General features: G+C 37.7%; 10 protein-coding genes across 12 annotated transcripts; 3 read left to right on the top strand and 7 right to left on the bottom strand.

The window, feature by feature from the left end:
* Positions 1-6,081: 6,081 nt before the first annotated feature.
* LOC129249090 (myosin-VIIa) lies at positions 6,082-110,939 on the bottom strand. Its single transcript, XM_054888716.1, has 13 exons — positions 110,675-110,939; positions 107,755-108,017; positions 40,173-40,275; positions 19,778-20,038; positions 19,350-19,699; positions 19,076-19,276; positions 13,607-15,692; positions 13,230-13,538; positions 11,715-13,165; positions 10,306-11,655; positions 10,090-10,236; positions 6,892-7,012; positions 6,082-6,808 (listed from the first exon to the last, which is right to left on the bottom strand). The coding sequence occupies exons 3-13, from the start codon at positions 40,188-40,190 to the stop codon at positions 6,602-6,604; spliced, it is 6,501 nt and encodes a 2,166-aa protein (XP_054744691.1). The 5' UTR covers positions 40,191-40,275; positions 107,755-108,017; positions 110,675-110,939; the 3' UTR covers positions 6,082-6,601.
* A 5,869-nt stretch (positions 110,940-116,808) lies between these two features.
* LOC129249089 (transcription elongation factor S-II-like) lies at positions 116,809-118,476 on the bottom strand. Its single transcript, XM_054888715.1, has 2 exons — positions 118,275-118,476; positions 116,809-118,069 (listed from the first exon to the last, which is right to left on the bottom strand). The coding sequence occupies exons 1-2, from the start codon at positions 118,341-118,343 to the stop codon at positions 117,149-117,151; spliced, it is 990 nt and encodes a 329-aa protein (XP_054744690.1). The 5' UTR covers positions 118,344-118,476; the 3' UTR covers positions 116,809-117,148.
* A 3,159-nt stretch (positions 118,477-121,635) lies between these two features.
* LOC129249088 (transcription elongation factor S-II-like) lies at positions 121,636-122,283 on the bottom strand. The gene is made up of 2 exons (XM_054888714.1): positions 122,086-122,283; positions 121,636-121,901 (listed from the first exon to the last, which is right to left on the bottom strand). Exons 1-2 carry the CDS (start codon positions 122,152-122,154, stop codon positions 121,689-121,691), a joined length of 282 nt encoding a protein of 93 aa, XP_054744689.1. The 5' UTR covers positions 122,155-122,283; the 3' UTR covers positions 121,636-121,688.
* A 3,161-nt stretch (positions 122,284-125,444) lies between these two features.
* Positions 125,445-126,103, bottom strand: LOC129249087 (transcription elongation factor S-II-like). Its single transcript, XM_054888713.1, has 2 exons — positions 125,916-126,103; positions 125,445-125,710 (listed from the first exon to the last, which is right to left on the bottom strand). The coding sequence occupies exons 1-2, from the start codon at positions 125,982-125,984 to the stop codon at positions 125,498-125,500; spliced, it is 282 nt and encodes a 93-aa protein (XP_054744688.1). The 5' UTR covers positions 125,985-126,103; the 3' UTR covers positions 125,445-125,497.
* Positions 126,104-128,291: 2,188 nt separating this feature from the next.
* On the top strand, positions 128,292-129,767 carry LOC129249086 (ATP synthase mitochondrial F1 complex assembly factor 2). Its single transcript, XM_054888712.1, has 4 exons — positions 128,292-128,443; positions 128,512-128,819; positions 128,874-129,054; positions 129,116-129,767. The coding sequence occupies exons 1-4, from the start codon at positions 128,362-128,364 to the stop codon at positions 129,364-129,366; spliced, it is 822 nt and encodes a 273-aa protein (XP_054744687.1). The 5' UTR covers positions 128,292-128,361; the 3' UTR covers positions 129,367-129,767.
* Positions 129,768-153,776: 24,009 nt separating this feature from the next.
* Positions 153,777-211,514, bottom strand: LOC129249081 (uncharacterized). Of its 2 annotated transcripts, XM_054888705.1 has the most exons (6): positions 209,867-211,514; positions 183,010-183,259; positions 172,794-173,122; positions 171,635-172,709; positions 161,635-161,983; positions 153,777-154,269 (listed from the first exon to the last, which is right to left on the bottom strand). In XM_054888705.1, exons 1-6 carry the CDS (start codon positions 210,832-210,834, stop codon positions 153,962-153,964), a joined length of 3,279 nt encoding a protein of 1,092 aa, XP_054744680.1. In that variant the 5' UTR covers positions 210,835-211,514; the 3' UTR covers positions 153,777-153,961. The 2 variants fall into 2 exon arrangements, with proteins under 2 accessions (XP_054744680.1, XP_054744681.1); XM_054888706.1 differs by lacking the exon at positions 161,635-161,983 and having other exon boundaries at positions 154,078-154,269.
* Positions 211,515-215,865: 4,351 nt separating this feature from the next.
* On the bottom strand, positions 215,866-225,488 carry LOC129247531 (piggyBac transposable element-derived protein 4-like). The gene is made up of 3 exons (XM_054886683.1): positions 225,155-225,488; positions 224,286-225,086; positions 215,866-215,964 (listed from the first exon to the last, which is right to left on the bottom strand). The coding sequence occupies exons 1-3, from the start codon at positions 225,338-225,340 to the stop codon at positions 215,866-215,868; spliced, it is 1,086 nt and encodes a 361-aa protein (XP_054742658.1). The 5' UTR covers positions 225,341-225,488.
* A 5,383-nt stretch (positions 225,489-230,871) lies between these two features.
* LOC129247397 (proton-coupled zinc antiporter SLC30A2) lies at positions 230,872-474,760 on the top strand. 2 transcript variants are annotated; one of them, XM_054886515.1, is made up of 8 exons: positions 230,872-231,479; positions 267,573-267,754; positions 338,521-338,631; positions 356,949-357,069; positions 380,763-380,942; positions 433,091-433,718; positions 436,243-436,390; positions 474,294-474,759. In XM_054886515.1, the coding sequence occupies exons 1-8, from the start codon at positions 231,448-231,450 to the stop codon at positions 474,437-474,439; spliced, it is 1,548 nt and encodes a 515-aa protein (XP_054742490.1). In that variant the 5' UTR covers positions 230,872-231,447; the 3' UTR covers positions 474,440-474,759. The 2 variants fall into 2 exon arrangements, with proteins under 2 accessions (XP_054742490.1, XP_054742492.1); XM_054886517.1 differs by lacking the exons at positions 230,872-231,479; positions 267,573-267,754 and adding an exon at positions 309,030-309,609 and having other exon boundaries at positions 474,294-474,760.
* LOC129247399 (uncharacterized) lies at positions 441,824-449,339 on the bottom strand. The gene is made up of 3 exons (XM_054886518.1): positions 449,266-449,339; positions 442,301-442,513; positions 441,824-442,159 (listed from the first exon to the last, which is right to left on the bottom strand). The coding sequence occupies exons 2-3, from the start codon at positions 442,458-442,460 to the stop codon at positions 441,834-441,836; spliced, it is 486 nt and encodes a 161-aa protein (XP_054742493.1). The 5' UTR covers positions 442,461-442,513; positions 449,266-449,339; the 3' UTR covers positions 441,824-441,833.
* A 15,127-nt stretch (positions 474,761-489,887) lies between the features above and the next one.
* LOC129247527 (uncharacterized) lies at positions 489,888-518,762 on the top strand. The gene is made up of 3 exons (XM_054886680.1): positions 489,888-489,996; positions 490,256-490,367; positions 517,844-518,762. The coding sequence occupies exons 1-3, from the start codon at positions 489,888-489,890 to the stop codon at positions 518,760-518,762; spliced, it is 1,140 nt and encodes a 379-aa protein (XP_054742655.1).
* Positions 518,763-576,716: the final 57,954 nt, after the last annotated feature.

Below are 576,716 nucleotides of genomic sequence, written 5' to 3'. Positions count from 1 at the left end.
TTCAAGCTCGATGAGCTTCAATTTGTAAAAAAAAAAATCAATTGTAAAAATATTGTAGAGTTTATCTAAAAGTTTTTTACAATTTACAAAGAAAATTTAGCACATAAAAAACTAAAATAATTTATTTCGTAATGAAAAAATCGTTAAAAAAATTCCAATTCGCGGCATAGTTTATTTAGTTTCATAAATTTATTAAATCAATGAATATTCGAATAAAACAATTAATGCTAAAATTAATATTAAAATGTTTAATCAGTGTGCTAGTTAAGTTAGGATTATATTGTATATATCTCCCAGCGGCAGTCTAATCACCTACCCTGTCAGAAAGCAAAATAGATGAACGAAACCAATGCAAGACTGAGTCTTGTCGACCCCCTATGCTCCGGAGTGGAGTGAACAAGGAAAAAAAATCTCCCTCAAATAATAATAATAAAATGTTTAATAACATTACAACTCTGTAAATTTATTTGAATTAATATCCTATATAAATAAATAAATAACACCCCGGTAGTAAATTATTTCGTAAAAAACCTCTATGCATGTATTTTACCAAGAATTGTTTATATCCGCTTCATTATATGTGAAAAAAACAGTAAAAAAGCAGCCTAGCCTAATCAACATAATGGCACAAACGGTTTCCCCTCAAACTCAAAATCTACACACATTGAAATAAATACCAGGCGCTCATTTTTAAATATACCGGCTTATTAGTGCGTGTGAGTGTACAGCACGCCATGCTCCAACCTCCATCGCTGTGATCCACTTCGCTGTGCTAAGTCGTCAAAACGCCATAGTGTGAGTGAGCTACGATGCAATGCAGCTGCTCTGATTGGTTGACTTTCTGCTGCAGCCAACCAATGAGCTAGCTGCTTTGTGTGTATTTGTTGGTTGCGTATAAGTATGCTGTGCGATGGCGGGGAATGGAATTTTGAGTGTTTTTTTATAATTTTTTTTAGAAAAGTTTGAATACAGGCCTTTGAGCGCGATTTTCTTGATTTGAGCCGAAATCGTACTAGTATTGCGGGATGAAAGGAATTTTAGTACGACCCAGTGTTTTGTAAAATATGTTATTACAAAAAAAGTGTGTAAATATTTAAATTCCATATATTTTAATTACGAAATCTGTACTCCTAAACATTTGACAAACACATGCCCAGACTTTACGCTCGTGAGTGGAAACAACTTTGTGCCTTCACATGTACATGCATGCACATGGAAGCGAAATAGATATATGTAGATGATCAAATGAAACTCATTAAATGTGTACAATGATTTTTCAGCGACAAACAGCTAATCAATATATAAGTTTTTAAGTGTACCTAACTAATTCGCAAAAATTCCATGCAATGGCGTTGGGCAAAGCTGATCTAAATATGGACCAACGCAGACTTGCTTCAGGGGGAAGCCTGGTTTATAAGGTAAAAAAAATCAATTTTTTTTTCGTTTTAACCGATTCCTAATATATTTCAGAATATTCACACAAAGTTACAGAGCCTAATTCTCAATATTTCCGTAGATACAAAGCCAAAGGTAGGCGAGCGTTAGGTAGTTACGCTGTGACCGGACAGCTATAGTAAAAACTTGATCTTCTTTTCTCGACTTTTCATTTTTATGATTTCTTTGAATTGGCGTACATGAATAAAAAAAACTAATGAACCTTTTGAAATGAATCATAGCTTCTTCACTTCAGTATTAAATTCTCTTCTATTTGAACTAACAAAATAGATAAAAAAAAAATTTTCAAGATTTTTATACCAAGTTGAAGTGATTTTTTTTTATAGAAAGGCATTTTTTTCTTTAAAACCTCCAAAAAGTTGAAATTTTGGAATTTTTCTCAGTTTTCTTAGTTCATCTAGAATAAAAAATCATGATAATTAGAAATTCATTTGAATTTTTTGCTTTAGTTGCTTTAGTTTTGTACGCCAGATGGAAACTCCAGCGTTGCAGCGCTATACTAATTTCTATGTTAAACATTTTTTTTCAACTTATTTTAACCAGTACAAAATTTTTTTATAATTTTTAAATGTTCATTAAAAGATAGAAAAAACTTTGCAGTGCTAAATTAATTTTTTCCTTAAAAAAAAAATCGCAAAGAGATGCAATTTTTAGACCTCATAAACCAGGCTCCCCCTTCATTTGGGTAGATGAAAATTTTCTTTAATTTCGCATTTCAACTATATTTGTGCGTGAACTTGTTATTTTATGTTATATGACTAGTCGCAAAATTTTGAATCCATTTTAAAATATTACCAACTGGTGCCTGTTATCATTACCGGTGCAATAGACAATTCACAAATATCACACTCTGCAAATCATCTTATCTTCAGCTAATCCGGTTTGCAAAAAGTCACATATTTTTTAAGATTTTTATGATCTCTCATTTATTTTAAAATATTAGGCGACAGATGTGGTCAATTTATAGTAGAGTGAAGACAATTTAGCTTTATATTTCAATATTATCTTATAGAAATGCATCTTTACCTTCTTTATCCACGAATCAATTTGTGAAAACTTAATTTACTTTGGCAAAAATTGAAAAGTTTTCAAATTTTGCATATTCTTATAGTAATTCGGCATTATCCGTACATTTTAGGTAAATGATATGTTCAACAGTTCTAAGTAAAAAATGACGAGGAACATTTTTGTGGAGCTTTTTAAGCCTTTAATTCTTCATTAAATATGTTTTTTTTACCCTTTTTCGAGAGAGATTAAAAACACTCATGGCTGAGAGATATTAAGGTTAAAATGTACCACAAAAATTTTGTCATAAAATACTACTACAAGTCTCTTAACAAACTAAAGCTCAAAATTCAATCTAAAAACCAAAACTAAATTAAAACATGTAACGGTGTAAGAGCTAATTTTGCTGTATATTGAAAAAAATCTTTTGGGAAAATTTCAATAAATGTATGTTACATTAGGGTGCATCTCGCTCCATTGAAAAACTAGTGAAATAGTAAAATTTATTACCCTCGAAGACTTTCGCCAAAATTCTCGTTAAAATATTAAAATTCGTTTGAGCTGAGCCGATTTGAAAATACTTCAAAACATCGAGTTTATAATAAAAAAATTTAAAAACTAATTTTTAAAAATTTGTGGCTTTTTTCCAAAACATCGCCTCTCATGTTAGAAGAGTTTAAGCTTAAGAGATCCGCATACAAATATTCAGCGGAACAGAGGTTTGTTGACATTTGTGGCAAAAAATTGGTATGTCAATGGGTTAAGTTTTCCAGAAATGAAAAGGGTGAGCAAAATGCATTTCCAGTGAAACCTTAGATATCTAAATCGGTCAAGATTTGGTTCAACTTTTCACATTTCCCTTGAACTTATCTTCCAAAGCAATCAAAAATTGCATTATTTTGATTCCGCTCATACAATTTGTAAACATTTTGATCATCTGCAGGCCTTCTCAGCTTGATATCTTCTATAATCTGAGGTGAATTTCGAAAAAAAATATTTTTATATACGATAATTTTGAGCTTGAAGAAAATGTGCGTATTCAAGCCAAAACATGGTACTAACTTTGGCCGCGTGGAAAATTGTCGTAACAAAATATAGTAACTCCATAAAGGTACCTTTGTCCGCGATAATACGTCGACCGAAAATAGAGTTGCCCACATTCTCCGGTGACTCTACAGAATGAATCGGATTTTCTTCGAAGCGTTTTCCTCGTTAGTCGACACTAAATCTGCTTTATCGGACGGTTATTTATTGTAAAAGCTGGACTCTCACAACTCGCTGCGGCTAAATGAAACTGATTCGGTCTTTGTGCGGCTTACTCGTAGCCCATTCGATTCAAGAACGGTAACCCACAAGTTCAAATTTTCATGTAGGATGGTTCTGTCGCCTGCGAGAAGAGCTACTTCAGCAGCATACAGCAACATCCAAGAGATGCTGCCTTGGATTTCACGCGTAAGGAAGTTCAACACCAGATTAAGGAGAAGAGGGCTTAAAGCCGAGCCTTGATGTACACCTAAATTAACATAAACGAATGAACCAATACCAAAAAAAATACACGTCGTTTTTAGACAAAAAAGAAAGCAATACTCACGGTTTTTATGGATTACAATGGTATTGTACACCACGAATTTTTGCCTGAAGGTCAGACAGTTAAATTATTTGGGTGTTATGAAACGTTTACACGAAGCAATTCGCAACAAAAGAAAGGATTTGTGGGAAGAAACCTCGTGGATTTTATACCATAATAACGCACCATCGAATTCACCTGATCTGGCTCCCTGCGATTTAAAAAATCACTACGAGTGGTTGACAGCCGAAAAGAGGTAATGGCAAAATTGAAAATGACTATGGTGACTATACTGAAAATAAAGTTCCAGTAATGTTTCGGGAGCTGGATCGAACGCTGGCGTTTTAACAGCCGAAAAGAAGTAAAGGAAAAATCCAAGGCGACTCTGATAGCTATACTGAAAATACTTTAGTGTTCACTGCGATCATAAAACGATTCTCAATCATCTTCATTCAAGGCGATTTACCGATATTTTACATTGGGCGCTTGGGTGCCTTACGAGCTCAACGAAAAAATTAAGGAAAGTCGCCTTCAAATTGCTGCTCAGCATACGGGCGAGATGAGATGAGATGATTGAGGAATACGCGATCATAAGCAGAGCTAAGAAATTGTGCCTATACATCAATATGAAGCAAAAAAAAGATTGGGTGGCTCCAGGAGATACACCAAAACCGAGAGTCAACCCGAATCTTCATCTAAAGAAGATCATGAGTGAGAAGTGTTTGGTGGGGCTGAAAGGGCATGGTGCACTGGGAAATGCTCGAAAAGAATGACACGGTCTATATTGCCCAGGAGTCTATATTGCCCAGCTGTACCGGACGAATGAGGCTATTCGAGTGGAAAGGCTTAATCGACATGGCCAACCATTAGGTCATGAGGCAAAAAAATCGCCCATTGCTCTGTAAAAATCATATTCTAGGGATCAAACTAAGAAACTTTGCCCAAGAAACCATACCTCTAAAACGAATTCTGATGTCCCCTAATTTGGGTCGAACTTTTTAGTTTCTTTTCTCATGTAAAGGCCAAAAATGGTGATATTTTGAAATGATTATATGGGGAAGCCCCCATGGGAGTTCCAGGGGGTGTGCCACTGGCATGGGTGGATCGGCCGTCCAAAGTTAGTGGAGGTCGGTCATACATTTGGACTCGATTGGAGCACTCTAAATGGGTCAAAGTGGGATTTTTCATTCGACACAAATTGGGGGACATCAGAATTCGTTTTAGAGGTATGGTTTCTTCGGCAAAGTTTCTTATTTTGATCCCTAGAATACGATTTTCACAGAGCAATGAGCGATTTTTAAATCGACCCGCCCTACTAACCATACTCCTTCACGGCAACGCCAGGCCCCATGTTGCATAAGTCGTCAAAGCCGCACTCCAAGAGCTCGAATGGGAAGTCCTTCAGTATCTCCCGTATTCTCCAAATCTTGCACCGACCGATTACCATATTTTCCCTTCCATGTCAAGACATGTGAAGGGCATTATCTTTGATTACAAAGAGACCCTTGAAAACTGGCTCAACAACTTCTTTGACACCAGACTAAGCGATTTTTGACGGAACGGCATCAACAAATTGGTCGAGAGATGGGAAGAGGTTGTAAATAGCAACGGCGAGTATAAATTGATGAACTTATTGATAAAATTATTGCTTCTTGTTGAAATAAAAATCTTCGGTAAAAAAACCTATAAACACATTTTAAATTTTGCTTTATTTATATTCAAAAAATATACACATTTAAGTACATTTTCAACATACACAAAAAAACTGCATTTCAGTACGATTTTCATTTGCAATAAAGTATATAAATTTTTTATTCGCTTACTGATTAAGTATTAAATGGATATTTAAAATTATAAGTATGCGTATCTGCTGCGCAAATATACCGTAGAATAGTACAATAACTGCATTGTAATATAAGTAAAGTAATTATTTATTCATATGTGTATGTATATGTATAAGAATATGTATATGCATGTATGCGTGTGTCACTGTTGCTAAGAGCACTTGGGTATTTGCTTTTATTTTTTAATTTTTTATTTTTATTTTTTATATATTTTTAATTATTTTTTCCTCTTCCATACAATTAAATGCGCTTCTACAGCTCCATGCATGCACTTGAATATACGTACAAATGTATGTGTCTGTATGTCATAGGTTAACAAAATAGTTTATAAATAAAATAATTCTACAACTAACTTGTGTGTGTGCCTAATTGCGTTATATATTAATAAATAATATTGTTTTTTTTTTAGTTTAATAAATCAAAAACTAAAAATCAAAAAAAAAAAAAAATCAAAACAAAAACATAAAACATATTCGCGCGAGTCTGTTTTGTCAAGCTATAAAAGCTATAAAAGAACCCCTGTTTCGAAACGCTAACTTTGCTTAGTTGAGTTTGCATGCCGCAACTTAACAATAAAGTCTAACAAACTGCTAGTTCGTACATTCAAAATTGCTTAAAATTTTTATATATAATTTTTTTTTTGTTCTTGAAAACGTCCGTCCATTTTAACTATCCAACAATTGCTCTCATTTGTTTTCTCGCTAATTAAAAACTAAATTACGCTTAATAATTAATTTGCTCGTATAGTGCGATTCTTGTTCATATTCGTTAGCATTAGTGATATATAAGACGTTAATAGATCGTCCATTTTGTAGCCCAAGGAAGTCTCACACAACAGTTTGGAGCCACGCACCAAATTGCCGATTGTCATGTGGAAGTAGGTATTGCCGGAGGACCAATTGGAAATGCGCGTAAATGGATGAGTGATTAAAATGTCCTGGAGAAAGTGAGAAAAAATGCAAATTAAATTAAATTAAATTTATATTTATATTTATTTAATAATTGTTAAAAATATTTTACCTTGGTGACTGGATGTATGAGACTGACGCCATGTTTGTTGATTGCAATTAGCAGCATTTCCGGGTAATTTGGCTCGGTCGTTTGTTTTACCTCGAAAAATGCGGAACCGAATGTGGGCCATCTAAAATGATGAAAGAAAATAAATTTGAAAATATTTATTACTTACAAAATCTAAAATTACGTCGTGTATATGTTATCATATCAGTTTATTGCCTGGTATCATATTTTATCATATCTACAGGGAGCCAAAAAAAAAAAACTGCGACACTTTTGTTTACTAAAATATGCTAAAAAAAATACCAAATGACCCATTTTTTGTTTGGTATTGAAAAATTATGTTATTGCTGTTATTAATATGAAATAAACGGAGTTACCGTTAATATCAAAACAATAATTATGTATATTGAATAATTAAAAATGAAATATATCGAACACAAATGATTTCTTAAAAATGTGCGAATTATTTTTTTATTTATATAAATTTGAATTTTTTGAATACTGGTGTCCCAGCTTCTTTTTGGTTCACTGCACTCGTATATCAAATAATTTGACTTCACATGACACTACATCCCCTCGACATTGCATTGCCTGAAAAATAATGTATCACTAAACCTCTTCATGTCATGTCACCTGCTAAATCAGTTCTTATCCAAAATCATATCACCTCGTCATGTCGTATCATATTCACATTTTATCATACATCACATCACCTCATCATGTCAAGTCATATGAAGTTATATGAAGTTCAGCTCCAATCACCTTAACATCTCATACCATATATTATTAGCGTTTGTCTTATATCACATCACTTGGCATGTCGTATTATATGTTATACCAGTTCTCCCCAAATATCACATCACCTTTTCATGCGATATCAGATCTAACATCCTTATCATGTATCTACTAATCCCACATCACCTCGCCATGATACAAGGCAAGTTACATATATTATTCCTTCATATTATATATCACATCGCCTCATCAAGTCATATCATATGTCACATCAGTACTACTCATATATCATTTCGCTCGTCATATCAAATCATATGTTACTTAATTTATTATCATATATCCCATCACCTTATCACGTCACATCAGATGTTACATCTAGTCCATCTCACAACACCTCGTTATGATATATCAGTTCCCCCCAAAGAACACATTACCTCATCATGTCTCATATCAGTTCACATCATATACTAATCCCACATCACCTCATAATACATCGTAATCTTTATTCCGATCTACATAATTTCTTTCATATACCACATCACGTCATCATGTCATATCATATGTTATATCAAATTATTCTTGGATCACATCGGCATGTCATATCATTTTTTTATATCAATTCTTCTCTCAATGAAGATAAATAAATGAAGTTTCCGTGTGGCACAGTGCTTTCACTACGAATTTGTTAGTTCTAAGTGAGTTGGTCATACAGACCGATTTCCACCATCACCTATTCTAACTTATCAGTTCTTCTCAAATATCACATCATATCATCAAGTTATATGATATCTCACGTAAGTTCACTTCATATACCAATCCGCATCACCTCATCATGATACATCGTAAACTATATTCCCTCATGTAATACATCACATCACCTCATCAAGATATATCATATGTTATACCAGCTTTTCTCATATATCACATCACCTCGTCATTTTATATCAAACGTTATAAAAGTTCTTTCAAATATCTCATCACATCATCAAGTCATATGATATCTCATATCAGTTCACCTCATATACTAATCCCACATCACCTCATCATTCATCGTATGCTTTATTCCAATATACATAATTTCTTTCACATATCATATCACGTCATCAAGTCATATTATATGTTATATAAAATTATTCCTGGATGACATCGTCATGTCATATCATATCTTATATCAAGGCTTCTCTCAATGAAGATAAATAAATGAAGTTTTCGTGTCGCACAGTGCTTTCACAATGGACTTCTAAGTTCTAAGTGATTTGGTCATTCAGACCGATTTCCACCATCACCTATTCTAACTTAACAGTTCTTCTCAAATATCACATCATATCAGCAAGTTATATGATGTCTCACATAAGTTATTTTCGTATACTAATCCCACATCACCTCATCATAGTAAGCTATATTCCCTCATGTAATACATCACATCACCTCATCAAGGCATATTATTATCTTATATCGGCTTTTCTCATATATCACATCACATCATAATGTCGTATCATATCTCCCATAAGTTCTCTTCATATACTAATCCCGCAACACCTCATCATGATGCATCGTAAGCTATATTCCCTCATATAATACATCACATCACATCATCAAGACATATTAGTATCTTATATCAGCTTTTCTCATATATCACATCATCTCGTCATATTATATCAAATGTTATAAAAGTTCTTTTCAAATATCACATCACCTAATCATGTCATATCATATCTCAGATCAGTTCACCTCTCATGCGAGTATACTAATCCCGCATCACCTCATCATGATGCATCGTAAGCTCTATTTCTTCATATTAGAAAACATATCACCTCATCAGTCATATCACATGATATATCTGTACTTCTCATATATCACATCAGCCCAACAAGTCATATCATGTGCCACTTCCTACAATACCTGTATATCACGTCTATATCCACATATTCACACCATATCACATCAAATTAAATTGACAAAATCATATCATAATTATATCATTGCGAATATTCAAATTGCATAATAGTATCCTGTCATAAAGGCAACATTTCATATCGCATCAGATTACATCATGTCATCATGTAATAGCAATTTTTGTATCATAACATATGACCTTATACCATTTCACTTTATTTCACTTCAGAATACATATATATGTAAGTACATATACCAGAATACAGATCCACGTATGTATATTGGAGTACCATGCCTCTTAAGATCAACACAGTACAGATATCACATCATATGATTATTGCCTCGTTTCATATCGCTTAAGTTATACTATGGTAACAAAAAAAAATGTCATTACAGAAGGGAGAAGGAGAAGGTATGATTTAGTGTGATATGAGACAAAAACACATAGTTTGATTCGGTGTATTAAAATACTAATCTAATTGGTATCAAATAAAACAAAAATCATACCTTCTCCAATATCACATATTAATCTATTTAAAAAAGAGAATGTAAAATTTCTTATCCACCCACCTGTATACGATCTTCAAAAATGCCACTTTGGCATCCTCCGAACTCATGCCACCATCCTGATTGTACGAAGCCACAATGGCGCGCTTCCATTCGGTGGTACTTTGCATTTTCATAATATCGGAGGGTATCAGTTCGCGCAACATTTGTCTGCAAGTAAAATAATGAAATTATTAAATTTTCTCATTCCTCAAAAATTACTAAATTTTGCACACTTACGGTATGGCTTGCAGCTCTTGCTTGTTCTCTCCATAGCGCACGCGATAGACCAGCGCCGCGAGCTTCGCAGCCTCTTCGCGCGAGCACTTATGATAGCCGCGCAACAATTTCGGCAACTCTTGATGATAATGGAATATGAGATCGGCATTGCGATCCTTACCCGGCACTGTATTCGTCCACAGCTTTTTCATGAAGAATACCTGATAGGTGAATTGCGGATTTGAGCCATCACGTATGGGCCGCGCCTTCTTAATCCAATCAGTCAAATGACGCACAAAGTCAAAGAAGAAATCACCCTCCGGCACGGAAATCACCTTATCGGCGATCTTGACGAATAGCGAGAAACCTTCGCTGGTGCGTAACGACAAGCGTTGTGAGATGTTGTGGCAGAAGTCCTTAGCGCGTGTCGACGAGTCCACCTCGAAAGCTTCGTCAGTGTCGTCGGGAAAGTAGACTTTGTGGAAAATTTGTGTAGTTTTGTGCTGTATCGCTTCAACTTCCACCTGATGTGGCGGATACTTGCGCTGACCATTGCGTATTGTCTTCTGCAGTCGATGCATCGAATCCTGCGAAATGGGATGACGACGCGTACGCAAAAACATCATCAACTCTTTGAGCAAACCCTGCGAGCAAGCAAAGAGACCAGTGGCGAGCCACATCAACTCCCAGCCTCGTTCCTCTGAGATGCGATTGCGGTTGTCTGTCAGTTGTTTCATAATTTGACAGTAAATTTCGTCACGCAAAATTTCATGCTTGAGCGGACCGTCAAATATGTGATCGGTGATTTCGTTGCCCATGCGCGGCCGCTTCGACGGCAAATCGCCCATATATTTCAATATGGCAGCGAACGCAAAGCAAGCCTCCTCGGCGAGCTCTTCTTTACTCTGCAACTTACGCAACAGTGGCGCCTTGATGGGATCTCGCGAATAGCGCCAAATCTCATCGGCACGCTTTGAACTAAGCGTCAGCGTCTTGGACATAGTGCGCTTGGGCGGTAAACGGAAGTGATCCATGGCGTACTCTATTAGTGTATGCGGGCGATCGCGTGCCTCGGGAACGCCATTCGAGACCATACTCAAACGACGGCCGTGATGTGCCTCTTCGATGTTGAACAGCGCCAGTATGTCTTGTGGCGGTTTGGTGAGAGTGGGTAGAACGTAAACAGTTTCCGCAGGGAAATCGCCACGCTCTTGTGTGCGTTCACAGCGCCCGATGCACCAACCGTTGTTGAGCACCGATTCGCCGCACGACTCGTCCTCGAGTATGATGAGATCGCCTTTCAGAAACGAGAGGAAGCTGGAACCGTCCGATGGCGCGCGGTAATCCTGAATGGCGATTACGTAACGAGAACTGTAAGAAAATCAATGGAATTAAATGTTAGTAGAAAACTTTGAATGCTAGCGGCTTACCGTTTCTTCAACCCGTCCAGGAAGTACACCACCAAGTCTCTTATGTCCTCCGCATTCGGGCTCTGGAAAGTAAACTCTTCACCGCGCACAGTGGATAAACTGAAGGTCTGCGTGAAAACTTTGTTCGTTTTCTGACTGGACACTGCGGTGATTTCCGGGAAACTCAACTCTAATAGCACCTGCTCTTGATCGTCCACAACATACACACCCGTCCAATTGACGGCAATTATAACATCGTTCTTCGGCAAATTCGGACCGGAGTTGCGATAGGCCTCGTAGAAGCGCGAGAACAGCAACGGCCATTTCAACTTCGCGTAACTCACGATGTCCTCTTTTATTTTCAGTGATGCCACTTTGTCGCGCACATAGTAAGACTTTTTGTACGCCTGCAGCACCAATGCTGCCCAACGCTCAATCGCCTTTTCGACGCCGGTCAAGCAGAAGTCTGGTATAAAATTTGGCAACAGCGTAAAAAGCCGCTCCATAGACATATCCGTGCCGTACTCGATGAAGTACTGCTGCGCAGCAATCATTGCTAAATCATCCTCTTTGTCGCAGCGATATTCACCGAACTTGACGCCGCGTACGACTTGCTGATAGATGAGATTTGTGGCGACCTGATCTTGTGTAGGATCATGCCAGGGCGCAAAGATCTCTTTGCGGAAAAATAGACGCCAGGGCGCATTGCGCTCTTGTGCGCCCTGCTCTTTCGCATATTGCTCGCACTGGGATATCGCATCCATGACGTGATCACCACCGCTGCCCAGCGACGAAACTTTGTCAAAAAGTGCGATGTATAGCGAGAAGCCAAACTGATCCTTGAGCGTGATCTTATCGGACAATTGATTGCATAGCTCGCGCGCCGTGGTAGCCGAGTCGGCGAGCAGTGTTTTCGTATTACCATCCATGAAGGTAATGGGCAGCATGATTGGTTTTTTCGACTTCGTGGCCTGCAGCTCCAACCAAGAAGGTGGCTGATTGCGTGTGCCATTATTGAAAGTGCGTTTCAGGCGCTCCTCACAGTAGGGTGCATAACCGGGCGGACCTTCGCGTATGAAAGCGCGCAAGTAGTTTACAAACTTTTCAGAGGGCGCAAAGCAGCCGACGCAGAGCGAAAGCAGTATCCAGCCGCGCGCATGTGAGGATTTGAGTGGATTATTTGTAAGCTGCTTGCAAATTTGACAATAGATCTCATCGCGCAACTCGGCGCGCAATATGCCATGACCGATGATGAAATGCAATTTCTCCAAATTCGAAGTGGGACGCGATTGCAGCCAAGATTGGTAACTGTCTGCGGTGTATTCCTCGTCTTGCAGACGACGGCGTACATCTTCACCGAGTTTGTTCTTACGCTTCAGCGTCAGCGACACGAGTTTGTGACGTATGGAGCGCGGCTTTTGCTTAAGAAACGCATCGGGGTCGAGCCCCATTAGTTGAGCTTCCTGAAATTCCTGAGAAAACAGAGAAATTGCGAATTACGTTTTAAGAGAGCTATAAAATTTAGGTTGCACTTACTTTGCTCCTTATGAAATTACGTCCCAACGTGGCAGTGACTTTCGACATCACGGAAGTGGTGTCCATGCGATCCATTGTGTGATACTTTGGCTCGGGCATATCGCCCGTAAAACGCAATATAGTTATCCAGAGCGCTTGCGCGGCCAACTGATCTCCCTGTGTGTGCAGCGGCAGCAGTGGATGCTTCAATGCCTTCTTCGAGTACTGGTGCGTCACGTTGCCTTGGAAATAGGTGGCAGCGAATTTCTGGAACTTGAACTCGGATAGGTCTTCTTCATCCTCGGAGACATGCATGGGGCCAATTATGTCCTGCAAATATTTAGTGTTTTGTTATTAATTATTAATAAAAGTTTAGAATAAATTTCAAAACTACACACCTCATGATTCATAGAATTGTTATGCGGCAGATCGTTGAACACCGAAGTTTCGCGCCCGCCGTGTGGCGTTGGCGCTTCACTGCTGGAGTCGGGCAGAAAATCGAACATTGCTTCCACCAACTTACTATCGTCCACCGGCTCATCCTGCTTGCGTGCCGCATCGTTTATGATATTCTTCTTCACCTCCACCCGCCTACGCTCCTCAATCTCCTTCTCCATTTCGCGCCGCTCTAGTTCGTGCAACCGATCGCGATAGTGCTGCTCGGCAATTTCACGCGCATGCTTGTTGCCCTTGTGCATCAACTCCTGCTCCTCCAGCTTGCGCAAATGCAACACCTCTGCGAATTGTTTGTACTCCTCGCGCAGCTTTTTATACTTCCGCATGGCAATCATGCGCCGCGCATGCGATTGTATCTTAATGATGGCCCACATTTTGTGCCCATATTCGCGTCGCACCAAATAACCACGCGCATGCGCCTGCAGACCCACAATGTGGCCACGCAAATGACGGAAACGATGTGATAGCACACGCGAACGAATGAGCGCCTGCAAACGCATATAGCCAACACGCATCTGGCGGTAGCGCTGACGTTGCGCATAGCCCTTCCAGAAGCGTTGTATGGTAATGACGGCAGCACGCATGCGCAAATAACGACGCCGATACACCCAACCGCGTATGGTGCGTTGCAGTATGAGTATTTTGCGCGTAAGCACACGGTCACGCTCTTGCTCCAGAAAGAGGTCATGCGCGTCCTTGAGAAAGACTTTTGTGTTGCCCAGCTGATAGTCGGATTTACCAAGCACAATGGCGCATATGCGCGCAGTGGCGGAGCGACATTCCGTACGATGTGCTGGCGGCACACCTGGTATGAGAAAGCGATAGCGCTCAACAAAGTCGCGAAAGCCATGGCGGATGGGGTAGCCAGCGCGACGTATGCGTATCGTTTCCATCATGCCGGAGTAGCGCAATTGGCGGCAACAAAGACCGCGATCGAACAGCATGGGCTTCTTCAGTTCGTTCGGCTTGATGCAGCGTATGAAGAACGGTTGACAAGTGCTTAGAGTTTTCATCAGCGCATCTAAGCTCTTACGGAATTGCGTTGAGAGTGTGGGTGTGCGTTTGCGCGTCTCAGCGCCCATTTCTATGTCCTGATTGAAAATTTGACGCAAAAACTTATTCGAGCTCTGACTAACCAAATGCAGCAAATCCGGACTGAAGGTATCGCGATTTTTATCCAAGAAACCGCTCGTGTCATAGAACACCACACCTGCGAAATGATTCAAACCGAAGCTGGTGTTAATATCCGATTTGGGTTTCAAGTAGTTTTTATGTGCGCCATGGGTCTTGTGCAGCTTGGCCAACATCGTGTGATCGGTGCCCTTGGGAAAGCGCGCCTCCTCATCAATCAACGCCATTATGTTCAACTGTTTGATGGCAATCAAATCGAGCGCATCCTGATTGTCCACAAATTCGATGTGTTGCCAATTGATTGCCTCATGATTGTACTCCTCCTGTTCGAGCTTGAAAATGTGTTGCACAAAGAATTGTTGCAAATTCTCATTTGCATAATTAATGCAAAACTGTTCGAAGCTATTCTGATCGAAATTCTCAAAACCGAAAATATCCAAAACGCCAATGGCGTTTCGCGATGTGCCGCGTGGCTTAAAAATGGCCGAATTGATTTTGCGCACAATATGCACAAACATCCGTCCATAGATGCCTTTCACGAAGGCATCACGCACGTCGACTGACTGCTCGCGTGACAGCGTTGACACCACCGTCTCGCCATGTGCGAAGAGTGTGCGGCGCGTCAATGCATCGATCAGTGGCTGCATGGGCAGACCGAGCAAAGCAGCGACACGTTCCACATTGATGTGTTCGGGTATTTCTGTGGCGTCCAGATTATCAACAACGGTTGCCTTGTATCTGATGTTGCCGCAGTGCAAAAGAGCAGCCAGCAGTTTAATAATTTCCCAGATTTCTTGATCAGAAAAGAGGAGCACTTTCATGGCGGAGCGTATGTCCGAAAATTCAGCGGCATCATCGCGACCCTCACACGTGATGCAATCGCCGCCGGTGAGATATCTGTGGAAAAATGAGAAAGTAAATAAAATGTGTTTGATTTTTAGGCTCAAATTATAAAAATTTCTTGGTAAGTGACATCAGCGGTTTCTAATATTGAAACTCTAATATGAAAGTGATCAGTCACCCAGACCACATGAGTCTCGATACAAATCATATAGTACTCGATCCAACCTTTGTCTTTGGAAGAAACTAGACAGGTAGGTAAAATGGTTCAAGTACCACTCTGGCACTCTCCAAATAGCTCTAAAGCGCCATTTTGATTCCATTATGAGACCTCCAATAGGCAGATATCTACAGCCAGCCAGAGTTGTTTATTTAATGGAGAAGATTGATGGGATTTAGGTTGGAAATGATACTCAGCATGCCACCTATTGACCTTATGGCGGAAAACATGGGAGCGAAATTTGCGAGGAGGTTGGTGGCTGCTGAAGTATTCAACTGCAGAGCCTTCGGTCACAGCTTAATAGGAAAGTGGAGCGCAGATTGCACAGACTACATGACTCCGTACTTTAATTGGGAGAAAAGGTTTCGCACTACAATTGAAGAGGAGGGATGGCACAAAGGCATGAAGCCTGGCCATAGAACTTTTCACATCCATGCAGACGGCTCTAAAACTTAAGACGGAGTGGGAGCGGGCATTTACTGCTCAAAGCTAGGGATAAGGCAGCCTATCAAGCTGCCAGACCACAGCAGTATTTTCCAAGCGGAAGTTTTTGCGGTGGGGAAAGCCGCGGAGCTAGCCTACACAAGAACAAGGAAGAACTCAATAATTAATATATACGTGGACAGTCAAGCAGCAATAAAAGCAATAAGCTCATATTGTATTAAGTCCAAAAATGTTCAACGGAGCAGGGAGGCCATAGAAAGGTTAGCCGCAAACAGTAGACTGCATATCTACTGAGTACCTGGTCACAAGGGCATTATGGTGAACGAAATAGTAGGTGAGATAGCAAAAAGTGCTGTTACTTTGTCCGGCATTATTAAAAATGCGTTTAAAATGCCTGGAAGCCCCATTGTTTGAAGGTCTGGAGGACGCCTCAAAATTGGATCTCCCAGCGCTACTTAGATTCGCCAAAAGCGCTGACATCCTACATGATGTCTACTTTCGGTATTCATAAAGGTCGGTCTCCGACTGGTATCGCTAGTGACCAAAAGGGCTATGCGTGGCTTGTTGCCAACCAGGCTAACCTAACCTAACCTAGGTTGGCAAACGGAATTCCTCTTAAAATTTTCGCTTCTCAGTTCTGTATGAGCCACGACGTTGTAGCATAGCAAAGCAAGCAACGTCCTTTGGTTCTCTCGAGCTCTAGAGCTCGATGCATTTTATTTTAAGTAGAGGAGTAAGCAACATTAAAAGAAAATATCAAACATCTTAAATTAGTTATGGAGTACTTTTGGATGGACTACCAAGCTTTAGAGCAGAGATCACAGTTTTAAAAGTACTTTGGACAGATGCTTCTAGTAGTTGTAGCTCACTGAAATGTCAGCTCTAGTATTAAAAGCTGAAAGTCGAACGTGGGACATCTCAATACTAATCAATCTGTAAGGAAATGAAATGCACCTCCAGAAGTTTACTATATATTAACGGTATGCCCGATATTTGACTACATATTCGTACTACTTGAAATTGTTGTAACAGCATAAAACACTCTCTTTCTCTCTCTTTTCTTTAAGACTGTTACTGATATTAAAATCCTTAGCTGGATATAAATATCGATCGTTCGGATATCGCAGTCCCGACAACTAGTCAATCCGTTCTGAGCCTTCATAAAATTAATCGGGTTTCTCAGATAACAAAAGCTGGATTAGATGATCTGAAGATATCCTAGATGATAATAGATCTTCCAGGTCGATTTCTTACTCTTCCCACATATCTATCTATGAAGGTCCCGAGTTTACTGAAAGAACACCAACACGGAAAGAGCTACAGAAATAACAAGCCAATCTTTCTCTAATGTAGCCAGAAGCCACATATGGAAATAAATCGGTCAAAGGCAATCAATCAAAGGGGTGTCAGCATCAAATTGCTTGATCCCAGCATCATCTGGAGATCGGCTACATTTCTTAGAAACATTTCACGAGCCAGCAGAGACATTTCCTTTGCCGATCACGATATTCGTGGGATCAAGGGAGTGTGTGAAGGCTTAGATTGTCTTTCGATGAATGTGATTGTCGAGCTGTCGATATGTTGTTCTCTCATTCACCGTATTCACTGGCCCGCGGCTAACAACTAGCAGCTGCATTATTCAGGACCGGCCGGCCGATCACCTTGAATGTCATTGCCTTTTTGAGTGCTTGGTCAAAGTCCTCCTCTTATTTGTGGTGTGGGTCTTGATGTTGTTCAACAAATGGAGGGAGCTACAGTTTCAAGTCGACTCCGAACGGTAAATGGTTTTTTGAGAGAAGCTTTTCCACAGCAGAAATACACTCGGAGGCTTGCCATTGCTTGCCGAGGGGCGACCGCTATTAGAAAAAGCTGTTTCTTTTATTTGGTGTTCATGCACGGAGATTCGAACCCACGCATTCTCGAATGATAGTCACGCACCAACGTATTTGACTACGGCGGCCGCAATCAATTAGTAGCTGTTTTATTCATGACCGGTAGGCCAATATTCTTGAATGCCTTTAGCAACGATTAATTCTCTCTCACTCAAGTGTCTAGCGGTTTGAGCATTTCATCCCGGTTCTGTACTCGAGTTGTAATCGGGGTTGAGTTGTGCGGAAAAGGAAAACCGGTTAACAAAAGTTGGGCAATTTGGTGTATTTACAGACGGAATTGGTATAACATCGACCTTAACTGTGAGCTCTAGTCTTCTGTTGTAGAAAGTTCGGAGAGGTATCCGTTTCCTTTTGAGCACAAGCCGGAAGGCATTATCAAACAGGCGTCAGCATGAACTCCTTGAAATTCCCTCTGATGGCTGGGGAAGCTTCGAAATAGAAAGGTGCCAAGCAATTGCTGATGGTTGTCAACCACTACTATCTCAGGCGTAGTGGAAGAGAAGAATTTTCGATGTCTTCTAGCGGTGTTTTTTGGCTGACGGTATACATCATCGACATCGCTCCCCGACACAGCCAACCGCAATGACTCAAGAACAATTCTCTGTTAGTTCAGTGACAAATGCCAGTTTTTTGTTGAAAAGTGGGTTCATACTCTTTACACTCGCTCGCTGAAGATCAGCGTGCCTGCGAAGATTCGAGAGCTTCACGCCTGGCTGATGGTAAAAAAATATCGGCTTAGTCTTGTCAATAGTAACTTCTAGCCCGAGATAAAATTTTGAAAACCACACATTTTCTTTCAACTGCAGTTTTATAGCGCCAAAAAGGACTATCCAAAAACTGATGCACTCTATTCAAAATCCACAATTGAACCCACTTTTACTCACCTGTAATCAGCAGCATTTCCCAGATCCAAACGTCTTTTCTCCTCCCCCGACAGCCCCGCCAGCAGGCAGTAGAAGACGTGATAATTACGTTCGCTATGATTTTGCGAAACTATTCGAGATTTCTCCAAGAGATATTGTTCGATTTTGGCGCCTTCGATGACACCACTCGAGCTAAAGTGTATATCAATATATTTGCCAAAGCTGCAATGGGAGAAAGGGGTGTAAATATGAAACATGTAAATATGTTTTTTTAACATTTCACACCACGACTTACCGCGACGAATTGTCATTGCGCACGGTTTTCGCATTGCCGAATGCTTCGAGTATCGGATTCGCTTCGAGTATTTGTTGTTCGATCCACGAATGTTTGCCACTTATCGCAGCCAGATATTGCAGTATCAGCTTGGTGCTCTCAGTCTTGCCAGCGCCCGATTCACCCGAAATGACAATACATTGATCCTGGCGATAGCGTTTCATGTGCGCGTACGCATTGTCACCGATCGCGAAAATGTGTGGTGGCAATTCGCCGATTTTGCGCTCCTTGTACAGCTTAATTTGATCGGCTGTGTAGATGGGTAGAATTTGATAGGGATTAACAGCGACCAAAATGGAGCCAGTGTAAGTCTGTGGAGGAGAGGAAAATAAATTAAATAATAGTGAAATATTTATTTATTTATAACTTTTCTTTTGCTCTTTACTCACATATATCAAATTCTCTTTATAGCGTATAAGCAGATTTCTTAGTATGCCCGCCTCGTGTAGATCACCCAACGATATCATATCCTCCACACCTTGCACCGAGGAGGCATGCATCGCCTTGATGCGCCGCTCGGGCGATAGCCAAATTTCATTGCCATCATCGTCGCGTACCTGTATGCGTCTACCTTCGGCCGATATTACACGAGCGCCAATGGCTACATCGAATTCCCTACCCGATGCGGGTTCTATCCAGATGTAGTCACCCTGTTTGAAGGAAGATAGAAAGAGAGAGATGAGAAATGATGAATGAAAAACTGAATAGAAACTAGAGGAATAGTGTATAAAATTGAATACCAACATAGGAAAGTTGTAACCGTAAAATGTCATAACAGAAAAAAATGGAATGAAGATATTCGTGAGATGATGGTATGAATGATGAAATAAAGGGTGGTTAAGTTTCAAGGGCCGGTATTGATTTTGAATAAATACAATTTCTTTAAAAACTCATTGTTATTTCTTTTTATTATGATAATATTGGTATGGCTCAATTACGTATGGAAAAAATATCGGCCAAATAACCGCCGCGGTATCGGCGGCACACCTCCATCCGATGGTCTAAATTCTTGATGACGCTGAGGCATAATTGAAGTTCTATGCCGTTAATGTACCGAATTATCTCATCCTTTAGCTCTTGAAGTGTTGCTGGCTTATCGACATATACCTTTTCTTTCAAATAACCCCACAGAAAGAAGACCAACGGTGTCAAATCACATGATCTTGGCGGCCAATTGACATCGCCGCGACGTGAGATTATTCGGCCCATAAGCCGCACCAAACAGTCACTCTTTGTAGGTGCATTGGTTTTTCGGCAATCACTTATCATTCGTCCAAATGCGGCAATTCTGCTTATTGACGAATCCACTGAGGTATAAATGTGCCTCATCACAGAAGTGCGCGATATGCATTTTGATTTGAATATTTTGATTTCATAATAAGCCTGAATAACATTAGCTCGTTATCTTTCCATGATTCAAATTGAATTAGTCTGAAATTGAAAAATGTCAAATAAAATGCAAAAGAAAAATTTGATGTTTAGGTGTGGTTCGCATTGAACATCGGCCCTTGAAATTTAACCACCCATTGGACCCATTAACTGCTGATTGACGGCAATGTTTATGAAAATACTGGCAGAGGCTTAACTGAAACTAACTCAAAAAGCGATGACCTACATATTACAAAATTATATGAAAACAACTTGTACTCTCAGCCTAAAGCAAGCTTTTATCAAAAAGTATAAGAAAAAAGTATTGTACAATCAGACGGAAGTGCACAGAAATCGGAGTGCACTTCAAAAGTCGATGTTAGACCACGACTGTAGCAGTATGGCATTTACAGATGAATCGCCTTTTGTTGGTTGGACCACGCCCTTTCTTGCTATGGGACAACACATCATCAAGGAGAAGCTTAGGAATGAAAAGCTAACACTAAGGCAGGTAAGCTGACACAAACTATGCGGCTACGACAGGCGAAATCCTTACTGAAGTGGTTCAATCAAAAGAGGTTTAGAAAACTCATAACCCTCCCCAAGGATAAACTGTAAATGCTCACGGACCATTGGCAGACCGTTTAGTCATCTGCACGTGATCGGAATAAGGTCCACTCTTTCTTATAGTTTCTGCGACTAGTCCCAGGAGACTCCAATGCATCTTTTCCTTGAATGTACCGTTATAGCATGGAGAAGTTTGAGACATCTCGGCTGATTGAAGGCAGAAGCAAGGCACATACGCTCAATCCAATCCAGCTGCACCTTGAGTTTAATAAGGAAACTGGGTCTGGATGACGTACTATGATGAGTAGCACAAAAGGTCATGAGGTCGAAGTGCAAACCTCAAATTAATTTAATCTAATTTTTGTTATTTGAGATTACTGGAAGAAAGCTTGGGTTGGTAAAGGTACACAATTTATTCACCGCTTTGTTAAACAGCCGACTAAGGTTTATGTTTACGGATGATTTTGTGGGAAAGTTTCGGTACTATATGAAAACTGTTTACTTAAGTCGGTAGCAGAATTTTATGGAGGATAGATTTTAAGAAGTCAGTGACCCAAAACACGGTAGTCGACTATGTACAGGGTAGTCCACATAGTGTTTTTCTTTTAATCATATGCTATTTTGACATTGTCGACTCTTTCCCGCGGTAAATCTGGACAAATGTCTGTGTTATATTTCTGAAGCGAAATTAATCAATTTTCGTAACTCAAACTTAGTTCCAATATCAGTGTTCTGTAGCCCAAACAGTGAGTTCACTGAAAGGAAGTCGAAATGGTGATCGAAAAAGTCTCACGCAATCGTCGCGCTAGCCAATGCATTCTCTGAGAGTGACAGTTTGGTACGGATTTTGGAGCGGTGGAATCAATCTCCCATTTTTTCTTTAAAAATGCTACAGAAAACGGCCAACGGTGATCTTTAAAATTGAAGACATGGACTTGGACGATATATGGCTTCAGCTGGATAATGCAACTTGCCACACAGCCCATGACACATTCGATCTTTTGCGCTCTTAAGATGAATATCAAATTAGCCGTTCGTGAGATAGAGCTAGAAACTGTAGCCGATGTCTTGGAAAGCTGGATAACAGGATGTGCTACTGCGAAGCCAGCCGAAGTAGCCACATAAATCCAGCGGGACAAAACTGTACTTTGCTGTTCAAGAAGCAATGAACTTTGGAAGGTCTTTGAGGAAACGATCACCTTGGCTCCTTGCCACAACAAGATCTACTCAGATTTTTTCGGAGCTCGAGTAGATTTAAAGAGAATTAAAAAGGAATCCGAATGTGGTACAATGGACTTAATAGTGTCTGAGTGCTGTACTTGCTAGTTTTACCGGCAAAAAACAAAAAACAAAAAGGGCACTAAGAAAAGCGAAGAGTTGGCGCAAAGCAATGTCTTCAACAAAACTATCATACTTAGGTTATGTGAACGACGTGGAATCAACGGATCTGACTTATTTTGAACTAAGTGATGCAATAATTTCATTATGTCGACCCCTGCGTTGCCTGCTGGGAAGATCTCCCTTGCCGAGAGATGACCACCGAGAAAACACCTTACCTATCATTTAGTGTTTCATGCCCACAAAGGAATACTCGTATATTAATTCGCATTTATGCACTATGGAAAACGCAGCCTACAGGTGGGACGATTATACGGCCGAAATTTAGGCTTACCACGGGCTTACCGCCGGAATACTGTAGCGTCTACAAGGCAGAGGTCTTAGTCAAAAAGGAGGTAACTGCGTATTTTAGAACACACGCCGTAACAAAGACTACGACAAATATCTTATCGGATAGCCAGGCGGTCATCAAATCAATGGAGGCAGTTATACTGAGGGCAAAGGTTGCTCAGGAATGCCTGATATTAGCACCGTCTTAAGGTCAGACTTATGTGGCTTCCGCCACATAGTTATATTGAAGGAAATTGCAAGCCGAAGAGCTAGCCAGAAAGGGTACTAATCGTCCACTGCTTAAAAACCAATGCAATATTGCAATTCCTATCGCAACGTGCAAAGTAAGGATAAGGAGACCAATAAGTCATGGAGAGATGAAAATAATTGTGTTGCAACCAAGCTAATTTGACCACAAATAGTTAAGAAAAGATAAGCAGAATGGCTCAACCTTCCAAGAGAGAAGGACTTGGCTTGTGTCATTGGCTGTTAGGTAGGCACTATTCTAGAATAGGAGTATTTTCTTAAGAATAATGCAGAATTTGTATAGACGAGCAAGAAACAGCAGAACACTTCCTTTGTAATTGTCCAGCCTAGGCCACAGGACAGATGGCCACGGAAGTCTATGCTATCTTGAACGTGGCATACTGGATAATTGAGAAAAAGTGGCGGGGTAGCAGTATTGGAATTTGTAGTGACAGTCAAGTTGCACTGAAAGCCGTTGCTAGCCCATGCTGCTCTTCGAACTAAGTCGGTGAATGTAAGACAAAACTGAGCAGGGTTGCAAAACACAAGAAAGTTAGTCTTATTTGGGTGCCTGGATATTGTGGTATTATGTACAGGGAACGAGTTGGGCGATAAACTGGCTAATGAAGGCTCCGCAAGTATGCTACTAGGCCCTGAACCATTACTAGGTGCCGATTCCGCATCGATTCAACTACGGATTGACGACTTCATGAGGTCTACCCATAGAAGATGTGGGTCTGAGTTGGGCTGCTGTAGTGCAGCCAAGTGCTTTGTGGAAGAACCAAATACGAATTTAGCGACCTTTCTCCTAAAACTCAGCAGAAAGAACCTGAGAATACTGGTGGGTGTAATCACAGGGCACAATGTATGTGGTCAACATATGGCTGCCATGGGGGTCGTCAACAGCCCGATATGCCTATCCTGTCTTGAGGATGGCGACACCGCAAAGCATTTTCTCTGTAGCTGTCCGGCGCTTTTAAGCATCAGGCTGAGGATATTGGGTTGCGTTATACTGAGTATGGATAAAGTACTCTTCCTCTTCCGGATCTCTTAAGATTCATCAATTAATCCAAGAGATTTGTGGAAGAGCGACATCAAACTATTCTTTCCGTCTTACCACCCACATTTTATCTTTCCTATCTTTATTCTTTCTACTGAATTCTATCCGGGTGTTGTACAATGGTCTCCTGACTGAGTGCTTGGACTCCGCTAACCTCCAAAAATCTAATCTAATCTGAGCTAATTCTCCAGCCTTAGAGCAAGGTTGTTCGGAAAATACTCTTTTGACCCTCTTACGGAACTATCCGGTTTTGGAATAAAACCGCTTTATAAGAGCGTCTAAATGGTTCCATTATGAATAAACACTAAGGGTCACGTGTTACACAGTGGAACCACAACGGACCTTCAGAGTCAAGGTGAGTTGTCTGTTCTAAACCGACTGCCACAAAAACCTAACCTAACCGAGGCCTACCGCCTCAGAATTTCAAAAGTTAATTTTAATAATTTTCAAATGCTTTTCTTTCCTGAGCTTCGCCATGATAAAAATGTGAGCCTTGAAAAAGGTTCTGATGTTGCCAGATCATAAAGAACTTATCCCCGTATTTGTATTTACTTACAAATCTATTTAAAAGCCTTGGGTTACCAATTTGGAACTGTTGATCTTAAAAATAATATGAAACTGAATAATAAAAATAAGAATTATTATAACTGTAATATAATATTAATATTGAGTATATTTATTTGCATAAAAAAATAAAATAAAAAAATATAAAAACAACAGCAAACACAACAACAACAAAAACACATCGGGCTCTGCCACACACGACACCACTAAATGATGGACTTCTTTTACAATTTTATATCTTAACGCGTTTTTAAGCGCCGATCGCAACATGGCTATGATTTTTTTTTTGTGTGTTCTTTTTTTTGCGGCTAATTCTAACTGCATTACCACTAGGCGCTTTTTTCAACCATAGCCTAGAACGTAGTTTGTTTTGTTATTTACAGTTGCGCCCCGAAATTATTTAAATAGCTGGGTATGCGCTTGTGTGCGCCTGAATGCGTACAACATGTGCCCTGAGGTGGTACAGTAACCCTGGCAACTATTTAACAATCCAAAGCAACAGCCAAGCAGCCAGGCAGCAAGGCAGCCATGCAATCATTGTTTAGTTTGTTACTGTTGGCAACAACAGCAACTGTTGGTGGTAGCGGTTTCACGCATGTAGTTGTCATGCCTATTGGCTATGTTGTTGTTGTTGATTGTTGTAGCTGATGTTGTTTGTATTGCTACCACTTTTACCATCACCGCCGCTAGTTGTAAGCCAACTGAATTGGTACGCGTAACAACAACTACAACAACATACAACTACTATTACTTGTGCAATGTGTCATTATGATGCCATGGAACAAGCAATAAAGGGTGTTATATATATGTATATGCTCTTGTAAATATATGTGCACCTCGCGACAAGTCATAAAATAAAGCTTATTAATAAATACAGTTTATTTAATAATAGTAGAGCTTTAAAAAAACAAAAAAAATAGAGGTTATTTCCCTCGGGGGAGACTGTCATCCCTAGAGGGCGCGCCCCCAAGCGTTGGATAGGGGAAGTCCTCCCAGATATCAGACATAGAAAGTAAGAGAGAAGATCTTCCTCGAATCATACAGGCCGAAGACGTAAACCTGGTTAAAAAAAACTCCCTAAACCTAAGGTGTGATGCGACCCATGCCTATTGGGTGGGTTTAGCAGCCGCGGGACTACATAAGGCTGTCTTCTAACGGAGCTCTCTTGATATCAGGCCACCTCAGGTTGTAACGATGGCCTTGCCATGGTATGGGGCGCTACCATAGTCGACAGGTTATTTCCTCTGGGCTCTCTGGGCGTTGCAGGTGATCGTACGAAACAGATGATGAACACAAACAAAAACCAAAACTCTGATAGCGGTGAAAAACAGACGGACAAAGTGACTAGAAGACAGGCGGACGCATTTACAGCACAAGACAAACAAACGGACACACATACAAAACAACAGGATAAGCAATCGGTCATCTGTGACAAACTGGGGATCGGGTTTTCCTTTTTTCTCAACTTTCTTTCCTTAGCCAAGAAACAGTTGAGGGTAAAGCTGTGGGTCACAGCACGCACACCAACAACTATAAAATATGCAAGGTTCTTAAACCGCGAAGACTGGATATAGTCTTGCTGTAAATAATTGTTAAACAAGTTGGTAACGTGGATGTGGCAACAACATGGTGCGGAAGCGCTAGTTGGATTCTGAATGAATCACCACTTTAACCAACCAACCAATCAACCAGAGCTTATTTTTTAACAAAACCCATATAAATTAAATTTTCAAGCTTTATAAAAACTCCGCGAACTTTTCATCCTCATTCCAGGGCTTCTAATTAGAGTTTCTTTAAAAAAATTTATTGTATTGTAGTATACAGCTTTATAGTCCATTAAATTTTATATGATAATTTAGCTTTAATGCTCTCACACTGCACTGCATAAGTAAAATTTGGCGGAGCTCATTCTGCATATCCTTTAGACCAAAATTCTTCAAGGATCCGGTTACTCAAATGAAGACTTCGATCTCCTAAAAAATGTTGACAAAGCTTCTCGCCAACATTGAGATAACGATTATTATAGGCAAGTCCATTCTTAAAATTTTATTTCTGATAAATAACACAATCCTGCGAGGGTGAGTTTCTAGAATGGCTGTACTTGTGTCTTGTAGTTTTTATGCGCTGAAAACGAATCTGACCTTCAAAATGCTCCATCACGTCAGGATTTTTGGTAAATGAAGCCTAAAAGGTCAAAAAATGGCCATTTTAGCCATTTTTGATCATTTTTTTTGGGATAGAAATTTTTTTTTTCAATTTTCGACGAAAAGGTCGCATAGTACAACTCTTTAGCTTTAAACCCCATTTTTTTAAATTATTGTACGATTTTTTAAAAAAAAGTAATGACATTTTGAAATTAACAGTTTCAGTTACGTATACGTTGGGTATAACGTCTATTGGCTTCATTTTAGGCTTCATTTACCAAAAATTCTGACGTGATGGAGCATTTTGAAGGTCAGATTCGTTTTCAGCGCATAAAAAACTACAAGAAACAAGTACAGCCATTCTAGAAACTGAAAAAAGTTAAATTTCGCAGGCCTGTGTAATTTTTACTATAAAAAAAGGACTAATTAACGAAATTTTTGAAAGACTTTGGCTCTAGCAACCATGAGATTATACTCATGTTGCATGCCTACTAGCGCTGAAATATAAATCATAACACAGTAGTGAAGCTAAAATTACAAATAAAAACGCCGATGCACGTAAATTTAATTTTGGGTCGTAGATTACGGATCTGTGTTCCGTTTTAGTGCATCGGATCATTTTTTCAAAATATTTTTGTCTGTACTGTCCCTCAAGCGGATTAATCGATTATTTTTGAATGACAAATATTCGAGTCCCTTTTGAAATTATGATTTTCTCAATTCATTGTTTCCGATTTCGAACACTTTTTGATCTATTCCCAACAAATTATTGTATTTAAATTTTTGGAATTGTGAATTTCTTTTTCGAATTGATGCAATATTTTTTTGCATTATCTACGTTAGATAATTCGGCCGTTAAAATTTTCGCAAGCTTAGAGTAAATTTTCTTCCCAGCGAAACGATCTTTGGATGTAGCGACTGCAGAGTAATTTAGGAGGAAGATTTTACATACATTCTTCTTCTTCTTAATTGGCGCGATAACCGCTTACGCGATTTTGGCCGAGCTTAACAAAGCGCGCCAGTCGTTTCTTTCTCGTGTTAATCGGCGCCAATTGGACACACCAAGTGAAGCCAAGTCCTTCTCCACCTGATCTTTCCAACGCAGAGGAGGCCTTCCTCTTCCTCTGCTACCACCAGCTGGTACCGCATCGAATACTTTCAAAGCCGGAGCGTTTGTATCCATTCGGACAACATGACCCAGCCAACGAAGCCGCTGGACTTTATTCGCTGCGCTATGTCTATGTCGTCGTAAAGCTCATACAGCTCATCGTTCCATCGTCTGCGATATTCGCCGTTGCCAATGTGCAAAGGTCCAAAAATCTTACGCAGAATCTTTCTCTCGAACACTCCAAGCGTCGCTTCATCGGATGTTGTCATCGTCCAAGCTTCTGCGCCATACGTTAGGACGGGCATGATGAGAGTCTTGTAGGGTGTTAGTTTTGTTCGTCGAGAGAGGACTTTACTGCTCACTTGCCTACTTAGTCCAAGGCTGACATTGTTATCGGTGTTAATGCTGGTTCCTAAATAAACGAAGTCTTTTACAACCTCGAAATTATAACTGTCTACAGTGACGTGGGTGCCGATACGCGAGTGCGCCGACTGTTTGTTTGAAGACAGGAGGTACTTCGTTTTGTCCTCGTTCACCACCAGACCCATTCGTTTTGCCTCTTTATCCAGTTTGGAGAAGGCAGAACTAACAGCGCGGTTGTTAAGGCCGATGATGTCAATATCATCGGCATACGCCAGCAATTGTACGCTCTTATAAAAAATTGTGTCTGAGCGATTAAGTTCTGCGGCTCATACGATGCTCTCCAACATCAGGTTAAAGAAGTCACACGACAGCGAGTCACCCTGTCTGAAACCTCGTTTGGTATCAAACGGCTCGGAGAGGTCCTTCCCAATTCTGACGGCGCTGCTGGTGTTGAGCAACGTCATCTTACATAGCCGTATTAGTTTTGAGGGGATACCAAATTCAGACATCGCGGCATACAGGTGACTCCTTTTACATACATTAGGATGGGTAAAATTTTTTCGATATCGATTTTACTCTACTCTAAACACAAGTCCTAAGAATATAGCTCTAAAGTCAATTTCGATTGGGTTGGTGCGTGACTACCATTCGGAAGTGTAGAGATTTGAGTTTCCGTATATGACACAAAATGATAGAAACATTTTTTTTTTTAATAGCGGTCGCCTCTCCGTAGGCAATGGCATACTTCCGAGTGCATTTCTGCCATGAAAACGCTTCTCATAAAAAACTATCTGCTATTTTGAGACGGCATAAAACTGTAGGTCCCTCTATTAATGAAAAAACTTTAAGACGCATTCCAGAAATAGGAGGACGAACTCGGCCAGTTACTCGGCAAAAGGGCGTACTGCCAATTATTTTTATTATTATTATCAATAGGAAAAGTGGCTGCATATAGTTTTTTTTATTTTTTTTGTTTTTTGTATGTAAAGAAAACTTAAACTGGGAAAAAACTTTAAAACAATTGAATGTTGCAATATTTCAAAAATTTATTTAAAATTTTCTTTACAATGAGAAAATTTTTTGAAAAATAACAATATGGCGGACTTTTGAAAAAAAAGGTATGTTTTTCGGGTGGAAGTTAGGGCTGAAAAGAAACAAAAATAGCACCTGCCAGAATGACAAGCCTACAGAATAATAATCAGTTTAACTTTTTGTTTCAGATGTCCTGAAGAGCAAAATATTGTTGACAAGCCACCTACCTTTAACTTTGGTGCCACACTACTACAAAAAGTATGTCAAAGAAAATATTGTTTTTGTATACTTTTTGATGTCAATAATAACATACTATAAAATCAAAACGATCGCACCTTATTTTCTCAAAACAAAAAATTCGTACAAAATATCTATAAAAAATGAGTATTTGAGCAAACCTTAACAAAGTATTTACAATTATTTTAGTTTAAAATTTATTTACTTTCAACACAAAGTGTCTATTATCTGCTTCTATCTGCACAGCCATAACTTCTTTTCTATTTTTGTATTAAGCACAGCTTTCTTTAAAATTTGGCGAGCACGAAATTAATGCTAGAGCTATGCCCTAATCGACTTGTTCTCTAAAAATATTATGAAGAAGCCAAATCTGCTACGATGACGAAAAATCATTCCGTACAAATTGACCCGCCCTAATGCGTATTCACATATATATATATATATATATATATATATAATATTTTTAGAGAACAAGTCGATTAGGGCATAGCTCTAGCATACATATATATATTTTTTTTTTGTTAAGGTATTTATGGAAAGACTCTGAGAGCTCGCAAACACAATGCACTCCACTTTGCATTAAATTCTGTGATCGTATGACATAGTCGCCTAAGTCCAAAGTTCGGACCACCTCTGTTCCCTTTTTTTGCTAGATTATCCCAGTAAACAATCTTAACGTAATTTTTTCCATAAATTTAAATATGGAATGACAATAAATGAAGAAAATAAATAACTTGTGGGACCTTTTGAGTACTTAGAAGGCTATTAAGAAAACTATTTCAATTTTATCTTAAATCGACAGAAGCTACTATGGCGCATACGACCACAGAATTTTTGAGGTAGAATTTGTATAACTTTGCATTTGTTGTGCTTTCCATTACACCACCATGGCCAATGTGGTAGTGGCTTTAGTTATTCTTATTATTATTTTTTTTTTTTTCAATTTTATTACACATTCCACTGCACGCCTCGCCACGCCAAATCATTGCTCCTGCTTTACTTAGGGTTCGCGCGCGCGCTCGCACGCATCTCGCTTGTTATTATTGTTGCCGATGTAAGCGGAATTCACTTAAGCGTGACAAAAAGCATCCGCTCGTTCCCATTTTTCAAGCCGCACTTTGTATTCGTTCTTTTCCGCAAAGCCCATTCGACGTTGCTACAGGTCTCGTGCGCCAAGCGGCAGCTGCAAAACGCATAACAGCCGCGAACTTCAAAGCACGCAAATAGCGCACTACTATGTGGCAGCACTAAGCAACATGCGCTGCCTGGCATCCCTAACAAGCAACTTTACCACTGACATTCACGTTGACCGACCAACTTTATGTTTCACCATGAAAAGCGGCGGCATTTCAAGCCACTCGCGTGAGTGATAGGGACTGAACGTCGCGCTCAAACATTTAACATTTAACGCTGAACCGAGTTCCCCTTCCGTTTCTGATTTGATTTTGATTTTGTTTTTATGCTTTGCTACAGTTCATTACTTCATTTCTGCTGTACGACTATTGCTGCTGTTGAACTCATCAACTCAGGATACTTTGCCTTCGAGTGTCTGCAATCATTTTCATTGCTTTACAGAAACTCTAGATAGCGCAAATGTATGTATGTATGTATGTATGTATGGGTTGGTGAATCTGTAGTGCTTTGACAGTTTTGCCCAGTTTATGACAAAACCTATAAATGCCACCAACTGTCATTACGTTTGCTTAGTACTTGGAGGTTGGTACTGTTGCTGTTGCTGTCGTTTTTGCTGTATGTGGTTGCTGTTGCCGTCAGTGTTTTGATTGACATTAAAAACTAGTGTAGTTGTTTTTGTTACAGCCGTAGTTGGCATTGCTGGAGCTTTATGATGATGTAATAACCGTGACCTGAATCTTATGTCAGGTGTAACGTTCCATGTTTGCGGTCGAAATGGTTGGCACTTAGCGCTGTTGTAAGCAAATATGTAGGTTTGTATGTGTGTATGTATTTGTGTACTAATAGTATTATTATTATGATTTTAATCTTTTGTTGTAGTTGTAGCTATCTGAGCTTGACTCCAATGTGGCTTCGGATTACGTGTACCATAAACAAACATAAAGCACACATACAGTCACGCGCAAAATAAAGAATCGCGATATTTTGAACAGTTTTGAGATATTTTTTTCAGAATTCTTTTTATATTAAAATATAGCTCACTATACAATAAATATCAGATAAATCAAATTTTGAGATTTTGCACAAGTTTTATAAAAATTCGACACATTTTTGTCAAATTTTCAAACTTAAGGGGTTAGCCTGGTTTATGAGGTCTAAAAATTGCATCTCTTTGCGATTTTTTTTTAAGGAAAAAATTAATTTAGCACTGCAAAGTTTTTTTATCTTTTAATGAACATTTAAAAAGTATAAAAATTTTTTGTACTGGTTAAAATAAGTTGAAAAAAATGTTTAACATAGAAATTAGTAGAGCGCTGCAGCGCTGGAGTTTCCAACTGGCGTACAAGATACAGCTCATAATTATTATCTAAAGCAAAAAATTCAAATGGATTTCTTATTACCATGATTTTTTATTCTAGATGAACTAAGAAAACTGAGAGAAATTCCAAAATTTCAACTTTTTGGAGGTTTTAAAGAAAAAAATGCCTTTCTATAAAAAAAAATCACTTCAACTTGGTATAAAAATCTTGAAAAATTTTTTTTATCTATTTTGTTAGTTCAAATAGAAGAGAATTTAATATTGATGGGAAGAAGCTATGATTCATTTCAAAAGGTTCATTAGTTTTTTTTTCATTCGCCAATTCAAAGAAATCATAAAAATGAAAAGTCGAGAAAAGAAGATAAAGTTTTTACTGTAGCTGTCCGGTCACAGCGTAACTACCTTTGTGTAAATATTCTGAAATATATTAGGAATCGCTTAAAACGAAAAAAAAAAATTGATTTTTTTGACCTTATAAACCAGGCTCCCCCCTTAAGATGAATGAATAATAATAATAAACATCTCAAACTAAAGATTCGAACCAACGTTGAAAAACAAAAAATTTAATTACTACATTTTTATTTATGATACTTAATTTTAATTTACTAATTACTAAATTTTTATTTGCTTCCCGTTTTATAGCCCACTAAATTTTAGTATAATAAAGTACAAGTGGCTCAAAATCTCCTCATCCCTGTCCACCCTGATGGCACATAGGGCCTCTACAAAACGCTTCCCACGTACACGATCCTGCGCGATGACTTTGACTTCTTTGAAAGATTTCCCTGTAGCGTTAAGTTATTTTCCAAGTGCACCTACGGCGTGCTTTTGGCTCAAAATGCTCATTGATACTTGATAGTTTTTCTCCATTTAAAAGAATGTCGTCCATGCGATTGAATTTTTCTTTTTTTTTTTAATTTTCGTAAATCTTTTGTGATACAAGTTGTGAAACTTTAATTTACATAAAATGTGTTGTAGAATGCACTATATTTTTATAAAAAATTAAGGAAAATTTCAAAAAAATTAAAGAAATATAATCAAAATATTGGGCTTCTAATATTTTGTCCATAAGTGTCTCTTCATAGCTGTATATAGAGCGCGCATGCGCAAATATTTGCACATTTCGCAAGCAACGCAATAAACAATGAAATCAACGCGATTTTGGCAATCTCCGGTTAGTTTGATGGGTGTGAAAGCAGAGACGATATATAAATAAAATCCAGCGGGAGTTTGCCATATCGTAAATGCCCCTCGTCACGCGCCATTTGCTACTCAAATTAAGTTCTTATTATCTCCATGCTTCGTAATTCTATTATAATTCATTATTTTGTGATTGCGGAAGCAAAAGCGCATTGGTTTAATTCGAATTTGAGTTTCGAATATGCGGAAAATATTATTTACCATTTCAGCGAAGTTTTTTGACTATTTAGGGACTCTCTGATATGTTGTGAATTTTTCAATATTTGTAAATAATTGTTTTCGATTTTATTTACAACTTCGGTTATAAAAAAATAGCGAATTTTGAAGTACTTTTTTTGGTTTTTCGGTATGAAATTTTTTTTATATTTTTACTAAAGTATAGTGCACTCTACAACAAAAACCATGTAACTCGCAACTCAAAATTTTGTATCAGTACAAAATTCCTGAAAACTTAAGAGTCAAACCACGTCAAGTGGGCCCCGAATTTTCCATCAAATTCCCGATTTTAAAATCAAATGCATTTTTGGATAGAGAATTTGTCACATAATAATTGCTGTGAATAGTTTTTTTTTATTTCGCTTTTTGTGAATGTTATTAACAATTGAATTTTTTTGCATGACATTCTTGTAAAATCAATATCTCAGAAACTACAATTGATAATTCGATGAAATTTATTTCGGTTACCGAAAAATGTTTACTCTATCGATTTAACGTTCAAAGACTGTGTATTTGTTGAAACAATAATTTTTAACAATAATTTTTATAAACAATCGCAATTATTTTTGCGTTCTTCACGCTCAAAATGGACAATATTACAGTCAGATTAAGCGCACAATGCTCACCTTTAATAATCTGTAAAAAAAACTTTGTTCATCCAATCCGTTCTGAAGATATCGAATTTTTTGTCAGTCGAGGTACTACTCACGAAAACGAACTTGCATGAACATGGCTTTGCAGAGTCGTACAGTCGCCGCAACTTCTAGTGTCAGCGTGCTGTGATTCCTAGTATGTTGTCTATGCTTTGAGGTTAGAAAAAAATTATTATGTATTGTTATGAAAATGGTTCGACCTAATGAGTGTTGCAATCCGTTGATAATTGCGTACGTCATAATTTATTCCAAATAACCGCTCACTGGGATGTAAAATTCAAACAATACATCGGTAAATACGTTTGCAAACCATGTCGTATGAAGATATATAGAGATGGAAGTGTTACTGAAAGTGCAGCGTATATACGTCCAAGTCCACAGTGGGTATAATCTTGATATTTATAAACATATATTGTGCATTGAACAGTTATTATTAAGGCAAATAAAGTCAATAAGTTCTCAAAATTTGTGACAGAAAATTTAGATTAATTTTTTCTAGTGCTGACCAAGGAGCAGAAAACGATGAGTCTGAAGTTTCTTTTGATGCAAAAGAATGTTCGGATAGTGAAGCTAATTTTGAAAATCAGGAAATTCAGAATGACCTGAAATTAGAAAAGGTGAACAATATTTTACAAGAACTTGGTGAACCGCCAATAAAAAAACGACATTTTTCAAAATTAAGTGATATGAATGTCAAAGAGATAATAGCAGAAATCATCAACAAAAACAAAAAATGAATATACAGCGAGAGCAAATATTCAACAAGGAAAAAAAAATTTGAATTCAGCATTTGTGGAGAATATAAAGTCTGCTTTACGTGAGAAAAAAAATGCAAATGATAAAATTCAAATTTTAACAACGGTACCAGATGAGGTAACATCGAAACAAATGCGTGAAACATTTAGTATTTCGAACAAGCAAGTATGCAGCGTGTTGCTGGAAATCATATTCGCGATGCTAAAGCTCTTTTCGAGTGGGCTAAAGGTGCGTTCAAATCGATAGATTTTGTTTTTTGTTTAGAAAAAGATCATGATGCACATGAAAAAAAAAATTCCAAACGCTTCAATGAGGCAATAGCTATAAAAAACGCGACAATTTCATCACTTCGAACCTGCAAGTAACAAAAAAATTCGCAGTAAAATCTTCTCCGAGGACACATCTTGTTTCGAGACTATTATTACTAATTAAATTTTGTATGTTTTCATGTAGATATGGATGTATGTAATAAAAATTCTAGTAATGAAAAACCTCATTTGCGAATCTTTAATCTTTTTTTAAGTGATATACGTTTTAGCGTATGATCCCATGGGACAATGCAAGGCCAACTGCGAAGCGCGTCGCGTTGCACCAGACTATACTGCGCAACAAAACCTTAGATAGTTTGACAAAAAATTCGATATCTTCAGAACGGATTGGATGAACAAAGTTTTTTTTACAGATTATTAAAGGTGAGCATTGTGCGCTTAATCTGACTGTAATATTGTCCATTTTGAGCGTGAAGAACGCAAAAATAATTGCGATTGTTTATAAAAATTATTGTTAAAAATTATTGTTTCAACAAATACACAGTCTTTGAACGTTAAATCGATAGAGTAAACATTTTTCGGTAACCGAAATAAATTTCATCGAATTATCAATTGTAGTTTCTGAGATATTGATTTTACAAGAATGTCATGCAAAAAAATTCAATTGTTAATAACATTCACAAAAAGCGAAATAAAAAAAAAACTATTCACAGCAATTATTATGTGACAAATTCTCTATCCAAAAATGCATTTGATTTTAAAATCGGGAATTTGATGGAAAATTCGGGGCCCACTTGACGTGGTTTGACTCTTAAACAACTTCTTATCAAAATTTTAAGCTTTTTAAACAGAATCTTGAGAAAATTTCAGGTGGCGCAATTTTATAGTCCATCCAGTTTTAGTTTCGTAAATTCTACAATTGCAGACAGAGTGCAAGCGAAGACGAAGATGAAGACGTTGAGCAAGCGATTACCTTGAAGCTGTGAGGAGGTACCGTTTTCAAAGACGGATCGGTTGCTGTAGTGAATAGTTAACATTTAATTTAATTGTTTGGAACTATAACATAAACGCGAGTTACTGACAAAATGGCAATTTAATCAAACGTTATGGCTCACCTACAACCTCAAACAGTCGTCAACATTGATAAACATGAAACGACGGGACGTCTGGAGACTAACGGCAGTCATAACTGGCTTTTGGTCTGTCAGAGAACAAGCAGCCAAAATGGACATCACTCACAACACGTATTGTCATAGTTGTAAACAACCGGAGAAAAAGGAAACAATCTTCCATTTCCTCTGCAAATGCCTTGCCATATGGAAGGACAGAATGTTAACCCTGGGCCAACCGCTGTTCGAAAGTCTCGAACAACTGTCTGGCTTAGACGTCAACAACCTAATAAGGTTCTTAAACCGCAAAGACTGGATATAGTCATGCTGTAAATGACCGTTAAACAAGTACGTAACGAAGTTGTGGCAACAAAATGGTGCGGAAGCGCTAGTTGGATTCTGGAAGAATCACCGACCAAGAGTCGCATAGGACAAGAGTTACTTTCTTAAAGTTTAGATTGTGCTTTTATGTGATTTAAGGGGTCCCGGTTGTCTAGATATTTCAAAAAATCGTTTTTTTTTTGTTTTGATATTTCCAAAATTTGGCTTTTAAGAATATACTGTAAAATTTTTTTGAAGGATATTCCCAGTATTTTCGATTCTACAGCCGTTTTAGCAGGTAGAGTCAAATTCGTCACGCGGCGGCATCAATGATCCCATTTAAATGAACAAGACTTTAAACTCAATTATCTCAAAACTACTTTTCCGGCATGGTGTTCTCAAAAACAAAAAAAAAACTATTCAATCGAATCGTCTGAAATTTTAATATTGTTGTTCACAACATCAATGGCTATCGCTCGTACTAGAATCATATTATTCTTTTGATTACTTCGTATTTTTTTGATTAAAAACCTGCAAAAAAAACCCGAGTTTTAGAGTGTCAAATTCAAAACCGCGCCATTTTGTCTATTTTTTTTATTCTAGTAGCGGGACATAGCTACAGTCATACTGATAAATAATTTTTTTGGTTTTTGTGTTTCAGATAAATAGAAGAGCCAAACCGCCCAGGTCCAATTTTTCGGGAGGGTCAACTTCAGCGCCATTTTTTAAATTATTAAAATAAAAAAAAATGTTTTTTTTCATTTTTGTATATAAATTGAGTTAAAATTGAGCTTAAAAAATGTTAATTTCATTTTTTATTGAAAACAAAATAAATCCTGAAAATACCCTAAATTTTCAAGCTCTGGACCACCGGGACCCCTTAAGAACTTAAAACTCAAAAATATTGTTTTTCGAATTAAAAATTAAGCTTCAGCACCATTTTTTTAACTATTCAAATTAGAAAAAACAAATTTTTTTCAATTTTTGAATTTTTTAAATAAAATTTTTTTAATATTTAAATTTTTTGAATACATTTTTTTTTAATTTGTAATTTTTTAAATAAAAAAAAATTGTTTAATTTTTAAATTTTTTAAATAAAAAACAAAATTATATAAAAAAAGTTAAATAAAAAGCCTAAAAAATTTAAATATCGTTTTTCATTTTTTTATTTTGTGAAAAAAAATTCATAAAAAACCTACATTTGAGAGGTCTAGACCACCGGGACCCCTTAAGGTGTTACACCTATCTCAAACCCAGTGGCCAAATAAGTAAACATTTCTCATTTAAATATCCACATTATATCCTATAATTGGAGTTTTATCGAAATTTGTCCATTGTTATTGAATAAATGGCTCAATTTTTGGAAAAATGTGTTCAAACGTATAAATTGGCATTCTTGAATACTTGAACAATTTCTGTTTGTCTTGCCGGAACTCTTCAAACTGTCTAGACCAAATTTATTTCGTGAATTAATTTTTTTTTTTTTTTTTTGAGTTTTACCTTTAATTAGAGACAATTGCTTCATTTAGAGACAATTGCTTATCTAAAGACGAATCCAATTTAATTGTTATTACGTTTCGTTCACCTTCCACTATGAACACTCACAAGCTTGCCCCCAACGCAAGCAATTCGTCTTCGGCTTTGCTTCCACTTTGTCTGCAACCTAAGCTAGAAAAATTACACGACCAATAAGCTTAGGCTAGGTTTTGGAGAGTATAAATGGCGAGGTTTCATACTCTCACTCGAAGATGTATCAGTAATTGCCCACTGTGAATGCCTACTGTGAGTGTCCCAAAGAGGCACAATACTCTAGTCAGGGCTCCTGTAATATGGAACAATCCTTGTTCCGTTCACCCTTAAAAAATAAATTTGATGAAGTCTGTGATATTTCTACGTCCATTCTCTGGGCAAGTTATTTAAAAAGCATGACCCTAGTGGTTTGAGTCCGACCAATTGTAGCTCTGTGCATAGATATAGGAAATTGTGAATAGGTCTACATCTTCACTGTTTCTATGGTGGGAACTTCTGTTCAACCTGAAAAACTTTGCAGTAGTTTGGAAATCTGTAAACTTCCGCTCAATAAGAGTTGATGGAAACGTCCTTTTTGGAATCTTGTAATTACTTACAACGATATCAGATTGAAAGCCACTTTCGTTGGAGAAGGGACATACTCAGCCTTTCAATTAGTCTTTTGTTATCCACAATAGTTTCAGAACAAATACATATAATATAAAGCCAAAGCTTTTATGATCACCTGGCTAATAAATAAAAAGTTTAAGAGCTTTTTTTTGCCTGAAGAACGTCATGAGGTAAATCTGATGATCCTCAGAGCACAGCAATGTGCCGGGACTCCTAATCCGTCGTCCAATTTTGAGACCTTCTATGGTACCTGCCAGTCTCTTATCATGCCTTAATTACTGTGTGCAAAAACAATACCGTAAATTTATTAGACTACGAAATGTGAGTTTTAAACGGGACATACAAATAGACATATTATTTCCAGAAAGTTAAAGAACGGGAAGAGTCATTCGTATAAAATACAACTGGAGGCAAAACATTGTCATTATTTCAAGAGATCATTAATATTTGCCCAATATTTTATGAATGCCTTTTTTATACCTATTTTTTAATATTTCCCGGCAGATCCATTTTTTAACTGCTTTGTATGCCGGGAGCCGCAAATAATTATCAAGACATTTGCTAAGAGTCACTTAAATAGACAGAACAAAAGTATGTACGTACATATATTCAAGTACCTACGTATGTATGAAAAATGGAAATAAAAATTAAAGCAAGAATAATAGCCACTTACAAGGAAATTTATTATACGAAAATGTGGAAAATTTTATTCGTATAAATAATGCAAAAAGATGCAATGCCACGATAAGAAGCAGTGTGGGTAAAGAGTAAATGATTCGTATGCTATTATTTCCAGATACAAAGCTATACTTATTGCATATGTATATGTACATGTGTTTGTACATGCGCGCATCTTATAAAACTCAGAACTGCTGGGAGGTTCCTTGATGAGTGCAATGGCAATAGAAAATGCAGTACTCAAGAATTGCATATGCAAAAAAACTGATGCTCTACTCGAAAGCAGCCATAATTATTTTCACATTTCCGTTTAACATCACTAACATTCTTAAATGGAGATCACAGATTCAAAACTGGTCGGTTAGATTGAGGTTGGAGATTAAAAACATGTAACAAGGCAATGTCTAATAGTCAATTGCAAATAGTTTCTATTTTTATGTTCAGAAAAGTATGGAAATTCGCTGCGTATGAGTAATTGTTGGTGGGAGTGTATTGTGGAACAATTTTTAGATAAGTGGATAAATTTAGGTTAGGTTGAAGCGATTGTCCGCTGTGGAACACACTTGGGCTTATAGAGCATTGTGATGAAGATAAATTTATGTAAATTTATGTGAATATTGCAATTGATACTTACTCGTGTTACAATCACCATTTTTGAACTTCATTGACCAATTTTAGCGTAAAATATTCGAAATTTCTCAAATATGATGAGGAGAATTTATAGATGCGACTAGTTGCTGAAAATGGAAGAGAAAACGAAGAATTAATATGAATTGGATACAAAATTTAGCAATAAAATATATATGGCAACAAAACAAATAATATTCAAAATAATAAACAAAAATTAAGCAGGAGTTAAAATATAAAAAAATAAAAAATAAAAAAAAGTAAAAATAAAAATAAAATAGAATAAATAAAATATATAATATATAATAAATTATTTTTATTTACCTACACAAAAAACAAGCCAACTAACACAAAATTAAATAAAATAAGATTGAATTTCAGAAAATAAGATGAGATAAGATAAATTTAAATAAAATAAAATAAAGCAAAACAAAATAAAATGAAACAAAACCAAATAGAATACCATAACGCAAAATAAAATAAAATAAAAAACAATAAAAACGGATAAAAATATAAAATAAATAAATAAATAAATAAAAGAAAAAAATTAATATATAATAAAACAGAAAAATACAAAATAAAATGGAATTTAAGAAATTTGATTAAATTGAATTAGCCAAACAAAATAAAATTGCATAAAATAAAATAGAATATTAACTAAAAAATAAAATAAGAATAAAAAAATTGAATTAGTTAAATCAAAATAAATTTAAATTTAAATTACACTAAAATAAATAAAAAAAACAGGAATAGAATAACAACATAGCATAAAAAGTAAAGCAAAAAAATGTTTAAATTAACAAATAGAATAAAATAAAATTAAATTTAAAAAAAATAATAAAGTAGAATGAAAAAAGTGTAATTTAATTCAAGTAAATGAAACAAAATAATACCATAAATTATAATAAAATAAAATAGAATAAAGTTAATTAAAAAATAAATGTAAAATAATGTATAAAATACAATAACAAGAAGGAAAACATAACGAAACAAATAAAATGTAATAAAACAAAATTATAATAAAATAAAATAGAACAAAATTTATTAAAGAAAAAGAAAAAATAATATTCATTTAAATTAAAGTGATATAAATAAAACATATTTAAATATAATCTGTAGGTCCCTCCATTTGTGGAACAACATAAAGACGCACCCCACAAATAGGAGGAGGGGCTCGGCCAAACCCCCAAAAAGGGTGTACGCGCAATTATATATATATAATATAATAATAGAATAATATAAAATGCAGTAAATTAAGATAATAACTTCATCGGAAGTTAGGTATCTTGGAGTGATACTTGACTGCAAGCTCCATTGGAATCTATACAATGAAAATCGGGTAAAGAAGGCCAGTATAACCTTCTACTCCTGCAAATCTGTGTTCGGCAAAAACTGGGCATTCAAGCCACAGGTCGTACTGTGGATGCACACACAGTGGTTCTGTCAATTTTAACGTATGGCTGCCTGGTTTGGTGGGAAGCTCTTCGGAAGGGCATAATATCAACAAACTGGGGAGGGTGTAAAGGACTGCATGCATTGGCATCACCGGAACATGTAAAACTTGCCCCAGTGCTGCCCTGAATGTCATTGTGCACTTACTTCCCATTGACTTTTTCGTCATGTTCATTGCAGCCCAAAGTGCAATCAGGTTAAAGGAGATTGGCCTCTGGAGACAATCTATCAAGCGACATGGTAGCATTTTCGGGCAGTTAACACCGTATTTCTCCAAACTTCGAACAGATCTCTCTATCCGCAAACTAGAGTTTGAGGGTCGTGCCAAGGCAATCTCTCCAAATAGGCAGTATTGAGTCGAAGGGAAAATCTGCACCGAGGCTTGCACCTCTGTCTTCACTGACTGTTCCAAGATGGAATCGGGCTTCGGAACAGGTGTTTTCTCTAAATCAGCCAATTTATCATGTGAAAAGCTTAGGCAACGCGGGAGCGAGGAAGATATTAACATTTTCTCCGATAGTCAAGCCGCGAACAAGGCTCTGACGACGCCATGGTGCACAACGAAATTAGTAAACTCCTGTAAGGAGGAGATAAAATCTCTTGGGTGTGCACGTAACGTTTCTCTGATCTGGGTTCAAGGACATTATTCTTATTAGGTAATATTATTACTATTTTAACTGTCTATCAATGATGACGAGATGTTTCTCGTGAAGGAACTTTCCAAAGATTACACACCCTACCTGTAACATTAGGTCTACGATGAGGAATAATTTTATTTATTTTATCAGAAGTTTTATTTTTCGTATCATTCTATTGAGCTTTTTTTCACAGAACATTATCTCCAACAATTGAATTAGGAGCTTCCTGACCACCAGCAGGAATCAAACCTTTCAATCCATTTCAAATTCCTTTATTAAATACAGCTATCTTACTAGCCTCAGGAGTAACTGTAACATGAGCCCATCATAGCTTAATAGAAGGCCAAGCCAAGCCACACAAGGATTATTCTTCACAGTATTCTATTTCTTTATGTGCTATTTCGAAAACACTTTTTCCCCAGTACAATGAACGTAGGACTCAGAAAGTACTTTGAACTCTTCTCCATTCAATTTCCAAACATGTAGCTGTGTTGATCGGTCACTAGACGATCGGCACACATGCGGAAAAGCTAGGTTTATCATTTCACCCCCATTGCAGAAGCTGTGGGGACCTTTCAGAGAAGGAGACGGTTGAGCACTTTCTCTGTAAATGTCCGTGTTTGGCAGCTAGACGATTAAGGTCACTGGGTGCTCCTTTCTTTGACAGCCTGGGGCAGTGCGCCAACCTGAATCCCATCAATTTTCTCCATTATATCAACAGATCTGGCTGACTGTAGATATCTGTCTGTTGGAGGTCTCATAATGGTATCAAAACGGCGCTTCAGTGCTCCTTGAGGAGTGCCTGACTGGCACTTCAACCATTTCACCTAGCTACCTACCTAAAATAATGAAATTAAATAAAAACAGATAATTGATAATGTATTAATTTGCTTCAGAGAATATTTTCTTGACATTTTTTTAAATTTCTTTAATTGTATTGCATTGCATTCGACTAGGCCGTTAGATCATTAATGAAAACCCAAGCACGCATGCATGGATACCCCTTGCACCTCAGACCTAAAAATATCTAAATCTGGAAATAAGGAAAGCGAAGACTAGGAAATGAGTAAGGCAAGGAATATTACATACATAGTCAAATCTATTTTCAGCTAGCCTAATTCCTTAAGGATTTTGAGTAGTTGAAGGATCGAGAATGGAATTGGTTCATTCTTAACACATATGACATAAAATTGAGCTTCCTCGCCTTAACGAATGCCGGATAAAAACAAAGGAAGTGCTCTGAATTGGAATCCGCTTACCAACTTGAGGCATTTATTTATCGACAGATGATTTCTATGGTAGCCTTTTGTGAGTCTCTCGAACTGTGCGCCCTGGTAAGTTGCAGTTGTAGCTCTTTCCCCCCTTCCTTTGCAGTTGCAACTCTTTACTCCTTCTCAGCTTAATAAGGAACTCCGCTACCTTTCTTTTCGATTCTTTCAATTTGGACTGCAAAAACTGTATCAGTGTCCTTTGCACATGAAATCACGGACTCATCTATCAGTTTCCGCAAAACTCGAGCCGATATTTGGTTTTGGTTCCATGAGTGAGCCGCAAATCAATACAGTTTGGCAATTCAAACTCATCTATCAGTTTCCGCAAAACTCGAGCCGATATTTGTTTTTGGTTCCATGAGTGAGCCGCAAATCAATACAGTTTGGCAATTCATTAACCATTTCGTCACTATAAACACTACAGGGTGCCCAGATAAGTGCAAAATTTCTTTCTCGCCACGGAAATCAGCCTAGACTTATATTTTTTGGATAATTTTTTGTTAGTACGAGATTCTCCAGCGCCTTTAGGCAACTTAGTTTTCGCTGCATACTCTGAATCGGCATCCCTGCTATGTTACAACCTTTCAATTATTTATTCCACTGCACTAAGTACTGCGAAATCTCCGATTAAAAAACCTTCAGCTTAGTATCCAGTGCGTAAAAAAAACCAAAGTTTTCCTTCAGGTACCAACCAACCTCAGTTTCGTTTAAGTGAATGTAGATCTCTCCATTCCTTACTAAAAGACAGACTGATACATAATCTTCTCCCAAAGGCAACGTCTGGCCACAAGTATGCCATCATTTGAGGTCAGTAGCAAGTAGAAGTTTTGTCTAAGAATTCAGGTGCCAATATTTCTATCGTAAAACGCAAAACTTAGCATATTTGTAACAAACGAAACTTGGCCACTTCTCAAGGGAATTTCAACCAAGAACTTACACAAGCTTCTGTAAACGGGCCCATAGAATAAAAAGGCAAAAAATCTTGGACTGACAAATACCTCGAAGCTATTAAGTTATTGGAAATTCCATAATAAGGAAGGATTTGATCACCTCCTGGCTTAGTATTGAACCTTTCATGATGCTAGAATTGCATCTTATTTTAAAAAGTAGCAACATGACGTCTTATTTTCTTGCAATCACGCATTGGGAAAAGGCGCTTGTTATTCACTACCATCCGCTTTTATCATCCATCATTGTTTTTCTATGCTTACATCAGCGACTGTCGCAAATAAAAATGCAATTAAATTTGCCATGAAACTAATTGAAATTGCCATAGTCACAGGCATCTCAAATTACTAAAACAAGAAACAACAAAAAAATGTATTTGGTGGCAGAAATTGGCGACTTGTTATTGAGATGCCAAAAAACGAATAGAAATCATGTGGGGTCAACTAAATACAGTGGGTAATGAAGCCACGTATCGTCAAACGGAATCAGCTGCAGAGAATTTTACCTCGAAAGAAGAATTTTGCTGTATATGCATAACTGGCAGAGCTCCTCCTTCAATTTGTGGCGTTCATGTTGATGTTTCTCCACAAATGGAGGAACCTACAGCTTTACGCCGACTCCAAATGGCAGATGGTTTTTCATGAGCAGACATATAGCTGGAGTCTGTGTCATTGCATGCGGAGGTGCAATCACTATTAGAACAAGTTTTTTCTATCATTTGATGTTTCTTTAATGGAGACTCGCACCTTGGGCATTTCTGAATGGTAGTCACGTACCAACCCATTCGACTACGAGGGCCGTCCATATGAAAACTACCTTCCATAAAAATGCAGCGATCAATTCTACATGACTAATAACTGGTAAGGAAAATAAATATGTAATTCAAAAACATTAAAAAAAAAAAATTTTAATATTCGGCTTCCGAAGTAAGGGAAGTATAATTTTCTCGAAAAACGCAGCAGCACCTTGTATTTCTCACTTCATGAGAAGTGTGAAATTCAAGTAGAACTAAAGCGCAAACCGGCGCACAGGTTTTTTATTATTTTTTTTTTTAATTTTTTTTTTTCACATACAAACGCACATCCGTATTAACACATTCCATGTTGTCATAGTTTATATTGTTGCACTTGTTGTAGCTGGCGCTACTTTTGTTGTTGCCTTTTAAATACAATGGTTTACGCTTTTCGCTTTACCTTGTCGTAGTCGATTCTGCCTTGAATTTGAGGTGAAGTTGAATGAAATTTACGGTAAATTAGCTATTCGCCGGGCGAATGGTCGGCCGGCGGTAATGCAACAAAAGAGAAGCAGAAACAACAACAATTATTATAGCAACTAAGCAGATGAGGTATAGTGGCAGTGTTGCCACAGGTTTGTTGACGTTGTTGGTGCAGCCACTGTTTAGCTGATAATTTCGAAACTTCGTTTTTGTATTTTTGTTTTTCTTTCAATGCTGGCAGCGACGGTGGCAATTCTGCATAACTAACTGCCTCAGCTGAAAAGAGAATGTGTGCAACAAGTTGCATGCAATCCCAACCTGCGTAACCGCTCAACAACAAACAAGCGAGCAGACAGACACTGCCGCAGTAGTTGCAGCTTAAATGATCGACATTACACACACATACGCACATTCATTTATATAGGAAATTATTATGTGACACGCAACGCGTTCAAAATAGTGTTTCCTGCTGCGTTGCGTCTTTTTTTTTCTCTTGATCTAACTTTGCTTTCGTGCGACTCGCACTTGCCACATTCGGTTTCGCAAAGTTTTTTATTTATTTATTCACTTACAATGCATATTAGTGTAATGTTTGCCTGTATGTATGCACCTGTTTGTATCTATACTCGTATGTGGAGCTTGTGGTCTGTCTCGCTTTTTGTCTAGCTGCTTGGTGCCACGACGATATACGGTATTTTTAATTAGACGCATGCGCGTAGGTACGCCATTAAGCTGGTCAACTGCAATGCTGAATTAATTAAATTTAATATACAAGTACTCGTATATGTATGTGCGTGTATGTGTGTGAAAGTTACATAATAAAAGTGTGGTAAAATATCAAATTATGGTACAAAGGTGCAAAAAATTAAAAATATACCAAACTTGGGATTGTGTAAATGGAACATTTCCGCAAAAATTAGCAAATGCTGCTTACGCATTTTTTAAGTTACATTGCGTGTATGTATGTAATGTGTGCGTACGTAATTTTATTTCCTTGAAAAGCTGTCTGCATTATCAACTCTCATTTTTCAAAACAATTTATATTAGGTCTAACGCAATAACGTCCTTAATACTGCGAACTGTGTGGAACATCTAGAGAATTTGGAGCACAACAAAAGTAAACCTAAGATTTTGTCACCATTCGATCCCGAAAATCCCCTTCGGCCACAATTTTAAAGGCGGCAATGACGGGAAATTCAATACAACACCAAGCGACGACTATTTCGCACGGATAGAATATACAGGGTCCGGCACTTGAAATGTAACCAATTAAAATGGCCATAAATTTAGTTTGGAAAATTATTTTTATTCAAATCAAAGTAAAAAATGTGTGAAAATAATACAAAATTAAGAACCAATTTACTTTTGCTCACCACCTTTTGCCTTGACTTTGGCCTTCAGACAGCCCAGAAAGGAGTCGCAAGCGACCCGAGTGTGACTTGCAGGTATTTTGGTCCACTCACGGGCAATGGCTTTTTTCAGCGCTTCGAGACTGACGAATCTTTTAGTTCAGACCTTACTCTCCAAAATGGCCCAAAGAGAATAATCCATCGGATTCGTGTCTGGTGAATTTGAGAGCCATTGTGTGGACGTTATGAAGTTCGAAATGTTGTTTTTTAGCCATTCTTGGTTTACTCGAGCTTTTTGAGTCCTTTTTGAGACTGAGTCCTCTTGGAACGTCCATGATCGGCCACCAAAATGTTTGTCTGCCCACGGCTTCAAAGCAAGCTCCAGATCCCAATAAAATTTCGCATTTACCTTGACGCGAGGCTCAATGAAAACGATTGGAGAGCGCCCATCTGCGCTTACAGCGGTCCTAACCATTACCTGTGGCTTGCGTTGCCTCCTGGTGGCCAATCGATGACTCAAATTCTCGTATGAACGGTGGGTGAAATAAGCTCTAACGTTTTGTGAGTTTACCAATTGCTCAATTTCAAAAATTTTATCGTCAGAAAACATAATGTTCGGAAATTGACCGCTTTCGGCCAAGCGAAGCAACTCATTCGATCTCTAAAGTCTGAGTTGTTGCTGCTTTGGTGTGAGATCATGCGCCTTTTGGATCTTGTAAGGCTTGTCTTTGAGATCATTCTCTAGTATGCGGCGGATGCTACGGTTAGATATTTTCAGCTCTTTCGCCATTTGATTGGCACTTCGTCTGGGAATTTCGCTCAAGTCGCTTCTTCACTTTTTGAACCATTTCAAGTGACGTTGCAGTCTTTTGATGACCACTTCCATGACGTTTCGCGATGCTACCAGTATCATTGTAATGAGTGATGGTGCGATTAACAAAAAATTTATTTACTTTAAGGTACTCGAGCTCACGATTGTTGCTGGTTGTGATTTTCTAGCCAAATATAATGCAATCACACTATTACGTTTGAAATCCATTACTGATTTTCTTTTTTCGGGTTTACTCTCGACTCTGTACTGTCATTTAGCTAACTAACAGATAGTTGATGCCCGTCTTTGTTGGCATCCATTGCTAACACCCTGTAATTCCCAACTGAATGGGACAATCAAAAAACAGCGACGGAGTTTTTTAGTGCGAAATGTCCCCTTGACAACAAGCATAAACTTTAACTTGTTTGATCGATGCTTTACGAGATATCGATCACTACAGCCATCTAGCGAGAAAATCATGGATTTATTTTTCCCTAAACTAATATATTGAAGGACGATCTATTGTATTCTTTTTAGTAACATTTTCCGAGGGTAGCTCACAAACACAGAGAGTTTTGTATTTTTCCATGACAGAGTCCGCTGCCGATACAGATTCCTGTGATTGATTCTGGGAGTATGGGGCTACAAAGGCTTTGGGTTTGAGTATTTAGATTTTAAGTCGTCTTCAGCTATGTGATATTTTTCAATAATGCAGATTAGCTGTGATTTATGCCCTCGGTGATAGGTCTACTAGGTTATGGGGTTATGGGAAGCTTTGAGTTCATGGGTTTATTAGGTTCGAATATCATTGAGTTAATAGGATTATCTTGGATTACTAGAATTGTGAATAGGATTACTTGGATGTACCGCTGGAAGCTTGAGTCATAGGGTTATATGGTTTAATTTTCTAGTATATCGGCTGTGGAGCTAAACTGACTTCAGATTTAAATCCATGCCGCCTCCGAAGCGCAAATGATTTTTTATGAGGAGCTTTTTCGGTAAAATTGCAGGGGTATAACTAATGGGTAGAACTACTTCTCTCCATGTCTTGGGTAGAACTTTCTATTGAATCAGATATTGATCAGAGGTTGATGAAACCATTAAGGAAATTTTGTAATTTACAAAGATTGAAGTTAGAAGTTTGTTTATGCAAAATGACGTTGCTCAATACCAACAGCGGCGTCAGAATTGGGAAGGACCTCTCCGGGTAGTTTGATACCCAACGAGGTTTCAGACAGGGTGACTCACTGACATGAGACTTCTTTAACCTGATGTTGGAAAAGATCGTGCGAGCGGCAGAACTTAATCGCTCAGGCACAATTTTTTATACGAGCGTACAATTGTTGGCGTATGCCGATGATATCGACATCATCGGCCTTAACAACCGCGCTGTTAGTTCTACCTTTTCCAAACTCAATAAAGAAGCAAAGCGAAGCAGTAGGAAAAAATTCTGCTGCGGATTTTTGGGCCTTTGCATGTTGATGACAGCGAGTATCGTAGGTGATGAAACAATGAGCTGTATGAGCTTTACGACAACATAAACATAACGCAGCGCATAGAGATCCAGCGGCTTCGTTTGCTGGGCTACGTTGTCCGAAACGCTCCAGCTCTGAAAGTATGCGAAGCGGTGCCATCTGGTGGTAGCATAGGAAGAGAAAGGTCACCTTTACGCGGGAAAGATCAGGTGGAGAAAGACTTGTCTTCGCTTGGTGTTTCCAACTGGCGCCGGTTAGTATGATCGAGAAGAATTCATTTTTCCTTTACATTCTTGGATTCCAAAGGACTCTCTGACCAGCTAAGGCCGACCACCGTTTTACAATAACGTCTCTACACCTTCTAAGTTGTATCAGGCCCTCTTACCAAAAAATAGCGCTGAATGGGTTAGACTTAGGAGATCGCAAAGTATCCTCTGACGATCTAAAGCCGGCAATGTTCTAGTTGAGATTAAGAATAACAATTTTACGGTAGTAAAGTATCGCTAAAATCCTTAGAGTTTGTAGTACCATCCAAATTGAGACTTCGTATGGGGTATAGGATTTTTGAAGCCTAATTCTGAAGGAACAGATGTCTCTCAGTAGGCAATGCATTGCCTCGTTCTGCAGCTTGGAGTTAGTTGGTATAAAATAAAAAATGTGATATTTACGGGGAGAAGTTTCATACTGAATAGGTACCACATCCTAACCACTTCCACTCTGAATATTTTTTAAAAAATTTTGGAAAAAATTAAAAAAAAAGTTGTTTACAAAAAAAATTTCACACACCTTTAAAGTTGTAAAACCCCATAACTCCGTTGTTTAACAAGAAATAAGAAAAATAACTACGGAAAAATATAGCACATAACCCAGATATTACTTTCGTATTGTCACAATAATCTTTTTCACGCGAACATGAGATAATTAATTGCTGAACCCATTCCAACCACTCCTGATAGCCAGAAAGTTGCAATTAGAGACAGCCAATTAACAGGTACACCTTTAATTTCTCTGATAAGCTGTTGGCGCAGCTACTACACTTACGTGTAGCTCTTGTGCAGCAAACGTGTTTACATATGTATGTATATATGTACATAAGTGCTGTGCGACAACAACAAACAGTGTAATAGACAAAAAGTTATTTATTAGCTAACTTTTTCCGGCGAATGATGCGAGTGCAATTGCACTGTTCCAAATACGCAACAATAACAGCACGACTGGCCTTCTTTCTTCTTAGCTGCAAATGTCTTGGAGCGCCGTTGGTTCAGCCGGTTTGCTGTGGCAGCAATACAGAAATGAAATGTTGTAGCGATCACCACGACACGTATTCGTATTCGTATGGGTGGTAAAGGGTGCTCCAAATGGAAGTTCAGTTTTTTTTTATGTTTTCTAATTCTGTAAATTTAAATTTACGTTTTATTTGACAATTTCTAGCTCAAATGGTTTAAAATATGCCTGCGTTTAAGATTTCAATCATTTCTGAATTCTCTGCATAGCATCAATTTTTGAAGACTGCTTGCAAGCAAAGTTTAACACAGTAAAATCATAACTCCAAATCGGCCATTTGACATCACTAAGGCGACTTATAACCTAATAGTCGAACTTGACGTGCAAAAGTTCCATTATTTCATGGGTGGTGCGGCATTGTGCGTTATCCTATGTGAACCAAAGAACGTCCAAACTCATGTCTTCAATTACAGCCTTGCAAAATGTTGGTAAATGGGTAAATATGGTTTTGTAAATCTTGCATTTCTAGCATCATTTTTGAACAAAAACGAAGAAAAGATGGAACTACCCAAAAATCCACCAATCTCTGTTGTTGCATTGGCTTGGCGACAGTCATGTGCCACTCTTCCGTTCAACCAGGTACGGTAATTTTGTTTGACTACATAACACCTGAGATGAAACTTCGCCTCGTCTCACTAAATATTATTCTTTTGAACAAAATCTGGTGTAAGATCCTAAAATCTCCCTTTCCAACTGGGAAGCGGCAAGTCATTTGTTTCCAGTGACATTTTTGTGCAAGAGTCGAAAGTTTCGGATCAAGTTGCACACTCTCGGGAACAGCAATCATATCTTCCCGATACGCATTGTACGGCAATGGAGACTCTTAGCAATTACCTACTAGCAACCCAGCCTCACGAACTATATTTGCAAGCTTTTTGGAATAAGCACAGAAGATGTCAACTGCAGGCTAAACAGAGTAAGGGCGACGTATGCGCAAATGTATACAGTATGGGCGAATTCGCAAGCCTTCAGGCGGTCTAAACTGCAAATATTCAGCTCTTGTGTGAGGGAGTGAAACATGGATGGTCTCTAACACCATCACACAGAGACTACAATATTGAGTCAATAAATGCCTCCGCACAGTTTGTAGAATATTCTGGCCGAACATCACCAGCAATGAAGCGCTATGGGAATCAACGAATGAGGAACCCATTCAATGGCTAATCAAACGCAGAAAGTGGCAATAGACCAAAACCACCAGATAGCATCACGAGAATGGCACTGGAACCCGCAAGGGAGCAGAGACCGCGGTCGGCCCAAGAATACTTGGAGAAGGTCGATGCTGCGTGATTTAGCTGATGCCAATGATGGTAGAGTCTTGTCGAAGCAATACACTGCCGAGCGAAGTGAACAAAGAATAAAAAGATAGAGTTCAAATTATTGGAAAAATGCAAAGTCTTTATAAAAACAAAGCTTGCTATATTTATCGATTGGACAAGTCCCGGATAGATGACAGTGTAAGGAATAGAGAGAGAGGATGGATATATCATAGTATGGATGGTAAGACGGAAAAATTGGTTTGAGGTCACTCTTCCGCTAATCTTTTGGATTCATTGATGAATCTTAAGAGATCCGGAAGAGGAAGAGTATGAACTTTATCCATGGTTTGAGGTCACTCTTCCACAAATCTCTTGGATTCATTGATGAATCTTAAGAGATCCGGAAGGGGAAGATTATGAACTTTAACCATGGTTTGAGGTGACTCTTCCACAAATCTCTTGGATTCATTAATGAATCTTAAGAGATCCGGAAGAGGAAGAGTATGAACTTTATCCATACTCAGTACGCACCCCAACAGCCTAAGCCTGATTCTAAAAAGCGCCGGACAGTTACAGAGAAAATGGTCTGCAGTATCCTCATTCACACGGCAAGATGGGCACATTGGGTCGCCAATGATTCCCATGGTAGCCATATGCTGGCCACAGGCGTTGTGCCCTTTGATTACACCCACCAGTATTCTCAGGTGCTTCCTACTAAGTTTTAGGAGAAAGGTTGCTAATATTCTCTTTGGTTCATTCAGAAAGCACTTGGCTGCACTACAGCAGCCCAACTTAAACCCACGTCTTCAATGGGTAGATCTCAGGAAGTCGCCAATCCATAGTTGAATCGATGCACAATTGGCACCTAGAGAAGGTTCAAGTCATCAGCCAACTCGTTCCCTGTAATACCACAGTGTCCAGACACCCAAATAAGACAAACTTTGTTGTGTTTTGCAACACTGTTCAGTTTTGTCTTACATTCACCGACTACTTTCGAAAAGCAGCGTGGACTAGCAAGGGCTCTTAATGCAGCTTGAGTGACACTACAAATTCCAATACTACTACCCCGCCTCTTGTTCTCAATCAACATCTCGGTATTAGATCATCCGCCTGTTACGCCATGTTTTGAGCTGTGCGACTTCTACCTGCTTCTTAAGGTGAAAATGCATTAAAACGAACAGGTTATGAGTTTGTTAAAGGAATCTGTGTAAGAGCGAGAGAGAGAGAGAGAGAGAGTGACGCGTCTGAAGGAGCTGATAGAAGAAGACTTATATTACTGATTGATTTAAAGTAGTAGTCTGGTAACTTATTTTGAAAATTTCGAATTTCGGTTTTTTACATATTTTGAAAGTGCGATATATTGGTAATATACTGTACAAATTTTAGACCGAAATTCGAAATATTGACGAAATTATAGCACATACATGAGAGCGGCTCATACTTGCGCACGCTGAGCCGCTAAAACTTTAAACGCGTTTTTCTCAAAACAACGTTTTTCCGGATGACCGTCGTGAAAACAAATTTTCTATCTAACGGATTGAGCTGAAATTTAGATATGTTTTTCTACACATCAATAGTTCTGGCGGGTAGTAGATTTAAGTTACCAGACTACTACCTTAAACCCATTGAAGGGGTGAAAGGGATTGACAGACGAATCTGAAGGAGCGAATTTTTTTTCTTTTTAATTTTTTTTTTTAATTTTTTTTTTTAATTTTTTTTTTTAATTTTTTTTTAATTTTATTTTTAATATTTTTATAAATTTTTTTTTAAATTTTTTTTGATTATTTTTTTTTTTTTAATTTTTTTTCTTATTGCTCCCTTTGCTATTAGAACTGTTTCGAGACAATAAGTAATTATTATTAATTAATTAATTTTGGCTTAAAAAAAATCGCAGAATCTGTCATAAGAAGATCTCCGGCACTGTCGCTTTAATGGTTCATTAAATGTGTATTAAAACCAAAAAAAAAATTTAACAGCCTCAGTCTCGTTACTTATTAGCCACACCTTGTACATATTAGCTTGCTGCACCTTATTGCTGTGCCTGGGACGTTGCACGTCATGTTGCAAGAACTGTCATACTTCTGCTGACTGGCTCGCTAGTTCTCTAGCTGGCTGGCTGTCAACAATACAACGGTGACGCTGGCACTTACCAACAACAAATACAAAGCACAAAAATTGTGTGTCGCTGCCAAACGCTTCGATTTTGTACGGTTATCACAACAAACTGGTTGCACGTTTTGTAACATGTTAAAACGTTTTTACACACCTATAAAATATGCATACACACACACACACAAGTATGCATGTAAACACATCGGAGACATTTTATAACGGTCACACATGCCTTTTCCATGTAAACACGCACTCAGGTAAGAAAGAAGTTAAGAAAAGAAGAGAAAAATCATATCGAAATGATACGTTTGCGATGACTTTGTCGCATTTCTCGCAGCTGTTGACAGAACCAGCCTGGACGACACCGTAGAACTACAATTTATTATGTTGCCAAAAGTTGGTTAACTGGTTGACCGATGTGCTGATGCACTGGTTCGTGGGTACCAACCAGTTGTTGTTGCCACTTTAGCTGGTTGCCCCTCGCATGCTGCTTAGCTGAATAGCTGTAAGATTTTTTTTTTTCGCTCAAAGCTGAATGCTGCTGTACTGGCATTAATTGCAATCATTTGCTCATAGGTGCAAAGTATGGCATTTTTAAACCAGTTTTTTGGACAGATTTTTTGCCAAGTTTTTCGTTAATCGAGCACCGTACAAATTCGTGCATATAAATGTCTGTAACTATTTGCTTTTTTTGGTTAGTTACAATGAACTTTTCGAGCAAACTCGTGACGTTGTCTTATTGCTTTGCTCTTAAATATCAAATTAGCAACTAACGACCTTCAGACTAAAAAGGAGTGAACTAGAAAATATAATTGAAATATCATGGACAATATCAATTACACACCAAATAATATATGGTCTGTAGTAGATCGGCATTGCTCTCGATTCTGAGTAATGACGCAATTTTTTGGCATGCACTTGAGAACCTTGATACTGTGTATTTTGGCTTAAATACCACCAGAGTGATGCTTGATTAGACTTATGCACTTACACTTGCGCACTTACACTTAGGTGTTATCTTAGATCACAAACTCAGCGGGAGGTTCAACGTAGAGTACAGAGTAAAGAACTTCTTTGGCCCGGCGCCCGTTTTGCCACTCCCTTCTGCAGCCATCAAAGCCACGGTTAGAAAACGGGTTACTCTCACCCACAAGTAAGCTTGGCAGGCTAAGAGAGGCTGCAGATGGTCATGTCCGACCGAATGTTGCAGTTCCTCTTGCCCCTAAGCAGAGGGAACTGATAACGGGCCACTTTATATGGGGAAAGCAAACAACCTAAAACAGGAAACCAAAAAATGAATCCAAATAAAAACTGGAGCGGCGCAAATGCCCTTGCTCACTTCAAAAAGTTCCTGAACTTAAATACCAACAGAGCAAAATCTACTCTAACCCTAGATAAAAAGGGCCTCATACTACACTGCAGAGCACTTACAGGCCACTTCGCCTTAAATAAACATTTCAATACAATTGTTTTATATATCACTAGTTTATACAGGTTCCTCTGTGATGAAGAGGAGTCCACGGAATACTTAGTCACCAATTGTGAAGCATGAGACAGAGAATCCAAGGCTCATACCTACTAGAGGATGAAGACTTACAAATTGTCCCTCCTAAGGAGCTGATTCAATTCCTCGCAATAGGAAATAATTCAAATTGAGCACATAAGGGCGCACAATAGATCGATCTGGGTGCATAAAGGCTAACCCGTTCAATTCTTACCAACCTTTACCTAATTTTACATTTGAATACACAAACATTTTTATTTTGATCAGTTAACTCATTATTTGTTTAGCCAGCCTCAAATGGCGTGTGAGTGGTAATTTTATAATGGAAAATCAAAACCGTACAGTGTTGAATTGCTGTATTTTAAAAGCAGCGAAAAATCATAAAGAAATGGTGCAAATGTTAAGGGAATATGCCTCTTCATTTCCAACTCTTCATTGATGGGGTTTAGAGTTTAAGTGTAGTCGTACAAGCTTTGAAGTTGAGCCAGATATTCTCATATCATTCGATTCTCATTTTTCTTTAGTCCGTAACCAGGGAGTTGTATACCCTCCATCGGCTACCGAATTCTGCAACAGAAATTTAATTAATTATTCGGCCATCGGAAACAATCGAGGAGCTATAAATGAGCAAAGCTCTTGGTGTCTTATGTTAATCTTCATTTTAACGAGGTTCAGTCAGCTGAAAATTTTTCATGCTTCAAATAACTGAAGAAGATTAACATCCACGGTGACAGCATTTACACAATTAAAATTGAGAATCCCAGAATAATAAGACGGTTGGTTTTTTATGAATCCGACGCGTCTACGGACACCTTAAGTGTAGGATTTTCGGAAAATTTGCGTTATAAAAGCTCGGCAACTGAGAACGCAATATCTGAGTGCATTTATATTTTTCTTCTCTCAACAGTCTTTCCCTAGCTAAATGGCCGATTATAAAATCTTTACTTTACTTGGTTTTTCAACTCAGATTAGGCTCTTCTTTTTCTCTGTTACCACCACTATCGGAATACTTTTAAGGCTGGTACCACTGGATCTTGATTCGTTGCACTACATCTCTGCTACTGCATGCCTCATACAGGTAATAAAATTGTATTGTAAGCGGTATCCGCCACCGCCAATTCCCAAACGTGCAGAAATCTTGCACAAAATGCTCTCCGTTTTATTGCGCAACGAAGACTTGGATGGTATTCAAATTATTACCCTATTCAGCCAGAAGCAAATTCGTTTTACTTGTTGACCTCTTAACCTTATTTTGCTTTTCGGAATTAATAAACAAAAATCCATTAAGAGCATAAATGAAAGGTGCATGCTTGCAAAGAATAGTTGTATAGTGGTTTCTTTTAAAAAATTAAAAAAAAAAATTAGCAAAAATAAAATTTTCTTGGTACATTATTCATTTCATTCTGCTTCGACAGGCATCGCAGTAGCACATCCTTTTAACCCAATTTTCCAAAAGCTTGGTGTCGCTTGATGACTCTATCTCACGAACGATTTGTTCGATATTCATCTTAAGGGCCAGAATCGTTGATGGACATAACAGCGGTTCTTCCCGACACCCCACAAAAACGGGGAGAAATCGCAGCTCAATTAACATTTTTAACGAAAAATGGGCCAATGATGCCACCACTCGAAAACTCACACCAAACTGGCATTTTGTAAGGATGCATTAACTTCTCGATGGTCATCAAAGATCATCTAGGTATATGTCTTCAATTTCCGACTACAAAAAATCAACAAGTTTCCAGGTTTCAAAGAAAAATTAGACAATACTACCAACGCTTCAAAATACACACCAAACTGTCTCTGAGGATGTGTAATTGACCAAAAAAAAATAGTTTTGCTTGAGAGATGAAAATGCGCTTCATCAGAAAATATGGTTTTGAGATCTTTTCATTTTCAATAAACGCATTTTTGAGCTACACAACATTGACTTTGGAAATAAATTTGCAATACTTCCAAATATTATTTAAATGAAAAACGAATCATTTCGTTCCGGAGATTTTACATTGACTTTCTTTTAAGATTTCCAGCGGAAAAGAGCTGGCACTGTCAAAATTCCATATGAACAGGAACGAAAACACTATATGAACCACCCTGTACATACATACATATAATAAAACTGTAGGATTGTCATGTCTGTATATTGAAAATGTAAACAAGAAACATGAGACGGTAATCTTCGGAACCGAATTCGATCAGACTTTTGTTGATAAGTGGAAGAATTGTCTAGGCAGAATATAAACTACTTTTCACAAAAAGTTTACTCTGTAGATGGTGGTGACCTTAAAATATTTTCCAAATACTATTCGAGGTTCCATTCACCTCTTGATCAAAACATATACCACTTAGGTTGTAAAAATAATTTTCCTTGATGGAAAACGAAAATTGACTGAGCTCGTAAAGATCAAGTTTAGAGGACTCGCCTGAACTTAGCAAAGGCAAAAGCTGATTGATCACTGCTCGTACCAACAGACGCTTGCAGTCTTATAAAGAGGAAGATTTTCTTCAAATTTATCGCCTCTCATGAAGGCAAGCGCCATGTAAAGTATTGCAGTTGGAATGAAGTTTAATTAAGTCATTATTTCACTCAACGATAAGCTAAATAAGACATGCGGACACGTGCCTCTTGCGCAATAGCTGCATAAATAATACTACATACACACACTTTTCTTATTGATTTACAACTGAGACGGTCAAATTTAACAAATCAATTGGTTAATCGAATTGCCAATCACAAACTTCCGCCAATTTATCAAACAAGAAAACTATTCGCACAAGTCCATTACGATTCGTTGCACTGCCACTTGCGAATAGACAAACAAACATAGGGAAAGTCCGATTAAACTGATATACACACGCGAGTACAAAAGAGGCAAAAAACAAAACAACAACGCACTATCCCGGCCAACACTTAACCATTTAGTTTTCGCTGCCTGTCGGTTGCGCCTGAATGCCAATGATGAATTGGCAACAAAACCTATTGCCTGCTATTCACCAACTTAAAAGCTGCACGTATGAGGGCAGATGGATATGCACCACTAAGACTTTATTAAATTTTATTTTTATCCTAAACTGCTTCATATGCCATATGTGAGAATTTGATCCATCTTTATCGCCTCTTAAAAGAAATTGGGTTTTTTTTCTTTTTGGAAAAAAATTCGTAAAAGAATCAATGACTTTCATATAAGGGGCAAAATCCCAAAATAAATTACCTACACCACTTTTTGTCATCATTTTCTGTGTGGGTAAATAAATTTAAACTTGATCGCGTCAGCACAACGACTGAGCTACGCCGTGGGCGTTCTCACTAGAGAATTCTTGAAACATCCATAATATTGAAATTCTGAGCCATCCCTTCAGTAGCCATCTAAAGCTCATCAACCTTTCCACTCGAGTTTGTGGTATCTAATATTTAAAGCTGAACTGCTCCCAGTGTTACTTTCCAGCTCATTTCTTCTGGCGGGAGTTAGCCTTAATATTCCCTCCCGAGCATAAAGGCAATTTGGTTCTCTTATTTTAAGCTATAAGTAAAAAGTAAGTAAAACTAAATAATGACCTTAATGAGCCATTTCGATCCTTAAGTCAATATTTTAAGTCGGACTCGCTTCTCCCCAAAAACCTGAGAAAAAGATACTGTCCATTATGAATAAATGATTGGGAATGGTATACCTCTAATTTTTTATTAAGATGAACGCATTCCATCAATGATTGGGCATGAAAATGCTATCCGCAAGATGGGTGCCACGTTTGTTCACAATGAACTCAAGTAATGCACTTTTTGAACCAAAAGTAAAGCAATCGGATAGAAAAGAAAAACAGTACCCGTACAGCCTGAGAAATATCCATCATCCACTTATACAACTATTTCTCACCCATTTAAAAGCCTGTAAATGCCTTTTATGAAGGAAACTTTTCTCTGGAGTTCAAAAAAACTGTGCTACCGTATTTTCAACCACTTCTTGAGTGTAAAACCAGCGATCTTGCATTAAAATGTTCACGAGCAAGGTTAGGTTAAGTTAGGCTGCAATAGCTAGCCACTCTCCCTTAAGATGCAGAGAGAACAACCTTACCTTACCGGCATGTTTTGGCATCACTTCTCTATTATCCTATGTAATAAAATCTGTTCGTCTCTCAGATAAACGATGGAATTGATAGCTGATGATTATTGATGGTTGTAGGTTCTGAATCTACCAAATATCCAGAGAATAAAAGTTTAGTCAGCGATGTCGCGTTGTACAAAGGCGGGGCAGTGGCAGAGGAAATGTTCACTTCCTTTTCGGTTCTGCAGCTGAGACAGATAGGCAGTCCACGGTCAAAAAGAAATAATAACTTGCTGGAGCAATGTCCGATGAATACGGAGGAGAGAGAAAAAATTCACACCCGAGTGCGAAAACCATTTAAACCCTTCCCAGTCGAAAAAGTCTGAAACCACTTTTGTGCCGTTCGCTCACATACCTTCGCCAAGAGCTCCACATATTTTTCTTACAGTTTCGGCAGCTCTTGTGCCCATTTAAACTCGTAGTAAATAAGTTCTGAAAAATTTATAGACACGGTCATGCTTAACTTTGAAGTTCTCAATATCAAAAAGGATCAGTGTTCTAAGTCGAAAGACTTGTCAATGAATAGGCTTTCAGAAAATGGACCATGCCTGCAACCTTAATCCCTTGCCGCGCTTTAAGGGGGGAGTCTGCTTTAAAGGCGTCAAAAAATCGAATTTTTTTTTTTGCATAAATGTCTTCCCAAACTATCCAAGAATGTGTCATCAAAATTTCAGAAGCAAATTCAAAATATTTTCCGAATTACAGAAGAAATTGTGAGCAAGCGTCGAGCAGGTGTACGAGCGGCCGGATCACTCGAAGTGCGATTTCTCGGTTTTTTATTTTTGCGATTTTTCCTAATATAATTGGCGGGAAAGATAGAGAAAAAGTTAAACGTCCTATCGAAACGAGATAACATTGATTCTATTCGGAATTAAATTCTCTTCTAGTTGAACCTAAAAAACCTTAAGAGAGTTATGATTAACCCACTTTTTAAACAATCTAAAGTGAATTTGTTTTTCCAAAAAAATGATTTTTTTTTTAATATAATTAGCGAAAAATTGTTGAATTTCTCACTTTTTGTTTAATTTTCTTGGTTTAACTAGAAGCTATACTATACCAAAATAAAAACTTTTTGGATTTTTGGTTTCAGATGAAAATTGCGACCTGAATCTTTCCCGCCGCACGACGCATGCACACTCGAGGCGCCTCGGCAAAATGCTTGTACCAGGCATAATATGACATATATTTTAATGAAAAAATTTAAGAAGACTATTGAAATATATAACAATAAAACCAGAAAGTTTCGTTTCAATCGAATATTTCTTTCCTCCCCAAAAAATCCACGAAAAAGTCGATTTTTTTAAGCCTCTAAAGCAGGCTCCCCCCATAACAATCAAACATGAATATGACGAGCCAGGCTCGTGAATAGAACGTTGGGCCAAACGTAAATATCTCGAGCCGAGGGCGTGTACAAATAGTCAGATCAAACATAAACATCACGAGCTGGAGTCGTGATTGAATGTTAGTCACGAGTCTCATAATTCCTGTTAGATCATCTCGCGCATCAGACTGCTCTGTTTATCACGCGTTGACGAATCAAGCTACGAGTCTTTACTTCATCTTCCATATTCTCCGGCAAGAAAGAATATGCCGCTCTGTTTCTCTGTTCCAGGAGACTTTCGGTAAACACAAATATTAAACCTTTCGTTCTCTGTACTGCTCATATGTGATAAATGATCACTGAATGGCAGACCATATGTCATACCACATGCATGGCATGACAACCCTGCATGTTGTTGAAAGTTTAGCTGGTGAAAGTTTAGCAGCTGATCTCTAACAGATCTGACAGAGAGGCAGCCTGTTCTCTTGCAAAGGCAGCAAAATTCTTTGGCTCAACATTTCGTCTTCCCGTAGGAGGTATCACAAGAAAACGGCATACATATTTTGTGCAATCGAAAGATGGAACAATAACTATTATTATTATTAAAAGGCCATTACGCACTGCGACCAGAGCTGATCTATTGTGAAAGGCCTATTTTGTAACCCTAGAGTTTTAGGCTTTTTAGAAATTTTAGCACAGTTTTGGGTTTGTTGTTCCAAAGATTTCATGGAGATACTACGATACCACCAAGGTGGTGAAGTCTTTGTCTGCCCAACGCAGGACATTCACAAAGCACATGTTCTGAGCTTTCTATGTCCATTTCGCAAAAGCGGCAGACATTAGTCTCGGATAGACCAATATTATTTAAATGGTACCTCAGGCTGCGGTGACCTGTAAGGTATCCTGTTAAAAGACGCAGATCTACTCTGTTTAGTGAGAGAAGTTTGTAAAATATTCCTTTGTTGGGACTTAGGAATAGTTTGGCTTGACGCTGACCGGCACAGTTTACCCAGTGCGCAGCAAGTTTTCTTCCTTCCCATTTCCTAAGGAATTCATTAATGTGGCCTTTTGTCAGTCCGCAGAAAGGCTCAGGACCAACAATAACTAAATCCATTTGCGAAGAATTGTTTTGAGTTTTACGAAGAAAATAAGAGTTGTTCCGAATTTATGGATGGCTTACTTGATTTTTGTGATGATGATGATGATTTTACATGAGGACTGGTTCGCGATGCATTTTTGTGTTTTGAACAGGATTCTGAAGCCAAAAATGCATATCATGTGCGGATTTTGAAAAAATTGGAGGTTAAAACCTATAAAGCCAGTTTTTGGGTGTTTTTACTTACACTTTTCTCAAAAACCTGACGTGCTAGAGACTTCAACCCACACTCAAGTTTAAGCTTCAATTTTACACATCAGTGTAATCTATGAAATTTTTAAAAGCAATGAACAGTTTTGAAGGTTGCAGCGATTGTCCACTGTGGGACGCACTCAAGCGCATAGCCGATTATGATGCCGGTCTCATACTCATCGGTCAATTTGGTACCGATTCTCGCTAGTTCATCGGCTCTGCAGTTGCCCTTAAGGTCACAAAGGCCAGGAACCCATGTCACCTTTAGGTGAAATGACTTAGCTATCTCGGTAAGAGATATGCGGCATTTCATGGCTAATTTGGAGGTGGTCAACTACTTTGCGAGGGATTTTACCGCCAACTGACTATCAGTGAAAATGCAGGTATCATGTCAAGGTATCGCATGGCTTTCATTATTGCCATCAGTTGAGCTAAGCTCATAAAAATTTATACTAGCGGGTTTTTGGGGAGGCTGATAGCAAATACAGAACCTATAATTTTTTTTTTAATTTTAAATAGCGTACGCAAAATAAAAAGAGGTGAACTAAGTCATCTAACTGAACACTGATTTGGCGCCCGTCGTCGAGGATCGACATTTTGATTTCCACCAAATTTGTTATCAGCGAGACTACATTGAAAAATAGGAAAAAAATATTCCCGAAAATAAAATTTTTTCCTTCATTAGTTCAGACACTTATTAGCACACCCTCGTACGAGTACAATTAACATCTGAATTCAATTCAAATTTGCCGGCATTGTGCAATGCAGGCACCTACATACATATTTACGTACATAATTTCGCATTTAAGTTACTGTGGCATTTAACGACTTCGAGACAAAACAAAGGAAACAACGCAAGGCAGAAAACATCTAAGAGCCAAAAAGGAAGTAGTAACAAACAAGGCATGAATAGAAAAAGAGTTAATAAAGCGCAATGCAAACACAGAAAAAGGGCAAGGCATCACAAACAAGCCCAAGAAAAACACCAAACAAAGGCAAATAAACGAGAAGAAAATTTATGTGGCATGCAAATTATGCAAAAAGCAGAAGCAAACGAAAATAAAACTGAAAAAAAAAGAATTGACATTTGTGACATTCGCATGATGTCGTTATTTGAAGTGAGTTAAGCGCAGGGTGGAACACCGAACGACTGAACAACTGAGTGCGATCTGGATGTACGTGTGTTTGTGTGTGTATGAGGATGATGGGCCATCAAGTGGAGTTTGAGTGCTGTAAAGTGTTTGTTGCACCAACAAAAAGCGCGCGCCAAAGCAGCAATGCCATCTGTGTACACGAAAGTATGTGCATACGTACTTAAAGAAGAGGCGCGTGCGCATGCGCAACGATGCCGCGTCAACCGAGCACCCAACCGGAACACACGCGCACTTGCTAAATGCATGTCAAGCGTGACGTGCAAACTTCAGCGTCAACACGCATACTTACATATGTACAACAGACATGGCAGCAGCTGTTGTTATTGTACGATAGTAGTTATTGTTGTTAACAAAAGCAGCAACGAAAGCGCGTCAACAAAGCATCCACAGTACACTCAGTACTGGGCGATTGTGCGCTTCGCTTGCGGTTAACAAGGCTGACTGGCAGGCGTCTCACACATGAAAGCCGTAGCTGACAAATAAAGAGTTAACTTAAGAAGCATTGCAGAAAGGTTTAACTTGTTGTGCGTACTAGAATTCAATTTTAACGAAGCTCAACTCACATTTCACTTTTGTGCGAATTTGGACGCCAGTGGCGAAATGCTTCCAATTTTACATAGCCAAATACGGGCAACATTAGAAATTTTATTAGTTTCACTATTAAGTCCAAAAAAACAGACAAAAAAACGCTCAAGCATTTGCAGATTTTCTTAATTGGCTGTCAAAACAAAGTGATGGCTTTCATTTACATATCCAGCCAATTAATTAAGCCAATAAATTTGCTACTGCCCATTTTTTGAAGGTCCATCAACCCCAAAAAGGTAATCAAGCCCACTTATGCACCAGGTATGTCAAGAATGAAATTTATCACCGTCACAATGGCCAAAATTATAGTGCGGCGATTGTAAGCAAGAATTCACTTTCATTACATTTATGGCTCACGAAAAACAAAAATTGTTTTCAAATTCGTGCTGCCTGCTTGCCTGGTCAGTCATTCATTAAATTATGCCAGCTCTACCCCACCACTCTTTGACGTATGTCACGTTTGTCAGTAAGAGCCCCCACGCCCATGTGGAGGTAGCTTCATTACAAAAATATTAACAACGTTTATCGCGCGCAATCAAGCGATAATAATGCGACGTTAACGGTCAATTGCTTCGACGGCCATAGCTGTGACCGAGCACGCACAAGAGCACATAAGGTACAGTGTGTTTCGCAAAAATGCGTCACCCACCAAAAAAAAAAACAAACCACAGTTTGTCTTAGGGAAATAAAAATTCTTGCAGCAACGAAATAGCTGAAAAATTTCTTTAAAACGCGAATTGTTTAATGAGATGCCAAGCCTCACAAGGAAAATAAATATTCTTGTATTTCATTGCAGCAAATTTTATTTAAAGCGCAAATTATTTAATGAGATGCTAAGCCCCATTCATTCCTGGCTATAATCTCACCTCTTTGCTGATAAATTGGAGCCAGTTTTTCAAAGGTAATTGCCACCAAATACTTTTTAAACAAATTTTAAGCTGCTTTGCTGTTGTGAAGTTTTTTTGCTTTAATTCTCTGTTTAATAAGTCAGCAGATATTTTCAATGAAATTGGCATCTATTGACATTGAGATGGTTGACATGAGTTTGAGATTGAAATGAAACATTAATCTAATATTTGTTTTGTTTGTGGACAAAGGTAGAAATGTATGTACAAGGTGGCGCAAAATTAACCATCCAATTTTTTTTTTGCATAATTTTTTTACTGAATAAAAAAATTTATTTTGAATGCTGTAAATCTTTATTTTGAGCTCTACGCGCTTGCCGGTTTGCATACTGCAGCTGTCTAGTTCACAAGTGTCAAATATGATTGACGTACGAAGCCATTTACAAATATGACAAATCTTGCGATTGGGTGATTAATTTTGCGCCGCCGCGTAGACATATATTTTTAGAATAAACTAGTATTGGTGACGTCATAAACACATTAATGCAAAGCATCCGTCTCCTTAATTCCTAAACCTCAATGGACCAAGGGGTTCAATTCACGCAAATTAGTTGACAATTCTGGCCGAGCATGAGCATATCGGACAATATTGTCACTTATGGTTTAGAAACAATAGACTCTGATGCTTTGCATTATGAAGTCCCCCTATATATGAGGTTATGTGCATTTCTTAGGTTGAATTTTGTCTATTTTCTTTTGCTTTTGTATGTTCATTATTTTTGTATAAAAGTGTAACCCATTTTCTAGCAAAAAACCACATGAATCCAATTTTAAAATTTTAAACAAAAATTAGAAAAATTCTACAAACATTTCACCCCAATTTCACGGTTTATAATTAGAGTTAGAAAGATCTTTGGTATGCAGTTTGATAGCTTATGAAATATTAGTACAGAAAAGGGGAAGTTTGAAGTTGTTGAAAATTCCATTAATTTTTTTGTTTTTTGTAGGTAGGTAGGTAAAATGGCAAGAGTGCCACAGGCACACTTCAAGTAGCACTGACGTGCCGTTTTGCTACTATAATGTGGACCATTCATTACCTGTGAAAAGATTAAGAGAAAAAACCGTCTACAGCCATCCAGTGCTATTGATGTAGTGGAGGAGAGAAAAGGGATCTAGGCTGGAGAATTTCTTCAAGTCATCCCCAAAGGGCACGCTAAGGAATCTCAAGCGCCTAGCCGCCGGAGCCGGACATTTGCAGAGAAAGTTTTCAACAGTCGCTTTCCCTGCAGGATCCCCCCAAGCTGCTCCACATGAGTACCGATCACCCATTGGCCAGTGAACACCTCAATGAGTTTGGAAATTGAATGGCGGGGGATTCCCATCACCTTGAGCGTTCTATTTCTATCGTATCGATGAGACAGACCTCCATCTGTCTTGCGCTTTTTTTAGAAGGAAATTGTGTAGTTTCTCTTATAAACGGACAAAGGGGCGCCGATGTCTGAGAGGGGGACTGCTAAAACCAGTTCTGTCGACCGCTTTCTGGTAAGCTCGTCGGCAATTTCATTTCCCTCTATATTCCCGTGCCCAGGAACCCAGATAAGGGAGATGTTTCCTGCTTGATCGAGATGTTTGAGTTCCTCCTTACAGGAGTTCACCAGAAGAGAGCTGCAATACGGCGACGACAGGGCCTTGACCGCAGCTTGGCTATCGGAAAAACTATTAATGTCTCCGTCCTCTGCTTGCAAAACGCTGCTCGTTTCCGGTAGTTTAAAGGAGACCGAAATGATGGCTGATTTAGAGAAAACCCGCGCTCCCACTCCAGATTCCATCTTGAGTCCGTCAGTGAAGACGGAGGTGCCTATATTCGTGCCGACTCTCCCCCCTTCCAGCCTTGCCTGCTCGGAAAGATAGCCCTCGCACAACCCTCAAATCCCAGTTTGCGGATGGAGAGATCAGTGCGAAGAACAGAGAAGGAAGGGAGATCTGCTTCAAGATGCTATTATGTCCTACAGGAAATTGTCTCCAGAGGCCAAGCTCCTTCAACCCAATAGCGCTCTGAGCAGCAATGGATTTAACCTGCAGATCTACAGGAAGTAAGTGCACAATAACGTTGAGCGCAGCAGGGAGGCATGTTCTACAAGCACCAGTGATGCCCACACATGCAGTTCTCTGCACTCTCTCTAGTTTAGTGGTGTTGTAGCCCCTCTGAAGAGCTACCCACCAAACTAGGCGACTATATGTTATAATTGGCAGAACCACTAAGTTGTACATCCAAAGTGGGACACGTGGCTGAGACCACATTTTTTGCCGAACATAGACTTACAGGCCTAGAAGGCTATACTGGCCTTCTTATCAATCGTTTAAACGGCAACGAAGTAACGTCAGCGGAGACTGTGTTTTTTTTATTACTATACTTTTATTTATTTTATTATCACCAACGCAACCTCAGTTTTTTCGTAAACAAACCGCTTCATGACCCCAGTTACGTCAGCCTACCAGCTAATAGACACTATCAAATCCACTGGGAGCCGGATAATGGTCTGTTATAGATCACACCTTCCAAGTTTTTTTTCGATGAGTAGAAAGAGTTTTTCTAGTCACTGCTCTCTTCGCTAATTTCGCTGTTATCGCAGCTCCAACATAAATGCACTCTTAGGAATATCGAAAATAGAAGAATTGTGACGTGACCGGTTGCCAATACAATTTGAATAGACTTTCTATGATTAATTCTGTAATTACTTGAAAAAACCTTTGGGAAATGTTATTGAAAACTTTTTTCATCATCATCATGAACACTTTCATGCGCTTTTCATGCATCGTTTCACCCACTCACTTCCTTCTTACTTGCGAAGTTATTTTGCTATCACTGCAACATGTATTTTTTTTCTACTCAGATATGAAATATGTTGGTTTACATAAAATTTCCCTTGAAGCGAGAAATAATTCTAGCGATAGGCAAAATTTTTAATTTTCTTCGACTAACGGGTGAGAAATTGTGCGTCACTCGCTTTTGCCCAACGCACTGTAAGCGCTTTTTTTCTTGCCTACGATTCGTACGGTGCCAAACTTGCTTTCGAAAGGAATGTTTTTTTCATTTTTTTTTTTTTTTTTCATTTTATTTTCGACGAAAGCCGCAGTCGCTTAATGTAAGCTCACTGCTATACTATAATAAAATCTGCCACTTCCAAAACTGTAAACACCAGAAAAAGAAAACCAAATAAAATAATAAAAAACTTGAACTTATGTTGCATTTTCGGCGCACTGCAATAGGTGCTTATGTATATCTGTATGTTTGTATGTCTTTGAAACTGACCGTTGAAATTCAACAACCGAATTGTTAGTCTTCAAATTTCATTGTCATATTTTTTGATGTTCTCAATTTTCTTTTGGCTTTGAAAATTTCTTTTGTCCTACGGCTATGTTAAATTTTGCTTCCGCCAGTATTTTAATCATAATTTGTTTATATTTATTATTATTATTATTTTAATTTTTTTACTAATATTTATCTATAGCGGCACTTTCGTTTTCAAAACCTTCTTTGCCCCATTTCCGCCTCATTTGTTGTGCGCGCCAAGCTTTCTAGGTAGCAGTCTGCTTTGTTTGGCGTCATTGATTTTCACTGATTTACTTTAACGTGCACTTGTGGTGTCGAAATATTGTCGACATTTAAGCAAAAACGCTTAACAAAAATTTTGAATTGCTGCTGCATGCGTATTTGGCTATGAAATAGGCATAAATTATTTCATTACTACTCCTATTGTTGTTGCTTTCGCTGTGGCCTTTTTGTACGTGCGACAAATTTTTGGAACGAAAGTTTTCAATGCCGAATGCCGCTACGTATATGATAAATTTTTTATTTTAGAAATTATGAACAGAAAGTTTGATTTTTGGTTTGTGTAATTGTCGCTTAAGGTAATCGAAAATTAGTTTAAATATGACTACTTTTACCAACTTCGGTGACAATAAGAAAGTTTGATTTGTATTTTCTGATATTTTTATTTGAAAAACCTGAAAAACTGAAAACCAAAACTTCTAGTGAATATTCCCACTTCAAGTGTCTATTCTACCGATACTAGTGTTTCTCAGGCGAAAGTGTGCATTACAGTAATTAATACGGAATCAGTAAATTCGACCTAGGTTAGGTTAGGTTGAAGCGGTTGTCCTGTGGGTCATAGCCCATTGTGATGCCGCATGGGGAACTTGTCCCTCCCTATCTCTCCTAAAACCAGTGTGTGCTTTTAAAATAATATAATAATAATAAATATCTCTGATTTCTGTAGAACTGAGATCTTCGAACTCATCAAAAAATTGTTCACCCAGAATAGTAAACCTGCGTCTGGATAGAGCAGGACAGTGGCACAGTAGGTGCGAGATTGTCTCTTCCTCGTCCTCATCTAGACAACTTCTACAGAAGTCATGTATTTGCACACACATCATTTGGGCGTGTTTACCTACTAGGCAGTCCCGTTATGACTGAGATCAATGTGCTAAGACTGTGTTTATTTTGGCTTAGCAGAGATTCTGTGCGTTTAGCATTTAGAGTCGGCCACAGTTGACGGGCAGTTTTGCAAGTGGCTTCATTACGACATCTTTCGTTTTCTTTCTTTACAATTTTTTTAAGGATGAGTAGCTTACATGTTTGTAAGGGTATCCCTATGTCATCATCTATGTACTCATCAGTCAATTTAGTGCCGAGTCTCGCTAGTTCATCGGCTCTACAGTTACCCTCAATGTCGCGATGGCCAGGAACCCATGTTACCTTTAGGTGAAATGACTCAGCCATCTCGTTAAGCATCGTGCAGCATTTCATGGCTACCTTGAAGGTTGTCGACTATTTTGTGAGGGATTTTATCGCCGCTTGGCTATCAGTGAAAATGTAGATATCATTTCCAGATATCGCATCATACTGTACCAGTGTCGCGACTTTGATTATTGCCATCAGTTCAGCCTGAAATGCTGTACAGTAGTCGGGAAGCCGAGAACTGAAAGAGATTCCCAGCCGCTCGGAGTATACACCTCCGCCCACCTTGCCATCCAGCTTTGAGCCATCTGTGTATACATGGATGGACTCGCCCTGTCTCACAGCGTCCCGTTTCCATTCTTCCCTTGAGGGTAAGAGGGTCGTAAACGTAAATTCGACCTCAATGTCCGAAATAAATATTTAATTATTTTCTAATTTCTTTTCAAAACTGCGCAAATATATTGAATAAAATAAAGAAAATCTTTCAGTCACCTTTAGAGCGCCACGTACCAGTGATACTGTGCACGAAAGGGAGGACAATAATCATTTTAGATTGGAATCAACATAAAACGCGAACGTTCTTCATATTCACAGCCAAACTTTGGGGCCATCAACTATGCACCTGCAGGCTGGAGCTTCAATATATTCTTGGACAAATATTATACGATATTCGCTAGATTGGTCGGACGTTTCACGTCTTAAGCACAGACATCAGAAACATTCCTTGTACAGTTGTTAGCCTGACGTTTGTTATCGAAGAAATTGAATCTTTTTTTGGTACAAAAGTGGTGAAGATGCGTCTCAAGAGCAAATGTTTTTTTCAAAATTATTTGGATTGAATCAAAGGATATATCAATCATATTAATAAGATCCCTCATGGTCAATCGACTATTTTTAAGCATAAAATCATAAATTTCCTTATTGTTAATCAGTTGACGTTTTTGAGCGATGGGAAGCTACTTTCCATGCAGCTCAGAATTATTTGTCTAATTCGTAAACATTTTTCTTCGTTTTTTTTGTTAAGACAAAGCATTGATGCCAACAAAATTTTACAAAAGCCTTCACAAGTCTGGAGCAGAAATGAGAAATGTTCAAAACAAAAATTTTATGCAACTTCTATGTTAAAAAAAAAATATTGTGAGAATCGCTAAATTCACTTGAAGTTGTTTGCAAAACATAAGCGTAACTGTGAAATCATCACAAACAATACCACCAACCTGAAAAGATCTTTCGAAAATTTTCTTTAAAGTTGATTACAGTGGTATAACTAACATCCGTACGGAGGTGATAATCACTGGGATAAATACTTGGCCAGTGCGAGCTTCTAAACCCACAGTAGGCATTGCCACTAGCAGGCATCACCATCCCGGCAATCAGTATCAAAATAACTACATACGCGGTTCCAGCGTCACACAAAAAAAGCGACTCTCACCTAAGATCTAGGAGAGCTCTAAGTGAAGATGTTGAGCTTTAATTCAACATTTCCTTCCATAAAACTGTGTAAACTAACATTCGATTTTATTTCCTACAGTCTGTCAAAAGTCTGGGAAGAAATTGTGTACTACTTGAAACACGTCTTTTTTTTGCTTTGGCTGGAGCATTGAGAAAACTGGACAGAAGGAGGCGGGAGTTATTCCTTAATTTCAAACATCGAAAGCTGATTAAGCTGAAAGGTTAAATTCATGCTAATGCAATTCCTGACAGGACCTGATTGCTCCGAGAGTCGCCTTTAGAATCAGTATGTCAAGGAGTTGGAGATGCGAGGTATGTGCTTTTTGTATGCCGACGATTTGCGACGAGAAGACGTGGTCAAGGAGAGAGCAGTTACCTCTTGGCACTCAATAGCAAGCCTCCGAGTGTATTTCTGCCATAGAAAAGAGCTCCTCAATAAAAACCATTTGCTGTTCTGAAGCGGCATAAACATGTAGGTCCGTCCATTTGTAGAAAACCATCAAGACGCATACCACAAATAGAAAGAGAAGCTCGGCAATATATCGACGCAATTTAGCAACACTATCAGAATATCCGATATGCTCGGAAATCTTAATCAACATCTTGATGACGTCAAAGTATGCGTAAGATAAGATTTCGACAAGAATCAGCCATATGCAACAAACATTGAAGTACGTAGAAGTAGGTAAAGCAATTAAACAGAAGATAACAGATGAAAAAATAGACTCTTGAAGTGGATATGAGGCAATTATGGTATGGTGGGAGTAGGGGGGCAGACCTAACTGTACACACAACTTTTGACGCACTGCATAAGAACAGTAGCTGACGTAGAGCCCAATGTTCAAACCGCCTCCTATGATTTACTTAAGGGGTTTCATGGGTTTCGTCGGGTAAAAAAAGGCCTATTTTCCATTTTTTTTTTCTGTGTAAAAAAATTATTTATTTATTTCAAACTTTTTTCTGTCTTATAGATACATTTTTAAAGAATAATTTCTGAAATTTTCCAAAAAAAAAATGAAAACTCCTCCATTGTGACGTTATTTCCGGTGACCCCTCGAAAAAAGGTGCGTCCATGTTGTCAGCATAACTCCTGACAGGCTCATCAAAAATGAAAAAACAAAGGTAAGTGTTTTAGTTAAGACCATAAACTTGTGCTTGAACGAGGGGAAAAAATGGAAATTTCGGTCAAATTTGGTTGACATTTTGTTTTTTTTTTTAAATAGTTGTAATTGAAAAAAAAAACAAAATCCTTCGTTCAAGCACGAGTAAATTGTGTTTCGAACACCTGTGTAAAATTTCATTAAGATCGGTTGAGTAGTTTTCGAGAACATTTGACAACCGACTTTGAAAACACGGTTCCGAGAAAAACGCGTTTAAAGTTTTGAGTAACAATTAAAGTGGCTTGGAGCGCACACATTCCAAAGGCTGTATCTCCGAATTTATTATTCGGATCGACTTGAAAATTTAGGATAATATTCCTGAGAAGTTGCAGAAATTAATTAGCAAAAAAAAAATAAATCGATTTTTTGAACCAACGAAATCCATGTAACCCCTTAACAATAACACCGGGAGCAGATCGGTAATTGAACAATAGGAGGTTTCGTTTCACACAGGTTTCGGTGATTATTTTCGTTACAAAAAGAACAACAAAATACCGTCTGAAGGACCACCTATTCGGCTCTGGAAGCAAACTGATAGCCAGAACTTATTCACTAATCTGTTAAATTAGCTTCCTCGCAAGACAGTTTGAAATGGTCTTGTGTGGTGAGACCAGATTGCATTTTTGGTTTCGAATAAGAAGGGTTAATTTGGGTTCAGATAAAAAAGTAACAGTGCACTATGGAAACTTCGAACTCGTGGTCTGGAGTATAAAAGTGAGGTTGTATTGTTGGATGCATCATTAAACTAGACAGGGGAGAAAAATAGATAGGCACAAATGCAAAGAGATATCAAAATTATGACAATTAGAAATCGCAAGGGGAAATCGCTGCGTTCTAATAAACCGAAAGAAAATCGACTACTATATAAGCCTGATATCTCCGTATATGTAGATAAAAAGTGAGAGCCAAGATGGTTGAAAACAGGAGATTAGATATAGATTTGTTGGCGGTTTGCACTTCGACCTCATGGCCTTTTGTGGCCTGAAAAAAAGCAAACCGAAGTGTAAATGCTGATACAATTCGACATTATTATCATCAATGATTATATATATGATTATATTAAGTCTCTCCACTTGCATTCCCATCGGGAACTGCCCATCAGTTGCGGCTTTCTTGATTTTAAAACCTTCCTCCTTGATTTTAAAACCTTCCATTTACCCAGAAGATGGTCAGAAGAACCTCGTGTCTACGCGACTTTGCATATCAGCGCTCTCTCCCAGCACAGAAGACTCAACGCGTGTTTTCGACAGTAGATTCTAGTTATATATTAGCGAAACGACGCGGATTCATATATGGCCAAGGACTGTCATTCCACCGGCATTCCCACACATTCAGGAGGAATGTTTTTGCTTTTGCATTCAACGAAACAGTGAAAGAATTTACTGATCTCGGCAGCGAAGTTTCCCCGATCGGTGGTATGAATGTAGACATACCCTCCCGAATTGGAAAGGGCAGAGGGGCATTCGGGATGTTGTACTTTGTGTGGCGAAACAGCAACCTGAGTTCCAGTTTTAAGGTTAGGCTCTGTGCTGTCGGTACAGAAGGGGATTGGTCACACTTTACACATGGAAGACGGTAACATAGCGAAATAGGTAGTGGAATGCAACACACTAACAACGAGAGAAAGAGCGCCTAGCAGGCCAAAGGAAACTTGGAAAAGAACTGTAGATCAGGAGACGGCTCCATTCGGGTTGAGATGGGAGCAGATGTAGACGTTTGCCAGCAATGGATCGAGATCGCGCGTTGGTGTTGTTGGTGCCCTATGTCCCGTAAGGGATTCAAGGAAACATTGATGATGATGATTATGCTCTTGCAACAAACACTCATCTAGCAAAATTTTCTTCCAACTTGGTTTATTGGGCACCTCCCCCCACCTATATGTTAAACTTAGCCAAATCCTTCTTTGATGGGATGTGGGATCACTTTGGATCTATTTGGTATGATATGCACTTACTGGCCAGTTCAGCTTACTTTTCTTCTGTCCGATTCTGGGGAACAGTTAGGCGGAATGCGCTCATGGCTTTTGGACTCTGTCAAGTCACAGCTTAACTTTTTTATTGTGGACATGAACGAAGTTTTGATTCTCCGTTTTCGAGTTCTCCAATAGTAAATTTTACTTGAAAGAATATTTTCAGTGAGCCAATTCAAGCAACGCTAAGCGGCAACTATGAATTATAGGGAACGAACTTGTGCTACTGTGAACTACGTGAACGTAACGCAGCGACTAGCAACCAGTATTTCTAGACATAATGAAATCGCTCGTTCTTTGATAGAAAATTAAGTTTCTGCAGACATTTTAAAGATTTTTGGATATGTAAATTTGCGATGTGTGAAAAACTTGAATTAGTTCAATAAAATTGTACAATGTAGTTTTAGCAAAATACCCACTTCGCAACGTAATCATATTCATAAAATTTAAGTGCAGTAATTTAACAAAATTTTCGCTTTTCACACTACCCACAAAAAGAAAATACAAAAAGAAAAACCATGTTCATAGAAAACCAATAAATAAAGGAAATGCAACAAGCGCTCGATTTTCGTTTCGCAATTAATGCCAGTTGAGTCATGTTAACAAACTGAATTTATGCCCCAAAAATGAAAAATACCAAAAGAGAGTAAAACTATCTGAAAAATGCTGTTCACACTTTGTTTTGCTTCAGTGCATAAATCCGCCATATTCAACAGAAACGCACACACACACGTATACATACAAGTATACAAAAACATATACCAGTATTTGTAGTTTGCATGTGTGTAGGTATGTATTCGCTTTTCTGGCGCAATGGTACTAAAGCTGTTGTGGCCATGGAATTGGTAACAGAAATCCACTTAAAACTCACGGGAAAATTAAAATAAAAAAAAAATTCATATAATCAAGTGTAGCAGACGGACTACTTGTTGCATGAACTAGCGATATACATATACATACATGCATACATAAGTATGCGCATACGTGAATTGAGCGCATGTGCACCAATGTGCCACTGTAACTGGTGTGCCAGTGTGCGTGTGACACGTCTGCATTTGCGCACGCGTAACCAACTAACCACATTTCGGCGGGCACACGGTTAGTCATGTACATATATATTACATATATATGCAGTACTTACATAAATGCCTCTACGTAGATATGTATGTGTGTATATACATGGAAAATACACAGTGCACAATGGAATGACTCACTCCTCTTTGCATTGTATGCAACGTAAAGCAGCCTATCTAACTAATCTGCGGTGGGTGTATGCGTACTGGTACTGGTATATTTTGGAAAATATAACGGAAATTGGGGTGATATTTCATTATAGTCACGAAAATTTCGTGATTTGAGCGAGGTGTGCTCATTTCCGGTTTAATTGGAAGCGTAGTGGAATTATTTAAGTTTTAGTTAGTTTGAAGACAATTTATAATTTATATGGAGGTGTGGGTGAACTGAGGATATTTAATGTATGTATACGCACTTATGTATGTACTTGTATATGTACATAAAAATGTGTCCAAATGCAAATAGAACCTTTTAAATGGAGCATTTTTATGTGACGCTCGTCTATATTTGACATTCGGCACCCACTTTGGGGCACTTTGCAGACGAATATTTCTAAATTCAGATTTTTAAATGATCCAAGCGAAACTATTAGGTGTGCAACTAAGTTCTCGCTGTTTTTTTTTTATGAAAACACAACTTTATTCTAAAAACAGGGTTACAAGTGAATCATTGCCCATCGCTGGCTAGTAGTTTTCCCCATCTTTCTGGTAGATCTCATATACCGTCGCGGTAAAACTGTTCATCTTTCGAGGCTAACCACGGATCAAGCCATTTTTTGATGTCTTCATATGAATGGAACTGCTGGTCAGCTAGACCATATGCCATCGATCTGAATAGGTGATAATCGGAGGCCACAATATCTGGAGAATATGGCGGGTGGGGTAAGATTTCCCATTTCAGTGTTTCCAGGTAGGTTGTAAGGGGTTTGACAACGTGAGGCCGAGAGTTGTCATGATGTAGAATCACTTTTTCATACCTCTCCGCGTATTGTGGCCGCTTCTCGCACAGTGCCCGGCTCAATCGCATCAATTGAAGTCGGTACCGATTCCCAGTGATGGTTTCGCTTAGTCTTAACAGTTCATAATAAATAACACCAACTTGGTCGCACCAAATACATACATAGCATAACCTTCGCAGCTTGAATATTCGGCCGAGGCGTCGACGTAGAATCATGACCTGGCAGTCCCCATGACTATCTTTTCTTTGGATTGCTGTAATGAATCCATTTCTCATTACCCGTCACGATGCGATGAAAAAAACTCTTCCTTTTTTGCCGTTCGAGCAGTTGTTCACAGGCGACACAGCGAAAAAACGACGTTCAACATCCCTTGGTTTTAACTCATAAGGAACCCAAGTCCCTTGTTTCTGAATCATTTAGCATGCAATCGCTTGGAAATGGATTGGCGGGTAACTCCTAATACTGAAGCAAGCTCTTCTTGCGTTCACACGGATCCTCATTGAGCAATGCCTCCGATTCAGCGTCTTCGATGGTTTTTGGCCTTCCTTCACGCGGACGGTCGTCAACATTAAAATCATCGCCGTTGAAGCGACGGAACCAATCTCGCCATGTTGTTTCACTTAAAGTAGCATCTCCATAAACTTTTTGTAGCTCTCGATATCTCGATGCGCTTCAGCCGCCGTTTTTTTCGAATGAAAGAGGAAAATCAACCCTTCCCGCAAATGACGATTATTCGGCACAAAATCAGATATTTTCACAAAACCAAAAGTATATGATACCAAAACAAAATCAGTAATGTGTCGAAGCAGTTTGATTACCATATGTCTAAGCTTGGTTTATGACCTTTAGGTTATGCTAGAATCGACTAGCACACACTGCTGACGGCATATACTGACAAACAGCGGAAACTAAGTGCGTACCTAATATTATAGAAGCCTTCGATTCACCACTTCTTTGCTCGCTATGTTTGGGCTCTGCTCCCTTCACAAAAAATTTGTGAAAGGAACTACAAAATTATCGAGCAAGTTTCGCCGCTAGGTTATACCATATAAGACCTGAAACATAATAGTAGCAAGACAGCGGGTAACAAATTGACTGGTGGTGAACAGCTCATCCACTTTCGTCGCAAAATTCGGTCAGTTAAGCAAAATTGCGACGGGGACGGAAAACACTATTACAACTGGAAGGTTTTCAACTAGCATTTTGTTGTTACAATAAAATTAATTTTGTAGTGAAATCTTTTCGTTTGCTACATTTACGAGTTGCTTCGATAAAAAAAAACAACAACTTCTTTTTAAATTATTGATATTTTGCGGGTTTTCTTGCGCCTACTGTTGCTTGTAAACAAACAAATTATCATCAAGTAATCAGAAAAGCAGCACTGAATCTTCAACCCTAATTATTTTGCCGCCGTAATGGACGGCAAGAATCCGTTCCTGCCGCAATTCTATGCAATTTTCTACCAAATCTTTCTTTTCTGATATTAGGCAAGTTTTATTAGACCGTGTTCATACAGGGAAACTTGTGTTGCTTTAAATTTGCAAATTCTCTTTTTTAGCTATTTTCCGGTGCTACCAACATCCAGCTTATTTATACCAGTTGCTTCACCTATTCGGCTAACGCATAGCGAATCGAAGAGGCTTTATGTTGAAGCGGAGAAAATGAGTTTAAATAAATGTTGCATTTGTGGAACAACAGCACGACGCAAACCACAAATTGGAGGAGGAGCTCGGTCAAACACCCAAAAAAGGATGTAAGCGACAATTATATATACGGGTATATATACATAAATGTAGTAGATAACTAGATCCATACAACATTAAAAGTGTTTGTTGTTGTTGTGTTGTTTTCTTATTCATTATTTTATTAAGTGGGTTCCCACCCGAAGCCACTATCCAAGCCCGTAGTGTGTAGTCGTCTTCAAGGGGTCGCATGGTTGTCTGTGCCGTAGCAGGGCGGCCATACGAGGGTTCACGCATTTCTTTACGGGGTATGCGTTCAGAGCCAGACCGGACACGAAGACGGGAGTCGTCTCAACCGCACCCTTCCCGCCAACCCAATGCTACGGGTTTGGAACCTACTTTGAGGCCTGCCAGAGTTTTAGCGAGACGGAGGCAGTCACGTCATTAGCCCACCAGCCATTTCTGCTGACTTTCACCTCAACATACTCAAGTGGCAGAATGCGGCGACTACCAGCACAGAGGTCAAAAGTCAAAAATGTAATGGAACAGAATTAGTCCAAATCCGAAAGCAGGACAATCGTCACCGTTCAGGTTTCCAAAGAAGGAAAGCCGTTGAGGCCGCAGATCATTTAGCGCTACCCAGGGTGCCGCACGTGGAGGCGGTCTGCCTTACATAGCAGCACTGGTAGGAAAAACCGAAGCTAACTCAACCCAACCCAACTTTTGTTTGGAGCTTTGTTTGGAGCTTCTTAGCAGAGCTTAGGGGAGATGACGGAAAACTTTGACGATACAAAAGGATACCTCTATTCTACCTGCTGTACAATCTTACAAAAATATTTGTCTCAGTATTTTTTTTTCTTTTTATGTGCTTCAAAGCTTAAAGTTATTATTCTATATGAATTCCGACTTGAAAAAAAATAATGGTTCTTATTTTAAAAGCAAAACTGTAAAATCGTAGCTATTTGCTGAGGTGAAATAGCACTAAAATATATTTTAACTCATAAATATTACTTTCCTCTTTGTAATCTCTAATTTTAGAAGTGGATTTAAAATACGCATTTTTGTAATTTATTTAAATTTTTTATTTAGGAAATATTTAAATAATTTTTTTTTTTATAATTTTGTTGCCCTGCTTAATCCTTCAATTATACGTGTTCGATTTTTTTTGCATTTTTTTTAATTATAATATCTTAAAAATATTGTGTGAAAGTTTGAAGTGAATCCGACAAATACTTTTCGAGTTATTAAACCAATAACAAAGGGCGCTCGATAGCAAAACTTTTAAATGCGATTTTCTCAAAACTATGTTTTTTGAACTGGTGATCACTGTAACTTAAAAACCTCTTGGTAGATTTCAATAAAATGTATACTGCTTTTGAAAAACATAAAAAACTCATGCCTGATCGAAGGACTTTTTTTCCTTAATTTCGATTTTTTTTTTTTAAATTAATTGTGGATTTTTTCTCGAAAATCTGAAAAACATAACCTAAGGCCGCTTTATTGTTAAATTTGAAAAAACAACTTTGATCAGGCACAAGATTATCTATTAATAAAACTAATTTCTCTTGTCCGATTGATTTTAGATGAATCTTCAAGGACTTGTGATGATCACCGCAAGGGACTTCTGGAGAAACGGGCTCCACACGAACAGCAATAACTTTTACAATTATTATTTTTTTCTTTTGAAATTTCGCTAAAGTCAAGTCGAAACATGATGTATTAATGCTATTTAATTTTTTTGGGTCTGTGACTACCCCAACCTTTTAATATATTAAGTCACATTCTGGCTGTGCGGACATCGGTTAACTTCAAATAAGAGGAAGAAACTGATTACTTTGGACAGGGAAAATTGTTTATAAATGTACATACAACATACATAGAATTCCAATAAGTACATACATATACACATATTTACATATTAAGCCACTGCACCTGCACTAGGGTGCCATTAAGCACAAAATGCAGGCGATAATACGCTAGTCAGGCGTGTGCTAATTACTGTATCACCAATTTTTTATATCAGCACGGATCTACCATCAAAAAATGTTTATACAAAAGTGCTAAATACGAGTATCTACACACATTCAATTAGAACACTCCAGTGGTGAGTGATTGATTTAAATACGCATCAGCTGATAAGCAGACAGCCTGGGCAAGTGTATTCGTAGTCAATATTTAATTACACAGTTTTAATCTGGTTGCTATCACGACGCCGATACTGATGACGAAATCAAATGGAAATAGTAAAGAAAATAGTAAATAGTAAAATTGTAGAGAAACTGACCTTTTGGGTGTAAGGCATATACGGGCATTTAGAAATAAGCAGAGTCTGGAGGATGAAACTGAGACAAGTTAGGTCGAGATTTTCCTTTGTAAAATTGACTGCGCTTATCGTTGCAAAAGTTTTTTGTAAGCAAACACTTTTTGTATAATGTTGGATATTTTATAGTCCAGAAGCTGCAACTAAATTCACATTCTTCATGCTAACCATCTCATTTAAGGGGGGTCTCTTATCAGTCGGCTTCAAAAAATCGATTTTTTTACTGCAATCGATAGATATATTATAGGAGAGTATTCCCTCAAAATTTTATAGCGGAATTCAAAGTGATTTCGGAGTTACAGGCCTGTGTACCGTCCCTCGTGTGAGTATACTGTCTACCTTCTGAAAACTTTGAAACACGTTTTCTCAAAACCATGTTTTTGAAAATGGCGTGTAAGATTAAAAAAAAAACGACGAAAGTTATCGTTTGAAACCGATAATCTATATAGAGATAAGAAAAATGCGGAACTAATTAACCAACAAAATACAAAAAAAATCATTTTTTAATGTTATTTAACACCTTTTTTGAAAAAAAATAGCGAAAAAAAACACTTTTTTTTTTAATAATTAATTGTGTGTTCTTTTTTTTCATATTTTTATACAAAAGTAGTCTATTACGAGTATATGCGGGAAAGCATTCTGAATAAGACAATATTTTTCTTTCGTGTTTCAGGTGAAAACTACGACCGCAATCTTACACGCTGTTTTACTAGCGCGCAACGAGAAGCTGTGCGAGATCCCTCAAATGTCCGCCATTTTGAATTTTTATTTATGTTAAAAAATTGTTTATTACTCTTCAATTATGCCTTCAAATAAATGCAAAAGATTATTCCTGTGTGTCGCTTTTTTCGCCTCGAAAAAAAATTGAAAAAACATCTTTTTTTGATGCCACTGATAAAAGGCCCCCCTTAACCTTTTCACCTCCATTGACATCATTTATTCTATGCTATATTACAAAAAAGCATCATAATTTACGTTCTATGTCAATTAGAAAATGTGCGGTCGGCAAAAGTTTGCACTTTTCATTCACAACCCGCTAATTTGCGAGAGTTGGTGAATTAATTACTTTTTATCACAGTTAGTTGAAACTCCTCGGAACCAATTTCCATTGAGATTGATTCCACTTCAACGGTTACCAGCCTATCTTGAATCTGCACTCTTGAATTTTTCAATTCCTCTCTCAGATTTGTATTCAGTGACATTTTAAACTTCAGAATTCGAGGTATCAGAGATACAGGGTGGGCCATATAGCGTTTGCTTTTTGAACCACCTATTTTTTTGAGAATGGTAACACAAATGACAAGTCAAAAGTGTTCATAATTTACTTAAAGGTTTGTCATTTACGAAATGGGACGCTATACGCTTGAACAAAATTGGGAAAATGAGCAGAAAATCGTTTGACCGAAGATGAGCATTTTTACCGAAAAATCATCTTTTCTGATGAAGCTCATTTTCACATCGGTGGCTACGTCAATAAGCAAAATTGTCGGATTTGGGGCTTAGAAAATCCGCACGTTACTGTAGAGAAGCAAATGCATCCACAACGAGTCACTGTTTGGAGCGCTTTTTGGTCTGGCGGCATCATCGGGCCATTTTTTTCGAAAATGAGCGAGGAGCCGCGGTTACAGTAAATGGCGAACGTTACCGTCACATGCTCAACGAGTTTTTTCCAAAAATTGAAGAGGATGACATGGACGATATTTGGTTTCAACAGGACGGTGTAACTTGTCACACTGCCAAAGTTGCACTCGAACTTTTAGCTACCGTTTTTGAAAACCGAATAATCAGCCGAAATTCCGATATCAATTGGCCGCCTCGGGGCTGTGATTTAAGCCCGTTGGACTATTTTTTATGTGGAGCCGTTAAATGTCGATAAATGCTATGCGAACCATCCAGAGACGACTGATGCTTTAAAACACGAAATCGAAGTTGCCATTCATGAAATTGGAGCCCAAACAATCGAAAATGTGCTTAAAAATTGGGCTGATCGAATGGCCTACCTACTTTAAAGCCAGTCGTGGCAGTCATTTGAACGATATTATTTTTCATTCATAAATGACAATGTTCAATCTTCAAAATAAAAATAAAAGTTTGAAAAAATATTGATTAGTTTTTTTTTTATAGCCGATTTAAAAAGCAAATTCTACATGGCCCACCATATATTTGTGAGTTACAAAAAATTGCCACTGAGGGGATTAAGCTTAAAAAACTTGAGTTACACGGGAAAACAAAAGATGTAATTATACAAGTATGTATAACGGGTATTTTTTAAGAGCTTGAGAGATGATAATACAAAATAGAAATAATGGTGGAATGTTTTTTTTTATTATAATCTAGTAGATAATTTCATAGCATTAATTTTTTTAATGCGGCATATAGTATGTCCGCCGCCGCTACGATTGCAACAACTTTTGACTACTTTTTCCAAAATAAGTAAACTGGCCGTTTGTTATCACGTAAAATAAACGAAGTGCTCTATGAACATCGCAAACATACTTTTTTTTATCTATTATTCTTTTATTCAAAGTAAATGTCCTCAATTTGGAAGCGTTGTTCTGGCGCTAAGCGATTGATGATTACTTTCAAGCCTTACTGAACAGAAATGTCCACACAATTTGCCATTCTCAACTCTCAAACCATAGTTATCGATAGCGATCGCTACTGGAAAAAACGTTTTCTTTTAAATTTATGTTTAGTGCTCTGGTATTTCGAACTTTTGCACTTCCGAGTAGCAGTCAACCACCAACCCGTTCACCTACGGCGTAGGCGTATCATAAGCTCGTGATGGTCTTTTCCTGAAATTTTACCCATATCTTAGTACATACATATGCACATATTTATGTTTGTATGTATGCATTTAACTTTTTGGCAAACGAGTTGTTTCTCCTCAACTGCAGCAAATAAATATGCAGATAAATTTGTCAGTCAAAGTGCGCCTCACTCCTATGTATTTATCTGACGTGTGAATGCAGGCATGCATAAGTACTGCATAAGTATGTGAGTAAGTACGTGCTCGAAAGTGAAACTGTAAGCTTGAAAAACTCGCATGCGCACATCGTTTTTACAATTCCCCCTAACGTAACGGATAGTTACGTACGTGTAAGCACATACATATGCACCCTGGCGTATTTAAATGCAAAACACATGTCCCAACTGCAGACGCGCGGATTATGCAATGAGAAAGGTACGCGTAAAATTTGAAGAATTCTTCTTTGTACAAAATAAAGCTACGCAATCGCTTTTTTCCTTAGTTTTCGTTTCGTTCACAAATATTTTCTGTTATGGCCTTATCGCTTTAAAGTTTTATATTCGCATAATTTTACATACGAGTACGTATGTGTGTATGTATGTGTGTAGTATAGCGCCCCACTTTTGAGCGTTGGTGACGTAGCGAGATTGCTGATGTGCTTTGTTTTTTGGCCTTTACTGGAGTAGAAAAAAAACCAAAACAACAGATAAAACAAAAGCTCAAATAATCATAAATAAACGCTCTTGCACATTTGTAGGTGTTAATGGAATTTGTTTTACTTTTTATTACGTTATTTGCCGGCACGCATTTTATTAGATAATTTATTTAGGAATTAGTCTCGAATTCTTCGGTTATTATGCAACCGTTTTGTGGCTTTGGTTGTGTACAAAATTCGTACTGGATTCGCATGTGATTTTTGATTTATTACTTTTTTATGATATCATTCAAAGAAAGTGCCAATTTGGTAAGCCTTGGGCGGGACCTTACGTGCAGATGTACGGATAAGCAGCTTTAAACGTTAAAAAAGCTGTTTTTTTACTTCCGTAAAGAGCCTAAAATAATATTTTAATTTAATAATTCTACTGTATTTTAATTATTCTCAATTTCTTAAGATTTTTCAAAAGTTAACTTTTGCTGTGCCTTGAAAGAGTATACCGTCGAACAAATACCTGCAGCAACGGCAGCTGTAGTAGCGGTATCAGCAGCAGCTCAATTTGTATGTAAAATTTCCATAGGCACATCTAAGCACTTACGCATACATAATTAACTCACTTTATCTTATTCACTGATCGTAATATTTTTATGTTAAATTTTTTTCTTCATAAAGCGGATGCTCGTAAGTCTTATATGGACGAAAATGCTCAATAGCAAAACAAATTGTCAAAAATCAATGCTATTTTTGAGTGGCTTTAAACTTGCACTTTGGTATACTAAAATTGGATGGGCTATGAAACTGCATACAATGGAGTATGCAGTATGGTATGGTGTCAATGCTGGCTTGAATATTGGCTTCCAATGCTTTCAGTGTTGCTGGTTTGTCGGCATAAACTAATGAATTAACATAGCCCCTTAAAAAGTAATCCAAAACCGTTAATCCGCACTAACCGTTAATCCGCACGAACGGAATCCCTTCTGGAAAGAAAGTTGTCACCAAATTGATTTTGTAATAAATTGATTGTTAAGCTCGCTGTATGGCAAGTTAGAATCAAATGTTGTCGATGTTAAGCTGATTGATTTTCGGAAAGAAAAATTCAGCCAGCATGGCTCGATAGCGCTCGCCATCTACGGGAACGGCAGCTCCTTCGTTTTTTTGAAAGAAATAAGGACGAATGATGCCGCCAGTGAACTTTAAGAACTTTGCGAACAGATTTTTTTTTTTTTTGTAAATAATTTTCCACATTTGGAAACGTTGTTCTGGCGTTGACTGTTTCACGATGATTTGCCAAAACTTACTGAACAGAAATGCCAATTTTCATTCTCAGCTGTCAAACCATAGTTATCGATATCGACAGTTCTCATGCGCCTCAAAAACACCTGATAGTTGTAAACCCAAAAAAGAGGATATTGGTGTAAAATTGATTAGCTCAGCTGTCTACAGTATAAGACTGGTATTTGCAAAAGTATTGGCATCATTTACGCAGCATAGATAATCGCGCTTAGAGCAGTGATCCCAGTCACTGTAAATGGTTCAATGTAAATGAGTTTTCTCCATTGTGCGGAAACTTGAAAGCGCTTGCGCTTACTCACTTTATCTTTTTACAATATTCAAAATATTTTCCATGCCAATTTTTTTTCGTAAATTTTTTATAAAAATATAGTTCATTATATAACGAAAATCGTATAAATCAAAGTACCATACTTTGTGTAAAAATCATAAACATTTTAGAAAAAAAATAATTTTATTACAAATTTTATAAGGAAATTTTATTACAAATTTTATAAGGAAATTTTATGAGAAATTTTATAAAGAAATTTTATTAAAAAATTTAGTTATTAAATTTTATTTTACTATTTAATTCACAAATTTTTAGACATTGGTATACAAATTTTCAACTTCTTAATCAGAATTATTGGAAACAGTAGTCAGACTAATCGCCCCTCGGCAGGCAATGGCAAACCTCCGAGTGTATTTCTGCCATGAAAAAGCTCCTCATAAAAATATCTGCCGTTCGGAGTCGGCTTGAAACTGTAGGTCCCTCCATTTGTGGAACAACATCAAGACGCACACCACAAATAGGAGGAGGAGCTAGGCCAAACACCTAACAGAAGTGTACGCGCCAATTATTTATTTATTTTTTTTTTTAGTCAGACTAATCGAATGGACCATGTAACTCTTAGCCGCGGCGGGCATATGCCGGATATAATATTCAAAAAATAAATGCCATGTAATATCCACAAGATTATAATAAAACATGCATTCCAATAATATTTCTGTTTTGTATTACCATTTAAAGTTCGCAAGCATTAAATAAAACACCCTAATTTATAAAAAACTCAATTGGCCAATATTTAACTACGTCCATTGTAATTTACATACATTTTTATAAAACCTGCTTTACATACCTCACCTGTCTCTTTCAGAAAATTACAACTTATATGCGCATGTGTGTATGTGTGTGCACAAGTTGGCCGCCTAAAAAGTTGGCAATGTGCGCACGTACAACAGCGCCTTGCTGATGAAACAGTCGGCCGATAGTTGGCAGGTTTTTACTTTGATCGCAATCGGGACGCACATCCAACTATTTAGTCGGCGGCATTTAAGTTGATTTAGTGTGCCCATCTTCATATCGCTTCATGTGATCCAATAGGAGCCCATAAAGTATGCAGTGTACGTGGGCTCTAAGCCTTAATGATAAACTAGAAAGCACTTAAATGAGCTTTACAGGGTTGAATGGTGAATTTAGGTGCGATTTAATACAAATTACACAATTTATTAATAAATTGCTTAAATTTATTAATTGTAGAGTAAATTCAGTTCAATTAGCAATTAAATTGAGAATATGTATTCTTGAGCCAGTCATTTTCTGGAGCTTTGCTTAAATTACCTCGATGACTGCACTGCGAGAGCTTCACCGGCCTACCCAAGAATAATATTGCAACAGCAAAAAACAATTTCTATAAACTGAACTATACATATAAAGCGAACTTTATCCGATGAAATCGAAAGTCCGAAGGTTCGATTGGTTGGCTACACTGGATTTGGATTGGATAATTTTTTGGCACATCGCAAAATGTTATTGAATTTGAAATCTCAATACGAACGATAAACCAAGCTGGAGAAAAGAGACAGCGACGTCTCCAAGTTGTTTCAGAGATTGCAGATCGAATGCACATTTATTTATTTATTTTTTTATGTACGCGCCTCGTGAAAGTTGCTCGAAGTAACTTGATTTTAGCTTAGGTTTGCCATGCCCAGTCTCCAAATACTGCACCCCGCCCTTTCTTCCCTTGAGGGAATATGAATGGAAAAAGTACCGCTCAGACTCAGCGAGGGTGTATATTGATCAAGCGCCATGGGCATGAACTCTAAGTTTTTAAGAATAGATACTAGAGTGGCCGTAGCTTAAGTCTAGCTTGTGGTCCGAACACCTCAATCTGATTGCACCACGTACAGCAGCAGTTTTCCCACATTCAGCATAGCGTTAGACGCTAGAGTGGGAGTGGACCCTCTCAAGCTTCTTAACTGGTTTTGTATTTTACGGCGAGTTCCACCAGACAAAGACTTCATACAACAAAATTGGCTTTATAATTAAGTTATATAGTCAGAAGGTAACTTTAGGAAGCCACGTCGACCGAAGCAAATAGGAGATTACATACTAGGAGAGCTGGATCCCAAGTGAAATGGGATAAAAGCAAGGGATAGGCTACAAATCCAGTCAATCCGCTGCTCGTTTCTTTTAATTTTCTGGATATAGTTTTTATGAGAACATTTTTCGAGGCAAAAATGTACTCGAAGGTTTGCCATTGCCTGTAGAGGGGAAAAAAATGCCCGAAAAAAAATTGCTTTCAACATTTGATGTTTTATGCCTATAGTGGTTTTCAAACGCACAAACTTACTCGACCACGGCGTACACTAACGTTTAAGAAATTGAAATTGTTTTTGCCATTTTACGAGGGGTGCCTTTTATATTTCGGGATTTGGCAACCCTGGTGTTGCAATCTGGCAACTGACAGCTGTATCGCAAAGTTTGACATTTTTTGGCTTTTACGTACTCAGAACGTTTTGAAATACCAGCGCTATATGTGTTGTTTACAGTAATTTAAAAGATTCATCTCGGTCCAAAAATGGAATTAAATCGTGAACATTTTCGTGCGATTATTTTTTACAACTTTCGACGTGGATTAACTCAGCAACATTGCATGGATGAACTTAATTCATTTTTTGGCTGAAGCTCCATCAAGGACCAGTGTTTATCGATGGTATGGTGAATTCAAACGTGGTCGTAGTTCACTCCAAGACGAATTTCGTGAAGGTCGTCCAAAATCAGTTGTTTTTCCGAAAACCAGTGATGCTGTGCACGAACTGATATTGCAAGATCGTCATGTGACCTATCGTGAGATTGAGACAATCTTAGGCATTAGTGGGACCAGCATACATTCAATATCGCATAAAGATTTGACTGTCAAAAAAATTTTTTCGCGTTGGATCGCACACAATTTGTCAATCGTTCAAAAAAAGGCTCGTGTCGATTGGTCGAAGGAAATGCTCAAAAAATACGATCGCGGGGCTTCGAAACACGTCTATGACATCGTGACAGGTGATGAATTATGGATTTACGCATATGAGCTCAAAAGTAAACAGCAGTATGGGTGTTTCAAGATGAGCCAAATCCAACAAAAGTTGTTCGCGCACGCAGCACTTCCAAGCAAATGGTCGCCTGTTTTTTCGGAGAAACTGGACATGTCGCAACCGTACCACTAGAACAACGCAGAACAGTAAATTCTGAGTGGTACACAACCATTTGTTTGCCAGTTGTCTTCCAAGAAATTAGGAAAACCAATCGCCAAAGACGGATCACTCTTCACCAGGACAATGCGAACTCTCACACATCGGCTCAAGCAACTGCATTTTTGAGCACCCAAAACATCGAATGAATGGGTCATCCGCCATAGCAGTTGCGGCATTCAGAATGCATGTTTTGGAGGTACCTCATTCAGAGTGGCAAAAGTGCTTCGAGAATTGGTTCAAACGCATGCAAAAGTGTATAGATCTTCATGGAGAATATTTTGAAAAACAATAAAGTGATTTTCGATGATTAAAATTTGTTTTTGTTTCCCAATCGCGACATATAAAAGGTACCCCTCATACCTGCAGGCAATTAGATGAACTTTTATTTGTCCCTTCGTAGATAAATTAGAAATTATTGACTTTGGAACTCTGTATTCTGACTATAGTTAGGCTTGAGATATGTTGAAACTAATTTTTTTACTATAAGAATTTTTAATTTTTTTTTCTCTTAGCTCGTTTTAAATTTTGAAATGTGGTTTCCTGTGCAAACTTGCTCAGCAAGAGCTATGGAATGATATGCCGCCCTACTATTGGAACTTCAAAAACCCAAGTGAGTACGTGTTTCTATGCATATCTCACCTTCCTATGTATGTTTGTATGTACGCAGCGTGTGCGTTGCTCATTAGCGCTGTAGCAGTAAACATTTTAAATGTAAATTAGTTTGCCGAGTATTCTCAGATAGCTTTTTATTTCTATTTCACATCAACTCCTCGCTTCTTTCCTCATTCATTTTAATGCCGTTTTTTTATTGCTCTCACCTTTGTCAACTTTGGATTTTGCTTTCATCTTTTGTATGGAGCAGCAACTGTTTTTTTTTCTATTCTTTTTTAAATTCTTTATTTATTATACATCATTTTAAGGCCGCCGAAGTAAAGTTTGTTGTTGCTGCTGCTGCTGCTGACGCTAGTGAGTTGGATTTTGTTACTTGCAATTGTTGTTTAAAGGTGTATTGTGAATGTGAGAGCCATATAAAATTAGAAGAAAAAGAAGAAATTATTCTTTTCATATGATAAACTATGATTATGGTTTGATTTTCATTTCACTGCCGTTGGGCGGCGTACTCGATTGTTGTTGTGTTTTAGCTGTTGTTTGATGACAATCAGTGCCTTCTTTTTTGCCTTGCATGCTGAGCTCACAAGCCGTTGCTCATAAAAAGTTGTAAAGAAATTCATACACATGCAGGTATATACGTAAAATAGTTGGATGAATAGCAAAGAAACTAACCAACAAACGGAACTTTGGTATGCACAAACACATGTACATGCATACTTACATACTTAAAGAGCGCATATCTATCATAGCCAAGTTACAAATAAGCAGCATCACGCGGCGAAGGCAGCAACGAACTATGTATCCATCAACATGAGATAAACAGACAAATAGATTGTTGGCTACAACAATAAAACGTGCAACAGGCAGCATGTCATCAGTGAAAGTTGAGTGGTGAAATGAAAGAAATGGTTGGTTGACAATTGAGCTGACTGAGAGGCTATGTAGCTGCCACCACTATTGCTCGTTTGGCTGGTTATTGTTGGCTGTTGTTGGTGCGGTGGTTAAGCGGTCACTGACAGAGTGTCGCTTAGATACAAATATTTTTCTTTTTTTTTCAATTTCGTCTGCTAAACGCGCTTGCGAGCTTTTAATAAATATTTTTACTATGAAGTCCATTTCGAAGAAACAGACTCCGAAATCGCCTTTTTTTTTTTTTTTTTTGTTAGAATTGCAACTTTTTTTGCATTAATTATCTTCGGTTTATTGGCGCAAATTTCCCCCTCAAATGACACTGGGTTTAAGAAACAAGGTATGAGAAGAATTTTTTCAATCTCAGTGAGTACAAGGAAGAATTTTTTTCACTTTTGCGGTTTATATTTTTTAAATTTCACCACACATTTTCGCACATCTGTTGATAGAAGATTTCTGTATAGAGCGGTTTCATGTGAAGTGATCCAAATATTTCGGACACTTTTATCGATTCTTTTAAAAATTGATTTATCTGTTGGTTTGAGCATAATGAGAAGTAAACTGAAAATATTTTGATAAATTTTTAGATTTTGAGTTGAAATGTTGAAAACTACGGAATCGAGTTTTATGAACTGAACTATTTTCAGTTCTTTTAACATCTTTTTTTAGGACAATATATACTTAGGATACTTAAAACAAAAGTTATTTGAGAAAACTACAACTTTTTTGTTTTAAGGCGTTTGGAAAACCAAATTTTTTTTAACCACAAAAAAAAAGGGTGAAAGAAATCGTAAACAAAAGTCATTTAAGAAAAATAAATTTTTTTTGATTTAAAATATTTAGAAAACAAAATGTTTTAGCCACAAAATCAAAAAAGAGTCAAAAAAATTATAAAACAAAAGTTATTTGAGAAAAATAAAATTCTTTTGGCTTAAAATATTTAGAAAACAAAATGTTTTAGCCACAAAATCAAAAATGAAAAAAGATTTTAAAACAAAAGTTATTTGAGAAAAATATAATGTTTTTGCTTTAAAATATTTAGAAAATAAATTTTTTTTACCCACAAAAAGAAAACAAGGTGAAAAAAACTTAAAACAAAAGTTATTTGAGAAAAATTACGTTTTTTCTTCTCAAATTTTTGGAAAACAAAATTTAGTTTACTCACAAAAACAAAAAAGGGTGAAAGAAACCTTTAAACACAAGTTATTTGAGAAAAAAAAATTCTTTTGGCTTAAAATATTTAGAAAACAAAATTTTTTAGCCACAAAATCAAAAAAAAAAAAAGAAACCAATTTTAAAACAAAAGTTATTTGAGAAAAATAAAATGTTTTTGCTTTAAAATATTTGGAAAATAAAATTTTTTTATCCACAAAAACAAAAAATTGTGAAAGAAACCTTAAAACAAAAATTATATGAGAAAAGTTTTTTAAGTTTTTTGTCTTAAAATTTTTGGAAAACAAAATATTTTTTCGCCAAAAAACAAAAAAGGGTGAAAAAAACCTTAAAATAGAAGTTATTTGAGAAAAATAAAATTTTTTTTGTTTTAAAAATTTTGGTTTTTTGTTTTAAAAATTTTGGAAAACGAAATTTTTTTTAACCACACAAGCAAAAAATCGCCAAAAAACTTTAAAACAAAAGTTATTTGAGGAGAATAAATTTTTTTTTGCTTAAAATATTTGTTAAACAAAATTTTTTTTAACCACAAATTTTTTTTTGGTTTTGGGTACGTTTTTTTTGTGTGAAAAAAAAAATTAAAATAAAAGTTATTTGAGAAAAATTTAATTTTTTTGATTTAAATTTTTTTGAAAACAACATTTTTTTAGACACAAAAACAAAAAAGGGTGAAAAAACCATAGATTTGCTTATTTTTTTTTTTTTCTTTTTCTTGTTAATAGTAGTTTAAACTCCTTTCAAGTTTTATAGTGGAACTCCCAGAACTTTCAAATATTCAAATAAGCACAGCGCCTCAGTGAATCACTCGTTCCCGACAATCGGTTCTACGCTACCGGAACGGTCCTTATTTATATCTGTCTGCAGTTACAACAACAACAGCACTGAATCACTTGTCGCAACAAGTATACACAGTTGTGTGTTTGTGGGTAACAGTGGGTGTTTTTCAAAAATTTAAAAAAAAAATTTTTTTTCAAAAATTTTCGACACAAAAATTTTTTTTCAAAATGTCCAAAAAAAAATTTTTTTTTTTCAAAAATGTTCAACAAAAAAAATTTTTTTTTTTTTTCAAATTTTTCATCAAAATATAATGTTTCATAAATAATTTTGTAAAAAAAAAAACAAACAACGAAAATCTTAAAAAGAAACAAAAATATATCACTTAAAAAATGCTTTACTAAATTCTCAATATTCAATAAATCCCAAAATTAATTTTTTTTTAATTAATTCTTCTTATTGTTGGTACACTCTAGCCTACAAATAAATAAACCAAATTTCGGAAGAATTAACGACAACGTCCAAAAGACTTCCTTCACTTGACATGGAAAGCCTCTCTTCTATTTTACAGTTACCGCCTAATCCACTTTCATGAGAACAAAAGCAATCATTTTTTCTTTGGTGATACAAATTCGCATCACTACTTTCACTACGTCCCTTGAAATTTAGAATAAGAACCTTCTTTGCAAAGACTGCGTATCGGTTTCGGACTCGCTCTAGAAATAGTTACTAAAAGTGCCATAATCTCTATTTTGGAATTCTTGACCAGATACTTGACAAAACGCACAAATGCCTCTTTTTGATTATCAATTAAAATTCGAGATATTCGTCGTGCTGAATTCCTCATGTGTTCAAAACAATTCCTATGTATATATTCGCCACACAACTATGATTCATCTGCGATTTTCATCAAACTTGGACTTCGCCTAAGCCATGCTGAAATCGGCAGTCCGAGTGCAAGCACACTATGCGGTATTTGGCGCTAATTGAATATTGCCACAGGTTTGACGTTACGCTGAAAACTAAATTTCTTGCTGTGATCGCATTTTCGGAATTTTTTAATTTTTTTATATTTTTTGTGGCCAACAAAGCGAACTTTTGCTTTTTGCTAGTGTTCTCATTTTGGTGGAACTTCAATTTGTTTGTTATATCAGCTTAAAACATTACCCATACCTTCTTGGAGAAAGTTGCGGAAGTGACAGTCCTTGGCTAGATATAAAACTGGGTCGTTTCGGTAGCATGACCTGCATAGGTATAGCGGGAATGACTAGAGCTCCGTAGTGTTTGGCACAGATTGCAGTCTAAAGACTTATTAAGTATTACGCCCACTTAAATTCTGCGTACAAATATTGCTAGTGAAGATAGTATTAGATGTTATAGAATCTTAACACCACAGCACCTTCTATTTTGGGACCATAGTACCAATACTCTGAAGTGGTCTATTGTTCAAGGCCATTCACTGTACCATATATTTGAAAGTTTTTGATATATTCGATATTTTTATTCCATACTTCGATGAACTTGTATGGTTGTGCTATCAATGAGCTGGTACGAGTATTTGAGGGCGATTAATACGCGACGAAACCTTTTCACCAAAACCTCTGATGTGTAAATATATTTTATGCTATTGTTCGCGATATCGAGGCTCCACAATAGAGGGTAATAAAAGTTGCTAGTCATAAAATATCCGATAACGTGTAGAATATACCATTAAAAATGCGACTTTTTCTGATATTTTGCTTCCAAAGTCTAGGTAACGTTCATCTCCGCAATGGCTAATCGAGTTTGTAGAAAATTTCATAAATAAAAGTTTTTAGAAAGCAATTTTTTTATTAAGCCTGCAAAAAATATAAACGTATCGTATTCATTTCTTAGCTTAATCTGATCTTTCAAAGTTGTGGACTTTGTAATGTGACGGTGCTAGGTTTTTTCATCCATATAATATAAAAAAATTCGAGCGTGAATTTTGTATGGAAGAAAAGGACTCGCGAAGAAAAAATTTGTCAAAAATCAACGGCATACACAGAAAAATTCTACAAATTCGGGTTAAAAAGTTGTAAGTTTAGATGAAGTTGTGAAAAATTTTCATGTATGTTTTTTTATAAATTTGCAATTAATACTAACATACAGTCAATATTGCATGAACATTTGGTCGTCAAGATCATGCGTGGGGCACCACATCATTGGACAATTGCCTAAAAAAGGACTCGAATCGATTGGTGTTAAGAAATGTGAAAATGAAATTCAGCCGTGGCAGTTCAAAGCACATCTATGATATGGTAACAGGTGACGAATATTGGATCTATGCATATGAGCCGGAAACAAAGTAGCAATCAGTGTGGGTGTTCCAAGGCGTGCTTTATAAAAAAAGTTGTTCGCGGACGAAGCACCTCAAAGCAAATGGTCGCCTGTTTTTTTTTCTGAAAAGCTGGTCATGTTGCAACAGAACCATTAGAAGAACTTAAAACAGTTAATTCTGAATAGTACTCAACGATTTGCTTACCAGAAATCTTCGGAGAATTAAGGAAAACCAATCGCCGGAGACGAATCACCCTTCAACAAGGCAAGAGCACTCACGGATCCGTTCGCAAAAGAGAGTTTTTGAGCGCTCAAAAGATCGGATTAATGAGTAATTCGTCTTACAGGCCTGATTTGGCACCTAATGATTTTTTATTTTTTTTAGTTCTCGAACATCAAAAATACTATAAAATGCGAGATCAATGTTTTTCAATGTCTGCAGAAGCTGTTAAAGCCTTTAAACAGCTCATTTTGGAGATATCCACTTCGGAGAAGCAAAAGTGCTTTGAAATTTGGTTCAAGCGAATGCAGAAGTCAAATTATTTCCAAGGAGAATATTTTGAAAATAAATACAGCCCTTTTCATTATTATTTTTTGTTTGTTTTTATCATTGGGCGCAAAATATGAAATTCATCCCTCGTAGCACGTCTTGAAAAGTAAGTTGCCTTGATTTATATTTTTATTTAAATTAAATTATTTCAATTTTAATTTTATTTATTTTAACTTTAAATTTGTACTCGTAAGTAATTTTGCCTGCTAATTCACATACATACTCGTACATACATAGTTGTCAGTCACAAGTACTTTATTTGTTCTCAATTTCTTATTTTTATGTGATCAAATTTGTATTTTATCGCTTTTACGGATTCTCACTCAGTAGGTTGTTTCTTATTTTTTAAGCGTCAGCGTTAAACCGCTTTGATGAAGTCATATAATGAATGCGAGTAAGTTTGTTATTTTGTTTTTCTGGTGACAGCAGTGACAGGGAGATAATTGCAAATACTCGTAACTTAGAACTTTCCTGGAATTTATTCAAAAAAATATAAATAAATATGCACTCATCTGTCTATATTCAAGCTGAAGGTAATTCAAAGGCGCAAAATAAGGCAATTAGTATAAAAGTAGTTTTTACTATTATTTATTAATTATTAAATAGTATTTTATTATTTTTTATTAGATTTCATGGATATTTATTACCATGTAAAACTAATTAATTTTCTATTTTTTACTTTATTACTATGTAAAATAATAACCAAAGTAACGAGTACCAGCTGCCAGGTTCCATGGTTCGATGTATGTGTGTATGGGTATTGATATAAGTTATAGAATAAAAACTCTTACATAAATTATTGGGGAGATAATCAGTTCTCGCTTTTGGTTTTTATAAAATAAAATAACTAAGTAAATTGATTTTGCAATTTCTTAAGCATTCTCAATAATGAGCCTTTACTAGTTTAAGGACCCATATATTAAGAAACTATTATACAACTCTTTGGTAAGATCGAGATGTGGTTCTATAATAATACATGGGCTGAAACGTTCCGGGCCACTGGTTTTATTGCATTCACCTCTTTTTTAGTTAGTACTAACCTTAAAAAGACAGCTGTTAAAATTTAATGATACTCTATTCATTAGTTCGTCAGTTATTATGCTAAAAGTGGAGCTACTTTTGTTATTTTCAAACCCAATGGATCAACAAGAATTTCGTATTTTAATTTTACACTGCTTCTTCATGGGGAAAAATACCGTTCAAGCGAAGAAATGACTTGCAAAGTATTATGGTGCCAAGCTTCATAAAAAAAACAATAAAACGATGGTTTGCTGACTTCAAACTTTGGCGTAGAGATACCGATGATGCACAACGCAGTGGACGTCCAAATGAGGCGGTAAAACCAGAAAACATAAAAAAATTCACAAGATCGTTTTGAATGATCGAAAAGTGAAGTTGCGTGAGTTATCTGACATCGTAAAGATATCAAAAGAACGTCTTAGCTTTATATTGCATGAGCATTTAACTATGAGGAAGCGCTGTTCAAAGTGGGTGGCGCGTTTGCTCACTGTTGACCAAAAACAAAATCGTGTTGATGATTCTGAGCATTGTTTGGCTATATGTAAACGTAATCAACCGGAATTTATGCATCGATACGTGGCAATGGATGAAACATGGACCTACCACTTCATTCCGAAATCAAAACAATCGTCATCTGAGTGGACAGCAACTGGTGAACCTCGCCCAGAGGGCCAAAAGCACAACAATCAGATGGAAAGGTTAGGCCTCTGTATTTTGGGATATGCGTGATGAAATATTCAGCGACTATCTTCAGAAGAGAAAAACCATCAACAGTGAATATTAAATAACATCATGGAGCGTTTAAAGAATTGAAATTGCAAAGAAACGTACACATATGGCAAATAAAAAAAATGTGTTTCATCAAGACGACGCACGGTGCGGTCACAAGGCAATCAAAAAATGGCAAAACTTCATGAATAGAATTTCGAATTTCTCCCATATATGTAGATTGTTTTTATGTATAAATTTTATATATAAAATACTTGTAGAAAAGAGGTTGTCTGTAAAGTCGGTTTACTGACGATAGTTTAACGTGACAACGTCATAAGAAAATACTGATGGAATGGTTGCATTTTTCAAAACAAAATTTTAATTTTATTTGTTTGATAGATATTTTGTATGGATATAGACAAGGAGGTATGTAAATGGAATCGCAATGGAATAGGTCAAGTTACATTTACACAAACATGAAAAATTACGAAACATTTATAAAATTCATGAAAGATATGCTCAATTTCGATTGTGCACCAGACGTTAATAAGTCAACTACACTAAGAAGCAACATCATCGATTTGACTTTTTCAAGACACTTTGCACTCGAAACACTCCCTTTTATTTCCTATAGTACTTTTCCTATCATCGTCCTATTCTCAACAGAGAAATGGTTCATTACCATGCACACAGGAAGAAGGCATATGCAAATGCAAGTATGTGAATTTATATACAAATGCGCATATACATACATATGCTCACTCAAGTAGGAGAGAGCCAGATGTCGAACGTTGCCGAACGCGGGGGCCGATTGTGCCTCTTTGTCGTTCGTTCCGCGCTCTCGCTTGCAGTTCAAGCAAGGTAATGCCGGATGAGCAAGGCAACGCCGCATGAGCAAGATAACGCCGCATTGTTTGGTGCGTGCAGCCGGCTACATCGAATTATAAGACGTTATTACGTCAATAATGGGTGGCAACACAAACTTACCTAAGTTATTTTTTATTAAAGTTTGTTTAAACACCTTTTATCTGATAGCCATATTTTAGTAATCTACTGAAATGCGCCATAAGCTGTTTTTTATGCAATAAAAATCATGTGGCAACACCAATTGAAACTTTTTTTTTAAAGCTTGCTTAAATACCTTTCATCTGATACCCATATTTTAGTAACCTAAAGAAATGTGTCATAAGTTTCTTTTTATGAAATAAAAATCATATGGCAACACCAGCTAAAAATATATTTTTTATTAAAGCTTGTTTAAATACCTTTCACCTGATACCCATATTTTAGTAATCTCATGAAAAGTGTTACAAGTTGCTATTTGTTATATAAAAATTATGTGGCAACACTGGTTAAGAATATTTTTTTATTAGAGCTTGCTTAAATACCTTTCATCTGATACCCATATTTTGGTAACCTAAAGAAATGTGTCATAAGTTTCTTTTAATGAAATAAAAATCATGTGGCAACACCAGCTAAAATTATATTTTTATTCAAGTTTGTTTAAGCACCATTAATAAAAACATTTGGCTTATCTTTTTATATTCATATTAACATTTCCATATGTGCATATGTATGTAGGTATGTGCATAACTTTAATTGATGTTTTTCTCCTCAAGTGCAATGTGCATTAAATGATTACTACAAGGAGTAATAATAAATTAATTGCTTTAAAAAGTGGCTACCCAGCAGTTATAAAACAAAAAAATACGTATTTAATAAGTGCTTGCATACACATACATATATACATATGTACATACATATGTGTGCACCTCATGTTATAATATTGTTATAAAATAAATTTAATAAAACCTTAATTTAGGTCGTTTTGAAAAATATGAAATTATTACATAATTTTTGTGCTAAAAAAATTGCTGCAATTCACCAAATCCGATTTTAAAGGGCAAACAATCTGTTCAACTAATTATACTCGTACTTTCCCTATAATTCCCAACAACTTTTTCTGTTCACTTCCGCGCGCTCAGCACTCAAAACAGTTGACACACATAAATGGAGTAGAGTAAGTGTGTATGTATGCATTTAGTATATGTATGTATTTAGTATTGAGATATTTTTTAGTTTGCTTATATATTATTATACAATACATGTATGTATGTATGTATGGATGTATGCATACAGAAATTAGTAAGCGGCACTTAAATACCTGCTTTTACATTATCAGTTTCGATCGGAAATTCACTAGAAAATGCTGCTGTCGCTCAGTACTCAATACAGACAAGTTTTGCTGGGAAAAAAAAATAATAATAAAAAAAAGAAATTAAAGACTTTGCTGAAAAAAAATACTTGCTAGCAGTTTTAAAGCATTGAGGTCAGTCGCTAGTTGTTAATGTTGTTGTTGCCTATATTGCTGATTTCTGAACGGAGATGCTTGTAAATGGCAGCAGTGGCATTAGAAGCTTGGCTTGGGAAAAAAAACGCTAGCACTTAGCACTTTTGAACAGTGCACAGTAAAGTATATTATAAAATATATATGTATATACATATATACATACACATACATATACACACATATGAATATATACATATGTATGTAAATAAATATAATATAAAAAAGTTTTAAATCAACAAAATACACAATTCATTAGAAATAATTTTTGTTGTATTTTTATTTTTTTTATATTTTTTTATATTTTTTTTTTATTTTTTTCTCTCTGTTTTTTGTTCTCTCGATTGCTGCGCAAACACTTGCTTTGCTGATTTCTATATAAACTTTACTTTTGTCATCTTCGCTTTTTTGCAATAACAAAGCGAAGCATTATTGAAAAGCAGACGAAAGATCGTTAAAATAAAATTTCACCGTTTACCAAAGCAATTTAGCGCGATTTATTTCAAAGGGTAAACAACAACAACAATATGCTAGAGTCAAATTTAACCCATATACATACTTACATACCTACACAGGTATGACTATATTCACACATACATTTACATGCCAATTTATTCAAGTGAGTCGCATTTTTTTTTCTCAATTCGATACGTTTTTGAATGCTGCCGTATGGTTTGCTCCATTTTTACACAAACCTTTCGAAAATTCTCATCAAGCTCGTTCTAATCTCTGACACATAGCACTGGGCGTTTAACCATATTTAATAAAGCGGCTCCTCTCTCAGAGTGTTTGAGAAAAAGTTATATATAGAATGTATGGACGTATATAAAGCGATGAGTTTTATGAGATTTGAGATAGTATCGATAACTTGCAGCGAATTGATATAAACGCCCAGCTCTGAAAATATGAAAATATTTGAGGCCCCTAGTGGTGCCACAAGTAATAACACTTCAGTACCTCAGTTACTATGGACCTTATCATTCACTTCTAGGGACGCGTGATCGCACATCAAAAAAACTACTCGCATATGAACAAGACTGCTCGCTTTTGTAGACTAGATCAATGGTGCATATTCTGTTTATTCTCCCTGCAATATGGCTTTAATGACTAATTGAAAGTATAGTAACCATCTTGCATTCAATTTTCACGAAGATGCGTGTGTTTATGTGTGCGTAGTCGCCCGAATTTATCCTTTTATTTTAGACTAGCTAGAGGCCACTTCATTTTCACAGGCGACGGAATGGAATAAATTTCTAAAATCGAGTGGTTTTTGCCTAATTCGGCTGCAAAAATTAGATGCCATAATTTACATTATAAGGCAATTCCAATACTTCTTTAATTTAAAAATTAATGGCAACGCCATTCAAGAAATACTTTTCAAATAAAAGGTTCTAAATCAAAATTTGTGTGACGCCCATATCCAACTATACTATTTATTAGTTATAATTTTTGCCTTAAGAGTAAAGTGGCAAAGCCAAAAAAAATGATTTTCTTTGAAGCCTTCTTTATTCATTTAACATATTTTGTTCGATATCTGTAGACATCTTAAGCTCTAATTAAATTTTGTTATTAATTTAAATATCTTCTTTAAAATTAGATGGTAACGTACATTAACACATTACTGCTAAATATTTTTTTACAATACATATATTTTCAATTCTGGATTTTTCATCGAATTTCTTAGTTTTTAATCGATTTCATAAATTAATATTTATGCAAAAAAAATTTGTGGCAGCTCCAACTATAACTATATTTTTATTTAAGCTTACATACCTTTCACTTGATACCCATATTTTCATAATCTGATGAAATGTGTACTAAGTTACTATTTATGGTATAAAAATTATATGGCAGCACTAGCTAAATATACTTTTTTATCAAAGCTTATTTAAAATCCATTTCACGTTTTACTCATATTTTTGTAATCTGATAATATAAAATGTGCCAACTTGATACTTATGATAGAAAAATTATGTGGCAACACCAACTAAAATATTTTTTTTAATAAAGCTTATTTTTTGATACCCATATTTTAGTAATCTAATAAATTATGTAATTAAAATCATGTGGCAACTCAAAAAAGAAAAATTATTTATTAAAGCTTTTTTTAACACTTTCGTCTTATACACAGATTTCACTAATCTAATGGAATGTGTCATAAGTTGTTATTTACACAATACAAATCATGTGGCAACACTAGCTAAAAATATTTTTTTATCAAAGCTTATTTAAATACCTTTCACCTGATTTCCATATTTTAGTAATCTCATGAAAAGTGTCATAAGTTGCTTTTTATACAATTAAAATCATGTGGCAACACCAGATAATAAATATTTAAAAGCGTGTTTCATCACTTTTTATCTGATACCCATATTTTAGTAATCTAATGAAAAATTTCCTAAATTGCTATTTATGATATAAAAATTATGTGGCAACACTAACTAAGAACATTTTTTTAATAAAGCTTCTTTAAATATCTTTCACCCTTTACGCATATTTTAGCAATTTAATTAAATGTGTCATATGTTACAACTTATACAATAAAAACCATGTGGCAACGCCAACTAAAATAATGTTTTTATAAATTATAAATTTAAGCTTATTTAAATACTTTTCATCGGATAGCCATATTTTTTAGTATTCTAATTAGATGTGTCATATGTTGCTATTTATGAAACGAAAATTATGTGGCAACACTAGTTAAAAAATTGTTGTGTTTAAAGCTTGCTTAAAAACCATTCACCTGATACCCTTATTTTAGTAATCTCATGAAAAGTGTTACAAGTTGCTTTTTGTTATATAAAAATTATGTGGCAACACTGGCTAAGAATATTTTTTATTAAATTTTGTTTAAGCACCTTTTACCTGATGCCCATATTTTAGTAATCTAATGAAATGTGCCGTATGTTTTTATTTATACAATAAAACCATGTGGCAACACCAGATAAAAAATATTTTTTTTTATTAGAGCTAGATGCCTATATCATAATATTCAAGAGAAATTTTTTATAGTTATGAACTAATTTTAGATATTCGAAAAAAAAATGCATATTTGCAAAAAAATGTATATGGGCATGTATGTCTGCCCACAATATCACAAACAGAGAATCCGATTTATTTTTTATGCATAGATGCGGTTCAATGTCCCGGATCGCACAGAGATCGCAAGCTGCATCATAAATTTTTTTTTTTTGTTTCTTTTTTTGTTTTTTTGCAATCAAAATAGATTTTGTTGTAAAATTCACATTTCAATCGATTCAACTGATATAAATTTTTTTTTTAGCCATTTGCTGCATAAAACAACATTCAATTTTTCTCTCTAATCTTCACACCTTTGGCTTTAATTACACTTTGAGGAAGTAAAAGTCAATATTGAAAATTTGCAAATATTTCACTTTGACGTAATGAATAAAGTAATTTTCGTGCTGTTAATGGGAAACAAGTTTTGGAAAGGAGCTTGGAGTGGTGGCTAAGCTATGGCTTGTATTTTTTAAGAGCTTAATGCTTTCGCCTATTAACACATTCAGAGGATCAATGTCATAATAAAAAATATCTATGAAAATCCATATATTGCCTGCTCTTATACCAGCCGATTGAAATAAGAGGCAATGAGCGGATTGGGATGCACACACATTTCCGTGGTTGTTAAGCAAAAGACGTCTGAGATTCAGTAAAAAGATATTTATTGGCAAAAATGTGTTATATAATTTATAATCCCTGTTTAGACAGTTATTTATAAATGAAAGTTTTTTCGATCAAGAATTTTTTCCAACCGAAATCAAGGGTTTGGCAGTGGAACTTACATAGCAGAGCTCTCACTCCACGGCTGCCTGTTTACTGAAGTGAATTTCGGCTGAATTAAGAGCCATAAGAGAGACAGCTTTTTGGTCAGTAGTGCTTCAGGCTTTACATGGTACATCGTAATATTTATATGCTAAGAATGACAGAATACAAGATTACGCCGTGCGAAGAAGAAAAATGAGCGTAAATTTACCGTAGCATAATTGTTGATAAAGTGTGTCAAAGAACTAAGAAAAAATGAAAAAATAGTCAGTATTTGTGGGCATTATTTATGCATAGAATGCTTTTAATCGGGATTTTAAAATAGGTAAACCTCAAAATATTTGATTTGGAGTCAATTACCTCCACGACTTGCGCAGAAATTAACCCGAAGTATGACTTGAAGATGTGAAGCCATTATAGCAAATGGTGGTGGCTGTAAATAAATTATATTGCGGATAATAAATACTATGAGCCTATACAATGTAGTTTAATATAATAGTTTCTAAAAGTACGTTCACATATGCAGTAATTAGCAATAAATCCACAAAATTAATCTGCCCGTTCACATATGGCAGATTATCTCCAAAATTGACAATCAGCTTTCAATACTGCTTTGAAAGGTTTTTCTTCATAGAAATTGCTTTGGTGGAATATTTTGGAGTTTTTGGCTTGCTTAATTATTATAAACGATATGAAGAAAAGACAAGGAGAAGGAATAGCTAATTTAATTGCACAATTGGCTGCTAATAATAAACTGGAGGAAATCCGTAAACTACGTTTACTGAGGTTCAAAAAATTATGGCAGCAATACGCATTCGAAATTCGATATTACATCTTATAATAAGTAATAAAGGGCGAAGCGTCAATGGACACACACTTTTTTCTATAATCTGACTGCATAGTTAATAACACCTAACAAAAATTTTATTAGAATTATTGCTACAAACCTCTTTTCATTGCCGGCATTCATTTTTTTTTTAGTTTTTACTTTGACGTTTCTCCTCACATTCGTAAAAATAATTATCGATAAGGCAGGGTTGTATGTAAAAAAGTATGGTAATAATCTGGGACTACGAGTATTTTATAATCTCACATTTCGGGAGAGAAATTTTGTATGGGTAGTCTCGCTTTTTAAGTACGAATTGGGAGTTAAGCACGAAAAAGTAGATAATCTACTTATATGTGAACGTGGCGGTCACACTTCTATTAGACAGACTGTATGACGTTAGTGTACTACAAATAAGGATGTCGTTTTAGCACTAATTACTGTTTGACGATAATTTGAATTTGAATTTCAATATTTGATCAAATCATAACGAAAATATCAAGGGAGAGCAAAAGAAAATCTAAGACAAGGTTTTCCGTATTCAGCATTGTCGGCTGCTCTTTACAAACGTAAAAGGGAAGGAAGGTAATATTTGAACAGTTGATGTAACGTGCGTTTGTACGCAGCAGAACAAGAGATCTTTCACTTGACATCACTTCGGAGCAATAAACGATATTGGTTGGATTTTTTCGCCCTTACTGCTAGTAGAAGAATAAAAAAACAAAAGTAAAATGATTTTAGATGAACAGCTGGATTTGTTGAATTTTTTACTACTTTATGAATTCTTAGTACAATAAAAAGGAGAGATATGTATATCAAGGCACGAAATTAAAGCGTAATCGTTTTTGCCTTGATTTTGAATCAGTTTTTTGGCTTTTTGCACTCCATTCTTAATCGTTTTGAAACAGAAAAGGAAATAAGTGGTTAAATGTGCTTAGTAATTCTCTGGAAAATGATAATCCCTCGGTTTATTTAATTTTTATCTAATTCCGAGTGTTATTAAACTCTATTACTGTTAGCGAAACGAATGTGTTGAAAAGATAGGACCCAGAAAAAATATTTTTGTACAATCCTACAAGAATTATTAAGCAATTTTTTTACCGAGCCATATGCACATGCACACAATAATTCTGCTTCAGATATAAACTAGCGCAAAAGAGGTGATATTGCTTTTTTTTTAATAAAAATAAAGAATTGGCGCGTACACTTCTATTAAGTGTTTGGCCGAGCTCCTCCTCCTATTTATGACGTGTATCTTGTTGTTGTTCCACAAATGGAGGAACTTACAGTTTTAAGTCGACTCCGAAGGGCAGATGATTTTTTTATGAGGAGATTTTTCATTGCAGAAATACAATCGGAGGTTGGTCATTGTCTGCCGAGAGGCGAGCCAATGGTAATCACGCACGAAACCTTTCGGCTATGGCAGCCGTCGCTTCAATTGCTTCTGGTTCATTCATACAATCTATATATTTGGAATGGTGCAACAAAAAAATAATGCAAATGCATTAAATACCACCAGTGGCGGTCAAATTGATGCGGATTACAATAAAATTATTTTAACATACTAGAAAAACGTTATTAACATAACGAAGAAATGGCTGGCAGGAAAAAATTTTATTCAAACGTAGAGGTGATTGCAGAAACGAATGGCTATTTTTCAGACTTGGACAAATGCTATTATTCCGAAGAGACGAAGTGCATAAGCCTGAAAGGAGACTATGTCGAAAATTAAAAAAGGCTTAAGTAGTTTTTTTATTTTTGCACGGACTTTTCAAACTACCCTCGTATCACTATAACGCAATCCGTTGATAGAGAGCGCATTTCCAGCAGTTTTTTGACCATCTTCAATGCTTTTGCTCGATAGCAGTAAAATTTCAATTTAACGATCGAACCGAAAGTGTACTAGTGTTTGTTCGATTGACTTTTTATACCGAGTTCTACTGGATAATTACAACGACCGAAGATAACCAAAATTCTGCGAAATCTATTTTCCACAGATACCCAATTTTCTTAGCGAAATTGAATTTTATAAGATCCTCGAACAAAATCGAATGCATTTTAGTTTGCATTTGCGTTTGCGAATGCATTTGCTTTAAATTTTCTGCTTTCATGTTTGTGCTAATGCTTAATGCTCATGCGGTACGAGCTGGTGGTAACAGTGAAAGAGGAAGGTCTCCTCTGCGTTGGAAGGATTAGGTGGACTTGGCTTCACTTGGTGTGTTGAACTGGCTCCGGTTAGCACGAGAAAGAAACGACTGGCGCGCTTTGTTAACAAGATCTCGAAAGCGGTTATCGCGCCAATTAAGAAAAAGAAGACATTTTCTGCTTAACTTCTGTTGAAAGAGTCGACTGTCGACGGTTCTAAGCATTGTACAAAAATACTATTTTTTGGCAGGCACCCTTGGTGTGAGTTTGACAGGCAGTCAATTGTGTGATCTTGTGAGGCGTGCTGGGTCTTTTTGCTTGAGTGTGTTGGCGAGGATGCTATGCCATATTAGGATTTTTATGGTAATATTAAAAATAAATGCAAAATAATATCTTTAGCTGGAAAATTTACAATAATAATTTTTTTTTATTTTTCCTTCTTCACTCCACTCGGGAGCATAGCGCCTCGAAAAGACTCAGTCTAGCTTTGGTTTCATTAATCTATGTATTTGCTGACAGGGTAGGTGATTAGCATGCCGCTATAATAATACTTTTTTAAAGTATGGTTGACAAGCATTATTGTTCCGATACATAAAAATGGCGATAAAGCAAACTGTCGAAATTACAGAGGCATATCGCTACTGAACTCAGGGTACAAGGTCTTCCCAATTATCGTATATGTATTATATTTAAGGCTGAGCCAATATGCTGAAGAAATACTAGATGATTACCAAGCAGGCTTTAGAGCCAACTGGTCGACGATCGACCAGGGCTTCATAGTCATACAAACCTTTGAAGAACTTTATGAATACGACATTGATTTTCACTGTCTATCTATCGATTTTCAGCAGGCATTTGAGAGCATACATAGACCGAAGTAAACTAGCAGTCTATAGGCATACCAACAAAGCTTATTGAACTTATTATTCTGTACCGAACAGTTCTCTATTGCCTCAGGAGTTGAACAAGGAGATGCTGCCAACGCTGATATTTAACCTGGTGCTATCATACATGCAATACCAAACGAAATAAACCCGAAAGGAAGTATCTATAAATGTGTGCCTATGCAGATCATACACAAATAATGGCAAAAACTAGAAATAAGCTGCAGGCTGCTTTCAAAAAGCTGGAGGAAAGAATACATCTAGCTGGACTGACAAGCAATGCAGAAAAAACTAAATATATGGTCCGATCAATTGTATCCAATGATCTTGCGTGTGAGGCATGCACATTCCAATGTGTAAATGAGTTCATCTACTTGGACATTACATTATCAGCCAACCAAGACATGTCGATAGCAATCAATGACAGAATACGGGTAGCCAACAAAACATATAATGCCAATCTAAAATTGCTCACATCTAAAATACTATCGCGTGAACAAAAATTAAGAAAAAATATAGCACTGCTACGACTTATGCTTACATAGAACTGAGAAGTATGGATGCTGAAAGCTAACGAAACAAAACAGCTAATGTGCTTTGAAAGAAGAATGCACCGAAAGAACTATGGTCCACTTAGACTGGCTGATGGCACTTATCGCTGGGACATGTGGCAAGAATGCCAAGGGAGCGATAAACGAGAAAGGCACTAGTCGTTCTCAGAGTTGGAGAAAGAAAAATGGGACGCCCGAGGAAAAGGTGGCTAGAAGATGTGGAAGCTGATCTTAGGAAAATGCGCGTGCAATGTTGGAGGAAAGTGGCTGTAAATCGATTCCAATGGCAAGAAGCAATAGTTGACCAACGACTGTGACGCTAAGAAGAATAAGAAGAAGAAGAATACTTTGTGACGCTAAGAAGAAGAAGAATACTTTTTTACAGAGAAATACTTCAAACTTTTTGATACAATTTTCTATGAAATTTACTCATTTTTTATGCAACCATGTTATACAAACAAGCGTTGTGGAATCAGATAATCTCAACTGTGGGCATTTTTTGACAACCAGCTGGGCGTATTTTTATTTATGGATCTGTACAATGGTTCTAAATTACCGAAACGACCTGGATTTAGCTCCAGCTAAGCACTGTCACTTCAGCAGCATACCCCGTCAATGTATGGGGAGTATTCATGCTGCTACAACAACAACAACGAATATTCCGATACGAATACTGATCAAAAAGCAACCTAGAACTTGAAAGACCCTGTATGCATATACATTTCTAAAAACAAATCTGAATAAAAGAATCATTGATTATAAAAAATTAATTGTACTTACTTGCAAAGTTGAATTTATTATCCAAAAAACCGCACCGCTTTTAAAGTGTGAATTTTTTTCCGTTTATATTTCTTTTGTTTTTGTGAAATGCAAACCAGTTTTTTGCAAACTCAGCGAAACAGCAGCGAAAAATATCCTTCTACTTGGTTAATTAAAATCACTTGTTCTTATTCTTATTCAGTTGTATCTACATACATATATACATATGTACGAGACACATACATACGTGTGCGTGTCTGTGGTTGTTCTCACTTCACTTAGCTCTATAAAGAGATATTAAAACAATGGGCAGGATTTCCAGGCAACACAATTACGCGTGACACAGGAGAACAGGTTGCGCAAACAAAGCAAAAAATAAAAAAAAAAAAAACGAAAAAAGTGCACAAAATTACAAAAACAAAACAATGCAGAAAGAGGACGACTGCGAGAAAGGAATGTGGCAAGGTGATTTCCGGTTTTTGTTTTGCAGCAAAAGTGCAAGGCGAGCCAACAGTCAAGCAGCAATAACGAAGATAACAACTAGGCAATACACAACAATACGAATAGTAACAACAACCACAACAAATGTAGCAACAAAAACAACAAACCAATATATGTACATAGGGTCATACATATATGCAAATGTATATGTGTGCATGCCTGCATACGCTTGCAGCCATTGAGGAACGTGCACAATTATGGCATAAATCCCGTTGTGCCACAACGACGAAGAGCGACTACTACTCAAGCAGCAATACCCGCAACTTAATCAGCAAACAATGCAGAGCAATCCAGTTGCAACTCTTTCACTGTCGCTGCTATAGCTGTTGTTGTGTTGTGCAGTTTGTGTTTAATGCAGCTTTTTCACCACCATTGCGAATGTGAAACAAGTAGATAGGCAGGCAGGCAGGCAGGCCTATTGCCCACCAGCATACGAGTACAGGTTGCTGGAGCGAAATTCCTAGCGCAAGCGCACAAAGTGGTAGTTGGCAGTTGGCGGTTGGCGACTAGCAGCTAGCAATTGCACCTGCGCCTGCCTGTATGCGCATGCGTAGGAATGCAATGTGGTGGAAAAAAACTAATAAAAACAAAAACAGCAACAGCAGAAAAGCTTAAATATAGCGATAGCGTCCGTGTGTTGGCTAGCAAATATGCTACAAAAATTATTTCTTATTTATTTCGCAACATTTGCATTGCGATAAGCGAGGTTGAGGTCGAAGTTCGCTTTGCTGACTGAGGGTGTGACAAGCGCATCGGCTGAGAGCCGAGATCAGCGTGCAGGGAGAGCATACGAGAAAGTGCATATTTATTTACTTTAGTTACACGATTACCGCTAGCATCACTGTTAATGGTGTTATTGATTTAACGGGCGATCTGTACGCCTCATCCGCCTCTTGCTGATCTCTCTCTCTCTATCGCTCCAGCCTATCTTAAGCTTCGCAGCTAGCGCTAGTCAAACTTTGCAATACACTTTTTTTAATTCTCTAACATCGCCACACGTTTGCTTCGTGGCTTTGCCTACTCTACACAATTTGCTGTATTTCTGCTGACTGCCTTTGCTGCTACTGCTGTTGCTGTTGCTGCTGCTGTTGCTGCTGCTATATCTTCCTCAGCTGCTACTCATGACTGGCTGCAAGCTGCGCTCAGTCAGCGCTTGAATAGCTTGGGTTTTTGTTATTATTTTTGTTATTGTAGCAGCTTACTAAATGTGTCTGTATGTTTGCTTGGCTTGCTTTTTACTTCGCGTTGCTCGTGTTGCGGCTTTTATTATGTTTTATTTTTTTTCTTGTAGTTCTTTTGTGTTTGCTTTTGTTGCTGTGTCTGCTGCGGCTGCTGCTGCTGCTACCACCACTTCTTGTACTACTTATTTCCTTGTTTCTTCTATGCGCTACGGTCTCTTCTTCGTCGGCGCTTTACATCAAGATTTTCACGACAGCTTTGCTGTTGCTTTTCGTGCTGCTACTACCACTGGCGCCGCCGCAGCTGCAGCTGCTAACACGACCACTACATTGCCATCATAGTTGACTTTTTAGTTTTATTTCTTTTTCTACTAAATATCACTATTGCTTAGTTCTGTTTTTTCTAAGGTGAATGCACTGAAATCATTTGCACGTCGCGTTTGGCGTTTATGTTCCCCAACTTCCACATTTGCAGTGGCGAATTACACAGACATTTTTTGGGTCACTTTGAAGATAATACAAGTTTTGAATTTTATTATTTTTTCATATTACATAGATTTCACAGCTCGTACGCCCCAATCTGCGCGTCCAAAGCGAACTGGGAGATTTCGTCCGCTATGCGCGCTGGAACAGGAACAGGTTACATAAATTGGGTCAACAACATGTACGAGCAGTCAGTCACCATGTTGGACCCAGCTAGCTGGTTAGTCAATCAGTCCACAGCACTTGCCCGCTCACTGCTACACCAGCTTTGCGCGTAAGCGGGGATACAAAAAAAACCAAAAAAACCATTTCTATGTATTTGTTTCACCAAATTCAAAAGTTTGTTATGCAAATTTTATACATTTTTTTTTATTGTTAGCTGGTATGAACAATTTTTTCTTTCTTTTCTTTCATGTGAACGAAAGTTTAACACATATTTTAGACACATCTCTACATGCATACACCCTTTATATATACATATATATATACATACATATTTCTACATATTTACAATTTGCATTTTTTTCTTCATTCACTTTAAAAGCCAAAAAGGAAATACTAAGCAAATACAATAAAGCTCTGGAGAACGTCGTGTATCAGCGAAAAAATATTGCACAACAACAATAACGGTGTTAGCTTTGTAGTATCATTAAGCCGCAACGCATACAAGTTTATCTCCTCAACTTCTTCACAATTTTCTCTCCCTTTTTGTGTAAATTTTAATGTAAAACGCATATACATATGTACACGCATACATACATACATACATACATACATACATTCGTACACAGGCATCACCGCCTTTAGTATAACATTTTTTTCTGCCACACTAACCGTTTTTTCTTTTTTTTTTCTCGTACCACACATTCACGGTTTTTCACATTCTCTCCACACTACACTGCACTTTTAGCCAATTTCTAGCCATTTGCCACAGTTTGTTTGTTTGTATATACTTTTTATACTATCTTTTTGCTTCTTCTGTTACCTTTCCACTTTGTTGTTAATGAGCCTCGAACTATTCCGTTTCGCACAACCTCAACCGACGACAGGTAAACGCAGACTGACTTTGGCACTGAACCGATTCTCAGTTGCTAATGCTCGTCAAATTGGTCCGATGCGGCACCTTCTCCGTTATCACCGCCACCGCCGCATTGCCGTTGTGTGGAGTGGTGTGGTGCTCGTGGCTTTGAATACCCGGCTTCATGATCGTCGTGTAGTATGCGTGTGTGTATGTGTGTGTAGTGTGTTAATACTGTTGTTGTTGTAGCCGTGTGCTCATAATCAACAGTTTGGTGTTACTAAGTTGTTGTTGTTGCTATTGTTGGTACACCAAAACGGGTAAGAAGAGAAACCGGCAAATGCCACAGTGGTATTCCCAGCGACTGGGCGGTAGAGATGAATGAATGCTTGCAGAAATAGTGAATTAGCGGTTAGTTAGAAATAATCGGTTCTGGTAGTAAACGTTATATGTAGGTCTAGGGAGATATTAGTGCGAGGTATGCTTTTTGACTTTTTGGCGGCCGCCGTAGCCGAATGAGTTGGTGCGTGACTACCATTCGGAATTCACAGAGAAAACGTCGGTTCGCATCTCAATGAAACACCAAAATTAAGAAAAAAAAAAAAATTTTTAATAGCGGTCGCCCCTCGGCAGGCAATGGCAAACCTCCGAGTGTATTTCTGCCATGAAAACGCTCCTCATAAAAATATCTGCCGTTCGGAGTTCCATTTGTGGAGCAACATCAAGACGCACACCACAAATAGGAGGAGGAGCTCGGCCAAACACCCAAAAAGGGTGTACGCGCCAAATATATATATATATATATATATGCTTTTTGACCTTATCAAGACTACAACGCACTGTGGCTATCTATTGCGTCGGAGCTTTTCCGACTACTTCATCCAAGGAGAATCCTTAAAGTCCATCTGCAGGCTAAAGCACAATGGGAATTGGTACGGCCCCTGTCCGGCATTGGACAACAGAGTAGGCATGGACTTCTATCCAACGATCCTCGACTTGCCCCTTGCCTCCATGCCATCCAGAGTTGTGCTTGACAAGAGATACAGTGTGGTGCTCCCAGAGGCTCAACTGTGGTCAAACTTAGAAAGTGAGCCCGGCAAACTGTGTTTTCGCATTTTCACGGACGGCCCCAGGACCGAGTACGACTCCGGCTCTAGAGTCTACGTGGAATACAGCGGGACAAGACTGCTGCGTATGCCGTTCAAGAAACGATGAACCTGTTACCTGTCATGCCCGACCAACTGTCGCAGTTCCTCCTGTCACTAATCAGAGGGGACTATAGGAGGCTGGTTGGACTGATGACGGGCCACTTTGTATAAGCAAAGTACATGGAAAAGGTGGGGGCATCTCAGACAGTGCACTATGGCCAGCATGTGGGGAGCAGGATGAGACGGAGGGCCACTTTCTGGGCGTCTGCCCCGCCTTCGCTCGAATCAGGTCTTTGGCACTGATGTGTTAAGAAGCGACCACCTCGGCTCCTTGGCACCACAAGATCTACACAGATTTCTTCGGAGGTCGAGTAGATGTAAGGAAAATTAACAAGGGAATTCGAGTGCAGTACAATGGACTTAATTGCGTCTGAGCGCTGTACGTCTGTTACGACAAAAACAAAGAAAATGGTTTTTGACCTGAATGAAGTGCTGAATACCGAGGTCTTCAGCATTACACGTAGTGACAAACAGAAAAAGAAGTTATCGTCCTTCCGTGGTTCGAACCAGTGCAGCCATAAAAGCCGTTCGAGAAAGAATTCACAGAAATCCCCTTAGAAAGCAGAAAACAATGTCCAGGGAAACGAATGTATCGACCAGATCCATGTCAAGACTGATTAGAAATGATCTACACATGAAAGCCTTCCGTTGCTCAACGGACAACGCGCTGGCTTTGAACTTTATCCTGGATCTTAAGTCTATTTCTGCTAAACTCTACATCGGTTAGATGCAATCAGTGCAACGGATGGTGCCACCGTCAGATCGGCTCAAGCATTAAGTCACATAGGGATTGGTCAACACGGTTTGTGGCCACATGTTGCTCCCGCCATCTGGTTCCCTTAGCGCCATGACTTCTAACTACCGTAATGCGCTGGTGCAACCATCTAGCACCAAAACCTCTACGGCTTCTGTCTCGCAGGCGAGTCAGGAGGCATCTCTTCGACTACACCGACGAAATTCAGACAGACATATGTTTTTTTTTGTCAGGACAGACTAGCAAGTACAGCACTCAGACACAATTAAGTCCATTGTACTGCACTCGGGTTCCCTTTTTAGTTTTCTTTAAATCTACTCGATCTCCGAAGAAATCTGGCACATCAGTGCCAAAGACCTTAAGCCTGATTCGAGCGAAGGTTGGGCAGACGCACAGAAAGTGGTCCGCCGTCTCATCCTCCTCTCCACATGCTGGGCAGAGTGCACTGTCTGAGATGCCCACCTTCTTTTCCATGTGCTTTGCCCAAAGAAAGTGCGCCGTCATCAGTCCAACCAGCCGCCTACAGTCCGCCTCTGCTTAGTGACAGGAGGAACTGCGACAGTCGATCGGACATGAAAGGTAACATCAGTTTTGTTCATCTGCAGCCTCTCCCAGCCTGCCAAGCTCGCTTGTGGGTTAGAGTAACCCGTTGGCTAACCGTGGCTTTGATGACTGCAGAAGGGAATGGCTTAATGGGAGCTCCGGGCCAAGGAAATTGGGCTCAGAACCAATCCTGGCTTAGGAGTCAGAGATCTCATTATATATAGAGAAAAACTAAATGACATTCATCAGGTCACTCTCACCACCTTCGTAAACTTCCGGCCTCCAGAATTGGCGTTATCGGAGCCACCACCTGTCTTGTGAGACCCGTGTAAATTCGGCTCAATTACTGTCTGGATACTGTATCAGAATAAATTCCTAACTATCCAGAATCGAACTCCATATACCCAACGTATGTCCAAGGCACATCAAGGAATACCGCACAACACTAACCACCTTTTCACATGTCCCATCAAACCCACTCATCTAACACCCCTCGACCTCTGGGCTCAACCTGGCAAAACAGCACCTTTCCTGGACCAACAATTAGATGAACTAGACGAAGACGACCGGTAATTACACTGCACTGACCGGGTTTAGTAAACTGCTACAACAACAACAACCAGTGAGACTCCCTCTGGTAGTTCGGGGAACTTCGAGAGGTAGAAGTTGAAAAACCAGGGCGAAAGGACACCACCTTGCTGAACGCCATACTTTAACCTCCTCTGGTTTGAGTTTTGATCTCGACAGATAAGCGAGGACTACTCAAATAGTTCGTGGGATACCTCTTCAGTCTTGGCGGGAGGGCTAACCGTAGAATATTATCTAGTAGCGTGGAGTGGCTATGTCCAAAGACTTCTTCAGGTCCAGCGCTACTTGGAGCTTACTCACACCAGTGATGAAGTTGCAGGTCTACAGGTACTCCTCCCATTTGGCCCGCTAATGTTGGGTAACGAGTAGACTAAAAATGTAAAATAGTATAGTTTTGACTTTAATACTTACTTTAGTGAAGTCAGAACAAACGTCTCTTCAGCCAGATCCTTTGTGTGCATCTTTATGGCGTTCTACGTTTTGAACCAGTGTAGTTTTTTGTTCACAGTCTTTTTTTAATGATTTTAATACAATCAAATCTGCGCCTCTACCAAGATTTATATTATGTATTATTTCTTATTTAAAATATTCTTATATAATTAAGAAACACACGCGAAACAGGCATCTCTAAAAAATCATTAAAAAAATAATATAAATTGGCGCGCACACTTCTGTTAGGTTTTTGATCGAGCTCCTGGAATGGCCGACAATTTTGTGCCGTCTACGAACGGCAAATGGTATTTATGAGGAGCTTAGGCGCTTTTTCATGGCAGAAATGCACTCGGATGTTTGGCATTGCCTGTCGAGGGGCGACCGATATTGAAAAAAACTGTTTCTATTATTTGATGTTGATGCACGGAGATTCGTACCTAGGCACTACCGAATGGTAGTCACCTACCAACCCATTCGGCTACTTATATTTGTTTTCTTAAACAAAGAGTCCGTGTAAAGCCTGAAAAATGGAACGAATAGTATAACTACTTGAATTCTTAGACTTGAAAAGATTGAAACCAAGGAACAATGCTAATATCAACGCATCCAAGGTACCGTATAAATCCAAGGCACTCCGGTGACGTGAACCAAACATCTTAACCCAGCTTCGATGTGAAAAATTCTTAGGCCTCAGTTATATGGCATAAACGGTAATCAATTGATCCGAAAAATATGTATTTCTCTCTACATAATAGTAAAATATTTCATAAAAAGTTTTTGTACTGACCAATATACAGTTCCTCTCCTAAAAGCTAATATCCTACATATATGTTCGTTGGCTGCCGCAATCAGGCAATTCATTTTACAAACTAGTCCTTTACAGCTCTCCGTACCACTCCTACTCTAGCGCTTAACGCTATGCTGAATGTGGCGCCCGTGGACATTGTAGGAAAAACTACCGCTGCCCGCGCCGCAATCAGATTAAGGTGTCATAGGCTAGACTTAAGTTACGGACACTCTAGCATTCTTAAAAACTTTGAGTTCATTCCTATGGTGCTGGACCACTGTACACCCACGCTAGGTCCGAGCGAATCTTTTTCTACTCACATTCCCTCAAGGGATAAGTGGGCGGGGTGCAACATTCGGCGGCAAGGCATGGCAAACATATTCACGGATGGCTCGAAGTTAGACGGAAGGGTTGGTGGGGGAGTATTCTGTAAGGAGCCTCCCATCAATCTTAAATTTAGGCTCCCGGACCACTGTAGTGTTTTCCCAGCGGAGGTATCCGCAATTAAGGAAGCGGTGGACTGGTTGCTCAATTCGGTAATTACCGTTAAATAAATATCTTCTCCGATAGCCAATCGGCAATTAGGGCCTTGGGCTCGCTGTTAGTGCGCTCGAGATTGGTCGGGGAATGTCTGGCTTCTCTCTCGATTGCATCCGAATACTTCATTTGGCTCGTACTTCATACTAGGTTCATTTGGGTTCCCTGGCACAGCGGCATAGAGGGAAACTGCTGGGCTGATGAGCTGGCTAGACAGGGAACTTTGGAGACGGTTTCGTCGCGAAATGAGAGAATTGGGGTTCCCCTGAGAACCTGTGGTCTGCTCCTGGAAAGATGGGCCTCGAGTCAACTCAGCGAGCGCTGGGCTAGTGCGCAAACGTGCAAGGTTGCGAGATCCTTCTGGCCACGAGTAGATCGGGGACGCTCAAGGGAACTGCTAAGGCTAACAAAGCCCCAGCTCTCAAATTTGGTGGGCATCCTTACCGGACATTGTCCGTTAGGTGTTCACGCCGTAAGACTTGGGATTGCCTCAAGTTCGTTCTGCAGAAACTGTCTGGAGGACGAGGTGGAATCATCTCAACACTTTCTTCTCAGCTGCCCTGCTCTCGTCTGACAAAAACATAGAAATCTGGGCTCTCACTCTTTCGCTACGCCTGCGGATATAGCCGGTGTAGACATCATAAATTTGGTGAAGTTCATTAGTAGCTTGTTACGGCTAACTACGAACGCAAATCAGCCCCCGTCGGCGCCGTCGTAAAAATGTATGGTCATCATCGTTTCTAATCTCAAGGCTCCTTATTCCTTCCCATCTCCTTCCTCCTCTCCCATGTATGGCACCACAACGGACGAATTTCCTAACATTTGTCCAAGTGAGCCCTTTAGCTAGGGCAGCCGTTTAACCTAACCTTTACAGCCTGGCTTAAAATTAATAAATCTGGTTCCCAACTGATACCAGGTATGTTTATAAACTAAATCTGAAAATACCTAGGAAAATTTACGCAGTTAAAATTCAATCATCTTTTCTTCGTCAACATAAAATATACCTTCTAATCGTTTTGATTCTCCTGCTACATAGCTTAGTCAAATTTCTGTTGAGTTCAACTGAAACTCATTCAATTACACTTTATATTTATTCATTCTTCATCAACATGTGTCCTCTTTCTCATTTCTAAGGCTTTTGCGATACATTTTAAATTGGTGACTTCGCACTTTGTTTTGCATTAAAACCTTGAATTAATTAATTACATATATTTATATAATAAAAATTATAACAGGAATTTCCACAAAATACTAAGATGCCACGTAGCATTTTGTTTTCCTTTCATTTTACAATTGAATGCAAAGATGCAAATTAAAAAAATCGTAAGTTTATAAGTAAACTTTAAGAAGAAAATGACTGGCTGTTTCTGTTATGAATTTTCGACTTCAGCAGAACTTCCAGCGATTGCCGCACTCGTTGCACATGACGAATGTCGTCATGGGTTCATCGGAGGATCGGGTTTGTAACTGATTGTACGTACAGTTGCGCTTCTTACATTTACCACACTTAAGCAGATCGGTCTTTGTACCCTGTACCGTTGCCAGTTGCGCATCATTAATAGCTTCCTTCACGAATTTCTCGCGCAACTTCTTCATTTCATCGCTCGCCATTTCTTCGGGTGTCATGCGCGCCAATTGTTGCGCCGTAACAGCGCCACACATGAAATTGCTGCGTAAAGTTGGATTCTTCGCATCCTTTAAGTTGGCTACGCGTGAGCGCACACGATTTTTATACTTCATATCGGTATTCTTGAATTCCATATATATTGCGTCCTCCAACTCAGTGGCCATGTCCTCGGGTTCCGGACAACCCTCCATGATATCGCCTACTTTAAGCGCATTACATAGCATTTCACGACATTTGAGACGCACCGCATCAGTTAGACCACCAGTGCTAGGGAATGACGATTGCGCTGGTCGGCGTTCATCTTTCGCCGAAGAGGACGATGCACTCGAGCTGGATTTCTTTTCCTCGTCACGTTTTTTATCTTTTGACGAGCTCGATGATGACGAACTCTTCTCTTTGTCCTTGCTTGATGACGATGAGCTCGATTTGCTGGCGGATGATTTAGAAGTGCTATTACTACCGCTTGTATCTTTCGAAGAGCTACCAGTTGAACCACTCGGCGCAGCAAGAAATCGTTTCCAATTTTTGATAAGCGTTTTAGCTAATGCTATTACTTCCTCATCTTTGCTACTCTTGCGCAGTTCATTAACAGTCATACCAATGCGTGTTTTAGTTAATATTTCCAAATTGATGTTGAGAGTTTGCAATGATTTCAGTAGATCCAGTGCTTGATCTTGTCCCTGTAAAGAAATACGACAACTATGTTAATTTTTGTTACTTTAGTACAGGAAATTTTGTACAAATAAACATATCTCAATGAGGCCGCGCGCGCATTTCACTATCAGCCTCTTCTTACCAACAAAATGTTTGTAACCGAGTACACTCCCGGGCGACGGTTGCCGCATAGCGCCAACGCCATTGACATGCATCTTATTATTTACTTACCGTACCATCATTGGATGTAATTTTTTGCATTTTCCTTTGTATTTTGAAAACCTCTTCCTCGACACTCATCTTTGCTAATGTACTTTTATATTTTACGCTAAAATATTGATTCTGAAAAAGTTTTTCCACAACTTTGTCGGTATATCATTCACTAACCAAGCTGTATTTTTTCGTTCAAAAAATCCTCATGCATGAGTATTGGCTGCGGTTGCGGTGAATGGGGAATTTATCTTTGACGTTGCCACACCATTGATTTAATAATTATGACTAAAATTTTAATGATAAGCTCTTTTGTGAGTAATACACGTGGGCTGACTTTTGGAAAGATGATTCATGTAAATTTATTTATCCAATTAGTATACTGTAAACTCATATTTCAAAAATATTTTCAAAATTGAGCCGTTGACAGCAGATCTACGCAGACGTCTTGAAAAAAGGCAATTTGCCATGGACGAAAAATAAAAAATATTGCGTCGTTCGCCCTCCCTATCGGAAAAAAGTTGAAGCGCACCTATTAAAAAACGCTATATTTCCTTGGTGCCTACTGTTTGTAGATCTCCTTATATACAAATTTTTCCTTTCGTAGTCACGATTGAATAGACTCGTAATATTATTTAATTGCTAAGCAATTTTTTAAACTTTATTTTAACCTTTTGTGCAACATGTCAGATTTTTTGCAACTTTTGACAGCAACCCATCAATTTTAATCACTCTTAAAATTTTGGTCACACCATTATAACTGTGAAAGTCCCAACCTCCTAGTGTCCCTATAGAACCCCCAGGAGAAGTTTAAAAATTAGGTTTTTTCCGACCGCATTTGCAGTTTGTACTGAAATACAGTTGAAGAGAAGAGTATACAGCAGTCGTCAACCCAGCAGGCATTTAACTTAGGTTTTATATTTCATAGCACTTATGAAAACGTTCTTTTATCGTAAAAGTTATGAGTGCCTATGGCGAAAATTTAGGCCAAAAATTTTCCGATTTTCATTATTTCCCTATTTATAAAATTTTTGTTTTTTGTAAAAATATTTGTTTTTGTTACATATATGTATATTTGAAATCAAAAAAGCGCCCCTATAGATAATAAAAATAATAATAAAAGAATTGTTTCCTTTTGGTTGCTGGGTTTTTCTTATTTCGCTTTGTTCTTCTCTCTCTCATCGTTCGTTTGACAGTTCGCTCCTCAAATTTATTCTGCACGGTATTACAAACGGTTAGAAGGACATTTGTAATAATAGAATTTTAATAGAATTTGGACTATTATTTAGTAAAAATAGCTTCAAATCGAATCTTAATGTAGTAAAGAATATTTATAAGTGATTTTGTTACTTTTCTGTGCTTGTATTTAAGTGAAATAAGCGTCTGTAATAGGGCATTTTTTCAAGCTTATGCAAAAAAGATGCATTTTTTACGTTAAATATTGCTATTAATTCTTAATTTTAATTTATAAAAAGTAATATAAATCAAAAGCTAAATACACACCAGGCAACCGTTGCAGCAACACGGCCATGTTGAAGCAACTGTTGCCTCGTGTGTAGCTGTGTTGCCAATTGATTTTCGTGTTGCTGCAACCGTTGCCTGAAATATCAAATAAATTTGATTTTTGGGATAGGTTGCTGCAACCGTTGCTTCGTGTGTATCCTTGTTTATTGGTTTTACTCGTTCAGTTCGTTGAACACAAGCAAAGAAGAAGGTTCGTGCGGAGTAAAATAAAGTGAAAAAACTAAAAATTGCAATTGAAAATAATGAAAATTATGTTAATTTTATTAACGAATATAAAAATTTGAGAGAGCTGTGGGATATAAGTAGTGAAAAATATAAAAATAAAAATTTTAGAAAAAAAGCATACGAACAATTAAAAAATGAATACAATAAAATTGATAAAAATGTCAAGTCCGCAAAAGAGTTTCCTGTTGCAAGATACCGCAAAGTTATTGCCAGTCTAATTTCCGCTGATATTGCCGCTCTCATTATGGTATCTTGTTTCGTTATTTTGGCCTTTACGAAGTCCAAAAATTTTCTAAACAGGGCTTCGTCCATCCTCATGTAATTTTTATAGTCCGCTGGTTCATTTTCCTTCAGTTCTTTCAGCAGCCTCTCGTTCGAAAATTCGATTTTTTTTAAAAGCCAATTTTTTGACAAAATTTTCTTTCTCTTCTCGTTGCTGTTGTTGTTGTTGTTAACAGCATAGGTAGCCCTGTCAGTGTAGGCATATCATCGTTCGTCTTCGTCTAGCTCATCTAGGGGTAGGCCCAGGAAACATGCTGTTTCGACAGGTTGGGTCCAGAGGGAGAGGGGGGTTAGATGAGTCGGTTTGAGGGGGCATGTGAAGAGGTGGTTAGTGTCGTGCGGGGTACCTTCACATGCCGGACATGTGTTTGGTATGTCGGGGTCGATTCTGGATATGTAGGAGTTTAACCTGCTACAATATCCAGAGCGTAGTTGTGCCAGTGTTACACGGGTCTCACGGGGAAGCTGGAGCTCTTCATCTGCAATAGGTGGTGGTTGGACTCCGATTACGGCATTCACAGGACGGGAGTTCAAAAAGGTGGTAACGGTCTCCCGGTGAATGTCGTTTATAGACTGTCTAAATACTGTCCGGTCCAGTAGGTTACGGTCGGTCTTGTCCTGGATATCGCCAGCGTAGTCAAAGAGGTGTCTCCTGACGTGCCTGGGAGGCGGCTCGGGCTCAAGCAGGTGTCTGCAGGGATGAGACCTGCGGTAACATCCGAGCAGGAACTGCTTGCTGAGCAATTTGTTGTGCTCCGCAACTGGGAGCATTTGTGCCTCGTTGTGCAGGTGTTGAATAGGTGACATCAGGAGGCACCCGGTCGCTGTCCGAATGGCGGTACTTTGACAGGTCTGTAGCTTAGTCCACTGCGAATCACTAGTTCCAGGCGACCAGACAGGCGCAGCATAGTTGAGAACCGGCCGGCCAATTGCCTTAAATGTCGAAAGCAACAGTTCTTTGTCTTTGCCCCAAGTGCTGCCGGCCAGCGATTTGAGGACCTTGTTGCGATTTTGGACCTTAGTGGCAATTGCGGTTGTATGCGCAGAGAAGGAGAGCAAGCTGTCAAAGGTTACACCCAAAATTTTGGGGTTATTCACAGTCGGAATTGGTGTGTCATCGACTTTTACCTTAAGGGGCAGCTTGACCTCCTTTGTCCAGGTGGTGAAAAGGGTCGCCGTGGACTTGGTGGGGGAAAGTTGTAGATTCCTCGCAGTGAACAAGCGAGAAAGGTCGGTGAGGTAGTCGTTCACTTTGGAACACGGGCCATCGATGTCATTGCCCGACGCCATTATCGTACAATCGTCAGCGTATGAGATCAGGGAAACTCCCGCTGGTGGTACGGGAGTTGCTTCAACAGTTGCCTCATGTATATCTAGCTTTATATTTAAATTCGGTCCACGCACTTAGACATTATAAGCAAATGTATCGTCGTGGTAGAAAAGGAAAGCACAGCCGAAATCTTCGATAAGCGTTTTAGCTAATGCTTTTACTTCCTCATCTTTGCTACTCTGGAGCAGTTCATTAACAGTTATACCAATGCGTGTTTTAGTTAATATTTCCAAATTGATGTTGAGAGCTTGCAATGATTTCAGTAGATCCAGTGCTTGATCTTGTCCCTGTAAAGAAATACGACAACTATGTTAATTTTATGTTACAAATAAGCATATCTCAATAAGGCCGCGCGCGCATTTCACTATCAGCCTCTTCTTACCAACAAAATGTTTGTAACCGAGTACACTCCCGGGCGACGGTTGCCGCATAGCGCCAACGCCATTGACATGCATCTTATTATTTACTTACCGTACCATCATTGGATGTAATTTTTTGCATTTTCCTTTGTATTTTGAAAACCTCTTCCTCGACACTCATCTTTGCTAATGTACTTTTATATTTTACGCTAAAATATTGATTCTGAAAAAGTTTTTCCACAACTTTGTCGGTATATCATTCACTAACCAAGCTGTATTTTTTCGTTCAAAAAATCCTCATGCATGAGTATTGGCTGCGGTTGCGGTGAAAGGGGAATTTATCTTTGACGTTGCCACACCATTGATTTTATAATTATGACAAAAATTTTAATGATAAGCTCTTTTGTGAGTAATACACGTGGGCTGACTTTTGGACAGATGATTCATGTAAATTTATTTATCCAATTAGTATATTGTAAACTCATATTTCAAAAATATTTTCAAAATTGAGCCGTTGACAGCAGATCTACGCAGACGTCTTGAAAAAAGGCAATTTGCCATGGACGAAAAATAAAAAATATTGCGTCGTTCGCCCTCCCTATCGGAAAAAAGTTGAAGCGCACCTATTAAAAAACGCTATATTTCCTTGGTGCCTACTGTTTGTAGATCTCCTTATATAAAAATTTTTCCTTTCGTAGTCACGATTGAATAGACTCGTAATATTATTTAATTGCTAAGCAATTTTTTAAACTTTATTTTAACCTTTTGTGCAACATGTCAGATTTTTTGCAACTTTTGACAGCAACCCATCAATTTTAATCACTCTTAAAATTTTGGTCACACCATTATAACTGTGAAAGTCCCAACCTCCTAGTGTCCCTATAGAACCCCCAGGAGAAGTTTAAAAATTAGGTTTTTTCCGACCGCATTTGCAGTTTGTACTGAAATACAGTTGAAGAGAAGAGTATACAGCAGTCGTCAACCCAGCAGGCATTTAACTTAGGTTTTATATTTCATAGCACTTATGAAAACGTTCTTTTATCGTAAAAGTTATGAGTGCCTATGGCGAAAATTTAGGCCAAAAATTTTCCGATTTTCATTATTTCCCTATTTATAAAATTTTTGTTTTTTGTAAAAATATTTGTTTTTGTTACATATATGTATATTTGAAATCAAAAAAGCGCCCCTATAGATAATAAAAATAATAATAAAAGAATTGTTTCCTTTTGGTTGCTGGGTTTTTCTTATTTCGCTTTGTTCTTCTCTCTCTCATCGTTCGTTTGACAGTTCGCTCCTCAAATTTATTCTGCACGGTATTACAAACGGTTAGAAGGACATTTGTAATAATAGAATTTTAATAGAATTTGGACTATTATTTAGTAAAAATAGCTTCAAATCGAATCTTAATGTAGTAAAGAATATTTATAAGTGATTTTGTTACTTTTCTGTGCTTGTATTTAAGTGAAATAAGCGTCTGTAATAGGGCATTTTTTCAAGCTTATGCAAAAAAGATGCATTTTTTACGTTAAATATTGCTATTAATTCTTAATTTTAATTTATAAAAAGTAATATAAATCAAAAGCTAAATACACACCAGGCAACCGTTGCAGCAACACGGCCATGTTGAAGCAACTGTTGCCTCGTGTGTAGCTGTTGCCAATTGATTTTCGTGTTGCTGCAACCGTTGCCTGAAATATCAAATAAATTTGATTTTTGGGATAGGTTGCTGCAACCGTTGCTTCGTGTGTATCCTTGTTTATTGGTTTTACTCGTTCAGTTCGTTGAACACAAGCAAAGAAGAAGGTTCGTGCGGAGTAAAATAAAGTGAAAAAACTAAAAATTGCAATTGAAAATAATGAAAATTATGTTAATTTTATTAACGAATATAAAAATTTGAGAGAGCTGTGGGATATAAGTAGTGAAAAATATAAAAATAAAAATTTTAGAAAAAAAGCATACGAACAATTAAAAAATGAATACAATAAAATTGATAAAAATGTCAAGTCCGCAAAAGAGTTTCCTGTTGCAAGATACCGCAAAGTTATTGCCAGTCTAATTTCCGCTGATATTGCCGCTCTCATTATGGTATCTTGTTTCGTTATTTTGGCCTTTACGAAGTCCAAAAATTTTCTAAACAGGGCTTCGTCCATCCTCATGTAATTTTTATAGTCCGCTGGTTCATTTTCCTTCAGTTCTTTCAGCAGCCTCTCGTTCGAAAATTCGATTTTTTTTAAAAGCCAATTTTTTGACAAAATTTTCTTTCTCTTCTCGTTGCTGTTGTTGTTGTTGTTAACAGCATAGGTAGCCCTGTCAGTGTAGGCATATCATCGTTCGTCTTCGTCTAGCTCATCTAGGGGTAGGCCCAGGAAACATGCTGTTTCGACAGGTTGGGTCCAGAGGGAGAGGGGGGTTAGATGAGTCGGTTTGAGGGGGCATGTGAAGAGGTGGTTAGTGTCGTGCGGGGTACCTTCACATGCCGGACATGTGTTTGGTATGTCGGGGTCGATTCTGGATATGTAGGAGTTTAACCTGCTACAATATCCAGAGCGTAGTTGTGCCAGTGTTACACGGGTCTCACGGGGAAGCTGGAGCTCTTCATCTGCAATAGGTGGTGGTTGGACTCCGATTACGGCATTCACAGGACGGGAGTTCAAAAAGGTGGTAACGGTCTCCCGGTGAATGTCGTTTATAGACTGTCTAAATACTGTCCGGTCCAGTAGGTTACGGTCGGTCTTGTCCTGGATATCGCCAGCGTAGTCAAAGAGGTGTCTCCTGACGTGCCTGGGAGGCGGCTCGGGCTCAAGCAGGTGTCTGCAGGGATGAGACCTGCGGTAACATCCGAGCAGGAACTGCTTGCTGAGCAATTTGTTGTGCTCCGCAACTGGAAGCATTTGTGCCTCGTTGTGCAGGTGTTGAATAGGTGACATCAGGAGGCACCCGGTCGCTGTCCGAATGGCGGTACTTTGACAGGTCTGTAGCTTAGTCCACTGCGAATCACTAGTTCCAGGCGACCAGACAGGCGCAGCATAGTTGAGAACCGGCCGGCCAATTGCCTTAAATGTCGAAAGCAACAGTTCTTTGTCTTTGCCCCAAGTGCTGCCGGCCAGCGATTTGAGGACCTTGTTGCGATTTTGGACCTTAGTGGCAATTGCGGTTGTATGCGCAGAGAAGGAGAGCAAGCTGTCAAAGGTTACACCCAAAATTTTGGGGTTATTCACAGTCGGAATTGGTGTGTCATCGACTTTTACCTTAAGGGGCAGCTTGACCTCCTTTGTCCAGGTGGTGAAAAGGGTCGCCGTGGACTTGGTGGGGGAAAGTTGTAGATTCCTCGCAGTGAACAAGCGAGAAAGGTCGGTGAGGTAGTCGTTCACTTTGGAACACGGGCCATCGATGTCATTGCCCGACGCCATTATCGTACAATCGTCAGCGTATGAGATCAGGGAAACTCCCGCTGGTGGTACGGGAGTTGCTTCAACAGTTGCCTCATGTATATCTAGCTTTATATTTAAATTCGGTCCACGCACTTAGACATTATAAGCAAATGTATCGTCGTGGTAGAAAAGGAAAGCACAGCCGAAATCTTCGATAAGCGTTTTAGCTAATGCTTTTACTTCCTCATCTTTGCTACTCTGGAGCAGTTCATTAACAGTTATACCAATGCGTGTTTTAGTTAATATTTCCAAATTGATGTTGAGAGCTTGCAATGATTTCAGTAGATCCAGTGCTTGATCTTGTCCCTGTAAAGAAATACGACAACTATGTTAATTTTTGTTACTTTAGTATAGGAAATTTTGTACAAATAAGCATATCTCAATGAGGCCGCGCGCGCATTTCACTATCAACCTCTTCTTACCAACAAAATGTTTGTAACCGAGTACACTCCCGGGCGACGGTTGCCGCATAGCGCCAACACCATTGACATGCATCTTATTATTTACTTACCGTACCATCATTGGATGTAATTTTTTGCAATTTCCTTTGTATTTCAAAAACCTCTTCCACGACACTCATCTTTGCTAACGTACTTTTATATTTTACGCTAAAATATTGATTCTGAAAAAGTTTTTCCACAACTTTGTCGGTATATCATTCACTAACCAAGCTGTATTTTTTCGTTCAACAAATCCTCACGCATGCATATTGGCTGCGGTTGCGATAAATGGGGAATTTATCTTTGATGTTGCCAGACCATTGATTTAGTAGTGTTAACTGAAATTTTTATGATAAACTCTTGTAATATATTAAAAGATATACATGTGGGTTGACTTTTGACAAAATAACTTACATCGACGTAGTATCTAATACTTGTTAATCACTAAATAGCTCTCTTTTAAGCAATATTTAAATATTCAGCTTGCACTATTTTTTCTTAAAAGCCGATTATAGCATTTTAAAAGTGACCGTGCAAAATAATGATTTATTCATTTAGAAGCACACATTGATTAGCCAAATTATTCTTTTGTATGCAACAGTAGATTTATTTCCGCATGGCTCAACTCGTTAAGTGCTATCCTTAATTTACTTTACCTTCCAAGCACGTTTTATATTTTAATCAGTCATAGAAAAAAAAAAAATAATAATTAAAGCAACACTGAAAGTAAACAAAGCTCCAAGAAGAAACACGAGTATTTGAATAAATTCACGTTCACATTTAATAAATTCACGAATGGCGTGATACCCATTTGTGTATTTTACTACGAGGACTAAAAACTGTTATTACTATGTCTGTCAATCTTAAGGATTTGTATTAAATATTAGTGTACTGACGCCACCTATAAATCGGACGAGTTTTTGAAGTGAAACTTCTTAGGCGTCGATGGACGAGCGAAAATGGAGAGTGAAGTTTCATGGCCATGCAACGTGCCAGGTATTTTCGTTCCGCGAGAGAGAGAAAAGATGTAACGTAGAGGAAAAAGAGAGGGAGAGCTATACTTTATATACATCTTAAATACACTTTACGCTATTTTTTCTGAGTTTTTCCTTGTGGTTGCTAATTTCTAGTGAGAAATAACACTGCCTACTGTTTGGCGCTTGTTTGCTGGTGCAAACCTGTAGCAAATATATTTGTGGTGCTTACTTTTTGGTGTGATATTTCCTTGGCGCTTACTGTTTGGGGCGTTTTTAGGTCCCAATTTTTTTGGCGTTTTTTTTGTGCCTGCTTTTTGGCACTTATTTTCGTTTCCTGGCTAGTGCTTGTGTGTACTATAAAGTGCTATCCATTCCGGCGTCGGATTTATTGGTATTGTCTTGCGGTAAATTGGGCCATTGCTGCAGTCCTGGAATCACTGCGTTTATGCGGGTGATAAAAGGTCGGAGTAGTGCGCGTTGTTACCACGGTTTGTGTCCAGCGTTTACCTACACCGGTCGACCATTCTCCGTTTTTTGTAAAGTTTGTTTATTTGTATTCTCTGCAAATGTTGTGAATTTATTTAGATATATATTCTTTTTCTCTTTCTCTCTCATTTTTTCTCGGGTCTCTCCCTCTTTCTTTGTCTGCCTTGAAAGATTCACTTTTTTTATATGCACTACGCAATGCGCACTTTTTTTCAATGCAGTATATACATTTTTCTTTTCGTAATTACGATTAAATAGAATCCTAATATTATTTAATTGCTAAGCAATTTGTTTAAACTTTATTTTAATCGTTTGTGCAACATCTCAGATTTTTCGGAACTTTTGACAGCAAACCATCAATTTAAAACATACTCTTAAAATTTTGGAGTCATATTGACCTAAACCCACTTTTAGAGATAAAATTTCTTTTAAGATGACTTTAGAGGAGAGATTTAAAATTTATGCAACTTAAAATTTGCTTTTATCTCATTTTTTATCACGTGCAACTGAATTTAAATGTATTGCAAACACTGTATACTATTTTAAATTAAATAAAACATCGAAATTTTTGTTTAATAAAAGTTAGTTTCTATTTAAATATCTCGAGCTGATATTAATTTAAATAGACCTTCCCTCCATCGAAATACTCAGACGTCCCTTAATGCTGATACAGCCAGAATTTAAATTTCTTGGAATAAAATTGTTTTTATAGATAATAACTAAACATATTTTAATAAAATAAAGTAGTAACTTACCACCTGCTAAATATGCTTTGGTTTTAGCCTTATCATATTAAGTAAATGCATTCGATTTGCAATAGGGATTTTATCTATTAATTCAAACACACAAAAATATTCTCGTTGAAAGTACTTAAAAATTTCCCTTACTTTCTGCAAACGCATTAGGCTGTTGCAACCCTGTAGCTATTAGCATGGTGTAACCAGCTGATTTTTAACATTGAAGTAATATTTTAAGCAGCTTATACCTGCCGGCGGCGTTTTTATTTCGTAACCTTCGTAATAAGTATTCATCAAATAAAACCTAAATAAACAAGATGAATAATATCTTCAAATTTCTACGAAAGCCGCTTACAACGGTTGTCAGTGCATCACAGCAGGTACCGAGAAGATTTTTCGGTAATTTTAACACTTTCAAATAGCGATTTCTGTGTGTACTATTTATTTAATTCCATTTCCAAATACAGCCTCACCACCAAAGCGTTTCTACAAACGTACCTCCGTGCTCTGCAATGACGGGAAGTACGAGGTAACACTGGATAGCCGGAAATTAAAGACACCGAATGGTACATTATTTACAGTTAAAAGTGAACCCCTGGCGATAGCTGTGGCCACAGAATTCGATGCACAGAAAGAGCACATCGAACGCTCCAAAATGCATTTGTCGGCGTTATGTTTCACGGCTATCGATAACCCCAATAGACATACAAAGACAGATATGGTGAACTATGTGCTGAATTACATAGCAACAGACACTGTGCTCTTTCAATACGACGTGGGTACAAGGGATTAAAAAAAAATTAAATATTAATTATGCTTGGACTTTCAGGATGAAAAAGAATTGTTTGACCTGCAGCGCAACGAATGGGATCCTATTATACAGTGGTTCAACGAACGCTATGGCACAAACTTGAAGAAGACTATGGTAATGTCGCCTCCAAATGTGAGTGCTGATGATAAAATGAAAGTATCCAAGTACCTGCTGTCACACAGTGAGGATGTATTATTTGGTGAGTGAGCACATGAAGCATGCACGCACATTTTTTTTTAAGTAATTCGTGTTTTTTTCAGGTTTCATATTCGCTGTGGACACTTTGAAATCTGTTTTGCTTGCCTTTGCTGCAATCGACCAGCGCATTAGTGTTGAAAAGGCCGTTGCGTTGTCACGCTTAGAGGAGGAATACCAATCGAAGTTTTGGGGGCGCGTTGAATGGGCGCATGACCTGAGTCAACAAGAATTGCAAGCGCGTTTGGCTGCTGCAGTGCTCTTTGTGCATCTCAATCGATCAGAACATTTTGTGAAAGAAAAGTTAATAGTTTAATGTAGTAGTGATATAGAAAAAATAAAAGTTAATTGTTTGTACATATAAGTAGCTGAATGTGCCTCACACAATAAAAAAAAAAACACTAAAACATATGCCACAACACAGGCAGCTATTGGAATATAATGCAGCAGTAAATAGCACGTACGTGGTCGGCAGGCTAATCACCTACCCTGTCAGAAATCAAATAGATTAACGAAATCAACACTAGACAAGTATTGTCGAGGCCCTATGCTTCCCAGAGGAGTGAACAAGGAAAAAAAAATATGGTCGTTTCCACGACAGTCGGTTCTACTTAACCGAAACGACGTGGATTTACATCCGGCCAAGGACTATCACTTCAGCAGCATTCCTCGTATATGTATGGGAAATGCTACAACAACTACAACAGCACGTACATAGTTGGTTAGGAGCAAGCAATGAAACAAGTAAAATTAAGGGGTTATATACAGTTAGAATTTTCAAAAAATCGATTTTTTTATTTTATTTTCTTAATGTTCATATATTTAAGAATATACACACAGAAAATTTAATTTAACGTTCCGGTGAATATTTTCGAAGTTATAAAGTGTTTGAAAGTGCTTTTCAAACTTTAAACGGGTTTTTCTCAAAATGGTGTTTCCAAAGTCGGTGACCAACATTACTCGAAAACGGCTAAACCGATTAGTCTCAAATTTTAACACGAGCTCCTTAAATATATTTTTTTAGTAATTAATAGAAGATTTTTTCTCCCCGATATTCCTTCGTTAAATTACTAGATTTAACATTACTTTAACGAAATCCGTTTGGTTTTTCAATTTCAGAGGGTCCAGTTCAGAGATATAGTAGTCAACGAAAAACGTCTCTTTTGTGTGGAGCTCCCGGAGATCAGCCGTAGCGCCTTTCCAAATAAATATTTTTACTAATACTAAGTCCAAAAATACAGTTGAAAGATAACACAATATGTGTACACATTTTTAGATAAATTAATTTAAAAGTTTTCTTAGAAAACAATCTGGATAATTCGCTTTTTTCGGCCTTCTAACTGTATATAACCCCTTAAGGGCCTTTTCCAATTTTTATTATTAGATGTTAATGTATGTATAAATTTTGTAACAAATTACAATAATGGAAAAGTCAGTCTTAAAAAGCGCTGTTATGACGATTATCCAGAATCCATAGGAAATATGTCGCAAAACTGGATTGGCAGGATGGAGTACAGCAAGCCAACCTGTGGCAATCATTTAAAGGAATTTGTTCCATTCATATTGTAAAAGACACATACCCTCTTTTTCATCAGAAATGAACCTGCAGTAAAGCGCTACCACATTGATTTTACCCATTAGAAGCCAAATGCAGAGTACAAAAATATTTTTGGATCCATCTTTATTTATGAATTAAAATATGACAAAGAAACATAAAAACAAAGAAAAAATGATAAAAAACATATAATATTTTCCAGGAGATAATGAAATGAGTACATTGACCGCCTAAGTATGAAAATTTTCGAAACATTTCCTCGACACAAAGTGCTTTTGACCGCTTCTTACATTGCCAGCGAAGTTGTAATGACAAAGGACACACCTCAACTTTTCAATTTTAGTGGGTTAGTGTCCAATTCCATCTTGAGCTGAGCCTGAAATCACCGACGCAGACTGTCGCTACTTGTTTTTTTTTGGACACTGAGGTCCATAGATAGTATCGTACGATACGACGTCGGAACATGAGTTGATCCATGGGTGCAACATTACTCATCACGTCTAAACGCCAGGAGTTAGCAATAACCTGGTCTAACATTTATGAAAATAACACTCACCCTTCTTACCATAAATAGCAATTCTTCTTCATCGATCAATTCACTTGGATCAGGTGGAATGATAACCATTTCAACTTCATCATTCTCACTATCGCAGATAATGACATCAATAGCTTCTTGAGCCCTTTCTTGCTATTTGTAACCGAAAATGGTTGTTTGTTCATTATTAGGAATTTGCAGACAAAAACAGTTATTTTACTTACGCAAGTTGTCAGCAGAGAATGTTAATGTAATCGAAAAAAAGTTTGTGTAATAAATTTTACGTATTCGCTTATTATTTCAAAAATAAGACATTAGTAAAATATTTAACTTAATTTAATGTTGAAGTGTGAGATGTGAGGTTTTCCCAAATTTTTGTGGTGCAAAACTAGGTGTGGTATCTATAGGTCTGTTTATGTAAAAATTATCCAGTAAATAATACTCGAATTAATACGAGAATTCGCTCTCAAAGAGAAAAATACCCAAAAAAGTACGGGAACGCAAAACCAGTAAGATTTTGCAAGCTTTATGAACAGCTGCTTAAATTGTTGGCGAGAAAAAACGCAAAAAGTAAAAATTGTTCGGTTGAGCTATCTCGTATTGAATTATTATAAAAAAAAAAAAAATACCAGTCTAACGGTTAGACGCGATAGAAGTGAAACCTTCCGTAAAACAAACTGAGAGAGAATGAAACGAAAGCAGCATTAGGAGCGGGATAATTATAGGTTCATTATAATATTACTATAAAGTTCATATTTTATTTTCTTCATTTTATTATTATTCATCCTGATAATGATACGAGTGGCTTATGATAGCTAAAATATGATACGAATTATTTGGTTTCGATGTTGTCAACATATCTTTGAAATACCGCGTCAATTGTTGTTTTTGATCGTGTTGTCGATTCAGTGCGATTGTTACACATTTTTAAATCGACTGTTGTATCGAGAAAGTCAATTAAAGGAACCGCTGTGTCTAATGCAAAATTTACGTTAAAATCGCCACTTAAAATCATTGGAACTTTATCGTAATCTTTTCTAAGTATCCGCGATACTTCTGGTGTATACTTTATTAAATTTTCGTGAATGAATTCCGTGATGCTATTTATTAATTTTTTTATCTGTCGATATTCACGACTTTTTTCTGCATTATTTTTCGGCATAATTGCGGTAAATATTTAAAAATGAAAATATTTACGAATATAAAAATACACACGCGGTTGCTATTATGAGCGTCCCCAGCAAAACCTGCGTGTCCGAAACTCTAACACAATTACATTTTTTTGAATGTTACAAACACATATGCACGCAGGTTTTGCTGGGGCGTGACCGAAACTCTAACACAATTACACATATGCACTCGTATTTGTTTGAAAATCGACTTTTTTTTTTGGTTCTCCGTCACCTTTGGAAAATGTGTAAACAGTAAGCAAACTTTATTCATATATTTTTCCTCATTTTTGCATCATTAAAATTAAACAAACGCCGTAGCCGAACGGATTGGTGCGTGACTACTATTCAGAATTCACAGAGAGAACGTCAGTTCGAATCTCGGTGAAAACACAAAAATTAAGGAAAACTATTTTTCTAATAGCGCTCACCCCTCAGCAGGCAATGGCAAAACACCGAGTGTATTTCTGCCATGAAAAAAAGCTCCTCATAAACATATCATAAAATAAAATAAAATAACTGTATAAAAAAAATTTTTTTCTTGTGATTCGAACCAAGAATTTTGGATCGGAAGCTCGCATTGCTAGCCGCTCGGCTATCGCGCCATGCTGTCGGCGCTGGCCTAAAAGTTATTTAGTTCGTCGCTACGTTTATATCAACATATAATATAACGCTTCGTAGCCAAGAGTGTCGCTTTTTTCGTTTCACTTTTTCTCAAATCACTCCCAACGATTCTAAAGAAGTTTTCACTTAAAAAATAAAGCAAATAAAATGCAAAAAACGAGGTTAGCATCACCTGGTTTTTTTTTCACAATAATTAGTTCCATTTCGTCATCACTGTCAGAAGTAGAACATTCCATTAGCAATTATATTGTTGTGGCAACCACAGCTTTCTTCATAGTACACAAAACGGCAAGCATACAACTCAAAAGATACCTTCAATGCTTTCGAGATTTGTATTTCGGAAACTGCAGCACCGGTGACTGGAGGCTGTGGTAAAGAAGTACATGCCGCTATTGTCATTGGCCGATTCCTATTTAAGGGGTTAGGAGGAGTAGTCAGAATTTTCAAAAAATTGGATTTTTTTTGTATTTTCTTAAAGTATAATATCTTAAAAATATTGTGTGAAAGTTTGAAGTGAATCCGACAAATACTTTTCGAGTTATTCAACCATTGACAAAGAGCGCTCGGGCGCTCCGGAGTAGATAGCAAAACTTTAAATGCGTTTTTTCAAAACTATGTTTTTTGAACTGGTGAACTGTAACTTAAAAACCGCTTAGTAGATTTCAATAAAATTTATACTGCTTTTGAAAAATACAAAAAACTCATGCCTGATCGAAGGATATTTTAAAAAAAAATCGATTTTTTTTAAACAATTAACTGTCGGTTTTTTTCTCGAAAATCTGAAAAATATTTCCTGAGGCCGGCATATTCTTAATTTTGAAAAAAGCTTGCATAAGGCACAGGATTATCTATTATTAAAACTTTTTATTTTTTTTTTATTAAATTTATATAAATTTATATAACAAAACTAATTTTATTATACTAATATCAAAACGAAGCACTGGCTACGAGGCCTTCAGCCGGCATTTTAGTTAAAATTACATATGAGTAAAATATTAAAAAAACTAATTTCTCTTGTCCGACTGATTTTAAGGTCAAGTCGAACCATGATGTATTAATGCTATGTTTTTATTTTTGTAAAATAAAGCAATTGACTAGCAAAAAATTATTGAAAATCATAATTTTTTCGAGCCTCTGACCACCCCTACCCCCTTAATATATAACTTCAAATAAACTTTATAAATTTTATCTAAAATATATTTACTTATATTCTCTATTTTAGTCACGATATTTATTTAAATTTAGAACTTTGACTTACTTCGCAAATTTTAATTCGTTTTTAATTTTACTTTGCGATCAGCTGTTTTTCTCACTTGCCAATTTTTACAAGTAAAACTTGATGTAGTAAAAACTTGCAACTTCCCCTCAAACTTAAATGTCATTGCGCTCTCTCACTTTCCGCTACTTTGCAAGTTTCTTGGATACTTCGTAATTTGTTACAATTGTTGTAATTGTAACAATTGTTACAAATTATTTGTTTCATGAACAGACCTCATATCTTCGATGCTCTAAAATCGCTTACTAGCAAACCTTTTGAAAACTCAATTGCACTAAAAATACTTAACAGTAACATTTGCGCCTTCTCATCTCATCAACATTCTCTGGTTTCGTTAACATTCTCTGGTTTCATTAACAGCCTCTTGTTTCGGCTCTGCCTGCGCCTGAAAGCATTCTGTTAAAACCTTAAATGCAACTTTCGCTGTTATAATTGTAAAGGGCGGTTAAATTTCATGGGCCGATGTTGAATTTGAACCACACATAAACGTTTTTCTGCATTTAATTTATTATTTTTTAATTTCAGACTAACTCAATATGAACTATGGAAAGATACACAATCCAGCAATGCGTTAAAGTTATTCCGGCTTATTATGAAAACGAGCGTTCAAATCAAAATGCATATCGCCCACTTCGTGAAGAAAATCATCTTCAGTGATGAGGCACATTTTCTCCTCAGTGGATTCGTCAATAAGCAGAATTGCCGCATTTGGGCGAATGATAATCCAAGAGTGATTGCCGAAAAACCAATACACCCACAAAGAGTGACTGTTTGGTGCGGTTTATGGGCCGGCGGCATCATTGGGCTGTATTTTTTCCAAAATGAGGCCGGTCCGGCAGTTACTGTGAATAGTGTTCGCTATCGTGAGATGATAACGAACTTTTTATGACCCAAAATTGGAGGATATGGATGTGGACGATATGTGGTTTCAACAGGACGGTGCCACTTGTCACACAGCTAACGAAACAATAGCTCTTTTGCGCGAAAAATTTGATGGCCAATAATCTCACGTCGTGGCGATGTCAATTGGGCGCCAAGGTCATGTGATTTGACACCGCTGGACTTCTTTGTTTGGAGTTATTTGAAAGAAAAGGTGTACGTCGATAAGCCAGCAACAATTCAAGAGCTAAAGGATGAGATAATTCGGCACATTAACGGCATAGAACCTCAAATATGCCTCAGCGTCATCGAAAATTTGGACCATCGGATGGAGGTGTGCCGCCGAGGCCGCGGCGGCCATTTGGCCGATATTTTGTTCCATGCGTAATTCAGCCATACTAATATTATCATAATAAAGAAAAATGACAATAATTTTGTAAAAAAATTGTATTTTATGCAAAATCAACACCGGCCCTTGAAACTTAACCACCATTTAACATTTTCTGTTATGTTGGCAAAAATGGGTTATCTCCGTTCGCAGAAGGACATTTGGTACAACAAAAATTTACAACGGAATTCTGATGCGAAGTTTAAGTACTTATACAGTTAAACGTGAAATGCATTTAAGTGTCGTTGGAAATAGTATATTACTGTTTCTAAATATTAAAAATATTAAGCAAAACAACGCACGGATTCTTTTTACCTCATTTCAAAAGACAACCAGCTGATGTGCGTCTCTATTACAAATCCTTTCGCGCTGCACAAATAAAAATCACGCTGACCATTTTGCATACAATTTCGACTTTATTTAAAAAGAATTGTATTCATGTTTTTGCAATTTTATTTGATTTATTTTTCCTCATCTCACGGCCCCACTAGCGGCCTATCTCTCCACTTACCACAAACCATTTATTATTGTTGTTTAAATTGCTTATTGCAATATAGCGTCATAATAATAATTTTTTTTCACAATAATATTTTCATAAATTAATTCGGCTTGTTGCAGTTGCGATTTGATTTATTTGCTAATTTTTGTAATTTCATATTTCTGCTTAAGGTTTTTTTATTATTTTTTTTATTTCAATAATTTTTTGGGGATTTTTTATTAGTCACTTAAATATGCTAATTATTGAAATTGGTCTTTTAAATAACAATGCGTTCGATATTTTCCTTCAATTTATCTCTTTATTAAACACTAACGTTGCGTATCATAAAAAAATCGTAATTTTTAATGTTTATTGTTTTTGTTATGCATTTTTTTGTTTGCTTGCTGTTGCCGCTTTTGTTGCTATATATATAATATTTTTTGTTTTTGGTTTTCTTCTGGGTTTTGGGGGTTGTTTAACTGCATTTATTGCAAGGCGCTCAAAAAAATGCGAAATAAATTTTCTTTTCATTTTTGAAGTATTTGTATGTATAATTTATATGTATGTACATATGTACTTGTAAATATATTTTGTATGTATTAAAAACAAGGCGAGGTTCTTAAATGATTTTTTATTCAAAGTTTATTTTGTAATTTACTTAAGCAATTGCTTTGCGTTTGTTTTTTATTTTTTTTTGGTTTTGCTTTTTTGTTTATTTTGCTTTTGCTTGCCTTTCTTATTTGGTTTGATTTTGCACGCTACAATAATAAAATGCTAATAAATTTTTATTAAAAAAAAGAAACGTACGAATAGCTCATATTTCTCTTATTTTGTGTTTTTGCTGTGATTTGTGATAAATGTTTGTATGTAAGTTCGACTTGCGTTTATATTTGTTTCCTGCTTTATATTATATTTGTTTTGATCGTTTTCTTTGATAATGCGCAAATTTGTTGTTTCTAATGCTATGTTCTTAGTTTCTTAGTTTCATAATTTTTTCAATGAAGTTTTAAATTTTTTTTTATATTTTTATAAGTAATTTTTTTTGGCAGAGTTAAGCAATAAAAGCGAGTAGTAATCGGTTACGCGGCAACGAGTGTTGTTGTATTTGCTAAATATTTGATCGCGTGAATGTGAGTGTGTGTGTGTATTCGTGTTTGCATCTCTAAGCCTTTTTTCCTCGTTCCAGGAGTTTTGCATTTCAATAAATTGTAAAACATTTGGGTTTTTATTTTTGCTTTTGCTTTAATTAAATTTTGACTGTGTGCATGTGTGAGTGTTCATAGCAGGAAGTACAGCAGAGCATCACTTAGAACTGAATGAACGCTCGTTTACTTTCAACATTGTTGTTGTTTTTTTTTTTAATAATTCATCACTTTATGCTCCAAATTTGTATATCACTCCCTTTTGTTAATACTAAAAAAACAAAAATAAATGAGAAATGTGGGACTGTAGAGCGTTTAGTTAGAAATGTGATTGATTCGCACTTGAGTTGGTAGAATTGAACAAGTACAAAAAATATCGATAATTTAGTGTAGCATCCTGAAATTTCGGTATACCGAATGAAAATATTATCAAATACTTTGCAATTATGAAAAATTCTATAACATGGTATGGCGTTTTTCAGAAAGTAATGAGTCCCGAAATTTCGGGATCTCGTTTTTGCAACATGTCATTGAGTAAGTTTCTATTATGTATATATATAATTGGCGCGTACACTCTTTTTCGGTATTTGGACGAGCTCCTCCTCCTATTTGTGGTGTGCGCGTCTTGATGTTGTTCCACAAATGGAGGGACCTACAGTTTCAAGCCGACTCTGAACGGCAGATATTTTTAAAAGGAGCTCTTTCATGGCAGAAATACACTCGGAGGTTTGCCATTGCCTGCCGAGGGGCGACCGCTATTAGAAAAATGTTTTTATTAATTTTGGTTTCACCGAGATTCGAACCAACGTTCTCTCTGTGATTTCCAAATGGTAATCACGCACCAACCCATTCGGCTATTAGACTTCATAAGAAACCAAACCAAGGAAATATCTCCCTTATCTGGGTTCCTGGGCACAGGAATATATGTAGAGGCAAATGAAATTGCTGTCCCCCTCTCAGACATCGGTGTCCCTTTGTCCGTTATTAAAGGGAAACTACACAATTTCTTTCTAAAAAGAGCGCAAGACAGATGGAGGTCTGTCTCATTGTGCGCTATTTCGAAAACACTATGGCCCCAATACGATAGAAACAGAACTCTCAAGGTGATGGGAATCCCCCGCCATTCAATTTCCAAACTCATTGCGGTGTTCACTGGTCACTGGGTGATCGGTACTCATGCGGAGAAGCTTGGAGTTCCGTACAACCCCTATTGCAGAAGCTGTGGAGATCTTGCAGACAAAGCGACTGTTGAACACTTTCTCTGCAAATGTCTGGCTCTGGCGGCTAGGCGCTTGAGACTGCTTTGCGTGCCCTTTGGGGATGACTTGAAGAAATTCTCCAGCCTAGATCCCTTTTCTCTCCTCCACTACATCAACAGCACTGGATGGCTGTAGACGGTTTTCTCTCCTCCCTTAATCCTTTCACAGGTAATGGTCCACATTACGGTATCAAAACGGCACGTAAGTACTACTTGAAGTGTGCCTGTGGCACTCTTGCCATTTTACCTACCTACCTACCATAAAAAACCATAGAGCTGTGCATAATTTTTACCATATTGGGAATGCAGACCTTCGTATCTATACATACTTTGCAGTTATGAAAAATTCTATAATATGGTATGGTGTTTTTCACAAAGTAGGGAATCCCGAAATTTCGGTATGCCGTTTTGGGAATGCAGACCTACCTATATTTTCATGCCATTGAATTTCTATAATAGAAATTTCAAATATTTTAAAATTATCAAAAATCCTACAACGCGAATTCCGAAATTTCGGGATTAAGTTTTAAGTTACATGTAAGCAAGTATGTATTTATGTCATTCAAAAGGCTTTTTAAATCTAGGCTATTTTCAGATCTAACCACAAAAGTGAGAGCTTCACTAAGCGAGAAGATAAATTATTATATTTCTAGTCTCGAAGTGCCCTTTAACGTGCTTTTCTCAACTAATGACAAATCAATAGGCTTCTTTGTGTCCATTTACACAGGGAACCATTTTGTGCTTGGGAGAAGGACGTATGCGGAAGAGAGAAGGGATTTTGTCTCCCGTACTGGCGACACGCTTTGTGCTTCTTATTCGTATTTCCAATCTTAAAGTTGGCTGCAAAACAATTTTTGTCAGTTGCTTCTTTCGATTTCTTCTTTTATGTGAGAAAGTTCTGAGTTCTGTGTTGGTTTCCAATCAAATGGAAGAAATCAACAATGATAAACATCAGAACGCTGATTAGGAAATGCAGGATGATTTTTGCTAGTAAAGTAGGTTGAATTTGCCTGTGCGATGCGAATGAAGCATTGGGCCTCATCTATTCGCCATTTCCCCGTCCGCTATCTCTATGCTCGATTAACTTGACTAACTATTTGCCACTTGCCAACGCTTGGCGAAAAGAAGAGGCCTATTAAAAGAGAAGTTCCAGTGTCTCCATTCCAGAGGTCTCCGTGTGTAAATCGACACTTTGAAACGAAAAGTCATTAGAATGAAATTAAAAATATTAATAAACTGAAATTGAGCAATGCAAAATCGGTTAATATGTATTGAAAAAAAAACAATAAGAAAAAAAAGAGGTTGTCTGTAAAGTCGGTTTACTAACGATAGTTTAACGTGATAACGTCATAAGAAAATACTGATTGAATGGTTGCATTTTTCAAAAGAAAATTTTAATTTTATTTGTTTGATAGATATTTTGTATGGATATAGAGAATGAGGTAACATTAACATAACATAACATAACATAACATAACATAACATAACATAACATAACATAACATAACATAACATAACATAACATAACATAACATAACATAACATAACATAACATAACATAACATAACATAACATAACATAACATAACATAACATAACATAACATAACATAACATAACATAACATAACATAACATAACATAACATAACATAACATAACATAACATAACATAACATAACATAACATAACATAACATAACATAACATAACATAACATAACATAACATAACATAACATAACATAACATAACATAACATAACATAACATAACATAACATAACATAACATAACATAACATAACATAACATAACATAACATAACATAACATAACATAACATAACATAACATAACATAACATAACATAACATAACATAACATAACATAACATAACATAACATAACATAACATAACATAACATAACATAACATAACATAACATAACATAACATAACATAACATAACATAACATAACATAACATAACATAACATAACATAACATAACATAACATAACATAACATAACATAACATAACATAACATAACATAACATAACATAACATAACATAACATAACTTAACATAACATATCATAACATAACATAACATGCTGTTCAAGCAAGGGAACGACGCATGAGCAAGATAACGACGCATTATTTGGTGCGTGCAGCCGACTACATAGAATTATAAGACGTTATCACGTCAAAAAATAATAATAACATTAAAACAATAGGTATGATTAACAAACTCGGTTTTATTTTAAATTCTTCAAGTAAATCAAATTAATAATAATCAATAAGAAGGCATATCCAAATACAAATACGTGAATTTATATATGTACATATGCGCCTATACGTACATATATACGCTCACTTAAGTAGGAGAGAGCAAGATGTCGAACGTTGCCGTTCGTTTACTTTGTCGTTCGTTCCGCGCTTTCGCTTGCAGTTCATTCAAGGTAACGGCAATGAGCAAGGTAACGACAAATGAGCAAGGTAACGGCAATGAGCAAGGTAACACTAGTGAGCAAGGTAACGACACATTTTTTCGTGCGTGCAGCCTGTTAAATCGAATTATAAGACGTTGGATGTTGAAATGTTGGAATACCGTCCATAACTTTTGAAATCTAAAATTCCGATAAACTGATTAATTGCTAATTTTAAAAAATTAAGTTATGAATACCAGTAATTTAAAAAAATGTGTACTGCAATAGTAGGCATTCAAGAGGTTTGGTTTTTTATTTTATATTTTTAAATTTTTTTATTTTTTTGGTTTAATTTCTTTTCTTGTTTTTATTTTTTCATTTTTTTGTTACGAAATTAACGCATTTTCCTTTATAAAATTTTTGAAGGCAGGTAGCAAGAAGTTACATATAATTTTCAAATTTAAAGATTTCACCAAGAGCCACGAATCTTGGGCACTATTTTGGGAAACTGAGCTCAAGTATACAAGACCTTCTAACACATCTGCTTCCTTAGGCTGGGGACAAAGTTAGAGCTGTTACTAACAAGAAGTATACAAATCTAGACATCTGCACAGTATCGCCATCACTTAAGGGGGTAGTATGGTATTTTTTTTTTCATCTTTTTTTTTTTTTTTTAAATTATTCTATAACATCTTAAGATTATTGTGTGAAGGTTTGAAGTGCATTAGAGTAAAATTGGCAAAGACACAAAGGATTAAGTATCTACCTCTCCAACCGGATTCCACGCTGCCGAAAATCTTTAAACGCGTTTTTCTCACACTTGCCTTTTTTACGGTCGGTGTCCACTGTAGATTCATATCTACTGCACCGATTCTTTTCAAATTTGGTTTTTTTGTTTCTTTACTTTATTCACGAGGTAATGACGTCGAGTTTTTTTTTTTAAATTTTGTCATATTTTAAAACAACAAAGTTTTCTAGTTTTTTTATGAAAAATCGGTGTTTTGACTTCAAAGCGCTTTAAAAAATTAAAAAAAAAAAAAGAAATTCGACGTTGTTACCTGCGAAACTTTATTAGCTGATGAATTCAATTTGGTTTTTTGATTTTAGTTGATCCAGTAATGAGTTCTGAGGAACACCGCAATAAAACTTTTTTATGAGACGTCCGCGAAGATTCGCTGCCACCAACTCATTTCTTCATAAAAATCAATGAAAATTTCACACAATATTCTTTAAATATGACTTTATAATGAAGTAATTTTAAAATTTTGAATAAATCAACTGTGTCGACAAAAAAAATTTCGAAAAATATGTTTGTTTTACACCGAATTAACCATACTACCCCCTTAAGCCCTCGTTCGATGAATTTATCATATATTTTGATCCTTTTATTCCTGTATGGAACTTAAGGCCCCAACCAATTGTTTACACTGGCTTCGATTTTGCGCTAGTCTTTTAACTGCACGCCATGTTTTGTTCGTCTTTTCTAACCCCGTCTCAATAATCATTCTCCAAGTATGAGACGGCCTTCCTCTGCGGCGGCGGCTGCCCTGCGAGTTCCATTCAACGGCAATTCAAGTTACTTTTTTATTACGTTGGCGTAATGTGTGGCCAAGCCAGTTTCATTCCCGTTTGGTAATTTTCTTTACAATGGGTTTCTGCTTTGTCACTTGCGAAAACAAAGTGTTTTGAATGGTATTCGGCCAGAATATGCGCCTGATTTTACGCAGACTGCGGTTAACAAAAGTTTGAAGTGCTTGCGCCACTTCTTGCAGCAGATTCTACGTTTCAAAGGGTTTAAGCAGAATCAACTTTTACAAGTTATTAGACTCAAATATCAGTTGTTTGGCTTTTCTAGAAATCTATTGCGAGTGCCATAAGGAGCTGCTTTCCTTATTCGCTCTTTTATGTCTGCACTGAATCTTCCATTCGCCACGATAACACTGCCAATGTAAGTAAAAGAGTTTATTTCCTCAGAGATCCCGTTGTGCTAAAGTTGGCAGTGTTATGTGCCATAACTTTCAACTTTTGAGGCTTTCTAAACGAAACATTTGGCTTTTCATGGGTACATTAGCGCGACCCTACACCATTGCCCAGAAGGCCGCCCGGCTCTGAGTTCTACATAACGATTTTTGTTATATGAGAGTTGCAAAGATGAGGAAGAGTAAGATATACATCCAGCACTGGGAGTGTCACGCACTTCGTAGCAAGCGCTACAGATTTCTAATGGTCCATTTTTTCAAGGACCTGGGTATTTTATGCACAGTTCTGTTGGAGGGGCTGAATCGATATGGCGTAAGTTCAGGACGGTTTAAAAAAATGTATGGCATAGATTGGGACAAATTTTCCTAGCATTAAACAGGCTTGGAGAAAAGAGTAGTCGGCCTGAACTGCCAAATATACATAAAAAGAAGTTAATTTTCAGAGCACGATGCACGGTTAATCTAAAACTAGCTCTAACACTAACTTCTGCTTTAAGAAGAAAGCGAATTTAATGTGGCAAAGGATTTAAGGGTTTGAGAGGCTATTATCCGAGGGTGGTGCTTTTATAAGATTTAATACGAAATGCTGGAAATCAGTTTAAACTTGATACTAAAGTATTTGATTTCGAAATTCTGAGTCCAGAAATATTGGGACCCCGATTTTAATCGGGGTTTCGCTCCTGTCATTTGCGATTCCGTCTTTGAGAGCGAAAAAAATATCTAAGCTCTCACTTGATAGAAGCTAATCTCATCATTAAAATCCAAAAGAAATTCTGATCAAGAAAAAATCGAGGTTCTATGCGACGCAGAGTTTAAGGGTTTCAAAGGCCATGCTCCGAGATTGGCGCTTTTTTGGGTTTTTGCTGGAGAAGAGCTGGAGATGAGTTTAAACTTGATATTAAAGTATTTGATTTCGAAATTCCTAGTCCCGAAATATAGGGGTCCGGTTTTCAATCGGGATAATCCCGAATATAGAAATTTCGGGGTTTCACTCCTGTCATCTGGGACTCCGTCTTTGAGAGCGGAAAAAAATATCTAAAGCTCTCACTTGCTGGGATCTAATCTCATCATTAAAAGCGAAAACAAATTCTAATTCGAAAATATCGAAGTTCTATGCGACGGAGGATTTAAGGGGTTTAAAGGCAACGCTCCGAGATTGGCGCTTTTATAGAGATATTGCTGGAGAGGTGCTGGAGACGAGTTTAAACTTGATACTAAAGTATTTGATTTTGAAATTCTGAATCCCGAAATATCGGAATCCTGTTTTAAATTTTTTTAAACGGGATAATCCCTAATATACAAATTTCGAAGTATCGTTCCTGCCTTTGGGAGCGAAAAAAATATCTTAAGCTCTCACTTGATCGGAGCTAAACTCATCATTAAAAGCGAAAAAAACTTTAATTAAAAAAAAATTGAAGTTCTATGCGGCAAAGAATTTGAACGTTTTAAAGGTTATACTCCGAGAAAATGTTGCTTCTAGGTTTTATAAAGATTTTATAACAATTTTTAAGAATGCAGTGAAACTAGAAACAGTTTGAAGTTTCAGCAAAGTTCGCTGAGGAAAAAGTCTCACCGTAGAATCTCCCAAATTTTTTCCAAATATTTTTATTTTTATTTTTTTTGTTTTTAATTCTAACTAAACGGTCTACAGCTGTTTTTTAACGCCAAAATTGTACATCTTTTTTTTCGTTAACAACATTTATTAGGTACGTGGATAATCATGAATATGAGGATTGCGATACGTTGTGGTTGTGTGGTGTGTTGGAAAACTTAGGTTGGGACTGTTGGCGCCTGTCGAACAAAACGCGCTCTTAAGGTACTACAGTTGAGTTACACATAAATCACTAAAAATATTCAACAATTTCGTGTACATAAAATACAATTACACCTAACTGTAAGTATAAATGTCCATGGAAAATCACATTGAAAAAATTTGACTAAAAAAATTTGCTAGGTTGATAAATCTAAAATACATACAAGTACAGTGGGGTAATGACATACATAGTACAAGTATATTGAACCGTGAAAATTCAGATTATCAGAGGTTCTTTGTTTAACAGTTTTTATAGTTTTAGATTTTTTTAAAACTAAATAATAGGCTCGCTTAAATTTTTTCTTTACTTAGCGAAAGTTGTAAATTATAGGTTATATTTCTCTATATGTATGTATGTATGTATGTACAAACAAACAATGAACAGTGAACACACCTTAGACGTGTGTGTGTGTGTGTATGCGTATGCAGTTTTTGATATGCTATTTAATATATTTACTACTGACGAGTTCAACCAGAAATTTCAATTAATCATATGTATGTATGTATGCAGTATGCAGTAAATTGTACAGTTTGAATATTCATAACATTAAAGATAAAGTTTTTACATTTTCGTGTTTGTTATAATTTACAATTAATTTAATTAAAAACAATGTGCTCATAATAAGTTCGCAGGCTTCTCGGAAGCTAAACAATTTTTTTTGGGTATTAAACTTTTCGTCTCTACTATATAAATATTATTGTTTTTGTTCAGGGGTCAGTGAGATCAGATCAAATGGAGTTGTCTGTGCAACACCCATGCATGTGTTTGTGATGTGAAATTTGTTGGTTTGTGGACACTTTTTAAGGCCGCCGCCTCATTTGAAATGGTGTTTTTTGGGCGTGTAAAACGGAAACGAAAAAAAAATTAATTTTTGTTTTCAGTATTTCATTTTTTGAGCCATTGTTAAAAAAGGCAATTTTTTTTTTGGGCATACGAGGTTCGTTTAAAAAGATATTAGCCTTCAAAAAATGTTCTTCCAAAAAAAAGTGCGTGTAGCGTAGTACACATAGTGTGAAGTGAAATTTTCAAGCAGATAAAGAAAGAGGGAGAGACCCGAGAGAGTATGAGAGAGAGAGAGAGAGAGAGAGAGAGAAAGAATATATATCTAAATAAATTTACAACATTTGCAGAGAATACAAATAGAAAAAATTTACAAAAAACGGAAAAGGGTCGACCGGTGTAGGTAAACGCCGGAGACAAACCGTGGCAACATCGCGCACTACTCCGAGCGTTTATCACCAGCACAAATTACCGCCAGGCAATACCAATAAATCCGGAATGGATAGCACTTTATAATACGCACAAGCACTAGCCCGGAAACGGAAATAAGCGCCAAAAAGTAGGCACCAAAAAAGAACCCCAAAAAAATTGGAGCTAAAAACCGCTACAAACAGTAGGCACCAAGGAAATATAACGCCAAAAAGTGGGCACCAAAAATATATTTCCTACAAGTTTGCACCAACAAACAAGAGCCAAAAAATGCCCAAAACGTTGCATGGCTTTCGCTGGCGATATGGATTTCGGGGCTCACAGGTGTCTGAAATCAAAAAGAAAAAAGGTTGTTGTTCAGTATTGATGTCGGTAACGTGTGAACTATCTTTGAAAACAAAAAATGGCGGACATTCAAAAAAACCGTTTTGAAAAACTGTTTTTTGACCCTTTTTTGACTTTAAAGTTCCGAAAAAAATACTACGTTTGTATGAATTGTTTTGAAGGCTGACAACTTTTTGAACGAACCTCGTATGACCAAACCAGAGTTTTTATTTTTTAACAGTGAACTAAAAAATGAAATACTCAAAACAAAAATAAAAACCCTTTTTTCGTTTCCGTTTTATATGCTTTTAAATAAACACCCAAAAAACACCACTTCAAGTGAGGCGAGGGCCTTAAAAGTTGGTAGTTTTTAAGGTGTTGGCTGGCTTTGCTTGCTGTATTTGTTTTGCTTCGCTGTGAAAACTTGTATGGTGAAATGGGTGATTTGAACGCTGTCAGAAAAAGGAAACAGAAAATATTTGGATGCGCGAATTATATTTAGATCCACAAATGAACGACTGGGACATTCAATTTCTAATGTCAAAAGCACTGCAAATAGAACATTGAGCTATTTGAAACTTCGCCGTACTTCAAGCGCTTCAAGCAAAGCGCCATTTGGTCTCATTTCATGTTTTTCAATATTGTTCTATTAATTTTCGACAGTTATCGAAGCCAAGCAAGCAAAGCCAACCTGCACTGGGCCAGCACTATATTGATTTGACGTTTGATTTGACACAATTACAGTTTCCGGCCAGTGAATTATGAACGGTTAACGGAACATCGATCGTCTGGATATGATTGACACTTGGTGTTGTGGTAATGGGTGATCGGCAAACCCCACCAAAACTGGTATTGTCCTCTTTACCATAAGTAGGAAGCTTGATGGACTCGTTCTGCCTAAGCTAAAAGGAGTCACAATCCAGCTATCCAAAGAAACCAAATATCTTGGAGTAATCCTCGATAGTAAGCCCCTTTGGAAGTAAGACGTTGAGACATCCAATGCCCTGACAGCTTTCTGGCAGTGCAAAGGTGTCTTTGGGAAAACGTGGGGTATTTCTCCTAGCAAGATCCTATGGATCGATGCGGCTATGATAAGAGATACAGTGTGGGGGTATCAGAGGCTCAATTGTGGTTAAACTATGAAAATGAGCCCGCAAACACTGTTTTCGCATTTTACGGCTCCGGCTCTTGGATCGAACACGGCTCCGGCTCTGGGGTCTACGTGGAATCCAGCGGGACAAAACTGCACTCTGCTCTTGAACTATGTCGGTAGACATAACAGCCTGATGCCAACATGGGTCGCGGGACACGTGGATATCGTGGGTAACGAGACCTCCAACTCCTTAGCTGGGATGGGCTCTGAGGCCAACTTCTTTGGCCCAGAGCCCGTTTTGCCACTCCCTTCTGCGGCCATCACGGCCACGGTTAGCAAATGGGTTACTCTAACCCACAAGTGAGCTTGGCAGGCTGAGAGAGGCTGCAGATGGACTAAAGTGATGTTACCTGTCATGTCCGAACGACTGTCCCAGTTCCTTCTGCCATTCAGCAGGAGGACTGCAGACAGCTGGTTGCACTGATGACGGCTCACCTTCTGATGGAAAAGGTAGGCATCTCAGACAGTGCACTCTGCCCAGCTTGTGGAAAGGAGGATGAGGCGGCGAACCACTTTCTGGGCGTCTGCCCCGCCTTCGCTTGAATCAGGCTTGAGATCTTTGGCACTGATTTATTAAAAAGCAACCACCTTGGCTCCTTGGCACCACAAGACCTACTCAGATTTCTTCGGAGGTCGAGTAGATTTAAAGAAAATTAAAAAGGGAACCCGAGTAGTACAATGGACATAATTGTGTCTAAAAGCTGTACTTGCTAAAACAGCGATCGAAATTCAGTGGCCAGTGGCGGTAAATCTGAAGAATGGATTTTGTGTTCAAAGAAATAACGCAGATTCTTATTTTGGAATCGTAGTAGTGAATATGCCTGATAAAAACGGCTACCTACTACGAATTCAGTTATCGTTCAGGTTTTTCTTTAAGCATTTTCTAAATTCAGTTACATATACACAGGGTGTCCTAATAAGGAGACACACTTAAAGTAAAAAAAAATCTAATTTAAAATCAGCTTTGGGCGCATAGTGCCGAAACAGATGTTTGCCAATGTAGTCTACAGGGTTGCCAATATTCGACGAACCCATCTGGCAACCCTGTATCTTTTGACAGAGACGTTAGATCGCTTAATGACATACCGCGTTGGAAGCGTCACTCCAAGCAGATTTTTACCATGGAACAGTACACGCCACGCGAGCGCTCCCAAGTTGTTGAAATTTACATTCAACAAAAGAAGTTAATTGAGAAAACTCAACGTGCGTATAAAAAATTAACTAATGTGAAAAGTGCGCCTTCTAAGAACACCATTAAACGTTTGTACGAAAGGTTTTCGACTGGTGATGCTCTTTCTAATCCAAAGAGGCCAAATCCAAACCAACCAACGCGATCGAATTGTACGGGCCAGTGTTGAGACGTCGCCAAGGACATCCCAAAATCGCCGTTCTCAGCAGTTGGGCATTGCTCGGACCACTTTACAACGAATTATCCGCATTGATTTGCATTTATTCCTGTATAAGATTCAATTGACGCAAAGATTGTTGCCTGCGAACAAGCCTCGTCGATTGGAATGGGCCCAAAGAGTCATCGAAATCCGTCGGGTCCGTCGAATATGGGCAACCCTGTACCTCTCGCCTTCGTCTTAATTTGAGTCGATCAGAGAGATTCCTCAATTTCTAAAAATTCATGATTAAGGCTACGTCCTAAATATACTTTAGGGCGTCCTCTGCGACGCGGTCCTTCTGGATTGCAGTCCAGCGCTATTCTACTAAAATTTCACATGCTAGTACTTAATCTTCTTTTTCTCTTATAGGTTTTAGAGAGCCAAATATGTGTATTTTACGTTGCCAGAAAGTTGGAGCTGGGACTAGTGCCCACCTCTTATTAAAAACCTCCTTTTTAAAACACCCTGTTAGGGTGTCTTCTGCATATGTGTCCTCCATTGAAAATTTCTGCACCAGATACCCCATTTCACGCTCTCCATTTGTACTGACCCCTTCTTCTTATTCTTCTTCTTCTAATATTTTATACGAATACTTAATTAAAATTTTCACAACACAAATTTCTCTTCGCATTACTTCCAATGCAACATTTTTGCCGCCAATCATTTCAATCGCATTCAAATAAGCGTAATTTTACAAGTTAAGTAAGTAAATGGTTGTAATTCTATAATATTTTTCTAATAGCACTACTTCCTTTGTGTTTCACTCACTTCCTCTTCATAATTCCAGCAAATGATTTCGAAAAGTGTTCGCTTGCGTATGCTGTGATCGTTGAACGACTATGCACTTATGTATGTATTAAATTTTATATTTTATGAAACAATTTAAATTTATTTTATAAACTTTGCATGATGTTGCGAAAATTCTTTGCGCATTTCCTTAGCTCGTCTACGATTCTTTCTTAAACACTTCAATTATTCTATTCTTTAGCATACAATTAACAGTTTAATTTTTGCAGGTCTAGTTTTAGGCGCATTAATTTAGTACATATATAGTATGTATGTATGTGTTGTATTACCATTATAGCCTTTTTCTGCACCCTAAATTTGCTGTTTGCAATAACGCATTTTGGTTCTAATAGTATTTTTTACATTTTGCTTTTAACAGTTAGTAGTATTTCGTAACGTTTACATCGTTTTTCTTGCATTTATTCATTAAATATTTTATTGTACTACGGGGGTAAGTGAGTACGATTACGAGTATTTGAGATTTGTATATGAGAGTACGAACTGAATGATTTTGCTGGTAAGGGACGCGTTAGAGTATTAATTCCTTCAAGGACTTAAGATTTTCTAGATGAACAGGTGTGTACGTATCTCGTTTTTATGTATTCATATGTAGATGTGTGTTCGTGAAATTCAGCAGTGGAATATTGAAATTCATTTCGTTAAATTACACTTTTCCAAAGTTGCTAAATAAATAGGGAGTGCGTTTAAAAATATGCCATGAGAGGAGGATTATATGACATACTCCGCTTACTGAGAAGGTACTGTAGGTAACATACCCTTAGGCGCGCAGCCAATTTTTTCGGCAACTTTTGAATATAAAAGTGTGTTAACGCTCAGTTTTACAGTGCGAAATTAACTCACTCACTTACTGTAGCCGAATGATAATGATATTCGAGAGGAGATGAAGCGGGAAACAGATTGGAGTTTTCAGTGCCAGTCAGGCTGCACTGAGGTTCATGGAGAACGCGAAGCAAACCTCAAAGATTGTTCAAGAATGTAAAAATAAGCTTAATTCTCTCGCAAGACTGAACAGGCTTGTACTTATATGGGTTCCGAGATTGCCGATGAATTGGCCAACCATGGATCAGCGGTGCCCCCACAAGAGCCAGAACCAATAATCGGAATCAGTTCCGCAGGAATCATGAATTGGATCAGCGATTATGTATGAAAAAAAAACTGTCAAACTTTCTACTAAAACTTGGAAGGAAAGACATTCGGTTGATGGTCGGTATTATTACACACACAACCCATGGGGTCAGCATATGACCACCATTGGAATCATTGAGAACCCAATGCGCCTGTCTTGCTTGGAGGAGGCGGATAGCACTGAGCAATTTATCTGTGAGTGTCCTGCCTTTGCTAGAGCACGGCTACGAGTTTTGAGTTCCGATGTCGTGCGAATGAGTAATATTTGTTCTCTAAAACTGGAGGATATTTACAGATTTGCCAAAGAAACTGGAAAATTCTCACAGGACTAACTACCTTTATCGCTGTCTCTGTTCTTTCCTATCTCTTTCTCTTATACTTTTCTCCTTCCCTCCTTGACTATCTACTCTCTCTCTAGAGCTCTAAATACAATGGGCTTTTTAGCCTGAGTGTTTTACGAGCCACCAAATCTCTTGGTGCTCCTTGGCTCGACCTATTCACATTTCATTTTCAGCCGAATGAGTTACAAAATGATAGTCACATTCGGAAATATGCGCGGATTCGAGTATCCGAGCATGAAACACAAAATGATAGAAACAGTTTTCTCTACAGCGGTCGCTCCTCGGCAGGCAAGGGCAAACCTCCGAGTGTATTTTTGCCATGAAAAAGCACCTCACAAAAAACCAGGCCGGCTTGTAGATGTCTCCATTTGTGGAAAAACGTTAAGATGCTAGTATTTACACCAACAAACGCACCATGGTGTTGATCAAGGCGCACTCCTGGTTTGCTCTCGCTCTGATAAAATATTAATATAAAGTAAGAAATAATTTGTTCGTTGATATTATCAGCAAAAATCAAGGTTCAAGGTCCAAGCCGACATCGAATTGGAACGATTTGGTCGCTAGTGTGATTGAATCGTGAACGGAGCCACAGAGCAGAGCGGGAGCGGATCATGATCGTCATTATGGCATGGATTGACTCTAATGGTGCTCACACTCACCAACGTAAAACGTACGCCCGTTTCAGCTGACACGATGAAACAACGATCTACGATACTACCGAACGGAACCGTGGTGAGAGTTGGTTTACATGGGGCTCTTGTTGGTTTCATCTTGCCAGTTGATATGGAGCACCATAAGTCATTCGATTTTAGAGAGAGAGAGAGAGAGCTTTCTCTTAAGCGGGTGGATTGTTGGTTACTTGGCGGTATTTTAACTGACCATTATACGCAGGCGAAACTCGTTTTGATGTTAGGTTTGCCAGTTGACAGTTTTTGTCACCCATGACTGGCGGACGGAAACACTGATCTACGCTTCTCATTAGTTTTTCCGTGTTCTGCAGCCTCAGGTTATAGGCACTGTACAATGACCAGGTGTAGAATATTGCTTTTTCTCTGCTGTTCTCACAAATCCTTCAAGAATCCCTAAGAAGTATGAACGATTTTATTAATTTAAAGCGGATATCTCTACGTTTTAGTCCAATGGACAAACCGTAGCCCGAGTAATTGTCTCCTCCTCCAACAACAAAAAATTGTTATAAAGTGAGTGACATAATAATGAGGCCACTCCATGTTGATAAGCTTTTGACCTCCAACAACAACAAAAAATTGTTATAAAGTGAGTGACATAAAGATAAGGTCACCAGATATTGGTAGATTTTGACTCTATTACTTTTTTAATTAATTTAATTTTTTAATTAATTTTAATAAATTTTTTTATAAAAATATATATTATTCTGTAACAAACTCCACACATATCCAATTTTCAGATTTTGTGCAAATTCTCTGAAAATTCATCCAATACCTATACAAATTTCACACTTTTATTCAGAACTTAAAAATCAAAAATTTGAGTTTACAGTTTTGTAAAAAACTGCAAGTTTAAAGTGGCTCAAAATTTTGGTTGATTTTTGACAATTTTTTGCTTGACGGTTTTGCGGGTTTTCTCGATATAAAAAAAATGTCATTTATCATAAAACGGCAAGTTTTAAGTGGCTCAAAATTTTAGTAGATTTTAACAATTTTTTCTTTATGGTTTTATGATTTTTCTACATATAAAAAAATAAATGTCATTCATCATAAGGAGGAAATGCGCAATATCATCAGGAGGAACATCTATTAAAAATCAATCATAATTTTGAACCGCTTCAAATTTGCATAATGGGCTACAAAAATGGGCTGAATTTTTTTTCCGAATTCTGATTAAAAAAATTGGAATTTTTATCAAAATTTGTGCAAAGCTTAAATATTGAATTAACAGGATCCTTGATTCAGAATAAACTATATTTTTATAAAAAATAATTGAAAAAAAGTCCAAACTAGTCAATATGTGGAGCTTTTATCTGTTTGTTGTTGTTGATGTAGCAGTATGTGCGGGGATTGCTGCTGCAGTGCATGGTGAAGACATTTTTAGAGGTCTACCACCTAGCAGACCGTTATTCGGTTCTGAGCGAATTTGACAGATATGCCGACGTCATTTTTGTTTTTTTTTGTTTTGTGCTTCACTAAGCTAAAGCTAAATTTTGTGAAACACACAGCGAATGACGTAGAATCCAAAGTTCCCCTGAAAAATTAGTTTTTTTTATCATACCTAACGAGCAAACCTGGTATCTATCATTCTTGGCTGCAATTGGATATAATTTCGGGGCGTTCCGCTAACGTAGAACCGACTGTCGTGAGAATGAATTTTATTCTATTTTTGTGTTTATGACTGCAACCGTACAAGCTAAAACTTAGTTTAAAAAATTCGGTTGAGTTAAATTGGCACTGAAAAATTGACTCTAAACCGATTTTCAATTTTCCATTGCAGTTTTACGAACGAAATTTTTATTTTTAAATTTCTTTTTAATGCCCATCACTCTTTTCTCCTTCAATGCGTTTCACGTTCAATTGTTTGCTTTGTGTGCTCTCGTTTGTGAGTTTCATTGACTCTCTCACACATTTCTCCTCTCTTTTACTTTCACGTAATTTGTTTTCGCTTACTAATACAATATTTGTTGTTTTGCTTTTGATTATTTCCGCATGAAGAAGATGTTTTTCTTAACCAAAATTAGAAATTAGGGGAAAAAAGTACATTAATTTTTTTTGTTTCTATTTCTGAATTATGAGACTACAATCAAGGTTGTGTTGTTCTGGTCATTCCTGTTGTTTGTGTGTTGCTTGTGGGTGTTTTTGTTTTCTACCGAGTACCGAGTAACGAGTTTTTTGAGTTTAAATTACAGCATTGCTCTTATATTTCTTATAGTTATAATAGTTAAAGTTAGTTACAGCTTTTTTTTTTGGTTTGTTGGTTTGTTATGTCAACGTCCTGTATGCTGAAAGTTCGTTTCCATCTGTATTTGTTGTTGTTGTTCTATTTGATTATATTTTTGTTGCGCTATTTGCCGTTGAATGCCTAAACTTGCGTATCCATGAGACTGGTGTAGGTTTCCTCAGCGAATTTCGGTGTTATGAAGTCGTCGTAGTAGTTGATGAAGATCTCCTTGTATTCGTCCGGTATATATTCGAGTGCTTGTAACATTTGCATCAGTTCCTTATCGCTACATTTGTAATTGCTAAGTGCCATTATGTCCCAAAAATAGGACATGTGTTGTATATATTCTATGCTAAAGACACTGTATTGTGCAGCTACAATATTGAGAGCATTGCGCATAATCGAGCCAAGCTTATTGAACTCCCAATCGTCGAGTGGGTTTTGTCCTTCTGCGGCGTACATTATTTTGTGGAAGCGTCGAGGTTAGGTTGGATGGTGGAAAATGAGTTCGAATGAACGGTAAGCGTAAGAGATGTGTGAGTGAGGGAGTTTGGAAGTAAAACAAAAAGAAAAAAATGAGAGGAGACAAAATTTGGCAGTAATAGAAGTTAGGAAATAGTGAAGGAAAAAAGTTGATCAGTAATAAAATTTTTTGTGCGCGCAGTTTTAAAAATCGTAAATATGAAATAGAGAAAGAAATAGAAAATACGTAGTTAATATTAGTAAAGCTCTGAAAATATACACACAAGTATATACAAATAATTTTGAATATTATATATTTATGGTAAAGTATGTTGAATTAGATTAAAAATGAAAATCTACAAATTTTGTGTGCTTGCTTTTTATACTTTAATCTTAGTTTCTCTAAAAACTCATTTTTCGGTAAAGTTAGTAATAAAGGGGTTTCCAATAAGTACGGGGTTTTAAAACTTTAATTTTAGTTACACTTAAAACTCATTTTTCGGTTAAGTTAGTAATAAAGGGGTTTCCAATAAGTACGGGTCGATGTTGACAGCCTGTGGCGGCCAAGTTGTTTTGTCGATATCTATCCAATTTTTCGTGAACTATTCATTTATTCGCCTTATAAGATTAAATGGATAAAATTCAAATTATCTTTTAAGGGGTTATATGGTATACAGTTAGAATTTTCAAAAAATCGATTTTTCTTTAATTTTTTTTCTTAATCTACATATATTTAAGAATACACACAGACAATTTAATATCAATCCGGTCAATATTTTCGAGGTGACACGCAAATTTGAAAAGGCGTTTCAGAGTGCTTGAAAGTGCTCTTCAAAGTTTAAACGCGTTTTTCTCAGAATGGTGTTTTCAAAGTCGGTGACCAACATTACTCGAAAACGGCTAAACCAATTAGTCTCAAATTTTAACTCGAGCCTCTTAAATAAGTATTATAGATTTTTTCATAATTAACCGAAGAACTTCTCTCACCGATAATTTTTTTTGTTTTTTATAAACAATTTAAGGCTGAAATTTTGGTCAAAAATCGATTTTTTATTTGGAAAAACCGCCATTTTGTCAAACAAATTTATTTTGCTTATTTCTTCGATTAATTACTATATTTAACATTATTTTAATGAAATCTGTTTCGTATTTTAATTTCAGAGGGTCCAGTTCAGAGATATAGTGGTCACCGCAAAACATATTTTTTGAGAGGAGCTCCTAGAGATCAGCTGTAACTCCTTTCCAAATAAATTTTTTTACAATACTAAGTCTTAAAATACAGTTAAAAGATAACATAATATTTTTAGATCAATAAATTTAACCCTTTCTGGAGGAGTGTCGGCATATAGCCGCCCAAGCCGTTTTACCGTTCCGGACGCGTGTCTGCATGTAGCCGCCCAAATTAGTTCGTAGCTGCGAGGCTCGTGACGTCTGTAGTACTTAGTGACAATATACGCATAGGTATAGTGAAAGAGTGCCATGAAAAAGCTCCTTATAAAAAATATCTGCCGTTTGGAGTCGGCTTGAAACTGTAGGTCCCTCCATTTGTGGAACAACATCAAAACGCACACCACAAATAGGAGGAGGAGCTTAGCCAAACACCCACCAATTATAGATTTACGTTTTCATTCAAAGACATTAGGAGCCATTACCGATGAAGTCTTATCTTCCTTATAATGCAAACTTACGATGTGAGACGATGGTAGAGTCAGAACGAATTTCAGTTCTTCGATTCAGTCTCTCAGTGTCACTGCCAGAGGAACCAGCAGATTTTTTATATATGTATTTTTTATTTTATCCTACGCACGATAGCTAAGCGATTTAGAGATGATACGTTAGATAGTGACAGTTCTGACGAATATTATTTTGAGTCTTCAAACTTCCAAACTTTCAATTTTTAACCCAAATTTGTGGAACCCTTCTGGGTATGCAGTTTGGGCTATAGGCCAAAATTTTTCTCAAAATTTCGGCAAAACTTTCAAATTCTGACCAGAATTTGTAGAGAATTTTCAGAATTACAGTTTTATAGCTCATTAAATATTAGTTTGCGGTGCTATCCTTTTTTTTGCAAATAAAAAAATTGAATATGGAAGAAAAAATTGTTAAATATTTAAATCTGCACTTCTGGTTAAAAAGTTTAAAGTTCTCATGGGGTTTTGAAAAATTTTGTATAAAGTCATGCATCTTAGAGGGTGCTTAAAAATAAGCAATCACCCTATCGGCAGGTGTTATAATTTTTGTAAATGGCATCGGTACGTCAATCATATTTGACACTTATGAACTAGACAAGCATTGGAGCTATCCTACGTAAGAACCTGGAATAATTGTGTATATTTTTTTACCAATAATCGGTCGGTGGTGTTGGCCCAGCGCGGCCAAACGTGTCGCGCCAACTGGGCAAACTTTTCGGCGCTTGGCTGCTCGGCTCGAACATACTGCCATCGTACTTGTCCTTGGAGAGATTGAACGCCACCGGACTGGTCGTTCGATGCCGATGTCGCTGAGAACGAAGAAATATTAACCAGTCGGCCACGCAATTGGGTATCACCAGACGGATCCTCCAATGGATTTTAGTGAAAGACTTACATATGTTTCCACACAAAGTGCAAACCCTCTTCAATCACAACAACAAAGACGATGACTTTGTGTCGAAAGCGTCCAGGCGCACTTTTGCTTAAGCGCTTACGTCACTAAACAAAAGCAAAAAATCCAGAAGAATTTTATTAAATTTTAAAATCGGTACGTCCTTATTGGAAAACCCTGTATTATTCTAAGATTGTGTAATCGTGTAATTTTATCTAACCAAAATTTTTTAATAAATTTATATTAAGGCCTATTACTCAGTGGATCAGCCATTTTGGGGCCTCATTCAAAAAAAAAACAACTCTAAAATTGTTTTATAGTGTTACCATATGTTTTGTTTTTACTATATTTTTATATTGTTCTTTGAAATGAAATAAATGATGCGCTTTTGTCTTCTGAATATAGGTTGGCTTCTAGGTATGAAAGGGAATTAAATGTTTTTGTTATTAATAAGTTTTGAAGTCATGCACAAGGAAATGAGTTTCTAGGGGACGTGATCATTTTTCTTCTCTACCTATTATTGGGTAACCTAAAAAGTTCGGTGAGTGTCGATATACGAGATATAGAGATTAATATCTTGTATAATATATGGCATACACAACCCATCTGGCAACATCAACTTGATTTGTTAAGAATAAATTTTATAAATTGAGATGGGTAGGTGAAATGGTTGGAATACCAGTCTGGCACTCCCCAAGTAGCACTAAAGCGCTGTTTTGATACCATTATGAGACCTCCAATAGGCAAATATCTACAGTCAGCCAGAGCTTTTGATGTAATGGAGAAGATTGATGGGATTAAGGTTGGCTCACTGCCTCAGGCTGTCGATGAAAAGAGCACCCAGTAACCTTAATCGTCTAGCTGTCAAACCCGGAATGCCGCCTCAAATTTCGTGGAGATTATTATCCGAAAAAAGAGGCGTGAAATGGAAACTTATGCCGAAGAGCATTGAGCATAGGTTTCTCAAAACAGGCGACGCTGGACGCAGGGTGAGTAAGTAAGTGTTCTTCTTAGGGCGTCGTCTTGGCGCTCTACATCGCAGCAATACGGAAGCAGTCCCGGGGTGGAGGTAAAAATTCAAGAGAAGGGAAGGGATATTTTTAGTGGAATCACACACGCAGTAACGACGATTACTATATGGTGCGAAGGTATTTTTAACCCAACTTCACCGCCAAAAAAAAAAAAAAACCGGGAATTTTCAGAGAAAATGCTTAACAGTCTCCTGTCTGAAATGTGGGTTAAATGGTAAACCTAGCTTTTTCCCGTTTGTGCCGATCATCCAATGACCGGTAACTATAGCTACAAATTTGGAAATTGAATGGCTCCCTAGACTTTCTCGAGTCCTGCGCCCATTGCAGTGCGGCCAAAGTGTTTTCGAAATAGCATATGAAGAAATGGAGCTCCAGGTTTTCTGCACTGTCCTGAGTAATAAGTTGCGCAATTTTTCTTTATCAACAGTCAAGGGGATGCCGATGACAGGGCAGGAGATCTTTCAGACTAATTTAGTCCCCTTCCTGGCAAGCTCATCAGCAATTTCATTTCCCTCTAAGTTCCTATATCCTGGAACGCAGATCAGAAAAATGTTACCAGCAGACCCAAGAGATTTAAGCTCCTCCTCACAGGAGTTGAACAGTTTAGATCTGCACTATGGCGTCGTCAGTGCCTTGATCGCGGCCTGACTGTCGAAAAAAACGTTAATATCCCCCCGCTCCCACGCTCCTTAAACACTAGGCATGCATGCAAATCGCAAAGACTTCTGCCTGAAAACACTAGCAGTATTCGGAAATTTTAAGGAAAGAGATAAATTGGCTGATTCAGAGAAAACCCCTGCTCCGACTCCTGATTCCATATTGGAGCCGTCAGTGATGACAGAGCTTCCAGCTGCGGTGCTGATTTTCTTCTCGTTGCAATCCTTGGAGAGATTGCTCTGGCACAACCTTCAAACTCCAGTTTGCGGATCGAGAGATCTGTTCGAAGTTCAGAGAAATACCGTGTTAACTGCCTAGAAATGCTACCATGTCCCAATCTCCTTTAACCTGATAGCACTTTGTGCAGCGATGGAAATAACGTAAAAGTGGATGGGAGTGCATTTCTAACATGAAAAAACTACCCCCCTTTTGCCGTTCGGAGTTGGCTTAAAAGTTTAGGTAGAAATGAGAAGAGGAGCTCGACCAAACACCTGAAAGAGGTGTAAGCGCCATTTGCATACAAGGTTGTCCATATTCGACGGACCTATCTGGTAACCCATCAGAGACGTCAGATCGCTTAATGACATACCGCGTTGGAAGCGCCAGTCTAAGCAGATTTTTACCATGGAACAGTACACGCCACGCGAGCGCTCCCAAATTGTTAAAATTTACATTCAACAAAAGAAGTCAATTGTGAAAACTGAACGTGCGTATAAAAAATTAAATAATGTGAAAAGTGCACCTTCTAAGAACACCATTAAACGTTTGTACGAAAGGTTTTCGACTGCTGATGCTCTTTCTAATCCAAAGAGGCCAAATCAAAACCGACCAAGGCGTCGCCAAGGACATCCCAAAATCGCCGTTCTCAGCAGTTGGGCATTGCTCGGACCACTTTACAACGAATTATCCGCATTGATTTGCATTTATTCCAGTATAAGATTCAATTGACGCAAAGATTGTTGCCTGCGGACAAGCCTCGTCGATTAGAATGGGCCCAATAATTAAAAAAAAACCCATGGGTCCGTCGAATATGGGCAACCCAGTATATATGTAGGTATATTGTACATAATGTCTGCAATGTATACAGCGAGAGATATAGCGCCTGTCTAAAAGGGAAACTAGTGTTTATATTTATTTCACTGTTAATATCTGAAAGTGTCGCAATTATCTTCACAGGTTACGTTTTTGCTCGGGATACTGAAAATTCTTAATTTAATCTACAAGGTGAAGTCCAAAATAAAAAAAGACTGAGCTAAAATAGAAACGACAGTAGCTTTGTTCTGATAACTTCGAGCTTATTTGTTCAAAATAGTCCCTTCTGGCCTCGATACACCGTTTTATGGGACCTAAAAGCTTTTCGAAAGAGTGTTTAAGCTCATTGACCGGAATATTCTTTGGATGGCCTCTACGGACGCAAAACGTTTTCCTTTCATGGCCAAATACAATTTTCCGAATAGGTAGAAGTCACAGGCAACCATATCAGGCGATTACGGTGAGTGATTGATGGTTAAAATATGATTTCTGGTCAAAAACTCTGTCACAAGAGTGGATCGATGAGATGCTGTATTATCATGCAATAAGCGCCAGCTTCCTCCTTCGCGGTATTCAAGGCGAATTCGATGCAACAAACGTTTCAAAACGCCAAAATAGAAAATTGCTTTGACGGTTTGGCCCATTGGCACGAACTTCTTGTGGACAATTCCCTTGGAATCGTAAAAACAAATGAGCATCGAGTTGAGTTTTGACTTCTCCTAACGCGATTTTTTGGGTGGTGGCTCGTCTGAGTCCTTCCATTCAGCACTTCGACGCTTAGTTTCAAGTTCATGTTTGAAACACCACGTATCGTCACCAGTTACAATGTTGTAAAGGAAGTTCTCTTCTTTTCTCACCTTTTTAATGAGGTCTTTCGAATGTTGAATTCTGAGCAATTTTTGGTCCTCAGTTAACTTGTGCGGAATGAAACGTGCACAGATCTTCCGTAAACCCAAATGGTCAGTTAAAATGCGATACATCGATGTTTTGGAGATATTTAACTCCGATTCGATGAATTTAAACTATGATTTTGGTTCATTTTTGATAAATTTATGAACAATTTCGATGGAGTTTTCAGTGATTACTGGTTTTGGGCGTGGACTCTGGCACGAGATAGACAATCATCGTCATACATTTTTTTCATCAATTCAAAAGTTTCTGTAAACGTTTTACCGATTTTAAAACAAAATTTGATATTAGCTCTTTGTTCGAAACTCATTTTTGTGCCGCTGACTCAAACATACTGACACTTTAGACGCAATAACTTCGCTTCCACTGAACCGAATGCTACCAAACTTTCTCTGGAAGTCAGTTAGGGATGTAACTTCCAATACACTAACGCCACTCTTGTTTATTTTGGACTTCACCTTGTATTTGGGTTCGAATCTATTTCGTGTAAATCACGTGCGGCCTCGATTTTTAACGAACTTTTTACGCTACCCAATTTTGCATATTTTACATTCGCCTTCTAATACTTTGCCTTCAAATTAACATAACCTCAATTACGGAATATTTATGTAGCTATAATTACTGACGTTACTCCGCCAAAAATTCGTCAATCAATGAGGGTATATTACAAATACAACGACTAGCTAAGAAATATCAATGAATATTTGCATTTTTGCATATAAAACATTTCTAATTTATTTTCAGAATAAATGTCTGTTGGTGCTGTACAAATTTAGCGCATAATTTTTTTCAGCGACTTCAAAAGTTTTTACGCGCTTGTGCCCACTCAGGTTTCTAATTACAGTTTTTCGCTAATTTACTAGCTATGTATACTTTTGTACCTACTATTTTATATGTATGTATGTGTAATGCGGGAAAAGTATACTAAAAACTTAAATACATACGATTAGCTTTTGTCTAAATATATTAGTCACAATAAATACTTAAAAAAATATTTCTAAATTCGCATGTATGATTTGTATGACTATTTACTAGTTGACTAAAAAAATATGATTAGTTGATTGATTGATTGATTAGCTTTATTGTAATTGTAATTGTAATTGTTATTGTTATTATTGTAGTATTGTATGTACAACGTACCTCGATGCATCAATAAACATTGCTCGACTAATTGACGCGCCAGAGCGACTTTGCATTCGTGCAATTCAACGAGTTGCGTTTCGGCTCGCTCAACGGCCGCATACAACTTGCAACGCACCTCAATCGAATCACAGTCGCTCAATGCAGCGTTGAATGTCCAAAACCATTCCAGTTTTTGGGTTTCGTCACAAACGTTGCACACCAATAGATCGGTGCCCTCGTTGTCGGGGTGTTTGTAATATGGACTGCGCCACCAGCGTAAATTGCGTGTGTGTTTGAAATCGCTGGCGGGTGGTGTGAATATTTGCATACATTTAGGATTATCACAGCGATAGCGATGAAATTTATGCTGCAAAATTTGTTCTTTCGTAATTCCATAACATTTCACATATGCATGTATGCATGTATGTATGTATGTATGTATATGTGCAAATTAAGAAAAATTTTAACTTCAGTGCGTGTTTTAGAAAGAAAATTTTTTTGTGATTTTTTTTCTCCATGTGTGTAGTGCAGTGGCAGCCAGCGAGTGATAGGACAAAGCAACGATAAGCGGAGAGGCACAACAATACTGAAAGTGACAATTGCGTGTTTCTGTGTTTTTTGCTTCGACAAAAAAGACAAAAAAAAAAACCAAAAAAAAGGAAGAAAAATGGTGCAAACAACAAAAAATATTCAACTTTGTAAATATGTATTGAGCAAAAAAATTTTTCATGAAACATATTCTGTGCGTCAGCAGCGTATACGGGCGAGTGGCAGTGATTGACATTCAATTTTCGGAACACAACAAAATATCGGACATCCATTTGACACTGACAAGGACAAAAAAATGTGTGGCTGAAACTCAAGAAATGTGTTAAAAAAAAATAAAAAAAATATGATCCTTAATACTGATAAGAAAACATAAAAAAAAGGACAAAAAATGTGTGGCTGAAGTTCAAGAAAAGTGTTAAAAATTAAAAAAAAAATTGTTATCCTTAATACTGATAAGAAAACACAAAAAAAATTGTATGTCTTAGCCAGAGACTGCACGAGAGAAGGGCTGTCTTACTCTCCTTGCAAGGAAACGCGTAAGAATTCAGTGGCGTAACCAGCTCATGCATGCTGCGAATGGGTTTTTTTTATTTTAAAGGGTACAGATACCTGTAAAATTACGAAAAAAATTGTTTTTTGTTTTTTCATAAAATGTTAATATAATCCTTTAAGAATATGTCAAAAAATTTGTAGAGTGTAAATTTAAGTATTTCTTATATTATAGATCGTCAACCGTGACGACTCTATTCTTTGCGTTCGAGCGCTGGGAGAGGAATTTTCATGTATTAAAACTTTAGACGCGTTTTTCTCAAAACTATATTTTTCGAATTGGCGTACACGATAACTCGAAAAGTTATTGACCGATCTCCATGAAATGTTGCACACATCTTTTTTTATGATATTACTTTCTATGTGAATTTAAAATTTTGAAAATTTTTCGAAAAAATAATTTTTTCGATGCAAAAATATGATAGTAAGAAAATTCGCCCCAAAATAAATTTTTTCCATTTTTTTTAATTCATACAGAAATTATGACATTAATAAATAAAAAAAATTTTGGTTTTTTGTATTCAGTTCACTGACTCCGATGCTATGATGCCCGCCAATTGAGACCCCTCTGCGACCTTCCTGGAAGAATTAAGTGTACATCCGCCATTTTAAATGATTAAAATGAAAAAAAAAATTATATTACTTTAATGTATAAATAAACTGTATGCCAATTTTGAAAAAAATATATTGATTTCTTTATTTTAAATAATTTTAATGAAAATCCGGAAAAATATGGCCGTTTACAGGTATTTGTCCCCGTAAGGGGGGAACCTGGTTTATGAGGTCTAAAAATTGCATCTCTTAGCGATTTTTTTTTTTTTAAGGAAAAAATTAATTTAGCACTGCAAAGTTTTTTCTATCTTTTAATGAACATTTAAAAAGTATAAAAAAATTTTGTACTGGTTAAAATAAGTTGAAAAAAATGTTTAACATAGAAATTAGTAGAGCGCTGCAACGCTGGAGTTTCCAACTGGCGTACAAGGTACAGCTCGTAATTATTATCTAAAGCAAAAAATTCAAATGGATTTCTAATTATCATGATTTTTTATTCTAGATGAACTAAGAAAACTGAGAGAAATTCCAAAATTTCAACTTTTTGGAGGTTTTAAAGAAAAAAAAATGCCTTTCTATTAAAAAAAACTTCACTTCAACTTGGTATAAAAATCTTGAAAAATTTGTTTTTATCTATTTTGTTAGTTCAAATAGAAGAGAATTTAATACTGAAGGGAAGAAGCTATGATTCATTTCAAAAGGTTCATTAGTTTTTTTTTATTCATGTACGCCAATTCAAAGAAATCATAAAAATGAAAAGTCGAAAAAAGAAGATAAAGTTTGTACTATAGCTGTCCGGTCACAGCGTAACTACCTAACGCTCACCTACCTTTGGCTTTGTATCTACGGAAATATTGAGAATTAGGCTCTGTAACTTTGTATGAATATTCTGAAATATATTAGGAATCGCTTAAAACGAAAAAAAAAAAATTGTTTGCTTTGACCTTATAAACCAGGCTCCCCCCTTAAAAGGCCTTCCAAAAGTGGAGCCTAGATGCCAGTAGTGAATAATTCCTTGACGGCGACTTATTTTTTTGCCATCTTTGACATTTTTCATGCATACAGAAGCACAATTTTATCCATGGATAACTTGCCTGATAGAGAATTATTGAAACTTATCATGAGAATAGTTGATCTGTAAGAACAACTTGTCGTAAAATTCGTAATTTTTTTAGTAGAAAAAATCACCCGAATGAGTCGACAATTCAAAGCTTGGTGAATAAATTTCTAGAAACTGTTTCTCTCGAGGATATAAAAAGGGACTGGCAGACCAAAAACTGGACGTTCTGTTAAGAATATTACTGCTGTAGCGCAAAGTGTTGCTGAATAGCTTTCATTCGACATTTCATTCGACATTTCGACGTTCTCAACGATGTTCTCGCTTTCATGAATCGAATGTTTGGCGAATTTTACTGGGTTGGGGAATAAGTTCATACCATTTTTATCTTTTATTTTACTTTACAACGATTTCTTTGCTTTTCGGCCAAGAGTAAGTATTCATTCGATGGAACTCTCTCTGCTCTACAAAACTATGTTAATTATATTTTTGAGTTATTTAATTTTTTATTAGTCTTGTTAGTCTGTCTAAGCAACCCGGGACATTTGCGACGTGTATGAAGATGGTGTCATAGGCGAGCCTACAGCACGGAAATGGTTTGCAAAGTTCAAAAAGGGCGAATGGCGACTTTGACATCGTTGACACGTCTCGCAGCGGAAGACCTTCGGAATTCGATGAGGAACGTATCATATCACTTTTGGAGGAGAACGATCGCTAAACCAGTAGTGAATTGTCGGAAAAAATGAGCTGCGATCATACAACGATTCTCAATCACCTTCATTCAATTCGATATACCGATATTTTACATTGGGAGCCTGTGTGCCTCACGAATTCAACGAAAAAAAATAAGGAAAGTCGGCTTCAAATTGCTGCTCAGCAAAGAGGCGAGATGAGATGATATGATGGAGCAACACGCGATCATAAACAGCGATCATATTGTTTTATTAATAATTGTCACGGGAGATGAGAAATGGTGTCTATACATCAATATGAAGCAAAGAACAGAGTGGGTGGCTCCAGGAGATACGACAAAGTCGAGAGTCAAGCCGGATTTTCATCCAAAGAAGATCATGATAGGTGTTTGGTCGGACTGAGAGGGCAAGTTGCACTGGGAAATACTCTAAAAGAAAGTCACGGTGAACAAGTAACTCAATATTTCGCAGCTACACCGCCTCAATGAGGCTATTCGACTGAAAAGACCTGATCGACGTGGTCAAACCATATTCCTTCACTTCATGGTGCACAAGTCGCCAAAGCCGCAATCAAAGAGCTCAAATGGAAGGAAGATCCTTCGGCATCCGCCATATTCTTCGGACCTTTCACCGACCGATTACAATTTTTCCGCTCCCGGCCAAACCATATGAAGGGCGTTAACTTCGATAACAAAGAGGTCCTTAAAAACTGGCTCAACAACTTCTTTGACACCAGAACAGGCGATTTTTGGCGCCATCAACAAATTGATCGAGAGGGGGGAAGACGTTGTAAACAGCAACGGTGAATGTATAATTGATTATCTTATTGATATAAGTGTTTAAATAAGAGTCTTCGGTTTAAAATACTACGAACTTATTCCCCAACCTAATATCTGTAGACGGACGTGTTTAAATTATGTAATTGTTATGAGCGGTACTTTGATTAAAAATTGTGAAGGTAGTTAGGTAGGTGAAATGGTTGAAGCACCACTCTGGCACTAAATCCCCGGTTTGATACTATTATGACACCTCCAATAGATATCTACAGCCAGCCAGAGCTGTTGATGAAATGAAGAAGATTGATGGGATTTAGGTTGGCGCACTGCCTTAGGCTGTCGAAGAAAGGAGCGCCCAGTCACTTTAATCGTTTAGCTGCCAAACCCGGAAATTTACAGAAAAAGTGCTCAAGAGTCTGCCTCTCTGAAAGGTCCAAACAGTTTCTGCAATGGGGGTTAAATGGTAAGCCTAGCCTTTCCCCGTAGGTGCCGATCGTCCAATGACCGGCACAGCTACGAGTTTGGAAATTAAATGGCGTGCAGTGTGCAGGGCTTTCCGAGTCCTCCCAGAAAGTGAAATCTGCAGTAATTTACACTTTTTGTTTTAAAATAATATCTAGGCGTGACTTTTGAAAGACCCTTCCACTCCAGGCGATACAACTACAGTCAATAATGGATATCTGATCGGGAGACTTGCAGATACAGCTCTCTTTCAGCTGAGTTCAGGATCAAGCCGGATTCTATTGATATTAATAGAGACGACGACTTGGTTCTATATGGACGACATAGGTCTTATAGTCCTAAGCAAAAGAATCCGCCCCCAATCCGCGATAGACATAGTCCTTAAAGTAAAATTTAAACTTAAAATCATTTTTTTGATTCAGTGAAATTAATAATAATCTTCTTACTAATCTGGTGTGACGGAATGGAGATTAAATCAACACAGAGTCACGAAAACGGTAGCCGTTTACTAGCAGTAGAGCGAAAAAAATAATTTAATTCAAAGTGGGATTAAGTGCTGTGACGCGGCTATTTAGCTGAAAATTCTTCACAAAGCAGTGCACAAACGCACAGATCTCTGCTAAACCAAAATAAGCACAGTCTTAGCACACTGATCTCAGTTACAACGGGGCACTGTTCAATAGGTAGATTAGCTCAGAGGATGGGTGCGTAAACATACGACTTCTGCAGTGGCTGTCTAGATGAGGAAGAGACGACCTCGCACCTCCTGTCCCATTGTCCTGCTCTATCCAGACGTAGGTTTACTATTCTAAGTGGACAGGTTTTTAATGAATTGGAAGATCTGAGTTCTGCTGAAATCAGGGATATTCTAAAATTTTTGAAAAGCTCATCTTGGTTTTAGAAGCAATAGGGACAAGTTCTCCACGCGGCATCACAACGGGCTATGTGCTTGAGTGCGTCCTACAGCACAACCGCACGGTGAAGAATTTAAGCAATTAAGTCCATCCAAAAATTCCTCACTGATTTTCCTGCTTACACAATTTATAAGCTACGAAAAGCAGTTGAATTAATCTAGAGAAATTTAGAAATACTTTTTCGTTTTGGCCAACATTCGATGAACCAAAAAACACGAAACTTACAGAGGCTCTAAAAGATTACATATTCGGCTTTTCATCTCCGCCAAATTTTGAACCCCACTTAATAACTTCTGTAGTAGCTGTAGAGATAAGGAAGAGTTGGAGTCCATTCAGCACTATTTGAGTAATTACCTCGCACATCCAAGAATGCGCTTAAGATTTCCAAGAAACCACTTTTTCAAGTATTCAGTCCATCTAAGCACAGAGTCTCTGAGGGCTCATCGGATTTATGAAAATATTTGAGCCGTTTAAGATTATGCAAGTCTCCACTTTAATGCGTTTATTTCACAACTGAACTTAGCCTAAAGCCTCACTAGCTCCATGTTTCTAGTTGCCCTGGCTAAATTCTTTCAGTCAAAGTTTTATAAGTCTCTCATGTTTTCTGTGATTTTCTTTAAATTTTTACATAAAATTATGGAAGCGTTAACCTTTTAAAATATGTAGAAAACACAAGAATCGGTTGTTGAAAAAAATTGGTGAAATGCTTCTAAAACCTCACTAGCTTCAAGCTTCCCTGGCTAAATTTCTTCAGTAAAAGTTCTATACTCGCTCAGTTTTCCACAAAATTACGGAAGCGTTAAAAAAAAATCAGTCAAATGAGCCTAAATCCACAGTAGGAGCAATTCGATCTACTTATTTTTATTTGGTAGTTAATAAAACACTGGTCTACTCTGTTGGGTCACGAAGTTAGTTTATTACGTGCACAACTAAGTTCTCGCTGTTTGTCAATAGACGCCGCCAGCAGTGTTTGCTAGTCGATTCTAAAATAACCTAAACGTCATAAACCAACCTTAGACATATGGTAAACAAACTGCTTCGACACATTAGTGATTTTCGTTTGGTATCATATATTTTTGGTTTTGTGAAAATGTCTGACTTTGTGCCGAATAATCGTCATTTGCGGGAAGAGTTGATTTTCCTCTTTCATTCGAAAAAAACGGCGGCTGAAGCGCATCGAAAGCTACAAAAAGTTTATGGAGATGTTGCTTTGAGTGAAACAACGTGCCGAGATTGGTTCCGTCGCTTCAAAGACGGTGATTTTAATGCTGACGACCATCCGCGTGAAGGAAGACCAAAAACCTTCGAATTCGCTGAATCGGAGGCATTATTCAATGAGGATCCATGTCATACGCCAGAAGAGCTTGTTTCAGTATAAGGAGTTACGCACCAATCCATTTCCAAGCGACTGCATGCTTTGGGAATGATGCAGAAACAGGGGACTTGGGTTCCTTATGAGTTAAAATCAAGGGATGTTGAACGTCGTTTTTTCGTCTGTGAACAACTGCTCCAGCGGCAAAAAAGGAGGCGGTTTCTTCATCGCATCATGACGGGTGATGAAAAATGGATTCATTACAGCAATCCAAAGAAAACAAAGTCATGGGAACTGCCCGGTCATGCTTCTACGTCAACGCCTCGGCCGAATATTCACGCTACGAAGGTTATGCTATGTATTTGGTGGGACTAAGTTGGATTTATTTATTGTGAACTGTTAAAACCAAGCGAAACCATCACTGGACATCGTTATCGACTTCAATTGATGCGATTGAGCCGAGCACTGTGCGAGAAGCGGACGCAATATGCGGATGGGCATGAAAAGTGATTCTGCAGCATGACAACGCTCGGTCTCACGTTGCCAAATTCGTTAAAATCTACCTGGAAATACTGAAATGGGAAATCCTACCCCACCCGCCATATTCTCCAGATATTGCGCCGTCCGATTATCACCTGTTCTGATCGATGTCACTTGATCTAGCTAACGAGCAGTTCCATTCGTATGAAGACATCGAAAAATGGCGTGGTCCGTGGTTAGTCTCAAAAGATGAAAAGTTTTACCGCGACGGTATACGAGATCTACCAGAGAGATGGGAACTAGTAGTAGGCAGCGATGGGCAATACTTTCAATGATTCACTTGTAACCATTTTTTCAGAATAAAGTTGTATTTTCATAAAAAAAAAAAACAAAAAGCTAGAACTTATTTGCTCAACTAATAGTTGCAGTAGCTGATTTTCATATAATAGGTCTATCGATAAGTTCGTGCGGTTTTACAACAGATGGCGTAACTTGATTATTATTCCATCGATCCACATTTCCAAGCATTCATTGGAGAGCTACTGTCGTAAGGCACAAACGTCAGTATAAGTTTTTTATTTGAAGCGTAAACAACAATATTTTTACCACACTTGAAAATGTCGAATTTCGTGCCAAATAATGTGTTTTTGCGGGGAATTCTTTAATATGAAGAAAAAAGCAGCCGAAAGTCATCGTATCTTGGTGGAAGTTTATGGTGAGCATGCTCTAGCTGAGCGAACGTGCCAGAAGTGGTTTGCACGCTTTAAAAGTGGTGATTTTGGCTTGGAAGACGAAGAACGCGAGGGTGCGCCGCCAAAGTTCATGGATACCGAATTGGAGGAATTGCTCGATCAAGATCCGGCTCAAACGCAAGAAGAGGTTGCAAAAACTTTGGGAGTTGATCAATCAACCATTTCCAAACGTTTAAAAGCCATGGGAATGATCCGAAAGGTAGGCCATTGGGTGCCGTATGAATTGAAGCCAAGAGACGTTGAACGCCGTTTTATGGCATGCGAACAACTGCTTCAACGGCACAAAAGAAAGGGTTTTTTGCATCGAATTGTGACTGGCGATGAAAAGTGGGTCCATTACGACAATCCAAAACGTCGGGCAACGTATGGATACCCTGGCCATGCTTCAACATCGACGTCGGCGCAGAATATTCATGGCCTGAAGGTTATGCTGTGTATCTGGTGGGACCAGCTGGGTGTTGTGTATTATGAGCTACTGAAACCGAATGAAACGATTACGGGGGATGTCTACCGACGACAATTGATGCGTTTGAGCCGAGCACTGCGAGAAAAACGGCCGCAATACGCCGATAGACACAACAAAGTTATTTTGCAACATGACAATGCTCGGCCAGATGTTGCACAAGTGGTCAAAACATACTTAGAAACGCTCAAATGGGATGTCCTACCCCACCCGCTGTATAGTCCAGACCTTGCGCCATCCGATTACTATCTCTTCCGATCGATGCAACATGGCCTGGCTGACCAGCACTTCCGTAATTACGATGAAGTCAAAAAATGGATCGATTCGTGGATTGCGGCAAAACCGACCGAATTTTTCACAAAGGGAATCCGTGAATTGCCAGAAAGATGGGAAAAAGTAGTAGTAAGCGATGGACAATACTTTGAATATTAAATTTGTAACCATTTTACGTCAATAAAGTTTCAAATTTCGAAAAAAAAACCGCACGAACTTAAACATAGTCCTATTAAAATGTAAAAATGGTTTTGTTTAGACAAAAAACAAATAATAATAAAGAACATTAAATAAAATCCAAAATTTGAAAATATTCAAAACTGTTCAAAATCTTGTTGCGCCGTCATTTGCTGTGGGCTGTAATCTCATTTGTCGCAACACTTTTCATACTTGACAAAAAATGTCAATTGATTGGTAGTATTTGCGCTCAGCAGGAGATCTTGGCTGTTATTGACAACAAATGACACGCAAAAAGGATTACAGCACCAAATAACCCCTCAACTTAACTCTTCCTGCAGTCAGTGTGGCAAAAATCGTTTTGTGCCTAAATAAAAAGTATTTTTTGTTTCGAATCGCAAAAGGCTGATTGAAAATATACAAATGAATGATAAATAAGTGAATATTGTGAAAATAAACAAAAACTGTACAACTGTCGACATGAATGCCGTTCAACGCCTAAAATTATGCAAACATTGAATAGTCGAACGAACACAATTCAGTTGGAAATCACTAATGTTAAATACACACATAAACATAAACATAAATCCGAAACGCATACACGCACATATATAATATATGTGTAGAAGAAGATTAGGCAAAGAAACGAACAGAACAACCATAGAACACAAAACGTACAAAGAATTCAATAACAACATCAAGAGCAAACACACCCACATTAAGGCAATGACAAGTGGAATTAACTATAATCGCTACTATTGCATACGCACACAAACACTTCACTTGCTCACACTTATTCGGCTACTTTGGCTCAAGTATATAAACATATGTCCGTATGAAATTATGTACAACAACAACAAAATGCATATAGTACAGACCAACTACGAGTACGAGTGCTTGTTTGCATGTGGGTGTGGGTGTGGGTGTGGGTGCGTGGGTAGGTGGCAACGAGTGCATATGGCACACACAACGAGTAGCGAGTGTCATAAATCTTTTAAGCTGGCACTTACAAAATCCTCATCCGGATATGGACGAAAGCACTTGTCGCACTTGCAGTCGATGCCGCGCGCCTTGAGGTCCTGCCTCCGTGTCTCGTGCAACGATTGTCGATAGTCACCAGTGTAGACGAAACAATTGGTTATGCATGCGCCCAACAGAATGTCACAGGTCGCATATGCGGTCACTTGCCGACCCGAATGTTTGCGATACAATTGGCCGACACACGACTGCCGACATAGGCTAAGTGTTTGCGGGTAAACCGCATAAGCGACACACGCCACATCGCCGGCCAGTAGATGCAGTTGGCCCTGTCGTATGTGCTTCACACCCGACCACAGGCTGTATTCGTAGAGTGGCGAAAGTATGTGCGGATCTGCGGGCAACACAAAGGACGGGCAGTGTATGAGATTCTTGTGCCTCAATTGGCCGATGTGGCGTAGCAGCAGCGCGGCGGACAACAGTATCCATTCGCTGCGTGCCAATTTCATTGTGGCGGGCATCATGAGGTCGAGGTGCTCGAAGAAGTCGGTGCACTCGGCCAAATAGATGGCCAATATGTGCGCGGCAATGGCTAGCGAAATAGTCGTTTCGGCATCGATCTTATCGAGGTGCGTTTCGAGGCGTAACAGCGCCGAATATGGTATGTCCGTGCGTTCGGTGAGTATGCCATTGAATGCGTTCCACATTTTATTCACAGTCGGCCGTTTGCGGCAGTGCGGCATCACTTGTGGCAATCCGGTGATTAGCATGCGAAAGGCGAGCTGTAGTAGACGCGGTTTGGCGAACGACTCGCCAAACTCCTCAAACAACTCAATCTGGTGGGCGAAGCACTCCAGCACGTGTATGGCCGAGTGCTGGGCACGACATTTACGCGAACAATAAACGGATGTGCGATTCGAACAGTAGTCGCATGGGAATGGTATGAACTGTGTTATGGAACAGTTGTCGCAGATGCGCGCTTGACCGCTGGACACAAATACCGCCGCGTCCTCGCTGAAAATTGGCATATGCCGCACAATATCTGTGGTGGCGCGCAAGTAGGCGCGTCGCGTCGTTGTAATGGCATTCGACGTATCCGACCAGGCGCTGAACGGCCGACATGGAAAGGAAATTTGAAAAAAAAGAAAAACACAAATTACTAAAAGAATCAAAATATTTTTTTCAACTTACACTTCGTAAACTTTCAGGCGATTACTGTTGCTCCCGTGCAGTATGTGTTGCGGCGGCGGCGGCGCCATCAGCGTATAATGATCATCATCGGTCTGCACGCCCATATCGATCTTCTCCGATTTCAGCACCTCGCATTCGTGCCAGAGTTCGTGTGTGCGCGCCTCGAACGCCTCGGAGAGATCCATGTGCAATAGCTCGTGCACATGCAACTCGCAGAGTGCAAAGTTACGCAACTTTAAGGCACAAGCGGCTTGGCGTAATTTGATCAACGCATTATACTCCTCGGGATAGCCCAGCTCCAGCGCACACAGGCAATCGTCGTAGGCTTCCTGTAAGTGGGCCAAAAAAATGGTTGTATATAAATTGCATGTCCATATCCGTAACGAATAAAGCAAACAGCGTGAAAAGCGCAGTTATACGGCAGAGAAAAACATTTTTTGTGTGTATAAGGGCAGACAAGGAATTACTTAATTAATTTTCAATGGCAAAAAACACAAAAAAAAAACACAATTGCAAAAAACCTCGTTCGTGCTATGAAAGAAAACAAAATGAAAGATTAAAATAATGCTAAAAATGCGATAACAATACACAAGTCACGAAAGCACGGGCGATTGTGCATAGTGGAGGAGGCATTTAGGCGCACGGGCTGTGCTACAGCGTAGCTTTGTGTTGTAACAAGTGCACGTCCAAGGCCGTCTAGCCGTTGTAATGCCCAACATTACCAGCGCTTAGTTGACCACTGAGTAGTGAAAATCTACTATGACTTGAAATATTCATAGCGCGAAAGATTTTATCAAACAATTCACCACGCTGGTAGTGCATTTGAGGATGGTTCGCTAGACGCGTGAATTTCAAAACGATAAAAAGTTCAGAGCTAAGCAGTGGTACCGACCCCTACATCATAAAGCCAGACTGAGTAGTTTAAAATTAAAAAAAAAAATATATACTAATGTGGGCAAAAAGTAAGGTGAATTTGGTTGTAAAATGAAAAATCTTTACTTATTCTTGTAAATACACTTATACTGTACACTTATGCCAACGATTTTTCCAATCCCCGAAACATGTCAAATAGTTCATTTCCGGTATAGGCGTCAGCACCTTCTTCGATTCAGCTGTTATCTCCTGAATCGACTCGAAACGCGTTCCCCGAAGTGGTCTCTTGAGTTTTGGGAATAGCCAGAAGTCACACGGAGCACAAATCAGGCGAATACGGTGGTTGCGGAACGATATGCGTGGAATTTTTGGCGAAATGGTCACGAAGAACGAGTGCAGTGTGAGACGGTGCATTATCGTGATTCAAAAACCAAGAGTTGTTGGCCCATAATTCTGGTCTTTTTAGACGAATTGCTTCACGTGAACGACGCATAACGCTCAAATAATATTCCTTATTAACAGTTTGGCCAGGTGGAAGGAACTCATAGTGCACCACACCACGAAAATCGAAACTGTCTCACGACCTTTATTTTTGAACGACTTTGACATGCTCTTTTCGGTCTAGCCTCGCCTTTAGCACGATATTCGCTTGATTGGTCGGTTGTTTCAGAGTCGTAAGCATAAATCCAAGTCTCATCTCCCGTAATGATGCATTTGAGCTTGTCCTGATAGTCTGACAGCATTGTTTCACACACATCAACGCGACGACTTTTTTCCAAGAAATTGAGAGTTTTCGGTACCAAACGAGATTTGACTTTTCGTAGGCCCAAATGGTCTTTCAAAATGGTTTTCACAGATCCTTCTGATATTCCGATCATATCAGTAAGGTCTTTAACAGTCAACCGACGATTTTTGAGCACTAACTCCTTCACTTTATTGACGCGTTGGTCATCTGTTGACGTCGATGGTCGTCCGGAGGGCTCCAAGTCATCAACACGTTCTCGACCCTCTTTGAAGTCTTTGTACCACTTATAAACATTTTTCTGCGACATGTCGAATCACCAAATGCCTTCTGCAACATGCTAAACGTTTCCGCAGCCGAAATTTCATTCCGCAAACAAAATTTGATGGCACTTCTCTGCTCAAACAAATCAGACATTGTAAAAATCGAAACACAAGCGTAAATATATCTATTACTGATAATGACATTCACATGAAAGTTGACCCAGATGTTATTAACAGTACTGCCAACTCATGAAAAAAATATTGTAACTAGAGCGAAATTTTAATCCCGCGAAGTTTGACAAATAAATTCTTCTTACTTTTTGCCCACACTAGTATATGAGTTAGACCTGCCAGTAAGCTATAACATTTGCGACGTCGAGATCTGGTAAGCATCCATTCAAAAGTTTGTTTGTAGGAAATGAGTTCAATTTGAAGCAGTGTTCCTATGTACAAGGTGAAGCCCAAAATAAATCCAAAGACTGGTATCATAAAAATGTTTTTGATGGCACCATATTTTTAATGAGTTAGTGCGTTGGAAGTTACATCCCTAGCTGACTTCCAGAGAAAGCTTGGTAACATTCGGTTCAGTGGAAGCGAAGTTATTGCGTCTAAAGTGTCAGTATGTTTGTGGCAAAAAGTGTATGGCGATGATTGTCTATCTCGTGCCAGAATTCATGAGTGGTTCACACGTTTCAGAGATGGTTGTGAGGACATAAATGACAATTGTCGCTCAAAATCAGTAATCACCCAAAACTCCATCGAAATTGCTCATAAATTTATGAAAAATGAACCAAAATCATAATTCAAATTCATCGAATCGGAGTTGAATATCTCCAAAACATCGATTTATCGCATTTTAACTGATCATTAGGGCACGTTTCATTCCGCACAAATTAACTGAGGACCAAAAATTGCTCAGAGTTTAACATTCGAAAGACCTCATCAAAGAGGCGAGAAAAGATGAGAGCTTCCTTTACAACATTGCAACTGGTGATAAAACTTGTGGTTTCCAACATGAACCTGAAACTAAACGCCAAAGTGCCGAATGGAAGGCCCCAGACGAGCCTCCACCCAAAAAAATCGCGTTTGGAGAAGTCAAAAATTAAGTCGATGCTCATTTGTTTTTACGATTCCAAGGATGTTGTCCACAAGGAGTTCATGCCAACGGGCCAAACCGTCAAAGCAATTTTCTATTTTGGCGTTTTGAAGCGTTTGTTGCATCGCATTCGTCGAATGATAATGAAAATGATAATGCACCATCTCATCGCTCCACTCTTGTGACTGAGTTTTTGACTAGAAATCTTATTTTAACCATCAATCACTCACCGTATTCGCCTGATATGGCTCCCTGTGACTTCTACCTATTCGGAAAATGGCATTTAGCCATGAAAGGAAACCATTTGGCGTCCGTAGAGGCCATCCAAAAGTCTTGTACCGACATCCTGAAGGAGTTCCGGTCAATGACCTAAAACACTCCTTCGAAAAGCTTTTAGAATAAATAAACTCGAAGTTATCAGAACAAAGCTCCTGTCCTTTCTATTTTAGTTCAGTGTTGTTTATTTTGGACTTCACCTTGTATTCACCAACTAAAGGTCCAAAAATGTTACGTGCATCTGCAGTAAAATATTTGAAGAAGTCGAAGACGTTCATCGGTAAATGGGTGCAACGACATATCGAAGTTAAAAACGTTGACAACTCATCGGACGAGGTCCAGAACATTTATCTCTCGAACGCAAGATCTGAAGGTCATTGATTTGTTTGTGACAAAGCCGAAGTTGTCGTTGAGTAAAGCTGAAGAGTTAGAAAAAGTAGTGTTAATACATCCAAAGGTACGATTCGAGGACGTTGACGCGCAGAAGACCTCAAAACAAAAAAAAGCCCGCTGATCTCATTATCCCTCATTGAAAAAAACTTGCTTGGACTAAGACAAATTCAGAACGGAATTGGGCAAATGTGATATTTATTTATTTATTAAGCCAATGAAAAAATTAGATTCTTATAGGATAAGCGGACATATTTTAAAGTTAATAGGCATTAAAAAAAGGAAGTACAATGAAACGATTTATAATAAATATTCAACATTTCCAATAGGTGATCTTTTGAAAATGAAAAATCTATCTCACGAATTTAGAGATTTTATTAACCTCAGTTAAGGCTTTAGTAATATGAGCATTTGAAACATTTCTCGGGTGAATCTTTTTTTTAGGCGAATAGTTGCATATGCCGGCCTTGGTGTACTGCTGATAATCGACAATGTCAACGAACTGTTAAACAACCAGTTAAAGTTCATGTTTGTGGCTGCTTCTCCGAAAACTGATTTGGTCGTTTATTTTAGTTTACCGCCAATGGAAATGCAGTTTTGAAGAATTAAATTTACCAAAAAGCATCCTTACCGTCAGCTGCGAAGATGTTTGGAAGAACTAGCCACCCTTGGATTGTACAAGAAGACAACGATCCCAACCATTGAAACCGAAAGTGTATAGAGTGGAAATAGCAAAATGGGATTTATGTGTTTGACTTGCTTTCACAGTCGCCTAATGCCAATCTTATTGAAAACGTTTGAGCAAAAGTTAAGCAAAAACTCAAAGGAAAATAAATGTGGACGCTTAAAAAGTTATCAAGACAAATTCTGTTGATTTGAAGCCGTTTAACTCCACAGCGAGCGCAGAAATTAACACAAAGTATGACTCAAAGAAAGGCCACCATAGCCGAATGGGTTGGTGCGTGACTACTATTTGAAACTAGAAAACATTTTTTTCTAATAGCGGTCGCCCCTCGGTAGGCAATTAAAAACCTCCGAGTGTATTTCTGCCATGAAAAGCTCCTCATAAAAAAACCATATGCCCTTCGGAGTCGGCTTGAAGCTGTAGGTCTCTTCATTTGTGGAACAACATCAAGACGCACACCACAAATAGGAGAAGGAGCTCGACCAAACACCTAACAGAAGTGTACGCGCCAATTATTTAGTTTTTAATTTTATGACTCAAAGATGTACTAATGGTGGTGACTATACATTTTATTGAAAGTATTGCGTATAGTAGATATTATAAGCCCGAACAATTCAGTTTGCTAGAATCGAAATGTTCAAATAGTTACCAAGTTATGGCGATCAGGTTTCCATTAGACAGATTGTACCATGAATATGCGAGAGTTTTTTGGAATAGGAGCTTAAACGCGGACGTCGACGATATTATCGTTTTTCTAATACAGCCGACAAATATTTTCTCTTATTCTCTCTTCTGGAAGTAAAAATATCTCCTCTCCATTTCTTACCTTTCTTTACTAACTTTAGTTTCTTTCAAATGATATCAGAATGTATTTTCCTTATCAAGTTTGGAAGTGTTCCCACCTTATTTTTCTACAGTGCAACCATTTAATCGAAGCTTTGTAAAGTTAGTGGTTTCCCACAACTTAGACGATAGATATGACTATTGACTTCCTCACGAAAAAGCTGAAATTTTGCTAACTTTCCTATAGCTTTTGCAAGTGCTGCTTGGATGAAAACGAACAAGAAGGGGGAAAGCTTCTTCCGTTTAAATAGAAATGTGGAAGCACTTAGGAATTCGAGTAGGAATCTTTCATGGACCTCAATATAGCAATTACAGCTCGGGGTGAGCTAGTGCTTTCTTCACAATCGCGCTCCTTAGGAGCCGGTTCAAGGTGTCGCTTCTCCTAGCATTTATAGGGCGTAAATTTGTATCAACATCGTCTGCCCATCTTCTTTTACGGTCTTCCATGTTTTTTAGTGCCTATAATAAGAGAGTTGAAGGTATTTTTCGCAATTCTGTTGTCGTCCATCCTGAGTAGGGGTCCAAACCATCTCTTTAGCGAAACGCACAACGTTCCGACCTGATATCAGTTGTTCGATCTCATCATTGTATGTGGTTGTGTAAGATCCATTAGCTTCTCTTACTGATCCAAATATCCGTAATAGGATTTTATGCTTAAGGCGGAGAAGGTAGTTCCTTATCTTAGATGTCAGTACCCAGCCATATGTTGCTACTGCTCTTATGAGCGCCCTGCAGATTTGTTGCTTACAGGACCTTCATAGTAATTTATTTCTGAGAAGTTTCAGGTGAGCAAAATAACTTCTGCACATTGTAGTTTATTATTCATGCCGATTAGGGGGTCTGCAGCGCTGCTAAGGGATTGGATCTAAACACCATATTCTTTAGTACTTAATCAATATCAGTAACTGTCGGGTCTATGATATGAAAACTGTTTTTAAATTTGGTCTTGACAAGTTCCGCTATGTGCTTGAAACGCATATCTGAAATTTTGAAATAACTTTTAAAATGCTTCAACGATATTTTCAATTGCCTTTGCTGAAACGCGAGCTGCTTTCGTTTTAACCCTTTCGGTCCGAACGGGACTTATATGTCCCGGCAATGTTTGAAGATACCTACAATTTTGATGGGTCAAAAGACTTTTATTTCACCCATTGCAACTATTAAACATATAAAATAATTTGTATTTCCGTTAGCGGCTTTCCGTACCGAAAGGGTTAAAATTCTGCTCCTTAAACAACACCCGACAGCAGCGCTAGAACTTCTCGCTTTAAGAACAACTGGGGTATTCACAAGGGCGGCAAGGGCATGATTTGAAGTCCTTTGAATACTTACTTAACCGTTAAAAGCTTACGACATAAGATAATACGACATCGAGGGCAAATTGTGTAGCACCCAAACATGATTTGCATAGAGTTTCGGGTGAATAGGTGAATGGATTGCGCTATCGAGAGATGGTTAACGATTTTTTATGGCCGGAATTGGATGGTATTGCTCTGGACAACGTTTTCTTTCAACAAGACGGCACTATGTGCCACCCAAGCAACGAAACCATTGATCTTTTACGGGAAAAGTTTCCAGACCGTATTATCGCTCGAAGAGGTGATCACAACTGGCCACCGAGATCTTGTGATTTAACCCCTTGTGACATTTTTCTTTGGGGCCACGTGAGAGAGAAGGTCTACGCCAACAGCCCAGGGCCGATTCAATACCTCAAAGATGGAATTCGTGACGCTATCGAGTACGAGGACATAGGGCAGCCATTTTGCGATTCGGTTATGGAAAATTTCATGAAATGGATTTTGTTCTGTCGGCATTTGCCGGCATACCTTCCTTTTTATAATGACATAAACATCCGAACATTTATATTAAAAAAATGCATTTTTCTTTGAATATCAAAATACCACCTCTTATTAAAAAACCCTATATATCCACTTTTAAATAAATGGTTCTTAGCCGCAGTTAGGCTGGTGGACAGCTCTATGGAATCATCAAATAATATATTTAAACTTGGAAAAGTGCAGATGAAGTAAAGGAAATAAAAACGGGTTTCGCATTATATGACGATAAGCTTGGCTCCATTTACAGGTTGGAATTCCATATTTTCTATGGATGCTCAGAGGTAGATGCAGTCAAGAAATACTGCAATGTAGTCAAGTGCTTATGAGACCATGCCTTTTACAGGGCCCGGCATTCGAAGTGTAACCAATTAAAAATGCCATAAATTTAGTTTAGAAAATTTCTTTTAGTCAATTCAAAGTAAAAAATGTGTGAAAATAACAAAAAATTAAGAATCAATTTACTTTTGCTCGATGTGACCACCCTTTGCTTTGACTATGGCCTTGAGACGGTCCAGAAACGAATTGCAAACTGCCCGAATGTGACTTGCAGGTATTTTGGCCCATTCACGGACATTGGCTTTTTTCAGCGCCTCCAGACTGGTAAATCTTTTAGTTCGGACGTTGCTCTTCAAAATGGCACAAAGAATAATCCATCGGAGTCGCGTCTGATGAATTTGAGAGCTATTATGTGGACGTTGGGAAGTGCGGAACGTGGTTTTTTAGCCCTTATTGGCTCACTCGAGCTTTATAAGACAGTGTCGAGTCCTGTTGAAACGTCAATGGTCTGAAGCCGAACTGTTTGTTTGACCACGACTTCAAAACAACCTCCAGAAAACTTTCTCCATAATATTTCGCTTTTGCGTTGACGCCAGGCTCGATGAAAACGATTGGAGAGCGCCCATCTGCAGTTACCTGTGGCGTTTATTGGCTCCTGGTGGCCAATCGATGACTCAAATTCTCGTATGAATGGTCGATCAAATAAACCCTATCGTTTTGGGAGTTTACGAATTGCTCAATTTCAAAAATTTTCTCGTCAGAAAACACAATGTTCAGAAATTGACCGCTTTCGGCTAAGCGAAGCATTATCTTCGCTCCCTCGAGTATGGTTTGTTGCTGCTTTGGTGTGAGATCATGCGCCTTTTGGATCTTGCAAGGCTTGACTTTGAGATCATTTTTGAGTATGCGGCGTATGCTATGGTCATTGGCAGGGGATCGGGGATTTTGTTCAAGTCCCTTCTGCACTTTTTGAACCATTTCACGTGACGTTTCAGTCTTTTGATGACCACCTCTATGACGTTTCGTGATGCTATCAATATCATTGTAACGAGTAATGGTGCGATAAGCAAAAACTTTATTTATTTTAAGGTGTTTCCGCTTACGAACAATCGCTGGTAATGATTTTCCATCCAAATATTGGGTTGGGGAAAAAGTAATGTCGTATTTTGTCAATTGAGCGTGACATTTAAACATATCTTGCGTTGTATTTATTGCATCGGGTCACACTAACGTACGTTTCAGACTTAAGTTATAGCGCGTCAAAGATGGAGTCCACCAAGCAAGAAATTCTTCATATTTTACGTTTTTACTACCTTAGAGGTAAAAATGCAACGAAGGCGGCGGCAAAAATTTGTGAAGTTTATGGGCCTGATACTGTAACGATTCGCACAGCACAGCATTGCTTCGATCGAGTTCGTTCTGGTGTAGTAGATGTCGAAGATGCACCCCGTACTGGTTGGTCAATCGTCGTAGAAACTGATAAAATCGTTGAAATTATCCAAAGAGACTGGCATGTGAGCATTCGCATGATTAGTCAGGAACTAGGTGTAGACCACAAAATCGTTTGGAACCATTTGCAGAAGATTGGATTCCAAAAAAAGCTGGAGGTTTGGGTGCCACACGTGTTGATGCAAAAAAATTTTTTGGACCGAATCAACGCTTGCGATTCTCTGCTAAAACGGAACGAACTTGACCCATTTTTGAAGCGGATGGTTACTGGCGATGAAAAGTGGATCACGTACGACAACGCCAGGCGAAAAAGATCGTGGTCGAGAAGCGGCGAGCCGGCCCAAACAATCGCCAAGCCCGGATTGACCGCCAGGAAGGTTTTTCTGTGTGTTTGGTGGGATTGGAAGGGCATTATCCACTATGAGCTGCTCAACTATGGCCAGACCCTTAATTCGGTCCTCTACTGTGAGCAACTTGACCGTTTGAAGCAGGCGATTGACCAGAAGTGGCCAGAACTGGTCAATAGGAATGGTGTTGTGTTCCACCAGGACAACGCTCGTTCTCACACATCTTTGATGACCCGCCAGAAGCTACGGGATCTCGAATGGGATATCCTATCGCACCCACCATATAGTCCGGACCTGGCCCCAAGTGACTATCATCTCTTCCGGTCCATGCAAAACGCCCTTGATGATACCAAGTTGGCCTCAAAAGAGGCTTGCGAAAACTAGTTGTCTGAGTTTTTTGCAAATAATGAGGGGGGTTTTTATAAAGGGGGGATAATGAAGTTGCCTTCTATATGGCAATAAGTTTGCTAACAAAATGGGGCATATTTGACTTGAATCGGATAATTCTGAGTATGTTAAATAAAGCGTCTAATTTCGATCACAAATACGACATTTCTTTTTCCCCATCTAATATAATGCCATCACACTATTACGTTTGAAATCCATTACTGATTTTCTTTTTTCGCGTTTACTCTCGGCCAAATGCTTCCGCGTGTTTCTAAACAATACTCTGGACTGTCAGTTGGCCAACTAACAGTCACAGTCACGGGCATCACCTTCGCGAGCGGTCTGAGGTTTGTTACACTTCCAGTGCCGGACCCTGTAACATAATCTCGAGCTTTTCAGTTTTACGGAGCTTTTCAAATTTAAACCCGAAATAGAGGTGGAAATTGAGTGGCAAAACTACTAACAAAAAAAGGTTTTGCACTGCAGAAGAGCGAATTGTTATTTGAGTTGATATTTCCGCAGCTGGAAATTAATATATTCGCTCATGTGGAGATAGACTGAAGGCCATAGACTGCATTTCAGAAGTGGAATACTGATTAAATTGAAAAATTATCTACACGATTACATAGAAAAATTCACCGCACACCGGCTTTCGTGTTTGCGCGAAGCATACTTGTCGCACTATTTACCTACATATATACATTTATTCATTCTCACACACACACACACACAAATGCCAATTTATACATACCTCATACATGCCGTAATCATGCAGCACTGTCGAACGATTGGCGTGCGCCATTGCCGCTGTTGTATTGTCCGCATCCTCTTCGACGGGCGCTAAAAATATTGCCTCCGTATAGAGATCGCATGCCTTGAGTGGATGGTGTTCCTTACGATAGCAATTATTGCCCGCTTCACGGACACGTTGTGACTCCTCGTCCGATCTGAACGATTCCGTTTGGACGTACAACTGTTGAAACCACTCGAGCACTTGGACTCTGTAAGCGACAAACAATGCGAGAAAAATTGAAAACCACAAAAGTTAATGTGAAAATAAAAATAAAATGGCAACGAGAGCACAAAAACAAAAATCAAAAAATAAAAACAAACCCAACAAACAAAGGCTTTGCCTGCAGCGCTACTCACATTGGGAATTTACATAATTATTAGTTTGGGAATACAAGTAACAACAGCGAGGGGGGGCAACAGAGCGACGTGCAGCCGTCAAGTGCGCGACAATGCGTCTATTTTTAAATGACTTTTCTAGGCGCTTTGCTGTTGCTGTTTTCTCGGCATACTTGACACGCTATGTCATTGGCTTATGAGCAGTTGGCTAAACCACTCTTGGGTGATGGGCAATTTATGTGTGTGTGAGTATGTGTGTAAGGTTGCTAGGCGTGTGTCAATAAATATTCTACTTAGTATATCCTTGTGTATATTCGCATACGGATGTCTATGTGTGGTTGAATGCTTTCGTTTCTTGCTGTGCAAAAGATATTTCTTTTCAGTAAAGGTTGTGCGTTTTTCGCAGTTTCCTGACATTGCAGTGAAGTTGAACCTACCAACCCGCCGCATTCAACCCCTTAACCCTCGTGCTTTGTGTTTCTCAAATTATGGCGCTAATGCGTAATTTTGCCAAAGTTTCAAAGAGTAAAGATTGCAAACGTGTAAGGGTAAATATATAATGCATGTGTATGTGTGCAGTACCCAGCATTAGGCATCGCGGCCGTTTTTAAGTCCCAAACATTTCGGGATTACTTAGCAACAATCCTGGAATTTTCGGGATTGGTAATTTCTTACGAATCATATGGAATGCAGGTAGGAAAAATCACTTTTATAGCAAAAAAAAAAAAAAAAACAAAAACAACATTGACAAGTATTTTATTTTTATTGGACTTTTGTGGTAGAAACCAGCTGGCATTTCTTTGCTCAACAATTAACTCTTCAAATGAATGAAATATTAGAATTCATGTTGCATCAAATAATAAAGGATTTTCCAATAACAGGTGTTATTTTGAATAACCCGCTATTTCGGTAGATGTCACTTTGGAAGCTGTCATTTTTGGATGTTTGACAAGTAGAAAATACGACGGTTCGTAAAACTCGAACATTTTTGGGTCATCGTGAAGCACCTTATCGGGGCGCAATACAGAAATTTGTGAAAAAATTCGAGCTGTTGGGACAAGTTAGTGATGTGAAGAATAAAACCCGTGCACGTCGCTCAAGAACAGCCGCAAATATAGCTGTTGTAGCTGAAAGTGTTGAAGAAAACTCTTAGGTTTATCCATTCCTCGTCGTTCTTTGGGGTTAGACATTCGACAAACGTCATTCCACCGTATTTGGCATAAAGATTTGGGTCTTAAGGCTTATAAAGTCCAGTTAACAGAAGAACTCAAGCCGGCCGATCATCAACAACGTCGTGTCTTTACTGATTGAATCGTTGAAATGTATGAAAATGATCCGGAATTCTATCGAAAAATCATCTTGAGTGATGAGTCCCTTTTCCACCTCGGTGGCTTCGTCAACAAGCAAAATTGTCGGATCTGGGGCTCAGAAGATCCAAAGAGTTATTGCTGAAAAGCTTCTCTATCCTCAACGTGTGACTGTTTGGTGCGGTTTATGCTCCAGCGGAGTCATTGGACCTTACTTTTTTGAAAATGAAGCTGGATTCTTTTTCTTGATTGGCGCGATAGCCGCTTACGCGATTTTGGTCCAGTTTAACAAAGCGCGCCAGTCGTTGTTTTCTCGTGCTAACTGGCGCCAGTTGGACACACCAAGTGAAGCCATACATGTCGCACTATATGTCACAACCTGATCTTTACAACACAGTGGAGGCCTTCCTCTTCCTCTGCTATTACCAGCTGATACCGCATAGAATACTTTCAGAGCCGGATCATTTGTATCTATTCGGACGACACGAGCCGCTGGATCTTTATTCGTTGCATTATGTCTATGACGTCGTAATGCTCATACATCTCATTGTTCCATCGTCTGCGATACTCGTCGTCACTAACGTGCAAAGAGCCAAAAATCTTGCGCAGAATCTTTTTCTTAAACACTCCAAGGGACGCCTCATCGGATGTTGTCATGGTTCCTAAATAAACGAAGTCTCTTACAACCTTGAAATCATAACTGTCAACAGTGAGACAGAAATAATCGTCCAAATGAGTCGACAATTTCAAGGTTGGTGGAATGAATTCATTAGACTGGTTCTGTCTAGGATAGAGAAAGGAGTGTCAGGCCTAGAAAAAAACTTTTTAAATAACAAATTTAAGTTCCGCCTTAAAAGTCGCGGAGAGTCCGAACAATAGGTCCATTTGACGCAAAATTGGTTTTGTATATTTTGAGATAAAAAGGGTAGGAGCTTCATAAAGTTCTTGCCAGAATAAGAAAGTTAATGCGTTGCAAAAGAACTGTTAAAGAGAAATGAATGTCGCCTTGAATTAAATTAAACGCAAAAGAAAGCGATAGTACCGACCTTCTGCACACAACCGACTTTAATCCAATTAATACTGAGCGGGAACTATAAAAGGGAAATGGGATAGAACAATTTAAATATCTTAGAGCAAAAAAGTTGCGATCACGGCCCTGTTGTCACCTTACTGCAGCTGTCTTCTGGCCGACTCCTCTAAGGAGGAGATCAAACGTCTAGAAAGCGCAGGGAACATTTATCTTATCTAGGTTATAGAGCATAGGAACATAGAGGGGAAGTGAAATTGCTGATGAGCTTTCCAGGAAGGGGTCGACAGAACCAGTTGCAGTTGCCCCCACCTCAGAAATCGGTGACCCCTTGACCGTTTTTAAATGGAAACTGCACAATTTTCTTCCATCCTATCCTGTGATATCTCAGAAACACTATAGTCTCAGTAGGATAGAAGTTTGAAGCGCTGGGGATCCCCCGCCATTCAATTTCCAAACTCATAGCGGTGTTCATCGGTCACTGGGTGATCGGAACTCATGCAGCGAAGCTTGAACTTCCGTACAACCTCCATTGTAGAAGCTGTGGGAATTCTGTAGAAAAAGAGACTGTTGAACGCCGTCTTTGCAAACGTCCGGGCTTGGCGGCTATGCGCTTGAGGTTCCTTAGTGTGCCATTGGGGGATAGTCTTAGGCAGTTCTACAGGCCAGATCCCTTTTCTCAACGACATTGGATGGCTGTGAATGGTTTTTCTTTCATAAAGTTTTGTAATTTTTTGCAGGTAGTAATTAATAAGCAGTAATTTAACTACGTAAGGGTCTGAGAATTTTTAACTACTACGTCTAACAAAGCCCAACATCGAATATGATTTTGAGATAATCTAATAGATTTAAGTTCAGAATGAATATTTGGAGTTAAAAATGATCCCAAGGTCTTTGATCTCATCCACAGATTGGAGGTAAAATATGACGATTTTGGAATATCACGAGATTTAGAGCAAGTGACTTGAAAACATTTTTTAAAACTTGAGGAATTTTGGGTTATGTAACTTAACAATATTGCAGAAAAAAAAATAAGAAAAAAAAACAATTATTTTATTTTATTTTATGATATGTTTATGAGGAGCTTTTTTTCATGGCAGAAATACACTCGGTGTTTTGCCATTGCCTGCTGAGGGGTGAGCGCTATTAGAAAAATAGTTTTCCTTAATTTTGGTGTTTTCACCGAGATTCGAACTGACGTTCTCTCTGTGAATTCTGAATAGTAGTCACGCACCAACCCATTCGGCTACGGCGTTTGTTTAATTTTACTGATGCAAAAATGAGGAAAAATATATAAATAAAGTTTGCTTACTGTTTACACATTTTCCAAAGGTGACGGAGAACCAAAAAAAAAAGTCGATTTTCAAACAAATACGAGTGCATATGTGTAATTGTGTTAGAGTTTCGGTCACGCCCCAGCAAAACCTGCGTGCATATGTGTTTGTAACATTCAAAAAAATGTAATTGTGTTAGAGTTTCGGTCACGCAGGTTTTGCTGGGGACGCTCATAATAGCAACCGCATGTGTATTTTTATATTCGTAAATATTTTCATTTTTAAATATTTTCCGCAATTATGCCGAAAAATAATACAGAAAAGTGTCGTGAGTATCGACTGAAAAAAAATCAATAAATAGCATCACGGAATTCATTCACGAAAATTTAATAAAGTATACACCAGAAGTATCGCGGTTACTTAGAAAAGATTACGATAAAGTTCCAATGATTTTAAGTGGCGATTTTAACGTAAATTTTGCATTGGACACAGCGGTTCCTTTAATTGACGTTCTCAATACAACATTCAATTTAAAAATGTGTAACAATCGCATTGAATCGACAACACGATCAAAAACAACCATTGACGCGGTATTTCAAAGATATGTTGGCAACATCGAAACCAAAGCATTTGTATCATATTTTATCTATCATAAGCCACTCGTATCATTTGTTGAAATTGAAAACATTGAGGATGAATAATAATAAAAGGAAGAAAATAAAATATGAACTTTATAGCAATATTATAATGAACCTATAATTATCTTGCTCCTAATGCTGCTTTCGTCTTATTCTCTCTCAGTTTGTTTTACAGAAGGTTTCACTTCTATCGCGTCTAACCGTTAGACTGGTATTTTTTTTTTTATAATACTGACAATACTCTTTTTTATAATAAAGGAAGTTTTTTTCTATTGTTGAATTAAAAAGAAAAAAATAACGAAGAGATCTCTTTTATTGCTCCAAATCATGCCAAAAGGAGTACCATTTTATTCATCGGACTTGCGAGAATGACAAGCCTAAAGAATAATAATCAGTTCAAATTTTTCGTTTTAGATGTCCTGAGGAGCTAAAATCCTGTTGACAAGCCACCTGCTTTTTCAAAGACGCTTACTTTGGTGCCACCCTACTACAAAAAATATGTAAAAAGAATGTTTTTCTATACTATTTGATGTAAATAATAACATACTATAAAATCAAAACGGTCGCATTTTATTTAAAAAAAAATCCTAAAAATTATCTATAAAAAATGAATATTTGACCAGACTACTACCTTAAAGCTTACTGGGTAAGTGCCCAAGTGCGCCTCACTATCGGGTAGCCATATAGATGTAGATTTATGGGGGGTTGGAAAAGCCCAAGCACTCAGTCAGGAAGACCATTCTACTACACTTGGATAGATTATAGTGGAAGGAATAGAGAGAAAGGATAGATACAGTATGAATAGTGAAACGGAAAAATTGGTTTGTGGTCACTCTTCTACGAACCTTTTGGATTCATTAATGAATCTTATTAGGTCCAAAAGAGGAGGAGTATGAATTTTATCCATACTCAATATATCGCAACCCAACAGCCTAAGTCTGATTCTAGAAAACGCCGGACAACTACAGAGAAAATGCTCTGCAGTGTCCTCGTTTTGCCGACAGCATAGGCATATTGGGTGGTCAATGATTTCCATGGTAGCCATATGCTGACCACTGGCATTGTGCCCTGTGATTATAGCCACCAGTGCTCTCAGGTCGTTCCTATTAAGGTTTAGGAGAAAGGTCGCTAGTTTCCTGTTTGGTTCTTTGACAAAGCACTTGGCTACTCGGAGCACAACTCAGACCTACGTCTTCTATGGGTAGACCTTATGATGTTGTCAATTCATACTTGAATTGAAGCAAAATTGACACCTAGAAGGGATTCAGGGACTAGTGGTATGGTTGCAGAGCCAGTTAGCCAGTTTGTCAGCCAACTCGTTCTCTGTAATACCACAATGTCTATACACCCAAATAAGACAAACTTTGTTGTGTTTCGCAACAATGTTCAGTCTTATTTTACATTTACCGACTAATTTCGAATAGCAGCGTGAGTTAGTAACGACTCTTAGCGCAGCTTGTCTACCGGGTAGTATTGGCAGGTAGGTAGGTAGGTAGAAGTGGCAGCCGGTCTTTAAATCAACTCATTCCAATGTGATACAGCAAAACCTAGTGGCATGCCATGTAGGACAATGACAAAGAAGAAGTATGACTCTTTCTCCTCTTCATTCTTGCACCTTATGCCGAGAGCGATTCACATTCAATCTTTGAGCGTATCGACCTAGGAGACAGTGACCTGCGATATCAAAGAAATTAACATAGAGACGTTTTTCCTTGACCAATTGAGTAGCGCTTGACGTCCTATTCTGGTCAAAGCCCGAAAGCCATATAACTGAATAGTCGATCCCCTACGAACAGTATAAGAAGTGGCTCTGCTATTGTTGACCAAATAAAAACCAATATTCGAAATACTATATTTCTATGATCTTTTCAATAACTTTAATAACTTTAATATCTTTCTAATCACAGCCAACTGAAAAAGCTGTTTATTGACTACCTTTGCTGGACATTAAATTTTTTTTTTACTATACTGAGATCTCTCTGTCAGAGACGTCACAAAACGAACACTGTATTATTACTCACAAGAATTCCAACTGGGTGGTGCTTATTCACTCAAGTATGCATGTTTGTGTGTATGTGTGTGTGTGGTATTGAAATATACAATCTTTGTTAGTGACTACCGGAAATCCGTGGGCGTGCACGCAAGTTACTCCTCTATTAGGCAACATCTACTTGGATATATTGTAATTACAGTCTCTGTGGGAGTGTTGACTGGAATGCCGGCAACTTATGATTTGAGCTTTTTTTATGTGAAATTTTTTATGCTTAATGGATATTTAATTTCAAGAACTGTTTGTGCAATTAACATACTCTGTTATCAAAGAAAAGTTGTTAAATAATACGAAAAATTAAAATTTTGTAGTTACGAAATTTCCAATCAACATTTAATCGTTATTTTATGCTAACATTTTGATAAGATTTTTATTATTCTTTTTTACCGAAAAGTACGTAATAGCTTCCGTTTTATTTTTACTTACATTGTTAGTGCTCACGAATAACCATAATTATTAATAAAATTTCTTTGATGAAAAGTAATAAATCACCTTTAATTTTTGCGTGTGCGTGTTTTTCTGGTGAAGTATGAAAGTATTAATTCGATAAAACAAATATTTTAAATATCAAATAAAGACTAGATTTTGAGGAGTTCAAAAATAATATCTGCCATCAATTCAACTTTACATATTCATCTTTTACTATACTTCATAGGATCATTTCTGTAGTCAGTCTTCATTTACTAGCTTCAGTGTCGATATATCTATGCGGAGATGTGTGCTGACAGACATTTTTATAAGATAGCTTAAGCTGTTATGTCCCAGTTCTATGATTTTTTCTATTTTTCATTGGTGAAAGACAAAATAGACCCATATATGTCGAGGGGTAGAGGTAGAGGGAGAATTTATGCCCAACGCACATATGATACAATTTTTGTGCATAATGGAATAATTATTTATAATTATTACTCTTTTCAATAAATAAAAATAAATAATACCTCAGATGAATGGATCCTCCGAATTTACAGTCTGTTTTATCTTAAACAGGGGTAAACTTTAACCACTTAAGAAATTGAGATATAAGTCTAAAAAAAGGGCATATGACAGATATTATTGCTTTGACTTATTCTCCCATATTTCATTGTCGACATTTTATTATTCTGGAAAAATTGGTTTGTATATCCGTCAAAAAACCGCGCGTTGTGATTGTAAATTTTCACACTTAATTTTTAAAATTTAATTTAAGCTAATTTTTAGTAAAAATATTGCCCGTTCCTTACCATCATCAACCAACTGATTGGACCTTATCAGTGTGGCTTTAGACGTGGAAAGTCTACCATCGACCAAATATTTACAATACGCCAAATCTTGGAAAAGACCCATGAAAGGTGAGTCGACACACACCATCTTTTCGTCGACTTCAAATCTGCATTCGACCTGTATGCCGCGATGTCTGAATTTGGTATCCCCGCAAAACTAATACGGCTATGCAAGATGACGTTGCTCAACACCAGCAGCGCCGTCAGAATTGGGAAGGACCTCTCCGAGCCGCTTGATACCAAACGAGGTTTCAGACAGGGTGACTCACTGACATGAGACTTCTTTTACCTGATGTTGGAGAACATCGTACGAGCCGCAGAACTTAATCGCTCAGGCACAATACTTTACAAGAGGAAGACTGTTGGCGTATGCCCTATGATATTGACTCATCGGCCTTAACAACCGCGCTGTTAGTTCTGCCTTCTCCAAACTGGATAAAGAGGCAAAGCGAATGGGTCTGGTGGTACACGAGGACAAACTGTCTTCAAACAAACAGTCGGCGCACTCGCGTATCGACACCCACGCCACTGTTGACAGGTTTGATTTTGGGTTTGCAAAAGACTTCGTGTATTTAGGATTCAACATTAGCACCGATAACAATGCCAGTCTGGAAATCCAACGTAGAATCTCTCTTGCCAACAAGTGCTACTTTGGACTAAGTAGGCAAATGAGTAGTAAAGTCCTCTCTCGACGAACAAAACTAACACTCTACAAGCTCTCATCATACCCGTCCTAACGTATGGTGCAGAAGAGTGAGCGATCACAACATCCTATGAAGCGACGCTTGGAGTGTTTGAGAGAAAAATTTTGCGTAAGATTTTTGGACCCTTCCACGTTGGCAACGGCGAATATCGCAGGCGATGGAATGATTAGCTGTATGAGCTTTACGATGACATAGACATAGCGCCGCGAATAAAGATTCAGCGGCTACGTTGCCTGGGTCATGTCGTCTGAATGGATACAAACGCTCCGGCTTTGAAAGTATTCGATGCGGTATCAGCTGGTGGTAGCAGAGGAAGAGGGCGGCCTCCTCTGCGTTGGAAAGATCAGGTGTAGAAGGACCTGGCTTCACTTGGTGTGTCCAACTGGCGCCGGTTAGCACGAGAAAGAAACGACTGGCGCGCTTTGATAAACTCGGCCATAGTCGCGTAAGCGGTTATCGCGCCAATTAAGAAGAAGAAGAATGTGGCATGAACACTTGAGAAGAGATCGTGGGTCCATCCAAACGTAGTGGCAGATTGTCAACATCGAAAACTAACGAAAACATCTATGAAGTGAAAAAAACATGGATCAGTAGCCGCAAATTAACCATCAGAGCGCTGACAGAGGACTTAAACATTGATTATGAATCCGTCTCAAGCATTGTAGTTAATGATTTGTATTTGCGCCGGGTGGTGGCAAAGTTGGTTCCAAAAAGCCTGAATTTCATGCGAAAAAGCGACCGCATTGATATCACCAAAGATATGATCTCCAAGGATGAATCCGATCCAGCATTCATCAAACGTATCCGTAGTGGAAACATGGGCTTATAAGTGTAACATGCAATTCAGTCATCAGACGAGAAAGTGGAGAGCTCCGAATGAACCAAGACCAAGCTCACAACTTTTATGAATTACAACGGTACTGTACACCACGAATTTTTGCCAGAAGTTAAGAGGGACTATTATTTACGTGAAGTGATTTGCCAAAGCCGAAAGAGCTACCGCTGTAGCCGAATGGGTTGGTGCGTGACTAACATTCGGAATTCACAGAGAGAACCTAGGTTCGAATCTCGGTGGAACACTAAAATGAAGAAAACGTTTTTTCTAATAGCGGTCGCCCCTTGGCACTCAATGACAAACCTGCGAGTGTATTTCTGCCATGAAAAAGCTCCTCATAAAAAAATAATACAATAATACAGAAGTAATAACACATCAGGACGCATGCCACAAATAGGAGGAGGAGTTCGGCGAAACACCCAAAAAGGGTGTAAACGCCAATTATACCAAAAAACGAAATGATTTGTAGAGAATTTGTCATTTTGACCATGATAACGCACCGTCGCACAGTGGCATCATTATCCCTAAATTTTTTACCAAGAACGAAGCGAATACCATTCAACAGTCATCGAATTCACCTGATAGAGCTTCCTGCGATTTTTTTCTGTTTGATCAAGTCAAAAACCGCCACGGCGAGTGAGTTCTAACAGCTGAAAGCAGGTAATCGAAAATTCGAAGACGGCTCTGGTGGCTATACCAAAAGTAGAGTTCCAGAACTGTTTTGAGAGCTGCATCAAACGCTGGCATAGGAGCGTGGCAGTTAATGCTTGGCAGGGAATACTTTCGGGAGCTTTTTGTGGTAAACTAACTATAAAAATATTTATGCTAAATTCAGAACCAATATAAATTAACTTTTTTTAAGGGGTTAGGGGTAGTCAGAGGCCCGAAAAAATTATGAATTTCAATATATTTTTTTTTGCTAGTGATTTGCTTTATTTTACAAAATTAAAAACAAAGCATTAATGCATCATGTTTCGACTTGACTTTAGCAAAATAAAAAAAAAAAATCATAATTGTAAAAGTTATCGCTGTTTGTGTGGAACCCGTTTCTCCAGAAGTCCCTTGCGGTGATCATAGCAAGACCTAGGACAAGAAAAATTAGATTTATTAATAGATAATCTAAACCTGATCAAACCTTTTTTGCAAAATTAACAATATGGCGGTCTCTGGAAATTTTTCTCAGATTTTCGATAAAAAAAACGACAATTAATTGTTTAAAATAAATCGAAACTAAAAAAAACCACCCTTCGATCAGGCAGGAGTTTTTTACAATATGTTATTCAAAAGCAGTATAACTTTTATCGAAATCTACTAAGCGGGTTTTAAGTTACAGTGATCACCAGTTCAAAGAACATAGTTTTGAGGAAAACGCATTTAAGGTTTTGCTATCGCTTTCCGGAGCGCCCGAGCGGCTTTGTTAATTGTTGAAAAACTCGGAAAATATTTGTCGGATTCACTTTAAATTTTTACACAATATTTTTAAGATATTATGCTTTAAGAAAATGCAAAAAAAAAAACAAAAACAAATCCAAGTTTTTGAAAATACTGACTACCCCCAACCCCTTAAATAAAGTGCCATATGAAAACCATTGTTGCAGTTTTGCTTGTCAGTGTATTAATTTTTGCACCAGCTATCGTGCATAAGGAAGGAGAGACAGACATGGCTTAATCGACTACTCTCATCATTCTAATATTCCCAATCAAATATTCCCATTAGTCATAGAACACATTTCGCAGCAACGCACCCTGTCAATATAATTTTCAAAGTTTGTTGATACTTTCTGGGTATAAAAATTGTGTAAAGTGATATTAAACTTTCGCGCAAGACTAGACGAAGTGGCGATTTCTAGCACTATTTTGATTACTTGGACGATTTAGACCACCAGCCGATACTACTATACTATTTTTAGACAAGAAGTGCCCAGCTACATGCAAGTGCAAATAATCAACAGCTACAGTAATTAATAAAATGACATACAATTAAAACCGTTCTCATTTTACCAAACAAAAATATTGTAATAAACAATAATCATAATAAATGAGGCTGCTGCCGGCAGTCAGTGCACCAAAAATAGCTTCTTATGTGCACAGGTAAAACTGGTAAAAAAGCAAAGGCATACAAAATAATGAAAATTAAACTTGGCATCTAACCGTGAGCACTCAAACAAAAGTGAATGCTGAGAAATAAAAAAGCAGCAAAAAAAAAAGAAAGGATAAAAAACGGAAAAAATAATAAATAATAGTGCCAACAAGGTAATATTTACGTTGAACTCGCGTTTACGAGGTTGTGATTTCATTTGCTGCTTGCAGTGTTGGCGGAATAAGAGGTGCTTGCGTTTTTTTGTGTGTGTCGTACTTACAGAAACATTCATACTTAAATATGTATGTGTAATGACAGTGTATAATGACAGAAAATAAATATTTCGTGTATTACCACGATAAAAAATTAAAAACAAAAAAAAAAACGAAATCGTATTCTCCAATTAATCGCGTTGGCAGGCCAACTGTGAAAGAGCGCGAGCAGAGAAGATGAGGGGTAGAGCGAAAGAGAGAGAGAGAGAAAGTGAGAACGCGCCGGTGTTGTAGGAGGAAAAGCGGGTGATGCAAAGGTGTACAAAATCATGCAGTCTAAAGTCAAGCGAAGCATGCGAATACCAACAAAAAAAAATTGAGAGGATAGCAAATATTGCTGGAAAGTGTAGAAAGGATAATCAACCAGCACAACTGAGCGGAAAATGAGGGGCCAAACGAAAATCAATTTTAATTAATACGAAAACAATAATAAAAAATTCACGACACGTTATGCATGCCAATTCCGTACACTTGGGGTGCATGACAGGAGATCACAAACATGCGGCCTAGGCTGGAAAGCTGGCTTTGTGTGGTTGTGAGTGTGTGTGTGTGTGGATACGTGCATATGATGTCTTGTAACATATGCCTGCAAGGCTCGTACAAATGTGCATATGACAAATAAGACTTGCATGCCAGAAGCAAATTGTATGACGCACAGTGCAGCTCAGACGGGCAAAACAAAATGGAGTAAAAAAAAAAAATAAGTAAATTTAAGAAAAATAATAAAAAATAAATAAAAAAAAGGAATAATAAAGGAAAAATAATAAAAAAATAAATAAAAAATAAGAAATTTAATTAAAAAATAAAAAAAAATATATATAAAAAAAAAATAAAATTAAAAAATACTAAATTAAAAAATACAAATATTAAATAAAACAAAAAAAATATAAAAAAAATTTAAAAAAAGAAACAAAAGTAAAAAAAAATAATAATAAAAAAAGAAAAAAATAATAATAGGAAATAAAACAAGAAATAAAAATAGTAAAAATGTAAATATAAATAAAAGAAATAAAAATATTAAATAAAAAAATTTAAATACGAATTAAAATTGTGAGCCAAAAGTTAGAAAGGTTAACCGAGCAGTGTTTCGAGAGTTTGGCAATGAATTCATTAAAGAAAAAAAATTGTTATAAAAAAATTAAATTATGTAAATAAGAATAAAAAAAAAACAAAAATAAAAAAAATGTATAAAAAAATCAAAATATTAAATAAAAAAATAAATAAAAAAATTAAGTATTTAAGTAGTTAGAGAGATTAATCGAGCAGAAAAAAAATTGTTATAAAAACAAAAATAAAATATGTAAATAAGGAATAAAAAAATTAAAAAAAAAAATAAAAATAAAAAATAATATATTAAAAAATAAATAAATAAAAAAATTAAATATTTAAATACGAATTAAAATTGTGAGCCAAGAGTTAGAAAGGTTAACCGAGCAGTATTTCGAGAGGTTGGCAATAAATTCATTAAAGAAAAAAAATTGTTATAAAGATAAATTATGTAAATAAAAAATAAAAAAAAAAAACAAAAATAAAAAAAATGTATATAAAAAAATAAAAATATTAAATAGAAAAATAAATAAAAAAATTAAATATTTAACTAGTTAGAAAGGTTATTTGAGCAGTGTTTCGAGAGTTTGGTAAGGAATTCATTAAAGAAAAAAAAAAAAAAAAAAAAAGAAAAAAATTATAATAAAAAAAAAATAAAAATAATGAATTAAAAAAAAAATAAATAAACAAATAAAAAAAATTCAAAATTTAACTACGCATTAAAATTGCGACCCAAAAGTTAGAAAGGTTAGCCGAGCAGTGTTTCAAGAGTTTGTCAATGAATTCATTAAAGATTCTATTAAAGCAACAAGACCGGCAAGGTTAAGAATATAATTTATTCTGTGTCGCAAGAAGTTCGCAGAATGCTCCAATCTTCAAAGGACGGTACATTTCCGCAAAGATTTTTCAAATCACATGCACGAGGGGCAGCTGATTAGTGCATAGCCTAAGGTATTAAAGAGAGAAAACAGTGATTTTATAAGTTTTGTTTTTCATTATAATCCTCTACAAGCAAAATACACCTTTTCCACACAGAATTTTATGTCTTGATTTCACTTAAACTTCTTTTTAATTTTTCTTAAAAATTGGTTTTCCACGGTTGCCTTTATTTTTCGGCGGTCCGAAAATATTCATTTCCTTAGTTCCTTTTTTTAATCTGGGATCCAGGTGCGGTCTATAGGTGGTCAATTTTTGTGAGTTCCGCTTCTTTTAATGTATCGCTCATAACTCACCATCCACTGCCTCGACTTTTGTTTGGACTACCGATTAATTGGTCCAATCGAGGTTTTATCACCGCTCACAATGTAGTTGCGAATTTCCTACAAATCACTCTGACATAAATTTAAAAAATATAGTATTTACAAGATTCCAATCGTCGCTGTTTATAGTATGTAAAACTTTTCTAATTCATTCTCTGCTAATCTGCGCATAGTTCTTCTCTTATCTGCAATATTTTAATTCTTCTATTGGTTGGATCGGTAAATTCTTGACTTTTAGGGCATTTTCTTTGGTCAGTGCCATCACTGGTTGTTTCTATAGGTCCACGTAGCCGAACGAATTATTTTACAACTGTTCTTACCACCTTGATCAAAAAGTTCCCACAATATATTCAGAAAATTGAAAAAAAAAGTTTATTCCTCAAAAGGGATATTATCGCCTTCCAAGCACTTCCCATCAATTGTAACGCACTTATATCAGCGTGTAATCCAGCTCTGGAAACATTTCTGGAACTCTCAGTGTCGTCACCGATCTTTCCATTACCTATTTTAGCTGTTAAAACGCGTTTCCCATAGTGGACTCGATCAAACAGAAAAAAATCTTATCTATGGTATGGATGGATGGTATTCGTTTCGTTCTTGGTCAAATTTCATGGATGACGATAGCACTGCGTTATCATTGGTACAAAATCCATTAGTTCTTTTCTCACAAATACTTTCGGTTTTGGTGAATTGCTTCACGTAAACGTCCAAATAATAGTCCTAATTAGCTATCCGACCTTCTGACAAAAATTCATGGTATACAATACTGTGATATTCCAAAAAAATCATAAGCATCGCTTTCCTTTTTGACTGAAAGTGACATTGGTTTTTTGGTCTTAGTTCATTTGGAGTTTGCCCCTCACTCGGTTGATGCCTAGATTGCGTGTCGTACTCATAAACTCACGACTCGTTTTCAGTAATGATGCGTTTAATGAATGTTGGAAATCACGTCTTTTGCGATACCAACGCGGATGGTTAATTTGCGGTTAGTGATCAACTTTTCTTTCACTTTATTAATGTTGTCATCAGTTTTCGATGTCGACGGCCTGCCGCTCCTTTTGCCATCTTTGATGGATTCACGATCTCTTCGGAAGTGTTCTATAGAATATCATTACCGAAACAGTTTCCCAACATTTCTTACGTTTCTGCACCATTGAATCCCTTTTTTAGCGAAAAATTTAATACAAACTTGTTGTTCCAAATCCAAATCCATTTTTAAAATTGTAAAAGATTGAAAACATGTGCATAGGTAGATTTACTCAAGACAGCTAAATTTTTACAAATGTCAAGCAATAACCATAAAATTTTAGTAGAAATGTTAATCGCAGTTGTGGCAACCCAGCACAAAAAAAAAAAAGAATTCAAATCAGTTGATTTAGAGCGTCACCTTGCGGTTATGCTGGCATCTTTTTGATTAAGGTGGCATGAGGACCTGCTGAATCTTCCTTGCAGAAACTGATGACACATCTTCAACAACTTTTTTCCGCGAACTTTCCGTTTTACCAAGAACTTTAATCACAGTGAAAATTTCCAATTTACCAAGGGCTAGAAAATTTGACTCAATTTTCGCCGATAGTTGAGTGATGAGCTGAATTTCTGCTCAGTGATAATTGTGAAGCTTCGGAAAAATAAGATAATGCAGGTATCAATTCCAGGAAGTTCAGCTGAATATTTGATCACACCGGACATATGGAACTGCAGAAAATGGTTTCATTGGTTTTTCGTGATATCTGTCTTTAATCAGCCTTCTTTGAGGAGTGGAGGGGAGGCGCTCTATAAATATGTTCCGCCTTCGCAGAGATTTTTTATGAGGCTTTTTAAGCAGTTATGTTGAGAGGTGAATACCTGATTTCCCAAAACTCCTATACTATTCTACTATGCATTTGTAAATATGGGGTAGATTGAAAAGAAAACAATACAGTAGATGATATTTCTAAGGAATCTGAGTGCTAAATATTTTCCAAAATAACCTCCATCAATGCTTTTTAAGTTTTTCAAAGGTAAACATTTCCTACATCAGAATTTGCTCGAAATTCTCAAACTAAGACTTTTTTCTAGCCAAAAAAGTTGCGACCGTCGCCCACGTGCAAAGGGCCAAAAGTCTTCCGCAGAATCTTTCTCTCAAATACTCCAACTGACGCTTCACCGAATATTGTCATCGTCCAAGCTTTTGTGCCGTACGTTAGAATGTGAATGATGAGAGCCTTGTAGAGTGTTAGTTTTGTTCGTCGAGAAAGGACTTTACTAATCATTTGCCTACTTAGTCCAAAGTAGCACTTATTGGTAAGTGAAATTCTTGGTTGGATTTGAAGGCGGACATTTTTGGCGGTGTTAATACTGGTTCCTAAATGAACGAAGTCACCAGTGGCGTGCGAGCCGATACACGAGTGCGCCGATTGTTTGTTTGATGGCAGGCGGTATTTCGTTTTGTCCTCGTTCCCAACCAGACCCATTCGCTTTGCCTCTTTATCCAGTTTGGAGAAGGCAGAACTAACAGCGCGGTTGTTAAGGCCGATGATGTCAATATAGCCAACAATTGTACGCTCTTATAAAAAATTGTGCCTAAGCGATTAAGTTCTGTGGCTCGTACGATCCTTTCCAATATCAGGCGAAAGAAGTCACACGATAGCGAGTCACCCAGTCTGAAAACTCGTTTGGTATCAATCGGAGAAGGCCTTTCTGACGGCGCTGCTGGTATTGAGCAACGTCATCTTGCAGAGCCGTATCAGTTTTGCCAGTTTGGGGATACCAAATTCAGACATCGCGGCATATAGGTAACTCCTTTTCGTACTGTCGAATGCAGTCGACGAAAAGATGGTGTGTGTCGATTCTCCTTTCACAATACGCTCGCTAGAACCTTATAGGTGATATTTAGAAGACTAATCCCGCGGTAATTAGCACAGACTGTAGGATCATGGATTGGATAAATCCATTATTTTTGCGTAAAATTCACAACTCTATTTAAGACGTTTCGGATTGTTCGATTTGGGTCAAATCCCCGTTTTGTTGTATAATTTGTTGCCATTTTAAAGGTAGCTTCGTAATGTCTCTTTCATAGAAATCTTTGGCTTTACTGGCGAACAACTCAAGAAGGTGGTAAATTCGGACTATTGGTGTTAGATCTGGTTAATGCATAAAAACTTCCCAATTAAGCTCTCGGAGTTTTTCGGCGAGCTACTATAGACGTATGTGGCCTTATGTTGCCCTGATGGAACACAACACCTTTTCTGTTGGCCAATTTTCGCCGTTTCTGGTCAAGTGCTAACTTCAAACGGTCAGTTGTTGACAGTAGAGATTTGAAAATAGTGTTAGATCATACGGAAGTAAGTCATAACAAATTATTCCTTTCAAGTCCCCACTAAATGCACAGTAGAACCTCCCTGGCCGTTAGTCCTGGTTTCACCATCGTTTGAGCTACTTCATCACGCTTTGACCACGATGTGCGAAAACACAATATTGTCATATACGAGCCATTTCACATCCCCAGTCTCCATCCATGTAAGATTTCATTCCATTTGGTGGAAATTCGATTCAACATGTTTTTTGGTGTTAATTGGTGTGGCACCCAAACATCGAACTTCTTTTTGAATCCAGCTTTGCGCAAATGGTTTAAAACTGTTTTATGGTCGATCTTTAGCTCCTAGGCGATGCTACGACTATTTACATGCCACTCAACTTCGATTATTTATGTGATTTTTTCGACATTTTCGAAGTTATCGAAATTTTTTTTTAACACTAAAAATGCTTGACGTATTGACGAAACTAAAATTGCACAGAGATAGCTTTTACAGTATCGGTACCATAAACATCATTCACAATTTCAGCGGCCTCGCTTGCACTATCGTCTTTATCTAAGAAAAAAGAATGTAAAATGTAGAGAATCTTTTCTTTGTTGACTTTTATTATTATCACCCTGCAAATCACAACTGAATGGAATAAACAAAAAACAGCAAAATAATTTTTTTAGTGTGAAATGTCACCTTGACAACGAGCATAAACTTTAATTTTTTTTATCTATACTTCACGAGATATCGATCACTACAGCCATCTACCCGGAAAATAATGGATTTCTTTTTCACCCAACAATATTTAACATTAATTACCTTTATCTAAAAAAAAAATTAGTTTCGAAGAAAATTAATTCTAGTTTGTTTTGACCCACTAGGTGGCGCTGCTGCCACTCCAAGTGTGTTCAGCTTACTTAGGCATTCGATCGCCAGTTTAAAGGCTACCCGATGAGATCAGAGGGTCTTACCTATTGCTTGGCAATTCGAAACTATTGGAATGTTCCGGTTTGCACATCTTTCGTTTGCATATATTTTGTGCCAGAAAGACGGATACCTCTTTTTCGACTCGCATACTCTGTGAATAATTTTTCTTCCAGATAGAAGAGTGCAATGCATCTATAATGACTGTATTAGGTGGCAAGCAGGTGGTATAACATTCAAATATACGATTTCATAAACTGGCTTAGAGTTGCATATAAATGCACTAGGCGAATGAAATATGCTGTGTTCATTATTTGCAGTTAAGAATTGCATATTTACAGGCGAGAAAATATCTACTTAAGGGGTTAGGGGAAGTCAGAATTTTTAACAAATTGGATTTTCTTAAATTTTATTAAAGTATAATATCTTAAAAATATTATGTGAAAATTTGAAGTGAATCCGACAAATACTTTTCGAGTTATTCTACCATTAACAAAGGGCGCTCGGGCGCTCCGGAATCGATAGCAAAACTTTAAATGCGTTTTTCTCAAAACTATGTTTCTTGAATTGGTGATCGCTGTAACTTAAAAACCGCTTTATAGATTTCAATCAAATTTATAGGGTTTCTGAAAAACAGATAAAACTCGTGCCTGATCGAAGAATTTTTTTTGAAAAATCTAGATTTTTTTTTTAACAATTGTCGGGTTTTCTAGAATATATGAAAAATATTTCCTGAGGCCGCCATATTGTGAATTTTGAAAAAAAAGAAGCTTCGATCAGGCACAAGATTATCTATTAATAAAACTAATTTCTTTTGTTCGATTGGTTTTAGATAAATCTCCAAGGACTTGTGATGATCAATCCCAGGGACTTCTGGAGAAACGGACTCCACACGAACAGCGATAACTTTTACAATTTTTTTTTTTTTTTTTGAAATTTTGCTAAAGTCAAGTCGAAACATAATGTAGGCAGTGTTATTTCTCACTAGAAATTAGCAACCACAAGGGAAAACTCAGGAAAAATAGCCTAAAGTGTATCTAAGATATATATAAGATATAGCTCTCTCTTTCATTTTCCTCTACATTATATCTTTTTTCTCTCTCGCGGAACGAAAATGCCCAAAACGTTGCATAGCCTTGAAATGTTACTCTTCTTTCTCGCTCGTCTATCGACTCTTATCGATTAAGCAACCTTAATCGCTTAGACCGTATAAGAGATATTTTTTAAGAGCGTTTCTTACAAGATGTGGCATCACCTCTACGTAGTTGGGTCTACTTATTTATCCAGTAATATTTTTAGTCGCAATTTCAAGCAAAACAGACACTGTGCTTCGCCGCTTATTGTGTGCATGTCATTTCAGCGTAATTTCGTACACACACACACACATACATACATACATTACCAGTAAATGCAAGTATGGGGTTCATGTCACTTTTCCATGTAATCTTGTGCATATGTATGCGTGTGTGCATGTTGTGTAGTGCGGGCCACTGTGCCACATCGGACACACGTGACCTTATTTTAGCTTGCAATCAGTGGGTGCGCAAGTGCCATAAGCACAACAACGAACGGAAAATGGGCGCCGAACTGAAGCAAGAAAAACCAAATAGCAAAATGTAGAATCAGAAAAACATGCTTGCATAGCTGGGCATGCACATAAATGGGTATAAATTAGGGATGCCAATCTTTTTGATTTTTGCGATCTTGGGATTTTCGGGATCAGTCACGAGATTTTTATAGTTAGTATTTTGCAAGAATTTAATTTGAAAAAAATTACATCAGTTCTGGTTGGGAAGTTCGACTTGTTTATAAAAAATAATTGGGGTTTTTCTTTAAAGTGAAATTTTTTTTCATTTCTTACTGTTTATCTATATACAGGGTTGGCCATCTTAAACTGACCCATGTGATTATTAAAAAAATATGGAAAAAGAAACATTTTTTTGTGTTTCATTGTGAAAAACATTTAATTTAGTTTAAGGAGATTCGTTTACATCACTTTTTGAATATGATATCGCGCAAGTGGTCGCCCTTAGCACGTATTTGGATATGTACAGGGTTGGCCATCTTAAACTGACCCATGTGATTATTAAAAAAATATGGAAAAAGAAACATTTTTTTGTGTTTCATTGTGAAAAACATTTAATTTAGTTCAAGGAGATTCGTTTACATCACTTTTTGAATATGATATCGCGCAAGTGGTCGCCCTTAGCTCGTATAGCGTAATGTGCCCGTTTTTCGGCGTTTTCCATAGTTTTGGCCAGCGTCTCGGCCGATATGGCGGCTATTTCCCGTCGGATATTGGCCTTAAGTGCGCCTAGTGTCTTTGGCTTGTTGACGTAAACCTTAGATTTCAAATTACAGTAAAAAGTTATAGGGTTACTCAATGGGTCAGTTTAATATGGCCAACCCTGTATATAAAAAGAAGTTACATTTCCTTGGTAATCTTATAACTCAAGAACCGCCGAACCGATTAACACAAAAATTTCAGAGTTCTTTTCTATCTTTGAGGAGGTGGTTTGTGTGAAGTTTGATTGAAATCGGTGCAGCCGTTCTTGAGTTATGACATTTTATGTGAGTAATGGTTTCCTATCATACGAAATGCCTGTATGGGAAAAACAACAACAAATGCACAACCGCTTATGAGCGTTTCTGTTGTACTGTTGTGGTTGTAAGTGTATTATGTTAATATTAATTTGCTGTCGTTGGAATTCAGTTGACAGTTCTCTTATGTGCTTTGAGTTTTTTTATATCGTGCTCTCATTGCGAACAGACATACTTTTGGTGAGTGTTAACCATGTGTTTGTTTTAACCACGTACACACATTGAACTTTGAATTAAATCTATTTTTATATATTTTCGTCCAAAATGACTTGAAATAATTTTACCGTCGTGGGCGTACGTCCGTTTATGATATACGTCAAATGGAACGGGCGGTTTTCAATTACGATGCCACCATTGATAACAGCATGCATGCCTACATTGGCCAAATGAATATAGAATGTATACATTGCAAAGCAATTTAATTCAGAAACGAAACGCTTGGTATGTGCTGTGCTGGTGGGAAAGTCAAATTGCCGGTGCTAGAACTTCCGCCAGAACCTTTGCATCCATTGGTTTTTGGCAATCCACCAACGTCGAAGCAGTTCCTATTAAACATTAAAACATACAATTCATGCTTTCAAATGACATCTTTTGGAGCTACAAATATTATAAGAGATGGATTTATGCCGTTTGGAATAAACAATATCATATTTAATTTATGTGCCGTCCCTGTGTTCGATGTTTTTAAAAATTCAGATCCGTTATCTACATATATTTCTCGAACTTTACATATTCAAGGTCAAATATACCATAGAGCTGGGTCTTTGCTACCATTCCCAGATGGTGACCATCAATTTTTGCAAATATTGAATTAGATCAGCGTTGTGCAATTTCGACGAATATGAGAAGATCAATCGTGAATGAATTGCAAAGAATGTTCCATCAACACAATGAATTGGTGAAATTGTTCAAAGTGCCACTCGATCTGATGCCCACCGAAGGTCACAAAATCATAATAAAAGCCGATAAAACACCAATTGGGGAGCACGCCAGACGATTTAATGTACCGACGATTGATGAAGTAGCCATTGTTGTGGTTGGTGAACAATTTCGGCCACGAGATATTGTTTTGTATCCTAGAAATGAGCAATTACAACGTATTTCAGAACTCCATCGCTGTTATGATGCATTGCAATACCCCATTTTGTTTTGGAGAGGGGACGATGGCTATCATATCAACAAAGTTTAATTACAAGTTTTTATCGGCTCTTTCACCTTACCTGTATATAGGTGACCACCACAATCAAATTTTAAAAAAGTACAGAAAAGGCTATTGTGACATCTTTAGAAAGTATGTTGAACGAAAAAAATCAACTAACTCAACTGTTTAAACATTTTACGAGTTCTATAAAGAAAACGTAATATGAAAAATTTCTTGCGATATAAAAAACAAAACTTTATGTATGGTGGTGCGAAGCCCACTGGGTAATGCTAGTATTATATATTTTTGAGATCTTCAAGCAATAAATAATAAAAAAAGGATGAAAGTGAACTTGGTGTGCATCTGGTACCGTAATTTAAATATGCTGAAAATAGCTCGATGCAAAAAAAAAACTTTCAAAGTAAATAAATATATTTTGTACCAGGTACTACTATGGGCAAAAAGTAAAGTGAATTTATTTGTCAAATTTCGCGGGATTACAATTTCGCTCTAGTTATTTTTTTCATGAGTTGGCAGCACTGTTAATAACATCTGGGCCAACTTTCATGTGAATGTCATTATCAGTAATATATTTACGCTTGTGTTTACCGGTCGTTTGGTAGAGTGCATTTTTCCATTTTTACAATGTCTGATTTGATTGAGCAGAGAAGTGACATCAAATTTTGTTTGCGGAATGAAATTTCGGCTGCGGAAACGTTTAGCATGTTGCAGAAGGCATTTGGTGATTCGACCATGTCGCAGAAAAATGTTTATAAGTGGTACAAAGACTTCAAAGAGGGTCGAGAACGTGAAGTATCTGTGAAAACCATTTTGAAAGACTATTTGGGCCTACGAAAAGTCAAATCTCGTTTGGTACCGAAAACTCTTAATTTCTTGAAAAAAAGTAGTCGCGTTGATGTGTGTGAAACAATGCTTTCAGACTATCAGGACAAGCTCAAATGCATCATTACGGGAGATGAGACTTGGATTTATGCTTACGACCCTGAAACAACCGACCAATCAAGCGACTATCGTGCTAAAGGCGAGGCCAGACCGAAAAGAGCACGTCAAAGTCGTTCAAAAATAAAGGTCATGATGACAGTTTTTTTCGATTTTCGTGGTGTGGTGCACTATGAATTCCTTCCACCTGGCCAAACTGTTAATGAGGAATATTATTTGAGCGTTATGCGTCGTTTACGTGAAGCAATTCGTCTAAAAAGACCAGAAGTATGGGCCAACAACTCTTGGTTCTTGCATCACGAAAATGCACCGTCTCACACTGCACTCGTTCTTCGTGACCATTTGGCCAAAAATTCCACGCATATCGTTTCGCAACCACCGTATTCGCCTGATTTGGCTCCGTGTGACTTCTGGCTATTCCCAAAACTCAAGAGACCACTCCGGGGAACGCGTTTCGAGTCGATTGAGGAGATAAAAGCTGAATCGAAGAAGGTGCTGATGGTATAAATGGACTATTTTGCATGTTTCGGGGATTGGAAAAATTGTTGGCATAAGTGTATTTCATCGAGAGGGGATTATTTTGAAGGGGATGAAATTGATTTACAAGAATAAATAAAGATTTTCCATTTTACAACCAAATTCACCTTACTTCACAGTAGTATAATATATACCTATGAAATGAGACTTTCAGCTATTAGTCCATAGATGTCGCCAGGAGTATTTTTAAGCCTTCCCAAATGTCTTGTTTTTTTTCGTGTGTCATCTGTCAACAATATTCAGTTCATTGTTTGTTACGTTTCATACAACAATTCATTTTTTCCGCTCTTAAAAATGTCGACTTTCGTGCCTTCAAACTACGATTTGCGGACATCGTTGCTTTCTGTTATCAATTGTTGTGCATCGATGGGCCACGCACTTTCCGAGCAGCGCTTCAATTCTCACGAAGAAGCTATAAAATGGTTCGATGATTGGTTTGCGGAAAAAGACGGCCAATTTTTTTGGCGCGGCGTCCACAAATTGCCTGAGAGATGGGGGAAATGTGTCGCTAGCGATGGCTATTATTTTAAAGATTAAATTTGTAATCATTTTTTGTTAATAAACGATTGAAATTGAAAAAAGTCTCATTACATAGGTATTTGAGTCCCGCACAGTTTAAGCGTAAAAAGCTGAAAGTAGTATGATTCAATTCGTTTTTGTGAAAATAAATTCAGCTAAGTCTATATAACTTTTCACAACAGCAGCTCACATAAATGTGTATTATCTATATATACCTATAAAAGAAAGTCATGTTAGTTACACTATTTATAACTCGAGAACGGCTGAACCGATTTGGCTGAAAATTGGTGGAGAGGTAGCTTATAACCAGGAGACGGACATAGAATACTTTTTATCCCATTCGAACGCGTTTCCGTGAAGTCACTATAAAATGTGGTATAACAACACGCAAATTACAGCTAAACGTAATTTTGTCTATGGTTAAGTAGAAAATTTGATAAAATAAGTTTTGTCAGAAATATATAATCACAGTAATTTGTATTCACTTTGAATCATCATTATAAATGCCGCGACCAAGAGGATCGAATCTTTCCCGACAAAGCCGTAATGCAAGAAGGATACGAAACATTGCGAATGAAACGGCTGAAGAAGCACAAGGAATTGCCCGTGAAGAGCGCCGCGTTAGTATGGCTCGACTTCGTGCTTCTCAATTACAAGAGCAAAGCGAGGCAGCCCGTGGAACGGCTCGGTTGGCAATGCAAAATCGTCGAGCGAATAACAGAGATCAACAAGTAGATCATTTTCGACGCACAAAGAGAGAATTATCAAGTGCTGATTTGAATCGAGCAGCGTTTCGATATGATTGCAACACTGATTACTGCTTGCATCCTAGCGTTTGCATTTTGGCCAATGAATGTTGCTTGCGAGTATTGTGGCGCATTGAAGTTTTCCGGAGAAACGCCCGGATTGTGCTGCCTTAGTGGAAGAGTGAAATTGCCATTATTGACTTTTTTGGAGGCGCAATGATTTTACTGTCTGGCGACTTCCGCCAAACACTGCCAATAATTCCAAGATCAACGGCTGCTGACGAAATAAACGCTTGCCTCAAATCATCGAATCTATGGCGCTATGTAAAGAAACTTCAGCTGACAACAAACATGAGAGTTGCATTACTTAATGATACATCTACTGAAGATTTCTCTGAGCAATTAGTGACTATCGGTAATGGTCGAGTACCTGTCGACGAATCGAGCGGATTGATTTCATTTCCTCAGAATTTCTCTAACTTTGTCTCATCGAATGACGAACTTATCTATAAAGTATTCCCAAACATCATTAATAACTACAAAAATAATGATTGGTTGAGTGAGCGAACAATTTTAGCGGCTAAGAATAAAGATGTAGATGACCTAAACTACATAATTCAAAATGATATCATTGGAACAATGCATTCATTCAAATCCATTGACTGTGTAACAAATGAAGATGAAGCCACCAACTATCCAATTGAATTTTTAAACTCCTTGGATGTGCCGGGCTTACCACCGTACAATTTACGCCTAAAAGTTGGCTCCGTAGTAATCATGCTTCGAAACATAAGCCTCCCAAATCTGTGCAACGGTACGCGTTTGGTGGTAAATAAATTTATGAACAATGTGATTTAGGAAAGGAAAATTCGAAGGTGAAGAAGTTCTCATTCCGAGGATCCCGATGATCCCAACCGATCTTCCGTTTGAGTTTAAAAGACTTCAATTTCCGATCCGTCTTGCATTCGCCATGATCATAAACAAATCACAAGGCATATCCTTGAAAGTTTGTGGTCTGAATCTAGAAAATCAATGTTTCTTACATGGTCAATTATATGTGGCACGTTCACGGGTCGGAAAACTATCTGAGTTGTTTGTTCTTGCACCTGATAATAAAACAAAAAATGTCGTGTATCACAAGGTGCTTAACTGAAGAGTGCAATCTATTAAAGCTTCATTGAAATACTTGATTAATAAAAAAATGTACTTAATAAAATCAAAAATCTGCTTTTTTATTGCCTCTAGTGCGGAACAAAGTCCGCCGGGTCAGCTAGTTTTTTATATTTGAAAGAAAGAAACAAAAACAAAAATGTTCAAATATAGAAGAAGAAATAAATCCATATTCCATGCTACTTTTCTTTGCGATGGAAGGGGAAGTGTCTGTCTCCATTTCATATGCTTCGCGAAAATTTTAAAATCCCGAAAATTTCGGGATCCCGAAATTCTGAAATTATCATCCTTGGTACGAATGTATGCTGGAGCTTTAGTGACTGTGTATAGGCATACAAAAGACCAGAAAAGTAAAGTAAAAAGTGAAATTTTATCGTTGTTCATTCTTCTTCTGTGCATGTATGGGTGTGTGAATTTTTCAAACTGGCACGAAATTATGCAAACTCCGCAGTGAGTGTGTGTGTGTATTGTGGGTTTGTTTTTAAAGTGCTCGTGCAGCACAAAAACTCTGTCATCTACACGCTTCTGTGTGCGTGTGTGTGCGCGACTATGCCAAAACTTTCGCCGCTATTGAGTTGCCTCTTGTTATTTTTGCTGCTGCTGCTGCTGTTGCTGCTTCTGCAATTTCATTCGTGCTTTGGCACTTGAAAGTGTCGAATTTTTTGCGATGCGTTCGATTTTGCTGCAATCTCATTTCTCTTTCGCTATCTACACTAATACGCCTTTAAATTTTTTCTACATAGTTACCATTAAAATTCGAATGGCACTGCAGGCATTTACTCACATGCATACATACACACACACATACACATATACACTAATATTTCTTGCTCGCACAATACTCACTTGAAATCTTTTTGTAGGTCAGCATTGCTGCTGGCACTGGATCCATCCTCACTGCCGCCAATGGCACCATTCGTTGCCGCACCACTGCCAGCGCCACCATTGCCACCCACCGCACCGACCAACTCCTCATCGGCCAATTCGCCGCTGCTACCGAGCGCGCCAATACCGCCATTGCAGGCGCCAGTATAACCGCCTCCACCAGGTGACTGGTGATTGCTGGCGCCGGTATTGTTGGACTCATCCGCAGTTCCTGCGCCATCGCTATCGGTCGGCTGTGCAAGCGTTTTGCTGCGACTTTGTATTTGGTGCGAACGCTTCGAGTTTTGCTGCTGAAAGCGGCGCTGCTTTTGACGTTGCTTTTGGCTCTGCGCATAGCTGAGTTGATTTTGCAGCGGACTGTGGCTGCTGGGAGGATACAGATTCTGTTGGCTCTGACTAAGCCCGTGGCTGTGACTATGACTTGAATGCTGAAACTGATTGCTACTCTGGCTAAGCGCGCCGCTAAGATGACACTGACTCTGGCTCTGACTCGGCGGCGGTGGATAGTGATTTTGCGGCAATGATTTTGGTTGGTACTGTGGCGGCGGTGGTAGCGGTAGCTGTGACGAATGCTGCGTGTAATACGGCTGTGACGCTTGATGTTGGTGATGCTGTGGCGCTTGCAAGCGTAACGGGGTTTGCGTCTGTGTGTGTGATTGCTGTGACTGCGACTGCGACTGCGACTGCGTTGTTGCTTGCGTTTGTGTCGGCGTACAAACGATTGCCGGCGCGCCTGCTTGTGTTGGCTGCTGCTGGTTATGCTCCTGACTGCTGCCATTCGAAAGCACGGCGTTCGGCGGCTGTGGCATGTCCAGCGCCAACAATTGGCGCAGCAGTTGCAGCTCATCTTTGTAGGTGAATTCGTCTAGTTTGATGCGCTCCAATTGGAATCGTATTAAATCACTAAGGGCCAGCAGCGAAGAGGCCATAATTTCCACTTATGGTTTTTTAACATTAACACCGCTTCCAACGATACCACCGCTCCACCTCACTACCGCACCGCAAACAACGCGTGCGCTGCGCAATACCAAGTCACAGTTGATAATAGTAACAACAATAACAACAATAGCTGCGTTAATAAAACAAAATTACTGTAATTACTAATAATTTAGCAATGACTTGTGTTGTTGTGTTAGTAGGGCGAAATGCTAACTATTAGGTTCGACACAACAACAACAACAATAAAGCCAACAGCAACGGCACACCAACCGAATGGACGGCGATTGACTTGTGCGTACTGATGTTGTTTTTCCTTTCCCTTTTCGCTATATTGGTTGCGCGGGGTGCAACGCAGCCGAACTGGTATTTGTAGTAAAAATCGAAAGCTGGCTTATGGAAATGGAAAATCGAAGTTGAATATTAATTTGAATACATTCGTTTGATTATTGCTACGCAGAATTTTTCGTTCCACTTTCCGCGGTGGCAATTTTTCTTTTCACACTTTTTGCTAACTTCACACTTACGCACTACTACCGCTTTTATTGCCACCAGGCTCACGCAAGCTGGCACTCGTTTGCCAGCTAAAAAGAAAAAAGAACTCCCGTTTCCCGTTACTCGTTAACCGTGTCGCGTAACGCGTTACCGTCTCCTCAAGCTTCAGCTAAAACTTAGCACTTTTTGCTTCCGCTGCTGCTGCTGCTGCTGCTCCGCTTGCTGCTTTTGCTGGCATTGGTGGCACCGCTGGTGCTCCTCTACTTTGCTAAATCGTTGCCACAAATACATTCACGTTTGATTTTTCTATTTCATTTAGCTTAATAGCTTAAATTTTATAAATTTTAATATTCTTTGGCTTAGCTTAGGGAATAATTAAACAAAATTGATTGCTTTTCTGTGAAAACGTTGCGCTCGTATTGATTTTTAACATTTCGCCAGTGAAAAACTCGGCCACTTTGCGCTGTGTATTTGCGACGACGTTTTGCACTGAGTGACTGTTTAACTGCGAATGTGGCTGTGTGGCTGTGCACGATGCCAGCGAATGAGCGAAGAATTAACGAGTAAACGAGCGGCCGACAAGTGAACGAATCAAGTCAAAGGAGGCCGAATAACTGGCCGAGGCACAGTGGTCGGTCTTCAAGAATGATAGATTAGAAAATTGCGGCTTCTTAAGTGCCGTGACGTTGGTACAGAAAATAAACGAACAAAAAGAAGAGGAAGAGTGAGCGAAGGTTTGTTTATTTTTTGCACTGACGTCCCTCAACGTTGTGCTGAGACGTTGGTACAGAAAATAAACGAACAAAAAGAAGAGGAAGAGTAAGTGAAGGTTGGTTTTGTGACCGAACAGAAAACTGCCAAAATTTGTACTAAAACTTGGAAGGAAAGACGTTCGGTTGATGGTCGGTATTATTAAAGGACACACTCCATGGAGTCAGCATATGACCACCATTGGAATCATTGAGGACCGAATGTGCCTGTCTTGCTTGGAGGAGGCGGATAGCACTGAGCACTTTCTCTGTGAATGTCCTGCCTTTGCTAGAGCAAGGCTACGAGCTTTGGCTTCCGATGACGTGAGAATGAGTAATATTCGTTCTCTTAAACTGGAGGATATTTACAGATTTGCCAAAGAATCTGGAAAATTCTCACAGGACCTTTATCCCTGTCTCTATTCTTTCTTATCTCTTTCTCTGATACTTTTCTCCTTCCCTCCTTGACTATCTATAGTTTTTCCAGAGCTCTAAGTACAATGGGCTTTTTAGCCTGAGTGGATTAGGAATCACCAAATCTCTTATGCTCCTTGGTTCGACCTATTCAAATTTCAATTTCAAGTGAAGGTTTGTTGGTTTTTCACATTGACGTCCTTCAACTGTCAAATTCGCTAAAAATAAAGTAGCGGTTTTAGAAAGGCGGCAGCTGCTGTAATCTTACATCTTTTTTTCATTCTTTTATTATTCCACTTGGGAAGATAAGCCCTCGAAAACACATTTATATCTTACTCTATTAACTGCTGCTCTTCTTTGCGACATCTCACGTTTGATTAACTGCCTCTAAATCTCGAAGGTTAGAACGCCCCCAGGTATTTTCGGGTCGTCTGTGTCCTTGACGGTTCCATTCCAACGCTGTTCTGCTTATGCTTTCCCTGTCCTTTCTGAAAGTGTGCCCAATCCATTGCCATTTACGACTTCTTATCACTTTTTGGATTACTTCTTGCTCAGCGATGTGCTCTGAGTCCGTATTTCGGATAGAGTTAGGCATATAATCCGAAGGCATTTGCTTGTAAGGCTTTGTAATTTCTGCGTAAAGCTTCTCGTAGCTTCCGTATATGAAGTTCGAATTTCTTAATTATTTAGCGAGGAATATGCGGGCTGCTTCTTGCCATATCCTTTTCAAAACTCTATGAAAAATCTCTTTTGAAATCCTATAAGCTTGTGAAGAAAAGAAAGAATAGCCAAGATGCCATCTAAAGAAATGCAATTATCTTATACAACTGATGGCTTGGAAGCTCACGCCCGATTAAGCCATGTATCCCACATTTGCCTGAAGTAACGGGGCTTCCTCTGCGTTGGAAAGATCAAGTGGAGAAGGACTTGGCTTCACTTGGTGTGTCCAAACTGGTGCCGGTTAGCACGAGAAAGAAACGACTGGTGAGCTTTGTTAAATTCGGCCAAAATCGGGTAAGCAGTTACCGCGTCAATTAAGAGGAAGAAGAACGGGGTTACATTTTACTTCCGAGGTATAGAAACAGTCCTTCTTCGTAAGAAAACTAAGCTACGGATTTTTAATTCCAACATGAAAGCGATTTGTCTACACGGCTGCGAGTCCTGGCTGCTTACATCCGTGCTTATCCTAAGGTTACAAACATTCCTAACGCCTGCTTGTGCAAATTTTTGTAAAATCTGATGCCCTCTTTTTAATTCAAATCAAGAATTGCTTAATTCGACCAACGAAGTCTCAACCGAGCGCACTATGCGGTAAAATGCCGGCGAAGATTCCTATGATCAAAAAGCACCGGGAATACTCACTCCCGCTTCTATCTTGGAGTCGTTAGTGAAGACAAAGCTAACAGCCTCGGTACAGATTTTCCCCTCGTTCCAATCCTGCCTATGTAAAAAGTTATAAGCCTTTTTTTGGTTGCTTGAGAGAATTTTTCTAGCATGAAGTCACAAAAACTTATAACAAGGGAAATGTCAAAAACGGGATGACATTCAAGGGCTATACGTATAAAATACGATTTTGTTTGTTTGTAATATCTACAAGTATTTAGAAAATTGTCAAATTACACTTATACTTATACTTATATTATACTTATACTTATACTTATACTTATACTTATACTTATACTTATACTTATACTTATACTTATACTTATACTTATACTTATACTTATACTTATACTTATACTTATACTTATACTTATACTTATACTTATACTTATACTTATACTTATACTTATACTTATACTTATACTTATACTTATACTTATACTTATACTTATACTTATACTTATACTTATACTTATACTTATACTTATACTTATACTTATACTTATACTTATACTTATACTTATACTTATACTTATACTTATACTTATACTTATACTTATACTTATACTTATACTTATACTTATACTTATACTTATACTTATACTTATACTTATACTTATACTTATACTTATACTTATACTTATACTTATACTTATACTTATACTTATACTTATACTTATACTTATACTTATACTTATACTTATACTTATACTTATACTTATACTTATACTTATACTTATACTTATACTTATACTTATACTTATACTTATACTTATACTTATACTTATACTTATACTTATACTTATACCTATACTTATACTTATACTTATACTTATACTTATACTTATACTTATACCTATACTTATACTTATACCTATACTTATACTTATAACTATTGGACAGTGTTAAGGGGTTATATACCTTGTGGTCCGGTGAAATTAGCGAAAGTTGGGTTTTTTTTAAAGATATGTAGCAATAATTTTATTGTATAAAAGTTTTTATTATTGGATATTACAATGTTTAAAGAAAAAAAAAAGGCTTTGTTTGTGTAAAAATATTTAAAAATGGCGGAGTTATGGCGTTTTCCCCCAAGACCCTGTTTTTGGAAGAGGCTTGCGGTGGACGCGATTCAAGTCCACCAAGTCAACTGAAATCAAAAAATCGAAAAGATTTCATTAGTATAGGGTTATATCTTCTTAGTGAACGATCAATATATTAAATATTTTGATTTTTGTGAAAATAGGAACATGTTTTTAAAAAACTCCACTTCTACAGTCCTAAAATTGGCATTAAAAAATTCATATCTGCAAAATAAAAATTTATACATAAAAAGTTGATCGTTCACTAAGAGGCGACATCAATTACGAACAATTTAAAAAAAAAAAATTATAAAAATCGGTTGAATACTTTTTTTGCAATCGCGTCCACCGCAAAAGCATTTTTGGAAAAACACGTTTTTGAGATAATCGCGTTTAAAGTTTCAAGCGCCGCATGAGGCCGTACGCTCAGGACGTGACGACGCACAATTTAAAACGCTGTAACTTTCGATCTATTGCTCAGATCTCTATGAAATTTTTGGAAAATGTTCTCAAGGGATTGTACTTTACGATAAAGAAATAAAATTTATTTTGATTTTTTTGAAAAACACAAGGTATATAACCCCTTAAGAGCTATTTTTATAACTTAGTTTTTTTCGTCCCTTTTATTGTCAAAGTGCGCCCACTGTGCGATGGTGGGGCACGAACGAATTAGGCTAAGTAAAGCAGCGAGTATTGGCCAACACTAGACAAATAAATTTACAACACCTACCTGCTCCAAGAAAAGTTCTGCCTAAGGTTTTGGTATGCGTGTGTGTGTGTGTGAATTTCACATGATTCGTCATATTCGCACGTTATTCGTTGCTTCGTGAGTGAATGAGTGAGCACTCGTTTGATGACGACGACGACGATTAGGTGGATTTTCCATACTTGGCTTGCCTATATTTCACTCTACTTCCGCATGCCACTTTATCACATTTCTCGCATTTACACTAGTATTCGCATTCTCGCTTCTGTTGTTCATTTCCTTTACTTTGATGTTTTCCTATGAAGAAAAAAATATATGAATGGAAGAGTGTGACAAACGTCAGTGGCCAAAAGCAGCAACGCAGCAAATAAGTCAAACTTGAGCGTGCGCATACACACATACACGCACACCAGCACAGTACAAATACACAGAGCGACGTAAAACAAAATATGAATACACGCACACATTCGCACATACGCTCAGATGCCTTGGAACGGGTTGCTGCTGTTTTGGCATTCGTGCAATTTCTGGCAAGCACATGCACACATACATATATACAGTTATATTACATACACACAAGCGAAGGCATTTTTCATAACTATGTACACAATATATGCCCCGAAAGCTTGCAGTGAAAGTGTCACTCGGTTGCATGCATAGATGCCTCAATCGCTGCCACTGCCATTTTTGGCGCCGCGAAGTATGCAAACAATAGCCAAGAAAACAAAACGTAAAAAACAAATGTGTGTTGTGTTGTGTATTGTTATTGTGTGGCTGTGGTGTTGGTTTGTTGGCAGGGTACGGTAATTGTTTGCAGGTGTAGACGCGTATGTGTGCTTGATTGCGAATGCACCGAGAATGCAAGCCCGCTGTTGGTGAGTAGAAAGAGTGTGTTTTGGTTTTGGCTTTGTAGCGAGAACAAGGTGAAATGGGATAATTCGCACGTGTGGCTTATTGCTGCTCATTTTTAATGGCAGTGAGGTAAGGATGCTGCCACTGCGTGAAGGCAATGTTTGGCTAAAAGGTGAATTTATGTAAATATTTGTGAACGAGTTGGCACTTAAGCACAAGTAGTTGACGTATTTGAATAATCTATTTTTATTACCTGCAAATTTTTATGCAACACAGACGAGAGAGGGTTGACCTTAGGAATGCAGCAGCTGGTGTTTATTTTGAATGCAGATTTTATCGAATCATTTTTAAGACAAACTTTTAAAATTTTTGCTGTGCACTTTCAAAATGGGTTTCTTTTGAAATTCGGGTAGTAAGAAAAAATATAATTTATGATGTAAAAAAAAAAAATAAAAAAAAAATAAATAATAGGATGCAAAACTTGCATATTTAAATATAGGCCACCTGAAAATTGGAAATATTGATTTTTGAAACCGGTTAGAAGCACAAACATAAATACATTTATCAATAAAAAATGGAAGCTGTGGTAAGAAAGCTAGTTTTTCAACCATATAAATGTACTGGGTTTGATTTCACAGTCTTGTTGTTTAACAACCGATTTTCATACTTCATATTTGGAAAGGCTGAAACTTCTGCAATCACGTGCCGAAATTTCAAGCCAATCAGAGCAAAGCTGAGCGAGTTATAGCTCTTTTACTGGAAGGCAATATGCTACAGTTTCAGGCCAATCAGAGCAAAATTGAGGGAGTTACAGCAATTCTTCCAGGAGATTTGACAGTTTTGGTAGTTGACAACCGATTTTCATGATTTTTTTTCATATTTGGAAAGGGTGAAGCTTCTATAATTACTTGTCGAAATTTCAAGCCAATCAGAGCAAAGCTGAGCGAGTTATAGCAGTTTTACTGGAAGGTAATATGCCAAAGTTTCAGCCCAATCAGAGCAAAATTGAGGGAGTTACAGCACTTTTTCTGAGGAGATTTGACAGTTCTGGTGTTTGGCAACCGATTTTCATGATTCCTGCATATTTAGAAAGGCTAACGCATCCGCAATTACGTGCAGAGCAAAATTGAAGGAGTTGCATCAGGATGCATTTCGCAGATGTAAAATTTTAAAACCAGGTCAAGCATTTTAGTAGATAGCGTATCTCCTTGCTTAACACCAGTGCTAACATCGGAAGAATCCGTAGTTTTTCCTTGTATCATTACTTTTGATGCCGTCCCTGCTAAGGTCATGGATACATATGAAACGAGTTTCACTGGCACACCTTGCCGACGGACAACAAAATGAAGTTAATTTCTCTCGATGCTGTCGAAAACTTTTTTAAAGTCTACAAATAGACCAAGGATGTGAAGTCCAAGTTCAGAAAACTTTTCGAAGATTTCCACATTAATTTGAAATTTATTACAATATTTTCCAAAAGTTTTCAATTTACTTCTCATTATACTGACGTCTGTAAATAAGATATATTTTATCTTTAAAAGTAGAAAAAAAATTATAAAAAAGTTTAAAAGAATCGAAGATATAAGGTTGTCAAAAAAGTCTTGCGGTATTTTTATTGAATTTTCAATTGTTCATAAAATTGGTTATAATAATGCGATTTAAGTCAAATATGCGCCGTTTTGTTCGATGACGAGTTCCCAACGAGATGCCAACTTCATAATGCCCCTTTTATAGAAGCTCGCTTCCCTATTGTCAAAAAACTCGGAGAGCCAATTTTCACAGGACTCTCTTGAGGACAACTTCCGACTACCAAGCTCGTTCGCCATGGACAGAAATAGGTGGTAATCACTTGGTGCGAGATCCGGACTATACGGTGGATGCAAAAGAACCTCCCATCCGAGCTCCCGGAGCTTCTGGCGCGTCACCAAAGATGTGTGTGGCCTGGCGTTGTCCTGATGGAAGACAATTCGGCCTCTGTTGATCAAAGATGGCCTCTTCTGCATGAGTGCTGCATTCAAGCGGTCCAGTTGTTGGCAGTACAGGTCCGAATTGAGCGTTTGGCCATAGGGGAGCAGCTCATAGTGGATGATTCCCTGCCAATCCCACCAAACACACAGAAGAACCTTTCTGGCCGTCAATCCAGGCTTGGCCACCGCCTGGGCAGCTTCACCGCTTTTCGACCACGACCATTTGCGCTTCACGTTGTCGTAAGTGACCCACTTTTCATCGCCAGTCACCATCCGCTTCAAAAACGGGTCGATTTTGTTGCGATTCAGAAGCGATTCGCATGCATCCATACGGGCAAAAATGTTTTTTTGCGTCAAGTCGTGTGGCACCCATACATCGCGATTCTTTTTGAATCCAAGCTTCTTCAAATGGTTTCTAACGGTTTGAATATAATCAATGTAATCTCGTTTCGATAGGACGTTTAACTTTTTCCCTATCTTTCCCGCCAATTTGGAAACATCATAAAAATACAAAACCTCGCACTTCGAGTGATCCGGCCGCTCGTACACCTGCTCCACGCTTGCTCACAATTTCTTCTGTAACTCCGAAAATATTTTGAATTTGCTTCTGAAATTTTGAGGACATAGGTATTCTTGGATAGTTTGGGAAGACATTTAATAGATTTTTTGAAGCCTCTAAAGCAGGCTCCCCCCTTAATGGCAAAATAGGACGTCTTGTCAAAAGTTCAAAGATACTTTTCTATAATAATTGTAATCAGTGTTTGGAATATCTACATATTTGAAAATACTCTCGCAACTAACCTCCCTTTCTTTCAAATTTAAGCTTTCTCAATCGTCTGTTATAGAAAAAAAGCTTTCGCTTTTGCTATTTCTATTTTGCATGTATGCGTATCATTTTCCATTTACACATACATATATATTACATACATATAAGGTGCTTCAGCAAGGGATGCAGGAAAGTGCTTTCAATGCTTCGCGTTTATTGCCATTTATTAAATACAACCACCATTGCAAAGCACTACGAAATCAACCCTTACATAAACTTTTAGTGGACTACAGTTAAAAGCTCTGTGGAGCGTTGCCAACTAGTCGGATGCTTTTCAATGCAGTTAGATGTTACCACTTAACAGTACAGGACTAAAGCGGAGCATAATAATTTAAAATTTTTTATACAATTTTGATTAATGGACCAAAAATTGTAAAATTTCGTAGACCTTCTGATAGTTTTCGGATCGTTGTAGCAGATGTAAAATTTATAAAAAAAGGTAGATCTGTCGGAATTGTAACCGCTATGCTATGAGCGCCACTATTGGCCTTGCAAAGCTTTAAAGCTTCATGGCCACAAAGGGCAATGACCAGAGAACCAGCTTTATGACTGTCACTGCTAAGGCGAGGCCGCCTACAGCTTACTTTGTATAAAACCAAAGAAACTCTTTTAATTTGAATAGATAACAGAAATATCAAAGCATTGTGCTACAGCGAAGATATTATAGAAATTCCCGCTGTGACAAATGTAGATGAATAAAAAGCAATGATAAATAAAGCAAAAGGTCTCAGGCTTAGGCTCAGGTAACAACTAGTCAGTATTAGTTATTTGTAATGGGCTCTGTCGAAATAAAAACGTGATGATTTTGGAAAACTGTTACTTCTTTCTCCTTTCCTTATTTTCCTTACAAATGTACAAATGTACCTTACATGCACATACTTATTATCATATGCAACTGCTTACAACAACAAGTTTTCTTATCTTCAACGTTACTTATTTACTTTTCTCAGATTAGAAAGTGCGCAGGTAGAAAGAATTCTTTGGTGTGGAGCAGTGCTGAAATTCCATTTTATTACACATCAGAGCCGTGTTCAGGTTTTAAGAGGCCTGTAAATATTTGGTTTCTGAGCTGCTTTGACAAAAAAGATATTTTCAAAAGTACTAAAAATTTTTACATCATTTATAGAAGCGATGAAACACGAATGAGACTTTGCTAGTTTTTTCCATAAGCTTTTCTCTGCCATTGTTGTCGCTCAGCAGGGAAGCTGTCATTAGTCACCATGAGAGTGGTTCCATGCTAAGCTATCCTAGTATTTTGGACAATATTATAAAAAGTTAACTGAACAAATTTTGAAAATACTTTAAAAAGTTTGCAATTTATTCAATGTTGAAAATTTTGGTATTGATTTTTTTAAAGTGAAATATCTGCGGTTCCTTTTAACGCTTTTATAATTTTTTTGCTTTTTATTTGTTTTAATTTTTAAAATAAAATATACTTATAAAAGAAGTTTTATGTAAGATTCAAAAAGAAAAAAAATATATATATGTAAAATTAAACAAATTTTGACTTAAAAAATTAAAAAAAATGTAAAAAAATGTATGTAAAATTCAAACAAAATCTAACAAACAAACAGTAATCGCTGCAAGTTTCGTAATGAAACCTTCTTCATTTTTCGTCAAAATACTCCTACGGCGAAGCACTAGCATACGTACCGGTCCCAAAAAATTGACAGAAATAATTCTTCATGTAAAATTGAAAGAAAATTAAGAAAATTAAAAAAAATGTACTTAAACCAAAATTAAAGGGTTTTTTATTTAATAGTAAAAAAAAATACTAAATTTAAAGTTCAAAAATTTTCTATGAATGTTTATTTTTTTAATGCTTAAAGATAAAACATAAAAAATAAATTTAAAAGTTGTTTATGTAAAATTAAAAAAAAAAGTTTTTTTTTTCAATTCAAATTAAAAAAAAAAAAGAATTTCAATTAAAAAAAAAGAAAATTTAATGTAAAAGTAAAAACATATTAAATGTAAAATTCAAAAAGTTTCTATACATGTTTATTTTTTTATTCTTAAAGATAACACATAAAAAATACTTAAAAAAAAGATTTAAAAAAAGTTGTTTATGTAAAATTAAAAAAAAAAAAATTTTTCAGTAAAATTAAGAAAAAAAATGTTTGTAAAATACAAAAAATTTTTTAGTTAAATAGAATAAACTGGGCCATCGATAGCTTTTCCCCTTTAAAATCTCCAGGTATTGGTGGTATGATGCCAATAATGCTTCAGAAAACTAAAACCTTGGTAGTTCCCGTCCTGTATAAGATTTTTTTGGCTTATATCTTGTTAAACCATGTTCCTGCTAGCTGGAAGAAAACCAAGGTGGTCTTCATTCTTAAGGCAGGAAGGAGAGGCCACGTCTTGGCCATGGACTTCACACCCATAAGTCTTACCTCCTTTATTCTGAAGGAGTTCGAGAAAGTGATCGACTATCACATTCGAGAGCACGTTGTAACTAGACGATCTCCTGCTCAACACGCTTACCTGCAAGGAAATCTACCGAGACAGCCTTACATAAGGTAGTAGGGACTCTATAAAAATTTTCCCAGGAAAAACAATTCACTTTGGCGGCTTTTTTAGTTATAGAGGACGCCTTTAATAATGTTACGACTGAGTCAATTGTCACTGCTCTATGGTAAATAGGCTAGAGGTAGAAAGACCTATCTACCTCTGGATCTCGTTCCTGCTTGGTGGTAGGGAAATAAATGATGTGGCAAAAGGGTCTAGAATCACTAGCCGCAGGGCGGCGTCCTCTAGCCTCTCTTTTGGCGAAGCTTGAACTCTCTTAAACAGGGATGGGATGAAGGTGGTAGCATATGCCGATGACTTGGTCCTAATGATTTCAGGACCCTTCCCATCAGTAATGGCTGAAATTTTGGAAGGTGCATTGGGCACACTCAGTAGATGGGCTGTCAGTTGTGGAGTTGATGTTAGTCACGTGGAAATACAAGCCTCCGCCTTTTAAGCTTCCAAGATTAAACAACCAGTGTCTTACACTCTCATCGAAAGTCAAGTATCTTGGTGTAATACTTGATCCCAAGCTCCACTGGAAGCTGCATGTAGAAAACCAAGTTAAGAAGCCTTCTACGACTGTCAATCTAAGTTCGGCAAGAAATGGGGTCTCCAACCACGTGTCGTACTCTGGATGTATAACTTAGTAGTTCTGCCAATTTTAGCATATGGTTGCCTAGTTTAGTGGGTTGCTCTTCAGAAGGGCTACACCACCACTAAACTAGAGAGAGTACAGAGAACTGCATGTGTGGGCATCACTGGAGCATGTAGAACATGCCCCACTGCTGCCCTCAACGTCATTATATACTTACTTCCCATGGATCTGCGGCTCAGAGCGCTATTAGTTTGAAAGAGATTGGCCTCTGGAGGCAATTTCCTGTAAGAGATAGTAGCATCTTGAAGCAGATCTCTCCTTCTTTTTCTGTTCTTCGTACTGATCTCTCCATCCGCAAACTGGGTTTGAGGGTTGTGCTAGGGCTACCTTTCCGAGCAGGCAAGATTGGAAAGAGAGGAGAGTCGGTATGGATATAGGTACCTCTGTTTTCACTGACAGATCCAAGATGGAATCTGGAGTGGGAGCTTTCTCTAAGTCAGCCAATATTTCAGTCTCCTTTAAATTGCCGGAAACGAGCAGCGTTTTTTAACCCTAGAACGGTAACCTTAATTTTTTTGCCCTATTACGGTAACCTGGGGTCATCGACGACCCCAATTTTCGAAGATTCATATCTCCGGTAAAATTTCACGAAATGAGTTCAATCAGGGCTTATTTTTTTCGGTTTTCAATGTAGAATCGCGTTGGCTTATAGCAATTCCGCTTTCAGTCCGAAAAGTTAGTAAAAAATTAAGTAAAAGGGTAGAAAACATGAAAAATTCGTGAAAATGACTTTTTTTATTCAATTTGCAATATCTCCGCTAATTTTTGATGAAATAAAAAAAATCAAACGCCGTTATAAAGTGAAAATATACAGTTTTTAAACAGAACAGTTGGTTTTACTCGATTGTCGAAAAAGTGTATTTATTCCGGGAATTGAAGTCTGGGAATTTGGAAGAAATCGAAACATAGATTTTACTCAAAAAAATGTATAATTTTTTTTTTTTAATACGTTTATTTTGTTTTACAATGCAAGAAAAAGTTGTCTTAACATTCCTTATGCATCTCGCAATACACAAATGTCGCACATAACGTGCCTATGGCTTTCACACATGGGTGCCTTACAACGATGACATCTGACGCTATATTTTTTGTCGACCGATCTCGGGCAAAGGGCACATCTCGCTCTTTTACCCATTTCTGGCGGGGGCTTAGGACGCACGGTTTCTTTTAAAACATTCTCAATGCACCATAAGACGTTTCTTGGCATTGTAGGCACCTCCAGCCTTCGTTTCAACTGCGGGACTGTGAGCGATTCGATCAAACTTTTCAAAAAATCCCTCCGATTCATCGCTTCATTTCGGCTGTTAAAATTATAAATAACCATGGCGTTTATCCCCGCTTGGTCCAGCATCCCGGTAAAAACTCTCATGGGCCATCTCTGGGTTTTTCGGGCTGTCGTGTACTCGTGACACAACTGATCGAAAGTGTCGGTGCCACCTTTGGTCATGTTGTAAAAACAGATCATCTCCGGCTTGCCAGTGCTTTCGTTTATTTCCTTCAATCGGTGGAACGTTGAGAGGACAAGAACCACTTTATTTTTTTTCGGAGTGAAGGAAACTAAAACTTTGGTTCCGTCGAAAGCAAATCTTGAGGATCCTGGTTGACCTGACTTTTTGAAATCCGGGGGTATCTCTTTTTTATTCTTTCTGAGCGTCCCAACCATTGTAATGTTGTGCTCCAGCATCTTGTCGAAAATTTCGATCGACGAAAACCAATTGTCGCACGTGATGTTTCTGTTTGTTCCGAGTAATGTTTCGCTCAGCTTCCGGATGTAATAAGATGGAACCTTTTCTTCATTTTCGGTATTCACTTTGCCAACATATGGGATTGCATTCACCATATAGAATGTCCTTGAGTCGTTCAGCCTGACAATTTTCATCCCATATTTATCGGGTTTGCTTCCGTTGTAGACCTTGAAAGGGCAGCGCCCACGAAAGGATAACAGTTGTTCGTCTATAGTGCAATATGACGCCGGATTGTAGAGAGTTTTGCACTTTTCGATGAAGATTTCCCAAATTCCTCGTATGGCTGCGAATTTATCATTTACGACACGAGTCGGCCGGGTAGCTTTATCGTCGTATCGGAGAAACCGAAGGATAGTGCAAAATCTTTTCTGTGACATTGTGGCTTTGTAAAAAATGGAGCCGTACTTCGTATCCCACAAATCATCAGAAGAGGTCATATTCGTTTTTTGGAGACCAGAAAAGTACATCAAGCCGATAAAAGCTTTCAGTTCAATCATGTCAACGGGCTTGTACAGAATATCCTTCGTGCAGTCGATTTCCCGTTCTTCTGTGTAACGATGAATTTCCTCGTTGGTATGCTGCAAGATTTTTGAAAGAATGACGTCATCGAAAAACAAATTCCACGTCTCATACGCCGTCTTTGCCTCTTTTGCAATCCCAACAGGGCCAGGGATAAATGAACCGAAGGGTGCTCTGTTTGTTACCCGCTCGCGAGGAGTGGTAAACCATTTATGCCCGTTCTTACCGGAGACGATACTCCTCCTCCGGCCACGTTTACTGCTCGCACTTGAGCTCTGTTCCGCCGATAAACCAGAGCCCGATCTCAAGCGTTTTGATGGAGGAGGAACATCTGGATCTTCTACAGACTGGAAATATCAACACATATACATTTCCGTACGAAATATATCGGAGAAGAAAAAAATTATTTACATACCTCAACAGGGTCATCGTCCTCGATTTCCTCTATCTCGCTGGCATCGTACTCCGACTCGGTATTACTTTCCTCATTCGTATAATTTTCTTCATTATCGCTATCGATGTCATCATATTCAGCGTCTCGTCTTTGCGTTATTATTCGAGAAACGTCTTCGAGAGACCTCAAATTGTAACGCGAAGACATTGTTTACGTCTATGAGTGGAAGCAAACGCGAATATAGAATTTATATGATAATATATATACTAAGCATATAAAAATCACACTATACTCACCAAAAAAATATCCTTCGTTGTAAGAAAAAAAAAGTTAAATCACACAAGTCTAACGGCAATGGTAACCTGGGGTCTTAATCGACCCCACGCTCACTTAAGATCTTTCTCACTCCAAGGGAAGCACGCAACTGAGGGTGCCAGCCGGCTCTAGAGGCTTCCCGAGCATTGAATTGAATTATGGTTGAGGCCATTTGTCGAAAACCGGAGGGGGAGGGAAGGGGCGCCAGATTTAAAATCGCCTGGGGTCGTATAAGACCCCAGGTTACCGTTCTAGGGTTAAGCAGAGGTCTTCGCGATCCTGCAAGCATGCAAAATGCTTAGGTATTTTAAAAACACTTTGTTCTCAGTACGATAGAAGCGTGGTCCGTAAAGTGCTGGAGATCCCGCGCCATTCGATTTCCAAACTCATTCCGGTGTTCACTGGTTCTGGGCGATCGGTATTCATGCGGAGAAGCTTGGAATTCCGTACAACCCCTATTGCAGAAATTATGGGGATCCTGCAGAGAAGGAGACTGTTGAGCACTTTTTCTTCAAATGCCCAGCTCTGGCGGCTAGGTGCTTAAGATTCCTTAGCGTGCCCTTTGGGGATGGCTTGAGGAAATTCTCCTCTACTACACCAACATCACTGGATGGCTGTAGATGGTTTTCTCTTCATTAAATTTTTTCATAGGTAGTGGTCCACTTTATGGTATCAAAACGGCACGCAAGTGCCACTTGAAGTGTACTTATGGTATTCTTGCCATCTAACATACCTTAGTCAAAATTCGTTCACTAACGACATCAGTGAAGGTTCTTCTAGAACTCACACTTCTTCACATTCATATCTAATTCGAAGCGAGGAGAGCTATCTTATGAAGAACCAAAGCTATTATTCTCGCCTAGCTGGCCCTTGAGATCTCAATGCCAAAGGACACAATGGCATCGATGTTCAATACTGGGAAACGCTTCAAGACTGAACAAGGCAATAAAAATACTTGGAAAGCGGTATTTGAAACCCACCAGATAAACCAGAACATTATAACATGGTACACGGACGGATGCCTTATCAAGGAAGGTTTACTCCCAAGATACGAATGGAGTGCAGTTAATATGTATCGGAATTTAGTGATTGAATGAACTAAATGACCTTACCTTAAGAATTGTTTGTTTCTCTTGCTTTAAGCTAAATGGAAAATACTCCAAAAATACTTATTTAATATTAATTTTAGCATAGTTCATAAATATCCTAAAAATGGAGAATTAATTTATCCATAATTACTTTAAAAAGCCTAGTGTTTGTTTATAAATATAAAAGTCACTTTCAAGAGAACTAATACATTTCAATTCAAACATCTTTAAAGCATTAAAAAAAAGAAAAGCCTGCGGTGGAGAATATTAACCCAATATATATATATATATAATTGTCGCGTCTTGATGTTGTTCCACAAATGGAGGGACCTACACTTTCAAGCCGACTCCGAACGGCAAATATTTTTTTATGTGGAGCCTTCTTTATGGCAGAAATATACTCGGAGGTTTGACATTGCCTGCCGAGTGGCGACCGCTATTAAAAAAAAACGTTTTCTAATTCCGAATGGTAATCACGCACCAACCTATTCGGCTACGGCGGCCGCCTTAACCCAATAACCCAAAAAAAAAAAACACTACCAATCATGTAAGGTGGCGCAAAACTAATCACCCTATCGTAAGATTTATATTATATTGTATTTGCCACTTGTGAACTAGACTGCTGGTGTATACAAACAGTTAAGTCCTGGAGCGCGTAAAGGTCAAACTAAATATTTCCATCATCCATTTTCCATTTTCTAGATGTAGCTCAGGCTTTTAATAAAGTCTGGCATGAGGGGCTGATCTATAAACTTAAGACGTTACTTCCGACGCAATTTACCGAATTATTGACTTCTTATATTGAAGATCGATATTTTCGCGTAAAACATGGACAGGCATATACCAGCCTTAGAAAAATTAATGCAGGCGTTCCGCAAGCCAGCATACTTGGACCTATATTGTACTTGTTGTATACTTCCGATTTGCCTGTTCTTAAATCCTGCAAAATAGCGACGTTTGCGGACGATACGTGCGTCCTCGCTGTTGGCGAAAACGTGGATGAATCTACTGCGAAGCTACAGGAATCGATTACTGTAATAAGAAACTGGACTAGTTTGTGGAATATTAAACTTAACGACACTAAATCGGTACACGTAAACTTTACAAACAAAAAAGTTATCTACAAACCCATTCAAATATTTTCCGCAAATGTTCGTATGCTTGTACAGCAAAGTACTTGGGCATGACATTAGACACTAAGCTCAGGTGGAAGGAACATGTTAAAACCAAAGTCGCTGAACTCAATTTAAAATATAGAAACTTGTACTGGCTTATCGGCAGAACGTCTACGCATTGAAAATAAATTGTTAATTTACAAACAAATCCTTAGGCCAGTGTGGACTTATGGAGCCTAACTGTGGGGATGCACAGCAAAAAGTAATGTAGAAATCATTCAACGTTTTCAAAACAAGGTAATCCGGGACATCGTAAAAGCCCCCTGGTATATACGGAATAACGACCTACATAGAGACCTACAATTGCATACAGTCAGTGAAATGATAAATCTCTACGCTTGACAGCGTGCCAATAGGATTGAGCAACACATCAATGCTGAAGCCTCATCTCTTTGCGATGAAGCAATATATACTAGGAGGCTGAAGAGGACGAAACCACTGGACCTAGCGGTTATTAATAAGTAGATTCATAAATTCACAAACAAAAAAAAAAAAACAAAAAAAAAAATTGTACTAAATGATTGGGGCCCGAGATGCAAATACTATACACCAAAGATTACCCTCTATTGAATGCTGAATTATATCATTTCCTATTTATTACTAATTTATTATTAAGAATTGTAAGCAAAATTTTCTTGCAAGGAAAAAAAAACATAGCAATGACTTCACACTTATGCAGCTGTGCTACGTTAAAATGCTTCTAGTTTCTGAAAAGCACATTGAACTTTTCAATTACTGAATTTAAGAAAGTTATGCCTAGGAAAAATCCCGAGATTTAGTGATATTTTTAATGTAATTGCGTAATCCCGGGATTTTCTCAAAACACAACTTTCGATATATTTTTATTATAATCCCAGCATATCGGGGTTTTTCCAAATCATAACTTTCTTAAATTCTTGATGATTCCGGGGCTACATTTATAATATCCCGAAATGCCGAGGTCAAAAATTACAGCTAAAGTACACCTACATTGTTTTTTTTTACTTAATTTAAGAATGTTAGGTTTTGAGAAAACACCCTAGATGACGGATTAACCATAAAAACATCTCAAAATGTCGGAATATTTTTTCAAAACATAATTTACGATATACTGTACTCTAATATCGAGATATTTTTTTTTTCTGAATTCAAGAATATAACCCCGACACGTCGGGATTACATTACAAGTCTTCGCAAAATTCAGTATTTTTATAAAAAAAAATTTGTAATGTAATTGTGAATCTCGGCATTTGTGAGTACTGTAAGTGTAGCCCCGGGATTTCGGGGTTTGAGCAAAATATGCTTTGAAGAAATTCTCGGAGTTTTGGGATTATACTAAAAAATATAGCGCTACTGCATTAAAAATATATTTATTTGTCAAAATTTGGGTCTCCAAGAAAATCCCGAAATTTCGGGATTTCATAAAAAATATGCAGAAATCTCATTAGTATTCACATAACATAACTTGGTAACGCGACTGCATTTCGGAACCTTCAAATGTAACTTCGGGATTTCGGGAATTTTAGAAAGTTATCTTATATGAAGGCTATAAGATCCCGGAATTACACTAACAATATACTGGTACGAGGTACATTAAAAATATATGGAACGTGCGGTTTAGAGGAAAATCCTGAAATTTCGGGATTACATTAAAAATAGGCAGAAATCTCATTAGTTTTCAAAAAAATATAACTTGGTAATGTAACTGCTGTTCCCAGCATTTCTGGATCTTTCAAATGTATACCCAGAATCTCGAGAATTTAAGAAAGTAAATCTCTAGGAACAAAAACAGAGATGTCGGAATTACATTAAAATATCCTGGCACGGCTTTAAAAAATATAATGAGGTTTAGGGGGAAATCCCCAGATTTCGGGAATACATTAAAAATAGTCCGAAATTTCAGAAGCTCTCGCAAAAATTAGAAAATGTGGTTGCTGATCTCAGCATTTCTGGGCCTTTCAAATGTAACCTCAGGATCTCGGGTATTTAAGAAAGTTATCTCTTACCGAGTTCGGGGATTACACTAACAATATACCGATACTACATTAAAAATATATTTATTTGTCGAAATTTACGTTTCGAAGAAAATCCCGAAATTCCGGGATTACATAAGAAAAGGAATAAATCTCATTAGTTTTCATAAAACATATTGCGTTAATGTGACTGCTGATCCTATTATCTCTGGATCTTTGAAATGTTATGTCAGGATTTCGGGATCTCGGGCATTTAAGAAAATTGCTTTTATGAAAAATACAGACATGTCGGAACTACATTTAAATATCCCGACACTGCATTAAAAATAATTTGATAGTGAAGTTTAGCAGAAAATATCGAGATTTCGGGTTTGCATTAAAATATGCCGAAATTTCATTAGTGTTTACAAAACATAACTTAAATAATGTGATTGTTGATCACAACTTTTCTGGATCTTTTAATAGTAGAAACGGGATCGCGGGAATTTAAGAATTTTTCAAGAAAAATATTGAGATCCTGTATTATTATAAAGTATCCGCTCATTGCATCAAAAATATATCGAAAGTGAGTCATGGGAGAAAATTTTGCGATTTCGGGATTACAATAAAAATATGCTGTGTGCTAATTAAACACTTTGAGATCCCTGGATTATACAAACTTAGTTATCAAAAGTTACGTTTTGGAAAAAACTTCGATATTTCGGGATTACACTAAAAATATTCCGCAATCTCGAGATCGGCAATCATAGCTAATACATGGATGCATATAATAACTCGTTGAAAGAGATTAGATTAGTACCATATCACATTGTTCCTTTCGGCTTTGCTTCTTCATAGACCTTCCTTTGTTAGTTTTTCTTCGCTGCTGCATTTTCCAGCTCTTAACCAATTTACTGCTATACGTCATTGTATTGCTGTTGTTGTTGCCTATGGCTTTGCACGTCGCACCACACATTGAAGCTGAGCATCCGACAATAAACATAAATTCATAGTCTTATCACTTCTGAGACTTCCACTCAGCACCACAACAGCTTCGCCTGCATATGGCGCCGCACTGTTACTTCATTCACTACCTTCTCACTCCTACTCTTTTTTCTGACCATACAAAGGCTTTGTTTTTGTCTTTTGAACATTGTTTTTTTTTTTTTTGGTATTTCTTCATATTTCTTGATTTGTTTGTTAGTTGCTGATAATGGTATTTGCATTTATCGCTCCGTTTCTGCTTCTGCTTCTCTGCTTATTCGTTGTTTGTTCATCAAAAAGTCATCTACTTTAAAATCATCAAGTTTAGTTCCTCAACATCGTTGAAAACTGTGACTGTGACTTTGCTGTTGGCCGGTGCGGCGCGTTTCAGTAAGAAAAAAAAGGGTTAGGTGTAAAATAATTCAGTTGTGAATCTGACATTTTTATTAAAACAAAAAATCATTTACATTTTGTTCCGTCAAGTGTTAAGCAAAAAGTTTGATTGCTTTAAGAATATATAAAATAAAAAGTGAACTAAAATTGAAGAAATAAATAATAATATACATACATACATACATTAATTCCACATATGTGCGTGTAAAGAAAAAATTCTGGATTTCACTGCAATTCTTTACGAAGTGTGTGAAGTGTGTGGGCGTTTGCTAAAAGTATTTTAAATATTAATTATTTATTACTTTTGTTTTCGTGGTATTGCTATCGGCTTTGTGGTTAATTTTGTACGCTTTTTATAAAATAAAAAACTATTCAAAACTCATTTTCCACGTGCTTCGAAAGGAATATCAAAACAAAGCCAAAGTAGGATGTCGAAGAAGGAAGCCACACCGTTTGTCATGTAAGTAAATGTGTAGAGAATATTCCATACAATAGGGTTGCCAAAGAGAGCGAAATGATAAGTAAAATAAAATTACTTATTGTGCACTTTCTGCTTTGCCCGTAATAAATCTTATGCTAGAAGATCTAATAAGCGTATTTACTCACGGCATACTTGCACTGAATCTATTCGGTATTTATTCACACACTCAGGGTAAGTATTATTTGTCGTATCATACACTAACTGTACTTAATCATTTAGTCAGCAAGGCTTAAGTGTAGATTAGATAACCGAAGTATGAGTTACAAACATTTCATTTCAAAGAGATGAGAAAATTTCTTACGATTCTGAGCAAACTAATGCATTTCCTACTGTTCAACTAATTAAGGGGGTATTCTGGTCTAGACGCCTTAACTTTAGGTATTTTTAAAACTAAGATAAAAAAATATGAAAAGCATTTTTAATATCCATTTTTTTATGGTTTTTAATACAGGGTTTGATTGAAAAGTAATGAGCCTTGCCGCGCGGAGCGTCTGCCAAGCGATCAACCGAATCGGCTGGTGGGGGAAAATGATCGTTGGACCTTCTCCTTCCACTAGAAACCGATCCCAGTTCGCGGGCAACAGCGGTGCAGTCAACATCGCTCCCCGCGTGAAAGCTGTTTTAAAAGTGTGTTAGGATTTTGCAGTGGCGAAAATGCACCGATCGTTGGAGCAACGTTACCCGATCAAATTTTGAGTAAAGCTAACGAGTACCGAAACCATTGGGCTACTCAAGGAGGCTTACGGCGACCAATCTCTGCCCAATGCCCAGGTAAAACGGTGGCACAAGTCGTTCAAGGCGTGCATGTCGAAATCCAAGGTCAAAACCATGCTGCTCATCTTTTTCGACTCTCGAGGCATCGTCCACAAGGAGTTTGTAATGTTTGCACTTTAAACATGGCATTTTACAAAGAAGTGCTCCTTCGGCTGAAAAACTGCGTCGCCCGGGTTCGACCGGACCTCGTCAACAATTGGACCCTTCATCACGACAATGCGCTGGCGCACACCGCCTTCCTCTGCACCTCTGCATTGGACAAGATGGGGGTTTCGGTGCTTCCCCACCCTCCCTACAGCCCCGACCTGTACTCCGGACTTCTTCTTGTTCCCGCGCCTGAAAATAAACCTGAAGGGGAGGCGTTTCGACTCCATCGAGGCGATCCAAAAAACTGTGACAGCCGAATTGAACGCGATTCCGGCGGATGAGTTTAAAAAATATTTCCTGCAGTGGAAGGACAGCTACCAGCAGTGTATTGACGCTCAAGGGTCCTATTTTGAAGAATATTAGTTGTATAAGCCAAAAGGTTTAATAAAACTGCTTAAAAAAATAAGGCTCGTTACTTTTCAATCAAACCGTGTAATATTGGAAAAGTATAAAATAAAATTAGTAAAAAAAAAAAAAAATCGTGGAATTACCGGCCGGTGGAGGGGGGGGCTACATAAAAAACAGTGCTCCATAGTTGACATGATTCCAACCCTTGTAGTGTTCTAAGCCAAACAAATTAAAAAAATTCTTCATTAGTTAGGATGTCGCTGTCGGATAACGCCAAATCAAAGAAAAACAAAAAATTCACAAAATGACGTCAATTTGAAAAAAAAAAAATTTTTTACCCTCTTACTTAGAAAAAAAGTAGTTTTGAGAAAATCGCGTTTGAAGTTTGAGCAACAATTCCAATAGAATAACTTACCCGACTAGAATTACAGTGAGGCATGCCAAAGAACCAGTTAGGCCCGAATTAGGCAGGCCTTGCTGAGGTACATCTCACTATTACCTTACCAGGCCCACGTTAGGCAAGGCAAAGATTGGCATGCCAGAACAACACCAAATTTGGTTGTGGTCACGAAAATCTGTGGCAGTGTCTCACTTAGGCATAAATTGGAATCCCTAACTGATTTGTAGAAGGGCATCCGGAGTATTACCGAAGTTCGGTTTTTCGAACCTGCGTCTAATGAGGCAGATGTGTGGCGATACCTTTCGGGACTTGGGCCTAGTTTGGCTACCTTATGAGGCGCAAATTTGGAATGCGGTCTGCCTTATTTGCGCCTAATCACCGCCTTACCAAAATTTCTGATCGGGTAGATCATAGTATTTACTACTCACTCTGTATTAATCGGCGATATATTTCCAGGTATATATTATAGAAGTATAAAGTATATATATAAATCAAAAGATTTTCTGGAAAGAACGAGTCCTCAAGTCGTCCGGTAACATCTGCCGTTCATTGTGCGATTTGCTCCACTCGGCCGGCTTAGACGCCACGTCACAAAATCCGCTGTATCTCCGAAAATAATTCGAATTTTGAAAAATCCGTTAAAGGGCTTATTTTGGAAGGTTTAAACTTTGAAAATATGCAAAAAAAAAATCGATTTTTTCAAATTTCTAGACCAGAAGGGGGAGCCTGCTTTAGAGTCTTCAAAAAATCGATTATTTCGTGGATTTTTTTTGGAAGGAAAGAAATATTCGATTGAAACAAAACTTTCTGGATTTATTGTTATATATTTCAACAGTCTTTTCAAGTTTTTTCATTAAAATATATGTCATATTATGCCTGGTACAAGCATTTTGCCGAGGCGCCTCGAGTGTGCATGTGTCGTGCGGCGGGAATGATTCAGGTCGCAATTTTCATCTGAAACCAAAAATCCAAAAAGTTTTTATTTTGGTATAGTATAGCTTCTAGTTAAACCAATAAAATAAAACAAAAAGTGAGAAATTCAACAATTTTTCACTAATTAAAAATAAAAATTCATTTTTTTTGGAAAAACAAATCCAAATTACTTTAGATTGTTTAAAAAGTGGGTTAATCATAACTTTCTTAAGGTTTTTTAGGTTCAACTAGAAGATAATTTAATTCCGAATACAATCAATGTAATCTCGTTTCGATAGGACGTTTAACTTTTTCCCTATCTTTCCCGTCAATTAGGAAGGAAAAATCGTAAAAATAAAAAACCGAGAAATCGCACTTCGAGCGATCCGGCCGCTCGTATACCTGCTCGACGCTTGCTCACAATTTCTTCTGTAACTCCGAAACTATTTTGAATTTGCTTCTGAAACTTTGAGGACACATTTTTGGATAGTGTGGGAAGACATTTATTAAAAAAAAATCAATTTTTTGAAGCCTCTAAAGCAGGCTCCCCCTTAAGCCATCATTCATTCATTCATTTTCTCTACTTTTCTTTTGTTCATTATTTTTCTTTTATAAAACTCTAAAAAAACCTTTAAAGCGCATCTCAATTTTTTTACAAAAATTTTCTACATTTTTATGACTTTTATTTTTTATTTTTATTTCGAATTTTTAGAAAAATGTTTGCTATGAAGCGCATTCAATTCAATAAAGTCTTAAGATGACTAAAAATTCTCGTTGATTTTTGATAATTTTTTCCTCTGACCGCCGTTAGAAATTCCGAGCAAACTAAGTAACTATGGGGTGTTCAATTTAGAAATATTTGAAATTAAATAACGAAAACACAAATTGATTGGGCAATCTTTATTATTTTTGTGAAGAACTATTCATGACATTTATTTTTGCAAGATAATCCCTTTCAAATGTTGGTCGCAACCGCGCCGTAATTCGGCCATCCTTAAACACCAATTTTGAAGCACTTGGGTTGGTATTTCGTGAATAACTTTAGTAATGTTGCCTTCCAATACCTCAATCGAAGCTGGTTTACCCACAAAGTATTCAAACTTTTCATACTCCGTGTGATATCACATGGGCTTGGTGGCTAATCCACTGGTCCGTGACAAGAGATAAATTGCTCACCGAAACAACGACGCAGTAAATCCATTGCTTCGCGGGCTGTACGGCAAGTAGCGCCGTCTTTTTGGAGCTATATATTGTGGAGGTCACGGGCTTCAATTTTTGGCATCAAAAAGTCGTTTATCATGGCGCGATAGCGTTCGCTATTCACTGTTACATTGACGATCGCCTCGTCTTTGAAGAAATATGGGCAGATGATTACTACAGAGAGCATCAAACTATTGTTTTCAATCGATGTAATCGGTGTTCTTGAATGGCTTTGGGTTGCGCTTCAGCCAAATATGGCAGTTTTGCTTATTGATGCAGCCATTACGTTAAAAATGGGCCTCATCGCTGAACAAGCCTGAGCGCGCATTGAACACTTTTGGCAGAGCGTCGATTTTCGCAATACAGTTGTTCGATTTGTAGACGCTGTTGATGTAAATCTTTCCATGATGAAATGCCAATGAATTCAATGAATCGACAAGACTCTTCCATCGTACACGGTGGGGGCTGGTTTTGTTGTTTTTGCGCCGTCTCAAGTGTCTGCTAGCTCGCGCAACATCGACTTTCGCCAAGCGATCTTTGGCCGACCGCGCCTTTGCTTCCTTGCGAGTTCCAGTCCAGTGCCATTCTCGTGATGCTATCTGAAAAAAAAGTTATGTATTTAGTTTGACCGGAGTCACGCGAGATTTGTCAAAAAACCCTATAGGAAAAAGTGCTTCCAATCTGTTTACAGATTAAAAGTCTGGGCCAAGGATCGATTCTTGGGCGGGCCCAGTTTGCGCTATGGAGTGTTCGTCACTTCCCGACCATTATGATAGCCTCAAGTTCCCAACGTTATGCTCGTTGGTCGCCGTTTTCGAAATTGAAGCGAAAAAGCATTTACGCAAAATGAAATTATAATTTTTTGGCTCTATTTATAGTAGTAGCCCACATCTGTTTACATAACATTTCGCCAAGTCTGGCTCTGCCTCATGCATGGCGTCATGGATGCTCACCTTAAGGGTCTGAATAGTAATTTATCGATTATGGCGTCGATCATGTGGCATGACACGCCTTCTTTCTGTAGTAAAAGATTATCTACGTCTCCAATATCCTTCAATGTTTCATTTTATTTCGTGAAGGCTCATTATTTTCAATATTAGCTGCAGTTTCGGGGAGAATGAATCCTACATAGGTTAGGTTAGGTTAGCCTGGTTGGCAATAAGTCACGCATAGACCTTTTGGTCTTAGCGATACCAGATGGAGACCGACCTCTATGAATACCTAAAGTAGACATCATGTATGGTAGCATGTCAGCGCTTTTGGCGAATCTAAGTAGAGCTGGGAGCTCCGCTTTTGATACGTCCTCCAGACTCTCAAACCGTGGGGCTCCCAGGCATTTTAGTCGCGTGAATCCTACATAACTCTTCTCTGATTTTATTTTGATTCCTGCTTCCTCACTTCAGCGCTTCTACTTTAAGCGGTTATCTTGACAATCAAGAAGAAGCTCCTAGATTTGCTATGGCATAAGCAATCTGTTTTTGTTTTTTTGAAATTGTGATGTCGCCTTGTTTTTCAGAGAGAACAATTCAGTATTTATTTGTAACGGCAAAAGCAAGAATGATATGCAAAGCCTACTTGCATGCAAAAGCTTGAGAAAAGACTGAAGGACAGAAGGTCTAAAGAGAACGAAATAAAGTTGCCATGTAACTAAAATATACAAATTATTTCAACACAAATAACATACTTAGCTTCTGGTGAAATAATCATACAACTTCTGAGAAAATTACTGTTGAAAAAGAAGTCTCAAAGTATCCACTAAGTCGATTAAGCTCAATATAGTGTTGAATACCTCACTCAAACTGACAGAGAGTAGGACTTTATGGGTACACTTCTGTGCCAGTTGTACCGATCTAATTAAATTTCTGTGAAGCTGATTCTTTTTCTGTACTAAATATAACTCGTGAAGTGAAATTTCTAAAATTTTTTCCACCAGCCACTTCTTCAAAGGTCACCTAGCTAGTCTAGCTCGTCTAATCTAGCCCACCAGGGAGTGGTTTAAAGTTTCTATAAATTGTTTCATTATCTTTGTCGTCTCTTTTCCCTCTTTTGATCCGTGATATTTGTCATGTCTGTTATATTTGTCAAATTTGTCAAACCTCTCATATTATGATATCTGTCACGCTCTGTCATGCTTTGACGTGCTTTGAGTTGCCAGTCTCGTCCGATGCAGCTTTCTATTCCATGACCTATCGCTTTGACAACCTCAACTAACCAGCCACATCAACGCTTGCAATCAAAACAAGTAACCCCATCTAACCAAACCCAGAGCTCGGAAGCAAAGTAGCAGGTCATAACGCTGATCAATTATAACAAAAACAACAACAACAACAAGACGAGCAAACAGCAGCTGTTGCAGCCATCATTGCCTCTCTTGATTACATTAAGTGGCAGGCGTGGCATTTTGATTTCGTAAGCACTTCATGGGCATGGCGTGTGTATGTATATGTGACAGGACTTTATACATAGCCCGTTGCCACACGATGACCCATCAACATTTCTGCACCGCAAAACCGTCAGCATTGAATTACCGGCAATAATTCACTGATTATCGAGAAAGTGGTTATAGCGCGGAGGAAAATAATCTAATAGAAGCTGTGAACTATGATAAAAGAGGTAGAGAGTGTCCCTCGAAAAAATGCAGATGAAGGTGCGGAAAAATTACATTAGCTTGGAAATGTTGAGTTGAAAAATGCCGCTTCATCATGATCAGGAATGCTGCCATTGAAGGTGTGGCGGAAAAACGAAAGTGGGTGGGAGCTCCGGAGTTGTGAGCGCATATTGAATGTCTGAATGATGCCTTTATCGCTGCGAGCGTGTGTGGGTGAAGCGTGCCGGTGATTGCTGTTATGCTGCTATGCTGGTTAAGCAGTTGCCTAGTGCGCCTGCTTAGAGTGCTGACAACAATGTTTGCACTCGCTACCTGCTACCTGCTGCCATTGCTGTTGCTGTTGTTTGGAAGGAATTGCAGCAAACTTTAGTGCGGGTAATTTGTGTGGTTGTAACGTTGACATTGATGTGAAGCAGATTGTACAACGCTATAATGTTGATGGTTTTTTAGAGCTAGGGGTGAGGGCAAGCGTAGCGATGCTGTTGCTGAGCTGTTCGAGACGTAAGCCGACAGCCATTTGCCGTGTGGCGTGAATAATGCGCTACCTTCTGCAAACATTGGCGTTGGCCATAATGAGGTGCACCACCAAATGGCGACAACAAATTCAATGCGAAGAACTACATTAGCGCATTGCAAGTCAAAGTAAAAAATTACTTCATCCTGCTGCTGCTGCTGTTGACATTGGCAATGGCCAACATTTGTTGTCCTTCGCTTGTTTGCATGGCTGACACCTTTATGCTGGCCGTTGGCAACGCGAGTAACCGCAGCTACTTAACCTTTGACAAATTGCAATCCACTGCAAATCTACAGATATGTTGCCTACATCCTTACAGTTGTTGGCCATTGAATTATGGCCCATGCTAAAAATTTAAAAGCGGGAATTTAAATGCTGATAAAAGTGAAGCCATGTAACTGTGCATATATAGAAAAATAAAAATTCATTTGTATTTTTTTATAATGTTTGCTATTAATTTACAGTACGCTAGGTCTGTTGCAAAAGTTTCCTTCATTTCTTAGTAACCAGTAGCACTTTCGAGTTCTTTCAGGCATATGATTCTACATTCTTTGGAATGAAGGCACAACATTTAAGCAAAACTCAGAAGTGTTTTGAGCTGTACTACAATTTGATATCTGAAGCCGTTTCGGGGATATCGACCAAAAAATGAACCCAGCAGCTTAGAAGCAGTTGTTACTAGTTAGAGAGTTGGCTTACACATTTTTCTAATAGGGTTACCAATAATCATATTTATGACACTGATTCACCTCACTACCATCGGCTGAATCATTCGTTGAATAGTCGTGGCAATAACAAAATAGTGAAGTTTGGAAACAAAGGGGTTATTGATTGATTCCATTACTCTAGCGAGGATAAATAAAAGTAAAACTTCAGGAGTTAGGCTGCTTAGTTTCTTTCTTGGTGTTCAAGCTTAAATTCATCTCCGCCTATGAGTTTGCAACAAGTTGCCGTTTTATTTATCATTTCATTGAAATGATGAACTTGAAGCATGTCGTCTGCGCACGATGCATCGCATCAGCAAGCTCCTCCCATAAGAGTGACTCCACGACTCAACACAAGGCTCAATAATTTTATCGAAAGGAGTTTAGCCGTATCAAGCTGTCACACGCGCAAGAAATTAGCCCATAATAATGTAAATATACTTTACGTAAACTTAACTTAAATTACATAAGAACTGAAAGATTCTTATTGGGGCATCTTTTTGAAGTGAAATTTCTTAGGCATCGATGGACGAGCGAGAATGGAGAGTAAAATTTCAAGGCCATGCAACGTTTTGGGCTATTTCGTTCCGCGAGAGAGAAAAAAGATATAAAGTAGAGGAAAAGGCGAGAGAGAGAGCTATACCTTATAGGTATATATCATAGATACACTTTAGGCTATTTTTCTGAGTTTTTCCTTGTGGTTGCTAATTTCTAGTGAGATATAACACTGCCTACTTTTTGGCGCTTGTTTGTTGTTGCAAACTTGTAGGAAATATGTTTTGGTGCCTACTTTTTGGCGCTATATTTCCTAGGTGCCTACTGTTTGGGGCGTTTTTGGTCCGAATTTTTTGGCGTTTTTTTGTTTGGTACCCACTTTTTGATGCTTATTTCCGTTTCCTGGCTTGTGTTTGTGATAGTACGCATCCATTCCGGCGTCGGGTTTATTGGCATTGTCTTGCGGTAATTTGTGCCGTTGCTGCGGTCCTGGAATCGCTGCGTTTGTGCGGGTGATAAACGCTCAGAGTAGTGCGCGTTGTTGCCACGGTATATATCCGGGTCGACCCTTTTCCGTGTTTTGTAAATTTTGTCTATTTGTATTCTCTGCAAATGTTGTGAATTTATTTTGATATATATTTTTTCTCTATCTCTCTCTCTCGTGTCTCTCCCTCTTTCTTTATCTGCCTTGAAAGTTTCGCTTCTGTTATGTGTACTACGCTACACGCTGCCATCCTTCAGCTGGCATAGCCCGGCTAATTCTTAAACCTTTGACGAAGTGCACAATATTTTCCCCTTTTATTTATTGGTCCAGTTAATGGGTTCATCTTATGGTTTCAGGAATCAGGGATATAACTAGGAACGAGGCAGCGGACACATTGGAAAGAGACGCCTTGTGGCCTTGCTATTATTAGTATCTGAGCTCTTCTTTGCTATGGGACAACCCGGCATCAAGGAGAAGCTTAGAAGTGAAGAGCTAAGTCTAAGGCAGGTTATCTGGCACTAAATTATGGGGCTACTCCAAGCAAAATCCTTGCTGGGAGGCACAACCAAAAGAGGTTTAGAAAACTCATAACCCTCACCAAGGATAAATTGAGTTAACTCACGGGCACACTCACAGGCCATTGCATTTGCAGACTGCGCAGTCTACGGACTCCTGTCGTTTCTGCGATCAATCTCAGGAGGCTCTAATGCACCTTTTCCTCGAATGCAGCGCTGTAGCGCGGAGAAGGTTGAGATATCTCAGCCAATTGCAGCCAAAAGAAAGGCATAATAAATTCCTTAATAAAGGAACTGGGTCTGGTTGAGGTACTGTGATGAGTAGAGGGCACAAAAAACCTTGAGGGCGAAGCTCAAGCTTCAAATCAATCTAATCCAATCCATGCGTCATTCACCGTTGTTGTCTTTGACTGCTCTGAAGATTTTTCGCTCAGTTTTTCTTTCAAATATTTGGTATTTGGCTTTGTCATTTTCACTTCATGTCCAACACTCTGAACCGTAGCACAAAACTGGTCGGACTACAGATTTAACTTCTGCTCAAATATGAACGAGACGTTATCAATAAAACGGTCCGCGGATGACATATGGCAAAAATAAATGTTTTGTTGGATGGTAGGACTGTTATAAGCTTACATGGCAAATTTCAGCGTGATATGTCACATAGTTTGTTTTCTGTACTACTGTAAACAAGTCAATCTCGACTGTGTTCTTCGAATTTAACGATGGAAATTCAAGTTGAACAAAGAATTTGTTTGAAATTTTGTTATTCCAAGATAGCTAGTGAGCTGAGCATATCAAATGGATCCGTTCATACTATTATTCATGATGTCTTGGGCATGAGACGAGTGTTCGCGCGTCTTGTTCCAAAATTGTTGAATTTTCTTCAAAAAGAACAACACAAAAAAAAAAAAAAATAATGTTAATATCGTTCCGCAAACACCGTATCGCCTGAAATGGCTCCATGTGACTTTTTCCTGTTTCCCAAGCTCAAGTTGCCGCTCCGTGGAAAACATTTTGAGACAATTGAAGTCATAAAAGAGAATTCGAAGAACACACTCGAGCTTGACTTGTTGCACAGAAAACAAACTATGTGACATATCACGCTGAAATTTGCCATGTAAGCTTATAACAGTCCTACCATCCAACAAAAAATTTATTTTTGCCATATGTCATCCGCGAACCGTTTTATTGATAACGTCTCGTTCATATTTGAGCAGAAGGTATATATCGTAATTTTTCACGATTTAATAAGCAGCTTTGATTTTCAAAGCTTTGAAGAGCGCCAGAAATAAGGCAAAATGGAAAATTTTAAGGGCTAATTTCATTAGCGTGTATTGAAAATTGTTTTGGTCAAATTTTAATACAAATACATACATTTTCAAGTTGCCTTAAAGTTCTTCAACACCCGCTTCCAAAGACTTCTGAACTGTTTAATGGCTTCTTCTTCTATTAAAATACGAACGCCTCTCATTGGTCATAATTCATTGACCAGAAACTGTAGATTTATGCTCAAATTAAATACACTTATGCATGTACAGATTCCCTTACGCCCTTGCATGAAAATTAAAAAACTTCTATTATCGAAAAAAAAGAAAATAAAAAATATCCCATTGCTGCTTGCAAATCCTTAAGTGCCAACTGTCCACCATTCCCAGCATGTTTGTTGGCTTTGCTACTGCAATCGCTGTTGGTTGGCGGTAGCAGCTGTTGCATACAGCAGACAATTGACAGGCGCCGCCACACGCTGATTTAATACCGCTTGGCTGCGCGTTGCAAATCCGTTTGCGGTCGGATTATGCCAATCAGTGTGGCTTAAAAAGTCGCTTGCGCTGTCGGCTTCGAACTATGTATCGAAAGCGAAGAAAAAGTATGGTGAAATATGCATACTTACTTACATATTTATAATGCGAGAGAAGCAACAGATGATAGAGGGCGGCGGCGTGTAATGCCATAAAATGAAATTAAAGAGAATTCGATAGAAAAATAAGGTACAGGTATATGGATAATAATGCTATTTGTGCGCCTGATAAATCACTTCGAAACATTGCACAGAAATCTCTGCCATAGGCAAAGAAAAATTTTACCTATGTTACTATAAATATAATAAAAAAGGAAATAAATAATTGGCTCGCACACCTCTGTTAGATGCTTGGCCTAGCTTCGACCCCCATTTGTGGTGTGCATCTTGATGTTGTTCCGCAAATGGAGGGACCTACAGCTTTAAGTCGATTCCGAATGCCAGCTATTTTTTAAGAGGAGTTTTTTCATGATAGAAATACAATCGGGAGTTTGCTAATAATGGCTGCCGGCAAATAAGGCTATAGTCACTTTAATGACTTATTACATTCTAGGAGCTTTACGGTATTTTCTTCTTGAGAAATTGAGGAAAAGTAATATATCAATTTTCCAGGTTGAAAATTTCATCTTGTTTTTCAACTTGAAGTCGCTGGTTGAGTAGAACTCCGCATTTTATGAAAATGTTAAAATTTCCCTCAAATATTTTTTATCAGTCGAACACTATTTCACCTACTAAAGCTGAAGGATGATGGCGTAAGGGCTCTAGCTCCAAACGCAGTAAACTTAACTTTTATAAGAACTTAAATGAATAGTGGAGTAGGCGCTGGGATATACTGTCCAGAGTTAGACACAAGGAAGTCGTATAAGCTTTCAGATTACTGCAATGTACTCCAGCCTGAGGTTTTCGCAGTTGGAAAGGTAGCATACTTACCTCGTGTTACTACTGGGACCAACTCCAACGTTAACTTTTACATTTGGAGATAGTCGGACAAGCATAAAGCAATTACATCGCTTTGTATAACGTGGCCATCTGTTGCACCGGACCTTTTTCGACTACTTCAGGCCCGGCATTAGATGCTCGGGTTAGTCTACCACCACTTGATGTTTTTATCCAAGGAGAGGCCATCTGCAGGCTGAAACACAATGGGAGTTGGTACGGCCCCTGTCCGGCATTGGACAACAGAGTAGGCATGGACTTCGTTCCAACGATCCTCGCCATGCCTCTTGACTCCATGCCATCCAGAGTCATGCTTGACAAGAGACACAGTGTGGTGCTGCCAGAGGCTCAATTGTGGTCAAACTCAGAAAATGAGTCCGGCAAACACTGTTTTCGCATTTTCACGGATGGCTTCAGGACCGGGCACGGCTCCGGCTCTGGTCTCTACGTCGAATCCCGCGAGACAAAACTGCACTTTGCTCTTGGAATGCATGCATCGAATCAGGCTTGCGGTCTCTGGCACGGATGTGTTAAGAAGCCACCTGAGCTTCCTGGCACCACAAGATCTACTCAGATTTCTTCGAAGTTCGAGTAGATTTAAAGAGAATTAAAAAAGGAACCCGTGTGCAGTACAATGGACTTAATTGTGTCTGAGTGCTGTATACTTAGACGAAAAAAACACATATAGCCCATGATCGGCCTTCAGAGTAGGGAGGCAGCAGAACTTTAAGCTACATTTCTATTGGGTTCCAGCCCATAAGGGTATTGAAGGGGACAATATAGTAGATGACGTTGCGAAACACGGGGTCTCTCTATCTTCGAATCTTGTTAACGAAAGTCGGATGTTATATAATAATAATGTAACAAACTAGACGAAAACATGATCGGAAAATTCAGGACAAGGTGGGAACGTCTGTCCCCTTGCAAGAATGCAAAGATTATGTCTAAACAAGATCATCACAGTCGCACTCGATTAATACTACCAATAACACGAAGCAATTGTAGAACTATGATATGTGTGCTAGCGGGACATAGTCCAGTAGCAGGATATGTTTATAAGATAGAAATCTCGGACAGCGAGGAATGCAGAAAGTGTAGGGAGCAGGACTTAAGAGGAAACTGCAGCGTATCTCCTTTGAGGATGTTCTGCATTATTCTAAACACGCTTGAAATATTTAGAAGCACCACAGTTAGACGGATTGGAGTACATCTCAGCAGGAGGTGGGAAATGTCTCTTTAAATTCGCGAGTCCCTGCAAGTCAACTCGGTAAACCTAACCTAACCTACCATCTGCGGTTTATAGAAAGGCTTTAAGCTTAGAGGTTTTTGTCAGAATCAAGTGAATAACTTGGCTATATCATTCCTGGTCGATTTAAGGCCAGATTTGTCGTGCCGTCCTGGTCACCAGCGACAGATTTTCTTGGCCTATTCGAGAAAGAAAGTTCTAAGAAAGTGTTTGCAAGCTTTAAGCTTAGAGGTTTTTGTCAGAATCAAGTGAATAACTTGGCTATATCATTCCTGGTCGATTTAAGGCCAGATTTGTCGTGCCGTCCTGGTCACCAGCGACAGATTTTCTTGGCCTATTCGAGAAAGAAAGTTCTAAGAAAGTGTTTGCAAAAACTTCGGTAGCACGCCCAAATTTTGAGAGGCTCCGATATCAGAGACGGAGTTTGCTTATTTGCCAATTCGTCTGCTAAGTAGTTACCTGCTATACATCTATAGACACATTCACACTACGTGGATTTTGTGTTCAGGAGCTTGCTCATTCAGAGCTCATTTTCGATTAGGTTTAACAAAAGACTGGTTCATATTTAGTTAACAGAACGAATCAATTGAGGAATCATTTTGAAAGACACTGCAGTGGCCCGGCAGCCAAAAGTTAAGGCTAAGAGAAGGCCACTGTGTTTACATTCCACTCCGCAATTTTTGATCTACTTTGGAACAGACCTAGAATAGACCAGATCAGGCATTTAAAATGGCAGTGGCATACAGGTCCAAAGCGAAATAATCTATCCATTCATTCTTAGAAGGGATTTATGTGAAGAAGCCGTTTCCAAAAGTAGAAGGCAGGGTTGAATAGGCCAGATACCTGAAATTTGCGGTGGAGTTGTCAAGAATTTGGAAGGTCTTAAACATAAGTGGGCAGAGGAGAAGACCCCCCAAGGTGTTTGTATGTATATTTGTATATACCAAACTTTTAAGGATAGCGAGAAGAGTGCCTTAGACAATATTTGTTCCTTCATTTTTTTATAAATTGTTGCCTGGAACGCCGCTTGAGATCGGCTTCGCTGCGAATTTGTGGTATGCAAACTGGTGTACTCTAACAATTATCATAGAAAACACCGGCTGGTGTGCTCTTGAAACCTAAGGAATTTTAGTGAACTGAGTAAAGTACGAGCTGAGCAGTTCCAGAAGAGATTATCCTTAATTGCATTGACCGTGGAGGAATTTTAGCTACGAGAAGAGATGCTCAAGCTCTAGGCTAGCTGAATTAGTTGAAAAATACAATAAGTAAATTTAAAACTTGTGTAAACATAATTTCGGCTGTACAAACACAATATTTTTCATCCTTCTAATAATCGACAAAGTGGCTTTTAATATACATAACTTGGTTATTTGACATCCGATTTTCATAACTTTTTTGTTTATGAATTTAATAAATCAGTTCAAAAGAAAATTTTTAATGAATTTTAAAGTGCTTCAGATTAATGAAATGAAAAGGAGATACCAGAGGGGTGCAACTAGTAATTGGCTAGTATAAGGACATAAGCACGAAACACAGAAGTCGTCACATATAAAACTCGGATGCCAAAAAAGCAAGTGATAATAAAAAACCGAGGTCTTCCTAACAAAATAATACATTTTACTGACCAGACAGAGACAGAGACAGTGACAGAGACAGAGACAGAGACAGAGATAGAGACAGAGACAGAGACAGAGACAGAGACAGAGACAGAGACAGAGACAGAGACAGAGACAGAGACAGAGACAGAGACAGAGACAGAGACAGAGACAGAGACAGAGACAGAGACAGAGACAGAGACAGAGACAGAGACAGAGACAGAGACAGAGACAGAGACAGAGACAGATACAGAGACAGAGACAGAGACAGAGACAGAGACAGAGACAGAGAACAGAGAACAGAGAACAGAAAACAGAAAACAGAGAACAGAGAACAGAAAACAGAGAACAGAGACAGAGACAGAGACAGAGACAAAAACTGTCTAAAAACAATAGCCCACAAGTGCCAAACGAGAGACCAGAGACGACAGCCCAAATGTCAGAGAGAAATGTTCTGCGAAAAAGGCTAGAAGCCAGAGGTAGCGACGGTAGTAAATAGACACTGCTCGTTTTTTATTGATATTTAAGCACGCTCCCCCCAACATTGGCTATCCTAGTCGTAGTTTTGCGCTTGAAGTACTCAAGAGTACTTTATAGTGGAACTCAGCGCCTTATTCTACTTTTAATACTCATTGACAGTTATTCTGGCGTTAGAACGGTTGGAGAGATTTACATAAAAATCTCATTAAAGACTTCGAAAATAATTTAATCCGCTTAAAACTACAACAATAAAAGGCCAACAGCCGAAAAAGAAGAGCAACACAAAATGAAATAATGCAAAACAAAAACAAATTAACCATTGTTTTTCGCATGCAGCCAAGGTTCTGGGGGGTTGCAAGAATCGTTGACCGGAAAGTGGTAAAAATGCCAAAACAAAAAATTAAAACTCCAAGCTGAAAAGCTAAACCAATGATGAAGGGGAAAATGAGAAAGCGAGGAAAGGATTTAGTAGCCGCACGTTGAGTAGCTTTGTTAACGTGCGAGGGGACCTGACAAAAGTTCGCCTAGTTAACTACAAAGAAAGACGAACGCATTTTCGTTTCCACGACAGTCGGTTCTACGTTACTGAAACGACCCGGATTTATATCCGGCCAAGGACTGTCACTCAAGCAGCCCGTATGTGAGTATAGGGAATTTTTATGCTGCTACAATAACAACAACGAACACATTTTCAATTAAAATTATGTTGATAGAATTGACAATAGTTTTTGGACATTTTTTAAGCCGGTAGGTCCACTTTTAAAAATAGATCTAGAAACTTTTTTTTATTTTAAAAATTTCACAATTTCGGGGTAACCGTACTTCAGTGTACGTTATTTATTGATTTAGGCTGTTTTTCTTTAAAAGGTAGATTAGGCCCTTCTGGGCTATAAGCCATCGATGGCCAAGTTCATTGCCTGTTAGAAGTTTAGTAAAAGATTTGAGTTCTCAATTTTTAAAATTTTAATATCAGCTAAAATTCCAGAAACGCGTCGTTCTTATTTTTCTAGTTTCAAATGGTTTATAAATATTCCGTGTACAACATTGATATTCACGTCCAGTTTTTCATCATTTCGGCATCCCATCCAGGATCATTTCCAATTTGGGCCGTCACAATTGCCGATCTTTCCAGATTCGTTCTCGATTCGAAACGGTTAGAAGTGATTCTCACCCTATGTTGAATTGGGGCCCGTAAAGAATAGTTAACTGAATTTCTTGTGGTGAGGGCAGTTAAATTACCACCGACTCCTCGACAGTCTTGTGTTTTCTTGCCCCTACTGTTGACTGTTTGTAGGGAAACTTAAAATGAAATATTACAATTTAATGCAAAATAAAAATAATTTATTAATTTATGTTAAATTAATTGACATCTTTGATTTGTTAAAAATTTGTCCAGTGTTGCCAACTGTGTAAATAACCACATGGTTTTTGTTTTCTTAAAAATTTACTCAGATTTATGCAAAACCATCTAACATATTTTAGGAATGTTGCCATCTATTCCAAATCAATCCGCATTTGTCAACATTTTATTCAATATTGCCAACTATGTCAAACCGTGTGACCTTTCGTACTTCATTATTAAACATATTTGTAAAAAAAATGTGCTCAGTGTTGCCATCTATGCCGAATTTTCTGAGTTTTCTTGAGATTTTTGTACATATATGTAAAAACTAATATATACTCACTATTGTCGTCGATGTATAATTTTTTGTAATTTTTCTCAAAAATTTATCAATTTTATTTAACCTGATTTTTCAGATTTGTAAAACATTTGGTACAGGTTTGTTAAAACTTTGGTATCACTTTATCATCTAGCAAAAATGCTACCATCTGTTTAAAATCAATTGTAATTTTTGTTTTCTCAAAAATGTATCCAGTGTTCTCAATTATTTATGTAAAACCTGATATTTTTGGATTTGTACAAAATTTTGTGCGAACATTTTATGTCAAATCATTTAATCAATTTTTTTATTGATTTAATTTTATCAATTGTAATTTCCGTTTTTTTTTCAAAAATTTATCCAGTGTTGCCAACTAAGTCAAAAAAATTTGAAAAAAAAATTTTGTGAACATTTCTGTAAAATCATTTAACCAAATGTGTAGATGGCAACATGACCTTTTTATATTGTCAAGTATTTATTTAGTGTTGCCAACTATGTCAAACCTGAAGTTTTTTGATTTGAAAACAAATTTTTGTGAACATTTTATGTCACATCATCTGGACAAATGTTACTATCTACTTAAAACCAATTGGCATTTTTGGTTTGGCCTAGAATTTATTCAGTGTTGCCAACTATGCCAAACCTAATATTGTTTTTAAACCTAAACATTTTTGTGAGCATTCTATGTCAAATAATCCAAAAACCATTTACCTCAAATCAATTAGCATTTGTGGTTTGTCAAGAGTTTATTCAGTGTTGCCAACTATGATAAGCCTGAAGTTTTTTGATTCACAAAAAAATTGCTCCGAAGATTTTATGCCAAAAGATCTAGCTGAATTTTACCTTCCATCTTAAATCAGTTGACAGTTTTATTTTTTCAAAAAATTGTCAGTGTTGCCAACTATGTCAAACCTGATATTTTTTGATTTGTAAATGTAAAAAAATGTTGGGAAAATGATTCAACCAAGTGTTATCATCTAATATACCTAAAATCAATTGGTAATTTTGTTTTGCCAAGAATTTATTCAGTGTTGCCAACTATGTCTAACAAGTTTTGATATGCAAAAGTGTTAGTATTGTGTAATGTCAAATCATCTAACCAAATGTTGTCAACTATCAATAATCAATTGACATTTGTGTGTTTTTTTAATTATGCAGTGTTGCCAACTACGTCAAACTTGATATGTTTTTATTTGTAAAAATTTATGGTAAATCATTTAGAATAAGTTACTAGTTTTTTTATACAGTGTTGCCAACTATTTCAAACCTAATATTTTTTGAATAGAATAAAAAGTTTGCCGAGCATTTTATGTCAAATCCTTTAATATATCTTGATTTTTGAAAAAGTTACTTTGTATTGCCATCTACCATTAATCCTTTGAAATTTTTGTTTTGTTTTGCGTTTATTCAGTGTTACCAACTATGTTAAGCCTGACATTTTTGGATACATTAAACATTTTTTGCGATCATCTTATGTCAAATCATTTAGCCAAATGTTATCATCTACCTTATATCAATTGATTTTTTTTTCAAAATTAAATCCAGTGTTGCCAACTATACCAAATGTCATTTATAAAAGAATATTTGCGAACATTTTATGTTGAACAAATTCTATGACATTTTTATTTTTCTTTAACTTATCCAGTGTTGCCAACTATCCCGAACCTGACATTTTGAGATTTGTAAAAAATTCTTTGCGAATATTTTATATCCAATCATTTAAAACATTTTAATTTTTCAAAAAGTTACTCTGCGTTGCCAACTTAAGCGAACTTTTGTTAGTTCGCTCACAATTTTGTTGTTGCTGTTTCCCGCTACTACTTTGCATTCATTGTTATAATTGTTGATATTTTCGGTTTTAAATTGTTATTGTTGTTTTTAAAAGCTTAATAAAAAGCACTGCACGGCAAGGGGATGCAGAGGTCATTGCAGTTTAGTTATAATTTTTAGCGTAAAATTTGATATTTAGTTTGTTTGTTGCATTGTTGTTGCTGTTACTATTGTTTGGTTGAAGTGAGTGTTTGTTTTTATTTTCGGAAGACTCTCGTTGTTGATCTTGTTATCGCCTGACAACCACCTCTTTTTCCTCCTACTTCCTCTTGAGAATTTCAAGTTGTTGCTTTTGTAGTGTTGTTGTTAGTTTTGTTGATTAATGCAAAGTTTAAATTAGTTTTTCGCCTTTTTGAGTGCGAAAATGCAAAAACTTTTAGCGATTTTGTGTCTCAGTTTTGTTTTTATTACTCTGTATACATACATACAGCCATACACACATACATGTATAAGCGTGTGTGTGTGTGTGTATTTGTTGGATATACTTTGCCCACACTCAGATGGCAAAATTTTGAATAAACGCAACGACAGCGGTGCAGCATTCACGCGATTTTTCTTTACCCGATTTTCAGTATCGCTCAGCCAAATTGTGGCAAAGAGTTGCGTGTGCAGCTGTGGAAATCGCATTAAAGTGAGCTACAAAGAACTAGTGAGAGAAAAAACGCATATACAGTACTATACAATTCACAACCGCGACCCGCTTCGCGAAATCGCTCAAACTCCGGTAACTGACAGCCGACAGCACAGACGACAGACGACGGGCGGGCGACAGAGAAACGTTGCCACAAGGCACGTCACCACCACCGCGCGCTGCCACCAACAGCGAAGAGTTTGGCTTAAATCTGCATAAATATGCACAACAACTACATGGAGTCGCCCAACAAAAGCAACAACAACAACCAGTCTGAATGCAATAAATGCAACCGCTGAGTGGCAGAGCTTGGTTGAGTGAGACAGCGCGCAAGCCGCGGCAGTATCGTTGCTGACGCCTACTACACACACACTCTCGCTCTCACTCTCTCTCTCGCTCGCTCTTCTGTTGCTCAGTCATGGCTTTTACGCCGAGAAGTATGCTAATTTAAAAAGTAGCATTTGCGACACTGCTGCTTTAACGTTGCAATATTCTTGAAAGGATTAAAAAGAGCTCAAGCGGTGTAGACACGTGCACATATACACACATCTACGCATATATACATGTTTTTGTTCCGCAGTGCTGGGGAAGACACTAAGTGACAGTATCAATTTTATTGTTTTTTTTGTTTTTTATTAATTTACTTGGTACATGAGAATATACAAAAAAGTTATTTTGTGGCCAAATTAAAACTTAAAAAAGCTCCAAAGAGCATAATTGCAGATACCAAATTACGCTTGCGGTAGATCTAAAGAAATTTTTATAAATATTTTTAATAAGTAATGGGGTTTGCAAAATATTAGATTGCCATGTTATGACCGACGTTACCGTTGAAAGGTTCTCTCGATATTGAGTTGTGCAAATTTAATTTTTCAATTGAAAAGAAAGAAAGTCAAAAAAATGTTTTTTCTCCTCATGCGCGAGTAGTCTTTTTAATTCATAAAGGGTCTTTCAAAGCCGGGTTCGAAGTAGTAAAATTTCAAATTACTCTGCTGCATAGGCTCGACTTTGAGGACATTGGTCGGCTGTGACTTTTTCGCATAGGTTTGCGGTTTCAGGAAAACTCACAAGGAAATGTCAACATCGACCAATGCATGGCGAAGGGCGATCGCCATTAGACAAAAAATTTCTGACATTTGGTGTTTCATGCCCGGAGATTCGAGCCTGTGCACTTCCGAATGTAAGTTGCGTACTAACACATTCGGCTACTTCGACTGAGGGGCTTGGGCTATAAGCTCAATCTCACATATGGGCACTCAAGCATCCTCAGAAACTTTGAGTTCATCGCTTAGTCCAAGCGTAACTTTCTCCACCCATATTCCATCAAGGGAGGAGTGGACCGGGGGCAACACTTGGGGACAGGGCCAAGTTAACCTGTTCACAGATGGCTCGAAGCTGGACGGTAGGGTTGGAGGAGGAGTATTCTACAAAGAGCTCCCCATCAAACTCAAATTCAGGCTACCGGATCACTGCAGTGTGGTCCAAGCAGAAGTGGCCGCAATTAAAGAATCAGCTGACTGGCTACTTACTTGCGTAATAACTGTTAAGAAGGTAAATATTTACTTCGATAGCCAAGAGGCAATTAGGGCACTAGGCTGTACTATGGTGCATTGGAAACTGGTCAGGGATTGCCTGGGGTATCTCTCCATTGCATCAGAATTCTTCGATATAAAGATAATTTGGGTACCTGGTCACAGTGACATTGCTGGAAACTGCGAAGCCGATGAGCTGGCCAGACAAATGACCTGTGAGGTAGTGTGCCCGCGAAAGGAGAGGATCGGGATCCCATTGACAACCTGCGCTCTACTCCTGGAAGGATGGGCTTTGCACCAACTCAGCGAGCGCTGGGCAAGTACACGAACGTGTAAGGTCGCGAAGTCTTTCAAAAAAATTATTTTTTTCAAACTTTCAAAGTTACATTCATATGACATTTGTCGTAGAATGAACTATATTTTTATACAAAACTAGCAAACCCGGCCCGCTTCGCTGGGCACACTAAAATAGAATAGATATGGTTTAGAACAGAAAAGATATGGTTTTCATATTATTTATTTCTTTATTCTTTATTCAAGCGCTTTGGCATAAGCAATATTTTTTGTTTTTCTGTTTGTTTTTGAGTAAATATAAAATATAAATTGAAAATCAGGAAAAAAGAAGATTGTTTTTAAATTTCAAATCAACGCAAATGAATAACTAAGAAACAATCGTCTTTTTTCCTGATCATCCATGAATTTTTCGTTTCAATTTATATGTTTTATTAAGCATTGGAGCTTTTTTAACCATTATCCATTTATATTTTCAAAAAAAAAAAAAACGAAACACGAACACGAAAACACGAACACATAATTTCATTTGAACATTCGGATTTCACATTAAATTCTCAAATTTCGTAAGAAATTATTCAGTATTCCAAAATCCACTCCAAAAAAATTCACAAAAAATTTTTACACTTTGCACTCACGTCTTCTCCTTATGGCATCCAAATCAGAAAGAAATATTGACACATTGTAACTCACACTGTAAATTTGACAGTTCAGTTCCGCCCCAAGCGTTAAAAAAGTAAACGACATTATGGCTGGTTCAAAAGACACTGTACGCGTTGCCGGTGTTCCGAATTACAACCAAACTTTACGAAACCCATTTTCAATACTTACTTAACAATGTGTGTAAGTTTGGTTTAATTCGGTGCAAAGACACGTCGGATCCACGTTTTGGCATATATTTCGAGACCCTAGTCATCAAAAGGTATGAAAATTACCCCGTATTAAAGCACTTATCAAGAGCTTTCATTCGATACCCATATTGTACATACACAACCAAAGGTTACCCGGGTCCACGTTTTGACCTATATCTCGAGACCCCAGTCACGGAGCGGCATGAAAAATACTCTGTACTAAAGCATTCACCAACAGCTTCAATTTGATATCCATATTGTACAAACACATTCTAGGGTCCACGTTTTGGTCTCTATCTCGAGACCCTAGTCACGGAGGACATGAAAGACACTCTGAACTAAAGTATTCACCAACAGCTTCCATTTGATACCCATATTGTACATACTCCTCCGAAGGTTACCCGGGTCCAAGTTTTGACCTATATCTCGAGCCCTATCCACCAATAGGTATCCAAACTATACGTAAACCATCTTCAATACCTACTTAACAATGTGTGTAGGTTTGGTTTAATTAGGTGCAAAGACACGGCCGGTTAGCGAACACACACAAAAAGTTGACTTTATTTTATATATAAGATGTATGAAAATTTAAAAACAAAAGAAGAAGTCAAGCTGATTAAAATATCATGCATCTAAAGGGTGATTTTTTAGCTATTATCTATTTAAACAGTTGGTTTAAACAGGTGACGCACGTTTCGTGTTTTGTTTCACTGTCAAACATCTTCAGTTTGGTCTATAATTTAACCATGAATCGTCTTACAAACGAACAACGCTTGCAAATCAATTATATTATAAAAATGCGTGTTCTGTTAAGAAAGTTTATCGCGCTCTTCTTCTATTGTTATTCGCTATTGGAGCTATTGTGACAAAATTTAGAACCAAATTTACATTATTAGACATCAAACCACCAACGCGCTTACGTAGAGTGCGAACTGAAAAAAATATCGCAGCTGTATCGGCCAGTGTTAATGATGTCCATCAATTATAATTACCGATTCGTCGCCGTTCGCAGCAATTGGGCCTCTGTTACTCAACAACATGGAACATTTCGCGAAAGGATTTAGGAGCCCTTGAAGCCTTTCAAAATACAGCTGGTGCAAGAATTGAAGCCGAACGATCTACCGCAACGCAGAATTTTTGGTGAATGGGCTCTTGGAAAGTTGGCCGAAGATCCACTTTTTTATTGAAAAATTGTGTTCAGCGACGACGCTCATTTTTGGATCAATGGGTACGTAAATAAGCAGAATTGTCGATTTTGGAGTGAAGATCAGCCAGAAGAATTGCAAGAGCTACCAATGTATCCAGAAAAGGTCACAGTTTGGTGCGGTTTATGGGCTGGAGGTATCATTGGACCGTACTTCTTCAAAGATGCTGCGAATCGTAATGCAACTGTGAATGGTGAGCGTGAACTGTGAACTTTTTTTGCCCAAAATGCAAGAGCTTGATTTGCAGGACATGTGGTTTCAGCAAGACGGTGCCACATGCCACACAGCACGCCTTGTTGAGAGGCGAGTTCGGTGAACATTTTATTTCCCGTTCGGGACCTGTCAATTGGCCACCCAGATCGTGCGATATAACGCCTTTAGATTATTTTTTGTGGGGCTATGTTAAAGCTCATGTCTACTCAGACAAGCCTGCTTCAATTAACGCATTGTAAGACAACATTAAAGCATTTATATGTGAGATAGTGGCCGAAACATTGGAAAGAGTATGCCAAAATTAGACTAAGTGGATGAACCATTTGAAGCGCAGTCGCGGTCAACATTTACATGAAATAATCTTCAAACATTAAATTATAGGGATTGTACTATCGATTAAAATAAAAATTTCATGCATTTTTCTGAGTTATACGTGTGACTTTTTGAAAAACTTTCCTTTGGCTCTTAAAAATCACTTTTTATAAAAATGTGAAAATTTTTCATCAAAATTTCAAACTTTTTAATAAGAACTAAATAAAAATTCGGCTGAAAATTTTCAGACTGACTTCATAGCCCATTAAATATTGGTATAATAAAGTGCAAGTTTAAAGTGGCTAAAAATTCTGATTGGTTTTGATAATTTCAATCAAAGTCTGTTTAAAAAGTTTGAAGTAAAATTTTGTAAAAAAGAAAACTTAAATAATTTGATTTGATCAATATATAATTAATTATTTAAGCATTAATAATAATTTAATTTATTAATAATATAAAATTGAATAATTTTTTTTTATTTAAAAAAAAATTTATTAAAAATTTTTTACTAATTTTTTTTTGTTGCAGAATGAATTATATTTTATACAAAATTTAAGAAAATTAAAAAAGAAGTGAAAAGTAGTCAAACTGACTAAAATATCGCGTATCTATTATTTTGCTCAGTGGTGTATATTTGTAGTCGCTGCGCTCTAAAAATTTATAAAAATTTAAAAATAAATATTGGGTAGTCGAAAAAGTCTTTTCGTATTTCGTAATCTTATCTAATTTTTCTTCTAGAGACATTATTCCATCAGTGTAAAACTTTTGTGGTTTCACGGCGAAAAACTGCGATAAGTAATTTTCACAGGCTTCTCTTGAAGCCAACTGTACTCCATTAAGGGGAAAATTTCAAAAAATCGACTTTTTTTTTTGTCTTATTAAATAGTATAATATGTTTAAAATATTCTCCTAAAATTTCAAATTGATCCGAGTAAAATTCTACGAGATAGACCCTTCAGAAGTTCCGCCCATCAGGCCATGTCAGTGCAGCGTTTCGCAGGTATACGCGTTTATCTCAAAACTCGATTTTTTAAGTCGGTGGACACGATTTCTCGAAAAGCTATGAAGCGATTTTGTTTAAATTTTGCACCCATCTTTGGAATAACATTATCAAGTTATTGAACGAAGGATTTTTTTTTATTTTTATTACAACTAATTTTTTCGAACCAACACATGACGAAAATTTGACCAAAAAATGTGTTTTTTTGTTCAAAGTCTGTCAAAAATTCAAATTAAATTTTTTTTTTTTTTCCTTCGTCCAGTAACGAGATTTATCCATGTACCAACGAAATATTTTTGGTTTTTTGATTTTAAATGAACCAATAATGAGTTATGCTGTCCACGGCAAGAGCATTTTTTTGTGAGACGTTAAGGGAGATGAGGTACCAACGGCTGAGTTTTCGGAATTTTTAAATAAAAATTTCACAAAATACTGTTTAAATATGTATCTTTGATATGCTGAATTGTTTAAATAAAATATATTATTGTATATATTAAAAAAAAAATAGTAAAAATACCCTTTTTTTGAACCTCTGTAACCCACCTAACCCCTTAAGGGAGTTCTGCATTGACCGAAACAAATGGTAGTCCGATGGTGCAAGGTCAGGGCTATATGGTGGATGCATCAAAACTTCCCAGCCAAGCTCTTTCAGTTTTTGCCGAGTCATCAAAGATGTGTGTGGCCTAACGTTGTCCTGATGGAAGACGACGCTCTTTCTGCTGATCAGTTCTGGCCGTTTTTTTTTCGCTTGCTTGCTTCAATCTCATTAGTTGTTGTCAGTAAAGTGTAGAATCAATCGTTCGAGCAGGCTGGAGCAGCTCATAGTGGATTATTCCTTTCCAATCCCACCAAACACACAGCATAACCTTTCGAGGCGTCAATCCTGGCTTTGCGACCATTTGTTGAGCTTCACCACCCTTGCATCATGATCTTTTTCGCGCATTATTGTCGTATTTGATCCACTCTTCGTCTCCTGTTACCATTCGCTTCAGAAATGGTTCGATTTCATTTCGTTTCAGCAAAGAATCGCAGATGTTATTAATTCGGTCCATTACATTTTTCACAGACAATTTATGTGGTACCCAAACATCGAGCTTCTTTTTGTAACCAGCCTTTTTTAAATGGTTCAAAACCGTTTGATGATGAATGTTTAGTGCCTTGTCGATGCCATGACAGCTTATGTGACGGCCCTGGTCAATCTTTTCCATAATTTCATCGACTTTTTCAACCATAGGTCGACCGGAGCGAGGTGCATCTTTCACATCGAAATTTCCAGAACGGAAGCGAGCGAACCATTGTTGTGCTACACGAACTGATACAGCATCGCGTCCGTAAACTTCATAAATTTCGTCGGTGGCTTGCGTGGCATTCTTCTTTTTTTTATAACGGGTGATCAATCATGATTCAATAGTTAAAAAAAAAACAAAAATGTAAATTATGTTCAAAACCTTTATTTATCATTTGAAAGGACATTCTTTGACATTTACTTTTTGAATATGACTTCATTCAAATGTTGGCCGCAACTGCGCTTAAGGTGGTCCATTCTGAAGGTCCAATTTTCAATCACTCGTTCGAGCATTTCGACTGGTATGTCGTGAATAACACGCGTAATGTTGGCTTCCAGAGCTTCAATCGTAGCTGGTTTATCAGCATAGACCTTGGACTTCACGAATCCCCAAAGAAAAAAGTCCAAAGGTGTGATATCACAAGATCTTGGTGGCCAACTCACAGGTCGTAAACGTGAAATCAGCTGCTCTCCGAAATGACTTCTCAATAAAGTTATTGTTTCACGAGCTGTATGGCAAGTGGCTCCGTCTTGTTGAAACCAAATGTCATAGAGATCATTAGATTCAATTTCAGGTAGCAAAAAGTCCGATATCATGGTACGGTAGCGAGCACCATTCACAGTTACGTTGCGGCCATCATCATTTTTGAAGAAATATGGACCGATGATTCCACCAGCCCATAAACCACACCAGACCGTTGTTTTCTCTGGGTGTAAAGGTAGCTCTTGAACCTGTTCTGGTTGCTGTTCATCCCAAATACGGTAATTTTGCTTATTGACGTAACCATTGAGCCAGAAATGCGCCTCATCGCTGAACAAAATTTTGCTCGAAAACAGCGGCTCTTCTTCAATCTTTTCAAGAGCCCAATCAGCAAAACGGTGACGTGCAGGAAGGTCATTTGGCTTTAGTTCTTGTACGAGCTGTATTTTGTATGCTTTTAAATGAAGATCCTTCCGTAAAATTGACCAAGTTGTTCCATACGACAGTCCATGTTGCTGAGAACGGTGCCGAATCGATTTATCGCGGTTTTCACGTACACTCTCTGCTACTGCCGCTATATTCTCAATGCTTCTTGCTGGACGTGGTCTATTCGGTCGAGAATTATCCACCAATGAATATTCGGATTCAAATTTGTTGATGGTATGTCGAATAGTGTTTAAGGCAGGCCGATTATGTTGACCATAATGTGGTCTAAGCGCACGAAAAACATTTGTCACAGAACGCTGATTTTCATAATACAGTTGAACAATTTGTAGACGTTGTTGCGGTGTGAGTCTTTCCATGATGAAATGCCAAACGCTGTTCAACAAATCCACGATGACAGTTTGCCACAACTCGCGCGCGATCTGTGAAGAAAACTCCTCTTAATTGATCACCCGTTACAAAAATTTCAAAATATAGCGAGTTTCTTCATTATTTTCACTCATTTTTGAACAGCTATAACTTTTTTTTAACTTTTCCGAATAAAATTTTTGTTTGGGTTAATGAAGCTTAAAATGTTACCTTTCTAACACCATATGATATGACACAATGTGATTGGTAGCACTGGAGATAGATGACTCTAACGACATCTATTGACGAAATACGAAAAGACTTTTTCGACTACCCAATATATTGCTCCACTTTTTTACTTCTTTTACTGCTTTCAAAACTGGTCATAATATGCGCATCTATTTGGACCAGGGGGTTGTATATACCAAGTGCATTTTTTTCTAGTTTGCTGATCACACAACTCCCCGCACTACATTTACTTTTCACACTTCCATTTACTTTCCTATCGTAGAACTTCAGAATTCAGCTATTTTAAAATTTTTTTTGCAATTTTCGAATTTCCATTGAATTGTTGTTGAAGCGAAAATTAGCAACTAACAATTTGGCGCGAAATTTTCAAACAAATGCTAACGGAGAAAAAGACATTGGAGCGCATAAAATTGGCAAATATTTGGCAAAAAGTTTTCACGCCAAGTTGCAACTAAAGAAAATTTGCATGAATTGCTAAACCAAAAAAAAGCGAAAATATATGAAAATAAAGCGATTTAAATTTCGCAAAAAAAGGAGAGAAATAAACGATTCCCAGAAGTCGAAGAAAAGTGGAGTTTCAATGTGATTTCCTGCAATATTTGTGAGAAATGCGCTCAAATAAAATGGCGAGCGCTACTGTAGAGGGGCTATTCTGATGTGACACACACACACACACGTGCATAAAGAGCGTGATGTGTGAATGCATTTATGCGGGGCGTGTTGATGCACGTTGGCGCAAAGCGGAAACTTTAAATTGAATGATTTTCACTTTTTCTCTTTTGCTAATTTGCCCAAGAAAAAGTTTTTATCGACACTTACTCGGTTGAAAAGTGGCATGCGATAAGACATGTCAGTCATTAGGGGAGGTGGGGGAAAAGAGAATGAGGAAATGCTGTGAAGAAACTTTAAAAAACAATTTCATTGAATCGCTTAAAAGAGTAACTAATTTAAAAACTCATTTTACTACAGCAAAAGATAAGGTACTTAAAGTCGCGCATACTTACAGGCGTGCAAACGCATTGTTGTACACAGTGACGCATTGTAAGGTATGCCACTGCAAATTCATTGCATACTTTCAGTTGCAGCTTGGACTGCAGTAAGCAGGAGGACACTTCTTCTTCATTAATGCAGAATTGTGTACGATTGCGCCTGCAGCAAAAGGCGACCGCCTCCCTACGCACTCCTCTCTCGACGCTCCATTTAACATTTTTTTATTTTTTATATTTTTATTTTTTTATTTTTCATTTTTCCCCTTTTTTCTGTAGCTCCTTCGGTTAACATACGCACAACTGCTTGGCATTGTCTGCCCGCCATTCATCATCTGGCGCCTGTTTGATATGCAAATCATTATTTTTTCTTTTCTTTTCTTTTCTTTTCTTTTCTTTTCTTTTCTTTTCTTTTCTTTTCTTTTCTTTTCTTTTCTTTTCTCTTTCATTTCATATCTTTAAGAATGCTATGAAATTATTGCTAGCAAACACCCGACAGCCAGCAGCTACAACTCCCTTAGCGCTACGCTGCACATAACTGCCATGCACTCGTCGTCGCTGTGCATACTGAGCTCGCATTGTTGTAGGGCACCTTTAGTGATGCAACAATTTCTGCTTTATTGTTATTTGGTGGCATTTGTTGCTGTTATTTACCGTTTCCCGGCATTTCGATTGTTGCCTCTGGACAGTCGGCTGGCGCGTTACCTCTGTCGCTGTCCCTGTGCCTGCCTCACTGCACTTCACTTAACTTTCTCTGAGACGACTTTTATGCTACAAGTATTTCTTGCCTCTTGTTGCTTTCCTCCTTTCCTTCCTTCCTTCCTTCCTACCTTCCTACCCTCCTACCTTCTTTTCCATTGGCATTCAACCATGTAAATATATAATTCTTCATCTGGTACTGTTGCATCTTTACTTGCATTCAAGTTACAATACCACTTTTTGTTTCTTATTATTGTGTTTGCTTGCATTCTTTTCTCAGATTTTTCCCCATTGGCATATCTCTCGCTGGACTCAACTTGCAACAATCACAGTAAATCACAGCATACTTCAAGGAGCACTTACACGCTGCTTTGTCGCTTTGTTCCTGCTCTGGCCCTCCGGTTCACTGCGCTAGGTGGCTGATTTTGTCTTATTGCTCGGGAGCAATCGCTCATGCAGTAGCCACACTGCCGCAGATGCCGCTAGAGATTTTTTTGTGATGCTTTATGTTTTTTTTGTAAAGATGGTCCTATTGTACTTGCATATTTAGTTATATACAATATATTTTTATATTTGTATTTTATGTATATTTTTTTAATATATTGTGCATATTTACATTCAGAAAATGTTAAAATGTGTTGCCTAAAATATAGAAATGCATATCAAACTCAACTATCGAAGAAATACTCAAATTTCACGATGGAGAGAATAATGAGATGGTGCCTATCGTGGTTCCGTTACTTTGCTCTCAGCGAATTTGACAACGAGTTACGTGATTTTACCTCTAGTATGGCCAGATTACCATTTTCGTAACTTGATTTAGCATTTTTTTTTGTTATTGAGTCTCGGAGTTTTAGTTCTTTCTTCATGACAATTTTCTAGCTGTTCTAAGTAAAATGTAATGTTTATAGTTTTGTAAAATATACATTTTTTAAGAACTAGTTAAATAATTAACTCAGTTTTATTTAGCTTTACATTTTTTTAACATCTGGTGGCATTACCCGCGATTGCCGGTGTTGTTGGTGTTCTCCTGCTTTCAGCAATCAAATCTCTCTCTCGCTACTTCAGAGTTGCCTAGCTTTGGATATAAAAACGCACTAACATGCCCATTTAAAGAAAATAAAATATTAATTTTTTGTTAAATTACTTTAATTTTACTTTTTAACCTTCTTTTGTATAATTATAGAGTTTTTTTTTTAACTTAAAGTTTTGGTAGCCTTAAATTAAAAAAAAGAAACAAACACGAAACTTAAAAATTTTCGCATTTTGGGTATAAAAAAGCACTAAATTTATTGTGAAGAGCAAATGGTTGGCAATACTGCACAACTTGGAAAAACGTGACGTCACGCACTCTTGATGGGCGCAATCTTCTTTCTATCATTCTTGCTCAAATTTCTTACTCAACAGTAGTTAACGTTCTCACTTTTTATAGAGAGTAGTAACCTATCCCTAAAGAGCTGTTAAATGAAACAATTCTGTTGAAATTGTTGTTATATTAAAGCTCATTAAATTTCCTGCAGAGCTACGTTAACTCAACATTACTGATCTAACATAAAATGTTATGTTAGCAGTGATTGTCACATACTATGCTTAAAGTTAGAAACAGGCATGCAACTATTTTTCAGAATGCTCTCAGGCGCAACGAGAGCAATAACTACTTATATAGAGGCAACAGAGGGATCATTAATCATACAAATCTTCTGTGCTGGAATTTTCGTTGGAAAACTATTATTTAATTCATATACTAAAACTACTTTTCTTTGTCTTGAATATTAGAATATATATTCTGGACATTTTCTGATATAATCGAATTAAATACTCTTGTTATTGAACAATAACAATGCCAAAACAGCAAATCAGAATCGTGCACTATTTTCTCTCATGACAACAACACAGTCAGCTCTGGTAGTGATCTGCTATCTCAAAACTACTATCAGCAAACTCCAACTGTAACTGCGTTCGCGTCAACTCGGCTGAAGCGAAAGAGCTTGATATTCTTGAGACTTGATAAATGCGAACTCAGATATGTGATGGATAATTAAAATTATCAGGTCAGTCCATAAGTTCGTGCGTATTTTACCTATAATTTCACTTTTGTACGATTTTTGCATACAAAAAATTATTCGCGGAATATAACGGAACTATTTATATTTTCTTTGATATATTGCGCATTCAACAAGTGATTTTAATCGTGGATAGAAGCACGTGTTGTTAAAAAATAAAATGGAATCTTCGAACGCGTATAAGAGGCATATTTTGTATTTTTTTATAAAAGTGGAAAAAATGCAACAACTGCTGCTGCAGAAATAAACACTGTTCACGGAGAGGATACCGTGAGTGTAAAGACTGCGCAAAAGTGCTTTTCAAAATTCCGAAGTGGCAACTGCGACAAGGAGGGTGTCCCGCACGCTGGTCGTCCTGAAGTCTTTAACTCGGACGCCTTGCTCGAACTCTTGGAAGCTGAGCCAAATTTCACAGTCGATATGATAGCTCAGAGGAACAGTTCACAGGCACCTGGTTCAGTTAGGAAAGGTTTCAAAGCTGGAAAAATGGGTTCCGCATAGACTTTCCGTCGCCAATCTTCAGCAGAGAGTGAATGTGAGTTCTCAGCTTCTGCAACGACTTGAAAATGAAAGTTTTTTGAACCGTATCGTTACTGGTGATGAGGGGTGAATGGATCCTTTACAATAATCCTGGTCGCAAACGGCAATGGTTAGATAAAGATGAACACCAGAACCGACCCCTAGAGATGGCCTTCACCCCAAGAAGATTCTCCTGTCTATTTGGTGGGATATGGCCGGTATTGTTTATTACGAACTTCTGGAACCAAACCGGATGATAACTGCTGATTATTACTCCCATCAGCTATCAAACCTAAATGAGGCACTCAACACAGATCGACCGTCTTTAGTGAATAGACGCAAAGTTTTGTTTCACCACGACAAGGCAAGACCTCATACCGCAAAGCAAACATTAGGCAAGCTGAACAAGCTCGGATGGGAGCTAATGCCGCATCCACCACACTCTCCGGATATTGCACCTTGTGATTATCACCTTTTCTGTGGACTTCAATCTCATATGAGTAACAAGAACTACTCCTCAAAAGAAGCTATAAAAAGGGATGTCGAAGCGTATTTTGGCTCCAAGGACAAACAATTTTTTGAGCAGGGAATTAAAAATTTGACATTGTAGACAATGAAGGAAAATATATTATTGATTAATAAATACTTTAAACATCTTTTTTAATAAGTTTAAAACCACCTTTAAAAAACGCACGAACTTATGGACTGACCTGATACTTGCCATGTAAGCTTGGGGCTATTGACTCCCAGTCGTATAAATGGTGGAGATTGCCTGAGAATACCATTTATAATTTTTTATATGATTTATTAAAGCAAAAGAAAAAAAATTCTATATCTTTCGTAACAAAAATAAACAAAAAAGTAATTCACTTTCTTAATAGCTAAAATTTTTTCAGTCATATTAGTAGATCACATTTTTTAATCAGAAATCGTTAAAAAAAAAATTAATTAAAAAAAAATATTTTCGTCTGAGATATTTTTGTAAAATTTTTATGGGTTATAGATTTTATATCAAATAAGCATTTTAAAAAATAATATAAAGTTTATGGCTTAGAAAAAATTGTGCACAGCAAAAGAAAGTTTGGGGTTTTTTCACCTATTTTTTTCCATTACATTGCTAACCGGTGACCTTTGCTCTAAGTAGTAAGTTTTTTTGCATTTTACTCTTTTTGCGTAGAAGCGTCTACTGAAGAATGCTTCGTCTCACACTCATTCCAGCGTGCAAAATTTCGATAGGTATCGAAGGAGTATCGCTAGACTACTTCTTCCTCTTCCGATATAGCCCGAATTCGTTTTTCGTGCCGAAAAGTGATACAAGCAAACTTTTTCGCCTTATTTTCTTTTCATTATGTCTTTTGAGACATGAACAAAATTAACAATCAAAAACAGTACTGCCTGGCAACATTTTAGCAAAAGTTTTCATTACTATGCTTTTGAGTATATTTTCTTTATTATTGGCTCTGAAACTCAGCTTTTCTAAGAGGTCTTCACAGATTTATTACGTAGCTCAAGATGGCAGACATAGGGGGAAAATTAGATATCTTAAATCACCTTTCATTACTGCTTCATGATCTGATATCAATAAATTGTAATGTTTTTGAGAACTGCCATCAACTTTTCATATTAATATGAATGCTTTCAAATGTTTTTGAAATGTAATCATCTTAAGCTAATGGACTATGAATAAGTTCGTGCGGTTTTACAACAGATGGCGTAACTTGATTATTATTCCATCGATCCACATTTCCAAACATTCATTGGAGAGCTACTGTCGTAAGGCACAAACGTCAGTATAAGTTTTTTATTTGAAGCGTAAACAACAATATTTTTACCACACTTGAAAATGTCGAATTTCGTGCCAAATAATGTGTTTTTGCGGGGAATTCTTCTTCATTATTTTAATATGAAGAAAAAAGCAGCCGAAAGTCATCGTATCTTGGTGGAAGTTTATGGTGAGCATGCTCTAGCTGAGCGAACGTGCCAGAAGTGGTTTGCACGCTTTAAAAGTGGTGATTTTGGCTTGGAAGACGAAGAACGCGAGGGTGCGCCGCCAAAGTTCATGGATACCGAATTGGAGGAATTGCTCGATCAAGATCCGGCTCAAACGCAAGAAGAGGTTGCAAAAACTTTGGGAGTTGATCAATCAACCATTTCCAAACGTTTAAAAGCCATGGGAATGATCCGAAAGGTAGGCCATTGGGTGCCGTATGAATTGAAGCCAAGAGACGTTGAACGCCGTTTTATGGCATGCGAACAACTGCTTCAACGGCACAAAAGAAAGGGTTTTTTGCATCGAATTGTGACTGGCGATGAAAAGTGGGTCCATTACGACAATCCAAAACGTCGGGCAACGTATGGATACCCTGGCCATGCTTCAACATCGACGTCGGCGCAGAATATTCATGGCCTGAAGGTTATGCTGTGGGACCAGCTGGGTGTTGTGTATTATGAGCTACTGAAACCGAATGAAACGATTACGGGGGATGTCTACCGACGACAATTGATGCGTTTGAGCCGAGCACTGCGAGAAAAACGGCCGCAATACGCCGATAGACACGACAAAGTTATTTTGCAACATGACAATGCTCGGCCACATGTTGCACAAGTGGTCAAAACATACTTAGAAACGCTCAAATGGGATGTCCTACCCCACCCGCCGTATAGTCCAGACCTTGCGCCATCCGATTATTATCTCTTCCGATCGATGCAACATGGCCTGGCTGACCAGCACTTCCGTAATTACGATGAAGTCAAAAAATGGATCGATTCGTGGATTGCGGCAAAACCGACCGAATTTTTCACAAAGGGAATCCGTGAATTGCCAGAAAGATGGGAAAAAGTAGTAGCAAGCGATGGACAATACTATGAATATTAAATTTGTAACCATTTTACGTCAATAAAGTTTCAAATTTCGAAAAAAACCGCACGAACTTATTCATAGTCCTATTATAATTTTTAGAATTGGCGACAAATGTCAACTCTGCTTCGAATTTGTGTTGCGTTTCTCAGCAGCGTGGAAAAGTTTTGAATTTCGATGCAGATTCGAACACCAATTGAGCAATCACTACGTAATTCAACCGCTCGCCTTGGAGAATATGAAGCTAGATGAGATGCTGACAGGCCTGGTCGGTCTTGGGCACGTTGTATCGAATGCAGAGGTGTGAACAACAGCAGACCGTTAACCGAAAAAAAAACAATCAATGCCCATATTATTTACTTTGCTTCCATTTGAACAAAAACGGATTGAACGAAAATGTGAATACGTGTGAAATGCGCAAGCAGAATTTTGCTGCCGAGTTGGTCGAGGCAGTCGATGTTACTCTCACAATTTTAGTTCAGAAGACCAAACCTATAAGGTTATCAGCTATCATACTTGTGTTCTGGAGCAACCGTTTTGCTGACAATATCGCAGCTGTGGCCGAAGATGTCGTAGAGGAACTCGGTATATCGATGAGATGATGTCCCCTTAAATTGGCCATAAATTGTTGGTATTAGTAGAGAATTTTGGTTAAAAACTTGAAAATGCACTGTTAACAACTGTTTAGCGTGAAACGCGTGCTGAATCTCCACCACGAGGAAGATTTGATTATCAATATGAAAGACGAAGCCTATTTGAATCTCTGTAAACATATGAATAGTGAAATTATTGCTTCTGGGGCACTAAAAATGTCCGTACGTCCATTGATACGTCAATACTCGCGCTCAAAGTTACTGAATGCTACGCTGTTTCGAAAATGCCGCAGGCCAAACGACAATAGTAGCTGGCGAACGCTCTAGCCATGCTCAACGAGTTTCTTCTTTCTCAAGTCGTTGAATTGGGACTGGAGAAATGTGATTCAAACAGGATGGAGACGTTGAAGCTTCATTTTCAGGTCGTATGATCTATCGGTTTGGTGATTTGCCTTGGTACGATTTGACCGTTCAAAACTTCCTTTTATGTCGTTCTTTAAAGTCACGAGCTTGTGTCGTCAAGGCTCAGACTCTAGATTTTGCAAGGCAAAGATCGTAGTTTTTTATCTCTCATATCTTTGTTACGCTTGCTGATATAGCAGGCATTGATATTAAAAATCTGATGAACTTCATCAGCAGTACGAAGTCGGTAATAACGCTGTAAATCAGTAATCGTTAGATCGTCTTCACCTAATACCACTCCTTCTATATTTACTTCCTCCCGATTATGAACCCGGACTGCGTAAAATCACACTACGTATAGTATTATATTTTTAATATTGATTTTCATGTATATCAAAAAATGTTTAATTATATTTTATCATCTGTTAATGTCTTACTTATTCTCGTATTTTCTACAATTTTAGCGACTTCAAATCGAGTGGTCCATCCAGGTATGGCGCAGCGGATGCATCTTGTAATGTGCCAACCAGTAGCCGCAACACAACCACCGATACAAACCCTAGCAACAACAACAATAATGCAAGTAGAATAGAACTATCAACACCATCGACTATGTACGTCTTGCATGGACGTCGTAATATCGAATGTGAGTACCAGCAAATATGAATTAGGAATATTTCCTGAATGATGTCCTGAATGAAATTCTTTGTGAAAAAAATCATGTACATATATACGATTCCATATTGGGTGTAAAATAAATATTATAATAAGATTAGCAGCAACTTTGCTTAATTAAGTCACGTGACTGTTGGTCTACATCCACATCCAACAGAAATATGTATGTGGCCCTTTGAGCGATCTTGTAAAATATCTTAAGGTTTGTGCGCTTGTTCCAAATGCTGTCTCAAATCCAAATCTCGGTACTTGGCTGCCGTATCATTTCGCGAAAGACCCTTATGTCCTTCAACACAGTGCATATTGACGCTGTGCAGGGATAGAGATTCTACACATCTTTGATATCCCGGAACATATTTCGATTTATTCGTTACGGACCGTAGGGCGTTGAACATTGTTTGACTGGCTACGATGGAGTCAAGTTTGACAGAGCTTGCTTACCCCAGTTATGCAGTCATGCCAATTGTATTTATCTCGGTATGATAAATAAAAATGTAGTAGGAAACAAGGAGGGCTTATCTATTCCACAATCCGTTTTTACTTTGTTTTTCTCGTGAACTTTTCTGCAACAACTTAGTAGGTACTAGTACAGCAATGAGACGAAAGCACGACAGAAGATGGTTTTACCACGACGACCTCGTAACGCTAATGATTTCAGGTATCTTCGCTTAAAATTTATTAAACCTTGTGGCTCGGAAGACTCTCGTAAAACATCGATTTTATAGAACACTGTTTGATGCACGCAGTGAATGCTTATTATTACATATACATACATGCAATTTCATATCCTATTCGAGGGGAGCAGCGACTTATTTGGCGAATGAAATAATAAACGAATTTTCTAAGCTCGCAGAATCTTTTTCCTCGAAAAAAAAGTTCACCACACTATAAAGAAATATTACGCAAATTTTGCCATATGCGCGGTGATAACGTTGCATACGAGTGATCCAAGTATTTTGGGCATGGTCTCAAATTTGGCTGGAATTTCGTTTAATTGTAGACGGAGGAAGTAGAAGTCAGGCAATAGGAAGTAAACTGAAAAAATTTTATGATTTAAATTTATTAATTTTAATTTCGGTAAAGAGTTTTTTAAAGTCAAGTACAATGATCTCTTCTCACTGTTTTTATTACAAATTTGCTATAATTTTTGATGATAAAGTATATATAATACAATTTTTGGTTTTCAAAATTTTTCGAAAAATAGTATCATTTATTACATTCCTCTCAAATTTTTTTTCTTTGTTTGTGTAAAATTTGGTTCTTTCATCAACATTTTTCGGAAAAAGCTGACATTTGTGAATTTCCCCTCAAATGTTTTCTTAACTGTTTATGGGAAAATTTTTTTTTTCAAAAGTTTTCGGAAAACCTGCTTTTTGCCACTTGTGAAATATATCACTCTAAAATTTTTTTTCCGTTTTTTTGTAAAAACTTTGAGAAACATTCTCCTAAAATGTTTTCTTACTTTGTTTTCTAAAAAATGTTTGCTTTTTTTTCAAATTTTGTTAATCGTCAAATATAATTATGTCCCTTGAATTTTTTTCTTACTTTTCTTTTTGATTAATTTTGTTTTTTTTTGCTGCAAAATTTTTCGGAAAACCCCTTTTTTGTCGTTTGTGGAAAACATCCCCTTCCGTATTTTTCTTACTTTTTTTTTTAAATATTGTTTTTCTTCAAAGTTTTTGGGATAAAAGTGCTATTTCGCCATTTGTGGAAAACATTCCGCTAAAATTTTTTCCTACTTTTTTTGTAAAAGTATTGTTTTTTTTTTTGTTTTAAATTGTTTTCGTATATTTGTGAAAAACATCACTCCCAAATTTATTCTTATTTTTTTTTATAAAATTTTGTTTGCTCTTAAAAATTTTTCGAAAAAAAAAACTATTTTGTGTCTTTTGTAAAACCTTCTCCCTTAAATTTTTTCTTACTGTGTTTTTTTAAACAATTTACATTTTTTTTAATTTTCGAAAAAACCTATTTTTTGCTAATAGTGGAAAACATCCCTCACAAACTTTTTCTTACTGTTTTTTTTTAATTTTGTTTTCTTCACATTTTATTTTCTTCAAAACTTTTCAGACAAAAAAATGTTTTTTTTTCATTTGTGAAAAACATCCTCCACACATTTTTTCTTACCCCTTTTTATAAAAATTTCTTTTCTTCAAAAGTTTTCGAAAAAAAATTGTTGTTTATCATAGTGAAAAACTTCCCCATTTGTGAAAAAGCTTCCTCCCAAATTTTTTCTTACTGTTGTTTGTAAAAACTTTAAGTTTTTTTTTGATTTTCGAAAAAAAACTTATTTTTTGGCATTTTGGCATCACTCCCAAATTATTTCTTGTTTTTTTTTTGGAAAAAATTTTGTTTGCTCTTCAAAATTTTTCGAAAAAAAAACTGTTTTTTGTCACTTGTGAAAAATATCCCCCTAAATATTTTTTTTAATTTTTTTTTAATTTTATTTTTCAAAAAATTTTTCGAAAAAACCCTGTTTGTTGTCATTTGTAAAAAACTTCTCTCTCAAATTTTTCCTTACTGATTTTTGTAAGCAATTTAAATTTTTTTTTAAATTTTCTAAAACACTTTTTTCTTGCCATTTGTGAAAAACATCGCTCCCTAATTTTTTTACTGATTTTTGCAAAAATATTTTTTTTCTTCAAAGTTTCTCAGAAAAAAATACTGTTTTTTTTTTCATTTGTGAAAAACATATCCCACAAATTTTTTTTACAGTTTTTTGTAAAAAATTTTAGTTTTATTTTAATTCTCGTAAAACCTATTTTTTTGCTAATTATGAAAAACACCCCCACAAATTTTTTCTTACTGATTTAAAAAAAAAGTTTAAAAGTTTATTTTCTTCAAAATTTTTCAGAAAAAAATGTTTTTTGTCATTTAAGAAAAAGCATCCTCCACAAATTTTTTCTTACCTCTTTTTATAAAAATTTCTTTTCTTCAGAATTTTTCGGAAAAAAATTGTTTTTTGTCATATGTGGAAAGCTTCGCCCATTTTCTAGAAGATCCCTACCAAATTTTTTCTTACTATTTTTTGTAAAAAATTTAACTTTTTTTTTTAAATTTTCTAATAAAAAAGTTTTTTGGCATTTGTGAAAAACATCGGCCTAAAATTTTTTCTACTGATCTTTGTAACAATTTTTTTTGTTTTTTCTTAAAAATTCTCGAAAAAAAACTGTTTTTTGGAATTTGTGAAAAACTTCCGCCTCAAAATTTTTTTCACTTTATTTTGTAAAAATGTTGATTTTTTTTCAAAAGTTTGAAAAAAAGGTTTATTCTCATTTGTTTTCTTACTTTTTTCATTAATAGCTAAGACTATTCTCAGAAGTCCCTAAAAGTGTTATGACGGGATCCCATTAACTTTTCGGATTATGTTCAAATGCATACAGCGAGCATAGCCTCAGCTATTACTGAGAAAAATGAGAAAAAAATCTGAATGGATGCGTTTTTCTCAAATTTTCTGAAATTTTTGGTTTTGCTGAAAGTTATGAATGAATTATGAATTATGAACCAATTTCCAGAAAAATTTAATATCTCGTCGGAAAGACTTTGATCACTAGATAAGGAATCGCTCATATATCCAATGAGAAAAGTACGACACAAATTTAACACACAAATTATTTATTGCATGATTAACTTCAATTTTTTTTTCTTTTTTTGTTTTTTGTAAAAATTTAAATTTTCGCACAACTATTTTAAGAAAGTTTTATAGACAGGAGAATTAAAATCAGCTGGACAACATTTAAATTCACTTTATTGTAAAGCGAAAAAAAATTTCAACTTTTTCCCTTTCAAAGTGCAACATTTTGAGAAGAGAAAGGGTAAAATTTGACAACATTATTACGAGATATTTTATTTATTTTATATTTTTCATTACTTAGTCTGTAAGAAATATTATTGTAGTTCTGCAGAAATAATAGACTCTAACAGATGAATTGCTGCATATTTACAGGCGAGGAATATGGTATTATTAAGCATTACCCCTCTAAGCAAGTATTATAGAGCGCCAGTCATGCAATAGAGAAAAAAGTTGAAAATTTATTACACCGATCGGTAAACTCTCTCCCTAAAGTCGCTTAAAATAACTAGCACTCAAAGCCTCACATTTCCAAAACATACAAACATACATTCATCTCCATTTTCAGTAGCAAATAAATCTTTGCAAAGGTTTTTTTGTAATAAAAAATAAAAATAAAAAAACTGAAAAACTATTACTACTCCCGGCAGTAGCTGCAGCTGTTTGAAGTTGCTGCTGCGCGTTTTGCTAAGCTATTACTTTCCTAATCCGCTTGACTTAATGTTTTTCCATTGGCTCAACGTGTACGCCATCACCCAGTCGAATTTTCCATATTTCGCGATATAAAACCAAACAACAAGTAGCAGTCAGCTATCAGTTATGGCAGAGCGTGGTCAGGATGCGCTGAAGCTTTTCATTTTGGAATTTGTTGAGTTGAAAGTATTTATGGTAGTCGTAGTCAGCCAGCAGCTGAACTGATGGTCTGCCTGCCCTTTGCCAGCCAAGCAATGACATGACTGCCAATCCGTAAATCCTACCAATTTTGGTTCGCACGTGCAGTATTTTTTGCCCGCTTTGCCTTCTTTTTTTAGTTCATCCACAAATACGTACCATATTGTTGTTGTATTGTTTTGGACATTTTAACCACTTTCCATAAACTGCGTCTGTATGTGCGCGATTCATTTAAATGGAAAATATGATAGCGTTGCTCAACTAATTTACCATTCGAGTACTTGTGCATCTGCAGTAGTCACTATGAATTGTTGTATTTGTTGGTAGTTTTTGTGTGTGTTAAAAACAAAAAAGAAAAATAGAAAATAGAAAAGTGGAAGAGAGTAACAAATCCACTAGTCGTTTTTAATTAAAATGAAAGCTTATAATAAAACTGGCTATTTCGCAAAGCGCTACCTTTCTGTTGTTGTTTCATTTATCCATTTCGCTATTTCGAGTGGAATTTCAAAATACTGAAACTGCTATGAATACTATTAAGCGCCTAAAACTATGCTGTATCAGAGAGATATGGTTTGAGTGTATGTGAGAGATAGTGTATGAGTGAAAGAGGAGCTCTTAGTGAGACTCACCTCAGTTTGTAATATATATCACCGGCTACATTCATTTGCTGCGTTGACCTGTGTGCGCTGTGTTAATCTGACTATAAATGTTTTGCGGCTTTATTTTTTTAGAGATGATCATCTATTCGCTCCGTGAAAAATTGATCTATTATATGGTGCTACAGCTGCGCATTTGCAACGTAAACGCTAGTGAAGGAAATCCTACATAAATGTTGCATATTTTTAGGAGAATTATGCATTAATTTACTTTCTACAGGCTTTTATCGCTTCGAATACAAATTTTGTCTGAAAAAACTATAAGTGAAATTTTTTGGCCAATCATTTTCTGGAATAAGTTAACCCCTTAGTGACCTCTTAAACAATTTTTTGTTTACTTATCAAAAAATGTTAAAAACGACCTTTGATGAAGCAAATAATGGTTTTAAATGCCTTACAAAACTATTCCTTCTGAAATTCTACTAAGCACATGCAATTTTTGAAATTATTTTAACGCTCTAGCGACGTCTTAAATAAATATTTTTCCTGACTTGTCCAAAAAGAGATCAAAACAAGCTTTTTCTGAAGAAGTTAATGGGCTAAAATTTTCTATAAAAATATTCGTTCGGAAATTCTGCGAAAAACATGTCATTTTTTTAATTTTTTTAACCCTCTAGTGACCGCTTAACTAGCATATTTTCCTAATTTGTCAAAAAAGGATCCAATCAATCTTTCTGTGAAGAAATTAGAGGGCTAAGATATTTAATAAAAATATTCTTCTTAAAATTCTACCACACATATAATTTTGAAAAATATTTTAACCTTTAGCAGACTCTTCAAATAAATTTTCTTTAGATTTTACAAGAAAAGAGCACAAAAAAGCTATTTTGTGAAGAAGTTAGTGGGTTAAAATGTTCTACAAAAATTTTCTTTCTGAAATTATGTGAAATACATGTAATTTTTGAAAATATTTTAACCCTCTAGCGACCTATTAACTAAAATTGTTTCCTGACTTTTCGAAAAAGGGATCAAACCAAGCTTTTTGTTAATGGGCTAAACTATTTTATAAAAATATTCCTCTTAAATTTCTACTATGCATATAATTTGCGAAAGTATTGTAACCTTCTAGTGACCTCTTAATTAAAAAGTTTTGCTAGTTTGTCAAAATAGGGATCAAAACAGCTTTTTGTGAGGAAATTAATGGGTGAAAATGTTTAAAAAAATATTATATTATTCGTGAAATTCTACCACACATTTAATTTTCGAAAATATTTTAACTTCTAGTGGCCTCTTAAATAAGCTTTTTTAGATGTAATAAAAAAAAAGGTTACATCAAACATTTTGTGAAGGAGTTGATGGGTTGAAATGTTTAGAAAAGGTATTCCTTGAGAAACTGTACCATACAAATAATTTTTGAAAATAATTTAACCTTTCTTAAATTAACCTTTTTTTAGAGCTATCAAAAGAGGCCCACAACGAGCCTTTTCTGAGACAGTTAATGTGTTAAAATGTTCTATAAAAATATTCCACGTGAAATTTTAATTTTACTATGCGTTTTAACTATTTTTTACCTTTTTTCGAAAAATATTTAGATTTATAATTTGAATGTTTTTTTTCCTTGTTTACTTCATTCGTTAGCATAAGGCCTCGACAAGACTCAGTCTTGCGTTGGTTTCGTTAATCTGTTTTTGATTTCTGACAGGGTAGTTGATAAGCCAGCAGTCCTAAATAGTGGGAATGCCCACCTGTCGTTGCTTAGGAACAACGCCTTCTTGCTGCTTGGAGCGTTATCTATGTTCCAGTTTTTTCTGGCAGAAGAATCGCACAGATGGTTGAGGACTTCGATAAATTTGGTGCGACTGCGCTATTACGGCGGTTGCCCGCTTCCTCTTGCTGGCGCCACAGATGCAATCTGTAACTGTTTGTTTTTCTTTGTTTTTTGCTTGTTTCAGTAGCCACAATGCAATAAGTTTTGTTTAGATGTAACAAAAAAGGTTACACCAAACATTTTGTGAAGGAGTTGATGATTTGAAATGTTTAGTAAAGATAGTCCTTGTTAAAGTCTACCATACATTTAATTCTTGGAAATAATTTAACCTTTCTTAATTTACCCTTTTTTAGAGTTATCAAAAGAGGTCCACAACGAGCCTTTTCTGAGACAGTTAATGGGATAAAATGTTTCACAGAAATATTCCATGTCAAATTTCACTATGTATTTTAACCGCTTTTTTAGTGTTTCGTAAAACACTTAGATTAATAATTTGAATTTAGTTAATAAAGGGTTTTTCAATAAGGGCGGGCAGATATTGAAATGGAATAAAATGGCGTTTGCTGTGTGGCACGTAGCGCCGTCCTGCTGGAACCACATGTCGTCTAGGTCCATATGGTTCAATATGGGCCATAAAAAATTGGAAGGGCCACCACGTCTACCGAAAAATGGGCGCAATGCGCGCAACGTTTGCGCTCATTTTGATTATAAAGTTTTATTATTTGAACGTGCTGTTCAATCGTGTAACTTGCCATGATAATTTGGCATAAACAACTGAATAATAAACAAAAGATTTGAAAGATGTCACCAAAACAAAATGGCTGCCACAGGGCGCCAAAATCGACCCGCGCCAATTGAAAAACCCTTAATAAGAAATTTTACCAGATACTACTAGCAGCTTCGGGGCAGTACTTGTAGTTCTACATTTATCGCGAATTGGAAAGTCCCTGCCTCCAGACAATCCCTTAGAAACTTTAGATTTGTTTAGATACCTTCGCTAAGCAATAATAATATTACGACATCTTGCCAGGGCTTCTGCATCTGCCTATTGTAGGAAGCGTGGATCTACCCCATCAAGTTCTTCGCAATGAGATAATACAGATTTTTGTATATACAAGGAATTCTTTAATTGAGCCAGTGAGCATTTTGTAGACTGCTTGGCAATATAGCCACTGTGACCAAAATAGGCATTTTGATAAAAGCCTCGATTTTTTGCTAGGCTTTCATGGCACGACATTGTACTACGAGAACGTGCACATCATCTGCTGTAAGGGAGGTTCACTGTGGAAGCGATGAACTATCCTTAAGTCATGGAAATTATTCTGCAGCAAGCACGTGGATTACTGTACGAGTTGAGGACGAGAGATGTTGACAGACGCGTCTTCATTTTTGAACAGCTGCTTCAAAGGCAAAAACCGAAGGGTATTTACATCTCATTCTAACTGGCGACGAACAATGAAAATCATGAGAAAAGCCAGAACGTGCTTCATATCGCTGCCCAAGCAGTTTTTTACAGGGAGGAAGCAGCGAAAGCTTTTGTATGGCACTTTAACCCGAATGAAACCTCCTACCGCCAATTTACCGATTCCCTCCCGGTACTACGGTTAAGCACATCGCCAGGAGGCGGTTGAGCACTAGGTTCTACGTCAGTTAATCTTCACATGCAGTCTGTCAAAAGTTGCATATACTTAAATTCTCTTAAAGATTTGTTTATTTTCAAAGGAAACAACCCCTGTCTACCATAATTGTCTTACGTCGACTTAAGAGTCCTTTTCCTTGTTAAGTATCGCCTGTTTAGCTGCCGCTCGATGATGACCTCGCAGACGACTGTATGATTTAATGCATGTTGCATATCGCTGATTGCTGACGAAATCTTATCTCACGCATACTCTGAAGTTATCATGATGCCAACTATGTATGTTTTCTGGTACTATCGGATCTTCTGATAGTGTTGCTAAATCGCCCCTGATAGTCGCAAATTACACGCCTACAAAAACACATGTCTTGCATACGACGGCCAAAGTCACACGCTGTATTTGGCGGGACGAGTTCGGTGTGGTATGTATTTGTGCCAAGTACTGCAAAAAAAGCAGCTGCAGTATCAAGAGAAGTGCAACAAAGTTTTCCTCCAACCTGTCAACGCTCGGTCTTTTGTTCTGAAAGGTGTGAAATGTACTTTAAATCACTGAAGCAGGAGTTCTTAATTCACCCAGTCTACCCTACTACCCCCCGCGCCCTCATGTTGCAAAATGTGTGAAAACATACTTTGAATCCCAGAAGCTGGAGTTATTACCTCACCCAGCCTACTCTACTACCCTCATCAGTCTCATGCTGCAAAAGGCGTAAAGACGTACTTTGAAACATTGAAATGGGAGGTCGTAACCAACCCGAACCACTCTCAAGGCGTTGCACCACCTGACTTGCATTCGCTTCGCTCTATAGCACAAGCTCTGGCCCCATTTTTATTTTCACTTATATGAAATGGTGAAACAAAAACGATCCTCGAAAGACGAAGAGTTCTAATGGTACGCAAGTCGTGCGCTAGCTGAAAGATGGGGAAATGTAGTTGCAAACGATGGCCGGTACTTCGAAAAATGATACGTATTTATATATTAAAATAATGCTTCGAACTCTTTGGGACAAATTCCAAAGGAAAACACCGTAAGAGCAAACTTCTTCCAAGTTGTGGTACTCCACTTTTTTAAAACCTTTTAATCATAAAAACTTCCCGGTGAAGCAGATTTTGCCAGCCATTGATTTAGAAACTCAAATCCTTCTTAGAGCTCGTTCTCAGGAAATCCGCATACTTAACTATCAAGGCGCATAAGACGATTAAGAATTGCATGCAAATCCTTGCCAACTGAATTATCCAAGTGTGACTTGCTTCAACACAACTAATTCGACCTGCTCCGAGCAATTAGTGGCTTAGATTATGTAAAAGAGATTTAGTGTAGCCATTCTCGTTTCCAGACCACGTTCATCATCCTCTATTGAGCAGTTCATGTCACACATTGATAATATCATTTAAACCTGCCAAAGCCATTAGCATCCTATACAATTTTAAGCAAAAAAATGTCCAAGTCTTTGCAATGCAATTTTTTGTCAGTTTTGACAATCACAAAGTGGACAGCCAAAAGCGTTTGTCTCTTTAGTCAAATGTTGCTACATTCGACACTCACACACCTACACCTACACATACACATACATGTGGTATATATGGTATCTACACAGAGTCATCATCATTATTGGCCATTAGTTGAGCCACGCAGTGGCGACTAGTGTTCGTACTGATTTAAGAGCTGCCCAACGGTGTAAGCTGGCCAAATGGTCAGCAGCAAAGCTTTCCTATTTGCCACATATTCATTTGCAGGCATATATGTGTATGTGTAAGTGTATACTTGTAAGCGAGTATCTCCCCGTCTCTTACACATAATCTTCACTTTACGGCGACATATCAGACAGTGAAATAAATTTCAATTTTGAATGCCATCAATCTGTGATTTTTGCACTTTGCAGCAATTTGTGGCCATCCATTTAGTCTGTGAAGAGTGAGAGTGTGTGGGTGGGAGTGTGAGTGCGAGTGCGAGGACACTTTAAAGCAACATATTTGCGTACGCTCGCACATGCTTAAGCACACGAACTTGCCTGTAGATTGGCTGGCACATGTCCTCATGGTCATTGACTGGTCGCTTCACAACAGTGGCTACAGTGGCCAGGCCATTTAATTTTGTATCTGTTGTTGTTATAATGTTGCTATCAGTGACTTCATTGGTGTTGTTGTTGTTGCTATTATGTTTGTTGTAGCATGTGTTTCCTACCAGTGCAACTAATCTGAATTTATGCGATAGCATAAATATGAAGTATCAGACGATGCGTTGCAATTTCTCATATTTAAAAATTGATGCTACTACTCCGCACATCCGCAATTTCTGTGCTGCCCTTCCAGTGCGCGTACACCCTCACACTGGCTCTTTACTGTTTGGCCAATTGGGCTACGCATAAAAAATATGTGATATGTGTATGTAGACATATGTGTGTGTGCCAGCGTCTGCAGCAAAAGCTACACAGACAGCCCAACTGACGGTCGAACTTCTAACTGGCAGATCAGCAGCCTCAGCCGTACATACATACATAAATATCTGCGTGTTTGCATGTCCGCATTGGCCAGTTGCTGCAATATCTATTGAACGATTTCATTCCGCTTTAGACTCGTTTTTCGTATGTTTTTTTTCGTGCTTCTTCTTCGGTTATAAATCGCAATGGAATGCTCATAATTTATGGTTAACTGAAATTCGGGTGGAGTTGTTTGCGTGCGAAATTGCGAAATGCGGTAGTTGTGGCGAAATGGGTGTGGCAGACGACTGATGTTCCTGCATAAATATGTATGTGTGTATGTAGAAGCTGTGGAATGCAGCGTGCGATAAGGTATAGTAGGCATGAATTTTTTTTTTTTCTTTCTCCAAAATTTGATACATAAATTTTTATACCCATCCGTTTAGTAGCTTGAAAATCTCTATACATACAAATGAATTTCTACTGTCTGCACTTGTGGCATGTCGTTGCCTCTTTGGCAATAAATAATATGGCACAAATGATTTTTATCGCTTTCTACAATTTAATACCTTTGAGGTTGGTTCAGGCGGCCAAATTTAAAGAAGTCTTTTAAATCCCTTAATGGCCATATGATAGTGTGCAGTTTTGTTGCGTTGTGGAAATGTTTAGAAACATGTTGATGATGAAGTAGGTACTGGGGGTGCATGATTAAAGGCGTGAAATTGGTATATACTTTTTGAGATCCTTAATAAAAATTAAAAATCGATGTTGACCTAATATCTGTTAAGTGGGGTCAGAATCTGAGAGAGAAGAGAGACGGAGTTAGTATGTAAAGTAGAGGAGTGTGGGAGTTTATGCCGCTTGAAATGGACAGAAATAGTGGTTTTCTAAAAGCAATGCCTAGCTTTACGACAGACACCTTTGAATAGGGTTGCCATCCATTAAAAAAATACAAAAAAAAGAATAAGATGAGCTAAATATGTGACTCAATTAACATAGATATCATATTGAATGTATCTATCAAAAAAAAAAAAAAAATGAGAGGAGCTAAATATTTGAATCAATTAATAAATATACCACACGAATTGTATCTAGAGTTGCCGTATATCTGCAAAATTAAAATTATTTAATTACGAAAGCTAATAATTGTAATACAATGTGGGTTTCAAATGAAAGCCGTGCAAGAAATCTTTACGGTAGACATATTTTAATAGGGTTGCCACTTGTTAAAAGCAGTAGATTAATGAAAACTGTAAGTCAATTCAAATATTACAATACGAAAACTTATTTAATGGGACTGAATAATAATTTAATAAAGAAATATTTTTAAGTAGGGTTGCCGCCTTTCAAAAAATATAATATTAGCTATACTTGAATGCACTTGTATATGATTTTCAAAGAATCGAGCGGAGTATTGTTATCATATTACAGTCAAGGAAAAAATCTATTAGTTAGACATATTTACGAATAAAGCTGCCACCTATTAAGAAATTAAAATGGAATAGAATCAGTAAAACACAAAAATCAATAAACTTATTGCAATATAATAGCTTCACTAATAGTTGAATAATAATTTAATAAAGAAATATTTTTAAATAGGATTGCCACCTATATAAATAATTATGTTAGCTTTACTTGTATGCGTACGAATTTTAAAAAATTGAGTGCTGTATTGGATTCAAATGACAGCCATGGAGGAAAACTCTAAGCTAGATATATTTTTGAATAGAGTTGCCACCTATTAAAAATTAAATTGGAAGAAAATGGAATAAAGTGAGTTAAACAGAAAAATCCATTAAAATATTACAATATATACAAATGTTAAACTAATGATAACTAGAGTAGCCGTTTATCGGAAAAATTAAAATTAGTTAAATACTGTAGTTAAAAATAATGGTCTGATAATGGTTCCAAATGAATGACGTTTAAGAACTTTTTAAGGTATACATACATATATATTTTTTATTATGGTTGCAAATTATCATATGTACAATATATAAATATCAAACTAATGCTACCGAGAGTAGCCATCTATCTGCAAAATTAAAATTAATAAAAACTGTAATTAAAGCTTAGAATCCCATATTATTTATGAAAGCCATGTAAGAAATTTTTATCAAGACATATTCTTGAACAGGGTTACCACCTTTTTGAGAAAAAATAGTTAAAATTGTAAGACAATGAAATTATTACGAAACGAAAAAAAAGAACTTAATTGACATTTTAATAATAATTTAATAAGGAAATATTTTGAGTAGGGTTGACACCTTTAAAAAATAATATTAAGGCTACTTGTGAGTATATGATAGTTAAAAAATCTAGTAAAATATTGGCATCAAACGTAAATCATGTAAGGAATCTTTAAAGTAGTTATATTTTTGATTAGGGTTGCCAAATGTAGACAAATAAAAACCAAATATGTATGAGCTAAAAGTGAAAATTAATTAAGATACTATCTTAAAGATATCAAGCTAACGGTATCTAGAGTTCCTACTGTTTAATAAATAAAAATAAAAAAATATAAAAAATAAAATAAAATCATTAAATATTTAAAAATTATATTATAAGATTGGTATGAAAAGGAAGCCGTTTAAGAAACTATAACGGTTGTCGCTCTTTGATAGGGTTGCTACATATTTAAAAAAGTTAATTTATAAAAAATGCCAGCCAATTAAAATATCAAATTATGAGAATCAAAAACAAAAATTAAAATAATAATGTTATTTAAAGGGAATTTAAAAAAGGAATATTTTTAAAAAGGGTTGCCGTATTTTTAAATACTTACTATTAACTATACTTTTTAAAACTGATAATTAAAAGCCTAGCACAAAATTGGTAACCTATTAACTTTGAAATATTTTTCAAGAGGGTTGCCACATTTCTAAATAAATCATATTAACTATACTTATAAGGATATGATAGTTGAAAATTTAGTACAATCTTGGTTACTTATTAATTTAAAACTATTTTTAAATAGGGTTGCCACATTTCTAAATATTCATATTAACTACACTTGTAAGGACATGATAGTTGGAAGTTTAGTACAATATTGGTAACTTATTAATTTAAAACTATTTTTAAATAGGGTTGCCACATTTCTGAGTAATTAATGTTAGCTATACTTGTCAGAATATGATAATTCAAAGATACAATATTGGTATCAAACGAGTCATTTATGTAAGAAATATTTTTGGATAGTGTTGCCAACTGTCTAAAAATAATAACTATAAGAATAAGTTAAGGACACCAAATGACGAAACATCTTTCTATTTAGAGAGGGGGTCTTTCTCTTATGAGATATAGATAATTTAGTAAGCCTAGTGTCATAGAATAATTCAATCTACAATACCCTGTTCGAATTCCTGTGATGCTTCTAATTCTAATAGGCCTCAATCCATTGTTTTTGTTTCATTTACTTATACTCATCTAGTCATATTTCCCAGAAAATCCCCATGGCTAATGTAATTTATTAGACCGTGATTAACTTTCTACTTCACGCCATTAAATCCAATTAAATATAATCAAGTGTTCCCATGTCTTATAAAAATGAGCAAAAATGAAATATTTCCAGGCTACGATAAATTCGCACCTTGCACACCACGTGCCACAATTTATGGATGTATGTATGTATGTGTTGGATAATGCCATAATTTACCAAAATGAAGCACATTAACCCCGTCTAGACCAAAGTAAATGCAAATTTCTAAATCAGAATCAATTTTCGCCAAATTCATATTAGAAATTAAATCGCGTGAAAAATAAAATTGCGCCTACAATTTCGTTCCACCAATTTCCACCTTTTAACTAAGTTCTCAATGCCCAACAATTTATTACTTGGTTCTCATCTGTGCTTGCAGCTTGTGTTTTTCATGCCACATTGATAGCCTGCCATTTATGCAAGCGGCGGTAGAGGTGGTATTTTAAATTGCCAATTAGGCGCAGGGTTCAATATTGGCAGCGGCAATAACAGCTACAACAAAAGAATGAGCAACAGCAAAACGAGCAAAAGCGAGGCTGAGAAATGAAGTTGTTTGAAGAGGCAGGAAATACAGAAAATGCCGAAAAAGAAAAATGTTAAAAATTTCAATTAAATCTGACAGTGAGCAGCGAGCAATTGAAAGGTGGCTGTGGAAGTGTATGGTGAAGAGGTGCTCGTAGAATGGAAAAAGGTCGAGATTATCCATCACTTGAGTACTGCTTTTATTCGATTAAAACATTGTTGTTGCTGCTGAAGTGATAACAAGTTTTTTTCTTAGCTAGCTTTCGTTTTATTTGTTGCTGTTATTGCCGTTTTCAATTAAGCACTCGATTTTTTATTGATTGCCTTAAATTTGCCACGCCACGTCTTCTTTTTGAACAGAAGGGGGTGGTGGTGGTGTGGAGTGTAGAGTGCGAGCGGAATGTTCAAATGTTGTCATATTCATACTTTGGATGAAAAGGAATGCTTTTTGACTAAGAAAATGTGGGCGTTAAAGAAGATGGCTCTTTGAAAGCATAGACTAGACTGCAAGCCATGGGGAGAGGACAGGTTAGATTGGATTAGACGAGCTGCTTTTGGGGAGAGGAATTTAAAATGGCAGGCGCGTTACGTCAAACGCCAACCACAATTCCCATCAATTGGGAAACATAAGAAAAGAAATTCGAAACGAAAAGTATTGCAATACGTGTTGGAAATAAATAAAAAGAAATAAACAAATAAGAATAGCAATGTATTCAGCCGCACACTTAGGCTAAAAAAGGAGGCACTTTATGATACAACATTTGGACTTACTATTTACCATTGAAACGTCCAAATTCCCTGAAGTATCTTATTAGTCCCCTCAAGTCTAGAGTGGTTGAAAATGCAGTCGCGAGATGCCTAAGCCTGTTTCCGCAGAGTGCGTCTCCATCTTATGGAGGAGATGAGATCTGGTTTCTTCTTCCTCCTTTGAAAAGTTACGCTCAGCATTTCCACATGCTTTCCTATTAAATCAAGCGCCCAATGAGAACTCCGATGACAGCAGATATACCGTTCTTTTTTGAGAGCTCAAATCTCGTATCCAGTTTTGACCTCGTCTGTCTTGAACACTGCGCTGCGCTGCCATCTTTTATTTACTTGCTAACTAAAACAAAACAGAAATGGAAAACGGTTTTCTTCGTTCTACCTGGCCTGCATGTTCAGCTACCAGGCATTTTCCCTTTTATCCCCATGACCCTTGTTTCAATTACGGAGGATTCTGTTGTGCTTGACCATTCCCTGCATAGATCGGTAGCAGTTTTTCTCAAGTTTATAATTAAAAGTGGCAAAGTTTAGAACTCTAGTTATGGTGTAACTCTCATTAAGTATGGAATTATTTTTTCACATAAGTTCTTCTTCAACATCAACTAACTGATTGGACCTTATCAGCGTGGCTTTAGACCTGGAAAATTCACAATTGATCAGATATTCACAATACGCCAAGTCTTGGAAAATACCCATGAAACTAATACGGAGATGTTGTTCAATACTAGCAGCTCCATTTGAATTGGGAAGGACCTCTTTGAACCGTTTGATACCAAATAAGGTTTTAGACTGGGTGACTCGCTGTCGAGTGACTTCTTTAACAAGATGCCGGAAAAGAACGAAATTGACATCATCGGCCTTAATAACCGCGCTGTTAGTTCTGCTTTTTCCAAACTGGATAAAGAAGCAATGCGAATGGGTCTGGTGGTGAACGAGGACAAAACGAAGTACCTCCTGTCATCAAGCAAACAGTCGTCGCACTTGCGTATCGGCACCCACGCCACCGTTGACAGCTTTGATTTTGTATTAGTAAGATACTTTGTTTACCTAGAAACCAGCATTAACACCAGAGAGTGCTACTTTGAACTAAGTAGGCAACTGAGTAGTAAAGTCATCTCTCGAACTAACACTATGCAAGACTCTCATCATGCCCGTCCTATCATGTGGCGGAGAAACTTGGACGATGGCAACATCCCGCCTAATCGGATGGTTTGAGAGAAAGATTCTGCGGAAAATTTGTGGACCTTTGCACGTTGACGATGGCGAGTATCGTAGGAAATGGCACATAGAAATAGCGCAGGGAATGAAGAGCCAGGAGTTCCGTTGGCTGAGTCATGTCGTCCGTTTAGATACAAAGGCTCCGGTCTCTTCTGGGTTAGAAAGATCAGGTGGAGAAGAACTTGGCTTCATTTGGTGTGTCCAACTGGCACCGGTTAGCACGAGAAAGAAACACCTGGCGCGTTTTGTTAAACTTAGCCAAAATCGCTTAATCGGTGATCGGATTAGGATCAGCTTTATAAGTAGATATCACCATTTTCCGCGATGTAAAGGTAGGTGGAGCGTAGTAGTGTCCACGCCACTATTTCTTGCCTGGAATTTTTATTTCCAAATCGCACTCTGGAACGGAAGTAAGAGCACAGCAATGTGTGCTGCTTCAGAAAGGGTTGACCATTTTTACATTTTTTAGTGCTCTATGGTTTCATGAGTCCACTGTGATATTTCTCTCAAGCGCATGACAGTGACAGCTGCTATCTGATAGAGAGTAAGGTAAAGAGGTGGGAGGCTGGAAATTGCGTGTGGGTTTCTGGCTGTCTTGTGATTTTGCTCACATATAATGAATGCTTTACATTCTTTTTGTTTGGAAGAAAAACTCCAATAGGAAATTAGGAAAAAAATTTTCAAAAATTATTGCGTATTTTGAGGCACTTGAAACTTGCGCTTTGTTATACCAAACTTCAAAGATCTATAAAAGTGCATACTCCAAGTTCTTCTAAAGATTTAAATGAAAAAATGTGAACTTTTGATGAAAATTTGTAGAATCTTTCTTTGAATAAAAATTGAATAAGAAACAAATACATTATTATACATATAAAGGGTGGTTAAGTCTCAAGAGCCGGTGTTAATTTTGAATAAAATACATTTTTTTTAAGAAATTATTGTCATTTCTCTTTATTATGATAATAATGTTATGGCTCAATTAGGTATAGAACAAAATATCGACCAAATAGCCGCCGCGGCCTCGGCGGCACACCTTCATCCGATGGTCTAAATTTTCGATGATGCTGAGGCATAATTGAGGTTCTAACCCGTTAATGTGCCGAACTATCTCATCCTTTAGCTCTTGAATTGTTGCTGGCTTATGGACGTACACCCTTTCTTTCAAATCACTCCAAAGAAAGAAGTCCAACGGTGTCAAATCACATGATCTTGGCGGCCAATTGATATCGCCGCTGATTATTCGGGCATCAAATTTTTCGCTCAAAAGAGCCATTGTTTGGTTAGCTGTGTGACAACTGGCACCGTCCTGTTGAAACCACATATCGTCCACATCCATATCTTCCAATTCGGGCCATAAAAAGTTCGTTATCATCTCACGATAGAGAACACTATTCACAGTAACTGCCTGACCGACCTCATTTTGGAAAAATTACGGCCCAATGATGCCGCCGGCCCATAAACCGCACCAAACAGTCACTCTTTGTGGGTGCATTGGATTTTCGGCAATCGCTCTTGGATGCGGCAATTCTGCTTACTGACGAATCCACAGAGGTGAAAATGTACCTCATCACGGATGATGATTTTCTTCACGAAGTGCGCGATATGCATTTTGATTTGAACGCCAGTTTTCATAATAAGCCTGAATAACTTTAACGCGTTGCTCGATTATGTATTTTTCTATGGTTCAAATTGAGTTAGTCTGAAATTGAAAAATGTTAACTGAAATGCAGAAAAAACTTGAAGTATAGGTGTGGTTTACATTCAATATCGGCCCTTAAAATTTAACCACCCTTTGTAACGCAGTGTATTTCCTATTGCCATACTTAATTATCTAATGTTTGAATAGAATCTCTATCGAAAAACAAGAAGAATTGTAAAATAACTTCACTTTCACTTGTGGAGTTTCAGTGTCGTACTTTATTTTTAATTTAAGGCGCACAAAGAAGTTGGAAACGAAAAATTGATGAAATTGATGAAATTTTTCCATATTTTCAAAAACTGCTTGATTTTTAATTAGAATGTAATTTTTACACTTTGCTTGGCTGCGTGCCTAAAATGTTGCCTTGGTATTTGAAAAATTCTAATACACCAGTGTGATGTAGACATTCATTAAGATTCAGCGAAACAAAAGAAAAGGTTCTTTGTGCTATGCAACATAAGTGCAACTTTCTGAAACTAATTAAGCGTGAAGAAATATTTTTTTCTTTGTCATAGCATAATAATAGACCTTTTTAACGCACCACTAAGTAGAAGTATTTTATCTTACAAGCAATTAGTTTGAAAGGACCTGTTTAGGGGAATCGCAATACAATACATACACGTCCCTTTAACGGGTACTCTGCTGTTGTTATACCACCACACTTGCGCTCGCTGTTAAAAGTACGAGAGTAGGCAGAAGCTTATTAAATCTCTGGTTGGCAAGGCGAGGGGTGCTATCAGTTTCGATATATGTACACATTATGTCGATATGTTGTATCATGCAAAATACACATTTTTTTAAATAAGTTATCAATATACTATAAGTATGCCATGGTAGCAAAATACTCTATAATGTCCGAATTCGCACAAAACTTGAGGACTTTGGGAATTCTCCTTATAGTTTTCATGAGGATAATAGGGAGTTCTCTTTATAGTTTTGATGCTAATAGGATCTTTTGCTGGTCAGTCACTTAGTTTTTCAGATCCTTTACCTGCTTATAGAGCTCGTTGTAAGCTTATCGATGTGAAATTGCTTGAAAATAGATGACCTTTTTTATTTAAGGAAACAACTGGCTTAATATTATCAAATATTTGTCATCTAAGCACTGTTTAATTAACTCTTCAACGCTAATAATTGTAACTAGGGCACTCATATTATCGAAGATAGACTATGGCCTTCCAATTTATGGTAACTGTGCGAAAAGCAACATAAAACTTATTTACTCAGCTTACCACACGGCTGTAAGCAGAAGCATCCGTGCTATGCCTAAATCCCCAACAAAATTTATACTGACGGAAGCCGACTTCCCCACAATTGAAGAGAGATTCACGACGAATACGAAGAAACTTATACCTAAGCTATTTCTTTGCTACAACAGCGCCTTATATGAAGCAGTGGTAGGCGAGCTTCAAAGAAGTAAGGCCCCACGTCGCAAATCGACAATTGCACTGTGCATCGATTACGCCAGAGAGATTGGTATAACTTCCGCTTCACTTGATAAAAATAACTCCAATGCTACTGTTTACCAACGTCTTTTTACAGAAGTCACAACTCCTCTACTTCCCGAATAAAGCTTAATTTTTAATGATGGGTCAACAACTGATACTAACACCTCGTTTGCAGTTGTCAACTCGAAAGGAGAAACAATCACGGCCGGCATTCTTCCTAGCTAGGGTCCCCCGCACAGTCTGTTCCGTGTGTCAGACCAGAGTTCCTCAGAACCTGACAACAGTCCAGTGCAATTCTTGTAATGGCTGGTGCCACTTTTGGAGGTGCTCTGGCCTGCGCACTACCCGTGAGTGGACACGCGACTACTGCAGAGCTCTGCACCCGCAACCGCCCCCTGTGGCGCGGCCGCCCGTCAACATCAGGCCACAACAACTTTTGCGGAACGCAAAGCAGGGCAAACGCAGACAACAGCACGCATTCCTCACCCCCCGAGTTACGACTATACTCTATAAGATAGACGAGGTAGTCGACTTCATGAGTCGACATGGTATCAAGATAGCTGCGGTCCAAGAAACAAAACTGCACGCTAGCTCCTCCCTGATTACCAGGGACGGCTACAACGTGCACAGAAAGGATCACGAGCGAGACAACGGTGGGGGCCTAGCGTTCATAGTCCACCATACAGTGCAGTCTCATTGATGAAGACATCGACCGCAGGGACCTGCTGCCCGGCAGGATATCACCCTGATATTGGTGCATTCGTCACGGGCGAAAACCGCTTGGTAGTAGTAGGTGACTTTAATGCGCATCACGATCTTTGGCATTCAAACCTGTCGAATGATCGTAGGATACAGCTATTGGCAGAGCAGATAAACGGTTCGAAATTCACCACTGTAAACGACGACGCCCCACTAGGGTAGTGGGCAATTGCAGCAGCTCGCCTGACATCACAATTGCTAGCGCAGGTCTGATAAATAGCATAACCTGGCGACCTGTGCTCTCGCTTGTATCAGACCACTTGCCCATTATCATCTCGATTGAGAAACCTGCCGACTTTGTTTCTGCGGATCACCGGCCATATATCAACTTAAAAAAACCTGATTGGGCCAGATTCGTGGAGTTTACTGAAGACATCTTCGCCGGTCTCCCCACTCCCACCGATGTGCGTGCAGACGAACGCGCATTCCGCAAGGTGATCACACCCGCCGCGGCTCGCTTCATACCCGCTGGAGGGATGCGGGACATATGTCCCAATTTCTCAGCTGAATCAGCTGTTCTGGCAAACGAGCGTAATATCCTACGTCAGGCCGATCCCTGGGATCCTCGCATAAAGGATCTCAATTCGGAAATCCGACAGCTGGTGACCCAACATAAGCGGAGTAAATGGGAAGAGCATCTGAAGTTCTGCAAATTCACCTCTGTTGTGAGCAAGCTCTGGTCCACCGTAAGGTCCCTGTCGAACCCGACGAAGCACAACGACAAGGTGGATATCACCTTCAGCGGTTGTACTTCATCGAATCCGAAGAGATGCGCGAGCTACTTAAGCCGGCAATTTATTCTGCATCCTCCGGCCGACAAATCCAAACGTAGTGCCACCAGACGGCTGCACAAACTGGGGTCATCACCCATATGAAACCATCTAAAGCCATTGGCCCTGAAGAATTAAAAATGCTGATGTTGAAAAAGCTGGGTCCATTGGGAGTAGAATACCTCACTAGGGTCTTCAATTTGTCTATGGCCAATCTCATCATTCTTGACAAGTGGAAATCAGAGAGAGTGGTCCCACTACTGAAACTTGGGAAATTCGCCAACCAAGGGGAGTCCTATCGTCCGATAACTCTCCTTTCCCCAGTAAAGTCACCTCTGTGACTCTCTGTCTGTCAAGGCACCCCGCAAGACACCACCTTTTCACATGCCCCATCAAACCCTCTAATATAACACCCCTCTCCCTCTGACCGGTGATTACACTACACTGACAGGGAAAAGTTACTGCTACAACAACAACAACATCAAAACCTCATTGAAAACTTTTGGGTAATTTAAAGAAACGAGCTCGGAAGAACTTATAAAATACAGCTGATATAAAAAAAAAAATTAAAAAAAAAATAGTCTAAACTTGTCGATATGTGGTTCTTTCATAACAATTTTGTTGAAATTAACGCGACTTACATATCTGCAGTCTAATAAGTCTAGGAGCATACAGTTTTATATATACTGCATTTCGTTCAGTGAAAAATTGGTGCTAGTATCCTCAATGAAACTATAGATCAGGTTTCCAACACTGCGCAAATATATTATAAGAAAGTACATTCTGAAACCATTTAAGTTTCTCTAGGCAACGTGCTTTAACAGAGCAACAGTAGACGTGCATGTTTTGAATGTGGACCCAAAGCAAGAATAGCTTCTTCAAATGCAAAAGGATAATACCGAATTCAAGCCTTTTTTTTTTGTTTTTCATTTTACAGTATTTATATTTTTTTTCATACTTGGTTGCGTTGCCCAAAAGCGCTGCCAACTTTTGAAAGCGTTGTCATTGCAGATGCATGTATTTTGTAAGAAAAAAATAAAGTATGTTACAGAATATATATTTTTCTGTAAAAAAAATTCCATTGACACAAAGCCACTGAATTGGCGACTTGTCAATCATTTGGTTTGCATCAGCAAAATTTGCAAAGGCCATTGTAGGAAAATTGGTTTCCTTGTCATTTAGGAGTGAATAGTAAAATAGATTCATAGCTTTAAAGGAGTATAAGTAAAGAAAATTATACATTAGGGATGTGTTTTTATTTTGTGCTTTTATATGTTATTTCAGCGATTTTTGAACTGTCAGTCACAGCCAAAACTCCTGCAGATGACTTCCAATTGAAGTCGAGAAAAATTTAGTTTCTCTTTTAATGTTAATTCCTTCTTGAGCTTAAAAAATAACAAAAAAAAAAAACCAAATGCTTTGAGGGCACTAAAACAGTATAAGTCATAAACTAGCAGATGCGACTAAAATTTGTATTATTTATTCTGTTCAAAAAGTTCCATGAATTTTTCAATGAACCAAAATACGCGCTAAAAGTAGCCTCCGTGGTAACTAATACAAATATTAGCATGATTTTGCCGCTTTTCAAAACACTTTAATACTTAAAAACCCAACACCTTTTGCGAATTTTTCCTCATTGCTATAGTCGGGTCAAAAAGCTTCAGCGCGTAGAAATTGAAAAAAGTCACAAGGCATTGTAATGTGAATATGGTATTCGGGAAACTTTCTCAGCGTAAAACATACGCATATAGGTTGACATGTGTCTGTCAGTGTATTATCGTGGTGAAGAAATCATAAGCTGCTTCCCATCTCCTGAGAGCATCTTTCTCCCTTAAATGCTTCAGTTCGCTTCCATTCGCTTACTGTTTGGCCTGGCGGATATATTTTGAAGTGGATCAAATTGCGTAAATTAAATTGGCTCAGTTCCTCTACCCATTTGCGGTGGAGATACCTCCTCAGTTTTATATCACTTCCGAACGGGAGACCGTTTTTATAAGCCGTAATGCACTCGGAGGTTTGCCATTGCCTTTTCATGGGAGGCATTTGATGTTTCATGTCCGGGTTTCGAATCCAAGCTCTACTGAATGGCAGTTACACACGAATTCATTCGGCTGCGATGGATTTTTGGCAAATTTTGTCATTGGTTGTGGGTTTTGAACCAATCGACTAGCTCCTAAACCAGAAACTTAGTGATCTAAATTACGCTGACGACATCTGCTTCATGACTCACATATTAGCTGACGCCACTGCAAAAAATCGCCAACTAGAAAAAAACCACTCTCAGTCGGTCTTAAAATAAATTCCACAAAAAATAAGCTTATAAGAATACAAACAAGAAACGCGTCTCCACTTGAACTAACTACTAACGAAAATGCCATCATTATCGGTAGCTAAATCTGGGACGAACTCGCACTCAATCACTAAAAACAAAACTTAAAATTTCCAATACCAGTGAAAAATTGGCCCTCCTATATGGATCTAAGACCTGACTCATCTCTGCTTGGTGCGGTGTATGGGCCGGCGGCATGATTGGGCCGTATTTTTGCCAAAATGAGGCTGGTCAGACAGGTACTGTGAATAGTGTTCGTTATCGTGAGATGATAACGAACTTTTTATGGCCCGAATTGGAAGATGTGGATGTGGACGATATGTGGTTTCAACAGGACAGTGCCACTTGTCACACAGCTAACGAAACAATGGCTCTTTTGCGCGAAAAATTTGATGGCCGAATAATCTCACGTCGCGGCGGTGTCAATTGGCCACCAAGATCATGTGATTTGACACCGTTGGACTTCTTTCTTTGAGGTTATTTGAAAGAAAAGGTGTACGTCGATAAGCCAGCAACAATTCAAGAGCTAAAGGATGAGATAATTCGGCACATTAACGGCATAGAACCTCAATTATGCCTCAGCGTCATCGAAAATTTGGACCATCGGATGGAGGTGTGCCGCCGAGGCCATTTGGCCGATATTTTATTCCATCCGCAATTGAATTATACCAATATTATCATAATAAAGAGAAACGATAATAATTTCCTAAAAAAGTTGTATTTTATTCAAAACCAACACCGGCCCTTAAAACTTAACCACCATTTATAATTCGTACCACTCCTCTTCTGTATTATCCAGTTCCCGTAAGCATTCTTCACATTTTCCAAACACGCAATTTCAGAACGACTTTTTGCTCTACTACATCCAACATAGCGATTTCGTAAAGAGACAATGATCCATTTATGAAGTAAATACATTCAAACTAAAGTGTCACATTTCAGCCAAAAGTCTCATGTAAACCACTTACAGATGTGCCAATCTGAATCACGCGCAGTTCGCGAGATTAGAAATTGCGGCTACTTTTTGAACGCAAGTGTTTGGTATTGGGCTTCTTCTACAATTTGCTTCGCCCACCCTGAAATTAATGCATAAATAGAGGGACCTACAGTTTTATGAAGACCTCCGAACGGCAGCTGATTTTTATGAGTAACTCTTCATGAGAGGTACGCACGTGGAAGTCCGCCATTGTCTACCAAAAGGCGAGCGCTAACAGACGAACGCTTTTTCCATAATTCGTTTCTTGTTCGCAGTGGGTTTTGAACCCACAAACTCGGCCTACATTAATAAAATTCAAATTCATAGCAATGTAGAAACCCATTCAAATAAGAGTATCCCTAGTACTCAAACTATATGCACTTTTTTAAATTTTTTTCTTCCATGAAAAAAAAAAACGAACTCGTAAAAGGGGAGTGAGCTTCGTTATTTTTTAATTTTCAAAACCAAAACTTCGTTCTCCTCCTCCTTCATATACTTATGCAGTTTCTTTAACTTCGTTCCTCAGTTGCTATTTAGATTTTCCATTGCTTATTTTCCACTATTTTCCCTGTTCGTTTTGCATTCCTCATAGTAGCCTGCCAACTGCTGTCGCTGTGTTGCCTGCAACATTTCTCCCCGCTTGTGTGTGCATGTGTGTGTAAGCCTGAATGTGCGCGACATTTAATACTTGCGGTTGCTGTTTCTGATAAAAAGGCTAATGGATTATTCAATTGTATGGAAAATTGAATTTTATTTTGTCGACAAACATCATCAGTAGTCATTGATGGCTATTTGACAAGCCACTGAATTGATTTTGATTGCCGTAATAAAGTGCTTTCACTGCTCCCGGGACTAATGCTGTTGTTTGCGTTATTGCTGTCGCTGCTGTTGACATTTTATTAAGCAAAATTTCAACTGAAATAAACTTTTCAGCGGCTTGCTAAGTATTGGGGGACGTTTTGAACTGAATAATATTTTGGTTTATGAGCCGCTCTGGTAAAACGAGAGATTTACGATTTAGTTTTTTTTGGGTGTATATTTAGTATACAGTAGTCAGGCTTGGTATTCAGTGTGCAAAATGTGATTGGCTCTCTAGATATGGATTATATTGTGTTAAGCTATTTCTACTCTAATTAAGTAAAATTTTTCTCTCTGTAGTTTTTCTTACCTTCAATGCCGTTTTGCGCTTACTTCCATCGACTTTCAAGTTATTTCCATCGCCGCTCAAAGTGCAATCAGGTTAAAGGAGGTTGGCCTCTGGATGCAATCTCTCAAGAGACATGGTAGCATTTTTAGGCAGTTCATACCGTATTTCTCTGAACTTCGTAGTGTGAGGGTCGTGCCAGAGCAATATACTCAAGTAGGCAGGATTGGAACGAGAGGAAAATCTGTACCGATGCTGGTACGCCTATCTTTAGTGCTCCTGGTTCCCTTTTCGAATCGGATAAAGAAGGAAAATGAATGGGCTGAGTGGCGAAAGCGGAGACAATACAAAATAGTTTCTGCCTTTAACGAAACAGCTTGCGAAACATGTACAGCTTACAGGGATTGTAGAAGTTCTTGGTGTGGTATGAAAAAGAAGAGAAATAAAAGTAAGAAGAATAAAACAAAATGAAGGAGCAGGGAAGCAAATAGAAGAAGAACAAGAAGAAAAAAAAGAAGTAGAGAAATTAGGGAAAGGTGAAAATACCATGTAGGATGAAAGGAATAAGTAAAAGAGGTGCCCGCCGTAGCCGAATGGGCTGGTGCGTGACTACCATATGGGAGTGCGAGTCTCCGTGCATGAACATCAAATAACAGAAAAGGTTTTTTTTTTAATAGCAGTCACCCCTCGTCAAACAATGGCAAACTTCCGAGTGTATTTCTACCATGAAAAAGCTGCTCCTAAAAACCATTTGCCGTTCGGAGAAGAAAAATAAGTAGAAAGAAATATTAAGAAAAAAAGAAGAAGAGTAAGAAACGAAGCAAGAAGAAGGGTAGAAATATAAAAGAAAAAGAAGAGCAAGAGGAGCAAGAAGAAGAAGAAGAAAAAAAGTAGGAATAAATAATAAGGAAAAAGAGGAAAAGTAAGCAACGAAGAAGAAGAGGAAAGAATAAAAGAAAAAAATAATAGGAGCAAGAAAAAGAAGAAGAAAAAGAAGAAGAAAAAGAAGAGAAAAAAAGAGAATGAGGATGTTCCCACGGCAGACAGGACAAAATAAAAGAAAAGAAAAATAATAGGAGCAAGATGAAGAAGAAGAAAAGGAAGAGCGAAAACAAGGAAGAGAATGAGGTCGTTCCCACAACAGTCGGTTCTATGTAACGAACGACCCGGAGTGTCCCTTCAGCATCATTCCTCTAGTTATTAATCAAAGGAATAAGCAAAATAAATTTTTTTGACAAAATGGCGGTTTCTCAAAAAAACAAAAAAAAACAAATCGATTTTTCACCAAAATTTCGGCCTTAAATTGTTTATAAAAAAATGAATTTATCGGTAATAAAAAATCTTCGACTGATTACTAAAAAATATATTTAAGAAGCTTGTGCTAAAATTTGAGACTAATCGGCTTAGCCGAATTGCATAACCAAATTGCTGCCCTATGTCCTCGATCGCCTCACGAATTCCATCTTTGAGGTCTTGAATCGACCCTGGGCTGTTGGCGTAGACCTTCTCTTTCACGTGGTCCTAAAGAAAAAAGTCACAAGGTGTTAAATCACAAGATCTCGGTGGCCAATTGTGATTACCTCTTCGAGAGATAACACGGCCCGGAAACTTTTCCCGTAAAAGATCAATGGTTTCGTTGTTTGTGTGGCACGTGGCGCCGTCTTGTTGAAAATAAACGTTGTCCAGATCAATACCATCGAATTCCGGCTATAAAACATCGTGAATCATCTCTCGATAGCGCAATACATTCCAAAATAACACCTGTTATTGGAAAACCCTTTACATTAAGAAAAAAAAAAAATGAAAAAAAAAATGAAAAAAAAACGGTTTTTGGAAAATTCTAACGTATATAACCCCTTAAGTTCAGCTTATAATTGCAAAAATGTTATCATAGGTGTTCAAAAAGCAGATACTAAATGTATAATGTCTGACAACATAGTGTAACAAAATCAAAAAAAAATTTAATCCTATTATTAATTAATTTTTTTTTATATTATGACAAAAACCATATCTGAAATCATCCAAAACTATTTTAAATATATTATTTATAAATTTTATTTTGAAGAGTTGCTTAGGTATTTACGACTACTTCCTTTATAGTCAGTAATAGTGATTAGTATCTAGTCACTAGTGACTACTGTCTGTCTACCGGCATTAGCGCTAATCCAACCGATATCTATGTGTACCTGTTACAAAAACCTCAACAAAGTTGGAGCACCATTCATTTGCAAAATCGAAGCAAATCAGAAAATGTTGTTCTTTGCCACTTCAGTGAATAATAAACAAAATTCCAAATGTAAATCTCTCAAGGACCCTCGGGTAATTGCCACAAATTTAAAGCTGGTAAGCAATGAACAAATACATGCAAGGTGCGATAACGTCGTAAACCCAACAGTAAATTTCCTAATCTCATAAAATAATTAGTTCTAGTTATACCGGGAAAGTCATTCTAGATACTAGAGGACATTATTATTTAGCAGCTTTCTGATTAATCTGGTTATATGATGTGATAGATGACGAGTTTTCTCATTATTCGAGATATTCCTTTTCGGGTAAAAGACTCTTCTATGAATCTGATTATGCGGCCGTATAGTTGATGTTTAAGAGGTTACGAAGCTGTTTGTATTTTTAGGCTGTATTCTCTATAGGCTGTGTTTCCTTAGAAAGTTGTTCGATTGGCGTTATCCTTTTTTGTACAGTTTCGGGTATTTTTATCTTGTATCCTTTCCTGTTTACTCTTCTTTGATGGTAAGTGGGAGCAGTAGAAGGAAGCGCTGGGACTTGGTGTTATTATCGTAAGTATTTAGTTAGATGGCCGCCGTAGCCGAATGGGTTGGTGCGTGATTACAATTCGGAATTCACAGAGAGAACGTTGGTTCGAATCTCGGTGAAAGGAAAATTAATAAAAACATTTTTCTAATAGCGGTCGCCCCTCGGCAGGCAATGGCAAACCTCCGAGTGTATTTCTGCCATGAAAAAGGTCCTCATAAAAATATCTGCCGTTCGGAGTCGGCTTGAAACTGTAGGTCCCTCCATTTGTGGAACAACATCAAGACGCACACCACAAATAGGAGAAGGAGCTCGGCCAAACACCTAACAGCAGTGTACGCGCCAATTATTTATTTATTTTTGTTTTTATTTAGCTAGTTAGATGAGCCGTTTGGTTGTTTTACTTTAGGTCTCAGTATTCACAGCAGTTTGGTGGACAGCTGTAGTGGCTATGTCAAACTTATCCCTCTACTTATAATTTTATGAAGATTAGGCTTTGACGGCCACTTAGAACGACAGTGTGTTTGTATTCTCGATGCAGGTTATCTGTAGGCCGAGTGAAGAGAGTAACGGACATTCCAACAGAAATATTGTTGGAATGAATTGTTTTTATGAATTTTTTATTATAATCTGGTAGATGTCTTCATGGCATTTATTTCTCGAATATGATATCCGGCTACGAGTCTCGATCAGTACAATTTTTTGACTACTTTTTCCAAGAAATCTAGCTGTATGGCGTTAATGGTGGTTTAAATATTGCAATAAATCGATTGTTAAGCGCGGAACTAAATGTGTTTAGCTGATTAATTTTTGGAAACAAACAATCAGTCAGCATAGCTCGATAGTACGCGCCATTCACCATAAAGGCCGTTTCCTCCTCATTTTGAAAGGAATAATGACCGATGATGCCGCCAGTGCTCTATGAACTTCGCAAACAGATTTATTTATTTTTTTTGTTTTTTTCAAAATAAATTTCTACAATTTGGAAGAGTTGTTCTGGGGTTAAACGATTCATGATGATTTGTAACACCTTACTGAACAGAAACGTCAACACAGTTTGCCATTTTTAGCTGTGAAAAGTTATCGATATCGATAGTTCTAGCGATAGTTCTTCATCCAGCTAAAAAATACCCGATTTATTAAACACTGCCGTCTTTGACATCATCTCAGTAAAATGTCTGTCAATCTCTCAAGTAACATGTCTGCCGTGAGATTGAGCAGATTTTTCAGCAACATATCGGATTTGTGACCAATAAGTCAGCTTATTGCTGGCGTTTTTGGAATATTAATAAAACGATGCTAACAATTATAACGCTAGTATTGAGCATGCGTGTGGACACTGTCGATTTATGCTAGGGTACGTTTTTTTCTAAGTTGATTTCAAATCTTCACTCAAAGTACATTTATTGTCTTGTTGATAACATCTCTTGGGCAGAGCGCTTCGCTGTCTCTCTTCCTATCTATTATAGTCATCAGGCATCTACTATCTGTGAATCTTGGTAAGGCTGATTGGCTCGCTGTCGACAAAGTTTAGTATCCGGAGACTACAGCGCAGATTACGGGCATGGCAATTCGCGATTCATTCTTTTGTAACTTATGACAAAACTAACATTCTACAAGGCTCTCATCATGCCCGTCCTATCGTATGGCGCAGAAGCTCGGACGATGACAACATCCGATGAAGCGACGCTTGGAGTGTTCGAGAGAAAGATTCTGCGTAAGATTTTTGGATCTTTGCACGTTGGCAACGGCGAATATCGCAGACGATGGAACGATGAGCTGTATGAGCTTCACGATAACATAGACATAGGACAGCGAATAAAGATCCAGCGGCTACGTTGGCTGGGTCATGTCGCCCGAATGGATAAGTTAACACAAAATGCTTAGCCACTAAACTCTCACCAAAGTGTTGCGTGTGGCCTAAGTCAGCGCGATCGTTCGTCTTACAAACAGGATCATCTTACAAACAGCCACAAAAGTCACACGAAAAACTTGCGCGTGGCCTGAGTCAGCAATTCGTAGTCTTGTGTTAGTTCTTACCTAACGCAAGCAGTAGGACAGCGCAGCGAGCTTCTGCAGTGCAGCGGGCGTCGGTAGCGTGGCTTCGGTAGTATAAGTAGGGGTTATTTTTATTGTAAGAATCAGAATTAAGTCGGATATGTAACACGCCAGAAGTGAAAATAAATATTTGATACAAACGCTCCGGCTTTGAAAGTATTCAATGCGGTACCAGCTGGTGGTAGCAGAGGAAGAAGAAGGCTTCCTCTGCGTTGGAAAGATCAGGTGGAGAAGGACTTGGCTTCACTTGGTGTGTCCAATTGGCGCCGGTTAGCACGAGAAAGAAACGACTGGCGCGCTTTGTTAAACTCGGCCAAAATCGCGTAAACGGTTATCGCGCCAATTAAGAAGAAGAACTTATGACATTCCACGGAAGCTTGGCTTTTCGCTCAGTACTGCTTATTGCGGTTGTCCTGAAAGGACCGTAGCTCTGCGTTGAATTGCCTTATGCTCAGTCCGGTTCTTCTCTTGAGTATTGTATCCCACACAAATCGTTCATAAACGGTCTAGTTCTTCACCTCTTCACCAATCTGATTATAGGCTGACTTTCTACAGGGTGCAAGTGTGCGCACTGTGTAAATGGCTGTGCACTTTGCCGGCATTAGTGCGTTGTGGTGACGACAAACGACGCAAATAACAATGCAGCGCGATAACACAGAAAACAAACAATAATTGCCCTGCACGCACGCACACTTACGCACGCGCGAATATGTGACGCAGGTCGTGGTAGACAATAAGTCAACAACAACAACAACAGTAATGAAAAAAGGCTAAATGAGCAGCAATTTCGCGCACTGAATTAACCAAAGCAAAGCAAAGCAAATGCTAAGCAAATCAAAGTGTAGCGAAGCGAGGGGCGCTGAAAAGGTGGGGTGGGGTTGAGCGGAAGAGATTTTTGATCGCATTTGCGCTTTTTGCTGCCGCCACCAATATGGCCAGCAATACCATTATTGTAGCGCCTGCTTTATTGTTGTTGACTACTTGATTTTGTAGAAGCAATTTATTGCAGTTGTTGTGTGCTGGGCTGTGCACCTCCACTGTTTGTGGGGCATAAAAGCCTATCGTTCGTTTCGCAGGCGTAGGCGACGGCAATATTAGAAGCGACGACAAACTTACCGTTGTCGGTGTTGTTGCTAATGCTAGCTACTGTTATTGCTGCTTTCATTGCTGTTGTAGTTTTTTTTTTTTTTACATTCACGTCATTTAGTGCGCGCGATTTAGCATTCGCATTGCCTTGGCTGCACTTCAAATCGCTGCATTTAACCGCACGCGATGCGACCCACAATATTGTGGCAGTTGTCGCTGATATAGCTGCTTTTGTTGTTGTTCTTGTTGCTATTTATTCCTACCATTACTGCTATTAACACCATGCTAGCGAGCAGCTTGCAAAGCGGAACGTGCGCAAAAGCCAATGCTTACAATGGAATGCGCTGTGGCTAACATTCACTCGCAGGCGCTGGGGATGTTAATCCCGGCTGCTGCTGTATCCAAAATGATTCGGTTAGCTGGTGCAGGTGATACCCGAAATTTTGTATACATTTAAAAAATTATCACAATAAACGAGTAAAAAATGAAAAGAAAATAACTCAAACTTTTTATTCTTTATTAAACTTTAAGAGGTCTTAGCTTACAGACCTTTTGGTATACCTTTTTTGATATATTCGGCCACCGAAGCCGAATGGGTTGGTGCGTGACTACCATTCGGAATTCACAGACAGAACATAAGTTCGAATCTCGGTGAAACACCAAAACTACGAAAAACATTTTTCTAATAGCGGACGCCTCTCAGCAGGCAATGGCAAGCCGCCGAGTGTATTTCTGCCATAAATATATTTGCCGTTCGGAGTCGGCTTGTGACTGTAGGTCCCTCCATTTGTGGAACAACATTAAGACGCACATTACGAAGGTGGGAGGAACTCGGACAAACACCCAAAAAAGGGTGTATTGCCTCGATATTTTGATCCTTATTAGAATCTTCAGCGACTGTTGGTTGCAGTTGGACACACCAAGTGAAGCCAAGTCCTTCTCCACCTGATCTTTTCAACACAGAGGAGGTCTTCTTCTTCCTCGGCTACCATCAGCTGGTATCGCATCGAAAACTTTCGGAGCCGGAGCATTTATATCCACCCGGTCGGCGTGACCCAGCCAACGTATCCGCTGAATCCTTATTCGCGGCGCTATGTCTATGTTGTCGTAAAGCTCATACAGCTCATTGTTCTCTCGCCTGTTATACTCGTCATGGCCAACGTGCAAAAGTCCAAAAATCTTACGCCGAATCTTTCTCTCAAATACTCCAAGAGATAGCTCATCGGATGCTGTGAACGTCTGAGCTTCTGAGCCATACGTTCGGACGGACATGGTGAGAGCCTTGTAGAGTGTTAGTTTTGTTCGTCGAGAGAGAACTTTACTACTCAATTACCTACTTAGTTCAAAGTAGCACTTGTCGACAATAGAGATTCTGCGTTGGATTTCAAAGCAGACATTGTTATCGGTATTAATTCTGGTTCCTAGATAAACGAAGTCTCATACAATCTCGAAATCATAATTGTCAACAGTGACGTGGGTATCGATACGCGAGTGCGCCAACTGTTTGTTTGATGACAGGAGGTACTTCGTTTTGTTCTCGTTCACCTATGAAATCACATGATAGCCAGTAACCCTGTCTGAAACCTCATTTGGTATCAAACGGTTCGGGGAAGTCCTTCCCAATTCTGATGCTACTGGTATGCCATTTTACATAGCTGCAATAGTTTTGCATAGGAGCTGATGCATGCACCTTCCTTACCAGCTCCTCACCGCGATGTTTAAATAACTTAGCCGGCAGTCCGTCGGCTCCCGCGGCTCTTTAGTCGCGTTATAGGTCGCGTTATAGCTATTCTCACCTCATCATGGTCGGCTAGAAGACCCACAGCCCCATCGTCATCGATTGGGGTATCGGGATCTTCGCATATGTGCGAAATTAAATTCGGGTTGGTACTCATGTGCAGTCCCGAAAATGTTTAGGACATAAGAGTAAACTATTGTAATTACAGGTTCCGGCACTCGCAGTGTAACCTATTATTAATTACTTTTGTTCAAATCAAAGTCGAAAATGTGTGAAAATAATACAAAAATAAGAACCAATTAACTTTTGCTCGATATGACTACCTTTTGCCTTGACTATGGCCTTGAGACGGTCCAGAAACGAATTGCAAACTGCCCGAATGTGACTTATAATAGAAGTATTTTGACCCACTCACGGACAATGGCTTTTTTCGGCACCTCGAGACGGGTGAATTTTTTAGTATGGGCCGTGCTTTCCAAGGTGGCCCAAAGAGAATAATCCATCAGATTCGCATCTGGTGAGTTTGGGAGCCATCAGCGATTCGGTTTTTGTCCCCTCAATCGTCGCAAAAGACCGTACTTTCATGGGTCTCTTCAATCTTGGGACCAGGACAAAGTCACAGGGGCCAAATCTGGTGAATACGGTGGCTGAGGTATGATAACCGTATTGTTTTTGGCCAAATAATCGTTCACAAGGCAAAATGAGTGAGCAGGTTCATTATCATGATGCAAAAATCATGAATTTTTTTCCACTATCCGGGCGTTTCTTTCATATTGCTTCACGTAAACGGCGCATAATTTCAAGGTAATACTGCTTATTTACAGTACGACCTTGTGGTAAGAACTCCTGATGCAATACGCCATGGCAATCGAAGAACACAGTGAGCAAAATTTTGACATTTGATCGAACTTGGCGTGCTTTGTTTAGTCTTGGCTCTTCTGGACTCTCCCATTGGGACGATTGGGTTTTGGTTTCGATGTCATAACCATATACCCATGATTCGTCAACAGATATGATCCCTTTAAGCAAATCTGAATCATCGTTGACGTCATTCAACAATTTCTGAGCGATGTTCATGCGACCTTGTTTTTGGTCAAACTGCAGCAATTTTAGAACGAACTTCGCTGCCAGACGCTTCGTGCCCAATATTCCCGATAAGATTGCATGGTATGAGCCAACCAATATGCCGACATCCTCAGCAACTTTTTTAATTGTGATTCGACGATTCTCCATAACAATTTTCTTCACTTTCTCAACATTTTCATCGGTTGCTGATGTGCTGCGACGCCCAGAGCGAGCGTCCTCATTCACAACTTCTCACCCTTCTGTGAAAAGCTTGTGCCTCTTGTAAACATTTTTTTGACTCAGAATACTCTCAGCGCATGCCACTGTTAACATTTCAAGCTTTCTGAGTGGCGTCAAGGTAAATGTGAAGTATCATCGGGAAAGTATTCCGGGAGTTGCTTTGAAGCCGTGGGCAGACAAACATTTAGGTGGCAGACCATGGACGTTCCAAAAGGACTCGGCACCACCTCACAAAGTTCAAGCGAACTTCATAACGCCCACACAATTACTTTCAAATTCACCAGACGCAAATCCGGTGGATTATTCTAATTGGGCCATTTTGGGGAGCAAGGCCCGAACTAAAAGATTCACCAGCCTCAGGGCCCTGAAAAAAGCCATTGTCCGCGAGTGGGCCAAAATACCTGCAAGCCACATTCGGGCAGCTTGCGATTCGATTCTGGCCCATCTCAAGGCCATAGTCAAGGAAAAAGGTGGTCATATCGAGGAAAAGTAAATTGGTTCTTAATTTTATATTATTTTCACATATTTTTTAATTTCAATTGAATAAAAGTAATTTTCCAAACTAAATTTATGGCCTTTTTAATTGGTTACACTTCGAGTGCCGGAGTCGGTATAAATCATTTTTGTGACTGCCTATTTGCTGCACAAACTTTTGTTTTTTATAAAATTTGGTGAAATACTTTTTTCGGGATCCATTGCGTGCTTCATTGAAATCCCGAAAATGCGGGACTCAGCCCAACAACATAAATAAATACATAGATGCATATTTCATTTGTTTGCTTATGCGCCTGTTAACTGCACTCAATCGCTGCAACGATTTTAATTAATTATTTATTTGTGTTATTACTGAGTGTTACAATTGTGAGGTGCATTGAATTATTGATGAGCTGCAAAAGTGTGTAAAGTGATTGATGAACTAACTGACTGACAAACAAACAAACAATGCGACAATAAACAAACAGCAAAACACTCAAGCAAGCATACTCAGACAGACAGACAGACAGACAGGTGGATAAGCTCGTAGACAGGCAGACAAACAGACATACGGGGGACGGACAGACATACCACTCTGATAGGCATTGGTGTACAAATGTGGATTGTTGGGCGTATATAACTACTATAATACCTACATACACGCGATTTTGACACACACAAATTGACAATCGCGCCTCCACCCAATCAGATTATGTAGGCAATCACAGTTGCATCAATAAATATACGTACATACAGTGCATAACGTGCATGTTTTGTTGTGACAACAAAAGGTAGAGCTGTCGACATCAACAACTTTGATTACTTTTTAATATTTTAATAAGATAATTTTTTCCATGCCATTCCATATTTGCTTTAATCTTTTTATACGCTCCTCTTGCATAAGGACTGAATGTATTGAAAAGCAAATGACTTGACAATTGATGCATTTTTTGTCAAATAAAATTGAGCTTATATAGAAAATGCGGGCATAAAAGCAAAAAAGCTGTTGAAGGGAAAAGCGCAAATAACACAGTTTCCGTCAACACATCGCTGCTGATGCATAACTCTGTTACTCATTTTACTCATTTGCAAGTGATTTGCATGATCGTTTGTTCGTTCAACAAACAAAATGCTAATGAAACAGATAATACAATTTTAATATTAGATTATGGATTCACATTAAAATTAATTAGCCGATTCGGTGTACAATTTTCGGACTTTCAGCCTTTGAAATGTATTGATATTCAGCCATTTCATATTAAATGTCACAAAAAGTCATGATTTTCTGCAACAGCGTCTTCGTTTGCACATTCGCTCAAATTTTGCACTTTGGCTAAATTCATACACAAACTGACGGAAAGGGATTTAAAAAAATTTTGAAAAATAAATAAATGATTGGCGCATACGTTTTTCTTTGGTGTTTGGTCGAGCTCATCCTCCTATATGTGGCGTGAGTTTTGATGTTCTTCCAAAAAATGATGAGACCTACAGTTTTAAGCCGACTCCGAATGGCAAATGGTTTTATGTGAGGAGCGTTTTTATGGCAGATATTCATTCGACGGTTTGCTTTTGCTGGCCGAAGGGCTACCGCTGCTAGAAAAAACTTTTTCCAAAATTTCGCTGTTTCGTGTACGGAGATTCGAACCGACGCACTCCCGAACGGTAGTCATGCACAAATGAAATCGGGCACAGCGACCGTTTTAGAAGTTACCAAAGAAAATAATTGAACAAGTATTTGAGGGTTTGGAAAGGTATTGTTTTCAAATGTTTTAATCTAAACTCCAGCGGCTTAAAAGAAGAAATAAAGAATTCAATGACTACAATTTAATAGCAGATAAACGCAAGTAATAAGGCCTTTGACACTGTGTCACATAGAATTATTTTGTGTAAACTGGGCTCTCTTGGCTTACACCGGGTTTTTCTTCTATGGTTAGAATCTTATCCAAGTGAAAGGAGTTTTCTTGTTACAATTGCGGGTGAATTTTTTGCTCCCTTCATTGACACTTCTGGAGGACCTCAAGGTAGTGTTCATACTGTGTATCATCAAAATATGTCCATGAATTTAAGGAAGAAATTTACAAGCTTGCTCGTAACCGCAGGCTTTGTGTTTATTGGGTTCCTGGGCATGAAGGCTTAGAGGGAAATGAGACAGTGGATAGAGTAGCTAAGAAGGCAGCAGACTTGCATGGGATCAAACAAGTCAAATATCTACTTAAACCCCTGCGCACAATTCAAAAACAACTAGAGGAACGCATGTTAAGGGGGGAAGCTGGTCTAGAGCGCAAAAAATGGGCATATTTTATGAATTTATTTTGACTCAACAAAGGAATCAATCGAAAATCTGTGAAATAGGTTTAATAATATAGCTTTCATGGTACAAATACAAAATTTTTCGTCTGAATTAATTTCAAAATGGCCGCTGTCCAGCAGTTCTCCTAAGGCGCCTTTTTTTCTAGTGGGTCCATTGCCGAAGACGTAAACTCCTTAATTTTTGTCCTGGATCAAAAAATAAAATTTTGTTAGTTTCTATATAACAACAGAAAGAGACGTACGTAGGATTTATCCGATATTTTGTTTTTTCGCGAAATGGTGCACGTTTGAACAAAAAGTTACAATTTTCACTATAAAGAACGACATAAAATTGTTGATTAAAAAAAAACTATGTAATATAAATAAAAAATCCTACGTACGTCTCCGGAGAAAGGTATTTCGAATGTATTGTCAAAATTTCGTAAGAATCGGTAAAGATTTGTTCGAGTTATGTCTTCGACCAGTTTAAAAAAAGTGATTTCGAGAAAAACGCGTTTAAAGTTGTAAATAGCGTTCGGGGCATACCTGCGAGGCACTGCCGTCGAATGAAAAATTTGGGCATTTAGACATTTTTGCTGGCATCCCTCATTTGGTATATTATTTCTAAGACCCTAAAGCACCTTTTAAGACAAAAACAAATTTTTCGATTTTTTCAAAATTCTAGACCAGCTTCCCCCCTTAAGAAAGCCAAAAAGCAGACGACTTAGCTTAACCAATAACAAAGTTGCCAGGATCATGTGTAAAGATGTATACGATGACAAGTATACTAAATCGGTTATATCGTTCGATAGAAGAAACAGGGCACTGCCTAGTTGCACCACAAGCCTAAAAGCTAAATTTTAGCCTTAACGACGTTTGCAGGAAGTGTAATGAGCCGAGTACAAGAGAAACCCTGGAGCATCTTCTATGCTACTGTTCAGCACTCTCGAAATCTAGACTATGCTACTTGGGCACTCTCAGCTTTTAAGGGGACAGATACCTGTAAATGACCATATTTTCTCTGATTTTCATTAAAATTATTTAAAATGAAGAAGTCTACATTTTTTTTTTTCAAAATTGGCATACAGTTTATTTGTACCTTAAAATAATATAATTTTTTTTTATTCTAATCATTTAAAATGGCGGATGTACTCTCAATTTTTCCAGGAAGGTCGCAGTGGGGCTCCTCAATCGGCGGGTTTTGTATCATCGGCGTCAGTAACCTGAATACAAAAAACCAAAATACTTTTTGTTTATTTATGTCATAATTTCTATATGAATTAAACAAAAATGGAAAAAAATCGCGGAATAAAATGCTTAAACAAAAAAATGAATTTTGGGGCGAATTTTTCTACTATTTTTGCTTCGAAAAAATTATTTTAAATTTTCGAAAACTTGTAAATTCAATTAGAATTAATATCATAAAAAAGACGTGTTCAAAATTTCAGGGAGATCGGTCAATAACTTTTTGAGTTATCGTGTCCGCCAATTCGAAAAATATAGTTTTGAGAAAAACGCGTCTAAAGTCGGCAACGTAACGATACCTCTCCCAGTGCACGAACGCAAAGATGAGAGTCGTCACGGTTGACGATCTATAATATAAGAAATACTTAAATTTACGTTCTAAAATTTTTTTCTGACATATTCTTAAAGGATTATATAAAATTTTTGTTTTCGAAATTTTACAGGTATAGGGGACAGATACCTGATAAAAGCTAAAATCTATCCCTGAACTGGAGCTTGAGCGACTCCTAAAATTCGCGAACAGTACGCGCATCTTAAGTGATGCATATTTTCGCTAAATAGGACTGTGATCTGGCATTGTTATGAACCAAAATGGTCTCTGCGTGGCTTAGGCCTAATAATATCCTCCAATTTGTGAACTAGATCAAAGGTATTGGTGTAATTTTTGACTCACATTTTTCATTCTCAAGTCATGCCAATTATATTATCTCAAAATCAAATTCGATCTTGGGCTTTGTTAGACGTAACAGCTTCAACTTCTCAGATCCTTATACGATGAAACATTTTTATCTATTACAACTCGTTCTCGAAATAACTGGTCTTATTTCTGATACAAATTTTCATTTTTTTCATACATTTTTGATGAGTTTTTTTTGAACTTCTGAATTATGCTGGATACTAAATATGATCTTGAAATACATTTTTTTATGGAGGACCACTTGCGGAGTCTATTTAATTACATTAGCCTTAGAATGGCTTAGAATCAGGCTTATGTGAAATCTTTGATTGTTTTAGTAAACTGTATAAAAAATTACATTTCATAAAAAAAAACATTGGAAAAAGCAACAACAAACATAAAAATTCCTTACCCAAAATTTAATATATTTACTCTACGCATTCCATCAAAATTGTCTGGCAGTGATTTGGAAAAATTGGTTTTTTGCATTGTTTTTCAGAGGACAGAATTCACATCTATGCTTTTTCGATCTGATGATGGGATATTTTTTTATTCGTGAGAGCATTTCCTAAAACCCCTAATGAGAAACCGCAACTCCCGAGCCAATGTTTTAATTGTGCTTTGGCAAGCCGCTTTCTACGGCCTCATTTTCCTTTTTTAACCACGGCAAAATGCGAACTTTTTCTTGTTGCTAAAACAGAAGGTAGGTAACGAAGGAGCGATGCAATTTAATTCGTAGAGGAAGATGCAATATTAACTATTTTTTGAAAATGTAGGCATTTTTTCGCTTCACTCGATGGACGGTGAGTTAATAACATTCAAACACAACCTTTAATTATTAAAATAAGAAAAAAATCGGACTTTTATAGTTAAAATCGAAGGTTAACTTAATAAACAGTTAGGTTTCCAATAACATGTTCAATAGAGAAATTTATCAAAAAATATCATAACACAAGGTGGTGCAAAATTAATCATCCAATTTGGCTTTTAAATAATTTTTTATCATGATTTAATGATTTAAAACAATGTATCATCTCGTATCATATAATACTTAAGTATCTAGGACACCTTAAACCCTTTATTGGGTGTTTGACAGAACTCTTCTTCTTATTTGTGGTGTTCTGTTTGATATTTTTTTCACAAGTGGGGGTACCTACAATTTTCTTCGCCTCTAAACGGCGGATGAGTTTTCATGAGAAGCTTTTTCATGGCAAAAACACACGCCGAGGCGCTACTGCTATTAAGAGAAACTTTTTCTATCATTTCAGTGTTTCGTGCCTATTTCTTTCGAGCTCGGGCCCTACCGAATGCTAGTTTTTTCAATTGCAGTCTTGAATTTGTTATTAAGAAATGAAAACGAAAACTGCTACCCTTTCGCATGTGTAAACTAACTATCGCTTGACGCCTCAACCGATCACAATCTTTCGTTACTGCCTACGGCCTGTGCTCAACGGCGTTTAACAGCGGCAATTTGCTAACAAAATACTTCCAATTAATGTCTACTGAACAACGGATTACATTTCATTCAATACTACATTTGACGATTGTGTCGAATGCCGGCTATTGACCGGAGGTAATGCTTTGCCCATCTTCAGTTACGTCTCGCGCGTCGTTGGTGGCGCATTCTACGCTTGCGAAATGTTCTGATGCAACAAAGTTATTGGTTTTGTTGCCTCTTTTTCGTTTGTTACCAGTGATCGTCGCCAGTTGAACAAACTGTGATTACGCGCGATCGGGAGTAAATGAATTTAATTATGGATTTGAGTTTCAGCAACAGTGAATGAAAAAGTAGAATTTTAAGAATTACTCGAAGTAAATATTGAAGTAATTACTAATCAAAAAGTACAAATTAAGTTGTTTACTAAAATGTTGCTAGTCACTAATAGCTCAACTGCTACTCAAGCGCGTTCGTACTATCTACAGTAACTGAGCCAGCGAATTAGTTCTTTATAGCAAAATTTGCGAAATAATTACCCACGTGAGATTTGTTTTTGTTGCTTGTAAACAATAGTTATTGTGTTTCTGAAAAAAAAAACGTGAAATAAGTAAATTTTCAATAAAAAAGTTTCACACAGCAAAACTACTTTACCACGTGTATTTATTATTTTTGGTGTTATTAGTTTACGTTGCGATTCCCTAGTGAAATTTGTGTGATAAAAATGGAAATTCGCATTGAAATGAACGGCAATGTTGCCAAAGCAGGTAATTGTTTAATTTTATTTGATTTGGAATATATGTATATAAGGGCGGGTCGATTTAAAAATCGCTCATTGCTCTGTGAAAATCGTATTCTAGGGATCAAAATAAGAAACTTTGCCGAAGGAACCATACCTCTAAAACGAATTCTGATGTCATCCAATTTGGGTCAAACGAAAAATCGCACTTTGACCCATTTAGAGTGCTCCAATCGAGTCCAAATGTATGACCGACCCCCACTAACTTTGGACGGCCGATCCACCCATGCCAGTGTCGCAACCCCTGGAACTCACCTGGGGGTTCCCCATACAATAATTTCAAAATATCACCATTTTTGGCCTTTACATGAGAAAATAAACTAAAAAGTTCGACCCAAGTTGGGGGACATCAGAATTCGGCAAAGTTTCTTATTTTGATCCCTAGAATACGATTTTCACAGAGCAATGGGCGATTTTTTTGCCTCCCCATAAATCGACCCGGCCTAATGTATATGTGTATGTATGTATAATATTAACAAGTCTAAATTAATTGTCTTTATGTGGATGCTGCGCCAATACAACCCATAAAAGAGAAAGACAATGTATGGCACTGCTGAAACAGCTGCGGCCATACAAATCTGAGCAACAAAAAATTGCAACTTAGTATATAAAAAATTACTGTGTTGGTGATACCTTTTGTTTTTTTTTAAATGGTTGTGCTAACTGAATATGGTACAGGGTTTCAAGGCATAACGGGCACCCATCACATGGACATTGTCAGCAACTGCTGGCTGGATGATATCGATATCATCGGCCTTAACAACCGCGCTGTTAGTTCTGCTTTCTCCAAACTGGATAAAAAGGCAAAGCGAATGAGTCTGGTGGTGAACGAGCACAAAATGAAGTACCTCCTGTCTTCAAACAAACAGTCGGCGAACTCGCATATCGGCTCCCACGTCACTGCAGACAGTAATAATTTCGAGGTTGTAAAAGACTTCGTTTATTTAGAAACCAGCATTAGCACCGATAACAATGTCAGCCATAAATCCAACGTAGAATCTCTCTTGCCAAAAAGTACTACTTTGGACTAAGTAGGCAACTGAGCAGTAAAGTCCTCTCTCGACGAACAAAACTAACACTTTACAAGGTTCTCATCATGCCCGTCCTAATGTATGGCGCAGAAGCGTGGACGATGACAACATCCGAGCGACACTTGGAGTGTTTGAGAGAATGATTCTGCGTAAGATTCTTGGACCTTTGCACGTTGGCAACGACGAATATCGCAGGCGATGGAACGATGAGCTGTTAGAGCTTTACGACTAAATAGACATAGCCCAGCGAAAACGTTGGCTGGGTCATGTCGTCCGAATGGATACAAACGCTCCAGCTCTGAAAGTATTCGATGCCGTACCAGCTGGTGGTAGCAGAGGAAGAGTAAGACCTTCTCTGCGTTGGAAAAATGAGGTGGAGAAGGACTTGGTTTCACTTGGCGTGTCCAATTGGCGCCGGTTAGCACGAGAAAGAAACGACTGGCGCGTTTTGTTAAACTCGGTCAAAATCGCGTAAGCGGTTATCGCGCCAATTAAGAAGAAGCTACTTTTTGTCTGTTTCTGGTGAAATGGGCTGAATGTCATCTAAAAGAGCATCGAACTCATGAGGTCCTTTTGACTACGAGTGGATCGAAGGCGCTAAGAATAGCAAAGCTTCAATGCACGAATGCGGCCGAGATTCTTATTTTGCATTGTCCGCTAGGCATCAATGCATTGTGACTGAAAACAACATGTTTTAGAGCAACTTAACTTAGGTTAGGTTAGGTTGGGTTAAGTTGAAATGGTTCCCCACAGAGAGGGCACAATGGATGAAAGTCCTTTACCATTGTAAAGAAGATAAGAAAGCTAGGAAGCAAGGATAGAAGAGGAGGGAGGCGGATATGTGTATTTGTTGAATATGACCGATGACTGACTTACGGTGGTGATAGTCACTTCGTATTGATGATGAAGTCCATCAGGTGTGGCAAAGAGATGAGAGCCGAGACGCAATATGGCTGGAAATGAGTAGTAAGAGAGTATCCACCAAGATAACTCGCCTCATTAAAGCCCTCTACGAGAACTCCGAACTGGCAGTGCTTCACCAAGGCGATATTAGCGATACGTTCACTACCAAGGCAAGGTCGACCTCTGTCGCCCCTTCTCTACGCCATTGTCCTTGATGACGTCATGAGCCAACAGACCCTGTATAAAAAAATCATCGTAAGGAGTTTCACCAGACATCTTGAGGACCTGGACTTCGCCGATGAGATCTGCCTACTCTCTCACAAACTGACTGACACGCAAGCAAAGGCGGACAGACTTGACGCGCTGGCACGCACTGTCGGACTGGAGGTCAACACCGCCAAGACCACAATAACGCAAGGCAGGTAATGGTTGACGGATGCCCGGGGGACTTTGTTGAAAGCTTCTGCTACCTCGGCTGCATCATCACGGCAAATGGTGGATGGATGAAGATTTCAACTGCAGGCTAAACAAAGCAAGGGCGGCATTCAGTCGAATGCATACAGTATTGGGGAGGAAGTGAAGTCCGTATTGTTGTACGGAAGGAAAACATGGCTGATCTCTACCACCCTCACACAGTAATTCAATACTTCATCAACAAATGCCTCCGCATCATCTGCAGAATATTCTGGCCAAACACCAACAGTAAAGACTCACCGTGGAGATTAACGAACGAGGAACCCATCCTGAGGCAAATCAAACGCAAAAAGTGGCTATGGAAAGGTCTTACGTTAAGAAAACCACCAGATAGCAGCACGAAAATGGCATTGGACTGGAACCCACAAGGAAGCAGAAGTCGCGGTCGACCAACAAACACTTGGAGAAGGTCCATGCTGCGCGAACAAGCAGATGCCGACATCTCATGGGGCGGTGCAAAAACAAGAGCACAGAACCGCTTATGATGGAAGAGTCTTGTCGAGGGCCTATGCTCCCGAGAGGAGTGAACAAGGAAAAAAAAAATTACCTAAACTTGCCTTTACCTGAACCTGAAGTTGACTGAACTTAACTTATGTACCTTAACTTGCCTTAACTGAAATTAACTTACCATAACTTATCTTACCTTAATTCAACTTCAAGTCTCTTTCACGTCAGTTGTTTAGAGGATGAGTAGGAATAATCTTTGCAAGAACGCATCACTTGCCCTGCGTTCTGGAGGTTAAGAATCAGTCATTTTGGCTTTAACTACGCCTTTGGGGCGGTCAAGCTTAAATATAAGCCGCATTCTGAAGTCAGCTTCCTACAACCTCATATATCCTTCTCCCCCTCAATTGTACCACAAAAGATTACTTACATTTAAATCAAAGTGACTCAACGATCTAACCTTACCTTACCTATGCGGGAAAGCTTATTAAAAATGGTTTGAAGTAGAATATTCTGCGTTGTTAGTTGGGGTTATAAATACTTTAATTTCATGTTTGAGATACGGCTACTAAATAACGAGACTGACCTCTGAAGTATGTGTGCCAGCTGAAGCTTTTTCTATCCAATGTAGTGGCTCTTTCTTCTGGCTCAGTCTGTAATGCCTGTCGATAGTTTTCTAGCCAAGTATCTTTGGTATTGTGTCATACGATTTTAATCTGATGCTTAAGGCAAAATCTGCATTAAAAAGAAAACGATTTTAGTTAATGGAAAGGAAAAGGAAATTACAGTTAATGGAAGTGAAAATGAAAGCGGCACGTATCCTGAAGAAGCTGACTGAGGAAACCAAAGTAGGAATACGTCTCGAAGAATGAAAGATTCACATGGAGCGTTATTGGTATAGAGGATGAGTGTACATTAAAATTAATAATGAGAAAATATATATAAAATTAAAATAAGATGTTTAACAGTGTTAGTCTTAATATTTAGTAGCCCCACCTCGTATTTTGTGTTCCAATGAAGCATTGTTGGCTTTGCATGACTTTGCCAAATATAGACTCGTTGTATACTGCAATCGCACAATTCACTACTTTTTTATGATACCTTCGTATCGGGGCCAGCTTTTTAAGTGTCTCATCTTGGAGTGAACTAATTAGTAAGAGTGCGATATGCTTCTTCGCTTGTTCCGGGACGAAAAGCGTGCGCTCAAATAAAGGTTCTAGAACTTATATGTATATAAATATAAATATAATTGACACTTACATCCTTTATTGGGTGTTTGGCCGAGCTCATCCTCCTGTTTGTGGAGTGTTTTTAGATATTGGAGGTACCTTCAGTTTTAAGCCGATTCTGAACGGCAAATGTTTTTATGAATATCTTTTTCATGGCAGAAATATTGAAAACAACTTTTTCTATAATTTTGCTTAGTCATACACTCACTCCCGAATGGCAATCACGCACTTACGCATTCGGCTACGGCGGCTACGGAAATATATAAGAAATTAAAATACGATTTTTTGCAGTGTCAGTCTTAATATTTACTAGCCACACCTCGTATTTGTCGTGGAATTGAATATTTTGTAATCGTTGAATTCATTATTTTTACTAGACCTTCGGATGATGCACAGCACTCGAAAAGATCTCATCTTGGAGCAAAATAGAAAGAGTTCTACGGGATGCTTGTTGTATCCAAAGGCTCTAGAACTTTTAGTAAATCCTTTTCTAGAGAACTTCTATGTCAAACTCCAGGCCAATCACATTGTGACCTTAAGCAATCAAACATTCTGAATACTATTTATAAGGTTTTAAGAAATTGGGACTACACTACTCCTAATTTTAGGCGAAAGTTCACTTGCCAACGTAAACAATTGAGAACATCGCCAAATCCTTTTTATAATTGGGGCTACCAGCGGCATCGCTACAGATTTGTCGAGACAAATCCTTACCTCTGCCAAATTGTTTTTGCCTCCCCTTCTGGGCTAATCATGAAAGGCAACGAGTTGGGTTAGATGTGTCTTTAAAAGCCCATCCTGGGTTAGGTAGTTAAGCAGTACTGTAAAAAGATCCCACTTAGAACTCTAGGGTCCATTGTGCTACCAGTGCTATGTATTTGTAATCGAAGATATTATTTTATAGTTAAATTCTTAATGCATGTCTTCGCGAGTTTTAAATGCCATTCAGCCTTTTGCCAGCAGTATTCTTCAAGGATGAAAAGTATGCTGATCTTTTTGTCGAGTCCTACAATGAGCAGGAGAGTGGCAAAGTAGATGTTCCAAAGTACCTGTAGCATTCGCTTCGTTGCATGTTTTACTATAAATGAATCGCTCTGGACTAATCCTATTTTGGCTGGGTGATGTAGGGTGAGTTAGTAGTTCCGTCAATACTCTAACCAATACTTTGAAGCCTTTTCCAGAGAGTGATTAAATAAAGTTTGTAGTTTTCGTATTCCATATCTTAACATAATTTTGGCAGTTTTGTACATCGTTGAGTGATCTCATATCGACTGCGTTTCCAGAGCTAGTTTCTCATTCAGTTCCGTTTTCAGTAAGGATAATGATGGGAATATGGCAAGCGAATACCTGCCTTAGCGAACTCATCGGTCCTCCCATTTTCTTATGTCCAGGTACCCAGTGAATAGTGACCTGCCTTTTTCCGCAGAGTCCATCCATTTTGGATCTGCATTGTTGAACACATTCTGAGTTAGTCCAAAGAGCCATAATTGCATTAAAGCCGTACCTAAATAAAGGAAAATATTTTTCATTCCTTTGCTTTCTAATTTTGTTATTCCTTTTGTTGCCTTTCTGGGTAGAGTTTGGCTATAAATGTCATCATATCATTGGCAGTATGCATTTTAGTTCCTTGATGCTTATGTTTTTTGGCATCACTAGATACGAGTTTCATGCAAAGAGGCATATTAATAAATATTCAAATATGTTGAAGATTTAGAAAACTCTTGCCGAAAATACTGGAAACACTTTCTATAATACGGCTAACAATTTTATGCTTTAAGCTGATGCTGCTGATTAATATTTTTGGGGCTCATCCGAAACTAAACAAATTCAGCTGTGGGATAAAATATTGCTTTTCTATTCACTCTGATGTTCAAGTTGCCAATTGCGATTGCGTGGGAAAGCGCTCGGATACCATAGAGTTAAGAGCTCTTATACAAGAGAACCGATTGTTTGGCTCCTCCGCGATATGTGAGAGAAAATAAGCTGAATGGTTATGCTGTTCCACCATAAAGTATAAGAAACGTAGAAAACTTACTGTACTGAACAGATCTCTAACAGATCTCTTCCCGATAGGCGAACAGAAATATATGTATGTAGAGGCTGACCGAGACCAAGATTTTAGCCAATGCCCTTCTTTTTTAGTGCTTTATTTATAAAATCTTTTCAATGCGTTAACATTCCTTCAACTGCTTATAAAATTAGCAGAAAAAAGGGGTATTAATCCAATAAAACCATAAGGATGAAAATATTTTAATAGTGCAACAGAAAAAATGCGCCTGTTGGCCACTTTATCAACGCTGTTGCATTTGTCGCCCTTTGTTTTTGCTGCCACTACTTTTTTTGTGCACTCTTGCAGCTGAGCAACATTGTTGTACATGAAAATTTACTTTCAACATGCCAAAAAACAAGCGACATTTTCCCTGCCGCTGTCGCTGTCGCCTCGGTGGACCGTTTCCGGTAATGTTGTTGTTGTGTACGTGGCCGCGCATTGCATTGTCAAGTATTAAGCCGCTGGTTGTTATTGTTCAACTGGTTGTTGTTGCTGCTGTTCTTGTTGATTCATCTCACCACTTTTTCCTCATTGCCGGCGCACATACTGTATTTTTTTCCGGGGGTGACCCTTAATGGCGGCTACACCGGTCCTGGGCATGTTGTGTCACAATTGCTTTGTTTGGCGATTTTTCGTCGGTGCTGTTGGCTAGAAAAGAATTGTTGTAGTTAAACATACACAAACATATCTACTTAAAAGAGTACAGTTAAGAGGAGTTATTTAGTCGATTTTTGTATCAAAATCATAATTTGAGACCTGGTTTGGCTTTTACCAGAGCGAAACGAAAAGTGCTAGCAAAAGCAGATCAAAATTAATCAGTTAGCGGTGCGGAATACTAATCCATAAAGGAATATAAAAACTTGTTTTTATTGTACATATCCGCTGCATTGGATCCGTAGATTCTGACTATTTTCTTTGCCTTTCAAGAAACCTCTGAACATCAGGTTAGTAATGGTAATGGTAATGGTTGTACGGGTTAGGCTAAGGCCTTTATGCACTGCGACCCTGCGACCAGATTGATCTATTGTGCGCCCCTAATTACTTAATTATGTATATTTATTTTATATACCCGGAAATCGAACCAGCTCCTTAGGAGGGAGCGATAGTAGGTCTTCCTCCTCTAGTAGATACGAGCCCAGGATTCTGTGGTATGTCTCCTGTGGCCTAATGCCTCGCAGTTGGTGATTAAGTATTCCATAGACTCCTCTTCATCCCAGCAGAACCTGCATAATCTTATACTAGATAACTCTATTGTGTTAAAATGTTTATGACAGGCAAAGTGACCTGTAAGTGCTCCACAGAGTAGTCTGAGCCCCTTTTTATCTAGGGTTAAAACAGATTTTGCTCTGCTGGCATTGAAGTTCAAAAACTTTTTGGAATGATTAAGGCCGCTTGTGCTGTTCCAGTGTTTCCTGATTTCAGTTTGGATCCATTTTTTGGTTTGCTGTTTTATATTATTTTTGTTAAAGCCAAAAAATGGGGTTGGTCCAATAAATAGCCGTGTATCTGTTGGGTTAGTTATGGTAGGCGAGTTACTTTGAGAAAGAGTTGAGTCTACAGAGAGAGAGAGAGAGAGAGAGAGAGAGAGAGAGAGAGAGGGGGAGAGGGAGAGGGAGAGGGAGAGGGAGAGTTTACGTTGCAGTGGCTCATTCTGGCACTCAGTGGAGATTTTCGAGTTCAATTCCTTTTTTCTGTCATCCTCACCCTCGCGAAGATTGTGCCTAATTCGCCAGATCGAAAAAATAGTTCCGCAGCAATTTAAGAGAAATTCTTTGAGTGGGTGGGATTTCCAACGGAAATGCTGGATTGGATCTAACTTTTCCTCATCTCTACAGCAACGAAGATACTGAATGGACCCTACCTTTGCTTTATCTCTACAGGTTTTATAGAATCTGGCGGTTGCGAATCTGATGACCATATGGCCAATAGTCTAGTGATCTGTTAATGTTAGTAAGAAAATTCTTTTCATTAATCATCTTGTGCCTTTGTAAATTCCTCTTCTTTGTTCGTCAAATGTTGGCCAAAGCTATCGTGATTTTCTGCAGATGGGCAGATAAGTGGATATTCAAGCTGTACCTTCGAAGAGATTGTGGAGATCATGCACATTCTTAAAAACATTCTACCTAGATAACAAACCTCCGAGTACATTTCTGCTGTCTTCTGTCATTTGGAGTCGGTTTAAACCTGGTCTCTAGGTCTCCCTATTTGTGAAATAGCATCAAGGCGCACATAAGCACTACATGGTTTCTTACTGGTCAAGGCAAAAGCTGCATTCGGGCGCTTATAGAAAATTTGGGCCAACTCGCAAATTTCTAGAAAAACCAAGCTCAGAATGTTCAACGCATGTATCAAATTGACGCTGCTAAATGAAAGTGAAACGAGGTTTGTTTCGAAAATGATCTCGCAGAAATTACAATGCTTCACCAACAAATGCTTGAGGGTAATAGGCATTTATCCATAGTTCCTGGACTAGAGCCACATCGTAACCGACTCTCCCTATGTTGAGCAGGAGCTCGGCCGAGGCGTTCTTACTCTTGTGGAGATCTATCTGAAGGATCTTCAGCGTCTGGCTTCAGAACCTTCTCGGAGTTACACACTTTCTCCAGCTCACCCTTTTCCACTTCCTGTATATTGAGGAAAGCTTCCAAGATCTCTTCAATACCGAGATCCTTTGCCACCTCCCCGCAGCGAGCGTGTTGTAATTGTCGTCTGTCGGGTTGCGTTTTTTGAGGCGAAGGTGCACGCTACCAACTCCCCAAGCCATCCTCCCGAATCGAGCGTAAAGCAGGTCCTCTGCCGACTTGTTGATCTAGAGAATGTAGTTCTGGCCTTCATCCCCAGTTGCTGGTTTTGCCAGGCTCAACACTTTCCAGTCGTCTGTTGGCACGTCCGTGTTTTGTCTTTGTAGTAGTCACAATGCATTTTTCGGTTTTCTTACTCGCGGAATGAAAAACCTTCTCCTTCGGTATTGAGGGGTGCAGCTGCGGTCAACAATTTCAAGTGATGCCCCCTCCCACAGGCCTTGAGGCGTTTTTACTGCTTGCTTTAACCATGTGAGCATAGGGTCATTCTAGCATTTTATAATTATGACGCCCTGAACCACCCTGATCCGTTAAGTGCTGGCATGGGCGCGTTCAGCTCTGCGTCTATTTTCGTAAATGGGGTTTCCAGTAGCTTCATTTTCACTACCTTCCACCGTTCCTGCGACATTCGCCTCAGCTTGTCACTACGGTAAGTGAGAGCCACTATAAGGTGTTTATTGGCAATTTCTCTGGCATCTGCCGCTGCTTTCGGCGTCGTAGGTCTATCATCGTCTCCGTTTTTCGGTTTACCCATGCCGTGCTTGTGCTTCTGCTTTTTCGGTGGCACCGAGGCCTCGCTATTCGCAGAACGCTGTCTCTAGATGGCCACTTCCCAAGTTAGGTGAGGTTAGGTTGACCTGGCTGGCTGAAAGCCATCACATAGACCTATTGATCCTTAGTGTTACCAGATGGAGCTAGACCCTTACGTTTCTTTGTAGTAGACATCTGGTAATACGTCTGCGTCTTTTGCGAATCTAAGTAAAGTTTGGAGCTCTATCCCCGAGAGGTTTTCTAACTTCTCACATTGTAAAGTTCCTAAGCATTTTAATCTGGTTCTCGCTAATGCAGGATAGGAACATAGAAGGTGTTCTAGCGTTTCCCTCTTTTCTAGTTCATTGCAAAATCTGTTTCGAATTCCTATCTTATATGCGTGCGCCGCTAGCAAATTGTGGCCTGTCAGTATACCTACGATAGTTCTACTTTCCTTACAAGACAGGGCTAGTACAAATCTGGGGTATTTATCTAAATTCTGTGCACATATGATTTTCGCGGTTTTGCAAGTGGCTAGATTATTCCATTTCCTGTCTATCCGTGTTTTCATGTACGTAGCGATGTCTTTGTGTGTTATATTGTATTTAAAGGTTTCAGTATGCCGTTTTCTTGTACGAATTGTCTGTACACAGCGCTTTTGGCAATCTCATCTACAATTTCGTTTCCTGCAATACCCTGCGGCTAATCTCTCTATGGCTTCCCTACTTCTTAGAACATTTTTAGATGAAATTTCATATGAGTTTATTGCTTTTATCGCAGCTTGGCTGTCAACGTATATATTTATTTTGGAGTTGCTTGATGTCTTTGCGAATGCTATTTCCGCAGCCTTACCTACAGCAAAGACGTCTGCTTGAAAGATACTGCAGTGGTCAGGAAGCTTAAATGGCTGCCTGATGCCTAGCTCTGCACAGTAGATCCCTGCTCCTACTCCGTCAAACATTTTCGAGCCATCAGTAAATAAATGAAGAGTATTTGGGTTAGGTTTCATTCCTTTTTTCCAACCCTCTTCTTCCATTGTTGTTCGGAATTTCTTCACCCAATTGCATTTCGTGGGCAAAAAGTAAGGGGAATTTATTTGTCAAACTTCGCGGGATTAAAATTTCGCTCTAGTTATATTTTTCTTGAGTTGGCAGCACTGTTAATAACATTTGGGCCAACTTTCATGTGAATGTCGTTATCAGTAATATATTTACGCTTGTCTTGTCTGATTTGATTGAGCAGAGAAGTGCCATCGAATTTTGTTTGTGGAATGAAATTTCGGCTGCGGGAACGTTTAGCATGTTGCAGAAGACATTTGGTGATTCGACCATGTCGCAGAAAAATGTTTATAAGTGGTACAAAGACTTCAAAGAGGGTCGAGAACGTGTTGATGACTTGGAGCGCTCCGGACGACCATCGACGTCAACAGATGACCAACACGTCAATAAAGTGAAGGAGTTAGTGCTCAAAAATCGTCGGTTGACTGTTAAAGACCTTACTGATATGATCGGAATATCAGAAGGATCTGTGAAAACCATTTTGAGAGACCATTTGGGCCTACGAAAAGTCTCGTTTGGTACCGAAAACTCTCAATTTCTTGGAAAAAAGTCGTCGCGTTGATGTGTGTGAAACAATGCTTTCAGACTATCAGGACAAACTCAAATGCATCATTACGCGAGATGAGACTTGGATTTATGCTTACGACCCTGAAACAACCGACCAATCAAGCGAATATCGTGCTAAAGGCGAGGCCAGACCGAAAAGAGCACGTCAACGTCGTTAAAAAATAAAGGTCATGATGACAGTTTTTTTCGATTTTCGTGGTGTGGTGCACTATGAATTCCTTCCACCTGGCCTAACTGTTAATAAGGAATATTATTTGAGCGTCATGAGTCGTTTACCTGAAGCAATTCGTCTTGGTTTTTGCATCACGATAATGCACCGTCTCACACTGCACTCGTTCTTCGTGACCATTTCGCCAAAAATTCCACGCATATCGTTCTGCAACCACCGTATTCGCCTGAGTTGGCTCCGTGTGACTTCTGGCTATTCACAAAACTCAAGAGACCACTCCGGGGAACGCGTTTCGAGTCGATTGAGGAGATAAAAGCTGAATCGAAGATGGTGCTGATGGCTATACCGGAAATAGACTATTTGGCATGTTTCGGGGATTGGAAAAATCGTTGGCTTAAGTGTATTTCATCGAGAGGGGATTATTTTGAAGGGGATGAAATTGATTTACAAGAATAAATAAAGATTTTTCATTTTAGAACCAACCACCTTACTTTTTGCCTACAGTAGTAGTCCGTTTGGACCCTATAACTAATGCCTATTGAGCTACGTCCGAATGTTAGATAACTTTGGTGAACTGCTCTTTCTTAGCTGAAATACATTTGGCAACGATTAGCACCACTTTCTCTATCATTTGATATGGCCTGCCCATTGTGGGCAACTCACCTAGCACCAACTCAAACTCCAAAAACTCCAAAAATAGCATTTGATGTTCAATTTAATAATTTACTAGCTGCTGCTTAATTTGTGTGCGCAACTGTATCTAGACATATATTTTCATGTTGTTATAAATATTTTCGCTTGCTTCTGATTCCATGCACACTTTTTTCGGTGTGTGTATTCATAAATTTTGCTTGCAGCATTGAAATTGTTTTCATGTTGCGCCGACTATGCTGCACTATAAATTAATTTGGGTATACCGTCGGTGTTTGTTGTTGCTGCTTTTTGCCTTTTTTCTGCTGTTTTTCTCATTTGGTGCAACACGTTTTTTTTCAGGTTTTTGCTTTTCTCCATTGCTGTAGCTGTAGCGGCAAAAAATTAACAACTCATGTTTTAAATGCGCCACCACAGCGACGCTTGTTAAGCGTGTTAAATGTGACCCCATAGGCTGACAACGGGTTAACAGCACAGCTGTACCCAGCTTAATTAGTTCGCCTCATCGTCGGTTGGTAAGAGTTGCGTTGCACTTTTTTCGCCAAACAACCAATTATGCCCTCCAGCAATTGCTACAATTTTCATATATTTTTTTGTATTATTTTATACAATTTTAATTTATTTACATATTTGAAAATGATACGATATGATATGTATGTAAATAGGTGTTTTTGTAAGCGATATGCATATTTTTTACATACCAATTAGCCGCCGACATCTCATAACTTTTAGTTGACAGGCGCGTATGAATAAATATTTTATTAAAATGCAATTTTTTTTTAATTTGTATCTAAGCGCGTTTGAAAATAATAAATTAGGATTATTTATAATGATTAGTAATACATAAATATGGGCACGTAGTCGTTGCTACCTCTGTGTTCGACATGAAATTCATTCAGTTTTTGCTGTTGTTGTTTGACAACTATTAAAATTCAAATCGATGCGCATTTGCCTACTAATAATTCATAATTTCTATTGTTCATTAAATGCATTTGCAAATTATCTTGGTAACACAACAACAAGTTGCATATTATCCTCATGATTTACAAATGCCAGGACGCCAGGCCATTTAGACGTATTTGCGAATTAACCTATGCGTAAGTAATTAGGGCTGAAGTGCACTTTACTGGAACGCAACTAACAATAAAATGTATGAACTAATGACCATTTTGAACATTTTTCTAATAGCGGTCGCCCCTCGGCAGTCAATGGCAAACCTCCGAGTGTATTTCTGCCATGAAAAAGATTCTCATAAAAATATCTGCCGTTCGGAGTCGGCTTGAAACTGTAGGGTGTAAGCGCCAATTATATATATTATATATATATATAATGAGAGTGGATGTTAATTTGCAATTTTTAGACTTATTATATGCATTTAGGAAAACTCTGAAGGATAATGGAAGCGCAGTTGGTTGCTTTTTTGAAGAGGTAATTCATCCAGAACCGAACTAGTGCTGCCGCACCACTTTCTTGCCACATCCTGGTTACAAACTTGTTTAACGGTTAATTACAGCTTGACTATATCAAGTCTGTGCAGGTTAAGAACTTTCTTAGGTTGTTGTCGTCTAAACCAGACAGTTGTTTGGGACTCTCTACAGTGGGTTTTCAAGTATTCTCTCCTTCCATAAGGCAGCGCATTCTCAGAGGAAATTGAAAATCCTTTTCTTTTTCTCCGGTTGTTTACAACTCTCTCTCTCTCATAACTTCACATTCTGTAGTGGACCACAGTTTCATCAACAATCCTCCTCCAATTCAGTCTCTATCTTGCCTCATTTCTCCAATTACGAACGTTTATCGCTTTTAAGTCAGCTTCGGCGTTATCAAGTCATCTCTTTCTTGGTTGGTCTCTCTTTACAACTGTGATAGTATGAATTGTAAGAAAATCCATTCTGGCTGCTTGTTCCTTGCTATACCAGAAGCCAGTTATCATCGCCGTGAGTCCATCCCTTCGTTTCACGTTAATCAATGTGGACGATTGCTTGAGGTTGTAGGTGAGCCATATGCTTCTGCTAACTTTGCATGATTTTTCTGTTCTAAGTCCACGAGAATATATACCTACTTCAACACCACAATCCATTTTAGAGACATCTGTATAAACTGTAGTGTTGAAGTTGTTTAGTAAAAGTCTCTTACTCTCGAGAGAAACGAGATTAAAAGAGAGTGGCGAAATTCCGTTTGAATGTCAACGATGAAATGATGACATCAGTCCTCCGCGAGGTAAACTGAGTTTGTCGCAACAATATACTGCGATGACCGTAAGTTCTTTCCCTTCAGCGATCAGCTTCTTTCAACCTATTTGCACTCATGGCAGACATCATCTTCCTATGGAAATCTACCGGAGTAACATGCGCATTGAGCCTCCTTAGAACGTGATCTAAATGCTCCGACCGTAATTGCACAAGCTGATCTTTGAATTCCGCTAAGTAGTTTGATATTGTAATCTCTTTGAAGAGCTTTCCCCCAAACTAACGATCCGTACAATAAAGTTGGTCCTATAATCGCCTCATACAGCCATAAAGTATACTTAGGTTGAATACTCCATATTCTTCCAACGTTTGCACCAATATAGAGCAATTTCTGTGTAACCGGCGAGGTTCAAACCATGACTTGCCTTATAAAAAAATGTAAATGCTGCTAAGTAGGCGTATTCTTTTCGGAATACGCGTTGTGTTAGTTTTGTGGGGAATTTAAAAAGCACAAGTGGTTTTTACAAAATGACTTCCGGGTATGAAAAAACATTGGAAGCAGTATTCCGATGTACACACTCTAAAGATCCAAAAATGTCACGTGCAGCTGCAACAAAATATTGGAAGAAGTCGAAGACGTTCATCAATAAATAATGGTATACCGAAGTTAAAAACGTTGTCGACTTCAACGTGATCCAAAAGAAGTACCTCTTCAAAGTAAGATTACAAGATCATTGGTTGATTTGTGCGAAAGTCAAACTTATCGTTGCGTGAAGCTCAGCAGTTTTAAGAAATAGTGGTGCTAATATATCCAAAGACACAATTCGAGAACGTTTATGCGCGAGAACACCGCAAATTCCGTGACACTTTGAAAAAACTGCTGCTCTCATGATCACCCATTGAAACAAGACTTGCATGGGCTGAGGCGAATTCAGTACATAATTGGACAAACGTAATGTGGTATTAACGGATGAATCTTCCTTCTGCCGAATAGTTGCATGCGTAAGTGCTGGTGAACTATTAATACTCGACCATTTCAAAGTTCATGTTTGAGGCTGCTTCTCCTAAAACGGATTTGGCCATTTATTTGTGTTTACCGCCAATTTGAATGAGGTTTTGATGAATAAATGCATCATTGCCGTCAGCTGCGAAAATATTTGGAAGAATTAGTCAGATTCGAAATTTTTGCATTGAAGCGGAAGATGTGTGAAGTGGAAACAGCGAAATGGGATTGAAATGCTGAATTTGGGCAATAGTTAAGCAAAAAGTCAAAGGAAAACAAATGTGGATGTTCAAAAAGTTATCAAGGCAAATTCTGTTGATCTGAAGCCGTTTAACTCCACAACAAGCGCAAAAATTTATACGAAGTATGACTCGAAAATGTGAGGCAATTTTAACTAATAGGGGTGACTATACATTTTATTGAATATATTAAAAATAAAATTAAAAAATAAATAATTGGTTCATACACTTCTGTGAGGTGTGTGGCCGAGCTCCTCCTCCTGTTTGTAGCTTACGTCTTAATGTTGTTTCACAAATGCAGGGACCTACAGTTTTAAGCCAACTCCGAACGGCAAATGGATTTTTATGAGGAGCGTTTTTTACATGGAGAAATACACGCGGAGGCTTACCACTGCCTGCCTAAGGGCGACAGCAATTAGAAACAAATTTTTCTTAATTTTTGAAATTTAAATTTGAGCCTATGTACTCCGAGTTGTAGTCACGAACCAACCCATTCGGCTATGGTGGTTGCGTATAGTGAATATTGTAAGAACATTCAATGCAGTTTGTTAGAATCGTTAGTTGAAGAGGTGGACCAATACCCTGGCCAGCGAGGAACCCCGACTAACGCCAATGGATTTTTATGTGTGGGGACAAAGGAAGCGACTAGTAAACAATGAAATGACTCCGATTTGCAGAATAGTTTACATATAAAATGTTAAAATTGCGTAGAATACAATGAAAGAGGCATACCCTCATAAACATGTAAGGTACTCATCCTTGAAGAAATCGTAAGGAAAGCAAACGAAAAATGGCGTAATGAAACCACCTGAAAAATCGCCCGTCAACCAACTCTCAATGCTAAAGACACAGAATCTATGCTAAGCCAAAGTAAACACAGTCTTAGCACACTGATTTCAGTCTTATCAGGGCATTGCCTCGTAGGTAGGCACGCTCAAAGGATGGGTGTGCAAGCACATGACTTCTGTAGAAGTTTTATTGATGAGGAAGAGGAAGAGACAATCTTGCATCTTCCATGCCATTGTCCTGCTCTATCCAGACGGAGATTTACTATTCTAGGCAGACAATTTTTTAACGAATTGAAAGATCTCACTTCAGGAAATGAAGCAACAAGTATTTTCTGTCAGGAAATATTAAATCGGAAGTGTCAGTTTGTAGGAACTTTTTTTAGAGCTCGCCACATTACGGGTCGAAAATACTTGAGTCAATATTTAGATATTCGTAAAATGTATAGTCTGCATGTGGAGAAATGTGAGGAAAACAACCAACTCTACAGGGGAATTACAGAAAAGTGTTTAATAATAATAATTTTATTCAGGGAGTTTTGACGGGTATTTTCTTTACTGATGGGTCCAAGAAGGAAATAGGGTCTGGAGTTGGATGGTATTTAAACTCTAGTAATAAGTATCTCTATGCTATGGGGGATATGGCAACTGTTTTTTAAACTGAAGTTTTTGCCACCCTGAAAATAGCCGAATGGATAATAGAGAGGAAATGGAGCGGGAAACAGGTTATAGTTTTCAGTGACAGTCAGGCTGTACTGAAGGCCTTGGAGAACGCGAAGCAAACCTCAAAGATTGTTCAAGAGTGTAAGAAGAAACTTAATTCTGTCGCCAGGCAGATGAGGCTTGTACTTCCTCGTATATGGGTTCCAGGACACTCCGGTGTTCAAGGAAAGGAAATTGCCGATGAATTGGCCAACTGCGGATCAGCGGTTCACCCACAAGGACCAAAGCCAATAATCGGAATCAGTTCCGCAGGAATCATGAATTGGATCAGCGATTATGTAGGCAATCTACATAAAGAGCGATGGTCCGGTCTAGAACGCTGCAGAACTGCAAAGTGTTTTGTGACAAGTCCGAACAGAAAACTGTCAAACTTTCTACTAAAACTTGGAAGGAAAGACGTTCGGTTGATGGTCGGTATAATTACAGGACACAATCCACGGGGTCAGCATATGAGCACCATTGGAAGCATTGGGGACCCCATGAGCATGTCTTTGTTGGAGGAGGCGAATAGCACTAAGCACTTTCTCTGTGAGTGTCCTGCCTTTGCTAGATCACGGCTAAGAATTTTGGGTTCCGACGTCATGAGAATGAGTAATATTCGTTCTCTAAAACTGGAGGATATTTACAGATTTGCCAAAGAATCTGGAAAACTCTCTCTTTCTCTGATACTTTTCTCCTTCCCTCCTTGACTATCCACCCTCTTTCCAGAGCTCTAAACCGAATGGGCTTTTTAGCCTGAGTGTTTTAGGAGCCACCAAAGCGCTTGGTGCTCCTTGGCTCGACCAATTCAAATTTCAATTTCATTTAATAATGAACTTAATTTAAATTTCCTCCAATTTTTCAGGAGCATTTTAAGAATCTTAGAAACTCGAAATGATAAAAATGGATTCCTTTTTTTTAAATAATACAATTTTTATGAAGTACTTCATTAGAGTTATTGTTTCAATTAAAACTCAGACACAATTTTTTATTGCTTTAAGTTATTGTAAGACATCCAGCAAATTTTGAAAATGGTCTCAGTATATTCCAACTTTAAAAACAACATTTTCTTTTGAAAGTCAAACACAATTTCTTATTCATAATACATTTCGGTTAATCAACACTAAAAAAATTCTCGACAAAAAGGTCGTACAATGAAATAATATTTTTTAATTTATTCAAATGCAATTATTTAAGTATCTCGAAACAAGAAATATTGGACTTAGACCACTTTTATAAGGATTGGGCGCATAAACATATATTTATGTATGTAAAAATCGAGTAATTTGTTATGCTATTTCTTAATCAGGTAATTTTTAAAAAAGCTGTATGCAGATATTATTCTTTGGCTCCTTGGTGCTTTGTCGGATCCTAATTTTGAATAAATTGTTTTTTATTTGCAAATTTATGAAATCTTACCCTTAAATCGTTAATGACATTCGAGAGTCCCTAAGTTAGAGTATCAGTTGGGCCTAAAACTCAAACCGAGCCTTAATTAAAATATTTAATTTTTGTTGACGTATACGCCACTAATCTTGACAACTTGCCAATCCACACCTGAATTTCACACATTTTTACATACAGGTATGCATGAAGCCGAGAAAGTGGTTGATATCGCCAGATTGTAGGCGTAAAAAATACTGGAATTCGCTGCGCCGCAATTTAAGCATTTTAATTATTACAATTAGATCGATAAACGTGGCAAAATGCGCCCATATCTACCAACATATGTATGTACAAATATTAGCGTATGTAAATAGTAAAAATGTACGGCTATTTTCTGTGCTTGTCATTATTACACTGTGGGGCACCCAAAGAAAGGCAAACTAAATTTACATTTCACGAGCAATTTTTCCATAAAATGTTTTAACTCAGTATTGCTTCGCCTACTGGGTTCTTCAGACCCTTAATTTGATAAGTCCCTAAAATGTCATGTAAAAAAAGGAGTTCGAGTGTTCAAAGATTCTATTCTTATGGGTCTTGTCATATACTTCCCCACTATTTATTTATTTGTGTTATTTATTAATTACTTTAAAAGTTGTTTCTCAATTGGGTCCTTTTTTCCTTTCAATTGATGACCTTAAGATCTTCTCAGCGATCAAGACTCATGAGGATGCCATTAAACTTCAAGCCGATATGAACAGGCTTTACTTCTGGGGCCAGAATTGACGTCTTACGCTGAACTTATCTAAGTGCTTTCAAATATCTTACTCGAAAACATCTAGCATTTTTTGCACTAAGTACAGTATCTCGACATGTGTCCTGCAGTGTGTTAGCGAGTTTCAGGACCTTGGCGTTATCTTTGTTAACAAATTCTCTTTTAATAACCATATAAATTATATTACTTCAAAATCTTTTTCGATGTTGGGCTTCGTCAGAGGGAACGCCGCTAAGTTCTCTGATCCCTACACCATTAAGTTACTCTATACATATTTTGTTAGATCTACTTTGTGGTCAGCAAGCTATCAATATAATCTCAAATATGCCCTTCGGCCTCTGAATTTTATTGATCCCATGCCGTCATATTCTGCTCGTCTCATGCTTTTAAGTCTCATTGTCCCTACGTGTTGGAAAGGATTCGATTTAATGTTCTCCAGAGATCTCTTAGGAACTTCTACCCTTTTTATGGGGGAAACTTTAAAACTAAGTATGCCAGTAATGCTCCCATTATTCGTGCTTTAGGGGAATTCAATTTCGTTCATACTGATGTTGTTCTCGATTTTTCGCTTTCTTGAATTCTATATTATAATTGTTTATATATATATGTAAATAATATATCTGTAGTTTAGTCTAAGCAACCTTTGTATCATAGTCTGTAAGGATTGTAATGCATAGACTTAAATAAATAAATAAATAAATTAAAATACTAACCATACCTTAACCTTCATTTTGTTGCACAGTGTTTTAAAAAGTTGTGTGCTCTAGTTTAAGGCAGATATTTGCTTACATGAAAAATGTCGCTTTAGAAATGCGATAAACAACAATAAATTTTGTCAATTAGAACATGTTTTAATTGCATAGAAAAACAAGCAATAAAAGGGAGAGGCATTTCTAATAAACATATTTATTCAAATTATGGCAACTGGTCAGCTGAGTGTATGCAAATTACTTGATCTGTATTGAATACAATTAGTTTAATAGTTTTCGCGTACATTTTAATGGGGTTTCTGATAACAGTGATTACCTCAGTGTGAGTGAAAGGAACAACAAAAAAATTCAAGACGATAGAGGGAAACCAATTAAAGATTTGTGGGGTAAAAACTGATATGAAATATGAAAATACGAAAAAGTGAAAAATGTCTAAAATGAAGCGCACTTTTATTTCAACGTTACAGGAAATGGTATTTAAAAATCTGTTTACCCAGTGTAGCGATTTTTCGCAACACTTAGACTCATAAACAAAATCTTTGCCTTTGTTGATTAAAATCTTAAAATCTTCGACTAAGGAGCAGCATTTCCACAGTTAGTTGCATCAAATAAAAATAAACAAATTATAAAAAAATTTAATTATGCCTTTTACTAACATTTTTGTTCAGTTATATTTTTTTGTAAAAACTTAAAAAAAATTGTTGATTATATTTTTATTAAAACTTAAAAACAAAAAAAGTTAAATTAAAGAAACCGCAGAGAATTAATTTTTAAAACCATATAATTTAGACAAAAAATTTGTTTTTTCAAAAAAAAAAAAATATTTTATAATAAAAAAATTATTAATTTTAATAATATACTAAAATTTAATTATAGTTTTTAAAATACTAAGTTATATTTTATTGTAAAAATTAAAACAAAAAATTTGTATATAAAAGAAGCCTCAGATAACTAATTTTATAAATCATACCTTGGAACAAAAAAAATTTTTTCTCCAAATAATATTTTTTCAGTTATATTTTATATTAAATTTTTTTAAACGATGTTTTCTACTAAAATTTTTTAATTATATTTTTTACTTAGAAAAGGAAAACCAAATTTGTTTTTTTTGAAGAGGCCTCAGACAATTAATTTTTAAAAGCATACGTTTTGAACAAAAAACATGATTTAAAAAAAATTAGTTCCAATATTTACTAAAAAATTTCATTATGCTTTTTACTAATACTTGTTTTCAATTATATTTTTTGTAAAATAATAAAAAGTTTTTTAATTTATATTTTTTACTAAAAATGAAAATTAAAGAAATATTTCATTAAAGAAACCGCAGATAATTAGTTTTTAAACCATACCTTTGGAACAAATTTTTTTTTAAATTATAGCTTATACTAAAGTTTTTTGAATTATATTTTATATATAGTGTTTAATTATATTTTTTACAAAAAATAAAAGAAAATTCAAAAAATATTTTTTTTTGAAGAGACCCTAGATAATTATTTCTTAAAACCAAACATTTAGAACGAAAAACTGGTTTTTTTCAACAAAAAAAAAGCTATACTATACTATATAGGTCATAAATTTCTTTTTTTTTTGGTTTAATTTGTACTAAAAAATAAAATAAAAACTATTTATACTTTTTACTAAAATTTTTGAAAATTATATTTTTTACTAAAAATTAAAACCAAAATAAGTTTATTTTAAAGAAACCGCAAATAATTAATTTTTAAAATCATACCTTTGGAACAAAAAACATTTGCTTCTCCAAAAAAAGAGAAGTATTTTTTCCCCCAAAAAAGAAAAAATATATTTTTGAATTATATTTTATACAAACATTCCTTTAAGTTATATTTTAAATTATAATATAAAAATTTTTTAATTATATTTTTACTAAAAATGCATAACAAAAAAAATTAATATGCAAGAAACCGTAGATAAATAATTTCTCAAACCATACTTCATAAAAAACAAAATTTGTTAAAAAAAAAAGAATAAATGTTTACTTAGAACAAATGCTGCAAAATGTTTTTAATTATATTTTATTCAAACAAATTTGAAAAAAACAAATTGTTTTCATTATATTTTATACTAAAAAATTAGAAAACAAATTTATTTTATTTTTTTTAAGTTATACTTTATGCTAAGAAATTCAATAAAAATTGTTTAATTATGTTTTTACTAAAAAATGAATAACAAAACCAAAATTAATATTAAGGAAAACGCAGAAAATTTAATTTAAAACCATAATTAATTTTTAAAACCATGCATTGGTTTTTTCCAAAAAAATTTTTTTTTTTAATTATATTGTACACTAAAAAATTTTCTTAATTATATTTTATACAAAAAAAAAAAAATTGTAAACAAAATTTTTACAAATTTACAATGTTTTTTTTTTACATTTGTTTTTACATTATATTTTATACTAAACATTTTCTTAAATTATATCCTAAATTAAAAAATGAGAAAAAAAATTATTATAATTATATTTACTTAAACAATTTTTTTTAAATTATATTTTAAAACAAACATTTTTTTATTAATTTTTTATGATGTACTTTAGGTAGGTAGGTAGGTATAGTGGTTGTCGGTTGACACGCCTAGGTCTCCTGTAGGCCATTGTGATACCAACGAGGCTGTCCCCTCTTCTTACTCTACATTGTCTTCATTGAACCAACCTGTGGCTTTAATATATCTAACAAGACTTGTTATTTTTATATTGGCCTAAAATATTGAACCTTCTTCTATCCAGAGCCAAGCACCCGTATAGAAAGCGTTCTATAGTCTCTTCTTCTTCGATGTCGTTACAGCTTCTGCAATAGTCGTTATAGGGCACTCCCAGTCTGCTGGCATGCCTGCCAATCAGACAGTGCCCTGTTAGGACCCCAAGAAGATTTCTTATGTTTTTACTGTTTAGTTTCAACAGTCGGTTTGTGCGGCCACGTCATTCTACTTGTTGCACAGGTCAGGGACTGAGACTATTGCCTGTTGGCAGTACTGATAGTGTGTCTATCTATAAGCATCTTGCAAGTTGCTAAAGGGATAGGTATCATGTACTTTAAATATCTCACTATATTTCATAATTTATTTAATTATATTTTTAATTATATTTTTCACTAAAAAGTTAAAAACAAAAAAGTTTGTATGTTAAAAAAACCGCAGATAATTAATTTTTAAAACCACACATTTCGAGCAAAAAAATTGTTTTTTCCCAAACAAAAAAAAAATATTGTAGAAAAAAATTTAATTATATTTCACATTACATAATTTATTAGATTTTAATGTATGCTAAAAAAATTAAAAAAAAAATGTTAAATTACATTTTTTACTAAAAAAGTAAAAACCGAATATTATTACATTTTATAATTTAAAAAACGCAGAGAATCCATTCTAATAATCGCCCAACTTGAAGTTTCGGCATGGCGTAAATCTCAAAATTATCACTAATAATTTTCACATTTTTTTACTTCTTTTCTCTCAGTTTACTTTTTTACTAAACCAATTCTTTTTATAAACCAATTTTCAAAAAATTTGCGCCAATTTCCAAAACATTTGGACCACTTGGCAGGGAATCACTTAGGTGTCTTTGCTTTTTCAATATAGAATAATTCTTGGACATATCGCAGCAAATAAGCAAATAATCAGCACTTCGCCTTTCTTGTGACTCACCCTAATACACATCTACTTAAACCAGTTGAGTACCATACCCACTTCTAGCCACAATATTTCCACTTACACGCAATATTTTCGGCGGTGCTCTGACTTGTAAAAAAAGTACTTAAAAGGGATCGAGGAGTTAAGCTGATAGCTTGAATTGTTACAGCCGCTTACGCCTGACTGCTCGCTTGCGTGGACCTCGCTATTTCAATTACCACAAAGGATGGAGAAAAAAAGCCCGAAAAATAACGGCTTCCGCAGCGGACAAAATTGATTTAATTCCACCTTTTCATTTTACATTTTCCATTTGTTTGCCACGCGCTCGAGCTTCATGTGGCATTAAAAGCCAGCAGTGGAGGTGCACCTGTAGCTTGGCTAGCAACAGTTTTTTTGTTTTATTCTTTACCAACTTAAATTCTTACTTATTTTATTTGTTAAACAATTTTTGCTCAGCAACCATTTGTTGCTACTGCTGTTGTTGTTGTTACTGTTGTCAATGTTGATATGTACCGTTTCAAGTGTAGCAAAGTGGAAAGCGAATCGTTAAAAAGGAAAATCAATTAAAATTTGCGCTTTAACCCGACTGAAAATGTGGCGAAAAATTGGAATGCTACAAGGGCTGATTGAGTGAGTGAAGTACTGAGTGAGTGAGTGAGTGTGTGTATGTGTGTGTGAGCGTGAATGAATTAATGGTTGAGTAAATGCGGATATAACTGAAAGCATGAATAAGTGGTTGTGAGGCAAAAAAGGAAGCGAATGAATTTTCTGTGCCAGCGAGTGCAGAGCAAACAACGCATGGAAGTCATAGAAGAAACAAAATTAAAAGTACGAATAAAATAAAAGACAAAAAAAAGTTAAAAAAGGACAAAAAAATTAAGGAAAACGAAAAGTCGTCGCATAGTTGCAAGAAAGGCAGCTTGAGCGTGTACAGCAGCCATTTGGCGAAAAGTAGCGAAATGAAGTTGAAAGGAATTTAATTTTGTTGCCACTTGTGTTGCGTAACTGCGACAACTATGCCAACGCTCCTTTGCTGGTGACTCACTACGCCGCCGGTGGTGTACTGGCACCATGCAAATGTCGCCAATACGCGAGCGTGCGGACCGTATTTGCATTGCGTGGCAAAATTGAAAAAGTATGCAAAAGAAAAATAAAAAGTAATGCAACAAATCAAATGAAAAGAGGAGTATAATTTTCGAACGAAGAAATCGAAAAAGCAAATAAAAGTTTGGTAAACTTTTTTTTCAATTTTTTTTTTATTTTTCGTTTGAAGTTCAAAAATAGTTGTCATATTGTCAGTATTGGAATATGAAAGCAACGAAGCGCATTCGTGATGGCAAATCAGTCATGAAGCGCGGAGAGCAGGGCGAAAGCGCGGGCGAGAGCGAGTGCGAAAGGCAGCGCATGAAGGAGGGGAAGAGGGATGCGACTGCAATAAATGCAATAAAGGATTTAATCGACTTTCATGCGCCAACAAAGTGGCAATCAGCCACGCCTTGGTGTGAGATGCTGAGTTATAACAGATCATACAAAAATACATTTGTATGTATGTATGCACGTATGAATATGCATAAAAATATATGAAAGCTCTACAGAGCGTATGAGCGCTGCGCTGATACCATTCGATGCTGTTTTCCGTCGCTGTTGTCGGATTATTATTCGCATATGGCGTTGGCTCTGCGCACCAGTTGCGCTGTTCTTGCCGCTGCCTTTGGTGTTATAATTCATTTTGAATTGAAAAATCGTTATGCGGAATGGTTTTTAAGTTGCATACCTTCAGATTATTTTGTTGAAATTTATGAACATCAAAAACAAATAAATTCAAGTTGCAGAACTCAAAGGATGCGGTTTTCTGTTGTTGGTTTCTTTAATATGTTCGAAATCGGATGAACTCGGCGTTATGAGTTATGAAGGCGTAAATGATTGCAAGATATTTAATAAAATCATATCATTATATCATATTCTGTAAATTGTGCGATAACATAAATTTTGTAACGTTTTCTACTTAATAAACTCTTATCTTATCTTATCTTAAAAGCAAAAAATGGAAATCAGTGTATGAACGCTGAACAGGAAAATGAAGAAAATGTGGGATCAGAGATTACAAAAAAAAATAATCTGTAATGAGTTAAAAAGACCTAAAGGGTATTCTGAGGCCGATTAACTTTACGAACTTCATATTTGGGAATTTTCTCGTAGACAAATTACTGGAAGTGTCAGGTTATGAACGGGTAGAAGGCGAAGTACCATCTGTTATCGAACAAGCAGTTGGAGCACGCACGCATCGTCCGCTACATCGCTGTTGACAGTTATAATTCTGAAGTAGTAAAAGAGACCTCGTTTATTTACGAACCAGCATTAACACCGATAATAATGCCGACCTTGAACTGCAACGGACAATATTTCTTGCCAACGGGCACTGCCTTGAACTAAATAAGCAATTGAGTAGTAAAGTTCCTTTTCGAAGAACAAACATTGAATTTAAAGTCTTTCACAGTCATCGCCCAATTTTATAGTGCAGATACTTGGACGATGACCACATCCGATAAGGCGGCTCTTGGAAATTTTCGAGAGTAAGATTTTGTGGTGGATTTATGCTATAGACCTATGCACGTTGGCGATGGCGAATATCGCTAACGATACAAACATTTACTCCACTAGTTTTACGACGACTTAGATAGAGTGAGTTGAATAAAGATCCAGCAGCTCCGCTGACTAGGTTATGTCATCCGAATGGGAGAATAGCTCCAGCTCTGAAAGTATTCGAGCTGATAATAGCAGAGGATGAGTGCTGGCTTCATTGCGTTGGAAAAATCAGGAGGAGAAGTATTTGGTTTCACTACGGATGCCTGCTCAACGTACTTTGTTAAAATCGTACGTAAAGATGGAGACAAAGTGCAACTTGAGGTATTTCGAGACAGAAATAGACGACTCTGGCAAGTTAAAATTAACACAAGTTGTGTATTCTCTGAGATAAGAGGGCATATCGAGTGTCACTCGAGCGCTTACTGGGCTTTTCCAGGTAAGAAAGCATGCAAAAATACTAGGAGTATAAATTCAAAAAATGTTGCAAAAGCCTCAAAAAAAATGAGGAGGAAGAGACAATCGGTCATCTTCTTTTCTTACCACCCTGCATTGTGCAATAGGCTGCGACATCTCGGAAATACAATCTTTATTCAACTAAAGGGCTTCTAAGGGTTACTGGATGGTTCAAGCGGAGTATTTGGTCGAACTTTAGTATCACTTGGGTTTCTAGTTGTTGTTTTTGTAGCAGCATAAACATTCCCCATGCATATACGTGGAATGTTTCTGAAGTAACAGTCCTTGCCCGGATATAAATCCGGGTCGTTCCGGTTACGTTGAATCGACTGTGGTGGGAACTGCTTGGATTTCTGGTCTTAGTTTGTGGTTAGCTTCACCGGCTGTCACTTCAGCCTAACCTTAAGCGAAATTACTAATCTGAAAAGGGCTTAGAAACACTGTGGATTGCTGTTCATTTCAGTAAATCTTGCTCAGCTGTGGAAATGTACACGAGTATGATGTAACTAGAGCAATCTCGAATTAGTTCAGTACTGATCCCAGGTCTATTTTTGCAATAGACGGTTGAAATAAAATAGAAGCCCAGTGGTTTTTTGCCCAAATAATGTAGGCTTTAATTTTGAATGAATTTATATTTCACGTTACATAAAGTAAATTAAAAAGTAATAAATTTTGTATAGTTCTTATGATGAGTTATACGTTACTGGGTTGCCATACAATTTTTTCAGAACAAAAATGAATTTTGCAATTATGTTTAAATTTACAATTTATAGTTTACGCTTCAAATATAAAAGTTTTATATTTGACAATACTAATTAGAATTTTTAAAATTTGAAATTATCATATTTCACACTTTCAAATAAAATTAAAAAATAGATAAACCTTTGCGTCTTCAAAAAATGCAGCTTAAAAAATTAATGTACATAATTTATATTTTAAGCCAATTCTTATGCTGTTGGAATTAAAAAATGAGTGGCAACGTCTTTCAAAAATACTTTTTTAATTAAAACGTTCCCATATCCATTTCCAGATACTTATGTTAATTTATTGTGTTATATACTATTTTCGTTTTAAGAGTTAGGTGGCAACGCTATACACAACATTTTTTAATTAAACTTTTTTAATTTTTTTAATTAAAACTTAATTACTCTCTACTTTTATATATTATTTCCGCTTTAAGAGTTAGGTGGCAACGCTATCCACAAGCAATTTTATTCAAAGTTTTTTCTTTTTTTTCAACATATTGTATTTGATACTCATATCCTCACCTATAATTAAATTATATTTTGAATGTAATGCTTTTAATCAAATTAGGTGGCAACACCATTACAAAGTATTATTGGATTAAAGCTGCCTTTACTTTCACTTCTATATTTTTTATACATGTAATTTCTTAATTTCCAAAAACTAGGTGGCAACACCAGCTAAAAGTATTTTTTTATTGAAGCTTGTTTAAGACTTTTTCAATTTGTACTTACATATATTTGTATAAAAGTGAATAATACTTGAAATTTGTGATATTTTATTACTTTTGCAATAAAGTTTAGGTGGCAACGCTATCAATAAAATTGTTTTTGGAATACATTTTTCCTGAAAATATTTGCCTTGATACCTGAGCTGTAATAAATATAATATTTATGTCCAACTTTTAAAAACCTCCTTTGTTAAACACAAACAGGTGGCAACATCAAAGTAAAATAAATGTTACACTCAAACTATCTATTGTACATCATAGGCTTTCTAGCGGTGTAATAAATGTTAAGCATGATCTGTCGAAGAAAATTTCTTCATTTTTATGTATATACAGTCGGCATCAAAAGAAAGTGTACTCCAAATATTGACGAGTTTTGACTATTTATTTATTTTTTAATTTCTATTAGTTCTTTATAAAACTATTATTTATACTACAACAAAAACCAACCATATACGAAAGGACTCAAGCTTTGTATAAAATTTATAATAAAAATAAAAATTCGGCGAATTTTCATCAAAATTTCAATCTTTTTAAACAGAATTTCTGGAAAAATTTTCAATATGTTATTCTGTAGTCCACTGAATTTTGTTAATGCTAAAATGCAAGTTTCAAGTGGTTCGAAAATTACGTTGATTTTTGACAATTTTTTCTTTATAAAAATTCTGCGAATTTTCCAAAATTTCAAACTCTTTAAGTAGAATTTCTGGAAAAATTTCTAGTATGCAGTTTTGTAGTCCATTGAAAGTAAGGTGCAAGTTTCAAGTGGCTCGAAAATTGCGTTGATTTCTGAAAATTTTTTCTGCTAACGGTGTTGGGAATTTTCCTCCATATGAAATAAAATGTCGAGATTTCGGTATGTGAAAAAAATACGCTGACATTACATGCAGAGATTTTTGTGCTGCTCTTATTTAAGTTATTACTTCCACAATGGCTGCCATATATATGCACTCACTCTCTATACTCTTATGTTAATTTATTTTACAATTTTCAACAACTTTTAATATTCCTCTTTTTATTTGTATCATTTTAGTACGAGATCACTGCCATCGCCAACGAACGGAAGGCGTAGATATAAGAGCTCGGAAGAAATTAATTATTGCCAGCGTACTTTGTCTGGTCTTCATGGTTTGTGAAATTATTGGTGAGTGAAGAAATATTTTATTTTAAGTTTTATGAATTTGCGAAGCAAGCAAAAGTACTGACCTCGCAGTGACCTCAAAGCTTGAACTGCAGCTGATACCATACCAAATTTTGTCCCAATTTATCACACAAAATATTTAAAAAATACAAAAATACACAAATATTTGGGTTTCAAACGTGATTAATTATGCACTAAACTCGAGTTGGCTGTTGATTTAGCCAGATATTTCGTTGATTATCTCGGTAGTGAAGCAAACCACACCCGCTTTAGGAACGAAAGGATTCTTGACAGAAGTTTTGAGTCGAGCTGTGCTTGCTAACCAACCTCATGGACTCTTACAATCATTCCCACGGCAGTAATTCCTACGTTCAAACAATGTTGCTGAAGTAAAAGTTTTTGGCTGGATTTAAAACCGTACATTCCAGTGGCATAGACTCCACCGTCGTATTGCGAATTAGGGAAAATGCCACGGACTTTAATTAGCATACTAAACAGTAGCAGACTGACTTCGAGAGTATCGAGTTAACCTGAGTTAGGAAACCCGAATAAATAAACTTGTAACAGATAGATAGTAACTCACACGCTCCTCTAACATCTCCTTCTTTCTCCCTGCAATGGGTCTCCTCTCTCTTCGAGCTGAACGCAGTTAGTGAGTGGCTAATAAAATTAAAACTACAACTAAAATTATTTAGCTCGAGTATGACTAAATGAGCTTAATCAGTAAAAATGCGATGCAAATGACATCATTTGGTTTGAAATCTTCCTCGAACTGTGTTTTTCAGGCACGTAAGCCAAGATCTTCACGTTAAATTTTGTCCACATAGTCGAAGAACAAAAGCCAACAAGTTGAGAATGACAAAAAATCGACACTTCGGCGTCTTCTTCAACATTTCGCTCTATGAACTTCGCGAACAGATTTTTTTTTTTTTTCAAAGCAAATTTCCAAAATTTGGAAGCGCTGTTCTGACGTTAAGGGATTCATGATGACTTGTCGAATCTTACTGAATAGAAATGGCAACACAGTTTGCCATTCTCAGCTGCCGAACCATAGATATTTCTCATCCTGCCAAAAGGATACAAAAGACCATGAGGTCGAAGTGCAAATCTTGTAGAAAATTATGCTGCTAAGAGAACACCCGATATATTGCTTGAAGAAGAATAAAAATAAAAAAAATTATATTTATCAACATTTTTTCAATATTTTTCGTTGAGGAAACTTTTTTACTTAAAAAGAAATTAAAATTTGTTGTCAGTTTTATTAATAACTGTTGCACTTTTGCAAATGAAATCAGTTATTTACAGTATTGATAACAAGGCACTTTTTGAAGTGAAACTTCTTAGGCGTCGATGTACGAGCGAGAATGGAGAGTAAAATTTTAAGGCCATGCAACGTTTTGGGCATTTTCGTTCCACGAGGGAGAAAAAAGATATAAGGTAGAGGAAAAAGAGAGAGAGAGGTGTGCCTTATATATATCTTAGATACACTTTAGGCTATTTTTCCTGAGTTTTTCTTTGTGGTTGCTAATTTCCAGTGAGAAATAACACTGCCTACTTTTTGGCGCTTGTTTGTTGGTGCAAACTAGTAGGAAATATATTTTTGGTGCCTACTTTTTGGCGTTATATTTCCTTGGTGCCTACTGTTTGGGGCGTTTTCTGGTCCCAATTTTTTGGCCCCTTTTTTGGTGCCTACTTTTTGGCGCTTTTTTCCGTTTCCTGGCTAGTGCTTGTGCGTACCATAAAGTGCTATCCATTCCGTCGTTGGATTTATTGGTATTGCCTTGAGGTAATTTGTGCCGTTGCTGCGGTCCTTTAATCGCTGCGTTTGTGCGGGTGATAAAAGCTCGGAGTAGTGGGCATTGTTGCCGTGTTTTGTAAATTTTGTCTATACGCAATTTTTTTATTAAAAAAATTATATATAATATTAGCATTTTGTAATAAAATTTGTTTTTTGAGTAAATTTTTTGTTTCAACAAAAAAGGAACAGAAAAACTTGAAAAATTGTTGGCATGTTTATTATTTTTTTGCAATTTAATAAAGAAAATCAATTAATTATAATACGTTGCTTGACAAAAAAATTTTTTTATTCCAAAACCAACAAAAATATATAAGCAAAAAATTATACTTAAAAAAAAATAGTATTAAAAAAGTATAATTTACTAACATTTTTTATTAACTTCTTTACTTCAACAAGCTTTAGTAAACTTTTTTATTTCAACGAAAAAAAATATTCAAAATTTCTTGACAGTCTTATTAAAATTTTTTGGAATTTAGTAAAGAAATTCAGTTATTTAAATATAGAGCTTAAAAAAACAAACTTTCTTTATTTCAAAAACAAACAAAAAATGAATAAAAAGTATAATTTACTAACAATTTTTATGAAAGTTTTTCTTGAAGTAAATTTTTTTATTTCAACAAAAACAAGAAAGCACAGAAAAATTTTAAAAATTTGTTGGTATTCTTATTAATGTTTTTAGCACAAAAAAAAGTTTGGACAAAAAAAAATATTAATTACAGGTATAATTTACTGGAATTTTTATTACTATTTTTAAGTTTAATTTATTAACATTTTTTATTAATATTTTTAATATTAATTTACGAACATATTTTATTAATATTTTTTTTAATTCGACAAAAAAAAACAGGAAAAGTTGTTCGCAGTCTTACTAATATGTTTTGCAATTTAGTAAAGAAAATCAAGTATTTGAAATAGTGTGTTTGACAAAAAAAATTTTCCTTATCTCAAAAACAAACAAAAAAATATTAATAGCAACTATAATTTATTAATCTTTTTTTCAATATTTTTCGTGAAGGCAGTTTGTTATTCCCAAAACAATAAACAGAACAATTTTAATATTTGCTAACAGTTATTAAATTTTTTTGAGCTTTTGCAAATTAAATCTGTTTCGTAAAATATGATACTTGGTAAAGATTCACTTTTTTATTCACAAAAAAAGGAGTTAATAAAATATTTAATTTAAGGGGGTATTATGGTCTAGAAATTTGAACAAAACCAATTTTTTTTGCATATTTTCAAAGTTTAGACCTTCAAAAATATGCACTTCAACAAATTTTTCAAAATTCGAATAATTTTCGGAGATACAGCGGACTTTGTGACGTTGCGTCTAAGCCGGCCGAGTGGAGCGAATCGCACAATGAACGGCAGATATTCCCGGACGACTTGAGGACTCGTTCTTTCCAGATAATCTTTTGTATCCCACACAACCTTTATTTATTCTATACATATATATATACTTTTTACTTCTATAATATATACCTGGAAATATATCGCCGCTTAATCCAGAGTGCATAGTAAATATTATGATCTAAGTTATTCTATTGGAATTGTTGCTCAAACTTCAAACGCGATTTTCTCAAAACTACTTTTTTTCAGATGATATCTCAAGTTCTACTTGAGCGATCGCTTTGAAGTTTGATAAGATTTTTTTATTATACATCTGTCTATCGCGCTTGCCTCGGATTTTGAAAAATTTAAATTTGAAGTGTTTTTAAAAAATTTGAAAAGGTAAAAAAAGAGGGAAAACAATTTTCTTTTCAAGTTGACGCCATTTTATGAATTTTTTTTCTTTGATTTGGCGTAATCCGATAGGGACATCCTAACTAATGAAGAATTTTTTTAATTTGTTTGTTTTAGATCGCTAAAAGGGTTGGGATCATGTCAACCATCACTAAAAGGATTGGAATCATGTCAACCGGCCTGTAATTCCAGGATTTTTTAATTTTTTTTTTAATAATTTTTTTTATATCATACTTTTCCAATATTAGTAAAAACCATAAAAAAATGGATAGTAAAAATATTTTTCATTTTTTAGTTTTAAAAATACCTAAAATTAAGGTGTCTGGACCAGAATACCTCCTCTTTTTATTTCGCACAAAAAAGGAAGAGACATTTTATTTTATTTGTCGGCAAATTTAATAATGCTTGACACCGAGTATTTTTTTTGTTTTTGTATTTCAAAAAGAAAAACGTACACAGAAGTTAGTTTTATTTATTAAAAAAAATATTTATTAATATATTTCTTGGAGTAAACGTTTTTTATTTCAACAGAAAAAGAGAGAAATTTTAATATTTGTTGGCAGTTTAATGAATATTTTTTCACTTCCACAAAGCAAATCAGTTATTTGAAATATGATGCTTGATGCAGAATTTATTTGAGTATTTCAAAAAAAGCAAATTTAATATTTATTAGCAGTTTTTATTAATATTTTTCGTAAAGAGAAACTTTTCTTCGTTAAAAAAGGATACATTTTAAAATTTCTTAACAGCTTTTATTAATATTTTTCGTACGTTTTCAAAGGGAAACCAATAAATTGAAGTTGATGCTTGAATGAGAGTAAACTTTTTCGATTTCTAAAGAAAATCCATTACTTCGTATTCAATTGATTACTTTTAAACCCAGAATTTCTATATTAGTTATTTTTTGACTTCTTCATTATTGGCATTCCAAGTGCGGTGGCGCTGCTGTGTGTGCATATATCAGTTAAGACTTTGCCAAGTGCTTATATTGTATGCAATAAAGGAATCAAAACTTTAATAAATTTTGCAAAACGCCAATTAGTGAAAGGATGAAAACATGTAGATGTTTGTGTAGAAAACTATAAATATGAGTTTATGTGAAGCTAAAATTTGTTCAGCAGCCACCCAGTCGGAATTGTTTCAAGTAATAGTATCATAAGGTACTAGTTACGAACTAAGTGGTGTTATTTTTATATATGCGAATTAGTCTGCCATAAACTAATTTTCACACTTATGCTTGTGTCGGGGCCATATTACTAATATTTCTATTCAAAGTAGTTCATTCTTCTACAAAAACTTTATATAAAACTAAGAATAAAACTTTGTGAAAAGTAAAAAAAAAAGAACTACTACTACTACTTTTGGATAATTAGAATTTTCAAAACATTTCTAGTATTCTGTTTTAGAGTTCATTGAACTTTGGTGTAAGAAAATCCAAATTTCAAGAGGCTCAAATATCGGGTTGATTTTTAACAATTTTTTTACTGATGGTGTTGAGTGTTTAGTTTAGGTTGCGATGCTTAACGATTATCTTATAACGAACCGCTTTGTTCAATAGCGTCTGAAAAAAGGCAAAGAGGAAGATAATTCCATAATAATGACAGTTCGGTCCTGCCAATTTCTTTTATCTATGGGAAAAATATAAGTATTGCCAAATCCTCGTTCGATGGTATTCCCATTTGATTTTTAGGTCTGTTTCTTTACCAAGCCGCCCCCTTCCCTAGTGGGGGGACAGACTCAGACGACTGGGAAGTTTCACTTTTCTTCCATGACGTGCTGTGGCTTACGTTTGAGGGTTGCTGATATCGGTGGAAGAAGGTTCTGCGTCCTTGTTAATGGTGTTTTTGTTGTCGATAAATCTATCAATTGATTTTTTTTTCCGGATGTCAAACACATTTCACATTTTGGGTGAGGTTTTATCATTGAGAATGGTCAATCGTACGGCTGCTGTACTGGTGATACGACTGTGTCGTTTCTTACAAGAATATACGGGCATCGATGGAGTTCTTTTGTATGAACGGCTTTGCTGTCTGCATTGGTCGGATCAGGTTCATTACACGCCTGACGTCTTAAATGAACTCTACTTCGTCAGGATATGGCTTCGATACGGTGAAAAATTCTGCTGGTAGTCGTAAGTTCTTTCCGTAAACTATTATAGTTTCGCCGGTGTTGCCTGAAAATATTCTTTAAATATTGCGCGAAGTCCGGGCATGATAAGGCGTTACTCTGATGCTCAATTTTGTCGGTCTTTGCATTTTAATGCCGCTTTTAGTGGAGTATGAAATCGCTCGACTAAGCCATTGGATTGCACGTATTATGCCGTTGTGCGAAGATGTCGATGCCCGTTTCTCATTGTGTTGCTTAAATATTTGGGATTCGAACTGTTGGCCTTGGTCCCTTGCAATTTTAGAAGTTCGATCCGTGTTTCGATGAGTTTGGTGGCGATAGCTGTTATATTCGCAATCGGCACTGCTTCTGGCCATCGTGTGAATGTATAAATCATTTTGAGTAGATTAGATTAGATTATATTTGTGGGGGGTACTACTTCCGAATAGAATACAGGGGAAGGACTAGAGAGGCTGGAGAGATACAGTATGCAAGGTAAGCCGCAGAAATTGGTGGTCACTCTTCCGCTAATATTTTCGATTCATTGATGAATCTTAAGAGATCTGGAAGAGTATGAACTTTATTCATGCTCAGAAAAACGCACCCCAAAAGCCTAAGTATAATTCTAGAGAACATCGGACAGCTACAGAGAAAATGCTCTGCAGTGTCCTCATTTTCACGACAAGACAGGCATGTTGGGTCGTCAATGGTTCCCATAGTAGCCATATGCTGACCACAGCCGCTTTGCCCTGTGATAACACCTACCAGTACTCGCAGGTCCTTTCTACTAAGTTTTAGATACTGATTTGCGCAGGTTGCAATATCCTGGTGAACGTTAGACCAAACGAACCTCGCTTTAATGACGAGTATTGTCTCTGATACTGGGATCGAGATGTTGTGTATAGCATTAAAACTGCTTTACGGTATGACTTCGGTACGTAATGCTTGCACCTGTTATTTGTCGCATGGCAATAAATCCGTTGTGTTCAGTTTACCACTGACATTTCAGTCAAGATAATATTAAATCGATAAATTTCCTGAATGATGGACTTGAGCTCACTGTCTGCTTTCTGTTCTGTAGCAATTTCAACGTAGCCAACAGGAAAGGAAATCAGGAACTACGTTTTATTTTCCCTTTATGTAACGTATGACAGTCGAAAATCGGTTAAGTAACGAAGATGTCGTGCGTCGGCTTTTTTGGGTTTCTGCTTGAAGGCGGACGTGATTGGCTTGTGGTTGGTGTAAATTGTGGTCAGCAAAGTAGTTAACGCTGCTGTACACGGCGAAAAGTTCTTTTGAGTATGCCCTCCAGTTACGTTGAGGTGTGTGGTTGTGCTCGTCGTTTTTTTTTTTTTTGACGCAATACGTCGTCGATGCAGCTGTTTGATGCGTCGTCGACCGAAAGTGTGAGTGGTGCGTTAGGTTGTAGTTATGTGAGTAGAGTTGTATTGACTAATTTTGATTTAAAATCGAAATTCCTTGGCCTATTCGATATTCCTTGGTCCGCTGAACTTTGTGTTCGTCGTTTTTGACATTCTCTGTTATCAGCGCTTCAAAGTATCCTGTGTACGCGGCTCTGGGTATAAACCTAATATACAAATTAATGATTGCTATGAAAGGTCGTGAGCCTCTAGCGATCGTGGATTCTTTGTAGGCTCTTATCGTTTCTACTTTTTCTATTACTGGTAGAATACCCTTAGGCGTGACTAAGTGCCCGAGCTACCTTACAGTTGGTTGGCCGAAAACACAGTTGTTGGCATTGATTGTTCTATGAGAAAAAAACTTTTTCTTCATTTTTGTATTTGACGAAGATTCGAATGACGCTAGTGAAAATAGGTGCGCTATGCGTTAAAGACTTGTTAATAGCAATTTTTTCCAGATTCACTCCTAGGCCTTGACTAGGTTAGGTAGTCGGTCCGTATGACCAACTCACTTAGACCTTACAAGTCCGTTGTGATACCACTGTGCGACACGGGAACCTTGTTTATTTATCTTCATGAAATGTGGCTCTTATGAAGCGCAGGATTGGTCTAGTCCCCACGCCAGACAGTTCTCTAAGAGAATTGAAAAAGTGTCTACGTAGACAACCTGCTCTGATTTTAGCTAAGGCTGGACAATTGCAAAGGAGATGCTCAACTTCTCTTCCTTCCTCTTCCTCATCTCTACAACTTCTACAATATTCATGGGAGAATACTCCTAGTCTCAAGGAATGCCTGCCAAATAGCTAATCACCGGTGACATAAGCCACGACCTAAGAAAGATATCATTTCTTAAGAGGCTAAGCAATTACCTTGTCTTTTGGACCTCGACTAAGAGTTGAGAGTTTGTTTTAGAACTTCCGCCTTAATTATAGAAGTTTAGGACTAATATTTTTTCCTGTCGGGTTTTCGAATAAACTTCACCACACAAATATTATTATAAAATGGGAGGGACAAACTTTCATTTTTACCGAGAACTACGCTTTGTAATAAAAACTTTGACTGCTTCTGTATTTTCAAGAGCTTTTATGCGGGTGGCTGGAAGGAGTTTAGAACGAACCGATATTGCGCACTGACCATGGATACATACAATAGTATGGTAATTAAACAAAATTTTAAAGTTATGCAAAATTCCATCAAATATTTAGTAAAGCATAAATGAAATAGAAAATGTTTGATAAAGTGCAAGAAGTGCCGAGTGCAGGCTGTCAAGATGGAAAAAGTGAAAAATTTGAAATTTAAATGACAACGAAAAATTTGCCAAAGTTAGCCAGAAAGTGCTTAAGCCACTCACCAGGGACGCAGCACGAAAGAGAGAGAGAAGGTGGGAGGGAGATAGAGGCAGTGGCTTGTTGATTGACAAACTAACTGACTGCTGGACATTGGCGAAGAAAAACAAATAAAAATTTGGGTAAAAGTTTTCAATAAAATGCAAAGTGTACACATTGGGCTCAAAAAGTGGTGCGCTTGTGAGATAGCAATGCAAAGGGGGGGAAGAGAGAAAGCAGCGAGCGACAAGAAGTATCTGTCTGCATACAATAGTGAATTTGCAACTGCATTGTGCAAATCAAGGACGAGTGTTGCACAGTTGCTATAACATGCAACATGCAGGCTTAGAATTGTCAATTGTTGCGTGCTTGGACAGTAGTTGGTCCGGCCAGCGGCCAGCGGCCAGTCGGTCGGTCGATGGGATTTGCAAAACATACCAGCAGCATTTGTGCTTAGCCAGTAAGTTTGCGATTGATATGTGACAAGTTTACCACACACACTCTGCAATGTATGCAACATACAAAAACAACAATTGTTTGCACTTGCTTGTTGTGCTTTTGTGTCTTCTACGAGTGCATACCCCCTTCCAGCCACTTACTCTTGACTGTGGCTGTGGAAAAATTGGCAGCAGTGCAACCAAAAAATGCAAATACACATAAAAATCTGTACTCACACACACACACAAAAACCAATATTAAATGCCTGCTTTGTGTGTGCGTGTGTGTATGTGTGCGTGCATGTGATGCCAAACAATCAATATGACTTTAAAGCCGGTGGAGAGATAAACCAATAAAGCAGACGAACAGGCAGGAAAAGACTCTGTTGCAGCAGTTGCATCAATATTTGACTTGCAACTAAAAATGTCCGGATTTTTAAGATTTTTGTATGTTCATTTTCGTTATTTTATATACAGAAGTCTAAATTCTACAGTAGTTTCGGTTTTTCTGCATACAACTACGAACCCTGCCTGCCAAGCGGCAGTTGCATGTTTGATACTTACTTCCTTAGGCATTCAAAGTAGAACCAATAATGGTAGTCCAAATGTTGCAGTTAGCTTAATAATGAAATGGGTGGCGAGCGGGTGCATGATGCCTATGCATGCCTGGAAGAATTTAGTCAAGTTTACTGTAAATTCGGATTTTGTGGCATATACGAGTTTTGGGATACAAAATTTATCGATTGGCTTAAAGTGATAATGGTTCAGTTCAAATAAAATTAATATTATCTAGCTTTGAAAATATTTGCATGCAGCTGCGTATGGAGATAAATCGTTGACATTTTTTCTGTGTGAATATTTTAAAATGTAGTATGAGGCATGCAACCCTACTTCTTCAGGCAATATCTTCCTGTTCATGCTCTTGCATTCTAATTTTGTATTCGCATCCTTAGATGCATTGCGGCATCTCTATCCACCGGCAGGTGAGTAGAGGCACTCCGAAAGGTGGTGTTCTCTCACTAAAGTACAAAGACTTCAAAGAGGGTCGAGAACGTGTTGATGACTTGGAGCGCTCCGGACGACCATCGACGTCAACAGATGACCAACACGTCAATAAAGTGAAGGAGTTAGTGCTCAAACTTCGGCGGTTGACTGTTAAAGACCTTACTGATACTGGTATGATCGGAATATCAGAGGGATCTGTGAAAACCATTTTGAAAGACCATTTGGGCCTACGAAAAGTCAAATCTCGTTTGGTACCGAAATCTCTCAATTTCTTGGAAAAAAGTCGTCGCGTTGCTGTGTTTCACACACAATGCTTTCAGACTATCAGGACAAGCTCAAATGCATCATTACGAGAGATGAGACTTGGATTTATGCTTACGACCCTGAAAACAACCGACAAATCAAGCGAATATCGTGTTAAGGCGAGGCCAGACCGAAAAGAGCACGTCAAAGTCGTTCAAAAATAAAGGTCATGATGACAGTTTTTTCGATTTTCGTGGTGTGGTGCACTATGAATTCCTTCCACCTGGCCAAACTGTTAATAAGGAATATTATTTGAGCGTTATGCGTCGTTTACGTGAAGCAATTCGTCTAAAAAGACCAGAATTATGGGCCAACAATTCTTGGTTTTTGCATCACGATAATGCACCGTCTCACACTGCACTCGTTCTTCGTGACCATTTGGCCAAATATTCCACGCATATCGTTCCGCAACCACCGTATTCGCCTGATTTGGCTCCGTGTTACTTCTGGCTATTCCCAAAACTCAAGAGACCACTCCGGGGAACGCGTTTCGAGTCGATTGAGGAGATAAAAGGTGAATCGAAGAAGGTGCTGATGGCTATACCGGAAATTGACTATTTGGCATGTTTCGGGGATTGGAAAAATCGTTGGCATAAGTGTATTTCATCGAGAGGGGATTATTTTGAAGTGGATGAAATTGATTTACAAGAATAAATAAAGATTTTTCATTTTACAACCAAATTCACCTTACTTTTTGCACACAGTAGTATTTACGAGGAAATATAAAATTCCCTCACTAGGGACGCTCCTCTGATGCTTTCTGAGAAGGTGAGGTACCCAGGTATTATCCTTGACAGCAAGCGTACATGGAAGCCCAATATTGAGGAAAGAGTGAGGAAGGCAACAATCGGTTTGTATGTGATTTCCCCGCGAAAGAAGAGAATTGGGATCCCCCTGACTACCTGCGGTCTGCTCCTGGAAAGATGGGTATCACGTCACCGTTTTTCTTCGTCGAAGTGTGCTCATTCTTTGGGCAACCATACCATCCTAACCTAGGTGGTTTAACTCTCACGGCCCTTTAGCAACACTATTATACCACAGCATATTTGCAAGCCCCTAAATCTCCGAAATGCAGTTAAAAATGGTTTAAAAAAATTCCGAATTGTAGTTTTCCTTATCTGGCTTTATTTCAACTGAATTCAACAAAAAACTACATAAAATATTGGCTAGAGAAGTTTTCTAGTTCATGCGTATCAAATGCGAAGAGGTAAAGTCAGCGTGTGAAACGAAGCAATACTCAAAAAACCGAAGCTGCGCTGTCGCTTTGCCGTGAAGATTTTTACAGCACGAGAGCCAATTAGAAGATAATCAGAGCAGTGCTGCCGGACGACCAAAAAAAGTGAAGTGAAAGGTCGAAAAAAGTGAAGTATTTTCGAAATTTTCGAAGTGTTTAAAACTTTTTATGCACAATGAACCCCCTTAAATAAATTTATTTTAGTTATAGTTAGATATAATGCATTTTATTGACATTTGATTAAACTAAAGGCTTACAAATTCAGTTTATAAAAAATTGCATTTACATATACAATTTGTATTAAAATAGTTAATTTTAAGACCAATAAATTCACATGAATAGAGCCCTCGACTTCATATTACTACTGAAATAAAATGGACGTACAAATAATTTTTAATTTTTATATTAGATTTTATTTAATGACTATTCAAGTAAAAAAATAAGCATTTAAATGGTGATTATTTTATACTGAAAAAGGATATAGCATTCTTAAGATTTTTTGTATTCCCTTAGAATATTATGGGATGGAACCCAATTATTGATTTCGTTTGCAGTAGCCATTTCTCTTACTAAAAGTAAGGAGTCCACTGTACCCACATCCAAACAATTTCTTCTAAACGATTTAATATTATTCATTCTTGAAAACACACGCTCAGGGGATGCGCTACTATGTGGAAGGCTTAGGATAGCACCAACAAAACCTTTTAAATTAGGGTACATTAAATCTCCTAAGCTGTTTTTCATGGAAAACATTTGTTTCCAGAAACTCTCAAGACCTTCTTTGGACCGATTTTGTAGAATAAGTAACCTCCATTCACTTTCCAAAAGTTCTAGATGTTCATCATTTTCTACAAGATTTGGGAATAAAGTGGTTAACGGCATTAAACTGGAGCCTAAAGAAAGAGGGTTTAGAATTTTCACAGCATTCAGAATGGAGTTTTTAAAATCGATTCTACATAAAATTTGCTTGCAGAGAATTATATAAAACTGTTTACAATTTTGCTGAATTCCAATAGTTTGTGAATTTGTTAAATTCTGACTTTGTAAAAGACTCTGAGCTTTTTGTCCAAGATAAATATCTTTTAAAGGTTTAAATACACTTAGCTGATCAAAATTATCCACTGTTAACATTTCAAAATTTAACAGGTTTAAGTCAACAAAATTATTTAAAATATTTTTGAAATAGAGGATCAACATTTCCAGAGCTACGTGGAAGCGTGGAGTCTCTGACTGAAATTCTAAGTTAATTTTATTGATTTCTTTCAAAATGTATGCTAAAAAAAACAAATAGCATTTATTTGCTTCATTCATATTTGTCAGTATGTTATTTGTCATATCATGGTTTTGTTCAAAATTTGTTAAGTGAAAATAATGAACTAAGGCTTTCCATTGTTCCAATACTCTGGAAACGGCATTTTCCATAGACAACCAACGGGTATTAGATACTTTCAAAATTTTATGGTTTTCTAAATTGAAATAATTTTGAAATTCAACGAATTCTTTTTGCCTTTTACTGCTATAATTAAAAAATATATTAGGTATATATCCCTCACAAGATTCTCGATTTTACTTGGAATGGCCTTAGCAGCTTTCGATGAACACAAATGCATAGAGTGGCAGATACATCCAATAACATACAAGTGAGGATTTATATCTTTAAGGAGCCTCTGCACCTCATTTATTTGACCCATCATCACTGAGGCATTGTCAGCTGCAAAGCCAATTAAGTTTGTTAAGGGAATTTTAAATCGTTCAAAAAAAGCTTTAATTGATTCAAAAATTGTTTTGGAATCACTCTTATCAAGTTCGATTAAACTTAAAAAATGATCTCGAATTTTCCCGTTTTCTTTATCAAAATAGCGAACCACTAGAGCCAAACACTTTGCTGAACTTACATCTGTTGCTTCGTCTATTATAAGAGAGAATTTGTTATTTCTCAAACAATCGCTTATCTTTTCAACAAAATTTTTATGTAGTACATTTGTTACGGTTTCTTTTGCCTTTGTTCTACCACATTTCAGGCCTTTTATTACATTTGTATTGGCTGCAACACTTTTAATTAGTTCTATTAAAAGCAATATGAGTGTAAACGGTAAATCGTAAATGCACAAAAAAAGTATAATTTTTAATTCAGCTATCTTGATTGCATTTTTAGTAGTATAACACCTTTCTTTAACGTCGCTCTGCTTAATTTGATTTCGCAAAGCTGCTTGCCTTTTTTTATGACTTTCTCCTTCTCCGTGTCTTTTAATATTGGTTATGTTATTTGCAAGGATTTTTTTGCAAATCACGCAGTACGATTTACCTTCTTTAGTATCAAGCCACCTATGTAAATATTTCCAATGTGGACGGAATTTTTGTTTACAATTTTTGGACACATCTTCGGAGGCTGATCCATCTGATTCGTCAGAAGAGCTGATACTAATATAATATTAGAAATATTGGTTTTTGCAATTAAATTATTAACGACAACTTACACTGATTTACTAGACACTGGAATTGTTGGCTCCTTTCTTATTGCACCATATTGCGTGTCATCTGCTTTGACTAAAAAACTAATGCGTACAATTTAAGATATTTGTATCACACGTACATTTAAACAATGTTTTTTCTTACCGATCCATGATTTTACACCCAAGAAAACGAGAGTTACGATATGCTTTGCTATTAAAATTAAAGCACACTTTTTGAAACGAAAATACAATAATTTGAATGAAAACTTTTGTAAAATTATGAGGCACTTGTTTTCCGAGAAATAAATATATTACTTCAAACCAAATGAAGACAAAACGTAAAATCAGTTGAAGCCACATCGAGGTATTTTTCGAATGTGTTTGTATGTATGCATACAAATGCACAACTTCTAATTAATTGACATTGCCAAGTCAAGCAAACAAAGCGAATAAAATGACAATCAGTCACAATAGTTAATAGGGTTTTCGAGCGTTCAGCAAATTCATGTTTACCCTATGAGTGGTAATTATTTTGAAATAGAAATATTTATGAATTGGAATATTGAAATAACAAAGTATTTAAAAAGTGAAGTGGTTTTTTGTTGAAACAGGCAAAAAGGGAAGTGTTTTTTTGAATGAGGCAAAAAGTGAAGTATTTTTTCGAAAGAGGAAGGGGTGAAATATTTGGAAAAAAGCGAAGTAAAATCTTCCAAACGAAGTAAAAACGGCAGCACTGAATCAGAGTAACGCTGTGGCTATTGCTGTAATGCAGCTTTCGTATTTGCTGCCATTTTGTTGTCGTAACTGCTATGTTCTAGCTCTCGAACTAAAAGATGATCGTCGCTATTGGTTAGGGCGAGCAGGTAAGGTGCGTTTCATAATCATAACACACCACTAATTTTCCAAAGTACTTTAATTTATAGATTTCAGAGCAAAATAAAAATTTTACACATCTATCAAAGTAACAAAAGTTATCTGTTTCATTACAGAATTTAGAACTTTTTTTAACACATAAAGAAAATTTGTAGCAAAAACGTATTTCCAGGCGTTTCAAAATGATAAGACACTGTTTAATTAAAGTGATGGTTTAACAAAAGTATACTTTTTTCGATTTTTTTTTCTGTCGTCTGTTTTTTTCTGTCGTTCTGTTAGAATAGTTTAGTATTCTATGGAATCACCATTTGCTTTAGCGACACAAAATAACCTTTTTTTCATCGATTTTGCTTGCTTTTTAAGTAAATTTACATCTAGAGAAGCCCATTCTGCCTTATTTGCCGTTTTAAGCTCGTTGGTGTTGTCAAATTAATGATTGTTGGCGTAAACTCTTCTGACTAATATAATCCAAATGTTTTCTATTGGGTTTAGATCCGAAGAACACGTCAGCCAGTCCATAGTTTCAAATACTGCCTTGCTTCCCTGCTTACGTGGATTCGGGCGCTGCCTTGCTGAAAAACGAAGTGCGGAGGAGGAAGGAAGGAGACTATTTTTGAAAACGGAGGACTACAAAAATCCTCACTATTCATTCGCGATGTTGTTACTGTGTACCAAGAGTTGCTTACGATGTAAATGCACCCCAAACCATAACAGAACCTACACCGAAGGTGCGCTTGGAAAATAAGAGGGGGCTCTTGCGCAAATCTCTCCAATAATTAAAAAAACTATCGGGTTTATAAAGGTTCTATTGTTTTTTCATCCGAAAATATAAACTTTATAAAAATAATATGAAATAGGATAACATTAAAAATATTCCTAAGTTAAAATTTTTTGGGATACAATTATTTTTTAGTCATATTTGAAAAACAAACCCCTGATTTGTTTCTAATTTTTTTAATAAATTTTTTTTTGTTAAAAATTTTTGCGATAAAACTATTATTTTGTCATTTAGTAAAAACAAGCCCCCTCATTTTTTTCTAATTTTTTTTACAATATGAATAATATTTTTGGGATAAAATTATTGTTGTGTCATTTTGTTAAAAACAAGTACCCTGATATTTTCGTTTTATTTTTTAATATTGTAATATGATGCTATTTTTTTGTTAAAACTTTTGGAGAAAAAATTATTTTTTTGTTATTTTTGAGAAACAAACCCCCTGATGTTTTTAAATATTTTCTTGTTAAAAATTTTTGGAGAAAATTTTTTTTTTCATTATTTTGAAAAAAAAAAACGCCCCCCATTAGTTTGTATAATTTTTTTTATAATAGTTAAATATTGTATTAATATATTATAAATACATTTTTTGTTAAAATTTTTGGAAAAAATGGTTTTTGGTCATTTTTGAAAAACTCTCTTTGACTTTTTTTAATTGTTTTTTTATTTTTAATTTAATAATATAATAGTATTTTGTTGCTTAAAATTTATTAAAAAAAGTTTTTTTTTGGTCACCCTCTCTGATTTTTTTTTTAATAGTAGCTAAATATTATAAAAATAATATAAATACTATTTTCTTGTTCAAAGCTTATAGAAAACTTCCTATTTTTTATAATTTTTGAAAAATAAACCCTCTGATTTTTTTCCTTATTTTTAAAAATAGCTGAATATAATAATAATAAAATAAAAAATATTTTTTTATTAAAAATTTTTGTGTAAAAATAATTGTTTTGGTTATTTTTGAAAAGCACTGCCCCATAATTTTTTTATTAATACCTGAATAAAATATGAATATAAAAAAGTAAAATTTTTTTGTTAAAGGTCATCCGCATAAGTGTTTTTTTATTAATTTTTTAGTTATAGCTTTGAGGCTATGCTCAGTGATCTCTGAAAGTTCCTTAACGGAATCCTCATAGTTTTTCGAGAACGAAAACTTCAGATGGCATTCGGAAAGTGTACTAATTTCCATCGCATAATACTCCTTTCACTACTCCATTTCAGCTTCCACGAGATTCCTACGCTCGTTCAGAAAACTTAATACAACTCGCTTTGATTTCTATTCGTCAAGTGTTTTTTAAGTATTCAGCTTATTCCTCTTGCTATTAGCTCTGCCAAATTCATGTATACTTGTCTGTTTGTAATTGACTACACTAGGCAGCATACATTTTTATCACGAATTGACTCGATTTTTTCTTATTTAGCCTTCTTCGATTTTTATGTACTTTTTTATGATACAAATTTGTACGTTATAAGCAAACAAAAATAAAAAATTTGCTAAAGCACAACTTATTTTCAAGTGAGTTCAAAATTGTTAAGGCAAGGTGTACAGGCTATAATACAAAGATTCCTGGGACCAAAATTTAGATATTGGTAAGGAAAAACGGAGAATCGATAGACTAGACTGTAATTTTGTTCTATAAAAGGGTTCTACATATAATGCACATTCCAGATTATATGGTCACTTTCCTGTTCGAGTCAAAAAAATAATCCTAATTTGCTGTACTCTTTCATAGCACATGGACTGTATTTCGTTTTCCCTTATTGGCTGTGGTCAGACTACATTATTTTTATGTTTATTCTCCCGAAACTAAAAACAATTCATTGTAAACTATTCAAATATTAACTGCTTGGCTTGATTTTACATCTTTCAACCAACAAACTTCCTCCCCGTTCCATCAATAATCGCTGATTGCTTGCTAGTAATTGAAATTTCTTAACCCCATCTACCCTAAATGCTGATGAGCTCAGCTCAATGTGATTTTCCTGAAAAGGAAAGAATACTTCCGTAAACCAACGGCCACAACCCTTTGCATGTAGCTTGTCGAATGAAACATCAAATTTCCACTACTTCTGCCTTCTAAGCAATTCATGCTTTCACTTCATGTAGCCAGGCTGCCACGTGTGGTAAGCGAAGTGAAGCGGGCGGTGGTTTGCGCAAATAGTTGTAATTTCGGCTACTGTCATTATCAACATTTTGCCAACTCCACCTTTTCGTTGTAGTGCAAAATGCGCCGTGAAATGGTGAAATTCAATAACTTATGCGGGAAAGGAAGGGGGTAAAAAAACTGACCAAAATGGCCAAATAACTGCAGCAGAAACTAAAGATGCAACTAACCAAGCAGGAAAGTGACTTGTTAGCCAAAAAAATAAGACCAACAAAGTAAAACCAAGTAAAATGCGACGTTGAAGTCAACAAAGCGGCTGACCAACGAAACGATCAACTGACAATTGAGCGTAGCACAGACTAAAGAGTGAACTCATCACCACTACCGGCAACAGCCTCAACACCCGAAAAGGAAGGCAGCTGCTGTAACCAACTCGAACGTGCGCTTGTATTTGGCAAATGCTCTGACGTTTTACTAAATAGTATTTTCCAACTTTTATCTGTTATCTTTTGTTTTTGTTTTTACTTCTTTTTTTTTGTTTTCTATTTCCATTTATTTTTTCTTTTTCATGTCATGGCTGCCACTTTTTTGCACCGGTGTATAAAAACTTTATCGATTGATTTATCCAATGATGCGTTGCTTTGCGATGTGGCTGCGGCTGTGGCTATGCTGCTGATGTGGCGTGACGCTCTCATTGTTTTTGTTATGGTTGTTGTTGTTGCTTGCGGGCTTGCCACACAAACAGGTGGCATTCTATCGAACAGTTTGGCGATTGCAACAGATGCTGCTCACTTGCTAACAGATTTCGCCAGTTTTATGATATCATTGTTTGCCATCTGGATAGCTGGACGACCATCAACACAGCGGTAAGTTACACTAAATCCACATGTACTTACACATGCACATACAAACATATATATGTACAAAGATTAATATTGCAGCCACGTGTATGCAGGTATAAATAAAAGTAAGCTTACTATGTAAATATGTTTGTATGCCGCACCACTCTTTTCATTTTTCATTGATCGCCAGGTATTTAGTTTACTCGATTCCGGAATGTTTTCTAACAATTTATATTACACACATAGTTGTCGTTGTTGTTATCGTTGTACGTGGTGGCAACTTAACTTATGTCAAATCGAATGTTCATAGCTGTGGCACCCAGTGAACCAAAAACACTACAACTTTTTCGAATATTTATGAATGAGTCGACCTCGCTACGTTTCAGCAATGAAGCGCAGGCCACGATTTGGTCCACATGGGTATTTTGCATCAATTCGTTGGGTAGCCATATATCGAGCTTCTTCAATTCCGGGGCAATGAAATAAGCGCTCACATATCAGTCCCACCCCACGATTTTCATAATTTTATCAACATTTTCATCATATTACATCTGCCACCCCTAGATCTCTTCTGCAAATACTCAGCGGCCTGTTTTGCTTTAAGGCTCAAAGCGAGCTCACAATGGACAACTGGCGCACATGGACATTCAATCATCTTAGACTCCTATACGGGTATACCCAGTGACTGCGACTATTACCCTACCTTTCTCTGCTTCGAAAGGAATTTCTTAATGAAACTCCCCTCTAGATTGGAATGGTTCGAAGAAGATCCATAACCCAACACATCCGTTAAGATCTATACGGACGGATCTAAAATGTACACCGGTGTAGAATCAGGGTTATATTGCGAAGAGTTTTCTATCAGTGAATCCTATAAACTACCGGTTCACTGTAGTGTTTTTCAAGCGGAAATAAATGCTATTCATGAAGCCTTAAAATGGTAAAAGATAAACAGAATATCATCAACGGATATCTGCATTCTATCAGACAGCCAACAGCTGCCCCACGGGCCCTGAATGCATTTCAAACAACATCAAGGAGTGTCTTACGTTGCCACCAATCTCTAAATGAGATGGCCAAGCAATATCGTATAATCTTACGCTGGGTTCTAGGCCACAGAGATATACCAGGGAACTGTAGGGCAGACCAACTTGCAAGAGAAGGTACCTGTATGCCAAGCATATTATGGTAATTATATGTAGGTACCTCTCGCAACTTGTAAGCTTCTTATTACGGACACACTAATCAGTTCTGCAAATCGAAGATGGATGAGCGTTAACACCTGTTAAATTTCAAGGCAAACATGGCCAAGGCTAAACCTACGTCTGTTCATTAGTATTATAAAATTGAGTAGACTTAAAATTAGGACCTTAGTAGGAACCCTCTCAGGACATTGTCTTATAGGAAATCATGCAAGGAGATTAGGCGTTTACACGCATGATTTCTGTCGTACCTGCAGAAATTAGGAGTTGGAAACAGTTCAAAACCAGTTTTTGCACATGCCCAGCTCTAGCCAGTGACAGGAACCGATATTTAAGATCCTACTTCCTAGTGAATATAAATAATCTATACACTTTAGGTATTAACAACCTTTTACGCTTTGTCAAAAGCTCAGGATCGTTCAATATGGAAGGGAAAATTTAGTCCAACCCCTGCGGCCCTCAACAACGGACCCATTTCGTGGTCTAAGTGGCATCGCTGCCAAACCTAACCTAACAATATTTTCAATGATTGTTGATGATTGGAATTGATATCAACAGAGCGGATTAACTTTTTGGCCACCGTCTGCGACTTTCCAGCTTGACCGTAGTGGCGCTAGGGAATGTATTGAATTTTTCTTTCAGTACCTTTTTTTGGAACACTGGATTTCAATGAACACAAAATTGTGAAAAAACTGTTTTGTACATTACTTTGCCCTATAATATGACCCGATAGGACGTATATTTGCCCTTGTATAGTAAGAAATGCTCCACCACAGGAAAGTACCCTTTTATTTCACCTAATATATTTTTGGTATACTTTTACAAATTTTAGTATTAAAGCGACTTTTAGCTTAAACAATAGCTTTGGTGATCCAAGTGAAAATATCCATTCTGTTATTTATTTCTAACACCTCACCATGGGACAGATACTACTCACCGTCCTTGATTCAGATATAGAAAAAGTGTAAGATTGGAAATATGGGTGTCCATATGACATCAAATATTTAATTTACGCAAATTAACTTGGAGCATAGTATATCCTCACACAATATTGATTCAAGAACCGTGGGTGTCTAAAGGCTTGAGAGATATAAAGTGGTGGTCTATTCTTTATAAAGAGGGAGAGGTCCGTCCGCGCACGTGTATTATTATGCCGAAAGCGGCTGATTGCACTTTGTTAAGGCAATTCTGCTGCCAAGATTTAGTTGCAGTCAAAATAAAGTATCGATTAGAGGGGAAAGAAGTAGAGACAATTGTCGTCTCGGCCTATTTTCCTTGCAACTCCATTCTCTCTCCCCCTACTAGGGAGTATATGGAAGTTGTAAGATATGCTGAATGCATGGGATTAGGTCTAATTGTGCGATGTGACGCAAATTCACAGAACACACTCTGGGGTAGCACAAAATGTACCTTCCGGGGGCATAAACTCAGGGACTTTATTCTGTCATCTCGCTTGGTTATACAGAACGTTTACACCAGCCCGACTCTTGTGCCCAGCAGAAAGCAGGAAATTATTGATATGACACTATCTAAGGATAAAATATCAGATCATATCACTGGTTGGAAAGTACTCGATAAAGATTTCCTGTCGGACCATCGTTATATGCAGTTCAGGCTTGCGGCCGAGACAATCTCGACCCCAGCAGGCCGGAATCCTCGAAAAGCGGATTGGACACGCTATGGGGATTTCACTAAAGAGGAAATCCTTGATGTTCCCAAACTCCCATCGAGTATGGTGGGCTAGGCAGTGCGTTCCACCCTAACCCATTAATTTTTCCCAGCGTTTTTCTTGCGCAGTGTGGTCTTGCAATATGGAGTTGGCTAATTTACTCGATCTAATTGTTCACAATAAAGGTCTGCATTAAAAGTTTTTCCAGTTTCAAGCACTTCCAGGTTTAAGCGCCAAACACACAAAAGCGCTTAGCAGTCCTTCGTCGCAGAACCTTTTGGGCTACTGCCTTTTGCACCTTGGACTATTATGCAGGACCTATTTTTCATCTGCAGTGATTAAGCAATGAAACAACGGTTCTGTATTGTACCGTTGAAGCAATAAGTTGCATGTCGTGGATCGGCATGCTTTGTCTTCTTCAGTCAGATTATGCAAAACTGAAAAACCTGCACTGTTTGCTTTATCAATTTGTTGCAAATAGTCTTGGATGGTCGATCAAGGTTGGTTAAAAGTATTTGACAGGTCCTCGATTGTCTGACATGGATTTGCTTCCACTTCCGCAATTAATACTCTATTGTCTAAGGTTGTTGGTCTCTCTGATCGATGTGAGCACAGAAAGATGGAGTTTACCGGATAGAAACTTATAAAATCACCTTTGGCATTTGCGAACATCTAAGGCACTTGGAAATGTTTCTGGTATCAACTGTTGCATTACTATCCTTGCGAAACTCCAAAGGCAGGCAATGACGGATATGAATCTCCTCTGATATTTGGCTAGTTATTTCATTCAAGAAAATTTAAGGTATACGTTTTTACAACTAAATAAGTCACTTTTACTTTGAAATGTCTCTGACACTACTTTCCAGTACTCAATGAACTCATCAGCGGCAAAGAAGCATTGACATGCGCAGAAATGACATTACTTTTCGGTTCCCCTAATATAATAATAATTTTGCATTATGCTATGTTATGTTATGTTATTTTATGTTATGTTATGTTATGTTATGTTATGTTATGTTAATATATGTTATGTTATGCTATGTTGTGTTATGTTATGTTATGTTGTGTTATGTTATGTTATGTTATGTTATGTTATGTTATGTTATGTTATGTTATGTTATGTTATGTTATGTTATGTTATGTTATGTTATGTTATGTTATGTTATGTTATGTTATGTTATGTTATGTTATGTTATGTTATGTTATGTTATGTTATGTTATGTTATGTTATGTTATGTTATGTTATGTTATGTTATGTTATGTTATGTTATGTTATGTTATGTTATGTTATGTTATGTTATGTTATGTTATGTTATGTTATGTTATGTTATGTTATGTTATGTTATGTTATGTAATTTCGTGTTATGTTACTTTATGCTCTTTTTAATTATATGTTATATTATATTATTTGCTTATTGAACGCAAAAATTTATCGCCAGAGAACAGTCTTACCACAGTTTTGCTAAGTGGGTTTCCAATAAATGTTTATAACCCTCTCAATTTTGCGCATGTGTGTACTCGTATATATGTGAATATTATATGCATGTATTTGTGGGAGTTGCAGCAATTCCAACTAAAATGCCCATTCTCATTCGACGACCAACTCCTGCAAATTTCACAGGTTCACAGCTCCCTTCCGAATTTCAGTCATCTGACGTGTTGTTTTTTCTTTTTGTTTTTTTAGACAATACAATTTTATTGTCGATAAATTTTGTCAGTTTTGGTTTTTGATGAAAACTCGTTCGTTTAACGGAACAAACGACAGCAATTGCGATAGTTTTGGCTCGTTGGAAAAATCGCTTTCAATTATTTTCATTTTCATTTCCATTTTCAGTTTTCATTTCAGCTTTAGCCAGCAACTAAATAAATGTTCTATTTAATTGCCATTTAGTTTTGGCAAAATTGCTGCACATTTAGCAACTGTGCATACAAAGGGCCAACAGAAAAGAACAAACAAAAACAACAAACATGAGCAGAATGAATGGCTGCTTATCAAAAACGACAACCAGAATAGGAGTAATAATAATAAAATACGGTTATGCGAGTATACATGTGTGTGTACACACATACACACATATGCCTAACTTCGTTCATTTGCAGTGGGCAGCAATTTAATATCGACACAGCAATAAACCAGTGCTTGCGTTGGGTGTGTGCGGGCGGAGATGCACGTGACAGATGAGTGATATTCAATTCAATGAATGCAGTTTGTTGGCGCATTTAATGGGTTTTTGCAGTTAATTAGTAGGTCATTGTGTTTGTAGGTAAATGGCATGAGTGGAAAAACATAAATCTCCTTCGATTTAGATTGCTTTATTTAAGTCGATGGCAGTTGTTGAATTGAAGTGTTCGAATTCTCTACATACATACACACATACATAATAACATACATATGTAATAATTAAACCTGTAAGTTGAATGATTTTGTTTAGAGATAAGATGAACAAATATAAAAGTGGAAATTTTTTAAAGTGGGGTAGATTAGTTTCAGTTTAATTATATTATTTAACTAAGACTTGTTATGCCACGTTGCTATTTTATGTGATGGTAATATATGTTATGTTCTGCTATGTGCTGTTGTTTTTGTAATTTTATTCAGGTGGCCATACATTGAGATACATACTGAGAAATTACGGTTTATTATGGGCCATTTTATGTTATGTTATGTTATGTTATTATATGTTATGTTATGTTATGTTATGTTATGTTATGTTATGTTATGTTATGTTATGTTATGTTATGTTATGTTATGTTATGTTATGTTATGTTATGTTATGTTATGTTATGTTATGTTATGTTATGTTATGTTATGTTATGTTATGTTATGTTATGTTATGTTATGTTATGTTATGTTATGTTATGTTATGTTATGTTATGTTATGTTATGTTATGTTATGTTATGTTATGTTATGTTATGTTATGTTATGTTATGTTATGTTATGTTATGTTATGTTATGTTATGTTATGTTATGTTATGTTATGTTATGTTATGTTATGTTATGTTATGTTATGTTATGTTATGTTACGTTATGCTATGTTATGTTATGTTATGTTTTTGTTTTTTTTTTTTTGTTTTTAGGGAGGCTAAAACCAAAATGTCAGAAATATCATCAAAGGTGCCGTCGCACCAGTGGTATGTATGTGGGGCATGCTCCCACTAACACTATAACAACCCTTCTTATCGGCTGAGTTCCACCCTGGGACTGTGGTAACATTTCGTCAAGGTGGTGCCGCGTTTATGTCTATTATGACGGGTACAACAGGTACCTGCGTCCAGGTTCCTCTTACATGGGCGTAGGGCGTATGGCACTATCGATTGTATCCATTGCTTCCACTTCATAAGTGGTTCTGCAGCAAATGGAACATCGGAAAAGGTGGCGTAGGTATTACCAACATGTCGTAGTCTGATACCGTCTTGAGCACTAAGCTCAGGCGTCTGTGGTTTGTCATCAGTTCATAGGCAGTCTACCTCCAGTCAAAAGCTGCTGCTGAATTCTTCGCTGCATGTTGCGTTGCCACTCTACGCGTTGAAAATATACCCCTAACATTGTTGCAAAATTTGTTGCTGCATTCGAGCAAGTATTTGATGCTATCATCTTAGTCATTAGATTTTTCCGGCACAACTGACCACCCAGAAGTGCTTCAAGCGTTAGGCGCTCCTCTCTGAGACGATCGCAGTAGAAGAATACGTGCTCCGCACTTTCTATCGCGTTATTGCAGTTTGTGCAGAACGGGGTGTCCTCCAGATTAAATCGATGGAGGTACTCCAAAAAAAAAACAACCGTGGCCACTCTGTATTTGAGTGAGATAGTAGTCAACGTCTCCGTGTTTCCTGGGCACCCATTGGTTAATATTTGAAATAAGCGAGTTCCATCATCTGCTTTGCCATTATTCTATCGAATGCAGTCTCTCTTCAGCTTTTTCTTCTAATGACGGCTTAGCCCGTCGCTTAACAAAGAGACGGCTCAATTCCTTTGCCTGAATGCCAGCTGGTAGTTTGCCCACGATATTTGCCTATTGCGTCTCTCGAGACCGTTCTGTAGCCACAATCCTCCTTTATTGCACTTCGGCGAAGTACCTGTGCTGCATATTGTATGCTGGACGTTTTAGCTCCGGCCCATATCGGGGCAGCGCTAAAGTCTATGGAGTCTATAACTGTTGATAAGACACGTCTTCTGCTGCCTTGCGGGCCGCCAATATTAGGCAACATTCGCGTAAGCGCTCCATTGATAGCACCAGCTTTTGCGCTTACTGCAGATAGGTGCTGCTTGTAGCTAAGTCGCCTGTCTATTATCAAGCCAATATGCTTAATCGACTCCTTAGAGAGTATTTCATGGGTGCCGATACGTAGTTTTTCTTTTCTCCTTTTTTCTCCGCCCACTGATGAGAACCGCCTCGGTTTTTTGGGCTGCCAATTCCAATCCGGATTTTGCCGACCATAGCCTCACCCTTGCTGCTGCGTCATTGCTTTTTGCTTCCAGCCGGTCTATGTGTCTATCCGTAACTACAAGCGCAATATCATCTGCATAGCCTACAATATTAGCACCGTCTGGTAGTTTTAGTTTGAGGACCCCGTCGTACATGACGTTCCAAAGTATTAGACCAAGGACATCCTTGGGAAGCCCGCCAATGATTTGGTATGTTTTTTGGCTACAGTCTGTATCGTATTGCAGAGTTCTGTAGGTGAAGTAACTACGACTTATGCGCAGTAGGTAACCCGGTACACTTAGTTCTTTGAGTGACATTAAAATGTTACCCCACTTTGCAGAGGTGAATGCATTTTTAATGTCCAGTGTTATGATAGCGCAGTACTTCATATGCAAGTGCCCACCACTGATTGCTTCGTGCGCAATGCCTGTCACAGTCCTGATTGCACCTACCGTTGACCTCGCCTTTCGAAAACCATACTGATTGTCCGATAGGCCAGATGAGCATTCGAGGTAGACTTGTAGCCGGTCGCATATGTTACGTTCGAACACCTTTCCCACCGTATCGAGCATACAAAACAGTCAAAGGTTGCTTTCCTGGTTTGAGGAGCAGCAAAAGTCGTTGAATCTTCCATCTATTTGGGAAAGTTCCCTCTCTAAGACAAGTTTCGTACAAATTCACAAAAAGGTGTGGTTTCGTATGTACAGCTGTCTTAAAGGCAGCGTTAGGTATACCATCTGGCCCTGGCGCCTTTCTGTCTTTAATACGGTTCAACGTACCTAGCACTTTATCTGTTGTTACCGAAGGTATGCTTGGCTCTAAGTCGTATTTCTCCGCTGAGTTAACGCTGTCTTTCTGGGGCGGAAAGAGCGTTACAACCACTTGTTGTAATAGCAGTGGGCACGTGGGTTAAGGTGATTGCGGTCCCTTCACTTTTCGCATGACAGTTTTATCAGTTAGACCCCAAGGATCTACATTTGCCCCATGTTGTGTTATGTAACGTTATGTTATGTTATGCTATGTTATGTTATGATATTTATTTTATTATGTTATGTTATGTTTTGCTATTTTTGGTTTTGTTATGCATTTGTTCTGTTATGTACTCAAAGCGCGTACCTATATAGTCACTATGTGATTATTTACAGTTGCTGTACCACCAAATGGAATATTCTAAAATTTAGAAGGTTCCCCTGATGCCCGACTATGCCGACCGCGCACTTTAAGCATTGAGAAATTTATTACAGTTTTCGAAATAAATTCGCCCAATTTTTAAGCGCTTCAGTGTGAAGCAGCGAAATTCATTGGGTATAAACCAGCTGTAAAGCGTCAAATTGACTATCGCTACAAGCGCCAAGTCGAAAAAGAAACGCCTCAAAAGGTACCATAATCGAGGTGTGTTCAAAAAGTATCGCGAAATTTGTGTTTTTTTCAAAAAATTATTTATTTATACTTGAAAGTAGTTCCCATTTTGAGATATTACGCACTTCTGCCAACGTTTTTTCCAACCTTCGAAGCACTTCAAGAAATCATTTTTTTTATCTTGTTCAGCTCCTCCTTCGATGCCGTCTTTATCTCGTCAATCGTAGCGTAGCGTCATCCTTTCAGGGGCCTCTTCAGTTTCGGGAAGAAGAATAAGTCACAGGGGCCAGATCTGGGGAATACGGTGGCTGTGGCATCTTTAGTGTGCTGTTTTTGGCCAAAAAACCGCGCACAAGCAAGGATGTGTGAACAGGGGCGTTACCGTGGTGCCAGAGCCAATTTTGGTTCTTCCACATATCCGGGCGTTTCTGGCGCATTGCTTAGCGTAAATTGCGCATAATTTTCTTTATTGACCGTTTATCGACCGTATCGAGAACTCATGATGCACAACGCCCCTGCAATCGAAGAAAACGGTAAGCAAAACTTTTACATTCGAACGAACTTGGCGCGCTTTTTTCGGTCTTGGTTCGTGCGGTAGCTTCCATTGAAATGATTGAGTTTTTGGTTTTCACGTCATAACCATAAACCTACGTTTCGTTATCAGTCATGACCCTCTTGAGCGAATTTGGGTCTTCGCGAACAGAGTCTAACATCTCATTCGCAATGTTCATGCGATGCTGCTTTTGACCGAAATTTAGTAATTTTGGTACGAGTTTCGCGGCGACCCGTCTCATGACAAAATCATTGAAAAAAATCGTATAGCACGAGCCAATCGATATATCTAGGTCCTCAGCAACTTCACTAAAGGTGTTTCGATGATTGCCCAATACCATTTTCTTCACTTCATCAATATTTTCGTTTGTTGTTGAAGTGCTGGAGCGTCCGGCACGCTTTTCGTCGTTCACATCTTCTCGGCCTTCAGAGAACATTTTGTACCACCGATAAACGTTGCTTTGGTCCAGAGCAGCTTCTCCGTATGACACTGTCAACATTCGGAATGCAACCGCGCACTTCATTTCGTTTTTCACACAAAATTTGATACAGGTTCTTTGATCCATCTTTTTGAATAGGTAAACATCGAAGACGAGCCAAAACACGTGCAAGCAAAGCAGATGTCAACAATTAACTGAACATTCAAAATGGCCGAATTAGTCGGCATGAGTGAGTGACATGAGTACCAACATATCGCCACAAAAAAAAATCGAAATTCGAATATACGTAAACTGCGAGAATTCAAAATTCGCAATACTTTTTGAACACACCTCGTATACATACCCACGTACTGGGGATTGCTTCAACAGTGCTTGCTAACTCCAGAGTACACTAATGCACACACACACACACATTCAGGCATGTGTATGTAAATAACTGCGGTGAAATCATGACTAAAGTAATTAGTTTCGCGAGTTCGAAAAATAAACTTTGCAAGTTATCACGACAAAACCGTTATAACAAACTCGATTGCTACTTAAAAACTTCACTGCCGGCATATAAACTGTGAAGCGTACGCAATAAAAAGGCGAAAATAAAACATTTCATTTGCCACTAAGGTATAAAATGTACACAAGCTAATACAATAACAATAACTATAATAATACAAAATAAAAATAAAAATAAAAGTACAAAAAAAAAGAGGCAAGAATGTCAACGCAACGCCTGCAAAGCGCGCAAAACTGACGGCAAAACGTTTGAGAAAACGGAAAAAGTAATTGCGTTGAAAATGGAAATGTTGCCTACATCGAGGCGAGGGAAAATGCAACAAGCCAGAGCGGGTGAGTGCGAGTGGGCGTCTGTGTGTGTGTGTGTGTTGATTGTTTACTGTGCGGTGGCTTTTTATTATGCACTTATTATTTCCACATGGCGTGAATAGCAAAGCAAGACTAAAAAAATAATAAATAAAAATGGAAATGAAAAGAAAGTGTGCCGGGGATGGCAAAGGATGGAGGCGGCAAGCGGGCATGAATTAATTTACACTTAAGTGTTTGTGTATGCAATTTAACTTTTTATTGTACTTATATTTTCAGTTTTTTATGATTTTGTTTTTTTTTTCGCGTCAGCTTTTCGTATGCCTCATTTCATTGCGAAAGCTGAAAAAATTCAAGTAGAAAAAAATGCGAAAAATAGAAAAAAACGCGACTCCTCTAATGTGCACACTTAGAGACGCCGCCACTTAGGCACATTACAGACATGCAAATTGTTAGAAATAACATCACTCCCCTGCTCAGTTATGTAAAAATTGCATGCAAAAAATGTGTAATACGAAAAAAATGTGTAACAAAATGAAGCGCGATTTAAGAGTCACAAGTAAATGTAGGTACGTGCTGGCTTGCATAGTTTTCTTTCACTTATACATGCATATGTAAATGTAGGTGTGTGTGCGCGTTTGAGTCTAGCGGAAATTGTGCCATTTCAATTTTCGTCTCATTTCATTTCGTAAACATTACGTTTTTTGTTTTTTCGTTTTCTTCCTAGTCGACAAGAAATAAACTCAATTTGTTTACAGCCATTTTGAGGCGCCAACGAGCGAACACTTCCTTTCGTATGACTGGCGTATCGCATGTGTGTGGGCGTTTGCACCTAAATGTATGCAAAGATTCATATGCAAATCGTTTTTTTTTTACAACCACATATGTATGCACACACACACACACCTACATACCTTGACTACCATCCTTTCATTCATTACGCTGCCACACATTTGCCACATCTGAGTTGATTACTTCTGCAAATACTTATTATTTCTTGATGATGGCCCCACAAAACGTAATGTCTTTTTCCATCATGTCGTCGTTTTTTTGTTAAGTGAGTTTCAGTCCTCTAGTTGAGTGAGTGGAATGAATGCATTTGTGAACTGATTAAAAGTTTTTACGCTAATGCGCTGTGAGTTAGTTTTGTGGGCAACGTCGGTGTGGCTTTTGCAAATGTTGTTTACGAAAGTGGCTGGTTGTGTGGATTTGCGAGTGCAAACCTACCTACCTACCTTTGTATGCACGCGGGCATGAATTAACCCGATTTGCGGTAGACAAACTCTTATTTGATGTTAACAAAAAGTTTGCTGAAATCTGTTTCTTAGTAATGAGAAAAATAATGGAATGATAGTGATTTAGTAATAGTGGAAACCCATTGGAAAGCAAAGAGGTTTGTAAAGGACGAGAGAGCCAGAGTTGTCAAATGGAATAGCCACATATTAATTAGCAATCAGATACTCCCGCTTCCCGCAATTTAATCATTATCATCATGCATAGTACTATAGCTCAGTGTGAGCCTTCTTCTTAGATAGATTCTTTCTTAGGTTTGCACTTCGACCTCATGGCCTTTCGTGCTCCAATGTGAGCCTTAGTTTCCTCCACAATTTTTCTTCATACATCTCGGTCCAAAGCCATTCCACGGTAGTTTGTTGCTACTATGCTTCCTAGATCATCCTCAAAAACATCTAACCATATTTTCCAATTTTAGTACTGGGTTGCCCATATTCGACGGATCCATGTGTTTTTTTTTTTTAATATTTGGGCCCATTCCAATCGACGAGGCTTGTCCGCAGGCAACAATCTTTGCGTCAATTGAATCTTATACGGGAATAAATGCAAATCAATGCGGATAATTCGTTGTAAAGTGGTCCGAGCAATGCCCAACTGTTGAGAACGGCGATTTTGGGATGTCCTTGGCGACGTCTCAACACTGGCCCGTACAATTCGATCGCCTTGGTCGGTTTTGATTTGGCCTCTTTGGATTAGAAAGAGCATCACCAGTCTAAAACCTTTCGTATAAACGTTTAATGGTGTTCTTAGAGGGCGCACTTTTCACATTATTTATTTTTTATACGCACAATTGACTTCTTTTGATGAATGTAAATTTCAACAGTTTGGGAGCACTCGCGTGGCGTGTACTGTTCCATGGTAAAAATCTGCTTGTATTGACGCTTCCAACGCGGTATGTCAGTAAGCGATCTGACGTCTCTGTTAAAATATACAGGGTTGTCAGATGGATCCGTCGAATATGGGCAGCCCTGAATATGTTCTGCCGAAGCAAGAACGTGAGATGGAATCATCTTAGCACCTGTTTCTTAGTTGCACCGCTCTCGCACCTGCTGACATAGCAGGTCTTGATATTAGACGTCTGATGATTTTCATCAGCAGCACAAAACGGCAAACACAACCGCAAATTAGACAACGTTCATAGTTCACAAATAGTCAACCCCTCACCCCTCTCCTTTTCATCATATCGTTTTCCTTCATCTCTTTTTAATTTTTTCCCTCTTGCAAAGGTTTCACAAAGGGGGACAACCATTACAACCTTACCTAACCTCACCATCTTTTCCACGGTCGTTCTCTTCACTCTCCACCGTACTTTCCACAGCTTTCTTTCATCTGAGATGCTGCAAATCTGCAATCAGATGCGCTGCGATTTAACAAATCCAAACAAACGACATTTTCGACTTGTAGGAATTCCTCTAGCCCGTTATTATATCTGATGCAATAGAGACCGTACTGGACCCAGTATTTTTCTTTCCAATGTGCTTAATTGCGTAATTGTATCTACTTCCAGTGTCGACGAATAATATGAATTTTAGCTCTTAACTTTATACAAAGTTCAGAAAAAGTTCAATTTTCTTTTGCTTAATATGACTAATTTTTTGTCTTGACTGTGGCCTTGAGATGGACCAGAAACGGTTCACAAGCTGTCCGAATGTGATTTGCAAGTATTGTATTATGACTCCCCGAGGACAAGGGCTGCTTTCAGCGCCTTGAGACTGGTGCATCTTTCAGTTCGGACCTTACTCTGCAAAACGGGTTAAAGAGAATAGTCCATCGGATTCGTGTCTGGTGAATTTGAGATCAATTGTGTGGACGTTATGAATTTCGGATTGTTGTATTTTAGCCATTCTTGATTTACTCGTGCTTTGTGAGATGGTGCCGAGTCCTGTTGAAACGTCCATGGTCTGCCACCGAAATGTTTGGCTGCCCACGACTTCACAGCAATATCCAGAATAGTTTCCTGATAATATTTCGCATTTACTTTGACGCTAGGTTCGATGAAAACGATTGGAGAGCGCCCATCTGCGGTGACAGCGGCCCAAACTAGTACCTGTGGCGGGTGCTGCATCCTGTTGACCAATCGATGACTCGAATTCTCTTACGAACAGTCGGACAAATAAATCCTATCGTTTTGAGAGTTTACGAATTGCTTAATTTTAGTCAGAAAGCACAATGTTCGGAAATTGATCGCTTCGGTCAAGCGAAGCAACTCCTTCGCTCTCTCAAGTCAAACTTGTTGCTGCTTTGGTGTGAGATCAAGCACCTTTTGGATCTTGTAAGGCTGAACTCTGAGATTATTCTTCAGCATGCGACGAATGCTACGGTCAGATATTTTCAGTTCTTTCGCCATTTGATTGGCACTTCGTCGGAGATTTCGCTAAAGTCGCTTCTTCACTTTTTGAACCATTTCACGTGACGTTGCAGTCTTTTGATGTCCACCTCTCCTGTACTGATTTTCTTTTTTCGCGTTTACTCTCCGCAAAATACTTTCGCGAGCTTGTAAACTACAGGGTGGGCCATGTAAAATGTGCTTTTTGAATCGGCTATAAAAAAAACTAATCAATATTTTTTCAAACTTTTTTTTTATCTTGAAGATTGAACGTAGTCATTTATGAACGAAAAATAATATCGTTGAAATGACTGCCACGACTGGCTTTACAGTAGGCCATTCGATCAACCCAATTTTTAAGCACATTTTCGATTGTTTGGGCTCCAAGTTCGTGAATGGCAACTTCGATTTCGTGTTTTAAAGCATCAATCGTCTCTGGATGGTTCGCATAGCATTTGTCCTTAACGATTCCGCACAAAAAATAGTCCAACGGGCTTAAATCACAGCTCCGAGGCGACCAATTGATATCGGAATTTCGAATAATCGGTTTTCAAAAACGGTAGCCAAAAGTTCGACTGTAACTTTGGCAGTGTGACAAGTTGCACCGACCTGTTGAAACCAAATGACGTCCATGAAAAAATAGGTGGCTCAAAAAGCAAACGCTATACGGCCCACCCTGGCCTTGGTATAATCTGTACTGCCGTTTAGCCAACTAACAGACAACTGATGCCCGTGCAGCAGCTACGCGGGCGATCTGAAATTGGTTACACTTCGACGGCCGGACCTTGTATATTAAAATTAGACAGCAGTTATAAAAAATGGCTATAAAACCGCATACTCAAAATTTTTTCCAAAATTCTGATTTAAAAGTTGGTAATTTGTATGAAAGTTAAATTGAATTTTTATTTTATTTTCATTAACTATTCTTACTCATTTTGTAGAAACATTGTACAAGTGCACTTTTCAAAATGTACTAAATTTATTCTCTTAATTTTCTGAGGTTTGTACTGAGTTCGGGCTTTGATTCATACATATGGCTTTTGTTAAAGGATTAGCAATTTTGTTTTATTTACAATTAGTAAAGCTAGATTTAAAAAAATTTAAATATGAAAGTGTATAGTAACAAGGGATGCGGCGTTTTTCGGCATTTTGACTTATGGCGCTCTAAAGACATCTCGCGAAAAATGCTCAACATTTTTTACTCTGCCCAATTTTCCCTCATATGGTAGGCGAGTATTTTTTTTATTTTTTCTTTTTCAAAAGACTTATGTAAAATTCGCAGCTTGTAAATAAAAAACTGCAATTCCAGTCCAATGTATGATTAGCATTTTGCGTCTACGAATTCCCATAATGTACGCTCGTTTATTGCAGCTCAGTAGTTTGAAGGTTTTGTGGTTTTTGGGGCTTTCTGAATTCTTCTCATCCATTACCAATCTCATTTATGACTTAATTTGTTAATTTTTGCAAACACACACCCCATTCCAAACGTATATGTTTGAAGCTTGGAAAAATATGGCTGGCGCTTGTGTGAAAATAAAGGCAACGTGTTTACGCCTAAAAGCAGGCAGGAGCTCGCAAAAAATTTATTCACAAAAATTACTCTAAGCCACACAAAACGCAAAAACACAATTTTTTTTACATCCACATTGCCATTGCGGTTACAAAAACAAAGAGTGGCAAAGAAATTTGCATTTGTAAGCTTGTGCGCATGAAAATATGCACTGCAGTTTTTAAAAGCAACTGCAAGTGGACGTTGAAAAATGTGCTAAATTTGTTTATGCGCGGCCAGCCGTTGCAGTAGGTAGGTAGGTGGGTAGTGTAGATTGGTAGGGAGGGAGGGAAGATCAATCTGCGAAATAGACGAAAATTTCAACTAAATTATTCAACAAGCCAGCAGCCTCCTGCAGCAGCAAACTGACAGTTGGATAGGCAGGCAGACGTACAGATATGTAGGCGGTTAGACAGCTGCATGAAAGGCGTGTCAGTGAGTGTACAAGCAACGGTTTGGTACAACAGCGCTGGGTTTGGCAGCAACTTTGATTGTGTGACTGGCCGTCCGATTTCATTTAGTATTTTTGCATATTTTTTTAAATTTTTTTTTTGGCTTTATTGCGTTCGTCTTCTTCAATGCAACACATTTTATTGTTATTTTTATTGCATTCTTGCGGGAGCTCTTTTTAAAGTTTCTTGCGCTTGTTCATACCTTCCGCTGTAGTCTTTTAAAAATTTCTTTGTCTGCTTTTAGGCGTTTTTGTAAACAAATACATTACCCACCAGTCTAAACAAAATTATTACAAAGAAGGCTGAAAAATCAAAAACTCAAATACAAAATTGTAGCAATTTAAATAAAATATGCACAACAATGCCGATACAGCTGTGAGGCACTGGGCGGCACTGAAGCTCGGCTTTCTACCTGCTGATGCCTGCGCTCAGCCAACTTCATTATTCGGTTTTCTGTATTTGCTTATTTGATTGCGTGAAATCACCAGAGAAATTACCGTTGTAAAATGTACAACATTTTATGACGATTCGGCTGGAGCGAGGAGGGCAAGTGTGAGAGCGCAGGAGAGAGCGTTCGGGAGAGAGAAGGTGAGCGTATGGCCGGTCTGGTTGCTGGCAGACAGTGAAAGCATACAATAAAACAAAGCGCAACGTAAAAATTACTGAACTCAATTCAACTTCATTCAGTCTGCTGCTGTGACTGCTTGGCGGCGCAAACCACAAAAAGGAAATGAACAAACAAAAAATGCCAAAATAACAATAACAGCCACACTCCTATAAGCGACTACAGAAACAGCTCGCAGCATACAAACAGGATAAGCTGTAAACATTAGGGCAGTGTGTGAGTGAGTGGAGCTGGTGGTGGTGGTGGTGGTGGTGGTGAATGCCGAACGGCAGTATTGGCTTTTAGTCAGTTGATGAGGCTGTGTGCAGCCAGCAATGCTGGTGGGGCAGCCTAAAAACCAATCTCATTTTCATAAAATATTCAAAGGCACTTTGCGCTGAATTTCGGCTTACCTCTTCGAATTTCCCTGCCACTACCATTGGCTGGTTGCAGCTGTGAACGAGTTAAAATGGATAAGCAAAAGTTGCGCCTATGTACAATTTTCTTCTGCAGTTTGTTTGGGCTGAGTTCTTGTTGATGTTGTGTTTTCAAGTTTTTACTTGCTTGCAATTAAACGATTGCAGTGAGGGTAGGGTAGCGCTTTGCATACGCCTGCCACTTACATCATCACTAGACTCCTCTACATTTGCCACTAAATTTGCGCTGGGCCGCCTTATTCCCTTCAAACGCGCAGTAAACCTGTACACACCACAGGGCAGCAGTGTTTTTGGATACCGGATATAATAGTAATGCTGATGCGGACCTCGATGGCCGCTTAACTATCTAAAAAAGCAACTATAAAGAGCCCTCCACATCTGTTTAAATGTATAGGTACTTACTCAGGGCGACCTTGCGGGCACCTCAACCTGAAGCATTGTGGGCCTAGTGCGTACTGCGATCTGTTGTGTCGTCTTAAAAGATTTATGGAATCTCATTTAATCTTGCTTTCGAGGAATAAAGCGAATGATCTTGTATGGGTTGGTAGGTTAGGTCGGCATAAATGGCTGCCCTTGCGATGGGCCCACTTCGATCATATATATATAATTGGCGCGTACACTCTTCTTGGGGGTTTGGCCGAGCTCCTCCTCCTATTTGTGGTGTGCGTCTTGTTGTTGTTCGACAAATGGAGGGACCTACAGTTTCAAGCCGACTCCGAACGGCAGATATTTTTATGAGGAGCTTTTTCATGGCAGAAATACACCCGGAGGTTTGCCATTGCCTGCCGAGGGGCGACCGCTATAAGAAAAATATTTTTCTTAATTTTGGTGTTTCACCGATATTCGAACCAACGTTCTCTCTCTGAATTCCGAATGGTAGTCACGCACCAACCCATTTGGCGACGGCAGCCGCCACTTCGGCGAAATATTCAAAATTCGTCCGCTGTGATACCAAACGGGGTTAAAGGAGAAGGAAAGAAACCAGGCAGGTAAAAAAAAGGAAGAAGAGATTTTGATATTAGAGCGCTACGACCAACAGTGGGTATTTACGTTCGACTTAGCCGTTTCAAGATACTTATGAATTGTTCGAAATGTGTGATATTTAAACCCGCAATACCCGCAGGTGTAGTGAAAAGTGAGAGCCCGGATGTCTAAATTCTTACCCGACGAGAGCAGGACAGCTGACAAACAGTATCTACAGGAAGGATTTGTAGCAATATTCCAAGTCTCCCTGCATGGACACCTAAAGGACAATATTCGCTAAGAATACCTACCAAATTCGAGAGCTGTACCTTTATTAGGTTCGGAAGTTCCCTTGAGCGCCCCGATCTACCCGTGGCCAGAAGGATCTCGCGACTTTGCACGTTTGTGCACTAGACCAGCGCTCGCTGAGTTTATGCGAGACCCATTTTCCAATAGCAGACCACCAGCTCTCAAAAGATGCGAGACTCATATTTCGAGGAACAGACCACAGTTTTGAAGGGAACCGCAATCCTCTCATTTTGCGATGAAACCGTCGCCAGGGTCACTTGTCTAGCAAGCTCGTCAGCCCAGCAGTTTCCCTCTTTGCCGATATGATCGGGAACCAAAATAAGCGTAATATCGAAGTATTCGATTGCAATCGAGAGAGAAGCCAAGTATTCCCAGACTAATATCGAACGCACAAACAACAAGCTCAAGGCACTAATTGCCGCTTGGCGGTCGGAGTAGATATTTATATCCTTTGCAGTAATTAAAGAAGTGAGCAACCAAGCCACTGCTTCATTAATTGCGACTACCTCCGCTTGGAAAACAAAACAGTGCTTCGGAAGCCTAAATTTTAGCTTGACGGTGAGCTCTTAGCAGAATACTCCCCCATCAACTCTTCCGTCCAACTTCGAGCCATCCGTAAAGATGTTTGCCAAGTTCTGCCTTCAAATGGTGCACTCCGTCCACACCTCCCTAGAGCGAATATGAATGGAAAAAGTTCCGCTCAGACTTAGCGTGGGTGTACAATGATCCAGTACCATGAGCTCAAAGTTTTTAAGAATACTAGAGCGTCCGTAGCTTAAGTCGAGCTGATGGCCCGAACACCTCAATCTGATTGCGGCGCATGCAGCGGCAGTTTTTTCTGCAATGTTCCCGGGTGCCACATTCAGCATACAGCCCGTGAAACAATGGATTTTCTGCGTCGTCGTTTTGTTGAGCAGTTTACCTCTCGTCTCGGACCAGTGGATTAACCACCAAGTTCGTGTGATATCACACCTTTGACCTTTTTTTGGTGGGGGTATGTGAAGTCTAAATGCTTTGTGGATAAACCAGCTTCGATTGAGGTATCCAAAGCCAATATTTCTAAAGTTATTCACGAGATACCGACAGAGATCCTCCAGTAAGTCAGGCAAAATTGGTGTTCAGAGCTACTCCTTAAAAATTAAATATCATGTATGGTTCTACGCAAAAATAATAAAGATTGCTCAATCAATTTGAATTTTCGTTGTTTTATTTCAATTTAAAATCCGATACCTCTAAATTTATCATCGTTTACTTAATTTGGTCGTTGAATTGATTCTTTTAAGACACAAATAAGTCAGAAAAGTGTTGCTCATTAGTGGCTTTACACTTTTAAATTTTATTCGTAATTTTTTAAAGGGCTAGGGGTAGTCAGAATTTTCAAAAAATTAGATTTTTTTTGCACATTCTTAAAGTATAATATCTTAAAAATATTGTGTGAAAATGTGAAGTGAATTCGACGAATGGTTTTCGAGTTATTCAACAATTAACAAAGGGTGCTCGGGCACTCCGGAAATCGATAGCAAAACTTTAAATGCGTTTTTCTCAAACCTATGTTTTTTGAACTGGTGATCACTGTAACTTAAAAACCGCTTGGTAGATTTCAATAAAACTTATACTGCTTTGAAAAATATAAAAATCTCATGCCTGATCGAGGGATTTGTTTTTTTTTTTTAATTTTGATTTTCTTTTAAGGGGGGGTGGGGGTAGGGTCACAAAATCGAAATTTTTTTTCTTCACTCATCTTATAGTAAATCATTTCAAGAATGTTGTGTCAAAATTTTAAGTGGATCGGAGCAGAACTCTCAAAGTTATAGCCTTTGTAGGCACTCTACTCGAATGCGGAGCATCGATAATTTCTCAGAGTCATTTTTTCAAATGCGTTTTTCCCGAAACGACTTCTTAAAAGTCGGTGCCAATCACAACTCCGAAACTATTCAACCGATTCTTTTCAAATTTGGCACACGTTTTCTAAATCAAAAATACTTCCCCCCTACACTGTTTTTTTTTTATTTTTTTTTTTTAAGTTTGTTTTTCACTTACAAATATGGCGAAATTTTTCGCCAAAAATGCTCGTTTTACGTTTTTTTGCCACCAAAACTAATATACAAAAATGAAAAAAAAAATTTTTATTAATGTAGGGGGGAGCATTACGTCATACTTTAACTGAAAAATTCGACTTTTTTAGTTTCAGATGATTCTGCGACGAATGCCGATTGGCACCGCAGAGCACCTCTCGAAAAACATATCTCCAAAAAAACTCTGTCATGGGCTTATTTGTCAATATTTTATTATTAATATTTTTTAAAAACTTATTGAAAAGATGTACAATAACATGCAACTGATTTTATTAAAGTATCTTATGGTATCTAATATGGCTTATATTTCTGTAAAAAATTAAAAAAAAGTGTTTTTTTTAGCGCTAAACCCTACCCCCCCCCCCCTTAAACAATTGAGCCGCTCAGTGCACACATCGATTAACTCCATAAAACGAAGAGTTGAGAAACGCGATGATGTAATGCATATTGTTTTTAAAAATTCCTCTGATAATATGAACTCAAATATATAATGTAGAATACATAATTTCAGATATAGCTTTCATCTAACGGTATATAAAATTAGTAAGAAAGAATAGCCAACAAACAATGATCAGTAATGTTACAGTGACTGATGGAGTTAATCGATTTGGCAACTGAAAAGAGCTTTTCCATAAAAATGAATGTCGGAAGTTCGGTGATAAAATAATTTTCGTAATTAATTTATAGCAGCTTTATGTTATTCTTTGGGATGATTCAGCAATATTATAAATAATATTTTCTTCATCAGCTGTATGCGAGGATTCGTCATTTCGATTTGTTGAAAAGTTCTTCTAGTAGTCGTGTTTAACAGGAGGAATAAATTTTAGCCGGTCCATCATGTCTCTCCTTTGTTCCTTTGTCACAGTTCTACCTTTAGGATATAATAAAGGCTGATCTACACATATTTTTCTAACTTTGCGGTCTACCAACTAAAGATTTTCTTATATTAATGGCTTGAAATTCTGTATCTTCATTATAGTCACATTTGAATTGTATGAGATAGGGTTTGGACCTTTCTAACTTTATCCAGCGTATTTTAAGCCAATTTACTGGAAACCCTGTGACTGTTAATTTTCTGTTAATGATAGACTGTTCTAAAGGTTTTGTTGACAAACAATTTTGGTGAGTCATTTGGATTAGATGAAACGGCGCTTTCTTTTTACATGAATCTCCAAGGACTTGTGATGATCACCGCAAGGAACTTCTGGATAATCGGGCTCCACACAAACAGCGATAACTCTTACAATTATACATTTTGTTTCGAAGTTTTGTTAATGTCAATTTGAAAATGTTGTATTAATGCTATGTTTTTATTTTTGTAAAATAAAGCAATTCACTAGCAAAAATCATCATACTACTATGGGCAAAAAGTAAGGAGAATTTATTTGTCAAACTTCGCGGGATTAAAGTTTCGCTCTAGTTATTTTTTTCATGAGTTGACAGCACTGTTGATAACATCTGGGCCAACTTTCATGTGAATGTCATTATCAGTAATATATTTACGCTTGTGTTTACCAAACGACCAAGAGTGCATTTTTCGATTTTTACAATGTCTGATTTGATTGAGCAGAGAAGTGCCATCAAATTTTGTTTGTGGAATGAAATTTCGGCTGCGGAAACGTTTAGCATGTTGCAGAAGGCATTTGGTGATTCGACCATGGCGGAGAAAAATGTTTATAAGTGGTACAAAGACTTCAAAGAGGGTCGAGAACGTGTTGATGACTTGGAGCCCTCCGGACGACCATCGACGTCAACAGATGACCAACACGTCAATAAAGTGAAGGAGTTAGTGCTGAAAAATCGTCGGTTGACTGTTAAAGACCTTACTGATATGATCGGAATATCAGAAGGGTATGTAAAAACCATTTTGAAAGACCATTTGGGCCTACGAAAAGTCAAATCTCGTTTGGTACTGAAAACTCTCAATTTCTTGGAAAAAAGTCGTCGCGTTGATGTGTGTGAAACAATGCTTTTAGTCTATCAGGACAAGCTCAAATGCATCATTACGGGAGATGAGACTTGGATTTATGCTTACGACCCTGAAACAACCGACCAATCAAGCGAATATCGTGCTAAAGGCGAGGCCAGACCGAAAAGAGCACGTCAAAGTCGTTCAAAAATAAAGGTCATGGTAACAGTTTTTTTCGATTTTCGTGGTGTGGTGCACTATGAATTCCTTCCACCTGGCCAAACTGTTAATAAGGAATATTATTTGAGCGTTATGCGTCGTTTACGTGAAGCAATTTGTCTAAAAAGACCAGAATTATGGGCCAACAACTCTTGGTTTTTGCATCACGATAATGCACCGTCTCACACTGCACTCGTTCTTCGTGACCATTTCGCCAAAAACTCCACGCATATCGTTCCGCAACCACCGTATTCGCCTGATTTGGCTCCGTGTGACTTCTGGCTATTCCTAAAACTCAAGAGACCACTCCGGGGAACGCATTTCGAGTCGATTGAGGAGATAAAAGCTGAATCGAAGAAGGTGCTGATGGCTATACCGGAAATAGACTATTTGGCATGTTTCGGGGATTGGAAAAATCGTTGGCATAAGTGTATTTCATCGAGAGGGGATTATTTTTAAGGGGATGAAATTGATTTACAAGAATAAATAAAGATTTTTCATTTTACTTTTTGCCCACAGTAGTACATCATACGGGCCTCTGACTACCCCAACCCCTTAATAACTTTAGCCTTCATTGCTAATATTACCCAATATCCAGAGAATCCAAATTTGATTGGTCATGCCAAGAGTATTTAGCACTCCATTACCAGTTTAGACTGCTTGCAGTTCATAATGAATATTGCAGCAGAAGTTAGGATGAAAAGTCATTTGATCTTCTTCTCTGAAAATGTTTAGCTTCATTGAGGAAGTGGAGTATTGCACTGAGGCTGGTTGAGACAAACTTCAGACGAGGTGTTTTAACCACAGGTCTCACTGTAGATACTCGTGTTTCCAATGTTATCAAGAAGTTTTATAACAGACAGCCGTTGACTAACATCTACTGGAGTACTGTGTCTTTTCGCCCTATAAAGTTAAAGTGTCCCCGTTAAAGCTAATAACTAACTTTTCCTTCGAGTTAAGTGCCTTGTTCGTTAAGAGGAAAAATCAAAGCAAATTACATGAACGAATTTAATTTCCTTAATAATAATACACATTTTCGTTTTCCATCCGCAACACGTTTCAACTTAGTTCTATTACTTATCAACTTTTTCTTCATCTTTTTTCTCCTTCTTCTACAGCATGTCCTTTGGCTGGTATCGCGCAGAAGTTATTGGTGCCATGGCCTCTGTTATAATGATTTGGGTCATTACCGCAATACTTGTCTGGTTGGCCGTGCAACGTTTGATTAATCGCGATTTTGAAGTGGACGCTAAGATTATGTTGATTACATCTGGTTTGGCGATTTTGGTTAATTTGGTGTAAGTACCCACTTATCATTCACACACATACACACATACACACATGCATACTAACAAAATAATTGATATATTGTTACGAGTACCATGATAATAAATTATTCCATAACGAATGTGATTATAGTCGCACTGGCGTGGTTCACATAATTGTGGCATTGACCATGAATTATTTAATTGTGTGTTAAGTAGATAAGCAAAGCGTATTATGTGCTAAGTGTAGCTGGGAATTAATTGCACATTTACATAAGCTTTTAATTACAAAGCAGATAGGCCAAATTTAAGTTCAATTGGCGAGTCGAAATCAGCCCTATGCGAAAGCGTACCATCAGCAAGTGCAAGTTTGGTTGAGAATAAGCAATGCAGTTATGAAAATGTACTTGTGAAGCACCTAAATGTAGGCAACCAGCTCTGTGTGTGCAAGTAAGCTGTGCTATATTTCTTCAAAAAGTCTTTGCCAGCACAGAAATCACAGCTGTGGCCAGCATTAAGGCAATTGATTTGTGATTCTACTTTTTTGCAGCTAATTTTCATTTCCTGCTTTGCAATTGTGTTTTAGAGCGTCTGCTTGCTTGCTGGCCATCTTTGTGCCTATTTGTCAGCCATCTTTCATGCTTGCCACACATCGTTGGTGTGCTGCCCTGTTGACTTGGTTCTCTGGCTTGGCGACGTGGTCATAGGTCTATGTCAATAGCGCTCACATCGCGTATGCATTTCTTTCTTTATCAACGCCGTTTCTTAGCTGTGTAGCAAATGGCATTTGGTGTCTACTTTTCGGCGTAACCACAATGTTTTTTTTTGTTTTTTGACAAATGCTGCTACGCGTCCCGAATATTGCAAAATGACCGTATTTCAGTTGGCATTTCTCTTTGTTGAGTTGAGTTTGGTCAAGAACGTCAATTAGGTGATTGCTGTATGTATGAGTGTTGCATACTTAGGGGCAAGCTTTGCCATAAACGAATGTGGTGAGCGTGGAAGAGATGAATGGGTTTGAGAACAGAATTTGAGAAATCGAGACCGCGATTGAGTTTGATTGAACGGTTTTGTGATTGTACCTAAAGTATGCAGCGCATATTTTTAAGCGCCTAAAAGTGTGCTTTCTTTTTTAGAATACTAAAATGACTTTAAACTCGTATTGCATTCATATCATGCGCTTAAAATGTAAGCCATAAAGTTTTAAAATAATGTGTCGGCTCCTAAAAATGGGCTAACATTTTACAAGACTGTAATGCAAAAATTACAAATTTAAAAAAATGTGACTCGAAAGCATCTGAGAAACATAAAAAGCTGAAAAATAACTTACAGACATACATATTTCAGCTTCTAAACGCCTAAAAGTATGCTATCCTCATTAAAAAAACAGACTAATTTTAAATTTGTGTAGAAATCTTATCAACCCATCAAAATATAATATAAAGCACAGTAACAAAAACTGCGATTGAATTTGATTGACCGGTTTTGTGATTGTACCTAAAAGTATGCAGCGCTTATTTTTAAGCGCCTAAAAGTGTGCTTTCTTTTTTATAATACTAAAATGACTTCAAATTCGTATTGCATTCATATCATGTGCTTAAAGTGTAAACCATAAAGTTTTAAAACAATGTTGTAGCTCCTGCAAATAGGCTAAAAATTTACAAGACTATAATGCAAATACACAAAGTGAAAAAAATGTAACTTAGAAGCATCTAAGAAACATAAATAATAACTTATATACATTAGCATACAAAGTTCAGCTTCTAAGCGCCTAAAAGTATGCTATCCTCATTAAGAAAAACAGACTCATTTTAAATTTGTGTAGAAATCTTATCAACCTATCAAAATATAATATAAAGCACAGTAACAAAAATGTTTCGGCCCCTAAAAATATGCTACAAATATATCAGATTATAATGAAAATATAAAAGTTGTAATTAGTGTAGCTCAAAAGCATCTTAGAAACATAAAAACTCGAATAACTAACTTGCTTTGCCAAGAAGTATACAAGTTCCAGCTTCTAAGAGCCTAAAAGTATGCTTGCTTTGCTTAGAATAGCAGAATAATTTCATATTTGTAGAGCAATCATATCAACACAGTAAAAAAAAACTGGCGGCCCCTGAAAGTAGGTTATACACTTATAAACGGTCTTTGAAAAGTGACGCCTAGATTTCAGTAGTGAATAATTCCTAGACGGTACCTTATTTTCATGTCATCTTTGACATGTGTCAACTGGGCAGATCTACAATTTTACGCGAAAAAATAACATATTAAAAGTATGAAAGCTATTACGAAGATGGTCTATCTGGAAGAAGATAATATTGCAAAATGCGTGGAAGAAAATTTGGTGGGAATAAACGTCAGAATGAGTTCACAATTCAAATATTTCAAGAAACTGGTTCTGTTGAGAATAGGAAAAGAACTGGTAGACAACTTTCTACTTCGATATCTCGACGTTCTCAACAGTTAGGCTTTCTTGAATCGACTGTTTGGCGGATTTTACCTGTCGACGGACGTGCGCATGATTGTTATTTAAATGATTTAATTTTCCACATAATTTTTGTTATTAGAATTAAAAATAGTGATATCCGAAAGCAGCTACATTTTTAGACATTTTAATTTAAAACCACGTCTAGGTTCCCATTTTGAACGATCCTTTAAGGTTATAATGAAAATGTAAAATTTGAAAAAAGTGTTGTTCAAAAAAAGAGGTTGTCTGTAAAGTCAGTTTACTGACGATAGTTTAACGTGACAACTTTATAAAAAAATACTGATGGAATGGTTGCATTTTTTAAAAGAAAATTTGAATTTTATTTGTTTGATAGATATTTTGTATGGATATAGAGGAGGAGGTAAATGGAATTGCAATGGAATAGGCCAAGTTACATTTACACAAACGTGAAAAATGACGAAACATTTATCAAACTCATGGGAGATATGTTCAATTTCGATTGTGAGTCAGACGTTAACTACACTAAGAGACACCATCATCGATTTGACTTTTTCAAGACACTTTGCACTCGAAACACTCCCTTTCATTTCCTACTTTTCCTATCATCGTCCTATTCTCAGCAGAGAAATGGTTCATTACCATGCACACAGGAAGAAGGCATATGCAAATACAAGTATGTGAATTTATATACAAATGTGCATATACATACATATACATACATATATATGCTCACTCAAGTAGGACAGAGCCAGATGTCGAACGTTGCCGAACGCGGGGGCCGATTGTGCTCTTTGTCGTTCGTTCCGCGCTCTCGCTTGCAGTTCAAGCAAGGTAACGACGCATGAGCAAGATAACGACGCATTTTTTGGTGCGTGCAGCCGGCTACATCGAATTATAAGACGTTGTCACGTCAAAAAGTCGTAGAGTCATAACAACCGTAACAATAAATAGTTTTTTGTTTGTTTGTCAAAAAGTATGCAAATTCTAATTTCTAATGTAAGCTAAATTTTTGAAAGGAAGTAATGTTTTGTGCAAAAGGTATGCAAAATTTAGTTTTTCAGTGCCTAAGTATGTGGCATTTTTAACAATAAAAAGCGAACACAATTTTTTAAAAAGTAAAAACTCCTTACTTTCATGCAGTCCATCTGATATTGCTCTAAAAAAGATTTCCCAGCTCATTAGCACCAATAAAAAGCAGCTATGAACTACCCTCAATTATCATAGATCGTTTTTCACCCAAAAGTAGGCAACTAAAGCGTCAAAAATATTTGAAAACATATAAACCCCCACTTAACCATTCGCAGCAGTAGCATGAAAAATTCGTACAAGGTGGCAATGCGTCTAATGAGCAGTTGGCAGGATATCGTCAACATCTAGCCAAGCCTTGTTGGCAAGATAATATGAGACAAACAAGAAAATCAGCAACGAAAATATTGGCAAATCGGCAGTTGATGTGAGAAGGTGTTGGCAACTCAGCACATTCACATACACTAACACAAACAAGAAACCACAACAGTAAACAATTGCGGCAAACAAGCAAATAAAGCAAAGTGACAAAAGCATACCGGCAAACAAACAATCAAATATATGTACGTGTGTGCGTTTGTAGGCGTCTTACGTGCAAAATAGAATTGGCAAACCGCCACCATTGGAGGAAGACAATACACAATTTCCGTTTCCGTTTTTCATTATGTGGCAACAACGTTAAACTTGACAGAGCTGCCAAACCATACATCATTCACCTCTTCAAAAACCCCGGCTTTGTTCACCGACCTGCGTCAATAAGATGCTGTGTGTGTGCGGTTTGTCAGCTGAATCGTTTGCCGCTGCCAGATTTGCCACTTTTTGCCTGCGGCAGTCGCAAGAATTTCTCATTTGTTTGCGTTTCTTGTTGGAATATGTGCGAGAGTGTTGGGTTTTTTGTGGCAGCTACTCTTCGATTGACGATTCACTGAGTTGGTTGGCAGAAAAGTGCCAACAGTCAGTAAGCCACCATTCGTGCTGGAGGTTGGTGCGAAGTTGGTTGGGGAGATACAAAAATGTATGTCAACCATGCAAGTTGGCTTATTTGTCGCATTCATCCACACACCTTTGCATGAACCTGTATATAAAGATATTTATGCAGCATCTCGGCATAGTTTCTGGCGCCTGTGAATTACTACTAAACTGCGGGTGTGAACTGTAAACAATTCTTTGCGGATTTGCTGTTATAACTTTTGGCATTGCATTTGAATTTTAAAACTTAATATAGAAATATTGATAAATTTTCTACCGATCAACAAAAAGGAAGAAAAGTAGTAAAAAAAAAAAACAATTGCATGCAACATTTTTTTCGAAAACATTTTTTAAAAGAATGATTCATTGTAAACATAAAGCCTATAAATCATAGCTCCTAGCTTTAGAATACAATATTCATGAAAATGTTTAGAGGCGCAAACTGTGACTTTGACAATTATAATGTGATTGGCAAGATAATGAAAATATTTCAAAACTAGGCAACGATCGCAGGTTCAACAAAGTAAAATGGAGTACTGAACGAATTTCAGCGGATGAGAAAGACATCAAGAAAGCATAAATAATAAACTAACCTTAAGCAAGGAAGACTCAGCAGAAGCCATCTAAGATTACGCAAAAAATGCATTTATTGGGTCAGCTAAAGAGAAACTAATCACAAAAAGATGCACCACAAATGTGTGGCTTGATGCAGGCTGTAAACAACAATTGACACAAAAAACTACTGAAATATAACACTTGAATATAACAGAAAAAGGCAAGCCACCAAGGAAATTATAAAATAAAAGAAAAAACCGGACATCAACATGAACGTTCGGCATATCGATAATGAATTCAGGCAAGCTAGTAGAAGCCAAACAAAGACATATCAACCCCGAAAAATTGTATGTAAGAACAAGGAAGGTGAAATAATGGCGGAAGTAGGAAAAATATTGATGAGATGACAAGAATACTTTAGAGATCTTCTGTATATAGAAAATGCAACAGACTACGGACCACACTGCATAAATGAAATACAATTTACCGTAGATAATTTCATAAAAGCTCCAGGTAATAACCAAGTTAGAGAAATTCTGAAAAAGTTACAAAATAATAAAGGGTGGTTAAGTTTCAACGGCCGGTGTTGATTTTGAATAAAATACAATTTTTTTAAAAAATTATTGTCATTTCTCTTTACAATGATAATATTGGTCTGGCTCAATTACGCGTGCAACAAAATACTGGCCAAATGGCCATCGCGGCCTTGGCGGCACACCTCCATCCGATGGTCCAAATCTTCGATGACGCTGAGGCACAATTGAGGTTCTAACCCGTTAATGTGCCGAACTATCTCATCCTTTAGCTCTTGAATTGTTGCTGGCTTATCGATGTACATACATACATCTTTTCCTTCACACAATCTCAAATAAAGAAGTCCAACGGTGTCAAATCACATGATCTTGGCGGCCAATTGACATCGCCGCGTCGTGAGATTATTCGGTCATAAAATTGTTCGCGCAAAAGAGCTACTGTTGCGTTAGCTGTGTGACAAGTGGCACTGTCCTGTTGAAACCACATATCGTCCATATCCATATCTACCAATTCGCGCCATAAAACGTTCTTTATCATCTCACAATAGCGAACACTATTCACAGTAACTGCCTGACCGGCCTCATTTTGGAAAAAATACGACCCAATGATGACGCCGGCCCATAAACCGCACCAAGGAGTCGCTCTTTGCGAGTGCACTGGTTTTTCGGTGATCACAATTGGATTATCATTCGCCCAAATGCGGCAATTCTGCTTATTGACGAATCCACTGAGGTGAAAATGTGCCTCACGAAGCGCGCGATATGCATTTTGATTTGAACGCCCGTTTTCATAACAAGCCTGAATAACTTTAACGATTTAACTTGTTAGATTGTGTATCTTTCAATGGTTCAAATTGAGTTAGTCTGAAATTGAAAAATGCCAAATGAAATGCTGAAAAAAAATTTGATGTTTAGGTGTGGTTTACATTCAACATCGGCTCTTGAAATTTAACCTTTTATAAGCAGCAGGATTACTTTCATGCAATACTTTTAAAATACGGTGGTGAAAGGCTCAGCAAACGTCACGGCTATAAAGCCTTTACTTACAAGCGTACTTAATAAAACGTTGACCGTATATGCGGAAGAAGGTTCGGATGACAACCCGTGCGGTTTTCGCCAAGGTAGATTAAAAACAGTCTCTATCTAGAAAGCTCTCATCACACCCCTCCTATTGTATGGCGCAGAAGCTTAAACGATGAGAACATCCGATGAAGCTTCACTTGGAGTGTTTGAAAGAAAGATTCTGCGAAAGATTTTTGGCCCTCTGCACGTTGGTGACGGCGAGTATCGCAGGTGATGTAATGATGAGCTGTATGAGCTTTACGACGACATAGACATAGCGCCGCGAATAAAGATTCAGCCGCTCCGTTGGCTGGGCCACGTTGACCGGGTGGAGGCAAACGCTCCGGCTCCGAAAGTATGCGATGCGGTACCAGCTGATGGTAGCCGAGGAAGAGGAAGGCCTCCTCTGCGTTGAAAAGATCAGGTGGAGAAGGACTTGGCTTTACTTGATGTTTCCTACTGGCACCAGTTAGCACGAGAAAGATTCGACTGGCGCGCTTTGTTAAACTCGGCCAAAATCGGCCGAGAAGAAGAAGATTAAAAGCAATCAAGAATAAGAAGAAGAAGAAAAACCAACCAATGTTTCACACTTAATGGACGTAGGTAGGTAGGTAGGTGGATAAAGTGCCAGTCTGGTACTCCTCAAGTAGCACTGAATCGCCGTTTTGATACCATTATGAGACCTCCAACAGGCACTGTTGATATAATGGAGAAAATCGATAGGATTTAGGTTGGCGCACTGCCCCAGGCTGTCGAAGAAAGAAGCACCCAGTGACCTTAGCGTCTAGCTGCCAAATCCGGGCATTTACAGAGAAAGTGCTTCTCCTTGCAGTCTCCTTCTCTAAAAGGCCCCCACAGCTACGAGTTTGGAAATTGAATGGCGAGGAGTTCCCAAGACTTTCTGAGATTTCCTTTGATTGTAGTGGGGCCAATGAGTTTTCGAAATAGCACATGAAGAAATGGAGCTCCATCTTTTCTGCGCTTTCCTGAGAAAGAATTTGTGCAGTTACCCTTTAACAGCTGTCAGGGGGATGCCGATGACCGGGGAGACCTCTGAGGCCAATTCAGTCCCCTTCCTAGCATTCTCATCAGGAATTTCATTTCCTTCTATGTTCCTATGTCCTGGAACCCAGATCATAGAAATCTTACCTGCACACTCAAGAGATTTGATCTCCTTCTTACAGGAGTTTACTAATTTCGTTCTACGCCATGGCGTCGTCAGAGCCTTGAACGCGGCTTGCCTATAGGAGAAAATGTTAATGGACGTAGGGTATCTAAATTTTTATCATCCTGATAAAATCAACTATTCGTGTCGCATTCCCAACGATATAATCGGAGTGATCATTAAAACTGAGAGTAGAGCTTAAGTTAACGCTTAGATCTTTGAATTGATTTTTGCAAATTAATTTATAATTATGAAAATTCTAATACCAAAATGCTGTATTAATGATGCGACTCATTTGTAGGGCCCTATCATTTGTCCGCCTGTGTGCAGATCTTCCCGCAAACTACACCTTCGTATGGTTCGATATCACTCTTATGTTGGTTATATTGGTTCCACAGGAAAACTGAGGGTAACGTGAAGACGGATGGGCTTGCTAGGCTAGGATCCTCTTTAATGTCAAACGAAGCGGAACTAGAAGAAGTTATTTTCAGCCGGAATCAGGCAGAACTAGGGTTCCAGTATTACAGTATTGCAAGTAAACCTTGGAAGGGCTTCCCAATCTGTGTAATGTCCAGGAATACATAGCCTGACTATAATGCATCAGGGGCCAATGGAGGACTTGATATTTCTAGACTAATGGTGGTTGTCGGTCTTCACTGGAATCGGTGTGTTTGTGGACGGGTGCCAAACCTTGCGCACAAGCAGCTATCCTGGGTAGCTTTGCCTTTTCACAATAACTCCCTCTCAAACGGCTGTTTGGAAACTATCCTGAGCATATTTGGAAGAAGCCCGGAAGTTACGAGTTGCTTCGACTGTACGAATTGTCCTAGCTACTCCTAAGTGAGTGGCGATCAGGGACTTTCCCCACTTGCGTGGACTTCTACACACGTAACCATCACAACAACAAACGATGTCAGCCGAATCTTATGTGCTAATAGGTGTTCCTATAGTCTCAATAGGCAAATGTGTAGCAGAAACCTCTCTTGCCCGTCAGAACTAACATTCTACAGGAGGCTCATCTTGCCCGTGTTACTCTATGGTGTTGAAGCAAGGGTTGGGTCGCAGACTGATGCAGCCGCTCTTGGGGTATTCGAGAGAAGATACTTCGGAAAATCTACTACTACCGCTGAATTAACCACGAGTCGTATGAGCTCTACGACCATGTGAACTGAAGTGCATAAATTTTCAGCGCTTGTGCTGGCTGGGCCACGTTGAACATATGGATGCAGTACCTCTAGAAAAGAAGGTGTTCAGACGGAAAGATGGAGGACAACGACGTAAAGGAAAACCATGCCTCTGATGGAAAGGCCAAGTCGAGCTAACCTTATCATCGCTTGGGGTAACAAATTGGAGAAGGTGCGCGTGAAGCAGAGACGGCTGGCGCGTTTTGTTGAAGTCTGGTAACGGGTTACGATCCTTTATCAGGCCATATAAGTAAGTAGCCAAGTAAGTAATGGGGGTTGTCGCAGGACATTGCAAGATAGGGAAAGACACGGTGAGGCTAAATATTACGCACAATAGTATACCACTTTCATCAAAAAGCTTCCGGAATATATTCGGAAAATTCAAAATACAAATTTATTCCCCGAAAGTGATATTATCACCACAAAGAAAACAGCATTCAAATCAGTTATCAGAGCGTCACCTCCCGGTTGTGTGAGACCTCCCGCAACTTTTAGATCCAGGTGTCCTGCCGCAGTTTTGAAAAAATGACGGAGAATAATACTCCTTTTCACTATCTTTGCCATTGTGCAGGTTCTGTCAAGAGCACGATTACGAGCTGTTCTCAAACCATTTACCAACAGTATTGAAGAAATTTCAGAATTGGAATTTCAGTCTCTTCTCCCTCTAAATACAACGAATGGACTATGGGAAATAGCGCTCTTGGAAACTCAAGAACCAAACTAGCATAGGATTGACATTAAAACGGTTCCTGGCCTTAATTAAGTGTATCCGAGTTCAGTAAACGTAGCCACTCAAACAACAACAACACTATACATCTCTTGTTGATATAGTTTTTTGTATTTATTTTATTTTATTTTATTTCATTTATTTATGTACAGGGTTTGATTGAAAAGTAATGAGCCTTCCCGCGCGGACCGTCTGCCAAGCGATCAACCCAATCGGCTGGTGGGGGAAAATGATCGTTGGACCTTCCCCTTCCGCTAGAAACCGGCCCCAGTTCGCGGGCAACAGCGGTACAGTCAACATCGCTCCGCGCATGAAAACTGTTTTAAAAGTGTGTTAGGATTTTGCATTGGCGAAAATGCAGCGATCGTTGGAGCAACGTTACTCGATCAATCACACAGGATCACAGGAGATGAAACCTGGTGCTTTGAGTACGATCCTGAGGGCAAGAGAGAGAGTGCGGAGTGGCACACGAGCCAGTCGCCACGACCCAAGAAGGCGCGCATGTCGAAATCCAAGGTCAAAACCATGCTAATAATCTTTTTCGACTCTCGAGGCATCGTCTACAAGGAGTTTGTATCTCCAGGAAGCACTGTAAACGCGGCATTTTGCAAAGAAGTGCTTCTTCGGCTGAAAAACCGCGTCGCCCGGGTTCGACCGGACCTCGTCAACAATTGGACCCTTCATCACGACAATGCGCCGGCGCACACCGCCTTCCTCTGCAGCTCTGCATTGGCCAAGATGGGGGTTCCGGTGCTTCTCCACCCTCCCTACAGCCCAGACCTGTCCCCACCGGACTTCTTCTTGTTCCCGCGCCTGAAAAGAAAGCTGAAGGGGAGGCGTTTCGACTCCATCGAGGCGATCCAAAAAACTGTGACAGCCGAATTGAACGCGATTCCGGCGGATGAGTTTAAAAAATGTTTCCTGCAGTGGAAGGACCGCTACCAGCAGTGTATTGACACTCAAGGGTCCTATTTTTGGTTTAACAAAACTGCATAAAAAAATAAGGCTCATTACTTTTTAATCAAACCCTGTATTTATAGTCTATCCAAAAATTTTCTTATTTCTACAATACAAATTTTACCATAACCGCCTGCTAAAATAAAAAATATAAAAAATCGTATTTTACTGAAAGTCTTTTAAAAATCTGCCATTTTAATTTCAAATCTCAATTTTTCAACTGAAAAACTTTTGTGCTTAATCAACTCCACCTACTTAGTTCTACTTACATCTGAAGAGTTAGAAAAAATGTACATTGTTTCCTCTTGCCTTTTCCACCATCTCTATGCCATTTTAGACTGAAATACTACACCGGTTAAATCCTTCTACATAATAAGAGAGAATTCCACAACTATTTCTTTTGACTTTCCTCTCAACATTCTGCAGCTGCTTCGCTGGTGCGATTAACGTTTTGCACTTGGGCCAATGAATGTGGAAAAATTATTTACCCTAATTGCTTTGCTCGTTTGCTGTAACATTTTGGCTTGCATTTCGCTCAATTACAGTTACTGTTAGATGTTTGCTGTAATGCACAATGTCCAAAAGTCACGACCCATTTCACGTCTTATAAACTCATACCAAATGACTGAGGAAAAGTATGTGTGGTAGATGTGGTACAGTGGCGTTCAGAAAAATAGCAGCGCGATATTTGGTAAAGTTGTGACTAATCATTTATTAAAAAAAAATTATATAAAAAATGTTGTACATACAACAACAAAATCTATATATAATACTTTGTAATTTCACACTTTGTACTAAATTTTCAAAAATTAAACTAAGTTTTGTTTAAAAAACGTTAAATTAAAAAAATGTTTCTTAGTTAGCATTTTCTTCGAAATTCTGGGCGTGTAGTTTTGTAGCTCAATGCCTTTGATATAACTTTGTGCAAATTTTAAGTGGTTCAAAACTCTTGTTGATTTTTGAGAATTTTTTTTCTGGACGGTATTATGTATTTGATTCTATTTAACGAAAGCTCTAAAATTTTTTATATGGTAGAAAATGCGCAATCCTCTCTCAGAAAATTTATGAAAAATCAGCGTGAATTTGAAGTGGGCTGCCTTGAAAACTTATGTGGTCTGTTCCTGATAAGGTCAGTCTTACGTCAACTCAGCAAGCGCTAGGTAAGTGTGCAAATTCGCGAGATCCTGCTAGCCTTCTAAGACTAAGAAAAGCTGCGAGCGCTCCAATTTTGTGGAGACTGTCCTTTAGGTGTCCATGTGGGGAAACTTGGTATGGCTTGAAGCCTTTTCTGCAGCAGCTATCGGCAGGATGAGATGGCATCATCTCAGCAACTTATTTTCAGCTGCCTTGCTCTCGCCGTGCTGTAATTTAAACAACTAGGCTCTCACATTTTTACTACACCGCTGGCTATAGCAGTTTTATATACATATTACACACCTGGTGAAATTCATCGGTAGTCTGAAACGGTTAACGCAAATTTAATTAGTCATCATTCGGTCTTCATCTTCCTGTCACTCAAAGTTCACGTTCTTTTTCCACCTGTTTCCACTGCTCTGTTCTTTCCACTTTGTTTCTTATCACTTCTGTCTGGTATCACAAAGGTCGATTTTGAATTTACGTCCAAGTGGACCTTTACCTGGGCAGCCAGTTAACCTAACCTAACCTAAGCTTACATGTATTGAGAATTTTTCTAAAAGTTATGACTGAAAATCTGTTGGGAACGCACAGTCGCATCCGGCTTTCCAGGGCACAGAGCTATAACTATGAACGAAGTAGCAGACGCATTGGCAAGAGAGACTGGGGCTTCGTCATTAAGAGGAACCGAACCCTTCTTTGCTATGGCACAACACATCATCAAGGGAAAGCTGAGGAGTGAAGAGTTAAGGCTAAGAGAGGCCAGCTGGTACAAAACTCTCGGGCTACGTCAAACGAAATTCTTACGGGGGATGTGGAATATGGAAGTTTAGGAAACTCATAATCTTTATGAAAATTTTTAATTTTTTTTTTTTAATTTTGTTCAAAGCTTCGAACTTTGAATTAAATGACTTTTGTTATAATTTGAACTATATTTTTGTAAAATTTATTGTTTAAACTTTGCAATATGTCGCGCTGCTATTACTGTGAACGCCACTGTATATAGCTATAAGCACATGTCTGTATGTTGATGCAAAGCCAATGCTTATGAAACACAACAGAGCTAATTCTGTACTTAGTTTAAGTGGAAACTGGAAGAGAAGGATTTATTCGCAAAACTGTACGATTATATTTCATGTAGCCTTTTTTCTTTGTCTCGTACACTCCACGCCAAGCATATCCTCGCTTCCATATCCTGGAAAAAATTTTATGTTATAATCAGCATTTGCTTCTCCTAAATCTGCTTGTAGCGACAGTTGTGGTGGTGCAACAGAAACATTCATCCTGTGCTCAATAATTTTGAAATTATTAATTTCTTTTGTGAATTTGCTATTCGATTACTTAGCTCCTTTGATCTAATTTTATAAATATATAATATATATATAATATAATTGGCGCGTACACCATTTTTGGGTGTTTGGCCGAGCTCCTCCTCCTATTTGTGGTGTGCGTCTTGAACTTGTTCCCCAAATGGAGAGATCTATAGTGTTAACCAGCTTCCGAATGGCAGATATTTTTCCTGACGAGCCTTTTCAATGAAAAATACACTCCGAGGTTTGCTTTTGCCTGTTGAAAGGCGACCGTTATGAGAAACAATTGTTTTTTATTTCACTCATTCCACATATGATATATTTTTTCCTCTTTTATATCATTCTCTTCCATTTTCGTTTCCATTTCGTTTCTTTCCGTTTTGTTTCAATTCAACACACCTTATTTCATCCCGCTCTAATCCAGTTTACCATATTTCACCCGCTTTCATTTTGCCAATAATCCTTTTTTGAGGTATCTAATTCCAGGTTAATTTTCTTATATTCCATTTGGTCTCTGTTCTCTGTTTCTGTTCAAAAGTCTCTTTCTCTGTAGGATCCCCACTAGGGGCTGTACGGAATTCCAAGCTTCTCCGCATGAGTACCGATCACCCAGTGACCAGGGAACACCGCAATGAGCTTGGAAATTGAATGGCGAGGGACTCCTATCACCTTAAGAGTTCTTTTCTATCGTATTGAGGCCATAGTTTTTTTGAAATAGCGCACGATGAGGCAAACCTCCATCTGTCTTGCGCTTGTTTTAGAAAGAAATTGTGTAGTTTCCCTTTAACATCGGACAAAGGGACACAGATGTCTGAGAGGGGGACAGCTGAAACCGGTTCTGTCGACCCCTTCCTGGCAAGCTAGTCGGCAATTTCATTTCCCTCTAAATTCCTGTGCCCAGGAACCCAGATAAGGGAGATGCTTCCTGCTCGATCGAGATGCTAGAGTTCCTCCTTACAGGAGTTCACCAGAAGAGAGCTACAATACAACGATGACAGGGCCTTGATCGCAGCTTGGCTATCGGAAAAAATATTAATGTCTCCCTCCCAACGGCGATCCCGAAGCATTTTGCATGCTTGCAGTAACGCGAAGACCTCTGCTTGAAAAACGTTGCTCGTTTCCAGCAGTTTAAAGGAGACCGAAACGCTGGCTGATTCAGAGACAACCCCCTCTCCCACTCCAGATTACATCTTGGATCCGCCGACCGTCCCCTCCTTCCAGTCTTGCCTGCTCGGAAAGATAGCCCTAGCACAACCCTCGAAACCTAGTTTGCGAATGGAGAGATCAGTGCGAAGAACAGAAAAGGAAGGAGAGATCTGCTTCAAGATGCTACTATGTCCTTCAGGAAATTGTCTCTAGAGGCCAAGTTCCATCAACCTAATAGCGCTCTGAGCAACAATGGGTTTAAATTACAGATCTATAGGAAGTAAGTGCAGAATAACGTTGATCGCAGCAGTGGGACATATTCTACAATCACCAGTGATGCCCACTCATGCAGTCCTCCACGCTCTCTGTAGTTTAGTGGTGTCGTAGCCCTTCTGTAGAGCTACCCACCAAACTAGGCAACCATATGTTAAAATTGGCAGAACCACTAAGTTGTACATCCAAAGTACGAACCGTGGCTTGATATCCCATTTTTTGTCGAACATAGTTTTACAGGCGTGAAGGCTATACTGGCCTTCGTGACTCTATTTTCTATGCGCAGCTTCCACTGGAGCTTGGGGTCAAGTATTACACCAAGATACCTGACTTCCGATGCGAGTGTAAGACACTGGTTGCTTAGTTTTGGAAGCTTAAAAAGCGGAGGCTTATTTATGTTAATTGAACTTATTTTATTTAATTTTTTCTTATTTAATTTTATTAAATTTTATTTAAATACAAATAACTTTTAGTTTATTTTAAATTATTTTATATTATTTTGTTGTGTTTCCTTTTATTTTATTTATTGATTTAATTTATTTTAAACTTATTTTATCTTATTTATTGTAATATATTTTTATTTTACTTAAATTGATGAAATTAAAGCTTAATAAAATTAGTTTTATTTTATTTTATTTTATTTTATTTTATTTTATTTTATTTTATTTTATTTTATTTTATTTTATTTTATTTTCTATTTTTTTGTTGTATTTTTTTTTTTAATTTATTTTTTTATTTGAAACCTATTTATTTTATTATTTTTTTATTTATGTTAATAATATAATTTAGCTTAAACTTATTTTATTTCATTTTATCTTATTTAATTTGATTCACTTTTGTATAAATTAATGAAATTTTTTTATTATAATTAATTTTTTTTTGGTTTTTTTTTTATTATTGTCTTATTTATTTTTGTCTTACGTCATCCAACTTGACTTTATTTTACTTTACTTTATTTTATTTTATTCTATTTTTTATACTTTTTATTTTTATTATTTTTTGCTTCATTTTATTTAATTTGTTTTATTTATATCATTAATTTATTTATTTATTCATTTGATTTTATTTTTCTTTATTTAAATTTCGTTTTACTTTCTTTATTTGTATTAATTTATATAAATTTAATTTAATTTTACTTCATTCTGTTCCATTTTTTCATTTCATTATTTCAGTTAATTCCTCTTCATTCTTCTGCTTTTTGTTCAATTCCTTTATATTCAATTTCTTCCCATTGCATGACATTTAGTCCAATTTAATTTAATTTCAATTCAAGTCGTTCCATTTTAACTCAATTGATTTAATTTTATCTCATTCAACTTTATTCTAAGGCAATCCTTTCTTTTTGCTGCCCCTCCCTTTTTTGCTACTTAATTGCATTCAATTTTTTTCTTTTTTTACTTTTTATAATAATTTCTTTCCTTTCCAATCCGTTTCAGTCTATTTCCTTCCTTTAATTACATTGACTCCATTCCCATCTACTTCAACTGAATTCGTTTTGTTCTCTCCCATTTTAAGTCATCCCATTCCATTCAATTGCATTCTGTTAAAAATAGAATTTCATTCCTTTCTCAGTGCTTCTTCGTTGCCTTCATCCCATTCCATTCCGTTCCATTTCCTTTCATTTACTTGCCCACCTTGCCTGCTCGTGATGTGTTTGATCGCTCGCAGATATTTTTAGGAAAATAAAAGCTCCTAATTAGTTGTCTCCAAAATATATATATTTTTTTAATTTGCTTTCGGTCAACGGTAGGCTGTCCTTTTATATTTTTCTCCATCACCTTTTCAAGCTTTTGTTATAAAAACGACGTGGGCGTGAACCGCACTAATCCTAGCCGGTGTGTTGAATGCGAAACACGCGCCACATCAGTCATTAGTCGCCTGAAAGCCACCAACACGTTTTCTTGCTAACGATTTCCCAAAGTCAGCAGTAAGTATTTTTAGATTTCATCATATTTCGTTATGTTCTAAAATTTGTTCTTCCTTGATGCGGACAGTTGAGTGAATTTTGTGGTCAGCACGAACGCTTAGCAGGCTACTCTCTTTTCTCAAATTTTTTCTTTTTTTTAATTTTCCTTTTTTTGTAAATTTTTCCAAACAGTCAGCAATTAAGCTACAAAATTTAGCCACATGTGATTTACTTCCTTCCTTCCTCTCTGGCGGCCCTAACGCTATCCGCTTACTCACAAACACACAGTCACAATTCACAACTCACATCGGCTCTTGAAAAGTTGCTGTCACTCGGCGCTTTTTATTTGTATTAATTTGCGCTTTCGCGTGCTGTGCCACATCTCTGCTTACGTTTTAATGGCCACATGTGCACATATACAGACAGAAATCCCCACTTTTTCACACATCGTCCGGGATGCAATGAAGACGAAATTCTTCTTGTCGTCCGTGCCGATCGTTGAGCTTGATTGCCAAAAGGCTTTCAACGATGCTGTGTGTGCTCAGTGCATGTGTGCGTTTGTGTGTGAGTGTGAGCGCTCATGCCCATGTATGCCCATATCCGCTTTCGCTTTAACTATACGCTCGATATAAAGTAGCAGTTAACCGCGCTCGGACCGTAAGATGACCAATATGTTGTGTTGCTTCACTGACTCTGTCGCAAGTTGGCGGTTATTCGCTTGGTTGGCGTTATTTGTTGGCATCGTAGTAATAACTGTAACTGTCTGACCCTGCCGTACTCACATGTACACTTACACCAGTGCAAAAATAAAAAATGTTTCGTAATTTTTAATGCGCGTAACGTGTTGGCCGTCGCCGCCATTGCCGCCATTTCTGCACTTTTCCTCCACATCAGCGTATTGGCCGGTGTTGTTGCAGGAAATTGGAGGGCAATGAAGCGGTTATTTACAGTTCCGTCCAACTAGTGTCGCCTCGTTAGTGTTGCAGGGTTTTTACACACATACACACACACATCCAGATGTATGTCCTCACGTAGGTTTGTGTGTTTTGTTCCACACCATTTTCCTCCATTACACACATTTTCTAGCCATTGACCGTACTATTGTTGTTTTGTTTTTGTTGTTGTTATACTGCTGTCATTGTCATTTACTGTCGGCCACAATAAGAAGTTCTTCGCGTATGTCCTGTGATTTAATTGACAGGAACATAAATATTAGCGAATGCCAGCGAGCAAACGAGTTGAGTAAATGGTTCTGTAGCGAGATTCCTGATTCCTGTTTCAGTTTCAGCTGAATTTTCTACTATACAATGTTCAGTAGTCAACGTTGCAGCTATGGGGAGACTAACAAAAGTTCGGCCAATTTGCTGAAATAAAAACTTTAGTATACTTACATACCTATTAAACAGGAATGGGTAATTCGATAATTCGATTTGGATAAAGACTAAAAAGCAATGCGAATGGGGAACGAGGACGAAATGAAGTACCTCCTGCCACCAAACAAACAGTCGCCGTACTCCCGCATCGGCACCCACGTTACTGTTGACACTTATGATTTCGAGGTTGTAGGTGGGTAGGTGAGATGGTTGAAGTGCACCTGACACTCCTCAAGTAGCACTAAAGCACGGTTTTGATACCCAACAGGCAGATATTTACAGCCAACCAGAGCTGTTGATATAATGGAGAAGATTGATTGGGTTTAGGTTGGCGCACTGCCCAGGGCTGTCGAAGAAAGGAGCTCCCAGTGGCCTTAGTCTTCTAGCTGTCAAACCCGGACATTTACAGAGAATATGCTCTACAGTCTCCTTCTCTGAAAGGTCCCTACAGCTTCTGAAATGGGGGTTAAATGGTAACCCTATCTTTTCCGCGTGTTTACCAATCGTCCAGTGACCGGTAAATACAGCTACTAGTTTGGAAATTGAATGGCAAGGAGTCCAAAAAACTTTCTGAGTCCTCCCCATGTCGTATTAGGGCCAAAGGGGTTTCGAAATAGCACATGAAGAAATGGAGCTCCATCTTTTCTGCGCTTTCCTGAGAAATAATTTGTGCACTTCCCCTTTAACAACAGTCAAGGGGATGCCGATGACCGGGTAGGAGGTTTCTGAGGCCTCTTCCTAGCAAGCTCATTAGCAATTTCATTTCCCTCTATGTTCCTATGTCCTGGAACCCAGATCAGAGAAATGTTACCTGCACACCCAAAATAGTTGATCTGTTCTTTACATGAGTTTACTAATTTCGTTCTGCACCATGGTGTCGTCAGAGCCTTGATCGCGGCTTGAGTATCAGAGAAATTGTTAATATCTCCCTCTCTCCCGCGTTCCTTAAGCATTTTGCATGCTTGCAAGATCGCAAAGACTTCTGCTTGAAAAACATTGGCAGTGTTCGGCAGTTTAAAGGAGATAGATAAATTGGCTGATTTAGAGAAAACCCCTGCTCCGACTCCCGATTCCATCTTGGAACCGTCAGTGAAGACAGAGGTGCAAGCTTCGGTGCAGATTTTCCTCTCGATCTAATCCGGCCTATTTGGAAAGATTGCTCTAGCACGACCCTCAAACTCTAGTTTGCGGATAGAGAGATCTGTTCGAAGTTCGGAGAAATACGGCGTTAACTGCCCGAGAATGCTACCATGTCCTTTGATAGATTGTCTCCAGAGGCCAATCTCCTTTAACCTGATTGCACTTTGAGCTGCGATGGAAATGACGGAAAAGTCGATGGGAAGTAAGTGCAAAAGGACATTCAGGGCAGCACTGGGGCAAGTTTAACATGTTCCGGTGATGCCAATTTATGCAGTCCTTTGCACCCTCCCCAGTTTAGTGATATTATAGCCCTTCCGAAGAGCTTCCTACCAAACCAGGCATCCATACGTTAAAATTGGTAAAACCACTGCGTTGTAAATCCACAGCACGACCTGTGGCTTGCGTCCCCATTTTTTACCGAACATAGATTTGCTGGCCTTCTTTACCTGATTTTCAATGTGTAGCCTCGAATGGAGCTTGGAGTCAGGTATCATTCTAAGATACATACCTAACTTCCGATGAGAGCCGGAGAACGTGGTTGGTTAATTTGGGAAGTCGAAAGGGTGGAGGTTTATATTTTCTGGTAAATAGCACCAGCTCCGTTTTGTCAGAGTTGACTCGGAAGCCACAAGTGGCAGTCCAGCGACTGAGTACAGCCAGTGACCTTTCCAAAATCTCAGCGATGACTGAGGGAAGCGGTCCCGATACCATCAGGACCAAGTCATCGGCGTATGCTTATACCTCAACTCCACCCGTATTTAGCATTATCAGAACTTCGTCAATTACAACTAGACACCTCCCTGCGGCGTCCCCTTGTAAGAGACTTCGTTTATTTGGGAACCGGCATTAGCCCCGATAGTAATGTCAGCCTTGAAATCCAACGTAGAATCTCTCTTGTCAGTAAGCGCTACTTTGGATCAAGTAGGCAATTGAGTAGTAAAGTCCAAAACTAACACTCTAAAAGGCTCTCACCATGCCCGTATGGCGCAGGAGCTTATACGATGACAACATCCGATGAAGCGTCCCTTGGAGTGCTTCAGGGAAAGATTCTGGTGAAGATTTTTGGACCTTTGCACGTTGGTGACACGAGTTGGAGCAATGAGTTGTATATGTGTACGTTGGCTGGGTCTCGTCATCCGAATGGGTATAAACCCTCCGGCTCTGATAGTATTCGATGCGGTACGAGCTGGTGGTACCAGAGGAAAGGAATGGCTCCTCTGCATTAGAGAGATCAAGTAGAGAAGGACTTCGCTTCATCTGGTGTTTCCAACAGGTGCCGGTTAGCACGAGAAGGAAACGACTGGTGCGTTTTTTATACTCGACCATTAATGCTTAAGCGGTATCGCGACAATAAAGAAAAAGAAGAAGGAGTGTAATTCAATATAAATAAATTTTAAAGAGGTCAACACTCGAAAGATTTTCAAAATAAATTTCAATAAGTTTCACATTTTCTCCGTAGTGTAGTTTTGGCGATTTGTATTTGACGGTTTACGTTTAGTTTGCGGATTGCACACAGTCTCCACACTCTGGGCCTCACTCTTCTTCTGTTTTTTAGGGCATGTTAGCAGTTTCCAGTTTCAATATGAACACCACCTCAATAAGATTTGACGTGCCGCTCACCGAGTACTGGCCTTGCATACATAAATAGCGTAGAACTTTCGCTACTTTTTGCGCAGTATTCTTTTCCCTTTGGTATTGATTCGTGTGAGCAAGCTAGAAGGTCCTATAATTTACATGAGGCCTGGTGATTCCAGCAAGTTTTTATATCAATGCTACTTGTTAGTCCTTCGTTTGATTGATGAAAAAATTCAGGAGGTGTGGCCAGTATCACATCTTCAGCGGACTCTAATTTAAAAGAATCAGCTGATTGGCTGACGTAACCGGGGTAAAGAGAGTGGTTTGCGTATAAAAGAACTAAGATTGTGCTGGTGATATACGAAAAAATTAACACATACTTCGTTCATGTTGCTTCGTTGCCGTTTGAACAACGACTGCTTGCACGAGCTTGTAAGTAGGTATGCGTAAAATGAGCGGGCGGAATTGTGCTGCTGAAATATCGGTAACGTGGAAGTCGAAGTTATTTGCTTAATTTCGTGCTTCGCCATAGATGAAGTTCAAGCCTGGTAATCTTTTATCTATTGTTTCATTTGCTTTGCCTTGCAATTCATGCTATTAGTATTCACAGACCCCAGCCTGCCATTGAAAGAGAGTAAAGAGATGCAGAGAGTGATAGAGCAAATGTAGTTCTGTTCTTATTTTTTTTGGTTTTATAAATCTGTGATGTGCATCACCTTTTGCTCCATTTTATTAAGCCATTTGACAATCAGTTGATCTCTCACTTAAAGCTCAGTAAGGCAAAACTTCCTTTCGATATTAACCCAATAAAAGGAGGAGTTAGGCCAAACACCTAACAGAAGTGTGCACGCCAATTTTTCCTGTTTTTTTTACAAGTCAAGTCTTTCCTTGTATGAGAAATATATTCAAGCACAAATTTAGCTGATAGAGGATTAGCTGTGTGACTCATTGAACTCATGATCAAGTTGGATCATCGGCTTTCTCATTCTCGACTATTCCCTTATTACCAGGCATTCAGCAGAGAGTAATTTGCGTGATGGTGCAAAGTTCACCTACTTGGTGTAGTGCTGCCACAACCAAAGCGGATAACCACATCGTAGCCATTACTGTCTTAAATGGTATCTTGACTGTCAATGAGCATAATCTCATGATAAGTAATAATGGTTAGCACGCCTGCCTTAGTACACCCGCCAGTCCAGCCGCTTTGGTTGAAGTGTAGACTTCAGCTTGAAAAGTACTGTCATGACTGGGGCTTATACAGCTTTTGAATATTACCCCGAACTAAGTTCCTGTTGTTGCGAAGAAGTTTTTGGTATGGCGTTCGAACTGAAGGTCTTTGCTTTTTCCTCCTCCTCCAGAGGAACGTCATAGTCTGCTCTGTGGTACCGTCCTCTTATATTAACGTGTCCGATCGACCATTGTGCCAATCTACCTGCTGTCCTCAATCTCAGTGGCTACTTTTCGGCTAAATTCTTTACCATAGTTAGTTACCTTCTACTTTCTTCTTTCCCTTCACTTTTCTGTATTGCCTTTTTGTCCAACTCATTCACAGTTCACACAAATTTATTGTTCAAGTACCTCATTTGCTGCTGCTGCTGCTGTTCACTCATACGTACTTTGTTTACCCGGTGTTGTTGTTCTGTTGTAATGCATCTTTTGTGGCACGTGAATGAAGTAAAAGTTTTTCGCTTCAACGGCATGCACTTTAGCGAAAACACATGCAACGTGGCGTAGTGAAATGAACTGCAGAGCAGTGCGGGGGAAATGTGTAGAGCAAAGTTGGAAATGGAGAGTGCAACGTAATTAACTGACAACTTTGAATTACCAACTATTTACGAGAGAGCATTGCAATGTGCTCGAATGTGCGGGATGTCTTCACAAATGGAGACGAACGAAAATGAAGAAAGAGGTAATGTGAAAGAAAAAGTGCTTTACATTTTAATTGAAGTTGCTACTCTCGCAGCTATTAAACGTCTAATGAGATGACAATTTTGTCTTGAAGGAGATATGAAGGACACGAAGTGGAAAAGGAAGGAAAGGAAGTGAATACATTTATTTTGCTTTTTGAGGTTTATTGTCAATATTATTCAAAGGCCGAAGGCAGTAATGCTTCGTTGGCTACGTCATGTCCAAACGCTTCGGCTCTGAAATTATTCGATGCGGTACCAGCTGGTGGTAGCAAATGAAGAGGAAGACCTCCTTTGATCATTTGGTTTGAAGTGCTTCCTTCGCGAATAACTTTTGATTGGATTAAGCTCATATGCTCAATATTTTCGGCTCATATGCATAAATCCAAGATTCGTCAAGTATGGCGAGTACGATCTCATAGATGTGCTTGGAGCTACCTCGCCTGAATTTCTTCAACATTTCTTTATATCAATCGAGACGACTTCTTTTTTGGATAATTTTCCTGCAATATTGAATGTATATGTTGTTGCCAAATGACCACCTTTGCGTTCCCAATTTACGTAAGGCATGGATTGCTTCAGGCAAAACAACTGCTTCTGGACGAAACAATCTTCACGAAATTCATCCCGCAAGGATTCACGGTCACGTTGTAACTCCTTGTTACAACGTTTCACAGCGACTAAGTGTCCTAATTCAATACCAAAAGTCAAAGTGGGTAGATCAATACACTCAGGTTTCGATAATTCACGTCGAAATCGTAACAAATCATCGGACGAAAACTTGCACGGTGTAATTCCATCTCATGGGCGAGATGAATTTTTCAACTCACAGAAAAAAGAACAAATAAAGCTCGTAAATGAAAATGTTAGATGCAAGTTTATGTTAAAAAATATTAAAAATTTCCATAAAAATATGGAATTACAGTTCGTCATATGTAGTGTTGTAAAGGCACAAAATATATACGCAACCCTCGTAGCAACGCGCAGAATGGCCCACCTTCAAATTGCGTCTCAGCATCTCGCCCGCCAGCGAACAACACGCGGTCATAAACTGCACTTTTTGAGATAAGAAATGGTGCCCATACATAAATACGAAGCAAAGGAAGGAGTGGGTGACTCCAGGAGATACGCCAAGCCCAGAGTCAAGCCGAATATTCATCCAAAGAAGTTCAGGATGTGTGTTTGCTGGGACTGGGAGGGCATGGTGCACTGAGAAATGCTCGAAAAGAATGCCACGCTTAACAAGGAACTCTACAATGCCCAGCTACACCGCGGGAATGAGGTTATTTAACTGAAAAGACCTGATCGACATAGTCAGAAAATAATCCTTCTCGAAAACGCCAGGCTCCATGTTGCACAATTCGTCAAAGCCGCACTCCAAGAGCTCGAATGGGAGGTCCTTCAGCATCCGCCATATTCTCCGGACCTTACACCGACCGATTACCTTATTTTCAGCTCCCTATCAAACCATATGGGTGGTGTTAACTTCGATAACAAAGAGGTTCTTGAAAACTGGTTTAACAACTTCTTTGCCACCAGACCAGGCGATTTTTGGCGAAACAACATCAACAAATTGGTCGAGAGATGGGAAGAAGCTGTATACAGCAGCGGTATAATATACTTATTCCCCAAACTAATAGATCTTCGATTGGGTAGCCAGTAAAAGGAGCATAGTTTCAAACTCAGTTGCTTACTCTTCAAGAATATGTGTGGAAGCCGAGGTAGCCTGCTATCCAGTTGAATATCCAGTTACTGTGTGCCATCAGCTTGAAGTATAGGGTTTTTCAGTAAGAGCGCTTCAACTTTTGAACTTTTTTTAATAAAACACAAACGGTTTGACTTTTTAACTAATTTTTTTTTTTATTATCGGGTTTGAACATATACATTTAAGTATGAAATTCGATTTCTTTTGCATGACCACCGCGTGCACGTTTTACGAAGTCCAATCGTTGAACCCGATTTTCGACCACTCTTTCGCATAAATCGGCCGAAATTCCAGCAATTTCGCGTTCAATATTGGCTCTGAGCTCACAAATCGTCGCCGGCTTGTTACTGTAGACCAATGACTTCACATAACCCCAAAACGGGACGGCTTGTTAAATGGACCGTAAAATGGCCGTAATGCTCTTAAAGTAGCAGCAACACAACGATTATTTTCATAAAAATTTTGCACGATTTGCAATCGTTGCTCAAGTGTGTAGCGTTCCATGATGAAATGTATACTAATGAAGTTTACAAATGACAAGCGAAAAATACAAAATATTGCGTCGTTCGCCCTCCCTATCGGGAAAAAGTTGAAGCGCACCTATTGAATAACCCTATATTTGGCAGCGCCTTAAAGTTACAAGAGGACACGAGTTTTGTTCAATCAGGTACTGACTTTGTTGACGTTGTCCAGCAGTAGAGATAAAGCAGTGGAGGCAAGATTATTTTGGCTATTATCATGACCATATCGTCCGCATATGTAGCTGTGTGTTTGTTTGACTGTGAGACCTGGTTCATGACAGACTTACTCACAAATAAATTGCAAGTTTTTATGAACAAATGTTAAAGACGTTTATTGCGGTTTTGGTGGCCCAGAAGAATCAACAACAGAGAGCGAATTGTAAGCAGTTATCCATCCAGACTGAAATAAAGCAGAGGAAGTGGAGATGGAGGTGGAGAAATATGCAGGCAAGCATTTGATCAGAACCCGCGAAGCAACAGAAAAAAGGACGCCCGAGAGAACTCTCGAAAAAGAGCTTAAAACTGCAGAAAAATCTTTCAAACAAGTCAAAGTCATCGCGAAGGATCGTGACCGTTGGACGCATTTCATAGATGCCCTATGTCCCATCAGGGAGGACAGGAACTAAGAGAGTTGTAGCTATGTGTGTGATTTTTGTCAAGGTTAGATCGGCAGTAAATAAAGTATGTAGGATCCAGAACATTACGAGGCACGCCTGCTTCAATTTCGTAATTTTGTGATTGTTAATTTTCACAAGAAAGTTTCCACTCTCTAGGCATGCTTTAAGCGCTTTTTAATAGAGGCAGATTCATTTTGAGCTTGTAAATACAACTAGACTTTATAAAATGCTTGTGTTATGCCTAAAAAGATAGCTGCGCAGTATTCTCTCCCTGCTCGCGCTTCTCTAGCGAAGTTATAGACAGAATTGACCTGCTCAATGGTCGAATGGTGCTGATGAATTCCAAACTGTTGTAAGGGAATTCGTTTCCTCTGTGCAACAATCGACCTGAGCCTTTTTAAAAATAGTTTTTCAATAGATTTTGATAACGAGGGTACTAGACTTATTGGCCGCTAGAAGAATACCATATCTGTAGGCTTACCTGCCTTACTTCTTCTTTCATAGCGTTACAACGCGGAGTGCGTCAAGGCTTCCTTCAAAATGCACCTCCAAAGCGGTCTATCTTGAGCTGTTGCTTCCTAGTTACGTATTCCTAACTTCTTAAGATCGTGTTGCACTGCGTCTATCCAACGCCCATTAGCTTTTCTGTCAAGGCTTTCTTCACGTTACAGTCAGCAGGCATACGGATCACATGACTTAACCATCTCATGCGCTGTGCTGTAATAAAACGTACAGCTCTCTTGTTCCGAGTTAGATCGTTCAGGTCAGAGTTCAATCAAATTCTGTAGGTACCACCAGCCATTCTTATTGGGCCAAAGATCTTTCTTAAACTTTTTCTTTCCATGCTAGCAATCTGCGCGCAGTCATCAACCTTAAGAGTCCATACCTCACAACCATACGTTAGGATTGGTTGAATAAGGGTCTTGCACGTAGTTAACTTTGTAGTTTTGGACAAAAGTTGTGACTTCAACAAGTTAAGGCGGGCCTAATATGCTTTGTTGGCGGCGTTGATGCGATGCCTGACTGCGGAAGTTGAATCACCGTTACATGCGAACATAACTCCTAAGTACTTAAAATGCTGCACTATTTCAAAAGTATAAGCTCCCACATGGAAATTTTGCATCTGTGCAGGCCGCCTCGATTTCAATAGATATTTGGTTTTGCCCTGGCTTACAAAAATACCAATACCGTTCGTAATTTTGTTAATTTTTAAGAAAATTTCTGTTAAATCATTCTTATTTCTTGAGAGAATATCGCTGTCATCTGCATAAGCACATATTTGAGTTACATAAGTTATCAAGGTACCATCTTTGTTGACTTCCCTTAAGACAAAGTGCAGCAACAAATTTAATATGACTGTTCATAAGGCATAATTTTGTTTTACGCGTGGTTCAATATAGAACGTCTCCGTGAGCTTCCCTTGAATGATCAATTTTCCTTGTGAGCTTTGCGCTAATGGGCCTTATTAGTTTGGCAGGTATTCCAAGAATAAGCAGTATGTGCTGGATCCTAACTCTTTTGACATTGTCGAAGGCTTGTTTGAAATTAACGAACAGGCAGTGAACATCCAGCCCGTATTCATTGCGTTTTTCAAACATTTGGCTAAGAACAAAACATTGGTCGATTGTAGACTTTCCTCTATGAAATCCGCATTGGTAGTCTTCAATTATTCCTTCGGCATATTCGCTGATTTGTTAGCTTTGGTATGAGGATAACTAGACAAGGAAAGTAGCCCACCATTGCACAGGACAATACCCAGTTCTTAAAATTGCATCGAAAACATGGGTGATAAATTTGCTATACCTACATCTGCTGATACACTTTGCCTTAAGGCAGAGCAGCTCATGTGGGGCATTTGCTAGTAATAAACGACTATAAATGACAGTCGAAAAATTATGAAGTATTTTTAGGAAAACATTTTCTAAAGGGTGGTTAAGTTTCAAGGGCCGGTGTTGATTTTAAATAAAATACAATTTTTTTTAGGAAATTATTGTCATTTCTCTTTATTATGATAATATTGATATGACTCAATTATGTATAAAATGAAATATCGACCAAATGCCCGCGACGGCACACCTCCATCCGATGGTCCAAATTTTCGATGACGCTGAGGCATAATTGAGGTTCTATGCCGTTAATGTGCCGAATTATCTCATCCTTTAGCTCTTGAATTGTTGCTGGCTTATCGACGTACACCTTTTCTTTCAAATAACCCCAAAGAAAGAAGTCCAACGGTGTCAAATCACATGATCTTGGCGGCCAATTGACATCGCCGCGACGTGAGATTATTCGGTCATCAAATTTTTCGCTCAAATGACCCATTGTTTTGTTAGCTGTGTGACAAGTGGCACCGTCCTTTTGAAACCACTTATCGTCCACATCCATATCTTCCAATTCGGCCCATAAAAAGTTCATTATCATCTCACGATAGCGAACACTATTCACAGTAACTAACGAGACCTGACCGGCCTCATTTTGGAAAAAATACGACCCAATGATGTCGCCGGCCCATAAACCGCACCAAACAGTCACTCTTTGTGGGTGCATTGGTTTTTCGGCAATCACTCTTGAATTATCATTCGCCCAAATGCGGCAATTCTGCTTATTGACGAATCCACCGAGGCGAAAATGTGCCTCATCACGGAAGATGATTTTCTTCGAAAATTGGTCATTCACTGTTGCCATTTCCTGCCACCATTCTGACCATTGACGACGCTTGAAATGGTCAAGAAGCTAGTTCTTGAGTCATTTGCACCTTGTAAGCGTGTGAATGCAAGTCTTTATGCATAATGTTCATCAACGACGAGCGTGAGAGGTGTAATTGTTGGGCACGACGACGAGTTGAGGTGGGCGGCTCTTCAACCACACTATCGCGAACAGCAGCAATATTTTCTGCAGTACGAGCTGTACGAGCATGCACTGGTGTTTTCACAGCTCCTACAGACCTGGTTTGCTCAAGTTTTTGCACAATTTTTCCGATTGTACGGAAATTTTGATGATTAAATTGACCGAAAAAATCACGAAGTGCGCGATATGAATTTTGATTTGAACGCCCGTTTTTATAATAAGCCTGAATAACTTTAGTGCGTTGCTCGGTTGTGTATCTTTCCATAATTCAAATTGAGTTAGTCTGACATTGAAATTAAATGTCAAATAAAATGCAGAAAAAAACTTGACGTTTAGGTGTGGTTCAGATTCAACATCGGCCCTTGAAATTTAACCACCCTTTACTTGGCGCTGAAAAGGTTAAAGCGCTACTACCAGCATCGCAGTGGGGGTTAATACTCTCATTATGATGCAAATCCGTGCCAAGTAGTTGATTCTGATAACTATCCAAAATCCATTGCCCAAATCCATACGAATGTGCAATAACTTTGAGAATCCAAAATACTATTGTACATACAGCACAATTTATTAGAGCGACAAAATAAATCGAATGCTTCCATTAAAAAATATCTGAAATAAAATGGAAAAAAAGCGCTATTCCCGGAAATCGTATAAATCAGGCGGCTAGTTAGCTACCAATAGCGGCACTTGCTTGCAACGCGTGGAAATTTATGCACACGAGACAGCTAACAACTTTGCGACTTGCCAACAGCCGCACAAATCTATGGCAGTGCCTATGCCTCGCTGTTTAAATTCTATCTCTGCTACGCTAGCCACTTTTTCTGTCCGCCACTAAGCAATTTCGAGGTTGTTTATTATTTGCCACTAAAACATATACTTCCGCTCACCAAATTGCAACTCATTGGGCTGCTTAACATTTCCAAATAATTTTCGCAAGTGTTTTACACACTCACACACTTTTTTAGAATAAAGATATGAAAACAACAAAAAAAAAAAGCGGAAAGCAATGTAAACACAGTTAGAGCTTGGAGCTTATAGCCACGAGCGAAAAAAAAAATGCTGAAAACGTACGAAATTTCTGCTTTAGCCACCTAAATATTTATATGCCAATAAGAAAAACTGCAAATGTCAAGTAAAATACGCAGCTGGTTGCAACACTTGCAACACAAAGCAGCCAGCAAAATACTGCAACTAAACACTAACGGAGTCTTTCGCTCATATACACACACACACACAAACATGGCATATTTGCTTGCATTCCCATAGTTGAGGCCATAAATTGCAAAACCAAACGAGCGTCCAGCGTCAAGTGGCTAAGTCTGACTTGAGCAAAAATTCAAAGCTGCCAGCAATGAAGTGAAATGCAAAGGAGAAAAAAACCCAAACGCACTATAAAAATCCAAGAAAAAGTAGAAAGTAGAAAGTGGAAAGCAGAAAGCGAAAATCTGCTACTAGTAAACAAGTGGTGAAAAAATTGCCAGCAAACAGCAACCGCAGTAGCATTGCTGCTGTTGGCTAACAACTGCATGCAGGCGCTTGGTATGGCGTGCGTGTGTGCGCCGAAATGTATGCAATAATATTTTCAAAGCTATTTTACTGCAAATACATGCTGTGCGGCGCAACTTGTCAGCTATGAATATGTTTGTGTGTATATATGTGTGAATGCGTGTTTGTGTGTGCTTGTGTGTACCTGTGCTTGTGTTGTGGCTGCTGCCAAAAAGCCAAAGCCAAACGCTCTACGAAATGACCACAAGCTGGATAATCAGAGCAATGAAGGAGCACAACAAGCGGCCAATATCTCCAAAGGCTTTGCCAAGCAGTTCAAGCAATGTCCATGGAAATGTGGAAATGTGGCAAATCGCAAAGCAAAAACACAAGAAAAAAAAACAAGAAAAAGGACGAAAACAAGTCATTCAAGGCAATGAAGAAATGGTAAAATTTGCTTGAAAAAAATTGTGCTGAGAAAATGCCATGTCTGGCCAGAGGAAAAGTAGCAAAATTCGATTACTTTGATAAAAAAGTGCAGTTACTACTCAAGCATTGCGAGCTGCTCGTTTTGCCAGCAAGCGTTTTTGCTTGCCTTGTTTTTCCTCGTTTGCTTAACTTTTTTTCTATTTCTCTTTCCCGCTCTCACTCAATTTCTCTTGCCTCTGATTATCCTTTGCGAGCAAATAGGGAAAACCCATTAAATTTGAAAATTTGTTGTGTCGCATCCTTTGGACGCTGATCAGACAGTAGCAAAAATAGACTAAGGCAAGAATGTTTGTATGTCGACATGTGTGATGTAAGATGTTAAGCGTTCATGTTACCGTTATTAAGAGGTCAGTCCCAGTGGCAGTGCCAGTAAGCGCTGTGTCGGAAAGTGTATGCAGAAAGTGGAAAGTGAACAAAGCTGAAATTTAATAGTCAAAACAGGCTAATAATAATGCAGTGTTGACGAGGAGGAGATGTAGAGTTAACTGATTGAGTGAGGGAGGTGCTGATAGGGTGTAGAAACTGATAATAGGAAATGTAGTAGATTAGTATTTTACGCAAATTTTTAACTTTTTTCATTTAAAAATGATCGCGTCCGCTGCTGAGGCTGCCAGCTTAGGCCTGCAGACTGGCCGAGCTGTTTTAAAAGCCGCTTCTAACCCAGAGGCAAACTGTGCTACCTGGAAGCTTTTCGGCTGCGAAAAAGGCTTCAAGATTTAGAATTGTCATACTTTTTGAAAGTTACACCGTCGGCCTGTTGGTTCATCCACTGCAATTCTTGCAGCACCATCGTATAATTTCTCTGTCTGATCCAAGAACACAAGTAAGTTTTGGTGGCCAAGAATACATGGCCTTCGCCAAGTTTAGCCTGTAAGTTGACATGGTTTTCCGGGATGTGATGCTTGGAGCCAATGGCGGAGTGTTTGGCTTTGGGTGAGAACCAGGCCCTCGTTCATCCATCCACTCTTGTGACTGATTTTTTTACTAGAAATCGCATTTTAACCATCAATCACTCACTGTATTCGCCTGGTATGGCTCTCTGTCACTTCTACCTATTCGGAGAATTGCATTTGGCCATGAAAGGAAAACGTTTTGCGTCCGTAGAGGCCATCCAAAAAGCTTATACCAACATTCTCAAGGACATTCCGGTCATTGAGCTGAACCACTCTTTCGAAAAGCTTTTAGATCCCACAAAACGGTGTATCGAGGCCAGAGGGGACTATTTTGAACAAAAAAACTCGAAGTTATCAGAACAAAGCTCCCGTCGTTTCTATTTTAGCTCAGTCTTGTTGGTTTCGACTTCACCTTCTATTTTGTATTTTTGAAACCATAAAATAAATTTAACAAATTGAACAACTCTGCCTCCTTTAAATGGAATCGACATGTGAAATTTTATAATTTTTTATAACCAGTTTGCGTTGACACGAATCCAGTAGGTAGGTAGGTAAAATGGTTGAAGTACACCTGGCACTCCTCAAGTAGCACTAAAGCGCCGTTTAAATAGGATTATGATACCTCTAACAGGCAGATATCTACAGCCAGCCAGCGCTGTTGATATAATGAAGTGTGAATGAGTGATCGGGTTTAGTTTGGCGCACTGCCCAGGGCTGTCGAAGAAAGGAGCTCTCAGTGGCCTTAGTCTCCTAGCTGCCAAACCCGGACATTTACAGAGAAAGTGTGCTACAGTCTCCTTCTCTGAAGGGTCTTCACAGCTTTTGCAATGGGGGTTAAATTGTCACCCTAGCTTTTCCGCGTGTGTGCTGATCATCCAGTGACCGATAAACACAGGTACGAGTTTGGAAATTGAATGGCGAGGAGTCCAAAGAACTTTCTGAGTCCTTCGTATATCGTATTGAGCCCAAAGGGGTTTCGAAATAGCGCATGAAGAAATGGAGCTCCATCTTTTGTGCTATTCTGAGAAATAATTTGTGCAGTTCCCCTTTAACAACTGTCAGGGGGACGCCGATGACCGGGTAGGAGGTCTCTGAGACCCCTTCCTAGCAATCTCATTAGCAATTGCATTTCCCTCTTTGTTAATATATCCTGGAACCTAGATCATAGAAATGTTACCTGCACACCCAAGAGATTTGATCTCTTCTTTACATGAGTTTACTAATTTCGTTCTACGCCATGGCGTCGTCAGAGCCTTAATCGCGGCTTGAGTATTGGAGGAAATGTTAATATCTCTCACGCTCCCGCGTTCCCTAAGCATTTTGCATGCCTGCAAGATCGCAAAGACTTCTGCTTGAAAAACACTGGTAGTGTTCGGCAGTTTAAAGGAGATAGATAAATTGGCTGATTTAGGGAAAGCCCCTGCTCCGACTCCCGATTCCATTTTGGAACCGGCAGTGAAGACAGAGGTGCAAGCTTCGGTGCAGATTTTCCAGGAATCCAGTAATCGGACCAAATGAAAATGTTTGAGGAAGAGAGAAAAAACTGCAGCTGGCGAAAATATTTGGGGCTTCTTCAAACATATTCAAGCATGCATTTTAAAATTTAATTTTCTGTAACTTTTTCTTCAGAAAAATTTTAATGTAAAACTTTGGTTCAATTTCCATTGTTTGCTTCTTTCATTTGTAAACCATATTTTATTTATAGAGAGAAATAAGAGTTTAATAAGTAGAAAATCTTACAATATTTATGTTATCGCACAATTTACAGAATATGATATAAATCGTAATTCTACATCATTATATTTGTATATTTATCACAGGTTTCGGTTTTTTAACGATTTTTTCTTTTTTCGAAGGAAAAAACTACTATGAAAAACCTCCGCTTTACATCTTACAAGCTAGGGTTAATCTATACGCATTTAAGTACCATGGCCTAATTGAACATTAAGAAAGTTCAGTTATTAGCAGATTGTTCGAAAAACTGGAATGAATTTTGAATCTTTCAGTTAAATTTTGTATTTGATCTGACAAAATCTTAGTTTTTTATTCATCATGAAGCTTTCTGGTGGAGAAATGCCATGGGAGTCGTAGCATCATTTTGAGTACCTTATTTTGGCAGATTTGTAGTTTCTTGACATTGTTGGCTGAAATATAGACTTATAAATTATTATAATAGTTTATTTTCATCACTTAAGCCTGAGCGTCTATTTATTAGAGGATATAACATTTTAATCGCCAAATTTACTTTCTCCTGTATGTACTTTACATGATCGCAAAAAGATACTTTTTTATCAAAAATCACAATTATTTATATTTTATTATAAATCCATTATAATGCGTAAAATTTGTACCATGATTTCAATTGTTTTTGTGAGTAAGCAATAATTTGTTATTATAGCGAACTTTGGTGGGTGCAGCTCAATTCAATAGCGTTGCCTCTAATCCAAAGAATTTACCAGAGTATTGATAAAAGAATTCCAGGAAAAAACCAAAGCAGTGTAATTCATGTAACCAACTTGAAAAACCGCTCATTTTATAGTTACACTTCATTTAAAGTTGCTCTGGGCAAGAGGAAGTCCTAAGAAGAAGATTGAGCAAATTTGTGTTATTTTCTAAAACTCAGCTTGCAAGGAAACTCACCACATAAATAGTTGTCCAAAACACGCCTTTGAACATAAGGTTAGGTTAGGTTAGCTTAGTTGGCAACAAGTCACGCATAGACCTTTTGGTCCCTAGCGATACCAGATGGAGACTGACCTCTATGAATACTGAAATTAAACATCATTGAAGATATCAACGCTTTTAGCAAATCTAAGCAGCGCAGGGAGATCCGCTTTTGAGACGTCCTCCAGACCCTCAAACAATGGGGCCCCCAGGCATTTTGAACGCGTTTTTAATAATGCCGAACAAACGCACAGAATGTGTTCTAAAGTTTCCTTAACCTCCACTCTGCTTTTTATGGATCTGTCTGTGTTAGCAATCCCTATATTGTACGCATGTGCAGCCAATAGATTATGACCTGTTAGCATACCTATGATAGTTCTGCAGTTCTTTCGCGAGAGCGTAAGTACGAATTGAGGCAGTTTTTTGTCGTTAGTTCTACACATGACTTTTGCTGCTTTGCGTGTGGTCAGATTAGTTCACCTAGCTTCCACTCGCCTTTTCATGTAGTCGTCCATTTCATTGTATATTATATTTAGCGGTTTTGGTATGTCGTTCTCTTGTTCAAATGGTAGTCTCACAGCACTTTTTGCTATCTCATCTACTATTTCGTTCCCCATAATGCCTTTGTGACCAGTTGTCCAATAGATATGCAGCCTACTTTTTGCGGCTAGCCTTTTTATGGCCTCCCTGCTCCATCGAACATTTTTGGACTTAAAACAATATGAGCTTATTGCTTTTATTGCTGCTTGACTGTCCACTTATATAATAATTGTTGAGTTCTTTTTTGTTCTAGTGTAGGCTAGCTCCGCGGCTTTCCCCACAGCAAAAACTTCCGCTTGAAAAATACTGCTGTGGTCCGGCAGCTTGATAGGCTGCCTTATTCCTAGTTATGAGCGGTAAATACTCGCTTCCACTCCATCTGAAGTTTTTGAGCCGTCTGTATACGGTAGATGTGAAAAGTCCTATGGCTAAACTTTATGCCTTTGTGTCATCCCTCCTCTTCAATTGTGGTATGAAACCTTCTCTCCCAATTAAATTACGGAGTCATGTAGTCTGTGCAACCTGAACTCCACTTTCCTATTGAATACTCCAGCAGCCATTAATCTCGTCGCAGATTTCGCTGCCAGGTTTTCCGCCATGAGGTCAATAGGTGGCATGCTGAGTATCATTTTCAGCGCCGCCGTTGGAGTGGTTTTCATCGCTCCTGTTATGCACAGAGCAGCGAGTCGCTGAATCCTTACCAGTGGCATTATGCACTCTGCGGGCAAAAAGTAAGGTGAATTTGGTTGTAAAATGAAAAATCTTTATTTATTCTTGTAAATCAATTTCATCCCCTTCAAAATAATCCCCTCTCGATGAAATACACTTATGCGAACGATTTTTTCAATCCCCGAAACATGCCAAATAGTCCATTTCCGGTATAGCCATCAGCACCTTCTTCGGTTCAGCCTTTCTCTCCTCAATTGACTCGAAACGCGTTCCCCAAAGTGGTCCCGAAGAACGAGTGCAGTGTGAGACGGTGCATTATCGTGATGCAAAAACCAAGAGTTGTTGGCCCATAATTCTGGTCTTTTTAGACGAATTGCTTCACGTAAACGACGCATAATGCTCAAATAATATTCCTTATTAACAGTTTGGCCAGGTGGAAGGAATTCATAGTGCACCACACCACGAAAATCGAAAAAAACTGTCATCATGACCTTTATTTTTGAACGACTTTGACGTGCTCTATTCGGTCTGGCCTCGCTTATAGCACGATATGCGCTTGATTGGTCGGTTGTTTCAGGTTCGTTAGCATAAATGATGCATTTGAGCTTGTCCTGATAGTCTGAAAGCATTGTTTCACACACATCAACGCGACGACTTTTTTCCAAGAAATTGAGAGTTTTCGGTACCAAATGAGATTTGACTTTGGGTGGGCCCAAATGGTCTTTCAAAATGGTTTTCACATATCCTTCTTTATTCCGATAATATCAGTAAGGTCTTTAACAGTCAACCGACGATTTTTGAGCACTAACTCCTTCACTTTATTGACGTGTTGGTCATCTGTTGACGTCGATGGTCGTCCGGAGCGCTCCAAGTCAGCAACACGTTCTCGACCCTCTTTGAAGTCTTTGTACCACTTATAAACATTTTTCTGCGACATAGTCCAATCACCAAATGCCTTCTGCAACATGCTAAACGTTTCCGCAGCCGAAATTTCATTCCGCAAACAAAATTTGATGGCACTTCTTTGCTCAATCAAATCAGACATTGTAAAAATCGAAAAATGCACTCTTGGTCGTTTGGTAAACACAAGCGTAAATATATTACTGATAATGACATTCACATGAAAGTTGGCCCAGATGTTATTAACAGTGCTGCCAACTCATGAAAAAAATAACTAGAGCGAAATTTTAATCCCGCGAAGTTTGACAAATAAATTAACCTTACTTTTTGCCCACAGTTTTCTTGTCGCAGTGCACCATACTAAGGCCCCATACAGCAATATCGGTCTAACTACTGCCGCCTTTAAACATTAAATAAATGGCATTTCTAAAAGCGCGCAGTTTTCACTTTTCAAAAGCATATCTGTGCAATTATACCTATTTTGCTGAATTGCTGTGCCATTTGGTCTCATTTTACAGTTAAAACTTTTCTAAATATGATAAAATCAATCTAAAGTTTAAGTAGAGAAATCTGAAAATCTAAGTGATCACACTGATTTAAAAGTTTTGAGCATCACTTGAGGAATGGTAAACTAAATATTTGACATGATTTGAAGTGCACGTTAAAGTAGACTAGACAAACGAGCATTATTTTTTATCATAATAGAATCACAAAGCTGTATTTCAATGGCTTCTACATACAAACTTTACCTCTCTCTCGCATAACTTGTAAACTGTGAAGAGTTACAGTTTTTGTGAATTGACCGCCACTTGACGTTTTGGTTTACCCACATACTTGCACACACACACACACACACACACACACACACACACACATACTCAACATAACATATACTCGAGCGCACTTATTGATATATGATATGGCGCTTAAAACTATGCAACAATATCGAAAGTAGAGTGAAGAGCTGGAAAGGGATGTGCGATTGGAGAGAGAGACCAGCTGAGGCAAAAGCGTTAAAAAAAAGAAAAAAATGAGTTCCAGAAGTTAAAATAAACCAAAATCGGTGACAACAAATAGAAGTAGAACGATGCTTTGTGGGCGCACACATACTCACACATCCTCATACAATATAGAACACATGCATACATACATACATGCATGAAGGTGCTTGAGTAGTTTTTCTTGCGAATAACAAGCGTGTCAATAACAACAATAAAGACAGTATAGCAGTCAGCGAAAATTGTGCAAATAATGATGACGACAAACTTTTTAAAAGTTTTTCCTGAGCATTCAATAGCAGCCGGAATTGAAAGATAAACCAGATATAAACAGGAAAACAACAAAAGTGAAAAGAAATACTACTAAAGCTAGGCAAGTAAACGAAAGCAAATACAACGCAACATTATTGAGCTCTGCAAGTTGCTGATGCGAGGAGTAGTAGGAGATTTATTGCGAAAGTGAAAATGCAACCCAAAGCACGAATAAACAATGAAAATAGTAATACAACCAACAATAAAAAGAAAAGCAACATAAATTCAGCTCCCTAAAAAAGCGCCCAACGTAACCAAACCGAATATGGCAAAGCAGCAAACCGAATTTGGTCAAAGAAATGATTTATGTTTTCCGATTAAAACACTTTAGTTTTTTTGTCTTTCTAAGTTTTATTATTATTATTATATTATTAAAATTAAAATAATTGGTTTTACACGACTATTTCTTACGAGTCATAGCCGAAGACTGACTCGATCGATAATACATAACTCGCCCTCCACATAAATTAAATCGAGTCCCTGCGATTTATCTATAACTTACTTTAATTTATTAACTTATAACTACAAAATTTCATTGTAATATACAGTAGTTAAAACTAAGTTTCAGTCAGCATTAAAATTTTGTTTAATGGTTAACTTCTATTTGCATTTTCATTATCTGACGTTTTTGAATATTCAACTTTTTACATTTTACAAAAGAACTTTATACTTTTTTATTAATATTATATTATTATATATTATTACTTTTAAATTAAATCGAGTTTTATATAACTTACTTTAATTTATTAACTTATAACTACACAATTTCATTGTAATATACAGTAGTTAAAACTAAGTTTCAGCCAGCATTAAAATTTTGTTTAAAGTTTAACTTCTATTTGCATTTTCGTTATTTGCCGGTTTTGAATATTCAACTTTTTACATTTTACAAAAGAACTTTATACTTTACATCTGCAGTATACTATAAAAATTAGTATAGTTTACGTAAATTTACATAGTGTTTAATAAACTAAAACTTCAGTAGAATTTCTAGTAATTATTGTGGTCGCAATCACTATTTTTTTTTTTTCATTTATGAGTAAATGTTAAAATCTTTAATAAAATTCGCATAAGCACATTTACGTTATTTTATGCGGCCTCTTGATATTTGCCATGTCAACTTTATTAGGAAAACTTTTTTGCAATTGTACAAACCTTTTTGCAAGTTTATTTCTATTAGCAAGAGTATTCTTCATGTAAACTTTGCTGTTGTTGAAATATGGAACCCTTTCTGCTTTTGCATTCAATTTGTTGATTGCTCGTTTCTTTTTTCTATAAGTATATTTTTTTATTTTTTCAAAATCTATATCGCTTCTATTGATAAAGTCAATCGGTTTTACATTGGTTGAACTATGGATGGAGTTGTTATAAAAGCCAATAGCCTTGATCATGATTTCTTCTAACTCTAAGGAGTTGTCTGAATTTTTCAAAATGCGTATATGCTCTAACAATGTGGAATGTAACCTTTCAATATCAGAATTTCCGGTGTGACTGTTTGGCGTGGTGAAGTGTGGAATAATATTATTTTCGCGGCAGAATAATCGTATAAGTGCATTATTGAACTCGTTGTCCATTATCAGTTTTTTAGGTACTCCCAACCAAGAAAATCTTTCTTGAAGTTTGATCTTGATTGTGACCATGTTTCTATCAGGCAATTTATGAATGGAAGCCAATTTCGTGAATCTATCAATAGTAGTTAAAAAACAAGCTCGGGAACAATAAAATACGTCGGCATGAACTATCTCGTTAGGGCTACTAGGAGTTTCTGTGTAATTGTAAAATTTTTTTAAAGGTTTTCTTGCGTATTTGTTCTCGTTGCACACATCACAATTGTTAACAAATCTGTTAATAACTTTTTTCATATTTGGATAAAAGTACCTACCTTAATTTCATCTGTTCATAATTTTCTAGCACACCCCTATGGTTCCCTTCCGTATGGACTTTTTCCACTACCTCTAAAATTTCCTCCTCTGTTTTCAAGTCTAAAGCTTTGAAACAGCATTTAATAAATTTAATGTTATTGTCATAAGAGAATAAACTTATCAGTTTTTCTTGTACCACATTGTACGCACTATCAGGCAACTCTGAATGAATTCCTGTTATTCCTTTTTTAATATATTTCCTAAAAAGATCTGTAAGATAAATGCTATTTTGTAAGTCTCTTTCGGCTATATAGACTATTCTATATTTGTTATATAACATTTCGCTTTCGATGGGTTTGTTCCTGACTATACGAATTTGAGTGGTGTATATATTTACTAAGGACTCGGATATAAGAAAGTGTTCATTTAGGTTTTCGTATGCTGAATGCACCGTTTCTAAAGAATTTTCGAACAAAGATTTTATATCAATGTTTTCTTCGTTATCCGTAAAATAATTATGATCGTTTTGTCGGCTTAAAAAATCAGCGACGTTGTTTTCCCTACCTTTAATATATTCCACAACGAATTCGTATTCGCTTAGTAAGGTTTTCCATCTTAAAACCCGTGTGGTTGGATCTTTTAGAGAATAAAGCCATTTAAGGGGTTGATGATCCGTTTGAACAACAAATGAACGTCCGAATAAATAAGGTCTAAAATAACGCACCGCCCACACTATGGCTAGAAGCTCTTTTTCTAGCGTATGATATCGTTTTTCCGCACCACTTAGTGTACGGCTTGCAAAGCAAACTGGCTTTCCATTTTGGCTTAAAATCGCGCCTATAGCAACATTACTGGCATCGGTTGTCACAGTGAATGTTTTGGAAAAATCAGGAAATACTAGTAGAGGGGGTGAAGTCATAATAAGCTTGAGTTTGTCAAATGCTTCGATATATCGTTTATCCTTTAAGTTGATTTTTTGATCCTTTTTTAAATATTTAATTATTGGAGAAGCTATCACTGAGTAATTTTTAATAAATTTTCGGTAATAGCCCGTTAAGCCTAGAAAGGATTGAATTCCTTTAACGGTGCTTGGCAATTTTAGCTTTTGTATAGCCTGTATTTTCTCCGGGTTTGGCTTGATACCTTCATGTGTGATAATATGGCCCAGAAACTCTGTGTATCTAGATAAAAATTTGCACTTATCGTATTGTATTCTTAAGTTATTTGTAGATAAGCAGTTAAATATTTTTGTTAGGCTCTCAAAGTGTTCGCTAATAGAAGTAGAAAATACCAAAATATCATCCATATATATTATGCAGATTTTGTTGATGTATTCAGACAAAATTGTATTCATCATGCGCTGGAACGTAGCAGGCGCGTTTTTCAAACCAAAGGGCATGCGCGTAAACTCGTAATGCCCATTAGGTCCAGAAAAAGCAGTTTTTTCTATATCAGATTCGTCCATTAAAATTTGGTGGAATCCTTTTGCGAGGTCAATGGTTGAGAAGTATTGCGCCCGCCCAAGCTTTTCAAAAAGAGATTCAATATTTGGTATGGGAAATTTATCATCAATGGTAAGGCTATTCAATTTACGGTAATCAACTACCAAACGCCACTTCTTCTCCTTACCTGTTGATTTTTTCGCAACTATCCACAACGGTGAATTATATGGAGACTTGCTAGGTCTAATTATATCATTTTTTAACATGGAATTAAGCTGAATATTTATTTCTTCTTCCAACGCGTAAGGATATCGATAATTTTTTGTGTATATAGGGGCATGAGGTTTGGTGATAATTTGATGCTTAACTGCTTCTAAGGCTGGTAAATACTGACCTTCTTGAAAAAAAATACGTTTATACTTTAATAGAAATTTTTTTAATATCCGACTTTCTTCGTCATTCAAATCTTTACTAAGTAACGGCTCTACATCAAAGTTGCTTTTATCCAAACATAAGTTGTCTGGATATGTGTCTGTTTGAGAACAATATGCATAAAATTCATCGTTAACAGGAAGGTAATTTGAGCTATTATTGTTAAAAAATGGAATTATTTTATCGCCTATATTTATTACTTTTTGTGAAAAATCTATCAGCATTTTTAAGGGGACAAGAACATTTAATCCTAATATACATTGGAAAGGTTTATTTTTTAGGTTTACGAGCTTTATGGACATTGTTTCTTTCTCTCTTTCGAGTTCCGCTGGAATATTTACTATGACCTCTTCTGATATGACTTCAGAGGCAAAAAGTGTTTTTATCAGAATAGGGGTTTTCAATGTTCTACGACTATGAAAATTCTTAAAGGTTTTGAAATTCCCTAACGTTGTAGCTGATCCACTGTCGACTAAGCACCTTACTTTTGTGCCTTCGATAGTCAAATCTATCAGGGGTAAGTCGGTCGGTGAGGAGAAATCTGAAAATTTTCTAAATTATCTACTTCCATTGGAACAACGGGTTGCTGCCGATTATGCCCTGTGCTGTTAGGAAATCTACCAGAGTAATTTCTTAAATTTGGTTCACCTCTCCAATTGCCACTATTTCTACCGTAGTTAACATTGCTATTAAAATTTCTGGATTGATTATTTTCAAAATTTCAATCGTATCTGTTCGAATTTTTATAATTCGGATTATATTCAAAATTTGTATTGTATCTGTTCGAATTTTTATAACTCGGATTATATTCAAAATTTGTATTTTTGTTGCAGAAAACTCTTGAATTTTGTTTACCAAGATTGTTATTGGTTTGGTTTTTATGGTTCAACCGATTGAAATTGGAATGAAAATCACGATTGCTCTTAACATTTTTCTCATAAGTGTCAACCTTCAGGCTGTCGCGACCTATATTAATGTCTTGCAACAAGTTATTTTGTAAATAATATGTGAAGGCATTTTCCATATTGTTTATATTATTTTGCAACAACAAAGTTTTTACATGAAATGGCAAGAATTGTAAATAAACTTCAAAAATTAATTTTGTATTATTTTGTGGGGTGTACAAAATCTCAATACCCCCTTCTAAAATATATTTTGTATTCATTTCCTGCAAAATAGATCCTAGTTTATAATGTAAGTTTTCAATATTTGTGGCCCTAACATTCATTGCTTCGTTTCTTAAATTTAAATATGTGGTCTTAACACCAAATTCCTCTTTTAATCTATTCAATATAACATCGAAACTCGGCTCGTTGAGCTGCTGTGTAACGTACAACGCCCGTCCCCTCAACCTGTTACACAAGACATTTGATATGATGTGCTTCTGTTCCTCAGCTGTCAGCGACAAAATTGTGGAAACGTCTCGTAAGTAGTGGGTTATGGTGTACTCACTTTGACCATCGAAAAAAGGAATACTCCTTGCCTCCCTCAACGCCTCTGCTAATGTCAGTGCCATCCTGTGTTTTTTCTTTGTGTATAGTTTATGTTTCCGTTCGTCTCTCTTTAAATTTTATTTTTGTTGTGTTTTAATTCTCATTCGAGGTTGATCGCACTCGTTTACATCGATTATACACATACACACATAATCACTCAACATGTGTCTAGAATTTCGCGAGATGGCTTTGTTTCGCAACAATTGTTCGTTGGCAACAATGTGTATAAGCTTCGTGTCCGTTAGTATTTTGCTGTCCTTTCTTTGACCTAGCGGGTCATGACTTCTTCGTTTTGAAGTCAAGTGCACTTTTAAACGATTTTTTAGTTGTTGTAATATTAAAACACTTGAGTGATTTGCGTTTTTTTTTGTTTTTTTTTTTTTTCAACTGTTATTTGGCTAGGCTTTTTCAAGTAGTACAGCGCTCAACATTCAAATTATTCACTTTCAGTTTTCAATTTTCATTTCTTTTTAACAAGATTGAAATTTAAGTATTAACACCTTTCAAATAGTATTTCCTTGTCACTCGTATTAATTTGATCATGGGGGGTCAATGAGATCTTAAATCCCATTTACTGCACTTTTCTGTAAAATTATCTTTATGTATGTGTGTATTTCAGAATTTTCGTCAAATCACGTATAGCTTCCAGTTTATTATTGAAATTTCAAAATTTCACACTTTCAAATTTCGATTCGACTTTAGTTTTCACATGTAATTATATTAATATTTATTATTAAATATTTTATTAAAATTTAGTCATATATTTTTTTTTTTTTCTTAATTTTGCACACTATTCGTAATTGTTTTTTTTTTTCAACGTTTGCTTGTACGCATTTGATTTATTGACTTTTTATTTTTATTTTAATTTTTATTTATTTTTCCTTTCAATACATCACGAAGAGCAGATATTAAATTTTAGTTTTTTAATAAATTTGTGTTTTTGTTTTGTTGTTTTTTATCCTCGTCGCCATTTATGTTTTCCAATTAAAACACTTTAGTTTTTTTGTCTTTCTAAGTTTTATTATTATTATTATATTATTAAAATTAAAATAATTGGTTTTACACGACTATTTCTTACGAGTCATAGCCGAAGACTGACTCGATCGATAATACATAACTAATGCGCGTGCATGTGTGAGTGCGTGTGCCGCTATTGGCATTGCAGTGGAAAGTCGAGCTGCGCAGCAAAAATTTTAGTGCACGAAATGGTGATGAGGGAAGTTGCACTAGTTTGTGAGGGACTAGAATTGTACCAGTTGGAAAAGCACCAATTCGGGGTATGCTGTTGTTGTTGTTGTTCTTGACGTGGTTGAATTTTTCTGTTGAAATAATCCTTATTAGCGATTAGCGCCGTTTTACTATTACTGTTCACGTGTGATGTCGTTTTTTTTTTTTATTTTGTTTGAGTCAAATCCGAGAGATCCAAGAATAGAAACACCTTTTTTACATCTATGCCTGACATTTCATTCATTTGCTATAAGAAAGACTTACCGAAAGCGCGAAGTCTTGCTCTACCTAGGCATTCGTACAAAAAGTGGAAAATACTTTCTTTCACACCCTCCGTCTGACACCTTCTGCAGATGCGATTGAAAAAAAGGTTAAGTCTGGCTGCATAATACCCTACCTTCCAGTGACCTATAAGGGTTGCAGTGGTACGTGAGATGCTTGAGCGAGAGCATTCTAACAGGTAATTCGTCCTCTGGATGTTTTACGACGGCCATGTTTTTCTTGTTGTAGTGCATGTAGTTAATTACTTCCACCTTCTTTCGGTAAAAGCATAGTAGTGTGAAGCAATGGATGTTTCTGTTGCGTTGAATGTGCTAGTAATAGCCATCGTCGCTGTTATGTCTAGTGCCAAACCTTTTCTTGCCTGTTCATCTGCCGACTCATTACCCTCTATATTCCTAGGAGCGGTAACCGATAAAAGAGTTATTTGAAGCCAATCACCAAGTAATTCCAGTTCCTTTCCATACTGAAAAGCTAATTTGGATGAAATGGAATGGAAATCTTAAGCCTTGATAGCTGTTTGACTGTCTGAAAGGATAACTACTCTTGCACCAATTCTTTGTAGTGTTTTAGTGATTTATATGCTACTCTGATTGCTAATATAGGGTCCGCCATATAACTTTACGGAATTAAAAATGCTATAAAAAAGAAACTAATGAATATTTTTCCAAACCGTTTTTTTTATTTTGAAGTATAATCCTTCCGGTTAATGATGGAACACAACTTCATTCATATGGCTGCCTCGGCTAGCCATGCACCATCCCATACGATCGCTCCAATTTTTCAACACATTTTCGATTGTATGTGGCTGTGTTTCAGCTATGCCATCGCTTATGTTGGTCTTCAGTGCATCAATTGTTGCTGGTTTGTTGGCATAACACTGGTCTTTGACGGCACCCCAAAGATTTCGGGTGTACGCACGGTTTTTGGTCGGTCACGCGTTGGTTTGTCAATAAGCAACCCAGTTTCTCTTACTTTTTTCGCAAAGTAACGCACATACGCTTCTTTCGGAGCTTTTCTTCTTCCCATTGCCGTGCGTAATTTTCGTACACATTCTGCAACATTACCATGATTTTCAAAGTAATGTCGCAATATTTCCCAGCGTTCTTTGAGCGTATACACACCCATTTTCGTTCAGCGGAAGAATAAAACTAATTTTCTGTCAAATCAGATGACAGCTAAGTGTTACCATTCTTCAAATAATACCTAGTTCAAATCCGTAACGATAAATGGCGGACCCTGTAGTTCTGCCTGGACTACGCTGGTCTTCTAGTGGCCTTCAAATAAGGTCACTGGGGGCTCCTTTCTTCGACAGCCTGGATCCAACCTAAATCCAATCAATCTCCTCTATTATATCAACAGCTCTGGCTGGCTGTAGATATCTGCCTGTTGGAGGTCTCATAATGGTATCAAAACGGCGCTTAAGTGCTACTTGAGGAGTGCCAGCCTGGCACTTCAACCATTTCACCTATCTACCTACGCTGGCATAGTCACGAAGTCGAATTGATTTGGATAATTTGCTCCCACATCACAGTTCATCTTAGAATCGTCGGTGTAGATTTCAATGTCGAATCAACCAATCATCTTCTCTCACCTCTATTCGGCTCTCGATGGAAAGTCGGGAATTGTAAAGTCTAATTTTGTTTTTATCAGTGAGGGTATTTGCAAGAGAATCCTGCTGTGACCGTACGATTTTGTTCTCCAGTTTCCTATGGCTCTAAGTCTCACCGCGCTGCATGTAGCGATTGTTTTAATGTGTAAATCCAATGACAGTAGATGCCTTAGTGCGTTAAGAGCTTCAGTAGGACTGGTGCTAAGCGGTCGTATGGTTAGTATACACGCTGATCTTTAGATCTTGTTCAGCTTGGTTTGGTTGCACTTCTTTTCTTTAGCGGGCCACCAGACTAGTGCCGCATATATAAACATAGTATCGGTCTTACTCTTTGGTTGAAGACCCCATGTCTTGCCCAACAACACATTATAAGTGTAAAGTGCTATATTAGCTTTCTTCACCCTGTATTCTACTTACACTTTGGACCTCCAACTGAGTCTGGGTTCTTGCATAACCTCAGTATTTTACTTGTTGAGTATGACTATAAAAAATTATGCTTGAAATGCAAATATAGGCAGGGATTTAAAGTATTCACATTATAGTCAATCATTTGCTTTTTGGTCCATTATGAACTAGTTCAGTAACTGGTTTTACACTGGTGCATGTGCAACTAGTTCGTTAACTGGTAAATTGTTGATGCATAGGCTGATAATTGACATATCCTAGGCTACGGTCACTTGCTTGAGGTGAAAACAAAAATAAAAGGAAAAAAAGAAAAAAAAGAATGCGAACTACTTAACTCAGCTATAAAGCAAACTATTAGTAAGGTAGTTCAGAACTACTGAGTTTGAATGCCGAGAGAGCTTCACTAAGTACACACGCACAATAGCATAATAAAATAAGAAACATAAATTCAACAAAAGTGACAACAACAATGGCGTCAATAGCAATGACAGCGCAAAAGACGCAAACCGAACAATGAAAGTGTCAAAGTGGCAATAGAAAGCAAACAACGCCAATAACACAACAACTATTCATACGCAAACTGCCGAACATACATTCGTACACACCCACACACACACACGCACATCCATAAAAGTCAAAGAAAGTCACCAACTAAAAGTGCCAACCAACCGAAACTGATTCGCTTCCTTTCGACTTTGTGTGCCTTTACTTTTCTTCCGTTGTTGTACCGTTTTTTGTTTTTTTGTTATTGTTATTGCTTTTGCTAACGCTTGTTCGGCAATTGCCCCTGAAATTTACTGCAAAACTGCAATAAATCTTTTGCGAAACGCTAACAAATAATACCTTACTTGTTTCCGCCTACGCCTGGGAGCGCTCCTCCAGCTGCCACAGCTGGTGTTTTATGTTTTTGTTTTTTGGTTTCTTGTTGCCCTTGGTTGCCTTTTCAAAAAGTTTTCGACTTTCACAAACAAAGAAGAATTGGTTTGCAATTATTTTTGAATTGCAACGAGGTGATAGGAAATCTATCCAAGTACACGTGGCGTAATAAAAAACACCAGCGCTGTGGTGGCTGTGTGTGAAGAAAGAAGTAAAATTACAAATACAATTGCAAGCGTTGAAGTAAAAAACACAAATAACTCTCAAATGCTCTAATTTGTATGCTATGCATGTATGTATGTATGTACAAAAACAAATCAAAAAAGACGATAAAAAATAACTGACTACAACATCCGATCGCTGGCGATAAATGCAAACACAAACACATCAGGTCATTGAAAGTTTCTGCATCATTTGTTGCTGAGCTTAGCTGGACCTTGGGGGTTCATTGCGATTAGGGCAGCCCTTTGTGAAAGTTTGCGTATGTGACAAAATGCACAATGGGGAGAATTCACTGCAGATAAAGTGTAAAGTGCAAAAATACAGGAAAACGCTCGGAGTTCAATTCTGCGAAACAGATGTGAACAAGTAAACATTTGAAGTGGTTGGAGGTTAGATTATTCTTATTAAGACTTGCTTATCTTGAAATAAAAATCTTACTCATCTTCCATTCTATTCCATATAAAACTCAGCTATGCTAATCGAATTAAGCTCTGTATAAAAATGTTACACAAATTATCCAGGACCGCCCATGCCTTCAAAAGTGCAATTGTCCTGCTCGTTCGATAAATTCATTCACAAAAGTTTTTCTGTGATGCCCAAGAGAAGGAGTCTCCACAAACTAAATTCACCTATGTATCCCCAACTATGCCAACTCTTTAGCAAATCCAATTTAAGCCTCTCTCAAAAAAGTATCCAGCCTTTATAAGCCTGCCAAGGGAGTCTGAAACCACATTGCCTTAATCTTCTGCGAATTCAGTCACAAAAGTTCGCTTGTGATGCCTTTGAAATATAATTTTCTCAAGTTAAACTTATCTACGGTCGTCCAAACTTTTTAGAAGATCGAACTCATGCCTTCCTCCAAACGGTATCCAGCCTGGCCAGGACTGCCAGTAGTAGGTAGTTGAGATGGTTGAAGTACCACTCTGGCGCTCCCCAAGTAGCCGTTTTGATACCATTATGAGACCTCAAACAGGAAGATATTTACAGCCAACCTGAGTTGTTGTCGTAATGAAAAAGATTGATGGGATTTAGGTTGTTTAAGAAAGGAGCACCCAGTGAAGTCTAGCTGCCAAACCCCGATGATCAGTAGGGGTGACCCAGCGCAACCGTCAGCTTGGCGTCCACTTTGCATGCTGGACAGCGCCGGGAAATTGTTTGAGAAACTCATACAGCGTAGACTTGCAGAGTCTGTTGAGAGATCAGGAAGATCGTCAGCAAAGCAATACGGTTTCCGACACGGAAAATCAACCCTTGGCGCAATAGAAGAGGTAGTAAGCAGCGCTCAACGCAGACGCCACTGTCCGAACCGCATCATCGTCCTGGCAACACTTGATGTACGAAACGCCTTTAACAGCCTACGATGGGCAGATATTATAAAGGCATTACGAGAAAGGTTTCGAATATCTGCATACCTGCTAAGGATTCTCCAGAGCTACCTGAGCGAGCGCGAACTGCTGTATGACACACCAGATGGTCAGAAAACAAAAGCGATAACGTTTGGCGTAGCTCAAGGATCTATTCTCGGCCCCGAGCTCTGGAATCTGAGCTACGATGAGATATTGAGCATAGAAATGCCAGAACGTATATATATATTTAGTGGGATACGCGGATGATATAGTGGCGGTCATACCAGCTCGGGACAGTGAGGACGCTAGAAGGACGCTGAACCAAGTCATAATAAGGACGCAAATATGGCTTGGGGACCACGGCCTGGAACTCGCCAAACATAAAACCGAAGTCATCCTTATGACACCAGGTCACATGCCACTCGAGGTCAGCATACAAATAGGCGACACGTCCTTAGTGACCCATAAAGTAGTAAAATACTTAGTTATTCAACTTGACTGCAGGCTTACTTTCTGGGCCTATATACTGCATGCGGATACCAAAGCAGCAAAGGTCACGGGTATGCTAAGTAGATTAACGGCAAACATCGATGGGCCAACAGAGAGCAAAAGAAAGCTAATTATGTCGGCACAAGTTCAATTCTCCTGTACGGCAGCGAAGTATGGGGAATTGTGCTAAACTGCAAAGCCAAGCGCATCCGGGAACGAATGAATGCGTGGGACTGCAAGAAGAAATACCTCATCACTAGCTTCCCAGAACGGATACCCCAAACCATGCTACGGTGGCAAAGCCGATGGGACACTGAACCGAGTAGCAGATGGACGGCGAAACTTATTCCATCAATTGACAAATGGGTCCAAAGGAACTTCGGAGAAGTGAACTATTTCTTAACTTAGTTCCTCTCGGGGCACGGATATTTCCGGAGATACCTATACCGTATGGGCAAGGTAACCTATTCCAAGTGCATATACTGCGAAGCACCGAGCGATGACGCGGAACACACGTTTTTTAGTTGTGTCAGACGGCTCGCGGAAAGAAATGCTCTGAGGGAGCAGATTGGCGACATCGCACCGAGCAACATAATCAGCAAAATGCTCAAACGTGGAAACTGCTGGAACGCGGTAATGAAATACATCGAAAAAAAAGATTGACCTCGACACAGTGCAACAAAGTGTGGCCGTACAGATAGAGACACAAGAAGACGAGCCTATAGCATGAAAGCTGGATACAAATATGGTGGACCCAGACGTAGGTAAATAGAATTGGGCCTTTATGGATGCCGTTCTGGGCCCTCCCGAAGTAATATAGAAAGCAGTTCCGGGAAGGGTGTCTCCCTAGAAGGAGAGGAGGGATCCTTTTCGTGGCCACACCACAAGACGCAGTAGACGACGGTCGGTGTAAGTGCGAGGACATTTTGAACCCTACCTCACCCACCAAAAACAAAAACCAAAACCCCGACATTTACAGAGAGAGAGTGCTCAACAGTCGCCATATCCGACAGGTCCTTTTAGCATCTGCAATAGGGGTTAAATGGTTAACCTAGTTTTTCCGTATGAGTGACAATCGTCCATTGACCGGTAAACACAGCTGCGAGTTTGGAAATTGAATAACGTGGAGTTCTCATGAGTTTCTGAGTCCGCCATCTATTGTAGTGAGGCCACAGAGTTTTCGAAATAACACATGAAGAAACGGAGATCCATATTTTTTGCGCTTTCCTGAGAAATAACTGGTGCAATTTCCCTTTAACAACTGTCACGGGGATGCCGTTGACCGGGTAGGAGATCTTTGCGACCAATTTAGTTCACTTCCTGGCAAGATCATCAACATGTTTTTCTGTGTCCTGGAATCCACATCAGAGAAAAGTCACCTGTATACTCAAAAGATTTTATCTCCTCCTCAAAGGAGTTGTCAAGCTTGGTAGTCCAAGATACTCCAAAGTCAAGTTTTTCAACTCTTAAGGCGAATTCAGTACGGAGCTGACTCATCGAATTTCAAAAAAATCTAACTCATTGTACACCATCCGCATATTTTAGCAAATGTAAACAACCTTTTCACCAAAACGAAACCCAGTTCGAACCCCTGACAGTTCGAAGCTGCCAACGTCATTATTCGCCTAGTAAATATTTGTAGCGTTTGGTGGTTAGATTAAGCCGTGTTAAAGGAGTTGCTCTTGAAGAGCCCACTTGAAAGTATTAAGGCTTTATTTTATTACTCCGTAATGTGGAATTATCCGAAACTATTTTTCTTTCCTCGCCCTGCTGACTCTTAATGAATTGAGTCACAAAATGCCTTCTACATCGTTGAAAAATAATTTCGCTTAACTAACTTACTTAGTTTCAGTTCCGTGCCTTACACTAAAAAATATACAGCTACAGTGCGTACAAAGAAATGCAGAGCCGTGTGTAAACGGAGATCCTTAGGGCTCCTTCTGTACATACCAAACCTCTAAACGCGATCCTACATCTGTCTCTGTTTGATTTAATAGCATGAGGAGTGGATACAAGTAGGTAAATCCTAATCAGGAAAGGGCAGAAGGGATGAAGTTCTATTTGTGCGTGTGCAATTTCGAAAACCTTTTGGTCTCTGTACAACAAATGCAGAACTCAGCAAGTCCTGGGGACTTCTCGTCTTTCAATACGATTCGAGCGATTGAATAGGCCTTAAAGTAAGGTTTCTTCTTAAGAAGGCTGTAAGTCAAGTACTCTTCAGAGCTTTGAATTTATGTGACTTTGGAAGCTCAGCATCTGGCTCGAACTAAACTTTAAAGTGCTCACTGGACTGCTTCGGATGGTATCACATTGATGGTCTTGTGATGGTATCACATTGCCTAAACAGCCATATGACTTGTATCTTTACGATCCTCGAAGCTAAATGTCTGATCCATTGAACTCAGCCAATGATTCAAATGAAACTTCTCAGCTTTTTTTAGAGCTTCTAAACCAATTTTAGGCTGTCTAAGATTGCTTTTTATAATTTGAGTTCTTCAATGCGGTTTCTGTTCCGTGACTGTATAAGGAACTGCGAATAACTTACTCGCTTACTTATCTACCTACTTACGCATCCCAGTCTAAGTAAGTAAATTTAGTAAATCGCATTAATTCAATTCCTCTCGTTCAACGCCTGAAAATCTCATAAATTTTCATTTATTTCTGTTGCACTAAAAGAATAAAATTTAGAAATGGAATAAAGAAATAAGAAATAACATTTCGCATTACGCTCTGTTGCGTACACAAAAAAAAAAAAAAGCACGGAAAAAAGCTAAATGCAGCTGAAGTGAAACGAGTAACGTCGATTTGAGTTGCGCAGAGACGCAACGAGTTGAACGTAACTGAAGCGTAGCAGAGCGCCATTTCTTAGCATTTATTTATAATGCTGTGAGCGCCTTCAGGCAGGAAGTGTTGCCCGCAAAGAGGAATGATAACAGAAGGAAAAGCTTGAATGGTTGGATAGCTGGCTGTAGAAGTCGGACAACGCTGTGTGGTGTTAAATTTAGATGAGCGAGTGTGGGCGCACAAAAATATGCAACAAAAAAGTTGGAAAACGCGTTTTTGTGAGGTAAAATAAATTAATAGTGGAGCAAAGGCAATGTCAAAGTCCTAGCAATAGTGAGTACGTAGAAGGAGTAAGACGTTGGCGGCAAGTAGTTGGTCCTAAAGGCGCTAAGGCGTAATGTTTTCAGCTAAGAATAATAACTGCACGAAATTAAGCAAAGACCGAAGAGCAAAAAGCTGTCGCACCGCGCCGCGCCGCGCTACGTCGAGTTGAGTGAAGTGGAAAAATGTAATTAGTGTTGATTTGAAACAGAGGCTTTGTGGAAGCATGCAAATTGCTAATAAAGCATAAGCATAAAATTTTCTCATAAAAGTCTTGCTTAATTACATTAACAACATTCCTACAAACACGTAAGTTACAATGATTTCATTCTACTCTCTTTTTGCATCTCTTTTCAGCATGGGCCTACAATTGCAACACGGTCACTCACATGGCGGCATGTCGGGCGCGCATGGACACAGTCATGGCGGCAAATCGAAGCAGAAGAGTAACAAAATTACTAATCTCCAAGTGGCGAATGATAGTAGCAACGGTAACTTGGCGTTCACCACCGCCATTGAGAAACCCGTCGCCGACGATACAATAAAGTACGTTCCCGGACCGACCTGTTCACCAACAGGGCACTGTGCTTTGCCCGCCACACAACGTCCGCTGGAAGATGGCGCTGGCGAGTTGGAGCTGGATGCCAACGATGCGGTGTTGCCCGCCTCGGGCTTGGCTACGTTCTCTTATCAGAACTCTACGTCGGTGAAGGAAGTGCATGCGGAGATTGCTGCGGTTATGGCGGAGACGGCACCTGCTGGTCACCATCATGGTGGAGCGGCGGCGCGTGATGCAGAGAATTTGAATGTGCGTGCCGCTTTCATACATGTTGTTGGTGATATGATACAGAGTGCAGGCGTCTTTGTGGCTGCATTGGTTATCTTTTTTCGGCCGGACTGGGCAATTATCGATCCTATTTGTACGTTCTTTTTTTCGATCATTGTGCTCTTTACGACGTTCTCCATCATGAAGGATGCGCTGCTGGTGAGTAGAAGGTTGAGAATAGAGTAAAAGTGAAAGGTAAGAACGGGAATTATTATAGTTGTGAGTGGATAAGGTATGAAATTGTAAATGTGAAGCTCCTGGACTTGTATTATCTTTAGCTTAGTTCTAAGTCGGATTCCTACGGATCCATACAGAGCTCTTGCATCGGGTTTAACGTTAGCTTAGATCTAAGTCGCATTCATTTCCCTCTGATCCATAGTGTTTTGCATATGTCACGGTGAAACTGGTTGGTCAAAATTCTATTATAAGGAAACTCCGAGTCTCGTATGGTTTTCAAAAATATGTAGGTATCAAAGCTGCGTGATTTTGGAAGCCTACTTGAGGTCTCTTTTAAACCACAGCTCGTGATCTGTTTTTGTTCAATTCTCTTCAGCAAAACTTTCCATTTCACGCTTCTTTTTTCGGATAATATCCTACACAAAATTTGCGATGGCATTCCATTTTTCTTCGTCTATCATCTTTTTCTCGATAATTCCTTCAGGTGTAAATACACCAATAGCTCTTTGCAGAGCTGTTCTCTCTATGTTCCTCCTCTCGCATTTAAAGAAGTTGTGCTCCGCATCATCATACTCAGTATCTCCATATATGAAGTTTGCTTGGCTCACTTTTCCCATTCGCCACAAATACTTGCGAAAGGACCCATGTCCGGACAAAAACTGTGTGAGGTAATAGTTAACCTCACCGTGCTTTCTTTCTATCCACTTTTTTAGATCGGGTATTAGTCTCGCTGTCCATCTACCGTACCGTTCAGAGTTCCATCTTGCCTGCCAAAGTGTAAGCGTTTGAACTCTATTATCGGAGAAGCGTGGTACTAGGGTTCCTATGTTTTTTGCCTCCCATCTCCGTTTGCGCTCTGGTGCTGGAATATCTATAGGGATGGTTTCTCTGAGTCAGGTATTGTTCTGTATGACGAAGCCACTCTGAGAGCGCAGCTGCGTTGCACAGATTGCAGAGGTTTCCGCCGTCATTGCCCCCTTAGCGAATTTGACCATATTTCGCATCCATATAAGAGAATAGAGTTCGTCGTATCTATTAAAAGTTTTCGCTTGTTCTGCGTTGGACCTCCAAGGTTTGCCATGAGCTTACTTAACATGCCGCTTACTTTGGCAGCTCTTGTGGCAGCGTGATTTATGTGCGCCTAGTAAGTTAGCCTTATGTCTAATTGCACTCCTAGGTATTTGACCACTCTTTTTGTCGATAAAGTGGCATTGAGTACTTGTATATCTACTTCTAATGGGATACGTCTGTTAGTTAGAAGGATTAGCTCTGTTTTCTCTGTGGCCAGCTTTAATCCATGGTCTTCTAGCCATGTCTGAACTCGGATCATCACCTGATTTAACTTTCTTTTGGCTTCGTCAGTGTTTCGGGCGTTTATTACAGCTGCAATGTCATCTGCGTATCCTACTAAATGCACATCTTCAGGCATCTCTATTCGAAGGATTTCATCGTAGCTTATGTTCCAAAGTTCAGGTTCGAGTATCGATCCTTGGGCCGCACCTGCTGTTATTTGTTTAGTCTTACACCCTTCTCGCGTTTGGTATAAGAGCACGCGATTGTATTTTTAAAGTTAGTGCTAACTGAAAAAGAGGAGAATGCAAAAAAATAGTGCCATTTATTTGTTAGGTCCGAGACTTTTCAGCCCATGTGTTATATTTGCCGCTTGCTAACGCTTGGCGAAACAAAGAGGCTATATTAGCCTCTCAGTCCTTTGCTTAGACAATTTTTAAAACAACAAATAAGAATTTTAGCTAAATTGCCACAAAGAAAGATGCCGCTCAAATGTTTTTTTTATCAATTCTTGTCTTTTTAATCTGCCGATAAACTACTTAGCTTCACCTTAGCATAGTTGGCATAAATGTAAAACTGAAAAACGTGAAAATTTTTGAAAGAAAAACAACAAAACTTTGTTTACCCTTACGTACTCCACTATACGTTTTTGCATGTTGAAATTTTTTCAACCTTTTTTCCTTTATTTATGGTCAATACGCTTAAGCCTAGGCTATTTTTTTCCATTGCTTCAACACTTTCGCCTTTCAAGTGTCAACCGGTTTTCAACAAATTGCTTACATTTTTATTTTGTTTACTTTGTTTTCTTGTGCCATTTGGATAAGCTTTTAGGCCTTTTAAATTTCGATTATCCTGTTAGCAATTTTGATTACTGCTACAACTACAACAACAATTACACTTATACGCATTGTATTTGCAATACTAATTTTTATGTTTTCTTTTCTTGTATTTTCCTTTAATTTTTTTTTATTTAATGCTTTGCTGCCAACTGTGTGCTACCAACTAAACAACACGCAAATCAAACGACAACTGGCCCACCCACACATTGGCACAAATACGTGTGAATTAATGGCGGCCACAACCGGTGCTGGATTGCTTACTGCCTTCGCTTGCTTGCTGGCTGGATGGTTGACTGGCTGACTGCGTGGCTTCGCGTGCAACTGTCATCCTGCTGGTTTGTTTGTTTGTTGTTGCCACCCGCTAAAATGATAAATAGGTCCTAATGGAGGGTACACCCAGTTACATGCATTACGCCGAGGTGCTCGAAGTCTTCCAGCATATTGAGGGTGTGAGACGTGTGCATAATTTGCGTATTTGGGCGTTGAGCATTAATAAAGTCGCCCTCTCCGTACACTTGGCAATTGGTGAGTACTATGCGCTATGCTTTACTATGCTAAGCTAAGCTATGCTATGCTTACGAACAGCAATTATGCGAACAATACGTAATAATAGCTGTACAGTTGTGTGTAGGGATAATGCGGGTATGTGAGACTAACCCAGCGGTGCAAATGCAAAACATAAAACAAACTACACTAACAACACTAAAAATAGGCATTCATACATACACACACACACACACACACACAAAACTCAGTGGTAAAGAGTGTGAAATAATGGCTGGAAGTGTACAACAATAATACCGAGTAATGACACAGTGCTTTGGTGTGAACAATGGCAACAACAAAGCATAAATCAAGGCAATCTGCTTGGCCTAGCTTTGCTCGAGAGCGACTCGTTTGTTTGTGTGTGTGTGTGCGAGTGTGTGTACATAAGCGTTTTGATGGTGTAAATGCAAGCGAATATATGTAGAACAGTTATTTGTATGAACAAATTTACACACACACACACCCCAACATACACCCACATTTACTCAGGCATTTACATAAGCATTTCAACATTTGCCCTCTCGTGTGCGTTTGCTGCTGATAATTATCATTATGTTATTGTCTTATCAGCCTCGCTCGTGTTGTTGTTCTTGCTGTTTTGATTTTTTGTGTTTTTATTATTATTTTTTTTTGTTTTGTTTGGCACTCCTGGTATTGCGGCGGCTGTTCATTGTTGTTAAAAGGTTGTAATTAGTTTAATTATTTTTTGCATATGGCCAGTGGCACTCAAAAGGTTAAGTGCTTTGTTGAAGATGATACAAGTAATTTGAAATGGCGCGGTTTCGATGGTTTCAAGGGCATTTAAAGTGGCTATAAACAGAATTAAGATGACTATAGTTTGTAAATATAGAACAGAAAACTTTTGTGGTGGGACATTCCAGGCTAAAGTTCTTGGAAAAAATGGAAATTAAATTTTTTATGTTTTCCGAGTGAATTTTTTTTTTTGGAATACAGTTTGGCCTTAGGAACCTCTAGACCTTCAAATTCGAAAGGAAGCAATGAAGGCGGCGTACAGGCTCAAGTTAAACGGAGCATACTGTTCTCGATGCGGGTGGACAATCGGCAATTCAATTATGGATTGACGACTTCTTGAGGTCTACTCACAGAGGTCGTTGGTCTGAGTTGAACTCGTGCAGAGTAGCCAAGTGCTTTGTAAAAGAACCAAACGGGAAAACAGCGACCTTCCTCCTAAAACTCAGCAGGAAGGACCTGAGAGTACTGGTGGGTGTAATAACAGGGCACAACGTCTGTGGTCAGCATATGCCTACCATGGGGGTCGTGGACAGTCCGATATGCCTATCCTGTCTTGAGAATGACGACACTGCAGAGCATTTTCTCCGTAGCGGTCTTGCATTTGCTAGAATCAGACTTAGGATATTGAATTGCGATACACTGAGTATGCGCAAAGTTCATACTCTTCCTCTTCCGGATCTATTAAAATTCATCAATGAATCCAAGAGATTTGTGGAAGAGTGGCCGCAAACTAATCTATCCGTTTTTACCATCCACCTTTTATCTTTACTATCTCTATTCTTTCTACTGGTTTCTATCCGGGTGTAGTACAATGGCCTACTGACTGAGTGTTTGGACTTGTCCAAACCCCCTACAGATCTAATCTAATCTAATCTTGGCCTTAGGAAATAAATATAAAAAAACTGTATATGATACATTGTTTAGTACTTAACTTAAACTTTACAAAAAAAAATTATTTTAATTTAATTTTCTTTACAAAAATTAGTACATAAAAAATCACATGACCCAAAGAACAATGAAAAAACAAGTTGCTCCATGGTCTGCATCATTTCACCTTGAAATGTTGATGGATCTGTAAAAAGTAAAAAAATTCTTGTAAAATAAAGTTGTAGTGATAGTTTGTCGAGTCGGATTTTTCAATTTCGAAAAATTTTGCAATTTACGGCATTGTAAAAAGAAGTATGCGTCTTACTAGATAAATGTCACACTTTAATTATGTTTATAAAATTTTTAATAAAAATATCAAAAATCCAGCTCGGCTTAAATACTGGACTATAACCGCATCAAAAAATATTAAAAACTGTATGAGTTATCATGCCGGAAAAAGTAGTTCCGAGAAAAACGACTTTAAACTTTCAAGTCCCTTAAACGAACGACAGCTACCTGTGCGCATCAAACTCTCGTCGGGCAGTTACATTTTCTACCATAACTTTTTATCAATGGGAGCTTTTACAATCCACTTCGCCAGAAATATGCCTAAAACTAAAGGGTGGTTAAGTTTGAAGCATCCGATGGTTCAAATTTTCGATGACGCTGAGGCATAATTAAGGTTCTATGCCGTTAATGTGCCGAATTATCTCATCCTTTAGCTCTTGAATTGTTGCTGGTTTATCGACGTACACCTTTTTTTTTCAAATAACCCCAAAGAAAGAAGTCGAATCGTGTCAAATCACATGATTGGCGGCCAATTGACGTGAGATTATTCGGTCATCAAATTTTTCGCGGAAAATAGCCATTGTTTTGTTAGCTGTGTGACAAGTGGCACCGCCCTGTTGAAACCACATATCGTCCACATCCATATCTTCCAATTCGGGCCATAAAAAACAGATTGGTGACTGATACCTACTCAGTCAGAAATCTTTGCCGCTTCCTTTATCCCTTATCTGACCTCTCACTGTGGTCCAATCGTCGGAATGCACTTCTTTCATTTTGACCGTTTATCAGCGCGAGGGTTATTATGTCCTCCATTAGTGGAGGTAGAATCTACACCCGCGCAGTCATTTGAAAGGGCACATCCTGAAATGGTGCCACATCTAACTTGCCGCCTGGCCATAGTTCTCCCAGGCTGCGAGTGCAAGCTGTAAGAAACTCCAGGAACTTCTTGTTACTGCATCGCACAACCTTGACCCGCCTATGTCATTGGACACCCTCAAACAGGACGCTGCCTTTATTGTAGTCTTGTTTGATCTCGGTGAGAATAAGGCTCATTATTTTTTGTTCTAAAAGTAGCTACTTTTCGTTTGTGATTCTAACTGCTGTCTAACTACGTTCGATAATAGGTACTTGTAGCTCTGGCGGTGAGCTTAAGCTTGAAAATTATTTCATCCGTGTGTTCTCAGACCACTGCTTGTCGTCGGAGCTCTGTATTTTTGACGATGTGGCTGCCGTTTTCCTTGACACAGCTGCAGCTTTTGAAGGTGAAAGTCTCAAGTCGAGGGCAGTCTGCGTTACAGAATGCTTTGTTCCAACTAAGGCATTCGTCTTCAAAGATTATTATGGCTGTCAAAGGGAAGGTGCAGTCTGGCTGTTAATTCTGGGATTGGCTTGTTTGGAAACCTCGTTTTCAATTACCATCGTAATCAAAGCATGCTGCTTCTCGTATTTTCGGACGTTGCTTGAGTGCTTCTTCCTTGCCTTCTCAGAATTTGAGTCACTTATGCTCAACTTTTCAAAAAGCTTTACTGAGCTTTTGTAACCAGATTTCATATTTGGTTTCCGGGTTTTGTCGGCCTCTGTGATATCTTTTTGTCAAGGTTTCCATATAACTTATCATAACTTACTTTCACTGCGTGCTCTCTATTGATGAGTTCGTTTTCTTTTTTTGTGAGAGGGCTCTCATTGTTTTTATAATGAAGATTTTTCTGATCTGATCTGATTTTGAAGAGCCCCTACAGGATGTGGACTATCAATATCGCTAGACCATCATCTCTGCTTGTGCTTGTCGGCATGAAGTTTTGCGCGGTGATATATAAATACATCACGAATTCAAAAGGAGCCGTGAATATAACTTTTTAAATATATATTTTTTGAAGTGAAACTCGATGGGCGAGCGAGAATGGAGAATAAAACTTTAAGGCCATGCAACGTTTTGGGCATTTTCGTTCCGCGAGAGAGAAAAAAGGTATAACATAGAGGAAAAGGAGAGAGAGAGCTATACCTTATATATATCTTAGATACACTTTAGGCTACTTTTTCCGAGTTTTTCCTTGTGGTTGCTATTTTCTAGTGAGAAATAACACTGCCTACTTTTTGGCGTTTGTTTGTTGGTGCAAACTTGTAGAAAGTATATTTTTGGTGCCTACTTTTTGGCGTTATATTTCCCTGGCGCGGAGGAAAAATATTTTCGGTGCCTACTTTTTTGACGTTATGTTTCCCTCACGCCCACTGTTTGGGGCGTGTTTTGGTCCTAATTTTTTTGGCGTTTTTTGGTGCCTACTCTTTGGCGCTTATTTTCGCATCCTGGCTACTGCTTGTGCGTACTATAAAGTGCTATCCATTCCGGTGTCGGATTTATTGGTATTGCCTTGCGGTAATTTTTGCCGTTGCTGCGGTCCTGGAATCGCTGCGTTTGTGCGGGTGATAAACGCTCGGAGTAGTGCGCGTTGTTGCCACGGTTTGTGTCCGGCGTTTACCTACATCGGTCGACCCTTCTCCGTTTTTTGTAAATTTTGTCTGTTTGTATTCTCTAGATACATATCCTTTCTCTCTCTCTCTGTAATTCTCTCTCGGGTCTCTCCCTCTTTCTTTGTCTGCCTTGAAAGTTTCACTTTTGTTATGTGTACTACGCTACACGCACTTTTTTTAATTTTATTTTAACTTAAGCGTATTTAATGAGGTAAATTTTTAGATGAGACCTGTTTTTTTATACAAAAAATGTTTTGAATTTAAAATATACCACCAAAAATAAATTTTTTCCCAAATGTTTGGATTCGAACGCTCTCTATCAGTACATGTTTTTGGAAAAAGTTTTTGTTTTTGCTATCTAATACAGGTTTGACTATAAGTCTAATGCGACTAAAAATATAATTTCTGGAATATTACATTCTATGCGCCACTTCAGGGATAATATTTTCTAGATCAAAGGTAGCCTATAACCTGCTGAGAAAATATATTTATTGATTGGTGAAAGCCTTACTAAATTCGATGCATCCGTTCTTGAGAGTAGCGATTACAAACTGGTTTTTTAAAAACTGGTTTTATTACACTTTTAATCATATATTAATTATAATAATAAAAAAATAAGCAAAATTTCTTTATTTATTGATTTTAAGAATTTAAAGTCGATGTTTTAAAAAACCATGAAAAAAATTTCTCTTAGTTTTGTAGTGGAATACCCCTTCTCCATTTGTACATACTTACATACGATTGTGTTCATGCATTTACAAGTGAATTTGAGAGCTAAGTGAGGTGACTAACGGTTAGTGAATGCAACAATTCTTGACCGTAATGAAAACGAAAGTGGCTTTTAAATATAAAATATTTAAATATTTAATACATAAGGACTTCGTGCACTTCACGAAAAGTATTGCTTGAATGATTTAAATGCAAGAATTTGAAAGTATTTAGTAAAATATTTTGAAATTGAGTAACTTTTTTTTATTCATTACTATTTTTTATTGTAATTTTTTATTTTATATACATTTTTTTTTCCGCTCTCCAAATTTTATCTCTAGTAACCCAATCTAATCAATAAATCCTCAATATTTCGTGGCATGAAAAAGTAATGCTCCGCAAAATAAGTGCAAAGTCTCGAATATTTATACATTTTCACGCCGAAAATTTTCAAATACGAGGAGAAGCACCACTCCACTGTCTGATGTTTGAATATTAGACTAATTGAAGTTTGACAAATGTAAACATGTTGCCGCAATGGCACACAGATCTCTGCATCACGTATACATGGACCGGATCGATAGACTGTGCATGCCGGGAAGTCATCTATAAGAAGAGAGAAGCGATGCGGTTCACCTTGAGACTTGTACTCAACTATGCAAACTGAAAGAAAAAAAAAAAAGATTTTAAATTCTTCATATTTATTAATACATACGCTTAGATTTAAATGAAAGTAATATAGTATAGGATCAAAAGTTAAAATGGAATTGTTTCTATAAAGGCAAGCATTTTTGCTAAACTCACTTTCAGTCTCCATCCAGCGGATAATTTTCCAGGTGTATATGCAGCATCGAGGTGACATTAAATGTAGATCGCATGTGTAGGCGTGTTGCCAACGCGTTGGGTAGAGCGGCGTTGCCAACGTTATACAAAGTAGTAGTATAAATTTGGAGTAGCAATGCATAGCTTTCAAATTTTGCTTATTTTTGTGTAAATTTGTGCTTTCAATGAAGTTACCTTGAAAATATTAACAAAAATGTAAATGGTACACTCAACTACAATTAACAGTTTGCATTAACAGCTTGAAATTAACAAAATGTAAACATTTAAATAACAGGGTCTTAATCTCTTTTTGTTTGTTCTATTCAGTTGTGAGTTACAGGGTGTTAACAAAAGAAGTCAACAAGGAGAAAATTCGCTACATTTTACAGTTTTTCTTTGATAAATGCGAAAATGCAAGCCAGGCCGAAATTGTGCATGGTGTTTATTAGGCCGGGTCGATTTGTGGGGAGGCAAAAAAATCGCCCATTGCTATGTGAAAATCATATTCTAGGGCTCAAAATAAGAAACTTTGCCGAAGGAACCATACCTCTAAAACGAATTCTGATGTCCCCCAATTTGGGTCGAACTTTTTAATTTCTTTTCTCATGTAAAGGCCAAAAATGGTGATATTTTGAAGTGATTATATGGGGAACCCCCCAGGGGAGTTCCAGGGGGTGTGCCACTGGCATGGATGGATCGGCCGTCCAAAGTTAGTGGGGGTCGGTCATACATTTTGACTCGATTGGAGCACTCTAAATGGGTCAAAGTGGGATTTTTCGTTCGACCCAAATTGGGGGACATCAGAATTCGTTTTAGAGGTATGGTTCCTTCGGCGAAGTTTCTTATTTTGATCCCTAGAATACGATTTTCACAGAGCAATGAGCGATTTTTAAATCGACCCGCCCTAGTGTTTGTGGTGCCAATTTTGTAACAGCTAATTCAGTTTAGGCATTTTTAATGTTAAAGAAAATGTCGATAAAATCACATAAATAATCGAAGGTGACCGGCATATTAGTATATTTTCAGTATTGCAAAGATTATATTGCACTTAAATTTTACAGAGAAGGTTTTTTTTCATCAAAAAAATTAAGTTTTGTGTGACTTTCAATAAAATGTATAAATTTACTAGTACTCAAAAATTATGAAGGACATATGACAGACCACAGAGAAAGTGTTCAGTGCTATCCGCCTCCTCCAAGCATGACAGGCACATTGGGTCCTCAATGATTCCAATGATGGTCATATGCTGACGCCATGGGCTGTGTACTGTAATGATATCCACCATCAACCGAACGTCTTTCCTTCCAAGTTTTAGTCGAAAGTTTGACAGCTTTCTGTTTAGACTTGACACAAAACACTTTGCAGTTCTGCAGCGTTCTAGACCGGACCATCGCTTTTTATGTAAATTGCGAACATAATCGCTGATCCAATTCCAGATTCCTGCGGAACTGATTTCGATTATTGGCTCTAGCCCTAGTGGGGGAACCGCTGAACAGCGGAGCTATTTTTTAATATAAATGATCGGATGTTTATTTCACTATAAAGAGGAAGGTATGCGGTTAATAGTAAAAAATAACATCAGGCAAAGGACCACCACTACCACTACTACCTTTTCGTGAAATTTTCCATAACCGAATAGCAAAGTGGCTGCCCTATGTCCTCGATAGCCTCACGAATTTCATCTGTGAGTTCTTTAATCGACCCTGAGCTATTGGCGTAGACCTTCTATTTCACGTGGAAAAAACAAAATGTTAAATCACAAGATCTTGGTGGCCAATTGTGATCACCTCTTCGAGAGATAACACAGTCCGGAAACTTTTCCCGTAAAAGATAAATGGTTTCGTTGCTTGTGTGGCACTTAGCGCCGTCTTGTTGAAAATAAACGTTGTCCAGATCAATACCATCCAATTCCGGCCATAAAAAATCGTTAACCATATTTCGAAAGCGTAATCCATTCACCTTTAACGCCTGTTATTTGAATGCCCTTTACAAGCCTGTTCTGTCTTGCGACAGAATTAAGCTTCTTCTTACATTCTTGACAAATCTTTCAGGTTTGCTTCGCGTTCTCCAGGGCCTTCAGTACAGCCTGACTGTCACTGAAAACTACAATCTATTTCCCGCTCCATTTCCTCTTGATTATCCATTCGGCTATTTTCAGGGTGGCAAAAATTTCCGTTTGGAAAACAGTTGCCATTTCTCCCAAAGCATAGTGACACTTATTACTATTGGTTAAGTACCATCCGATTCCAGACCCTATTTCATTCATGGACCCATCGATAATGAAATTATCCGCCAAACCTCCCGGAATGCATTCTGGATTGCTCCATTGCTCACGCAATTGACAACAAATGTCCATCCAAATGAAACTATGAGTATCAGGTCATCTTTAGGTGCCAAAAGCAGTGGATACTGATAGTAACTTAAAGATTTCTCTGTGACCCGAAGTTCCGTCTTCATGCCAGAAACCATATTTATGCAGGCTGCACATTACTTTTATTGCTTCCTTTTGTATGTTAAGATCCAAGGGGAGCAAATCAAGCGTAGCATTTAGGGCATCACCAGAGGTTGTACTCATGGCATTCGTAATCCATAAACTTACACTTCTTTGAAGCCTGTATAGTTCCGGGAGTGTGGACTTAGTCATGCTCCATCGCCTCCATATCACAGAGGCGTAAGTGATGATTGGTATGATACGTTAGTTTAAGCTCAGAAAGATGCTCTTGCCATTTCACTACTCCCACAGGCTCTTATCTTAATTTAATTCTGCCTAAGATTTTGTGTATGAATTTACGAGACAAGAGACCCTGTGCTAATTTCTTATGGTATACCAACTAACACACTTCTCTGGTATGCAAATGGCGACTTGGTCGTACTTACGAAAAAAGATTTGGAAGAAAAAAGGAAAGGCTGAGCATTCGTTTTATGACAATATATCAAAATTCAATGGGCTATAAAAATAGGTACCCAAAATTTTTCCAATTTTATTTTATAAAAAATGTGTGCAATTTTGATGAAAACATTTTTTTTATTTGCACGAAGTTTGAAGCTCGAATATTATTAGTTTCTGTTAAAAGATGAACCATATTTTCATAAGAAAATTATTAAAATTAAATGAGAAAAAAAAATACATTGTTAAAATATATCCAAAAGTTCTAGTGCTTTACTTGTTTAACTTAGTATACAGTCAATTAGAGCCTGCATTTGGAAACACGAAATTACGCCAAGTGACAGTCTTCAAGCAGCGATACTCAAAGAATGGACAGAGATTTAAGCTGCGAAAGTTAGTTTTCTCAATGCAGAATATGTGAAGAGAAGTTATTAAAATAAAAGGAAACGCTACTAAATATTATTTGAAAATACACTTACACTTTTGTTAAAAAAAAAATTATTTTTATATTTAAATTAATGCCTAGATTACAATGAAATGACTGAATTAGGTTTTGAGCACTAAATAAAAAGTGAAAGGAGTTTCTGGTATTTTATAACAGATAAAAAGTATTTCCTTGTACTTTTGTGAGGCATTGTACATCCAAAACTGCTCAACGATATTTGGAAGCTTTGGGTAGCTGACTATCACCTCATCTAATCTTTAACAACAACACTCCATATATGAAAAGAGAGATTCTCACTTCATGCACCTCAATAACGGTTCACTTCACAAGTTACGTTTAATTATTAGTTGGCAAGCAACAACACATAAATGCGAACGAGTGTTCAACCTAAAAAGGTAAGAACCCATAATAATTGCATGTATGTGACTCTCTCAGTACTCGCCTACCCACCCCACATCAGCTTACACGTGCACGCACATTCATGTTTGCATTAACGTTTGTGCTCATATTTGTGCACGTTTAACTTTGATTGCTTGCAAAGTGTTGACATTTGAACTCTACACAACTACACTCTAGGGTGTTGAGCGAAGATGCTGAGTATGTGGTGTGTTTCACTATTGTCCCTCTCCATCCACCATAACATCATAGAGAGTTAATTCACTGCAGTAGCGATATCGGTGAGCACAGCTTAACTTTGTAGTGACATTAAAGTATAATTTTATTAGCTCTTCCACACGTTTGCCACTAAAGTTATGCAAATCACTCTCAACTGTTTTACTTCAAATTTCTCACCATTTTCCAGTTTTTAGTGCAAACAGTTTGGTGAATTATTTATTAGCAGCAAGTAGAAATATTCGCTCATATCGGCCATATAATTTCAAACTCGAAAACATCTTAAAGTTGTGTGAATCAGTGTGGGTTAGATGTGGAAGATTCGATATTTTTATTACTATTAATATTTCTTTTACTCCATGATCCCAAAATTGTGAGTGCATTTGCATGCATTAATAGACAGCTGGGAGCTCAATACTTCTGCCAAAGTGATATTTGATTCCCATCAGAGAACTCTAAAAGCATTATTTGATATTTGCTAACATAAATGTTGTTTTTAATTTAAATTTACTGCAAACTGCGTATATTCGTTATTGATTTGATTGCAAGTGATTTATTGCGATTGTGAAGAAATCTCCTTTTAACTAGTCGAGGATGTGGAAAAATATGACAGAATGTTCAGGTAAGTGAGCAGAAAAGCAAAATATTAGGTGAATTGCTCAGAGAGAAAAGATTTCATTTCGCTCGTCGAAAATACCGTCAAAGCTGTGGGAATCGTTGAGTTGGATCGGTATGCGAAAACATAATTCATTAACCATAAAGTTTTAATTTTTCCTCAATAATACGACGGTCGTCAGATACGAATGGGTTTTTGTGTGACTACAATACGGTAGGATTCAAGTTCAACTCCCAACTCCCATTGTGGGTATGAACACCAAATTAGGTAGATTCGAATCTCCATGCATGAAACAGCAAAATGATAAAAATAGTTTTTTTATATTAGCGGTCGCCCCTCGGCAGGTAATGGTAGCCTCTGAGTGTATTTCTAGTAGGTCCCTACATTTATGGAACAACATCAAAGCACTCCTAACAGAAGTGTAAGCGCCAATTTTTTTATTTTATTTATTTTATTAGTAGTATCGGTCAAATTGCCCAAAGCCTCCCTAGCACCTAGTTACCCTGTATAATCCTCTCAGTCAAATTTGTACAACTTCCTCAATTTTCGTCTGATTTGCTTAACATTTTTACACAAATCTATGGAGGTGGACGCTACCTTTTGAAATATTTAAAAAAGATAAACAATAGGGTTGAAAACCTAGTTGCCCTGTCTGAACCCTCTCTGTCAAATAATATACCAAGTAAACTGAAACAATTTTCAAAGAACTTTTGAAAGAAATTTATAATTTTGTTGAAAATTATTGAATTTAATGTTTAGGGTCAAAGATATTCGCTTATTTTTAACAATATAAAATCTTTTTATTTTTTAGTGTATATTATACTCTATAAAAAATGATATTTTTTTTTGTTAAAAATGTTTGAGAATTTTTTCGTCATTTGTGGAAAGCAGAAGTTGAGAATAATCCCTGCTCTTAATAAAAAAATAAAAAAATATCTGTAGGGGTGTTTCTTACAAGTGAGAAATTAAAAGTTATACTCAAAAAAGTAAAATTGTTTTCCAAATTTTATTTAAACATATTTTAATTTAATATAATAATAATATTTTTTTTTTAAATATAAAAGTATTAAAGAACAGAAGCTATGAAATTTTGTAAAAACTCCCACAAAATTTTGAACATTGAATAATATTACTATCATTTTTCTATGGGTGAATTCCAAGGGGATTAGTTTTGTGGAACATAACAAGTCAAGGGTATGCAGGATAGATTTTTTCAGGTAAATTTTACTTTTTTTTTAAGACAAATTCAAAAAGTGAGGGCAAAAATATTTTACGAAAGTATTTGCCAGAAAATTTACGTTAGAGTTCTAGAAGAACTCGCCCACCCCTGATTAATGTTATAGTGAAGGACTATTACTTGACTTCTCAATTCTTAATTGACGCGATAACCGCTTACGCGATTTTGGCCGAATTTAACAATACGCGCCAATCGTTTCTTTCTCTTGCTAACTGGCGCCAGTTGGACACACCAAGTGAGGCCAAGTCCTTCTCCACCTGATCTTTCCAACGCAGAGGAAGCCATCCTCTTCCTCTGCTACCACCAGATGATATCGCATCGAGTATTTTCAGAGCCGGAGCGCTTGTATCCATTCGGACGATATGGCTCGGCCAACGAAGCCGCTGGATCTTTATTCAGTGCACTCTGTCCATGTCGTCATAAATACAGCTCACTGTTCTATTGTCTGCGATACTCGTCATCGCCAACGTGCAAAGGTCTGAAAATCTTACGCAGAATCTTTCTCTTAAGCACTCCAAGCGTCGCTTAATCGGATGTTGTCATCGTCCACGCTTCTACACCATACGTTAGGACGGTTATGATGAGAGCTTTGTAGAGTCTTAGTTTTGTTCGTCGAGAGAGGACTTTACTACTCAATTGCCTACTTAGTCCAAAGTAGCACTTGTTGGCAAGAGAGATTCTACGGGTGTTCGAAAACTACCCAGAGGGTACTTGGGGTAATCCCGGGAGTTGTGAGTTGCTTGAACCATATGCAGAAGAATCGTCCCGGCCACTCCCAAGTGAATGACAATCGGTAACTTTCTCCTCTTGCGTGGACTTCTCCATTATTACTTGACTGGCTCTAGAATATAGTGAAGTTCATTGCTCCAAGGGGGTGAGGTGTTGGCAAACGCCAAGTTTCTTTATAAGATACTTTTCCTACCTATCATATATGTTTAACGCAAACCTTTTCCTTATCCAAGTCGTAGCTGTGACAAGTAGTATTTTAAGTTAGAATTGCTTGTTTATCGCTGACATACGCAAAATACGGCATTGAAATAAAACAATTAAAATATACCTACCACCCTGTGCCATCAAGTATTTCTCTCACTTTTCTCAACCAATAAAAAAGTCTACATTTCTGGTGCTGTGTAAACGCTTTCAAACTTACCGCAGTTTTTTGAACTTTTACTCAAATCGCGCTAAATTTAAATTTTATTTTTGTGCTTCGAATTTTTTCTTTTAATATAAATTTTTTCCAAAATCAAGTGAAATACTGCCAAAGCTCAGCACACTTTAGAGGCACTAAATGAAAAGTGACTAGGAAAGTATGGAAATGAAAAAACGAATATTCGAACGCAAGGTATGTAGGTGGCAAAAGAATGATGAGCGGGGAGATGCGAGCAACTGTGCGTTTACTTTACGAGCGCAAAATTTTAACTTTTAATACCCACATAAACTCACACATACATATGTATTGGCGTACCTCTATACATAGCGGTAGGGAATTCTACTGGTTTCAAAGTGATGAATTTGGAGCCATAACGGGCCCGTGAAAAAATGCCAGATAACTAATATACAAATTTTTTTTTTTGGTCAGACATTTTCTAAATATCTTTATTGACGCGGTAACTAACTAACTACTCAAATGAATTTGGCTGATTTTAAGAATGATTTAACGTTTTTTTCACGTGCTAAATACTGCTAACTACTGCTAATTAGAAGTGAAGCCAAGTCTTTCTCCACTTGATGCCGCCAATGCAATGAAGGCCTTCCATTTCCTTTGCTCCCAGCAACTAGTACCATTGCGAATACTTTTAGAGCGAGAGCATTTGCAATCAGTCAGGCAGCATGACCTAGCCAGTGGAGTCGGTGAATCTTATTATTGCTTATTAAAATTATAATAAATTAAAAGCTCAATAGAATATACATGAGCAGGACTTGAAAGCCATCTGAATTTTTACTCACTGCATTGCATCTATTTCTACGTGTAGCTTACACAGCTCGCCGTTCCTTTACCTTCGATGTTCGCTATCGCCAACGCGCAAATATCCACAAATTCGCAGCAGGAGCTTTCGCTCAAGCACTCCAAGGGTCATGAGACTATGATGCGTCATATCGCACTTGTTACGTTAAAGCGTAACAACTCAAAATCTGAACATTTTCAGTAGAGACGAAAAACTGTTTCCGTAAATATCAATAATATATTACAAGGAAAAAAATATGTAATTGCACGAAAATATCATTAAAAACAATATAACGGTTGTTTCATTCTTATTTGTTAAGTAGTTGCGCTAAAATAACAAATTTTTGAGTTGTTACTCTTTTCCTGAATTTTTTTTATACACTTAGTGGTATATTTTAAACGAACCGTTTGGTTGTAAACAGGCACAATTCAAAATGTTACACTTTATGTGACACAAATTTGTTCAAACACTTGGAAACAACTAAAAATGTAACTCTTTAGTTGAGACAAAAGAAGTCATTCTGAAAACAAAGATAGAGTCATAGAGTAACGAAAGACTAGACAAACCACTGAACGATTTTTACAGTGGGTAGAGATGACCACTGTACATTGTTTTCTTGCAAAAAACTAAAATTTGGAAATTTTGAGATGTTACGCTTTAACGTAACAAGTGCGATATGTTGTTGTCGTCCAAGCTTCTGCGCCATAGAATGGGACAGGCGTGACAGAACAATAATCATGATCCAAAAATCCGTTTTCATAACTTTGCAAATTAGAGAATACATTTTTGGTCTCCTATCAAAACCCAAAAAACTAGTTGCTACCGAACTGGTTGCTGTCTATAGAACGCTAACTTTTTACTCCACAATTTTTGTGCTAGTTTCGGCTTTCACTGCAGGTACGAGTATTAGTAAGAACACATCAAAGAGCACTTCCGCTATAAATTTCCAAATGCGACGCACAAAACTTTTACTTTCCACTTGACTTCAGCTGAACATCTAATGCTTGCCTTACGGTAATTTATCATTTTACCGCGGCATGCAAGAAATTTTACGCCAAAGAACTGCGGCAGTGTTGGTGTTGTAGAAAAAAAATTGTGGAAAAGGAATATCTGTATTTTTCTTGCACAATCGGACGCGGTAGTTCAAGGCTTTGCGCGAAATGTTAAGAGTTTTTTTTATGGATAGGCTGTCACACCAGTAGTTATTTGAACACAGGAAGATTTTTACTTCATAGATAGTTTAGCGATGGGTGAAACGTTCATTAAAGTCGTTCAGGAAAGTCATATATCGCACCCTAAATACAAAAGGGTCACAACTCAAAATTTTTCAAAACTGAGTTTTTTGCATAAATTAATTCAGAGTACACATTTCTAACTGCTGCAAATATTTCGTTCACATAACTATCTTCTTTAACTGGAAAAATACAGTTATGTCTATTTTTATGTCAAGTGTGTTGCTTTTGCACGATCAACTAAAGAGAATTATTTTTAGTTGCGTTAATGGGCTCAAGAACAGCTGATTACTTTTATTACACATAAAGAGTTTTATTTTGAGTTCTGCCTCTATAACTGTAAAAAGTGATAAATTTCGTGGTATATTATTTTGCATTGTGCCTCTTTAGTTGTGAAAAGTGAGTTCAATTAGGTTAGGAAACTTATAAAATTAAAACATTTTATCAGTTTAAAAGGCACAACTTAAGAAAATATCACTAGTTAATCGAAAAAATTTCAGTTAAAGAGTCATGAATCAAAATTTTGTTTTATTTTCGCAAACATAATATGAAATTGAAAAAAATATAGTAGAACCTTCTTCAATGTTGTATACATAATATATTTTCATGATGGAACAATATTTTCTTTAAATATTACAATAATTTTTACATAAAACGTTTTTCGTCTCTCCAGAAAATCTTAGTATTTTGAGTTGTGACCCTTTTGTATTTAGGGTGCGATATGATTAAAATTTAAAGCAAGCGTAATTTTAAATATTTTTAATAAATTTGTAATTGCTCGCGACATAGCAGAAAGCTAACTTGGTTGCTCTATTTGAAAATATTTTGAAATATTGAAAGCTTTTTAAATAAAAAAACTTACAATTAAGTTCTAATTAAAGTATTGTAGGTGTTTTATTTCAACGGCTATCGTCGCCGCATAGGTTGGTGGATGACTACCTTTTGAAGGTGCATAGGTTTGAGTCTCCGTGCATGAAACAGCAAATGAGAGAAAAAGTTTTTTCAAATAGCGGGAGCTCCTCGGCAGGCAATAGCAAAGCTCCGAGGCGGCTTAAAACTGTCGGTTCATCCAGTAAAGTAAAGCCCATCCAGGATAAAGTACCACCAACCCTTTTAAATATACAAGTAATTCATTGAAAAAGCTTTTATATCTTGAAAATATAAATTCTAAAATGATGGACAAATGTATCTAAAACTGTACGCCATTTGGAATTTGTCTTGAGAGTCGAAAACATTTTGGATGTTTTGTGTCCACTATTTGAACTTCGAGAATCTAAATTCGGTACCGAAAGCCTAAATTCAGACTCATTTAAAAAATTTAATTTTTTTTGTTTCGAAAAATGTCTTGTAAATATTTTTTTTTTTGTATTTTCAAAGATCTCAATTCAACTTCTTATTATGTGAGTACAAAAATTTTTAAATGATTTTGGGCAATAAATGAAATGAAATGAAATGAGTACAAAAAAAAAAATTGAAAATATTTTTCAAAATTTAAATATACCTCATTAAAATGTGTATTGCTTGGTACGAAGTCTATTTTGAAGGCGGCAAAGTAAGTTTTGGTGATTAAAAACTCCCGGTACTTTTTTCACAGAATGTATTTGCATAAATTTTAAAATTTTTACTTGATTTTCGTTTATTGGAATGAAATATATTTTCATAAAAAACTTTGCAAAATTCAATAAGAAACAAATGATTTGTGCGAACTTCTCAATACGACTGTGCGGGGTATTATTTTACGCGCTTTATTTACATATGTACTACTGTGGCCAAAAAGTAAGGTGAATTTGGTTGTAAAATGAAAAATCTTTATTTATTCTTGTAAATCAATTTCAACCTCTTCAAAATAATCCCCTTTCGATGAAATACACTTATGCCAACGATTTTTTCAATCCCCGAAACATGCCAAATAGTACATTTCCGGTATAGCCATTAGCACCTTCTTCGATTCAGCTTTTATCTCCTCAATCGACTCGAAACGCGTTCCCCGGAGTGGTCTCTTGAGTTTTGGGAATAGCCAGAAGTCACACGGAGCCAAATCAGGCGAATACGGTGGTTGCGGAACGATATGCGTAGAATTTTTGGCAAAATCGTCACGAAGAACGAGTGCAGTGTGAGTCGGTGCATTATCGTGATGCAAAAACCGAGAGTTGTTGGCCCATAATTCTGGTCTTTTTAGACAAATTCCTTCATGTAAACGACGCATAACGCTCAAATAATATTCCTTATTAACAGTTTGGCCAAGTGGAAGAAATTCATAGTGCACCACACCACGAAAATCGAAAAAAACTGTCATCATGACCTTTATTTTTGAACGACTTTGACGTGCTCTTTTCGGTCTGGCCTCGCCCTTAGCACGATTTTCGCTTGATTGGTCGGTTGTTTCAGGGTCGTAAGCATAAATCCAAGTCTCATCTCTCGTAATGATGCATTTGAGCTTGTCCTGATAGTCTGAAAGCAAATTTTTCACACACACATCAACGCGACGACTTTTTTCCAAGAAATTGAGAGTTTTCGGTACCAAACGAGACTTGACTTTTGGTAGGCCCAAATGGTCTTTCAAAATGGTTTTCACAGATCCTTCTGATATTCCGATCATATCAGTTAGGTCTTTAACAGTCAACCGACGATTCTTGAACACTAACTCCTTCACTTTATTGACGTGTTGGTCATCTGGTGACGTCGATGGTCGTCCGGAGCGCTCCAAGTTATCAACACGTTCTCGACCCTCTTTGAAGTCTTTGTACCACTTATAAACATTTTTCTGCGACATGGTCGAATCACCAAATACCTTCTGCAACCTGCTAAACGTTTCCGAAGCCAAAATTTCATTCCGCAAACAAAATTTGATGGCACTTCAATCTCAATCAAATCAGACATTGTAAAAATCGAAAAATGCACTCTTGATCGTTTGGTAAACACAAGCGTAAATATATTTCTGATAATGACATTCACATGAAAGTTGGCCCAGATGTTATTAACAGTGCTGCCAACTCATGAAAAAAATAACTAGAGCGAAATTTTAATACCGCGAAGTTTGACAAATAAATTCTCCTTACTTTTTGCCCACAGTAGTACATATGTATGCGTGCCTTTTTGCTATTCGACTTTTTTGCTCAAATTAACGTTCTCAAGTCGTGAATATTGCGAGTTTTTATTTTTATATATCCGGTTAGAGGGAAATAAATTATTTTAGATTTCGAAAATCTACATTTAGTTTGAACTTAGCGCAAAATTTTAAAGTGAAATGAACTGATAAGAGACAGTTGATAAAGAAGTGGCATTTGCTGCGCGAATATTATTATCAGCCACCGTCGCTGACTTTCCGACTCATCTTAAGATTTGCGCATTTCCAGGCGACCTTAGCACTGCTTACCTGCTTCCTCCACACCAGCCGCCGTTCAGCATCACAAACAGACACACAATTGTCTGGGTGGCGTCAGCTGTATCTCCACTTGAGGCAACTTTTAATTTTGCTCAGCTGCTTATGGCCCGCATGCCACACAGCTGGCATACAGTTATATGTACGCTTGTAGCTGCAACGCCATGACCAGTGAAGCGTGCGCATCCAATAAATCTCATTCACTTGCCTCATCACTCGGAGCAATATTCTAAGTGTGTGTGTGTGTGCGTGCAGCAGTTGTGCGCGTTTTATTGCTTCTCATTACATTTCACTTTTGTGTCATTCCACCCTTTCAAATCTATTGCCATCTCACCCACCAGCTTTTGTCTATTTGCTCTGCTTCACTCTTTTACCCTCCAGTTTGTCTGCCAAGAATGTCTACTGCCCTTTGGGAAAATGCAATGAGTGCAACAGCTTTCCAAGCTCTGCGAGTGCTGCGCCATCCGTTGTGTGCCTGAATGAGCGTGTTAGGGTGTATGTGCCAATGTATGGATGAGTGCAAGAATGAATGGCTGAATGCATTGCAAAAGTACTGCTCGCATACTGCACGAGAATATATATGTAGTCGTATGTGTGAGTGCATTGAATTTTCCATTGCATACACTCAGGCGCAAAACGTCTCAAAATGCGGCAGGTGCCGGAGTAGGTGTGCGTGTGCATAAAATGCTGAAGTAGAAGCGGAAGGGAGAAGTGACGTGCATAAATGCAATGGAAAAACGGCAGAAGGAAAAGAAATGCAAGTCAATTGCCGATTGGCAAGCATATTCAGTTAGAATGGAAAATACCGAGAAGTAGTTTTTTTTTTTAAATTTCGCAGAAGAATGCGTTGGTGCCGTTCAATGAAAATTATCATAATCAAGTTGAGAAAGACAGACAAGGGTTCAAATTGAGAGTCTGCGACTGCAATAAAGTACTTTTCATTCACGAATGAATGAATAGGAAATAAAATGCGTGGATACGGCACTAATATCCCTTTAATAGAATAACTGCTATTTATCAATGTTGCATGAGGAATATGTGTCAGGTGCAATTTGTTGTATTGTCAACTGCAGCTTCAGATCGTTTTGTGGTCTGCCTGCTGCTAGGCTGGTGTGCAGTTAAGGTTATGCGAACACGGAAAAAGGTTAAAAATCGTAGATTAGAGTTTGCTGAAAACAGCTGAGAGCACGCGAGAGAAAGAACTCGGTTGAATGCATAGCTAGGAGACCGTCCATTATAGTGGTATGAAAAAGCAAAGAATAGGGCTCAAAGGGGAAGAGGCAAGTGAAGAGTTTCAGCTGCCATGCGAGACCCGCATAATTCTGACTCAATTTACGCAGGTTAAACTCCCACCTATCCTGAATAGACCCCGCTATACTCAGTGTATGTCAAGCATGTGAAGATACCTCGCACGATACTAACCAGCTATTCACTTGCCCTCATAAACACACTCACCTAACAGCCCTCTTCCTCTGGTGCCAACTTATTCGGGCCTACTATCAGATGAGCTAGACGATGACGATCGGTGACTACATCGAACTGGAAGAGCTTAATCCTTTATAAGGCAGAAGGATTCAGAGTAATAAAATAACTTGCACTTACATTTTTGGCATGTTTTTATTTATTGTATATAACAAAAATAAACTTAAAAGAAAAACACTAATTATTTCGGAAGTTTTGGAAAAATAGGTGGTAAAAATATTCCCACTGCCCGTCAACAGAGCCACATGCAAGCTGAATTTGAGACATTATTTTCTATGAAATTGTGCAAAACAAGGCGTGATGCAAAGAGGGACATTACACTTGCTGCATTTTATTTTGCTACGCTTATCTTTGACCTTTGTGCTGCACAATTTATAGCGTCGGTAAGTCTCCAACTCTGCTGGCATATGCTCACCTACGTTTACAAACCGCAGTTCTTCAGGTACAGCATTTACAGTTTTTTGATATACCTCTGGGCATGCTATGCGTGATTTCTTGCAGATATATGTAGGCAAGCTTGATCTTCTTTTTCTGCTGCTATAGCCACTAATCAATCCTCTGGCAACAGCCACCCGAAATTCTAAGTTGGTAAGCTGTTCTACTCTCGACGTTAGGGAATATCAAATGAAAGAGTTTGTCAAACTTGCGTCCACCAAGAAGTAGAGTATCCGCAACCACCAGCGTTTACTTCTCCTTCCGATAGCATAGGTCCCCTTCACTTGGTCAAAACGGTCGACACCGCCCATTCTTTTGGTGTATTCTTTCACAACCATAGGACAACTTACAGGTTCCCTGGTGCCATATTTTTGCGTTCTTTGTACAGTTGTTACTTCCACTTTAGGATGAAATGCAGTTGTCAACAATAAAACCTCTTTAGTATCTTGCCACACAGTTAATGCTACATCTTGTTTAGTTCTCCACTTGAATTCACCTTTTTTCAACTTTAGGCTTTTGTTTCTGCCGTTTCTTTTTGTGTTATTTTTTATTATGTTAGGTAAAATTGCTCTATTTCTTCTTACTGTTCCAGTGGCATAAATACTTTTTTCATACAAGTACTGCATGAGAGAAAAATCGCAAAAAAAGTTATCGAATGTAACATGAGACTTGAAATCTTCTTGTGCTAATATACTTGATAATTTCTTTACGACATTAGCTCCTAGACCCCCTTCTGTTCCTTGTCCTGTTTTACCTGTATAAATTTCATAGTTATACAAGTACCCTGTGCTACTATCACAACAGCACCACACTTTATAGCCCCTTTTTATGGGCTTTAGCGGCATGTACTGCTTCAAACTGGACCTTCCTTTGAATAGTATCATGCTCTCATCGATACTTTGGGAAGAGGAATTGAAGGCATTGTTTTTAAATGATTGACTAAGTAAAGATATAAGAGGACGAATTTTATACAATTTATCAAAATTTACATCTTCTCTACTTGGTTGTTGCCTATTATCGTTCAAATGCAAAGTCTCTAAAATTTTCTTGAAGCGTTTTACTGGCATAACTTCTGCTATTTCATTCACACGAAATCCAGGATCCGATGACCAATATAAATCGATATGTGGAAGAATATGATAACCCATTATATGAGAATGCCTAAAAAAGCACTAATTTCCTGTGTGTCAACAGGCTGCCAATTTTTTATACATTGCTGCTCCGCATACAAGTTTGTCTGAGTAACAATCAAATCGAAGACTTCATCACTAAAAAACTTTTTGAAATGCGCTACTGGACGTGCTCTCCTATTCAATAAATACCGAGGTTTTATTGTCACCTTATCAAATTCATCGGGATCTGGCCTGGATGTCCAGAAAACCTTCCCCCATGACTCAACTTCACATTCAGATTCATCGGTCAATTCTTGTTCTAAGGGTGATGATGACTGACGAATTATCTAATTGTGAACATAGTGCTATTGTAGATATACCTGACTCGGAACAACTGTTAGGTGTAGAATTCAAATGAGTGGGAGAATTTTGTAAAAGGTCACGTGAATCATCAGGTGTTTGTATTGTATTCACGTTGAACTCTTCTGCCTTATCAGACTCAAATCCGTCTTCTGAGCCATCATCGGGCATGTCCAACATCTGCTTAATATCATTTTCATTCAAATAGCGCGGAACTAGTTCAACAAATGTACATAACACGCCACGGGCAGCGGGAATATTTTTCCCACTGAGTAAAAAGTCTTCTCACATCTAAATACGATAGTAACTTGTACGGTATAGCAAACAACTTGTAGAATAAACATAAATACATAATAAAAAAACAGTTTCTTACCTCCTTTCAAATAAAAAATATGAAGATTCACGGAGTAACAAATTTCTTTCAAAATTACCGCAATTTTTGACAGCTAGTGGCGCCAAGAAAAAATGTGTGACACAAACGTCATAATAAACCAGACCTTCTTAGTTGCCAGTGCAACAAATTAGGACTCCTTTGATAACTTACATAAAAAGATAAACAAAGTTTTTGTTGGTGGTAAATATATCGCCTCTGCCTTAAAAAGCGTTAAGGAACTGTTACAACAACAACAGAAATATGCAAGAGAGAATGTTGCTTATTAGAAACTGTTACCATAAAACCCTGCGCTCTAATAAAAACACCGAGTTGTCGTTTTCATTGAGAAAGAATTTGTACATGGCACATCTTAAGTCCAGCGCACAACCAGTAATCCTGGGTAGAATCGCTTTTCTCACATTAGCTCGCTCTCAAACGGCTGTTTGGGAGCTATCCAGAGGATACTTGGCGAAGCCCGGAGGTAGTAAACTACTTGGACCGTATGAAGAAGAATCGTCTTGACCGCTCCCAAGTGAGTGGCAATCAGATACTTTCACCACTTGCGTGGACTTCTACACCCGGAACCATCCTGGTGAACGAGGACAAAACGAAGTACCTCCTGTCATCAAACAAACAGTCCACGCACTCGCGTATCGGCACCCACGTCACTGTTGACCGTTATGATTTGGAGGTTGTAAAAGACTTTGTTTATCTAAGAACCATCATTTACATCGAGAATAATGACAGCCTTTAAAACTAACGGATAATTGGCCAGAGAAACAAATACTACTTTAGACTAAGTAGACAACCTTGCCTTACGCCTGCGTTGGTAGTGAATGAATCGCTGATATCGTCTATGTGAAGCATAGACAGTTCGAAGTTCTCGTAGAGGGCTTTGATGAGGCGGATTATTTTGGTGGGAACTCCCTTTCTACTCAGTGCCAGCCAAATTGCTTCTCGTTTGGTAGTGTCGAACGCCTTCTTGAAGTTCACGAACAGCAAGTAGAGCGGGGAGCGTCACTCAACTGATTGTTCTACCATAATCCGAAATGTGTTGGTTTGGTCAGCACAACTTCGGTGAGGGCGAGAACCAGCTTGCTCGTCGCTTAAAAAGCGTTCGATATCTTTGACCCTGCTTTGTATGTTCACGGCTACAACTTAGTAGTTGCTGTTAAGTAGGGTTATTCCTCGCCAGTTGCTGCAGTCACGCAGGTCACCTTTCTTGGGCAGCTTCACTATGATGACTTTTGTCCAGGACGGAGGCAGCTCTTCTTGCTCCAGACGGCGGTGATGTGGGGATGACGAATTTCCGCTGCTATTTGAGGGTCAGCAATCATTAGTTTAGTCTGTGTGCCATCTTCGCTCGCAGCTTTGTTGAGCTTGAGCTTTTTAATTGCATCCTTAACCTCTGCTAGGCTGGCTGTGGTTATTTTATTGCTGGTTGTTGTGCTGGCCACTTCAAAGCTAGGTATACTGCTAAGAACAATGTTGCTAGTTGCTTCATACTGCGGATCTCGTTCTTTCCACCTGCGAATCTGGTCATCATTGGTAGTCAGCAAAGCACCGTTCAAATGGTTGCTTAGGCGGTCAACTATGCGGTACAGTTGTCTCATGTTGTTTACTTCTGCTGCCGCTTCAGCATCGCTACCAAACATGAAAAAATTGTCGTCGAATTTTTATAGTCAGAATCTCTAAAATATTTCTGGATATGCAGTGTATTCGCACATACAATTTTAGTATAATAAAATGTAAGTTCGAAGTCAGCCAAAGAGCACTTTGATTGTTGATAACTTTTTGCTTGCTTAAGATGTTGAGAATTTTCGTCAATATAAAGGGTGGTTAAATTTCAAGGGCCGAGCTTGAATGTAAACCACACCTATATATCAAGCGTTTTTCTGCACTCCATTTGACATTTTTCAATTCCAGACTAATTCAATTTGAACCATGGAAAAATACACTATCGAGCAACGCGTTAAAGTTATTAAGGCTTATTATGAAAACGTGCGTTCAAATCAAAATGCATATCGCGCACTTCGTGATTTTTTCGGTCTAAATTGACCAAATCGTCCAAATTTGCATACCATCGGAAAAATTAGGCAAAAGCTTGAGCAAACCAGGTCTGTAGGAGATGTGAAAACACCAGTGTATGTTCGTACAGCTCGTACTGCAGAAAATATTGCTGCTGTTCGCGATGGTGTGGCTGAAGAGCCGTCCACCTCAACTAGTCCTGGTGCCCAACAATTGCACCTCTCACGCTCGTCGTTGATGAACATTATGCATAAAGACTTGCATCTACACGCTTGCAAGGTGCAACTGACTCAAGAACTAAAGCCTCTTGACCATTTCAAGCGTCGTTAATAGTCGAAATGGTGGCAGGAAATGGCAACAGTGAATGACCATTTTTCGAAGAAAATCATCTTCAGTGATGAGGCACATTTTCACCTCAGTGGATTCGTTAATAAGCCGAAGTGCCGCACTTGGGCGAATGATAATCCAAGAGTGATTGCTGAAAAACCAATGCACCGACAAAGAGTGACTGTTTGGTTTATGGGCCGGCGGCATCATTGGGCCGTATTTTTTCCAAAATGAGGACGGTCAGGCAGTTACTGTGAATAGTTTTCGCTATCTTGAGATGATAACGAACTTTTTATGGCCCGAATTGGAAGATATGGATGTGGACGATATGTGGAATTTAACAGGACGGTGCCACTTGTCACACAGGTAACGAAACAATGGCTCTTATGCGCGAAAAATTTGATGGCCGAATAATCTCACGTCGCGGCGATGTCAATTGGCCGCCAAGATCATGTGATTTAACACCGTTGTACTTCTTTCTTTGGGGTTATTTGAAAGAAAAGGTGTACATCGATTAGCCAACAACAATTCAAGAGCTAAAGGATGAGATAATTCGGCACATTAACGGGTTAGAACCTCAATTATGCCTCAGCGTCATCGAAAATTTGGACCATCGGATGGAGGTGTGCCGCCGAGGTGGCCATTTGGCCAATATTCTGTTGCATACGTAATTGAGCCATACTACAATTATCATAATAAAGAGAAATGATAATAATTTCCTAAAAAATTGCATTTTATTCAAAATCAACACCGGCTCTTAAAACTTAACCACCCTTTACAACACTTTTTCGGAAGTCTTTTAAAGTTGCTTCTGCATTGGTCTATGCTATTTTTTTAAATCGAAAGTTTTATAGTTTTTTGGAACACAATTTTTAAGCTTGATTTTTAAGAGGGCAGCACTGTGCCTTCAATAGCAGCAATATTTTATATATTTTTTTCATGTATATGATTGCAAAGGAATTTTTTTTCCCAAATGTATTTTCAAATAATTTATAATTTCCGCTTTCTGTGGATCCTCGATATCGAATACATCAGATCCCACAAAGTCAATCAGAACTTTTTCAATGCCACTGTAATTTATTTTAAGCGTTTTAATTACATTTCTATTCGTAGTGGCTCGACTAAGTTAAGGTTTGGTACCTTCTGTAACAAGCATAGCACTCTTATCAAAAGCCATTCGATAAATTAGAAATTTTTTTACTTAACTGGAAAACAAGAAAAAGTATTTTTTCAAAAAGTTTAACCCTTCTGCTACGTTAGGAAAAAATTACACATATAGTGTTTTGGGTCAATTTGACCCACTTATAAAAACTCCACTAATAACACTATTTTATTGAAAGAGTTCATATTTTTTTTATTTGAATCAAGTTAAGTGTATGTTAATTGTAGAAAATAGTTGAGATATGTATGTTTTAACGGCAATTTTCACAAACTAAGCTGCTACATGATGACAGAAGAAACATCGCTGTCGTTTTTTGGTGGATTCATTTCTGGCAGAAATATTAGAAGTAGACGCTTCTTCTGCAGATTTGGAGTTTTCTTGAATATTTTTTACTATATTCTTAGCAGCGATTCCTCGCGGCAGTCTCTCTCTGCGGACAATATTTGGTTCGATCATGTGCTTTCCCAGCTCTTCAAGAAAAAGTCTTGGCTTATAAAGCTTGTTGGAGTTCCATGAGTGATTTATCTCTGTCCATATTACGTATGCGTTATATGCCGAAATATCTAACATATTTGAAAAGAGGGCAACTGGCCACCGTTTGGTCTGACGTTTACATGTATAGTTAGCAACCAGCTGATCAAGCGCATCCACACCAGCTTTTGTTTCATTATAGTGAAGTATTATTTCAGGTCTTTTTCTGTCACCCTCATCAACAAGTGGAAAATGGTGAAGGGAGCTCAATGCTACAACAAATTTATATTTTTTTGGGACGTACGATACAATAGTTACATTATCCGTAAATAAAAGTTGGCTTTCTAAAACGTTCTTTTTCATCATGTCGACTATTTCTCGTGGCAACAAAAGCTTATTTTTCCTCACTGTACCGACTAAAGTAATGTTCCTGCGAAGTAGCTGAACGGCGAGATTGTACGTCGTAAAAAAGTTATCGCAAGTAATAGTGTGACCTCTGGGAAGGGGTTCTGATAGGGATAGAACAACACGTTCACCTAAAAATATTTGTATAGAGACGGTTTATTTATACTGTACATAGGTTTGAGACATACAAAAAGCCAATTTATAAATGCATTACCTTGGTTCCTTTCCGGTTGCTTATTTCTTGCCCGTCCTAAATAAATTTCCATGTTCCAGGCTTTTTGCATCACATAGTACCCATATTTTTAAGCCGTATTTTGCGGGCTTCGGTGGAATGTATTGCCTGAAGATGCAACGACCACGAAAAGGTACTAACTACTCATCTATTGTTACATTTTCATGTAAGTGACAATATGACCTGAGCTGTCGATTCCATTGATCCCAAATGTTTCTTATTGGTGCTAATTTATCACGCTGTCTTCTCTCATCCCTGTCCGCAGCGGAGTCAAAACGAAGGCAATCTTTCCAAGCTCATTGTGGCCCGAAAAATTGGTCTGCCATTATTTTCATACCACAAATGAATTAGACTTTCATTGTGCGACTTGTATACTCCTGCTAAGATTTGCAATCCTATGTATGCTTCCAATTCATAAGGTCTATAATTTTCCAATTGTCTCCAAAAAACTGCAATCCTTTGATGTTGCTCATTTCTACAATACCACTATGTTTTTTATACTTGAGGGCATGAAAATATCAAAAGAGGATTTGATATCTGTGACTATAGAAATAGCACGCTTTGATGGGCCCAGACTTTGACATAAAATTTGTTTTCGAGGAATTTTGCCTCTTGAAATTGGAAGTGGCTGATCATGCCATATTATGCTCTTATCTTTCGATAAAATATTTGGCAAATTGACTTCTTCTGTCGCATTGCTACCTTCAAAAAGGACATCTACTTCACTTTCACTGGATGAAGTATTTGAATCGTCCGTTTCATTTTCTGCGATAGGTACAAAGTCTTCATCGCTATCACTTTCGTCGAAAATATCCTCAGCATCAGAATTAAGAATTTGGTGAATTTCTTCAATACTTAGTTTCTTTTCAAAAATAAAATTATAAAAATGTGTAACAGCAACATAAACATAGTAAATTAAATAACTTGACTTACTCCCTTCCTTTGGGACATTGTAGAAATATTATATATATTTAGCAATCACTTTCTTTATAAAAACTTTGATAAGCTCCTTACTGCGCGATAATAAATTACTAATAACAATCGACACTTACTCTTTGTACAGGTGCATAAAACGGGAGTTCCCCTTTTTCGAAAAGGCTATAAATGTATCGAGAATATACATATAAACATAGAGCTGTGCAAAATATACTCGATCTCCGATAACTAGCTTTCTTTGTTTGCGTTTTTGATCGAGTGATGTAATAATAAACGGCAAAATGTTTCAAAATACTAGGTGGGTCAAATTGACCCAACAACGTAATAAGTGTAATGAAATTACATTTGGCATCCTCCAGCAACATAAAAAACAGATGTTATATTAATTTGCATATTTATCTATTCCTTTTACTGCAGTTAACAAATAGAAGAAGAATCAATACAATACGACTAGATTAACAGGCGAATTTCGATGAGTTTTACTGAAAATTGGGTCAAATTGACCCAAACATAGTAGAAGGGTTAAAGTATTATAGAAAAATTTGCTTAATAAATTAGAAAATTTTTAACGTAGCTTGAAGACAAGAAAACGTAAATTTTCAATAACTTTAAAGCAGAAAAACTTGCTTCACTCAAACTGCTCTCCATCCACTGGTCTGATCTACAATTCAACAAAAAAAGATGTTTATTATAATTTTGTACTTTACCTGAAGGATTAAGAAACATAAATTTCCCTTCTAACTGGTGGAAGACATTAAGTAGTGATAGCCAAGATGCATCAAGAGCCTTGGCTAACCCACGCTGCTCTTCGAAATTAGACGGTGAATGTAAGACAAAACTGAACAGTGTTGCAAAACACAACAGAGCTTTTCTTATTTGGGTGCCTCGACGGTGTGCTATAACAGGGAACGAGTTGGCTGATAAACTGGCTAATGAAAGCTCTGCAAACATACGACTAGGCTCTGAACCCTTTCTAGGTGGCAATTCTGGTACCGATTCAGCTATGGTTTGATAACTTCATGAAGTCTACCCATAGAAAACGTTGGCCAGAGTTGGGCTTCTGCAGAGTAGTGCTTTGTGCTAGCGACCTTTCTGCGAAAACTTAGTAGAAAGCACCTGAAAGTACTGGTGGGTGTAATCGCAGAGTACAACGCCTGTGGTAAGCATTTGTTTACTATGGGCGTCATTGACGATCAAATATGTCTATTCTGCCGGGAGAATGAGGCCACTGCAGAGCATTTTCTCTGTAGCTGTCCGTCGTTTTCTAAAATCAGACTTAGTGTGTGATGTACTGGGTGTGGATACGGGCATACTCTTCCTCTTCTTGACCTCTTAGGATTCATCACTGAATCCAAAAGATTCGCGGAAGAGTGACTTCAGACCAATTTTTCAGTCTTATTATCCATATATTGTAGAATCTTCCCGGTTTCTCTATTCTTTCCATGACTAAGTGCTTGGCCCTATCCAACCCTCCACATTAACCCAAAATTTGATATTACCAATAATATAACGAAAGCGTTAAATATACGAAATGAACTCTTATGGTTTACCGAAACCGGTATAGAAAACTGGCTTTATTTCTTATGAAGAAAAAGACCAATTACTAGGAAGAGAAGCCATTACTACCCATTACCAAGGGATTGTATGAATACTATCAGAATGCCATTGTGTGAATGCGTACAAATCTTCTTTGACTCCCTCTGCGATTCTGCTTCTGCCAGCTCTTATGATTTGTCACCAAGCTGGTGGTAGATCTCATAAATTTATTTATTTTTTTTTTTAATAGGGCAATTAAATTCCTGGGCAATTCTTAGTTTTTTCCATAACTCCGAGCTCTTCGTCTCATAAAATGTTTACAAATTCCCCATTTAGCGCTAAATGTCAACGTTCCGTTTATCATTACGCGTGCAGCAGAATTTTTTAAGACTCATGCGATAAAAGTAATATAAAGAAATAAACTAATAAAAGGAGGAGCATCGGGTTCCACTGAAACGCCACGTGAAACTCATATTTTGCTGCTGTGCGTATTCGGCAATTTGCTGTCATATAAAAAGAGTTTAATGCGTGTGAGGAGCGTAAAAAAAATTGCCGCATAAGCCGTAAGCGATCGTAAAGCTGTCTTTGTGTGACGATGTCAAAGTTTATGGTTAGGCAAGAGGAACACTGCATTAAGAGGGGGAAGCGGGTCGGACCACTCCACTTGGTAGTGATGGCAAGCAGCATGTGCCGGATACGTTTTCAACATTCACTATATGTAGAACAATTTTCTGCTTACGCAGTGTACTGCGCCCCTTGCCAAAACTGTTGCATATCTTCAGGCTGCATTCATTATTGCTTTATTTGAGCACTTAATTAATATTTGTCGTAAAACTCATACAAACTTCACAGCTTAAATTTTGTCAATAAACATTTGTCACATCTCGACAATGCTCACTCGCTAGCTGATTGTTGGCAATACTTGGGAGCGCAATGCTATTGCTGCCAAAAAGTATGTAAACATTTTGTTGAAATGCTGGCAGAATTTTGCGAAATTACGTGTTGGCAGAATTGGTGCGCAGCAGCAAGACAGACAGTTAAGACAAGCACACAAGTTGGCAGGCGAAAACAAAAACAAACAAAAACAGCGCGCAGACGCTGGAGTGGATGAGTCGGGGAGTGTTGGAGTAAACCGTGTAGACAGACGGATAGACAAACAGACATGCCGGCAGTTAAATAGTGTTGTAAAAAGAAAGCAGAAAGAAAACAAAGCAGACACACGAGGCGCAGCATAGCTGCATATAGCTGAAGCATAGTTTATTCGTTAACTTTTCCTGTATGCACTTGCATGTAGTTCTGGTTTGTTTGCCGACTTTCAGGCGTGGTGCTGTTAGCTTGAAGGGCAGCAAAAAGAAGGAAGTTGCAAGTTGAAGTTTTTGGCAATTGCATTATGCTGTACATCCAACAACTAACTTGTCTTTGTTTACACATTTCTCATACCATTCGCATGTTTTGCGCCTCCCGGTATGCTTCAAGCTTTGTAACACCTTTGTCTTGGCTACTGCTTTGTATTCCAATCTACGTTGTCATAGTTACTTGGCTGCTGTGGTTGGTTATTCGTATTTAACTGTGGTCACGTTTTTGCACGTGTGAAAATCTAATTTACATCGAAGCATAAGGAAACTGCCCGAAATATGACTGAGATTGAAAACTGTAATTTGTGTGGAAAATTTGTTTTAGTGGTATTGCTGCAGTTGTCATTTTACGATTGTTGAATATTGAGTGCTTTGTGTTGGCTGCATCCTAATAAGGGAACTCGAAAAGGCGCCTTTAAGAATTGTCGCCGAAAAGTATGCAATACGACTTTGTAAGATTTGAAATTGAATTGAAAGAAAATAGGAAAGAATTAGTAAAAGAATGATTACTTTTGTGATTTTGGAGGTGTTTTCAAGAATGCGAGCTAAGCTCTTTTAAGAATTGGCGCCGAGAAGTATGCAATACGACTTTGTAACATTTGGAATTGTAAGAAAATTGTAAAGAATTAGTGAAAGAATCATTACTTTTGTATTTTTGGAGGTGTTTTCAAGAATGTTAGCTAAGCTCTTTTAAGATTTGGCACCCAAAAGTATGCAGTACGACCTTGTAAGATTTGAAATTGTAAGAAAATAGGAAAGAATTAGTAAAAGAATGATTACTTTTGTGTTTTTGGAGGTGTTTTCAAGAATGCGAGCTAAGCTCTTTTAAGAATTGGCTCCGAGAAGTATGCAATACGACTTTGTAACATTTGAAATTGTAAGAAAATTGTAAAGAATTAGTGAAAGAATCATTACTTTTGTATTTTTGGAGGTGTTTTCAAGAATGTTAGCTAAGCTCTTTTAAGATTTGGCACCCAAAAGTATGCAGTACGACTTTGAAAGATTTGAAATTGTAAGAAAATTGGAAAGAATTAGTAAAAGAATGATTACTTTTGCGTTTTTGGAGATGCTTTCAAGAATGCCAGGTAAGGCCATTTAAGAATTTACACCTAAAAGTATGCAACATAAAGTCGTATTGCAAGTCTTGAAATTGTATAAAAATTCGAAAAAATGTAATAGCCGAATGATTACTTTTATGTTTTTCGAGACATTTTCAAGAATGCTAACTATACTAATTTATTTAGCCTAAAATTATGCAATAAATTTTTAAGTATGTGGCATTATCTCTTAAATTAAATAATGAGTAGAGTTCCGAAGCAAATAGCACAGAGCTGCGCCAATACTAACTCAAAACAAAATGAAAAAAAAAAAATTAGTAACCAAAAATCTCAAGTTGTGCGCATTAAAGTACGCTTTAGCACACAATTTCTTACTGTAGTGAAATAAAATTAATAAAATCACACATATAACTAAGTCTAAACGCTTGTTAACTACTCTAAGAACAAGAAAAAACTCATAAAACATTTATCTGCGCCTAAATGTATACTAATACTTGGTAATTATAAGCACGTTTCGGTAATTTAGTTGAGCGTTAAGTGAAAAATGAGTAAAGCGAATTAAGAGGACTAAGAAAGTTAAGGCTTTCTTGGTTACCTAAAATACTTAAGAAATTTTTTTGAAAAAAATGTGTTTATTGAAAACTAATAGGGTTATGAGCCTCAGTAAAGTAAAGATTGATGATAATGAACCGTGAAAATAATTGTTACGAAAGTTCAACACAGTTTTTTTACGAACGCAAAAAAATGTTTTTTAAGCACTAATTAAATGCTTTTCACAGCTTCATGAGCAAATAACACGCGCGCGCCGGAATGTATGCAACCCAAGTGTAATTGTATAGCTCTTGGATGCACATAAATAAATAAATTACAGGTATATGTTAAGCAGGGTTTGAAAATAATTGTAATGATTAGGGTGAAATACCGAAACGCCTTATGATAGGCAACAAAAATTTTATTTTCAATTAGATATGCTTTACAAAATGTTTAACTTGTTTCTTCAAATCTCAGGAGCATCACAAAAAGAAATCAAATAAAATATAACAGAAGAAATAACGGATTGAATTAGTTCGCCCTAAAGTATGCAGCAAAGTAAAAAGTACTCAACAAAAGTGCAAAGTATAGCACTCGCCATCACAGCGAAAGTAGTTCATCGCAAAGTAGACAGCAAAAGCACAGCTTTACTGAAATTTAAATTCAAAGTAGAACGACGAAAGTTATACTGCAAAAACATTTTTACAAAAAGTTTGTTTAGGGACACTTCTTTTTAAAGAAGGTAGCGAAGGTGCATTATTACCTAAATTGTTGGGAATTTAAAGTTTTTGAGTCCATAGTTAACCACATACAGACAAAGTACTTGAACGCCTCTAAATATGTATATCAGATCAAATATATAATATCCGAAATATGCAAATCAGTGAAAGGATCATTGAAAGCTATAAACTATATAGAGCCATTTCAATGAATTAATAATTGAGGAATAGCATATCAAAGCAAATCTAATATTCGTATGTAAGTCCTGAACGTTTTCAAACACTAAATAATCAAGGAAAAATTATGCGCCTAAGGGTGGAAAACAGAAACGGGGATACATCTCTTCCACTTATTTTAGTACATAAAAATATAAGAAATAAAGTCGAGAAACTAAAAAAAAATAAGGAAAACAGCCATAATAGGTTATTATATGCTTAGAAATTTTAAATTCAACATTAGATAACCCAAGCTAAGATTGGGCAACGAAAAAAATGGAAAGGCTTTAGCCAGAGATATATGAATTAATAACGAGAACTGAAAGAAGCTTTAAGAAAATGTTATTCCCTTTAAAAAAATTAAAATTAAAAAAAAATGTTTGAAACTAAAATATAAAAAATAAATAAAAAAAATATTAAATATATATATACATATACATACATATAGTTAGTAGTACAAATATATTTTAAATACCGCATTTTACACGAAAATTTTAAATCTGCAGAATATCTTTTCTTTATTGACGGCGTAACGAAACTCCTATTATCAACCATTCTAACTATAGGGGCAAAAAAAAACTTAAAGAAAATTAAACCAAATTTTATTTCCTCAAAAACAAACAAAAAGGTAATAAAATTGAAATCAAAAAATATATAAAACTTATAAGTTTAATAGAAATATTTAAAAATATATATGCCCCACTTATTGCACTCTACTTAAACTTGTTAGATAAAATTTCCTTACTATTTTTTTTAATGAATGCGTAATGGAGTTTCTATCATTAGCCATTCTGACGATAGGGGTTCAAAAACTTATAGAACTAAATAAGCTAGAGATAGAAAGACCTATCTACCCCTGGGTCTCGTCCCTGGGTAGTCCGAAAATAAATGCTGTGGCAGGAGGGGCTAGAATCACTTGATTCGTACATTAGATTTGTACACTAGATTCGTCCTTTCGCCTCTCCTTTGGCTAGCAGCTGTGGATGAAGCTTTAACTCGCTGGCGGTAAAAGTGCTAGCATATGCCGATGACTTGGCCCTAATGATCTCAGGACCCTTCCCATCAGTAATGGGTGAAATTTTGGAAGGTGAACTGGCTACACTCAGTAGTTAGGCTGCCAGTTGCGGTCTCAGAGTCCACTCGGACAAAACGGAGTTGATCCTACTCACCACGAAACACAAGCCTCCACCTTTTAAGCTTCGATGAGTAAACAATCTGTGTCTTACACTCTCATCGAAAGTCAAGTATCTTGATGTAATACTTGACCCCAAGCTCTACTGGAGACTGCACATAGAAAATCGAGCTAAGAAGGTAATAAGGAGTAGCTTTCTACGCCTGTAAAACTATGTTCCGCAAAAAATGGGATCTCAAGCCACGCGTCGTACTTTGGATGTACAACTTAGTGGTTCTGCCAATTTTGACATACGGTTGCCTAGTTTGGTGGGTAGCTCTTCAGAAGGGCTACAACACCACTAAACTAGAGAGAGTGCAGAGAACTGCATGTGTGGGCATCACTGGTGCTTCTAGAACCTGTCCCATTGCTGCACACAATTTCGAACAGGCAAGACTGGAGGGAGGGGAGATTCGGCACGGATATAGGTACCACTGTTTTCACTGACGGACCTAAGATGGAATCTGAAGTGGGAGTAAGGGTCTTCTCTAAATCAGCCAACATTTCGGTCTCCTGCCGACAAAAAGCAGCGTTTTTCAAGCAAATGTCTTCGCGATCCTGCAGGCGTGCAAAATGCTTCAGGGTACGCTGTTGGGAGGGAGACATTAATATTTCTTTCGATAGCCAAGCTGCAATCAAGGCCCTGTCGTAGATCTCTTTTTGTGAACTCCTGTAAGGAGGAACTCAAACGTCTCGAACGTGCAGGAAACATTTCCCTTATCTGGGTTCCTGGGCATGGGAGTATAGAGGGAAATGAAATTGCCGATTAGCTTGCCAGGAAGGGGTCGACAGAACCGGTTTCAGCTGCCCCTCTCTCAGACATCAGTGGCCCTTTGTCCGTTGTTAAAGGGAAACTACACAATTTCTTTCTAATGAGGTCTGTCTCATCTCTCGAAAACACTATGGCCTTAATACGATATAAACAGATTGCTTAAAGTGATGGGAATCCCCCGTAATTCAATTTCCAAACTCATTGCGGTGTTCACTGGGCTCTGAGTGATCAGTATTCATGCGGTGAAGCTTGGAATTCCGTAGAACCCCTATTGCAGAAACTATGGGGATCCTGCAGAGAAAGAGACTGTTGAACACTTTCTCTGCAAATGTACGGCTCTGGTAGTTATTGATATTCTTTAGCGGGCCCTTTGGGGACAACTTGAAAAAATTCTCCAGCCTAGATCCCGTTTCACTCTGATAAAGCTAATATTTTAAGCATTGTAAAAATGCATAGAACACAAAACTAAAAGTTATACAAAGATTGAGTTGTGATAACGCTGTGCGACAGTGGCAGTTATCCATGAACAATTTCATACGCACATGAACTTACAGTTTTTATATTGTAATTTTGTTTACTCAATGTTCCAATATCTCACCATTTAATTGTTAAGGGACTTCAGACTCAAAAAGCGGTCGCCCCTCGACAGACAATGACAAATCACCGAGTGTATTTCTACCATGAAAAAGCTGCTCGTAAAAAGTATCTGCGCGGAATATTTTTTTTTTTATAAGTTTCAAAGGACTAAATTTTTAGTAAATAGTTTTGAATACTTATACAGGGTGGCTGATGAAAGCCGCTACCAAAAAAAAATTGAATAACTTTTTTTCTTTTTAAGTTATCTGTTCCATTTTTGTTTTAATTTGCAGATTGATCTTTAAAATTTATTAAAATGGATAACAGGGACACGCAAACAAGAATTTGGATAGTCCTCCGCTATCACGCACTGGAGTCCGTAGTTTTGGTAGAGAGACAGTACAGGCGGATGTTTGGCGGTGATCCCCCGAGCAGATGGACCATAATGAGACTGGTGAATAATTTGGCTGAGCAAGGAACAGTCGCAAGAAGGCCTTATCATCGAAACCCACCAGTTCGGACGGAGGAAACGATCGCTGCTGTAGCTGCAGCTATACAAAGCAATCCAAAGGTTTCAACAAGAAGCTTATCTGCTCAACTTGGTGTCAGCCGACAGTCTTTGCAAACAATAATGCACAAAGATTTAGACTTATTTCCCTACAAAATTCAAATGGTTAACAAACTGAATGCAGCAGACTTGCCGATTCGCTTGGAATTTTGCCAGAAGATCCTGCAAATGGTGGAAGAAGACCAAAACATGTTAAACTGCCTTTTCATGTCTGATGAGGCCCATTTCGATTTAAACGGCAATATGAACAAACAAAATTGTCGCATATGGAGTACTTCTAACCCACAGATACTCCATGAGACGGAATTGCATCCTCTTCGCGTGAGTGTGGTGTGCGGTTTCTTCACGCTGTATTGTCGGGCCTTATTTTTTTGAAGAAAATGGTCACACCGTTACGGTTACTGGAGACCGTTATTTGAAAATGCTGAAAGAATTTTTCTATCCAGAACTACGCCGAAAGAGAATTCCTTTCAACTCCGTGTGGTTTCAACAAGATGGGGCAACGTCTCACATAGCCCAGACTGGTATGACAGAGTTGCGACGAAAATTTCCCAATAAACTGATTTCAAGAAACTCCGAATTTCGTTGGCCCCCCAGGTCGCCTGACCTTGCTGCACCTGACTTTTTCTTGTGGGGCTTATGTAAACAAGAAGTTTATAAAAAAAAGCCAACAAATTTGGATGAACTAAAACAATCCATTCGGGCAACAATTGCGGCTATTCCTGTCGCAACTCTCAAAGCAGCAATGAACAACTTTTTACTAAGATGGCGCACTTGTGTCAACGAGCATGGGGGGCATTTAAATTCAATTATTTTTAAAACTAGTTAAGCTACATTTAATAAAATTTAATGACCTTCAACTTGAAAAAAAAATAAATGAATTCCATACACTAAAAAAAAGTTATTTGAGTTTCTTAATGTAGCAAAATTCATCAGCCACCCTGTACTCACTCCATGACCTTAATATGAATATTCAACGAAATGGAATATGCAGAACGTAAAAAAAAACCTTATTTTACTTGGAAAAAACCGTGTCGAATGGAAAATATAGTACAATAGTGCCCTTTGGAAAATGTATCCTCCAATATCTTTGAAACTTCTTCATGAATTATTTAGAATTATCTTAGAATTCCACTTCATTTGTCTTGCTGTTTTATAAAAAGCGTAAAAAAATAGTTGAACTATACTTCTGCGAAATAAAAAAGTACGGCATTGATACTGTAAAAAATCTGCATACATCCTGGCGAAAAGTAAAGAACATTTTTTCTTAATAGCTCCGTATCCCCTTTCGTTTGATATCCATTTTAATATCGCAGAGTATTTAAAATATGTCTTTGAAAATTTGGTCCTTTGAAATTTTGAGGTCCTTTAAAAAATTAATTTGATAGGTAAATGTAAAATTGATTATCGAAGTTATTATAAAAAACTTCGGTTTCTCGTGTATATAAAATGTTTGCTGGATAAAAACAAAAGTTGATTTTTGTTGCAGGGTGTAATTAACGACAAACTGCTAGGCAGTCACATTCATTCGTATTCATTCATATTCATAATATTCACCATCACCATAATCGCCAAAATTGAATCTTAATTATTTTAAACGCCTTTAATTATGCTACTGAAATCTTAAAAATTCTAGTCACTAAACCACATACTCGCACATCTAATGCAACGTACATCTATATTAATCATCCTATAATTATGCTATGTTTTTCTAAGTAACACCACTTTCATGATAAAATTCCGAAAATAGTGCCACTGATTAAACAAAAAACAAAATTTTTTCCATTCCCCAGCTCCTGGAGCGAACGCCAAACGTATATTGGAAGAGGCCAGTACTGCCGTTCATCGTCGCTACAATTTCTTCGAGACTACCATACAAATCGAGGAGTTCACACCTCAAATGGAGAATTGCCAGCAGTGTTGCGTACCGAACCTCTAAATTGGCAGGCGCTCTGACGTCTTGACTGGCAGGCAGGCAGACTGAAGATGGAGAGGAGAGAGGAATGCAACCGGCAACATCAAATTGGTGTTTAGCCACTGCAGCGTTGAAAATTAAGAAAAAAAAACCTGATTACACCAATAACTTTTGCAATGCCATTTAACGTTTATATTCTATGTAATCTGTAGGTTTAGAGAGGAAGAAAAAAGTTTATTTTGTAGTTAAGCGCATACAAGGATTTATTGCGTGCAACCATTTTTTGTGTAGTTTTCTTTATACAATAATTTCACATTTTCATATAATGTGTACTTGAAATATGTAAAGAATTTGATACAATTTTGTGTTTGCTTCTTTCATTTTATATGTGAAATATATTTGAAGATCTTATGAAATAATTTGAAATGCCTTAGCTTTCCAGCTCTATTTCTTGTAAATAATTTAATAAATGAATATGAAAATTGTATTTCGTCCATTTTTAGTTTTCACTTTTATTGTATGATACTATCCAATCATATGTACAGGAAAGAGGTCTCCAACTGTAGGACTTTTTCTTTATACCTTTAAATCTGCTCTAAACCTGTTTAAATCTGTGGAGCACACCACTGGTTGAGAATGCCTTTGTTCACAAAAAAAAGAAGAAAATCTGCCAGTTAAAGCTTTTTAAGTCTTTTGGCAATATTTTTCTTCCGTTCCAATTTGCCTATATTAGGGGGCCCACAAGTAATGCCGCTTATGCGCATGTCAATACATCTTTACCGTTTAAAAGTCCATTGCGTATTTGAAAGTCGTCACTAACATTTCAAATTTAAAATGAGATAAAACCGTAGATTCGATCCCAAGACGCTCACAACATTTGGCAAAATAAATGGAAGAAAAAAAAATTGATGAAGAAGCCAAACACTCAACAAAGGGTAAGATTTTATAATGGCAAACTAGCAACTCCATTCGTACCACAATGCAAAATTTATATAAAATAAAAAAAAAAATAAAAAATAACAATATAAAGAAAAAAAAAAAACAACTACCGTATACTTACATACCATCGATTTATTTGTGAATACACAGTAAGTAAACTTCAAACAAGGATGGTTCCCTATGTAGAAGTCCACGCAAGTGGGGAAAGTTACTGATCGCCATTCACTTATAAGTGGTCAGGACGATTTTTCTGCATCGGGTTCAAGCAGCTCACAACTCCCGGGATTAGCCCAAGTATCTTCTGGGTAGCTTCCGAACACTCGTTCGGGAGTGAGCTAAAGTGAACACCTCACAGATACAAAGTTCTTTAAGTGATTCAATAAAAAATTGGTATTTTAGTTTTTTTAAATGGGCATTTTAGTGTGTTTTTATATCCAAAGCTAGGCAACACTGCAGTAGCGAGAGAGAGATATGACTGCTGGAAGAGAAGAACACTAACAATAACCGTAATTGCGGGTAATGTGACCTGATGTGAAAAAAGTAAAGCTAAATAAAACTGAGTGAATTATTGAACTAATTTAAAAAAAATTTGTAATTATTTTACAAAATTATAAACATTACATTTGAATTAGAACAGGCTAAAAAAATCTCATGAAAAGAGAACTAAAACTATGAGACTAAATAACAAAAAAATGCTAAATCAAGTTACGAGAATGGTAATCTGGCCATACTGGTGTTATATGCTATGATGCTATATGTTTCAGATTCCCCAACATTAATAATGTCAAGTGATAGAACTTCTAGACGAAGTATTTATTATCTTTTTTGATGATAATTTCGTTGTGGAATGCATTTTCCAGTATGATACCTGCTTTGTTCATGCTTCTAGTGTAACGAAAGAGTTTTGCCAGTGACGAAAAATATTTATTTTAGGAGCCCTGACCTTAACCCAATCGAAAATGTATGGGCAATACTTTCTCAATCGGTTTTCAAAAATCCGTGACAGCGCTCAAGGCCTTAGTAATGTGATTAATGTGGGCTAAGGAGGGCAGCTACTCCAGGCAACGAATTTTCAATAATTTTTTGCGAAAAACTGAGAGTATTTATTACCTTAAAAAAATTACATATTAATATTCATACTTAAATGAATACACAAACATTTTTCGAAATAAAGTGGCTTCTTCGATTTGTGCCGTGGAATGTACAGCTTCTTTTAATCAACTGAAATCAACCAGACAAAAGTTTTTCATTAAAATAACTAATTCCGCTTTGTACTTACCTATTTTTAACGATGACACTTTTTTATAAACAAATTGAAAACAATATTTTTGTCATAAATAATTTAAAATTTTTGGTACATGCAAGGGCCTATATGCTAATATCCCTGTAAAATTTTAAGTTGATACCTTGATTACTTTTTGAGTTATATTCGACAGTACGGAAAAAACGTATTTTGAGGAAAACGCGATTAAAGTTTTCGTTCTTACTCATCCTTTGTTCAACGCTCATCACCTCACTGATTTTATAGGGACTTTTTGAACTTTCTATTAAGCTTAAAACATTTAAAAGATATTCTTTAGGGTGTAAATGAAGTTTAAAAACAACAAAAAAAAATTAAAATTTAAAAGTGCTGAGGAGCTCATATTTTCCCTGATTCATTACAATTATTTAAAATGAAGAAGCCAATATATTTTTTTTTCAAAATTTGCATACAGTTTATCTATACATTAAGATCATCTAAAATTTTTTTTTTATTTTAATCATTTAAAATGGCGGATGCACAATCAATTCTTCCAGGTAGGTCGCAGCGGGTCTTCTAAAAACCAAACATTTTTTTGTTTATTAATGTCATAACTTCTATATGAATTAAACGAAAATGGGGAAAAATCGTGGAATAAAATGCTTAAAAAAATGACTTTTTGTGGGAATTTCCTACTATTTTTGCTTCGAAAAAAATATTTTTTCTATAAATTTTCAATAACTTTTCGAGTTATCGTGGACACCAATTCGAAAAACATAGTTTTGAGTAAAATGCGTCTAAAGTTTGAATACATGAAAATTCCTCTCTCAGCCCTCGAACGCAAAGAATAGAGTCATCACGGTTGACGATCTATAATATAAGAAAAACTTAAATTTACATTCTAAAATTTTTTTGACATATTCTTAAAGGATTAAATTAACATTTTATGAAAAAAAGAGGTTGTCTGTAAAGTCGGTTTACTGACGATAGTGAAACGTGACAACGTCATAAGAAAATACTGATGGAATGGTTGCATTTTTCAAAAGAAAATTTTTATTTTATTTGTTTGATAGATATTTTTTATGGATATACAAGAGGAGGTAAATGGAATTGCAATGGGATAGGCCAAGTTACATTTACGCAAACGTGAAAAATGACGAAACATTTATCAAATTCATGAAAATATGTTCAATTTCGATTGTGCATCAGACGTTAATAAGTCAACAACACTAAGAGGCAACATCATCGATTTGCCTTTTTCAAGACACTTTACACTCGAAACACTCCCTTTCATTTGCTACTTTTCCTATCATCGTCCTATTCTCAACAGAGAAATGGTTCATTACCATGCACACAGGAAGAAGGCATATGCAAATACAAGTATGTGAATTTATATAGAAGAAAAGAACTTGCCCTGCAAATCAAACACTGAAGGATTACAGTTACAATTACACAGTTTATTAACTATACAGATAATCAAACGTTACAACTAAAGTTAGTGTCCACTACGCAACTGCCCCTTGATGTGCGCTGCAGGCCTTTATAGGTTTTGGTCGTTCTGCTGTCTTCAGGTGCGCCGTGTCTTGGTACGCTGGCTCCGCCCCTAGCTTCCCACGGTAGGCATGCACTGGTGGCATGTGCAAGTATTTCACAATCGTGTGAAACATAATTTGCTGACGCTGCGTCTGGCTCTGTTCTTATTGCGTAAGCATTAGTACGTGGTACTTGATATGCAATTGGCCTTGACTTAGGGTGTTGGGTTGTACTATGGAATAACAGCGATTATGCTGATGCAGCGGCACGTATATCGGTAGGGTGTGGGAATGCAATATGTTGGGTGCCGCAGCGTGTTAACTTACATATGCGCATATACATACATATTTATGTATGCTCACTCAAGTAGGAGAGCGCCAGATGTCGAACGTTGCCGAACGCGGGGGTTTTTTTCGAAATTTTACAGGTGTCTGTCCCCTTAATGTGGAAAGGTCTAAAATTGATCCAAATATTATAAAAAAATTAATCAAATTAATGCTTCGTTGACTTCAACAAGTTATAATCCAAGGAAGATCAAAAACAATTTACTAAGCTCCAAATTATAAACTCGCCCCAAAAATTATATTTGTTTACATAATAACATTAGTAATTTCTTAATAATTTAAAGTTTAAATATTACAAACATAAATTCTAAGCCCTAAAATGATAACAAAAATATAAATAAATTGTTGGTCTTATAATTTTTTGGTGTCGTGTAGCTCTGCTTGGCGCTCTCTTCTTACAATGTGCCATTGCTGGAGCATTGTTGCGTGGAAAAAAGCTGGATTTAGTTGCATTCGATAGCCCACACACATATGTATCTTAACTTTAAAATTGCAATTATTTGATAAAAAATTTAATTCTTGTACCCTCAGCGCACATTTCTCTTTTAAGGACAATATCGTTATTCTTTCGGACAGCCAAGATGCAATCCACTGACACTGGATTCGGCTAAAACAACCTCTAAAGGGGTGGAGCAAAGTAGGAATAGCCTCACCACCTTGAGTGAAAAGTTTCCTTAGTCTGGGTTCCGGGACATCGCAACATTGAAGGTAATAAAAAAGCAGATGAACTGGCAAAATGGGGTCTGCCATGAACAACGCTCTTGCAGAATCGGTATTCACACCACTAAGTGCAGTCAAGAGTGCAATTTCCCTAAAACACCTCGGAATCGCAGATTGTAGATGGAGAGACCAGACGAAATGCAAAATTAGCAGAACGTTATGACCCACCTGCAACCTCAAGCAATCGTCGACATTGATAAACATGAAACGACGGGACGCCTGTAGACTAACGGCAGTCATAACTGGCTTCTGGTCTATCGGAGAACAAGCCGCCAAAATGGGCATCCCTCACAACACATACTGTCACAGTTGTAAACAACCGGAGAAAAAGGAAACAATATTCCATTTCCTCCTTGAATGCCCTGCCCTATGGAAGGACAGAATGTTAACCATGGGTAAACCGCTGTTCGAGAGTCTGGAACAGCTGTCTGACTTAGATGTCAACAACCTGATGCTGTAAGTAACCGTTAAACAAGTTGGGGTAACGAGGATGTGGCAACAAAATGGTGCGGAAGCGCTGGTTGGATTCTGGAAGAATCACCACTCTAACCAACCAACCAACCCTCAGCACTTAACCTCTTATCAATACTTTATATTTCCCTGATTTCCCCTCCAAGTTTAATTTTTCAATGCTCACTCTCAGCCATTTCATTACATTTTATTTCATATAATTATTTCATTCGTTCCTGTTTGTTTACTTTTATTTCCATCTACTCACACTTTTATTATGCAAAATTAAACCCATTCGCTATTTAATTTCAGGTAACGAGCAAGCAAGTAATAATGTTTTAACACCTACCAATTACCTTCTCCCTACTTTGCTCTTTTCCATGCGCCGTTGGGTTTCCGGTAGATTATTTTAGTATTTTTCTGTTTTCATTTTCTAACACAACCCTCTTAAACTTTAATTTTTATTCTTTGGTTTGCATTTTTACTTCCATTTTATTGCAACTTTCCTCGCAGCTCTTATCACTTCGTTCAGTTTATTGGCCCTTTTTGTGCACTTGTAATTCATTTTAGAGATATTTCTTAGTTTTTGCACTTAGTCTGTTTTTTGTGCAACTCTCCTCCCTTTTTAGCAACTTTTCTTCCATTTTCCACCACCCTTCTTCCTTTTGTTTTGCTACTCCACTCGCTAATGTTCATAGATCTACCATTTAATTTCAAGACCAAGTGGCCTGCTTGGCCATTGTATATCTTTGCCCCCTGTAATTTCTGATTTATTATGGCTGTTCGTAACGTTGACATCTCATTTTAGTGCGTCCGATTACGTCCAAAGAGGAGCAAATGTGAAAAAGTGTGCAGTTTAATGTGACGCTGATAGTGAAGGAAGCAATGAAGTTTTGTGGGAAAGGTTTGTCGAGAAATTAATAGATAAACGCAAATAAGGAGAAAGAAATTAGCTCTGCTAAAATAAGAGAAAAAAGCTGGAAGTTTTCTAATTTTGAACGACACATTTCAGATGCACCATTGCGTGCTCAAAATATGTTATTTGTTGGTAAGTTGAAGTTTTTCATTCTACATACTTTTACGACACTACATTCGTAATCATTTTTTAATAAAATTTTTTTTTCTTCCAATTTTATTACACCTGTCAACTTTCGACACTTAGTAATTTGTATAACAATTATGGAAATATAAGCGTAACATTAAGGGGGGAGCCTGGTTTATAAGGTCAAAAAAATTAATTTTTTTTTTTTTTCATTTTAAGCGATTCCTAATATATTTCAGAATATTCACACAAAGTTACAGAGCCTAATTCTCAATATTTCCGTAGATACAAAGCCAAAGGTAGGCGAGCGTTAGGTAGTTACGCTGTGACCGGACAGCTATAGTACAAACTTTATCTTCTTTTCTCGACTTTTCATTTTTATGATTTCTTTGAATTGGCGTACATGAATGAAAAAGAACTAATGAACCTTCTGAAATGAATCATAGCTTGTTCCCTTCAGTATTAAATTCTCTTCTATTTGAACTAACAAAATAGATAAAAAAATGTTTCAAGATTTTTATACCAAGTTGAAGTGAATTTTTTTTTATAGAAAGGCATTTTTTTCTTCAAAACCTCCAAAAAGTTGAAATTTTGGAATTTCTCTCAGTTTTCTTAGTTCATCTAGAATAAAAAATCTTGATAATTAGAAATCCATTGGAATTTTTTGCTTTAGATAATAATTACGAGCTGTATCTTGTACGCCAGTTAGGAACTCCAGCATTGCAGAGCTCTACTAATTTCTATGTTAAACATTTTCTTCCGCTTATTTTAACCAGTACAACAATTTTGTATACTTTTTAAATGTTCATTAAAAGATAGAAAAAACTGTGCAGTGCTAAATTAATTTTTTCCTTAAAAAAAAAATCGGAAAGAGATGCAATTTTTAGACCTCATAAACCAGGCTCCCCCCTTAAATCATTATTTAAATTACATTTCTTTTTACAACATAAGAGGGATAATGCAAATAAGAATTATATGACATAAAACGTAGAATAGGTTGATATTTATTTTAGTGATGAAGTATCTGCTAGGGCTGTCGGAGTTATTCATTTGAGTCTTCGCAGTTGAGTTTTGCAGTTCTGAATGTGGAATTTTCAGCATTTTTTCGTTTGCGTGTGTTAGAAGTCTGTGAATATGATTTGTGCTGCATTCTCGAATGGCGTCTTCGATAAATTTAATTTTGAGCTCCCTGTGTATATCGTCATTGGTTATATACCAGCCTGCGTTTGTGATAGTCCTTAGGATTTTTGATTGTAGTCGTTGCATTATTTTAAGGTTTCATTTGCTTGCTGTTCCCCATAGTTGGATGCCATATTTCCAGATCGGAGTTAGAAGACTTTTGTAGATTAACAATTTATTAGCAAGTGAATGACGGGAGTCATTTTGTAGTAGCCAGTAGAGTTGTCTGAATCAGTTTTTAACTTCATTTCTCTTTTGAAGTATATGCTCCTTCCAGGTCAGTTTTGCATCAATTATTATGCCTAATACAAGGTGGCGCAAAGGTAACCTTGCGATATTTTTTGGCTGTAGTTTACAAAAAAAAAATGAAAAACTTTGATTCTTCTTGTGGATTATTTTTATTTGGTCTTTTAATTTTTTTTACATCAAGTCGAGAATATGATGTCATGTAAATGGCCGCCGCCACAGTTGATTGCCATTTGAGCCCTTTTTATGGCATTTTCCATCACTTTGGCCAAAACTTCCGGCGATAGGTCCTCACATTCTTGACGGATATTGTCTTTACGAGCTGCAAGAGTCTGAGGCTTGTTGACATAAACCCGCAACTTCAAAAAGCCCCACAAAAAGAAGTCTGGAGCGGTCAAATTAGGCGATCTTGCTGGCCAAAAATCGGCAAAACGGGAGATTAGGCGCCTGGGAAATGCATTCTTCAGCATATCGGTTGTGGCTGTTGCACCATCCTGTTTTCCAACCCCAATTCATCAAGTTGCGGCAAAAAGAACTCGTTGATTATTGCTCTGTAGCGCTTACCATTCACAGTAACCGTTTGGCCCGCGACGTCTTCGAAGAAAAAAGGTCCGATGACTCTTCCAGCGAAAACAGCACACCATACACTGACTTTGAGCATGTGTAATGGCTCTTCGTGGGTTACACGCAGATTTTCAGTGCCCCAGAAGCGTAAATTTTGCTTATTTACGTACCCGCTAAGATGGAAATGGGATTCATCACTCATGATTATTTTTGATGAATCTTGGTGGTGATTAAGGATGGCTTGAGCGTATGTTAGACGCGGCCAGCGGCTAACAGTTGATGCACCGTCTGGACTTTCTACGGAAACATCTTCAAATCTTGTACCAAAATTCGCTGTAAAGACCGTCGACTGATACCCATTTGCGTGGCACGTCGTCTGGTCGATGTCGACGGCGCTTCCATGACATCCTCGGCTACAACAGCAATATTCTCTGCAGAACGGCTACTCAGGGGTCTGCCACGCCTGGCAGCATCTCGTGTTGTGCTAGTCTCTTCGAGGCGAGTGGCTAAACGTCGCAGTGTTTCACCAGTAGGCGTTGGACGGCGAGGAAATCTGCGACGAAATTCACGTTGTGCCAAAGTCACCCAAAGACACTAGGAGGTTTGCCATTGCCGAGGGGCGATCACTATTAGAAAAATGTTTTTCTTAATTTGCTGTTTCACCGAGATTCGAACCTATGTTCTCTCTGTGAGTTCCGAATGGTGGTCGCGCGCCATCCCATTCGGCTACAGCGGCCGAAAAAATAGGCAAGAGACTTATCGGCCTGTATGATGAAGGCTTGTGGCATCTTTATTTGGTTTTATCAGAACAATTACTTCTGAAACTTTCCAAGGCAAAGGGAAATATTTGAGTATTAATGACAAGTCAAATATATTTCTTATATACTTAATTCCATTGTCGGGGAGATTCTTTATGATTTGTCCATTAATTCTGTCGTAGCCTGGAGATTTTTTATTGTTTATATTCTTAATTTTTGTTAGTATTTCATGTATGGTCACTTTCTGATTTTTCCATCTTTAAATTTAAATGTATATATAATATTTCGGAGTCGAATTTTTTGTAGGCAGCTGGCCCGAACTCCAGACACAGTTGGTATATTAAGCTAAATCGGAGTAGTTTCATTGTTGTTAAAGTGTTAAGACGCTCCTGCCTTAGCTCATACTTTCAAAAAACCTGAAATATGATATAATGAGAATACAAATGGGACAGATGCACAGAAAATATGCTGGTGACTCAGCTTCCTCAAACAGGGTAGGTGAGACTGTCATCTATGTCGATCCCATTTAATTATTGCAATAATGATGGTTACAATGGCCACTTAGTGATCCCACAAACATCTGCAGTGTCATCTGATCAGTAAAATCATACACAAACGAAAATTTTTGAGATTAAGAGAAACGTAATGCCTACATGCAGTCATTCGATGTCTCCCAGTTGTTGCTTAGTAAAACAGTCACTCGTTTTCTGACAGTGGCGCTCCAATAACCGAATATGGAGTGTCAAAACTGGGTTACGAAAATTTGATTAAATCTCACTTTGATTGACTACACCCCTGTTTTGCCTACTTATTCTCTACTAAGAATTCCGTGTCCTCAAGGGTCGGTTTAAAATATCAATACATATTTGATATATCGTAGACAAATATCCCAGGAAGATGTTAATAAGTTTCCTCGACTCCTCTATACCCTAGTGTCTATGCAACATGAATTTCAGGCTCCACGCATTCAGTGCTTCTTTGACTCTCGATGACACCCCTTTTTTTATACGCTAGAGCCATTTTTGTCTATGCGCCATGTCTGTTTTAATTTGATGAGTAAATTTTCTGATATACAAAAAATTCGGATGTTTTAAAGCGTTTAATTGAATGCGTTTGTTGTAAGAAAAATTTGCTCAGAATGGATATACTTTTTTTAATAGGTTTTTTTTTTTTGACATATCACGCCTGACTACTATCAATCTAAGCACAAAATTTATCTTGAGTAGTTATTCACATTTCATCATTTAAATGCGCCTCAACTACGTTTACAAATCAATGAAAATCGACGCTCTGTGAAAAGTTTGCATTGCGCGCTTAGACTAACTTATGGAGTACAGCGACTAGGCCCACTTTTGGCTTAATAGCTACGTCAATATGCAAAATTGCCATATTCGGGTTGAAAAACAATCCGAAGCTTGAATGGCTTCAGTCATTACATTTGGTGCGGCCTATGGGCTAGAGGAAACATCGGCCCACATTTCTTCAAAGACGAGGCTGGTACCAATGTAACAGTGAATGACGAACGTTATCGCGCCACGATGAACGACTTTTAGCTAACGGAAGTTGAAGCTCGTGATCTCCATAACATATCGTTCCAACAAGACGGCGCTATTTGTCATACAGTCTGTAAAACAATGGATTTACTCGCTGAGCAATTTATCTCTCGTCTCGGACTAGTAGATTATCCACCAAGGACTTGTATATCATAATTTCGGACTTTCATCGGTAGGTATGCAAAGTGTAAGTGCTTTGTGAATAAGCCAGCTTCGATTGAGGTATCGGAAGCCAACATTACTAAAGTTATTCACGAGATACGGACCGAAGTTCTCCAGCGAGTCATACAAATTTGGTGTTTACGTATGGCCGAATTATGGCGCAGTTGCGGCCCAGATTTGAAACAGATTCTCTTTAAAAAATAAGTGCCATGAATGGTTCTATACAAAAGTAATAGAAATTATCCATTCAATTTAAAATCCGATACCTTTAAATTAATCCCCTTAATTTCTCTCCCTCAATTCTCCACCCGGCTCAGCTTTTATGTATAATAAGAACTAAAAAGTGAACCCTATTTGCTGGGCTAAACAGGCTTTAACTTTAGTAGTGGTCACGTCATCCAACATTTTATATCTTCCTAGCTTAACTAACGCAAGTTCCATTTCACTGAAATTGACGATACACTTTCAGCCGGTGAACCACCTTAGCACATTCCAAAGTGACTACTGCATGTGTATGGGAAGAACGCTTAGTGAAGAATATAAAGTTTCCATAAGCCATTCCGCCTAAAATTGTTTTTTGCAAATTTAATCACTCCGCACATCTCCCGCTTTCGCGAAAACTTTTCACCAAAATTTTGCACTTAAATTTATCTATTTATCAAGTGTTCTTGCCACCGGGCGCACACCATTAGGTGCCCACTCGGCGCCCTCCGCTCAACTCACTTTTTCAGATATTTGCAAGCCCACTTTAATCGCCACGCACCGCGACACTTAATTTTAGGCGTCTATTTTGCGCGTAAGCAACCCTATACGCATCATTTGTGGCACGCACCGGCAATATGTGAGCGCTAAGCGACAGCGTGGCGCACCTATACCTACACAAGTAAATGTACATTACACCTCATATTTGCGCATTTGTGTGTATGGAATTACAATATATGAGTGATTGCGCGCACACACACACACAGCCGCCGTACATAAACCTCGTATTAGCAGCCGCAACGCATGTAAAATTTTACTATCGCTGCGTTGGTGCGTTAATAATTTTAGGTTTGCATATTGACAGGCGGTCGTAGCCGGTTGTACAAGTGTGTGCGTTTATGTGTGCAGTTAATTCTGTAGAAAACTTACGAGCACTTCGTGACAACATGCGCGTCACACTGCACTTGTTTTATCCATTTCGGTTGCTACATTTTGTTGCACGCGTCACAATCGCCTATTGTAGTTGTAGTTGTGTTTGTTTTGATGTTGACGCCTGATGGTATGCATAGTAAAAGTCACCTTTTCATGTTTCTATATATGTATATGTATATGTAAGGGGATATGCATGTATGCGTGTTTGATTAAGGTCAAATGTGGCATGTATGTTTGCCACAAATTGTAGCCATACGCTTCAACACCACTTTGTATTTAGGTACCAAATTCGTATTGATTGTTCGATTTATTGAATTATAGCATAATTTTAGGCACTGATTTATGGGCGCACGCGATTTGGGTGATATTTCACCGGGCTTTGCTTGTCTATTGCGGTTATTTATAATAGATGAGTACGCGGTAATGCTGCTACGTGGGTGATGAATAATTGAAGAGATTGGGGTGAACTTTGGAAAATTTAAATTCACGTGCATTTATTAGGTCTAGCAATAGTTGCTAAGCTATTTGTGACTATATTTCAATAGCGTAATTAACATAGTTAGAATTTTGTGGCTTATAGCGATTTCCCTTCAGGCTAATATTCGGTTTTAGCTGATTCGAACTCTATTTTTTTTGTCGGGCGAGACTAGCAAGTACGGCACTCAGACACAATTAAGTCCATTGTACTGCACTCGGATTCCCTTTTTAATTTTTTTTAAATCTACTCTACCTCCAAAGAAATCTGAGTAGAATTTGTGGTGCTAACTGCGACAGTCGGTCGAACAAATGACAGGTAACAGCAGCCTTTCTCAGCCTGCCAAACTCGCTTGCGGGTTAGAGTAACCCGTTTGCTAACCGTGCCTTTGATGACTGCAGACGGAAGTAGTAGAACGGGCTCCGAGCCAAGGAAGTTGGCCTCAGAGTCCATTCTGGCTAAAGAGTCAGAGATCTCGTTACGGGCGATACCCACGTGGGTATCAGGCTATTATATCTAGCGACATAATTCAGCCTGTATTTACAGGACCCGACTACCCTTGAAGTGGTTGGGAGGCTGTCTAAGGACATGAGCGCAGCTTGGCTGTCGCTGCAGACCCATATAGATCTGCCTCTTCAACTGTTTTCTACAACAAAGTTCTTCGCTTCTTGAACAGCATACACCTCCGCTTGAAACCCAGATGCATGCATTCCAAGAGCAAAGTGCAGCTTTGTCCCGCTGGATTCCACGTAGACGTCAGGACCGGAGACGTCCTCGGTCCTGGAGCTATCCGTGAAAATGTGAAAGGAGTGTTTGGCGGGCTCATTTTCTGAGTTTGAACACAATTGAGCCTCTGGCAGCACCACACTCTATCTCTTGTCAAGCACGACTCTGGATGGCATAGAGTCAAGGAGCATTGCGAGGATCGTTGGATCGAAGTCTATGCGTACTCTCTTGTCCAAAGCTGGACAGCGGCCGTACCAATCGCCATTGTGTTTCAGCCTGCAAATGGTCTTCAAGACCTATCCTTCGATGAAGGCATTAAGTGGTGGTAGACTAATCAGAGCATCTAATGCCGGGCCTTAAGTAGTCGGGAAAGATCCGACGCAGATGGCCACAGCGCGTTGTACCCCCGATAAGGTTCCCCTAACTCCCACGAGAGGGAGTCTACTCCGCCAGACCACTGATGCATAGGTGATAATAGGTCTTATCATATCCGTGTAGATCCATAGGACCTTGCTTGGAGAAACACCCCACGTTTTTCCCAAAAACAATCTTGTATTGCCAGAAGGCTGTCAGTGCTTTGGATGTCTTTGTTTCCGCGTGAGACTTCCAAAGGAGTTTACTGTCAAGGATTACTACAAGATATTTAATTTCTTTGGATAGCTGGATTGTGACTCTTTTTAGCTGAGGTACAACGAGTCCATCAAGCTTCCTCCTTCTGGTGAAGAGGACAATACCAGTCTTGGTGGGGTTTGCCGATAGTCCATCCTCACAGCACCAAGTGTCAATCATATCCAGAGTTTTCTGCACTTTCCTACAGATGTTCATAAGCGAAAAGCCTGTTAACAAACAAGCAACGTCGTCCGCATATGCTTGTGCGTAGACTCCCGAATCGTTTAAGGTGTGAAGCTTAATACGAAATATTATCGGGAAAGTATTCTAGAGGATGCTTTGAAACCGTGGGCAGACAAACATTTCGGTGGTAGACCGTGGACATTTCAGCAGCACTCGGTACCGTCTCACAAAGCTCGAGTGAGCCAATAGAAGCTAAAAAACAACGCTCTGAACTTCATAATAGCTCTCAAATTCACCAGACATGAATCCAATAGATTATTCTCTTTAGGCCATTTTGGGGAGCAACATTTGAACTAAAAGATTCACCAGTCTCAAGGCGCTGAAAGAAGCCATTGTCCGCGAGTGGGCCAAAACACCTGCAAGTCACACTCGAGCAGCTTGTGATTCTTTGCTGGACCATCTCAAGGCCATAGTCAAGGCAAAAGGTGGTCATATCGGGCAAAAGTAAATTGATTCTTAATTTTGTATTATTTTCACACTTTTTTTACATTGAATTGAGTAAAATTATTATATTTAAAATATTTCAAACTGAATTTGTGGCCTTTTTATTTGGTGTGCTGGTCCCTGAACAGGCCAGGATTTCAGTATACCCAAACGTATACTTTATGGAACCCTCACTCCCTACCGTTCTGACGGCACACTCGTTTCGCCTTGAATCATTGGTTCACCCATTTTTAATTTCTATTTGTGTCTTTTGTGTAACCCATAATTTAATTTAGTGAGCGGTTAATCGGGCATAAAAATAACGTAACCATTTATGAAATATGTAAGTATGCGCTTGAAGATTGCACTCACTCGTATGGCATAAATATCAGGGATTATATCTCACTAATTTTTTATATCAATTTATCTACTTTCATTTTGCAAAAGTTGTGCGAATAGCCGGAAATGAACAAATTTCCAACTTAACTCGCCAGTCGACTCTATGCATGACCTCGCCTTCTGCAGCAAATATTTTATTTACAAATTATGCATTTTTATTTTGCAATACAACAACAGACATATAACACACACCCACGTATCGCAAATATCACTCCATCAGCCGCCCACGCAACCGACTGACAACATATTTTCCCTAAGTCCAAACATATGTCTGAATATTTAATAAACATTAAAATTTAAATTTATGTTTCCCACACAAAAGTAAGCACTTTTATGTATTGTAGTATATATGTGTGTGTGTGTGTATATGTATGCATGTTACATTTGCAACTCATTCGTCTACTGGTTGACACTTTCTTTTTCCCTAAAATTTGTTACATATTTTCATATTTTCCCCAATGCCTTTGTATAGTATTCACATTTCAATGGCCGTGGAAGAATAGTGGAACGAATGGAGGAGAAAGAAAAATAAATACTTCACATCATGAGCAACACCGCACAACAATTCCGAATTCAACTAAAGCTCATAAATAATAAATTATGCGCCACAATTTATACTATAAAATACTCCTATATATATATTTGTACGGGTGTGTGTGTGTATGCGAGTGAGTGGTTGTCGATGCGGTGACGGTGATGACGATACTCAACATGCTTTCTGTTGTATGTAGGCATGGAGTATGCAGTTAGTATTTGTAGTTATTTTGGTGGCGGTAACGGTGGCTATGGTGGTCATGGTGGCGATGGCGGTGGCGCTGGCTGTCATGGTGGTACGACTACAGGTAACGGCTTTAGTTTGATGATTTATGGTAGGAGAACTGAGAATAGTGGCGTTCAGCAGGAAGACATGGCATGTCAACGAACACCTGCGAGGGGGCGCCAGTGAAGAGAGCGAATAAGGCGTGCTCTGAGCGCATTCGATTCGAAGCTTAGAAATGAGTAGAGAGGCATGTTTGTCTCTCAATTATTGTAGTTTTTAATTGCGAATGCAATTTCGAGAGTGTTGCACTTTTAAGTACTAAAATATTTTCGAACATGCAGCTAAGAGAAAAGGCAGCTCGAAAGAGAGTTTATGTATTAGCTATAACTTTAAGAGTGCAATTCGCGATTTAAGAGACATTTCATGTATTGTACTTTTAGTACGCAGCGTAAAGTGAGTTTGTGTATATTTCGAAAATAAATATTGCTACTCAAGTGTAAACAAAAAAGATATGTTATTATTGTAATAACAAGAAAATTGTAAAAAATCCAATACAAATACGTTAGGCGCGATGAAAAGGATAATCAAGTTTCACGTATAATCAACATATCTCGTCAATTAAAAATTAGTAAAAAAATTCTGTTTCGAAATTATATACTTAGGAACCTGTAGAAATTATGTCACAAAATCACTTCAATTGGTCAAGATGAGACAATGGTGAATGTTTGCACTCTTAAGAAGCTTGGAAATTTATTAACAAAATCACGTGTTTTTGTAGGTATTTTATAATGGGATTTAACCATTCTCATTTCCATAATGAGCCTAAACAAACTTGTGGCTTAGGCTAATATCTATGGGCACTCTTAGCTTGCCTACATACTTTCTTAAAAAAATTAAAATCACTGAAAAAATTTAAATAACTAGTTATACAAGGACAGGATTTTTAGGCTGGAGGAGACTTTATCTCAAAAGTGGAAAGTGTAAAACTGTGTCATTTTTTTCAATTATTAATGTTTAATATTTGTGCACTTTGCATAAGGCTGACTGCCAGTTTTGAGGTGCAATGTCAATGTCTTTAATGCCTGCAGAAATCAAGTTTAGATAAGATTAAAAAAATATTAATATAACGAGTGGTTAAGTCTCAAGGGCCGGTGTTTATTTTGAATAAAATACAATGCTTTTAGGAAATTACTATCATTTTTCTCTACTATAATAATACTAGTATAGTTCAATTACGCATCAAATAAAATATTGGCCAAATGGCAGCCACGGCCTCGGGGGCACACCTCCATCCGATGGTCCAAATTTTCGATGACTCTGAGGCATAATTGAGGTTCTATGCCGTTAATGTGCCGAATTATCTCATCCGTAAGCTCTTGAATTGTTACTGGCTTATCGATGTACACCTTTTCTTTCAAATAACCCCACAGAAAGAAGTCCAACGGTGTCAAATCACATGATCTTGACGGCCAATTGACATCGCCGCGGCGTGAGATTATTCGGCCACCAAATTTTTCGCGCAAAAGATCCATTGTTTCGTTAGCTGTGTGACAAGTGACAGCGTCCTGTTGAAACCACATACCGTCCACATCCATATCTTCCAATTCGGGCCATAAAAAGTTCGTTATCATCACACGATAGCGAACACTATTCACAGTAACTGCCTGACCGGCCTCATTTTGGAAAAAATACGGCCCAATGATGCCTCCGATCCATAAACCGCATCAAACAGTAACTCTTTGTGAGTGCATTGGTTTTTCGCCAATCACTCTTGGATTATCATTCGCCCAAATGCGGCAATTCTGCTTATTGACGAATCTACTGAGGTGAAAATGTGCCTCATCACTGAAGATGATTTCCTTCACGAAGTGCGCGATGTACATTTTGATTTGAACGCCCGTTTTCATAATAAGCCTGAATAACTTTAACGCACTGCTTGATTAAGTATCTTTCTATGGTTCGAATTGAGTTAGTCTTAAATTGAAAAATATCGAAAGAAATGTACACAAAAACTTGACGTTTATATGTGGTTTACATTCAACATTAGCCCTTAAAATTAAACCACCCTTTACTTGTGATCCTCGGGGTCTATCAACATCCTTTGTGTTCTCGTTCTTCTCAGTGTTGTTGGGGACTGTAGACTAAAAATTAAAACAACTGAAAGCAACGGGTTGCCGTGTGAACATGAGGGAAACACCTTAAGAGAATTCGAAAAGTTTATGCAGCAAATGTTTCTCTGTATGAACGCGGTCTAATGAAACTTGCTTAAAATCAGAAAAGATAGTTGGTAGCATTAAAAATAGTGAGTTACACCAGTTTTATGAGATATACCTATACAGGCTAGTGAAATCTTACGCGATAACTTTGTTATTGCCTTCACATGTAAAGTGAGCAAATTTCTATGGTGTTAACCTTAGCCTTAAAAATAGAATTGAATGTTCCTTGCTGGTAAGAACATTGCATGCCATATACCACTGCTTCGGCGACAATCAGACTTAGAACTCTTCCTGGCTTTAGGACGTTTCTTAGCGCAATTGGACCTGTTTGACATAGTCTGCGAATTGTATAATATGTAAGGTTAAGCCTCAAAAAGAACTGGTCTAGGATGATGCAACGTAGAAGTTTCTCTCAGTTTCTTAATCTATTAGCCGATATTTTAAAGTAACAGGATTGGTCAGTATACCATTTTTCGTTTAGAATTGAGCGATGATTTCTATATACACCAAAACAAAAAAAAAATAAAAATTAAAAAAAATAAAAAAATAAAAACTATTCTATCAGTTTTGGATTGAAGCGTAAGTTTATTAAATTATCGCTACATTACCGGGATTATTTAGAATGTGGGGTAGAGATGCTCTTCAATTCTACAAATTTTCTCATATGACCCTTTCCTATTTTATAAACAAATGTTTTTCATTAAAAAGTACATCAATAGACTTTTTTCATACATACCGGCAAATATCTACTTACGAAATTTATTGACTCTAATTTCGAAACCTAACCGAACAATATAAAAAAATTCGATTCAAGACCTTACTCTTGAATAACTCAGCGTCTCACAACGCTTTCTCGTATTTGTTCAATATTCTCTCTCTCTCTCTCTCTCTCTTTATTTCCCTCTCTCTGTTTCAAATCGTGCTTCGCGCTCTCACTCACAGAACCGTTAGCCTCTCTGAAGTGCTCACTTTCGCAGTACGTAGTACGTTTTTCGAAATTCGTTAATTTGTCCCATTTAGTTGAAAACAGGAAACATCTCAGACCCACACTAGCTCAACACATCGCATAGGGCAATAGAGGCGGAAATGAGAAATAATAAATGTAAACAAAGGGAAATGGTAATGAACTGAATAGGCGGTGTAAATCAAATTTAAAGTACTTTGAAGAAAAACTGCAACAAAAAGCGAGAAATTACCACCTATCCTCACGCTATCGAATGTTTACATACACATAGTTGGGAGGAGTGAAGGGTCTGGAGAGCAGGAATAAGAGATGATTTTATACAGCAAAAGTTACACGACACGCAAATTGCACGCATTCGCTTGACACAGTTCCATACACAAATACGCACACCCGCTCATTTGTTTGTGTTTTATTTTTAGTGTAAAACCAACTTGACCTTTGGTGAGCAAGCTGTCAAATGCTGTTCGGTAGATGGTCAGTAATACCGCCATGCGTTTATGAATTTCTGATTTATGCGTCAAGAGTAGCTAAGGAAATGGCGTTGACTTTATGGATTTTATGAGCTTCTTGTTATGCGTGAATTTCTTTGTGCGTGTGTATGTATGTATGTAATCAGAAATATATTAATTTCTTATTTATTTATACACTCACAATAAAGTTTGCTGAAATGTTGTCATACAATTTTTAATACTAAGTGAATGAAGAAACTAAATTTACGAATTTATTAGCACGCAAGACGCCAATAGCCATAAAAATAGGTGGGAATAAAATAAATTTTATTGGAGTGAAAACAAGTCTTGTTTTGTATATAAAAAAAAAGAAATAATATATTAATAAAAAAATTTAAAAAAAAATTTTGAAAGAGCTATGACTCCGTCATGCCGATTTGATTGAAAATTTCAAAGCAAATATTTTTTCCCCCCCATAGTAGATAAATTAAATAAATAAAAAAATAAAAGAAATCAAATATTTTTTAATAAATTAAATATTATTGTGTTGGCTTACTATTTTATTTTGAGCTAAGCTTTTGCTAGATTAAGTAGTCTAATTTTTTCTAACGTGTTAGAATACTTTATTTTTCATGTTAAAATTTCCGTTGCAGTGTTTTTAATATTAAATGAGATAATGCAATTTTGAAAAACATTAGTATATAGTTTTTTATCCTATGTAAAGTGCTTTTCAAATTTTAAATGCGTTTTTCTCAAAATGGTGTTTCCAAAGTCGTTGACCAACATTACTCGAACACGAGTAAGCCAACTAGTCTCAAATTTTAAGGGGGAACACTACTGTGAAAATTCAAAAAAATCGATTCTTGTTTTTTGCATAAATTGTTAGTATAACTACTCAAGAAAATGTGGTAAAAATTTAAAGCGAAATTCGCTTTATTCCCGATTCTATGTGCACTTAAGTGAGCGCCCGTCGGTTCGGCCCCGTAGCGCTTACGATACAATGCTTTATTTCAAACGCGTTTTTCTCGAAACGACTTTTTTGATATGGTGGCAAGGATTTCTCGAAGACTAATAAACCGATTTTAATTTTCTTTTTTTTCAAAATTTTTGCTATCGCATTGGCTATCGTTGTACGTAGCCGATTTTCAATTATTTTTTTTGGCCTGTTGACAATCACAAAAAATGGTTAAAAACACACATCGAAATTCAAATCACCACTATTTTGTCACAAAAAAAAAAAAAAAAAAAAAAAAAAACGGCTACGTACAATGATAGCCACTATTGTGTAGATTAATAAAATTTTTGGGGTTTTGATTTCAGATGATTATTCATTGCTCTATCGCTGCCACCAGATGACGTCATTTTTGTTTAACTCGTTACGTTTATTTACACAAATTTGTTAATTTTCAATATTTTTTAATAAAAAATTACATCAGCATAGTTTATATACATATATATATAATTGGCGCGTACACCCATTTTAGGTGTTTGGCCGAGCTCCTCCTCCTATTTCTGGTGTGCGTCTTGATGTTGTTCCACAAATGGAGGGACCTACAGTTTCAAGCCGACTCCGAACGGCAGATATTTTTATGAGGAGCTTTTTCATGGCAGAAATACACTCGAAGGTTTGCCATTGCCTGTCGAGGGACGACCGCTATTAGAAAAATGTTTTTCTTAATTTTGGTGCTTCCACCGAGATTCGAACCAACGTTCTCTCTGTGAATTCCGAATGGAAGTCACGCACCAACCCATTCGGCTACGGTGGCCGCCTATTTTTACTAATACTAAGTCTTGAAACACAGTTCAAAGACAACATAATATGTGTAGGGGAGAATGGGGAGTTGACGGGTTTTGTTTTTGGACCCGTATTACTCAAAATCTTAATATTCTGCATATGTCAACGAAGGAATCTTTAGTCAATTAATACTGGAAGTTATTGGTATGGCCTATTTAACAAAACTACAACTTTCCTTAAAATTAAAATTGTATATAATAATATAAAATATAATACAAAATACAAAAATATGGGGAGTTGTGAGACACCATGGTTTAAATCAATAAAAGTGACTTATTTTAGTTGTTAGTTGTTTATTAAGATGAAAAATAAAAATAAAAAAGAAAAGACAATTATTATAAAAAAGTGTATAAAAAATGCAATGCCATCAATCTGATGATTCGCAGCGAGAACATGTGTAATAACCAGTTCGTAAATTGGCACACTTTAGGTGCACAGCTCGATCGCATACATTGCAATGAATGGAGTTGTTTCTGCTTAACTTTTTCGGCACTGCACCTTTGCAGATGATGCAAAAATCTTCTTCTTCTTCAAATTCTGATGAACTTGAAATTATTGCTTCTGAAAGATGCTTTAAAACATCGAAAAAAACGGTGTCTCACAACTTCCCACATTTGTTGTCTTACAACTCCCCAAATCGCTGTTTTTATAAATGGCCGAATCGAACGTTCATGCCCAAGTGAATGTGTAAATTCAAAGCTAATAGGACAATTAATAATTTGTATATATTAACATTTGCAATTTGCTTCAACAACTGATCGAATGTATCGCAAAACAAAAGATGAAAAAAACTTACCGAGAAATTCCGAAACACAGTAACTGGAGAGACGCGTCGAATGCGTGTAAATATGACCAATGCTAGCTGAAAAGTGAGATCGCATCGAGAACACTTGTTGACACTTAAAATCGAATGTAAACAAATGAATAATGCCGAAATGTCTCACAACTCCCTGTGTCTCACAACTCCCCATTTTCCCCTACACATTTTTGGATCAATAAATATAAAGGTTTTCTCAGAAAAAATTCTGGAAAATTCGCTTTTTTCGGCCTTCTAACTGTATGCCCTATGATCAGAAAGTACCGGGAATGTCTAAATAAAACAAAACAGAGTTAAATTTCAGGAAAATTTATTTTATCTGCTTTAAAACTTTTAACCCAGCCCCCATGCACCCTTGGTAGGTCGACGAAGGGATGGCCTTCAGCTCCTTCGTCACATTCTCTTTGATCTCCTTTATCGACTGAAATCTCCTTTCACGAAATGGTAACTTCATCTTGGGAAACAAAAAGAAGTCGCACGGGGGCCATATCAGACGCCTTAAAAATGTTGCAGACAACCTATGGGGACTCTGCTCTATCGCGTGCACGTGTTTTCTAGTGGTGCAAATCGTTCAAAGAGGACCGTACATCAACCCAAAAAATCACGCCATAGTCGCTCAAAAATTAAGGTTATGCTGACTGTTTTTTTCGATTACGAAGGTGTGGTGCACTCGGAGTTCCTTCCGCAAGGCCGATCGGTTAACTGCTGTTGAATATTATTTAGACGTTCTAAAGCGTTTGCGCGAGAACATTCGTCTTAAAAGGAAGGAATTGTGGGACATTAAGTCATGGTTCTTGCATCACGATAATGCACCAGCTCAGACATCACGTCTTGTTCGCGATTATTTGAACAAAAATAATGTTAATATCGTTCCGCAAGCACCGTATTCGCCTGATATGGCTCCATGTGACTTTTTCCTGTTTCCTAAGCTTAAGTTGCCGCTCCGTGGAAAACATTTTGAGACAATTGAAGTCATAAAAGAGAATTCGAAGAACACATTCCAGCTTGACTTGTTTACAGTAGCACAGAAAACAAACTATGTGACATATCACGCTGAAATTTGCCATGTAAGCTTATAACAGTCCTACCAAAAAACAAAAAATGTATTTTTGCCATATGTCATCCGCGGACCGTTTTATTGATAACGTCTCGTTCATATTTGAGCAGAAGTATGTTATAGGTTTTTCAAAGTATTACTAAAAAAATTAATTAGGAGGTAGAAAAATAAATGAAATAGAAACTAATGTAATTTAAGCCCCTTTATTTCTGGATGTATGAATTTAGCTATTTCCGAATGAGTTAGCCAAAGCTGGACGAAGTGTAATTCAAAAGTGGTGATTGCTCCCCTAGTTGTAGTTTGCTATCTACTTGTAATGCTGCGGTGGCGATGGCGTGCTGCCTAAACTATGTAAGCGTTAAAAACGTGTATCGAAAACTTTGCTACCCGATTGAACTGGGACTACTGATACTTGTCAAGAGGTTGGTGATTCGTGTCTTCGCACTTACATCGACCGTCGTCTACTGCGTCGTGTGGTATAGCCACGAAAATGATTCCTCTTTTCTTTCTGGGGAGACATCCCTCCCGGAACTGCTTTCTATATTACTTCGGGAGGGCCCAGAACGGCATCCATAAATGACCAATTCTGTTTGCCCACTTCTGGGTCCACCATATTTGTAGCCAGCTTTCATGCTATAGGCTCGTCTTCTTGTGTCTCCATCTATGCGGCTTCGTTTTGTTGCACTGTGTCGAGGTCAATCTTTTTTTTCGCAGTGCGGTCTCGATGTATTTCTTTACCGCGTTCCAGCTGTCCTCGCGTTCGAGCATTTTGCTGATTATATTGCTCGGCGCGATATTGCCAATCTGCTCCTTCAGAGCATTACTTTCCGCGAGCCATCTGTTACAATTAAAAAAAGTGTGTTCAGCGTCCTCGCTCTGTGCTTCGCAGTATATGCACTTGGAATCGGTTACCTTGCCCATGCGGTATAGGTATCTCCGGAAGTATCTATGGCCCGAGAGGAACTGAGTTAAGAAGTAGTTCACTTCTCCGAAGTTCCTTTGGACCCATTTGTCAATTGATGGAATAAGTTTCGCCGTCCATCTGCTACTCGGTTCAGTGTCCCATTGGCTTTGTCGCTGCAGTATGGTTTGACATCTCCGTTCCATGACGCTAGTGATGACGTGTTTCTTCTTGGAGTCCTACGCATCCATTTGTTCCCAGACCATGAGTTCGATGGGTATCTGCCCGCTGATCACGAAAATTGTTGCGCCTGAGACAGTGTTGTAGGCTGAGACAACTCTGAGTGCCGCTGTTCGTTGCACAGCCTCCAGTGCTTCGCGCTTGGCTTTGTAGTTTAGCACAATTCCCCATACTTCGCTACGGTATAGGAGAATTGAGCTTGTGGCCGACATAATTCGCTTTCTTTTACTCTGTGTTAGCCTACCGATGTTTGTCAATCATCTACCTATCATACCCGTGACTTTTGTTGCTTTGGTAGCCGCATGCCGTTCCGGGCCCTGCAGTCAAGTTTAATATCGAAGTATTTCACTACTTTTTGGGGCACTGTATGAGGGGCATGTGACCTGGTGGCATAAGAATGACTTCGGTTTTATGTTTGGAGAGTTCCAGGCCGTGGTATTCAAGCCATATTTGCGTCCTTATCATGACTTGATTCAGCTTTCTCCTAGCGTCCGCAGTGTCTCGAGCTGGTATAACCGCCACTATATCGTCCTCGTATCCCACGATATATGTATCTTCTGGCATTTCTATGCTCAATATCTCGACGTAGCTCAGACTTGTAGCTCTGGTACAAAATTGTGCATGGGTACACAATTGACTTTTAGCTCGAGGTGTTATGATTAATGAAATTTCTTAATTAATAACGAAGTAAATTAAAATTCAGTCTCATACGCTGCGTAATTGATTTCATTAGAAACTTTCCAAAGTGACAGGAAGAGTACATATATATTACAAAACGCAGCACATGTGTACATAAAAGCACATAAATCCATACGATTGCGTAAACCAAGCGAAACCTTCTACTCTTAAATACCGAACAATTGAAGTGATTTAACGTCAAACCGGCACACAACCGGTTCAGGGAAAACAGCAGCTTAAGCGACGACAAAGAAATATAACAAGAGGAAGCAAAAGCTCAACAACAATAGGAACAACGCGACAAACAACAGCCGATTACAAAGGCAACAACAACAAGCGGCGCGGCAAAAATCTGCCAAAGCAAATAAAGGGAAAAAGTATGCCCAAAAAGGAAAACCAACTTGTTAAAGGAAGTGTACAAAACAGCGGCCACAACGGTGGCTGACAAACAGAGTGAAAAACACGCAGCACTCGCAGGCATAGAGGCCATGCACGCACAGACGGCCATGCTTGCATGCATAACGCTTATTGGTACACTCGCATAATGCATATGTGCTTTTGCCTCTATGAATGCATGCAAGGTGCGGAGGCAGCGTTGCCAGATGGATATGTTTGGATGGAGAAATAATGATCTGTGGACGAAAGTTGCGAACGAAAAAACCTGAACAGAGAGTTCATTTGCATAAAATACCTACATAGTCTGACATGTATCAAATTTAGTTGATGGGGTGAGTGCTAGCATACAATTTTTTATTAATTGAAATTAAATGAATTTAATCGTTTGAATTCGGCTATTTTATAGAAGCGTAAAAAGCCATATCCAGTAAACCTTTACTCATGATTACCAACAGAAAATTTTCTTCCCAAGATATATGCGCCACCAAAGCTGTGCGTATTTATTATCAAGCATAAGTTTTAAAGTTTTATTTCGTCGTACGTAGTACCAAGCTCGCGTTTTACGTCATGTGAAAATTCATATGAATTAAATTGTCGTGAAATATGCCTGAAATTTCATGTGTATCTCTTGGCATAGTAGTGCTCAGTTCACGCCATTAAAACACCGCGCAACATGAGTCCAGCAACATTTTTTCACATCCCATTTAGAATTGAGCGAAAACTGACAGTTCGTTTTGGGAGCCTGCGTTCGAATGTTCCGAAGATATGTCATTTTTAAGCGAGAAGTCTTCGCAAAAAGTCTAAGTTCATCTTCTTTATATTTTTGTGTCAACACATACTTGCATATAGGCGGCCGCGATAGCCGAATGGGTTGGTGTGCGTGATTAGCATTCCGGAGTGCGTAGGTATGAATTTCCCTGCACGAAACAGCTAAAAGATAGAAAAAGTCAAACTACCGATTGTAGCTTCTGCTCAAATATGAACGAGACGTTATCAATAAAACGGTAAGCGGATGACATATGGCAAAAATAAATTTTTTGTTTTTTGGTAGGATTGTTATAGCTTACATGGCAAATTTCAGCGTGATATGTCACATAGTTTGTTTTCTGTGCTATTGTAAACAAGTCAAGCTCGAGTGTGTTCTTCGAATTTAACGATGGAAATTCAAGTTGAACAAAGAATTGTTATTCCAACAAAATTTCGGCTTCAGACGCCTTAAAAATATTGCAGACAACCTATGGGGACTCTGCTCTATCGCGTGCACGTGTTTTCCAGTGGTACAAATCGTTCAAAGAGGGCCGTACATCGGTTGAAAACTTGCCTCATGAACGTCGTCCAGCAACATCAGTAAACGACGAAAACATCGGAAAAGTAAAGGAAATTGTGCTTGAAAGTCGCACAAATCGCAAAATCGGTTAACGCTGAATATTATTTAGACGTTTTAAAACGTTTGCGCGAGAACATTCGTCTTAAAAGGAAGGAATTGTGGGACAACAAGTCATGGTTCTTGCATCACGATAATGCACCAGCTCACACATCACGTCTTGTTCGCGATTATTTGAACAAAAATAATGTTAATATCATTCCGCAAGCACCGTATTCGCCTGATATGGCTCCATGTGACTTTTTCCTGTTTCCTAAGCTTAAGTTGCCGCTCCGTGGAAAACATTTTGAGACAATTGAGGTCATAAAAGAGAATTCGAAGAACACACTCCAGCTTGACTTGTTTACAGTAGCACAGAAAACGAACTATGTGACATATCACGCTGAAATTTGCCTTGTGAGCTTATAACAGTCCTACCAAAAAACAAAAAAATTATTTTTGCCATATGTCATCCGCGGACCGTTTTATTGATAACGTCTCGTTCGTATTTGAGCAGAAGTATTCCTGCCATGAAAAAGCTCCTCATAAAAACCATTTGCCGTTTGGAGTCGGCTTAAAACTGAAGGTCCCTCCATTTGCGGAACAACATCAAGGCGCACGTCACAAATAGAATGATGAGTTCGGCAAAGATTTAACAAATGAACATGCGCCAATTATTTATTTATTTTACTTAATATATATAAAATGTCTATTAGTTTGTTTAAAAGCACCTAGCCTTATTGATTGATTTTGCACAACCGCGGTGCTGTTGTCTGTCAGGTGCTTCTTGAAAGGTGATAATATTCCGGCTAAAACTCTTCATAGTTCAGAGTTCTTCTATGTTGGATAGATATATTTTTTATTTTCATAAGATCGCCTATTGAAATTTTTAAATCTTTATTTTAAACTATTTAATTGTGATACCTTTTTTTAATGCCTACTAGCCTTAAAATGTGTCTACTTAGCCTATAAAAATCTATGACTCACTCCAAATCTGTACCGTCTATACAGACTTCCCTAAAGTTTTTGAAAATTTGCATAGTTTAGGGTTTCACTCTATTTTTTAAATTAATTTTTCTCAATGGACGAAGCCGCACCTTTCTTGCCGTAAGTGTATAGCTTTCGATGAAGATGTTTGCTCTCATTATTTTGTGGCTTCTTTTGGTGCCTATTTGGACAGTTTTCTGTGCCCATTATTCTTCTTCATCTTCACTAATGACATATTTGAGAGTTTTTAGGTTCGAAATTTTAAGATTTTGAACACGATTTGCAATTTTGTATATTAATTTTAAGTCTTTCTGACTCATGTAAGGTCCAGCCAGAACCCATTAACGTTGCGGCTTTATTATTTCCTATGATTTTAGGGAGGAACTAAGGGCCAAAACAAATTACTTTCAATCAGATTTGTTCTGCACCAGTCTCTTAGCTTCATTACAGGTTAAATTCGTGGCGCCCGTTTTCAAATCCAACAATCGACTCCAAGTGTTAGATGGCCTTGCTCGTCTACAGCTGCCTTGGAGATTCCACTCAATAGCGACTTTTGTTAAGTCTTTATTATTGTCTATGAAGGACGTAGTAAATCCAACTCCATTCCTTGTGCAAGTCTCAGAGAGTATTGGGGTTTGCTGAGTTGTTATCCACAGATCAATATTCGAGATTTTGTTTGGCCAGAAGATTTTCGTCGATTACTGAAATTTTTAAGTGCGTTTATATAGAACGCTGTTGCATTCGCCGTTTCACTGGCATAGAGTAAAAATGGTTTTACATTAAATAGTATCAAAGATCCTCAGCTTTGTACATAGCGAAATGTGTCATGCTTTCCAAATGCTGCTAGAGTTTTCGTAATCCGCTTTCGATGTTCAGATAGCAAAAATATGGTACTTCTTCGTTTAGGCTTAGTGTGATAAAAATGATATTCCAGCACAGGGAGTCTTTTGCTATGACTGAAGTTTAGCGCCAATTTTTGTATAAAATATTTCCTTGCATCAGTTTGAGGATAAATCACACCACAAGCTTCTAAGTAGGGGAAAGTAATGTTCACCTTGAAGTAAACACCTTTAAGGCAGTGGCTAATTCGTTCAATCTGCCGTTTAATCTAGAAAAATATAGCATCGGGCACATACATATTTTGGTCAACAACAAATTCGACAACTGTGTTATTCTGCATGTCAAGTATGGCTTCGGTCTGGGCCTACTGGTTAGCTGCGGAGTTTGGCATCAGAACATTGGTTTTAAAATACTTATAGAATGTCGCACATCTTCCACCTTTGGAGAGTTATGGACATTGTTAATGACATAAGATATTGTTCAAGAGACGCACGCGGACAAATTTGTTACCTTCAACCAAGTAGTCTGCAAGTTCTTAAAAAATAATTGTTTCAGCCAGCACTGCATCTCTCTATTTCACGCGAGACTTTGAATTCTCAAATGCTCATGTGGTGCGGTCTTCAGATCATTCTGGTATACCAATTAATCAGTTAAATTGCAAAAGAAGCAGCAGATAGTGTTGCAATCTGGCAACTGACAGCTGTATCGCAAAGTTTGATATTTTTGGCCTTTACGTACTCAGAACGTTTTGAAATACCAGCGCTATTTGTGTTGTTTAAAGTAACTTAAAAGATTCATCTCGGTCCAAAAATGGAATTAAATCGTGAACATTTTCAGACGATTATTTTTTACAACTTTCGACGTGGATTAACTCAGCAACATTGCATGGATGAACTTAATTCATTTCTTCGTGATGAAGCTCCATCAAGGACCAGTATTTATCGATGGTATGGTGAATTCAATCGTGGTCGTAGTTCACTCCAAGACGAATTTCGTGAAGGTCGTCCAAAATCAGTTGTTGTTCCGAAAACCATTGATGCTGTGCGCGAACTGATATTGCAAGATCGTCATGTAACCTATCGTGAGATTGAGACAATCTTAGGCATTAGTGGGACCAGCAAACATTCAATATTGCATAAACATTTGACTGTCAAAAAATTAGTTCTGCTTGGATCCCACACAATTTGTCAATCGCTCAAAAAAAGGCTCGTGTCGATTGGTCGAAGGAAATGCTCAAAAAATACAATCGCGGGGCTTCGAAACACGTCTGTGACATCGTGACAGGTGATGAATCATGGATTTACGCGTATGAGCCCGAAAGTAAACAACAGTCGACTGTATGGGTGTTTCAAGATTAGCCAAATTCAACAAAAGTTGTTCGCGCACGAAGCACTTCCAAGCAAATGGTCGCCTGTTTTTTCGGAAAAACTGGACATGTCACAACCATACCACTAGAACAACGCAGAACAGTAAATTATGAGTGGTACACAACCATTTGTTTGCCAGTTGTCTTCCAAGAAATTAAGAAAACCAATCGCCAAAGACGGATCACTCTTCACCAGGATAATGCGAGCTCTCACACATCGGCTCAAACAACTGCATTTTTGAGCACCCAAAACATCGAATTAATGGGTCATCCGCCGTTTAGTCCTGACTTGGTACCGAATGACTTCTTTTTATTCCCGTACGTTAAAAACAAACTGAGAGGTCAACGTTTTTCGACACCTGAAGAAGCGGTTGCGGCATTCAGAATGCATGTTTTGGAGGTACTTCATTCAGAGTGGCAAAAGTGCTTCGACAATTGGTTCAAACGTATGCAAAAGTGTATAGATCTTCATGGAGAATATTTTGAAAAACGACAAGGTGATTTTCGATGATTAAAATTTGTTTGTGTTTTCTAATCCCGACATATAAAAGGCACCCCTCGTAGCATTTGCTCTGAATGGCACGATGGATTTTCGTCAGCTGCAAGTAATCGACGTAACCTTTTTGCTCAAATTTTCACAAAGTTACCAGCAAAGACCTGGCTAAAACATTGTGAGATCGATGTTAAAGATAAAAAACTTATCAATGAATATTGCTTGGCCACATTTACGATGACAGTTACTTACACATGTTTCGTGCCATCGACTCGGAGCTATGTGAATGCGGAGAGGTGAACTCCTATAAGTTTTTGACTACGCCATCAGTGGTGTATTGTGGTGACTGCCCTTTTCCATGGCCTGTAAAAAGTTATGAATTTCTAGATTTACAAAGAACAAATAATATTACTGTTTTTTTGTTTTAAATACTGTTGCTTAAAATTGAATACACCGAAAAAGGCAATTTTTTGATAATAAAGTTTTACAGCAATAAGGACGATTCTTAAGGCATTTTTTGACGATTTCGGAAATATATATAAGCATATGGCAACACTGAATGTTAGTGAGTTTATTCGCATTCTACTGCTTGCATTGAAATGTGTGTTGCATGTGTGCGTGTGTACATTTGAGTCTTGCATCACCGTTACGACGTGCTGGTAATAAACTCGGCTTTGGGCAGTGGCACCAACGCACTTACACCCCAGTTATACGGATGCGGCGACGTGTAATGGAATATTTTACAACCCAAGCCTATATCGATGGCCAGTCATGGTGGAAGCGTGAGTATGTGTGTGGGTATGTGTGGCGCGTGACACTGCTTGGGTACTAGTTGGAAATTTTTGTTGAATAACGTTTTGAAAATCATATAAGGGAAGAATAAGAAATTTTGCTTGGCCTCACTTCGTGTCTCTAATTATTGTAGTATTAGTTTATTGGTGAAATGGTAATGGAATTCGCTTATACATGTATTTCACCAATACACTGATTGTTCCTACTAGTAGTTGAAGCCAGTAATATATTTATTTTGTTTTTTTTTAATGAAAGTGTTGCTTTATTTACCAAATTATTTCGCTTACTAACTGAATAGAAATTTTGTGACCCTGTTTGCTTTGTATTTTTCGCTTTTTCTCTCCATTCCAGCAAAATCTGTGTAAGCGACAGCCTACTAAAAAGAGTTTCTATTTGTTGCGGTTTGACAGTTGGTCGGTTTAGCAGTCATAGTGTCCACTCAGTATGTATGATTGGGTGTGTGTGTGTGTGTGTGTAGAAACTAAAGTCAGCCTGCGGGCAAAGCTTGTGAGTGAGGCTTGCGGTATGTCAAGAAGAAAGAGTTGAGCAAACTCACATGCACACATTTTTGACAAAGAAGTTCTCTCACACATGTTGAATATTCGGGAGTATATTATGCATAGTCGTCCCTCAAGCAACAATCAAAAAGCTCCTACTTAAAACGAACAACAGAATGACATCAAACATTGTCGAGCTCCAACATCAAAGGCTAACAAAGTTAGCACCGCAACGAAAAGTAGTTTGAGATGTGAGTGGTGACCACACAAAGGAAGACATTTCCGGTTAGTGGCTAAGAGTAATAAAATGGTAAGGTTATTATTTTTGGAGTATGTATTTTAGTAATGGGTGTCGCATTAAGTGCGCTAGTTTCGCGCAAGTTTTTGCATTTCTAACTAACAACATTGTTGTTTAAGAGATGTCATGTATTTGTAGCGGCTTAGTTATGAATAAGTACTTATTGCAATATAAAATCCAAAGTCGTGTGGAGATTGTTTTTTGATTTTTTGTTTTTTTACGAAAGCCTTAGTCAGTGTGGGACTTTAACGCCACTAAAAGTCCGACGGTTCATCCTACCTTTTTGGTAATTACGTCTGGAGGCCATCGTGAGCAATAAGCTCAATCGTCAGTTATATTCGTCTACTGTTCGTCTTGCTGCTTTTTATCAATGCGACAGTTGTGGTTGCTGCCGCGTTCGTCTCGAGTCGTTCCTTCGCCGCCAATCAATGTTGCGAAGTTCCACGATAATTCGAGTTGCAAAAACTTGCGCTGCCTCCATTTTATTCGACTCAAGCATTTGTGGGACTAGGTTAATGGGAGTCAGAAACCCACCAGTTGTTCTACCTAGGTCCTCGCGTTCCTTAACGAACCTGCTACAATAGAAGGCCACATGTTCGACTGTCTCCTCTTCGTCCAAGCACTCTGGACAATAAGGGCTACCAGCTAAGTCTAGGCGATACAGATATTTTTGGACACATCTGTGTCCTCTTAATAGTTGCGTTGGGAAAAAATCAACGTCTCCGTGTTTTCGACAGATCCACTCGTTAGTCCGTGGGATCAACCTATAAGTCCACCGGCCTTGTGATGACTTTGATTGCCAGTCAACTCTCGAGGTAGAACATTTTGCTTGCTTGAATTCGTCTGTCGGCTTCATATCTTGCAAGCAGTACAACCTATTCTGTTTGCCCGGATGTTTATAGGCATTTTGCTAGCTATGACGCAGATTGCATCGCCCGACACCGTTCTATAGGCACATGCGATCCTCAACGAACTTGTTTCACTGACCTGCAGTAGTTCTTTAAAATGGCTCTTTTTTACTCCAGCCCAGATTGGAGAGGCATACAACATTATGGAGTCTGTCACAGTGGAAAGAATTTTTCTCCTGGCGCCCTGTGGTCCTCCTATGTTCGGTAGCATGTCCATAAGTGCGTTGTTAACCTTTGTCGCCTTCACACTAACAGCTTTAAGATGTTCCCTGAATGTTAGTCTGGCATCTATGTACATGCCACGATGCAACTGATATTGACATCTTTTCTTCCTGCTTGCTTCTGCTGATCAGCGCCAGTTCTGTTTTTTGGGAAGCTAGTTCCAGGCTGGCGTTACTCAACCACCTTTGTATTCTTGTTATGACATCATTACATACATGTTGCAATCTGTCTATGTGCACAGCCTTTTTGGCCAAATCAACTACCATCCCTATTGCATCAAAAGTAGATCTGGCTCTACGAAAACCGAACTGACTGTCTGAGAGACCTCCTGGCCCCTCCAAATACTCCCGTAATCTTTCACTTAACATTATTTCGAATATCTTCTCAACGGTATCGGGCATACACTGTATGGTCTGTATGACGATGGCTGATCCGGCTGCTTTCCCAGTTTTAGTAATAATACTAGACGCTGCTTTTTCCACCTCTTTGGGAATGTACCTTCGGTCCGGCATAAAATATACAGGTTTACAAACACGGCCGGATTCGCTTTAAATGCCGCACTCGGTATGCCATCGGGCCCAGATGCTTTGTTGTCACTAATTCGCGCCAATGTGCTTAATACTTCTGGCACTGTAACCGCCTGAATCTCATAATTTTCTCTCACTTACGTATAAATTCTGCTGCTTTCCTCCTGTGGAGGGAAGAGTGAGATGACCACCTTTTCAAGCAGTTCTGGGCAAGTTGGTTGAGGAGCTTGGGGACCTTTTACTTTGGACATGACTGTCTTATAGGCAATACCCCAATGGAGACCATCTGGTGAAGTGAATTGTACATCAAGACCTTGTGTGTGACGCCGTTTAAATTATTGCTTCGAACTTCTTTGAAAGAAAAACGAAATTATGCTTCAATAAGCTTAAATTTATTTGTGCACTAAAAAAGATATTCTTCCTCGTTAATCAAATTCAGCCGGCACTATACCAGAACCTCATTGAAAACTTCCTTGAAAACCTTAAGGTCAAAGGTGCCATTTGAAGTGTGGACTGTTCGTTATATGTACCCTTACATTATTTTATTCCTTTTTTTACAAATTTCAAAATCTTCAGTCCCAGTGGGACAATTAATACTTTGGGGTTTACAGATTACGCTAAAAAAGTAACTAAAATCAAGTAATTAATTATTTATAGTTTGAAGTAAAAAATTCAAAATGATGGTGCATGATTTCCACTGTTTCCATTATGGCGAAGAGCTCTGCATGGAGAGTCGTGTTATCTATACTTAGTGTTAGGGATTTGTGAGCCCTGGGCCCCACTATTCCCCATTTTGGTAAGTCACCATTTATCCATGTTTGGTTAGTGTTTCACTTTTCCTTAGACGGGAAGGTAACCTTATATCTCTTTATAAAATTGAGTACGGGTTCCGTGTGGTCATTCGCCTGGGTTATGCATACTGCATGTTGAACCCTATTCAAGAGATTGAGGTGTCCAGTAAGATCATATGAAAAGAGAGTGCTTGCATAGTAGTTTCCTCTTGTATTGCTACGGGTAGTGGTGGTAGATTTAAAAGCGCTTAAACGGCAGCAGTTTAGGTGGTTCCCATGGTTGCCTTTAATTATTACAGAAATGTCATCTGTATTCCCTATTGTTTTATACCCTTTATTGTTAAGGGTTTGTACCAAAGCGTCAGCCGGGACAGACCAGAGTAATGACGATAGTACCCCCCTTGTGAACATCCTTTCGCGGCTGTAACACTTAGGGTAACTTGTCCCAGAGGGGCTGTGATCATCCTTTGGTTTACCATGTTGCTTACCCATTCAACAATTGCTGGATCGGCTCCCCTATTGGAGAGTTCCAGTTCTATTGCTTGAATGTTCACGTTATCAAACGCTCCCTCAATGCCCTTAAAAACACAAAGGGCTATTTGCTTTAAGTCAAGGGCCTTTTCTATATCGTGAACATTTGTGTGTAGTGCTGTAACTGTGGATTTCCCTTTTTGATATGGAAATTGCAGCTTATGGATTGGGGTTATCGAGATAATCTTCTCTCTTAGGTAACAGTCCAGTAGCTTTTCGATGGTTTTCAACATAAAAGACGTAAGACTGATTGGCCTATAGGATTTGGGAGGTTCAGAAAGCTTATCATGTCTGATCACGTGAATTACGGGGGAAAGATAATAATTTTTGTGGCTTATGACTTGCACCGCAAATTACTTCTTTCGGGATTTTGTTTCATTGAGTCACCGGAAAATATTCGCGAAACATTCTTACATTTCCTGGTCTTGTTGTTGTAAGAATATTCATAGCAGTAACTACAGTTTCATATTTTTTCTCACCAAACTGGCTAAAAATTTAACTTTTGGTCGATTAGAATTGGATATACTCATAATATCATTTTTTTTTTATAAACTGCTCGCTTCGATAGACCATTGAAAACTACGATGACAACCCCACTTCTTATAGAAAATGTCTACCATTCGATGACGGTATAGAGATATATTATTTATCATATATTTTATCTCTTACATTTTGTATTAAGAATTTGCAACCAAGCATAGAAATGTACGTCTCTTCATTTGTAGTTGGGGTATGTTAACCCCAATCACTCTCTCTCTCTCTCTCTCTCTCTCTCTCTCGCTGACTAGCTACCTTTAACAGTCGATTTGCCTACAACTCAGCATTGAGTTCTTATTAAGCTTTATTTGCTCATATTTCAATTTAATATAAACCGAAATTTTCGCTACACACATTTTTAGTGCCCTAGAAAAGCCGCTATTCGAACTACTTACCTGCCTTAAATCATAATTTGCTTGCATATTTTCCGCAACACAGATCCATCATTTGTAGGTGACATTTGAAGTTTACCCAAAATAAAAAAACCTTCAAAAAAATAAACCTTACCCTCTTCTAAACACTGACATTTTGTCTGCAGCATACAACTTTTTGAAATGCAGCTTTTTATAATATTTTCACAGTTTTAGAAATATTCAGTTCGGTGCAGAAAATCCAGCCAACCACTCACAGGCGCAAGCACAAATTTGTTAGCAAATTAGCATACTTATGTGCGCTTATAACTTTATTATTATTTTTTTTTGTTGTTGTTATTTTTCCTCAACATTTACCACTTTGCTCTCGTGCTGCAGTTGACAACGTTTTCAACTGCTAACACTAAACAAATGTCAAAATAAAAAATAGAATAAAAAAATTCGTTGAAACCCATGAAGCAAAATAATCTACACAATTTTCGACTAATAATAATTTTCGTCCACTTTGTGCACAATTCGTGAACATATCCATATTTTGTGCTAAAGTTTGCACTTAGTTTTCATTTTCTCCTGGTTAAACATGCCACATCAGCGATTATGTGCAACTTGGTGCAAAACTTTTTGATGTTCGTGTTGGACAGCGGTTCTGTTTAGAACAGTTTAGTGTGCAGCGTAGTAGTGTTGTTGTGCTTGTTGTTGGGCAAACTTTCAAAATTAACCTGATTTTCAAGTAAATTATATATTTCTGTGTGAAAGGTTTTAATAATCAAAAATGTTAGAGTTGGGTTCAGGTGCGCCTGGTCGTATGAGCGACATGTGGAAGGGGCAGACATTTTTTGCGTAGTTTATAAATCAGAAATTAAAGTAAATAAGTATTATCAAAGGTATTACTTTTGTAAAACTTTGTGTGGCCAAATATTAGGTGTGCAACAATGTTTGCGAAATCTTAATGACAATAAAAACAGGAATCGAAAATTCTGCAAGAAAAAGACGTTGGCTACATATGCTTAGATGCTTCTGCTAGTTGTTCTGGAGTTTGTGTATTTTTTTGCCTAGTAATGCTTGTCCATCGCTTTTGAAGTATTCAACACAATTCCCATGTAGTTACCCATAGCGCATATTTGCTTGCATGCCACCTTATGAACTCTTCCTTGCTTTGCGGAAATATATCACCAAGCAGAATCTCAGGAGTGAGGAACTAAATCTAAGAGAGACACCAAATTTTGGGGCCATGCCATGCGAAAACCTTACATGGGGGCTACAACCAAAAGCTTAGGAAACTCATAATCTTCCCTAAGAATGAACTGGGAATGCTCACGGGCCTACTCGCAGGCCATTGCAGATTGGGCAGTCATCTGCAAAGGATTTGAATATGTTCCACTAACTCTTGTCTGCCATCAATTCCCGGTGACTGCAGTACACGGAGTTCTTGATTATAGAGCTATAGCGCGGAGAAGATTGAGACATATCGGCTGGTTGCAGCTAGAAAAAAGGCATAAATGCTCAGCTCAATTTAGCTCTCTTTGAAGTTTAATAAGGGAAGTGGATTTGGATGAGATGCTGTGATGAGTAGAGGGCACGAAAGGCAATGAGGTCGAAGTGCAAACCTCAAATCTATCCATCTATCTATAATATGATGCACAAGACTTAATTGTCTTCGAGATATTCGATTTTAAAGCTCATTAAAGAATAAATTTTGTGTTTCCTTGTCCATCCGCGTTTTTTTAAATGTTAATTTAAGGACTCAATTCCTTTTATTTTTAATTAAAGGGTAGGCTAATTATTAATAAAACTTTAGCCAAGCCCTGACAGTTAGAAATGGGCGTTTGTTAATATTTTGAGTTTACGGTTTTTTACTAAGTGTTTCTTAGTTAACCTTTGAGTGCATGAATTAATAAAGAGTTGAAAAAAAAAAATGTTCCATGGAGGAAATTATTATTACAATATTATCCCTTACTATCGCGCCGGCTGGGGACGCTGAGTGCATATAAAATTAAATTCCATTGGGGTCGATTTGCAGCTTTTGATTTTATCTGCGGCCAAGTGAACGAGTCGCCAGATGTCGTGAATTCTTTAAAGAGGCTTTGTCTCTACGTTCCTTTGGTGTGAGCCTTGCGGATTTCAGTCTAAGAACATTCTGCTGGTGTTAGCCGCAAATTTACGGATTGTATGGCCTATCCATTGCCATTTTCGTTCCCGTATTTTAATCTCAACCGGCCTGTATTCGCTTCGAGTAAGCAGCTCATCATTAGAAATCCAGTTATCTGGCCACCGTTTGCGTATTATAGCTCTTAAACAGCGGCTTATAAAAGTTTGGAGCGTTTTGTGATCTTGAAAGGCTAGAACTTATCCCTGAACTGGAGCTTGAGCGTCTTCTAAAATACGCCAACGGTATGCGCATCTTGAGTGATGTATGTTTCCCTAAATAGTGCTCTGATCTGGTATTGCTATTGAACAAAATGGTCCCTGCGTGGCTTCAGCCAGCCAGTATAACCTAACCGAACCTTTTGTTCTAGAAACCGCTACGGAGCACGCTTCGCAGCCATACAGCAGTGCAGACTTCACATTCGAATTAAAAATCCTTAGCTTTGTTTTGGTACTTAGCTTCTTAGAGTACCAGATGCTTTTAGACATAGCGAATGATGGATGATCTGGCTTTTGCTATTCTGTACTCAATGTCAGTATTAGCGCCGCTAACAAAGTTGATATGGCTACCTATGCAGAACAATTTAAACCTTAGAGTACGGAGTCTATTTTATAATATAAAGGACGGAAAAGGTGATAATCACAATGTGCAATATCCGGAGGGTATGGTGCATGCGGCATTAGCTCCCATCCGAGCTCGTTCAGCTTGCCTAATGTTTGCCTTGCGTTGTCGTGGTGAAACAAAACTTTGCGTGTATTCACTAAGGACGGCCGATTTTTGTTAAGTACCTCATTCAGGTTTGATAGTTGATGGGAATAATAATCAGCAGTTATCGTCTGCTTTGGTTCCAGAAGTTCATAATAAACAATACCGGCCATATCCCACCAATTAGACAGGAGAATTTTCGTGGGGTGAAGGCCATCTTTAGGGGGCGGTTCTGGTGTTTCATCTTTATCTAACCATTGGCGTTTGCGCACAGGATTATTGTAAAAGACCCAGTTTTCATCAACAGTAACGAGACGGTTCAAGAAGCTTTCATTTTCAAGCCGTTGCAGCAGCTGAGAACATACATTCACTCTCTGCTGAAGATTGGCGACGGAAAGTCTATGCTGAACCCATTTTTCCAGCTTTGAAACCTTTCCCAACTGAACCAGGTACCTATGAACTGTAAACTATTCCATGCGATGAATTTAACCTCTGAGCTATCATATCGACTGACAAATTTGGCTCAGCTTCCACGAGTTCGAGCAAGGCGTCGGAGTTAAAGACTTCAGGCCGACCAGCGCGCGAGGCATCCTCTACGTCGCAGTTACCACTTCGGAATTTTGAAAACCACTTTTGCGCAGTCGTTTTACTCATCCTCTCCGTGAACAGTGTTTATTTCTGTAGCAGCAGTTGTGGCACTTTTATCACTTTTATAAAAAAATTCAAAATATGCCTCTTATACGCGTTCGAAGATTCCATTTTATTTTTTAACAACACGTGCTTCTATCCGCGATTAAAATCACTTGTTGAATGCACAATATATCAAAGAAAATATAAATAGTTCCGTTATATTTCGCGAATAATTTTTTGTATGCAAAAATCGTACAAAAGTGAAATTATGGGTAAAATACGCACGAACTTATGGAGTGACCTGATACGTACTCCTGGAGTTACTCCTGCTAACCTACCCTTATGTGGAAATGGCTTCAATTACCAAACTCTACTCTAACAATGACAGTGTAATATTCTGTATCCGAATGAAAGGCAACGTTATCTTCGCTAATATCAATATCCGGTCGGAAGATCCTCTATTCAGGCACACAAGTCACTGTTTATTAATCATTCATATTTTCTTTAGTCTGCTTATGCGATTCTTTCGTTCTAGATGTGCTACCCAGGAACCCTGTATCCCATCAAGTATATGAGTCACTAGGAACAAGTATAGTATGGGTCACATCCTAAATCTTAGTTGCGCCCTAATAATTTCAAGCTCCTTGACTGTAGATATCTTCCGAGAGCAATGAAAATATTGTTTTCCTCTTCTGTGCTTATATTACATATTTCTCCTAATTAATCAATTGCGTCTGCAAAACTTTTTTAACATAATAAAATCACAAACATTGTTTTTATATACTAAACAAAAAAAAATGATTGGGAAAAGTTAGTTAAAATTCCTATTAGTTTCAATTGCAATATTAATTTTTCTTTTCAAAGACGTTTATGCATACAAAGTTTGCAATTTCATGTCATGTTCATGTCTTTATACATTTTTATGCTTTTGTATGTCGATATAAAAAGTTAGATGCACATAAATATATATGATCTCCTTAGCTAATAAATTTTTATTTATTTATTTTAAAACTTCAATTGAGTAAACTGAAATTTCTCCACCTCTTTTATAACTCAAAAATCAGTAAATTTCTGTATTTATACTATGTACACATACATACCTACATGAATAACTGCATACATAAACACATTCATACATAAATACGTACACACATCCATACATACATACTCATGAACATGGACACAAATGAAATCGAGCCATGTACAGAGTTTATGTTCAGCTGGGGCCTCACTATTCATGCTGTTAAAATGACCTATAATGAAATTCCTAGTATTGAGTTGTAATGGCTAAATGGTTAAATTCTAAGGTAGAAATAGATACCATGTGTACGCATAGATGTGCTACCACGGTATGGTATTTAGTGGTGGATACTCTTTGCAATCAAGGCAATCACATTAAATTGGTAACTGTATAGTAAGCAAGGCGGCAGACGGAGGGCGCAATGTGTAGTGTGCAAGATGAGCTTACTCTGCAAATGCGTTCAATGTTTTAAACATTTGCTTTTCTTTCATAGAAATCTACCTGAATTGCATTTTTCAATAGTGTGAGCTTTAAGTTCCAGGCTCAATGCAGGTTGGCTTTGCTCGCTTGACTTTAGTAACTATCAAAAATTAATAGAGAAATTCTGAGATAATATATATGAAATGAGACCAAATGGTAGTTTTTCTTGAAGCGCTTGAAGTACGGCGAAGCTTAAAGTGGCTCAGTATTCTATTGCAGCGCTTTTGAAGTTAGCTATTGAATACCTCTGTCATTCATTTATTTCGATTTGATTTAGCTTAATTTATGAATTTTAGGCGGAAAAGAGAGATTGTTTATTTACATTTGCTTTTCAAAAATCTTTGAAGAAAATTTAATAACTGCCATTGAAAAGCATAGATTCTTCGTCTCTTGCAAGCTTGCTGAAAGTGTCCATGGTTTTGTCGCTCTAATTTAAATTCGTGTACCCAAAACGTTTGTCGTTGGCGTGATTGGCGTTTTTATCTTGCACATTTTTACTATTAAAACTATTAAAAGCAATATTTTTTCACAGCTTCTAGTCAACATCATGAGTCAAATGTGTATTATGGATTATTGAATAAGGCTAACATCTCTGTTTCCTTTTTCTTTTCACGAATCATCTGATTGTTATGACCGCGTTGAGAACGCCCGTTTGGCCATACAAGTTTTCAAGGCCAAGCAAAACAGGTCCAGCAAGCAAAGCCAGCTTTGAATCCCCGGCACCTTTAAGAATGCCAAAAATTGAGCAGCAGAAGTAATGTAAAGATTTAAAAGCTATTGAATAAAGTTATAATGGTTCAGTTCTCTTGCTGCAATGAGTCACAGTGTGCTTTAAGAAATCTTCTTTTGAAAGTTCTCTGGAGCTTATGATACCAGGCATATTTTGTTAAATTAAATGAAACAAATTACGACCCCAAAAAATCATTTCGATCACGAATAGATTATTTTTTTCCTAGACATACCTTCGACTGACTCTTCAAGATGAGCATACGCTCAAGATGAGAGTGGCAAGCACGAAGGCCATGGAGAAGAGGGAAAATAAATTTCTATACAGATGGTTCCAAGCTAGACGGTAGGGTTGGCTAAGGAGTATTTTCGACGGAATTAGGGCTTGAACTATTCGTTCGACTACCAGACTACTGTAACGTCTATCCAGCAAACATATTAGCTTTAAAAGAAGTGGCTATGCATCTTAATATGCAGCCTATTATAAATATATTCTCGGATAGCCAGTCGGCCATTCAATCAATGAATGCGGCTATACTAAGATCAAAGATTGCACAGAAATGCTGGGTAAACCTAAATGATATTAATGATGTATTGAAGGTCATCCTTATTTGGGTTCCGGGACACAGAGATATTGAAGAAAATTGTAAAGCCGACGAGCTAGCCAGGAAAGGTACTAATTTAACTGCTCAGTGACAGAAGCACTATTGAGTTACCTTTGGCCACGAGTAAACAAAAACTGCATTATCCAAGAGACCAATAGGTCACGGAGAGATGAAGGCACATGCGTAACAGTTAGGCTACTAAGACCGCAAATAAACAAAAAAAGGCAAATGTGCTGCTTACTCTCTCAAGAGAGGTCAGGGCTTGTATAACCGATGTTTGGAGTACTAGGAGTTTTTTTGCCATGAATATTTTTGAAGTTGTACAGTTGAGCGTTTCCTTTGCATTTGCCGAGCCTTAGCTAAAATCGAAGTCGTAGGTAGATAGTTTTTCAATTCTCTTACGAAACCGTCTGGCGTGGGGATGGGACCAATTCTGCGCTCGGTAAGAGGCACAAAATGGTTCCATGGAGAGAAATAAATGAGGTTTCCGTGTATCCGTGCTTCCGTATCATAACGGACCTGTCAGGTCTATCTAGAGTTGGTCGTACAGACCGGCTACCTCCATAACCTAACCTAACCTAATATGTCAAGATTTTAACTCTTATTCCAGCACCTTTTATATTTCGGATAAGCTTCTCACCGTTCAGAAAACGATTATATTCCCTTGGAATAAATTACTGATTTCTGGTATATCTCTCATTCTTTACTCAGTTGATTATTTTTGTTCTAAAGCTGAACAATTTTAAATACCAATGCACAAAAACTCTCTGCCTTTCGTGGTCAATCTCAAAAGCAAAAATGATCCATACTTCATACGTCCTTCGCCTTTCGTGTTGGTTGTGTGGAAGGAGTAATTGTTGGATTTATTAAAGCAATAAATTATTAATTTTTGTCAACTCGTGAGATTTTTTGTAAGGCTGTTAATATATATGTATAAGTTCCTATGGTTCTGCGAGTATAGTAATAGGTTGACAGTAATTATTCTAATATTTTTAAAAATTCAGAGAGGGATGGTAATTTTTTACATGCAACTTGTATGATATCAGTCCGCACAATATAGTATCGCAATTGAAGCTATTGGGCTAAACATTTGCGACGGCGCTTGCTCGGTGAATGAAATATGGAAAAGTTGAAAATTGACTTCTAGCGATGACGCCCTTTTTTGAGTTAATTAATATCTCATTAGACAAATCAGCGTACGGAGTAATGCCATGCCGAACTTTTGTACTACGACCGACTCTATCAAATATTTTGAATAAATTATTAATCAAACCAATTAATACAATAATTGAAGAAGGAAATATAATTCATGGGCACCAATTTGAGTTCCGCACTAAACATTCGACTATTGATCAAGTCCATAGGATTACTCGAGTAATCGAGCATGTATTTGAAGAGAAAAAAACATGTTCTGTTTTCCTCAACGCGCACTATAACCAAATCAGTACTATCTCATTTTACGTTCTTATTTAGCCAATCGCTACTTCAGAGTCACACAAGCAGATGCCTATAAAGGCCTCAAAGAAATGAAGGCTGTAGTTCTTTAAGGAAGTGTGCTTGGCCCGCGCCTGTGCTTGCAGAATAAGCAAAAATGAGGCCGAAGGTAAAACTCATCCCAAAGATGCGGCCGATAAGGCAAGGTGCCAAAAGGTGGTCGATGAGTACCTGGCGTTCCAGGCCACCCAGAAGGCAGAAGCCGTAAAACGCAATCGTTCGCAGGACGAGGGCTGTAAAACTGCGAAAAAGCACAAGACGTCTCACACTGCTCTGACGCCCAAACCAGCCAAACGCGCGTTTAACGAGGTGGCACGGGATCACCTGCAAACGGCGTTGGTGGACGAATTAACGAACCGCGGTAAACCTGCGTTAGAAAGGTGGTCCGAAATCGAGGCACGGCTGTCTCGCATTGTCGTTGATCACGTCATGGCAAGCCCGGAAGGTCAAGTGCCAGGTTATGATTCAATGGAGGTGGTCCGTGGATACAGGGTGATCAAATGCGACGATCAGTTCTCCGTTGATTTCCTTCAAAACGCTATTAGCAAAATCCAGAGCGACTGGGAAGGTTTGAGGCTGAAACTAATCCCAGCCAGTGAGATCCCAAGACGACCAAGGGCTCGTATCTGGATACCGAACATGGAGTTCGAAGCTAAGCAGTTAATACCATACCTGCAAGCACACAACCGCACTGTTCCAATGGATGACTGGAGTATCATCAAAGCGGAGGCTCCGCAAAAGAACAGTGTGTCCTTCCTTCTCCAAATCTCGGAGGAGAGTATTGAGCCACTGGGAAAAGTGGACAACAAACTTCGGTTTGGCGTGAGGAAAGCGCATCTGAAGTTATTCCGTTCTGCAAATCCGGAGGATGAGCAGGACGAGGTTGACGACGCTAATGAGTTGCTCATGGGCATGCAACTGGAAGAAGCCGGGTCCACCCAAAACGATGGCGCTAATGAGCAGCATACGGGCATGCAGCTTGACGCCCCTAAAAACGACCAGTAAGTATGGGTCTCAAGGTTGTCCAGATCAATCTGCAGCACTCCAGGACTGCAACGGACAACCTAGCCGTTCTCCTATCGGAGGAGGACGTAGACATCGCACTGATACAGGAACCCAGAGTGCGGAGTACTGAGGTAAGCGGATTCTCTCTCAAAAACTACAACTTGTACTATAAGCGGACCCAGGGTAACCCCAGGGCATGTATTGTAGCAAAAAAACATCTAAATGTATTTTTAATCCCATCCTACAGCTCATCGGATGTGACGGTCATCGAAATGGAGGCTACTGACGGCGTCAGGATCAAAATTGCCTCCATCTACATGGCACACGACCAACCAGCACCACCTGACGAGGCTCGTAGGCTTGTGCTTGACTTCAAAAACAGTATCCTGCTACTAGGATGTGACGCCAATGCGAGGCATACCCTATGGGGGAGTACCGAAACGAATGATCGAGGTGAGTCCCTATATGAATTTATCATCAATACTAACCTAACAGTATGTAACAGGGGTAATACCCCGACTTTCACCTTTCCAAGCACGGAAAGCTTTAGAGGATGGGCGGAAGTAATAGATGTGACATTACTGTCTGAAAATACTTCAGTGAGGGTAGAAAATTGGAGAGTCTCAAGCAAAAAGTCCTTTTCGGACCACAGCTGGATCCTCTACCACCTGGATCTTGAGGTAGATCCACCCTTACCATATCGAAACCCACTTAGAACAAACTGGAAACGGTTCAAAAATGTAGTAGGGAATAGGATAGGAAGGATTCCGATCCATCAAATCACTCTCGCAGAAAACATTGAGAGTAGGGTCACAACATTGGAAAAGACATTCAGTAGGGCCTACAAAACGTCATGTCCAATTAAATATAGCAAAAAATCCTATCCTCCTTGGTGGAGCAATGAGCTCTCAAAATTAAGGGAAGAAGCCAGATCAAATTTCAATCTCAGCTACTCAACAGGTAATTGGCAGTTGTATAGAGAAAGTCGGAGACAATACAAGAAGGCAATCAGGGCCGCCAAGAAAGAGAGCTGGAGAGATTTCTGTTCTTCTATCGAATCTACCAGAGATTCTGCGAGACTTAGCCGTATTCTGTCCAAGGATCATTCAATGGCTTCTTGGGTCAAGAGGCCGGATGGCACTTGGACTTCTACGGCGGAAGAGTCTCTAGAACTTCTTTTAGATACACATTTTCCGGGATGTAGCACCCATGACAGTGATGCTGGGAGAATCCGGCGGAGCCGATATGACCCACAGCATCTTGTCGATGTAATAGTTACGAAAGAGAAGGTTGCATGGGCAATCAAATCATTCTCACCTTTCAAATCTCCAGGCCCTGATGGGATCTTTCCTAAGATGTTACAGGAAACTCTTGATAGTATTCTACCATGGCTAATGGAAATTTTCAAAGCGTGTCTAAATCTAGGTTATATTCCAAACAGCAGGAAACTTGTTAGGGTCGTCTTCATACCAAAGGCAGGCAGAAGAGGACATGAATCAGCGAAGGACTTTAGGCCGATCAGTTTGTCGTCCTTCCTTGTTAAAACTTTGGAACGGCTTTTAGATATGCACATTAGAAGTTCGCTGGAGAGCTTTAGTATATCAACTGCACAACATGCTTACCTCAAAGGCAAATCGACGGAGACAGCGCTTCACGAGGTAATCCGAACAATAGAGGGGTCTCTAGTAAACAAACAGTATACGATGGCAGCTTTTCTTGACATAGAGGGCGCATTTAATAACGTTAGCACGAATGCTATCCAACGGGCGTTAATAGACTTAGGGGTGGAAAATTGTATCACCAATTGGATCATCTCTATGCTAGAAACCAGGATCATTAGAGCTAATATGGGTAACATCAACATAACTAAGAGAGTCCACAGGGGTACTCCACAGGGGGGAGTACTATCTCCACTTCTTTGGTTATGTGTGATTAGCAAAATCCTAATAAAACTTAATAGAGGAGGGGTAAAAGCGGTGGCGTACGCTGATGATGTGGTGCTAATGGCGTCAGGACTGTCCTAATACGATCAGTGGGATCATTCAAAGGGCGTTAGGCGAGCTTAATTCTTGGGCAACAGGCTGTGGCTTAAGTTTAAACCCGCGTAAAACAGAACTCATGCTCTTTACCACCAGATACAAGGTACCAAGCTTTACCCTACCAAATATTAATGGACAAACCCTCTCACTTTCACCCAGTGCAAAGTACTTAGGGGTAATTTTGGACTCCAAACTTAGCTGGAAATTAAACGTCGAAGAACGGGTAAGGAAAGCTGAAATTGCTCTATATGCCTGTAAACGTATGCTTGGAAGAAGATGGGGTCTTCAACCTAAGCATACATTATGGTTGTACAAGGCGGTTATACGACCAATTTTATCGTATGGTTCGGTAGTTTGGTGGAAAGCTCTAGGGAGAGATTACAACATCAAATTACTCGGCAGAATACAAAGATCAGCCTGTGCAATAACGGTCGGCGCAATCAGATCATGTCCAAGGGAGGCTCTGAACGCACTGACACACGTTATTCCAATAGACCTACATATTAAGAAGATGGCAACCATGAGTGCATTTAGGTTAAACGAAGCGGGCCGCTGGAAAGAAAACACTTATGGTCATGCCAGTCTACTATTGCGGCAAACTCAGTTAACCTCGGTGAGGACTGACTACATCGTCCCGACGGTAACATTCAATAGGAATTTTGTCACTCTCTTTCCATCTAAGGAAGAGTGGAATAAGGGATTCTCATTAAACAACTTCGACACTACAGTCTATACAGATGGTTCTAAAATGGATTGTGGTGTTGGAGCTGGTATATATTCTCATAGACTTAAAATTGAAAAATCTGTGCGCCTCCCCAATACCTGCAGTGTCTTCCAGGCGGAAGTACTGGCAATTGGGGAAGCTTGTAGGCTACTAATCACAGACTTCTCTTTTAAGAGCAATATCGCTATTCTCTCGGATAGCCAAGCTGCAATCCAGGCACTGGATTCAGCGACTACAACCTCAATGGTGGTGGAACAAAGTAGGAATAGCCTTTCCACCTTGAGCGAAAAACATAATGTTACCTTAATCTGGGTCCCTGGACATCGGAATATTGAAGGTAACGAAAAAGCAGATGAACTGGCAAGAGGGGGATCTGCCATGAATAACGCTCTTGCAGAACCGGTATTCACACCATTAGGTGCAGTCAAGAGTACAATTTCCCTAAAATACCTCCGAATGGCGGAGTGTAGATGGAGGGGCCAGACGAAATGCAAAATTAGCAGAACGTTATGGCCCACCTACAACCTTAAACAATCATCAATATTGTTAAACATGAAACGACGGGATGCCTGTAGACTAACGGCAGTCATAACTGGCTTTTGGTCTGTCGGAGAACAGGCAGCCAAAATGGGCATCCCTCACAACACATACTGTCACAGTTGCAAACAACCGGAGAAAAAGGAAACAATCTTCCATTTCCTCTGTGAATGCCCTGCCCTATGGAAGGACAGAATGTTAACCCTGGGCAAACCGCTGTTCGAGGAGCTCGAACAACTGTCTGGCTTAGAGGTCAACAACCTAATAAGGTTCCTGAACCGCACAGACTGGGTACAGTCATGCCGTAAATAACAAGTTGGTAACGAGGATGTGGCAACAAAATGGTGCGGAAGCGCTAGTTGGATTCAGGATGAATCACCACTCTAACCAACCAACCAACCTAGTCAATGTTATTAATAGTTTCAGACTTTATACAGATTTATGGAAAGTAGAGTAATTTTCATCGAAATTTTAAACTTTTTTTTTTAAATTCCAAAAAAAATTTAGGTATCCCGTTTCGTGGCCCATAAAATTTTGAAATAGCAAAATCCAAGTTTAGAGTGGTTCGGGAATCACGTTGTTTTTTTTTAATTTTTTTCTGTCAGTGTTTGGTGTTTTCTTTTTTATTAAAAAATGGAGCGCATTTTATAACGATTCATTGTGAAGTAATCCAAGTATGTATGTCATACATTGTCGTAAATTTTTCTGAAAATTCGTTTTAATGTAGGTTTGAGTATAATAAGAAGCAAACTCAAAGATTAAAAAAAAATCAAACATATTATTATATAATTTTGAGATTATATCAATGCTGAAAGTTTTAATATACTTGTGGAGTTTTTTGAGGGTGAAATATTTTTTTTGGTTCTGTTTAACATTTTCATTTTTAATTATCTAATTTACGATTATTTGTTTTATTAATTTTTTTGGACAAAATATACTTTTTGAATAAATTCAAAAAAAAAAATGTATAATATATTTTTGTAAAAAAGTTTTGTTTTAAATTTTTCATTTTAAAAATTCAAATTTATTAAAAAATTTTCTTCTCATTTTGATTTACTAAAATTTGTTTTCTAATTTTTTAGAATAAAATATACTTTTTAAGTGAATTTTTATTGTTGAAAAATAAAAATGTTTATTTTTGTTAAAAAATTTTGTTTAATATTTTTTTTTTTTTTATGCTTTCCATTTCGATTCAACCGGGCTGTTCGGGACATGTTCTTCGATTTCGATGTAACTCAAATATGTTGTTCTCTGGTCAAAATAACACGTATTTTTTTGTTCACCCGAAAAAGAACTTTTTTCAAGATTTATCGGCACTTTTGTTTTTCGGCTCAAAATCGATTTTTTCATTATATAAGAATTTTTTTAACTGCTCATAACTTAGTTAAAAATGAACCGATTTTAATGATTCTGGGTTCAAAATGATCGTCATTACTTGCACGAGCGACTTCATGTACAAACAATAGCAAACAAGTAGCTGAACATTTTTTATTTTGCAAAAAAACAAAAAGTGTTGACTAAGTTATGAGCATTTAAAAAAAAAAAAATTCGTATATGTATAATGAAAAAATCGATTTTGAGCCGAAAAACAAAAGTGCCGATAAATCTTGAAAAAAGTTTTTTTCGGGTGAATAAAAAAATACGTGTCTCATTATTCTGACCAGAGAGCAACATATTTGAGTTACATCAAAATCGAACAACATGTCCCGAACAGCCCGGTTGAATTGAAATGGATAGAATCTTCTCTCATTTTTGAAAAACGATCGCCCCTTATCTATTGATGCTTTGCTTAGTTTTTTCAATTACAGCTGAGACTATGCTCAGTGCCGTTCGGAGTCGACTTAAAACTGTAGGCTACTCCGCCAATTATTCAATTATTTTAATCCTCAGTAATATCTGAATGTTTCATAGCGGGATTTCCTTAAATATTAGAGTTATATTCGAATAAGGCCAGCGAATGAGTGCAACTTTTTCGCTTACTGATGTCCATAGCGACAATTCGATTGCTAGTTTAGATTCGATATTTAATAATTAGGGATGATTAATTTTGCTCCAACTTGTGCAATTGAAACCATATAAGTCGGTTTAAATATAAATCGGTAAAAATAATGAAAATTCTGAAGTTGTTCATCAAAATTTCAAATTCTTTGGTCAGAAATTTTATAATTTTTTTAAGTATGCAGTTTTATAGCTCATTCAGTTTTATGGTAAAAAAGTGCAACTTGAAAGAGGCTGCAAGTAAAGATTGACTTGTAACAATTTTTTTTTGCTGACGGTGCTGCCGTATAAAAAATTTGTGGAACGCTCTTTGTATGGTAGACAATTTTTTACAGGTTCAGCAAAGAAATTGTCAAAAGTCGAAAGTTCTTGTAGCCACGTGAAACTTGCTTTTTATTACACTGAAATTAAATGACCTACAAAATTGCATATCCAGAAAAAATCTAAAGTGATTTTTCAAAAAAATCTATGTTTTTTTGCATTTTTTTTAAGTAGATATAGTCAAAAATACGTAAAAACATTTTGACTTTAAATTTTGAAAATTGACGAAGTTATGCTTTACATATCATTTCAAGTATCGCCACTTAATACTGAGCGCTCTCACTGAGCGCCGCCATTAAACGCGTTTTTCTCAAAACGACTTCTCTGAACACGGTGGAAAACACGACTTTTCTCGAAGACTTATGAACCGAATTTAATTTTTTTTTTAATTTTTCTACATGTATTGGCTACAGTCGTACATAGCCGTTTTTTTTTAATTCCAAAAATAAATGTTTTTTGAATCCTTTCGAAACCAAAAAAAAAGGGGTAAAAACAGAAACTCGTTTTTCAAACCTGCAGCATTTTCTCGAAAAAAAAAAAATAAAAAAAACCGCCAGGTACGACGATAGCCATTGATGTATAGATTAAGAATTTTTTTGGTGTTTTGCTTTCAAATGATTTTTCACCGCTGTATCGTGGCCACCAGGGAACACCAGTTTTTATAACGCCATTGCATTAATATTAATAACAATTGTCATTTTTAATATTTTGTAATAAAATTTGTGTCAGTATAGTTGAATATATGTTAAATAAATAGTAATTTGTCCGATCCTCAAATAATTATCCCTACATATAAAAAAAAATTCTTGAAAATCACTTAATTTTCACGCGTTCACAGAAGTATTCTTCCTTAAGAAGTTTGATAGTTTTAGTGAAAAATGTCAAAATTCTCATATTTTGCAAAGTTCTCATCATTTTCATAGCTCCTTTTTGATAAGATTTGAAAAACTGGTTTATATGGTTTCCTTTGCATGATGGGTTTAACTTAAAAAAAAAAAAAAATTCAGACAATTTAAAAGCAAAAGTAAATTTACCAAATTATGTTCAAAATATTGCACACCCATTTAATTGCCCCTGAGTGTATAAAGGTATGCTCGTGTATTCTTTAATTGAACTACCAAAAAATAAGCTGACCGAACAGTGAAATTCAGGAAAGGTAACAACAGTACTCCAAAAGTTTGTGTTCTCTTTACAGTCAAAAAAAATAAAGAAGCAAAAGAGGGAGAAACGCCAAAACTATAACTTTAGTTAAAACTAAACTAAACTCAAGTAAGTAGTTATGCGCAGCCCAAACGAGTACTCGAACTAAATGTAAATTTCATTTTCAATTTATTTCCAAAAAAAAGTTATATGTTTTTTTGTTTTGTTTTCTCCAACCAAAACTCGAAAATTTCTGAATTTTTACATTCCTTGCTTTCTTCTATCTGAATTTTATTTTTTTTTATTTTATCTAGTTTTTTTTTGTTTTTTTTTGTTTTTGCAATTCTTTGGTGCAATGCAACAGTTCATTCATGCATGCAACATATTTTTTGGCCTTTGCCAGCAGTGCAGCAAATCGTCATACGAACACACGTACGCACCGGTGCACGATTTTGCTGTGGAGCGCAACGTACGGCAGCTAACTCGAATTCCCACACGTGAAAAATAAAAAGTTATGACTTATAGAAATTATTTTAACCTCCTTTTCCACGTTAGGCGTTCACACGTTTGTGTGTATGTGTGTTCAACTTTTTTTCATATATTCGAATCTCAGTGTGTGTGTGTTGACTTTGTGCAGCCGAATGCTCAAGTGTGCATAATGTATGTACAAGAGTAGTATGCGCCCTCAAGTATGCAAAGCAAATAGGAGGCTAGCACGAGCTGTGTTGGTTGAGTGGTATAGAGGATGAATGGAGCTACCAGCAAGCAGCATTGCAGTGGTGAGTGGGGCGTGGCATGCAGCTCATAAACGAGTTTAAGGCAACAGCAAGTTGCTGCTGCGAAAAATTGCGACTGTGACTGCTACCTTTCAAAATTTTTCGTTGTTTTCTCAGTTTTGTATTTTCTATATTTTCTTTTATTTCCTTCTATATTCTATTTTCTTGATTCTCTTTGCGTATGCTTTGTTCAACGGTTGACCGGCTGGGCGATGCCGTTTGTTGCATGCTACAGCGAGCGCGCAGCTGGCTTATTTGTGCATATGTTTGTTGTTGTTGCCGTCATTTGATGTTGTTGTTGTTGGTCTTCCTGTTGTTGCTGTTGTTATTGTTTTTATTGTTGTTGTTTTGGTTTTCATTGTTGTTGTTTTTGTTGTTATATTTGTTCTTGTTGCTTTCTTCTCATTGTCCGTTACTATGGTCACTATTTCGTTGCACATAAATTATTGCTACTGGTTATTTTTACAGTTGCAACTTGGCGCTATGAAACTTCCATTCTTTGCTGCCTTCAAAAAGTATTTTTATTACTATGTTTGCATGTATTATATTTGTTATTTTGCTTTTCTTATTGTTTCGCTTGCTGATGCTGCTAAGTTCTCTTTTCTAGTTTGTGAACAAAATTTATTAAAATCATATTTGTGCTGAGTAAATATGTTTGCACACAAACATACAAACATTCCTTGTTGCATGCACACTTGAATCATGCAACATGTCGAGAAGCGGCTACAAAAGCCCTAGTGCAGGCAAATACTTGAAAGAAATTTGTGATTCTTGAAGTTACTTTTACTTAGCCACTACGAATAAACTTTTGGCGAACCCATCGAAGGCAGGGCAAGTAACTCAATGTAACGATTTTTGTTAGGGTTGTAGAGGATAGGGAAGGGTGTATCAGATTTCAGAGAACCCTTTCCTGCGAGAACCTGTATAGACAGGGTCTCACTTGAAGTGCTGATCAAATTCATCAAAAACTCGACATGGTTTATGGACATATAGGATGATACCTGGGGAAATCTTTTCTGTTCACTGTAATGGGACTCTATGACCACCCAGTGAACTCTTATTTAGAGCAGCCTGTTATTTTAGTCTGACCCAACCTTTTCCGGAAACAGGATGAAATTTGGTGAAAAAAATTACGGAAAATTGAGATTATTTAAAAATATCTGCCGTTCGGAGTCGGCTTGAAACTGTAGGTCCCTCCATTTGTGGAGCAACATCAAGACGCACACCACAAATAGGAGGAGGAGCTCGGCCAAACACCTAACAGAAGTGTACGCGCCAATTATTTATTTATTTATTTTATGATGATCTTCAAACTGGATGCGTGAAATCGTCAAAAATATATTTGGTGTTCAAAAAATTTAGCGGTTCGATAAGAAAACCACAATTCTATGGCGTGAAGTACACTTTATTATTGATTACAGTCGCCCTGAAAACAATGCACTAGTTCCAATTTAATCCTTTTTAGGTCTGTAAACAGATGGAAGCTGCCAGGGGCCAAATCTGTTGAATTCATGGATTTTAACCACTGTTAAATGCTCTTGTAACACGGTGCATTGTCATGTTAAAAAATATTTTTTTTGGAAACCGGGTCTTTTTTCACAAAGTTTTTTATTCAGTTGGTCTAGAAACTTAAATTAATATTCATAGTTTATTGTTTTACCAGTTTGCAAGCAATAGACAAACAAAATTCCTTTCGCATCCAAAAACACTGATGAAACACCTTCTTGGCCGATATCTCGACCCGAACTGGTTTCGGAGCCGAAGAGCCAGGTTCCCACCACTCTTTAGTCTTATTTTGATTGAGGATCATGGTGATAGACCAAAGTCTCATCCATAGTGATGCATCGACGCACAAAATTTACTTTATTCTTTTGAAAATACTCTAAAGGTTGAGAAAGTCGCATTCGAATGTGTTTTTGTTCCATTATTAGCGAAAGCGGCACCCATTATGCACACAGCTTACTGAAACCCAATACTTCAGTCAAAACAATACTTACATGACCCAATGAGATGCCTGACTCTTCTTCTAAACCTCTTTGAGTCACTTGACGATTTTCCAGCAGCCCATCTTTATACTGCACTAATTGACGGCGAAAAGTCCTTATACATTTTCAACAATCAGCCAAAAATTTCCTCTCCCTTAAATCTTCCAATTTAATCAATTCACGATACTTGATTTTTTTTTTTTTCATTGTAAAAAATACTGTGACACGTCGATACTCAATGGCTTGTAAACAAAGAATGCATTGGCTAGTACCAACACCCGCAAAACTAAATAAACAAAGGAATCGACGAAACTGCTTGATATGGATATATTTGTGTCTTTTAGTCAGAGCATGAATATATTATGAAGGGAAGAGAACACAACAAATGTATATTTGGAAAGACATATTTTTTTTCGGGATTATGGTGTTTTTTAGGTCCCTGAATTCTGGGATTAGTTTGTGTTACTCCCAAGATCTCAACAATTTTTAAATTTCGAATGGAAAGAAGTAAATAAATGAGTATTATAAAATTTGGTTGCTATAAAAGTTTCAGGTTCGTCTGCGTTAATATTGTTTAATTATTAATATAAATAATTTTAGTTAATGAGTTGTTATTCATATAAAAAACTGTGCGCACCATATCTGGAAATATTATTATTATTATTATAGTTTGCTTAAGCGCCGATTATGGTGCCAAAGTTAATCATTTCCATTATTATCGTTTGCATTTTGCCTTAATTAAGTTCAAGTAAATTCATTGCGGGTTATTTCGTTACGCAGTCTAGATCGCCAGAATCCTTTTGGTCTACCTCTGCATCTATACCCTTGCGGGTTTCACTCCAAAGTTATCGTTCGTATTTCCTGGGCTGGTTTACTGAGGTTGTGTCCAATCCATGGCTTCTTCCTCTTGTCGACTTGGACGTCAATTGTACGTTGATTACACCTTCTGTGCAATTCTGCTTGGAATTCCACACTTTTCTCAGCATCACAAAGGCTGTTTTTGCTTTGTTTAATCTTGCTGTTACAAGTGAAAGCGCTGCCATTTGCAGTAATTTGGCTAGCAAGATACGTGAACTCTTCAACTTCTTTAATCTCTTTAATCTGTTGGCCATGTAGCATTGTAACATTATTGGGCTGGGTAGCATTTATATTCAAATTTCGGCAATTACGTTCAGGAACAATAAAGGATAAATGAAGCATCCTTGTCTGACGCCGGCAGCTACTTTGATTGCGTCTGATGCATTACTTTATATTTGAAGTTGCAATACCGCACAGTATCAGGGCCAGCGGTTCAACACCGATTGACCGTTACTAGCGTTTGAGAGGAAACAGTTGTGGGCCTTAAATTAGGAGGGAATGGATGAAAGAGTTAGCAAACCTGTAGCGCGCGAAATCAGGGATGAAACGCTAAGGCTATGGCAAGACCGCTGGATTAACGAAACACGCGGCAGATAGAGGGCAAGGCTTATAAAAGACGTCGCCACACGTAACAGTAGGAACTGCGGTGAAATCAATGTTTATACGACCCAAATGCTTTCTGGGCACGGGTACTTCCAGAAATACCTCTTCAAAATAGGGAAATACAAACATCCCACATATACAAGTACATATAAACGGGGATGCCCCGAAGATGATGCTGAACACACTTTTTTCTAAATCACGCATTAGCAACAAGAACGTCGAATGCTGGAGAATGCAGCTGGTCACAAAACCACTGAAAATGTAAACGACAAGATGCTAAGTAGCGAGGAAACGTGGGAGATCATTAGTGGTTTCGCGGAAAGAATTCTGCGGATAAAAAAGTGGGACCTGGAAGCAGGCACCTAGGGATAGACCTTTGTTTGTAATGAGGAAGGTGGAACGCCAATCTGAAGGAGTGCGAAAGCGGCGGCAGAGGGAGCGACGGCTCCAAACGAGGGGGAGATGTTTAGCCTCTGCGCATGCCATTGCTGCAGCGGCAGCTTCGATGATTCATTAGGCATTTTCCAGCCCCTTACCCGAAAAAAAATTGGAATACTGCTGGATTACAAAGTTTCTCGGCCTTTCCGCCTTCAATATGTTTTCGTGCTTAACATAATCGAATGCCATTTCAAAGTTTACAAATGGAGTGTTTGAAAGAAAGATTCTGAGTGAGATTTTTGGATCTTTGCACCTTGGCAACGGAGAATATCGCAGGTGATGGAACGATGAGCTGTATGAGCTTTACGACGACATAGACATAGCGCAGCGAATAAAGATCCAGCGGCTACGTTGGCTGGGTCATGTCGTCCGAATGGATATAAACGCTCCGGCTCTGAAAGTATTCGATGCGGTACCAGCTGGTGGTAGCAGAGGAAGAGGAAGGACTCTTTTGCGTTGGAAAGATCAGGTGGAGAAGGACTTGACTTCGCTTGGTGTGCCCAATTGGCGCCGGTTAGCACGAGAAAGAAACGACTGACGCGCTTTGTTAAACTCGGCGTAAGCGGTTATCGCGCCAATTATGAAGAAGAAGAATAATTGTAAGGGAAACCATATGGTCAGTGCATGAACGCTTGGCACGGAAACCAGCTTGTTCCTTCCAGAGTGTATTTTTCAACCTCATCCTCTATGCCGTTAAGCAATATTTTGCAGAAAACATTCAATGTTGAGCTATCAGCATAATTCCACTCTATTTATTATAATCAGTTGGTGATCCTTTTGTTAAAATTAAATTTGAATAGGTCGAGCCAAGGAGCATCAAGAGATTTGGTGGCTCCTAAAACACTCTGGCTAAAAAGCCCATTGTATTTAGAGCTCTATAAAAGAGGGTAGATAGTCAAGGAGGGAAGGAGAAAAGTATCACAGAAAAAGATAGAAAAGAATAGAGACAGTAAGAATGAGTAATATTCGTTCTCTATTTACATATTCACCAAAGAATCTGGAAAATTCTCACAGGACTATCGACCTTTTATCCTTTTGTTGGTATTTTGATTAGTGTGCCCTGTAACCATCTAATTGGATTCTCGATATACTGAAATATTATTCACTAATTTGCTATCTCTAATCTCTACTAATAATCCCATTTATCTAATATTTACCAAGTTCTCAACTCTGGCTATGTCACCTATGGTTATTTTGCGAGGAATTTCTTTCTACTATGTAGGAGGTATTCGACATCTTTTGCTCAAAAAAAGCAGAAAGAAATAACTTTAATCTTTCAAACTTTTCCTCTTGCCATTCATTGCATTTTTACGAATAAGTCTTTTCGGAATTACTAACAGGTGGCGCAAAAGTAACCTTGCAATGTTTTTTGGCTGTAATTTAAAAAAAAATGAAAAACTTTGATTCTTCTTGTGGATTATTTTTATTTGGTCTTTTAATTTTTTTTACATCAAGTCGAGAATATGATGTCATGTAAATGGCCGCCGCCACAGTTGATTGCCATTTGAGCCCTTTTTATGGGATTTTCCATCACTTTGGCCAAAACTTCCGGCGATAGGTCCTCACATTCTTAACGGATATTGTCTTTAAGAGCTGCAAGAGTCTGAGGCTTGTTGACCTAAACCCGCGACTTCAAAAAGCCCCACAAAAAGTCTGGAGCGGTTACATCAGGCGATCTTGCTGGCCAGTGCAAATCGACAAAACGGGAGATTAGGCGCCCGGGAAATGCATCCTTCAGCATATCGGTTGTGGCACGTGCAGTGTGTGCCGTTGCACCGTCCTGTTGGAACCCCGCGACGTCTTCGAAGCAAAAAAGGTCCGATGACTCCTCCAGCGAAAACAGTACACCATACAGTGACTTTGAGCGGGTGTAATGGCTCTTCGTGGGTTACACGCGGATTTTCAGTGTCCCAGAAGCGTAAATTTTGCTTATTTACGTACTCGCTAAGATGGAAATGGGCCTCATCACTCATGATTATTTTTGATGAAAAATCATCTTCCTCTTGGTGGTGATTAAGGATGGCTTGAGCGTATGTTAGACGCGACGGAAACATCTTCAAATCTTGTACCAAAATTCGCTGTAAATACCGTCGACTGATACCCATTTGCATGGCACGTCGTCTGGTCGATGTCGACGGCGCTTCCATGACATCCTCGGCTACAGCAGCAATATTCTCTGCAGAACGGCTACTCCGGGGTCTGCCACGCCTGGCAGCATCTCGTGTTGCACCAGTCTCTTCGAGGCGAGCGGCTAAACGTCGCAGTGTTTCACCAGTAGGCGTTGGACGGTGAGGAAATCTGCGACGAAATTCACGTTGTGCCAAAGTCACCGACCGACTATTGGTCAAATAAATAGTCAGCAATATTCCGCGTTCTGGAGCAGTGTAGCGTAACATTGTTTATTAACGTGTATTTTGCATGTGTTTACTACACAAATGTCAAAACAGAACTGACATTAGGGGCCAATCGCAAAATTTATAGCATTTTCTGATAGGAGGATTACTTTATCGCCACCTGTTATTTGTCGGAGAAGCCGATATTTGTTATTGCAGTCTGTTGACGATCTTAGTCCAAAAAATTACCACTTTGGGCAATCGTCCCCTGGCTTTCGCAGACTGTTTATTTGAAAGTAACTACATGTAGCCCCTTTAAGGCTAGAGATATATTTCCAGTAGATACATTAAAAGACGAATTTTATGTGGGAAAATCAGCCCTTAAAAAGAGTATCTCAGCCATTTCTATGATAAAAACATAATCCATTTACAAGACCCTGATAATTCGTCTGTTTGATGTGCTATAGAGCAAGCAACCAAGGCAGCCACTTCCAATTTGTTATCTATTAACGGGAATATTCGATCTGCTTAGTAAAAGTCGACTCATTCACGTGCAAAAAGAGTCTGTTTAGGTTCCTACAAACTAAATATAAAAAAAACACATAGATTGCGTACCCACTTCACAATTGACCTCTCTTTGCCTTTCCACGTCTGCTTCTCTGACACTTATTCTTCTTCTTCTTATGCCCTCCAATCAACCAACTGATGCAACTGCAATGGAACGGAACGAAATTGTTTTTACCCGCTGCGTCAAATTTTTAAGTGAAAAACTTTTAGTGCACACGAATTGCTAGTTAAAAATTACTTTTCATTTGCAAAACAACAAATTACAACAGCAAAGTGAAAGAGGAAAAAAATAAGAAGTAGCACAAAAAATTCCCACGAAAAACAAGCAAAGGGGTATAACGAAGTTCGCTAAAAAAAGTGGAAAGTGTTGAGGTTCTGAGGCCAGCGGCGATTGAATTTTTGGTGGTAGGGAAGCGTTAGTTCTTAGAGTAGTTTTCCTTTGCATTTTGGATTTTTAGCTTTTTTTTTGCTATTCTCAAATGCTTTGGTGAGGACATTAAATAATTCTGCAGCAACTCATTGTGTTATTTAGAGGGTTAAATGAAAAAAAGTAGAGGAAATTGAGCTTAAATACGGTGAGTGAGATATTTCCCCCCTTGTTTTAAAGTTTTGGCATGCGAAGATGTTCATATTTTAAGTTACTAAATGAGTTCATGCAATAGAGCGCGTAAAGCTTCAAATAAAAATTTCCATCACTGAAAATCATTTATTTTTATTTATTAATTTTACGCCACCTTGATGCAGCAATTGGATTGATTAGCTATTTAGTAAAAAATGTATTCGAAAAAAATGTATGATTAATTTTGCGCCAGCTGGATTGATCAATTCGATTGATTGGCTATTTGGTAAAAAATGTATTCGAAAAAAAAAATGGATGATAAATTTTGCGCCACCTGGATTGATCAATTCGATTAATTGGTTATTTATTTAGTAAAGAAGTTATTAAAAAAATATACCATAAAATGGATGACTAATTTTACACCACCTGGATAATCAATTCGATTGATTAGTTATTCGCAAAAAAGGATGATTAATTTTGCGCCACCTTGATGGATCAATTCGATTGTTTGATTATTTAGTAAAAAATGTATTAAAAAAAATGGATGATTAATTTTGCGCCAGCTGGATTTATTAATTCGATTGATTGGTATTTAGTAAAACAGTTATTCGATAAAATAAAGGATGAATAATTTTGCGCCACCTTGAAGGATCAATTGGATTGATTGGTTATTTATTAAGTAAAGAAGTTATTTTAAAAATATACAAAAAAAATGCATGATTAATTTTGCGCCACCTGGATTGATCAATTCGATTGATTGGTTATTTAGTAAAAAATGTATTAAAAAAATGGATGATTAATTTTGCACCACCTGGATGATCAATTCTATTGATTGGCTATTTAGTAAAAAAGTAATTAAAAAAAAAGTAAAAAAACAGGATGATTAATTTTGCGCCACCGTGATCGATCAGTTGGATTGATTGATTATTTAGTAAAAAAGTTATTCAAAAAAAAAGAAACACAAAAAAAGGATGATTAATTTTGCACCACCTGGATGATCAATTCTATTGATTGGCTATTTAGTAAAAAAGTAATTTGATTGATTGAATTTGATTAATTTTGCGCCACCTTGATGGATCAATTGGATTGATTAGTTATTTATTTAGTAAAGAAGTTATTAAAAAAACATACAACAAAAAAATGGATGATAAATTTTGCACCACCGAGATTGACTCTTTCAACATTATATTAGTCTAATCCTAATTTCAAGCATCATTAACGGTTCAAGGTTTTTGCAGACAACTCCATTTTGCAACTGGTGCTAGTCAACCCACTTTCGGACTAGTATCACTTCTACCAACAAATACCAGTTCACAAAATAGAATATTTCCTGAGTAACTGGTTTGACTTTTCGCTGCAGGGTGACTAGTAGCCGAATTTGTGTTATTTACTTCCATTTTTTTTGCATTGCTGACAAAGCATATCGACAAGTCATGTGCGGTGGTGACACAAAACGCACATCAATAAGAGAAAAAAAGGAATAAACAAAATTCAGAATAACAAAACAACATACAAAACCAAAAAAATTAAAAAAAAGATAGTTTTGAAAATGTGAGCCTCGATGTTTTGTTTATCACTGAAGAAGCGGTAGTTCAATATAACGGCATGCCAATATCAGAAAGCGGGTTTGTTAAGTTCCATGGACACTCATACATATGTACTTGTAAATACGTATGTTTGCTCACTCACGATATGCGTTGCTGCTGGCAGTTCCCGCCAACTACATACATACATGGCCGTCCCCTTGCATATGTATTAGTGCATTCATAGCAATTGTTTTTACATTTATTTTGTTCGACTGCATTTTTATTTTTCTCATTTCTCACCTTCACATGCCACGGCAGCTGGCTTTTATTGGAAATGTTGCCAACATTTATTGATAAATTGCAAATGTCGCCTTTGGCATTGCAATAGTCGTTGGCGTTTTAACTGTTAAATGATAAACAAGTTGGAAAAAATTGAAGGATGCGAAATAGCACAAAATTATAGTCGAAAAAAATTGGGATGCAAATTGTGCCACAACGACAAGTAATAACGCGAAAAAACGCAAATGCAGCAAAATATGCGAAAATATTTTAAATTAAAAAAAAAAAAGAAATTAATTTCATAAAAATGAAAATGGAAAAAATATTCCATAAATTCAAAAGCAAAAGAAGCGAAAGAAAAAACAAATATAAGAGCAGAGTAAGCAAAATGAATTCACTACAACTTCACGCCCATGTCCGCGGTCGAAAATAGCCAATATCACTGCGCTACCTGCGACATCCTAGTGGCTGCGCTTGTTACATTTGCTACTATTTTAGTTGCTATTGTTACTGTTGCAGCACGCTTTTTTCCATGCAAGCACCGCACGCGCTGCAAACGCAAACACAACAAATGCGCACAAGGCTATTGCTTGAGCACCGCATGCATATTAAGCCCGTTTCACCGCCTATAAGTATGCAGCATATTTTATGCTTTACTCTGGAATGAGTTGCCAGCGAACACTACAATGGCTGAGTTTTTTTTTTAATTTTTTCTTCGCACGGTGCGTCGTAAATTTTTAAAACGAATGACATTTTATATGGCTTTAGATCGCATTTTCATTACTTTTACTACTGTGTTGGTAGATTTTTTTACATACGAAAATTATTTATTTTTTACCCCTTGCGCTTCATTATTTATATGGCTGTTCAGTCTGCACATTTGTTTCAATTTAATTGGTTTTATTTTGCCATTTCATATGTTTTTAAATATTTTTCAAATTTTTTTCTTTTAATTTTTAACTTTTTACTCTGCTTGTTTTCGTGTTACTGCTGGCTGCCAGTCACCAGGCTTTATTGAATCGCAATACTATGTGCGCTGTGCCTTTACGTAGTAATAAAACCAATGGGTATTAAGTCCCACATATTAGTAGTGAATAGATTTTAATACTCTTCACTGACTGGTTTAAAATTTTCATGCACTGTTCCATTATGTGCGAATTTTCGCTCAAATCTGTGAGTGATTTAAGGCCAGTGGGTGGATGAGTTTTTGAACAAAATTTGTCAAAATAATGTATAGAAAATATGCGATGATGTGAATATCTTCTCGCATGCATATATATATATATATATTGCTGCTAATACCAAAAACTAAAAATATCGAGAAAAACAGGTGCCACGTTTTCAATTTATTATGCCACCCAAGTAAAAGTCCATCCAATAAGTCACTAGTAAGTGATGTTGTCATGAATTTTGCACCCATTCCTGCATAGTTTATCGAAATCATATTATTATGCATGTCGAAAGAGGAATATCGGAAGAGGGTATATCCAGCTATTAAATAAAAAAATTTTAATTTGCTTTAGGTCAAATTTAGTATGTTGATGTCCTTCGAAAAATGTATCCTTAAATATCCTTGAAATTTTCGAAGGAATTATTTTGAAAAAAGCACATATATACTTTTATGTAGCAGTACATACCTCAACTTCGTTCTTCTTGTTGTTAGATAAAAATAGTTGAGATTTTTTCCTATGAGATAAAGTATACGCAGTGTATACCATAAATTTTGTACTGGCGAAAAGAGAGCAAACATTTTTTTTAATAGTTAAAAATATCATCCTACGTTTACTATCCACATTGAAATCATTGACTAAGTTTAAGTAAAGGGTTTTCCAATAACAGCTGTTATTTTGAATAGCCCGCTATTTCGGTAGATGCCAGTTTTGAAGCTGTCATTTTTTGATATATGACAAGTAGAAACTACGCCATTAATGAAAATGGAACCACACACGCTTAAACAACGCATTGAAATTATTAAAATTCACTATAAAAACGGTGAAAATTTGGCAGAGACGGTACGTGGGTCATCATGAAGCACCTTGCCGGAGCTCAATACAGAAATTGGTGAAAAAATTCGAGCTGTTGGGAGAAGTTAGTGATGTGAAGAATAAAACCCGTACACGTCGCTCAAGAACAGCCGAAGTAATTGCTGTTGTAGCCGAAAGTGTTGAAGAAAGCCCAGGTTTGTTTATTTCTCGCCGTCCTCTGGAATAAGGCATTCCACAAACGTCATTACACCGTATTTTGCATAAAGATTTGGGTCTTAAAGCTTATAAAGTCCAGTTAACACAAGAGTTCAAGCCGGCCGATCAGCAACAAAGTCGTGTCTTTGCTGATTGGGTCGTCGAAATCCATGAAAATGACCCGAAATTCCAACGAAAAATCGTCTTGAGTGATGAACCCCCTTTCCACCTCGGTGTCTTCGTCAACCAACAAAAGTGTCGGATATGGGGCTGAGAAAATCCAAGAGTTATTGTTGAAAAGCCTCTCTATCCTCAACGTGTGACTGTTTGGTGCGGTGTATGGTCCGGCGGAGTCATTGGACTTTAAGTTTTCGAAAATGAAGCTGAAGCAACAGTTACGGTGAATGGATTGCGCTATCGAAAGATGACTAACGACTTTTATGGCCGGAATTAGATCGTATTGATGTGGACAACGTTTATTTTCAACAAGACGGCGCTACGTGTCACACAAACAACGAAACCGTTGATCTTTTACGGGAAAAGTTTCCCGCCCGTGTTGTCTCTCGACTAGGTGATAACAATTGGCCACCGAGAACTTGTGATTTAACACCTTGTGACTTTTTTCTTTGGGGCCACGTGAAAGAGAAGGTACACGCCAAGAGCTCAGGGTGGATTAAAAACCCCAAAGATGGAATTCGTGAGGCTACCGAGGACATAGGGCAGCGTATCCACTTTGTAATTCGCCACTTATGGAAAATTTCATGAAAAGGATATTGTCCTGTAAGCGTGGTCGTGGTGGTCATTTGTCTGATGTTATTTTCCACTTTTAACAGCATACCTTCCTCTTTATAATGAAATGAATTTTCTTTGAATATCAAAATAACACCTCTTATTGGAAAATCTTTATTTTTTTTTTAATATTTAATCATTCGAAAGTTTTCAGTCCTTTACACACCTAAATTCGTGAGAAATTTAAAAACTGAGTATGCAAGTATGAGTATGCACATAAAATCTATATTTTCAGGTTTGTATGAAAATTTCTCTAGATAACACACCTGAACAGACAAGTCGAGGAAATAGAAAAATACTTTAGAAACAAAATTGTGAGAAAAATGTACTAAGCCAACAAATATCAAACTAAAACCTTCTATCGATGAACTAACAACTACGAGAGCAAAAATGGGGAAACGATAAGCGACAAACAAGCAGCATATTGTAGCGCTGGATGGAACATTTTAATGAAACTTTAAACATGGAAAATGAGGCAAACGTGAGTGAAGAACTGCAAACTGCTGAAACACAAATAAGTGACCCTAGAAGTGACCCTACAGAAAGAAAAACTGCGATAACTAAATTTTAAAGTCACAAATGCAGTGGGGCTGATAATATTGCTGCTGAGTTATTGGGATACGGCGGAGAAGAACTGCGCACACAACTACACAGACTGATGGTAAAGCTATGGCGAAATAATAATATGCCTACTGGTTATCGGTTATCGAATCTCGGTGAAAGACCAAAATGAAGAAAACGATTTTTCTAATAGCGATCGCCTTTCGTCAGGCTATGGCAAACCTCCGAGTGTATTTCTGCCATGAAAAAGCTCATCATAAAAAAATATATGCTGTTCGGTGTCCCTCCATTTGCGGAACAGCATCAAAACGCACTCCACAAATAGGAGGAGGAGCTCGGCCAAACACCCAAAAGGGAGTGCGTGCCAATTATATATTGTATATATATATATAAACATGTATAGAAAATTAACGAGAATTAGGAAAATAGTAAGGGAGTAATGTGGGCTACTAGTTTAGAATACCCGACGCTGACTAGCCCACATTAGCCGCTGTATCTTCTTCTTCTTAATTGGCGCGATAACCGCTTACGCGATTTTGGCCGAGATTAACAAAGCGCGCCAGTCGTTTCTTTCTCGTGCTAACCGGCGCCAATTGGACACACCAAGTGAAGCCAAGTCCTTCTCCACCTGATCTTTCCAACGCAGAGGAGGCCTTCCTCTTCCTCTGCTACCACCAGCTGGTACCGCATCGAATACTTTCAAAGCCGGAGCGTTTGTATCCATTCGGACGACATGACCCAGCCAACGAAGCCGCTGGATCTTTATTCGCTGCGCTATGCCTATGTCGTCGTAAAGCTCATACAGCTCATCGTTCCATCGTCTGCGATATTCGCCGTTGCCAACGTGCAAAGGTCCAAAAATCTTACGCAGAATCTTTCTCTCGAACACTCCAAGCGTCGCTTCATCGGATGTTGTCATCGTCCAAGCTTCTACGCCATACGTTAGGACGGGCATGATGAGAGTCTTGTAGAGTGTTAATTTTGTTCGTCGAGAGAGGACTTTACTGCTCAATTGCCTACTTAGTCCAAAGTAGCACTTGTTGGCAAGAGAGATTCTACGTTGGATTTCAAGGCTGACATTGTTATCGGTGTTAATGCTGGTTCCTAAATACACGAAGTCTTTTACAACCTCAAAATTATAACTGTCAACAGTGACGTGGGTGCCGATACGCGAGTGCGCCGACTGTTTGTTTGAAGACAGGAGGTACTTCGTTTTGTCCTCGTTCACCACCAAACCCATTCGCTTTGCCTCTTTATCCAGTTTGGAGAAGGCAGAACTAACAGCGCGGTTGTTAAGGCCAATGATGTCAATATCATCGGCATACGCCAGCAATTGTACGCTCTTATAAAAAATTGTGCCTGAGCGATTAAGTTCTGCGGCTCGTACGATGCTCTCCAACATCAGGTTAAAGAAGTCACACGACAGCGAGTCACCCTGTCTGAAACCTCGTTTGGTATCAAACGGCTCGGAGAGGTCCTTCCCAATTCTGACGGCGCTGCTGGTGTTGAGCAACGTCATCTTACATAGCCGTATTAGTTTTGCGGGGATACCAAATTCAGACATAGCGGCATACAGGTAACTCCTTTCCGTACTGTCGAATGCAGCTTTGAAGTCGACGAAAAGATGGTGTGTGTCGATTCTCCTTTCATGGGTCTTTTCCAAGATTTGGCGTATTGAGAATATTTGGTCGATGGTAGACTTTCCAGGTCTGAAGCCACACTGATAAGGTCCAATCAGTTGGTTGACGGTGGGTTTCAGCCTTTCACACAATACGCTCGCTAGAACCTTATAGGCGATATTTAGAAGACTAATCCCGCGGTAATTGGCACAAATTGCAGGATCGCCCTTCTTATGGATTGGGCAGAGCACACTTAAATTCCAATCGGCAGGCATGCTTTCATCCGACCATATTCTGCATAGGAGCTGATGCATGCACCTTACCAGCTCCTCGCCGCCATGTTTGAATAGCTCAGCCGGCAGTCCGTCGGCGCCCGCGGCTTTGTTGTTCTTTAGCCGTGATATTGCTATTCTCACCTCGTCATGGTCGGGTAACGGAACGACAATTCCGTCGTCAACGATTGGGGTATCGGGATCTTCACATTCTCTATGACATGCGCAGCTGTCACCGTTTAACAGGTTCGAGAAGTGTTCCCTCCATAATTTAAGATTGCTCTGTACGTCAGTCACCAGATCGCCGTCTTTGTTCTTACAGGACAACGCCCCGGTCTTAAAACCTTCTGTAAGCCGCCGAACTTTCTGGTAAAATTTTCGGGCGTTGTTCTTATTGGCCAGCATCTCAAGCTCCTCGCACTCACGTATTTCGGCCTCTCGTTTCTTCTGTCGGATAATACGTCTCTCTTCCTTTTTTAGCTCTCTGTAGCGATCCCACATGGCTCGCGTTGCGCCCGATCGCAGCGTGGCTCTATAGGCGGCATCTTTTCTTTCGGCGGCAGCATGACATTCCTCGTCGTACCAATTGTTTTTTCGGGCTCGCCGGAATCCGATTTCTTCTTCGGCGGCGGTACGTAGAGAACGAGAAATGTTGCTCCATTGCTCGCGCATGCCGGTGTGTTGGGCAGTGCTCTCCGAGAGCAGGAGTGAGAGTCGAGTGGCGAATCTTCTGGCTGTCTGTTGTGATTGCAGCTTTTCGATGTCGAACATTCTTTGCGTAGGTAGATGTACGTTTTTTGCTGCGCAGAGGCGTGTGCGCAGTTTGGCTGCAACAAGGTAATGATCCGAGTCGATGTTGGGTCCTCGGATCGTACGTACATCTAATACACTAGAAGCGTGTCTTCCATCTATCACAACATGATCGATCTGGTTTCGCGTTTTTCGATCTGGAGACAGCCAGGTAGCTTGGTGAATCTTCTTATGCTGGAATCTGGTGCTACAGACTACCATGTTTCGGGCCCCGGCGAAGTCGATCAGCCTCTGTCCGTTACCGGATGTTTCGTTGTGCAGGCTGAATTTTCCGACTGTGGGACCAAAAATTCCCTCCTTGCCCACCCTGGCGTTGAAGTCGCCAAGCACGATTTTTATGTCGTGGCGGGGGCAGCGCTCATAGGAACGTTCCAAGCGCTCATAGAAAGAATCCTTGGTCGCATCGTCCTTCTCTTCCGTCGGGGCGTGGGCGCAAATTAGCGAGATGTTAAAAAATCGCGATTTGATGCGGATTGTTGCGAGACGCTCGTCCACCGGAGTGAACGACAGTACTTGGCGACGAAGTCTCTCTCCCACAACAAATCCGACACCGAATTTGCGCTCCTTTACATGGCAGCTGTAGTAGACGTCGCAAGGTCCTATGTTTTTCTTACCTTGCCCCGTCCATCGCATCTCTTGGATGGCAGTGATGTCAGCCTTTACTCTCACGAGGACATCAACCAGCCGGGAAGAGGCACCTTCCCCATTAAGGGACCGGACATTCCAGGTGCATGCCCTCAAATCGTATTCCTTATTTCGTTTGCAGGGGTCGTCATCAGTGTTGGGAGTTCTCATCCGAGGCTTTGTTGCTGTTTTCATTGGGGGGGCTTTTTAAGTGGCGGGTCCCAAACCCAGCGCACAACCAGCTATGCTGGGATGCTTCGCCTTCTCACTTTAGCTCACTCCCGAACGGCTGTTCGGAAGCTAACCAGAGGATACGTGGGCTAATCCCGGACGTTGTGAGCTGCTTGAACCATATGTAGAAGAATCGTCCTGGCCACTCCCAAGTGAATGGCGATCAGTAACTTTCCCCACTTGCGTGGACTTCTACACATGGAACCATCCTCCTAGCCGCTGTATCACATACAAGAAAAAAGTATTACAAACTTTTGATTAAATAATTTAAAAATAGTTTTTTACCGCATTAAAAAATTTAGAATAGTTTAATAATTCTATCGGAACTTTAGCACTCTAAAATGTCACTTGCTAAAAAATACCATTAAATTACACGACACTGAAAAACAAATCGACTGCACTTCACAAAATATTTTGATCAACTGCTCATCATTAAAGAGTCCAATTCAAAAGGCGATCAGCCTAAAACATCCGTTATATGAATTTCGAAGTTGTAAGCAATCTTTCTAGTGCATGTTCGTTATTATGAAAAATACAGACATTGACCACATTACCCGAATAGCCCACAATACCCGATCTTATTCTACAGGGTTGGCCATATTAAACTGACCCATTGAGTAACCCTATAACTTTTTACTGTAATTTGAAATCTAAGGTTTACGTCAACAAGCCAAAGACACTAGGCGCACTTAAGGCCAATATCCGACGGGAAATAGCCGCCATATCGGCCGAGACGCTGGCCAAAACTATGGAAAACGCCGAAAAACGGGCCCATTACGCTATACGAGCTAAGGGCGACCACTTGCGCGATATCATATTCAAAAAGTGATGTAAACGAATCTCCTTGAACTAAGTTAAATGTTTTTCACAATGAAACACAAAAAAATGTTTCTTTTTCCATTTTCTTTTAATAATCACATGGGTCAGTTTAATATGGCCAACCCTGTACACCTTCAAGTCACCAATATATTACTAGAGCGAACTCAAAAATAATATCAGCAGCTGCACCACTTTTACGAGGGTGGAAACTTATGCCCATACCCAATAATCTATATATCTATAGATATAAAAGAAAGACATTTTAGTTACACTATTTATAACTCGAGAACGGCTGAACCGATTTGGCTGAGAATTGGTGGACATAGGATAGGATAGATGGACATAGCATACTTTCTGTCCCATTCGAACGCGTTTCCGTGAAGTCACTATAAAATGTGGTATAACAAAAACACATCTGATATGGAATAACAAAACGCAAATGACAGCTAAACGTTATTTTGTCTATGATTAAGTAGAAAATTTGATAATATAAATTTTGTCAGAAATATATAATCACAGCAATTTGTATTCTCTTTGAATCATCATTATAAATGCCGCGACCAAGACGATCGAATCGTTCCCGACAAAGCCGTAATGCAAGAAGGAAACGAAACATTGTGAATGAAACGGCTGAAGAAAGACAAGGAGTTGCCCGTGAAGAGCGCCGCGTTAGTATGGCTCGACTTCGTGCTTCTCAATCACAAGAGCAAAGCGAGGCAGCCCGTGAAACGGTTCGGCTGGTAAAGCGAAATCGTCGAGTGAATAACAGATATCAACAAGTAGATCATTTTCGACGCACAAGAAGAGAATTATCAAGTGCTGATTTGAATCGAGCAGCGTTTCGATATGATTGCAACACTGATTACGGTTTGTATCCTAGCGTTTGCATTGGGCCAATGAACGTTGTTGGCGAGTATTGTGGCGCATGGAAGTATTCCGGAGAAACGCCCGGATTGTGCTGTCGTAGTGGAAGAATGAAATTGCCATTATTGACTTTTTTGGAGGCGCAATGATTTTACTGTCTGGCGACTTTCGCCAAACGTTGCCAGTAATTCCAAGATCAACGGCTGCTGACGAAATAAACGCTTGCCTCAAATCATCGAATCTATGGCGCTATGTGAAGAAACTTCAGCTGACAACAAACATGAGAGTTGCATTACTTAATGGTACATCTACTGAAGATTTCTTTGAGCAATTACTGACTATCGGTAATGGTCGAGTACCTGTCGACGAATCGAGCGGATTGATTTCATTTCCTCAGAATTTCTCTAACTTTGTCTCATCGAATGACGAACTTATCTATAAAGTATTCCCAAACAGCATTAACTTCAAAATAATGAATGGTTGAGTGAGCGAACAATTTTAGCGGCTAAGAATAAAGATGTAGATGAACTAAACTACATAATTCAAAATGTTATCATTGGAACAATGCATTCATTCAAATCCATTGACTGTGTAACAAATGAAGATGAAGCCATTTTGAAACTCCTTGGATGTGCCTGGCTCACCACCGCACAATTTACGCCTAAAAGTCGGCTCCTTAGTAATCATGCTTCGAAACATAAGCCCACCAAAACTTTGCAACGGTACGCGTTTGGTGGTAAATAAATTGATGAACAATGTGATTTATGCGTTCTCATTCCGAGGATCCCGATGATCCCAACCGATTTTCCGTTTGAGTGTAAAATACTTCAATTTCCGATCCGTCTTGCATTTGCCATGACCATTAACAAATCACAAGGCCAATCCTTGAAAGTTTCTGGTCTGAATCTAGAAAATCAATGTTTCTCACATGGTCAATTATATGTGGCATGTTCACGGGTCGGAAACCCATCTGCGTTGTTTGTTCTCGCACCTGATAATAAAACAAAATATGTCCTGTATCACAAGGTGCTTAACTGAAGAGTGCAATCTATTAAAGCTTCATTGAAATACTTGATTAATAAAAAATTTACTTAATAAAATCAAAAATCTGCTTTTTTATTGCCTCTAGGGCGGAACAAAGTTCGCCGGGTGAGCTAGTTACTTCTAAAAGCAGTGGAATGTGTCATAAATTTATTCGAAAATAGCTGACAATTTTTCAAATAACAACAACATTTTTAGTCAACAACAATCCTTAAGGCGACCTTCTTCCAACAAAACAACACAGTATCGAACAAAAATTGTCAAATTCACACTCGTTTCACACAAAAACAAAATCTGCCACCTTAAATGCATTTTTCTTATAAATAAGTAACTACCCTCGATTGTGCAAAATCATGTGCAGTTTCAGCATGCACTTGAACTATACATAATTCACTCTATTCTTGTGCGGCATGTCGACTGTAAAATATTCTCATTTGTTTGAATATTTTGATGTATTCGTAGATTACCTGCAGACTGTCGAAGCAAACATGGCAATGAAAAAATTCTTATTCTGTGGCAAACGAAAAATCGAAAAATATTTTACAATAAAATATGAAAAGGTAGTTGCCTAAACCTAGGCAATGCCAAGAGCAGTCAAAACTACAAGGGAGAGAGAGCAGTGGTTCAAGGGAAACTATCGGGTGATTTTTTAGCTGTTATTTTTTTAAACAGTTGGTTTAAAGAGCTGAAACACGTTTCGTGTTTCACTGTCAAACATCTTCAGTTTGGTCTATAATTTAACCATGAATCGTCTTACAAACGAACAACGCTTGCACATCATTGAATTTTATTATAAAATGCGTGTTCTGCTAAGAAAGTTTATCGCGCGCTTCTTCCATTTTAAGGTCAGTTTAATCGACCCACTGAAGCGGCTATTATGACTAAATTTAGAACCAAATTTACATTATTGGACATCAAACCACCAACACGCTTACGTAGAGTGCGAACTGTAGAAAATATCGCAGCTCTATCGGCCAATGTTAATGATTACCATCAATTATCGATTCGTCGCCGTTCGCAGCAATTGGGCCTCTGTTACTCAACAACGTGGAAAATTTTGCGAAAGGATTTAGATGTGGGGCCTTTCAAAATACAGCTGGTGCAAGAATTGAAGCCGAACGACCTACCGCAACGCAGAATTTTTTGGTGAATGGGCTCTTGGAAAGTTGGCCGAAGATCCACTTTTTTATCGAAAAATAGTGTTCAGCGACGAAGCTCATTTTTGGATCAATGGGTACGTAAATAAGCAGAATTGTCGATTTTGGAGCGAAGGTCAGCCAGAAGAACTGCAAGAGCTAACAATGTATCCAGAAAAGGTCACAGTTTGGTGCGGTTTATGGGCTGGAGGTATCATTGGACCGTACTTCTTGAAAGATGCTGCGAATCGTAACGTAACTGTGAATGGTGAGCGCTACCGTGAAATGATATCCAACTTTTTTTGCCCAAAATGCAAGCGCCTGACTTGCATGACATGTGGTTTTACCAAGACGTTGCCACATGCCACACAGCACGCGTAACAATCGACTTGTCGAGAGGCGAATTCGGTGGACATTTTATTTCACGTTCGGGACCTGTCAATGGGCCACCCAGATCGTGCGATATAACGCCTTTAGATTATTTTTTGTGGGGCTATGTTAAAGCTCATGTCTACTCAGACAAGCCTGCTTCAATTAATGCATTAGAAGACAACATTAAAGCATTTATATGTGAGATACCGGCCGAAACATTGGACTAAGCGGATGGACCATTTGAAGCGCAGTCGCGGTCAACATTTGCATGAAATAAACATTAAATTATATGGACTGTACTATCGATTTAAATAAAAATTTCATGTATTTTTCTGAATTCTGAATTTTACGTGTGTTTTTTTGAAAAACTTTCATATAGCTCTTAAAAAATCACGCTTTATATGCACACAACAACAAAAACGATTACATGCAGCCAGCAATGCATTCACTGAAGCCAGTACTGGAAAATTAAATGGCAAATATTTGTAAGAAACAGTTATTGCTTAATGCCATTTGTCTGGCTGCAAATGTGTGTGTGTGTACATTTTGCAATGTGGTGTGTCTAATCCTGCCCGCAGGCATACAAAATGTAATTTTGTTTGCGGCTAAATAGGGGAAAAAAGAAAGAAACAAAACGAAATGCAAAAATTCAAATATGAAACAGATGGAGAATAAAGAAATGAATGCTAAGGACTCGCAAATGCATATTCATGAAATCTTTTGAATGTTAGGTGTTTTTTTGTGATTTCAGTATTGCAAAACCAAAATCAAAAAACAAAAAAAAAAAAAAAAAATAACGAAAGAACCTACAATTGGGAAATATTAAAAAAAAATTAGTCAAATTTTATTTATGTCTTGAAATTGGCAATTCCACAATTCACAATTGGGCTTGTCGCACAGACTGCACAGCCTATCATAGAGATATGCATACATACATACACACATAAGCACGTTCGAGAAATAGTTGCATATGTGTGCGTATGTGTGCACTTTGAGAAGCTTTTAGCTCCTGTGGTCATAAAATTTTTATTTAATACCGAACTGATAGTCGCATAAAAGTTCGTAGCCTACTTTCCGTTGTGCGACATGTTTATGCGCCTAGAGATATGCAATGTGTCCACAGAGTGCAGCGCATAAGGAATATTCTTTCGAATGCCTCAGAACTTTTCTCTGTTCGATCTAAGCATATACACATACATACTTAGGTATACACATACTACGAAATACTTGGACTACTGTCATTGATTGTAGTTGTTATAAAAATTCCCACATTTTTATGATTTCCTGATTTCATTTCAACTAACCAATTCATAGTTAAATTTGCAAATTTTCGTACGTTTTCATTGAGCTCCAACGAAGCACATAAAATGCAGATATTTCACAGCAATATCTCTCGTTCATAGATAGCAAAAGTTTGGTACACTTTATTGTAGATGTGCCGACTTTTAGGCGCAGTAGCAGGTATACCTAGCGGCTTGCCTCTCGTTAATTTTAGTAGTTGGTTTTTTGTATGTTTTTTTTTTTCTCTTTTAGCTAACCATGTTTTTCAAATTTATGTTGTTTTGGTATCTACGCCTGTCTGCCTGTGGCTAGTAGTTCAGGTCAGCGTGAAAGCCTAAAAGTAGGCAGTGCAGAATTGCATTTGCCAGGTATCGTGGAAGCGCATATACCAAGAAGCTTTACTAGCAACTGAAAGTGAATAAAATTTGCAATCGGTTTATATTTAATTTAAAATTATTTTACTTGATATGATTACAGGCCTTGCAAAAAGTTTACATAGCTCATTGGAAACGCAGGCCAACTGCATGCATCACCATTAAAGTGGGAGGTGTATGGGTAAAGCTTCATGGATGTATGGGTAATTTCTACAAAACCAGCAGTTGTTAGTGAGTTGGAGATAGAAATATTTTGCTGAGAAGAAGTTGTTCTTAACACTGGAGGCAAGGTAAGCTGGTATCTGAACTCATATTAATATCTTACTGGTGTTTTTTCATTCAAATTGAAAAAAAAAAATAGGAAAACCTTTCTAGTGCAGTAATTCTGGTATGTGTGTACATTATGAGTAGATAGTAAGTCGATACCCGTTACTGCGAAACTTGTGGTGCTGCCGAGAGTATTCAAATTATCCCCTGTATCCATTAATTTTTTCGTAGAACAAAAATTAGCAAAAATCATGATAAATACTTCGTACTTTTGTATGCCGAAAATATCATAATTTGAGGGACTAAAGTAATCTAGCAAATCAATAAAGGAAATCTCGCTCATATGATGCCCTCTGACTTACAACACCACTGGCCATAAAGTACCCTCGTGCCTTTCTCTTATCAGAATGTTCTTTCTTGCTACTTATTTCAGAAAAAATATTGCCAATGGGAAGCGTCTTTTGCTCATGAAGAGCATTAATATTAGGCTAAGCATTTCGATAAATTGTCAGCTTTAAACTGTGATTTCGATTATTTAATAACCATTTTTTCATTTCGACAATAAGGGTACCGTGGTAATACCATTGAATTGTGCTCAAAATCGAAGTGGATCAAAATTTTGATTTTTTCCATTTTCTGTTTTTATTCAACAACTCTTTGCAATTTGATATTTTTAATCGCTCCAATGCTTCATTGACCCTATCACAATGCCCTCATACAAAAATATATTTTCGTATGGCTCCTATAAGTCAGGTAAGAAATGATTGTCAATAACTGATTACCGGTGGAGTTATTCATGTAATCATTATTGAGTGAATATCATAAATCGAAACAAATTGAGATGGTATTGAATTTGTTTAGATATTTACTATTACTTGGACTTCTTTCATTGATCCATTATTTCGAAAATAACAAAAGTAGCGTCGCTCTGAGTGCAATAACTCACGAACTAATGACCAGAATATCATAAAATCTTATCATTCATTTTAAGGTTACTACTAACTGAAAAGAAGGTAAACCCAATAAAACTACTGGCATCTACGTGTTAGGCCCGAGATTTTTCCGCCCATTTCTTATAATGCTTTAGCAGTTAGTCCTATGGGAAGTGTTATCTTTCAAACATCCAAAAAAAAAAAAAATAAATAAAAAAACCACAAGCTTTACAAGATTATACTTTGTATCTCTCACACACAACTCTTAGAACCTCTTGCAGATAGAGTGGAAGCGAAGCCGAAGACAAAGATAAACACGAAGCCGAAGCCGGCGAGTATTCATAGTGGAAGACGTACGAAATGTATAAGGAGTTAATATGAGCAATTGGTTTCAAATGAGAATCGTTTTTTGAGAGAGTATTCAGTGCAGAATTTCGAAAAAACCAACATTTTTTTACATATTTTCAAAGTTTAGACATTTAAGAATATGCCATTAAGTAAGTTTGGATTTTTTTAAGCTTGCATTATTTCATGAGTTGTAGCCTTTTTGGTGATGTGGCATTGGCTCCGATCGGTCTTGTTTGAAAACCTTGAGCGCGTTTTTCTCGAAACTACTATATTTTTGAAAACGTTTGACATGATATCTCAAGTTCTACTGAACCGATTCACTTGAAATTTGGAATGGGCCTTCCCAGTACATATCTCTACCGTAGAAAGTGTTATTTTAACAAAGCAAAATTTTTTTACTATTGAAAAAAAAAAAATCAAAAATGTCCAAAAAAGGAGGAAGAAATGTACTATATTTTCAGAAAGTCGTAATTTAGCAAAAAAAAAAATTCCACTTTTTCTTAGTTAGTACGATAGTGGTATTCATCTCAATTAATAATCCTCTTCAATTTTTTTGTTTTAAATCATTAGAGGGCTTGCAATCATGACAAGTTTAGCACGCCAATATTTTTGAGTTGTGTTTCGTGGGTTTTCTCCAGGATTTGGCACAAGATTTGGTCCATGGGAGACTCACCAGGTCTGAAGCCGCACTGATAGGGCCCAATCAGTTTGTTGAAAATGGGCTTCATTCTTTCCTTCAATAAGCTCGACACAACCTTGTATGCGATGTAAAGCAGGCTTATCCCGCGACAAGAAAGGTAACCTTTCTCTTACCCTTGGGGACTTATTTGAAAATTAGACAAAAACCCACTCGCAGTACTTTTTAATTCAGACAGTTTCTTTTAATTAATTAAATTGTCATGAATATATTTTTCATAGTTCATAGTTGCAAACAGATAAATAAAATGTAAGCAATTCACTACAGTAAGCGATTCCACTTTGAAAACAGTGCCACACAGTTTCAAGCTGAATAGTTGTGCAACGTCGTAATCTTCGTCCTCGACGATGCTTGCTCTGTGACCACTTCCATGTGTTTACTACTGCACTGATTTTCGTTTTCGTCTTCGGTTTCATCTTCGTCTGCATCTTCGGCTTTGCTTCCACTCTCTCTACAATCCTAGACCTGAATATCCCCACGTACAACCTTCGCCTTCACACGATCCATAGCCTCTTTTCAATCCATGTCCAAGTTTGAGCTAATTGTCAAAGGGTCCTGTGTATCATTAGGGCCCACACTACGAATAAACAAATAATCCGTACAATATTTACTGATTCAATAAAATTTACACTCAATATGCAAATGTACTGCCGTGCACGCGGCATAAACTTTTCGCTAACTGAAATTATGAAGAAGAAAAATCCACTTAGAATGCAGTAAATAAGCAAACGAAAATTCAGCATAAGTAATAAAAACTTTTGCCATGCAACTTTAAAAATAAAAAAGAAATATAAAACAAAAGAAACACAACATGAGAAGAAGTAGATGAATAAACAATACAAATAAATATGAGAATCCACTTCATTTGTAGCATTGCAGCAGCGTGAAACTCATACTTTATAAGCCAATGACTAACAGAGTGCAATGGATATGCACCACTCCATACGTTTGTAAGTTTGCTTGCTTATATCTCTGGCTATTCTGGCTGCGCCGGCTTACCATGCATACCCGTAGTCTGCTTTTTGGCGCGCTCACTTGTTATGCTATGTTGCTGCTGGCACGAAAAGTGTTAAGTTCATTCAATTATTTTGTTTATTCGCCTGCGAATGTAAGGTTTTAGAGCACAAAGAGTTTTGCTACTGCGACTGCGACTGCTATACGAGGCATTGACTAACGAAGAAATCGACAATAAACTCATACACGCACAACCAAAGCCCAGCAAATACATGCACTGGCGGCTGTGTAAAGCGGCGATATGTGCATATGGGTGTGTGCGGTGTGTGTGAATGTGCGCTTTGCGGAAGCCAATTCGCGTTGCGCCAGCTGCAGAAATAATTGAAATGTTAGTTGTGTGCTTGTCACCGCAGATTGTCTGTCTGTAGTAACTTTGCATGCCCTGTGCAGCGCTTGTTGGTTTGTGTACTTATGTGTGTGTGTGTGTGTATGTACTTATAACGAATTATATTTTCTACTATTACTACTTCATCCTTTTCCTACAACTACTACCACTACTGCGACTCAAACTATAACTAATACCCGCCTCAGCACTGCCAAAAGAGTTTGCACTTCGTTTTGCCAATGCTTTTGCTGTTGGTCGAAATTGTTTTTTGATTCAGTTCATATGCAAAAATGTTAAAAGTTTGGAAATGCTTATTTCACTGTAAGGTTGGTGGGTAGCGGCAAATTGAAGTGGAGCGAAGCATGCCGTCAAAGCCGGCTGTGGTATAGCGTAAGTTTAAACTTTATCCGCATACGAAAATTTTCTGCTAATATGCTCGAGTATAATTATTTATCATGCAAATACGCTGGGAAAAATAATTGCATGATGAGTGATTAAAAATGGAAGTGCGGGATAAATTTCAAAATCAAAATCCTTGGCACAGGCCACAAAACGTGTTTAAATGTGTATATAACAGACAGTTTCCACTGAGCTTCTCGATTTAGCGATTCTAATTTATAGTCGCATCTTTCTACTTTATGATAGACAAAAATATGATAGTTTCAGGCGGACACCACGCCTTAAACTCCCAAGTGGAGTGACTCGTGAGATCTAGCGTTGAACAGCGCTTAAATGCTTTTCGGCTTTCCGACTGATGGAATATTGCAAAGCTATTGAATGCAGCAGGAAACTCGAGGGGAAAATATGTTATACAATCAAAGTGAGGATCTTGCGTACATTGTTCAAGAAAAACTGCAATGATGGTAAAAAACATGCTATACTCAGGTTGAAATACAGAGTGTCCAGTGGCAGAATTGGGTTTCAAATTTGAAGTTTCTTCCTAACCGCTGAGCGTATGAGCAGGGAAGAGACTGCGTTAGCTTCGTTCTTCGTGCGGGTGAACAACGTTCATTCGCAATCGAATCGTATTTCAAGGTTACCGTACACTTTTCCCAATCCATTTTTCCCAAAAGTCATTTTTCCCAAAACTTTTGTTCCCAATAAAATAATTCCCAAACCAATTTTCCCAAAACCATTTTTCCCAATTCAATTAAAATCCTATTTTTCCCAAACTTGTTTTTTTTTGCGTAGAACTCCTTTTGGCTTGGGCGGCCTTCGGCCGCGCTTCAAAAAAATAACCCTCATCAGTCCAACTCCGGCTACGCAATCCACCGTATTTTTGCGTAGAACTCCTTTTCGCCTTGGCGGCCTTCGGCAGCGCTTCAAAAAAATAATCCTCATCAGTCCGACTCCGGCTACGCAATCCACCGTATTTTTGCGTAGAACTCCTTTTCGCGTGGGCGGCCTTCGGCCGCGCTTCAAAAAAATAACCCTCATCAGTCCAACTCCGGCTACGCAATCCACCGTATTTTTGCGTAGAACTCCTCTAAAGAACTTATTTTATCGGGAACAAAAGTTTTGGGAAAAATGACTTTTGGGAAAAAAGTCTTGGGGAAAACAGTTTGGATGAAAAAATGTGGGAACATTTGCCTTTGGGAAAAGTAAGCATTGGGAAAAAAGTTTTGGGAAAAATGGATTGGGAAAACTGGTCGGCAACGGTATTTCAAGGCTAAGTGCTAGTGCTCGCCGTGTATTCGGTTCACGTTACAATATTCGGCTTTACGTGATACCACAAGTGAAGATTATGTTTGTTCTTGGGTGCGAAGTTTCCGTGCACAGCCCACAACGAGAGCCCAGCTGGATATCGAAAGCAAATGAATATATTGAACTGATCGCTACAAGTTTTCACGATAGTCTGGCGGCCCTGGAACTTCCAAAAACTATTGTGCATGAAATATTCAGCAAAATATCTTAAACTTATTGTAACCTCTTATTTTTCTGAAAATCGTCTAGAGAAATAAATTTCTATGGACGGTATCTCTTATCAGCGAATACTGAGTGATTATTTTCTGCCAATAATGACTTTCTGTCTCAGTCGACGGGACCATTCATCCGTTCAATCTTAAGTCAGTCGTACTCTACTGGTTTTAGTTCCCTGCGTTCACACGGTGGCCAAGTATCCAATTTAATTCAGCTCCGTATTACTGGGTTAGGTATAGTCAGAGGTCCGAAAAAATGATGATTTTCAATATTTTTGTTTTGCTGGCCAGTTACTTTATTTTACAAAAAATAATAACATAGCATTAATACATCATCTTTCAACTTAACTTTAGTAAAATTTCAAAAAAAGAATTAATAATTGTAAAAGTTATCGTTGTTTGTGTGGAGCCCGTTTCTCGAGAAGTCCCTTGCGCTGACCATCAAAAGTCCTTGGAGATTCATCTAAAATCGATCGGGCAAGATAAATTAATTTTATTAATAAACCTTGGACTTTCGTCCATTCTTCCTTGGTTCCGGGAGGCATCAGCTCATCCGGGTAGCTGTCGTCTTTCCTTTTTTAGACTTTGGAGACTTTGTTGCTGCCTGCACAGCGACAGTTTTAGGGCTGCGTCTATCTCTGGCTCTTTTAGCGGATAGTTTCACACTTTTTTGTAGTGCTGCTTGAGTCATCCGCACTGGTGTCGATATTAGCCTGGCTCTTCGCTCTTCGGCTTCGAGATGTGTGATTACGTCGGTGTGTGTGCGTTTTATTATGCTAAACATTTTCTGCATGTCACCGTGAACATTTTTCCGCGGTTCGACATATGACAGTAATCCGTCGATTTCTTTTCCTAGGCGCTCTACTAGTTCACATAATGCACCGGTCATGGGAGTCGGTGCCGGAGGGGGCGGAGTGCCTTCTTATAACAGTGCTCGCTTAAAGGCTTCTTCAGTTTCGGAATTCACATATAAACATTTATAACATATATATACATTCGTATAAATGCTTTACATACTTATATATTCGTCTACACAACCACGGGAAGTCTATAAGTCTATAAGTCTATAAATCTATAAGTCTATAAGTCCATAAGTTTATAAGTCTATCAGTCCATAAGTCTATAAGTCTATAAGTCCATAAGTTTATAAGTCTATAAGTCTATAAGTCTATAAGTCTATAAGTCTATAAGTCCATAAGTCTATAAGTCTATAAGTCTATAAGTCTATAAGTCTATAAGTCTATAAGTCTATAAGTCTATAAGTCTATAAGTCTATAAGTCTATAAGTCTATAAGTCTATAAGTCTATAAGTCCATAAGTTTATAAGTCTATAAGTCTATAAGTATATAAGTCTCTATAGACTTAGATATAAGTCTATATATAAGTCCATAAGTCTATAACTCTATAAGTCTATAACTCTATAAGAAATTTACAAGACTACGCATGCAATTTTTCTCACTGCATTAGCAGCTGGTGAATTCGCAAATGGCTCGATTCGTCGCCTGCTTGCCACATTCATATGTTGATTTGCTTCCCGTATCTGTGTGTGTGAATGTTAGTACGGGTTAGTTAAGCATGCAGTCGTTAGCTTGTGCGCGCCAAACCATGAACAATATTTGCCTACAATTTAAGTTGGTCAAGAACCTTTTTTTATTACTATTTTTTTTCTGGTGAACTTTTTAACCAACTTTTTACTCGATTATAATTCTAATTATTTGTGCTCGAATAAATATTTGAAAATTAGCACACAAATACTTATTTAAATAAAGTTTAAAAGAGGAAGAAAGAAATATAGAGCTGCAGAATGAAGAGATAAGGTGAATCGAAAAAACTACTGTAGCATACTTTTGAGCGCTGTACTACAGCTTTAAAAGCAAAAATATTGGGTCACCTAAAAGTTTAACAGAAAACTGGGGTAAAAGTCAATTTTTTTAATAATTTTGTTTCTTTAATGAAATAAGAGCCATTTCGGGCCTAGTTTTCGAATAGTATTTCCTGGTATTGCATCCATTTGGAATCTATGGGTTTTCTGTGCGATTCTATGTGAAGTATTTTGGACATCGATTGGATATAATTTTGAGGCTTGCGTATAATAGAAACGGGAACTTAACAAATTAGAAGAAAAAAAATTGCAATGTTGACGATTTTAGTATAGAGTTTTTTCAAGAGAAATATATGAGTTTCTTCTTAAAAGTACATACATATTTTTTTAATTTTCTAGGAAACAGTTTTTCGGAAATATATTTAATTTTTTTGTTCAAAATTTTTGTAATACATTTTTTTGTCATATTTTTTTAAATTTTTTTAGGAAAATTTTTTTTGCATAAAAATTTAATTTTTTTGTTCAAAATTCTGTGAACATTTTTTTGTCATTTTTTTTTAATTTTTTAGGAACATTTTTTTTGGAGAAAAAGTAAATTCTTTTTTTTCAAAATGCGTGTAAAATATTTTTTTGTTATAGTTTTTTAATTTTTTAGGAAAATTTGCTTGGAAATATATTTAATTTTTTTGTTCAAAATGTCTGTGAAATATTTTTTTGTCATATTTTTTTAATTTTTTAGGAACATTTTTTTTGGAGAAAAAGTTAATTTTTTTTGTTCAAAATTTCTGTGAAATAGTTTTTTGTCATAGTTTTTTAAATTTTTTTTGGGAAACTTTGTTTTGCATAAAAATTTAATTTTTTTGTTAAAAATTTCTGTGAAATATTTTTTTGTCATATTTTTTTAATTTTTTAGGCACATTTTTTTGGAGAAAAAGTAAATTTTTTTTGTTCAAAATGTCTGTGAAATATTTTTTTGTCATATTTGAAAAACTTCCGCCCTGTGATTTTTTTCTTGACTTGTTCATTAAAGCTCTTAACCCTATTTGTACACCCTCGGTGGGTCCGAGCAGTACTTTTTCCATTCATATTCTCTCAAGGGAGGAGTGGGCGGTGTGCAACATTTGGAGAGAAGGCATATCAAGTATGTTGACGGATGGCTCGGAGTTGGACGGAAGCTCAAATTTAGTCTACCGGACCACTGTAGTGTTTCCCAAGCTAAGGTATCTGCAATTAAAGAAGCAGTGGATTAATTGCTTACTTCTGCAATTACTAAAAGGGATGTTAATATCTACTCCGATAGCCAAGCGGCAATTAGGGCCTTGGACTCGTCGCTTGTGCGTTCGAAATTAGTCGTGGAATGTCTGTCTTCGCCCTCCTCTGCATCCGAATACTTCGATATTAGGCTCATCTGCGTCCTCGGTCACAGTAGCATAGACGGAAACTACTGGGCTTATGAGCTGGTAAGATAGGGACTCTGACGATGGTTTCATCGCAAAACGATAGAATTGGGGGTTCTTTTGAGAGCCTGTGGTCAACTTAGTGAGCTCTTGGATAGTTTCACCCTCTCTGCCTGGCAACTTCTGCAGAGAGGATTGAAAGGAAGGTTAAGATTGGCTGCATGATTCTGTAATAGTGACCTTTAAGGGTTGCAGTGATACGTGAGATCTTTGGGCAGGTAATTCGTCCTCTGGGATGCCTTATTTTTCTTTGTTGTAGTGCATGAAGTTAATTGGTTAATCCGCTTAAAGCATAGTAGTGTGAAGCTCATGGATGTTTTTATTGAATGAGATATATTTTGTATTGAATGGGGTAGCAACTGCCACCGCGTCTATTATGTCTAGTACGAAACCTTTTCTTCTACTCTAATGGCAGTAATTTGAATACAATGCAATTCCATGTTAGTTCCTCTCTACACTGTGAGACTTGTTTGGATGAAATGGAATTGGTATCTCAGGCCTTGATAGCTCCAAAAATAACAACCAAAACAACCACAACAACATATCCGCCTACACCATTACCAGCAAAGTTCAAGTCTTCAAGTTGTCTGCAGAAATTCCAAGGATGCCTTTTTTGCAAGGTGAGTTTGGTGGGCGATTGCGAAGAGAAATGGCAAGAGAATACATAAAGAAAAATCCTGGCAACAACAACTTACGTTGAATGTAGGTATATTTACAGCAAGATATGCAAGTTTAAAGTCACATCTCTACAACTGGTTACCACACCTTTAAGATCACCCTATTTTTTGGTGCATATTAATGATAATCTTTGTCTTTGTATTTACTGTTGCAAGATTTCGGCTTACTTTAACGAAATAATGTATTGTAAAAGTATTTAACACGAAATGTGTTAATTAAGGTTGCGGTGCATACTAAAAGTATGCTACGTAATACTACATACATATCACCTGCCTGGGATTATGACCTCGCTTCGTATGAAAAGCCCTATATATTCCGAAATGAACAATTATTTATTTACTTAACTTCCATGAATATTTTCACAATGTAGGTCAGTTAGTGTTTGACAGTTGGCAGCTGGTACCACATTTATGCTATGAATGTACCTTCTAATATACTTTGAGGCGTTCTTCGTAGTATACAATAATATTTTATAAATATAATTGCATTAAAGTTGAAAATTATGTGTTATTTAAGTAGAAAAAGAGTCAAGTTAAAAGGGATTCCGGATGCTGCTGTGATTACTGACTATATTCAGCCGTAAAGTATGCATTGTTTTCTACAGTTGAGTGAGGTAAGCTATGCTAAACTGTAATGTATGTGAATTAGACCATTATTTAGTTGTAGAAAAGTTGTGAATGAGTAACTGGCAAAGAAAAAAAGAATTTCCAGAGAAAAAGTCTGCTTCTACATTTACTTACCACTTCGCCAACTGCACTTATTTGTTGCATATTTTTAGCATGGAAATATGAAAATATCCAAATTTCTCCGATATTTACTATTTAATAAAGAATTCTAAAAAAAAAAAAAAAATTGCAGTTAACCTTATTTGTAATCTGGCTGAGAAAATGCATATTTCCATATGAGCTAGTATGCCTATTTTTAGGCGTCTGAAAGCAAAATATAAACAATTTACAAGTAGATTTCATAGTTTCAGTAAGGAAATCAAAACTCAGAATTATTTAAAATATGAAAATTAAACACTTTAAGAAATTGCAATACAAATACATCTGATAAGAGCATACTTTTAGGAGATTAAAATAAAATGAAAACCGCAGATGAGTTTGTAGATGGTATGCATATCAGCACATAGTGTAGCTTCCATAAATACCAACAAATTTATTTATTATTGAAATGCGCACAAATCGGCCGGCATAAAAGTATTGCTGAAAATAGAGCGTTGCATACTTTAACGCTGGAAATGGTTTTTTTTGTTTTTTTAGAGTTATTGCTCGAGGAGGTGGAGTTGTTAAGGCGATTCTTAACTACGTATTAAAATTGAAAATAAAAAAAAATTCTAAGTAATTTTTTTCATATACAAACAAATATATTTGTTAAAAACTAAATAAATCAGTCCTGCATTTCAGAAATATTCTATTTCGTGGCTGCACACATGAAAATCAGAACAGAGAGAAAGTATTTGTTTATTTCAAGTAGAGTGAAATATCCAATAAATACCCTTCCAACTACTAATCCTTTTTAATACCGAAATACGATTATATTGCATACTTTGAGGAGATGAGAAAATATTAATAAGAAATAATCATCCTAAATGCCTATGAGAGCTGGAAAGTACCGATATCACATGGGACGGCACAAAAACAACGACTAAAAACTGTATACGATGCAAGAGTCTTGTCTAGGCCCTATGCCCCCGAGCGGAATGAATAAGGCAAAGAAAAAAAATTGCAATGAGAAAGAATGTTTGTCCTGTATGCTTTATTTTATTTTTCAGCCGTTGAGTGGTTGTAAGTACGTCTGGACCGGCTTGTACCTTTCTTCTCCTTCTTCTTCTTAGTTGGCGATTTTGGCCGCGTAAAATAAAACTCGGTGCTTCATCGCGATAAACGGCGATATGTTACACAGTTTGGACTATTTATTTATTTGTATTTTTTTTATAAAAATATAGATAGTTCATAGCAAAACAAAAGCCATATATATAGCTCAAAGTTTCAAATTCAATAAACTTTAATTAAAATTTCAAAATTTTTAGTCAGATTCTTTAAGAAAAAAAAATTTTGTTTTGTTGCTATAATTTTGTGTAAGTTTAGGGGGGATTAAAATTTCCCGTTGATTTTTGATCATTTTTCTTGTTGACGGTGTTATGAATTTTTTCCATAGAGAGTATAGCCAATCGTATAAGTAGAGTAATTAAAAATAGCAGACTGTGGACAAAATATTAAGAGATTTAAATTTACTGTTTCCAAAATCATGCAACAGTGGCTAAATGTGTCACTACCTTATCTTCTTTTTCTTGGTTGGCGCGATAATCACTTAAGCGATTTTGGCCAAGTGCTAACCGGCCCCAGTTGGGCACACCAAGTGAAGCCAAGTCCTTCTCCACCTGATCTTTCCAACGCAGAGGAGGACTCCCTCTTCCCCTGCTACCGGGTACCGCTTCGAATACTTTCAAAGCCGGAGTGTTTATATCCATTCAGACGACATGACCCAGACAACGAAACCACTGAATCTTTATTCGCTGCGCTATGTCTCTGTCGTCGTAAAGCTCATTCAACTCATTGTCCCATCACCTGCGATATTCGTCAACGCCAACGTGCGAGGATCCAAAAATCTTTCGCAGAATCTTTCTCTCAAACACTCCAACTGACGCCTCATGGGATATTGTCATCGTCCAAGCTTTTGTGCCGTACATTAGAATGTGAATGATGAGAGCATTGTAGAGTGTTAGTTTTCTTCGTCGAAAGAGGACTTTACTACTCAGTTGCCTACTTAGTTCAAAGTAGCACTTGTTGCAAGAGAGATTCTACGTTGGATTTCAAGGCTGACATTGTTATCGGTTTGAATGCTAGTTCCTAGTTAAACAAAGTCTGTTACAACCTTGAAAGCAAAACTGTGAACTTTGACGTGAGTGCCGATATGTAAGCGCGCCGACTGTTTGTTTGATGACAGGAGGTACTTCCATTTGTCCTCGTTCACCTAAGAAATCACACGATAGGCAGTCACCCTGTCTGAAGCCTCATTTGGTATCAAACGGTTCGGAGAAGTCCATCCCAATTCTGACGCTACGGGTATGCCATTTTACATAGGTGCATTAGTTTTGCATAGTGATGCATGCACCTTACCAGCTCCTTGCCGCCATGTTTGAATAGCTCAGCCAGCAGTCGGTCGGCTCCCGCGGCTTTGTTCTTCATTAGTCGCGTTATAGCTATTCTCACCTCGTCATGGTCGACCAACAGTTCCGTCGTCATCGATTGGGGTATCGGGATCTTCTCATAATATGTGCCTGTTATATTTGCTAAATTGGGGTTGGTATTCATGTGTAATCCCGAAAATGTTTAGGTCATAACAGTTAAGTATTGTACTTACAGGGTGCGGCACTCGAAGTTTAGCCTATTATTAATTACTTTTATTCAATTCAAAGTAAGAAATGTGTGAAAATAATACAAAATTAAGAACCAATTTACTTTTGCGCGATATGACTTTTGGCTTGACTAAGGCCTTGAAATGGACCAGAAATGAATCGCGACCACCAAATCTTGGATATATGATTTGCCTTCCTTAGCTTCTTCTTGACCGACGCGGTAACAGTTTAAGCGTTTCCTTTTCGATATAACCGTTGGATACACGAAATGAAGCCAAGCCTTTCTCTACATATAGGCAATCCTTTTCGTAGTGTCGATTGCAGCTTTGGAGTCGACGAAAAGATGGTGTGTGCGGACTCTACTTTCATGAGTCTTTTCGAAGAATTGGCGTATTGGGGATATCTAGTCCATGGTAGACTTTCCAGGTATAAAGCCACACTGATAAGGTCCAATCAGTTGATTGATGGTGGACTACAGCCTGTCACACAAAACGCTCGCTAGAACCGTTTATGCTACAGGGTGGGCCACATAGCGCTTGCTTTTTGAACCACCTATTTTTTTGAGAATGTTAACATAAATGAAATGTCAAATGTGTTCATAATTTACTTAAAGGTTTGACATTTACGAAATGGGACGCTATACGCTTGAACAAAATTGGGAAATATTGAATACCAATTTCCAAAGTGATGAGTATTTTTCTTGTTTTCTGATGAAGCTCATTTTCACATTGGTGTCTACGTCAATAAGCAAAATTGTCGGATTTGGGGCTCAGAAAATCCACACGCTACTGTAGAGAAGCAAATGCATCCACAACGAGTCACTGTTTGGTGCAGTTTTTGGTCTGGCGGCATCATCGGGCCATTTCTTTTTTTTTTTTTTTGAAAATGAGCGAGGAGCGGCGGTTACAGTAAATGGCGAGCGTTACCGTCACATGCTCAACGAGTTGTTTCCAAAAATTGAAGAGGATGATATGGACGACATTTGGTTTCAACAGGACGTTGCAACTTGTCACACTGCCAAAGTTACACTCGAACTTTTGGCTACCATTTTTGAAAACCGAATAATCAGCCGAAATTCCGATATCAATTGGCCACCTCGGAGCTGTGATTTAAGCCCGTTGGACTATTTTTGGTGGGGAGCCGTTAAGGACAAATGCTATACGAACCATCCAGAGGCGATTGATGCTTTAAGACACGAAATCGAAGTTGCCATTCATGAAATTGGAGCCCAAACAATCGAAAATGTGCTTAAAAATTGGGTTGATCGAATGGCCTACTGTAAAGCCAGTCGTGGCAGTCATTTGAACGATATTATTTTTCATTCATAAATGACAATGTTCAGTCTTCAAAATTAAAAAAAAAGTTTGAAAAAAAATTGATTAGTTTTTGTTTTATAGCCGATCTGAAAATTTTTCAGAAATATTTTGGGGATAGTCTTAAGATATTATAGACTATATAACTCCGATAGAAAACCAATACCAAAATTTCTTATATGAAGAGTGATGAACCCAAATATTTATATAAATCCACAAAAAAAATTTAGGCAACCAGTTTCTGGCAACTACTTTTTCCACAAAAATCGTACCTATTTCCAGCTCGAGCTATGCGCCCACTTTTAAGTTTTAAATAACAGCCTTTAAAGCTTTAAACGTACCGCCAATTATTTGCATTACCACGTGCAGAGATTTTTCAGCTTTTGACCATTTGCCTCGCTCAATTATTCAACTAAGTAAATAAGTGGAAATTGCCTCACCATGCCAATATAGGCAAACAGTTGGCAAACACATTTCGACCTCATTGCATTTTCAAGTGTCAGACCAATGCAGTGTTCCACATTTCATCTATCAGTAATCAGCTACTGTAGATCAGATTATGACAGCTGGCACTCAATTGCCAACAAATGAAAGATACGCTAGGAAAATGAAATAAAAATAAAATAAGATCAAAAACATGCCCGGGGCAATTGAAAGCAGCATAGCAGTGAATAAGTGAAGGGGGTTACCCCAACAGCCGTGGCTGACCATCAATGATATCCGCAAATGCAATTATGGTTTGGCGTTGTGGGCGTTAGTTGTGCGCGTGCATGTGTGCATTTACTTGTTCACTTACACATTGCAGTGTGCATTGAGGTGTGAATGGGGATGTGTGCAGGAGAAACTTTTCAATATTCACCTCGCAAGTGCTTCCAAATGCTGGAGGGGCCGCTGCTCATGAGCCAGATAACGTTGCGGAGATTCCTTTTGCTTGCAAATAAAGATATTTTCAGCGGAAATGCCAATTAACTGCCACTCGCAGTAAGTTGGACCCGATGGCTGATATGGGGTCGCACCAATACACACACTAGCGCATATATGTGTCTATTTATAGGAAAATATGAGAAATGCAACTCTAAATAAGTACGCCTGCATAAGTACTGGTAACTGACTCAGTGAAAAACTGAAGGACTGGTTCTGGATTGTGTATACATTTAAATGGTATTTTGGTATAAATAAGCTATATTTTATTTCGAATGGTCCGCTCATATTGGAAAATACGCCGTTGTTGGCTCCGCGAATTTGAAGTCTTAAAGGACTTTGTTTATCTAGGTACTAGAAGTAATAGCCAGAACGACGACAGCCTAGAGCTTATACGAAGGACTTTTGGCTCAGTAGGCACTTGCGAAGTAGATCGCCGGAGAACGAGAATAACGCTCTATAAAAGCCTGATCTTCTCGTCTTTGTATATGACGCAGAATCTTGGACGATAGCGACAACTGATGAGAGAACGCTATGAGTGTTCGAGAGAAAAATTCTCTGTAAAATCTTTGGTCCTCTTCGCGTAGGCGAGAATGAGTTCTGTATTCGACAGAATAGCGAGTTGTATGAGCTATACCGAGATGTGGACATACAGGGTTGCCCATATTCGACGGACCCGATGGATTTCGATGACTCTTTGGGCCCATTCCAATCGACGAGGCTTGTCCGCAGGCAGCAATCTTTGCGTCAATTCAAGCTTATACGGGAATAAATGCAAATCAATGCGGATAATTCATTGTAAAGTGGTCCGAGCAATGCCCAACTGCTGAGAACGGCGATTTTGGGATGTCCTTGGCGACCTCTCAACACTGGGCCGTACAAGAGCAAAATTCTCATCCGATCGCCTTGGTCGCTTTTGATTTGGCCTCTTTGGATTAGAAAGAGCATCACCAGTCGAAAACCTTTCGTACAAACGTTTAATGGTGTTCTTAGAAGGCGCACTTTTCACACTATTTAATTTTTTATACGCACGTTGGCCTTTCACAATTGACTTCTTTTGTTGAATGTTTCAACAATTTGGGAGCGCTCGCGTGGCATGTACTGTTCCATGGTAAAAGTCTGCTTGGACTGACGCTTCCAACGCTGTATGTCATTAAGCGATCTGACGTCTCTGTCAGAAGATACAGGGTTGCCAGATGGGTCTGCCGAATATTGGCAATCCTGTAGTCAAGTTTATTAAATAACAGCGACTGCGCCAAGTCTCGAGGATGAACGAAAGTGCTCCGGCACGGCAATCCTTCGGTAGGGAACCCACTGAGGGACGACGAGGAAGAGAAAGATTTAATCTACGTTAGAGGGATCAAGTGAGGAACAACCTGGTAGCACTTGGTGTCACCAACTGGCGCCAGCGAACTGAGCTAGATGGCGCAATGTTTTAGATTCGGCCAAAACCGACGCTGTGTGTCGGTGAGTAAGTTTTTTTTAAGTAAGTTGGTAAGTAATTAGATCAGATAGATTTGAAGAAATATGCATTTCTCGATCAGAAAATTTAATGTGCTCCCAATTTGGCTTGAGAAGCAAGGTCTTTTCGAAAGGAGCCGAGTGAAAGAAAATGAATACCGAATAGTTATGGAAAGTGTGCGCGGTGCATTGAGGTTTCCAAGTACCATTGATTTCCATGAATTACTCGTATTTTGAGTGCAGATACTCTCAAGATAAAACTTTCTATGCTGTGCCTCAGATACGCGTATTCCATACAAATTTCTTTATATGCGTTTTATGGTTGTATCCGAAGGAGGAGACCTCTCGAAAAACGATAGAAAAGTCAGTTCATTGTGGTGCTAATAAACGAAAACGCAGAGACTTGAGTGATAAACGAACAATGAGGAAAGAGAATTGAGAAAGCTAAAAAGCTGTATGGTATGAAAAAGTTAACCAAGCAGGCTAAAATGCAAGCTTGATAGCTTCTGAGGCGAAACTAGAAAGTGAGAGTCAAGTTTTGTCAATTTTCATCTCGCGAAAGCAGGACAGCTGCGGAGTAGATGCTGTGATGATATCACCTCGTCATTCCTCAGTTAGCTACTATAGGAGGGACTCCTGGTTATGTAAAGTATCACTGTATTGGCTCCCAACGGATAGTGTCCTATTCATTTAGTTACTACTAACCAGATGTGCTCTTCTGTTAGCCTCAACAAACCACTCAGTCTCAGATCCATACACAATCGTCCTCGTATGTCGGGGTTCTTGCTAGGCACTCACTGAGCTAACTCGAGGCCTCCCTCTTCAAGAGTAGGCTGCAAGTAGTCATGGAAATCAACCCACTTCTTAGCACGAAGAGACCAGGGATGCCTTATCTATTTAGCTCTATGCCACCAGCCGCGTAGTTTTCGGTAACACTCTGTGGTCTCGTACCCTTATGAGCCCAATAGCAATGTTTGCGAATGATTTGGAAAGAGAACTCTGGTATTCTTACGATAATTCCGATTTCACCACCACAAATTCCGGGGTCTTGATTGGGCTACGTAGTTAATTGACTGCCTCTTTAAGAGCAGCAATATTCTCTAGCATAGCAATTTGTTGAACCGGAAGATTGAATTTAGGTTTTAAAATTAATTCAAGCTGTCCTCCATCAACCTTTCGTGACAACTTCGAATAAATTCACTGGGCTTTGTTTAAAAATGTTGCAGCCAGGCCACTTCTCAGTCCTTTTCGTAATTCGATGATGGACCATCATTTAATTCCGTAGTTAGTAAGAATAGAATTGGAAGGAAGCAAGAGGCTCTTGCAGTGGCTTTGAAAATATTATTTTTACAAATGATACAATTTTATGGTGGATGAAATGTTTAATAATAAAAAAAACACAAAGTCCATGCGAAAATATCGCAAGTAGCGAAAAGTACTTTAAAACTGGTTCAGACAGCTTTTTATCAAGCATGATTTGGTGAGGAGTATTTTGTAAATTTGTCACTTCTTTGCATTTTTGCGAAATGGGAGAACGCTGGGGCTTTCCACAAGAAAAATTACCCAAGAGTAGTTACAGAAATACCTCAGCTTTCATTTGTGCTGAAAATTGGTCCTTAGATAGTGCAAATCTAAATTCTTTCGAGCTGAAATTATAGTCTTGGTTAGCCAGTAAACGCTGCAAAGTTTGCTCACCAAAATTGAAAGAATTTCAAATAATCACTTATTGCAACAGCGTCAGCTTTATTTGTAGAAACTATATAGGCCGCCATGACACAATGGCCGGAAGGTTGAAGGGCTTATACTAAAGCAAAAGGTGGTAATTCTATAGTCTTTGAGACATATAAATATCTAGGCCTTCAAATAGATGACAGGCTTACGTTCTGGGCCCAAGTGCGGCACCCGGCTACTAAACCAGTGAAGATCACAGGAATGCTAAGCAGACTAATGGCGAACATCGCTTGAACAACTCAAAATAAAAGAAGATTGATTATGGCCACTACCAACGCAATACTTCTGTCCGGCAGCGAAATATGGAGAGATGCGCTAAACTGTAAAACCAAGCGCAAAGAACTGGAGGCTATGCAACGAACAGCGGCACTCAGAGTTACTTCAGCCTACCACACTGTCTCTGGAGAAGCAGTTTTTGTGACCAGCGCGAAAATGCCTATCGACCTCATGCCCCAAGAAAGAGTGGATGCGTGGGACTCTAGGAAAAAACGCGCCACCACTAATGCCGCGGAACGGAGATGCCAAGCCATGCAGCAGTGGCAAAACCGATGGGACAGTAAATCGAGTGACAGATGAACGTCAAAGTTCACTCCTACACTAGGTAAATGGGTTCAAAGGAACTTCGGGGGGAAGTGGGCAATTTTATGACGCAGTTCCTCTCGGGCCACGGATACTTCCGGAAATACCTATAGCGCATGGGAAAGGCTAGTGACCCCAGGTGCATATAATGGAAAGCACCGAGCGATGGCGTCGAACACACGTTCTTTAATTGCGACAGATGGTTCATGGAAAGAAATGCTCTGAGAGAACATATTGGCGGCATCGGGCTTGAAAAAGCTTGAACGCGAGGATAACTGGAATGCGATTAAAAGATATTTCGAAGGTGTATTGCGGAGAAAAAATATAGGCATCGATGCAGTACAACAAAGTATAGCCTCACAGACTGAGGCATAAGAAAACGTGCCTATAGCTTGAAGCTGGCTACAAGCATGGTGGACCCAGACGTGGGTGAATAGAAATGGTGCTTTTTATGGACGTAAAAAAATGTCAAATATTATAAGGATTTCAAAGAGAGGTAGAAATTCCTATCCCACTGACCCTGATTTTTACTTCAGGGCCTTTTCTTGTATGAGGTTAATGGTCCATAAATAAGAATTTTTTAATTAATTCGATATTTAGATAATCAAGTGAGGTAAATTTTCTTAAATAAATGCTGGATAAGTTTCAAAGGCCGGTGTTGATTTTGAATAAAACACAATTCTTTTGGAAATTATTATCATTTCTCTTTATTATGATAATACTGGTATAGCTCAATTAGGCATAAAATAGAATATTGGCCAAATGACCGCCGCGGCCTCGACGGCACACCTACATCTGATGGTCCAAATTTTCGATGACGCTGAGGCACTATTGAGGTTCTATGCCGTTAATGTGCCGAATTATCTCATCCCTTAGCTCTTAAATTCTTGCTGGCTTATTGACGTACACCTTTTCTTTCAAATAACCCCAAAGAAAGAAGTCCAACGGTGTCGTTGACGTTTAGGTATGGTTCACATTCAACATCGGCCCTTGAAATTTAACCACCTTTTATATTTATTTGAATTTAAGTAACTCGTGAAATTAGGTAACTATCTGTCATGTGCGAACGACTCTTGAAAATCCTCCTGTCATTAAGCAGAAGGGACTGCAGACAGCTGGTTGGCCTGACGACGGGCCACTTTCTGTGGGCAAAGTACATGGAAAGTTTGGGCATCTCAGACAGTGTACTCTGCCCAGCTTGTTAAGAGGAGGATGAGATGGTGGACCACTTTCTGTGCGTCTGCCCCGCATCGGGGCTCGAATCATTCTTGAGGTCTTTGGCACTGATGTGTTAAAAAGCGACCACCTTGGCTCCTTGGCACCACAAAAACTACTCAGTTTTCTTCGGGGGTTGGGTAGATTTAAAGAAAGTCAAAAGGGAGTCCGAGTACAGTATAATGGATTTAATTGTGTCTGAGTGCTGCACTTGCTGGTTGCCCCGACAAAAAAACAAAAAAGTAACTCGTGTTCTGAATTCTTGTTTAAATTAGATATTAAGATTAAATTTAGAAATTGAACATATTATAGATATGAATTTAAAATATTAAAAAAATATATAAATATATGAATTAAAATCTTTTCGTTATTTTATGAGCCATTTAAAAGCTTTCATTTTTTTTTTTTGTATGCAGATATCATTAACTCCATTTTTTTATCTGTTCTCATTGAGAATTGTTTTATTAACTACTAAACTTTATGGAAGTCCGAAAATTATTCGCTTTTCAGTATAACACTAAGTGTGACAAAAATGATTAAATAATCAGTGACTTTGCTTCGTGGAATAGACATAGCATTAAATTTCTCTTTTAAATTACTCCTTTCGTCCAAATCAAAATCAGCGACTCACACTTGGAAGCCTCTGAAATTTTCATAATTAGTGATAACCTAGAATAGACCACAAATATGACCAATTAATAGCCGACTGTGTGCGCTTCTGTCGACTCTGGCAGCAGTGTGCACCTCCCTCTCGCCCTCTCTTCCCACTCTAATTGCATTGTCCTCTGCCCCTTACTATCGCTTCATCTAGGCCTGTACCGAACTAGGCAATTTAGAATTTACAATGGAAAAGCTGCCAATTTTGCCAAAGCTTAAGTGCAATTCAGTGTTTTGAATGGCTCGCCGCCTGAAATGAGGCTACAATTTCGCTTTTAATTACAGCAATGCATACTGGTCGCACATATTTACAAACCTTAACACACTATGTACATACATAGCACATAAATACATATACTCATACATATATATGTATGTACTTATGTGCATACATGCATGGATTGCTAATGACGGCAGCTGGCGTGTTCGACTCACGCTAGCCGCCCCGTTTGGTACTCGAAAACGCTAATAAAAGTGAAATTCAGTGTCCAACTTGACCTTTCGTGGAAAGCCATTGCGAGTAATTTTTAAATTCGAAATTGCAGAAAGTTGAACCCATTTTAGTGAAAATTGCGGACTTGAGTGAGTGATCAGGTAAGCTGTAGATGTGTCTGACTAGAAAGCACGCGTTGTATTGATTTGCAAGGAAAAGGCGGGCGATTATTCTCCTTATTTTCCCTATTCTTGATTGGTGCGACAACCACATAGTTGGCTATAATAATAGACTATCGCATATATGCGTGGCAGGCTCGGCTCGGCTTGGCTCGAACTCCTCCCTCAATTTGTGGTGTACCGCTCGATGTTTTCCAATAAATGGAGGGCCTCTGAGTGAATTATATACTCCTGTTCAACATAATAGACGATGACAAACCGCCGATTATATTTCTGCCATGGAAAAACTCCGCAGAAAAAAACATTTCCCGCTCGGACTCCATTTGTGGAACAACATCAAGGCGCACACCAGAAATAAGAGGAGGAGCTCAGCCAAATACCTAACAGAAGGCTACGCGCCACTAATTTTGTAATTTTTTCCAACATAATAAATACACTATACTTCCAGTCGTAGTCAAATTTTTTAGTTCCTTATTTGTTTTTCAAAAATTTTTCATCAAAATATAAAGGGCTTTTTAATAAGAGGTGTTTTCTTGATATGTACAGCAAAATGCTATTTTTTAATATAAATGATCGGTTGTGTATTTCATTATAAAGACGGAGGTATGCTGTTAATAGTGGAATGATGATGAGATGACCACCACGACCATGCTTACAGGACAATATCCTTTTCATGAAATTGTCCATAACCGAATTGCAAAGTGGCTACCCTATGTCCTCGATAGCCTCGAATTCCATCTTTGAGGTCTTGAATCGACCCTGGGCTGGTGGCGTAGACCTTCTCTTTCACGTGGCCTCAAAAAAAAAAGTCACAAGGTGTTAAATCACAAGATCTCCCTTTAGTTTATTCTGCGAAAAATATCATACAATCCGACGTTTTTAACTTTCTACAATTTTTTGTGCAAAAGGCTGAAAAATTGCGCTGGTTTTTGAAAACTTATTTTCTGACACCAAACAAAAAAGTAAATGTTAAAAATTAACACGCTTTTTGCGTAATTTCAATATTGCACATTATTATACTAAACTACACGAACGCGAATTTTTCCCAAACTATTCTGGTCAAAAAGTGTGAACGTTTGATGGGAATTTTTTAGTTTTGTTTAAGGGGTTAGGGGTAGTCAGACTTGACTTTAGCAAAATTTCAAAAAAACAAAAAAAAAAATAATTGTAAAAGTTATCGCTGTTTGCGTGAAGCCCGTTTCTCCAGAAATCCCTTGCGGTGATCATCTCAAGTCCTTGGAGATTCATCTAAAATCAGTTGGATAAAAGAAATTAGTTTCATTAAAAGATAATCTTGTGCCTCGTTGAAGCTTTTTTTCAAAATTAATAATTTGGTGGCCTCAGAAAAAAATTTTTTAAATTTACGAGAAAAAACCGACAGTTAATTGTTTAAAAAACCGAAATTTGCGTAAAAATATCCTTCGAACAAGCAAGATTTTTTTATGTAAGCAATATAAATTATATTGAAATCGACCAAGCGGTTTTTAAGTTACAGTGATCACGAGTTCAAAAAACGTAGTTTTGAGAAAAACGCATTTAAAGTTTTGCTGGCGATTTCCGGAGTGCCCGAGCACCCTTTGTAATTGTTGAATAACTCGAAAAGTATTCGTCGGGTTCATTTCAGATTTTCACACAGTATTTTTAAGGTATTCTACTTTAAGAAAATGTGAAAAAAGATGCAATATTTTGTTGAAATTCTGACTTCCCCTATCCCCTAAAATTTCTTTCTGGTAAAAAGTTATTGAATTTTATTGAAATTTTCTTTCAGCGAATTTTAGGCTGTTTTTATTGAAATTTTCTCTCGAAAATGTGAAATTTTTGAAATTTCAATTTATTAGAAAGTGTGAAATCGTAATCGGAATCTTGCTAGTTTTATTTAAATTACGCTAAAAATTTTTATTTAGAATTCTTTTTTTTAATCTTTCCTGTGGAATTTTAATGAAAAGTTGCTGAATTTATTTTAAATTTTTCAAAAAAGTTTTTATTAAAAAGTGTGACATTATAGTACTCTTTAAATTTCTATACAAATTTTGAATTTTGTTTTAATTTTTTAAGACTGTTGGGCCACCAAGCTTTTTTGGCAGCAAATAGTTTTCAAATTAATTAAAACACTTTAATTTTCACAAAACTTTATAATGTATTTATTTTTTCGCACTTAGAAATTTACGCGTTCGTGTGTTTGTTATCCCTTTACAATGTTTAAGTTCACCGGCCACAGCTGATGTCGAGATTCAAGTCTCGAAATATTTGCTTAGCACAGCTTATATATAATGTATGTACATAAGAATGCGTTGATACGAACGTTAGGAAAATGACAAATATAGGATAATGTGTATTAATATAATTCAAGGACAAGTACAAGGATTAGGGTGACCAGGTGTTACGAGTTAAAAATATTACAATCTTATAAGTTAGACTACAATACTAAATTATTTAATAAAAACTATACAATTAACCCTATACTTAAATTATGTCATGCAAATTAGGTGCTGCTCCCAACAAAGACTTTTTAAAAATTTGTTAGATTTATTATACATTTCATAAGAGTCTGACATTCAAGGAAATTTAAACCAAATTGAAAAATCTCCATCGAAATTTCGCAATTTTTCGAAAAAACTTCTTGAAGATTTTAAAACACAGTCAACAAATTTTCACTAAAATTTCACACTTTTGAATAATTTACTGCATTTATTATGAGAGGGAAATTTCGTTGGAGATTTTTTAGTTTTTCCTGAAAATTGTAAAGAAAATTTATTGAAGTGTTTAAGATTTTTCAATTTAAATGTATTAAAAAGTGTGAGATTTTTATGAAAATTTGTTGAAATTATTTTAAATTTTTGAAAAAAAAATTATGAGAAGGTGTTTAGCTTTAATGGAAATTTCTTCAGTTTTGTTTAAATTTCCCTAAAAGTTTTTTATTTAATTTCTTGTTAAATTTTTCAAAAAAATTTTTATTAGAAATGCTGGAATTTGAATGGACATTCAATTTATTTTAAGTTTTTCTAAAAATAGTTGTTCTAAAAATATTTATAAAAAAGTATTATTGTACTTTTAATTGTTCAAAAAAATGCTGTTGCAAAGTGTGAAATTTTAACGAAAATTTGTTTTAAGATCTAAAAAAATCGATTTATTGACAAGTGTTAAACTTGTATGGGTATTTTTTCAAGTTTGTTAAAATTTCTGTAAAAACTTTGATAAAATTTCATTGAATTGTTTTCCTAATTTTACAAAAAGTTTTAATAAAAAAGTGTGAAATACTAATGGAAATTTGTTGAATTTATTTTTATTTTTAATTAAAAAATTTGTCCCAAAAAAGTGTGCAACTTTGGAGGAAATTTTTTTTGTTTTCCTAATTTTCTCCTAACATTTTGATAAAAATTTATAGAATTTTCTTGTTAAAATTTTTCCAAGAATTTTGACAAAATATTTAATGTGATGCACGAATTGTTTTTTAATTTTATTTAGAGATTTACAACAGACGATATTAATGCGGCCACAGAAATAAGAAGAATAAGAATAAAGAAACAGATGATAAGTAATAACAGATGACACGCATAGTGTTGCCAGAAATAACTTCAACAATATTACTGAATTTAAAATATGAAGCTACAATATGATTGAAAGTTTTATAGAGATGTTTTGAGTTACATTTTTTTCTATGTATTAAATAGTATGAAATTTTAATGTAAGTTTGCGGAATTACTTAAAATTAAAAAAAAAAAATTTTAAATCTTGATGGACGTTTTTTAGTTTTGCTTAAATTTCTCTAAAAATTTTTATAAACATTTATTTAATTTCTTTTTAAATTTTTCAAAAACGCTTTATTTTTATTTTGAATTTTTCAAAAAATTAAATTTTTTTTTAAATGCAAATATTTTTGTAATTTTTTTTTTAATTTCTTTAAAGATTTTGAGAAAATATTTAGTACTATTTCTTTTTTTAATTTACTTAGAAAGTGTGCAATGTGTAATAATTAAAATTTGTTGAAATTATTTTATATTTTCTACAAGCGTAAAAGTCTAATAAAGATTTATTGAATTTGTTTTAAGTTCTTCAAAAATGTATTTAAAATGAATGTGAATGATTGATGGCAATGTTTTTGTTTTGTTTAAATTTCTCTAAAAATTGTGAAAAACATTTTTGTATTGTAATTTCTTTTGACATAAAAAAAAAATTATTAGAAGGTGGGGAATTTTCTGGAAAATTTGTTCAATTTATTTAATTTTTTTTTTTAATTTTTAAATTTTATGTGTTGAAAAGATGAAATTTTCCATAATTTTTTTTTTTTGGTTTTGTTTAAATTTCTCTAAAAATTTTCATGAACAATTTATTGCATGTTTTTAATAAAAAAAAATTGTAATAAATTGGATTGTATGGGATATTCATGCAAATGTTTTAAAGTTATTTTATAGTTTTCTAAATTTTTTTTATAAAAATGTGTAAAATTTTGTTGCACATTTTTTAACCCTTTTACTTTTTACAAAATGTGAAGCTTGGGTTTCATTGTATTTTATATGGTTTTCGTAGGGGGATAAAGGGAAAGAAATTAGAAAATTTAAATAAGAAACTCACAAGTGATCCTAAATTGTCAGCTCATTTCTGTGTTACAGTTATCTAACGCAGTATATGTAGGTACATGTGTATTAGGGCGGGTCGATTTAAAAATCGCTCATCTCTCTGCGAAAATCGTATTCTTGGGATCAAAATAAGAAACTTTGCCGAAGGAACCATACCTCTAAAACGAATTCTGATGTCCCCCAATTTGGGTCAAACGAAAAATCCCATTTTGACCCATTTAGAGTGCTCCTATCGAGTCCAAATGTATTACCGACCCCCACTAACTTTGGACGGCCGATCCACCCATGCCAGTGTCACACCCCCTGGAACTCCCCTGGGGGGTTCCCGATACAATCATTTCCAAATATCACCATTTTTGGTCTTTACATGAGAAAAGAAACTTAAAAGTTCGACCCAAATTGGGGGACATCAGAATTCATTTTAGAGGTATGGTTCCTTCGGCAAAGTTTCTTATTTTGATCCCTAGAATACGATTTTCACAGAACAATGGGCAATTTTTTTGCCTCCCCACAAAAATCGACCCGGTCTAATATGTATATACAAGTATGCACTTACATTGGAAATCAATTCGGGTCTAAATAAAAGGCACGTGAATATTTTCCACTGTACTTCTTGTAATATGAAATTTGAAAAATCTTTATTGAGTTTGGTGCAATTGCAGTTTGATATCTTCCATTTTCGGTCCGATGAGCTCGTTCATCTTGCCTCTTTAGGACTCATCGTTGGCCGAATTGGCGTTTCTAGCAGCATTTTCAAAGACATCTTTGATGATAGTTTTTTGAAATTCGTTAAATATTTGGGAATTTTCTACAAGATTTGATATGGAAGTTCATAAAGCTTTTGTGATACAATCAACAATGTTTTATCAAAATTAACCCATAAATTTAGCCAGAAATATATTTAGAATATTCTAAAAAGATAAAAGCGACTTAATTGTATGAGCACAAGAGTATGTGGCTCTCCGTTCACTGTCTCTGCATGCAAATATGCTATGATAGTTTCGTTAACTTGATTAAAAACCACAGGAATGATTGCCTGTCTACACTACATATGACCCTGACTTTTTGCCAGTGACCCTTCAGCTTGGTTTCTATAGAAAAACTCGCACGCTCCCTCTGTCACCCCTTTTGTGCCACTATAGACAGGCAAAGCCAACTACGAGTATCATCATTAAATCGCATTTAATTATTTAAAGTATTTACTTAAAAGTCACGCAATAAGCGTTGACGTTGCCAATGTGGTGCTGCTGGCTTGCTTGCTGGTGCGCTGTTTTCTGTATTTGCATGCAATTCCTGTAGGTCTGCGGTGTCCACTTTACAACCGAGATTAACATAGTCTGATACCCAAGAGTTACGAGTTAAAGTGTGGCTGGCTGAGTGAAGCGCGATTGGACAGGCGTTTGCTGGTTTATCTGCTAGTTAGTTTCTTGTGTACATGTGTGTGTATGTGTGTGAGGTGTATGCGTGTAGTGACCAACATTGTATTGCAGTGATTTTCGTGTTGAGCGCCTAAAAAGTGACAATATGTACGTACATATATATTTTGCGTGACAGCGTAATTACAAAAGCTACCCGGAAATTGCAGACAAAGCCGCAGTAGAGCAGCCGTCTCGCAATGTGTGCTGTTCCTTTTTTCTTCTGGTCTACTGCATTGTTGACCAATCTGACACAACATTCAATTGAAAGCTTTTACACAGCCTACATATTGTATTGCATAATTTTAGGTGTGGCTGAATGGCAGTGGAGAGTTGGTGGGGAGGAGAAGGAAAAAAGTAGTTATTCACTTCACATCGTGCGTCGTTGGTGTCGCATTGCACGCTATGTAAAAGGGCTTGTATTGCATTCTCGCTGCTTGTCTACTTTTAGGCGCGTTTCTGTTAATTGAAAGCACTCATTTGGATTACATGTGTATTTTGGAGTTTGCCTCTTGTAAAGCCCTCCAATGTGATTCACGCACAGACGTGCATATAATACACATACACACACACACTCACACTGACTTACACATACGCAAGTCAATGAGTTTGGGTTTTTTAATTTTTTGTGTGGAACGCCGAATCTTTAGCGGCTTTGTATGCAAAAGCTAAATTCTAAATTTGATGTTGCATACTTGTCGGCGTATGTGCTCGGCTTAGGGCTGGTGTAATGCTCGTCGCAACAATTTAAAATCAATTGTTTCAAATGAAATGCTTATTCACGCTGTACTGCGAACAGTTAGCCGCATTGACACACACAATGGCAAATGTTGCAACCCTCTATGTACTAGAAAAATCGCTGTGTGCGTGCGCAAATGTGTGCATATAAGTATTTTCCGCGTCGCTGTGCTCTCCGCGCATGTATTGGTATCAGCTTGTAAGCGTGATTATGGGCTACACAATGAAAATTAATTTTCACTACTGCATTGTGACATTT

Source organism: Anastrepha obliqua, chromosome 5, assembly GCF_027943255.1.
Source record: "Anastrepha obliqua isolate idAnaObli1 chromosome 5, idAnaObli1_1.0, whole genome shotgun sequence".
In the NCBI taxonomy this organism is placed as follows: Eukaryota; Metazoa; Arthropoda; class Insecta; order Diptera; family Tephritidae; genus Anastrepha; species Anastrepha obliqua.
The sequence above is the reverse complement of the archived record's forward strand: the minus strand, read 5'-3'. Positions and strand labels throughout refer to the sequence as shown.

What these genes read in the sequence shown, in the direction of transcription:
- LOC129249090 (XM_054888716.1), bottom strand. An exon ending in ATAAAGAGAATTTGATATAT is followed by an intron (nt 19,700 to 19,777) that starts GTGAGTAAAGAG and finishes TCTCCTCCACAG; the next exon opens with ACTTACACTGGCTCCATTTT. An exon ending in CTGGACGGGTTGAAGAAACG is followed by an intron (nt 11,656 to 11,714) that starts GTAAGCCGCTAG and finishes ATTTTCTTACAG; the next exon opens with TTCTCGTTACGTAATCGCCA.
- LOC129249089 (XM_054888715.1), bottom strand. Translation starts at nt 118,343, where the DNA reads ATGAGTGTCGAGGAAGAGGTTTTCAAAATACAAAGGAAAATGCAAAAA. An exon ending in TTACATCCAATGATGGTACG is followed by an intron (nt 118,070 to 118,274) that starts GTAAGTAAATAA and finishes ATTTCTTTACAG; the next exon opens with GGACAAGATCAAGCACTGGA.
- LOC129249088 (XM_054888714.1), bottom strand. Translation starts at nt 122,154, where the DNA reads ATGAGTGTCGAGGAAGAGGTTTTCAAAATACAAAGGAAAATGCAAAAA. An exon ending in TTACATCCAATGATGGTACG is followed by an intron (nt 121,902 to 122,085) that starts GTAAGTAAATAA and finishes ATTTCTTTACAG; the next exon opens with GGACAAGATCAAGCACTGGA.
- LOC129249087 (XM_054888713.1), bottom strand. Translation starts at nt 125,984, where the DNA reads ATGAGTGTCGTGGAAGAGGTTTTTGAAATACAAAGGAAATTGCAAAAA. An exon ending in TTACATCCAATGATGGTACG is followed by an intron (nt 125,711 to 125,915) that starts GTAAGTAAATAA and finishes ATTTCTTTACAG; the next exon opens with GGACAAGATCAAGCACTGGA.
- LOC129249086 (XM_054888712.1), top strand. Translation starts at nt 128,362, where the DNA reads ATGAATAATATCTTCAAATTTCTACGAAAGCCGCTTACAACGGTTGTC. An exon ending in CTGTGCTCTTTCAATACGAC is followed by an intron (nt 128,820 to 128,873) that starts GTGGGTACAAGG and finishes TTGGACTTTCAG; the next exon opens with GATGAAAAAGAATTGTTTGA. An exon ending in CAGTGAGGATGTATTATTTG is followed by an intron (nt 129,055 to 129,115) that starts GTGAGTGAGCAC and finishes TGTTTTTTTCAG; the next exon opens with GTTTCATATTCGCTGTGGAC.
- LOC129249081 (XM_054888705.1), bottom strand. Translation starts at nt 210,834, where the DNA reads ATGGCCTCTTCGCTGCTGGCCCTTAGTGATTTAATACGATTCCAATTG. An exon ending in ATGATTACGGCATGTATGAG is followed by an intron (nt 173,123 to 183,009) that starts GTATGTATAAAT and finishes GCCCACTTACAG; the next exon opens with GAAGCCTACGACGATTGCCT. An exon ending in CATATCCGGATGAGGATTTT is followed by an intron (nt 161,984 to 171,634) that starts GTAAGTGCCAGC and finishes CAAATTTTGCAG; the next exon opens with CATAAATTTCATCGCTATCG.
- LOC129247531 (XM_054886683.1), bottom strand. Translation starts at nt 225,340, where the DNA reads ATGTCTTCGCGTTACAATTTGAGGTCTCTCGAAGACGTTTCTCGAATA. An exon ending in AGGACGATGACCCTGTTGAG is followed by an intron (nt 225,087 to 225,154) that starts GTATGTAAATAA and finishes TGATATTTCCAG; the next exon opens with TCTGTAGAAGATCCAGATGT. An exon ending in CAATCCCATATGTTGGCAAA is followed by an intron (nt 215,965 to 224,285) that starts GTGAATACCGAA and finishes TTTTCTTCATAG; the next exon opens with GAAAACATCAAAGTAAAGGA.
- LOC129247397 (XM_054886515.1), top strand. Translation starts at nt 231,448, where the DNA reads ATGTCGAAGAAGGAAGCCACACCGTTTGTCAT. An exon ending in GGACGACCATCAACACAGCG is followed by an intron (nt 357,070 to 380,762) that starts GTAAGTTACACT and finishes CTTCTTCTACAG; the next exon opens with CATGTCCTTTGGCTGGTATC. An exon ending in TCATGAAGGATGCGCTGCTG is followed by an intron (nt 433,719 to 436,242) that starts GTGAGTAGAAGG and finishes AATGATAAATAG; the next exon opens with GTCCTAATGGAGGGTACACC.
- LOC129247399 (XM_054886518.1), bottom strand. Translation starts at nt 442,460, where the DNA reads ATGCATTGCTACTCCAAATTTATACTACTACTTTGTATAACGTTGGCA. An exon ending in CCGCTGGATGGAGACTGAAA is followed by an intron (nt 442,160 to 442,300) that starts GTGAGTTTAGCA and finishes TTTTTCTTTCAG; the next exon opens with TTTGCATAGTTGAGTACAAG.
- LOC129247527 (XM_054886680.1), top strand. Translation starts at nt 489,888, where the DNA reads ATGGAGTATGCAGTTAGTATTTGTAGTTATTTTGGTGGCGGTAACGGT. An exon ending in TCATGGTGGTACGACTACAG is followed by an intron (nt 489,997 to 490,255) that starts GTAACGGCTTTA and finishes TCGAACATGCAG; the next exon opens with CTAAGAGAAAAGGCAGCTCG. An exon ending in CTTTTAGTACGCAGCGTAAA is followed by an intron (nt 490,368 to 517,843) that starts GTGAGTTTGTGT and finishes CTGTGCTTGCAG; the next exon opens with AATAAGCAAAAATGAGGCCG.